This window comes from Pseudophryne corroboree, chromosome 3 (genome assembly GCF_028390025.1).
Source record: "Pseudophryne corroboree isolate aPseCor3 chromosome 3, aPseCor3.hap2, whole genome shotgun sequence".
Lineage (NCBI taxonomy): Eukaryota > Metazoa > Chordata > Amphibia > Anura > Myobatrachidae > Pseudophryne > Pseudophryne corroboree.
The window spans coordinates 91,904,267-92,480,982 of record NC_086446.1 but is presented as its reverse complement, the minus strand read 5'-3'; the positions used below and the strand labels follow the sequence as shown (position 1 = coordinate 92,480,982).

Here is a 576,716-nt window from a genome sequence, read left to right as displayed (position 1 = left end):
ATGTTTTGACGTTACTCCTTTCCTAGCCTGTATCACGGTAGGAATAACCTTGTTCGGAATGCCCTTCCGAGCTAGTATCTGGCGTTCAACCTCCATGCCGTCAAACGTAGCCGTAGTAAGTCTTGATAGGCGAACGGCCTCTGCTGCAGCAGGTCCTTCCGAAGAGGAAAAGGCCTCGGCTCTTCTAGCAGTAGATCCAGAAGATCCGCGTACCAAGCCCTTCTTGGCCAGTCCAGAGCAATGAGGATTGCCTGAACTCTTGTTCTCCTTATGAGTTTTAGAACTCTTGGAATGAGTGGAAGTGGAGGAAACACATACACCGACTGGAACACCCATCAGTCACTAGGGCGTCCACCGCCACTGCTTGCGGGTCCCTCGACCTGGAACAATACCGCCGAAGCTTCTTGTTGAGACGAGAGGCCATCATGTCGATCTGGAATACGCCCCAAAGATCTGTTACCTCCTTGAACACCATCGGATGGAGACCCCACTCCCCTGGATGGAGATAGTGTCTGCTGAGGAAGTCTGCTTCCCAGTTGTCTACTCTCAGAATGAAGATTGCTGACAGCGCCAACGCGTGTTTTTCTGCCCAGAGGATGATTCTTGTCACCTCTGACATTGCAGCTCTGCTCTTCGTTCGGCCCTGATGGTTTATGTAAGCCACTGTCGTTACATTGTCCGACTCCACTTGAATAGCCTGATTTCTCAGAAGAGGGGGCGCTTGGAGAAGACCGTTGTAGACGGCTCTTAGTTCCAGAATGTTTATTAGCAGGCCGGCTTCCAGACTTGACCACCTTCCTTAGGTTTCCCCTTGAGTGACTGCGCCCCAGCCCCGGAGACTTGCATCCGTGGTTAGAAGGATCCAGTCCTGAATCCCGAACCTGCGGCCCTCCAGAATGTGAGGTAGTTGCAGCCACCAGAGGAGTGAAATCCTGGCCTTTGGCGACAGACGTATTCTCCGGTGAATGTGTAGATTTAATCCAGACCACTTGTCCAGGAGATTCAGTTGGAAGGACCGAGCATGAAACCTCCCGTACTGCAGAGCCTCGTAAGAGGCCACCATCTTCCCCAGAAGGCGAATGCACTGATGAACCGACACCCGGGTTGGCTTCAGGACATCCCGGACCATTGTTTGTATCACCAACGCTTTTTCCTCTGGAAGAAACTACCCTCTGCACTTCCGTGTTGAGGATCATTCCCAGAAAGGACAACCTCCTGGTTGGTTCCAAATGTGATTTTGGAAGATTCAGGATCCAACCATGTTCCCCGAGAAGCTGGGTCGTGAGAGCCATGGACCGTAACAGCTTCTCCTTGGAAGATGCTTTTATCAGCATATCGCCCAGATATGGAAATATGTTCACCCCCTGTCTGCGGAGGAGAACCATAATTTCCGCCATCACCTTGGTGAATAGCCTCGGGTGCTGTGGAGAGGCTGAATGGCAGGGCCTGGAACTGAAAATGACAGTCCAACAGTGCGAATTGAAGATAAGCTTGATGCGGCAGCCAAATCGGAATGTGGAGGTACGTATCCTTGATAGCCAGGGATACCAGGAATTCCCCCTCCTCCAGACCTGATATCAGTGCCCTTAGAGACTCCATTTTGAACTTGAACTCCCTCAGAAAGGGGTTTAGTGATTTTAAGTTCAGAATGGGCCTGACCGAACCAATTTGGTTTCGGTACCACGAAAAGGTTTGACTAGTAACCTTTGTTTTTCATCTGGAGAGGAACTGGTACGATAACCTGTGCCTCCACCAGCTTCTGGATGGCTCCCTGTAGGGTAGCCCTGTCTGCCGGCAAAGCTGGCAAGCCTGATTTGAAGAACCGGTGAGGAGGGAGATCTTGAAATTCCAGCCGGTACCCCTGGGACACAATATCTAGTGCCCAGGGATCCAGGCCGGACGACACCCAGACATGACTGAAATGTCTGAGTCTCGCCCCCACCGGCCCTACCTCCAGGCCGCGCTGTCCACCGTCATGCTGAGGACTTTGGTGTACCAGAAGCAGGTTTCTGTTCCTGGGAACCTGCAGCAGCAGGTTTCTTGGATTTTGACCAACCTCCTCTAAAGAAGGTGTTGGACGGCTTGGCCTTTCTTGTTTTCAAAAGGACTGTGATGCCGCTGAAGGAAAAGGTTTCTTTGCAGCAGGTGCAGCTGAGGGAAGAAAAGGTAACTTACCCGCTGTAGCCGTGGAGATCCGCGCATCCAACGCTTCCCCAAAGAGAGCCTGACCTGTGTAGGGTAGGATCTCCACACTTCTCCTGGATTCCGCGTCGGCAGACCACTGGCGCAGCCACAGTCCTCGATGAGCTGAGACAGACATGGAAGAAATTCCTGCAGCCACTGAACCCAGGTCCTTCATGGGTTCCACCATAAATCCTGCAGAATCCTGAATGTTACGTAAAAACAATTCTACGTCACTTTTATCCATAGTATCCAAATCCTCAAGTAATGTTCCTGACCACTTTACTATAGCTTTGGAAATCCACGCACAGGCAATAGTAGGCCGTAGTATCGCCCCTGAAGCAGTGTATATGGATTTGAGCGTAGTATCAATTTTGCGATCAGCCGGCTCCTTGAAGGCGGTAGATCCTGGAACAGGTAAAACCACCTTTTTTGAGAGTCTGGATACAGACGCGTCCACTATGGGTTTGGTTTTCCCATTTTATCCTATCCTCCATAGGGAAGGGAAAAGCAACCAGAACCCTTCTAGGGATCTGGATTTTTTTCTCTGGGTTTTCCCATGCTTTCTCAAATATATATATAAAAAGATATATAATATATATCAGGAAGCGCTATAATCAAAAGTAATTGTTTATTACATATTTAATCTAAAAACAATATATTATAAAAGGTCGACATATAATTCATAAAAAACTCTAATAAATATATATCATAAGTGTCTCCAATATTATACAAACACACCAAGAACCCTTATATGCAATGTTCCTTCTATTCAGGGATATGAGGTGCTTAGGTGATAAATACAGTCTTAAGTAGACAGAGAGTGACCCATTTGCCGCTCAACTCCTTAGTTCTTATATTTGTTTTAATTGGTCAAGCAACAGCGTGAGGATTCTAGTGGCAGGCAAACCAACATGCAGTCATTCCTCCGTTAATTGATAATATCGCTGTGAGAACGGGCAGAGGGAGAGCGCCGAAGCGGTGATGTACAGGCACTATGCTCCACCTGTGTCCGAACAAATGCTGACAGTGTCCAATTGATTAGCGGTGCAGGCACAAACAGGTCACTCTTACCGGGCTTGTATGTATATGTATATATATATATATATATATATATATATATATATATATATATAATAAGAATTTACTCACCGGTAATTCTATTTCACGTAGTCCGTAGTGGATGCTGGGTACTCCGTAAGGACCATGGGGAATAGACGGGCTCCGCAGGAGACTGGGCACTCTAAAAGAAAGATTAGGTACTATCTGGTGTGCACTGGCTCCTCCCTCTATGCCCCTCCTCCAGACCTCAGTTAGGGAAACTGTGCCCGGAAGAGATGACACTACAAGGAAAGGATTTGGAATCCAGGGTAAGACTCATACCAGCCACACCAATCACACCGTACAACTCGTGATAACTATACCCAGTTAACAGTATGAATAACAACTGAGCCTCACTGAACAGATGGCTCATAACAATAACCCTTTAGTTAAGCAATAACTATATACAAGTATTGCAGAAAATCCGCACTTGGGACGGGCTCCCAGCATCCACTACGGACTACGAGAAATAGAATTACCGGTGAGTAAATTCTTATTTTCTCTGACGTCCTAGTGGATGCTGGGTACTCCGTAAGGACCATGGGGATTATACCAAAGCTCCCAAACGGGCCGGAGAGTGCGGATGACTCTGCAGCACCGCATGAGCAAACTCAAGGTCCTCTCAGCCAGGGTATCAAACTTGTAGAGTTTTGAAAACGTGTTTGACCCCCACCAGGTAGTAGCTCGGCAAAGTTGTAATGCCGAGACCCCTTGGGCAGCCGCCCAAGAAGAGCCCCCTTCCACGTGGAATGGGCTTTTACTGATTTAGGATGCGGCAGTCCAGCCGCAGAATGTGCAAGTTGAATCGTGCTACAGATCCAGCGAGCAATAGTCTGCTTAGAAGCAGGAGCACCCAGCTTGTTGGGTGCATGCAGGATAAACAGCGAGTCAGTATTTCTGACTCTAGCCGTCCTGGAAACATAGATTTTCAGGGCCCGGACTACATCCAGCAATTTGGAGGCCTCCAAGTCCTGAGTAGCCGCAGGCACCCCAATAGGTTGGTTCAAATGAAACGCTGATACCACCTTAGGGAGAAAATGGGGACGAATCCTCAATTCTGCCCTGTCCATATGGAAGATCAGATAAGGGCTTTCACATGACAAAGCCGCCAATTCTGACACACGCCTAGCCGAAGCCAAGGCCAAATATAAATATGACCACTTTCCACGTGAGATACTTCAACTCCACGGTCTGAAGAGGCTCAAAACAATGTGATTTTAGGAAATCCAACACTACGTTGAGATCCCAAGGTGCCACTGGAGGCACAAAAGGGGCTGAACATACAGCACTCACTTAACAACGTCTGAACTTCAGGCAGCGTCTTTCCTAGCCTTTAACAGCGTAGGAATCACTTCATCCGGAACGCCCTTTTCCGTTAGGATCCGGCGTTCAACCGCCAAGCCTGCAAACGCAGCCGCGGTAAGACTTGGAACAGACAGACCCCTGCAGTAACAGGTCCTGTCTGAGAGACAGAGGCCATGGGTCCTCCTAGATCATTTCTTGTAGTTCTGGGTACCAAGTTCTTCTTGGCTAATCCGGAACCACGAGTATAGTTCTTACTCCTCACTTACTTACTATCCTCAGTACCTTGGGTATGAGAGGAAGAGGAGGGAACACATAAACCGACTGGTACACCCACGGTGTCACTAGTGCGTCCACAGCTATCGCCTGAGGGTCTCTTGACCTGGCGCAATACTTTTTTAGCATTTTGTTGAGGCGGGACGCCATCATGTTCACCTGTGGCCGTTCCCAACGGTTCACAATCTGCGTGAAGACTTCTGGATGAAGTCCCCACTCTCCCGGGTGGAGGTCGTGCCTGCTGAGGAAGTCTGCTTCCTAGTTTTCCACACCCGGAATGAACACTGCTGACAGTGTTAGCACGTGATACTCCGCCCATTGGAGAATCCTTGTGGCTACTGCCAACGCCATCCTGCTTCTTGTGCCGCCTTGTCGGTTTACATGGGCGACAGCCGTGATGTTGTCTGACTGAATCAGCACCGGCTGGTTTTGAAGCAGGGGTTCTGCTTGACTTAGGGCATTGTAAATGGCCCTTAGGTCCAGAATATTTATGTGTAGGGAAGTCTCCTGACTCGACCATTGTCCTTGGAAGTTTCTTCCCTGAGTGACTGCTCCCCCACCTCGGAGGCTTGCATCCGTGGACACCAGGACCCAGTCCTAAGTGCCAAATCTGCGGCCCTCGAGAAGATGAGCACTCTGCAGCCACCACAGCAGAGACACCCTGGTCCTCGGGGACAGGGTGATCAGCCGATGCATCTGAAGATGCGTTCCGGACCAATTGTCTAACAGATCCCACTGAAAGATCCGTGCATGGAACCTGCCGAATGGAATTGCCTCGTAAGAAGCTACCATCTTTCCCAGGACTCGCGTGCAGTGATGCACCGACACCTGTTTTGGTTTTAGGAGGTCTCTGACCAGAGATGACAACTCCTTGGCCTTCTCCTCCGGGAGAAACACCTTCTTCTGTTCTGTGTCCAGAATCATACCCAGGTACAGCAGACGCGTCGTAGGAACCAGCTGCGACTTCGGGATATTCAGAATCCAGCCGTGCTGTTGTAGCACTTCCTGAGAGAGTGCTTCTCCGACCAACAACTGCTCCCTGGACCTCGCCTTTATAAAGAGATCGTCCAAGTACGGGATAATTATAACTCCCTTCTTTCGAAGAAGTATCATCATTTCGGCCATTACTTTGGTAAATACCCTCGGTGCCGTGGACAGACCAAACGGCAACGACTGGAATTGGTAATGGCAGTCCTGTACCACAAAACGGAGGTACACCTGGTGAGGTGGGTAAATGGGGACATGTAGGTAAGCATCCCTGATGTCCAGTGATACCATGTAATCCCCCTCTTCCAGGCATGCAATAACCGCCCTGAGCGATTCCATTTTGAACTTGAACTTCCTTATATAAGTGTTCAAGGATTTCAAATTTAGAATGGGTCTCACCGAACCGTCTGGTTTTGGTACCACAAACATTGTGAAATAGTAACCCCGTCCCTGTTGAAGGAGGGGAACTTTGATTATCACCTGCTGGAGGTACAGCTTGTGAATTGCCGCCAGTACTACCTCCCTGTCCTGGGGAGTAGCCGGCAAGGCTGATTTGAGGTAACGGCGAGGGGGAGACGTCTCGAATTCCAGCTTGTATCCCTGAGATACCACTTGTAGAACCCAGAGATCCACCTGTGAGCGAACCCACTGGTCGCTGAAGTTTCGGAGACGGGCTCCCACCGCACCTGGCTCCACATGTGGAGCCCCCGCGCCATGCGGTGGACTTAGTGGAAGCAGGGGATGATTTTTGTTCTTGGGAACTGGCTGTATGGTGCAGCTTTTTCCCTCTACCCCTGCCTCTGGGCAGAAAGGACGCGCCTCTAACTCGCTTGCCTTTCTGAGGCCGAAAGGTCTGTACTTGATAATACGGTACTTTCTTAGGCTGTGAGGGAACCTGAGGTAAAAAAAAGTCGACTTCCCAGCTGTTGCTGTGGATACGAGGTCTGAAAGACCGTCCCCAAACAATTCCTCACCCTTATAAGGCAAAATTTCCATGTGCCTTTTAGAATCAGCATCACCTGTCCACTGCCGAGTCCATAATACTCTCCTGGCAGAAATGGACATTGCATTAATTCTAGATGCCAGCCGGCAAATGTCCCTCTGTGCATCTCTCATATATAAGACTACGTCTTTAATATGCTCTATGGTTAGCAATATAGTGTCCCTGTCCAGGGAATCAATGTTATCAGACAGGGAATCAGACCACGCTGCTGCAGCACTACCCATCCATGCTGAAGCAATAGCAGGTCTCAGTATAGTACCTGAGTGTGTATACACAGACTTCAGGATAGCCTCCTGCTTTCTATCTGCAGGTTCCTTTAAGGCGGCCGTATCCTGAGAAGGCAGTGCCACCTTTTTTGATAAGCGTGTGAGTGCCTTGCCCACCTTAGGGGATGTCTCCCAACGTAACCTGTCCTCTGGCGGGAAAGGGTACGCCATCAGTAACTTTTTAGAAATCACTAGTTTCTTATCGGGGGAATCCCACACTTCTTCACACACTTCATTCAACTCATCTGATGGGGGAAAAACCACTGGATGCTTTTTCTCCCCAAACATAATACCCTTTTTAGTGGTACCTGGGTTAACGTCAGAAATGTGCAACACATTTTTCATTGCCGTAATCATGCAACGGATGGCCCTAGTGGAATGTACATTAGTCTCGTCCTCGTCGACACTAAAGTCAGACTCCGTGTCGGCATCTGTGTCTGCCATCTGAGGTAGCGGGCGTTTTCGAGCCCCTGATGGCCTTTGAGACGCCTGGGCAGGCACTGGCTGAGAAGCCGGCTGTCCCACAGCTGTTATGTCATCGAACCTTTTATGCAAGGAGTTGACACTGTTGTGTAAAACCTTCCACATATCCATCCACTCTGGTGTCGGCCCCGCAGGGGGTGACATCACACTTAGCGGCACCTGCTCCGCCTCCACATAAGCCGCCTCATCAAACATGTCGACACAGCCGTACCGACACACCGCACACACACAGGGAATGCTCTGACTGAGGACAGGACCCCACAAAGTCCTTTGGGGAGACAGAGAGAGAGTACGCCAGCACACACCACAGCGCTATATAATCAGGGATTTACACTAACACAAAGTGATTTGTCCCTATAGCTGCTTTACATATACAGTTTTCGCCTAAATTTTGTGCCCCCCCCCCTCTCTTTTTTACCCTTTGAGCCTGGAAACTGCAGGGGAGAGCCTGGGGAGCTGTCTTCCAGCGGAGCTGTGAAGAAGAAATGGCGCCAGTGTGCTGAGGGAGATAGCCCCGCCCCCTTTTCGGCGGACTTCTCCCGCTCTTATATTTATATTATGGCGGGGGATTTTTGCACATATATAGTTTTTTAGACTATATTATGTGCTGTTTGCCAATGTAAGGTACTCTAATTGCAGCCCAGGGCGCCCCCCCCAGCGCCCTGCACCCATCAGTGACCGGAGTATGTGGTGTGCATAGGGAGCAATGGCGCACAGCTGCAGTGCTGTGCGCTACCTTAATGAAGACCGGAGTCTTCAGCCGCCGATTTCCAGGATGTTCTTCTTGCTTCTGGCTCTGCAAGGGGGACGGCGGCGCGGCTCCAGGACCGGACGACCGAGGCTGGGCCTGTGTTCGATCCCTCTGGAGCTAATGGTGTCCAGTAGCCTTAGAAGCCCAAGCTAGCTGCAAGCAGGTAGGTTCGCTTCTCTCCCCTTAGTCCCTCGTAGCAGTGAGTCTGTTGCCAGCAGATCTCACTGAAAATAAAAAACCTAACAAATACTTTCTTTACTAGAAGCTCAGGAGAGCCCCTAGTGTGCAACCAGCTCGGGCCGGGCACAGATTCTAACTGAGGTCTGGAGGAGGGGCATAGAGGGAGGAGCCAGTGCACACCAGATAGTACCTAATCTTTCTTTTAGAGTGCCCAGTCTCCTGCGGAGCCCGTCTATTCCCCATGGTCCTTACGGAGTACCCAGCATCCACTAGGACGTCAGAGAAATATATATATATATATACCGGCGGTTTCGTCAGAGGATAACCGCCGGGTGATAAGTGCGGAGAAACGCGCAAAAGGTCTTCAAAGCCACTTAGAGAATCCGTCTCCACGGTCTTATTCCAAGGACAGCATACAATCGCTGCTGCTACTTGAGTCCACTGCAAAGACTCTACGGCGATTGTGGAATATACAAGCGTGGTAAGAGTGACCTGTTTGTGCCTGCACAGCTAATGAATGACTGCATGTTGGTTTGCCTGCCACTAGAATCCTCACGCTGTTGCTTGACCAATTAAAACAAATATAAGAACTAAGGAGTTGAGTGGCAAATGGGTCACTCTCTGTCTACTTAAGACTGTATTTATCATCTAAGCACCTCATATCCCTGAATAGAAGGAACATTGCATATAAGGGTTCTTGGTGTGTTTGTATAGTATTGGAGACGCTTATGATATATATTTACTAGTTTTTTATGAATTATATGTCGACCTTTTATAATATAATATATTGTTTTTAGATTAAATATGTAATAAACAATTACTTTTGATTATAGCGCTTCCTGATATAGATTATATATCTTTTTATACTTAATTATTGTTTGGTATTTCAGTAGTACCGTTTGGGAGCTGCTTGATAATAATTATTAATATTAATTTTTGCATGCAAGGTGAAAAACGAGCAGGATAGTTGATCATATAAGCGCTAGGGATTCTTTGTTTTTTTTTCTCAAATATTGCATTTAATTCTTTGGATGCAGGGAAGGTTAGCGAGGCTTTCTTATTGTCAGTGAAGTAAGCCTCCTCAACCTGCTCCGGTGTTGTATCTGCAATATTCAACACATCCCTTATAGACTTTATCATCAACTGCACCCCTTTAGCAAGAGATGCGGCCCCCCTAAGCAAATCCCCATCACCGTCTGCCGTGTCAGAGTCGGTATTCATGTCATCCTGCAGAATCTGTGCAAGAGCACGTTTATGGGAACCTTTTGAGGGGGGCCCTGAGGTAACAGAACCGGACCAAACTGCCATAGAGTTCTGTAAAACCTGAGTTGCAGATTCATTCTGTGCAACCCTAGTAGAAATCTGAGAAATCATGGATTTGATAGAGGATAACCATTCGGGCTCCCTTGCTGGTATCTGTGCTAAAACAGTGCAATCCTGATTACATGGAATGGGATCATCCTGAGAGGACATATCCTCTGCAGCATATGACACAGAGTCCCTGGACATAGCTAATGGAGACGACAGACACTCCACACACACACACAGGGGAGTACAGACAGAATTTCACCCCCAAGAATGGCAAGAGAGACACAGAGATTGGAGCCAACCCACACACAGCGCTTTCCAGGTAAAGGGAGACCATAAACCAGCACTGACTGTGTACTTTAATAGGTTATACAGCCCCCCCACCCCCCTCTTCTACAACCCCCTGGTACCGTGAGAGATAGCTGGAGTTGCTCTGGAGGGACTGCACATCACTGACAGCGTTTCTGCAGGCAGCAAAATGGCGCTGAACGCTGCTGGGTCCGCTCTCAGGAGAATCTTCACCCCCTTAATGGCGCGGTCTTCCCGCTCTTCATAGGATTATACTGGCCTGAGGATTTATGCGGGCAGAGATCCCGGGACCCCGCCAGGCTGTGTGACCAGTGTAGGGGCTGGCTCAGGGCGCCCCTCACAGCGCCGAACTATGTACCGCTGAGTCCCAGAGCGCAGTTAGTACTGTGCTCCATACCCTGTTGCCACCACCTTCACACCAGCTCCTCGCTTGCTAGGGGGGCCGGTGACTAACTCGCCACCGATCTTCTGGCTCAGTAAGGGGGTGGCGGCATGCTGCCGGGGTGAGCGATCCCGTGGCGGGGAACGTACGATCCCCTCAGGAGCTCAGTGTCCTGTCAGCGGAGATAGTGGCTCAGACCCCGCAGGACGGACACTACTCCCCCCCTTAGTCCCACAGAGCAGGGAGGCTGTTGCCAGTAGCCTCCCTATAAAATAAAAAACTATATAGAGCTCCCCTAGCTGTGACCAGCTCCTCTGGGCACATTTTCTAAACTGAGTCTGGTAGGAGGGGCATAGAGGGAGGAGCCAGCCCACACTCTTATAGTACCAATGGCTCCTTGTGGACCCGTCTATACCCCATGGTACTAATGTGGACCCCAGCATCCTCTAGGACGTAAGATAAAAGACTTTGAAACAGACATAATAAAAACTGAGCAGAACTTTTTATTTAGCAGTCTGTGTTGATTAAGGAAAACCCAATGCAATTACTTTCAGGGTTTGTTGTCTACATTTAAGGCCTGATCCTGAGTCACACGCTTCTGCGGCTGATTTTCCGCACGACGGCCGGCATTGTACTTTCATATGCTAATGCAACAATCAGAAGAATTAAGACACAAGTACAAGCCTATCCTGCCCACTGTTTTAGCGTTCGCAGATGCAGACCCCATCAGTAATAACAGCACTTGCAAGATATCCACCAGAAAGAGACGTCCCTTCCCCTTACGCACGGCTCAGAATGGCCCGGAGCTGTCCATCCACACCCACGCCAATCCCATCAGAAACAGCAGCTGCATCCATCTATATACTCACCGCCCAAAAACACCTATTTCACGTTGGTCTCCGTTGCGACTTCGGACGCGCAGTGTGGTGCATGCGCAGACCACCTTTTGCTATTCTGGCGCATGAAAACGGAAGATGCACCCGTTCCCGCAGATGCGTCTAACTCACAGTAAGGGGTCTATTTACTAAGCCTTGGACGGAGATAAAGTACCAGCCAATCGGCTCCTAACGGCTATGCACACAGACTGTGTTTGAAAAATAACAGGAGCCGATTGGCTGGTACTTTATCTCCAGCGACTTTATCTCCATCCAAGGCTTAGTAAGTAGACCCCTAAGGCCCTTAGCGAGCACCTAGAAGATGTTACACATTCCACCACATGATTATAAAACTCTGTGAGTCTTATAATGCGTTGTGAGCGATGACTTCTGGGTAAAAGACTTCCCACAGAGAGAACAGGCATACGGCTTTTCTCCCGTGTGAATTCTGCTATGTATATGGAGGTAAGCTTTCTGACTGAACTGTTTCCCGCATTCAGGGCAGGAAAACGGCTTCTCTCCTTTCTGACTGCACTGGTGGTGAACCAGGGCCGACCGGTGGGTGAAACACCGCCTGCAGTTGGGACAGTAAAATGGTTTTGCCCCCGTGTGGATTTTCTGATGCCGAACGCGATCTGAATTGCTAGCAAAGCATTTCCCACATTCAGGGCAAGAATATGGTTTCTCTCCAGTGTGAACCTTCTGGTGCCTAATGAGATGCGGTTTGTGTCTGAAACACTTGTTACATTCCATACAGGAATACGGCTTCTCTCCTGTATGAATTCTAAAATGTATGGCGAGTTGTGAGTTACAGCTGAAATATTTGCCACATTCCGTACAGGAATACATCTTTTTCCCTTGGTGGAATTTCTCTTGTGTAGTAAGCGGGGAGTTCGTTGGGAAAAAATCTCCGTATTTAAAGCATACAATTGAATCCCCTGGGTCATTTATATGAGTAGGTGAATACTGTGTATGATCTGTAGGTATATAGTCGTCAGTGTGTGCGAGGTCTTCTCCGTCACAGGAGACTGATTCCTCCATAATACGAGTAGGTGTATACTGTGTATATGTGGCAGTATAATGATCAGTGTCTGTGAGGTTTCCTCCGTCACATGACACTGATTCCTCCTTAATATGAGTAGCTGTATACTGTGTACGATATGTGGGTATATACATGTCTGTGTCTTTAAGGTTTTCTTCTCCAGTGTCTGTGAGGTTTTCTTCATTACATGAGCCTAATTCCTCCATAATATGAGCAGATCTAGAATGTGTAGGATCTGTGGGAGTATATATGTCTGTGTCTTTAAGATTCCGCTCTCCACGCGAGACTGATTCCACCTTAATATTAGTAGATGTAGACTGTGTATGATATGCGGTTGTAGATACATAACTGGCCGCAAGATTTACTTTTTCACGTGTGACTGGTTCCTTCTTAATATATGTAGCTGTAGATGGTATATGATCTGTAGGAATACTGTAAATGCTGGTGTCTGTGAGATTTCCTTCTTCACACGAGTCTGATTCCTCTATAATATGAGTACTGAACGGGGTATGATCCGTATGATCTGTGGGTGAGTAAATGTCAGTGCGTTGAAGATTTCCTCCGTCGCTTGAGACCGATTCTGTCTTCATACGAGAAGATTGGTGTACAGTCATGGGATTATCCTGTAAATCTGAAAAGAAGAAATAAAAAAACTTTGTTAGGTCTTTAAGCATATACGTATTGTATTTATATGACACGCCAACATATGTACAGTAGTTTGAAGATGGTTTCCTAGTTCTTAAATGTTCCCAGATTGGGTCTTTAGATACCGCTATATTCTCTAACATAGTGGTTCTCAAACTCGGTCCTCAGGACCCCACACAGTCACGTTTTCCATGTCACCCGGCAGGTGCACTGTGTGTCACCAACTGTCACATCTTAAAAATCTACAGGTGACCTGCAAAACATGAACCGTGTGGGGTCCTGAGGACCGAGTTTGAGGACCTGTGCTCTAACATGTCCACGAAGACAGCCACCTGGGGCAGGGGTGGGGAACCTTTTTTCTACCAAGGGCCATATGGATATTTATAAAATCCTCTAGGGGCCATACAAAAATTATCAACTTAAAAATTACCCTGCCCACCAGTAGTTATGCCCCTCAGAGGTACTGAGTGCGCGCGCCTTCGCACCAAAAAAATGGGTGTGGCCAATTAAAATGTGACATGATACACATATGTCCCCAACAGTGCAGGGCCAGATACACATATGCCAGTGAAGTGCCAGATACACAAATGCCCCCCACCCCACTGTGCTGCTCACCACTGCTGCCCCATCCGGCGGCGGCTTGTCTTAGCTGTCAGGGCAGGGAGGACAGCGCGGCTATGTCAGGCGGCGGCGTGTAGGATCTCAAAGCAGTCCCTGGTTCGTGAGCCAATCAGAGCTCGAGGACCGGCAGCAGCGGCTCCTGATTGGCTGCCGGTCCGCGAGCTCTGATTGGCTCACGAACTGGCGGCTTGTTTGAGATCCTACCCGCCATTGCCGCCGGAATATAGCAGCATTCTCCTCCCTGCCCTGACAGCTGAGACACGCCGCCGCCGGACTGAGCAGCTGCGTCTCTCGTTGACACACAAGAGGGTGGGCCGGAACAAACTGCTTTGCGGGCCTTAGGTTCCCCACCCCTGGCCTGGGGTTAGTAGGGGACCAATGCGCCAGGAGCCACTCTGATAAACGAGGATCCACAAATGACGGTCAGCTGTAAGAACACTTCGGGGGGAATGTAATTGTTATCACCCCCGATCTCCCATCACAGCGTGAGATATTCAATTGATGTCCCCTATAACGCTGATCGTGCCCATTATTGTTGGGTTTAGCTGTGTAAAATGGCTAAACCTGACTAAATTAATGGGCGCTATCGGGAAAAGTGCCATTTGGCCCCCGAAACGGATCACTTTTCACACATTTCAGCTCGGCACCACCGGCAGGTGCGAGCTGAAATGTAGACTGATTGCGCCAGAACGGAGCTACATTTGAATAGCTCCGTCGGGCGCCATCTAGAGGCTGCTGGGCAGATATACATTTGAATCTCGCCCCTTGAGCTAAAAAGACACCTAGGGATGGATTTACTAAAGCTTCTAAAAATGAAAAGTGGTGATGAGGCCCATAACAACTACATTCTAGCTCTCATTTCTCTGTTGCATCCCAGAAAATGATAGACAGAATCTAATTAGTTGCTATAGGCAACATCAACACTTTTAATTTTTTAGAAGCTTCAGACCTACCATGGTCATGTCTGGAAGTAGTTATAAGATTTTCAAAACATGTGTCCAGAATGTGTCCTGTATGAAGTGCGATTGTGTATTACCCCATGACTAATTGCTGGCAAAAAGCTCCGCACACGCCAAAAAAGAAATAAATATTGTGATTCATGAACGGAAACCCACTGATTGGAATCAATGGTCCCCTCGCCCCTGACTGTGTTTTTTTTCACGTGGACTTTACAGCTGTGAGGATTGGTCTGACTGCAGGGACTCGTGCGTGGGGTAATCCTCACTAATTAAACACTTCCCGCATGTGACTGAATCCCCCCCCCCCCCCTCCCCCCAGTGTTTCTAAGGCATTTGCCAGGAGAGTCCCTCAATCCCCCCAAAAACAGACCTCCTTCTGAAACCTAGCATGGAAATAGATAAGACCTTCCAAAGAGATTATGAAATTAGCTATGGAGATGTCCCAGGGTCCACTGGTTCACTTCTGAAGAAGAATATGGTGTCAATCTGTGCTGCAACTAAAACACCACTCTGCTGCATATAGAGACAAGGAAGCGTTTATTGGGAAAATGTGCAGCCTGACTAAGGAATCTGTGAGAAGGTGTTCATTTCAGAGAAGGGCAATGTCACGTTGACTTCCACGAAACTTCTTGTGACCTTCTTCTACACAGAAATTACATTTCCCCATCGTTGTAAGTGACACTGTGATTTTTCTTATTTTTCCTCCCTATTATTTTCATAGAAGCTAACTGCACAACTAATAACCTGTATGTCTACTTGTTTAAATCATTTTATTACTTGTAAGCCTTGGAAATCTTTTTCAAATTAAACTACATTTAATTCAAGCGTATTTCTCTGTGTTCTTAGACAAACCTAAAAGCTTGTGGGGCCAATGCTATGAATGATTGTGTAGGTAGAAGCAAAGGGCTACCTGATGCCACACCACTGAAGGAACACTTGCTGGCTGCAGTGAATTTGTTTTATTATACCTGACTGAGGTATCTGGAGACAGACTGATTTGTGGCAATACCCCCTAGGGCAGAGGTCCTCAAACGCGGTCCTCAAGACACCGCAACGGTCTAGGTTTTAGGTATATCCATGCTTGGCTACAGGTGACTTAATTAGCACCTCAGTGAATTTGACTCATTCAACTGTGCTGAGCCACGGATATACCCTAAAACCTGGACCGTTGGAGGTGCCTTGAGGACAGTATTTGAGAACCTCTGCCCTGGGAGTTACCTAAAGAATAGACCAGTGAATCCGGCAAGACGTCCTGCAACATGCTGAAATCTGTGGTCTTGACGCAAGCCCTGTGGCCAGCCCCCATTACACAATACATTGTTGTCTGAAACTCAGGCCCCCCCTCACCACAGAAGCCGCACCATTGTGGAAACTGGACCATGCTTATAGCGCGTGCCCCTGCCCTGAATTCTACTTTGCTCAGACTCCTGTCAGACTAGTCTGGGATTGTGCAAACACTTGGATATTTCATGGACGTTACTACTCTGCGGACCTGCCAAAAGTAAAGAATTTGAGCTTGGTACTTGCCCTACTGGCAGAGGAGTGATAACATGTGGCTTGGAGACTGAGGAAAGTGACCTAAAGTAAATGGAGATTATAGCACTCTTAGGGAAGGGGTGTCTGGTAGGCTATCTGTGCTGTAACCCATGGCTTTTGATAACCGTTTGTGGTCCTGTGTGAATTGAAAATACATATGTATCGGGTAAACTCAATTTGCCTCCAGCGGACAAGCTAGGATTGAAGCCCATGAAGAGATCAGGAATGATATGTAGGGAGGTGCTGGGTGATTTAACTCAAGCATCAGCTGAAAGAAATGTTGGGAAGTAAAAAGGATCAGGCCAGCAGTGGTGATAAAAATAAGAATTTACTTACCGATAATTCTATTTCTCGTAGTCCGTAGTGGATGCTGGGAACTCCGTAAGGACCATGGGGAATAGCGGCTCCGCAGGAGACTGGGCACAAAAGTAAAGCTTTAGGACTACCTGGTGTGCACTGGCTCCTCCCCCTATGACCCTCCTCCAAGCCTCAGTTAGGATACTGTGCCCGGACGAGCGTACACAATAAGGAAGGATTTTGAATCCCGGGTAAGACTCATACCAGCCACACCAATCACACCGTATAACCTGTGATCTGAACCCAGTTAACAGCATGATAACAGAGGAGCCTCTGAAAAGATGGCTCACAACAATAATAACCCGATTTTTGTAACAATAACTATGTACAAGTATTGCAGACAATCCGCACTTAGGATGGGCGCCCAGCATCCACTACGGACTACGAGAAATAGAATTATCGGTAAGTAAATTCTTATTTTCTCTGACGTCCTAGTGGATGCTGGGAACTCCGTAAGGACCATGGGGATTATACCAAAGCTCCCAAACGGGCGGGAGAGTGCGGATGACTCTGCAGCACCGAATGAGAGAACTCCAGGTCCTCCTCAGCCAGGGTATCAAATTTGTAGAATTTAGCAAACGTGTTTGCCCCTGACCAAGTAGCTGCTCGGCAAAGTTGTAAAGCCGAGACCCCTCGGGCAGCCGCCCAAGATGAGCCCACCTTCCTTGTGGAATGGGCTTTTACCGATTTTGGCTGTGGCAGGCCTGCCACAGAATGTGCAAGCTGAATTGTACTACAAATCCAACGAGCAATAGTCTGCTTAGAAGCAGGAGCACCCAGCTTGTTGGGTGCATACAGGATAAACAGCGAGTCAGATTTTCTGACTCCAGCCGTCCTGGAAACATATATTTTCAGGGCCCTGACTACGTCCAGCAACTTGGAGTCCTCCAAGTCCCTAGTAGTCGCAGGTACCACAATAGGCTGGTTCAAGTGAAACGCTGAAACCACCTTAGGGAGAAATTGAGGACGAGTCCTCAATTCTGCCCTGTCCGTATGAAAAATTAGGTAAGGGCTTTTATAGGATAAAGCCGCCAATTCTGAGACACGCCTGGCTGAAGCCAGGGCCAACAGCATTACCACTTTCCATGTGAGATATTTTAAGTCCACAGTGGTGAGTGGTTCAAACCAATGTGATTTTAGGAACCCCAAAACTACATTGAGATCCCAAGGTGCCACTGGAGGCACAAAAGGAGGCTGTATATGCAGTACCCCCTTGACAAACGTCTGAACTTCAGGAACTGAAGCCAGTTCTTTCTGGAAGAAAATCGACAGGGCCGAAATTTGAACCTTAATGGACCCTAATTTTAGGCCCATAGACAGTCCTGTTTGCAGGAAATGCAGGAAACGACCCAGTTGAAATTCCTCTGTAGGGGCCTTCCTGGCCTCGCACCACGCAACATATTTACGCCAAATACGGTGATAATGCTGTACGGTTACATCCTTCCTGGCTTTGATCAGGGTAGGGATGACTTCATCCGGAATGCCTTTTTCCTTCAGGATCTGGCGTTCAACCGCCATGCCGTCAAACGCAGCCGCGGTAAGTCTTGGAACAGACAGGGTCCCTGCTGGAGCAGGTCCCTTCTTAGAGGTAGAGGCCACGGGTCCTCTGTGAGCATCTCTTGAAGTTCCGGGTACCAAGTCCTTCTTGGCCAATCCGGAGCCACGAGTATAGTCCTTACTCCTCTCCTTCTTATGATTCTCAGTACCTTGGGTATGAGAGGCAGAGGAGGGAACACATACACTGACTGGTACACCCACGGTGTTACCAGAGCGTCCACAGCTATTGCCTGAGGGTCCCTTGACCTGGCGCAATACCTGTCTAGTTTTTTGTTGAGGCGGGACGCCATCATGTCCACCTTTGGTTTTTGTCTGCTGAGGAAGTCTGCTTCCCAGTTGTCCACTCCCGGAATGAACACTGCTGACAGTGCTATCACATGATTTTCCGCCCAGCGAAGAATCCTTGCAACTTCTGTCATTGCCCTCCTGCTTCTTGTGCCGCCCTGTCTGTTTACGTGGGCGACTGCCGTGATGTTGTCTGACTGGATCAGCACCGGCTGACCTTGAAGCAGAGGTCTTGCTAGGCTTAGAGCATTGTAGATGGCCCTTAGCTCCAGGATATTTATGTGAAGTGATGTCTCCAGGCTTGACCACAAGCCCTGGAAATTTCTTCCCTGTGTGACTGCTCCCCAGCCTCTCAGGCTGGCATCCGTGGTCACCAGGACCCAGTCCTGAATGCCGAATCTGCGGCCCTCTAGAAGATGAGCACTCTGCAACCACCACAGGAGAGACACCCTTGTCCTTGGTGACAAGATTATCCGCTGATGCATCTGAAGATGCGACCCGGACCATTTGTCTAGCAGATCCCACTGGAAGGTTCTTGCGTGGAATCTGCCGAATGGGATTGTTTCGTAAGAAGCCACCATCTTTCCCAGGACCCTTGTGCATTGATGCACTGAGACTTGGCCTGGTTTTAGGAGATTTCTGTCTAGTTCGGATAACTCCCTGGCTTTCTCCTCCGGGAGAAACACCTTTTTCTGGACTGTGTCCAGGATCATCCCTAGGAATAGAAGTCGTGTCGTCGGGATCAGCTGCGATTTTGGAATATTGAGAATCCAACCGTGCTGGCGCAGCACTATCTGAGATAGTGCTACTCCGACTTCCAACTGTTCCCTGGATCTTGCCCTTATCAGGAGATCGTCCAAGTAAGGGATAACTAAAACTCCCTTCCTTCGAAGGAGTATCATCATTTTGGCCATTACCTTGGTAAAGACCCGGGTTGCCGTGGACAATCCAAACGGCAGCGTCTGAAACTGATAGTGACAGTTCTGTACCACAAACCTGAGGTACCCTTGGTGAGAAGGGTAAATTGGGACATGTAGGTAAGCATCTTTGATGTCCAGAGACACCATATAGTCCCCTTCTTCCAGGTTTGCAATCACTGCTCTGAGTGACTCCATCTTGAATTTGAACCTTTGTATGTAAGTGTTCAAGGATTTTAGGTTTAAAATTGGTCTCACCGAGCCGTCCGGCTTCGGTACCACAAATAGTGTGGAATAGTACCCCTTTCCCTGTTGTAGGAGGGGTACCTTGATTATCACCTGCTGGGAATATAGCTTGTGAATGGCTTCCAATACTGCCTCCCTGTCTGAGGGAGACGTCGGTAAAGCAGACTTTAGAAAACGGCGAGGGGGAGACGTGTCGAATTCCAATTTGTACCCCTGAGATACCACCTGAAGGATCCAGGGATCCACTTGCGAGTGGGCCCACTGCGCCCTGAACTTCTTGAGACGGGCCCCCACCGTGCCTGAGTCCGCTTGTAAAGCCCCAGCGTCATGCTGAGGACTTTGCGGAGGCGGGAGAGGGCTTTTGTTCCTGGGAACTGGCTGTTTGTTGCAGCCTTTTTCCTCTCCCTCTGCCACGGGGCAGAAATGAGGCGCCTTTTGCCCGCTTGCCCTTATGGGGCCGAAAGGACTGCGCCTGATAATACGGCGTCTTCTTAGGTTGAGAAGCTACCTGGGGTAAAAATGTGGATTTTCCAGCAGTTGCCGTGGCTACCAGGTCTGATAGACCTACCCCAAATAACTCCTCCCCCTGATAAGGCAATACGTCCATGTGCCTTTTAGAATCCGCATCACCTGACCACTGCCGCGTCCATAAACCTCTTCTTGCAGAAATGGACAGCGCGCTAACTCTTGATGCCAGTCGGCAAATATCCCTCTGTGCATCACGCATATATAGAAATGCATCCTTCAAATGCTCTATAGTCCGTAATATACTGTCCCTATCTAGGGTATCAATATTTTCAGTCAGGGAATCCGACCACGCCAGGCCCGCACTGCACATCCAGGCTGAGGCGATTGCTGGTCGCAGTATAACACCCGTGTGAGTGTATATACATTTTAGGATATTCTCCAGCTTTCTATCGGCAGGTTCCTTTAGGGCGGCCGTATCAGGAGAGGGTAGTGCTACCTGTTTAGACAAGCGTGTGAGCGCTTTATCCACCCTAGGGGGTGTTTCCCAACGTGCCCTATCCTCTGGCGGGAAAGGGTACGATGCCAATAACCTTTTAGGAATTATCAGTTTTTTATCGGGGGAAACCCACGCCTCATCACACACTTCATTTAATTCCTCGGATACAGGAAAAACTACAGGCAGTTTTTTCTCACCAAACATAATACCCTTTTTAGTGGTACTTGTATTATCAGAGATATGCAATACATTTTTCATTGCTTCAATCATGTAACAAGTGGCCCTAGTGGAAGTCACGTTTGTCTCCTCATCATCGACACTGGAGTCAGTATCCGTGTCTGTGTCTGCCATTTGAGGTAACGGGCGTTTTAAAGCCCCTGATGGCGTTTGAGACCCCTGGACAGGCACAAGCTGAGTAGCCGGCTGTCTCATGTCGTCAACTGTCTGTCGTAAAGAGCTGACACTGTCACGCAATTCCTTCCATAAGCTCATCCACTCTGGTGTCGACTCCCTAGGGGGTGACAACTCTATAATAGGCAATTGCTCCGCCTCCATCTCATTTTCCTCCTCAAACATGTCGACACAATCGTACCGACACACCGCACACACACAGGGAATGCTCTGATAGAGGACAGGACCCCACTAGCCCTTTGGGGAGACAGAGGGAGAGTATGCCAGCACACACCAGAGCGCTATATATATATATATATATATATATATATATAGACAGGAATACCACTATAAAATGTGCTTTTCCCTTTATAGCTGCTGTTAGTATAGTATTAAAACTGCGCCAAATTAGTGCCCCCCTCTCTTTTTTACCCTTTTCTGTAGTGCAGGACTGCAGGGGAGAGTCAGGGAGACGTCCTTCCAGCGGAGCTGTGATGGAAAATGGCGCCCGTGTGCTGAGGAGATAGGCTCCGCCCCCTTCTCGGCGGCCTTTTCTCCCGCTTTTTGGTGAGTTCTGGCAGGGGTTAAAATACATCCATATAGCCCTGGGGGTTATATGTGGTGTATTTATGCCAGCCAAGGTGTTTACATTGCTGCTCAGGGCGCCCCCCCCTAGCGCCCTGCACCCTCAGTGACCGAAGTGTGAAGTGTGCCTGAGTAACAATGGCGCACAGCTGCAGTGCTGTGCGCTACCTTGTTGAAGACTGATGTCTTCTGCCGCCGATTTTTCCGGACCTCTTCTTGCTTCTGGCTCTGTAAGGGGGCCGGCAGCGCGGCTCTGGGACCGAGCTCCGAGGCTGGGCCTGTGTTCGGTCCCTCTGGAGCTAATGGTGTCCAGTAGCCTAAGAAGCCCAAGCTGGCTGCAAGCAGGCAGGTTCGCTTCTTCTCCCCTTAGTCCCTCGATGCAGTGAGCCTGTTGCCAGCAGGTCTCACTGAAAATAAAAAACCTAAAACTAAACTTTCACTAAGAAGCTCAGGAGAGCCCCTAGTGTGCACCCTTCTCGGCCGGGCACAAAAATCTAACTGAGGCTTGGAGGAGAGTCATAGGGGGAGGAGCCAGTGCACACCAGGTAGTCCTAAAGCTTTACTTTTGTGCCCAGTCTCCTGCGGAGCCGCTATTCCCCATGGTCCTTACGGAGTTCCCAGCATCCACTAGGACGTCAGAGAAAATGGGTTGTAGGAGAAACATATAGACCTGCAGTAGTAAAGGCGCGAGAGGATGCGGGAGGATTCTACTGATTGACTATGATGGAGAAGGATGGGCTTCAGCAATACTATGGAGGGAAAACAATTATTTCATAACAGTTTATCAAAATAAATAAGAGGAAAGTTTCAAGGTTAACCTCCAAGGCTAGTGGTTCCCTAACTGTGTGCCTAGGCTCTCCGGGATGCCGTGAGGCTCTTGCACGGTTGCCTTGGGTTGGTGGTCCAGGACCAAACCAAATTGTTTATGGTTAAAGTGATAGGCACAACCAGTGATAATGGCTGCCAATCATAAAACATGTGGAAAAAATAGGATTTTAATACCTACCAGTAAATCCTTTTCTCTTAGTCCATAGAGCATGCTGGGGATGCTTCAAGAACCATGGGGTATAGACGGGATCCCCAGGAGACATGGGCGCACTATAAGAATTTGAATGGGTGTGAACTGGCTCCTACCTCTATGTCCCTCCTCCAGACCCCAGTTATAGGAACTGTGCCCAGGGAGTTGGACATTTCGAGGAAAAGGATTTATTTAATTATTTTAAACTAAGGTGAGATACATACCAGCTCACACCACAAACACGCCGTACAACATGGCATTCAACAGCAACGCATGCAACGGCATGACCAACAACAGTCACAGACTGACTGAACTCAACGCAACATGAGCGTAACTATAACCAAACTGCAGATACAGCCCGCACTGGGACAGGCGCCCCGCATCCTCTACGGACTAAGAGAAAAGGATTTACCGGTAGGTATTAAAATTCTATTTTCTCATACGTCCTAGAGGATGCTGGGGATGCTTCAAGAACCATGGGGTTTATACCAAAGCTCTAGAACGGGCGGGAGAGTGCGTATGACTCTGCAGCACCGATTGACCAAACAAGAGGTCCTCCTCAGCCAGGGTATCGAACTTGTATAAAACTTCGCAAAGATGTTTGATCCCGACCAAGTAGCAGCTCGGCAAAGTTGTAACGCCGAGACCCCTCAGCAGCCGCCCAGGATGAGCCCACCTTTCTGGTAGAATGGGCTTTCACCGATTTCGGTAACGGCAATCCTGCCGTAGAATGAGCCTGCAGAATCGTATTACAAATCCAGCGCACAATAGTCTGCTTAGAAGCAGGAGCCCCAATCTTGTTGGGAGCCCACAGGACAAACAGAGCCTCTGTTTTCCTAATCTGCGCCATTCTGGCGACATAGATCTTCAAAACTCTGACCACATCGAGAGACTTTGACTCCGCCAAGGCGTCAGTAGCCACTGGCACCACAATTGGCTGGTTAACAGAAATTGCTGACGAGTTCTCAATTCCGCTCTATCAGCATGGAAAATCAAATAGGGGCTTTTGTGACACAAAGCCGCCAACCCAGACACTCGCCTTGCAGACACCAAGGCCAACAACATGACCACTTTCCAAGTAAGGAATTTTAACTCAACCTTGCGCAAAGGTTCAAACCAATGTGATTGCAAGAATTGCAACACCACATTAAGGTCCCATGGTGCCACTGGGGGCACAAAGGGAGGTTGGATGTGCAGCACGCCTTTTACGAAGGTCTGAACTTCTGGAAGGGAGGCCAATTCTTTTTGAAATAAAGATAAAGATAGACAAGGCCGAAATCTGTACTTTAATAGAGCCTAACTTTAGGCCCGCATCACACCTGCTTGTAGGAAATGGAGCAAACGCCACCATGTGAAATTCTTCCGTAGGAGCCTTCTTGGATTCATACCAAGACACACATTTTCTCCAAATACGGTGGTAATGCTTTGCCCTTACTTCTTTTCTAGCCTTAAGAAGTGTAGGAATGACTTCACTGGAAATACCCTTTCGGGCTAGGATTTGGCGTTCAACCGCCACGCCGTCAAAAGCAGCCGCGGTAAGTCCTGATACAGGCACGGCCCCTGTTGTAGCAGGTCCTCCCAAAGAGGAAGAGGCCAGGGATCTTCTATGAGCAACTCCTGAAGATCTGGATACCAGGCCCTTCTTGGCCAATACGGAACAATGAGGATCGCCTGAACCCTTGTTCTTCTTACAATTTTTATCACCTTTGGAATAAGTGGAAGTGGAGGGAACACATAGACCGACTGAAACACCCACGGTGTCACCAGGGTGTCCACCGCTATCGCTTGAGGGTCCCTCGACCTGGAACAATATCTCTGAAGTTTCTTGTTGAGGCGGGACGCCATCATGTCCACTTGAGGAACTCCCCAACGACTTGTCACTTCTGCAAAGACCTCTTGATGAAGACCCCACTCTCCTGGATGGAGATCGTGTTTGCTGAGGAAGTCTGTTTCCCAGTTGTCCACTCCTGGAATGAAGACCACTGACAGAGCGCTGGCATGTTTTTCCACCCAGCGAAGAATCTTCGTGGCTTCGGCCATTGCTGCTCTGCTCTTTGTTCCGCCCTGGCGGTTTATGTACGCCACTGCTGTCACGTTGTCTGACTGAATCAAGACCGGCAGACCTCGAAGATGTTATGCTTGCAGTATGCCGTTGTAGATGGCTCTTAATTCCAGAATGTTTATGTGTAGACAAGCTTCCTGGCTCGACCACTTTCCCTGAAAGGTTCTTCCCTGTGTGACTGCTCCCCAGCCTCGGAGGCTTGCATCTGTGGTCACCAGGATCCAATCCTGAATCCCGAACCTGCGTCCCTCCAGAAGGTGAGAACTGTGCAGCCACCACAGAAGGGAAATCCTGGTCCTGGGAGATAGAGTTATTTTCCGGTGCATGTCCAGGTGAGACCAGGACCACTGGTCCAACAGGTTCCATTGAAACACCCTGGCATGGAACCTGCCATACGGAATGGCCTCGTAGGCCGCCACCATCTTCCCCAGCAACCGAGTGCAGTGAAGAACTGACACCTTTGCCGGTTTCAGAATCTGTTTTACCATGTTTTGTATCTCCAGAGCCTTTTCCACTGGAAGAAAAACTCTCTGCAATTCTGTATCCAGAATCATACCCAGGAACGACAGCCGTGTCATTGGATCAAACTGTGATTTTGGCAAATTTAGGAGCCAACCGTGTTGTTGCAGAATCGTCAGTGAAAGGGCAACATTCTTCAACAAGTGTTCCTTGGACCTCGTCTTTATGAGGAGATCGTCCAAGTACGGGATAATTGTGATCCCGCTTGCGCAGGAGAACCATCATTTCCACCATTACTTTGGTGAAAATCCTCGGAGCCGTGGACAGCCCAAACGGCAACGTCTGAAACTGGTAATGACAATCCTGCACAGCAAATCTCAGGTAAGCCTGATGTGGAGGATATATGGGGACATGTAAGTAGACATCTTTTATGTCGACCGACACCATAAAATCTCCCTCCTCCAGACTGGAGATCACTGCTCGTAGAGACTCCATCTTGAACTTGAATTTTTTGAGAAAGACATTGAGGGATTTTAGGTTTAGAATCGGTCTGACTGAGCCATCCGGCTTCGGGACCACAAACAGGCTTCAATAAAAGCCTTCCCTCTGTTGAGACGGGGGTACCGTGACAATCATGTGATTTTGACACAACTTTACTATCTCCCTTTCTGGAAGAGAAGCTGGCAAGGCCGATTTGAAAAATCGGTGAGGGGGCACGTCTTGAAACTCTAACTTGTACCCTTGGGTTACTATTTCCAATATCCAAGGATCCATGTCCGAGTGCACCCAGACCTGACTGAAGAGTCGGAGACGTGCCCCCACCGGTGCGGACTCCCGCAGAGGAGCCCCAGCGTCATGCGGTGGATTTGGTAGAAGCCGGAGAGGACTTCTGCTCTTGGGAACATGCCACAGCCTGTGACCTTTTTCCCCTTCCTCTCGAAGCAAGGAAGGAGGACCCTCGTCCTTTTTTTAATTTATTGGGCCGAAAGGACTGCATCTGATAGTTGTGCGTTTTCTCTGTTGCGCCGGAACATAAGGTAAAAATGACGACTTACCCGCGGTAGCCGTAGACACCAGGTCAGTGAGGCCGTCGCCAAACAAGACCCTACCGTTAAACGGTAGAGACTCCATCGCCTTCTTAGAGTCAGCGTCAGCATTCCATTGATGAATCCACAACACTCTCCTTGCTGAGACTGCCATGGCATTGGCCCTTGATCCCAAAAGGCCAATATCCCTCACAGCTTCTTTTAAATATGCTGCAGCGTCCCTGATGTGACCCAGAGTCAAAAGCACACTATCCCTGTCTAGGGTATCTACCTCAGATGATAAGTTATCTGCCCACCTTTCAATAGCGCTACTCAACCATGCCGCAGCAACGGCAGGCCTGAGTAGCGCCCCCGTAGTGACATAAATGGATTTTAGTGTATTTTCCGGATTACGATCCGCAGGATCTTTTAGGGCTGCCATGTCAGGGGACGGGAGCGCCACCTTTTTGGAAAGACGCGATAAAGCTTTGTCTACCGTGGGGATTGACTCCCACCTTTCCCTGTCCCCAGCAGGGAACGGATATGCCATTGGAATTCTTTTGGGAACATGTATCCTTTTGTCAGGATTTTCCCAAGCTTTTTCAAAAAGTGCGTTCAGCTCATGAGAGGGAGGAAACGTTACCTCAGGTTTCTTTCCTTTAGACATACAGACCCTTGTATCAGGAACAGCAGGGTCCTCAGTGATATTTAATACTTCCTTTATCGCCATAATCATGTACTGAATATTCTTAGCCAGTTTCGGATGTAATCTGGCATCACTATAGTCGACACTGGAATCAGAGTCCGTGTCGGTATCTGTATCTGCTATCTGGGTAAATGCACGTTTCTGTGACCCCAAAGGGGTCTGGGCCTGTGACAAAGCATCTTCCATGGATTTCCTCCATGTCTGGTTCTTAGACTCAGATTTATCAAATCTCTTAGCCAACTTAGTCACATTTGCGTTTAAAACACTCAACATATTCACCCAATCATCCGTCGGCGGTGCCGACACTGCCACTCTCACAGAATTGTCTGTCCCCACTCCAGCCTCCTCCTGGGAAGAGCATTCAGTCTCAGACATGTCGACACACACACGTACCGACAGCCACAACCACACTGGGGCTATAGGAGACAGAACCACAATAAAGCTTGCCAGAGAGACACAGAGAGAGTTCTGCCAGCTCACACCCAGCGCCTATCCCGGTACTGAAGTCGGCACAAGACTGCCCAGACCTGTTAGCGCTTTTTACATATATAATGAATCACCAAATCACTTGTGCCCCCCCCGTTTTGCACCCTGTTACTTGCACAGCAGTGTGGAGGTCAGGGCCAGCGTCTCTGCAGCCTACTGTGAAGAGAAAAATGGCGCTGGTCAGAGCTGTGCGGGCTAAGCCCCGCCCACTACATGGCGCGCTTCAGTCCCGCTCAAAAAATCTTTATACTGGCGGGGGTCCCTTAACTAGTGCCTGGGCACTGTTATGTCCTATGCCAGTGCTTTTTGAGGTCCCCCATGCTGCCCAGGGCGCCCCCCCTGCGCCCTGCAGTGCCGTGATCTGTGAGGGAGCATGGCGCGCAGCGCGGCCCCTCAAACGCCGTCTTCTGCCGTCACTGAAGTCTTCTGTGCTTCTCATACTCACCCGGCTTCAATCTTCTGGCTCTGCAAGGGGGGGTGACGGCGCGGCTCCGGGAACAAGCAGCTAGGCGTACCAAGCGATCGAACCCTCTGGAGCTAATGGTGTCCAGTAGCCTAAGAAGCAGAGCCCTTGAACTTAGAAGAAGTAGGTCTGCTTCTCTCCCCTCAGTCCCACGATGCAGGGAGCCTGTTGCCAGCAGGTCTCCCTGAAAATAACAAACCTAATAAAAGTCTTTTTCTGAGAAACTCTGGAGAGCTCCTCAGTGTGCATCCAGTCTCACTGGGCACAGAATCTAACTGGAGTCTGGAGGAGGGGCATAGAGGGAGGAGCCAGTTCACACCCAAAGTCTTATAGTGTGCCCATGTCTCCTGCGGATCCCGTCTATACCCCATGGTTCTTGAAGCATCCCTAGCATCCTCTAGGACGTATGAGAAATCAAAAGCACAACACAACAAATTCAGGCGGTAATTCGGATCTGATCGTAGATGTGCTAAATTTAGCACATCTAAGATCAGTTTCCTCAGACATGCGGGGGGGACGCCCAGCATCTCTGGCTCTGCCCCCCCTTCCCTGCACGGGGGCAAAAGCATCGCACAGCGGCGATGCTTTTGCACCTGGCGAGTAGTTCCCTGCCTGCGCAACTCCTGCTGGCAGGGAGCTACCCGCCGCATCGGCTGCGTGTGACGTCACGCTCACGCAGCCGCTGTGGCCCGCCCCCACAATGGTACCGACATGCCTGCGTTGTCCAGACCACGCCCCGCCAATGGCGTTCTAACGCCGTTGGCACGCCCCCTCCTGCCCTGCGACCGTCTCTGCCTGTCAATCAGGTAGAAGCGATCGCAGCCCTGAGATGTTTTTAGCATCTCACTGGGCTTCTCCACAAAGTACTTCAGTCTGAAGTACCCCCTCAATTTGTTTGAACAACGGTTTTGTCCGTTTTCCAGTGTTTGGGAGCAAATGGTCAATTGTCATTTGCTCTCGTCCATTACCAGATTGTCATTCCAACCAGCCACATCTGGCAGATGATTTTCTAAGATAACTGTATAGTGTATGCCCAGCTACAGGATGCTCAAATCCAAACAAATGAATTAGGAAAGTGAGAAAGTGTCAAAGCAAATTCGATTTCTGCTGCGGGGTACACTGGGGTTCCACAGGGAATAACATCGGGGTGTAGAGTAGGATCTTTATCCGAGGCACCAACAGGCTAAAAGCTTTGACTGTTCCCAGAATGCATAGCGCTGCCTCCTCTATAACCCCGCCTCCATGCACAGGAGCTCCGTTTTGTAGTTGGTGCCTGCAGTGCAGGCATACAACAGGCAGGGTAGCAGCCCTCAGAAGAGGTTTTATAAGTGAATTTTGAAGACTTCAAGAGCCGCAGCAGAGACACTGTTAGTCTTAGATGTCAGACATCTCCTGCTGCAGCTCCATCACCTCCCCCAGCGGCGCTGTATACTCCCGCGCCCTGGTTGCCGGGTACTTACAGCGGAGGCTCCGGTTTTGTTCAGTCAGGCACACACACACACACCACTGCAGCTCTCCAGGATCGCGTGGCCGCACTCAGGGAGGCGGTAAGTGGGTCCCCCAGGTTGGATCCGCTAGAAATCGCGATCCGGCGCGTACGCTGGGATGCGGGCCACCCGCGCTGGCGTGGACACTGTGGCAGTACAGGGACCCCACTAGACCACCAGGGCAAGGGCACAGGTCGGTTTTACTAAAAAACGTTTGTCTATAGCCCGCAGTACCCGGTGGTGAAGTCCAGCAAGGGGATAAGGCTCTGACCTGTAGCCACTCCCCCAGCCCCAGGGTGCCATTTAGAGTAAATGTTCCCGCCCTGGAGCTGCATCAGTGTTTGGGCACCATCTTCACATGCTGAGCTGATCCTGGGACTGTTTGGGCATATCCTCCTCTGTAAAGCCGCCTGCATGTCAGCGCTGTGCATTTTACAGGACACTTAAGTATTCTACATGTCTGTTGACAGTGTTAGTTAAGAAACAGTGCATTTATTCAGGGTAATGTAGTACAAGTTCCCTGTGATATACATCCAGTGTTTTACTGTGCATTGATATATCTATTAATCTGTATAGCTTTACTCAGTATTACTAGTCCAGTGCAGTTTTATTGCATGTCATAATTTCTGCATTGTACATGTGAGTGTATGTGTGTGTGTACAGCTGCTGCGTGATTTCCATTCCATGTATCTCACTCAGATTGCTATCCCTATAGTCTGTATCCTGCAGGGGGCTAAGTGCGTCAGGGGTATTAGTTCATATAGGTCATAGGTTCTCCAACTCGGTCCTCAGGACCCCACACAGTGCATGTTTTGCAGGTCTCCTCAGAATCACAAGTGAAATAATAAGAATTTACTCACCGGTAATTCTATTTCTCGCAGTCCGTAGTGGATGCTGGGAACTCCGTAAGGACCATGGGGAATAGACGGGCTCCGCAGGAGACTGGGCACTAAAAGAAAGATTAGGTACTATCTGGTGTGCACTGGCTCCTCCCTCTATGCCCCTCCTCCAGACCTCAGTTAGGGAAACTGTGCCCGGAAGAGCTGACACAATAAGGAAAGGATTTGGAATCCCGGGTAAGACTCATACCAGCCACACCAATCACACCGTACAACTTGTGATACTATACCCAGTTAACAGTATGAATAACAACTGAGCCTCACGAACAGATGGCTCATAACAATAACCCTTTAGTTAGGCAATAACTATATACAAGTATTGCAGACAATCCGCACTTGGGATGGGCGCCCAGCATCCACTACGGACTACGAGAAATAGAATTACCGGTGAGTAAATTCTTATTTTCTCTGACGTCCTAGTGGATGCTGGGAACTCCGTAAGGACCATGGGGATTATACCAAAGCTCCCAAACGGGCGGGAGAGTGCGGATGACTCTGCAGCACCGAATGAGCAAACTCAAGGTCCTCCTCAGCCAGGGTATCAAACTTGTAGAATTTTGCAAACGCGTTTGATCCCGACCAAGTAGCAGCTCGGCAAAGTTGTAAAGCCGAGACCCCTCAGGCAGCCGCCCAAGAAGAGCCCCCTTCCTCGTGGAATGGGCCTTTACTGATTTAGGATGCGGCAGTCCAGCCGCAGAACGTGCAAGTTGAATCGTGGAGCAGATCCAGCGAGCAATAGTCTGCTTAGAAGCAGGAGCACCCAGCATGTTGGGTGCATGCAGGATAAACAGCGAGTCAGTTTGTCTGACTCTAGCCGTCCTGGAAACATAGATTTTCAGGGCCCGGACTACGTCCAGCAACTTGGAGGCCTCCAAGTCCCGAGTAGCCACAGGCACCACAATAGGTTGGTTCAAATGAAACGCTGATACCACCTTAGGGAGGAATTGGGGACGTGTCCTCAATTCTGCTCTGTCCATATGGAAGATCAGATAGGGGCTTTTACAGGACAAAGCCGCCAATTCTGACACCCGCCTAGCCGAAGCCAAGGCCAAAAGCATGACCACTTTCCACATGAGATATTTTAATTCCACGGTCTGAAGTGGCTCAAACCAATGTGATTTTAGGAAATCCAACACAACGTTGAGATCCCAAGGTGCCACTGGGGGCACAAAAGGGGCTGAATATGCAGCACTCCCTTAACAAACGTCTGAACTTCAGGCAGTGAAGCCAGTTCTTTTTGAAAGAAAATAGACAGGGCCGAAATCTGGACTTTAATGGAACCCAATTTTAGGCCCATAGTCACTCCTGACTGTAGGAAGTGCAGAAAACGACCCAGCCGAAATTATTCTGTGGGGGCCTTCATAGCCTCACACCAAGCAACATATTTACGCCATAAGCGGTGATAATGCTTTGCTGTCACATCTTTCCTAGCTTTTTTCAGCGTAGGAATGACTTCAACCGGAATGCCCTTTTCCATCAGGATCCGGCGTTCAACCGCCATGCCGTCAAACGCAGCAGCGGTAAGTCTTGGAACAGACAGGGCCCCTGCTGTAGCAGGTCCTGTCTGAGAGGCAGAGGCCAAGGGTCCTCTGAGATCATTTCATGCAGTTCCGGGTACCAAGTCCTTCTTGGCCAATCCGGAACGATGAGTATAGTTCTTACTCCTCTCTTTCTTATTATCCTCAGCACCTTTGGTATGAGAGGAAGAGGAGGGAACACATAAACCGACTGGTACACCCACGGTGTCACTAGAGCGTCCACAGCTATCGCCTGAGGGTCCCTTGACCTGGCGCAATATCTTTTTAGCTTTGTGTTTAGGCGGGATGCCATCATGTCCACCTGTGACCTTTCCCAACGGTTTACAATCAGTTGGAAGACTTCTGGATGAAGTCCCCACTCTCCCGGGTGGAGGTCGTGCCTGCTGAGGAAGTCTGCTTCCCAGTTGTCCACTCCTGGAATGAACACTGCTGACAGTGCTATCACGTGATTTTCCGCCCATCGGAGAATCCTTGTGGCTTCTGCCATCGCCATCCTGCTTCTTGTGCCGCCCTGTCGGTTTACATGGGCGACCGCCGTGATGTTGTCTGACTGAATCAGCACCGGCTGGTTTTGAAGCAGGGGTCTTGCCTGACTTAGGGCATTGTAAATGGCCCTTAGTTCCAGAATATTTATGTGTAGGGAAGCCTCCTGACTCAACCATTGTCCTTGGAAGTTTCTTCCCTGAGTGACTGCCCCCCAACCTCGGAGGCTTGCATCCGTGGTCACCAGGACCCAGTCCTGTATGCCGAATCTGCGGCCCTCTAGAAGATGAGCACTCTGCAGCCACCACAGCAGCGACACCCTGGCCCCGGGGACAGGGTGATCAGCCGATGCATCTGAAGATGCGATCCGGACCACTTGTCTAACAGATCCCACTGAAAGATCCTTGCATGGAACCTGCCGAATGGAATTGCCTCGTAAGAAGCTACCATCTTTCCCAGGACTCGCGTGCAGTGATGCACCGAACCCTGTTTTGGTTTCAGGAGGTCTCTGACCAGAGATGACAACTCCTTGGCCTTCTCCTCCGGGAGAAACACCTTCTTCTGTTCTGTGTCCAGAACCATACCCAGGAACAGCAGACGCGTCGTAGGAACCAGCTGCGACATTGGGATATTCAGAATCCAGCCGTGCTGTTGAAGCACTTCCTGAGATAGTGCTACTCCGACCAACAACTGCTCCCTGGACCTCGCCTTTATAAGGAGATCATCCAAGTATGGGATAATTATAACTCCCTTCTTTCGAAGGAGTATCATCATTTCGGCCATTACCTTGGTAAATACCCTCGGTGCCGTGGACAGATCAACGGCAACGTCTGGAATTGGTAATGGCAATCTTGTACCACAAAACGGAGGTACACCTGGTGAGGAGGGTAAATGGGGACATGCAGGTACGCATCCTTGATGTCCAGTGATACCATGTAATCCCCTTCTTCCAGGCTTACAATAACCGCCCTGAGCGATTCCATTTTGAACTTGAACCTTCTTATATAAGTGTTCAAGGATTTTAAATTTAGAATGGGTCTCACCGAACCGCCTGGTTTCGGTACCACAAACATTGTGGAATAGTAACCCCATCCCTGTTGAAGGAGGGGAACTTTTATTATCACCTGCTGGAGGAACAGCTTGTGAATTGCCGCCAGCACTACCTCCCTGTCCGGGGGAGTAGCTGGCAAGGCTGATTTGAGGTAACGGCGAGGGGGAGACGTCTCGAATTCCAGCTTGTATCCCTGAGATACCACTTGTAGAACCCAGGGATCCAACTGTGAGCGAACCCACCGGTCGCTGAAGTTCCGGAGACGGGCCCCCACCACACCTGGCTCCACCAGTGGAGCCCCAGCGTCATGCGGTGGATTTAGTGGAAGCAGGGGAGGATTTCTGTTCTTGGGAACTGGCTGTATGGTGCAGCTTTTTCCCTCTACCCCTGCCTCTGGGCAGAAAGGACGCGCCTTTAACCCGCTTGCCTTTCTGGGCCCGAAAGGACTGTACCTGATAATACGGTGCTTTCTTTGGTTGTGAGGGAACCTGGGGTAAAAATGTCGACTTCCCAGCTGTCGCTGTGGAAACGAGGTCCGAGAGACCATCCCCAAACATTTCCTCACCCTTGTTAGGCAAAACCTCCTTTAAAATCCGCATCACCTGTCCACTGCCGAGTCCATAATACTCTCCTGGCAGAAAATAAGATTTTACTCACCGGTAAATCTATTTCTCGTAGTCCGTAGTGGATGCTGGGAACTCCGTAAGGACCATGGGGAATAGACGGGCTCCGCAGGAGACTGGGCACTCTAAAAGAAAGATTAGGTACTATCTGGTGTTGTTATGCACACCAGTGCCTGCAGGAATGTACTGGTGTTTGAACTGTTATACACACCAGTGCCTGCAGGAATGTACTGGTGTCTGAACAGAGAGGGATGCAAAACAAATGAACTCACAGACAGACTGGGAAATATGACATAACGTACACAGAAGGTGATAGGGTAACAAAACCAACACAGAGTGAACAGAGAAGCCCAGAGGCTAAGAAACTGGGTGTCTCCCTAGTATTAGAAATGCTCAGATGGAAAAAGCAAGATGTTGTGTTTTAATACGTAGAGAACCCGAAATGCTGTTGCTAAGGGCAACAGCAAAACCCTAAAGGGTTACCAATGGGTGTGGCAGTAAACTCCTTGGTCAGAGATGGAATAATAGACACAAGGAGAGTCTCCACAATCCTAATTCTCACTTGCAGGGCCCAGGTTCAGCTTACTGCCACTAAACTGACACATGGACGCCCTGCACAGTGAGAGAGGATTATGCAGGCAGGTCTGAAAGTACAGCCACAAACCTGCTGGGTTCACAGGATAGCAAAAGAACCTCAGCAGGCTAAACGACTGACTCCAGTCTTACTGCTAGGTCTGGATTGGCAGAGTGTAGTACCAAATGCCCAGGCCTATTTGCAGTAAGCAACAACAAAATACAAAGCTACACAGTACTGGCTAACTTTCAGGAACTGACTAACCAACAAAGATTCAGCAGCATCTGCTTAACCTGAGAAGAGGCCTTATAAAGCAGGTGCTGTCCACGCCCCCCTCAGACCTCACAGACTGTGAGCACAAAAACCAGCACCGGATCCCATGCCTGTAACCACTGCACAGCAAAAGACCCGAACCGGAGTATCAGCTGCGCTCAGGTTACTCTGCTAGCACTTGTCTCCCGGTTGCCATGACGACGTGGCAGCACAGGGCAGGAGACCCTAACAGGTGTGCACTGGCTCCTCCCTCTATGCCCCTCCTCCAGACCTCAGTTAGGATACTGTGCCCGGAAGAGCTGACACAATAAGGAAGGATTTTGAATCCCGGGTAAGACTCATACCAGCCACACCAATCACACCGTATGACTCGTGATACTATACCCAGTTAACAGTATGAAATATAACTGAGCCTCTCAACAGATGGCTCAACAATAACCCTTTAGTTAGGCAATAACTATATACACATATTGCAGACAATCCGCACTTGGGATGGGCGCCCAGCATCCACTACGGACTACGAGAAATAGATTTACCGGTGAGTAAAATCTTATTTTCTCTGACGTCCTAGTGGATGCTGGGAACTCCGTAAGGACCATGGGGATTATACCAAAGCTCCCAAACGGGCGGGAGAGTGCGGATGACTCTGCAGCACCGAATGAGAGAACTCAAGGTCCTCCTCAGCCAGGGTATCAAATTTGTAGAATTTAGCAAACGTGTTTGCCCCTGACCAAGTTGCAGCTCGGCAAAGTTGTAAAGCCGAGACCCCTCGGGCAGCCGCCCAAGATGAGCCCACTTTCCTCGTGGAATGGGCTGTTACTGATTTAGGATGCGGCAATCCAGCCGCAGAATGCTCCAGCTGAATTGTGCTACAAATTCAGTGAGCAATAGTCTGCTTAGAAGCAGGAGCACCTATTTTGTTGGGTGCCTACAGGATAAAAAACGAGTCAGTTTTCCTGACTCCAGCCGTCCTGGAAATATAAATTTTTAAGGCCCTGACTACGTCCAGTAACTTGGAATCTTCCAAGTCCCTAGTAGCCGCAGGCACTACAATAGGTTGGTTCAAGTGAAAATCTGATACCACCTTAGGGAGAAACTGGGGACGAGTCCTCAATTCTGCCCTATCCATATGGAAAATCAGATAAGGGCTTTTACATGACAAAGCCGCCAATTCTGACACACGCCTGGCCGAAGCCAAGGCCAATAACATGACCACTTTCCACGTGAGATATTTCAAATCCACAGTTTTAAGTGGCTCAAACCAATGTGATTTTAAGAAACTCAACACCACGTTGAGATCCCAAGGTGCCACAGAAGGCACAAAAAAAGGGGCTGAATATGTAGCACTCCCTTTACAAATGTCTGAACTCCAGGCAGTGAAGCCAGTTCTTTCTGGAAGAAAAATCAACAGAGCCGAAATCTGGACCTTAATGGAACCCAAATTTAGGCCCATAGTCACTCCTGACTGTAGGAAGTGCAGAAAACGACCCAGCTGAAATTCCTCTGTTGGGGCCTTCCTGGCCTCACACCACGCAACATATTTTCGCCAAATACGGTGATAATGGTTTGCGGTTACTTCTTTCCTGGCTTTTATCAGCGTTGGAATGACTTCCTCCGGAATGCCCTTTTGCTTTAGGATCCGGAATTCAACCGCCATGCCGTCCAACGCAGCCGCGGTAAGTCTTGGAACAGACAGGGCCCCTGCTGTAGCAGATCCTGTCTGAGCGGTAGAGGCCATGGGTCCTCTGATATTATTATTTCTTGAAGTTCTGGGTACCAAGCTCTTCTTGGCCCACCCGGAACCACGAGTATCGTTCTTACTCCTCGTTTTCTTATTATTCTCAGTACCTTTGGTATGAGAGGCAGAGGAGGGAATACATAAACCGACTGGTACACCCACGGTGTCACTAGAGCGTCCACAGCTATTGCCTGAGGGTCCCTTGACCTGGCGCAATATCTAGTTTTTTGTTTAGGCGGGACGCCATCATGTCCACCTGTGGCCTTTCCCAACAGTTTACCAACAGTTGGAAGACTTCTGGATGAAGTCCCCACTCTCCCGGGTGTCGGTCGTGTCTGCTGAGGAAGTCTGCTTCCCAGTTGTCCACTCCCGGAATGAACACTGCTGACAGTGCTAAGACGTGATTTTCCGCCCATCGGAGAATCCTTGTGGCTTCTGCCATCGCCATCCTGCTTCTTGTGCTGCCCTGTCGGTTTACATGGGCGACTGCCGTGATGTTGTCTGATTGGATCAGTACCGGCTGGTTTTGAAGCAGAGGCCTTGCCAGACTTAGGGCATTGTAAATGGCCCTCAGTTCCAGAATATTTATGTGTAGGGACGACTCCTGACTTGACCCAAGTCCTTGGAAATTTCTTCCCTGTGTGACTGCCCCCCAGCCTCGAAGGCTGGCATCCGTGGTTACCAGGACCCAGTCCTGTATGCCGAATCTGTGGCCCTCTTGAAGATGAGCACTCTGCAGCCACCACAGTAGAGATACCCTGGTCCTTGGAGACAGGGTTATCAGCCGATGCATCTGAAGATGCGATTCCGACCACTTGTCCAAGAGGTCCCACTGAAAGGTTCTTGCATGGAACCTGCCGAATGGAATTTTGCTTCGTAAGAAGCTACCATTTTTCCCAGGACTCGTGTGCAGTGATGCACCGATACCTGTTTTGGTTTCAGGAGGTCTCTGACTAGCGATGACAGCTCCTTGGCTTTCTCCTGCGGGATAAACTCTTTTTTCTGTTCTGTGTCCAGAACCATCCCCAGGAACAGCAGGCGTGTGGTAGGAACCAGCTGTGACTTTGGAATGTATAGAATCCATCCGTGCTGTTGTAGCACTTCCCAAGATAGTGCTACTCCGACCAACAACTGCTCCATGGACCTCGCCTTTATAAGGAGATCGTCCAAGTACGGGATAATTAAAAACTCCCTTTTTCGAAGGAGTATCATCATTTCTGCCATTACCTTGGTAAAGACCCTCGGTGCCGTGGACAGTCCAAACGGCAGTGTTTGGAATTGGTAATGGCAATCCTGTACCACAAATCTGAGGTACTCCTGGTGAGGATGGTAAATGGGGACAAGTAGGTAAGCATCCTTGATGTCCAGGGATACCATGTAATCCCCCTCCTCCAGGCTTGCAATAACCGCCCTGAGCGATTCCATCTTGAACTTGAATTTTTTTATGTATGTGTTCAAGGACTTCAAATTTAAAATGGGTCTCACCGAACAGTCCGATTTCGGTACCACAAACAGTGTGGAATAGTAACCCCGTCCTTGTTGAAGTAGGGGCACCTTGACGATCACCTGCTGGGAATACAGCTTGTGAATTGCCTCTAGCACAACCTCCCTGCCTGAGGGAGTTGTCGGCAAGGCAGATTTGAGGAAACGGCGGGGGGGAGACGCCTCGAATTCCAGCCTGTACCCCTGAGATACTACTTGAAGGATCCAGGGATCCACCTGTGAGCGAGCCCACTGATCGCTGACATTTTTGAGGCGGCCCCCCACCGTACCTGGCTACGCCTGTGGAGCCCCCGCATCATGCGGTGGACTCAGAGGAAGCGGGGGAAGAATTTTGATTCTGGGAACTGGCTGACTGGTGCAGCTTTTTCCCTCTTCCCTCGTCTCTGTGCAGAAAGGAAGCGCCTTTGACCCGCTTGCTTTTCTGAAGCCGAAAGGAGTGTACCTGATAATACAGTGCTTTCTTAGGCTGTGAGGAAACCTGAGGTAAAAAATTTTCTTCCCAGCTGTTGCTGTGGATACGAGGTCCCAGAGACCATCCCCAAACAATTCCTCACCCTTATAAGGCTCTATGTGCCTTTTAAAGTCAGCATCACCTGTCCAGTGTCGGGTCTCTAATACCCTCCTGACAGAATGGACATTGCATTAATTCTGGATGCCAGCCGGCAAAATATCCCTCTGTGCATCCCTCATATATAAGACGACGACTTATGTTCGCAAAATAGTATCCCTGTTTGACAGGGTTACAGACCACGCTGCAGCAGCACTATCTGCAGGTCTCAGTCTAGTACCTGAGTGTGTAAATACAGACTTCAGGATAGCCTCCTGCTTTTTATCAGCAGGTACCTTCAAAGTGGCCGTATCCTAAGACGGCAGTGCCACTTTTTTTGACAAACGTGTGAGCGCCTTATCCACCCTAGGGGATATCTCCCAGCGTAACTTATCCTCTGGCGGGAAAAGGTAACTTTTTAGAAATTACCAATTTCTTATCGGGGGAACCCACGCTTTTTCACACTTCAATCACTCATTTGATGGGGGAACAAAACACTGCCTGCTTTTTCTCCCCAAACATAAAACCCTTTTTTAGTGGTACTTGGGTTAATGTCAGAAATGTGTAACACATTTTTTATTGCCGGGATCATGTAACGGATGTTCCTAGTGGATTGTGTATATGTCTCAACCTCGTCGACACTGGAGTCAGACTCCGTGTCGACATCTGTGTCTGCCATCTGAGGGAGCGGGCGTCTTTGAGCCCCTGATGGCCTTTGAGACGCCTGGGCAGGCGCGGGCTGAGAAGCCGGCTGTCCCATAGCTGTTACGTCATCCAGCCTTTTATGTAAGGAGTTGACACTGTCGGTTAATACCTTCCACCTATCCATCCACTCTGGAGTCGGCCCACAGGGGGCGACATCCCATTTATCCGCATCTGCTCCGCCTCCACATAAGCCTCCTCATCAAACATGTCGACACAGCCGTACCGACACACCGCACACACACAGGGAATGCTCTGACTGAGGACAGGACCCCACACAGCCCTTTGGGGAGACAGAGAGAGAGTATGCCAGCACACACCAGAGCGCTATATAATGTAGGGATAAACACTATCACTGAGTGAATTTTCCCCAATAGCTGCTTGTATAAACAATATTGCGCCTAAATTTAGTGCCCCCCCTCTCTTTTTAACCCTTTGAGCCTGAAAACTACAGGGGAGAGCCTGGGGAGCTGTCTTCCAGCTACACTGTGAAGAGAAAATGGCGCCAGTGTGCCGAGGGAGATAGCTCCGCCCCTTTTTCGCAGACTTTTCTCCCGCTTTTTTATGGATTCTGGCAGGGGTAATTATCACATATATAGCCTCTGGGGCTATATATTGTGATTATTTTGCCAGCCAAGGTGTTTTTATTGCTGCTCAGGGCGCCCCCCCCAGCGCCCTGCACCCTCAGTGACCGGAGTGTGAAGTGTGTATGAGGAGCAATGGCGCACAGCTGCAGTGCTGTGCGCTACCTTGGTGAAGACTGAAGTCTTCTGCCGCTGATTTTCCGGACCATCTTCATGCTTCTGGCTCTGTAAGGGGGACGGCGGCGCGGCTCCGGGAACGAACACCAAAGACGGGTCCTGCGGTCGATCCCTCTGGAGCTAATGGTGTCCAGTAGCCTAAGAAGCCCAAGCTAGCTGCAAGCAGGTAGGTTCGCTTCTTCTCCCCTTAGTCCCTCGTTGCAGTGAGCCTGTTGCCAGCAGGTCTCACTGTAAAATAAAAAACCTAACATATACTTTCTTTCTAGGAGCTCAGGAGAGCCCCTAGTGTGCATCCAGCTCGGCCGGGCACAGAAATCTAACTGAGGTCTGGAGGAGGGGCATAGAGGGAGGAGCCAGTGCACACCAGATAGTACCTAATCTTTCTTTTAGAGTGCCCAGTCTCCTGCGGAGCCCGTCTATTCCCCATGGTCCTTACGGAGTTCCCAGCATCCACTAGGACGTCAGAGAAATGGACATTGCATTTATTCTAGATGCCAGCCGGCAAATATCCCTCTGTGCATCTCTCATGTATAAGTATACGTCTTTAATATGCTCTATGGTTAGCAATATAGTGTCCCTGTCAAGAGAATCAATATTACCAGACAGGGAATCAGACCACGCTGCTGGAGCACTGCACATCCATGCTGAAGCAATAGCAGGTCTCAGTATAGTACCTGAGTGTGTATATACAGACTTCAGGATAGCCTCCTGCTTTCTATCCGCAGGCTCCTTTAAGGCGGCCGTATCCTGAGACGGTAGTGCCACCTTTTTTGACAAGCGTGTGAGCGCTTTATCCACCCTCGGGGATGTCTCCCAACGTACCCTGTCCTCTGGCGGGAAAGGGTACGCCATTAGTAACTTTTTAGAAATCACTAATTTTTTTTATCTGGGGAACACCACGCTTCTTCACACACTTCATTTAACTCATCTGAAGGGGGAAAAACCACTGGTTGCTTTTTCTCCCCAAACATAATACCCTTTTTAGTGGTAACCGGGTTAATGTCAGAAATGTGCAACACATTTTTAATTGCCGTAATCATGCAACGGATAGCCTTAGTGGAATGTACATTTGTCTCGTCGTCGTCGACACTGGAGTCAGACTCCGTGTCGACATCTGTGTCTGCCATCTGAGGTAGCGGGTGTTTTTGAGCCCCTGATGGCCTTTGAGACGCCTGGGCAGGCACAGGCTGAGAAGCCGGCTGTCCCACAGCTGTTATGTCATCGAACCTTTTATGTAAGGAGTTGACACTGGCGGTTAATACCTTCCACATATCCATCCACTCTGGTGTCGACCCCGCAGGGGGTGACATCACATTTATCGGCACCTGCTCCGCCTCCACATAAGCCTCCTCATCAATCATGTCGACACAGCCGTACCGACACACCACACACACACACACACACACACACACACACACACACAGGGAATGCTCTGACTGAGGACAGGACCCCACAAAGTCCTTTGGGGAGACAGAGAGAGAGTATGCCAGCACACACCACAGCGTTATATAATTAGGGATTTACACTATTACAGAAAGTGATTTTTCCCTATAGCTGCTTAACATGTATAGTTTGCGCCTAAATTTAGTGCCCCCCCTCTATTTTTAACCCTTTGAGGCTGGAAACTGCAGGGGAGAGCCTGGGGAGCTGTCTTTCAGCGGAACTGTGAAGAGAAAATGGCGCCAGTGTGCTGAGGGAGATAGCTCCGCCCCCTTCTCGGCGGGCTTATCCCGCTCTTTTATTAATAATATGGCAGGGGATTTTTACACATATATAGTTTATTAGACTATATTATGTGTGTTTTTGCCATGTTAAGGTACTCTAATTGCAGCCTAGGGCACCCCCCCCCCCAGCGCCCTGCACCCATCAGTGACCGGAGTATGTGGTGTGCATGGGGAGCAATGGCGCACAGCTGCAGTGCTGTGCGCTACCTTAATGAAGACCGGAGTCTTCAGCCGCCGATTTTCTCCTCGGAATCTTCCGTCTTCTGGCTCTGCAAGGGGGACGGCGGCGCTGCTCCGGGACCAGACGACCGAGGCTGGGCCTGTGTTCGATCCCTCTGGAGCTAATGGTGTCCAGTAGCCTAGAAGCCCAAGCTAGCTGCAAGTAGGTAGGTTCGCTTCTCTCCCCTCAGTCCCACGTAGCAGTGAGTCTGTTGCCAGCAGATTTCACTGAAAATAAAAAACCTAATAAATACTTTCTTTACTAGGAGCTCAGGAGAGCCCCTAGTGTGCAACCAGCTCGAGCCGAGCACAGATTCTAACTGAGGTCTGGAGGAGGGGCATAGAGGGAGGAGCCAGTGCACACGAGATAGTACCTAATCTTTCTTTTAGAGTGCCCAGTCTCCTGCGGAGCCCGTCTATTCCCCATGGTCCTTACGGAGTTCCCAGCATCCACTAGGACGTCAGAGAAAATTAGCTCCACCTGTAGATCTTTTAAAATGTGTTAGTGAGTAATTATTACACCTGTGCACCTGCTGGGTTACCTGCAAAACATGCACTGTGTGGGGTCCTAAGGACCGACTTTGAGAACCTGTGATATAGGTGTTTCACAGGATATACTTATTGAGTATTTTTCTCTGTGATTTTCAGTCACCATATGCTTATTATTATTATCATCATCATCATCATCATCCTTTATTTATATGGCGCCACAAGGGTTCCACAGCGCCCAATTACAGAGTACATACGCACATAATCAAAACAGGAAAACAGAGACTTACAGTTGAAGACAATACAGGACAAGTACAGGGTAACTAAGCATAACTACACCAGCATAGAGATAAATTCCAAGGTGGCCAAAAAAACGCGGGATTTGGGCAGTTGAGGATTATTAAAGTAAGAAAAGGATAAGCACATGAGGGAAGAGGGCCCTACTCGTGAGAGCTTACATTCTGAGGGAATATACCTCTTGAATTCTCTGTTTGGGCGAATACACTGCACAGGGGGATCTTGTTAAGGTATTAGGCTGCTGATATTGTACTGGGTTGCCCGTGAGATGAGCTTTCAGGTATGTCAGCTACAAGGGGCGACGGAGCTGGGGCTGATCCTACAATGCGTGGTGGCGACTCTGCAGATACATTAGAGGAAATCATAGCAGCAGAGGGTTCAGGTTCTGGGGGGTTCTCTACCCCCCCAGGGGGTCTGTAGCAACGGGGGTTCATAATGACCCACCCTGGGCTACTTTCTTCACGTTAAGTACGCTGGTAACTAGACTTACGCTCCCCTATGGGACTTTATGTGCCGGTACAACCGCATATTGTCCCTGTGGTTAATCCGCCATGGGCAGAGCAACTGTCCACTCAGTTACAGCAATTGAACCATTCATTGACTAAACAGAAATCTAACCCTCGCTTGCCTAAGACCAAAGTGTCCTCTAAGCAGGCCATTACTTCCTCACAATCCACCTACGTCCTAGACATCTCGTCTGATGAGGATGGCGTGTATACTGACCCCACAGACTCTGATCCAGATACTTCTGATGGGGAATCTGTCTCACAGGTGGATGTTCCTGACTTATTGGAGGCTATCAGACTGATTCTTCAAATTACTGATGACCCAGCGCCTGATGCTACCTCTAAGAAACCAGATAGGTTTGAACATCACAGGTTGTTAAACCAGTTTTACCTCACTCTGACCATTTAGTTGACATATGTCAGGAATCCTGGGAAAATCCAGGAAATAAATTCACACCACACAAGAATATACTAGCTCGATATCCCCCTTGCGATATCCCCCTTGCGCGGAGCCAAGTAAAAATTGGGAAAGTGGTGCGGCTGGTGGTATCCTCAGTTCTGCATGTAACTACCGTCACTTCCCTGAAACAACCGACGGATAAGCGCGTGGAGGGTTGCTTAAAAGCGTTTTACACCCTCGCAGGAGCTGTGCATCGGCCCACTATTGCAGCGACATGGGCTGCAGAGGCTATTGAAGCGTGGGCTCAGGAGGTGGAAGCGGAGCTTCCTTCCAAATTTTCCGATAATGCTAGACAGTGTCTTTCGTATATTGTTACAGCATCTCATTTTGGCTCGCTGGATCCTATGGCTACGGTCCTGCTCTGTGGGCCTGGACTCTAAGAAAATCCTGGAGGTGCTCCCTTTTAAGGGAAGACATTCTTTTTGGAGAGGACCTCAAACAAGATAGTGGCAAATTTAGCTTCTGCTAAAACAGTGTGTCTACCTAGTACTGCTCCATCGGTGCCGAAGGTTGAGTACTTCCTTTCACTCCTTTCGTCCTTCAGACATAAAGCCAAAGGTCAGGCGTACCCGAAACAGGCTCACACTTCCAAAACCGCTAAACCCAAGCCTAAACATGCCTGGGTTGCCGGTCAGCCTGCTTCCAAAACTGACAAGCCTGCTGCATGATGGGGTGGGTCTTCCTCTGGGGGATCCCAGAGTGGGAGGCCGACTTCTAGGATTTACCCAGGAATGGTTGAAGACCACTTCCGATGCCTGGGTACAGGAAGTCGTCACTCGTGGATACGCCACATCCTTCAAGAATCGTCCCCCTCATCGATTTTGCCTGACAGACGTCCCTTCGGATCAGGTGAAGGCAAAAACTCTAAATTCGGTGGTACAGTCCCTCCTGGACACAGGAGTGGTAGCAAAGGTGCCTCTGGCTCAGAGAGGCAAGGGGTAATATTCACCACTGTTCCTAGTCCCGAAACCGAATGGGTCCTCTCGGCCCATTCTCAACCTCAAGTCCTTAAACAGATTTGTGAGAGTCTCCAAGTTTTGTATGTAAACTCTTTGCTCTATTGTTCTGGCCTGGAGCTTGGGGATTATATGGTGTTCCTGGACATACAGGATGCTTACCTGCATATTCCTATTGCAATGTCACATCAGCAGTACCCGAGGTTTGCTGTGGGCAACCTCTATTATTATTTTGGGCTTTACCTTTTGGTTTGACCACGGCCCCGCGCGTCTTCACAAAGGTCACTGGGCGATAATGACGGCTATACTTCGCCATCATGGGGTCAGGATCCTCCCGTATCTGGACGACTTGTTGACCCTGGCAAATTCCCCAGAAATTCTCCTACGTCATCTGGATCTGACGCGCCAGTTTCTGCAAGCCCACGGGTGGCTCATCAACTGGAAGAAGTCTTCCCTGGTCTCTGCTCAGAGCACTGTGCACCTAGAGGCATTGTTGGACACTCACAACCAGAGGTTGTTCTTGTCTCAGGAGAAGGTCCTGAAACTTCAGGACAGGATTCAATGCTTCCTATCTCGTCCGCAAGTGTCGCTACACTCGGCGATGCAAGTGCTAGGTCTCATGGTGTTGGCTTTCGGCATGGTGGAGTATGCTCAATTCCTTTCCCGCCCTCTACAGAAACTGATTTTAGCCAAGTGGGACGTCCTGCCTCACCGGATCAGGTATTACATGATCTCCTTGTCTCCGGAGGTCCGTCTGTCACTGAGCTGGTGGCTGCAGGACCATCGATTGAGCAGGGGTCGTCCCCTTCTGGATCTCCAGCTGGGTCCTCCTGATGACGGATGCCAGTCTGAGGGGTTGGGGCGTGGTGTTGGAGCAACACTCCCTTCAGGGTCAGTGGACCAAGGAGGAGTCTTTCCTCCCGATAAACATACTGGAATTGCGGGCGGTGGTCAATGCTCTGAACCTGGCCCAGCATTTAATACAGAACAGGCCTGTTCAGGTACAGTCGGACAACGCCACCACGGTGGCGTACATAAATCATCAAGGTGGCACTCGAAGCCGCATGGCAATGAGGGAAGTATCAAGGATTCTTCAGTGGGCGGAACGCCATCTGCCAGCCATATCGGCAGTGTTCATTCCGGGGGTCCTAAACTGGGAAGCGGACTTCCTCAGTTGTCAGGACGTACACGCCGGAGAGTGGAGCCTTCATCCGGAAGTCTTTCAACTCCTAGTGGACAAGTGGGGCCTACCAGATGTAGACCTGATGGCGTTTCGACACAATCACAAGGTTTCGGTCTTCGGAGCAAGGACAAGGGATCCTCAAGCAGCGTTCGTGGTTGCACTGGCAATTCCATGGAAATTTCGTCTGCCATACGTGTTCCCTCCGGTGTCACTTCTGCCCAGGGTAATACGGAAGCTCAAGCAAGGAGGAATACTACTTCTAATCGCTCCAGCGTTGCCCAGAAGGCATTGGTTCTCAGACCTGCAGGGTCTCTCGATAGAGCGTCCTCGTATACTTCCGCAGCGACCAGACCTCTTCGTTCAGGGCCCTTGTGTCTACAGGGAGTTGGCCCGGCTGACTTTGACGGCGTGGCTCTTGACGCTTCAGTACCGAGAGCCAAAGGGTTTTCTGAGGGGGTGTAATATGGTATGCCGGCAGCAACGCTCCCGGCGACCAGCATACCGGCGTGGCGAGCGCAAATGAGCCCCTTACGGGCTCGCTGTGCTCACCACGCTGCGGGCACGGTGGCGCGCTACGCTTTTTATTCTCCCTCCAGGAGGGGTCGTGGACCCCCAAGAGGGAGAATATCTGTCGGTATGCCGGGTGTCGGGATTCCGGCGCCGGTATACTGTGTGTCGGGATCCCGACATTCGGCAACCTGAAGACCACCCTTCTGAGGCGGTCATTCAAACTATGTTGAAGGCCCGTGAACCGGCTTCTGCTCGGAGTTATCATAGGGTCTGGAATTCTTCCTTCACCTGGTGTGCTGCTAAATATTATGATGCATACAAGTTCAGTACTGCCAAACTTTTGGCTTTCCTGCAACAGGGCCTGGACTTAAGCCTACGTCTGGCCTCCCTCAAGGTTCATATTTCTGCCTTGTCGATATGGTTTCAGAGGACAATTGCGACTCTGCCTGATGTTCATACATTCACTCAGGGTGTGTTACGGATTCAACCTCCTGTGGCTCCTTGGGATTTGTCGGTGGTACTGGAAGCATTGCAAGAGTCTCCGTTTGAGCCTCTTGAATCTGCAGACCTTAAGTGGCTTTCTCTTAAACCTAAGACTTAAGGTATTGTTTCTGCTGGCTATTGCCTCTGCTAGACGGGTATCGGATTTGGGTGCCTTGTTGTGTAGTTCCCCCTATCTGATTTTTCACCGTGACCGGGCAGTTGTTCGAACACGTCCCGGGAATCTACCTAAGGTGGTGTCTTCTTTCCACCTTACTCAGGAGATTGTGGTTCAGGCTTTTGTCTCTCCTGAATTGTCTTCCAAAGAGCGGTCTTTGGAAATGGTACGGGCTCTCCGTATTTATGTGAAGAAGACAGCTTCTGTTAGAAAGTCTGATTCTCTCTTTGTACTGTTTGGTTTTCACAAACGTGGCTGGCCTGCTCACAAGCAGACCCTGGCCAAATGGATTAGAATGGTGATTGCACATGCTTATGTACAGGCTGGTCATCCAGCTCCTGCTACTATCAAGGCCCATTCTACTCGGTCAGTTGGACCTTCTTGGGAGGCCCGCCGTGGTGCGACCCTTGAACAATTGTGTAAGGCGGCGACGTGTTCCTCAGTGAATACGTTCATAAGGTTCTGTGCCTTTGATACTTCCGCTTCCCAGGATGCTTCCTTTGGACGCCGGGTTCTTGTGCCTGCTACAGTGCGTCCCCTCCCATGAGGAACTGCTTTAGGATATCCCCGATGTTACTCCCTGTGGAACCCCAGTGTACCCCTGCAGCAGAAAAAGGAGATTCATGGTAAGAACTTACCTTTGTTAAATCTCTTTCTGCGAGGTACACTGGGTTCCACATGGCGCCTGCCCTGACGCACTTAGCTTCTTTAGGTTTGTAGGGCATTAACCGCTGACACCGTCTCCTGTCGTAAGAATGTGGTGAACGTGGCTACTAACGGTTGTCGTATCCCAGTGTACCTCGCAGAAAGAGATTTAACAATGGTAAGTTCTTACCATAAATCTCCTTTTAACTGATATCCGTAAAACATGGACTGTCAGGGTGCCTTAAGAGCAGAGTTTGGAAAACCACTAGTGTATGGAGAAAAGTAGAGTACAAAGCCCTTGATACACCCATAGGCAAGCCTAGTTGATGTTTGCTGTTGGGGGGGGGGGGGGGGGGGGGGGCACAGGATTACTTGAGTTATATTTCCTTTTTTTAGGGGGGGCGGTTTATGTAGAATCTGCCTGATGTCAGCAAGTTTGAATTATAATTTTACAAAGTACAATTCAAACGTACCCATCCATGCTTTCTCCCCTATCTACAACTAGGGCGCAAAGTTTAGCGAAGTAAAAAACCTTGCATACCTCGTGCCCAATTTTGGATTACCGCTGGTATGCGCACTCATTCCCATGTGCTGTCCGCCCTATCCAGACACCAAGTATCCCAAACGAGACACTGCCAGAAAGGTAAGCCACGGGGATGGTGGGGGGGTTTAAGTTTAGGCTGCGGAGGATGGAGGCTTAGGTTTAGGATGTGGGAAGGGGGAGTTAGGTTTAGGCACCACTGGGGAGGGTTGGGGTTAGGCTGCGGGAGGTGGAGGGTTAGGAGGCACTAGGGGAAGGTAAGTATACTTACCTTCCCCTGTCGGCATTCTCACTGTCGGGATTCCACGGTCGATATTCTGACCGCCGGCATTTCGAACCCAACCCATATCTGTTATTTAGGAAAACACAGTGTGATTAAACCTCCTCTTACCCGGTGATATGGGAGGCTTTTCCTTCTCTAGCGTCAGATCTTTGTGTCCCTTTAAATACTTCCAGACCTGCAAAGAAACAGTGACATCCTGACACTTCATAGGAAACTGACACAAACAAGGATACCCAGACACCTCCCCTGGTGTTACTGTATAACGCGCCATTCCCAGCAGTCACCTCTCCAGTCATCACCCAGACACCTCCCCTGGTGTTACTGTATAATGTCCCATTCCCAGCAGTCACCTCTCCAGTCATCACCCAGACACCCTCCCAAGTGTTACTGTATAATGTCCCATTCCCAGCAGTCACCTCTCCAGTCATCACCCAGACACCTCCCCTGGTGTTACTGTATAATGCCCCATTCCCAGCAGTCACCTCTCCAGTCATCACCCAGACACCTCCCCCTGGTGTTACTGCATAATGTCCCATTCCCAACAGTCACCTCTCCAGTCATCACCCAGACACCTCCCCTGGTGTTACTGTATAATGCCCCATTCCCAGCAGTCACCTCTCCAGTCATCACCCAGACACCTCCCCTGGTGTTACTGTATAATTCCCCATTCCCAGCAGTCACCTCTCCAGTCATCACCCAGACACCTCCCCTGGTGTTACTGTATAATGCCCCATTCCCAGCAGTCACCTCTCCAGTCATCACCCAGACACCTCCCCTGGTGTTACTGTATAATGCCCCCTTCCCAGCAGTCACCTCTCCAGTCATCACCCAGACACCTCCCCTGGTGTTACTGTATAATGCCCCCTTCCCAGCAGTCACCTCTCCAGTCATCACCCAGACACCTCCCCTGGTGTTACTGTATAATGTCCCATTCCCAGCAGTCACCTCTCCAGTCATCACCCAGAAACCTCCCCTGGTGTTACAGTATAATGTCCCATTCCCAGCAGTCACCTCTCCAGTCATCACCCAGACACCACCCCTGGCGTTACTGTATAATGTCCCATTCCCAGCAGTCACCTCTCCAGTCATCACCCAGACACCTCCCCTGGTGTTACTGTATAATGTCCCATTCCCAGCAGTCACCTCTCCAGTCATCACCCAGACACCTCCCCTGGTGTTACTGTATAATGTCCCATTCCCAGCAGTCACCTCTCCAGTCATCACCCAGACACCACCCCTGGTGTTACTGTATAATGTCCCATTCCCAGCAGTCACCTCTCCAGTCATCACCCAGACACCTCCCCTGGTGTTACTGTATAATGCCCTATTCCCAGCAGTCACCTCTCCAGTCATCACCCAGACACCTCCCCTGGTGTTACTGTATAATGCCCCCTTCCCAGCAGTCACCTCTCCAGTCATCACACAGACACATCCCCTGGTGTTACTGTATAATGTCCCATTCCCAGCAGTCACCTCTCCAGTCATCACCCAGACACCTCCCCTGGTGTTACTGTATAATGTCCCATTCCCAGCAGTCACCTCCCCAGTCATCACCCAGACACCTCCCCTGGTGTTACTGTATAACGCCCCATTCCCAGCAGTCACCTCTCCAGTCATCACCCAGACACCTCCCCTGGTGTTACTGTATAATGTCCCATTCCCAGCAGTCACCTCTCCAGTCATCACCCAGACACCACCCCTGGCGTTACTGTATAATGTCCCATTCCCAGCAGTCACCTCTCCAGTCATCACCCAGACACCTCCCCTGGTGTTACTGTATAATGCCCCATTCCCAGCAGTCACCTCTCCAGTCATCACCCAGACACATCCCCTGGTGTTACTGTATAATGCCCCATTCCCAGCAGTCACCTCTCCAGTCATCACCCAGACACCTCCCCTGGTGTTACTGTATAATGCCCCATTCCCAGCAGTCACCTCTCCAGTCATCACCCAGACACCTCCCCTGGTGTTACTGTATAATGCCCCATTCCCAGCAGTCACCTCTCCAGTCATCACCCAGACACCTCCCCTGGTGTTACTGTATAATGCCCCATTCCCAGCAGTAACCTCTCCAGTCATCACCCAGACACCTCCCCTGGTGTTACTGTATAATGCCCCATTCCCAGCAGTCACCTCTCCAGTCAGCAGATGAATGATCTTGTTGGTGAGTTCCAGGATCTTCTGGTCACTGTCTCGCTCATGTATCAGTGAGTGAGGTGGAGGCACAGTGCTGCAGCTCTGGTTCCTGCTCCCTCCTCCTGACACACAGGAACTACTGCTGAGCATAACAGGCTCCCCAGATGTCTTCTTATTCACTACTGTATAATCCTGCATGTGAAAAGAGTTTAAATAATCACAGACTGGCGTAATTAAGTTGCTTTGAAAATAATACAGTCATTTGTGTTTGCTGTGGATTGCCAGGACTTCTATGGGTTCGGCAAACAGCTGAAAGGTACAATGGCATTCTGCTGTCAAATTGCAGTCACGCAGTGTAAACCATGGTTATGGTTTAAAATGTATTGTAGCTGTTAATTATATCTACAGTATAATTTATTTTTTCACTGGGAACCATCCGAGTTATTTGCCGAAACATTTATAATTAAGGTAGATTCGCAGGAGAATTTATTGTGTTATGGATTTATTTTAATGAAATATGTAATAATATTCTAATAATAATATATTCATTTTAATAGCATATCATTACTAAAGACAATTCTATGAAACGGATTGTGTAATGGTTAGCATTACTGCTTCACAGCACTGAGGTCATGGGTTCGATTCCTACCATGGCCCTAACTGTGTGGAGTTTGTATATTCTCCCCGTGCTTGCGTGGGTTTCCTCCAGGTACTCCGGTTTCCTCCCACAATCCAAAAATATACTGGTAGATCAGATTAAGACACAGTACAGTGCCCTCCAGTTCAGATTGTGCCACATTACCATTATAACATCCACTACACACTCCTCTCTCATCTTCACTGAAAATTTAATGTCACACAATTCAGGCTGTGCAATGGATCAGACCCAATTGCTTAGCAGGCAAATCTGGGAAATCGGTATGCAGCTTTATAACCTGGGTCCAGGCCCCCATAACCCTCTGGGCCCTATAGCAATAGCATCCCTTGCACCCACTATAGTTACGCCCATGTATACTAATAATATACACTCAGTGGCCACATTATTAGATGGATCTAGGCAGGTTTTGCCCCGTCCTTAGAATTCTACATGGCATGGATTCAACTAGGTACATTCCTCAGAGATTATACTCCATACTGACATGAAGGCATCACACAGTTGCTGTAGATTCATTGGCTGCACAGTCACGTGGTGCATCTCCCGGTGCACCACAACCCAAAGGTACTCTAACAGTGGAGGCCACTTGAGCACAATGAGCTCATTGTCATGCTCGTACGTTCAGTCAGAATCGTATCCTATGATTCACGGCACCTCGCTGCAGGAGGAAGCCGTATATGGCACAAGGAATGAACCGTTATTGGCGGCTGCATGATGTATGTCCCCGGGTAATATCTATGGTCTGGTAAATATGTGCCGCAATAAGTATATGTCGTGAGTGACACGTAACACAGCAAGTAAAAAATTAGTATCTGTGACCCTACGGTATTTGCTTCTGAATTGAGCAGCCGCAATCTATGATTATGGCTTGGTAACACATGCTGCAATATGTACATGTCTGTGTGACACTTAGCTGTATATAACAGGGATCAAGTTACCATCACTGCAACTTTATGACATCTGTCTTTGATAAGAGTAATTCTAATTAGGAGGCCCCAACGCACACGCTATCTATCTAACTTTTTTCCTAGCGTTTACCTGTCTCCTGTTGGCGCATTTGGACCCTGCAATGCCGTTTAGGTAACAGGATCTATCTAACACCTAATACAGGTTGACCAAGTGACGCTGTATCTATTTTTCTATCTGCAATCACCCTTACTCTCACCCATCATCCGCTCAAAGAAGATGATGGGCAGCAGATGAGGGAATTTGCATTACGGACCGTACTACTCTCTACGGGCGCATCGATATAATATGGACTCACAAATTTGTCTTATATGCACCCTATAAATTATTCAGACTGTAATAAACAGGTTATCTTGGTTCAATGGCAGCCTGCCGCACAGTGACTTAAATACCTCAGGTTCACTGTGGGCTGACCGCTATCATACCAACTTAAGGGGTACCCCGGAAAGTAAAAACGCGTGTATATTAATGTAAGCCTTGCACCGGAACCTGTTTTCTGTAATTTCAGCCGTTGATTGTGGAATTAATGCGGTGTGTGATTGGGGATGCCCATGTACGCGTGATAGGAGGTTTACGGCTAGCACACTTAACTTCATTTAGATCATTTGTTTAATGAATTGGTAGTACTAAATGGAACACAAGGAGACCATAATTATATCCAATTGTTTGTGAACAATATGATATGCTTTTGATGTGTTGTACTTTCGTGTTTTCTACACCACAGTTGGTGTAGATATTGCTCATTTAGACAAACGCCAACCTGCTGACGCGTTTTTCAGACTGCAGTTAAAGAGTTAAGTGAAAACATTCCATCCCATGTGCAACTCTCTGTTTAAAACAGCCTAAGTGCTTTCTATGCATCATGCCTTGTGGACACAATACTTATTAAGTATATTACCAAAGTGTTGATGTGATACAAAAATAATTATATCATTGCTTACATGCTTGGTGTGGTAGTTTATATTATGTGTAATCTTTTACCAAAAGTAAGCTGCATGTCGTTGTGTATTATGTTTCGCGGACACACTGCTTTAACAGAGAAATATCAATTCACAGATGCGTTTTTAATATCCACCTGCTGATGTGCTTCTTAAATTGCAGCTAAAAGTATCCAGTGAAAATAATCTAACGCATGTGTAATTCTCTGCCCAAAGCAGCTTATATATATTTTGTGTATTATGCCTTGTGAACATACCACTCATCAAGTGAAATATTAAACGGTCGACACGCTTTTCTGGCTAATTAGATATTTGCCTATGTGTAAGACGAAGCAGTCCAATTTGATGTGTAATTTTCTGCTAACACTGGCAAGGATGGTCCTATCATGTCTATAAGTCTATTGAAGGCAGTGAGTCCAGGATCATAAAAGCTGTTACATATGGATACAAGGCAGTAAAAGGATACATTTTAGACACGTGTTTATTGTTACAATAACATTCAGTGCAAAATTCAGCAGAGTTGGAATGTAATGTCTATGGGGGAACATGGATAAAAATATATAGCCATGTTCAGTAGGCAGTTTGAAGCCGAGTATTACTTAAATCATGATGGTCACAAGGATATATTGCAGCCATGAAATGTGAGATGTGCTGTAATTGATTATACAGATTACTCATCACTGGGGGATATATTGCAGCCATGAGATGTGATGTGTGCCATTATTGATTGTATAGAATACTAATCACCGGCTGCGATTTATAAATACTCCATTCTATCTACAATTTGTTGTCATAAATTTATTTTATCACTTTAATTAAGTTTGTAATATATTCACCACATTTAATTAATTTTTCCAATTTAGGATATTGTTATTTGCGATAGGGGGTGCAATAAAGTGAATGCACAGGCTGGGCATGTACATATAGGTACTGCCCCTCGAATTACCTCATTTATTTTAAGGAAGTATAATAAAGGTTAAGTCTTAACATATTAAAATCATGTCAAATTCATTAACATAAAAAAAACATTTATTGTTTTAAAAGAGTGCTCCATAAAAGCAATCTACTTTGTGTGTTGTTTCTTCGCAACAGATATTTGGTTACTCACATGAAACCAGTCTGACAAGTCGTGTGCTTGGTGACATTACGCATTATACTGCTGCAAGCAGCTGTGGTGTATCTATAATGGGTGCCAGGTGTGCAGCCCACACCTCACACCCTGCATCCATGTTCTTTAATACTTACCTCTCCAGAGTCCTGTGACGGCTGCGGCAGTTCTGTAGAAATCGTGGGGAAGATGGCGCAGCAGACATTTTTCTGGCTATTTGTGCATGCGCAGTAGGAATATAACTGAGGAAATTGAGATTTCTGCTTCTGTAGCTCATCCACTGCAATGTTCGACTTCATGTAATGCATGGTTATTGGACTTACTATCAGCTTGATACAGACTGAATGACCTACATTGACAAACCAAATGAACAGGTCTACCTAATGAATGAGTGTACATACGGATGTATTGCATGTATCTACATTATATTATATTTTAGAAAGAGAAGTGATGTCACTGACATTCCTAGACTCCCTCACCTGCCCTGTCAGAAACATGTTATATAAATAAAATTGAGAGTGATGTCACTGTGACACTCCCAGGAATCTAACACCTCTCTAGTCAGGTCTTGGTTTTATTAATTAAGATGACTGCTGTCACTGTTACATTCCCAGAATCCTTCCTCTCTCTGATCTGGAAACGGTTTTATTAGCCAAGATAAGAAATATGTCATAGATAATTCTCTGTTTTATTAATAGAGTTAAAAGCAATATCCTAGTAACATTCCCAGAATCCCTTACCTCCCCAGTCAGGTCCCTGTGTTAGCAATAGGGATAAGAGTGATGTCACTGTGACTCTCCCAGACTCCCTCACCTCCCCAGTCAGGTCCCTGTGTAATTTATAGAGATATGTATGATGTCTCTGTGATGATCCCCAAATTTCTCACCTCTTTAGTCAGCAGGTAGACGATGTCTACAGTGAGCGCAAGGATCTTTTCTGCCATTGGATCCACTTCCTTATCCGTCAATTTCCTTCAGATTACCTCTGTAGGTAACTCTCATAAGAGAATTTCTGTCCGCAGTGCATACGACTACATTTAGTAAAACAAAACAAAAATATGTCACTGTATTTCTGGATTCTACACATATATATTTATACGTACATTCTAGATTACACAATGGAGATTAATAACCTGTAGCCAACTTAAGCATGTCACAATGATGGTCAACAGTTTGTAACAAAGAGCCTGATTCATGTTTGTAAGTAAAGCAAAAAAGTTAGCAAATGGGCAAAACCATGCCGCACTGCAGAGGGGGCAGATATAACGGGTTCACTACGATCTGCCGGCGGCCGGCCTCCCGGCGACCAGCATACCGGCGCCGGGAGGCCGGCCGCCGGCTTACCGACAGTGTGGCGAACGCAAATGAGCCCCTTGCGGGCTCGCTGCGCTCGCCGCGCTACGCGCGCCACACTATTTTATTCTCCCTCCAGGGGGGTCATGGACCCCCACGAGGGAGAATAAGTGTCGGTATGCCGGCTGTCGGGCTCCCGGCGCCGATATGCTGGTCGCCGAGAGCCCGACCGCCGGCATACTGAAGACCACCCGATATAACATGTGCAGAGAGAGTTAGATTTTGGTGGGAAGTATTCAAACTGAAATTTAAATTGCAGTGTAAAAATAAAGCTAACATCTGTGGCCTACGATGGCAACGGAACTTGTCTCCCTTATGGTCTGATCTTACCACAGACTTGCAGATTTTTGTACACATCCCTCTAGGGCTGCGAGCAAAAATCAGCGAGACCAGAGGGTACCGAAAATGTAGCTTATAGCTGTAATTACTCACATCAAGGGAACTAGGGTAGGATTGACCGCTGTACAATGTAATTCAATTAGGAGAGATGCAGTGTGTGCACTTATGGTAGCCTTCATTTGCATATTTTAATACACACCCTAATGAGGCTGTTAATAGGCATGATTATGGGTGATGAAGGGTCACACAGCCAGCGTTCCAATGGCACATGGCGGGCATTGCCATCACATTCTGTGGGTACTTTCTCTAAGCACATTTTATACATAACATTATATTCCTATAGAGTGTTAGCTTGCCAGCAGGGCCCTCTTACCTCTCTGTATTGTTTTATTACTGGTTTGTTCACAGTTGTAAAGCACAATGGAATATACTGGCACTATATATGTGTTGATCATAAAAATAAGTCATACATTGTATAAATGCAATTCAATTAGCTGCAAGGCCCAGTGCTAGTAAGACTGGGTACACAATATCTTTCCTCTCCAGACCTCTCCCCTGCTCTCCTCACTTGTATCTCCAACTGTCTCTCTGCTACCTCTTCCTGGATGTCCCAGCGCTTTCTTAAACTTAACATGTCTAAGACCGAGCTGATCAATTTCCCTCCCTCCCGCATAACCTCACCTCCTACAATCTCATTATTATCTATTGATGGCACTACTATCTCCTCTAGCCCCCAAGTGCGCTGTCTTGGAGTAATCCTTGACTCCTCCCTCTCCTTCAAACCACACTTTCAGCACCTCTCACAAACCTGCCGTTTTCATCTAAAAAAATATTTCCAGTATCAGACCCTTTCTGACCCAGGATGCTACTAAGACTCTTATCCACTCACTGGTCATCTCCAGACTGGACTACTGTAATCTCCTCCTGACTGGCATTCCTGACAAATACCTTACTCCACTCCAATCTATCCTCAATGCTGCTGTCCGGCTCATCTTCCTCACCAAACGCACTACGTCCACCTCTCCTCTCTTACTAGACCTTCACTGGCTCCCCTTCCCTTTCAGAATCCATCTCAAGCTTCTCACACTTGCTTACAAAGCCCTCACCCACTCCTCTCCCATCTACATCTCTGACCTTATCTCCCTTTACACTCCCACCCGTCCTCTTCGCTCTGCTAATGCACGCCGACTCTCCTGCCTACGGATTACTTCCTCCCACTCCTACCTCCAAGATTTTCACGTGCTGCACCACTTCTCTGGAATTCCCTACCTCTCACCCTCAGACTCTCCACAAAACTTCAAACGGGCTCTCAAGACCCACTTCTTCACCAAACCCAGCCAAATCTCATCCTAAACCTCTGTTCCACGTTCTCTATGTACCCCATCTGTCCCACCCCTGTCTGTCTACCCCTCCCCTTTAGAATGTAAGCTCGCACAAGCAGGGCTCTCTTCCCTCATGTCCTTATCCTTTTCTTACTTTAATAATATTCAACTGCACCAAATCCAGCAGTCTTCTGCCACCTGATACTTATTCCAGGGTCATCTGCTGATGTAGCTATGTTTATTTACCCTGTACTTGTCCTATATTGTCGTCAACTGTAAGTTGCTGTTTTCCTGCTTGATTATTTGTTTATATACTATGTAATTGGGCGCTGCGGATCCCTTGCGGCGCCATATAAATAAAGGATAATAATAATAATGTACCCAGCCGATGGCGATGTGTACCCAGGCCGATATCGCTGCCAATGGGACCTGGCATGCGGCACGTACATACACACTTGAGGAGGCAGGCCCAACCAGGAGGGGAGACACGTGACATGCTACATTCTGCAGCACGTAATCACTAGCGACATCCCCAAGCAGAGCCGACAGGGGATGTCGCTAGCGACCCGCGGGAGCTTGAATTTCATATATTGTCTAGTGTGTACCCAGCTTAAGTGCAAGTATATACTATAGGCCGCACATACAGTACCTCCAGACTCGCAGATTTTTGTTCCCAGCCCCATAGGGCGTTATACAAAAAGAGACTGAGCCGCAAGGGGGCGGGCAAGTTGCGGTGGCATTGGTGCCACTTCCATGTCATTGCAACACCAACTGCCCGTCCCCTGCAGCTAATTGCATTGACCCCTATATTTACATTCCATATTTGCATTTTAAAGCTTCATTCATTACCTGTCAACGTATGCACCACCACAGGCAATAATAATATCACGAAAATATTAATTACTTAGAAAAATGAGCACCCCAAAAAATATCCCCTGATGGGTCCCCTATAAGTAATGTGATTCTGGAGGGCGGGGACTGGACACCTTGCAATGATGGCCAGACGGGCACAATAGGAGGACAGTAACCTATGGCATACTCTGCCACCCATACTCTGACTCCCCATAACACAACAGCACCCCATACATGCAATGTTGTGCTAGAATGGCCTCTCCCAGCACCCCTAGTGCAGCGGCTGAGCGATTATTATGCCTTACCCGCTCCAAGGGCTCACACAGCCTCACTCACTCAGGAGAAACACCCGAAGCAAGGTGGGGGAGCGCCGATCAGCGAGCTGTCCAATAGGCTGGTAGGGGGCGAGGCCTAACCAGTGGCAGGCCTATCGTTCTACTCACGGTCAAGCCGAGGCTTGAGACGCAGAAGAACCCGGAAGTAATGTTGCCGGCAGCAGAACCCGGACGTGATGTGGCAGCAGTTGACCGTTGACCACAGGGTAGCGAACGGTTCACTTGATGATCAGTAGATGAGAGGGAAGCGTCTGCAGCACAGACTCCTCTTCCATCCAGGTGACAGTATCGTATATACTTCATGTGAGGTGCATGTGGTTTAGCGCTCCCCTTCACGTCTGCGTGTTAAGTTGGCACTGTCGTGGTAGCATTGCATTACATATGGGCACAAAACTCAGGGTAAGCATATAGTCTATGTATTGTACAAATAGGGAATGTGCCAATTGCTATTGGACATGTATAGCACGCCGTATAGACTTTGGAGTTGCTTTTAACACTGACTTGCAGTAGACGTTATACACATAGCTGGTGGTTTATGTTCCTGTCAGACACATAATACACATTATACATAAAGCAGCTAGCTATAATCCTGTCAGACATATATAATACACATTATACACTTAGCAGGTTTATGTTCCTGTCAATCACATATAATACATTTAATACACATAGCAGCTGGCTATATTCCTGTCAGACACATATAATACACATTATACACATGGGAGCTGGTTATAGTCCTCTCCGACACATACATATAATACACATGGGAGCTGGTTATATTCCTGTCAGACACACACAATGTACATTACACACATGGAAGCTGGTTATATTCCTGTCAGTCATGTATAATACACATTATACACATGGGAGCTGGTTATATTCCTGTCAGACACACACAATGTACATTATACACATGGGAGCTGGTTATATTACTGTCCGACACACACAATGTACATTATACACATGGGAGCAGGTTATATTCCTGACAGACCCATATAATACATAATGTACACATAGCATCTGGTTATATTCCTGTCAGACATACACATTATACACATGGGAGCTGGTTATATTTCTGTCAGTCACATATAATACACATTATACACATGAGAGCTGGTTATAGTCCTGTCAGACACATATAATACACATTATACACATGAGAGCTGGTTATAGTCCTGTCAGACACACATAATACACATGAGCGCTGGCTATATAATTCGTGTCAGACGCATATAATTTCCATTATACATAAAGCAGCTGGTTGTATTCCTGTCACACACACTACACATTATACACATGGGAGCTGGTTTTCTTCTTGTCAGTCATGTATAATACATATGGGAGCTTGTTATATTCCTGTCAGACACACACAATGTCCATTATACACATGGGAGCTGGTTATATTCCTGACAGACGCATATAATACATAGTATACACATAGCAGCTGGTTATATTCCTGTCAAGACACATATAATACACATAAAGCAGCTGGTTATATCCCTGTCAGGCACACATTATATACATTATACACATGGGAGCTGGTTATAGTCCTGTCGGACACACATAATACACATTATACATATATGAGCCTGTTATACTCCACACACACACACACACACACACACACACACACACACACACGTTATATGCCTGTCATACACATAATATACATTATACAAATAGCAGCTGGTTATATTCCTGTCAGGCACATATAATACATAATATACACTTAGCAGCTGGTTATATTCCTGTCAGACACACACAATACACATTATACACAGCCGGTTATATTCCTGTCAGACACACATAATAGACATTATACACATGGGAGCTGGTTATATTTCTAACAGACACATATAATAAGCATACCTCCCAACTGTCCCGAATTTAGCGAGACAGTCCCGCTAACTGGATACTGTCCTGCTGTCCCACCCCTGGGTAGCAGTGTCCCACGGGGGGGCGGGGGGGGGGGGGGGGGGAGCAGCCGGTGATCACACATGGCATCTATTAGTTAAAGTAGGGCAGTCGAGTGCTGTCTAGCCGCTCTTGGGAGCCACAGAAAATATGAAACTGCGCTTCTTACTTTGATCACAATTTTATCAAACAAATAATAAAACACATACACTAAAAAATACAGATACCGGCCAGTATCATAAAGTTATAATACATACAGTATATTTATTAGAAACACATTCCTAAAATTGAACCAATCACGTTGTACGAGCCCATACAACTTAAGGTGGGTACACACTATTAGATATATCTACAGATCAATTGATCTGCAGATATATCTATGTACGGATCAGGCAGTGTGCTGTGCATACACACTGCCCGATCCGTCGGGGGACTGACGTCATGAACTGGGCGGGCGGGCGCTCGCACCCGCCCAGTTCACCTGTCAATCACCGCCGGCCGCCGCAGCATGTGTACGGGCGGTCGGCGACCGCCCCGTACACACACAGCGACGCGCCAATATATTGTTAGATATATTGGCTGTCGGCTGTGTTGCGCGGCCGACGCGATACGTCTGTGAACGACGGAGTTCACAGACGTATCGCCCATACACACTGGCCGACGGTCCCGCGATGTATCGGCCGTTCAAGAGAACGGCCGATACATCGACCAGTGTGTACGGGCCTTTAGCAGCACGTGTATACACCTAAATTTTTATATTAACGATTTATTTATGTCAGGTGCCTCCGAAAAAGATGTTATATTAATATCTCAGTCCCCGTGGAGTTATCACTTTCAAGCAATCCACCTTTATATCCAAACTTGATAATGGGTTATGATTCATAAACACAGTTGATCTCATATGCAGCTTTCTCTGGATTAGTAGCACTTTAAAAGCAGTTAGTAATTCATTAGTGTGCACACATGCAATTATAGCATTGAAACTGGTTAGTAATAAAATCCAGCAAGCACTCAAGGTACACCCTACAATGCACCCTACGTGATACCGCTCCCTGCTGCTGTTGTAGCAAGCAGTCTTGCCTGAGATCACACACTGGTATGCAGAGTCCTGCTTTCTTCACCTTAGCACTGGGGTATAGCACCTGGGGTATAGCAATAGGGAATTTCACCGGCCAGCTTAGCAATGACAGAATGATCAAATCAGTGCTGCAATGCTCTGGAGAAATGTCCTGTGACATACGCATTTCCCCGCCTCCGGACTGGTATCAGCGGCTTCCTCAGTGTCAGAAATGCCTCTCTGTGCATTGAGGCATTTAAATATCCATTTTCCCGGTTTGCGCATGCGCACTATGCTTGCTGGTCAAGCCTCCACTTCAGTAATGCTATCTGCGCATGTGCAGCTTAGAAACCACACAGTCAAACCTCATTTCCAGTTTGGTTTATCAGGAAGTGCTTATTGGGCTCAATAACAACAAAGCTCTAACATTTTATCCCTCTTTTATTTTAATAACAATATACTATTATGACATTTTACTTCTCTGTCACTAAACAATTATAAATGAAGCCAATTCTACACATTATTTCACTTACATATTTTTTCCATACATTGGTGCTGTACATAATATGTTCTCTCAGCGCCATCTAGTGGCATAAATCATAGTAGCTCAATAATCCATTTTTTTTTTTAGTCATACAAAATTTATTTTAAAGAAGTGAACATACACACAGCACGGAACAGTACAAAAAATGAAATGTACCAAATCAATACAGAGAAGAAAAAAAATAGGGGAGATTACACAATAGTAATTGAGAGGTATGCACACAGTCAAGGCAATAAAGTAAAACAAATAACAACATATAGAAGTGTGACTGTATAAAAAATTAGCTACGATTACATAAACAGAAGAAAACACCATAGACATTTAATGAGGAAACGCATATAAATATAAGCGGCACGTATAAGTCTAAGTGTTGTTAGAGGAGCGAGAAAAAATAGTAAGGGAAAAAGAGGAGAGAAGGGACCAGGGTGTGGGAGTGAAGGGAGTGGAGGGCAACAAGGGCCTCCTTACGAATCGGGAAGCGGGTGGGGGAGAAAAGAGAAGGAGAGGAAAAAAAAGAAGAAGCAAGCAATATGGCAAATATCCGCAGACCCAGGATTGAATTTAACAAAGACCCGGGAGAGGAGTATTGTGGAATCTAAACCAAGGAAGCCAGACGGAGTGGAATTGTTTCACTGTGTTGTTTTGTAAGCTCGTAATATATTCCATTTTGTTAATAAACCATATCCTATTTAGTAGCTCCTGACGACTAGGTGCATCGGAAAACTTTCCAATTACGGGCAATTTGATATCTAGCTGTGCAAGATACACGAAGAACCAATTTGTTGGAATCTTTGGCGGTATGGTCAATAGGAGCACAAAGGCGCTCTGAGAGATCGACTAGTTGGGCAAGAAGACGACGGACCATGTTCCTATAGCGTACGATCACGGGGCATGTCCACCACACATGATAAAAGGAACCTATTCGTCCGCAGTTTCTCCAGCACAAGTCAGAGGTAGTAGGGTACATCCGGTGCAGTCGCTCTGGTACCAGGTACCATCGTGTGTAGACTTTGTACGAGTTCTCGCGTATAGCGACACTAATAGAGCATTTAGATACTGCCGCGCGAATGGTGTCCCACACCTCATCCTCTAACCGTTGCCCAAGGTCTGCCTCCCAGGCTCGTTCATGAGGCTCCAGGGGGGAAAAGACTCCAATGCCAGAACTGAGTTATAAAGGATTGAGATCGTGCTCTTGTCAGTAGAGTTGTATAGGAATAATCTTTCCATGGGGGAAGGAACGTGTAGGGGATATGAGAGGCGCAGTGAGTGAATAAAATGACAGATTTGCAAGTACTGGAAATGTAGGGAGTTAGGGATATGATGTGTATTCTGCAGGTCGGCAAATGACTTTATAGCTTGAGTGCTTGTGACATGGTAAACCCTTGTAATGCCTTCTGAAATCCGGGGGAGAGCCATTTTAGGAGAGAGGTCCGGGACAAAAGTAGGATTATTCCAAAGGGGGAGTAAGGAGAGATGAATTGAGGACCGATTTAATTTCCTATTGAGAGATTCCCAAATGCGAAGTGTCAACTTGACTGTAGGGGAAAGAAAATTCAAGTGTGGATAGAGTGTATGGGGTAACCATGGCAGAAAGGAAAAAGAGTGAATACCTACTAAATCACCCTCCAAATCGACCCATCTTTTGGTGTACAGCGGGGCATGCCAGGCTATTAACTGGCTCAGTCGAGTAGCATGAAAATAACGTAGCAGGATGGGAAGTCCTAGACCCCCATTTTGAAAATAAAACAGAAAAAGTCGAGATCAAGCGCTCAGTGCAGTTCCATATATATATACTTAAAGTTCATAAATGTCCGTGTAGGAAATTCAACTTCGTAGGTCAATCTTGCTGCTGAAATGTAGATCCGAACTTCTGCTTCACGGATTGGCTCAGGAAAATATACAATGAAAGCAGAAATAACAGATCATGGTGCAGTATGTCCTTATATAATACAAGGTTGATGTTATATCTGGTAACAGTAGGTTTTCTGTGCGATAAATGGCGTACCCCACTCACAAGAGAAATGGTATAACTCCGCTCATAAAGGTATCTTTATCTCTATCATACACACGGACCGTGACAAAGAATGCGTACCATTACTCACTCAGGAATTGGCGCAGATCCTCATGTAACGGTATCTTTTCTCGTTGCTCCGTAAAATAAAATGTACTGGTGGCAGTGAATTATAATAAAAACACTTTATTATTAAAAATACAGGGGACCACACATGGCTCAAGGGTGGAACATGTGATAACTGGTGGGCCGTCGGCCGAAAACGGCAACTGCCAGCTAGCTGTAAAAACACAAAATTCCAGCCTCAAGAGGAGAAATGTGCATAAATCCTCCTGTATGATCTATTCCAACGCGTTTCTACCCTATGAATGGGTCTTTTTCAAGGAAGAAGATTGCTCAATTACTGAGTCTATTTAAATTAGACAACAGGAAGTGATGTTTAGTAAAGCCAATTTAGTAACCAAGTGGGTTGCCTAGGTAACGTGTCTCCACGTGTACCCAGAAGCCCATGCGGTAATTCAATGAGCCGTAACGGCGTCCGTGTTCATAAAAGAACACTTCCGCCCAGCATAATCGTCACCATGGTTACAAATCGAGTCCGCGGACTTCCGCCCGCCCACAACATGTATGGACAGGGCCCTAGGTTGACGGACTTCCGCCCATCAGTTACACGGACTTCCGCCCGCATTCCACAGGTCAAAGTGGAGAGCTATGCTGACGGACTTCCGCCCTCCAAGCACCGTACTTACAGGCTTCCGCCCTCCAAGCACCGTACTTACAGGCTTCCGCCCTAAGCCCCATCTAACGACACTTAATTGTTAAACATGTTACTATAGTAACAAGTCACCATGGTAACGAGTCAAAAACGAAAACTTCACTATGTGGCCTAACGTTACTTCTAGTCCTTGTTACAATGATAAATATTATCACTGCAAAAAGGAAAATTAAAATTTACAAATAAAATAAACCCACTTGAAGCTGAAGTTATGTGATAGAATTACACAATACAAATCACGATATAAAACTTATAAAAACCACCTTAATTCAAAATCATGGTTCAAACCATGTGGGGCTAATGTTTGCAAATTGAAAATCCATTTCATCTCACTTTTGGCTAATCTTTTGTCCCTATCGTTACTACGCCATAAATCTTTAGATAACTCTATGCCCCAGAAGGAAACAATATGATCCGTAGAGCAATTGTGAACCTCCTTAAAGTGAAGAGAGAAAGGATGTGTAACAAGTCCCTTACGTATATTAATTATATCGTGATTTGTATTGTGTAATTCTATCACATAACTTCAGCTTCAAGTGGGTTTATTTTATTTGTAAATTTTAATTTTCCTTTTTGCAGTGATAATATTTATCATTGTAACAAGGACTAGAAGTAACGTTAGGCCACATAGTGAAGTTTTCGTTTTTGACTCGTTACCATGGTGACTTGTTACTATAGTAACATGTTTAACAATTAAGTGTCGTTAGATCGGGCTTAGGGCGGAAGCCTGTAAGTACGGTGCTTGGAGGGCGGAAGCCTGTAAGTACGGTGCTTGGAGGGCGGAAGTCCGTCAGCATAGCTCTCCACTTTGACCTGTGGAATGCGGGCGGAAGTCCGTGTAACTGATGGGCGGAAGTCCGTCAACCTAGGGCCCTGTCCATACATGTTGTGGGCGGGCGGAAGTCCGCGGACTCGATTTGTAACCATGGTGACGATTATGCTGGGCGGAAGTGTTCTTTTATGAACACGGACGCCGTTACGGCTCATTGAATTACCGCATGGGCTTCTGGGTACACGTGGAGACACGTTACCTAGGCAACCCACTTGGTTACTAAATTGGCTTTACTAAACATCACTTCCTGTTGTCTAATTTAAATAGACTCAGTAATTGAGCAATCTTCTTCCTTGAAAAAGACCCATTCATAGGGTAGAAACGCGTTGGAATAGATCATACAGGAGGATTTATGCACATTTCTCCTCTTGAGGCTGGAATTTTGTGTTTTTACAGCTAGCTGGCAGTTGCCGTTTTCGGCCGACGGCCCACCAGTTATCACATGTTCCACCCTTGAGCCATGTGTGGTCCCCTGTATTTTTAATAATAAAGTGTTTTTATTATAATTCACTGCCACCAGTACATTTTATTTTACGGAGCAACGAGAAAAGATACCGTTACATGAGGATCTGCGCCAATTCCTGAGTGAGTAATGGTACGCATTCTTTGTCACGGTCCGTGTGTATGATAGAGATAAAGATACCTTTATGAGCGGAGTTATACCATTTCTCTTGTGAGTGGGGTACGCCATTTATCGCACAGAAAACCTACTGTTACCAGATATAACATCAACCTTGTATTATATAAGGACATACTGCACCATGATCTGTTATTTCTGCTTTCATTGTATATTTTCCTGAGCCAATCCGTGAAGCAGAAGTTCGGATCTACATTTCAGCAGCAAGATTGACCTACGAAGTTGAATTTCCTACACGGACATTTATGAACTTTAAGTATATATATATGGAACTGCACTGAGCGCTTGATCTCGACTTTTTCTGTTTTATGTGTCTTTTTATGTGGGTGAGGTGGTCCACCTTTTGTCGTGTTAGCTGCAGAAGTGTTATTGCGCCTTGGGTCTCTGATTATTTTTCTTTTCCCCATTTTGAAAATGTTTAGCTAAAATGTCTTGCCTAATTCGTGGCTTTTTGTGGTTCCAAATAAATATGCAGAACGCCGTTTTGAAGGGTGTGGAGAAAGTGCGATGGGATTTAAATTGGGAGGGTTTGGAATAAGTACAAATGTTTAGGAAGTGCGTTCCTTTTTCTATGGCAGAAATCCGGCCTATCCATGACAAAAAGTAGGATTCCCAGCGCTGGAGACCTTGGAGGATTGATTTAAAAGGAGGATAGTTAGTTCGGTAGAGAGAGTCATAAGATTTGGTGAGGTGGACTCCTAAATATGTAAGCGAGTGTTTACGCCCAGAGAAGTCAAAATTCTATTGTAATAGAGTCTTAATATCCCCAGGTATGTGAAGAGATGAGGCTTCCGATTTTGACTGATTAATTTTGTACCCCAAAAGGTTACCATACAGTGAGAGTTCGTGAAAAAGGTTTGGGAGGGAAGTAAGGGGATTAGCCAATGTGAGGAGGATATCATCAGCAAATAAAAACAGGGTATATTGGGAGCGATTTAATAGAGATACCAGTAATATCCGGATTGGCCTGTATACGGTTTGCAAGAGGTTCAATAACAAGCGCGAAAATTAGTGGGGATTTTGGGCACCCCTGTCTGGTTCCATTAGCAATCGAAAAGGGTTCAGATAAAAGGCCATTAGTAAGCACCATAGCTGAGGGATTATGGTATAAGGATCATATAGCTTCAAGGAACTTTCCTTGAAAACCAAAATGCTGGAGAGTTTGGAGCATAAATGGCCAGGAGACCCTATCAAAGGCCTTCTCCGCGTCCAGAGCAAGCACCAGAGAAGGAATCCGATGAACATTCATGTAATGGATAACGTCAATAGTGCGTCTGGCATTATCTAGTGCTTGTCTGGACGGGACAAAACCCACTTGATCCGGATGGATCAGGGAGGGGAGTAGAGTATTGAGCCTATTAGCTAAGATTTTAGCAAAAATCTTTAGGTTTGTGTTCAAAAGTGGTATAGGCCGGTGATTAGACAGAAGTTGTGGGTCTTTGTTGGGTTTCGGGATAACAGTAATTGTGGCTTTAGTAGTGTGGGAATGAAAAGGGTCTCCTTCCAGAATAAGGTTTTATACTGTGGAGAGATGAGGGATTAAAGAGGATTGAAAGGTTTTATAGTATGACATAGGAAAGTCGTCCGGACCAGGCGCTTTAGATGGCTTTTGTGTTTGAAGAGCTAAATGTATTTCTTCTTCAGTAATGGGCCTATCTAGGCCAAGAGAGGTCTCTGAGTCTCTGCGAGGAACATTGCAAGAAAAGAGAGAGTGGGACACTGATGGGGTCAATGGGAACCGTCGGGTCCGAGGAGCTGAAGAGATTGTAGAGTTTATCATAATATTCTCTAAACAGAGAGTTAATAGTAACCGGGTTATATTGCAAGGACCCTGAAGCGTCCCTAATCGCTGAAATGGCCGTCAACGCTCTCCAAGCTTTCAATCTGTTGGCTAGTAATGTGTCAGCCTTGTTACTCTTTACGTAAAACATCTGTTTAAGCCAGCGGAGAGCCTTCTCGGTCCTCTCAGAAAGAAGGGCGTTAAGAGCTGCCCTTGCAGTCGTAAGTTGAGTGTAAAGAACATGTGAGGGACGTTGTTTATGGCGAGTTTCCAGAGTATAAACCTCTTCCGTGAGAGAGGCCAATTTGAGCTTGTGTTCTCTATTTCTTTGGGAGGCGTAACTGATGATGTGGCCTCTAATAACTGCTTTATGTGCTTCCCACACTAATGGGATACATGAGGATTTGGAAATATTCAAGGAGAAATAGTCAGTGATGGCCGATGTAATTTTTTCCTGGAACTGAGGGATTTTCAGCAGAGTTTTATTTAAACGCCAAGAGCAGAGGTTCTCAAACTCGGTCCTCGGGAGCCCACACAGTGCATGTTTTGCAGGTAACCCAGTAGGTGCACAGGTGTATTAATTACTCACTGACGCATTTTAAAAGGTCCACAGGTGGAGCTAATTATTTCACTTGCGATTCTGTGAGGAGACCTGCAAAACATGCACTGTGTGGGCTCCCGAGGACCGAGTTTGAGAACCTCTGGCCAAGAGGGACAGGAAATTTCTGTGTCCAGAAAATCAAAAGTGGCAGATAAAATAGAGTGGTCTGACCATGTGTTAGTGATGCTCGGAGGCCAAGGTACAGCAGAGAAAAAGGTCAATACGGAAATAAGATTGGTGTGGAATAGAATAAAAAGTGTAGTCTCTGAACGAAGGGTGTAGGGCTCGCCAGACATCGAAGAGTCCAGATTCTCTAATATGCCTGTTTAGGGAACACATGGAAAGGCCGTGTTGTGTGTGTGTGTGTGTGACCGCGGGTAACCTCACCGCTGACCGCAAAGTTCCCACCATTGAAGATAATGGAGCGGCTGTGCAATGCGCTGTCTGACAGCTCAGACGCGCATAGCCAATCAGGAGAGTGCCACGACGTGGCGCTCCCTGATTGGCTGAAGGGTCCCTCTGTGACAGGAGTCCCAGGGGGTCCCGGCATTCGGGGAACGGCACATGGGACCCATTTCAGTGCGTGGTCCGGGTAAATGCGGTTTGTTTTTTTGCCAAGTATGTGGATTACAAGCTCAGAAGAGGACCGATCTACACTCGATTTTGGTGAGTATAATTTTATTTTCAGGTACACCATGGATTCTACTTGGAGAAGTGGACCAAACCTTGTGTCAACATAGGTAAGTATGTGTGTGTGTCGGCATGTATGTAATAAAGTTTTACTTTCACGGTGTCTGTGTACTGTTTTTATTTGGGTATTTTTTTTTGTAGTAGAACTACAGGTACCAGCAGGCCCGTTTCCCCCCCACATGCTGGTACTTGTGGTTCTCCAAGTACCAGCTTGCGGGGGAGGCTTGCTGGGACTTGTAGTTCTGCTGCAAAAAACAATATTCTTTTCTTTGACACAAGGCTATCAGCCCCCCATCCGCAGCCCTTGGATGGGGGGGGACAGCCTCGGGCTTAACCCCTGGCACTTGGGTGGCTGGAGGGGGGGACCCCTTGATTTAAGGGGTCCCCACTCCTCCAGGTTACCCCAGCCAGGGGTGACTAGTTGGGGATGTAATGCCACGAACGCAGGGACCGATATAAAAGTGTCCCCCGGCTGTGGCATTATCTCTCCAGCTAGTGGAGCCCGGTGCTGGTGTTAAAAATACGGGGGACCCCTACGTCTTTTGTCCCCCGTATTTTTTGCACCAGGACCGGAAGCAGAGCCCGGTGCTGGTTCTAAAAATACGGGGGATCCCCTGTCAATTTCCCCCCCGTATTTTTACAACCAGGACCGGCTCAAAGAGCCCGAGGCTGGTTATGCTTAGGAGGGGGGACCGCACACATTTTTTTTTCTTGATTTTAACCCATTCCCACTGAAAACCATGCTTTCTCTATTTTAGTCAGTTTAAAAAAAAAATATTATTTTAAAAAATATATCAATAATACTTGTCTTCTAATAGACAAACCAAGTACATAATCCCTTCTAATATAAATAGATATGCTATTAGGAATAAAAAAAAACATGTTTTTAAAAATTTTTAATAGATTCCGCCAGCAAAGTTAGGTGGAATGAAATTGACGAAATTACTGTCGAAAAGCACTGTTCTCGAATCGACATTCTTCAATTGAATATACTTTTGTCGAAAAGCCGCATTTTTACCACTGCAGACATGTCGAATTTTAAAAATGTCGAATTGCAAAAAGTCTAATCTGAAACGTCCGTTTTTTTGTTGAAAAGTACTGTATTGCATTGTCGAATCCAATTCGACATGTGTTTTTTTTTGTCGAAAAATGCCCCGTTGTTCGTCTTCTACGGCAATTCGACCGCAATTGCATATACCCCATAACCTCATAAACATTTGTAATCATTCACAGCTCGCACTCCATTTAATTCTACCATATCAGTTAAGCCGCCAGGCACCAGAGTATCCATTCTATAAATCCAGTTTGCTTCTCGCCTACACAGTAGGCTAAAACGATCACCACCTCGTGTCGTACTTTTAATTTGTTCTATAGCTGCCATCAGTTTGAATTTTGACATTGTATTATACTGGACTGGACAAAGTGTGCCTGGCGCCTTTCGATATATTCCTCTGGTGCTCCATATACCGGATATGCATAGTGCGTGTAGTCCTCCCAACGCATTGTTTCCCACATTGACAGGTAATCACATAAATGACATATACAGAAGTACAATTCAAAAAATCTTTTATCTGGAATTCTTCCCCTGTATTAGATGATACACACATCGTACTCTTTCTCGGCATCTTTATACATGATAGGCAATTCATCTTCCCACACCTATGAAATCCTGATGGTTTCTCAGGTAACCACATCCTTTCTGATCTCAATTTTTTTTCACTCTCAAAGTGACTGGGCACCAACTTCGACCGTAAATTATCTGTTTTACGAAAAATTGTATAAGCGGGAGGTATCCGTTAGCCACGAGGAGGGAGAGCGTGGCTGCAGATTGTGTCCAGAGGTCAGACTGTGTTTAGATGGGAGCCTCTTATAGGCCCTACACAGTTGCAGATTTCACAGAGCGATACGAACGATCTTCTTCATTAATGAACGAGATATCGGTCATATCTTTCAGCGTGTAGGCACCAACGATGAACTATGTGCGGCCCCGCGCACGTTCATCGTTGCTGTCAGCTCGTTTATATATGCAAGCCAATATGGACAATCTCGTACATATTAGCATGCAGGGCTATAGGGTTGGGTGACGTCTTTCTTCACTCCCCCTGTCACCCCCCGGCCGCTGGGTCGCCGGTCGGCCATATCAGGCGTCGGGCACCTCGGCCAGTGTGTAGGGCCCATTAGTGCGGGCAACTGAGTTGGTAGCATACAGTGTGGAAGCATCCCGAGTCCTTAACACGTTTCTCCGCAATAGATGTACAGCGGGTTCTTCAGAAGGGTATATAGATGTGTTCAGGTGTGTAGCGTACTGTATATTCAATACCTGTCGGATACAGGTCAGTATTCAATTCCCGGCCAAACCTGACAGGTTTGTCCCATTCCCGACAATGGCAATCCGCCTTTCTTTCTTTAAAGTCGGATTGACATTATCGGAAATGGGGCTAAAACCTGTTGGGTTTGGCCGAACTTCCAACAATCCTCGTGGTTTCCAACAAGTCGGGAATTCCCGACTTGACGGAAAAAAGCTGCCGGCATTGAATAGGTCGGAACCCCTTCCGAACTAAACCTGTCGGAAGCTGCCGTCTTTCCGACAAGACGCCAGCTTCCGACAATTATTGAATGCACCCCTTAAGGAGGTATCTGCCAATCAGGTTTCATCCCCTTAACACACCTTCATTTGTTTTGTATATTATGCCGAAGCATTAAGAACGGTGATAAATAGTTTAATGAAACATTCAAATATATAGTTTATGTATGAATGTATCTATGGATACATAGCCTTAGAATCATATTTAGTTATACACACATATTTTTGGCATCACTGATTCGCACTCTAAAGTAATGTATACAATGTTAAATATAGCAGGTGATGTTAAATATACCAAAATGCGAGCTCTTCATGAGTAAGGGCCTGGGAAAGGTCCTCTCCACGAAGGAAAACTAGACGGTACCGTGGCTCAATGTGTAGAGCTTACAGCGTTATAACCACAGGGTTGGTGGTTTGATTCCACCATTAGTTCATATTTATTATTTGTCCTTAATATTATTGAGAATCTATATTTATTTACGTGTATATAATGGTGAGAGCAGCATTCTTTAAAATATTTATTTGCAGAGCAGTATTTATAGTAGGAAATCAGATTTCTTAATACACTCTTCGAACTGATGTCTGTGTAATAAACATATCTCCTATCATAAAATCTAACTAAACCGTTTCAAGAGCCCCCTATATTTTGTTACATTAAAAGTTGCTTGTGACTCAGGGGGTATATGTGTATAGTAGAGCACTCTGGTTAGGCACTCATTTCCTTATCACATTGACCACCGGATTACAAAAAGGATCCCCATACATAGACTCACTAAAACACAGTTGATTACATAACCTTCCAGAATGAGAACTCTGAATAAGTTATGACCCTGTGGCCCAGTATGTAGATTTGCAGCGTTATACCCACAGAGTTGGTGGTTCAAATCCACTGTAGAATCAGAATTATTTTTGTCATTAAGTATTCTTGGAGATCTATATTTATTTACATGTATATAAAAATAAGAGCAGTATTCTGTGTGTTTATTCTAGATGACTTCCATCACTCTTGCTAAAAATGAATTTGTTGCCAAAGCTTAAATGGCGATTCTCTGTGATGCGTGGCACAGCTACACAAATTCAAATTACCTATTTCTCCAAAATACCAAGATTTTAGTGAGTCTTAAGTTATAGGGTAAGGCATTGCTATTTTGCAATTAAGTTTTCATATAACAACAATTTCTTAGCAGACCAGTTTAAAAGGAAAAAAAAAAATGAAACGCATGTGATGCACGGAACTATATGTTCACTTTTTGGAGAATCATCCTATAGATTTTAGCCTTGTAGACAGTAGGATAAACATGAAGGTAAAAAAACATGGTTACCAGAGGAGGTATTTATATGTTCATATGTTCATTTCTATATTTTCATTTAGAACCCTCAGAGATAACGTCTCAAGAGTGAAGGTCCAGAAAGCTTCTCTTTTACAGAGGTAATTGTATCTATCTCATTCTCTGTTTGTTGGTTTAGTGTATTCTTTTCCTTGTATACTTACAGGGGTATTCAATGCATGTCGGATCGATCTGACAGTGCAGTATTCAATTAGCAGGCAATCCAACAGGTTTTGCCTGTTTCTGACAATGCTGATCCGACTTTTGTTAAAGTCTGATCAGCATTGTCGAAAACGGGCCAAAATCCTGTCTGAATTGGCCGCTAATTCGACAAAAAACGTGGATCGGCGGCCAATCCACCGATCCACATGTTTTCTGACAAGTCGGAAGCTGCATTGAATAGGTCGAATCCTGATTCAACCAAAAAAAGTCATAAACTGCCGTTGTTCCGACTAGACGGCAGTTCCGACTTCAGTTGAATAGACATGTTAGATTGTTAACATATCTGAAGTGATGTTGTTTCACATGTCTAGCTAGACTGTATAAATTTGTGTTCTTGAGGACATTCCTCCTATGTTCTAAAAACCTAATGCTTAGCATGCGGGTAGTTCTTCCAACATATTGCGGCCCGCACACACAGGTCATTAGATATCACTATCTATTTTGCAGTCTATAGGATTGCAGATCATACATTTTTGCTGTGCGGATGAGTAGGTAAATGTATTTCCTTCATCCTTAATAATTGGCAGGTGATACATTTTTTTTTTCTCTGACACTTAAAGAACCCTATTTTTTAATTTTTGCTATTAGTTGTGTTCCTATCCAGACATTCATACTTAGATGATGCAAAGTGACTAGGGGCTAGATAGCTTTGTAAATTTTTATTTTTCTTATAGATGATTTTTGTTTTTTCTATATGATCTAGTTGTAAAGATTTATCAAGTTGTAGCAGTTTCCAATTTTTGTCGATTTTTTTATTAAATTTTAGTAGAGCAAGTGTTGTATTTGGATACAAATTTTGATGTGTCTGTATCGAATTTCTTTTTTGGAGATTTTTTGTTATTCAATGACAACGATTTTCTCTTTCTAGATTTTGCTATGCACATACTGTAGCAGCTGTTTATGTTCCTGTCAGACACACATAATACGGGTATGGTATGTCGGCTGTCGGGATCTCGGCGGTCAGCATACCAACACCAGGATCCCTGCAGCCAGAATGCCGGCAGGGCGGCGAGTGCTACGAAGCCCCTTGCGGGCTTGCTGCGTTCGACATGCAGCGGGCTCGGTAGCTCGCTGCGCTCGCCACAGTTTCCATTCCCACTCTATATGGTGTCGTGGACACCCACGAGTGGGTCGACATTCCGAATGTCTGCATTTTTAGCGTTTGGGATTCTGGCTTCGGCATGCTGACTGCCGGGATCCCGAGTGCCAGGATATGAACTACATCCAGTATTATACACATGGGAGCTGGTTATGTTCCTGTCAGACACGCACAATATACTGTATGTTATACACATGGGAGCTGTTTTGTTCCTGTCAGACACATATACAGGTTGAGTATCCCATATCCATATATTCCGAAATACGGAATATTCCGAAATACGGACTTTTTTGAGTGAGAGTGAAATAGTGAAACCTTTGTTTTTTGATGTCCCAATGTGCACAAACTTTGTTTAATACACAAAGTTATTAAAAATATTGTATTAAATGACTTTCAGGCTGTGTGTATAAGGTGTATATGAAACATAAATGAATTGTGTGAATGTAGACACACTTTGTTTAATGCACAATGTTATAAAAAATATTGGCTAAAATGACCTTCAGGCTGTGTGTATAAGGTGTATATGAAACATAAATGCATTCTGTGCTTAGATTTAGGTCCCATCACCATGATATCTCACTATGGTATGCAATTATTCCAAAATACGGAAAAATCCCATATCCAAAATACCTCTGGTCCCAAGCATTTTGGATAAGGGAGACTCAACCTGTAATATATGTTACACACATGGGAGCTAATCATGTTCCTGTCAGACACATATAATATACATTATACACATGGGAGCTGTTATGTTCCTGTCAGACACACACAATATATATTATACACATGGGATCTAATCATGTTCCTGTCAGACACGTATAATATACATTATACACATGGGAGCTGTTATGTTCCTGTCAGACACATATAATATGTTACACACATGGGAGCTAATCATGTTCCTGTCAGACACGTATAATATACATTATACACATGGGAGCTGCTATGTTCCTGTCAGACACATATAATATATATTATACACATGGGATCTAATCATGTTCCTGTCAGACACGTATAATATACATTATACACATGGGAGCGGTTATGTTCCTGTCAGACACACATAATATATATTATATACATGGGATCTAATCATGTTCCTGTCAGACACACATCATACACGTTATAGTTTGTTTCAGAACATGGTAACCCCTGGATTAGCATAACCAAACTGCTTCAGAACATCATTAAACCTGTTCAGAACATTAAAACGTGTACGCTCACCACGCTTTGGGCATGGTGGCTCACTTTGCTCGCCACAGGTTACTATTTCCATTAGATGTCCACATGGATAGTTAAACTAATAGCCCAGAGGTCCCATGTTCCGAACTTGAGCCCACGATATACACATGGAAGCTGGTTATGTTCCGGTCAGTCACATATACTGCACGTTCAGTCACATATACTACACGTTCTACACATGGCAGCTGGTTATGTTCCTGTCGGACACACATAATACCCATTATATACATTGGAGCTGTATATAAGTAGAGTTGCCATAATATCCCATGATGATATATCCTATGATTTAGAAAGGTTCTGTGACCTTTTAAAACCAGGTGAAATGCAGCCTTGAATTTAGCCACTCACAGAACCTGTGCAAATAATAGGTGTCCCAGATTAAAGCAATATTATGGAAAACCTACAGATAATGGGCCTACTGTAATTCAGACCTGATCGTTGCTGTGCACTTTAGCACAGCGGGCAATCAGGTCTGAACTGCGAATGCGCGGTGCCGCAGTGCTCCGGCGCATGCCAGAGAGCCGATGGCCATCTTAGCCCTGTGATCCTCTGCCTGATTGACAGGCAGAGGTGGTCACTGAGCGGAAGGGGGCGGGCTGGCGGCGTTTGGCCGCCGTTTTGGGGGCGCGGGCCAGGCAACGCAGGCGTGCCCGGACTGTGCGGGGTCTCGCTGCGGCGGCAGCCGCCGCTGCAACCCAGGGAGCGACGAGTAGCTCCCTGCCAGCGTGCAGGAGCTGCGCTGGTAGGGGGGAGCTACTCCTCAGGTACAAAAGCATCACCGCTGTGCGATGCTTTTGTACCTGTGCGGGGACGGGGCAGAGCCAGATATGCGGGGCGGACTAGCCCCTGTGCTGGGTGTCCCCCCGTATGTCTGTGAAACTAATCGTAGATGTGCTAAATTTAGCACATCTACGATCAGGTCTGAATTAGGCCTTATATACATTGGACCTAGGCCTATTCCTGTCGGTCACATATAATAAAAAATGTATATACTAGAGCTTGTAATATTCTTTTCTGTTACATATTATGCTCGTTGGATCTGGAATTATTTGTGTCCTGGTATTATTCCAAATATAATTATTATTGATATAGCACCTATATCCGTATCTCATATATAATACAGATTATATGCATTGGAGCTCATCATATTCCTCTCAGTCAATTATATTAAATATTATGCAAAATGGAGCTATTTATATTATATTATGTTATGTTATATTATATACTACACATTGGAGTTGGCATTTTTACTATGTCACAAATCATATACATTATAAACTATGTAGCTATATATGATTGTTAATAAAATAGAATACGCCGGGGGGCGTGGCTTGAGGCCTAACTGAGAGGAAGTGTCCCGAGAGAGCTCCTGCAGATCCAAACCCCTATAACCCCTCAAATAGGCTTTTACCCCACCTGTCTCACCCCTATACCACCCCACAGTTGCCCCTGCTAATTAGGGCACTAAGGGAGTGAGCTGCAGAGCCGGAGCACGGGCTTGCCCTGTGCTTGCGGGTTGCGGCCTTCCCTGAGAGACGAAGCCGGGGCCTAAATTTATTCATACCCCCGCCCAGGATCGCCCACCGCCCGGCCGCTGAAACACTGCCCCCAGACTTACCCTTATCATCACACCACCTACCCCTTGCCTGGGGAGGCCTGACAGGGCGGACGAAGGAGTAACGTGTGCTCCTGATAGTGCAGGTCCGGAGCCGAACTGAATCGCGGAGCTCCGGTGGCGGCGGCCATATTGGGTGTGGCGTCTGACGAGACGCAGACGCTACACCGCTCCAAGAAGCCTGCTGGCCGCTGTAATTGACGGGGGGGACGGGCGGAGGCCGCTGAGGGGCCTGGGAGCATTTAACAGTGCAATAAACCCCTGGGGGCACCGCTATAAATGCCCATAAGAAGCTACACCATATATTAATGACGGCGGCCATCTTGGTTGTGGCAGACCAGGCACATCCTATATCACCTGCACTCTGCTGCCCCTGCTGGAGCTGTGAAAACACAATCTCCCTATTATCACAAGGAATCAAAGCAAAATCTCAACCCAGCAGCTGCTATTTCTTATCTCTTACATCACATCTCTTACATCACATCTTATACAACCACGGAAAAGTGTGTTGTAAATCGGGACGCTCTCCCGTGGACCCCTCTCACTGTCTTCATCGGTTAATAGGACCAAAGACCTATAAATGATGTGATTTCACGGATGCCTGACTTCCCCCTCACCCGGACCAACTGTTGAACACGTAACATCCAAGTGGACCGTTCTTGTTACCACTCCTTAAACGGACGTTTTACTTTCACCAGATATTATGAGCAGAGCGAACGCCAGAGCAAAAAAAACAGGTGCTTCTCAAGATATCTCACAACACTTCTCACGCCGGGAAAAACCGTCAGAAGCTTCATCTCCATCCTCACCGATGCCCACCCCCATCATGGATCAGACGGATGCACCCTCAACTAAAGCGGACATCCAGTCCCTCCAGAACATGATACTAGACCTTAAGAGTTCATTTACGACAGCTCTCCAGACAGCGATCGGGGAATTAAAATCTGACGTGGCGGCTCTGGACTCCCGCACAACCGCGTTAGAATCACGGGTGGACCACCAACAAAATCTCCACAAACAAGTGGGGGAGGACATGAGCTACCTATCCAGCGAACTGGAAATCCTTAAGGATAAGGTTGAGGACAGCGAAAATCGCGAAAGACGGAACAACTTACGCATCCGCAATGTTCCGGAATCTATCACAGCCTCTGAATTGGAACCATACCTCCAACACTTGTTTCTACACCTGGTTCCGTCACTTTCAAATTCTACCATCTCGATAGAGAGAGCTCACCGCGCCTTGAGACCTAAACCAAAGGACTCGGAGCCTCCCCGCGATGTTATTCTCCGATTTCTGTCCTTCAAGATTAAAAATAGCATCACTCTGGCGTGCAGAAATTCAACCTCGATTTTATTTGAAGACTCCCGGCTTCAGATTTATCAAGATCTGTCACCAGTGACCATTGCTAAGCGACGTGATTTACGCTCTGTTACCTCCACACTGCGTGACAATGGTTATAAATATCGCTGGGGATTCCCTTTTCGCCTCATTGTGGAGATTGATGGCAAAATTTACACCATTCGCTCTCCTGATGATGGGGACAAATTGCTTCGAAAGTTGCAGCTGACCCCAGCTGCTACCTCATAGACGAGAAGCTCCTGCCGTTTAATTTTAATGTTTTTATAACGTTTAATCTACTCGATTTTGTTCGCAATCTTGCTCAACTGTTATGTAAGCCCTGTTTTAGGTTCCGATCCATACGCAATTGCGCATTAACTCTCTTCTTAGAAGGGTTCTTGCTGACAGACCTTTATGCCTCACGTAGTACTATGTTGTCGTCTTGCTGGGTTGGTCGGCAGCTGGGAGCCATTGCCGTATACATAGATTAATGGATTGTATCCTTTTCCGAAGCCGTGAGGGCTGTCTCTGGCGGCCGACCTGCCCAGCGATCTTACCATTGGTTTTATTGTTAACACTAAATTGTTACTATTTGTTATATGATCACTCATACTATCGGGTTCTATAGTTCGGAATATCGCGCCCGTGAAGTAGATCTTAGTTTGCTACACAACGGTCCGCCCGACCCGTTTATTAGTGGTTTCGGGTGAGGGGCGTCAGTGTCCTATCTTGATACCTCCTCCCCCGAATCTTAGGGATTAAAGTTATTATCACGCATAGAGGGGCAATACCCTCGTCTGTTATATTGTATTTGTGTCCCGCCAGCGAGCTCTCTCATTTTTCTCTTCTTTGAGAGCTCAACCTTGGCAGCCGAGTATCCTGCCTACTGGATACTACGTCTGCTTTATTCTTTTTTGTTCTTCTTTCTTCTGTTCCCCTCCTCTTATAGACCCCGATTACAGTCCACCTGTATATTGACACCCCTGTAACCACAGAAAGTTTGTTTAACTTAACTAACATTGTTCGTACACAGAATTATATACTCCTATTTTGCTCTTTTTTTTTGTTGTTGTCTCTTTCGTCCATATTAGCAGAGTCCGGGACCCTAGAGATCTCCAGCGAATTACCCCCTCTTCAGCTTCAAACATGCCGCTAAAATGCCTGTCCATTAATGTCAAAGGGCTGAACACTCCCCAGAAACGCTCTCATCTCCACAGATCTCTCAAGACATTAAAAGGTGACGTGATTTTCTTACAGGAGACACACTTAAAATCAGATTCCCATCCCTCCCTGACATCTAAACAATTTCCTTTGGTCTGGTACTCCAATCATACAGCAAAAAAACATGGGGTGGCTATCTTAATAAGGGGGTCCGTCCCTTTCCAATTCCTAGACTGTAAGCACGACAATGAAGGCCGATACGTAATGGTGAGAGGTAAAATTGGACACGAGGAGGTTACCTTGGCTAACCTGTACTCTCCAAACACTGCCCAATCCAAATTCTTTCGTAAGTTTTTTCACGAACTTTACTCATATAGACGAGGTAAAATACTTGTTGGTGGCGATTTCAAAATGACTCTCACGGGCATGGACAGGTCCGGCCCTTTGCGTAGTAGTCAAACCCCGAATTCCTCCGTATTACACAGGGGCATGGCCGAGGCTGGTTTGTTCGATGTCTGGCGATTCCTTAACCCGACCACCAGGGACTATACCTTCTACTCTAATCCGCACGATGTGTACTCTCGTATTGATATGTTCTTGAGTTGTGCACCTCTCTCCCGCACCGCTCGCTTTTCCTCGATAGTCCCACTTACCTGGACAGATCACGCAGCTTTAACTGCGACTTTTGACATTTTTGATATCCCTGACGGTAGACCGACATGGAGACTAAACGAGACACTATTGAAGATCCCTAAGTTTCAGGACTTAATTAAGACAGAACTTCGGGATTATTTCGCGGTTACTGTAGAAGGTGACTGTAATATAGCCACTATATGGGAAGCCCATAAGGTGGTTATCAGGGGATCCATTATCCAATTTGCATCCCGCCGTAAGAGAGACCGAGAAAGCCAAATTGCCCTGTTAACGGATAATATTGCAACATTGGATCAAGAACATAAACGCACACGCTCTAAAAAAACTCTAGCCGAACTTTCAAAAGCACGTGATGACCTACAATCTCTCTTGGCGGAGAATATTGAGCGCTCGCTTCGATGGGCCAATCAATCATTTTACGATAAAAGTAACAAGGCACATACTTTATTAGCTAACCAATTACGTGCCAAAAAAGCTAATCAATGCATCCATACTATTAGACAACCTTCAGGTAACATTACCTATGACCCCAAAAAAATTAATGGTATCTTTTATGACTATTATAGGACACTCTATAACCTTGATCCTCCGTCCGACCCCTTAGCACAAGCCGATCAGGCACAACAATATTTAGATTCATGCGCTCTCCCTCGTATAGACGAGGAAACTAATTCTGCTCTCAATGCTGATATTTCTGCTGAGGAAATTGAAGCGGCTCTGAAAACCCAGAAACCTTCGAAAGCACCCGGTCCGGATGGCTATCCGATGGTGTATTACAAAACCTTCGCCCCGCAACTCATCCCTCATATGGCCTCCCTGTTTAATAAAATATTACGGGGTACGCCCTTCCACACTGACTCCACGACGTCCCGCATTATTGTAATCCCGAAACCCGGAAAAGATCCTTCGCATTGCACAAATTACAGACCCATATCTTTGATAAACACCGATCTCAAACTCTTTGCCAAAATACTAGCAACTCGCCTGAACACTGTTTTGCCATCATTAATAGATCCTGACCAAGTGGGATTTATCCCTGGCCGTCAGGCCTCGGACAACACCAGACGCACTATTAATTTGATTCACCAAATAAACTCGACGAAAACACCAGCGATTGCCTTGGCGCTAGACGCCGAAAAGGCATTTGATCGCATTTCCTGGTCCTTTTTGTTTTCTACTTTATCTACGTTCGGCCTCCACGGTCATTTCATCACTGCAATAGCGGCCCTCTATTCCAACCCCTCATCTATGGTCCTGACCAATGGATTAAGCTCACCTCGATTTAATTTGAAGAATGGTACGCGTCAGGGTTGCCCTCTTTCACCCCTACTTTTTGCTCTATGCATCGAACCTCTTGCGGCCCGTATTAGACTTAATACGGACATTGGGGGGATTACAGTGGGGCAGAACTCATACAAAATATCTTTATTTGCGGATGACGTGCTCTTGACTTTATCTAACCCTTTGATTTCTCTGCCTAATCTACAAAAAGAACTACTCCTATATGGTTCCCTCTCTGGTTACAAAATAAACCACACCAAATCTGAAGCCCTTGCATTTAATATCCCACCCCAGACCCACTTGATTCTAACCTCCTCTTTCCCTTTTATTTGGAGACCCTCTGCTATCAAATATCTCGGCATATTCATTACTAAATCCTACACCAGCCTTTACCAGACTAACTATGTTCCTATGATTAAAACTCTCACCCAAGACCTGGATAAATGGGACAGATTATTTATTTCATGGATTGGACGGATTAACGCCCTGAAAATGAATCTCCTTCCCCGTATTCTTTACCTATTTCAGACCATTCCGATAATGGTGCCCCGTGTGACTTTGACCTCATTGCAATCATTGTGCAACAAATTTATTTGGGCACACCGTAAATCCCGATTAAGACGAACACTGCTGGCCAAAAGTGCTACCTCAGGCGGATTGGGATATCCTAACCTCCAGGCCTATTTTAATGCCTGTCACCTTAATCATATGGTGTCCTGGCATTCCCTCCAAGGGAACAGAAAATGGGTCGATATTGAGAACTCAATGTACCAGGGCGTCCCCCTCGACTCTCTTCTATGGCTCCCCAGGTCCTGCAGACCAGCCTCGGCCTACTCAATCCCCACGATTAAATTCACCCTTGGATTATGGGACAAACTCCGCAGCACCTACAATCTAACCTCACACCCCTCACCTTTAACACCTATCTGGGGACATCCTGCCTTTCCCCCAGGCTGCGAACGAAAAATGGCGGCTCCATGGCAATCACAGGGTGTCACAAGATTTATCCATGTTAAAGGCCATTCAGCACCGACCTCTTTTGGAGAATTTCAGGAACGCCTTGGTTTGCCACCCTCGTGTCATTACCATTACATCCAAATTCTTAGCTTTCTCAAATCTCAGCTTAAAACTACATCTTTGAAACCACCCACCTCCTTTGAACATATGTGTTTACTTTCAATTGGCAAAAAAGGGAATATCTCAACGATATACAACTCTATTCTGACCCCAGACCCCCCTGACCGTGAATCCCATGAATTAGCCTGGGAATCAGATCTCTCCCATCCGTTGGAAGATGATCAATGGGAAGAAATCAGAATGCGCATTGCTAAAGCCTCCATTAATGTGGCACTCAGAGAAACATGCTATAAGGTCTACACCAGGTGGTACTTAGTTCCTTCCAGACTTCATTCCATTTACCCCACGACATCAAATCTGTGTTGGAGACTCTGTGGAGAAGAGGGCACCTTTTTCCACATATGGTGGACGTGCCCCTCTATTCGCCCCTTTTGGAAAATGGTAGGAGCACTTATTGCTCAAACATGCGGACATAATCTAGACCTCTCCCCTGAAACTGCTCTTCTGCATGCTCCCATACCATTGCTACCCAAACCCCAAGACAAGCTTACCATGTTACTTTGCATGGCGGCTAAATCTCTGATCGCTAAATGCTGGAAAGACCATAAACCTCCCTCCAAGGCATTACTGATGACCAAGATTAATTATATAGCCAGTATGGAATATATTACAAGCCTGAGGAACAACACAGTGGCCCAGTTCCACAACATCTGGTCTCCTTGGTACCTCGCTCGGTCTTTATTGATGCCCGGACTCTGTTGATATTGCTAATTATGCTAATACCTCTATCACTTCTGTTGTCCCCCCCTCTGGTATAAATACAGTGGACTGTTCCCATCCTCTTGCCTCCCGATATGCAATTTTCCCATTGTTTCCCCTTTATTAAGATATACTCTCTAGCCTCTTCTCTCCCTCCCTTTCCTTTTGCTTTCCTACTCTTACTCTTCACAAGACTACACTCTGTTTTGGTATAAATTTTATACTATATCGGTAAAATAAAATGAGAAAAGTCAGATACACGTGTAGAGTTATGCAGGGCACAATTTACTAATACCTACTGGCCTATAATTCCATGAAAATGTCTCTATTGTTTTGATTTGGTATGTAAAATGTTTGTTTTCATGTTCAATATCATTACCCTGCACAAGTTTGTTCTTGTTACTGTTTTGATTACTGACCAACCTCAATAAAAATTCTAACTTAAAAAAAAAAAAATAGAATACGCCTGTCAGTTACATATAATTTACACAGGGGATGTTTTATATTCCTGCCTGACACATTACACCCATCGGAGCTGCTTATGGTGCTGTATGTATTGTACACATTGTAGTTGGTTATATTCCCGTCAGTCACATCTCATACACACTATACATGTGAAAGAGCGTTTTATTTATGCCAGTTTCACATATTACCCTTTGTACTTATTGTTTCTTTATAATACACAATTGTATTATGACATCAAATTATTACATCATAACTCATTGCTTACAGGAGTTATACTACAGTATATATTAACAAAACTTGTGTATTATACTTGTTACTGCTGAATTCATTTCTGGCAGTAGCGTTATCCTGCTTATATTTCTTACCTCTCTATAGATAGTAAGGCTGTAACCCAATGAGGATGGACCCAAACAGGAGTCATATGACTGGAGTATTAAATCTCACTGTTGAGATCATCTATATGCTGACTGGTGAGGTAAGGGGCTCTGAGAATGTATTATTGACATATTATGTGTGTAGTCCAGTTGGGAGTGTATCCATAGTGAGGACATAATTCCGCAGTATTATTCTATATCAATCAGGTAGGTAGAGATTCTCAGCATCAGTTTTCGTCTTGGGCAAGTATAATACTGTATGTACAATTCTCATTGCTTAGCTTAGATAAGATAATTACTTTTCTGCAGCAGGTTACATTGGTTTCCACAGGAAAACATTGGGGTGTAGAGTGGATCTTGATCCAGAGGCACCAACAGGCTAAAGCTTTAAGCTGTCTCAGGATGCATTGGGGCCTCCTCTATTACCCTGCCTCCAGGCACTGTGAGCTCAGTTTCAGTTGGTGTCTGCAGCAGCAGGTCACTTAACAGGTGGGCCGCACTGGGCATTCCTGAAAAAGCTTTTTCTGACAGAAAATTTCTTAAAAATTGAGCTGTCAGCGCTGTATGTCTATGTGACATTCAGTGCTGCGGCTCCATCACCTCCCAAACGGCGTCTCATACTCCTGCGGCCTGTTCTCAGGTATTTGCGGTGGAGACGCTCTGGCTTTAGGCAGACGGTCGCAGTTGTTCTCCTGGTTCGTGTGGCTGCTACAGGGAGGAGGTAAGAGGGTCGCCCAGGCAGGACCCGCCATTAAATCGTGCTCCGTCTGTGACCTAATGAGATGCTGTGCTGGCGTGGACACTGTCACCGAGCAGGGAACATCACTAGACCACCAGGGCAATAGAGCACAGGTCGGGTGTACAAACGCCCCATTTAATAAGCCTCGCTAGTACCTGGGGTGAAAGTCCAGCATAGGAGAGCCGGCACATGATCTGAAGCCTCTCCCCAGCCCAGGGCGCCATCTACTGCAGATTTTCCTGCCCTGGAGCTGCCTCACACTCTCCCTCACTCCCTGACTGAGACGCTGGGCGCCATTTTCTAAGCATAGTTGCGGCTGGTCTCTGGGACTGCAGGGCAAGGTCTCCCTTGTAAGGCATCCTGTATACATTGCTGGGTCTTTACAAACACTTGAGTATTCTATATGTCTTTATACAGACAGTACATATACTAGTCCAGTGCAGTTTTATTGTCATAATGGCTATCTGCATTGCCTGTGACTGTGTGTGCCTGTATCTGCTGTGTGGTTTCAGTTTTCAGTGTTTCCCAGATATACCTATCACTATATTCTGTACCCTAAGGGACTAGGGTCCTAATTCAGACCTAATCTCTAGGGTGCGTTTTTAGCATCCCTGCGATCAGGTAGTTGTTGCCTACAAGGGGAGGGGGAACTCGCTGTGCAGGGGTGCGATCGCATGTGCAGGAGAGCTACACAAACAGAAGTTTGTGCAGTCTCTGCACAGCCCAGGACTTACTCTTCCAATGCGATGATTGGGACTGGAGCTGACGTCAGAAACCCTCCCTTCAAACGCCTAGTCCCTCCTGCGTTTCTCTGAACACTCCTTAAAAACAGTCAGTTGCCACCCACAAACGGCCTCATCCTGTCAGTCACCTTGCGATCGCCCGTGCGAACGCTTTTCTCACACATCCTGTCGCTGTCTGACGATCCACGTTGCTGCGGACTGATGCGCCTGCGCATTGCGGTGCATATGCATGCTCAGTTCAGACCTGATCGCAGGCTGTAGGAAAACGCAGCCTAGCGATCAGGTCTGAATTAGCCCCTAGGTGCGTCAGAGTCATATATATATATATATATATATATATATAGTGCGTCACAGTATTTACCCATTATGTGTATTCTACTGTATACTCAGTCACATAATACCGGATTAATTGCTGGTGTTGTGTACTGTGTCTACAGTCACATACTAACAGATTTAATTGTAGGTATTGTACTGTGTCTGGCTTTATCGTACTAAATCGCTCTGTTGTTGCATTTGTGTACAGTCTCACAAGAAAGGCAGTAAGTCTGTGGACGCTCCTGCATCATGCAGAGCATGTGCCAAAGATTTACCAGAGGGGAAGCTGTGTATGATGGTCTGTGTACTATATGTCATACATCTTCCAGTCAGTGTGCAGCTCCTGTAACCATTCAGGAGCCACCCTGGGCTGCGTTCAAAAACCTACTGGGTACGCTGGTGGAACACCTTATGCCCCCTATGGGACCACCTGTGCCATTACAGCCATAAATTGTCCCTATGGCCTTGGGCGGAAAATTTGTCGAAACCAGTTGCAGCAATTAACTCATTCCTTGGTCAGGTAAAAATCCATGATGATGATTCCACTACTGTGGCTGAGACAACTGATATGTTCAAACGGCAGAAGGTGGTTCAAAATCTATTATCCCATTCTGACCATTTGGTGGACATCAGGCAGGAACCCTAGTCTAATCCAGGGAAGAAATTCCCTCGGTCTAAACAGGCCTTAGCTCGCTATCCTCTCCCTGCAGAGTTATGTAACAAGTGGGAAAATTCACCGCCGGTGGATTCTCATGTCACCCTCCTAGTGCTGTCATCCACTCTGCTTGTCACCACTGTCACTTCACTGGAGAAAGCGACAGATAAGCATGTGGAGGGATGCCTTAAGTCTATTTTCTCCCTTACAGGTGCTGTACATAGACCCACTATTGCTGCCTCTTGGGTTCAGACATTGGAGGAAGAGCTGCCCGAGGATATATCTGACAATGCCAGACAGTACCTGTCTCACATTACCACCGCTGCCTATTACATTCAGGAGGCGTCCTCTGAGGCGGGTGTGTTGGCAGTCAAGGCGTCGACTACGTCTGTTCTGGCTCGCCATATTCTGTGGTTGAGGTCATGGAAGGTGGACCTAGACTCCAAAAAGACCTTGGAGGTACTCCCCTTTTCTCTAACGTCCTAAGTGGATGCTAGGGACTCCGTAAGGACTATCTGGTGTGCACTGGCTCCTCCCCCTATGACCCTCCTCCAAGCCTCAGTTAGATCTCTGTGCCCGAACGAGAAGGGTGCACACTAGGGGCTCTCCTGAGCTTCTTAGTGAAAGTTTTAGATTAGGTTTTTTATTTTCAGTGAGACCTGCTGGCAACAGGCTGGCAACAGGCTCACTGCATCGAGGGACTAAGGGGAGAAGAAGCGAACTCACCTGCGTGCAGAGTGGATTGGGCTTCTTAGGCTACTGGACATTAGCTCCAGAGGGACGATCACAGGCCCAGCTTGGATGGGTCCCAGAGCCGCGCCGCCGGCCCCCTTACAGAGCCAGAAGGCAGAAGAGGTCCGGAAAATCGGCGGCAGAAGACGTCCTGTCTTCAACAAGGTAGCGCACAGCACTGCAGCTGTGCGCCATTGCTCTCAGCACACTTCACACTTCGGTCACTGAGGGTGCAGGGCGCTGGGGGGGGGCGCCCTGAGACGCAATAAAAACACCTTGGATGGCAAAAAAAATGCATCACATGTAGCTCCTGGGCTATATGGATGCATTTAACCCCTGCCAGAATCCATAAAAAAGCAGGAGAAAAGTCCGCGAAAAAGGGGCGGAGCCTATCTCAGCACACTGGCGCCATTTTCCCTCACAGCTCCGTTGGAGGGAAGCTCCCTGTCTCTCCCCTGCAGTCACTACACTACAGAAAGGGTTAAAAAAAGAGAGGGGGGCACTAATTAGGCGCAGTATTAACTATACAGCAGCTATAAGGGGAAAAACACTTATATAAGGTTATCCCTGTATATATATAGCGCTCTGGTGTGTGCTGGCAAACTCTCCCTCTGTCTCCCCAAAGGGCTAGTGGGGTCCTGTCCTCTATCAGAGCATTCCCTGTGTGTGTGCTGTATGTCGGTGCTTTTGTGTCGACATGTATGAGGAGAAAAATGATGTGGAGACGGAGCAGATTGCCTGTAATAGTGATGTCACCCCCTAGGGGGTCGACACCTGAGTGGATGAACTGTTGGAAGGAATTACGTGACAGTGTCAGCTCTGTATAAAAGACAGTGGTTGACATGAGACAGCCGGCTACTCAGCTTGTGCCTGTCCAGACGTCTCATAGGCCGTCAGGGGCTCTAAAGCGCCCGTTACCTCAGATGGCAGATATAGACGCCGACACGGATACTGACTCCAGTGTCGACGGTGAAGAGACGAATGTGACTTCCAGTAGGGCCACACGTTACATGATTGAGGCAATGAAAAATGTTTTACACATTTCTGATAATACGAGTACCACCAAAAAAAGGGGTATTATGTTCGGTGAGGAAAAACTACCTGTAGTTTTCCTGAATCTGAGAAATTAAATGAGGTGTGTGATGATGCGTGGGTTTCCCCCGATAACAACGGATAATTTCTAAAATGTTATTGGCATTATATCCTTTCCCGCCAGAGGTTAGGGTGCGTTGGGAAACACCCCCTAGGGGGGATAAAGCGCTCACACGCTTGTAAGGGCTCTACCTTCGCCTGAGATGGCCGCCCTTAAGGATCCTGCTGATAGAAAGCAGGAGGGTATCCTAAAAGGTATTTACACACATACTGGTGTTATACTGCGACCAGCAATCGCCTCAGCCTGGATGTGCAGTGCTGGGTTGGCGTGGTCGGATTCCCTGACTGAAAATATTGATACCCTAGATAGGGACAGTATATTTTTGCCTATAGAGCATTTAAAAGATGCATTTTTATATATGCGTGATGCACAGCGGAATATTTGCCGACTGGCATCAAGTCTAAGCGCGTTGTCTATTTCTACCAGTAGAGGGTTATGGACACGTCAGTGGTCAGGTGATGCGTATTCCAAACGGCATTTGGAAGTATTGCTTTATTAAGGGAGGAGTTATTTGGGGTCGGTCTTTCAGACCTGGTGGCCACGGCAACAGCTGGGAATTCCACGTTTGTACCCCAGGTCGCCTCTCAACATGAGAAGACGCCGTATTATCAGGCGCAGTCTTTTCGTGGACAAGCGGGCAAAATGTTCCTCATTTCTGCCCCGTGACAGAGGGAGAGGAAAAAGGCTGCAGAAATCAGCCAGTTCCCAGGAACAGAAACCCTCTCCCGCCTCTGCCAAGCCCTCAGTATACGCTGGGGCTTTACAAGCAGAATCGGGCACGGTGGGGGGCCCGTCTCAATGAATTTCAGCGCGCAGTGGGCTCACTCGCAAGTAGACCCCTGGATCCTTCAGGTGATATCTCAGGGGTACAAATTAGAATTCGAGACGTCTCCCCCTCGCCGTTTCCTAAAGTCGGCTTTACCGATGTCTCCTTCTGACAGGGAGACAGTTTTGGAAGCCATTCACAAGCTGTATTCCCAGCAGGTGATAATCAAGATACCCCTCCTGCAACAGGGAACGGGGTATTATTCCACACTGTTGTGGTACCGAAGCCGGACGGCTCGGTGAGACCGATTCTAAATCTAAAATCTTTGAACACTTACATACAGAGGTTCAAATTCAAGATTGAGTCACTCAGAGCAGTGATTGCGAACCTGGAAGAAGGGGACTACATGATGTCTCGGGACATCAAGGATGCTTACCTTCATGTCAAAATTTACCCTTCTCACCAAGGGTACCTCAGGTTTATGGTACAGAACTGTCACTATCAGTTCAGACGCTGCCGTATGGATGGTCCACGGCACCCCGGGTCTTTACCAAGGTAATGGCCGAAATGATGATATTCCTTCGAAGGAAGTGAATTTTAGTTATCCCTTACTTGGACAATTCCCTGATAAGGGTAAGATCCAGGGAACAGTTGGAGGTCGGTGTAGCACTATCTCAGGTAGTGTTGCGGCAGCACGATTGGATTCTCAATATTCCAAAATCGCACCTGGTTCCGACGACGTGTCTTCTGTTCCTAGGGATGATCCTGGACACAGTCCAGAAAAAGGTGTTTCTCCCGGAGGAGAAAGCCAGGGAGTTATCCGAGCTAGTCAGGAACCTCCTAAAACCGAGCCAAGTCTCAGTGCATCAATGCACAAGGGTTCTGGGTAAAATGGTGGCTTCCTACGAAGCAATCCCATTCGACAGATTCCACGCACCAGTGGGACCTGCTGGACAAATGGTCCGGGTCGCATCTTCAGATGCATCAGCGGATAACCCTGTCACCAAGGACAAGGGTGTCCCTCCTGTGGTGGTTGCAGAGTGCTCATCTTCTAGAGGGCCGCAGATTAGGCATTCAGGACTGGGTCCTGGTGACCACGGATGCCAGCCTGCGAGGCTGGGGAGCAGTCACACAGGGAAGGAATATCCAGGGCTTATGGTCAAGCCTGGAGACATCACTTCACATAAATATCCTGAAGCTAAGGGACATTTACAATGCTCTAAGCTTAGCAAGACCTCTGCTTCAAGGTCAGCCGGTGTTGATCCAGTCGGACAACATCACGGCAGTCACCCACGTAAACAGACAGGGTGGCACAAGAAGCAGGAGGGCAATGGCAGAAGCTGTAAGGATTCTTCGCTGGGCGGAAAATCATGTGATAGCACTGTCAGCAGTATTCATTCCGGGAGTGGACAACTGGGAAGCAGACTTCCTCAGCACGACCTCCACCCGGGAGAGTGGGGACTTCACCCAGAAGTCTTCCACATGATTAAAAACTCGACAGGTATTGCGCCAGGTCCAGGGACCCTCAGGCAATAAGCTGTAGACGCTCTGGTAACACCGTGGGTGTACCAGTCAGGGTATGTGTTCCCTCCTCTGCCTCTCATACCCAAGGTACTGAGATTGATAAGATGGAGAGGAGTAAGCTCTATATTCGTGGTTCCGGATTGGCCAAGAAGAACTTGGTAACCGGAACTTCAAGAGATGCTCACGGAAGATCCGTGGCCTCTACCTCTAAGAAGGGACCTGCTCCAGCAAGGACCCTGTCTGTTCCAAGACTTACCGCGGCTGCGTTTGACGGCATGGCGGTTGAACGCCGGATCCTGAAGGAAAAAAGGCATTCCAGATGAAGTCATCCCTATCCTGATCAAAGCCAGGAAGGATGTAACAGCAAAAACATTATCACCGCAATTGGCGAAAATATGTTGCGTGGTGCGAGGCCAGTAAGGCCCGACGGAGGAAATTCAACTGGGTCGATTCCTACATTTCCTGCAAACAGGAGTGTCTATGGGCCTGAAATTGGGGTCCATTAAGGTTCAAATTTCGGCCCTGTCAATTTTCTTCCAAAAAAGAACTAGCTTCAGTCCCTGAAGTTCAGACGTTTGTAAAAGGGGTACTGCATATACAGCCTCCTTTTGTGCCTCCAGTGGCACTTTGGGATCTCAATGTAGTTTTGGGTTCCAAAAGTCACATTGGTTTGAACCACTTAAATCTGTGGAGTTAAAATATCTCACATGAAAAGTGGTCATGCTGTTGGCCCTGGCCTGGGCCAGGCGCGTGTCAGAATGGGCGGCTTTATCCTGAAAAAGCCCTTATCTGATTTTCCATTCGGACAGGGCGGAATTGAGGACTCGTCCTCAGTTTCTCCCTAAGGTGGTTTCAGCGTTTCACCTGAACCAACCTATTGGTGGTGCCTGCGGCTACTAGGGACTTGGAGGCCTCCAAGTTGCTAGACGTTGTCAGTGCCCTGAAAATATATGTTTCCAGGACGGCTGGAGTCAGGAAATCTGACTCGCTGTTTATCCTGTATGCACCCAACAAGCTGGGTGCTCCTGCTTCTAAGCAGAGTATTGCTCGTTGGATTTGTAGTACAATTCAGCTTGCACATTCTGTGGCAGGCCTGCCACAGCCAAAAATCTGTAAATGCCCACTCCACAAGGAAGGTGGGCTCATCTTGGGCGGCTGCCCGAGGGGTCTCGGCTTTACAACTTTGCCGAGCAGCTACTTGGTCAGGAGCAAATACGTTTGTAAAATTCTACAAAATTGATATCCTGGCTGAGGAGGACCTGGAGTTCTCTCATTTGGTGCTGCAGAGTCATCCGCACTCTCCCGCCCGCTTGGGAGCTTTGGTATAATCCCCATGGTCCTTACGGAGTCCCCAGCATCCACTTAGGACGTTAGAGAAAATAAGAATTTACTTACCGATAATTCTATTTCTCATAGTCCGTAGTGGATGCTGGGCGCCCATCCCAAGTGCGGATTGTCTGCAATACTTGTACATAGTTATTGTTACAAAAATCGGGTTATTATTGTTGTGAGCCATCTTTCAGAGGCTCCTCTGTTATCATGCTGTTAACTGGGTTCAGATCACAGGTTATACGGTGTGATTGGTGTGGCTGGTATGAGTCTTACCCGGGATTCAAAATCCTTCCTTATTGTGTACGCTCGTCCGGGCACAGTATCCTAACTGAGGCTTGGAGGAGGGTCATAGGGGGAGGAGCCAGTGCACACCAGATAGTCCTAAAGCTTTCTTTAGATGTGCCCAGTCTCCTGCGGAGCCGCTATTCACCATGGTCCTTACGGAGTCCCCAGCATCCACTACGGACTATGAGAAATAGAATTATCGGTAAGTAAATTCTTATTTAAGGGGGACATTTTGTTTGGGGAAGACCTAAATAAAATTGTGTCTGAATTGGCGGCTGCTAAGACTGCCTTTCTCCCAAATACTAATCCTTCTGGACAGAAGGATAAAGGTACTACTTTTCGTTCCTCAAGGGAAAGCAAAAGGTCAGGCATACCCGAGACAATATCGTGCTCCCAAAACCACAAAGCCCAAGGGAAAGCAGTCCTGGGCGGCCTGTCAGCCTGCTTCTAAACAAGACAAACCTGCCACATGACGGGGCGAGCCCCCCCCCCCCTGGGGGACTCCAGGGTGGGAGGCCGACTTCTGCAGTTCACCCAGGTCTGATTAAAGACCACTTCAGATGCATGGGTACGGGAAGTTGTCTCTCATGGGTACGCAGAGGTTATTACTCGACCATGTTTCTAGTTCCGAAACACAATGGGTCTTTCCAGCTTATACCTGTACTCAGTCTCAAATCACTGAACAAGTTTGTGAGAGTGTCCAAGTTCCGTATGGAACCACTGCGCTCAATTGTACTGGCTATGGAACCCAGAGACTATATGGTATCCCTGGATATACAGGAAGAATACCTGCATATACCTATTGCCATGTCGCATCAGCAGTATCTGCGGTTTGCTATTGGCAACCTCCACTATCCATTCCAGGCTCTGCCATTTGGACTGGCTTTGGTTCCTCAGATCTTCATAATGACGGCCCATCTTCGTCACCAGGGAGTCGGGATCCTGCTGTATCTGGACGACTTGCTGATTCTGGCAAACTCCTGCGATGTCCTCCTCAGTCTTCTGCAACTGACGGTAAACTTCCTGCATGCGAACGGGTTGCTCATCAATTGGAAGAAATCCTCACTGGTCCCAGCTCAGAACATGGTGCACCTGGGGGCACTCCTGGACACACACGGTCAACGACTGTTTCTGTCTCCAAAAAAAATGCTGAGACTTCAAGACAGGATAAGATGCTTCCTTTGTCGCCCCAGAGTGTCGATACACTCGGCAATGCAAGTCCTTGGCCTGATGGTGTCGGCATTTGACATGGTAGAGTACGCTCAATTTCATTTGCGCCCTCTGCAGAGGTTAATCCTTTCCAAGTGGGACGGCCTACCTCATTGGATCAGATCTCACATGATCACTTTGACTCTGGAGGTTTGTCTGTTGCTGACCTGGTGGCTACAGGACCAGCAATTGAGCAGGGGCGCGTCCATTCTGGATCCCCAACTGGGTCCTGCTGAAAACAGACTCCAGTCTAAAGGGATGGGGTGCAGTGTTGGAGCAACACTCTTTTCATGGTCGCTGGACCAAGGAGTAGTCACTCCTCCCAATAAACATTCTGGAGATGCAAGCGGTGTTCAATGCGCTATCTCTCGCTCTGCCTCTGGTACAGAACAGGCCTGTTCAAGTACGGTCAGACAACGCCACCACAGTGGCATACATAAACCATCAAGGCGGCACTCAAAGTCGCATGGCAATGATGGAAGTGTCAAAAATCCTTTGTTGGGCGGAAAACCATATGCCAGCAATATCGGCAGTGTTCATTCCGTGTTTCCTGAACTGGGAAGCGGACTTCCTGAGTAGCCAGGACGTGCACGCCGGCGAGTGGAGTCTTCATCCAGAAGTCTTTCAACTCCTAGTGGACAAGTGGGGCCTAACAGACGTAGACCTGATGGCGTCTCGACACAATCACAAGGTTCTTGTCTTCGGATCAAGGACCAGGGATCCTCAAGCAGCGTTTGTGGACGCACTGGCAATTCCATGGAACTTTTTGGCTGCCTTATGTGTTCCCACCAGTGTCACTCCTGCAGAGGGTCCTGCGGAAGTTCAAACAAGGAGGATTTCTACTTCTAGTCGCTCCAGTGTGGCCCAGACGGCATTGGTTCTCAGACCTGCAGGGTCTATCGACAAAGCGTCCTCTTCTACTTCCTCAGCGCCCAGACCTCCTCGTACAGGACCCTTGTATTTATCTGGACCTGGCCAGGCTGGCTTTGACGGTGTGGCTCTTGAAGCATCACTTATGAGATCAAAAGGATAATCCGAGGCGGTCATCCAAACTATATTAAAAGCCCGTAAACCGGCTTCAGCTCGGATTTATTACAGGGTCTCACCTGGTGTTCTGATAAGAATTATGATGCATACAGATTCAGAACTTCCATAATTACGGCATTTCTGCAAAGAGGCCTGGACTTAGGCCTTCGTCTGGCCTCCCTCAAGGTTCACATATCTGCCTTGTCGGTGTGGTTTCAGAGAAAAATTGTGCCTATACCTGACGTTCATACATTCACTCAGACTGATGATAATATTAAGCAGACACACCAGATATAGTGGGAAATCTATCCCTAAATATACAAATAGTGGTGTGTCATTTACAGTCGGTGGATGAATTATTTCATTCTACATGGAGAATCAATAGTGATACGTTATTGAATTATTTTTTGGCAACATTATAAGTAGCTACAATCTATGAAAGCACTCTGCAAGTGTTGCAAATGTGCCTGACAGAGAAATAAGAATTAACAATACTGTTAGCCTGTTATATAAAGAAGGCAGTTTATAGGATAACACCAAGAAAGACACGAATATTGATTCTTTCATAGGCAAATTAGCCTTTTATTCGGTTTCATACTTTGAGGGATCACCAATCGGAAACTAGTAGTTTTTAATATCAAACTTTGTTTCTTATTCACACTATATCTTAATATTTCACCAAATTCCCCGAATTATTTTAATGTATACCCAATAAAGAATAGACATTTTAGAAAAAAGGATAAGTGGTTGAGTGTGTCCAATAAAAAATGCTTCTTTCTTCTCTTTCTATTTTTGGCATGTATATATGGGTCTAAGACTCACAAGCATTTGGAGAACACCTGCATATAAGAGTATATAAGGTTAAAAACCTAAGATATTTTCAGTAAAGCAGAGAATACCACTATATATTTAATCTGTATATACAAAAGAACGTATCAGAAATACTGGTGCGGGATTATTTAAATTTTGTGTGCATTCACTCAGGGTGTCTTACAGCCTCCCTATGTCCCTCCTGTGGCTCCATGGTATCTGTCTGTTGTCCTGAATGCCCTGCAAGAGTCTCCATTTGAACCTCTTGAGACGGTGAACCTTAAATGGCTCCCAGCCAAGTTCTTGTTTTTACTGGCTATTGCCTCTGCTAGAGGGGTGTCAGACTTAGGCGCATTGTCCTATCGTCCACCCTTTCTAATATTTAATTGTGACCGGGCAGTTCTTAGAACTCGCCCAGGTTATTTACCTAAGGTGGTGTTATCTTTTCACCTTAACCAATAGATTGTAGTTCCGGCCTTTATATCTTCTGATTTGTCCTCCAAAGAGTGGTCTTTGGATGTGGTACGGGCTCTCCGTATATATGTGGAGAGTACTGCCTCAATCAGGTCAGACTCCCTTTTTGTCTTGTTTGGTTTTCACAAACGTGGCTGGCCTGCGAATAAGCAAACCGTGGCCAGATGGATTAGAATGGTGATTGCACAAGCTTACACGCAGGCTGGTCTCCCAGCTCCTGCTGCTATTAATGTCCATTCTACTCGGTCTGTTGGACCTTCTTGGGCAGTTCGCCGTGGCGTGTTCGCAGAACATTTGTGCAAGGCGGCTACGTGGTCCTCTGTGAACACGTTTATTCGGTTCTATGCGTTTGATACTTCCGCCTCCCAGGATGCTTCCTTTGGATGCCGGGTTCTTATACCTGCTAAGGCGCGTCCCCTCCCTTGAGGAACTGCTTTAGGACATCCCTGATATTTCCCTGTGGAAACCAATGTAACCTGCTGCAGAAAAGGAGAGTTATGGTAGACTTACCATTGCTCTTTCTGCGAGGTACATTGGGTTCCACAGGGCGCCCGCCCTGACGCACCTAGCTTCTATGGCAGGCATTCCCAACCACGGTCCTCAAGGCACTCCAACAGTGTAGGTTTTAGTGATATCCAGGCTGCAGCACAGATGGTTAAATCAAAATAACTGAGCTACTAATTAAGTCACCTGTGCTGAAGCCTGGATATCACTAAAACCTGCACTGTTATAGGCCCTACACACATGCCGATTTTTTGAAAGATATGAACGATCTCGTTCATAAATGAACGAGAACTCGTTCATATCTTTCAGTGTGGAGGCTCCAGCGATGAACGATGCACGGCCCCGCGCTCGTTCATCGCTGGTCCCCCGTCGGCTGTGCATGCAGGCCAATATGGACGATCTCGTCCATATTTGCCTGCACGTATATGGAGCCGGGTGACGGGGGGAGTGAAGAAACTTCACTCCCCCCGTCACTGCCCCCCCGCCGCCGGGTCGCCCATCGGCCGTATTGGCCGTCGGGCACCTCGGCGGCACATCGCCATATGTGTAGGGCCCATTAGTGTGCCTTGAGGACCGTGGTTGGGAATGCCTGTTCTATGGGTTTGTATGGCATTAGCCGCTGGTCCCTTCTCCTGTCATAAGAATGTGGTTCTATGTGACTAACATCTTCCTTCTCTTTTACCTGCTCCTGCATTGGACTGGTTAACGAAACTGAGCTCACAGTGCCTGGAGGCGGGGTAATAGAGGAGGGCCCCTGATGCATCTTAGGACAGCTTAAAGCTTTAGCCTGTTGGTGCCTCTGGATCAAGATCCACTCTACACCCCGCAGAAAGAGTGTTAACAATGGTAAGTCTTCTATAACTCTCCTTTTTTTTTAGAAGTGTTGGTTTTGAGGTGGCTAAACAATTTATCAGTCTCTCTATTGCAAAGGATTATACAGTTGTAAAGAAGACATCTGGGAGGAATAACAGGCACAGTAGCAGTCCTCTTGTTTTGGATGGATTGAGCAGGACCCAGAGCCCTGTTGTGGAGCCTCCACCTCACTCCCTGATAAATGAGAGAAACAATGATAAGAAGATCCTGGAACTCACCAACAAGATCATTCATCTGCTGACTGGAGAGGTGACTGCTGGGAATGGGACATAATACAGTAACACCAGGGGATATGTCTGTGCTGATTGGATATTTGTGTTTCTATAACTTATTATTGCTAGTAAAAGCTTATGACTGGTCTCCTCAGTCTGCCCGATGCCCCACCTCACACTCTGCCCCTTTCTGTCTTGCTCCTCCTACTTAGATTCCCACTCCACTCTGTCCTCTACTGGCCTTCTCACTCCCTACACTTCGCCCTATCCCCATTCTCTCCCCTCCCATGACTATTCTTACCTTGCCTGCTTATGGTGGGTCCCTTCCGGCTCGGGTCTGTCCTGTCTCCCTAGCAGTGGGAGCCATTGGAGGGGTGGCACACGCCCCAAACTCCCACTGCACATGCATGTTGGAGACTGCACAGACCTTAGTGTATTATTATTATTTCTCTAACGTCCTAGTGGATGCTGGGGACTCCGTCAGGACCATGCTGGGGACTCCGTCAGGACCATGGGGAATAGCGGCTCCGCAGGAGACAGGGCACAAAAAGTAAGCTTTTAGGATCACATGGTGTGTACTGGCTCCTCCCCCTATGACCCTCCTCCAAGCCTCAGTTAGGTTTTTGTGCCCGTCCGAGCAGGGTGCAATCTAGGTGGCTCTCATAAAGAGCTGCTTAGAAAAAGTTTTTTAGGTTTCTTATTTTCAGTGAGTCCTGCTGGCAACAGGCTCACTGCATCGAGGGACTTAGGGGAGAGAAGTGAACTCACCTGCGTGCAGGATGGATTTGCTTCTTAGGCTACTGGACACCATTAGCTCCAGAGGGATCGAACACAGGCCCAGCCATGGAGTCCGGTCCCGGAGCCGTGCCGCCGACCCCCCTTGCAGATGCCGAAGTTGAAGAGGTCCAGAGGTCCGGAAACAGGCGGCAGAAGACTTTCAGTCTTCATAAGGTAGCGCACAGCACTGCAGCTGTGCGCCATTGTTGTCGGCACACTTCACACCAGCGGTCACTGAGGGTGCAGGGCGCTGGGGGGGGCGCCCTGGGCAGCAATGTATAATACCTTTTTCTATGGCTAAAATACATCACATATAGCCCTTGAGGCTATATGGATGTATTTAACCCCTGCCATATATCGCAAACTCCGGGAGAAGAGCCCGCCGTTTTAGGGGGCGGGGCCTATTCTCCTCAGCACACAGCGCCATTTTCCTGCTCAGCTCCGCTGTGAGGAAGGCTCCCAGGACTCTCCCCTGCACTGCACTACAGAAACAGGGTAAAACAGAGAAGGGGGGCATATTTTGGCGATATTTTTATATATTAAGCGCATATAACAGAAACAACACCTTTTAGGGTTGTTTATATACATTTTTATAGCGCTTTGGTGTGTGCTGGCAAACTCTCCCTCTGTCTCCCCAAAGGGCTAGTGGGGTCCTGTCTTCGATAAGAGCATTCCCTGTGTGTCTGCTGTGTGTCGGTACGTGTGTGTCGACATGTATGAGGACGATGTTGGTGTGGAGGCGGAGCAATTGCCGGTAATGGTGATGTCACCCCCTAGGGAGTCGACACCGGAATGGATGGCTTTAATTATGGAATTACGTGATAATGTTAGCACGCTGCAAAAGTCAGTTGACGACATGAGACGGCCGGAAAACCAGTTAGTACCTGTCCAGGCGTCTCAGGCACCGTCAGGGACTGTAAAACGTCCCTTACCTCAGTCAGTCGACACAGGTACCGACACAGATGAATCTAGTGTCGACGGTGAAGAAAGAAACGTATTTTCCAATAGGGCCACACGTTATATGTTCACGGCAATGAAGGAGGCTTTGCATATCTCTGATACTGCAGGTACCTCAAAGGGGGGTATTATGTGGGGTGTGAAAAAACTACCTGTAGCTTTTCCAGAATCAGAGGAATTGAATGACGTGTGTGATGAAGCGTGGGTTAACCCCGATAGAAAACTGCTAATTTCAAAGAAGTTATTGGCATTATACCCTTTCCCACCAGAGGTTAGGGCGCGCTGGGAAACACCCCCTAGGGTGGATAAGGCGCTCACACGCTTATCAAAACAAGTGGCGTTACCGTCTCCTGATACGGCCGCCCTCAAGGATCCAGCTGATAGGAGGCTGGAAACTACCCTGAAGAGTATATACACACATACTGGTGGTATACTGCGACCAGCAATAGCCTCAGCCTGGATGTGCAGTGCTGGGGTGGTGTGGTCGGATTCCCTGACTGAAAATATTGATACCCTGGATAGGGACAGTATTTTATTGACTATAGAGCAATTAAAGGATGCTTTTCTTTATATGCGAGATGCTCAGAGGGATATTTGCACTCTGGCATCGAGAGTAAGTGCGATGTCCATATCTGCCAGAAGAAGTTTATGGACGCGACAGTGGTCAGGTGATGCGGATTCCAAACGGCATATGGAAGTATTGCCGTATAAAGGAGAGGAATTATTTGGGGTCGGTCTATCGGATCTGGTGGCCACGGCAACAGCCGGAAAATCCACTTTTTTACCTCAGGTCACCTCCCAACAGAAAAAGACACCGTCTTTTCAGCCGCAGTCCTTTCGTTCCTATAAGAACAAGCGGGCAAAAGGACAGTCATATTTGCCCAGAGGCAAAGGAAGGGGTAAGAGGGTGCAGCAAGCAACTACTTCCCACGAACAGAAGCCCTCCCCGGCTTCTACAAAGCCCTCAGCATGACGCTGGGGCTGTGCAAGCGGACTCAGGGGCGGTGGGGGGTCGACTAAAGATTTTCAGCACACAGTGGGCGCGCTCACAGGTGGACCCTTGGATCCTGCAGGTAGTATCTCAGGGTTACAAGTTGGAATTCGAAAAGTCTCCCCCTCGCCGGTTCCTAAAGTCTGCTTTACCAACGTCTCCCTCAGAAAGGGCGACGGTATTGGAAGCCATTCACAAGCTGTATTCTCAGCAGGTGATAGTCAAGGTACCCCTCCTACAACAGGGAAAGGGGTATTATTCCACACTATTTGTGGTACCGAAGCCGGACGGTTCGGTAAGACCTATTCTAAATCTGAAATCCTTGAACCTGTACATACAGAAATTCAAGTTCAAGATGGAGTCACTCAGAGCAGTGATAGCGAATCTGGAAGAAGGGGACTTCATGGTGTCCCTGGACATAAAAGATGCTTATCTGCATGTCCCAATTTACCCTTCACACCAAGGGTATCTCAGGTTCGTGATACAAAACTGTCATTGTCAGTTTCAAACGCTGCCGTTTGGTTTGTCCACGGCACCTCGGGTCTTTACCAAGGTAATGGCCGAAATGATGGTTCTTCTACGAAGAAAAGGCGTATTAATTATCCCTTACTTGGACGATCTCCTGATAAGGGCAAGGTCCAGAGAACAGCTGGAAGTCGGAGTAGCACTAACCCAAGTAGTGCTTCAACAACACGGGTGGATTCTGAATCTTCCAAAATCTCAATTGACCCCGACGACACGTCTGCTGTTCCTGGGAATGATTCTGGACACTGTTCAGAAAAAGGTGTTTCTCCCGGAGGAGAAAGCAAGGGAGTTATCCGAACTTGTCAGGAACCTCCTAAAACCAGGAAATGTGTCAGTACATCAATGCACAAGAGTCCTGGGAAAGATGGTGGCTTCTTACGAAGCAATTCCATTCGGCAGATTCCACGCACGAATATTTCAGTGGGATCTGCTGGACAAATGGTCCGGATCGCATCTGCACATGCATCAGCGGATAACACTGTCACCAAGAACAAGGGTGTCTCTTCTGTGGTGGTTGCAGAGTGCCCATCTGTTAGAGGGCCGCAGATTCGGCATACAGGACTGGGTCCTGGTGACTACGGATGCCAGCCTACGAGGCTGGGGAGCAGTCACACAGGGAAGAAACTTCCAGGGCGTGTGGTCAAACCTGGAGACGTCTCTTCACATAAATATACTGGAGCTAAGAGCGATTTACAATGCTCTAAGCCTGGCAAAACCGCTGCTTCAGGGTCAGCCGGTGTTGATCCAGTCGGACAACATCACGGCAGTCGCCCACGTAAACAGACAGGGCGGCACGAGAAGCAGAAGAGCAATGACAGAAGCTGCAAGGATTCTTCGCTGGGCGGAAAATCATGTGATAGCACTGTCAGCAGTGTTCATTCCGGGAGTGGACAACTGGGAAGCAGACTTCCTCAGCAGACACGACCTCCACCCGGGAGAGTGGGGACTTCATCCAGAAGTCTTCCACATGATTGTGAACCGTTGGGAAAAACCAAAGGTGGACATGATGGCGTCCCGCCTCAACAAGAAACTGGACAGATATTGCGCCAGGTCAAGAGACCCTCAGGCAATAGCTGTGGACGCTCTGGTAACACCGTGGGTGTACCAGTCCGTGTATGTGTTTCCTCCTCTGCCTCTCATACCAAAGGTACTGAGAATTATACGGCTACGGGGAGTAAGAACAATACTCGTGGCTCCGGATTGGCCGAGAAGGACTTGGTACCCGGAACTTCAAGAGATGCTCACGGAAGAGCCGTGGCCTCTACCGTTAAGAAGGGATCTGCTTCAGCAGGGACCTTGTATGTTCCAAGACTTACCGCGACTGCGTTTGACGGCATGGCGGTTGAACGCCGGATTCTAAAAGAAAAGGGCATTCCAGAGGAAGTTATTCCTACCTTGATTAAAGCCAGGAAGGAAGTGACCGCACAACATTATCACCGCATTTGGAGAAAATATGTTGCGTGGTGTGAGGCCAAGAAGGCCCCAACGGAGGAATTTCAATTGGGTCGATTCCTACATTTCCTGCAGGCAGGATTGTCTATGGGCCTCAAATTGGGGTCTATTAAGGTTCAAATTTCGGCCTTATCGATTTTCTTCCAGAAAGAATTGGCTTCAGTGCCTGAAGTACAAACCTTTGTCAAAGGTGTACTACATATACAGCCCCCGATTGTGCCTCCAGTGGCACCGTGGGATCTCAACGTAGTTTTGGATTTTCTCAAATCCCATTGGTTTGAGCCGCTCAAATCGGTAGATTTGAAGTATCTTACATGGAAAGTAACCATGCTACTGGCCCTGGCTTCAGCCAGGAGAGTATCAGAGTTGGCGGCTTTATCGTACAAAAGCCCATATCTGATTTTCCATTCGGACAGGGCAGAACTGCGGACGCGTCCTCAGTTTCTGCCTAAGGTGGTTTCGGCTTTTCACTTGAACCAGCCTATTGTGGTGCCTGCGGCTACTAGCGACTTGGAGGACTCCAAGTTGCTGGACGTTGTCAGAGCATTGAAAATATATATTTCAAGGACGGCTGGAGTCAGAAAATCTGACTCGCTGTTTATCCTGTATGCACCCAACAAGATGGGTGCTCCTGCGTCTAAGCAGACGATTGCTCGTTGGATCTGTAGCACAATCCAACTTGCACATTCTGTGGCAGGCCTGCCACAGCCTAAATCTGTAAATGCCCACTCCACAAGGAAGGTGGGCTCATCTTGGGCGGCTGCCCGAGGGGTCTCGGCATTACAACTTTGCCGAGCAGCTACGTGGTCAGGGGAGAACACGTTTGTAAAATTTTACAAATTTGATACTCTGGCTAAGGAGGACCTGGAGTTCTCTCATTCGGTGCTGCAGAGTCATCCGCACTCTCCCGCCCGTTTGGGAGCTTTGGTATAATCCCCATGGTCCTGACGGAGTCCCCAGCATCCACTAGGACGTTAGAGAAAATAAGAATTTACTTACCGATAATTCTATTTCTCATAGTCCGTAGTGGATGCTGGGCGCCCATCCCAAGTGCGGATTGTCTGCAATACTTGTACATAGTTATTGTTACAAAAATCGGGTTATTATTGTTGTGAGCCATCTTTTCAGAGGCTTCTTCGTTGTTATCATACTGTTAACTGGGTTCAAATCACAAGTTGTACGGTGTGATTGGTGTGGCTGGTATGAGTCTTACCCGGGATTCAAGATCCTTCCTTATTGTGTACGCTCGTCCGGGCACAGTACCTAACTGAGGCTTGGAGGAGGGTCATAGGGGGAGGAGCCAGAACACACCATGTTATCCTAAAAGCTTACTTTTTGTGCCCTGTCTCCTGCGGAGCCGCTATTCCCCATGGTCCTGACGGAGTCCCCAGCATGGTCCTGACGGAGTCCCCAGCATCCACTACGGACTATGAGAAATAGAATTATCGGTAAGTAAATTCTTATTTTATTATTGTTATATAGATGATCTTTAATTTATAATGTGCCATAAACGGTATGTAGCACCACACTGGCTAAACCAATAAATATTTCTCAGTGACATGGAATGTATCAAAACATTATACCATAGTATAAGTACAAAACAAAAACACTATTCTCACACCACAAATTTGGTAGAACATAAAATAGGGGCAAGGGTTGAGCAACTCGCTGAAGCAAGCAGGAGTCAAGGATGTGAATGAAATCATTTACTCAATGATCCTGGACCCAAGGGATGGGCGAGCAGACAGAGTAAGGGGTTTATTCAATAAGAGTCGGATCCATTCCGTCATGCAGTTGTCGGAATGGATCCGACAACCGCTATTCAATGGACGGCCAAATCCGACTATCGGATTTAGCCGTTCACAGGGTCCTGTCCTGCCGCTGCTGTCAGCAGCTGCGGATGCGCTGACAGCAGCGGCCAGGAGTGCAGATGGAGGGGGTAAGCTGAGCAGCGGGGGGAGCAGAGATCGGCGGCTGGAGCTGGCTGCGGGGGGACATGTCGGCGGGAGTATGTGCGGCAGGGAGAGAGGTCTTTCCCTGCAGCGTCTCCCCCCGCCGCCGCAGACATGTCTCCCTGCAGCCAGATCCCCCCGCTGGCGCCGGTCTCAGCTCCCCCAGCCGCCCGCAGCACCATTCGTCTCTTCACCTCAATCCGACTTGTTTTCAAATTGGATTGAGTTTGTCGGAAAGGGGGCCAAAACCAGTCTGTTTTTTTGGAGGGAGCATGGTCACACCTTCCGTACCCAGGATGTTTGGAGGCGAGTTCAGTGGAAATGGCATTGGTCAGTAGAGAAGTGGAGTGAACAAGAGGGAGCGTGGACAAATGTGTAGGGAGGGAAGGAGTTGTACGGCAAGTTATCACCCTGTCACTATTTCTCCTGGCAGGTGTGGCAATATTTAGAAGGACAGAAGAATCTGTACAAGTATGTCATGATGGATAATCCTCAGCTCCTCACATCACTGGGTAAGAAGATTTATCATTTCCATTGCAGTTGTGTTGCATATGTCTTGACCATGGGATAACATCTTGTTACCTATGCAAAGAAGAATATATATATATCTTAGATACACGTAAAATAAAAAATGTAAGTTATTTTAGTGGTCATACTTCCACTAGTGTATGGACCAGGCATCTGACAAGTCACTTCATCCAGCAACTACCAACTCCATTATACTTACCTTCCCCCCTGTTCCTAGTCCTCTTCTCCTTGTGCTCTGTCCCTCCCCTTTGTTGTGCCGTGGTCGCCACAGTGTGCGCTGTCATGTTACATGTGTCTTGATGCACACACATAGCTGTTACCACCCTTGAGTTCTAAGGAATAGATGGGCTATACAGTACATACAGGCTTATGGAAGGTCTTTACAATGTTTCTACAGCAATGTACACAGGTTTCCACAGGGAATCATCGGGGTGTAGAGTGGATCTGGATCCAGAGGCACCAACAGGTAAAGGTTTAGCTGTCCCAGGATGCATCAGGGGGGCCTCCTCTATAACCCAGTCTCCAGGTACTGTGAGCTCAGTTTTTTAGTTGGTAGCTGCAGGTCACTAAACAGGAGGGCTGCTCTGGCAGCCCTGAAAGCTGCTTTTTACTTTTTGCTTAGAATTTACTTTTTTCTTCAGGGCTGGCAGCACTGTATGTCAGACTCACTTCAGTAATGCAGCTCCATCACCTCCCAAGGGGTGTAGTATGTTATGCCGGCGGTTGGGCTCCCGGCGACCAGCATACCGGCGCCGGAATCCCGACCGACCGCCGACATACCAACCGCCGGCATATCGACAGCTGGGCGAGCGCAAATGAGCCCCTTGCGGGCATGGGGGCGCACTACGTGCGCCACGCTATCTATTCTCCCTCCAGGGGGGTCGTGGACCCCCAAGAGGGAGAAGAACTGTCGGTATGCCGGCGGTCGGGATTCCGGCGCCAGTATGCTGGTTGTCGGGAGCCCGGCCGCCAGCAAAGTGAAGACCACCCCCTCCCAAGCAGCGCCGCATACTCCTGCTGGCCTGGTTCCCGGGTACTTGCGGCAGGGACGTCCGCGGATATAGGCACAGTCCTGGACCACTCTCCAGGATCGCGTGGCTGCTACCGGAAGGCAGGTAGGGGGTTCCCCAAAGCGGGCCCTGCCTTTAAATTGCGTTCCGTCCGCAGCCTAGGGAGATAGGCCGCGGCGCTGGCATGGACGCTGTCACTGGACAGGGGCCCCAGTAGACCACCATGGCAATAGGAGCACAGGAGGTGTACTAACACCTAATTTAATAAAGCTCCATAGTACCTGGGGTGGAAGAACAGCATAGGGAAGGCGGCGCTTGACCTGTAGCCCCTCCTCCGGCTCAGGGTGCCATCTACTGCAGATTTCCCGCCCTGGAGCTACCTCACTCTCCCTCACAGAGACACTGGGCACCATCTTAACAGCATAGCAGCAGCAGGTCTCTAGGATTGCTGGGCAAGGTCTCCCATGTAAAGCCGCCTGTATACAGCAATGTGGGGGTCATTCCGAGTTGTTCGCTCGTTGCTGATTTTCGCTATATTGCGATTAGTCGCTTACTGCGCATGCGCAAGGTTCGCAGAGCGCATGCGGTAAGTTATTTTACACAAAAGTTAGGTATTTTACTCACGGCATAACGAGGATTTTTAATCGTTCTGGTGATCGTACTGTGATTGACAGGAAGTGGGTGTTTCTGGGCGGAAACTGGCCGTTTTCTGGGCGTGTGCGGAAAAACGCTGGCGTTTCTGGGAAAAACGCGGGAGTGTCTGAAGAAACGGGGGAGTGCCTGGGTGAACGCTGGGTGTGTTTGTGACGTCAAACCAGGAACGAAACTGACTGAACTGATCGCAATGGCTGAGTAAGTCTCGAGCTACTCAGAAATTTCTATTCGCAATTCTGCTAATCTTTCGTTCGCAATTCTGCTAAACTAAGATACATTCCCAGAGGGCGGCGGCTTAGCGTGTGCAATGCTGCTAAAAGCAGCTAGCGAGCGAACAACTCGGAATGAGGGCCTGTGTCTTTACATTACACTTAAGTATCCTACCTGTCTTCTTAGACAGCGTTAGTTGAGAATTGTGTATATTGCAGATTATATTGTACGAGTATTCTGCTATATTCTCTGGTCTTCGGACCATGCTGTGATATGTTAGTCCAGTGCAGATTTATTTTTATTTATATATATTTCTCTGACGTCCTAGTGGATGCTGGGAACTCCGTAAAGACCATGGGGAATAGACGGGCTCCGCAGGAGACTGGGCACTCTTAAAAGAAAGATGAGGTACTATATCTGGTGTGCATTGGCTCCTCCCTCTATGCCCCTCCTCCAGACCCCAGTTAGAATCTGTGCCCGGCCAGAGCTGGATGCACTTAGTGGGCTCTCCTGAGCTCACTAGAAAAGAAAGTATGTGTTAGGTTTTTTATTTTCAGTGAGATCTGCTGGCAACAGACTCACTGCTACGAGGGACTGAGGGGAGAGAAGCAAACCTACCTGCTTGCAGCTAGCTTGTGCTTCTAAGGCTACTGGACACCATTAGCTCCAGAGGGATCGAACACAGGGCCCGACCTCGATCGTCCGTTCCCGGAGCCGCGCCGCCGTCCCCCTTGCAGAGCCAGAAGACAGAAGATAAAGATGAAAAACGGTGGCTGAAGACTCCTGTCTTCATTAAGGTAGCGCACAGCACTGCAGCTGTGCGCCATTGCTCCCATAGCACACCACACACTCCGGTCACTGTTGGGTGCAGGGCGCTGGGGGGGGGCAATTAGTTTACCTTTTGGCACAAATAGCACATAATACAGTGTATAACACTGTATATGTGCAAAAACCCCCGCCATTAACATTATAAAAAGCGGAAGAAGCCCGCCGCTGAAGGGGCGGGGCTATCTTCCTCAGCACAGCCAGCGCCATTTTCTCTTCACAGCTCCGCTGGAAGGACGCTCCCCAGGCTCTCCCCTGCAGTATCCAGTACAACAAGGGTAAAAAAGAGAGGGGGGCACATAAATTTAGGCGCAAATTGGTCTTAATAAGCAGCTATTGGGAAAAATCACTCAGTATAGTGATAATCCCTGTTATATAGCGCTGTGGTGTGTGCTGGCATACTCTCTCTCTGTCTCCCCAAAGGACTTTGTGGGGTCCTGTCCTCAGTCAGAGCATTCCCTGTGTGTGTGCGGTGTGTCGGTACGGCTGTGTCGACATGTTTGATGTGGAGAGCTACGTGGAGGCGGAGCAGGAGCCGATAAGTGTGATGTCGCCCCCTACGGGGCCGACACCGGAGTGGATGGATATGTGGAAGGTATTAACCGACAGTGTCAACTCTTTACATAAAAGGTTTGATGACGTAACAGCCTTGGGACAGCCGGCATCTCAGCCCGCGCCTGCCCAGGCTTCTCAGAGGCCATCAGGGGCTCAAAAACGCCCGCTAGCTCAGATGGCAGACACAGATGTCGACACGGAGTCTGACTCCAGTGTAGACGAGGATGAGACAAATATACAGTCCACAAGGGCCATCCGATGCATGATTACGGCAATGAAAAATGTGTTGCACATTTCTGACATTAACCCGGTTACCACAAAAAAGGGTATTATGTTTGGGGAGAAAAAGCAGCCAGTGACTTTTCCCCCATCTGATGAATTAAATGAATTGTGTGAAGAAGCGTGGTGTTCCCCTGATAAGAAACTAGTGATTTCTAAGAGATTACTGATGGCGTACCCTTTCCCGCCAACGTATAGGTTACGCTGGGAGACATCCCCTAGGGTGGACAAGGCGCTCACAAGATTATCTAAAAAGGTGGCACTGCCGTCTCAGGATACGGCCGCCCTAAAGGAGCCTGCAGATAGAAAGCAGGAGGCTATCCTGAAGTCTGTATATACACACTCAGGTACTATACTGAGACCTGCTATTGCTTCAGCATGGATGTGTAGTGCTGCAGCAGCATGGTCTGATACCCTGTCAGACAACATTGATACCCTCGACAGGGATGCTATTTTGCTAACCATAGAGCATATAAAGGACGTTGTCTTGTATATGAGGGATGCACAGAGGGACATTTGCCGGCTGGCATCTAGAATTAATGCAATGTCCATTTCTGCCAGGAGAGTATTATGGACTCTGCAGTGGACAGGTGATGCTGATTCTAAAAGGCACATGGAGGTTTTGCCTTATAAGGGTGAGGAATTGTTTGGGGACGGTCTCTCGGACCTCGTATCCACAGCAACAGCTGGGAAGTCGACTTTTTTACCTCAGGTTTCCTCACAGCCTAAGAAAGCACCGTATTATTAAGTACAGTCCTTTCGGCCTCAGAAAGGCAAGCGGGTCAGAGGCGCATCCTTTCTGCCCAGAGGCAGGGGTAGAGGGAAAAAGCTGCACCAGACAGCCAGTTCCCAGGAACAAAAATCCTCCCCTGCTTCCACTAAGTCCACCGCATGACGCTGGGGCTCCACAGGTGGAGCCAGGTGCGGTGGGGGCGCGTCTCCGGAACTTCAGCGACCAGTGGGTTCGCTCACAGGTGGATCTCTGGGTTCTACAAGTGGTATCTCAGGGATACATGCTGGAGTTCGAGGCGACTCCCCCTCGCCGTTACCTCAAATCAGCCTTGCCAGCGGCTCCCAGGGAAAGGGAGGTAGTGCTGGCGGCTAATCACAAACTGTACCTTCAGCAGGTGATAATCAAGGTTCCCCTCCTTCAACAGGGACGGGGTTACTATTCCACAATGTTTGTGGTACCGAAACCAGACGGTTCGGTGAGACCCATTCTAAATTTGAAATCCTTGAACACTTATGTAAGGAAGTTCAAGTTCAAAATGGAATCGCTCAGGGCGGTTATTGCAAGCCTGGAAGAGGGGGATTTTATAGTGTCGCTGGACATCAAGGACGCTTATCTGCATGTCCCCATTTACCCACCTCACCAGGAGTACCTCAGGTTTGTGGTACAGGACTGTCATTACCAATTCCAGACGTTGCCGTTTGGTCTGTCCACGGCACCGAGGGTATTTACCAAGGTAATGGCCGAAATGATGATACTCCTTCGGAAGAAGGGAGTTATAATTATCCCGTACTTGGACGATCTCCTTATAAAGGCGAGGTCCAAGGAGCAGTTGTTAGTCAACGTAGCACTATCTCGGGAAGTGCTGCAACAGCACGGCTGGATTCTGAATATCCCAAAGTCGCAGCTGATTCCTGCGACGCGTCTGCTGTTCTTGGGCATGATTCTGGACACAGAACAGAAGAAGGTGTTTCTGCCGGTGGAGAAGGCCCAGGAATTGTCATCTCTGGTCAGGGACCTCCTGAAACCAAAACAGGTGTCGGTGCATCACTGCACGCGAGTCCTGGGAAAGATGGTAGCTTCATACGAAGCAATTCCCTTCGGCAGGTTCCATGCAAAAGGGAAGGAACTTCCAAGGACTGTGGTCAAGTCAGGAGACTTCCCTTCACATAAATATTCTGGAACTAAGGGCCATTTACAACGCCCTGAGTCAAGCAGAACCCCTGCTTCAAAACCAACCGGTGCTGATTCAGTCAGACAACATCACGGCGGTCGCCCATGTAAACCGACAGGGCGGCACAAGAAGCAGGATGGCGATGGCAGAAGCCACAAGGATTCTCCAATGGGCGGAGAATCACGTGCTAGCACTGTCAGCAGTGTTCATTCCGGGAGTGGACAACTGGGAAGCAGACTTCCTCAGCAGGCACGACCTCCACCCGGGAGAGTGGGGACTTCATCCAGAAGTCTTCACGCTGATTGTAAATCGTTGGGAACGGCCACAGGTAGACATGATGGCGTCCCGTCTCAACAAAAAGCTAAAAAAATATTGCGCCAGGTCAAGGGACCCTCAGGCGATAGCTGTGGACACACTAGTGACACCGTGGGTGTACCAGTCGGTTTGTGTTCCCTCCTCTTCCTCTCATACCCAAGGTACTGAGGATTGTAAGAAAGAGAGGAGTAAGAACTATACTCATCGTTCCGGATTGGCCAAGAAGAACTTGGTAACCAGAACTACAAGAAATGATCTCAGAGGACCCATGGCCTCTGCCTCTCAGACAGGACCTGTTGCAACAGGGACCCTGTCTGTTCCAAGATTTACCGCGGCTGCGTTTGACGGCATGGCGGTTGAACGCCGGATCCTAACGGAAAAGGGCATTCCAGATGAAGTGATTCCTACGCTGATAAAGGCTAGGAAAGACGTGACAGCACAACATTATCACCGTATATGGCGAAAATATGTTCCTTGGTGTGAGGCCAGGAAGGCCCCTACGGAAGAATTTTAGCTGGGTCGATTCCTGCAATTCCTACAGTCAGGAGTGACTATGGGCCTAAAATTAGGATCCATAAAGGTCCAGATTTCGGCCCTATCTATTTTCTTTCAAAAAGACCTGGCTTCACTGCCTGAAGTTCAGACGTTTGTTAAGGGAGTGCTGCATATTCAGCCCCCTTTTGTGCCTCCAGTGGCACCTTGGGATCTTAACGTTGTGTTGGATTTCCTGAAATCCCACTGGTTTGAGCCACTTAAGACCGTGGAGCTAAAATATCTCACGTGGAAAGTGGTCATGCTATTGGCCTTAGCTTCGGCTAGGCGTGTGTCAGAATTGGCGGCTTTGTCGTGTAAAAGCCCTTATCTGATCTTCCATATGGACAGGGCAGAATTGAGGACTCGTCCCCAATTTCTCCCTAAGGTGGTATCAGCGTATTATTTGAACCAACCTATTGTGGTGCCTGCGGCTACTAGGGACTTGGAGGACTCCAAGTTACTAGATGTAGTCAGGGCTTTGAAAATATATATAGCCAGGACGGCTGGAGTCAGGAAAACTGACTCGCTGTTTATCCTGCATGCGCCCAACAAGCTGGGTGCTCCTGCTTCAAAGCAAACTATTGCGTGCTGGATCTGTAGCACGATTCAGCAAGCTCATTCTGCGGCAAGATTGCCGCATCCTAAATCAGTAAAAGCCCATTCCACAAGGAAGGTGGGCTCTTCTTGGGCGGCTGCCCGAGGGGTCTCGGCTTTACAGCTTTGCCGAGCTGCTACTTGGTCGGGTTCAAACACATTTGCTAAGTTCTACAAGTTTGATACCCTCGCTGAGGAGGACCTTGCCTTTGCTCATTCGGTGCTGCAGAGTCATCTGCACTCTCCCGCCCGTTTGGGAGCTTTGGTATAATCCCCATGGTCCAAACGGAGTTCCCAGCATCCACTAGGACGTCAGAGAAAATAAGAATTTACTCACCGGTAATTCTATTTCTCGTAGTCCGTAGTGGATGCTGGGCGCCCGTCCCAAGTGCGGACTCTCTGCAATACATGTATATAGTTATTGCTTAACTAAAGGGTTATTGTTATGAGCCATCTGTTACTGAGGCTCAGTTGTTGTTGTTCATACTGTTAACTGGGTATGGTTATCACGAGTTGTACAGTGTGGCTGGTATGAGTCTTACCCTGGATTCCAAATCCTTTCCTGGTAATGTCAGCTCTTCCGGGCACAGTTTCCCTAACTGGGGTCTGGAGGAGGGGCATAGAGGGAGGAGCCAGTGCACACCAGATATAGTACCTAATCTTTCTTTTAAGAGTGCCCAGTCTCCTGCGGAGCCCGTCTATTCCCCATGGTCCTTACGGAGTTCCCAGCATCCACTACAGACTACGAGAAATAGAATTACCGGTGAGTAAATTCTTATTTTTTTGCAATCTTTTTTTCTCTTACCTCCTAGAGGATGCTGGGGTCCATATTAGTACCATGGGGTATAGACGGGTCCACCAGGAGCCATTGGCACTTTAAGAGTTTAATAGTGTGGGCTGACTCCTCCCTCTATGCCCCTCCTACCAGACTCAGTTTAGAAAATGTGCCCGGAGGAGCCGGTCACAGCTAGGGGAGCTCTACAGAGCTTTCTTAGAAAAAGTTTATTTTAGAGTTTATTTTTTTACAGGAGGCTGTTGGCAACCGCCTACCTGAAACGAGGGACTGAGGGGGGGAGCAGTGTCCGCCCTGCGGGGTCTGAGCCACTGTCTCCGCTGACTGGACATTGAGCTCCAGAGGGGACAGATCGCGCCCCACCACAGGGGAACGCTTACCCCAGCAGCCAGCCGCCACCCCCTTGCAGAGCTGAAGTGTGGCGAGTGAGTCACTGTCCCCCCTCACAAGCGGGGGTCAGTGTGAAGATGGCAACTTAAGGGTAGGAGCGCAGTATTAACTGTGCTCCCGGACGGCTCAGCGGTACTTCGGTGCGGCGCTGTGAGGGGCGCCCTGAGCCAGCGCCTGACCCTACACTGACCAATCCAGCCTCTCTGGGTCGGCGGATCTCAGCCAGCACAAAAACCTCGGGCCAGTATAATCTATGAAGAGCGGGAAGACCGCACCATTAAGGGGGCGGAGCTTCTCCTCAGAGCGGACCCAGCAGCGTTCAGTGCCATTTTCCTGCATGCAGACACGATGCAAGTGGATGAACAGTCCCTCCAGAGCAACTCCAGCTATCTGTACAGTACCAGGGGGTTGTAAAAGGGAGGGGAGGCTGTGTAAAGACTGTGTCACCAATTAAGGGACTTAGTCAGCGCTGGTTTAGGGGTTCCGTATACCTATAATAGCGCTGTGTGTGGGTTGGCTCCAATCTGTGTGTCTCTCTGCCATGCTTAGGGGGGGGGGGGGGGAAGCTGTGTTTGACAATTCCCTGTGTGTGTGTGTGTGTATGTGTGTGTGTGTGTGTGGGTGTTCAATGCCTTTCATAGCCATGTCTAGGGACTTGGTGACATATGCTACTGAGATGGTTCCCCGTCAGGGGGAATCCATTTCATATACACGGAAATGTAATCTAAATACCCTATAATGGTCACAGTCGCTAGCAGGGGACTGAATCCCCAGACTAACGACTGTATCCTCCGTACACGGACGCTAGCCGGGGACTGAATCCCCAGGCTAGCGACGGAATCCTCAGGCAGGTGTATAAAAGTTGCGCGGCAAGACGCGCCATCTTCGGTGGGTGGAGCTTCTTCTCAGTGGAGTTCGGCTTTGTTTTACATCTGCAGCTCCCTTTACAGGAGAACAGCACCCCTTGCAGGGGGTGCAGTTCATGGGGGAGGCAATTAGCTATATATGTTTAAATATTGCTGAGGGGCTTACGTCACTGAAGATATGAGCGCCTCACTGTCCTACCCTGAGTCTAAGGTGTTAGACGCTGTATTGTAATATCCTGGGAGGAGGATAGAATGAATTGAGACCTCTGCGTCCAGACTGTCAATTTTACCAGTCCCGGGCTCTGCTGCGTTCTAGGACCCGGCTGATCGCGGGATTGACGCTGTCCTCAAATCCAGGGGCGATGACTGACCTACCATTTCCTGTGTATGGATTTCTAAAGCTATTGTTAAGTTGACACATTGCTTGAGTAATTGATTACAATGGATGAAAGTGACGTTGCATTGTTCTTACATAACATACAGGATTCTGCAGGGCTCCTGATAGAATCCATGATGGTTCTGGATTCCATGGCTGCGGAGATCTACTCCATGTCCGTCTTGGCTCGCAGGGGTCTCTGGCTGCGCCAATGGTCTGCGGACGCGGAATCCAGGAAAAGTGTGGAGGGCCTGCCCTATACAGGTCAGGCTCTCTTAGGGGAGGCGCTGGATGCGTGGATTGCCACGGCTACCGCGGGTAAGTCTCCTTTTCTCCCCTCAGCTGCACCGGCTACGAAGAAGCCTTTTACACCAGCCACGTCACAGTCCTTTCGGCCCGCGAGGCCTAGAAAGATCAAGCCTTCAAACACCTTCTTCAGAGGTGGTCGTGCCAAAGGAAAGAAACCTGCTCCCACAGGTTCCCAAAACCAGAAGCCTGCTTCTGATACCCCTAAGTCCTCCGCATGACGGTGGACGACTAGGCCTGGAGGAAGGTCAGGTGGGGGAGAGACTCCGGCATTTCAGCCACGTCTGTGTGTCATCTGGCCTGGACCCCTGGGTACTGGATATAGGGGGTCATTCCGAGTTGTTCGCTCGTTATATTTTTCTCGCAACGGAGCGATTAGTCGCTAATGCGCATGCGCAATGTCCGCAGTGCGACTGCGCCAAGTAAATTTGCTATGCAGTTAGGTATTTTACTCACGGCATTACGAGGTTTTTTCTTCGTTCTGGTGATCGTAATGTGATTGACAGGAAGTGGGTGTTTCTGGGCGGAAACTGGCCGTTTTATGGGTGTGTGCGAAAAAACGCTACCGTTTCTGGGAAAAACGCGGGAGTGGCTGGAGAAACTGAGGAGTGTCTGGGCGAACGCTGGGTGTGTTTGTGACGTCAAACCAGGAACTAAACTGACTGAACTGATCGCAGTTGCCGAGTAAGTGTGGAGCTACTCAGAAACTGCTAAGAAGTGTCTATTCGCAATTTTGCTAATCTATCGTTTGCAATTTTGATAAGCTAAGATTCACTCCCAGTAGGCGGCGGCTTATCGTGTGCAAAGCTGCTAAAAGCAGCTTGCGAGCGAACAACTCGGAATGAGGGCCAGTTTAAAACTCTCCCACCTCACCGTTTCTTCAAGCCAGGCTTGCCAGCTCTGCTGGCAGACAGAACAATTCTTCTAGAAGCTATCCAAAAATTGGTGGTGTCCAGGGTCATTGTTCCAGTTCCACCTCATCAGTGGAACAAAGGTTACTATTCAAACCTTTTCATGGTACCTAAGCCGGATGGTTCGGTATGGCCAATTCTGAACTTAAAATCTTTGAATCCCTACCTCAGGGAGTTCAAATTCAAGATGGAATCTCTGAGAGCTGTCATCTCAGGTCTGACGGAGGGGGAGTTACTGGTGTCCCTGGACATCAAGGATGCGTACCTCCACATTCCTATCTGGTCTCCGCATCAGGCATATCTCAGGTTTGCACTGTTGGACGATCACTATCCGTGTCAGGCGCTGCCGTTTGGCCTCTCCACAGCACCGAGGGTCTTCACCAAGGTGATGGCGGAGATGATGGTTCTACTGCACAAGCACGGGGTGAACATAATTCCGTGTCTGGACGATCTCCTGATCAAGGCCTCGTCCAGGGAGAAGTTGTTGCGATCCAGTGCTCTCACGACACATCTACTCAAGGAGCACAGTTGGATCCTGAACCTTCCAAAGTTTCATCTGGAGCCGACAAGGAGGCTGTCTTTCCTGGGGATGTTCCTAGACACGGAAGTGCAGAGGGTGTTTCTGCAGGTGGAGAAAGTATTTGTGATTCAATTAATGGTCCGGGATGTCTTAAAGCCTACCCGGGACTCGGTTCATCAGGGCATCCGCCTTCTGGGGAAGACTGTTGCCTCCTATGAGGCTCTACAATACGGAAAGGTTTCATGCTCAATCCTTTCAGCTGGATCTCTTGGACCAGTGGTCGGGATCTCACCTACACATGCACCAGAGGATACGTCTGTCACCGAAAAGCCAGGATTTCGCTCCTCTGGTGGCTACACCTACCACACCTTCTGGAAGGCCGAAGGTTCGGAGTTCAGGGCTGGATCCTTCTAACCACAGACGCAAGTCTAAGAGGTTGGGGAGCAGTCTCTCAGGGGGAAACCTTCCAAGGATGGTGGTCGGATCAAGAATCCCTTCTCCCGATAAACATTCTGGAGTTAAGAGCCGTTTACAACGACCTTCTGCAAGCAGGTCGGTGCAAACCTTCTACAGGTTCGGGCTGTTCAGGTGCAGTCACGTGACCACAGTGGCCTACATAAACCGACAAGGCGGAACGAGCAGGGCTGCCATGTCAGAGGTGTCAAGAATCCTCCTCTGGGCAGATAGGCACGCGGTGGCGATGTCCGCAATCTTCATTGCGGGAGTAGACAACTGGGAAGCAGACTTCCTCAGCAGACATGATCTCCATCCAGGAGAGTGGAGCCACCATCCGGAGGTGTTCGAGGAGGTAACCGGTTGGTGGGGGGTTCCTCACATAGACATGATGGCCTCCCGCCTCAACAAGAAGCTGCGGAGGTACTGTTCCAGGTCGAGAGACCCACAGGCAGTGGCGGTGGATGCACTGGTAACACCGTGGGTGTTCACGTCAGTGTATGTGTTCCCTCCACTTCCCCTGATACCAAAAGTTCTTCAACTGGTAAGAAGAACAAAGGTTCTGGCAATCCTTATTGCTCCGGACTGGCCAAGGAGGGCTTGGTACGCAGATCTACTGGATCTTCTGCTGGAAGATCCAAGGCCTTTACCTCTTCTGGAGGATCTGCTACTACAGGGGCCGTTCGCTTATCAAGACTTGCCACAGCTACGTTTGACGGCATAGCTGTTGAACACCAAATCTTAGCTCGGAAGGGTATGCCGAGTGAGGTCATTCCTACCCTGATACAGGCTAGGAAGGGGGGTAATGTCTAAACATTACCATCGCATTTGGAAAAAATATGTTTCTTGGTGTGAGTCCAAGAAGTTTCCTGCGGTGGAGTTTCAACTTGGACGTTTTCTCCTTTTCCTGCAAGCAGGGGTGGATATGGGACTGAGATTGGGCTCCATCAAGGTCCAGATCTCTGCTTTGTCCATCTTCTTCCAAAAACAATTGGCTGTCCTCCCTGAGGTTCAGACCTTTTTGAAAGGGGTTCTGCACATCCAGCCTCCCATTGTGGTGCCAACGGCACCCTGGGATCTTGATGTGGTGTTGCAGTTCCTGCAGTCGGCTTGGTTTGATCCTCTACAGGAGGCTGAAATCAAGTTTCTCACGTGGAAGGCGGTCACTTTGTTGGCCTTGGTTTCTGCACGACGCGTGTCATAATTGGGGGCTTTATCTTGTAAAAGTCCCTATCTGATCTTCCATAAAGACAGGGCGGAACTTAGGACTCGTCCACAGTTCCTGCCTAAAGTTGTATCGGCTTTCCATATTGACCAACCTATTGTGGTGCCAGTGGCTACGGACTCCTCAATTGCTTCAAAGGCCTTGGATGTAGTGAGGGCTTTGAAGATTTATGTGAAGAGGACAGCTCGTCATAGGAAAAGAGACTCTGTTTGTCCTCTATGATCCCAAGAAAATTGGGTGTCCTGCTTGTAAGCAGTCGATTTCACGCTGGATCAGGTTCACTATCCAGCATGCTTATTCCACGGCAGGTTTGCGGTGTCCAAAATCTGTAAAGGCCCACTCTACTCGTAAAGTGGGCTCTTCCTGGGCGGCTGCCCAGGGTTTCTCGGCTGTACAACCCTGCCGAGCAGCTACTTGGTCTGGGTCGAATACGTTTGCCAAGTTTTACAAGTTCGATACCTGGGCCGCTAATGACCTCATGTTTGGTCAAGCAGTTTTGCAGGAGCCTCCGCGCTCTCCCTCCCGTACTGGGAGCTTTGGTACATCCCCATGGTACTGATATGGGCCCCAGCATCCTCCAGGACGTAAGAGAAAATAGGATTTTGGTTACCTACCGGTAAATCCTTTTCTAGTAGTCCGTAGAGGATGCTGGGCGCGCGCCCAGCGCTGCGTTTTCCTGCATTGGTTTTATAGTTCAGTACTGCCTGGTTCCTAGGTAAGTTCTGCGTTATTTACTGTTTCAGCTGTTGCTGAGTTGTTCCGGCATGTTAGCCGGATTTGCCTGTTGTGTGAGCTGGTATAATTCTCGCCACTATCTGTGTAATTCCTTCTTTCGAAGTATGTCGTCTCCTCGGGCACAGTTTCTAGACTGAGTCTGGTAGGAGGGGCATAGAGGGAGCAGCCAGCCCACACTATTAAACTCTTAAAGTGCCAATGGCTCCTGGTGGACCCGTCTCTACCCCATGGTACTAATATGGACCCCAACATCCTCTATGGACTACGAGAAAAGGATTTACCGGTAGGTAACCAAAATCCTATTATTATTTTTTTTATTTGTCATATAAAGAAGTTGTACAGGGGAGACAGGCTATACACTATGCAAATGCTTACAAAGAAATGGTTACAAATTGCAGTTTATACAGTCTGCAGTAAAACCAATCAAGACGTGTCACCCAACAAATAAAAACATTAGTAAAACAATCTTTGTAGTGCATGGTTATTCCATTCAAATATCAAATATTAAAACATGTAAATGAAAGAAGAAGAAGAAAACAGCAGATGTAGGGAGAAACAAGTAAAAGAAGAAACAGGAATGAGAGGGACAGGTGGAAAGACAATGGGAGGGAATCGTCATCGTGGATTCAGGACTTGAAGAGTAAACTAGAGTCATATGGGTCTTATAAGTGGGAGATTCTTTGAATGTGAGCCATTCTGACCAGGTGGCAGAGAAGCCAGCGATATTTGACTGTGGAGTAAGAGAAAGATCTTCCAAAGCTATGTAAAATTCAACCCTCTTAAGCCAGCGTGATATTGGAGGCTGCTGGGTAGATCTCCAGTAACATGGTATAGTAGTTCTGGCAGCGTTCACCAGATTTCGGAATAGCGAGTTCTTATACTAGGAAAGAGGAATGTCCATCAAATTGAGAAGCCAAAATTCTTGAGTCTCGGGAATCGGGAGCCCAGTTAGCTGGCGAGTTATCTTTTGGACCTGATGCCAAAATCTGGACAAAGCCTGGAACTCCCGCCATATATGGTAAGGAGTACCTAACGACTGTCCACACCTTCAGCATAGGGCAGAAACTGACGGAAACATCTGGTGAACCAGTTCAGGGCAGCGGTACCATCTGGACATAATTTTGTGTCTCTGACTTGAATGGAAGGTGAACTGGCAAAAGTATAGCAGTATATACGCGACCATTGATCATCAGTAAGTTCCTTCCGGAGGTCTCTATGCCATCCTGTTACAAAGGAGGGGGTTGGAAGAGAGAGACAAGTTATGCGTTTTGGTATAATTGCGATATCCGGTGTCTAGGTGTTGAGTCAGATAAACAAAGGGCCTCAAAAGGGGTGGGGCGCCATCCACCCTGACGAACAGGTAGAGAGGTAACGTAGTGACGAAGCTGTAAATAAACCCAAAAGCTAGTAGTTGGTAAATCATATTACTACTGCTTCTTATTACATTCAAGAAGCATCCTCTGAGGCGGGAGTGTTAGCAGCCAAGGCGTCAGCTACGTCTGTCCTCGCACGCCGCATTTTGTGGTTAAGGTCATGGAAAGTGGATTTGGACTCCAAGAAGACGTTGAAAGTTCTCCCCTTCATTGGGGACATTTTGTTTGGGGAAGACCTGAATAAAATTGTGTCCGAGTTAGCAGCCGCTAAGATGGCTTTTCTCGCCACCTCTAATGCTTCTCAGAAGGCAAAAAGCACCACTTTTCGTTCCTTTGGACCTCAAGGGAAAGCGAAAGGTCAGTCATACCCTAGACCAGTGGTTTTCAACCACTGTGCCGCGGCATACTGGTGTGCCGCCAGTGGCTTTCAGATGTGCCGCCAGAGATGCGCTGCCCGTCATGACGCCGGTGAACTTTATCAGCGCAGCGTGACACATCGCCTGCCCGCCCGGCCGCCCACCGCAAGCCTGGCAGATCGCCCAGCACCAGCCAAGTGCTGCTCTCTGCTGCTCCTCACTGCTCATGGCTGCATTACCGCCCGTCTGCCAGCCGCCCGCAAAGTGCTGCTCCCTGCTGCACCTCACTGCTCCCGGCTGCATTAACTCCTGCCGGCTGACGCTGAGGGGGTATGTGTAATTACTAGGGATGTGCACCGGACATTTTTCGGGTTTTGGTTTTTGATTCGATTCCGCGGCCGTGTTTTGGATTCGGACGCGTTTTGGCAAAACCTCCCTGAAATTTTTTTGTCGGATTCGGGTGTGTTTTGGATTCGGGTGTTTTTTTACAAAAAAACCTCAAAAACAGCTTAAATCATAGAATTTGGGGGTCATTTTGATCCCATAGTATTATTAACCTCAATAACCACAATTTACACTAATTTTCAGTCTATTCTGAACACCTCACAATATTATTTTTAGTCCTAAAATTTGCACCGAGGTCTCTGGATGGCTAAGCTAAGCGACACAAGTGGCCGACACAAACACCTGGCCCATCTAGGAGTGGCACTGCAGTGTCAGGCAGGATGGCACTTCAAAAAAATAGCCCCCAAACAGCACATGATGCAAAGAAAAAAAGAGGCGCACCAAGGTCGCTGTGTGACTAAGCTAAGCGACCCAAGTGGCCGACACAAACACCTGGCCAATCTAGGAGTGGCACTGCAGTGTCAGGCAGGATGGCACTTCAAAAAAATTGTCATTTTACTGAACTTTTGTTTATTGGATTTTACATGCTCTCTACTATGACATTGGGCATTGGCCTTGGCAGACGACGTTGATGGCATTTCATCGTCTCGGCCATGACTAGTGGCAGCAGCTTCAGCACGAGGTGGAAGTGGATCTTGATCTTTCCCTATTTTAACCTCCACATTTTTGTTCTCCATTTTTTAATGTGTGGAATTATATGCCAGTATTAATAGCAATGGCCTACTACTATATATACTGCGCACAACTGAAATGCACCACGGGTATGGATGGATAGTATACTTGACGACACAGAGGTAGGTACAGCAGTGGCCTACTGTACCGTACTGCTATATATTATATACTGGTGGTCAGCAAACTGTGCAAAACTGAAATGCACCACAGGTATGGATGGATAGTATACTTGACGACACAGAAGTAGGTACAGCAGTGGCCTTCTGTACCGTAATGCTATATATTATATACTGGTGGTCAGCAAACTGTGCAAAACTGAAATGTACCACAGGTATGGATGGATAGTATACTTGTCGACACAGAGGTAGGTACAGCAGTGGCCTACTGTACCGTACTGCTATATATTATATACTGGTGGTCAGCAAACTGTGCAAAACTGAAATGCACCACAGGTATGGATGGATAGTATACTTGACGACACAGAGGTAGGTACAGCAGTGGCCTACTGTACCGTACTGCTATATATTATATACTGGTGGTCAGCAAACTGTGCAAAACTGAAATGCACCACAGGTATGGATGGATAGTATACTTGACGACACAGAGGTAGGTACAGCAGTGGCCTACTGTACCGTACTGCTATATATTATATACTGGTGGTCATCAAACTGTGCAAAACTGAAATGCACCACAGGTATGGATGGATAGTATACTTGACGACACAGAGGTAGGTAAAGCAGTGGCCTTCTGTACCGTACTCCTATATATTATATACTGGTGGTCAGCAAAATTATGCACTGTACTCCTACTATATACTGTCTACAATGCAGCACAGATATGGAGTGTTTTTCAGGCAGACAACGTATACTGGTGGTCACTGGTCAGCAAAACTCTGCACTGTACTGCTCCTATATAATATTATACTGGTGGTCCCCAGTCCCCACAATAAAGCAGCACACTGAGCACAGATATGGAGTGGTTTTCAGGCAGACAACGTATACTGGTGGTCACTGTCAGCAAAACTCTGCACTGTACTCCTGCTATATAATACAGCTGCTCCACAGTCCCCACAATTAAGCAGTGTGAGCACAGATATATGCAGCACACTGAGCACAGATAAGGAGCGTTTTTTTTCAGGCAGAGAACGGATAAAACTGGTGGTCACTGATCAGCAAAACTCTGCACTGTACTCCTCCTATATTAATATACAGCTGCTCCCCAGTCCCCACAATTAAGATATAACTAAGCAAGCACAAATATTTGCATCAACAATGAATAAACGGAGAGGACGCCAGCCACGTCCTCTCCCTAACATTTCCAATGCACGAGTGAAAATGGCGGCGACGCGTGGCTGCTTATATAGAATACGAATCTCGCGAGAATCCGACAGCGGGATGATGACGTTCGGGCGCGCTCGGGTTAACCGAGCCATACGGGAGAATCCGAGTATGCCTCGGACCCGTGTAAAAAGGGTGAAGTTCGGGGGGTTCCGCTCATCACTAGTAATTACTGTGTGTACGGGGCAAATGTGAATAATTGCTGGGGGGACAATATGTCTAATTACTGTGGGGGGGACAATATGTATAATTCCTGTGTGTGTGTGGGGGGGGGGGGAATGTGTGTAATTGCTGTGGGGGGACAATATGTGCAATTACTGTGGGGAGCCAATGTGTTTAATTACTGTGGGGGCCAGGGCATTTGTTTAATTACTGTGGGGACCAATGTGTGTTTTAATTCCCCATGTGGGCCAAAGTGTGTGTGGGGTTTGTTTGTTTTTGTTTTTTTGGGGGGGGGCGGGATTTGATCGTGGGGTATTGATGGTGTGCCTTGGCAATTTTAGAATTTTGTTCAGCGTGTCCCAAATTGAAAAAGGTTGAAAATCAGTGCCCTAGACACTCGCGTTTCCAAAACCTCTAAGCCCAAAGCGAAACAGCCCTGGGTAGCCTGTCGGCCTACTGCAAAACATGACAAGCCCGCTGCATGACGGGGCGGGCCTCCCCCTGCGGGACCCCAGGGTGGGAGGCCGACTTCTGCAGTTTGCCCAGGTCTGGCTCACGACCACTTCAGACGCTTGGGTACTGGAAGTTGTCCTCACGGGTACACTGTCTCATTCAAGAGATGTCCCCCTCACCAGTTCTGCACAACGGCTCTCCCGTTGAAGGCGCAATCTCTACAAACTGTTGTAAACTCCCTCCTGAGTACTGCAGTGGTAGTGCTGGTGCCTCCGTCCCAGAGGGGCAGAGGTTACTACTCGACTCTGATTCAAGTTCCGAAACCCAATGGATCATTACGGCCTATACTCCACCTCAAGTCTTTGAATAGGTTTGTGAGTTTCCAAATTTTGTATGGAGACGTTGTGCTCAATAGTTCTGGCTATGGAACCCAGAGACTATATGGTATCCCTGGATATACAGGATGCATATCTGCATATTCCTATTGCCATCTCGCATCAGCAGTACCTTTAGTGTGCTATTGGCGACCTTCATGACAAGTTCCAGGCTCTGCCGTTTGGACTGGCAATGGCTCCTCGGATTTTCACCAAGGTCATGGCCGTCATGACGGCTCATCTCCGTTGTCAGGGAATCAGAATCCTCCCATATCTGGATGATCTCTTGATTCTGGCAAGGTCACACGAAGTTCTCCTCGGTCATCTACAACTGACAGCGACTTTCCTACAAGCCCACGGGTGGCTGATAAACTGGAAAAAGACCTCGCTAGTCCCAGTTCAGAGCATGGTGCACCTAGGGGCACTACTGGGCACTCACAGTCAGAGACAGGACAGGATAAGACACTTCATTCGTCAACCCAGGGTGTCGATGCACTCGGCGATGCAAGTCCTTGGCCTGATGGTGTCATCCTTCGACACGATAGAGTACGCTCAATTTCACTCCCGACCTCTGCAGCAGTTGATCCTTTGCAAGTGGGACAGCTTACCTCATCGGATCAGATATCAAATGGTCTCTTTGAATCCGGAGGTTCGTCTGTCACTGGCCTGGTGGCTCCACGACCAGCAATTGTGCAGGGGCCTTCCCTTCTGGATCCCCAACTGGTTCTGGCTGACAACAGAAACCAGCCCTCAGGGGTTGGGGAACGGTGTTGGAGCAACACTCGGTTCAGGGTCATTGGACCAAGGAAGAATATCGCCTTACTATCAATATTCTGGAGCTGAGAGCAGTGTTCAATGCACTGTCTATCGCCCTGCCTCTGGTATGGAACAGGCCTGTTCCATACCAATCAGACAATGCCACCACGGTGGCCTACATAAAGCATCAAAGCGGCACTCAAAGCCGCATGGCAGTGTTGGAAGTGTCCAAAATTCTACGCTGGGCGGAACGTCATCTACTTGCCATATCGACAGTTTTCATTCCAGGCATCCTAAACTGTGAATCCAGGGGAGTGGGGCCTTCATCCCGAAGTCTTCCAACTCCTGGTGGACAGATGGGGTCTACCAGACGTAGAGTTCATGGCCTTTTGACACAATCACAAGGTTCCAGTCTTCAGATCACGAACCAGGGATCCTCAGACAGCGTTCGTGAATGCATTGGCAGTTCCGTGGAACTTTCAGCTGCCTTACATATTCCCTCCAGTGTCACTCATGCCCAGGGTAGGATGGAGGAAATCTGATTCTGATCGCTCCAGCGTAGCCCAGATGTCACTGATTCTCAGACCTACAGGGACTCTCGGCAGAGCGTCACCTTCTACTTCCTCAGCTACAAGACCTCCTACAGCAGAGCCTTTGTCTCTATCTGGACCGGGCCAGACTGGCTTTGACGGCGTGGCTCTTGAAGCTTCACTCCTAAGGAATAAAGGATTTTCGGAATCCGTTAATCAGACTATGCTGAAGGCCTGCAAAACGGCCTCTGCCCAGATCTATTACAGAGTGTGGCATTCTGGTGTGCTGCTAAGAATTATGATGCCCATAGATCCAGAACTTCCACAATTCTAGCTTTTATACAAAGAGGTCTAGACTTGGGTTTTCGCCTGGCCTCCCTCAAGGTTCACATATCTGCCTTGTCGGTGTGGTTTCAGTGCAAAATTGCCTTCATACCTGTTGTTTACATGTTCATTCAGGGTGTTCTTTGTATTCAGCCTCCCTATGTCCCTCCAGGAGTCTTGAATCGGTGGACCTCAAATGGCTCATGGCCAAGGTCCTGTTCTTGCTGGCTATTGCCTCTGCAAGAAGGGTGTCGGACTTAGGAGCTTTGTCCTGTTGTCCACCCTTTCTGATTTTTCAAACTTGACCCGGTTATTTGCCTAAAGTGGTGTCATCTTTTCACCTTAATCAAGAGATTGTGGTCCCGGCCTTTACCTCTTCGGACTTACCGGTTAAAGATCAGTCTTTGGATGTGGTTAGGGCTCTCCATGTCTATGTGGACAGGACTGCTTCTGTTAGATGGTCAGATGCCCTCTTTTTCCTGTTTGGATTCCACAAACGTGGCTGGCCTGCAAATAAGCATACTTTGGCCAGATGTATTAGAATGATGATTGCACAAGCTCGTACACAAGCTGAACGTCCGGTTCCAGCTTCGATTACTGGACATTCTTGGGCGGGCGGCTGTGGCACGTCTGCAGAACAATTGTGCAAGGCAGCTACGTGGCCCTCAGTGAACACGTTTCTTAGGTTCTATGCCTTTAATACCTTCGCCTCCCAGGATGCTTCATTTGGATGCCAGATTCTCGCATCCGCTTAGGCGAATCCCCTCCCTTGAGAACTGCTTTAAGACATCCCCAATGTTTCCCTGTGGAAACCTGTGTACCCTGCTGCAGAAAAGGAGTGTTATGGTAGACTTACCATTGTTTACACTCTCTTTGCGAAGTACACAGGGTTCCACAGGGCGCCCACCCTGACGCACCTAGCTTCTTTGGGTTTATATGGCACTAGCCACTGGTCCCTTCTCCTGTCGTGAGAATGTGTTCTTCTGTGACTAACATCTGCCTTCTCTCTAACCTGCTTCCTGCATTGTACTGGTTAACAAAACTGAGCTCACAGTGCCTGGAGGCGGAGTTATAGAGGAGGCCCCCCTGATGCATCCTGGGACATCTAAAGCTTTACCTGTTGGTGCCTCTGCATCAGGATCCTCTCTTCACCCCGGTGTTTCGCTGTGGAACCCTGTGTACTTCGCAGAAAGAGTGTTAACAATGGCAAATCTACCATAACACTCCTTATTTACGTGTGAAATAAATGTAAATACATTTTTGTATGTAAAAAATGTCTAAAATTCTCATGTTCGATTTTGCTTATGTTTTAACAGATTTATCAGAGACCCGAAATGAGGATCCAATCTCTTGTGAAGGAGAAAATGTGACAAATAGTGACATTTTTACCCCCAGAGATTATACACCATATACATCTACTCATATTAAGGAGGAATCTGTTTCACGTGAAGAAGAAAATCTTGCAGACCCGGACAGCTATACACCCACCAATCCTACACCATATACGTCTACTCATATTAAGGTGGAATTGGCCTCCTATGAAGAAGGTAACCTCACACACACTGACATGTATACTCACACAGATGATACACAACATCCATCCACTCCTATTAAAGAGGAATCTGTCTCATGTGAACAAGGAAATCTGCCTGATGCGGACGTCTATGCAGCCAAAGAACATAGAGAGATGTACTGTAGGCTTACCCACATAGACGGGAATAGTAGTGAGTACCCTAATAGCCAGAAATGTGAAGATAAATGCATCAGCACCGTCTCTGATCTTGTAGAACAGACAGAAAATAAGATTCCTTCTAAACCTTTGCTGGTAATAAATCGGAGACCTCCAACAGGAAAAGAACAGTATCCACATACTGATCATGGTAGTTGTTTTTCCGATCACTCAAACTTTGCAAAACGTCAGAAACGTCATGCAGGCAAGAAATTTTTTACGTGCCCTAAGTGTCGTAGGCATTTCACCACCAGATTAGGACTTTTCAGACATCAAATAACTCATATAGGCCAGGAAAGAAAACTTGACAATGCATCAAGCATGGATCATCCTGTTTCTGTTCCCGCCGTTGAACGTAGCAATGCCACATGTCCCGTACAGACTAGCAGTGTCTTTAAATGGAGAACAAACTCCACAGATTTAACGTTTCATGGCTGTCAGCCTCGGAATTCTTTCATGAGAAACCCGGATGATGTGGACCGCCGGCACGTAAGTAAGGATTTTTGTGTGGACTGTGGAGAAGTGTTTGCATTTAAATCACAGCCTACTTCACAACCGAGAACTCCTGTAGAAGGACCACAGTATGCCTGTCCTGAATGCGGGAAATGTTTTTATAACAGTTCCCACCTCATTCTGCATCAGAGAATTCACACCGGAGAGACACCATTTGGATGTTCTGCCTGCGGGAAACGCTTTGCCACCAAGTCAACTCTTGTCATACACCAGAGAATTCACACCAGAGATAAGCCTTATTCCTGCACGGAGTGCCAGAGATGTTTTCCCTGTAACTCCCAGTTAGTTATACACCAGAGGACTCACACCGGAGAGAAGCCGTATTCCTGTTCGGAATGTGGCAAAGGTTTTATCAGTAACTCCGATCTGCTTAGACATAGGAGAATCCATACTGGAGAGAGACCGTTTAAATGTTCTGAATGCGGGAAATGTTTCTCCCAAAAGTCACACCTTCGGGAGCACCAGAAGACGCACAGAAAGTAAATGTTCCGTCCTTTCGTTGTGCTTGATTTTTATGTTTGCATGTGGTAGAACCGCTCTCGTTTTGCCTTATGGTCACACAAACAAAATGTCTAAGCTTGCTTAAAGCCACAGGGAACAGACAGTTATAAGGGCTTATGCAGAGGAGAAACCAAGTCCACTTTGCAGGTGCATCTTGCGTTGTTAGCACTGTGCGGACTAGCCGAGTGCACACATCTGCGGGCAGTCGAGAGTCCTACAGATCTCTGCCATGTCTGCTGAAGTGACACAACTGGGTGACAACGAGGGTTTGCATGTCGACTAAGGACATGCAGACAGGATTGCGGGCTGTGCTGAAATACTCTGCATACAAATAGATAAATCTGCTTTCAGTTGGATCTCTGGCACCATGGATAAGGCAGGGACGTGCGGTGAGGTAGATGCTTGAGGAGGCATTGACTAGTACCAGAGCCAGATTTACACACAATATATTAGCCAAAAGGTTCATGTGGGCATTATACACAGGTGCAGCAGTGTGTACTGCTGGAAGTTTAGTGAGTTTTGATCAGAGATATACAGAAAAGATAGACAGGGGGGCAGTGCCTCACCTGCCATAGACTTTTTACCGGAGTCGCATAGAGGAGTACAACTTTGCATACCAAATATCCACATATGATATGGGGCCTGATTCAGAGATGTACTCCATGATGATGTACGCATTGGAGCAATTCTTTTTGCCACTAGCGATGGGCTTGCGACACTTGTTGCAGTGAGTATTTACTCGCCAAGCGATTGACAGTGAGAGTGTGTTGGAGGGAAGTAATGGGGGAGCGGCGACAAAAAACACAGGCGTGTTGTGACTGCAATCCTGTCAAAACATCTCCGATGTCTTACTTCCTGCGGCCATAAGGGTTAGAAGGTCAGTGTTTGACCAATGTGCGTTTGAGAGTTGTGTCTTTTGTGTGCAATCGTTGGTTCAGAAACCCCGCCAGTGGGCATCTCAATACTAATCCCCGTGGCTGCGACATTTGCATACTTTTGCACAGCCGCTGCATACAGAATTGCTGCTGCAAAGGCATTTGCGTCCATCTCTGAATCAGGCTTATAGCTTGGTGTACGCGGTACGAGTAGGTAATGGTGCCTGGCTTGCGTAGAGCTCTGAATTTGTCCCATTGACTTTTCATTATTATAATCCTAAAAGTAGAAAATTATTTGAGTATTAGAGCAATAAATGAGACAAAATGTCACATCTTTTTGTGGCTGGCGTGGGTTTTTTTTTTTTTTTTTGCAAATATTACTGTACAGCATCACAAAGGCTATGTGTCTGTAAATGCACAAATCCGTACATATAATGACTTTATCTGATCGCTTCTGGGGAGGAAGAGTCTACAAATAAAATAAAGCTTTCTGTTTTTTGTAGACGTTTGCTGCATCTGTCTGATTTCCTGCCGAGTCTGTCCTGTGTGTGGGAAATGCCTATTGCTGACTTGCAGAGCACCCGCTCCACTTCCATTTACTCATATTTGGAGCCTAGAGAATCGTTACAGTATATAAAGGTTTAGCATTGATTGAGTGCCCTGGCCAGAATAGCGCTATGGTGAAAGACTAGTAATAAAGGTCATGCGCTTCTAGCGTACTCCTTTCTCACTGGCAGGGGCGGTTTAAGAGCAAAGAGGCCCCATGTGTGGACCTCCTCCTCTCGAGCAGTGAGTAGACTCAGGCTTTATGGTCTACTGTGCATGCTTAGGTCTCCAGGAACATGGCGCATGTGCCTTGTTCTGAGGACATCTTTATTGCGCTTGCGTATATCACCGGGAAAATGGCAATTTTCCCAGTGATTTCTGTCTGTAGTTCCGGCCACTGTATGACTCCGGAGGGGCAAGTATAACTATATGGTGGCAGTTTGGGCCCCCCTGCACTGCACACCATGCACCCATTAGAGCTATGCCTATCTTCACTAGGTACAAATTAATGACTTTTATTTTATAGTAATAAAAAGAGCCGGGTTACTTCAGTCTGCTCCTGCTCTGCCCAGCCCTGCCCCCTCTTTCCATTGGGGTGTCCATCAATGGGTTGACCAGAAATAGCTCGACCCCATTCAAGCCCTCAGACTGGGTTAAAAGATCAACAGGGTCAATAGGTCAACATGATAAAGGTAGACACCACAGAAGGATGACACAGTGAAATGGTCAACATAAAAAAAGGTCAACACAAGTTTTGGTTTTTTTTTTTTCCCCCTGCCATTTTGTATGTTTAACCACCTATCCGCCAAATTAGTGGAAACATGTACCCTGGCAGGCTCACTTTGCTCGCCACACTTCGGGTGAGGTGCCTCGCTGCGCTTGGCAGAGGTTACTCTTCCCAATTGTAGTCCACGTGGATGGTAAATGATGGAATAGTTTGAAAAAAAGCTAAATAACTTTATTTGACCATTTCATTTGAACCTGTCGACATTAAGTATTGTAGACCTTTTACATCATCTGAAACCCTTTCCGTTGCTCTGCCTCCCCACTCCAACTATAGCCCCATTCCCTCCCAACCTCCTCTCCCACTCTGTCCTGTCCATATGCCCACCACACTGCCATACGCTGTTACTGGTGGCCAGCTGCGGCACCACACCCCATATGCTGTTCCTGGTGGCCAACCCATGTATCTTTGGCAGAAGTAGCTCTGTCCCATCTCTCTAGCAGTGGGAGCCAATGGATGAGCAGTGTGGCCCCAAGTGTTTTACCTCCAATAAACTAAATCCATATTTAAAATACTGGGGACATTAACCTGTTAAGCCACCATGTGTTTACCTTTATTTTGTTAGTGAAATAAATTGTTTGTGCAAAGTTAATGAGCCCCATTGTTTCAGTAATAACAGTCACAGGCTAGATAAAGCCTTAATAAAACCAAAGGTCTTCAGCTCAGTAGGTACAGGTTGAGTATCCCATATCCAAATATTCCAAAATACGGAATATTCCGAAATACGGACTTTTTTGAGTGAGAGTGAGATAGAGAAACCTTTGTTTTTTGATGGCTCAGTGTACACAAACTTTGTTTAATACACAAAGTTATTAAAAATATTGTATTAAATGACCTTCAGGCTGTGTGTATAAGGTGTAAATGAAACATAAATGAATTGTGTGACTGTAGACCACACTTTGTTTAACGCACAAAGTTATAAAAAATATTGGCTAAAATGACCTTCAGGCTGTGTGTATAAGGTGTATATGTAACATAAATGCATTCTGTGCTTAGACTTAGGTCCCATCACCATGATATCTCACTATGGTATGCAATTATTCCAAAATACGGAAAAATCCTATATCCAAAATACCTCTGGTCCCAAGCATTTTGGATAAGGGATACTCAACCTGTAATTGGGCTTTGATAAACTTGACAAAGCAAAATCACCCATGGTTCTAATAGAAGTAGAGAGCGCTACATTGTCTCTGTATGAAATCAACAGCATACTGGCCATTCCCTTCAGGTGGCTGTACTGCACTGTAAGGGGTTGATGCTGTATCAGCTATCCTCTACAGGGGGAACACAAATTGCATCATTTACTGGAAACCGCAATCAGTAATGAGGAGTAGCAACCGACTGCAAGGCACATCTTAGCACTAGGATTGTGTAGCAAAACATGTTTTCAGCCTAGATACACTTTAATTCAAATTAGCTTCTAAAAGCTGGGGTAGGCCTCCAAAAGACAGTCTAGAAGCTGGGAAGTGCCTGCAACACAGGGGCTAACCCTGAAAGACTATTCTCAGCACCCATGTAATTAAGCTCTTTTCAGGAAGATCTATTGTGCGAGTCCAACTGATATTGTAGGGGTCCTCCAAGAAAGATTGTCTGCACCTTGTAGGCCAAGCCAGCCCCGAGAAAGAAAAGCCACCAATGAGGCTGGGTAACCAGTGGGGAATAGATTAGGACTTTTATGGCAAGTACAAACCCACCCTGAAGGCTGGAAATGTGGAGGATTAGCTGCTGCCAGTGCCAGGAAACTTAAACACTCATGTCAGATCTGGCATTGAAGGGTTCAAAGCCCCAGCTAGACTGACTGGAGGTGTAGGGTGCTACTAAAGGGAAGCAAGGAATCTGAAAGTACTTGATTCCCGGTATGTAATGTAGCATTTGAGATAGTGATGTTTTTAACAATCCAATTCTAGAGGTGCTAAAGTCACTTTAGGTTCTATGTGTTAATAAATGTAATGCACACTTTTATCAGATGTTTGACTGTAGGTAGCACAGTATGTACTATTCAGGTGCAGTAGTTTTTGCTGGGTAATCCCGGGTACACACTTGGTTGGTTGACCAGGGAACATCTCCAGTCTCCATTTCTATAACCATTCTTGTGTCTCACATATCCTAATCTTTCAAACCTTTTAACTACTTATCATCCACTCCGGGACAACCTTCTTAATCAAAAGAAATGTTTCTGTCTACTGCCACAGCTTTAGTGTGAGGCAAATCTGCCCTCCGAGAGGCTCCAGCGAGAGGTCTGATTCCATCGACCATCTAATTCAGACCTGTTCGCAGCAGCAAATTTGTTAGCTAATAGGCAAAACTATGTGCACTGCAGGTTTGGCAGATACAACATTTTCAGAGTTAGATTTGGGAGGGTTATATTGTTTCTGTGCAGGGTAAATACTGGCTGCTTTATTTTTAGACTGCAATTTAGATTTTAGTTTGAACACATCCCACCCAAATCTAACTCTGCACATGTTAAATCTGCCCCCCCCACCCCCCCTGGCGTGCACATGGGGGGTAATTCAGACCTGATCGCTCGCGTTTTTGCAGCGCTGCGATCAGGTCAGACTGCGCATGTGTATGTAAAGCAATGCGCAGGTGCGTTGCACGGGTACAAAGCGGATCGTTGCTGTGCGATGGGTTTTACGAAGAAACCATTCACACAGCTGATTGCAAGGACATTGACAGGAAGAAGGCGTTTGTGGGTAGCAACTGACCGTTTTCAGGGAGTGGTTGGAAAAACGCAGGTGTGTCCAAGCGTTTGCAGGGCGGGTGTCTGACGTCAATTCTGGCCCAGGACAGGCTGAAGTGATCGCAGCAGCTGAATTAGTTCTGGGCAACTCAGAAACTGCACAAAGTTTTTTTTGTACTGCAAAAAAACACTAGCGAGCGATCAGGTCTGAATTAGGCCTGGGATTAGAAGGAGAAGACTTGGGGGCAGTAATCTTCAGTCTAAGGAAACAGAAACCAAATTAAAAATACCATTTGGTGATGCCCTTTAAACTGGGACGCTCATGAATTACACAGGTTCTGTGGCTGATATAAACCAGGTGACATGCAGGCTTGAAGTCAGCCACCCACAGAACCTGTGTAATTCATGAGAGTCCCAGTTTAAAGAGCTAGTATGGTCAGCCTAATACAATTGTTTGATCAGTAAAGTTAAAATTTTACACTGTACCAAAACTTCTGTTCCAATTATCTGGGTGAACCTCTCCTATATGACAAAGACATTGGTTATATTCCTTTGAAAACAGGTGTCTTCCAGGTCATGTGATCACCTACGTGAATAGTGAGTACTGACTGAAGTCTGCCCAGGGAGGAACAATTTCTTTAGAGGTTCCCCACTGTAGCGATATCGCATATAGGTAAGGCAGGCTCTCAATCTACTGGCCTGTACCTTATAGGGACCCGGGTATGGTTGACCCCTAAAAAATAAGATTTTACTCACCGGTAAATCTATTTCTCGTAGTCCGTAGTGGATGCTGGGAACTCCGTAAGGACCATGGGGAATAGACGGGCTCCGCAGGAGACTGGGCACTCTAAAAGAAAGATTAGGTACTATCTGGTGTGCACTGGCTCCTCCCTCTATGCCCCTCCTCCAGACCTCAGCTAGGATACTGTGCCCGGAAGAGCTGACACAATAAGGAAGGATTTTGAATCCCGGGTAAGACTCATACCAGCCACACCAATCACACCGTATAACTCGTGATACTATACCCAGTTAACAGTATGAAATATAACTGAGCCTCTCAACAGATGGCTCAACAATAACCCTTTAGTTAGGCAATAACTATATACAAGTATTGCAGACAATCCGCACTTGGGATGGGCGCCCAGCATCCACTACGGACTACGAGAAATAGATTTACCGGTGAGTAAAATCTTATTTTCTCTGACGTCCTAGTGGATGCTGGGAACTCCGTAAGGACCATGGGGATTATACCAAAGCTCCCAAACGGGCGGGAGAGTGCGGATCACTCTGCAGCACCGAATGAGAGAACTCAAGGTCCTCCTCAGCCAGGGTATCAAATTTGTAGAATTTAGCAAACTTGTTTGCCCCTGACCAAGTTGCAGCTCGGCAAAGTTGTAAAGCCGAGACCCCTCGGGCAGCCGCCCAAGATAAGCCCACTTTCCTCGTGGAATGGGCTGTTACTGATTTAGGATGCGGCAATCCAGCCGCAGAATGCTCCAGCTGAATTGTGCTACAAATTCAGCGAGCAATAGTCTGCTTAGAAGCAGGAGCACCTATTTTGTTGGGTGCCTACAGGATAAAAAACGAGTCAGTTTTCCTGACTCCAGCCGTCCTGGAAATATAAATGTTTAAGGCTCTGACTACGTCCAGTAACTTGGAATCTTCCAAGTCCCTAGTAGCCGCAGGCACTACAATAGGTTGGTTCAAGTGAAAAGCTGATACCACCTTAGGGAGAAACTGGGGACGAGTCCTCAATTCTGCCCTATCCATATGGGAAATCAGATAAGGGCTTTTACATGACAAAGCCGCCAATTCTGACACACGCCTGGCCGAAGCCAAGGCCAATAACATGACCACTTTCCACGTGAGATATTTCAAATCCACAGTTTTAAGTGGCTCAAACCAATGTGATTTTAAGAAACTCAACACCACGTTGAGATCCCAAGGTGCCACAGAAGGCACAAAAAAGGGGCTGAATATGTAGCACTCCTTTTACAAATGTCTGAACTCCAGGCAGTGAAGCCAGTTCTTTCTGGAAGAAAATCGACAGAGCCGAAATCTGGACCTTAATGGAACCCAAATTTAGGCCCATAGTCACTCCTGACTGTAGGAAGTGCAGAAAACGACCCAGCTGAAATTCCTCTGTTGGGGCCTTCCTGGCCGCACACCACGCAACATTTTCGCCAAATACGGTGATAATGGTTTGCGGTTACTTCTTTCCTGGCTTTTATCAGCGTAGGAATGACTTCCTCCGGAATGCCCTTTTGCTTTAGGATCCGGAATTCAACCACCATGCCGTCCAACGCAGCCGCGGTAAGTCTTGGAACAGACAGGGCCCCTGCTGTAGCAGATCCTGTCTGAGCGGTAGAGGCCATGGGTCCTCTGATATTATTTCTTGAAGTTCTGGGTACCAAGCTCTTCTTGACCCATCTGGAACCACGAGTATCGTTCGTACTCCTCGTTTTCTTATTATTCTCAGTACCTTTGGTATGAGAGGCAGAGGAGGGAATACATAAACCGACTGGTACACCCACGGTGTCACTAGAGCGTCCACAGCTATTGCCTGAGGGTCCCTTGACCTGGCGCAATATCTAGTTTTTTGTTTAGGCGGGACGCCATCATGTCCACCTGTGGCCTTTCCCAACAGTTTACCAACAGTTGGAAGACTTCTGGATGAAGTCCCCACTCTCCCGGGTGTCGGTCGTGTCTGCTGAGGAAGTCTGCTTCCCAGTTGTCCACTCCCGGAATGAACACTGCTGACAGTGGTAAGACGTGATTTTCCGCCCATCGGAGAATCCTTGTGGCTTCTGCCATCGCCATCCTGCTTCTTGTGCCGCCCTGTCGGTTTACATGGGCGACTGCCGTGATGTTGTCTGATTGGATCAGTACCGGCTGGTTTTGAAGCAGAGGCCTTGCCAGACTTAGGGCATTGTAAATGGCCCTCAGTTCCAGAATATTTATGTGTAGGGACGACTCCTGACTTGACCAAAGTCCTTGGAAATTTCTTCCCTGTGTGACTGCCCCCCAGCCTCGAAGGCTGGCATCCGTGGTTACCAGGACCCAGTCCTGTATGCCGAATCTGCGGCCCTCTTGAAGATGAGCACTCTGCAGCCACCACAGTAGAGATACCCTGGTCCTTGGAGACAGGGTTATCAGCCGATGCATCTGAAGATGCGATTCTGACCACTTGTCCAAGAGGTCCCACTGAAAGGTTCTTGCATGGAACCTGCCGAATGGAATTTTGCTTCGTAAGAAGCTACCATTTTTCCCAGGACTCGTGTGCAGTGATGCACCAATACCTGTTTTGGTTTCAGGAGGTCTCTGACTAGAGATGACAGCTCCTTGGCTTTCTCCTGCGGGAGAAACACTTTTTTCTGTTCTGTGTCCAGAACCATCCCCAGGAACAGCAGGCGTGTGGTAGGAACCAGCTGTGACTTTGGAATGTATAGAATCCATCCGTGCTGTTGTAGCACTTCCCGAGATAGTGCTACTCCGACCAACAACTGCTCCATGGACCTCGCCTTTATAAGGAGATCGTCCAAGTACGGGATAATTAAAAACTCCCTTTTTTCGAAGGAGTATCATCATTTCTGTCATTACCTTGGTAAAGACCCTCGGTGCCGTGGACAGTCCAAACGGCAGTGTTTGGAATTGGTAATGGCAATCCTGTACCACAAATCTGAGGTACTCCTGGTGAGGATGGTAAATGGGGACATGTAGGTAAGCATCCTTGATGTCCAGGGATACCATGTAATCCCCCTCCTCCAGGCTTGCATTAACCGCCCTGATCGATTCCATCTTGAACTTGAATTTTTTTATGTATGTGTTCAAGGACTTCAAATTTAAAATGGGTCTCACCGAACCGTCCGGTTTCGGTACCACAAACAGTGTGGAATAGTAACCCCGTCCTTGTTGAAGTAGGGGCACCTTGACTATCACCTGCTGGGAATACAGCTTGTGAATTGCCTCTAGCACAGCCTCCCTGCCTGAGGGAGTTGTCGGCAAGGCAGATTTGAGGAAACGGCGGGGGGGAGACGCCTCGAATTCCAGCCTGTACCCCTGAGATACTACTTGAAGGATCCAGGGATCCACCTGTGAGTGAGCCCACTGATCGCTGAAATTTTTGAGGCGGCCCCCCACCGTACCTGGCTACGCATGTGGAGCCCCCGCGTCATGCGGTGGACTCAGAGGAAGCGGGGGAAGAATTTTGATTCTGGGAACTGGCTGACTGGTGCAGCTTTTTCCCTCTTCCCTCGTCTCTGTGCAGAAAGGAAGCGCCTTTGACCCGCTTGCTTTTCTGAAGCCGAAAGGACTTGTCAAAGTCAGAAAAATATCACGCTGCACGTTGCCATATATGCACTTCATGTGTGTGTGCACGCTGCATATTTAATCAAAATAATGTATTTTATAAGTTAATATTCCCCTGAGTTCAGCAAAGTATGGTATATTAAAGATGGCTCTTAGACCTTAGAGATCCCCCTTTACATGTTAAAAGGGCTTCACATGTTCTTATGCATAGTTAAGCACAGGAATAGTAATTGAAGATTAATTGTATTCCGAATAAATTACACCTAAGAATAGTCAGTTTCTGTCCCGCAGACGGAGTACAATAGCCTTTAATTACACTAAGCTTTGAGATTCAATAGAGGGCCAACACCTGTGTTTACGAATGGGTTTTAGGATTCTCTCCAGAAGAATGATTGCTGAGATGTCATTGTCTCAACTGAAAGTGGACATTGAGAATACCTAACAAAACCCAGAGACAGGGTTGTTTTGTATTCGCCAAACAATAGCTTTCCACAAGACAGGAATGTGTTAGTCATCACCCAACATTTTGCATAACCAAGGTCACATGCTCAGCTCACTGATACAGCTAGCTCACATGCTGTGAAACTCACACACTTCCTGTGGTTGACACACCCCCACAGCTGGAATGGCAGGCTGATACTTACTGGAAAACACAGGGCACACTCACTCACTCAGAACTAAGCTAGCATCCAGAAGCAATGGCTTGCTCATCTCCAGGCTCCAAGCGAAAGGCTAAGTATTGAATTCACATGGCTAGATAAGGAAATATAGACAGATGGCTTTAAGGTCAATGGTGCTGGTTTAATTAGGATATTGTAACTTGTTGTAGATCTGGGAATCTGTGATGGTAGCTGGGACATTAGACAACCTGTAGCATAGCATTTGTGGTATTTGTTTGCCCAAGGTGATTTAAAATAGATTGTACTGGTTTGTTATAATATATTTTGTCTATCATGAATACCGCCATGCAGTTACTTGTGAATATGGGTTTTGTAGCAATGGCATGCTGGGATGTGTGGTTACATTGTGATCTGGTGTTGTGATGGTTCATATAACATGGACTGTATGCAATAAACTGAGTTTGTTTGGAATGTGAAATTGAATAAGATGGTTCTAGGAAGTTGGATTGGAATGTGGAATATAATTAGTTGGATTGGAATGTGGAATATAATTAGTTGGTTTGTAGAAGATGGCTGCTGCTGGGTGTTTTCTCCCCTCCCCCTTTGAACCATGTGTTGCAGTCTTTGGAATCATGGGAGTTTTTCCCAAAATGGAGTCTAGCTTCAGTCCCATGCGGTATTGTAGGGACCATTGTGTTGTTGCTGGGTGTTGTGTATATAGGGACAGCCAGCCTGGGTAAGAACAAGTATTCTCTCCACAGAGATTCTCAGCATTGACTAACTGCGCAGCGATTGTTTCTCACATGTGTAAGTTTCTCTGCAACCATATTGTCTTTATTGTTATTGCAAGCCATTCTCTCTCTCTCTCCCTCTCCTTCCCCTTAAAAGTACTTGTGTTTTTATTGTATTTTATGTGTAGTAACTTGGTTAGGAATTCTATGTTATGATGGTAGTGTATAACTTGTAATGTATATTCTTTTGTAATAGAACGTTCATTTAAGGTGTTAGAACCTGAGACCAGTATCTGTGTGTGTGTGTGTGTGTGTGTGTGTGTGTGTTCATTATATTTCTAAGTATTCTCAGAGCGTCACATACGCTCATACAGCTTTTAAACTAACAAGGTTACACTGTGTTGCATTTACACCTTATCATTGCACAAAGGTTTACAGTATAAGTACATTGTTTAAGGTATAGTTATTCTAGTTTAATTCTGTAAGTATCTGCGACGCCTGTGTTCACACCCTGTGCACAGCGTCTGCTACGCTAAGGGCGTACCCTTGCGGTACCTTTTGCGCCAATTACGTACTGTCTCAACCTTTTAAAAATGTTTTAAATAGGATAAATATTATAGACATTGTCAGACTGTACCTGATAATACAGTGCTTTCTTAGGCTGTGAGGAAACCTGAGGTAAAAAAATTTCTTCCCAGCTGTTTCTGTGGATACGAGGTCCTAGAGACCATCCCCAAACAATTCCTCACCCTTATAAGGCTCTATGTGCCTTTTAAAGTCCGCATCACCTGTCCAGTGTCGGGTCTCTAATACCCTCCTGACAGAATGGACATTGCATTAATTTTGGATGCCAGCCGGCAAAATATCCCTCTGTGCATCCCTCATATATAAGACGACGTCTTATGTTCGCAAAATAGTATCCCTGTTTGACAGGGTTACAGACCACGCTGCAGCAGCACTATCTGCAGGTCTCAGTCTAGTACCTGAGTGTGTAAATACAGACTTCAGGATAGCCTCCTGCTTTTTATCAGCAGGTACCTTCAAAGTGGCCGTATCCTAAGACGGCAGTGCCACCTTTTTTGACAAACGTGTGAGCGCCTTATCCACCCTAGGGGATATCTCCCAGCGTAACTTATCCTCTGGCGGGAAAAGGTACGCCATCAGTAACTTTTTAGAAATCACCAGTTTCTTATCGGGGGAACCCATGCTTTTTCACACTTCATTCACTCATTTGATGGGGGAACAAAACACTGCCTGCTTTTTCTCCCCAAACATAAAACCCTTTTTTATTGGTACTTGGGTTAATGTCAGAATGTGTAACACATTTTTTATTGCCGGGATCATGTAACGGATGTTCCTAGTGGATTGTGTATATGTCTCAACCTCGTCGACACTGGAGTCAGACTCCGTGTCGACATCTGTGTCTGCCATCTGAGGGAGCGGGCGTTTTTAAACCCCTGATGGCCTTTGAGACGCCTGGGCAGGCGCGGGCTGAGAAGCCGGCTGTCCCATAGCTGTTACGTCATCCAGCCTTTTATGTAAGGAGTTGACACTGTCGGTTAATACCTTCCACCTATCCATCCACTCTGGTGTCGGCCCACAGGGGGGAGACATCCCATTTATCGGCATCTGCTCCGCCTCCACATAAGCCTCCTCATCAAACATGTCGACACAGCCGTACCGACACACCGCACACACACAGGGAATGCTCTGACTGAGGACAGGACCCCACACAGCCCTTTGGGGAGACAGAGAGAGAGTATGCCAGCACACACCAGAGCGCTATATAATGTAGGGATAAACACTATCACTGAGTGAATTTTCCCCAATAGCTGCTTGTATAAACAATATTGCGCCTAAATTTAGTGCCCCCCCTCTCTTTTTAACCCTTTGAGCCTGAAAACTACAGGGGAGAGCCTGGGGAGCTGTCTTTCAGCTACACTGTGAAGAGAAAATGGCGCCAGTGTGCCGAGGGAGATAGCTCCGCCCCTTTTTCGCGGACTTTTCTCCCGCTTTTTTATGGATTCTGGCAGGGGTAATTATCACATATATAGCCTCTGGGGCTATATATTGTGATTATTTTGCCAGCCAAGGTGTTTTTATTGCTGCTCAGGGCGCCCCCCCCCCAGCGCCCTGCACCCTCAGTGACCGGAGTGTGAAGTGTGTATGAGGAGCAATGGCGCACAGCTGCAGTGTTGTGCGCTACCTTGGTGAAGACTGAAGTCTTCTGCCGCCGATTTTCCGGACCATCTTCATGCTTCTGGCTCTGTAAGGGGGACGGCGGCTCCGGGAACGAACACCAAGGACGGGTCCTGCGGTCGATCCCTCTGGAGCTAATGGTGTCCAGTAGCCTAAGAAGCCCAAGCTAGCTGCAAGCAGGTAGGTTCGCTTCTTCTCCCCTTAGTCCCTCGTTGCAGTGAGCCTGTTGCCAGCAGGTCTCACTGTAAAATAAAAAACCTAACATATACTTTCTTTCTAGGAGCTCGGGAGAGCCCCTAGTGTGCATCCAGCTTGGCCGGGCACAGAAATCTAACTGAGGTCTGGAGGAGGGGCATAGAGGGAGGAGCCAGTGCACACCAGATAGTACCTAATCTTTCTTTTAGAGTGCCCAGTCTCCTGCGGAGCCCGTCTATTCCCCATGGTCCTTACGGAGTTCCCAGCATCCACTAGGACGTCATAGAAATATAGGTGTAATAAGCCCCATGATATATGCTGCCAGCCCTGTCTGATAGTCCTGGAAACATTTTACTAAGTTCCTTAAAACACTCTCCTTCTTTTGGCAAAGCTTTTACAGACTACTTCATAAGTCCTTGTTTGATATGAAGAGGGAGTAGGAGTGCTTTACTGTGATCAAACTTTCCTGAATAACATTTTTGCTTCCAGGTTTAAACCAGACCGGCTTGGCTTTTGTTTTTCAATACAGTATTGGCCCTTCCCTCAGCTGTACCATTCGTACAAAAAAACAACAGTACTTTAGGAACCTTGTTGCTGTCCAAGGGGAATAAACAGTACTTTCATATCACCACATATCATCCACCTTTGATCCTTGTAGTTGAGCTTCATGAGAATTACGGCTTTCAGGTGCAGAGACTGACCGACTGGGACTGAAGCATACTTGCTGCCATTGTGTATCAATACAGGATGCAGTCATGTCGACACCATAATGCAATGTTGACAGTTACATTCACATTATTGAAATGTTGACATAGAACATGTCAACATATTGCAGACTACAGGGTCAGACAGTGCGAGGGGAGGGTTAGGTACTAGGAGAATTAGGCTACAGGAGGGGAGGGTTAGAGGTTAGTGATACCTCTGGAACCACCACAGGAACAGTCACAAGTCACCATTAGCTGACCACCGGACCTGGAAGACACTGCAGCAGCTGTGAGAGCCACTGAACCAGGTAAATCACTGCTAGGCCACATTTTTTCGACATTCTAGTCATGTCATCAATTGTGAAGAATGTGGACAATATAAACAGAACCCTATGAACACTGCTCTGAGCTAGAGCCAACACTTCTGCATATTCTTTAGGAAGACTGAGGTTTCCTACTAAACAGTTAAACCTAAAAAACAACAAAAGACAAATTAAAATAAGTTTATATGTAGGAAAAGACAAAGGGGTATATTCAATTGAAGTCGGATCCATTCCGACATGCATTTGTCGGAATGGATCCGACAAGGGTTATGTAATGACCATCTCAATCTGACTTTAAAAAAAGTCGAATTGAGATGAGGGAGCTGAGAGGAAGAGAGAGGGGAGATAGCCACAGGGAGCCGGGTGGACGCTGCCGTGAAGTCTGGCGGCAGTGCCACAGCCTCCTCTAGAGGTACTCGCCCCGTGGCTCTCCCCCTCCCCCCGCCCTCCTCTCAGCACCCTCATCTCCATTTTTTTAAAGTCATATTGAGATGGTTGGAAACAGGGCTAAAACCTGTCAGATTTGGCCCCATTTCCGACACAAGCACTCGGATCGGCAGTTATTGCGCCGATCCACGTGCTTTCCGACATGTTGAATTCCCCGACTTGTCGGTTAAAAATCCAGGAATTGAATAGGTCAGAACCCTTTCCGACCTGAAAAAGTCGAAAACTGCCGTCTTTCCGACAAGACAGCAGTTTCAGCTTCAATTGAATATAGGGGGTCATTCCGAGTTGTTCGCTCGGTAAAAATCTTCGCATCGCAGCGATTTTCCGCTTAATGCGCATGCGCAATGTCCGCACTGCGACTGCGCCAAGTAAATTTGCTATGCAGTTAGGAATTTTACTCACGGCTTTTTCATCGTTCTGGCGATCGTAATGTAATTGACAGGAAATGGGTGTTACTGGGTGGAAACAGGCCGTTTTATGGGCGTGTGGGAAAAAACGCTACCGTTTCCGGAAAAAACGCAGGAGTGGCCGGAGAAACGGAGGAGTGTCTGGGCGAACGCTGGGTGTGTTTGTGACGTCAAACCAGGAACGACAAGCACTGAAATGATCGCAGATGCCGAGTAAGTCTGGAGCTACTCAGAAACTGCTACGAGGTGTGTAATCGCAATATTGCGAATACATTGTTCGCAATTTTAAGATGCTAAGATTCACTCCCAGTAGGCGGCAGCTTAGCATGAACAAATCTGCTAAAATCCGCTTGCGAGCGAACAACTCGGAATGACCCCCATACCCCAAAATGCATGGAGAGCAATTACTTCTGTCAGGTAGGTGTTCCCAGGATAAGGCTGTAGAGATAAGGTTATTTTTCTCCTTCTTCGTCAGACAATACATAGGGGAGAAAGATGGTAACAATTAGTGTAATACGGTAGGGTATGATTTTACGTTATTAGCTTAAATATGGAAACATATATGAAGGTGATCCCAATGAAATCAGTGGAGAGGAGCTGTCTTTCCCCAATGGCATTGTCCAAAAGGCTCCGTTGACAAATATAGCTGATGATGGAAAGGAGAGTGTACAGTGTGATGTACTTTGCCAATCCTGGCTGTCTTGTCTAAGAAGTGATAATCATCCTACATTAAACTGCAAGGAAAATCAAATAATAACCATCAGTCTCCAAAAGTAAGTAGTCGCATCCATATGATGTTGGCCAGCGCTGTCCTTCATGTCCTTTAGAAAGTCTGCCACTGTATGAGTCGAATCGCTTGAATCCCTGAAGTCTTAGTATGCCATCCAAATAACGCCAGGACTGGAAGTGTAGAAACTGTCTGTAACATGGTAAAATGGTTCTTTATATGTTATTTTATACTATACACTGTGTAAAAGTTTTAAGAGCCCCTTCTGCTATACCCGGTGCACTATGCTTCCTCGTTAGCCATGGGTATTAAGTGGGAGAGGGTGCTTTGTTGCTAAACCAACTTAATTACCCTGAAATCATACTCCGAGACAATATCTGGGATTGAATCATTGGCCACAGTTTTATTTACATTTGACCTCATTACCAGTTGCAGGGTAAGGACAGAGAATATGGTGGGCAAGGCGAAACCTGTCAATGACCCTTCATTGATGAAAACCTGGGGCGTGCCCCTGCCTACCTGTAGGCCCTCGGCTATGCCCCCTCTGGAGCCAGCCCCCCAGATCACGCTCGCCTGATGCACAGCCGACTGGCCCGCCGTTGACAGCTGGACCCTGGCGTGCGGCCCCTCAATAGGGTGAATCTGCAAACCTCAGCTAGCTCCCTCCACTCCCATGCCTTGCGCACTGCTTTTTCCCGCCGCCCCGCTACACACAATATCATATCAACTATGACAAAAAGCATAAACCATAACACAAACCCACATCATTTTGGTTAAACCCAACCGCCCGTACATCCATAAAAACCAAATGACATTCCCAATTGACCACCAATGTATTCATACATGATCCCATTTTCTTTATATTGTGAACACCACTGTATACATATAGTTTTATTTATTTATTTTATTTATCTATTTAAAAAAAAGAAAAGAAAATTAACACTGCACATATACCGCAATTACAGGATTACAACAACAGTAGTCATCAAACATAACAGGGTGGGTGGGACCACGTCATCCCCCTCCTTCCGAACCAAAAGACTCATCCGTTCTTCCTGGTCAGTCCTAGCTGCCTCCCGTAAGGCCTAGCAGCGGCCCTGATTGCCACCCAATGGATATAAGAATGGGCGACAATCCATATGCGTCTTTGCGCTCTGCGGGGAAGGGGGATAGGATGATAGTTTGCTGCTTCACCACTGGTGACTGGCCTGATATAAACTTTATAGCGCTCTGACCTCCACCTGCCCAGCTCCTTGATTTCTTCCCTTGCGCGCCCTTCTCTAGCTGTAGACGTGGCTGCGCCTATTCTGAATGAATGAGTGCTAAAGTTTTTGACCTGCCAGCTGCTAGCTGATATACACTTTTTTTAGGACTGCTGCAAACTGGTATTGGGTTAGGGCCGACCCGTCCTTGTGGATGAGGAAATTATCCCCGCCTACTGGCCTGGCTTCCAAGGCGGCGCTGATCGATGCGACCGGACATGCAGAGAAATACACATGCCTGCGCACTGGACCCATTTTCATTTTTCCTTCCTGATCCGCTGAGACCTGTGTATCTTGCACAACACTGCTTGCTCGGTTACTGACACATTTTTGCGTTGTAAACCACTCCCGGTTTTGCGCTTAGACTTTGCCACCAGTTCACTAATCCTGAATGCCTCACTAAAAGCCATTGTGAATGCCACCCTGAATAGGCCCGCTTTGCTCTGATCCCTACAAACCGTTGGGATGTGACCTAACAGAGTCCTTAGTCTATCTACTGTGATGGGTTCCCTAGCATCTGGCTTTCTAGCCTCCACTCTGGCCCATCCCCTCATTATGGTGCGTACCATAAATGACTTTGTCTCGTCCTTCCTCCCTTTTCAAAAAATGCAATGCCCACCAGGCTTACCCTGGCCCTTGATGCCCGCCTGAGATTGGCCAAGAAACCAAGTAGCTGCTGCTGCACAGTTTTGTCCTCTGCGCTTATCAGGGCCCGGAACCTTTGCCAACTTCCTCGGAGCTAGCGACCGCTCCACCAGTCTGCCTAAATTGGTTCGACTGTCTGCCAGAGACAGGAGGGGCATGTTAGGCCTGCCGGGCTCGCCCTTGGTGCTACTGCCCTGAACGCTTCTCAATTTTGTCTGGACAGTGCTTCCGTTATCAAATTCTTCTCGCCCGGGACATGTTTTGCCCTGAAAGTAATATTATGGCGAGGAATGCCGCCACTAATCTCCTAATAACCTGACGACTGGTGGTGACAATGCTCACTGGTTATTTACTGCCTGCACTACTCCCATATTGTCGCACGAGAACTGGATCTGTTTGTTGGCGATCTTCTCGCCCCACATGGCCACCGCTACGACTATCGGAAATAACTCCAAGGCCGCAAGGTTCTTGGTGAGCCCTGTGTTCTCCCATGTCGCTGGCCACCTTTGCGCGCACCACTCTCCTTGCCAATATGCCCCATAACCTGTCGCCCCTGTGGCATCTGTAAATTGCATTGCATGGTTTGGCAGCATTGCCTGGATCAAATTTGCACTCCATTGAAATGTCGGAGGAATTCCTCCCACACTCGTAGGTCCTCCCTCAGCTCCTTGGAAATGTGTACAAAATGGTGCCTTTTCACAACGCCCGCAGTGGCTTGCTCGAGCCGCCTTTTAAAATATCCTGCCCATGGGGATCACTCTGCATGCAAAATTGAGGCTCCCCAATAATGACTGCAGCTGCCCCAGCGTAACCTTCTTTGCTCTGACGCGGTAACCTATTTCTCTTACGTCCTAGAGGATGCTGGGGACTCCAAAAGGACCATGGGGTATAGACGGGATCCGCAGGAGACATGGGCACACTATAAGACTTTTACTGGGTGTGAACTGGCTCCTCCCTCTATGCCCCTCCTCCAGACCTCAGTTAGATTCTGTGCCCAGGAGAGACTGGACACACACTAGGGGAGCTCTACTGAGTTTCTCTGGAAAAGACTTTGTTAGGTTTTTTATTTTCAGAGAGACCTGCTGGCTACAGGCTCTCTGCTTCGTGGGACTGAGGGGAGAGAAGTCAGACCTACTTCTGCTGAGTTAAGGGCTCTGCTTCTTAGGCTACTGGACACCATTAGCTCCAGAGGGTTCGATCACTTGGTGCGCCTAGCCGCTTGTGTTCCCGGAGCCGCGCCGTCAACCCCCTCACAGAAACCAGAAGACAGAAGCCGGGTGAGTATGCAGAAGGCAGAATACTTCAGTGACTGCAGAAGACTTCAGTAACTGTCCCATGGGACCATGAGTGATGCCATATGCTCCGTGGGGAGTCGACATAAAAGATGCCTACTTACACGTCCCGATATATCCTCCTCATCAGGCCTTCCTGAGATTTGCGGTGCAGGATTGTCATTACCAATTTCAGGCGCTGCTGTTTGGGCTTTCCACGGCCCCGAGGGTCTTCACCAAAGTGATGGTGGAAATGATGGTGCTCCTACGCAAGCAGGTTGTCACAATTATCCCGTACTTGGACGATCTCCTGATAAAAGCGAGATCAAGAGAGCAGATGCTAAGAGTTGTGGAACTTTCCCTGACGGTTCTGCAACATCATGGTTGGATTCTAAATTTGCCAAAGTCTCAGTTGATCCCGACAACTCGGCTGCCCTTCTTGGGCATGATCCTAGACATGGAACTACAGAGAGTGTTTCTTCAGCGGAAAAAGCTCTGGAAATCCAGACCATGGTCAAGGAGATTCTGTGACCGGCAAGAGTGTCGATTCATCAATGCAGTCGAGTGCTAGGGAAGATGGTTGCGGCTTACGAAGCCATTCCGTTTGGCAGGTTTCATGCCCGGGTGTTTCAGTGGGACCTGCTGAACAAATGGTCTGGGTCTCACCTGCACATGCACCGGAAGATAAGTATATCTTCCAGGACCAGAATTTCTCTCCTGTGGTGGCTGCAAAGTTCTCACCTTCTAGAGGGGCGCAGGTTTGGAATCCAGGATTGGGTCCTGCTGACCACAGATGCAAGTCTCCGAGGCTGGGGTGCAGTCACACAAGGAAGAAGTTTCCAGGGAAAATGGTCAAGCCAGGAATCTGGTCTCCACATAAATGTTCTGGAGTTAAGAGCCATTTACAACTGCCTTCTGCAAGTGAAAAACCTTCTTCAAGGTCTACCTGTCCTGATTCAGTCGGACAACATAACAGCGGTGGCGTACGTAAACCGTCAGGGCGGAACAAGGAGCAGAGCGGCAATGGCGGAGGCCACAAGAGTTCTCCGCTGGGCGGAACAACACGTGAGCGCTCTGTCAGCAGCCTTCCTTCCGGGCGTGGACAACTGGGAAGCAGACTTCCTCAGCAGACACGATCTCCATCCAGGAGAGTGGGCCCTTCATCAAGAGGTATTTGCAGAAGTGACAAGGCATTGGGGAATTCCTCAAATAGATATGATGGCGTCTCGCCTCAACAAGAAGCTTCCGAGGTATTGTTCCAGGTCAAGGGACCCCCAAGCCAGTGCAGTGGATGCCCTGGTAACTCCGTGGGTGTTTCAGTCGGTCTATGTGTTCCCTCCACTTCCTCTCATTCCAAGAGTGTTGAGGATCATAAGAAGAACAAGGGTTCAGGCAATACTCGTCGTTCCAGATTGGCCACGGAGGGCCTGGTATCCGGATCTTCAGGAATTGCTCATAGAAGATCCTTGGCCGCTTCCTCTCAGAGAGGACCTATTACTGCAGGGGCCATGCGTGTTTCCGGACTTACCACGGCTGCGTTTGACGGCGTGGAGGTTGAACGCCAAATCCTAGCTCATAAGGATATTCCCGAGGAAGTCATCCCCTCTCCTTAAGGCTAGAAAGGAGGTCACGGCGTATTTGGAGAAAATATGTGTCGTGGTGTGAAGCCAAAACGGCTCCTGCGGAGGAGTTTCACTTGGGTCGTTTCCTCCATTTTTTGCAGGCAGGTGTGGATGCAGGCCTGAAATTGGGTTCCATCAAAGTGCAGATTTCGGCTTTATCTATTTTCTTTCAAAAAGAATTGGCCGCCCTTCCTGAAGTTCAGACTTTCGTGAAGGGAGTGTGCCCCCAGTGGCACCGTGGGATCTTGAAGTTGTGTTACAATTTCTTATGTCTCACTGGTTTGAACCTTTGCGAAAGGTTGAGTTGAAGTTTCTCACTTGGAAAGTGGTCATGCTTTTGGCCTTGGCGTCTGCCAGACAAGTGTCAGAATTGGCGGCTTTGTCTCACAAGAGCCCCTATTTGATTTTCCATATAGATAGAGCGGAATTGAGAACTCGACAACAATTTCTGCCGAAGGTGGTTTCTTCGTTTCACATAAATCAACCTATTGTGGTACGTGTGGCTACGGATGCCGTGGCGGTGCCAAGATCTCTTGATGTCGTAAGAGCTTTAAAAATTTATGTCGGCATTCAACACCTCATACCTTTACAGGCAAAGTCAGCATTCTATAAGCACTGCCTGACCCTCATCCACTACATAGTGCACCGGAACCCCCTGGTGGTAGCCCATATACAGCATCCCCCACACCTGCAGAACAGGGGCACTATTTGAAGAGAAAGAGATATCTTTGGCTCCTTGAAGTGGTGCAAGCTCCGGCACATATAGAATGTAGACCCCTCTTCAATGAATCCTCATCGTCACTCCCCGCAATCATTTTAGCTGATGTAAACACGCACATGGCGTAAGAGGATACCTGCCGTCCTAGACCTTAGACAGAATTCTCCTTTCTACTGGAACCCTCCCATTCACTCAAAGTATTACATGATGGCTCCAAGAAAGAATAAAGCCTCCAAAGCAATCTCTCAAGTTGCCTTTTTCAAACCTTCCCCATATCGAAATAAACCTCAGGGCCCTGGATCTTTGGCCTCCGGGTCAGATCTCCCGCCCACAACTTCATCGCCCATGATGGCTCTATCTTCACCCCAAGATCCCCACCCCTCTCCCCGCCTGGAAGACAGCGAAGCCTTAACGGTGGGCACCATGAAGCTATTGCTACGCCAGTTTAAGGATGAGGTGGCGTCCGAATTTCGTACTATGCTGCAGTCTTGCCAGCGATCCGTTGAGGAGTTAGGTGAGAGGACCGGACACTTGGAAACCAAGATGGGGGAGGTAGTGGGATCTCATAATACTCTGATCGATTCCCATGATATTCTTGAAGGGGAGGTGGCGGCTCTGCGGGACAAAGTAGCGGACTTGGAGGACCGCTCACGCAGAAATAATCTCAAGCTCCGAGGGGTACCGGAATCCGTTTCTAATAGCAGCCTACATGACTATACAATCGAAATATTTAAGAAGCTGCTACCCTCCGCTTCATCTGCGGACTTGATATTGGACCGTATCCATAGGGTCCCGAAGGCCCGCAGTGCTCCCGAAGGAGCGTCGAGAGATGTTTTGATGAGAGTCCATTTCTTTCATATCAAGGAATCCCTACTTAAAGCAGCTAGACCTACCTCAGATACGGCGAGTGCTATGGGCCGGCTTCAGCTTTTCGGAGACTTATCGCACTACACCCTCACCAGGAGACGTTCCTTTCAGCCTGTCACCGTCGCCCTTAGGAAAGCTGGAATCGTATATAGATGGGGTTTCCCCACACGTTTATTGATCTCTAGAGAAGGATCCACTATAGCAGTGTCTTCGGTCGAGGACGGTTTGAGACTTCTTCACAAATGGAATGTAGCTGGAGACCAGGGGCCCGACTCTCCTGACCGCCGACTTCAGCCGGACTGGTCGACGGTTGGAGAGTAGGCCCTTATCACAGCGGGGTTTTCCCTGCCATCGATAACCATGTATAAGATTAGCATTTACGTATGATTATACTAACCTCAGGGCTTATTACAAGTTATAAGCCTGGTTAATACATGCTTTATATTCCTTAGACTAAGGTACGGCAGGGTTGTTGTTTATCCTTTTGTTCTTTGTTTCTTATTTCTCCTTAAAGGTCGTGATGGTTCCACGGGCTCCCGGACGGGTCTGTATGCTCTTCGCTGAGCCCTCTTATTATTGTTGTATCTACAGTATTGCTCTGTGCCAGTTCCGGGACCCTGTGACTCATTACTAACTAACACATCATTCCATTCCTAATGACACCATGTTTATATGCCATGTGCGATTGTTTATACAATTTACTAATACTATGCTTACTTGATTGCGGGTAGGTTGGCCACTAACCTCCCAACTTTGCTTGGTGAGGCGCTGTATGTTTTGGCGCCTTACTATGACTGCGTCTCTACACGGAGTTGACTTTCCTTGTTTTGTGTGCTATATTTCTCTCTTTTCCCTCTTTGTTCCCCTCAGTACGTCTCCTTTTGTGTCCTCTCCCCCCCCCCCCCCCCCCCATGACTATTTTCTTCCCACACATGTGTTCAGGGAATTGTACCTTTTTATCACATTTCTGGGTTTCAGCGAACGAGCCGCCTCCTGCTTAGTTCATTATGGTTAACTTGGTATCACTGAACGTTAAGGGATTGAATTCCCCACAGAAACGTAAACTGGCCTTATCCTCCTTCTATAAAATGAAGGCGAATGTGGTCGCCATCCAGGAAACCCACTTTAGGAAATTAGACCCTCCTAGATTCTATGATAATCACTTCCCTACCTGCTATATGGCCAATGGGCCCGTAAAAAAAGCCGGAGTGGCTATACTAATCTCTAATAATTGCCAATTTACTCTAGAATCCCAAATCGCAGACCCTGAAGGAAGGTACTTAATATTAATCGGAAAGCTGGAAGATACTGTTGTCACCCTGGCCTCCTGCTATGCTCCCAATTCTGGTCAACTCTCCTTTTGTAGGAATCTATTCTCCCTGATACAGAAACACGCTAAAGGTGCAGTCATGCTATTGGGGGACTTTAATTTAGTTGTAGACCCCTCTGTTGATAGATCTCACCCCACCGGAAGTCCCTCGGCTAAATCCAGAACTCCCCCTAATAATACCCTTGGGCTTCGACAACTACTAGGAGAGTACGAACTCTACGATGCGTGGAGAACTAAACACCCTACGGTTAGGGATTACTCCTTTTATTCGCATGTCCACTCCTCATATTCTAGAATCGATCTGGTATTAACTGATAGCAGATCACTACCGGCCATTATAAAAATTGACATACTACCAATGACATGGTCGGACCACTCTCCGCTTAAGGTCGTGTGGAAGCTTGAGGCCCGTAGAAACACTCCGAGCCCTTGGAGACTAGGAAATTTCTTGTTAGGCCATCAAGAAGCTTCACTTGCCATGCAACAAACACTAAGGGTTTATTTAGAAACTAACAAACCTGAAGACACTTCAGTCTTTAACAATTGGTGCTCTTGTAAGGCTGTAATGCGGGGGGCCGCCATTCAGGCCGCTTCACGGCTGAAACGTTCACAACTTGCTGAACGAGCAGAAGCCGAGAGCGAAGTTGCAAAACTAGAAATAACACATAAAGCCGACCCACATAATAGAACTGCCTTTAAGCTTTTGCTGGCCGCAAGGGAAAGGGTGAACACTTTTTCTCTGCGGGAAGTACAACGCAACCTAGCTCGACTAAATCAGAGATTCTATGTATTTGGAAATAAGGCAGGGCGTCTTTTGGCAAGGAAACTGAGAGGTAGGCGAGCTAAGGCCAGAATCCATTATATTTATTCTCCCACAGGTTCAAGAGTCTCTGACCCATTTAGAATAGCAGATACTTTCGCAGAGTATTACTCCCGACTCTACAACTTACAGTCAGACCCCGATACCACCCAACCCATTGAAGCTGAAATTCAGTCATTTTTAAAAAATTTATCCCTGCCGACACTGAACTCCGAGACCTGCCTGTCCCTTAGCTCCCCCTGGACGATGTCTGAACTTGAGGCAGCTATTAATGGTCTTCCACGAGATAAAGCACCGGGCCCAGATGGTTTTCCATCTAATTTCTACAAAACTTATAAAGAAGACTTGACTCCAGTGTTATTGGCCGTCTTTAACGAGGCATCAGAAACTGGGAGGTTCCCGAAAGAGATGCTCGAAGCAAGGATAGTAGCTATCCCTAAACCGGGTAAATCTCCCGCATCCGTTCAAAATTACAGACCAATAGCTTTGTTGAATACAGACGTCAAACTCTTTGCGAAGTTAATCGCTAACCGTCTTTGCCCCTTACTGCCTACCCTTATAGCTGCTGACCAGGTTGGATTCGTCCCGGGCAGGCAGGCTCCGGACAACACTCGGAGAGCTTATAATATCATTGAATATTGTAATGTTAATAGAACACCCCTCCTGGTCCTTTCGTTAGACGCTGAAAAGGCGTTCGATAGGCTACACTGGGGGTATCTAAGATCAGTTCTGGGTAAGTTTAGATTTCAGGGTAGGTTTCTAGATTCCATCTTTGCATTATATTCTACCCCCTCCGCCAAGGTATATGTTAATGGATGCCTCTCCAGGGGTTTCGAAATTCTAAACGGCACAAGACAGGGGTGCCCTTTATCTCCCCTGATTTTCGCTTTGGCTATCGAACCCCTGGCTGAGACTATTAGGACTGACACAGAAGTTTCGGGCCCTGAGATAGGGGGACTGAGCCATAAAGTCAGTCTCTTCGCAGATGATATACTAGTCTGCTTGACAAACCCCGAATCCTCCCTTATTGGACTCCATGCCATATCAGACAGGTACTCCAGATTGTCATTCTATAAATTGAATACTTCCAAAACGGAAGCTTTCCCACTTCATATCCAGCCACATATCCTGGCCTTACTTAAGGATAGATACAGATATGCTTGGCAGGTGAGATCTATTAAGTATCTAGGTATACATTTATCGCTCGATAAAGACCTTTACAATTGTAACTACACACCTTTATTTAGCGCCTTTGACAAATTGATTAAAGAGTGGTCCCTACATGAAATCTCCTGGCTGGGGCGGGTCTCCGCAACCAAAATGGTGCTACTACCGAAACTCCTTTACCTATTTCGGGCTATCCCCCGCCATTTCCCTAAAGCTCTTAGTGTTAAGGCTAATAAAACGTTATCACACTTTATTTGGAAAGGAGCGAAACCACGGATTTCTAGGCAGGTTCTGTCATTGCCCAAGAGCTTTGGTGGGGTTGCTTACCCCAACCTAGACGCATATCACTCTGCATGCCTTCTCAGCCAGGCACGAGATTGGTTTGTCGCCCATTCCCCCAAACCATGGGTAGTTATCGAAAAAGCCTTCTTAGGACCGATTAATATAACAGACCTATTTCTATTACCTATACAGAGTGTCCCGAAATGGACAGGCCCTGGAGACGCGATTAGAAGTACACTGAAGACATGGCACTCCGTGGTTGCATTTGACCCAACTATAAAACTACCGGCAGCGGACCTCTCTATCAGAACGGTCGCTAGTAATATCCCTGATCTTGTTTTGGACGCCTGGATTGACGCTGGAGTTGTGAGACTGAAAGATCTTTTTTTGAATAATAGCTTGATCCTGTTCTCCCAGCTTCAGTCTCGGTTTGGGATTTCAAGGCATGATTTTTTCAAGTACCTACAGATACGCCATTGGCTCCAACCGTATGTTAACGAGACTGAGGAACCACTCCCCCTACCTCCTATTATGCTCTCCAGAGTGTCATCCCCCGGACATAGGGGTGGGATATCCAGGTGGTACCAGTATATTGTCCTTTTGAATAAAAAAGGGAAATTGCCGGCGCAGATGAAGTGGGAGAGAGATCTATCTAGGGTACTTCGAGAAGAAGAGTGGGATGCAATCTCATCACTATGCTTTAAAATTTCTAAATGTCTCCAGCACTCAGAAATGTTCTATAAATTATGCAATAGGGCGTACTTCACCCCGCAGCGGCTTCACCACATCTGGCCCTCGACTTCCCAGTTATGCTGGAGAAAATGTGGTGGCGAAGGCTCCATCCTACATATTTTTTGGGATTGTCCTGCCCTGAGGCCTCTGTGGACGGAAGTATTCTCTCTTTTGGGGGAGCTAGTGGGAACGACAGTACCATTGGATCCACTGTTAGCCCTATTTCACTACCCCTCTCACACTTTCCTGAGCTGTGATAGGTATATCGTAGGACATGTCTTAATATCAGCTAAGGCAGCAATAGGCCAACTGTGGAAATCACAGTCCATAACCCACATCCAGACGGTTATTAATAATACCCACAAACATTTTCTGTTTGAAACAGCGGGATGTGCGTATTCTTCTTCCCCCTCTTCTATTTATATGAGATGGTTCAAATGGAGTGAATTCCGGGAGAGAAAGGGTCACTCCATAATTTTTAGTGATCCCATCGATACGGCAATTCTGCATCCTTCACAACCAGACGATACCTAGTGGTGCAGGTGCCCCCCTATTCAACTAATTAACTAACTAGTTATTTATGTCTCTGTTACAATATTCGAGAGGGTGCCCCCCTGATACGCATATCCTCCCCTCTATAACTATCCCTCTTGTGTCGTTGTCCTGTTGTGTCTTCCCCTCTCTACTGCTCTCTCTATTCTATTATTCTCAAGGTTATAGCTACGATTGATAGTTAAGAGAATTAATGTACACGATCAGTGAACGGAGCTGTTAGATTCAGAGGTGGTGTATGGGATTGTACCTACAGTAATCAGCTCATGACTGTACTCATTCTATGACCTCTGTTCATGTACATATGTTTGACTTCTCTTCTTTGTACTTGGAATTTTATAAAAATAAAAATCATTTTTGAAAAAAAAAAAAATTTATGTCGCCAGAACGGCTCTTGTTAGGAAAACGGAGGCTAATTTGTCCTGTATGCTTCCAACAAGATTGGAAATCCTGCTTCCAAGCAGACTATTGCACGCTGGATTTGTAATACGATTCAGCATGCTCATTCTTCGGCTGGGTTGCCGAAGTCCGTAAAGGCCCATTCTACCAGACAGGTGGGCTTATCTTGGGCGGCTGCCCGAGGGGTCTCGGCACTTCAACTTTGTCGAGCAGCTACGTGGTCGGGTTCAAACACTTTTGCTAAGTTCTACAAGTTTGATAACCTGGCTGATGAGGACCTCATGTTTGCTCAATCGGTGTTGCAGAGTCGTCCGCACTCTCCCGCCCGGTCTGGAGCTTTGGTATGGACCCCATGGTCCTTTTGGGGTCCCCAGCATCCTCTAGGACGTAAGAGAAAATAGGATTTTAATACCTACCGGTAAATCCTTTTCTCCTAGTCCGTAGAGGGTGCTGGGCGCCCATCCCAGTGCGTACTGTTACTTGCAGTTGTATTGTTGGTTGTTGTTTTCGGTTACATGACGGTTGTGTATCGGTTATATTCAGCTTGTTGCTGTTCTTTCATTCATACTGTTATCTGGTATTTAAGCTAATCCAGTTGTACGGTATGTTTGTGGTGTGGGCTGGTATGTTTCTCACCCTGAGTTTAACAAAAATCCTTTTCCTCGAAATGTCCGTCTCCCCTGGGCACAGTTCCTATAACTGAGGTCTGGAGGAGGGGCATAGAGGGAGGAGCCAGTTCACACCCAGTAATAGTCTTATAGTGTGCCCATGTCTCCAGCGGATCCCGTCTATACCCCATGGTCCTTTTGGAGTCCCCAGCATCCTCTACGGACTAGGAGAAAAGGATTTACCGGTAGGTATTAAAATCCTATTTTCCCTTTCTAGCTTCTCAACTTTTTCCCCAGGTAGCCTGCACTCTTGCATCTCTGTGTCAATCTCGATCCCTAATTATGATGACTGTTTTGGGACTCTCTGTTTTCTCTGTCGCGATAGGCACGCTGAATTCCTCCAGCATGACCTGCAGTTCGCGCAGCAGTTGGCTGCCCTGCGCCGACTGTGGTGGCCCCGCTACCAAGAAATCATCTAGATAGTGTGCTATGGCCCTCAACCCCGTGCGCTCTTGCCAGCACCACTGCAGGAAAGAGCTGAATGCTTCAAAGAAAGCACACAAAATGGCGCAACCCATCGGCAAACATTTATCCACGAAAAAATATCCATCAAAACTTAGTCCCATGAGACTGAAGCTGTCAGGAAGCAGGGGAAGCAGCCTAGAGGCTGATTCTATGTCTAGTTTTGCCATCAGGGCTCCCTTGGCTTGTGCTCAGACTGTCCTAACGGCCGAGTCAAATGATTGTTACTGCACAGAGCATTGGTCTTTGCTTAATGCGTCGTTTACCGCCGCTCCCTCTGGGTATGACAGGTGCTGGATGAACCTGAACTTCTCAGGTGCTTTCTTAGGGACCAGCTGTTTCACTGAGTTCCCCCTTTTGGTTTGGTCTTCTCCTTATCCCTCAAACCTGCCTCCGTTAATGAACATATATCTATGAAAGCCCCTTTCCTTTCCAGTTAGTATAGGCATATGGCCTGCTACTGACCCAAAAGCACATCCCGCTGAGGTGCCCGCTTGCACAAAGGCTGTTGCCTTATCCTGCTGCACCCCACACAAATTTTTCCCTGACCGCATCTGCCCCATGTATGAGACCCTTTTTACCTTTCCAATTGGCTATCGCTGCCTTCAGCTGCACCCTTAACACTCTAACTGCCTCATCTGACTCCTCTAGCTCTGTGCCACGCTGCACCCTCTCGCTATCATACTGCATCACAAATTTTAGCACAGAATTGCTAACATTTTGTACATTCAGCACATTGCATAATGTCATTGTTATGCCAGGAAAATTGCTATTATTGACAACGTTCTCGCCATTCCTGCGTACCAACTCCTCCTCGATGGAGCCGCCCCCGGCGATGCTTCTTTCGTTTGCAGCAGTCCCGGCACCGAGCAAAGCACACAATGGTGTCCCTAGTGTCTGGACGTGCTTCTTGCAGTCCGTGAGAAGCGTTGGAGCATCGCCTACCCTAGCAAAGCCTGTGTCTTCCTGTCCTTGCCCTTGCTCCCCGCATCTTGGCTTATTCTCATGGTGACACCTCCTTGGTGTGTTGCAGCGTAATTCGTGATTCGCGGTGCTCCCCTGCGGTGTCCTGCTCAGCGTGTGTAGCAAGCTGCCAACAAGTGCTGGTGCTCCCATTGTGTTATGCTGCTGAGGCAACACCTCTGTGGACTACGATATTGCCTGCTGCCACGATATTCGGACCGCTGACCCAGTTCCCGATGCTGGTACCACTGCTCCTGCCTGTCTGCCTGCCTTAAGCAGGTTCAACCTCGACAATCCCGGTGCTGTATGCCCTTGAAAAGTGTCGTCCGCTGCTTGGCGTGGGTGATGCACTCCCATGGGACCATGAGTGATGCCGTATGCTCCGTGGGGAGATAGATAACAAGGGGACTGCTGCCTCTGGAACAATTCTCTGCTAGCTTTCCATCTGCGATTCCTCTCCCCCTCGGCACGCTGGGCTGGGCCCTGCCCCTTTGTTCTCCCTGATGACTCTGCCAGAAATTGCCAAGTTTCTTAATAGCTGCATGGAGGGCATGATGCACCCATGAGCCCCGAACCTCCAGTGAAGGGCTCCTGTTACCTGCTGTGCCCCTGCTGCCCTGTCCCCGGCTGGAGTGTTGTGCCTGGGGGGGAGAAGGGCCTGCATGGCTCCTCTGTCCCGGATTCTGGCGGCCATACCTTCGTATATGGCTGGTAAATCAACCACCCCGTGCTGTTGCTCTGTGCTGCAACTTGCTGCTGTGTGCCTCTGCCTCCCTGCCGCTTGTACTGGAATTTTTCCTTTCCTCCTCTTTGCTCCAGCCGGGCGCTTTGCCGGGGTCCGGCCACTAGGTGGAGCTCCCTCTGCCTGAAATCCTCTCTGATCCCTCTGCTGCATAGTATCCTCTCTGTGGAAGTCTTTGCTCAGAATGATTTCCTCTCCCACATCCTCCTGGAATCTCTGTGGTATGGATTGCTTCCTGCTGGACCTCACTGCTTGATTCTCCATGCCTGCGAGTTGATGCTGCTGCTGGGACAAATTGTGTTGTTTTGCTGTGCCTGCTGAGATTATAGGCTGCTTGTGGCTCTGGCCTTTGTTCTACTGTGACTGGGCTGCTGCTGCTTGAAGGGTCACACTGCTACATGGTTGCTTCCTCAATGAATGCTGCCCCCCTCCTGCCTCTGCCTTTTAACCCCCTCCTGCCTGGCCCTCCCTACCCTCACCTCACTGGCTGCCCCTACTGCCCAGGTGTGAATGGAAGGATGGGCATACTTGTCCACCCCCCTTTCGTTCCCACCGTTGGCCCGCGGGCCACCCCTCCCCTCTATACTGCTCCAGGTGCCATTTTGGTGGCCCTATGCTCCCTTTATACCTGCACTGTTGCACTACCATTAATTTTTCTCAGCTGAACATTATGCAATCAGTAAAACCCTTTATGCCTGCCCACCACTGAGATACCCACATGGGATCCTCCAGACCATCCACATTCCTGTTGTGAAACTATCAACAAAGGACTCCATTTATTTGCCAACCATTGGCACCTTGTTCTTCTATTGGAACTTTGTTCCAGTCCATATGTCATCTGGAGGTTAATTCTATCTATCATTCGTACAAATGAAACCACTAATTGTTACTATCACACGGGTCCATATTATTGTGATTTTATTTTCATGTTTCTCTATTAATCGGGGTTGATTGAATTAGTCGAAAGCTGGCTAGTGCCACGAGTAAGTGTGCGCATATATCACACTTTTGGTAGACCCGAGAATGCAAATTTGTGTTTGTAGTCCCATATGGCTGTGTACAAATATTTGCAATTTCAGGCCAAAAATGTAGTGTTAAAGGGCGATCTAAAGGTTATTGCTGGTATTTACATGCTATTGCAGTGGCACACTGGGGGGCTCACTGCTAATTAGTATCATTATCATGTGCTACATACATTCATGTAGATTAGCCTTCAATTTTACTATGCAGCTAAAAAAAAAATAAGAATTTACTTACCGATAATTCTATTTCTCATAGTCTGTAGTGGATGCTGGGGACTCCGTAAGGACCATGGGGAATAGCGGCTCCGCAGGAGACTGGGCACATCTAAAGAAAGCTTTAGGACTATCTGGTGTGCACTGGCTCCTCCCCCTATGACCCTCCTCCAAGCCTCAGTTAGGATACTGTGCCCGGACGAGCGTACACAATAAGGAAGGATTTTGAATCCCGGGTAAGACTCATACCAGCCACACCAATCACACCGTATAACCTGTGATCTGAAACCAGTTAACAGCATGATAACAGAGGAGCCTCTGAAAGATGGCTCACAACAATAATAACCCGATTTTTGTAACAATAACTATGTACAAGTATTGCAGACAATCCGCACTTGGGATGGGCGCCCAGCATCCACTACGGACTATGAGAAATAGAATTATCGGTAAGTAAATTCTTATTTTCTCTAACGTCCTAAGTGGATGCTGGGGACTCCGTAAGGACCATGGGGATTATACCAAAGCTCCCAAACGGGCGGGAGAGTGCGGATGACTCTGCAGCACCAAATGAGAGAACTCCAGGTCCTCCTCAGCCAGGATATCAATTTTGTAGAATTTTACAAACGTATTTGCTCCTGACCAAGTAGCTGCTCGGCAAAGTTGTAAAGCCGAGACCCCTCGGGCAGCCGCCCAAGATGAGCCCACCTTCCTTGTGGAGTGGGCATTTACAGATTTTTGACTGTGGCAGGCCTGCCACAGAATGTGCAAGCTGAATTGTACTACAAATCCAACGAGCAATAGTCTGCTTAGAAGCAGGAGCACCCAGCTTGTTGGGTGCACACAGGATAAACAGCGAGTCAGATTTCCTGACTCCAGCCGTCCTGGAAACATATATTTTCAGGGCACTGACAACATCTAGCAACTTGGAGGCCTCCAAGTCCCTAGTAGCCGCAGGCACTACCAATAGGTTGGTTCAGGTGAGACGCTGAAACCACCTTGGGGAGAAACTGAGGACGAGTCCTCAATTCCGCCCTGTCGGAATGGAAAATCAGATAAGGGCTTTTTCAGGATAAAGTCGCCAATTCTGACACGCGCCTGGCCCAGGCCAGGGCCAACAGCATGACCACTTTCCATGTGAGATATTTTAACTCCACAGATTTAAGTGGTTCAAACCAATGTGACTTTTGGAACCCAAAACTACATTGAGATCCCAAAGTGCCACTAGAGGCACAAAAGGAGGCTGTATATGCAGTACCCCTTTTACAAACGTCTGAACTTCAGGGACTGAAGCTAGTTCTTTTTGGAAGAAAATTGACAGGGCCGAAATTTGAACCTTAATGGACCCCAATTTCAGGCCCATAGACACTCCTGTTTGCAGGAAATGTAGGAATCGACCCAGTTGAATTTCCTCCGTCGGGCCTTACTGGCCTCGCACCACGCAACATATTTTCGCCAATTGCGGTGATAATGTTTTTGCGGTTACATCCTTCCTGGCTTTGATCAGGATAGGGATGACTTCATCCGGAATGCCTTTTTTCCTTCAGGATCCGGCGTTCAACCGCCATGCCGTCAAACGCAGCCGCGGTAAGTCTTGGAACAGACAGGGTCCTTGCTGGAGCAGGTCCCTTCTTAGAGGTAGAGGCCATGGATCCTCCGTGAGCATCTCTTGAAGTTCCGGTTACCAAGTCCTTCTTGGCCAATCCGGAACCACGAATATAGTGCTTACTCCTCTCCATCTTATCAATCTCAGTACCTTGGGTATGAGAGGCAGAGGAGGGAACACATACCCTGACTGGTACACCCACGGTGTTACCAGAGCGTCTACAGCTTATTGCCTGAGGGTCCCTGGACCTGGCGCAATACCTGTCGAGTTTTTAATCATGTGGAAGACTTCTGGGTGAAGTCCCCACTCTCCCGGGTGGAGGTCGTGCTGAGGAAGTCTGCTTCCCAGTTGTCCACTCCCGGAATGAATACTGCTGACAGTGCTATCACATGATTTTCCGCCCAGCGAAGAATCCTTGCAGCTTCTGCCATTGCCCTCCTGCTTCTTGTGCCACCCTGTCTGTTTACGTGGGTGACTGCCGTGATGTTGTCCGACTGGATCAACACCGGCTGACCTTGAAGCAGAGGTCTTGCTAAGCTTAGAGCATTGTAAATGTCCCTTAGCTTCAGGATATTTATGTGAAGTGATGTCTCCAGGCTTGACCATAAGCCCTGGATATTCCTTCCCTGTGTGACTGCTCCCCAGCCTCGCAGGCTGGCATCAGTGGTCACCAGGACCCAGTCCTGAATGCCTAATCTGCGGCCCTCTAGAAGATGAGCACTCTGCAACCACCACAGGAGGGACACCCTTGTCCTTGGTGACAGGGTTATCCGCTGATGCATCTGAAGATGCGATCTGGACCATTTGTCCAGCAGGTCCCACTGGAAAGTTCTTGCGTGGAATCTGCCGAATGGGATTGCTTCGTAGGAAGCCACCATTTTACCCAGAACCCTTGTGCATTGATGCACTGAGACTTGGCTCGGTTTTAGGAGGTTCCTGACTAGCTCGGATAACTCCCTGGCTTTCTCCTCCGGGAGAAACACCTTTTTCTGGACTGTGTCCAGGATCATCCCTAGGAACAGAAGACACGTCGTCGGAACCAGGTGCGATTTTGGAATATTGAGAATCCAATCGTGCTGCCGCAACACTACCTGAGATAGTGCTACACCGACCTCCAACTGTTCCCTGGATCTTACCCTTATCAGGGAATTGTCCAAGGAAGGGATAACTAAAATTCACTTCCTTCGAAGGAATATCATCATTTCGGCCATTACCTTGGTAAAGACCCGGGGTGCCGTGTACCATCCATACGGCAGCGTCTGAACTGATCGTGACAGTTCTGTACCATAAACCTGAGGTACCCTTGGTGAGAAGGGTAAATTTTGACATGAAGGTAAGCATCCTTGATGTCCCGAGACATCATGTAGTCCCCTTCTTCCAGGTTCGCAATCACTGCTCTGAGTGACGCAATCTTGAATTTGAACCTCTGTACGTAAGTGTTCAAAGATTTTAGATTTAGAATCGGTCTCACCGAGCCGTCCGGCTTCGGTACCACAACAGTGTGGAATAATACCCCGTTCCCTGTTGCAGGAGGGGTATCTTGATTATCACCTGCTGGGAATACAGCTTGTGAATGGCTTCCAAAACTGTCTCCCTGTCAGAAGGAGACATCGGTAAAGCCGACTTTAGGAAACGGCGAGGGGGAGACGTCTCGAATTCTAATTTGTACCCCTGAGATATCACCTGAAGGATCCAGGGGTCTACTTGCGAGTGAGCCCACTGCGCGCTGAAATTCATTGCGACGGGCCCCCCACCGTGCCTGATTCTGCTTGTAAAGCCCCAGCGTATACTGAGGGCTTGGCAGAGGCGGGAGAGGGTTTCTGTTCCTGGGAACTGGCTGATTTCTGCAGCCTTTTTCCTCTCCCTCTGTCACGGGGCAGAAATGAGGAACCTTTTGCCCGCTTGTCCACGAAAAGACTGCGCCTGATAATACGGCGTCTTCTCATGTTGAGAGGCGACCTGGGGTACAAACGTGGAATTCCCAGCTGTTGCCGTGGCCACGAGGTCTGAAAGACCGACCCCAAATAACTCCTCCCTTAATAAAGCAATACTTCCAAATGCCGTTTGGAATACGCATCACCTGACCACTGACGTGTCCATAACCCTCTACTGGTAGAAATGGACAACGCGCTTAGACTTGATGCCAGTCGGCAAATATTCCGCTGTGCATCACGCATATATAAAAATGCATCTTTTAAATGCTCTATAGGCAAAAATATACTGTCCCTATCTAGGGTATCAATATTTTCAGTCAGGGAATCCGACCACGCCAACCCAGCACTGCACATCCAGGCTGAGGCGATTGCTGGTCGCAGTATAACACCAGTATGTGTGTAAATACCTTTTAGGATACCCTCCTGCTTTCTATCAGCAGGATCCTTAAGGGCGGCCATCTCAGGCGAAGGTAGAGCCCTTACAAGCGTCTGAGCGCTTTATCCCCCCCTAGGGGGTGTTTCCCAACGCACCCTAACCTCTGGCGGGAAAGGATATAATGCCAATAACATTTTAGAAATTATCCGTTGTTATCGGGGGAAACCCACGCATCATCACACACCTCATTTAATTTCTCAGATTCAGGAAAACTACAGGTAGTTTTTCCTCACCGAACATAATACCCCTTTTTTGGTGGTACTCGTATTATCAGAAATGTGTAAAACATTTTTCATTGCCTCAATCATGTAACGTGTGGCCCTACTGGAAGTCACATTCGTCTCTTCACCGTCGACACTGGAGTCAGTATCCGTGTCGGCGTCTATATCTGCCATCTGAGGTAACGGGCGCTTTAGAGCCCCTGACGGCCTATGAGACGTCTGGACAGGCACAAGCTGAGTAGCCGGCTGTCTCATGTCAACCACTGTCTTTTATACAGAGCTGACACTGTTTTTTTTTTTTTCCTTCCAACAGTTCATCCACTCAGGTGTCGACCCCCTAGGGGGTGACATCACTATTACAGGCAATCTGCTCCGTCTCCACATCATTTTTCTCCTCATACATGTCGACACAAAAGTACCGACATACAGCACACACATAGGGAATGCTCTGATAGAGGACAGGACCCCACTAGCCCTTTGGGGAGACAGAGGGAGAGTTTGCCAGCACACACCAGAGCGCTATATATATACAGGGATAACCTTATATAAGTGTTTTTCCCCTTATAGCTGCTGTATAGTTAATACTGCGCCTAATTAGTGCCCCCCTCTCTTTTTTTAACCCTTTCTGTAGTGTAGTGACTGCAGGGGAGAGACAGGGAGCTTCCCTCCCTTCCCTTTTTCGCGGACTTTTCTCCTGCTTTTTTTATGGATTCTGGCAGGGGTTAAATGCATCCATATAGCCCAGGAGCTATATGTGATGCATTTTTTTGCCATCCAAGGTGTTTTTATTGCGTCTCAGGGCGCCCCCCCCCAGCGCCCTGCACCCTCAGTGACCGAAGTGTGAAGTGTGCTGAGAGCAATGGCGCACAGCTGCAGTGCTGTGCGCTACCTTGTTGAAGACAGGACGTCTTCTGCCGCCGATTTTCCGGACCTCTTCTGCCTTCTGGCTCTGTAAGGGGGCCGGCGGCGCGGCTCTGGGACCCATCCAAGCTGGGCCTGTGATCGTCCCTCTGGAGCTAATGTCCAGTAGCCTAAGAAGCCCAATCCACTCTGCACGCAGGTGAGTTCGCTTCTTCTCCCCTTAGTCCCTCGATGCAGTGAGCCTGTTGCCAGCAGGTCTCACTGAAAATAAAAAACCTAATCTAAAACTTTCACTAAGAAGCTCAGGAGAGCCCCTAGTGTGCACCCTTCTCGTTCGGGCACAGAGATCTAACTGAGGCTTGGAGGAGGGTCATAGGGGGAGGAGCCAGTGCACACCAGATAGTCCTAAAGCTTTCTTTAGATGTGCCCAGTCTCCTGCGGAGCCGCTATTCCCCATGGTCCTTACGGAGTCCCCAGCATCCACTTAGGACGTTAGAGAAAATCCTGTTTTCAACTAAACTTAACCACTCTACTCATGCAGGGATTAGATGGCTTCACCTAAAACAGCCACCATTCCCGGGTGAAGTAAGTTTATCCGATACTAAGATGCAGCCTGGACTTATAGTCCCACGTTACTTTTTGTACCAGACTCTAAGAGCCAGGAGAGAGCTTAAGTGGTGAATGGATGTAGACAAAACCAAAGACAGACGGAGTACAGGGTCTGAAAATAGTTTAGCAAGTACGACAGGTTTCCAGACAGGCTGGGAAACAGCTCAGGACCAGGCAGGACTGGAGCAGGCTAGAACTCAACAGAACAATTACAAAGAATCCCTAATTGCGCAGGTAGACTCTTTATAAATGTATTGGTAAATTGATTAATTTAATTTATGCCTTAAATTTGATTGCAGTGATCCTTAAGAGCCTGTCTGCACAGACTCTAATTAAACCAAATTACCACCAAAGAAAGGTCACGCACATATATACTAAAACAATATAGAAATGCCAGTGGTTTTTATCGAGTGCAAGAGTTCTGTTTACTTTATCACTTGTAATATTAACAATCCGGTGGGTGGCTGGCTTCCAAATGGAGATTACAATATCAAAGACTTAAATGTTCCGTACTCGCTTGATCAGTCTGTGTTAATACTCACACTAATGACCACGCATCATGTGAGCCACTGTGCTCTAATCCTAAAAGCGGTTGTGAATGCGGCTGGCAGCAAACAGTACTTGTGTATCAGGGATTGGAGTCCTTTTGACGAGCGTTCTTGGCTTATGCTGCTCACGGTACACTCACTTCAGGGCTACCGATGTGTGGATAGAGCCGGCTGTGGAATAGATTTGTGAACGGTCTCGCCAGTCCTCGGCTTGCACTGCTCCCGGTACACTCACTGCATGGTTGCTGATATATAGAGCCGGCTATGCGATAAATTCATGATTAGGATCTACAGTTTCGCCAGTCCACCTGCCTCTCAGACACGGAGTACCCAAACGTGTTTCGTCACGTCCTGCGACTTTTTCACCTATTGAAAAAGTCACAGGAAATGATGCGTCATTGACGCCTGTGAATGTTAATAAGATCACTGATATTCATATAATAAGTTTGTATTTTGAATCTGGAGTTGGAGCATATCTCCGCCTCGGACTACTCAGAATTGTATTTTTCAAGTAGGTATAGAGCAACTTTTTATCAAACTAATTGATTTTGACAGGTCGACACACGCTCCCTTTTATACCCTTTTGATACAGTTTAATATAAAGTTTATAGAGCTTTATCTTAAACTGTATCAAAAGATAATTATTTTGAAGTTGTAGCTCCAGTCACAGAAATTCTGACCAGATAATCAGCGACTTATTACAACACTGATAATTTTAACATCAGCACACTTACATATTATGAATCGATTAAAGATATCTTTTAGGATAATACGGGGCCAGAATGGGTAGTCAGGCATTCCTTTGGTTAATATTTCAGACCAGCCATACATATGGAACACTTTAAGGACATAAGATTTCCTGAGATAAGAGTACTGATTTTAAATAAGAGGTCCTTGCATGATTAATACAAACAGCACACATTACAGAAGCATTAGATATCCAGAGTATAGACTGTCAAACCGAGCCCAGCATAATTAATGAAGACGGCACACATACTGGGACAATTATAGAAAGACCTATGTCCGGTAGAGGTCCGGTGGGGAGGGTATTAACTACAGCCTAGCTGGAGCCAAGCCTGTTAATGACACACAAAATAACAAACACAGATGGACATAATTAAAGCACAAATATTATGATGTGTTGTGTAAATCTTTGTAAAGACCATGAGTGCCATCTACTGGTCTATGTTTTGCACCAGAATTAACACAGTTTGTACAAATCCAATGATAAATTATAAGTGTTTGGATTTATTATGATCTGTGAAACATTTATATTCTTTTGCATATGAAATAAATATATATATATATATATATATATATATTCTTGTACAGTCCACACTCTAGCCTTGTGTATCATCTGCTGGGGTAGCATCCATATAGACATGTGTCACCTGGACCAGTCCATTCAAATATAGAGATAAATATCAGGAGCACTCGCCAGTCTTCATAAGCCTTTTTTATTAGTAACATCAGAAAATCAGCATAGGGGTATCAACGTTTCGGTCCCATGTGGGGACCTTTGTAAAGATCACAAACCAGTGTGAGTAACCCACATTTATACCCATATAGCCCTCCCCCTCATTAGATAACAAGGAACACCTGGGTTATAGTCAGAAGTGGACAAAAAGCGCTGATTATATCAGCACAAGCATCACTTATCATAACAAAACATATATAGACATACATCACAATTACATTAAAATCAGTGTGTAGAACTGACAGTAATATGCTTAAGCAACACAGCAGAGCGGTTTGCATTCCACTGCGCCGCACTTCCGGTATTTGGAACACATCTTCCGGTCACATGACCGGAAGTGTGTGGTAATACAAGGCAAAGCATCAAAACATCGTCCCCATGGCAACCCGATCTTTCCAATGCACATAGGACACTTTAATGCCACAATATTACTCTTCCAATACCACAAATACATACATAGATGCCTGTAATATGTTAACCAGTAAGATAACATTCTATATTGTATTGTAATATCACGCTAGCATAGTAATATACTGTGAGTACACAATTAATGGAGTGCATAATACCAGATATCTGCATGCGTCAGTGCACAGATAATCCTCCCAAAGAGAAAATACATATGCATAAGTGCCCAGTATATGAGTGCATATATGTGTGCGTGCGCACACCTACATACACCCCCCCCCCCCCCCCCCACCAGTACGCACAGAAATGCATATGCATAGGTTAGTATTTAAATTTAAACTTCAAAACATGTATCTCAACTAATTTGATTATCATCTAACCATTATTCAATCCTAACTAATGGGGCCGGACACAGACCACAATCCAGACCACAGACCAAAAAATATAAATAAAAATCAAACGAACGCAGGTCAATCACATTAATCCAAAAAAATGCCATAATGTATGCCCTCATTCAGACCACGAGGCCGTATCGTGTCTAGTTGGTGAAGCAATGTGGATTCACCAACTAGACACGATACTGGTAGGGGGGGGTGTATGTAGGTGTGCGCACGCACACATATATGCACTCATATACTGGGCACTTATGCATATGTATTTTCTCTTTGGGAGGATTATCTGTGCACTGACGCATGCAGATATCTGGTATTATGCACTCCATTAATTGTCTACTCACAGTATATTACTATGCTAGCGTGATATTACAATACAATGTAGAATGTTAGCTTACTGGTTAACATATTACAGGCATCTATGTATGTATTTGTGGTATTGGAAGAGTAATATTGTGGCATTAAAGTGTCCTATGTGCATTGGAAAGATCGGGTTGCCATGGGGACGATGTTTTGATGCTTTGCCTTGTATTACCACGCAATTCCGGTCATGTGACCGGAAGATGCGTTCCAAATACCGGAAGTGCGGCTTAGTGGAACGCAAACCACTCTGCTGTGTTGCTTAAGCATATTACTGTGAGTTCTACACACTGATTTTAATGTAATTGTGATGTATGTCTATATATGTTTTGTTATGATAAGTGATGCTTGTGGTGATATATTCAGCGCTTTTTGTCCACTTCTGACCATAACACAGGTGTTCCTTGTTATCTAATGAGGGGGAGGGCTATATGGGTATAAATGTGGGTTACTCACACTGGTTTGTGATCTTGACAAAGGTCCCCACATGGGACCGAAACGTTGATACCCCTATGCTGATTTTCTGATATATATATATATATATATATATATATATATATATATATAAATATATATTCTTTTGCATATGAAAACTTTATAAAAAAATAACTGTACATATATGCCCAGACTTATCGATCACAGCAAAAATGTAAATAATGCTACAAATATGCCCAGACTTATGGAACACAGTAAAATGTTTGGTTTCAGTATGTAGTATAAAACAATTGTGGTGGAGAGCAGTTGTAGATTTACACGGGTACATACAACAACATACTATGTGCATAAAGACATATGTATGATTTTACATAATGGACTATATTTTGCAAATCAAATGATAATTTTAAGTGTTTGGTTTTATTATGATCCGTGAAACAACCCCGTTATGGTACCACTAAGAAATTATATATTCATTGTAACTGAAAATAGTTATTATACTTAATAATTTATATGTCCAAAAATATATGTTTAAAATTCCCCACCCAGTATCCTGCAAATGTGGGCAGTCATATCACAGAATGGTGGGGGCTATTTGGCTCATAGCCAGGACTATAAGAATGGGGCACATCTCTGAGAAAGAAATTCAACTGAAGCCACATTGCTACACACACAATGTTGCGGTAAGTGTAATAATTATTATTATTAAGGCAAATAAGTGGAATGTTATGCAATGGCCAAATCAATCACCTGATCTGAATCCGATTGAGCAAGCATTTCACTTGATGAAGACAAAACTGGAGGGAAAATGCCCCAAGAACAAGCAGGAACTGAAGCCATTTGCAGTAGAGGCCTGGCAGAGCATCACCAGGGATGAAACCCAGCGTCTGGTGATGTCTATGTGTTCCAGGCTTCAGGCTGTAATTGACTGCAAAGGATTTGCAACAAAAGTATTAAAAAGTGAAAGTTTGATTTAGGATTGTTTAGTTTGTCCCATTACTTTTGGTCCCTTAAAAAGTGGGAGGCACATATAGAAACCGTTGTTAATTCCTACACCGTTCACCTGATTTGGATGTAAATACCCTTAAATTAAAGCGGAAAGTCTGCCGTTAAAGCACATCTTGTTTGTTTCATTTCAAATCCATTGTGGTGGTGGATAGAGCCCAAAATATGAGAATTGTGTTGATGTCCCAAAATTTATGGACCTGACTGTATCTATCCGTATAATGACTCAAACAATGGCTTCTTGGGAGACGTCTCACAAAATTTGAAAAGAAACGATCATTACGTTTTGTATCAACACTAAAACGGGCCAGTACATCCATATATTTGTAATTTTTACACATGAAAAATATAAAGTATACGCAATATCGACCGCAAACGGTGCTGTTAAAATTTTGCAACTGTTTATTTTGGTGATAAATACTTTTTGAATTCAAGTTTAAAAATTGTATTACGGTGTTTAGGAATAGGGTACTGTCAGGGGCGAGCCCGTAAGAATCAATAAAGTAACATTTGCACCATTCATTGAATAAACGGCCAACCAGTGCTCCCCCGGCTGTCTACTGCTATGCATATTGATTACAAAACGCGCAGAGGTATTGCGACAATTTACCGATTGGTAACATAGCGCATGGATAGGTCCCTTTACAAAATAGCCGCATCATAGGGTCTGCATACAGTATACAGTTTATCTGCAATGTGTTCATCTTGCTGTTGCGTAATGTTTGTTAAAATATGGGATAAATGTTAAAATATCAAATAAATATTAAAATTATTTAATTTATATGTAATCGTACAGCACATCACGCCTTTGATTAATTTTGATTATATTATCAAATAATGCATATATTATTACATTGACTGTCCGGTCTAGTGCTTCAGCAAAGCAGAATTCAGCGCCAAGATTTTCCATTCTGATTAGCGCGAGGTGCTCAGCGCATTCCTGTTCAGACAAAAGATCAAAAGCGAATAGCGTGTAACCGTCAAGGTACTCTTCACTGTCAATTATTATACCTGAATCTGATTTCTGCTGGTTTGTGATCTCTATAAGTGACATGTACTCACGAACCACATTACCGTGTTCAAAGTCGGGTTGAAAAGGCTTGGCTGGATGCGGGGGTTCCATCGGGATGAAAAGTTTACGTTTTTGTGTTCAAAACGTAGAGGGTTCCTGTCATAGGCTCCTGAAAACGCTTCGTTGTCTATAAACGCCGCTATAACAGTTTTTGGTACTTGGTCTAAAAACAGATTTTCTCAATTAAATCCTCTACTTTCTGCTGGTATACTGTATATTTTCATACCAACGCGATCAATCGCGTATTTTGCGCTGCCATTTAACAAGGCCTGAGCGTGTCTAATCCAGACAGCGGGTGAGACCTGAACTATTTTCACAAACAGGGACGCCATGACGATCTGAATTTTAAAGGCGTCTGCCTCCACAGACTTTAGGCAGAATTAGTATTTTTTTCTGATGAGTTTTATCTTCAAATCAGCTGCATTTAAGATTAGCTTATGTTGATGAAAAAGGTTGCAATGTAGTGGGCCCAGTAATTCCACCGTTTGACTTTGTGCCGTTGCTCTTACTCTTTTTATAAATCCTGTGTTTGTGTTCTCCAGCCACATCTTTGTAAAATATTCCTGTTGTGTGTTTTGTGGATAATGCATCTGAGCTATAATTCAATATGGTCTCTATGTAGGACCTATAAGCGTAAAGATTATTGGATTGTGATATGAGTCTATCGCCCAAAGAAACATTCACCTGGTTGAATAAAGTTGCTATGGGGTAATTAATAAGGGCGGCCCGTGCCCCTTGCGGCATCGAGGAGCTATTGGACCGTACGATCTTACAGGTCACCTATAGCAACCTGTTGTTCAGATCATAGTAGTGCTCGCCGCTGGCCGCTACATGTAATTCAAGCGGCGCTGTCTCAGATAGCGCAGCTAAAGGATGAACTTCGACATACAGACTTCTTTCTACACTGGTTTGCGTTGGGAGTAAGTCAAAAAGATCAAGCTCAGATTTTGCGCATTCCATGGATTCGTTGTGTATGAAAGACATGCTTAAAAAATATCACCAACCCTCCGCTTCGGTTTCCTTTTTTTATTTAAGATGCGGCTACACCGGTTTTTGTTTAAAAGGGGCATGCACCAAGGTGGAAGTTGTGTCAAACCCTTCCGTTTTCTTTTAGCCACCCCTTTCCGCGTATATAATTAAGCCGGCACCATCTTGCTTTGCTTGATTCACCCCGTTTAATTTAGTATAAAGGAATAGAGAAACCAGAGCAAATTTCTTTAGATTGTTGCTGCTCAACCATCTGCATGTGAACAGGAGACCATTTAAAGGTGGCTTGGATATGGAGGAGGGGGATGGGGGTTGTTGAATTCTTGTATAGGGTGTGCTTGGGTAATGGACACTCCCTTTGGATGTTTTTTCATTCTGAGAAGTACCATCATCTGGTCTTCAGCATCCACCTTAAACAATACAAGTTATATCAAAGCGCTATGAGTGGGAAGGGAAGGGGAGGGGGGAGGGGAAGACACCAGTATGTTTACAGCTCTTTTTTGAGTTGATAAGATGAGTGTCCGGAATTTTTATTTTTAATGAGTGAATTTGGATTCCATATAACTGCCTTGTGGGATATCCTCAGCAGGTAGTAGTGGGCTAACTGTCCCTATCTGTACCTTGCTGTGTTGATGATTTCTAGTTCCCGTGGCTGGTTTCCAAACTTCTGCCTCACAGTCTTCACGGCCGAGTTGCGGGTTTTTGCAGCACTTCCGGTCGCGGCAATGACGTACTTCCGGTCACACGGTCCGACGCGTTTCATGCCTCAGCACTTAGTCATGGATAAGGTGTATTGCATGAGATGCTCCATTTATTGAATTAAATCTAAAAAACTTTATTTATAAAACATTTAAAAAACGGAAATCCTTTGTTTATAAAACAGGAAGTGATGTCATATTTTGGTGGGAACCTCATGCTTTTTTCTTTTACTGGTATCATTGGGGAATTAATGTGTAAATAAGTTATGTGAAGTTAATATATGTTAAAAAATTATAAAAATGTATTTAAAAAAAAATATCTTTATTTATATAGGATATCTTTATAAGAATCTGAGTATTTTACTCTAAAAAAGTTTTTAAATTTATATCTATATTGAGACCATTCGGTTGCAAGGTTTTTAAATGGTTTTTCAGCATCCACCGCCCGTACATAACATAGATAAATCATACCCTTTTACTATTTGCACCGATGGAGGTATCTAACTTGGTACCAATGTGACTTGGACAATGGGGCCCTTCCCTTGCTAGGCATCGCACACAGCATTAGGCTTTCTCAGCCCTTCTCAGGGTAGAAACCATAAGCCTCCATCACTTGCAGACTGGCTTTGCCGGGCTCCTCAGTGGCACCGCCACAGTCTGTTATACACACATTTTTCATTAGTAGAATAAAACAAAATTAGAACACTTGTATAGCTCTGTACATAATGATCAGGTTTAATATTCTCACACCGGAATAAAAAATAAAAAAAACGTAATATAAATAAAACAGCTTTACTGGGACATTTATTTCAGCCCTAACAGAGCACTATAAAAATACACAAGAATCATACTTAGAAAATTCTGACATCCAGCAGACTGGCTGAAATGAGAAATTGTCCAATGTTACAGAGTAGATGATGTAAAATCTGATTTGTGTCCAAAAACTGTATCCAAAGTACACTAATTAGGCATCAGTCACTGCAGCTCCTGATTGCTAAAAGAGTGACACGAAACCTAACTATTGACTTCACATATTTCTTTCACAGCAATCAACTCAAAGGGGTACAGATTTACTAAACCTTCTACAAACGGAAAGTGGTGGTGGTGGTGATTCCAGCTATCATTTCTCTAATTGCATCCTACAAAATTATAGTCATAATCCATTTGTGCTTTATAGACAGCAAAGATGGGCAAATGGTTAGTATCACTGCCTCTAAGTGCAGAGATCAGGCCCAATATTTCCCACATTCAACATCCAAAAAATGGTTCCTCAACTGTGAACTTTCAGATGACTGACCAGATTTGAACAACTCTTAAAACATTTGCCGCATTCAGAACAAGGAAAGGGTCTTTCTTCCGTGTGCATTCTCTGGTGCTTGACAAGATCAGAGGTACTGACAAAACGTTTCTCACACTCAGAGCAGGGAAATGGTTTCTCTCCCGTGTGAGTTCTCTGATGCACAACCAGGTGAGCTTTTCTGTTAAAGCACTTCCCACACTCGGAGCACATATAGGGCTTCTCCCCCGTATGAGTTCTGTGATGCCCAACCAAGTGTGCTTTTCTGTTAAAGCACTTCCCACACTCGGAGCACATATAGGGCTTCTCCCCAGTGTGAGTCCTCTGATGCCCAACCAGGCTCTTTTTTGTGTTGAAGCACTTTCCACACTCGGAACACACATAGGGCTTCTCTCCTGTGTGACTTCTGTGATGTCTTATCAGATCTAAGTTTGTGGTGAAAGATTTCCCGCACTCAGAGCAGGTATAGGGCTTCTCTCCCGTGTGAATCCTCCGATGTACAACAAGATTTGAGCTACTGCTAAAACATTTCCCACATTCAGGACAAGAAAATCTTTTCTCTCCTGTGTGAGTTCTCTGATGTTTAACAAGATTAGAGTTACTGTTAAAACCTCTCCCACACTCAGAGCAGGAATATGGCTTCTCCCCTGTGTGAGTATTGTGATGTATAACAAGATCTGCATTACTCTTGAAGCCTTTCCCACATTCACAGCAAGAGTACGGTTTCTCTAATAACTGACGTCTCTGGTCATTTGTATTGTGCGCCATACTGCAAGTATACTGTGTATGATCTGTGGGAGTATAATTATCAGTGTGTGTGAGGTCTTCTCCATCACATGAGACTGGTTCCTCCTTAATAGGAGTAGGTGTATACGGTGTATGACCTGTGGGTGTATACATGTCAGTGTGTGTGAGGTCTTCTCCATCACATGACACTGATTCCTCCTTAATATTAGTAGCTGTATTCTGTGTAGGATATGTGGGAGTATAATTATTAGTGTCTGGGAGGTCTTCTCCATCACATGAGACTGGTGCCTCCTTAATATGAGTATATGTATACTGTGTATGATCTGAGGGTGTATAATTATCAGTGTATGTGAGGTCTCCTCCATCACATGAGACTGATTCCGCCTTAATATGAGTAGCTGTATACTGTGTATGATTTGTGGCAGTATAATTATCAGTGTGTGTGAGGTCTTCTCTGTCACCTGTGACTGGTTCCTCCTTAATATGAGATGTATACTGTGCATGATATGTGGGAGTATATTTATCACTGTGTGTGAGGTCTCCTCCATCACATGAGCCTGGTTCCTCCTTAATATGAGTAGCTGTATATGGTGTATGACCTGTGGGTGTATACATGTCAGTGTGGGTCAGATCTCCTCCGTCACAGGAGACTGGTTCCTCCTTAATATGAGTAGCTGTATACTGTGTGTGATCTATAGGTTTATAGTTGGTGGTCAGATTTTCTTCTTCACATAAAGCTGGTTTATCATTAATATCTTCCAGACAGGTGATTGAGTTTTGTAATTCGCTTGATGAATACTTGGCAGGCTGGATAGTCAGAACAATACTGTGATTGTCAGTTATATAATCCAGTGAGGAAATAGGTGTAGGATATAATCCAGGTATAGGTGTATCAGAGAAATCTGTTGGAGAAATATATTGTAATATGATAAAAACTGGGATAAAGATGAAAAATGCTACTAGCAATTGCATTCCCACAGAGATAATTTTAGGGGTTATTTAAATACAAGCTATGTGCCACCGGACACCATTGCACTATACGGTTGCTCAAATTGTTGTCAGTTACAGTAGAAAATATTTGTAATATTTCCCCTGCACTTTTATTATCTGGAAAAGGGAATACCTGTGTTACCATTGCTATCCGTGGGGTCAGACTGGTGCACAAAGTTGACCCCACATGCGTGACATGCACGTTTCACTTTAGCCAAAAGGGGGTAATGGTCGCACAAGCTATTTAATGTTAACTCTATAACATAATTAGTTGAACCCCCAAATTTATCATCATGCATTTGTCATTAATAATGCGAGGGGGGTGCTACCACGGACACGTATAAATACATCGAATAACTAGAAGAAAATAAATATCCAAAATATGGTGCACAGTATAATTTTCATGTATTTAAAATGTAACTTTTATTAGTTAATTTTTGCTTTTTTTAAAACCTAAGTTAAAAGACAAAGATTTTTCACATATCTAATATCTTTGTCTTTTAACTCAATTTTCGCTTTTTTTAAAACAACTAATAAAAATAAGAATTTACTCACCGGTAATTTATTTCTCGTAGTCCGTAGTGGATGCTGGGTACTCCGTAAGGACCATGGGGAATAGACTGGCTCCGCAGGAGACTGGGCACTCTAAAAGAAAGATTAGGTACTATCTGGTGTGCACTGGCTCCTCCCTCTATGCCCCTCCTCCAGACCTCAGTTAGGGAAACTGTGCCCCGGAAGAGCTGACATTACTAGGAAAGGATTTGGAATCCAGGGTAAGACTCATACCAGCCACACCAATCACACCGTACAACTTGTGATAACTATACCCAGTTAACAGTATGAACAACAAATGAGCCTCATTAACAGATGGCTCATAACAAAACCCTTTAGTTAAGCAATAACTACATACACGTATTGCAGAGAGTCCGCACTTGGGACGGGCTCCCAGCATCCACTACGGACTACGAGAAATAGAATTACCGGTGAGTAAATTCTTATTTTCTCTGACGTCCTAGTGGATGCTGGGTACTCCGTAAGGACCATGGGGATTATACCAAAGCTCCCAAACGGGCGGGAGAGTGCGGATGACTCTGCAGCACCGAATGAGCAAACTCAAGGTCCTCCTCAGCCAGGGTATCAAACTTGTAGATTTTGCAAATGTGTTTGAACCCGACCAAGTAGCAGCTCGGCAAAGTTGTAAAGCCGAGACCCCTCGGGCAGCCGCCCAAGAAGAGCCCACCTTCCTCGTGGAATGGGCTTTTACTGATTTAGGATGCAGCAGTCCAGCCGCAGAATGTGCAAGTTGAATCGTGCTACAGATCCAGCGAGCAATAGTCTGCTTTGAAGCAGGAGCACCCAGCTTGTTGGGTGCATGCAGGATAAATAGCGAGTCCGTTTTTCTGACTCCAGCTGTCCTGGAAACATAGATTTTTAGGGCCCGTACTACGTCCAGCAACTTGGAATTCTCCAAGTCACGAGTAGCCGCAGGCACCACAATAGGTTGGTTCAAATGAAAAGCTGATACCACCTTTGGGAGAAATTGGGGACGAGTCCTCAATTTTGCCCTGTCCATATGGAAAATCAGATATGGGCTTTTACACGACAAAGCTGCCAATTCTGACACACGCCTGGCCGAAGCCAAGGCCAACAGCATGACCACTTTCCACATGAGATATATTAGCTCCACGGTTTTAAGTGGCTCAAACCAATGTGATTTTAGGAAATCCAACACAACATTGAGATCCCAAGGTGCCATTGGAGGCACAAAAGGGGGCTGAATATGCAGCACTCCCTTAACAAACGTCTGAACTTCAAGTAGTGAAGCCAGTTCTTTTTGAAAGAAAATAGACAGGGCCGAAATCTGGACTTTTATGGAACCCAATTTTAGGCCCATAGTCACTCCTGACTGTAGGAAGTGCAGAAATCGACCCAGCTGAAATTCCTCTGTTGTGAAGTTCTGGGTATCAAGTTCTTCTTGGCCAATCCGGAACAATGAGTATAGTTCTTACTCCCCTTTTTCTTATTAACCTCAGTACCATGGGTATGAGAGGAAGAGGAGGGAACACATACACCGACTGGTACACCCACGGTGTCACTAGAGCGTCCACAGCTATCGTCTGAGGGTCCCTTGACCTGGCGCAATATCTTTTTAGCTTTTTGTTGAGGCGGGACGCCATCTTGTCCACCTGTGGCCGTTCCCAGCGATTTACAATCAGCTTGAAGACTTCTGGATGAAGTCCCCACTCTCCCGGGTGGAGGTCGTGCCTGCTGAGGAAGTCTGCTTCCCAGTTGTCCACTCCCGGAATTAACACTGCTGACAGTGCTATCACGTGATTCTCCGCCCATCGAAGAATTCTTGTGGCTTCTGCCATTGCCATCCTGCTTCTTGTGCCGCCCTGGCGGTTTACATGGGCGACCGCTGTGATGTTGTCTGACTGAATCAGAACTGGTTGGTTTTGAAGCAGGGGTTCTGCTTGACTTAGGGCGTTGTAAATGGCCCTTAGTTCCAGAATATTTATGTGTAGGGAAGTTTCCTGACTCGACCATTGTCCTTGGAAGTTTCTTCCCTGGGTGACTGCCCCCCAACCTCGGAGGCTTGCATCCGTGGTCACCAGGACCCAGTCCTGTATGCCGAATCTGCGGCCTTCGAGCAGATGAGCACTCTGCAGCCACCACAGCAGAGACACCCTGGCCCTCGGGGACAGGGTGATCAACCGATGCATCTGGAGATGCGATCCAGACCACTTGTCTAACAGATCCCACTGAAGGATCCTTGCATGGAATCTGCCGAAGGGAATTGCTTCGTAAGAAGCTACCATCTTTCCCAGGACTCGAGTGCAGTGATGCACCGACACCTGCTTTGGTTTCAGGAGGTTCCTGACCAGAGATGATAATTCCTGGGCCTTCTCCTCCGGGAGAAACACCTTCTTCTGTTCTGTGTCCAGAATCATGCCCAAGAACAGCAGACGCGTCGCAGGTATCAGCTGTGACTTTGGGATATTCAGAATCCAGCCGTGCTGATGCAGCACTTCTTGAGATAGTGCTACGCTGACTAGCAACTGCTCTTTGGACCTCGCCTTTATAAGGAGATCGTCCAAGTACGGGATAAATATGACTCCCTTCTTTCGGAGGAGCATCATCATTTCGGCCATTACCTTGGTAAATACCCGCGGTGCCGTGGACAGACCAAACGGCAACGTCTGGAATTGGTAATGACAGTCCTGTACCACCAACCTGAGGTACTCCTGGTGAGGTGGATAAATGGGGACATGCAGGTAAGCATCCTTGATGTCCAGTAACACCATAAAATCCCCCTCTTCCAGGCTTGCAATAACCGCCCTGAGCGATTCCAGGTTGAACTTGAACTTTCTTATATAAATGTTCAAGGATTTCAAATTTAGAATGGGTCTCACCGAACCGTCTGGTTTCGGTACCACAAACATTGTGGAATAGTAACCCCGTCCCTGTTGAAGGAGGGGTACCTTGATTATCACCTGCTGAAGATACAGCTTGTGAATAGCCGCCAGTACTACCTCCCTTTCTCTGAGAGCAGCAGGCAAGGCTGATTTGAGGTAACGGCGAGGGGGAGTCGCCTCGAACTCCAGCTTGTATCCCTGTGATACTACTTGCAGAACCCAGGGATCCACCTGCGAGCGAACCCACTGGTCGCTGAAGTTCCGGAGACGCGCCCCCACCGCACCTGGCTCCGCCTGCGGAGCCCCAGCGTCATGCGGTGGACTTAGTGGAAGCAGGGGAGGATGTTTGTTCCTGGGAACTGGCTATCTGGTGCAGCTTTTTCCCTCTCCCCTTGCCTCTGGGCAGAAAGGAAGCGCCTCTGACCCGCTTGCCTTTCTGGGGCCGAAAGGACTGTACCTGATAATACTGTGCTTTCTTAGGCTGTGAGGGAACCTGAGGTAAAAATGTCGATTTCCCAGCTGTTGCTGTGGATACGAGGTCCGAGAGACCATCCCCAAACAATTCCTCACCCTTATAAGGCAAAACCTCCATGTGCCTTTTAGAATCAGCATCACCTGTCCACTGCCGAGTCCATAATACTCTCCTGGCAGAAATGGACATTGCATTTATTCTGGATGCCAGTCGGCAAATGTCCCTCTGTGCATCCCTCATATATAGGACTACATCCTTAATATGCTCTACAGTTAGCAAAATAGTATCCCTGTCGAGGGTATCAATGTTGTCAGACAGGGTATCAGACCATGCGGCTGCAGCACTACACATCCATGCCGAAGCAATTGCAGGTCTCAGTATAGTACCTGAGTGTGTATATACAGACTTCAGGATAGCCTCCTGCTTTCTATCTGCAGGCTCCTTTAAGGCGGCCGTATCCCGAGAGGGCAGTGCCACCTTTTTAGATAAACGTGTGAGCGCCTTATCCACCCTAGGGGATGTTTCCCAACGTAACCTATCCGTTGGCGGGAAAGGGTACGCCGCCAGTAACCTCTTAGAAATCACCAGTTTCTTATCAGGGGAACACCACGCTTTTTCACACAGTTCATTCAACTCGTCAGATGGGGGAAAAGTCACTGGCTGCTTTTTCTCCCCAAACATAATATCCTTTTTTGTGGTAACCGGGTTTATGTCAGCAATGTGTAAAACATCTTTCATAGCCGTAATCATACATCGGATGGCCCTTGTGGACTGTACATTTATCTCATCCTCGTCGACACTGGAGTCAGACTCCGTGTCGACATCTGTGTCTGCCATCTGAGTCAGCGGGCGTTTTTGAGCCCCTGATGGCCTCTGAGACGCCTGGGCAGGTGCGGACTGAGCTGCCGACTGTCCCATGGCTGTCACGTCGTCAAACCTTTTATGTAAGGAGTTGACACTGTCGGTTAAAACCGTCCACATATCCATCCACTCCGGTGTCGGCCCCACAGGGGGCGACATCACACTAATCGGCTCCTGCTCCGCCTCCACGTAACCTTCCTCATCAAACATGTCGACACAGCCGTACCGACATACCGCACACACACAGGAAATGCTCTGACTGAGGACAGGTTCCCACAAAGTCCTTTGGGGAGACAGAGAGAGAGTATGCCAGCACACACCACAGCGCTATATAATCAGGGATTTACACTAACACAAAGTGATTTTTCCCTATAGTTGCTTTACATATACAGTTTGCGCCTAAATTTAGTGCCCCCCCTCTCTTTTTAACCCTTTGAGCCTGGAAACTGCAGGGGAGAGCCTGGGGAGCTGTCTTCCAGCGGAGCTGTGAAGAGGAAATGGCGCCAGTGTGCTGAGGGAGATAGCCCCGCCCCTTTATCGGCGGACTTCTCCCGCTCTTATATTTATATTATGGCAGGGGATTTTTGCACATATATAGTTTGTTAGACTATATTATGTGCTGTTTGCCAATGTAAGGTACTCTAATTGCTGCCCAGGGCGCCCCCCCCCAGCGCCCTGCACCCATCAGTGACCGGAGTATGTGGTGTGCACAGGGAGCAATGGCGCACAGCAGCAGTGCTGTGCGCTACCTTAATGAAGACCGGAGTCTTCAGCCGCCGATTTTCAGGACGTCTTCTTGCTTCTGGCTCTGCAAGGGGGACGGCGGCGCGGCTCCGGGACCGGACGACCGAGGCTGGGCCTGTGTTCGATCCCTCTGGAGCTAATGGTGTCCAGTAGCCTTAGAAGCCCAAGCTAGCTGCAAGCAGGTAGGTTCGCTTCTCTCCCCTTAGTCCCTCGTAGCAGTGAGTCTGTTGCCAGCAGATCTCACTGAAAATAAAAAACCTAACAAATACTTTCTTTACTAGAAGCTCAGGAGAGCCCCTAGTGTGCAACCAGCTCGGGCCGGGCACAGATTCTAACTGAGGTCTGGAGGAGGGGCATAGAGGGATAAGCCAGTGCACACCAGATAGTACCTAATCTTTCTTTTAGAGTGCCCAGTCTCCTGCGGAGCCCGTCTATTCCCCATGGTCCTTACGGAGTACCCAGCATCCACTAGGACGTCAGAGAAAGTTACATTTTAAATACATGAAAATGATACTGTGCATTACATTTTGGATACTTATTTTCTTCTCCTAGTTATTCGACGTTTCACTTTAGAAAAGGCTTTCTTAATTTGATCCAATTGATAAAGCATTTTCTAAAGTGAAACGTGCCTGTCATGCATGTTGGGTCAACTTGGTGCCCCAGTCTGACCCCATAGATAGCAATGGTGCCACCACGGGCCTACTTTGGTAACACAGGTATTCACTTTCTGCTGCACATTGGTGTAACTACTGTGAGGTTGATATCACTCACTTACTGGCACTATAATATAACTGGGATACATTGTGAACTGCTAGATAGGTCGGTATCAGCATATAATATTTTCTAAACATATGCAATTGGGTGGCACCCATTAGCTTTACTATTAGCGTTATCCCTTATTTGATTGTTTTCTTTGAATATTTTTTTCACCTTACATATATGTTAACCAATACAATTATTGGAATTAAGATTACACAGGTCTGTTTTTCCTCCCTGGTGAATGGTTTATTTAATTTAGCGCTTTTGTCAGACCAGCAATCAGAGGCAGGGCCAGATCTCCACAGCAATAGGCCCTGCTCCCGACTTGGCAAAATCCCACCATTTGCAGGTCCATGCTGAGGAGGCGGAGCTAAAACGACACAATTTGCATCAATTTAGCACTTCCGGTCCCTATGGACTGGCGATTCCCCATTTTAGCTCACCATCCTGCCCACTTCACTGGGATGTGTGTGGAATGCGAAGATTCAGCCACTCTTCCGGTGGTGCAGGGGACTGCCCAAAAAAATGGAGTCTCCCGCAACTTCCGGGAGAGTAGGTAAGTATGCTATATATGTATATACAAGGGCTATTGTCAGGCCAGCAATCTGCTGGCAACATTTTGTCAGATATATTCAGCTCCATTTATCCAGGCTAACCTTCTAGAGCAGGAATTCCCTACCTCGGTCCTCAGGGCACACAAATTGTCCAGGTTTTAGTGATATCCATGCTTGAGCACAGGTGACTACATTAGTACTTCAACTATTTTGACTTAACCATCTGTGCTGAAGCAGGGATATTACTTTGCGGACTAAGGAACCCCCCCGTCCCCAGTGGTTTACGTACTAATCCAACGTATGTGGTTCTGCACACGCGCAGGAAACCACAAACCAGGACTGCTCTACCAAACTGGGGCATTTTCTGCCCGTTTTGTAGGTGTGCTGAGCCTAGGATCTACATCCAACATAGACTTCCTGGTCCCGGCAGCGTGGTTTCCGATGGTCAGTCTGTGTATGCTATGATTTACACCAGGCCTGGCCAACCTGTGGCTCTCCAGCTGTTGTAAAACTACAAGTCCCATCATGCTTTACTACAGTTTTGCTATTAGGGAAGGCTAAAACTGTGGCAGGGCATGCTGGGATGCGTAGTTTCACAACATCTGGAGAGCCACAGGTTGGCCAGGCCTGATTTACACAGACAGGATCTGACACCAATGTGGTCAGACACACAAACATCAGATTAGTACGTAACACATTAGGTTTCTTTACTGACCTGCATAATGCCCAATGTACAGAGCCACACTAATCCGTGAGTCATTATGCCCAGGTATACCAGCCGGCAAGGTCATCTAACTATAAGAGTTCTGTTTACATGCTCTCCTACACTACTGAGACCAGTATAAAATCAGGCAACGCTGGCTAATAATCTGTTATTGAACCTAAAAAGTTTTTAACTTTATCAAAAAGGAAATAAGAAAAAAAAAAAGGAATTTAATACTTACCGGTAATTCCTTTTCTCCTATCCGTAGTGGATAATGGGGTCTTGTACTTTAGTACCATGGGGTATAGATCGTGTCCACTGGAGCCTGGCACTTTAAAACTTTTATAGTGTGTGTTGGTTCCTCCCCTCTATGCCCCTCCCACCAGACTCAGTCTAGGAAAACTGTGCCCGAGGAGACAGACATAATATGACAGAAGAACAATACAACAGCGGTGAGGCAATAAGCCAACACACAACCATAAACGAAAGGAGGGCGCTAACCAGAACAGAGGATAGCAACCCTAACCTAACCTGGATAGCACGGCTATCCCAACCACATAATGGGGCCGCAACATCGGGCCAAACAAATACTTACACAGGTAAGCAGGAACAAAGCACTGAGGCGGGCGCCCAGTATCCACTACGGACTAGGAGAAAAGGAATTACCGGTAGGTATTAAATTCCTATTTCTCTGACGTCCTAGTGGATGCTGGGACTCCGTCAGGACCATGGGGAATAGCGGCTCCGCAGGAGACAGGGCACAAAATTTAAAAGTTTGACCACTAGGTGGTGTGTACTGGCTCCTCCCCCTATGACCCTCCTCCAAGCCTCAGTTAGGTTTTTGTGCCCGTCCGAGCAGGGTGCAATCTAGGTGGCTCTCCTAAAGAGCTGCTTAGAAAAAGTTTGTTAGGTTTTTTATTTTCAGTGAGTCCTGCTGGCAACAGGCTCACTGCAACGAGGGACTTAGGGGAGAAGAAGTGAACTCACCTGCGTGCAGGATGGATTTGCTTCTTAGGCTACTGGACACTAGCTCCAGAGGGACGATCACAGGTACAGCCTGGATGGGTCACCGGAGCCGCGCCGCCGACCCCCTTGCAGATGCCGAATAGAGAAGAGGTCCAGAAACCGGCGGCAGAAGACGTCTCAGTCTTCATGAGGTAGCGCACAGCACTGCAGCTGTGCGCCATTGCTCTCCGCACACTTCACACCAGCGGTCACTGAGGGTGCAGGGCGCTGGGGGGGGCGCCCTAGGCAGCAATGTAATATACCTATTCTGGCTAAAATATATCACATATAGCCCCTGGGGCTATATGGATGTATTTAACCCCTGCCAGGTTCCAAAAAAACCGGGAGAAGAAGCCCGCCGAAAAGGGGGCGGGGCCTATTCTCCTCAGCACACAGCGCCATTTTCCTGCCCAGCTCCGCTGCGAGGAAGGCTCCCAGGACTCTCCCCTGCACTGCACTACAGAAACAGGGTAAAAACAGAGAGGGGGGGCACTTATTGGCGATATTTATAATATTTGAGCTGCTATAAAGGGAACACACTTATTAAGGTTGTCCCTATATATATTTATAGCGCTTGGGTGTGTGCTGGCAAACTCTCCCTCTGTCTCCCCAAAGGGCTAGTGGGGTCCTGTCTTCTATCAGAGCATTCCCTGTGTGTCTGCTGTGTGTCGGTACGTGTGTGTCGACATGTATGAGGACGATGTTGGCGTGGAGGCGGAGCAATTGCCTGTAATGGTGATGTCACCCCCTAGGGAGTCGACACCAGAATGGATGGCTTTGTTTATGGAATTACGGGATAGTGTCAGCACGCTACAAAAGTCGGTTGACGACATGAGACAGCCGGCAAACCAGTTAGTACCTGTCCAGGCGTCTCAGACACCGTCAGGGGCTGTAAAACGCCCTTTACCTCAGTCGGTCGACACAGACCCAGACACTGACACTGAATCCAGTGTCGACGGTGAAGAAACAAACGTATTTTCCAGTAGGGCCACACGTTATATGATCACGGCAATGAAGGAGGCTTTGCATATCTCTGATACTGCAAGTACCACAAAAAGGGGTATTATGTGGGGTGTGAAAAAACTACCGATAGTTTTTCCTGAATCAGAGGAACTGAATGAAGTGTGTGATGAAGCGTGGGTTACCCCAGATAGAAAACTGCTAATTTCAAAGAAGTTATTGGCATTATACCCTTTCCCGCCAGAGGTTAGGGCGCGCTGGGAAACACCTCCTAGGGTGGATAAGGCGCTCACACGCTTATCAAAGCAAGTGGCGTTACCGTCTCCTGATACGGCCGCCCTCAAGGATCCAGCTGATAGGAGGCTGGAGAATACATTAAAAAGTATATACACACATACGGGTGTTATACTGAGACCAGCAATCGCCTCAGCCTGGATGTGCAGTGCTGGCGTGGCTTGGTCGGAGTCACTGTTCAAACATTTCAGCGCACAGTGGGCTCACTCGCAGGTGGACCCCTGGATCCTGCAGGTAGTATCTCAGGGTTACAGGTTGGAATTCGAGAAGTCCCCTCCTCGCCGTTTCCTAAAGTCTGCTTTGCCAACGTCTCCCTCCGACAGGGCGACGGTATTGGAGGCCATTCACAAGCTGTATTCTCAGCAGGTGATAGTCAAGGTACCCCTCCTACAACAGGGACAGGGGTATTACTCCACGCTATTTGTGGTACCGAAGCCGGACGGCTCGGTAAGACCGATTCTAAATCTAAAATCTCTGAACCTGTACATACAAAAATTCAAGTTCAAGATGGAGTCACTCAGAGCAGTGATAGCGAATCTGGAAGAAGGGGATTTTATGGTGTCCTTGGACATCAAGGATGCTTACCTTCATGTTCCAATTTGTCCTTCACACCAAGGGTACCTCAGGTTCGTGGTCCAAAACTGTCATTATCAGTTTCAGACGCTGCCGTTTGGATTGTCCACGGCACCCCGGGTCTTTACCAAGGTAATGGCCGAAATGATGATCCTTCTTCGAAGAGAAGGCGTCTTAATTATCCCTTACTTGGACGATCTCCTGATAAGGGCAAGATCCAGAGAACAGCTGGAGGTCGGAGTAGCACTAACCCAAGTAGTGCTCCAACAACACGGGTGGATTCTGAATTTTCCAAAATCCCAACTGATCCCGACGACACGTCTGTTGTTCCTAGGGATGATTCTGGACACTGTTCAGAAAAAGGTATTTCTTCCGGAGGAGAAAGCCAGGGAGTTATCCGATCTAGTCAGGAACCTCCTAAAACCAGGAAAAGTATCTGTGCATCAATGCACAAGAGTCCTGGGAAAAATGGTAGCTTCTTACGAAGCGATGGCAGATTCCATGCACGAACTTTTCAGTGGGATCTGCTGGACAAATGGTCAGGATCGCATCTGCAGATGCATCAGCGGATAAAATTGTCCACAAGGACAAGAGTGTCTCTGCTATGGTGGTTGCAGAGTGCTCATCTGTTAGAGGGCCGCAGATTCGGCATACAGAACTGGGTCCTAGTGACCACGGATGCCAGCCTGAGAGGCTGGGGAGCGGTCACACAGGGAAGAAACTTCCAGGGCGTGTGGTCAAGCCTGGAGACGTCTCTTCACATAAATATACTGGAGCTAAGAGCAATCTACAATGCTCTAAGCCTGGCAAAACCTCTGCTTCAGGGTCAGCCGGTGTTGATTCAGTCGGACAACATCACGGCAGTCGCCCACGTAAACAGACAGGGCGGCACAAGAAGCAGGAGGGCAATGGCAGAAGCTGCAAGGATTCTCCGCTGGGCAGAAAATCATGTGTTAGCACTGTCAGCTGTGTTCATCCCGGGAGTGGACAACTGGGAAGCAGACTTCCTCAGCAGACACGATCTGCACCCGGGAGAGTGGGGACTTCATCCAGAAGTCTTCCACATGATTGTGGTCCATTGGGAAAGACCAATGGTGGACATGATGGCGTCCCGCCTCAACAAAAAACTGGACAGGTATTGCGCCAGGTCAAGAGACCCTCAGGCAATAGCTGTAGACGCTCTGGTAACACCATGGGTGTACCAGTCAGTGTATGTGTTTCCTCCTCTGCCTCTCATACCAAAAGTACTGAGAATTATACGGCAAAGGGGAGTAAGAACGATACTCGTGGCTCCGGATTGGCCAAGAAGAACTTGGTACCCGGAACTTCAGGAGATGCTCACGGAAGATCCGTGGCCTCTACCTCTAAGACGGGACCTGCTTCAGCAGGGACCGTGTCTATTCCAAGACTTACCGCGGCTGCGTTTGACGGCATGGCGGTTGAACGCCGAATCCTAAGGGAAAAAGGCATTCCGGAAGAGGTCATCCCTACCCTGGTAAAAGCCAGGAAGGAGGTGACTGCACAACATTATCAAATATGTTGCGTGGTGTGAGGCCAGGAAGGCCCCGACGGAGGAATTTCAACTGGGTCGATTCCTACATTTCCTGCAAACAGGATTGTCTATGGGCCTCAAATTAGGGTCCATTAAGGTTCAAATTTCGGCCCTGTCGATTTTCTTCCAGAAAGAATTGGCTTCAGTTCCTGAAGTCCAGACTTTTGTAAAAGGAGTACTACATATACAGCCCCCGGTTGTGCCCCCAGTGGCACCGTGGGATCTTAATGTAGTTTTGGATTTTCTCAAATACCAGTGGTTTGAGCCACTCAAATCGGTGGATTTGAAATATCTTACATGGAAAGTAACCATGCTACTGGCCCTGGCTTCAGCCAGGAGAGTGTCAGAATTGGCGGCTTTATCGTATAAAAGCCCATATCTGATTTTCCATTCGGACAGGGCAGAACTGCGGACGCGTCCTCACTTTCTGCCTAAGGTGGTTTCAGCGTTTCACCTGAACCAGCCTATTGTGGTGCCTGCGGCTACTAGCGATTTGGAGGATTCCAAGTTGCTGGACGTTGTCAGAGCATTGAAAATATATATTTCAAGGACGGCTGGAGTCAGAAAATCTGACTCGCTGTTTATACTGTCTGCACCCAACAAGCTGGGTGCTCCTGCTTCTAAGCAGACGATTGCTCGTTGGATTTGTAGCACAATTCAACTTGCACATTCTGTGGCAGGCCTGCCACAGCCTAAATCTGTCAAGGCCCATTCCACAAGGAAGGTGGGCTCATCTTGGGCGGCTGCCCGAGGGGTCTCGGCATTACAACTCTGCCGAGCAGCTACGTGGTCAGGGGAGAACACGTTTGTAAAATTCTACAAATTTGATACCCTGGCTAAGGAGGACCTGGAGTTCTCTCATTCGGTGCTGCAGAGTCATCCGCACTCTCCCGCCCGTTTGGGAGCTTTGGTATAATCCCCATGGTCCTGACGGAGTCCCAGCATCCACTAGGACGTCAGAGAAAATAAGATTTTACTTACCGATAAATCTATTTCTCGTAGTCCGTAGTGGATGCTGGGCGCCCATCCCAAGTGCGGATTGTCTGCAATACTTGTACATAGTTATTGTTACAAAAAAATCGGGTTGTTATTGTTGTGAGCAGTCTGTTCAGAGGCTCCTACGTTTGTCATACTGTTAACTGGGTTCAGATCACAAGTTGTACGGTGTGATTGGTGTGGCTGGTATGAGTCTTACCCGGGATTCAAAATCCTTCCTTATTGTGTACGCTCGTCCGGGCACAGTATCCTAACTGAGGCTTGGAGGAGGGTCATAGGGGGAGGAGCCAGTACACACCACCTGATCCTAAAGCTTTTCTTTTTGTGCCCTGTCTCCTGCGGAGCCGCTATTCCCCATGGTCCTGACGGAGTCCCAGCATCCACTACGGACTACGAGAAATAGATTTATCGGTAAGTAAAATCTTATTTTTCTCTTACGTCCTAGTCGATACTGGGGTCTTGTACTTTAGTACCATGGGGAAGTCCCAAAGCTCCCAAACGGTCATCCTCTGCCAAGATATCGATCCTATAGAATTTCACAAAAGTGTTCGAACCAGACCAAGTAGCAGCTCGGCACTACTGTAGGACCGACACACCCCGGGCAGCCGCCCAGGAGGACCCCGCCGACCTTGTTGGGTGGGCATGAATAGACGTCAGCAAGGACAGAGCCGCCGACTTATAGGCATGTTGAATGGTCAACCTGAGCCAACGAGCAATAGATTGCTTAGAAGCTGGCCGACCAATCTTGGAGGCATCATAAAGGACAAACCACGAGTCAGATTTCCGATTATGTCTTTTTGACATAAATCTTCAGAGCCCTGACCACATCCAAGGTCTCAAGGCCAACGGAAGCATCAGATAACACCGCAACCACAACAGGCTGATTCACATGAAAAGCAGACACCACCTTAGGCAAAAATGGAGGGCGGGTCCTCAGTTCCACACCGTCTTCATGAAAAATCAAATAAGGGCTCTTACAGGATAGGGCCCCTAATTCCGACACCCGCCTGGCAGACACCAAAGCCAATAACATCACCGTCTTCCAGGTGAGAAATTTCAACTCCACCCTATGTAAAGGTTCAAACCAGTCCGATTGGAGAAAAGGACAGAACCACATTGAGGTCCCACGGAGCCGTGGGAGGTACAAAGGGTGGTTGAATATGAAGAACTCCCTTTAGGAAAGTCTGTACTTCTGGCAACATGGCAAGTTGTTTTTGGAAGAAAATTGAGAGCGCCGAATCTGGACTTTGATGGAGCCTAAACGAAGGTCCATATCCACCCCCGCTTGCAGGAAAAGTAGAAGACGACCAATTCTAAATTCCATGGGAGAAACCTTTCTACCTTCACACCAGGAAACAAATTTTTTTCAGATACGATGATAATGCTTTGACATCACCATCTTCCTGGCCTGGACCATGGTGGAAATAACCCTGGAGGGAAGACCCTTTCTTGCTAGAATCTCCCTCTCAACTTCCAGGCCGTCAAACGTAGCCGCTGTAAGCCTGGATAGACGAACGGGCCTTGCTGAAGATCGTCTTGGAGCGGCAGAGACCAGGGATCCTCCAGAGACATGGTCAGGAGGTCCGAGTACCACGCCCGTCCAGGCCAATCTGGGGCAATTAGAATTGCTTGAACGCTTTCTCTTCTTAGTCTTTTTAGAACCCTTGGGATTAGCGGTAGAAAAGGGAACAGGTAGACAAACTGGTACATCCCCGGTGTCGTCAGCGCATCCACTGCAACAGCATGCGGTTCCCTCGTTCTGGAACAGTAACAGCATAGCTTCTTGTTGAGACGAGAAGCCAGCAGATCTATCTGTGAACAGCCCCACCAATGAATTATCAGTTGAAACACCTGGGGATGTATGCCCCATTCCCCCTGGATGGAGGTTGTGTCTGCTGAGGAAGTCCGCTTCCCAATGGAATGAATCTGGCGGAAATGGCCATTGCATTGACCACAGCCCTCGAGATCCACCCGCAAACCATTGTGGGGCGCTGTGCTGCACCTGCTGCTGTATAAATAGCCTTGAGCGTTGTCTCAATTTTACGGTCAAGCAGGCTCCTTCAGGGATACAGCCCCAGGGACAGACAGTACCAATTTCTTTTGACAGTCTGGATACAGATGTATCAACCGACGGGGGGGGTTTCCCAGACCTTCCTATCCTCAGCTGGAAGGGGAAATGTAGATAAAAACTTCTGAGAAATGTAACTTATTTTTATCAGGGTTTAACCAAGCCTCCTTGGCCAGGGAGTGTAACTCCTTAGACACCGGAAAGGTAGCTGAACTCTTGGGTCTTACATTAAAGTATAACTCCTCACTGCATACCTCCATTACAGATCTTTCCAGTTTCTTTTGATTTTGGAATTATGGTTCAACTCTCAAGCTCCAGCACGTAGAATACGCCCCCCTGAGGGTTCCGCGGCACTCCTACTGTGATTTTGGTAGTCTCGTAATCTATCGAGTAGGTATGTGACCATCCTTAATATTACCTTTTCGTGTACCTTAAGTATTACCTTCTATTTTACACTAGTGCTCCGAGCGGTATCTGCTGTATAAAGAGGCGCACCGGCGGACCCTCCGACTCGGTCTCTTCTCTCCCTACTCTATACTTTCTTCGCCTTTCCCCTCTCTTCTTTTCTCTTTTCTTGCTTTCTCTTTATCCTTCTTCTCTCTACTGATACAGTCACGAGATTGTTTTTTTTTGTTTGTTTTTTTGTTCCTATTTAATCAGAGTGCTTTGGTCGCTCTCGGTGTATACTTTATCTCTATTTCTTTTATTATCAACGTGATGTTTTTTCATTATGGAAACCCCATGATCTTTGTTTTTCGATTATATCTCTGCTCTAGGTATAATGTTTTACGGATATGCTCTCCCCACGTGTTGTGGGGGGCTAATATAACCCTATATAACTTGAAAATTAAATAAACAATTAAAAAAAAAAGTATAACTCCTCATCTGGTTCCACCTCCGGGTCCGGTATGTGAAGGACCTCTCTTATGGCAAAAATGAGGGCCTCCACCCCAAGGGACAGAGAGCTGTCCTCATCCATGTCATCATCATCCACATCTGGCTGATCAGAATTGGACTGTAAAACCTGTGACAGTGAGCGTTTGTGTGACGCCACTAGAGGGGGCTGCGAAGCCTTCCTGGAATCTGCTGCCTTAGCTACACAATCAATTGAGTGTTTCAACACCTGTCTCTCCCTTTTAGCTACAGCTAGTTCAGAACTGACATTGTAATCATGCTCTTAAGGCTGTCCAACCAGTCAGGTGCCTGTGAGCTGGGCCCTTGAGGAGACGAGGAACACTGCTCACACATGAGTGACCCTGCTGGAGACGGGGTAGAATTACAAGCAGCACACATAACCAAGTTTTCAGACATTATACAGGAAACAACAGCGCAGCCCGTTGCCCAACACCACACACAGACCCTAGAGAGAGACTCTGAGGAGCGGACCCAGCACTCAGAACACAGCAGCACAATGTGCAAAAATAAGTATGTAAAATCAGTGCAGCGGTATTACCGCTGACGTGCTCCCCCCTGTCTATGACCCCATGGTACCAGTTCAGACAGTCTAAAAGCGTGGGTCCTGGAGGAGCAGCTTGCATGCAGCCTTAGTGATCTGCAGCAGCAGGAAAATGACGCCTTATCGCCGCTGGTCCCGCTCCGGGAAGTCCCGCCCCTTGCAATGACACGCGGTCCCTAACAAGATTATACTGGCCACAAGTGTAACACACCACGGAAATGTAATTTACAGTCCACACAAAGCCTTAGATGACAGTGAGCACTGCTGGGCAATAGCCCTGAGCCAGGTCCATCTGCGGCGGGCACCGCAGCTCCAGGCCCGTGACTGCCACGTGACATACCCCGTTACTGCACCGGGGACCCGCTAACCGGGACCCTGGTGTAACACTCCCCACACCTGGTCTTCGGCATCTGTTAGATGGTGGCGGCTAACTGCTGTGTGGGCACACATACTAACAATGTGTGATCAGTACCTCAGGAGCTCAGTGTTCTGTCAGCTGGGATTACAAACCATTAACCCTCAGGAGGCTGGTTCGGTCCCCCCTCTAAGTCCCATGTAGCAGGTAGTCTGTCTGCCAAGCAGAGCTACCTGAAAATAAACTAAATTAAATGTAAAAGAAAAATCTCTGGAGCTCCAGAGAAGTGCACCGGCTCCTTGGGCACATTTTTCTAAACTGGGTCTGTTAGGAGGGGCATAGAGGGGAGGAGCCAGCACACACATACACACACTAAAAGTTTTAAAGTGCCAGGCTCCAGTGGACCCGATCTATACCCCATGGTACTAAAGTACAAGACTCCAGTATCCACTAGGACATAAGAGAAACATTATTTTGGTTAAAAATGAAAACATTTATTATAATACTAAAACAATGCAATAAATACATGTAATAGCAGCATCTTTCAGTCTGACGACAGAGCAGTGGTACTATGATTGATTTAGGGATATCCTTGGAGTCCACTTAAATTAGATACCGACATGGGAGGCAGAATAACAAGCATTGATCCTGCAAGGTGCATGATACATGATGTAAGTACTCCTCTTAATAGCAAATAGGCTGCGGGAAGAGAGGGTTAGGGTTAGGCTGCGGGAGGAGAGGGTTAGGGTTAGGCTGCGGGAGGAGAGGGTTAGGGTTATGCATCTGAGGAGGCCGCTGACACGTACTAGAGGCGGAGAAATGCGTTATTTGGCATTATTAACCAGAGAATTTGGCACCATTATCCGGAGAGATGCATTTACTGTGAGCTGTGACAACCCTGCTATTTACCTCCATTGTTGCTCTAGATGGCAAGTGACCCAAACTACACTATAGTGATTTAAAGAGCAGTGGACATCAATACTGCAGTATCCTTAAATCCTTTCCTGTGAGTACAAACGGAGGAGATATTTACAGGTGCCTCAATATAAGTATATTTAGGGTTATATATATCTCTACCAGTGGACTCTGGAGATTTGGATTATACAAATTAAAAACACTGGACTGAAGTATGTGGGTTAGGCTGCGGGAGGGGAGGGAGTGGGTTAAATTAAGGTCTAGTGTTACCGTCAGAACCTCTTTCTTACAGTCAGAAATCACCAGCACCTGACCGCCGGACCCAGAAGACCCTGCTGGAGCCGCTGGAGATACATTACCAGGTAAGTTAATGCTGCACCAGGACACACTGTTTTGTCCACATTCTAATCATATCGACATTTCATCAGTGTTGCCATGATGAATGTCGATCTTACAACATAATGAATGATGACAAACTATATGGAACCCCTAGAGAGATGTCTGGACTAAACACAAGACATGAACGGTTCCTCATATTCAGCTAAAAGATGCCTTAGGGTAGGACAGTTCTCCTTATCACATGTAGGGCTAAACGTAATAGGCAGTGATTAGCGAGTGCCAGCACAATTCTGATGAAATAGTGATTAGGGATAAAGTGGCAATTAGTGTAAAGACAAAACCAGGTTGTATTGTGCGTGTCTTTCTGTTACTATTCTTATTAAAGTGACCTACAGGTGCCAATGGGCCCTTAGGTGTGGTTCAATAGATCTATTGTAATTGGATGGACAGTCAATAGGTCGACCCGATATGGTCGACAGGGTCAAAAGGTTACCATAAAAATGGTCGACAAGTTTTTAAAGGATTGTTTTTGCATACATTTGTCCATTTCACAGTGTTTGACCACAATTCGTGTATGCTTCACTCACCACACTTGTAAAATGTAGTCCATGTGGATGGTAAAAGAAGTAAAAGTTGAAAAAAAAAATCCAAAAAGGTGTTTCGATTTTAGAGATAGTAAACCTTTTACCTGTCGACCTTTTGACCTAATGCATGTCAGCCATATGGCATTGATCTATTGAATGTCTATCTAACCAATGCAGATCTATCAACTGCCAGCCAGGCCCTTGATGCCTGGGCATGCTGGCCCTTGTGGTTCTCCAAGTGTCATCATGTCCAGGCAGCCTTCCTGGGGCAAGTAGTCCACATGTAAAAAAATAAATACCGGGGACATCTGGCCTACCAAACACCATTTACCCTTTTCTGTCATGCCAATCATGGTTTAAGCTCTGCTGCTCTTATAAAGAGGCATCGGAGGCAGAATATATACGTTATGGTAAGAACTTACCATTGATAACGGTATTTCTCCAAAGTGCACAGGTTCCACAGGATAACAATGGGATATGATGGAGCGACAGCGTATTGACACCAAACGATCACAAGCTGTCAGGCCTCCCCGGATGCAACGGGCCCGTCCATATATCCCCGCCCACTGGCTCAGGCAAATCAGTTGTATTCCAAAGCATCTAGGCAGGAGCATCAAGTAGAGCCCTAATCAGGCGAGAAGAACACACATGCACACCCTTCCGTACAAGAAGGAAGAGGTTAGTGAGTAGCAACATCCTCAAATCAGGTGCGTCAGGGTGGGATCCCTGTGGAACCTGTGGACTTAGGAAAAATACCGTTATCAAAAGGTAAGTTCTTACCATAACGTATATTTCTCCGGCAGGGTCCACAGGTTATCAATGGAATTTCCCAAAGCAATTTTAGTGGTGGGGACGCTCCGGATTGTACAGGAGAACCTTTCGCCCGAATTCAGCATCATGAGAGGCAAACGTATCCAAGCATAATGTCTAATGAATGTGTTACTGGAAGACACTGTGGCTGCCTTACATATCTGTTCTGCTGAAGCATCATGTTGTGCTGCCTATGAAGGACCTACCTTACGAGTAGAGTGAATAGATACATTAGCCGGAACAGGGAGATCCGCTTGAGAGTATGCTTACGAAATAGTCATTCGAAGCCATCTAGCCAGCGTCTATTTAGTAGCAGGCCATCCTCTCTTGTGAATTCCGTAGAAAATGAAGAGAGAATCTGTCTTTCTGATGGCACTTGTGCGATCCACGTAGATCCTTAATGCTCGGACTACATCCCGCGACGCATCTCCCGCAGAAAATCCCGATACCTGAAAAACCGGGACTACATTTTCTTCATTAAGGTGGAATTTAGACACCACCTTAGGAAGATACCCAGACCTAGTTCAGAGAACTGCTTTATCTGGGTAAAAAAACAGAAAAGGAGAACAAGATTACAGTGCTCCTAAATCTGATACTCTTCTAGCTGACGCCATAGCCAGTAGAAAGAGAACTTTAGCTGTCAACCACTTAAGATCCACTTTATTAAGTGGTTCAAACGGAGCAACTTAAAGGGCTTTGAGGACTAGACCTAAGTCCCAAGGCACTATAGGAGGAGCAAAAGGAGGTTGAATGCGCAGCATTCCCTGGAAAAAGTACGCACATCCTGTAAATTGGCAATTTTTCTTTTGGAACCCTACAGTCAATGCTGATACTTGTACTCTCAAGGAAGCCACCTTCAAACCCTTATCCATTCCTGCATGAAGGAAATCTAAGACCCAGGAAACTTGGAAAGATTTCGGTCCATATTTCTTTCACTGCACCATGAATGGGCCTGCCATATTCGGTGATAAATGCGAGCTGAGGAGGGTTTCCTTGCTCTGTGCAATGTTTGAATTTACCTGTAGCGAGAATCCTCTTGACTTCAGGATAGAGGTTTCAAGAGCCACACCGTCAACGATAGTCGATCTAGATGCCTGTGATAACAAGGACCCTGCATTAGTAGATCTGGACGTTGAGGGAGCAGACGTGGAGCATCCATCGACATTCTCTGTAGATCTGTGTACCATTGCCTTCTGGGCCAAGCCGAGCTATTAGAATCACGGCACCCTTTGCTTCTTTTATCTTCCTCACCACCCTGGTAGCAGGATGATCGGAGGAAATAGATACGCCAGATGAAACTCCCGTTTCACTGACAAGGCATCCACAAAGATCGCTCCGGGATCCTTTGTTCTTGCCCCGTATGCGGACACTTAGTTGTTCAGACGGGACGCCATGAGATCTATCCTGGCAAAACCCCACGTGTCTACCAGAGTTTGAAAGACTTCCGGGTGTAGAGCCCATTCGCTTGCTTGAATGGCGTGTCGACTGAGAAAATCCGCTTCCCAGTTTAGGACTCCCGGAATGAATACTGCGGACAATGCTGGAAGATGGAGTTCTGCTCACTTTAGTATGCGACTTACCTCCTTCATTGCTGTTTGGCTGCGTGTTCCTCCCTGATGGTTGAGGTACGCCCCCGCCGTTAAATTTACAGAGCAGATCTGGACTGGTCTTCCTTGAAGAGTGTCTTTTGCCTGAATCAGTGCCATGTATATGGGCCGAAGTTCTAACGGATTTATTGGCAGGAAACCTTCTTCTATGATCCATTGTCTCCTGGAACCATGATCTTCCGGACACTGCTCCCCAGCCCTGGAGACTGGCATCTGTTGCCAGGATCTCCCATCTGATATCCAAAAGATTCTCCTTTTGTCTAGATGGGATGTCTATAGCCACCAGGCTGATGACTTTCTTACCTTGTGTGAAAGCACCGTAGTCTGTTTCTTTATTGTCTGATGTATTCCATTTCATCTGGCTAGAATCAGACGCTGCCGAGGTCTTGAGTGGAATTGTGCATACTCCACCATGTCGAATGCTGACACCATCAAACCCATCAGTCGCATAGCTGCATGGATTGATATCGTTTGACTGTGTAACAACTCCTGAGTACTTGACTGTACCTTGGCTATCTTGTTCTGAGGTAATCCATTTTCTGCAGACTGGAATTCAGTACAGCCCCACAGTGAGTCATCCGTACCTAAACTTAATTTGTTTAGGATTTTTGATATTGGGGTGAAAGGATTCTTCTGAACACAAGCCGGGTTGGAGTCAAACCCCCTGTCCTTATTGTGCAGGAGTTACTGGAATGCCTATTCCTGACCAAAGCAATTTCTAAACTGCTTCTTGCAATGTCCTTCGCCTCTACCTGAGACGGGCTGGAACAGAAACTTCGAGGAGGATGCTTCTTGAAGAGAAATATAACCTAGATATACTGCTTCTTGCACCTAGGCATCTGTTTGTAAACTGTTACCAGATCTGTGCAGATTGAAGAAGTTGGCCCCCTATCCTGGGGTCTCCCAGAAAGAGGCCCGCACCATCATGCTGATGGCTTATCCTCTGGTTTGGAAGCTGGCCCTCTGGTTGCCTTTGCTTCTTTGCCTTACCAAACTTATTGTATTGGGGCTGTTATGTTCCTTTATGACCGACAAGGCCAAAAACCGGACCCCTATGTTTGGGGTTATATGTGGAAGGAACGTGACCTTCTTGGAGTCTGATTTTGACCCCAGAATATCTGTTAACTCCTTACCAAACAGAAACTTCCAGCCCAAGGCAAATTTTCCAGAACCTTCTTTGATTCTGAATCAGCTTTTAATGTATGTAAGCAACACTGCTCTGCGAGCAACTATTATTAATGCTGATGCCCTAGAACATTAGTGAGCTATATGGGATTCTAGCTCCTTTGCAGGCGCTGAAAAACCTGTCTTCCAGTACCTCAGCCCAGTGTACCTATAGCACCTGGTATTCCAAGATGGTCTCCCATCCAAGCACTAACCATGCCCAACACTGCGTAGCTTCCAAGATCTAGTGAGATTGGGCCCATCCAGTGTGGTGTGCTGTAGATTGAAAGGTGAAATCATAGCTGGCCTTATGACTGCCCCAGACAGAGACAATATGGTTTTCAGAAAACCATCCCTCTTTTGACGTTGACGGCAAAGGCATATATATTTTCGCACTATCAAATGATATGCGTATCTCTATAGGAGGCAGTTACCATTTTTAAACAGTCCTCAGCTGGAAAAGGATATTTGAAATCCCATTTACTGGGAACCCATATTCTTTATCGGGTATAGCCCAAACCTTTTCCCTGATTTTCATTAGCTGCTAGGGACCCCCATGAGGAGGCCCTATTTTTTGGGGACGTTTAAACATAGGTACCTTATTTTTAACACAGGCTCTGCTGAACCCTGTAAGGACAGAAAAGCCTTTACTGCTCTCATTAACTCAGCTATATTTACCTGTTGTATGCCGAAGAAGAGTATAAAGAGGTTTCATCGTCTGATGAATCATCCTATGTAGCCTGTGCAGTTGAAGATTTATTTACACTTGGTTTCTCAGCTTGTTTTATTAGAGAAGCCGTTGGGGATACAGTAGGTAGACAGCTGCCTGTATGGGTTAATAATGAACCCTATTCCTGGTATCGAAGCTGTAGGAATTAACCTTTCAGCTATACTGGACAAGGTCTGTGCAAACATCGCCCCAAAGGGGATTTATCTATTATGCCGACAAGCAAACCATTTTAGACATGAACCATCCTGTACCAGATCAAAGAGGATAATACAGTTATTGCAAGACAACATGATATGAGTGTTGGTGTTACTTTAAGTGTACTCTCGTCATCTTTGCCGCTCTTAGACATGATAAATAATCAGCACTTTCACAGTGTACTACATAATTTGTGACTGTAACCCCTTTATTGTTCTAAAGTGATATCAATCTGACCCCTACCCATGCACCAGCATTGAGGATCAGAAGACCAACTGACAAACATATATTAAAGTCAGCAATCACACTAGTAGTCAGTCACATGTTATATATTAGTCATATGAGCACATAATCAACTACAAACACATTTTAAAGTATGTAAGAGTACATATTACTGAATTCTGTTTTATACAGATCTTAATGTATTCAGACGCACTGCGAAGTAAACCACAGTAATGTACACAAACTCATATGCACTAGGCACTTAAACTTAACTATCCATACTGACAAAAGTAGATAGAAATTTAGTGCTGTATAACCCGTACTCAGTAGAGTGGGATACAGGGAGACTCACCTCACTTCCAAGATCGATCAATACGTTAGCGAACGCTGAGTGGATCCAGACGCTACTAGTGTACACCGCCTCTCCGGGAACTTTAAGTGAACACAGATGCACTGTGCATACAGACGCACCGGCCATACAGACGCCTGTATTGCGACCGGGTCTCCTCACGGTAGCGCTAAGTGAACACAGACGCAGCGGCCTATGCTGCGACCGAGACCCCTAGTGGTAGCGTCTGAGATGGAAGTGAGGCAACAGTTCATGGCAGGAGACTTGCGGAAACTGGTCATGAACTGGGGGGAGGGGTGACCAGGAGAGCGTCTAACTCCCCACCGCTGACATCAACCCTAGGGATCGTAGCCTCATACTATTCCTGGTGCCTTATGATCCCTAAGGCCTAGCGCTGGAGCACCCGTGGTGGCTGCGCGTCAGCTACTGTTTGGTAGTCTCCTTCCAATACAGTGTGGCTGTGTCCGTATTCCCCGACTATGGGGAACCGATGTCTTACCTTCTCCCCGTGCTCCGGCCACAGCCTGGTCACGTCTGCTGGACCTGCTAATATATCCGACACAGACGCCCGCCGAGACAGCACTGTACGCATGGGTAAGCGTTGTTGCGACCCAGCGGAGTTGTTGGAGCGACTCTTTCCAATATGTGTGTAAGACGCTGTTAAGAAAGATTGCTCAAATACATAGTAAGACTATAAAAATATAATAAGAAAGCTTAGGGCTGCCCTAGAACAGCAGCCCTGTGACCATGGTACGGCTCCTGAGGCACCAAACAAAAAACTGATTTGCCTGAGCCAGTAGGCGGGGATATATGGACGGGCCCGTTGCATCCTGGGAGGACTGAAAGCTTGTGATCGTTTGGTGCCAATTCACTGTCGCTCCATCATATCTCATTGTTATCCTGTGGATAACCTGTGGACCCTGCCGGAGAAATACCATTTACGTATTACAGCCTCAATCTCATCTTTAGATAGCGTTAGCCATCGTATCATTAAGTAACTATAAAAAATGACACCTTACTGGGCTAAATTGCTATGGGTCATAAACAAACCCCTGGAACAGCCTCAGCCATAATAGCTAAACAGAATAATAAAACGTAGTTACCCTGTGTTGGGCAACCCTCTCACGAAGTGCCTGTCCTACTAGCTCATAATAAAGAACGTTTATAGATAGCAAACTAGAGGAGAAAGGGGGAGATTTATCAAATTGTGAGAGAAATAAAAAACGAACCAATCAGCTTCTGCCATGTTACAGACTGTGATAGAATAAGGACAGCTGGGAAATGATTGGTTGGTACTTTACTTCTCTCCATGATTTGATAAAGCTCCCCCTAGGATTGTGAAACTGCATCTTACCCAGTAACGTGGGGGTCTTCTGACTCTCCATCATTATGTCCTATGATAAATCTCTCCAGTCAGCAGGTGAATGATTATCTGTACCAGACGCTCCAACCTTAACCGGACGGCTCAATCTATAAACAGAGGAGAAGTGGTTACAAAAATGAAAGCTTCATATATTGAATAATAAAGATGTTCCAAGTAAAATCTAGTGCCAATATCTGTAAAATAATTCTTAAGGAAATATCAGGAATTGTGCTTGGGATCAGTATGTGGCTGCACAGGGCGGTGAGAGGAACTTACATCAGGATGAGGCTGGAGAAGATGGGATATTGGTGATGTCTGAACGAGTAGGATATTGGATGCAGGGGATACTGAGGAGGGGCGAACGGAGAACTAGGAGTGAGAAGACACCAGAAGTGTACGGCATTTAATATTATTGCAGTTTTACATTCCAGGGTCAAACGTGCCAATAGTTGGAGGCCGGCAATATACCCGTCCTAGCACCAGCTGTAACACACTGTCTGGTGTCTCCAATAGTGTCTGCAAAATAATCCATGTGGAACAATCTACATGTAATTACTCTGCATAGTACGAATTGATCCATTTTACACTGATCCATAAAATGTTGAACTCACTGTTACCCTTACTTACCGGAGATCCCCCTGGATCCGCGCTTCCCCTTACGTTCTCCCTTATGGGGTCTTTAATACACCCCTATTGTTCCTTGGCTGTACAGGGTCACCAACTCAGGACCCTCAGTCTCCTTTGAAGTCCTCCATGCAGTCCCTCAGGCCCATTTTCCCCACCTACCAACAACATTCATGTGGGAGAAAAAAGAATTTGTGTTCCCTAATGCACACTGAGTGAAAAATAATAATACTACATAATAATCAGATAATACGGAGATCTTAGTTGCGTATATCTGCAGATATAGGATTAAGCCCCCAGGCCAATCGACAAGGCTTCTCCGTCACTGGGGGTCCCTAATACTAGGTATGGGTCCGGGGTGCAGGACCCCATCACGTCAGCACAGGTCGGCTACCCCAGGTCAGCACACAGGTGAAAATTAATAAGGGTTAATAAGAAGCACAGAAGTGCTATGTAAGTGGTGTGATTAAAATAATAATACAAAATTACATACAAAGTGATAGGGAAAATCATAATTGTTAATAAAGTGTTAGGATGTGCCGACCTGAAGCCGCCCAGCCATACCGACACATGGGCCACCGCCCCCCACACCCACCCCATAAATAATTACACATATGTCTGGGTCTAAATGCCCAGTGTAAGGCCACATGATAATGGCTCCTACAGTATCTGAGAGCCAACTTACCTGGAGACACCCCTTGCTTGTCCAATGGCACTCTGGAGTCAGCAATCCCTCCTAATGCTGACCCATCCATGCCTTTCTAAGTACAATGCACATATGATGGTGAGCTTCTCAATCAGATTGTAATTTCACTCAGGTGCTAAAAGGGAGGGGTAATTCTGTGGAAGAAAAATAAGATTTTACTTACCGATAAATCTATTTCTCGTAGTCCGTAGTGGATGCTGGGACTCCGTAAGGACCATGGGGAATAGCGGCTCCGCAGGAGACAGGGCACAAGAATAAAAGCTTTAGGATCAGGTGGTGTGCACTGGCTCCTCCCCCTATGACCCTCCTCCAAGCCTCAGTTAGGATACTGTGCCCGGACGAGCGTACATAATAAGGAAGGATATTGAATCCCGGGTAAAACTCATACCAGCCACACCAATCACACCGTACAACTTGTGATCTGAACCCAGTTAACAGTATGATAAAACGAAAAGGAGCCTCTGAAAAGATGGCTCACAACAATAATACCCCGAATTTTTGTAAAAATAACTATATACAAGTATTGCAGACAATCCGCACTTGGGATGGGCGCCCAGCATCCACTACGGACTACGAGAAATAGATTTATCGGTAAGTAAAATCTTATTTTCTCTGACGTCCTAGTGGATGCTGGGACTCCGTAAGGACCATGGGGATTATACCAAAGCTCCCAAACGGGCGGGAGAGTGCGGATGACTCTGCAGCACCGAATGAGAGAACTCCAGGTCCTCCTCAGCCAGGGTATCAAATTTGTAGAATTTTGCAAACGTGTTTGCCCCTGACCAAGTAGCTGCTCGGCAAAGTTGTAAAGCCGAGACCCCTCGGGCAGCCGCCCAAGATGAGCCCACTTTCCTTGTGGAATGGGCTTTTACCGATTTTGGCTGTGGCAGGCCTGCCACAGAATGTGCAAGCTGAATTGTACTACAAATCCAACGAGCAATCGTCTGCTTAGAAGCAGGAGCACCCAGCTTGTTGGGTGCATACAGGATAAACAGCGAGTCAGATTTTCTGACTCCAGCCGTCCTGGAAACATATATTTTCAGGGCCCTGACAACGTCAAGCAACTTGGAGTCCTCCAAGTCCCTAGTAGCCGCAGGTACCACAATAGGTTGGTTCATGTGAAATGCAGAAACCACCTTAGGTAGAAATTGAGGACGAGTCCTCAATTCTGCCCTGTCAGAATGAAAAATTAAGTAAGGACTTTTATATGATAAAGCCGCCAATTCTGACACACGCCTGGCTGAAGCCAGGGCTAACAGCATCGTCACCTTCCATGTGAGATATTTGAAGTCCACAGTGGTGAGTGGTTCAAACCAATGTGACTTTAGAAAACTCAACACAACATTGAGATCCCAAGGTGCCACTGGAGGCACAAAAGGAGGCTGTATATGCAGTACCCCTTTTACAAATGTCTGAACTTCAGGCATTGAAGCCAGTTCTTTCTGGAAGAAAATCGACAGGGCCGAAATTTGAACCTTAATGGACCCTAATTTTAGGCCCATAGATAGTCCTGTTTGCAGGAAATGGAGGAAACGACCCAGTTGAAATTCCTCTGTAGGGGCCTTCTTGGCCTCACACCACGCAACATATTTTCGCCAAATGCGGTGATAATGTTTTGCGGTTACGTCCTTCCTGGCCTTGACCAGGGTAGGGATGACTTCATCTGGAATGCCTTTTTCCCTCAGGATCCGGCGTTCAACCGCCATGCCGTCAAACGCAGCCGCGGTAAGACTTGGAACAGACAAGGCCCCTGCTGGAGCAGGTCCTTTCTCAGAGGTAGAGGCCACGGTTCGTCCGTGAGCATCTCTTGAAGTTCCGGGTACCAAGTCCTTCTAGGCCAATCCGGAACCACGAGTATAGTTCTTACTCCTCTCCTTCTTATGATTCTCAGTACCTTTGGTATGAGAGGCAGAGGAGGGAACACATACACTGATTGGTACACCCACGGCGTTACCAGGGCGTCCACCGCTATTGCCTGAGGGTCCCTTGACCTGGCGCAATATCTGTCTAGTTTTTTGTTTAGACGGGACGCCATCATGTCCACCTTTGGTTCTTCCCAACGGTTTACTATCAGGTGGAAGACTTCTTAGTGAAGTCCCCACTCTCCCGGGTGGAGGTCGTGTCTGCTGAGGAAGTCTGCTTCCCAGTTGTCCACTCCCGGAATGAACACTGCTGACAGTGCTATCACATGATTTTCCGCCCAGCGAAGAATCCTTGCAGCTTCTGCCATTGCCCTCCTGCTTCTCGTGCCGCCCTGTCTGTTTACGTGGGCGACTGACGTGATGTTGTCCGATTGGATCAATACCGCCTGACCCTGAAGCAGGGGTTTCGCTTGACTTAGGGCATTGTAAATGGCCCTTAGTTCCAGAATGTTTATATGAAGAGATGCTTCCATGCTTGACCACAAGCCCTGGAAATTTCTTCCCTGTGTGACTGCTCCCCAGCCTCTCAGGCTTGCATCCGTGGTCACCAGGATCCAATCCTGAATGCCAAATCTGCGGCCCTCTAGTAGATGAGCACTCTGCAGCCACCACAGAAGAGACACCCTTGTCCTTGGCGACAGGGTTATCCGCTGATGCATCTGAAGATGCGATCCGGACCATTTGTCCAGTAGATCCCACTGAAAAGTTCTTGCATGGAATCTTCCGAATGGAATCGCTTCGTAAGAAGCCACCATTTTTCCCAGGACCCTCGTGCACTGATGCACTGACACCTGGCCTGGTTTTAGGAGGTTCCTGACTAGCTTGGATAACTACCTGGCCTTCTCCTCCGGGAGAAACACCTTTTTCTGGACTGTGTCCAGAATCATTCCTAGGAACAGTAGACGTGTCGTTGGAATCAGCTGCGATTTTGGAATATTTAGGATCCACCCGTGCTGACGTAACACTACCTGAGATAGTGCTACTCCGACTTCTAACTGTTCCCTGGACCTTGCCCTTATCAGGAGATCGTCCAAGTAAGGGATAATTAAGATGCCTTTTCTTCGAAGAAGAATCATCATTTCGGCCATTACCTTGGTAAAGACCCGAGGTGCCGTGGACAACCCAAACGGCAGCGTCTGAAACTGATAATGACAGTCTTGTACTACAAACCTGAGGTACCCTTGGTGAGACGGGTAGATTGGGACGTGGAGATAAGCATCCTTGATGTCCAGAGACACCATATAGTCCCCTTCTTCCAGGTTTGCTATCACCGCTCTGAGTGATTCCATCTTGAATTTGAACCTCTTTATGTAAGTGTTCAAGGATTTCAGATTTAAAATTGGTCTCACCGAGCCGTCCGGCTTCGGTACCACAAACAGCGTGGAATAATACCCCTTTCCCTGTTGTAGGAGGGGTACCTTGATTATCACCTGCTGGGAATACAGCTTGTGAATGGCTTCCAAAACTGCCTCCCTGTCGGAGGGAGACTTTGGTAGAGCAGACTTCAGGAACCGGCGAGGGGGAAACGCCTCGAATTCCAGTTTGTACCCCTGCGATACTACCTGTAGAATCCAGGGGTCCACTTGCGAGTGAGCCCACTGCGCGTTGAAATTCTTGAGACGGGCCCCCACCATGTCTGAGTCTGCTTGTAAAGCCCCAGCGTCATGCTGAAGACTTGGCAGAAGCAGGGGAGGGCTTCTGCTCCTGGGAAGCGGCTGCATGGTGCAGTCTTTTTCCCCTTCCTCTGCCCCGGGGCAGGAAGGAATGGCCTTTAGCTCGCTTGTACTTATGGGAACGAAAGGACTGAGTTTGAAAAGACGGTGTCTTTTTCTGCTGATGTGAAGTGACCTGGGGTAAAAAGGTGGATTTTCCAGCCGTTGCCGTGGCTACCAGGTCCGATAGACCAGCCCCAAATAACTCCTCCCCTTTATATGGCAATACTTCCATATGTCGTTTGGAATCCGCATCGCCTGACCACTGTCGCGTCCATAACGCTCTTCTGGCAGAAATGGACATAGCACTTACTCTTGATGCCAGGGTGCAAATATCCCTCTGTGCATCACGCATATATAGTAATGCATCCTTCAAATGCTCTATAGTTAACAGTATATTGTCCCTATCCAGGGTATCAATATTTTCAGTCAGGGAATCCGACCACGCGACTCCAGCACTGCACATCCAGGCTGAAGCGATTGCTGGTCGCAGTATAACACCAGTATGTGTGTATATACTTTTAAGAATATTTTCCAGCCTTCTATCTGCTGGTTCTTTGAGGGTGGCCGTATCAGGAGACGGTAACGCTACTTGTTTAGATAAACGTGTGAGCGCCTTATCTACCCTAGGGGGTGTTTTTTTCCAACGCGTCCTAACCTCTGACGGGAAAGGATATAGTGCCAATAATTTTTTAGAAATTAGCAGTTTTTTGTCGGGGGAAACCCACGCTTTATCACACACCTCATTTAACTCATCTGACTCAGGGAAAACTATTGGTAGTTTTTTCACACCCCACATAATACCCTTCTTTGTGGTACTTGTAGTGTCAGAAATGTTCAATGCCTCCTTCATTGCCGTGATCATGTAACGTGTGGCCCTACTGGACATTACGTTTGTCTCCTCCCCGTTGACACTAGACTCAGTATCTGTGTCTGGGTCTGTGTCGACCCACTGAGGTAACGGGCGTTTTAGGGCCCCTGACGGTGTCTGAGACGCCTGGACAGGCACTAATTGATTTGCCGGCTGTCTCATGTCATCAACCGTTCTTTGCAAAGTGCTGACATTATCACTTAATTCTTTAAATACGATCATCCAGTCAGGTGTCGACTCCCTAGGGGGTGACATCACTAACCCAGGCAATTGCTCCGCCTCCACATCATTTTCCTCCTCATACATGTCGACACACACGTACCGACACACAGCACACACACCGGGAATGCTCTGATAGAGGACAGGACCCCACAAGCCCTTTGGAGAGACAGAGGGAGAGTCTGCCAGCACACACCAAGCGCTATATATATATATATATATATATACAGGAATAACCTTATATAAGTGTTATTCCCTTATAGCTGCTGTTTATATAATTTTTAGCTGCCAATAGTGCCCCCCCTTCTCTTTTTTACCCTGATTCTGTAGCAAGTCTGCAGGGGAGAGTCAGGGAGCCGTCCTTCCAGCGGAGCTGTGAGGGAAAATGGCGCTTGTGTGCTGAGGAGATAGGCTCCGCCCCTTCACGACGTCCTTATCTCCCGCTCTTTTCTGTAAAAATGGCAGGGGTTAAAATACATCCATATAGCCCAAGAGCTATATGTGATGTATTCTTTTGCCAACCTAAGGTATTATCTGTTATATTGCGTCTCAGGGCGCTCCCCCCCAGCGCCCTGCACCCTCAGTGACCGGAGTGTGAAGTGTGTTGAGAGCAATGGCGCACAGCTGTGGTGCTGTGCGCTACCTTAGTCTGAAGACAGGATCGTCTTCTGCCGCCGATTTCACCGGACCTCTTCGCTCTTCTGGCTCTGTAAGGGGGCCGGCGGCGCGGCTCCGGGACCCATCCAGGCTGAACCTGTGATCGTCCCTCTGGAGCTAATGTCCAGTAGCCTAAGAAACCCAATCCACTCTGCACGCAGGTGAGTCCGTTTCTTCTCCCCTTAGTCCCACGATGCAGTGAGCCTGTTGCCAGCAGGACTCACTGAAAATAAAAAACCTAAAATACACTTTTATTCTAAGCAGCTCAGGAGAGCCACCTAGCCTGCACCCTTCTCGTTCGGGCACAAAAATCTAACTGAGGCTTGGAGGAGGGTCATAGGGGGAGGAGCCAGTGCACACCACCTGATCCTAAAGCTTTTATTCTTGTGCCCTGTCTCCTGCGGAGCCGCTATTCCCCATGGTCCTTACGGAGTCCCAGCATCCACTAGGACGTCAGAGAAAAAACAATTTGTGTTCCCTAATGCACACCGAGTGAAAAATTCATGTGGGGTTTTCTTATTTCCTTTGCACAGCCTCACCTACTCCTATTCTAGAGGAGTTCAACATCTTTATCTAGGGAATTTCACCATCCCTACTGATGCAGCCACCTATATGCTCCTAGATCTTTTCTGGCCTCCACCAGTGAACATCATCTCCCACTCATCATGAAGGATGATTCCCAGGACCTCGTGGTCCCCTGTCTCTGCACCATCTTCACGTTTAATATGAAAACTCTTATCCATTCTCTCCAATTTCCTGCTATCTGGCTTTCTCCCCACCCGTCTTTCCCCAGTACAATCTATCCTAAAGACACCCACGACCTCGTCATGAGATACACTCCACTTGGCCCTCTAGGATCTGTCTCTGACATACCACTTCTCCCATATGATAACCTCCTTTATCTCCCAAGACTTTTCCTACTAATATAACTCAAACTGACCAGAATCTCCTCCAACATTCCTTCTTTCAAGTGCTCTCTGAGAACCAACCTCTTAAATATAGCTTATACTATACGAGTCCTACCTGGTACAATCTGCACGGTATATTATACCTGCCACAGTCCCATATCCATTCTAAATTCCATTATCTCAACATTGCCCTATCCAGACTATAAACGGTCATTAGGAGGGCCCTCTCTACCACCTGTCTCCCATCTGCACCCTCTCTGTAAGCCTTGTACGTACTTGCTCTAAGTGTAGGTACAGTTACTGTACATTCTGTATGATCTGACTTACAGGCACTGCAGGGCTATCTGATGCCTTACAAATAAATAATGATGATGTTGATGCTGGCAATAGGGTCTAAACCTACAAAGCTTGGGCATCCCAATGAGATCTCCTCTATAAAGAAAAAATAAGAATTTACTTACCGATAATTCTATTTCTCGTAGTCCGTAGTGGATGCTGGGGACTCCGTCAGGACCATGGGGTTTAGCGGCTCCGCAGGAGACAGGGCACAATAATAAAAGCTTTAGGATCAGGTGGTGTGCACTGGCTCCTCCCCCTATGACCCTCCTCCAAGCCTCAGTTAGGATACTGTGCCCGGACGAGCGTGCATAATAAGGAAGGATATTGAATCCCGGGTAAGACTCATACCAGCCACACCAATCACACCGTACAACCTGTGATCTGAACCCAGTTAACAGTATGATAACAACGAAGGAGCCTCTGAAAAGATGGCTCACAACAAGAATAACCCGATTTTTGTAACAATAACTATGTACAAGTATTGCAGACAATCCGCACTTGGGATGGGCGCCCAGCATCCACTACGGACTACGAGAAATAGAATTATCGGTAAGTAAAATCTTATTTTCTCTAACGTCCTAAGTGGATGCTGGGGACTCCGTCAGGACCATGGGGATTATACCAAAGCTCCCAAACGGGCGGGAGAGTGCGGATGACTCTGCAGCACCGAATGAGAGAACTCCAGGTCCTCCTCAGTCAGGGTGTGCCCCTGACCAAGTAGCAGCTCGGCAAAGTTGTAAAGCCGAGACCCCTCGGGCAGCCGCCCAAGATGAGCCCACCTTCCTTGTGGAATGGGCTTTTACTGATTTTGGCTGTGGCAAGCCTGCCACAGAATGTGCAAGCTGAATTGTACTACAAATCCAGCGAGCAATCGTCTGCTTAGAAGCAGGAACACCCATCTTGTTGGGTGCATACAGGCTAAACAGCGAGTCAGATTTTCTGACTCCAGTCGTCCTGGAAACATATATTTTCAGGGCCCTGACAACGTCAAGTAACTTGGAGTCCTCCAAGTCCCTAGTAGCCGCAGGTACCACAATAGGTTGGTTCATGTGAAAAACAGAAAACACCTTAAGGAGAAATTGAGGACGAGTCCTCAATTCTGCCCTGTCAGAATGAAAAATTAAGTAAGGGCTTTTATATGATAAAGCCGCCCATTCTGACACACGCCTGGCTGAAGCCAGGGCTAATAGAATCTTCACCTTCCATGTGAAATATTTTAATTCCACAGTGGTGAGTGGATTAAACCAATGTGACTTTAGGAAACTCAAAACAACATTGAGATCCCAAGGTGCCACTGGGGGCACAAAAGGAGGCTGTATATGCAGTACCCCTTTTACAAACGTCTGAACTTCAGGCACTGAAGCCAGTTCTTTCTGGAAGAAATTTGACAGGGTCGAAATTTGAACCTTAATGGACCCTAATTTTAGGCCCATAGACAGTCCTGTTTTCAGGAAATGTAGGAAACGACCCAGTTGGAATTCCTCTGTAGGGACCTTCTTGGCCTCACACCACGCAACATATTTTCGCCAAATGCGGTGAAAATGTTTTGCGGTTACATCCTTCCTGGCTTCGACCAGGGTAGGGATGACTTCATCTGGAATGCCCTTTCAGGATCCGGCGTTCAACTGCCATGCCGTCAAACGCAGCCGCGGTAAGTCTTGGAACAGACAAGGCCCCTGCTGGAGCAGGTCCTTTCTTAAAGGTAGAGGCCACGGTTCTTCCATGAGCATCTCTTGAAGTTCCGGGTACCAAGTCCTTCTTGACCCATCCGGAACCACGAGTATCGTTCTTACTCATCTCCTTCTTATGATTCTCAGTACTTTTGGTATGAGATGCATAGGAGGGAACACATACCCTGACTGGTACACCCACAGTGTTACCAGAGCGTCCACCGCTATTGCCTGAGGGTCCCTTGACCTGGCGCAATATTTGTCTAGTTTTTTGTTCAGGCGGGACGCCATCATGTCCACCTTTGTTTTTTCCCAACGGTTTACAATCATGTGGAAGACTTCCCGCTGAAGTCCCCACTCTCCCGGGTGGAGGTTATGCCTGCTGAGGAAGTTTGCTTCCCAGTTTTCCACTCCCGGAATTAACACTGCTGAGAGTGTTATCACATGATTTTTCGCCCAGCGAAGAATCCTTGCAGTTTCTGCCATTTCCCTCCTGCTTCATGTGCCGCCCTGTCTGTTTACGTGGGCGACTGCCGTGATGTTGTCCCACTGGATCAATACCGGCTGACCTTGAAGCAGAGGTCTTGCTAAGCTTAGAGCCTTGTAAATTGCCCTTAGCTCCAGTATATTTATGTGGAGAGAAGTCTCCAGACTTGATCACACTCCCTGGAAATTTTTTCCTTGTGTGACTGCTCCCCAGCCACTCAGGCTGGCATCCGTGGTCACCAGGACCCAGTCCTGAATGTCGAATCTGCGGCCCTTTCATAGATGAGCACTCTGCAGCCACCGCAGAAGAAAACACCCTTGTCCTTGGAGACAGGGTTATCCGCTGATGCATCTGAAGATGCGATCCGGACCATTTTCCCAGCAGATTCCACTGAAAGGTTCTTGCGTGAAATCTACCGAATGGGATCGCTTTGTAAGAAACCACCATTTTTCACAGGACCCTTGTGCAATGATGCACTGATACTTTTCCTGGTTTTAGGAGGTTCCTGACTAGCTCGGATAACTCCCTGGTCTTCTTCTCCGGGAGAAAACATCCTTTTCTGGACTGTGTTCAGAATCATTCCTAGGAACATTAGACGTGTCGTCGGAAAAAGCTGCGATTTTGGAATATTTAGAATCCACTCGTGCTGTCGTAGAACTACTTGAGATAGTGCTACTCCGACCGCCAACTGTTCTCTGGACCTTGCCCTTATCAGGAAAGCGTCCATATTTCTTTTAGGAAGAATCATCATTTCGGCCATTACCATGGTAAAGACCCGGGGTGCCGTGGACAATCCAAACGGCAGCGTCTGAACTGATAGTGACAGTTCTGTACCACGAACCTGAGATACCCTTGGTGAGAAGGGCAAAATTTGGACATGTAGGTAAGCGTCCCTGATATCCAGTGACACCATATCGTCCTGGTTCGCTATCACTGCTCTGAGTGACTCCATCTTGATTTGAACCCTTGTATGTAATTGTTCAAATCTTTTAGATCTCACCGAGCCGTTTGGCTTCAGTACCACAATATAGTGTGGAATAATACCCCTTCCCTTGTTGTAGGAGGGGTACTTTGATTATCACCTGCTGGGAATACAGCCTGTGAATCTTTTTCCAATACTGCCTCCCTGTCGGAGGGAGACATTGGTAAAGCAGACTTCAGGAACTTGTGAGGGGAAGACGTCTCGAATTTCCAATGTACACCTGGGATACTACGTGTAGGATCCAGGAGTCCACTTGCGAGTGAGCCCACTGCGTGCTGAAACTCTTGAGATGACCCCCCACCGCACCTGAGTCCGCTTGTATGGCCCCAGCGTCATGCTGCGGACTTGGCAGAAGCTGTGGAGGACTTCTGTTCCTGGGAATGGGCTGCCTGCTGCAGTCTTCTTCCCTTTCCTCTAACCCTGGGCAGATATGACTGGCCTTTTGCCCGCCTGCCTTTATGGGTACGAAAGGACTGAGACTGAAAAGACTGTGTCCTTTTCTGCTGAGATGTGACTTGGGGTAACAAAAGTGGATTTTCCAGCTGTTGCCATGGCCACCAGGTCCGATGGACCGCCCCTTTATACAGCAATACTTCCATGTGCCGTCTGGAATCTGCATCACCTGACCACTGTCGTGTCTATAAACATCGTCTGGCAGATATGGACATCACATCTACTCTTGATGCCAGAATGCAAATATCCCTCTGCGCATCTCGCATATATAGAAATGCATCCTTAAAATGCTCTATAGTCAATAAAATATTGTTCCTGTCAAGGGTATCAATATTTTCAGTCAGGAAATCCGACCAAGCCCCCCCAGCGCTGCACATCCAGGCTGAGGCGATTGCTGGTCGTAGTATAACACCAGTATGTGTGTATATACTTTTTAGGATATTTTTCAGCTTCCTATCAGCTGGCTCTTTGAGGGCGGCCGTATCTGGAGACGGTAACGCCACTTGTTTTTATAAGCGTGTGAGCGCCTTATCCACCCTAAGGTGTGTTTCTCAACTCGCCCTCACTTCTAGCGGGAAAAGGTATACCTCCAATAATTTTCTATCGGAGGAAACCCACGTATCATCACACACTTTAATTTATCTGATTCAGGAAAAACTACAAGTAGATTATTCCCACCCTACATAATACCCTTATTTGTGGTACTTGTAGTATCAGAAATATGTAACACCTCCTTCATTGCCCTTAACATGTAACGTGTGGCCCTAAAGGAAAATACGTTTGTTTCTTCACCGTCGACACTGAAGTCAGTGTCCGTGTCTGTGTCGACCAACTGAGGTAAATGGGCGTTTTTACAAGCCCCTGACGGTGTCTGAGACGCCTGGACAGGTACTAATTTGTTTGCCGGCCGTCTCATGTCGTCAACCGACCTTGCATCGTGTTGACATTATCACGTAATTCCTAAATAAGCCATCCATTCCGGTGTCGACTCCCTAGAGAGTGACATCACCAATACAGGCAATTTGCTCCGCCTCCTCACCAACATCGTCCTCCTACATGTCGACACACACGTACCGACACACAGCACACACACAGGGAATGCTCTGATAGAGGACAGGACCCCACTAGCCCTTTGGGGAGACAGAGGGAGAGTTTGCCAGCACACACCAAAAACGCTATAATTATACAGGGACAACCCCTTATACAAGTGTTTTCCCTTATAGCATTTTCACATATGTAATCATATCGCCAAATAAGTGCCCCCCCTCTCTGTTTTAACCCTGCTTCTGTAGTGCAGTGCAGGGGAGAGCCTGGGAGCCTTCCTCACAGCAGAGCTGAGCAGGAAAATGGCGCCGTGTGCTGAGGAGAATAGGCCCCGCCCCCTAAAACGGCGGGCTCTTCTCCCGGAGTTTGTGAGATCTGGCAGGGGTTAAATACTTCCATATAGCCTCAAGGGCTATATGTGATGTATTTTAGCCATAAAAAAGGTATAATACATTGCTGCCCAGGGCGCCCCCCCCAGCGCCCTGCACCCTCAGTGACCGCTGGTATGAAGTGTGCTGACAACAATGGCGCACAGCTGCAGTGCTGTGCGCTACCTTATGAAGACTGAAAGTCTTCTGCCGCCTGTTTCTGGACCTCTGGACCTCTTCAACTTCGGCATCTGCAAGGGGGTGTCGGCGGCACGGCTCCGGGACGAACCCCAGGGTGAGACCTGTGTTCCGACTCCCTCTGGAGCTAATGGTGTCCAGTAGCCTAAGAAGCAAATCCATCCTGCACGCAGGTGAGTTTACTTCTCTCCCCTAAGTCCCTCGTAGCAGTGAGCCTGTTGCCAGCAGGACTCACTGAAAATAAAAAACCTAACTTAAACTTTTATTCTAAGCAGCTCAGGAGAGCCACCTAGATTGCACCCTTCTCGGCCGGGCACAAAAATCTAACTGAGGCTTGGAGGAGGGTCATAGGGGGAGGAGCCAGTGCACACCACCTGATCCTAAAGCTTTTATTATTGTGCCCTGTCCTCCTGCGGAGCCGCTAAACCCCATGGTCCTGACGGAGTCCCCAGCATCCACTTAGGACGTTAGAGAAAAGCACATTACAGGATGGAGTCTATTAATGGGTCCGTGGTAACGGGTGTGAAAGTAAATGTGGGCAGAGCCTATTTCTAGGTAATTTTATACTGCAATATGACTCTGCCCCCAAAAATCCCATAATAGTAGGTACATTTAAAAAAAAATAAAGAAGTGGAACACGTCAGTAAAACAGTGCATTGCAAAATACAAGAAAAACCTGATCTAATAACTAAGGCAACAGACGTTTAAAAATAAGAATTTACTTACCGATAATTCTATTTCTCGTAGTCCGTAGTGGATGCTGGGAACTCCGTAAGGACCATGGGGAATAGCGGCTCCGCAGGAGACTGGGCACAAAAGTAAAGCTTTAGGACTACCTGGTGTGCACTGGCTCCTCCCCCTATGACCCTCCTCCAAGCCTCAGTTAGGATACTGTGCCCGGACGAGCGTACACAATAAGGAAGGATTTTGAATCCCGGGTAATACTCATACCAGCCACACCAATCACACCGTACAACTTGTGATCTGAACCCAGTTAACAGCATGATAACAGAGGAGCCTCTGGAAAGATGGCTCACAACAACAATAACCCGATTTAGTTAACAATAACTATGTACAAGTATTGCAGACAATCCGCACTTGGGATGGGCGCCCAGCATCCACTACGGACTACGAGAAATAGAATTATCGGTAAGTAAATTCTTATTTTCTCTGACGTCCTAGTGGATGCTGGGAACTCCGTAAGGACCATGGGGATTATACCAAAGCTCCCAAACGGGCGGGAGAGTGCGGATGACTCTGCAGCACCGAATGAGAGAACTCCAGGTCCTCCTCAGCCAGGGTATCAAATTTGTAGAATTTAGCAAACGTGTTTGCCCCTGACCAAGTAGCTGCTCGGCAAAGTTGTAAAGCCGAGACCCCTCGGGCAGCCGCCCAAGATGAGCCCACCTTCCTTGTGGAATGGGCTTTTACAGATTTTTGCTGTGGCAGGCCTGCCACAGAATGTGCAAGCTGAATTGTACTACAAATCCAACGAGCAATAGTCTGCTTAGAAGCAGGAGCACCCAGCTTGTTGGGTGCATACAGGATAAACGGGGAGTCAGATTTTCTGACTCCAGCCGTCCTGGAAACATATATTTTCAGGGCCCTGACAACGTCCAGCAACTTGGAGTCCTCCAAGTCCCTAGTAGCCGCAGGTACCACAATAGGCTGGTTCAGGTGAAACGCTGAAACCACCTTAGGGAGAAATTGTGGACGAGTCCTCAATTCTGCCCTGTCCGTATGAAAAATCAGGTAAGGGCTTTTATAAGATAAAGCCGCCAATTCTGACACGCGCCTGGCCGAAGCCAGGGCCAACAGCATGACCACTTTCCATGTGAGATATTTCAAATCCACAGATTTAAGCGGTTCAAACCAATGTGATTTTAGGAACCCCAAAACTACATTGAGATCCCAAGGTGCCACTGGAGGCACAAAAGGAGGCTGTATATGCAGCACCCCCTTGACAAACGTCTGAACTTCAGGAACTGAAGCCAGTTCTTTATGGAAGAAAATCGACAGGGCCGAAATCTGAACCTTAATGGATCCTAATTTTAGGCCCATAGACACTCCTGTTTGCAGGAAATGCAGGAATCGACCCTCGTTGGGGCCTTCCTGGCCTCGCACCACGCAACATATTTCCGCCAAATGCGGTGATAATGCTTTGCGGTCACATCCTTCCTGGCTTTGATCAGGGTAGGAATGACTTCTTCCGGAATGCCTTTTTCCTTCAGGATCCGGCGTTCAACCGCCATGCCGTCAAACGCAGCCGCGGTATGCCTGCTGAGGAAGTCTGCTTCCCAGTTGTCCACTCCCGGAATGAACACTGCTGACAGTGCTATCACATGATTTTCCGCCCAGCGAAGAATCCTTGCAGCTTCTGCCATTGCCCTCCTGCTTCTTGTGCCGCCCTGTCTGTTCACGTGGGCGACTGCCGTGATGTTGTCCGACTGGATCAGCACCGGCTGACCTTGAAGCAGAGGTCTTGCTTGGCTTAGGGCATTGTAAATGGCCCTCAGCTCCAGGATATTTATGTGAAGTGATGTCTCCAGGCTTGACCACAAGCCCTGGAAATTTCTTCCCTGTGTGACTGCTCCCCAGCCTCGCAGGCTGGCATCCGTGGTCACCAGGACCCAGTCCTGAATGCTGAATCTGCGGCCCTCTAGAAGATGAGCACTCTGCAACCACCACAGGAGAGACACCCTTGTCTTTGGTGACAGGGTTATCCGCTGGTGCATCTGAAGATGCGATCCGGACCATTTGTCCAGCAGGTCCCACTGGAAAGTTCTTGCGTGGAATCTGCCGAAAGGGCTTGCTTCGTAGGAAGCCACCATTTTTCCCAGGACCCTTGTGCATTGATGCACTGACACTTGGCCTGGTTTTAGGAGGTTTCTGACTAGTTCGGATAACTCCCTGGCTTTCTCCTCCGGGAGAAACACCTTTTTCTGGACTGTGTCCAGGATCATCCCTAGGAATAGAAGACGTGTCGTCGGGATCAGCTGCGATTTTGGAATATTGAGAATCCAACCGTGCTGCCGCAACACTACTTGAGATAGTGCTACTCCGACTACCAATTGTTCCCTGGATCTTGCCCTTATCAGGAGATCGTCCAAGTACGGGATAACTAAAACTCCCTTCCTTCGAAGGAGTATCATCATTTCGGCCATTACCTTGGTAAAGACCCGGGGTGCCGTGGACAAACCAAACGGCAGCGTCTGAAACTGATAGTGACAGTTCTGTACCACAAACCTGAGGTATCCTTGGTGAGAAGGGTAAATTGGGACATGGAGGTAAGCCTCCTTGATGTCCAAAGACACCATATAATCCCCTTCTTCCAAGTTCGCAATCACCGCTCTGAGTGACTCCATCTTGAATTTGAACCTGTGTATGTAAGTGTTCAAGGATTTCAGATTTAAAATAGGTCTCACCGAGCCGTCCTTCTTCGGTACCACAAACAGCGTGGAATAATACCCCTGTCCCTGTTGCAGGAGGGGTATCTTGATTATCACCTGCTGGGAATACAGCTTGTGAATGGCTTCCAATACCGCCTCCCTGTCGGAGGGAGACGTCGGTAAAGCAGACTTTAGGGGAGTGCCTGAGTCCGCTTGTAAAGCCCCAGCGTCATGCTGCGGACTTGGCAGAAACGGGAGAGGGCTTCTGTTCCTGGGAACTGGCTGTTTGCTGCAGCCTTTTTCCTCTCCCTCTGCCACGGGGCAGAAATGAGGAGCCTTTTGCCCGCTTGCCCTTATGGGGCCGAAAGGACTGCGCCTGATAATACGGCGTCTTCTTATGTTGAGAGGCTACCTGGGGTAAAAATGTGGATTTCCCAGCAGTTGCCGTGGCCACCAGGTCTGATAGACCTACCCCAAATAACGCCTCCCCTTTGTAAGGCAATACTTCCATATGCCTTTTGGAATCAGCATCACCTGACCACTGCCTCGTCCATAACCCTCTTCTGGCAGAAATGGACAGCGCACTTACTCTTGATGCCAGTCGGCAAATATCCCTCTGTGCATCACGCATATATAGAAATGCATCTTTCAAATGCTCTATAGTCAGTAATATACTGTCCCTATCTAGGGTATCAATATTGTCAGTCAGGGAATCCGACCAAGCCACCCCAGCACTGCACATCCAGGCTGAGGCGATTGCTGGTCGCAGTATAACACCCGTGAGAGTGTATATACATTTTAGGATATTCTCCTGCTTTCTGTCAGCAGGTTCCTTAAGGGCGGCCGTATCAGGAGACGGTAGTGCCACCTGTTTTGACAAACGTGTGAGCGCTTTATCCACCTTAGGGGGTGTTTCCCAACGTGCCCTATCCTCTGGCGGGAAGGGGTATGATGCTAATAACCTTTTAGGAATTATCAGTTTTTTATCGGGGGAAACCCACGCTTCATCACACACTTCATTTAATTCCTCAGATGCAGGAAAAACTACAGGCAGTTTTTTCTCACCAAACATAATACCCTTTTTAGTGGTACTTGTATTATCAGAAATATGTAAAACATTTTTCATAGCATCAATCATGTAACGTGTGGCCCTACTGGAAGTCACATTCGTCTCTTCATCGTCGACACTGGAGTCAGTATCCGTGTCGGCGTCTGTATCTGCCATCTGAGGTAACGGGCGTTTTAGAGCCCCTGATGGCTTTTGAGACGCCTAGACAGGCACGAGCTGAGTAGCCGGCTGTCTCATGTCATCAACCGTCTTTTGTAAAGAGCTGACACTGTCACGTAATTCCTTCCATAAGCTCAGCCACTCAGGTGTCGACTCCCTAGGGGGTGACATCTCCATTACAGGCAATTGCTCCGCCTCCACACCATTTTCCTCCTCATACATGTCGACACAATCGTACCGACACACAGCACACACACAGGGAATGCTCTGATAGAGGACAGGACCCCACTAGCCCTTTGGGGAGACAGAGGGAGAGTATGCCAGCACACACCAGAGCGCTATATATATACAGGGATAACCTTATAGAAGTGTTTTTCCCCTTATAGCTGCTGTTTTATTTATACTGCGCCTAATTAGTGCCCCCCTCTCTTGTTTTACCCTTTTCTGTAGTGCAGGACTGCAGGGGAGAGTCAGGGAGACGTCCTTCCAGCGGAGCTGTGAGGGAAAATGGCGCCTGTGTGCTGAGGAGATAGGCTCCGCCCCCTTCTCGGCGGACTTTTCTCCCGCTTTTTGCTGTATTCTGGCAGGGGTTAAAATACATCCATATAGCCCTGGGGGTTATATGTGATGTATTTTCGCCAGCCAAGGTGTTTCTATTGCTGCTCAGGGCGCCCCCCCCCCAGCGCCCTGCACCCTCAGTGACCGGAGTGTGAAGTGTGCCTGAGGAGCAATGGCGCACAGCTGCAGTGCTGTGCGCTACCTTGGTGAAGACTGATGTCTTCTGCCGCCGATTTTCCGGACCTCTTCTTGCTTCTGGCTCTGTAAGGGGGCCGGCAGCGCGGCTCTGGGACCGGACTCCGAGGCTGGGCCTGTGTTCGGTCCCTCTGGAGCTAATGGTGTCCAGTAGCCAAGAAGCCCAAGCTGGCTGCAAGCAGGCAGGTTCGCTTCTTCTCCCCTTAGTCCCTCGATGCAGTGAGCCTGTTGCCAGCAGGTCTCACTGAAAATAAAAAACCTAAAACTAAACTTTTACTAAGAAACTCAGGAGAGCCTCCTAGAATGCACCCTTCTCGGCCGGGCACAAAAATCTAACTGAGGCTTGGAGGAGGGTCATAGGGGGAGGAGCCAGTGCACACCAGGTAGTCCTAAAGCTTTACTTTTGTGCCCAGTCTCCTGCGGAGCCGCTATTCCCCATGGTCCTTACGGAGTTCCCAGCATCCACTAGGACGTCAGAGAAAAATAAATATCACGACATGTACTAGATTTGAAATGAAGCAGAGAAATAAAAAAAAAGTCCAGTCAGCCCAAATCCTCTTTATACAGAGGGATTCCACTGTAAAAATGACAGTGCAGATTATTCACACGGATTACAGGGCCTGATTCAGAGTTGTACAATAATGCATTTGCTGATGCGATCCGGTACGCAGATACTGTGCCAAAATATGCGAATCTCAGCATGTGCATACAAACACGCACCGTGATCACAGATGCTTCACTATCCAGCCTCCGGACCAACATTATGGCAGAATGGCCACGATGCCGGGGCGATCTATAATGCGTTAGGGAGCACAGTCGCAGGCCGCAACGCATGCGTAAGAGGTCACAGACGCAGCGCAGCCGTTATTGCCTCCACTCCCGGTTACCTTCCCCACACGGTACCTGTCAATCACTTTGCAAATGAGTTCTCACTGCGAGCGACTACAGTAATGGAAGTTGGCGCATGCGCAGCGCAACTAAGACGCAAATCCAGTCACCTGATAATCGCTCATCTGCTAAAGCATCGGCATAGCATGCAACTATGAATGTGGCCACAGTACTTTCCTAGGTGGCATTCATTCACTACTGTTCTAATTTACTTGGAGCAGTCCTGTCCTGTCTAATTTACACCTGACAGGACAGGTTTTCCTGCTCTGCATTTTGTGTGCTTTAGTGTGTATAATAAATGCGTACTTATATAAATATCAAGTTTGTCTATAAAGTACTTTGCTGATACTTTGAGGTTTAACAGGTGGGTCTCCAGCTGCTGTAGAACTACAAGTCCCAGCATGCACACCATGACTTGAAGTTCCGAAGCTAGGGCTGGAGAGACTCAGCTGGGCCAATTGATAGTACATACTCTGTATTATACTGCAGCCTGTGTGAATAAAAAGCAACCCCCCTGTAAGTGTATTTATTATTTACATCCAGAACTTACTGCTATTAGAAGTATAATACATGGAATTACCTGGTGCTAGTGCCATACACATAGAGAGCTCTCCCGGCTTGTAGCTTGGTTGGTTCTATATCGGAGTGGGAGAAGAGACCTTGTGACGTACCTAGGGGAGGAGACACGTCACCAGGGGGAGGAGCTACGGACGAACAAGGTACCCGAAAAGTACGCTCGCTTCGCTCGCCACCTAATTACTAAAGGTAATAGTTGGTGGCGGGGATAGTAGAGCAACTGTCCCGCTGGCCTAGCTCCTCCCCCTTGGGTTGTGGCTCCTCCCCTGACGGAAAAGGTCCCTTAGGCCACTTGGATCTAGCCTCTACCCTGTTTTAGCTTAGAAGGGAAATAACCAACCAGGCCACGCCCGCTTCAGAGAACTGTCACGTGACCAGCAAAAAAAAAGTTACCTTGTGCATGCAGCGGCCATTTTCTTGTAGTCTAGGTTTCATAAAGAACAAAGGGACATAGTGTAGCACCAACCTCCTCATTTCATCCTACAGTCCTCGACTAATATATTTTATGCTAGTTATTTAGATATTAAAGATTTCTTGCACAGAAATAGCTCACTGGCAATACCAATTGTAATCACTGAGACCGGATAACCATTTTTGCAGGCAAAGGTGACGGTAACAATGGCAGTAAACAGGGCAGGGAAGCGGCGGCCATTTTTCTGTAGTCTACAGGATTTTAAGGTTGTGACAGTATCCTAACATCAGAATGTAGGTGAACACTATAACTGACACCTCTGCTTTGTTTATCTGAAAAGACTTCACAGACTGTTGTTTTATAGGATTACAATTACCAGAAACCCCAGCCCTCTCCTCTAGTGCTTTTTGTGTCATGAGACAACACAGCTCTGTGCAACAGGACTATGACAACACAGCTCTGTGCAACAGGACTACTAGTAGTGGTCGTTTAAATTAATACTACTCCTCAGTCCTTTTCATGATGAATTCAGTAATGATCAACTTGTTATTTCTTAGCATTGCTCATATAGTAGTTTGTCCTGTAATAAATCAGCATTCATTTTTTGCAAAACCTCACAGTGGGCCCGGGTTAGGGGCACATTTATCATTGAACGCATATTCAATGTGATCTGGGTGCAATCTTACCGTTCAGGATCCCATTGCAATATGCGATCACATCGAGCAGATGCATTAATCAGTACCCGCAGGGATACGGACACCAAAGGACTGAACAAGGACCGTGCAAGCGCAGTGGCCCCGGCACCACACTCGGCGCATCGCAGTGACAGGCTTCTTTTGGGGGTCCCCCTCCCTGCCTGTGCAGAGTGACAAATGCACCCAATGTGATTGCAGTATGCAATGCGATTTGGGAGCGATATTAGCGCCCAGGATTGCATTGCAAATGCCATTATTGGTAAATAGGCCCTAAAGCCTGTAACAGGTGGAGAATACAGCTCTATTACTAGGACTGCGCCGCGATTGGATGGTAAATGGCCGCATATGATGCTCATATTATACATAAGATCATTCTTAAGGTGGGTAGACACTAGGTGATGTGCTCAGTTAGCGACATCGCCTAGTGTTTCCCCTCCTGTGGCGTGCCGCCCGACATACACACTGTGCGATATTACTAGTGATATCGCACAGTGACGTCATGCCGCGGAAAGCCGGAGCATGCAGCTTTGGACGATGAGTCCAAATTGAGCTGCATGCACGGCCGAGACATAGGGTCGTTAACAACCCGCGGGGCCTGCATCACTCATCGTTGACTGCATACACACTGGGTGATATAATAAACTTTCTGTATGTAGCAGGTTACATTGGTTTCCACAGGGAAAACATTGGGGTGTAGAGTGGATCTTGATCCAGAGGCACCAAAAGGATAAAGCTTTAGCTGTCCCAGGATGCATTGGGGCCTCCTCTATAACCCCGCCTCCAGGCACTGAGAGCTCAGTTTCGAGTTGGTGCCTGCAGCAGCAGGTCACCTAACAGGAGGGCTGCACTGGGCAGCCCTGAAAAAACTTTTGAAAGAATATTTCTTCTCTGGGCTGTCAGTGCTGTATGTCTGTGTGACATTCAACGCTGCAGCTCCATCACCTCCCAAGCGGGGTTGCATACTCACGCGGCTTGGTTCCCAGGTACTGGCGGCGGATACGCTCCAGCTTAGGTACACAGTCGCAGACCGCTCTCCTGGATCGCGTGGCAGTTACAGGGAGGAGGTAAGAGGGTCCCCCAGGCGGGACCCGCCATTAAATCGCGTTTTTGACGGCAACCTAGGGAGACGGGTCGTAGTGCTGGCATGGACACTGTCACTGGGCAGGGACCACTCTAGACCACCGGGGCGTCTGAGTACAGGTCGGGTGTACTAACACCCCAATTAATAAGGCTCTAAGTACTCGGGGTGGAAGTCCAGCATAGGGGAGCCGGCGCTTGACCTGTAGCCCCTCGCACTGCCGAGGGCGCCATCTCTGAGCAGATTTCCCACCCTGGAGCTGCCTCACATTGACATTCTCCCTCACTCACTGACTGAGATGCTGGGCACCATCTTCTGAGCACAGCTGATGATGGTCTCCAGGATTGCAGGGCAAGGTCTCCCTTGTAAAGCCTTGTCTTCCAAAGAGTGTTCTTTGGATGTGGCAAGGGCTCTCTGTATATATGTGGAGAGGACTGCCTCTATCAGGAGGTCAGATTCCCTTTTTGTTCTGTTTGGTTTCCACAAATGTGGCTGGCCTGTAAATAAGCAAACCTTGGCCAGATGGATTAGAATGGTGATTGCACATGCTTATGCGCAGGCTGGACTCCCAGCTCCTGCTGCTATTAATGCCCATTCTACTCGGTCTGTTGGACCTTCTTGGGCAGCCCGCCGTGGCGCGTCCGCAGAACAATTGTGCAAGGTGGCTACATGGTCCTCAGTAAACTTGTTTCTTAGGTTTTATACCTTCACCTCCCAGGATGCTTCCTTTGGATGCCGGATTCTCACATCCGCTAAGGCACGTCCCATCCCATGAAGAACTGCTTTAGGACATCCCCAATATTTTCCCTGTGGAAACCAATGTAACCTGCTGCAGAAAATGAGAGTCATGGTAGACTTACCATTGTTAACTCTTTTTCTGCGAGGTACATTGGGTTCCACAAGGCGCCCACCCTGACGCACCTAGCTTCTTTGGGTTGTATGGCATTAGCCGCTGGTACCTTCTCCTGTCGTGAGAATGTGGTTCTATGTGACTAACATCTGCCTTCTCTCTTGCCTGCTCCTGCATTGGACTGGTTAACGAAACTAAGCTCTTAGTGCCTGGAGGCGGAGTTATAGAGGAGGCCCCAATGCATCCTGGGACAGCTAAAGCTTTAGCCTGTTGGTGCCTCTGGATCAAGATCCCCTCTATGTTTTCCCTGTGGAACCCAATGTACCTCACAGAAAGAGAGTTAACAATGGTAAGTCTACCATAACTCTCCTTATATCCCTCAGGAGGGGGGAAATGAGCGATGTAGTTTACAATATTGCTAAATGTGTACCCACCTGTAGAGGTTCATCCGTAACACTGAGGTGTCCTGTTGTCTCTTACTGACCCACTGGCTACCGGTTCCGGTATGAATGGTCGACCATGTTATGGTCGACAGTCATTAGATCGACCACTATTGGTCAACATTGTCATGGCCGACATGGACAAATGGTCGACACATGCAAATGGAAACACATGAAAGGTCGACACATGAAAAGGTCGACATGAGTTCTTTTACTTTTTTTTGTGTCATTTTCTGCGTAAAGTGACGGGGAACCCCAATTAGTGCACCGCGTCCCCTTGCATGCCTCTCTTCACTTGCCATGCTTCGGGCACATTGTCCCGCTGCGCTCGGCACAGGTTACCGTTCCTAATCGTAGTCCATGTGGATCGTAAAGTGTGGAAAAGTTCCACAAAAGAAAAAAAAAGTGAAAAACTCATGTCGATCTTTTCATGTGTCGATCATTTTCATGTGTCGACCATGCCAATGTCGACCAATAGTGGTCGACCTAATGACTGTCGACCATCCAAACGGATACCCTGGCCACCTCCTGAGACAGCACAGTAAGGTATACAGGCAGCATGTGCCGGAGGGCTATGTAAGGACTGTTAGTGTATGTAACACCTCTGATGGAAGCTGCAGTGTCAGTAATATTGCTATTGAGTAACCCATCCCTGACTGGGTTAAGTGCTGACCCCACAGTTACAGGATGGATCCCTGCACAGAGTATTCCCATAGGCATATATCTGTGCATTCTCCTTACTGATAATGGGAGACACAGTAACCAGTAGAATCATGCCTTACGCTGATCAGCCTCATTCATACCCAGAGGAGACAGTGGCACCAATGGCCACAAGTCGCCGACTCCATCCATAACCAGCGCAACCTATTAGGGGGATCGCTGCTTTCCAGGAGAAAACATCAGTACAGTGAGTAATGGAACTTTAAGTAAATGTAAATAGGGCTAGTAACCTTACACTGGGTAGTCTATCCTGTAGCTAGTGCAATCAGGCAATAGGCTCTGGCAGGGGCTGTAATAAGGAAAAGGTATGCTTTGCTGGTTGCAGTTGTGTCTTATGTACCACCTTGGGTAACCACCGCACTGCCAGTCTGTGCTGATGTTGGCAGTGAGGGGGTTAATGCAGCTGCCACAGCTGTGGGGTGGTTACTATGGCAACCTGGAGCTGTGAGGGAAGAGTCTGTAGGGTTCTCTGGCGGTGGTGGGTTAGTGAGCAGCCTGAGGTAATGGACAGGTGGAGTAGTCCCTGTCATTGGGTAGCAGTAATGTGTTTATGTATCAGCTTGTGTTATGGTTCTGACTGTAACGATTGTGGAATCTATTTAGGTGTACCCGGGTCAAAAATTAGTTCTTAAGTCTTTCAGAATACCAATTGACGTCTTTACTGCACAGGAGAATATAGAAAACGCACACACGTGGTCTTCAGGATATATTCTGGCTTTAGTGGACTCAGATCATCCGTTTATTACAGCTTCAATTAGTATAGATACAAAGAAATCAAAACTGCGCACGCTTATCATTAACATACAGTATGAATATGATTAGTAACTTTAAACACAATATGTATATAATATATTGTCGCTGGAGGGCAGCATTGCTCCACATAAAAGTACTGAAAAGTGTATAACATTTGTGTATCTGTTTTAAGGAGTTTGGTCCTTGAAATACTCCTAAACTCCCATACCATTCTCACCGTCTCTATTCATTTAACTGACACTTAAGTATCAACTAATGTTCTCTCAAACAAAGACTTGTTCATAACATTGAAACAATTATAAATTAATAGTCAGCTTACCTGTGAGATATTTCTGTACTGGAAAATTCCCTCATCTTGCTGAGAACTTTGCTAATGAATACAACCAAACTTGGCTACCATTGAAACAATATGGATGCTTAAAAACCTAATTGATCATTTCTGTAAAGCAGCAACTCCTATGTATCACTCATAGCAGGAGGGATCAGTATCGCTGCGATTTCTCTGATAATACTGTGTCCTAATAATGGCTCCTGCTTCCAGATGATTAATAAATATCACTGTTACAGCAGCTATGTGGAGGGGCTGGCGAATCCTGCCTGCCACTCCCCTCCTATACTCATCTGCACCCTCGGCCACCGCCGCTGGTCCCCGCTTTGCTGGACGCACCCACGTTGTGCCGGACTGGAGTGGAGTCATGGGCATCCCGTCCTCTGAGGAAGATACCAGAGTGGTTGGTTAGCCAGGTAAGCCCTCAGTAAGGCTTTCCCTGTTTGCTGTCTTTGTGTGTCCTATTGTCCTCTTTGTTCAATGTCATACACTCCTCCTCTATACCACCACCGCATTGGGCACTAGACACCACATTGCTCCCTCACTAGTTAGGCAGGCCACATTACTGAGCTGCATTGGACACTAGACTCCCATTGTTTCCCCACTGGTTAGGCAGGCTACAGGCCTGAGCTGCTTTGGACACTAGGCCTCCATAGTTCCCCTACTGGTTAGGCAGGCCACATTCCTGAGCTGCATTGGACACTAGGCCCCCATTGTTCCCCTACTGGTTAGTCAGGCCACATTCCTGAGCTGCATTGGACACTAGGCCCCCATTGTTCCCCCACTGGTTAGGGAAGCAACAGGCCTGAGCTGTATTGTGCACTTGGTCCCCATTGTGCCCCAACTGGTTAGGCAGGCCATAGGCCTGAGCTGCATTGGACATTAGACCCCCATTGTCCCCCCACTGGTTAGGTAGGCCGCAGGCCTGAGCTGCATTGGATCTCCATTACTTCACAGAGGTGCTCCAGGACCTGTGTAACCCCCTGTCAGGCCAGGAAAGGAGTAGAAGAAGAAATCAGTGCTGACATCTGCACTCAGATGACACACAAATGGCTCCGGCCACTGGTGATTTCATCAGATTAACATTTCCATGCTGCGGTCTCCATTCAGCCATTACTCTGACACCCAATAAGAGCAGACTTTAATGTTTTCATTATAATAAAAACACCTTGTTTTATATTTTATGAAGATAATATGTGTGATGTATGTATTTATATGTAACGGGTTATTGTAATTTAATCTTGGTGATATGATTGCTTTGTTCTCTTATGGGGCAAAATTTATCTTATGGGGGCAATCTTATTTTAATTTGAGTCAAAAGCAATGTTTAATAAGAGAGCAATAATATTTATCAATCATATCATTAAATATATTAAATTATTAATGGTTTAAAAAAACAACAACACATTGTTATGCACTGTATTAATATAACACTACCTGTCTACTTATTTTGCTAGAGATCCCAGACTCTATCTAGAAGAGGGTCTAGTATGAAATGGCGGTGATCAGGATTCTTGTGGTCAGAATCTCGGCAGTGGAATCCCAACAATCACAATGCTGATGGATCCCAGTCAGAGATCTAACCCTACCCCCTAGCCAGTGGCATTACAACAGGGGTGTGGGGAGTGTGGGCCACACCCGGGTGTCACCAATGTGCCAGCCCCTGCTCAGTGACAGGAGCAGGGTGCTGCACTGTGACATTACGTGCAGCACCCGGCTCACGTCACTGTGTATTAGACCGCATTGCACTCACACTGGTCTCCAGGGCCTGTCTGCATCTCCGGGACCCCTGGAGTGATGAAACGAGGGTTCGGGGCACTAGGCCCCCATTGTCCCTCCACTGTTTAGGCAGGCCACATGCCTGAGCTGCATTGGATACTAGGCCCCCATTGTCCCACCACTGTTTAGGCAGGCCACATGCCTGAGCTGCATTGGATACTAGGCCCCCCTTTTCCCACCACTGGTTAGGCAGGCTGCAGGCCTGTGCTGCATTGGGCACTAAGCTCCCTTTGTTTCCTCCACTGGTTAGGCTGGCCATAGGCCTGAGTGAAATCCGGTGCAAGGCTGCTGGTGTGGTTAATTGGCGCTAGGCCGTGGCATTATAGGATCCGGTGCTAGGCCATAGGCACTGTGGTTAGGTGCAGGCTCCCAGGATTCTGGTAGGTCAGTGTGTTCTCCACAGCCAGGCCCCCATTAAAGGTGGGCTGTTGGTAAGGTACCGCCTGGTGAGTATTGTACGGTTTGGAAATGCAAAATTTTGGTATGTTGTAATTGCACTGTGTTTCCCACTGCCTTGCCTGTGTCAACGTGCCTACAGAAAGTATAGGAGAAGCGTAGCAGTGCCACATCGGTGGGCCGCATCTTTGTGTTTTATTGCAGATACCAAGGTAAAGGGCAAGTCGTCCGGCCATAGAACATGGTCACATCTGGTGAGCATATTTGTGTTTTGTGCATAATCTGTATGTGTATGTTGTCCCCTTTTTCCCCTTCTTTCCTTCAAGCATTTCCATTCAGGTTGTACCCCAGTGCCTCGTACTAAAAGAGACAACCAGTCTGAGGCCAAGAGTGACAATGATGACCATTCACTGACACCCATGGAGGTCATCGACTTCCAGAGGGGTGGGTCTCATGTTTCCCACCCCGCAGGGGTTCAGCACATCATCTTCTTTTGCAGGAGTGTTCCTTCACCGAGTGCATCCATCTCGAGTCCCAGGATCGTCGAGGTGTCATCGATGACCTGAAGGTGGGAGCAAGTGTCCAGTGAGATAGGTAGGCCTACTTCATATTTGGAAGCCAGGAAGGAAAAAAGCTGATGTAACTGTATTAGCAGTACTACACCATTTTCTAATCATGGCAGGATATCTGATCCTTGCATGGCCTCAGTGAGGTAATGATAAGGACTACTGAACAAGAAGACCATCTTAGCTAGGTGTATGCACAATATTGCCTGCATGGTGATTGATCATCGCATCTTCCCACTTGATATGCTGCACGTCAGATGGAATGAAGCGATGAATGACTGCAGGCAGTTACATGCATGCTGTAACAATACATCACGCCATCATACACCGGTTCATGCAGTGTGAACGGTGGTGTGATGTAATACCACATCACATTGCACAGTCCCTGGGATACACATCATTCTAGCGTGTACCCAGCTTTAATAGCCCATTAATGTCATTATCCACGTGTACAGTGCCAACTTGTCCAGGAGTTCTGGAGTTCCCTGAAAGTCTCTTGAGTATACCAGAGAAGTTTTGGGCCCTTTGCACAACTAGCTGAGTAGAGGGAACAAAACCTTGAATTATCAGAGAGGATAAACCAGGGTGAACTGGGATACCTGGTCTGCTTTCATTTTGTGCAACAGCTTCAGCAAAAAGGCAGGTGGCAGAAGGGCATATGGGAGGGGTGGTATTCATGTGACCGCCGGTCAGCTGATCGACAGTCACATGACCTCCTCCACAAGCCCGACGGCTCACTATCCCGATGGTCGGCATGCCGACCAACAGGGACTATTTCCACTCGTGGGTGTCCACGACACCCATAGAGTGGGAATAGAACCCGTGGCGACCGCTTGCTGCACTCGCCCCTCCCCGCCGGGATCCCGTATGCTGCCGGGATCCCGGCATCGGTAAGCTGACCGGCGGTCACCAGTACTACACCCTATGGGAGTATAAGTTCTTCTGACCATGGGAAAAACATTACATCCCTTCAATGCTCCCTGTTTCCACTTCTTGACACAATGTGGGAACCTGAGCTATAAAAAGGAACCCCTAAAGGTTTGAACCAATGTTTGAAATATTAATTTGAGGGAACATTGCCCAAAGTCAGATGTTAGTGATGGAGATTTCTCCGGTTCATATAGTTTTCCCATTGCTGTTACATTGCTGTTATGCAGGGCTTAAAGTGGTTCTGGAGAGGTGGTGGAACTAATTTACCCCATCACCTACACCCCCATCCTCACAATAAGTGGAACTAGGGCCAGTGCTACTGTTTTTTCCCCCTCCCCCTGCAAACTATAAATTAGTGCCTCCTTCCCATACTTTATAAAGGTACATTGATCTCACATAATGCCCACAATAGTAGTGCCCCTTACACATAATGACCACAGTAGTGCAGCTTATACACATAATGCCCACAGTAGTGTTCCTTATACACATCTCTGCCTCTGTCACTCAAGCAGCTCCATGCCCTGTATCCCTCCAGCAGCTTCCCCACCTCTCTTGTCCCTAGTTCCCCCTCTCATTTTGTCTTCTAGGTGCACAGAGCCTGCTCCTCTTCATGGGTCTTCACTTCAGCAGCAGTGGCAGCATGACATCACATACGCTGTGACGGAAAGGGAAGCACTGGGACCTGAGGTGGGGATGAATGCTGTCCAACAGACACAGCGGGTATGAGTACCAGAAGAGCTGGGCTATAAATGGAGGACCATGGATTCACCAGGACCTGAGGAAGAGGGAGATGGCTGCAGCTCGTCAGTAACACTAGTGCCGCCTGCATCATCTATTGATGTAGGTGATGGGGCAGGCTTTTCTGTTGGAGTTACTGTGCAAGGCAAGGAGGTGGTGGAACTAGTTCCCCCTACCATTATAGGTGGTGGAACTCAGTTCCACCTCGTTCCCCCCCACTTTAACCCCTGCTGTTATGTGAATAGCCCATTCCCTAATCAGTAGGGCTTTTGTAACAGAGACCTAGGGGTATATTTACAAAGCTCCCGATTTTGGCCGATTTTGTGTTTTTTTTGTTCAAAGTGTCGACTCGGGAATTTACTAAACTCAAATCTCGGCAGTGGTGAGGGCATTCGTATTTTTTTTGAAGGCAGAGAAAAAAAATCTGAATGAATACACCATCGGTCAAACACGCCTGTTATTTTATACAACTCGGTAATTTACAAAAAAAATCGACCTGATTTTTCCCCCAGTATTCTGATAGGCATGCACGGATCAGTGAGATCCGTGCATGTTTCTCTGTGGAAAGGGGTGTGAAAGAGTTAAAAATCATAAAAAAAATTGCGTGGGGTCCCCCCATCTAAGCATAACCAGCCTCGGGCTCTTTGAGCCGGTCCTAGTTGTAAAAATACAGAGGAAAAATTGACTGGGGTCCCCCCATATTTAAACAACCAGCACCGGGCTCTGCGCCTGGTCCTGGTGCAAAAAATACGGGGGACAAAAAATGTAGGGGTCCCCCGTATTTTTACCACCAGCACCGGGCTCCACTAGTCAGAGAGATAATGCCACAGCCGAGGGACACTTTTATATAGGTCCCTGCGGCCCTGGCATTAAATTACCAACTAGTCACCCCTGGCTGGGGTACCCTGGAGGAGTGGGGACCCTTTAAATCAAGGGGTCCCCCCCTCCAGCCACCTAAGGGCCAGGGGTGAAGCCCGAGGCTGTCCCCCCCATCCGTGGGCAGTGGATGGGAGGCTGATAGCGTTTTGTGTAAAAAAATAAAATTGTTATTTGTAGCAGTACTACAAGTCCCAGCAAGCCTCCCCCACAAGCTGGTACTTGGAGAACCACAAGTCCCAGCATGTGGGGGGAAATGGGCCCGCTGGTACCTGTAGTTCTACTACAAAAAATACCCCAAAAAAACCACAACACAGACACCGTGACAGTACAAGTTTATTGTACATACATGCACACTTACATACACACATACTTACCTATGTTGACCCGAAGCACTCGGTCCTCTTGTCCAGTAGAATCCAGGGGTACCTGTAAATAAAATTATACTTACAAAGAATCCGGTGTAGATCGGTCCTCCTCTTAAAAGTTATAATCCAGGGACTTGGCAAAAAAAAAAACGCTCACCCAACCCACGAACTTAAAGGAGATCCATGTTTACACATGGATCCCCTTTCCCCGAATGTCGGGACCCCCCGTGACTCCTGTCAAAGAGGGTCCCTTAAGCCAATCAGGGAGCGCACACCTGCACTGTCAATCAAGCGGAGCACTGTGGATACAATGTAGATTAGCGCAGCTACATTATATCCAATGATGGGAACTTTGCGGTCTGCGGTAGACCACGAGGTTAAGTCACTCTTGTGGGTGGCCCCACTTAACCTCGCAGTCTACCGCAGACCGCAAAGTTCCCATCATTGGATATGTTACTTGTAGTTCTGCTACAAAAAAACAATATTCTTTTTTTACACAAAAGGCTATCAGCCTCCCATCCACCGCCCACGGATGGGGGGGTACAGCCTCGGGATTCACCCCTGGCCCTTGAGTGGCTGGAGGGGGGGGACTCCTTGATTTAAGGGGTCCCCACTCCAGGGTACCCCGGCCAGGGGTGACTAGTTGGTGATTTAATGCCAGGGCTGCAGGGACCAATATAAAAGTGTCCCCCGGCTGTGGCATTATCTCTCTGACTAGTGAAGCCCGGTGCTGATGTTAAAAATACGGGGGACCCCTACGTTTTTTGTCCCCCGTATTTTTTGCACCAGGACCAGGCGCAGAGCCCGGTGCTGGTTGTTTAAATATGGGGGGGGCCCCAGTCATTTTTTTCCCTGTATTATTACAACCAGGACCGGATCAAAGAGCCCGAGGCTGGTTATGCTTAGGAAGGGGGACCACACGCAATTTTTTTTTAATGATTTTTAACTCTTTCTTCACTTCTCATAATATACACAATGAAGCCCTGCACGGATCTCACAGATCCGGCCGGGATTCATTGTGCTTTGTCAGGCAGTGTTTTACTAATCACTCCTGTAAAACACTGCCTGACATTACGAATGACATCGACATCGGAAAAAAACTGAAAATGCAGAATACGACAGCATAGTAAATGCGACGTAAAAAAAAAAGTTGCAAATTCACACTACCGATGTCATTCGTGTTTAATCTCCCACCAAATACCGACAATTACGAATCTTAGTAAATATACCCCCCCAGAGCCTCTTGTCCTGTTCATAGGAGAAACCGCAGTTGTCCAGACAAATTTGAACTGCAAATTCCATAGGTCACTGGGTGTTAAAGCTCCTACGGCTAACATGGCTGCCCTTAACTCATACATGCCTACTTTTGAAAAAGCATTTCAGGGAGATTGTGAAAGTAACACCTACAGTATCAGCGCGGACGTGTTCTGCTACATCTGAGAGGCGTCATTAAAAATTACTCTCATCCAAATGTAAATGAGCACCAAAGTTAGTAAGATTCACTTGTTGAAGAAAAGACACTGATATTTTTCAGGATTTGTTCGTGGATTGTATTTTACAAGAGGTTCCATATACTGTAAGTGGCCACGAGAAATCTTATTTAAAATGCATGTAATGTAGCCATAGGGATCAATGGCCCTCATTCTTAGTTGATCGCTCGCTAGCTTTTAGCAGCCGTGCAAACGCATAGTCGCCGCCCACGGGGGAGTGTGTTTTCGCTTTGCAAGTGTGCGAACGCGTGTGCAGCCGAGCGGGATGAAAAAGTTTTTTGCCGTTTCTGAGTAGCTCTGGACTTACTCAGCCCTTGTGATCACTTCAGTCTTTTTGGTCCCGGAATTGACGTCAGACACCCGCCCTGCAAACGCTTTTTACCCCGACAGTAAGATATGCCCACAGGTACAGGTCTTCCAAAAGTTGGTATCAAGAGATCTAGATCTCCTATATCAGCAAAATAGACGTTATCCAGATAACATCACTAAAGAGGAGAGAGCAGCATTGCAGGAACTGGCTGAGTGGCAAGATGTTATAATCAAACCATCTGACAAGGGGGGGAATGTAGTGTTATGGCCAAGGGATCTGTACATTGAAGAGTTGGAAAAACAATTAAAGGATACCAACTGCTATAAAAAATTAATTTTCAGTCCCACACAACAATTCCTGAAAGAATACAATAAGTTGCTCTCGGGAGTAGTACGGTTCTAAAGAAAGATTTTGAATTTCTTCAAGTTAACAGCCCCAAGACACCTACACTATATCTCCTCCCCAAAGTCCACAAAAATGAGAAGAGACCCCCAGGCAGGCCTATCGTGTCCGGTAAGGGCAGTCTTACTGAGAAAGCCAGTATCTTTGTAGACCAGTTCCTCAGGAAACATGTTGTAACCCTTCCATCTTATTTAAGAGACACTATGGATGTCCTGAATAAATTAACCAATTTGCGAGTTAATCCGGGTGTATGGCTGGTGTCATGTGACGTGGAAAGTCTTTACACCAGCGTACAGCATGAACAGGGCATCCTAGCATCCAAATTCTTTTTGGACATGGAGACACATTGTGAATTTAACAATTTTATCATCAGCCTATTGCAATTCGTCCTAACTAGAAATTATTTTGTCTGTAATGAATCCCACTACCTCCAGGTAAGAGGAACAGCAATGGGGACTGCGTGTGCCCCCACGTATGCTAACCTCTACCTGGGGTGGTGGGAGAGGGAAGTTGTATTCCATGAGTCGGTGGAAAAGTACACGGAAAATATTCTTTTGTACTGCAGATACATCGACAACATCTTCTTTTTATGGGAGGGTCAATGTCGAGATTTAAAACATTTCATCTCACTGCTCAATACTAATGACTTAAATCTCAAATTGACATGCGAAATGAGTCAGAAACAGATCAATTTCCTAGACCTAACCATAAAATTGGATGAGGAGGGCATTCTCTCTACAGACAACTTTAGGAAAACAACTGCCACTAACAGTATCCTGCATGCTCAAAGCTCACATTTTCCCCCTACTATTCGTGCTATCCCAAAGGGGGAACTTCTGCGGATTAAGAGAAATTGCTCCGATGATGAAACCTATGAGAATAGAAAATTGGAGCAAAGCAGAAGATTCAAAGATAGGGGTTACAGTGGGAGGACCATAAAACAAGCCATCAGGAAGACTGAACAGTATTCCAGGGAATCTCTCCTGAAACCTAAACTGCGGTCCCAAATTGAAGAACCCATTCGATTCATTGGCACTTTCAATGCCCAGTGGCGGAACATAGATTCCACCTTACAAAAACACTGGCATGTGCTGAAAACAGATAGTGATCTCAATAAAATCCTACCAGCCAAAGTCAAGTGTAGCTGGCGGAGATCACCCAATGTACGGGACAGGCTAGTCCATAGTCACATGTCAAGAATAGATTTGAAAACCATCGCGCAGGGTTCCATGTGTTGCGGCCGTTGTAAGGCCTGCAAATACATGGTCCCTGTAAAACATTACACGGATAAATTTGACAAAAATGGACTATATCAAGCCTCATTACATGCACAACGGTCGGCACTATTTACCATTTGGAGTGCCCCTGCAAAAAAGCCTACATTGGGAAAACCATCAGGCCCTTAAAAGTCAGAGTATTGGAACATGTGGGCAATATTCGTAATGTAGATAGGGACCGCAGCAATTTCAGAATCATATCACCTGTGGCGAGGCATTTCCAGAAATTTCACAACTGCGACCCCAGTGGACTTAGAGCCTTTGGGATGAAGCACATCAAGTTGGGAATACGAGGTGGAGATCTGGATTCAGAACTTCTGAAAACCGAAACCAAGATGATATTCCTCATGAATACCCTACATCCTTGGGGTCTCAATGAGACCAATAGTTACAGTTCTTTCTTATGAAATGCATGGAGAACATGAATTCAAAGCACAGTCCACTTCTTCTTCCTTTCTCTCCTCTTTTGTTCATTGTTCTTACACCATGGCAATCATGGGATCCATCATAATCAGAACCTTTAAAATCATATGTTAAAACATTTTTTGCCCTTATATTAAACCAATCAGGTCAATAGATTATAGTTATGCTAAATCTCCATTGGATCACATAAGTATGAATGGAGCAGCCAGGTACTCCAAAGAAATGTGTAGTTTATCCATCTAACATAATCAGATGTACTTTCACTGTCCTTCTCTTCAAAATAAGAAAGCATTATCACAATTTTGCAAATCAGTAATTTACATATATACTGATAGTATCGTCAGCAGGTTTAACTGCAAACACATATAGGGTTGAAAGATTTCTAATGAGCACTGCATATATGCAGTACAATTAGTTATGTCACTTTGAGGCATCAATTCCAGTAAAAATTAACACACATAATGTTTTGGGTCACTGCTCTTCTTTATTGTTTTTTTAACAACACCTATTCTAAATGAGGTGTATTTTACACTCCATCCTGCCATTAATAGGTATAGAAGGCAGGAATTATGTCATCTATTTGTATTTCAAATCAATATTTTTTCACATACACCTTTATTTCGTCATGATCAATACTTTCACTATTTATTCACTCATATTATATCAACCAATCACTTTTGTTAGTTTTTATGCACAATGCACCATTAACTGTTTTGTTTTTTTTTTTGTTTTTTTTTTGTTGTTGTTTTTTATTGTCATTTTTTTTCAGTCACATCTCCAGCACTTAGCAGCGGATTTTAACCAGTTATTAATAACCATCACTTATTAATATTCTTTTTCACGCTGCACCTTTATATATGTACACTATCACAATCACCACAGAACACTTATTAATTTTATTTCCTCACGCTGCACTTCAACACTTCAGCACTATTATAATATAGCCAACATGGATCAGATGTCCAATTAGTGACATCAGAACAATAATACATGTGTATGATTTTTTATTTATTCATGAAGTTTTGAACGGGACAGATAGCCAATTTATCAACTCAGGCAGTAATTACATCCGCATACAGTATGGAGAGCGGGTAAGCAAACAGAGTAATCAGTATATAGGAGTGTAATGAACCTGGTCTCACCTGTGCAACTACAACGAGGAGTTGCGCAGGGTAATAAATTAAAATACGGGAGACGCATTAAGAGTATGAGATATAACCTAACTATTGACCAATATGATATAAATATACACATTTGACATTATTGAGAAATGATTGTGAGTGGCATTCCATGTAGAATAAAATCACCGAAATAATGTGTTAACTACCCTCAGATATCACGAATAGGAGAGGGTTAAACAGGCTGCCATAGAAGCAGCTGAGACGCTATAATGATTAAGTAGCATCACAGACTTATAGTAAAAATTTATCCAGGACAGGGCAACTATTAAGCACTAAATCAATCCAGCTGAGACGGTCATATGACCGCAGGACAATAGGTGATTGGCCGATTGATTGGATAAATTTCCTGTCAGTAGAGACATTCGGGTTAAGCCCTGAAAAAGCTAGTTGCGAAATGCGCGCATCGGCATTGCGGTCTGCTCCGATGCTATTGCACTGACTGCTATTCACACATTGTTTGTTTGTCGGGGCTCCGTGATCTCCTGCACCATACATTGGGTTATCACAGTACTGCACAGCGTATATCCGTGGGTCGGACAAATGCCGATCACAAGCTGATGCAGTCGTGATACCCACAAGAATACCATCCCCCCTTTGTCTTCCTTTTGTCTGCACTACAAACAGGGTTAGCACAGTACTGCACAGCGAACACGGGAACATCCGTGGGTCGGACAAATGCTGATCTAAAGCTGTTGCAGTCGCGATACCTACAATATTAACCTGTCCAATGTCTTGTCTGCCATACACATTGTAATTACATGATAATTGATAAGCCTTGCATAATGTGGTCAGTAATAGCAGCCAATTGGATCAGTGCTGATTAGTATTAACACTGCAACAACGCTGTCAGTCACGTCAGGAATAGACTCCTATATATTGGTAGAAGCGTGACACAGGTGCAACTTACAGCACCAGAAATAAGAAAATATCCTGTTAAATAGATCACTGCTGATCATCTCTGCAGTGGTAATACTTACCTATAGTGACTTGTTATATCCGCATACATGGCCTCTTGCACATACAGCTTATAACTGATGCGGGCTCAGTGGTCGGTGTATGTGAAGCAGTACCATTTGCCCAACAATACCTACCAGACGTGTCCTACGTGTAGATCAATCACACTCACACAATTAATAAGGCAATACATATACAAGAATCAGTACAAAGGAGAAACATATCTATAGGGCACCGGGCATTCTACAGCCATTTTGTGAAAATTCATTGTCAATCAGATTACTGCTGATTAATTCATAGATTTCTTCAGTGGTATCATACACTTACAGTGATTCATTATATTAGCATGTACGATTTCTTGCACACACAGCTGTTAATTGATGCAGGCCCAGCGGCATGTGTGCATGTAGCAGACAGTTCATGATTTGTTACTACGGCATTATATACACAGCCTTGACTTGACACGGGCTTAGCGGTCTGTGTGTTCACAGCAGTCGATTTTTGAAACATTCATTAGATGTGTCTCATGTTTAAATCAATCACATTGGGAATACTTGAAACTCATGGGACAGGTGTGTAATATACACGCATATACACGGTTGTCTGCCCAGTATCCCTCCAGTGCTATTGCCAACGTTGCCCTTACAGGTTCTAATAGCAATCGAGACGAGTGGTTACCGTGGAATGACCAGGGCACAACATATGTGAATTTACACACAAGATTTGCATATTTATGGGGCACTCTGCAGATAGCTTCCTACACACACATTTTATTACAGACGCAGGATCAGCGGTCTGTACAACAGCAGTAGCCCAGCTTACAGACAGCATTCAGCACATTACCATCATGGTAATTGGGGGATAGGGCAATTTTCTTTCAATTGAGTTCATTGCCCCATCAAATACATTCGAAAGTGGTGAGCAGTTTGTATATCATGTTACAATCCCAGTTTCCAAAACACCTAACATCTGCAGACAATTGATAAGTGGCAGTAGCAGAATTCACGGAGGATAATTCTGTCCGACATAACATAGTCTACTCAATTTACAGTGGGTTACCAAAGGATTGGTGCCCTTAAATACAATTGATTGATATAAATATATTTCTCTATCGTCCTAGTGGATGCTGGGGTTCCTGAAAGGACCATGGGGAATAGCGGCTCCGCAGGAGACAGGGCACAAAAAGTAAAGCTTTAGGATCAGGTGGTGTGCACTGGCTCCTCCCCCTATGACCCTCCTCCAAGCCAGTTAGATTTTTGTGCCCGGCCGAGAAGGGTGCAATCTAGGTGGCTCTCCTAAAGAGCTGCTTAGGAAAGTTTAGCTTAGGTTTTTTATTTTACAGTGAGTCCTGCTGGCAACAGGATCACTGCAACGAGGGACTTAGGGGAGAAGAAGTGAACTCACCTGCGTGCAGGATGGATTGGCTTCTTGGCTACTGGACATCAGCTCCAGAGGGACGATCACAGGTACAGCCTGGATGGTCACCGGAGCCTTGCCGCCGGCCCCCTTGCAGATGCTGAAGTAAGAAGAGGTCCAGAATCGGCGGCAGAAGACTCCTCAGTCTTCTAAAGGTAGCGCACAGCACTGTAGCTGTGCGCCATTTTCCTCTCAGCACACTTCACACGGCAGTCACTGAGGGTGCAGGGCGCTGGGAGGGGGGCGCCCTGGGAGGCAAATGAATACCTATTTTGGCTAAAAATACCTCACATATAGCCTCCGGAGGCTATATGGAGATATTTAACCCCTGCCAGAATCCGTTAAGAGCGGGAGACGAGGCCGCCGAAAAAGGGGCGGGGCCTATCTCCTCAGCACACAGCGCCATTTTCCCTCACAGAAAGGCTGGAGGGAAGGCTCCCAGGCTCTCCCCTGCACTGCACTACAGAAACAGGGTTAAAACAGAGAGGGGGGGCACTAATTTGGCGATATGCTTATATATATATTAAGATGCTATAAGGGAAAACACTTATATAAGGTTGTCCCTATATAATTATAGCGTTTTTGGTGTGTGCTGGCAAACTCTCCCTCTGTCTCTCCAAAGGGCTAGTGGGTCCTGTCCTCTATCAGAGCATTCCCTGTGTGTGTGCTGTGTGTCGGTACGTGTGTGTCGACAGGTAGGAGGACGATGTTGGTGAGGAGGCGGAGCAATTGCCTGTAATGGTGATGTCACTCTCTAGGGAGTCGACACCGGAATGGATGGCTTATTTAGGAAATTACGTGATAATGTCAACACGCTGCAAGGTCGGTTGACGACATGAGACGGCCGACAAACAATTAGTACGGTCCAGACGTCTCAAAAACACCGTCAAGGGTTTTAAAACGCCCGTTTACTTTAGTCGGTCGACACAGACACAGACAGGGACACTGAATCCAGTGTCGACGGTGAATAAACAAACGTATTCCTTATTAGGGCCACACGTTAAAGGCAATGAAGGAGGTGTTACGTATTTCTGATACTACAAGTACCACAAAAGAGGGTATTATGTGGGATGTGAAAAAACTACCATAGTTTTTCCTGAATCAGATAAATTAAATAAAGTGTGTGATGATGCGTGGGTTCCCCCCGATAGAAAATTATGGGCGGTATACCCTTTCCCGCCAGAAGTTAGGGCGCGTTGGGAAACACCCTTTAAGGTGGATAAGGCGCTCACACGCTTATCAAAACAAGTGGCGGTACCGTCTATAGATAGGGCCGTCCTCAAGGACCAGCTGACAAGGCTGGAAAATATAATAAAAAGTATATACACACATACTGGTGTTATACTGCGGCCAGCGATCGCCTCAGCCTGGATGTGCAGAGCTAGGGTGGCTTGGTCGGATTCCCTGACTAAAAATATTGATACCCTTGACAGGGACAGTATTTTATTGACTATAGAGCATTTCTATATATGCGAGATGCACAGAGGGATATTTGCACTCTGGCATCATGAATAAACGCGATGTCCATAACTGCCAGAAGATGTTATGGACACGACAGTGGTCAGGTGATGCAGATTCCAAACGGCACAGTATGGCCGTATACAGGAAGAGGACTTGTTTGGGGTCGGTCCATCGGACCTGGTGGTCACGGCAACTGCTGGAAAATCCACCGTTTTTTACCCTAAGTCACATCTCTGCAGAAAAAGACACCGTCTTTTCAGCCTCAGTCCTCTCGTCCCTATAAGATCATATCTGCCCAGGGATAGAGGAAAGGGAAGAAGACTGCAGCAGGCAGCCCATTCCCAGGAACAGAAGCGTTCCACCGCGTCTGACAAGTTCTCAGCATGGCGCTGAGACCGTACAGGACCCCTGGATCCTACAAGTAGTATCCCGGGGGTACAGATGGGAATGTCGAGACGTTTCCCCTTCGCAGGCTCCTGAAGTCTGCTTTACCAAGTCTCCCTCCGACAAGGAGGTAGTATGGGAAAAAATTCACAAGCTGTATTCCCAGCAGGTGATAATTAAATTACCCCTCCTACTACAGAAAAGGGGTATTATTCCACACTATATTGTGGTACTGAAGCCAGAAGGCTAGGTGAGACTTATTCTAAAAATTTGTTTTTGAACACTTACAAAGGTTCAAATTAAGATGAAGTCACTCAGAGCAGTGATAACGAACCAGGAATAAGGGGACTATATAGTGTCCCGGGACATCAGGGATGCTTACCTCTAGGTCCCAAATTTGCCCTTCTCACTAAGGGTACCTCAGGTTCGTGGTGCAGAACTGTCACTATCAGTTTCAGACGCTGCCGTTTGGATTGTCCACGGCACCCTGGGGTCTTTACCAAGGTAATGGCCGAATTGATGATTCTTCTTCGAAGAAAAGGCGTCTTAATTATCCCTTACTTGGACGATCTCCTGATAGGGGCATAGTCCAGGGAACAGTTGGAGGTCGGAGTAGCACTATCTCGGATACTGCTACAATCAGCACGGGTGGATTCTAAATATTCCAAAATCGCAGCTGATCCCGACGACACGTCTGCTGTGCCTAGGGATGATTCTGGACACAGTCCAGAAAAAGGTGTTTCTCCCGGAAGAGAAAGCCAGGGAGTTATCCGAGCAAGTCAGGAACCTCCTAAAAACAGTGCATCATTGCACAAGGGTCCTGGTAAAAATGGTGGCTTCCTACGAAGCAATTCCATTCGGCAGATTTCACGTAAGAACTTTTCAGTGGGATCTGCTGGACAAATGGTCCGGATCGCATCTTCAGATGCATCAGCGGATAACCCAATATCCAAGGACAAGGGTGTCTCTCCTGTGGTGGTTATAGAGTGCTCATCTTCTAGAGGGCAGCAGATTCGGCATTCAGGATTGGATGCTGGTAACCACGGAGCCCAGCCTGAGAGGCTGGGGAGCAGTCACACAAGGAAAAAATTTCCAGGGAGTGTGATCAAGTATGGAGACTTTTCTCCACATAAATATACTGGAGCTAAGGGTAAATTTATAATGCTCTAAGCTTAGCAAGACCTCTGCTTCAAGGTCAGCCGGTATTGATCCAGTGGGAAAAACATCACGGCAGTCGCCCACGTAAACAGACAGGGCGACACAAGAAGCAGGAGGGCAATGGCAGAAACTGCAAGGACTTTTCGCTGGGCGGAAAATCATGTGATAACACTGTCAGCAGTTTTTCATCCCGGGAATGGAAACTGGGAAGCAGACTTCCTCAGCACGACCTCCACCCGGGAGAGTGGAAACTTCATTGAGAAGTTTTTTCCACATGATTGTAAACCGTTGGGAAATACCAAAGGTGGACATGATGGCGTCCCGTCTGAACAAAAAACGGGACAGGTATTGCGCCAGGTCAAGAGACCCTCAGGCAATAGATGTGGACGTTCTGGTAACACCGTGGGTGTACCAGTCGGTGTATGTGTTCCCTCCTCTGCTTCTCATACCTAAGGTGCTGAGAATTATAAGACGTAGAGGAGTAAGAACTATACTCATGGCTCCGGATTGGCCAAGAAGGACTTGGTACCCGGAACTTCAAGAGATGCTTACAGAGGTCTTATGGCCTCTGCCGCTAAGAAGGGACTTGCTTCAGCAAGTACCATGTCTGTTCCAAGACTTACCGCAGCTGCGTTTGTCGGCATGGCGATGGAAAGCCGGATCCTAAGGGAAAAAAGGCATTCCGGAAGAGGTCATTCCTACCCTGGTCAAAGCCAGAAAGGAGGTGACCGCACAACATTATCACCACGTGTGGCGAAAATATGTTGCGTGGTGTGAGGCCAGGAAGGCCCCACAAAGAAATTTCAACTCGGTCGTTTCCTGCATTTCCTGCAAACAGGAGTGTCTATGGGCCTCAAATTGGGGTCCATTAAGGTTCAAATTCGGCCCTGTAAATTTTCTTCCAGAAAGAATTGGCTTCAGTTCCTGAAGTCCAGAAGTTTGTCAAGGGAGTATTGCATATACAAACCCCTTTTTTGTGCCTCCAGTGGCACTGTGGGATCTCAACGTAGTTCTGGGATTCCTCAAATCACATTGGTTTAAAACCAGTCAAATATGTGGATTTGAAGCATCTCACATAAAAAGTGACCATGCTCTTGGCCCTGGCCTGGACCAGGCGAGTGTCAAATTGGTGTTTTTTTCTCAAAAAAGCCCATATCTGTTTGTCCATTCGGACAGGGCAGAGCTGCGGACTCGTCCCCAGTTCTCTCCCTAAGGTGGTGTCAGTGTTTCACCTGAACCAGCTTATTGTGGTGCCTTGCACCTACTAGGGACTTGGAGGACTCCAAGTTGCTAGGAGTTGTCAGGGCCCTGAAAATATGTTCCAGGACAGCTGGAGTCAGAAAATCTGACTCGCTGTTTATACTGTATGCACCCAACAAGTTGGGTGCGCCTGCTTCTAAGCAGGCGATTGCTCGTTGGATTTGTAACACAATTCAACTTGCACATTCTGAGGCAGGCCTGCCACAGTCTAAATCGGTTAAGGCCCATTCCACAAGGAAGGTGGGCTCATCTTGGGCGGCTGCCCGAGAGGTCTCGGCATTACAACTCTGCCGAGCAGCTACGTGGTCAGGGGAGAACACGTTTGTAAAATTCTACAAATTTGATATCCTGGCAAAAGAGGACCTGGAGTTCTCTCATTCGGTGCTGCAGAGTCATCCGCACTCTCCCGCCCGTTTGGGAGCTTTGGTATAATCCCCATGGTCCTTTCAGGAACCCCAGCATCCACTAGGACGATAGAGAAAATAAGAATTTACTTACCGATAATTCTATTTCTCGGAGTCCGTAGTGGATGCTGGGCGCCCATCCCAAGTGCGGATTATCTGCAATACTTGTACATAGTTACAAAAATCGGGTTATTATTGTTGTGAGCCATCTTTTCAGAGGCTCCGCTGTTATCATACTGTTAACTGGGTTTAGATCACAAGTTGTACGGTGTGATTGGTGTGGCTGGTATGAGTCTTACCCGGGATTCATAATTCCTCCCTTATTGTGTACGCTCGTCCGGGCACAGTACCTAACTGGCTTGGAGGAGGGTCATAGGGGGAGGAGCCAGTGCACACCACCTGATCCTAAAGCTTTACTTTTTGTGCCCTGTCTCCTGCGGAGCCGCTATTCCCCATGGTCCTTTCAGGAACCCCAGCATCCACTACGGACTCCGAGAAATAGAATTATCGGTAAGTAAATTCTTATTATTTTCTTTTCTCTGGTAAGGGCATATAATACATGTTAAGCATACCAAATATATAATCAAAAACACCCCACCAGAGAGTCAGTGCAATCAAAGGAGCAGACACATTTTTAATTCTTATCACCTTTATATCTTAGAGCACATTGTTGGATTCTTTATTCAATTTTAACCCTATTTTTCGCACATTGTCCGAAATATCGGTCTTTTAATACAATGCATCAATAAAAGTTAAATTTTATTTCATTTTTGTGCACCTAGCAGTACAACCCCATTTTCTTCTTTTTGTTTATTAGGTGTTTCTCATGGTTGTCTTAGGTAGCACCCCCGACATGAGATCATAGGATTTTTCCAAATATTATAATCGGGGTTTTGTTTAGATATTTTTGTATGGCATTTTGAGAGTGCAGATTTCTTTTTGTGTCTTGTTGTCGAAACGCTTGGACATGCCTGCGTTTTTCCAAACACTCCCTGAAAACGGTCAGTTAACACCCACAAATGCCCTCTTCCTGTCAATCTCCTTGCGAACCGCTGTGCGAATGGATTCTTCGTTAAATCCATCGCCCAGCAACGATCCGCTTTGTACCCGTACAACGCGCCTGCGCATTGCGGTGCATACGCATGCGCAGTAGTAACCTGTTCGCTGTGCTGCGAAAAATGGCAGTGTGCGATTAACTCGGAATGACCCCCCAATGTGCCTTATAACCTATACAGGGAAACGGCACTGGTAATCCCATTTGAATGTATATACTGTATCTCTGATTTCTTTCCCCCCCCCAAAGAATGTAACAGCTATATAATGGGGGTAAGGTGCAATCAGGGAGATTGCTGGTCGATTCAGGGAGTCAGGGAGATTGCTACTATTTCAGGGAGTCTCCTGCAGAATGAGGGAGGGTAGGCAACTATGCCTTAACTTGAGCAGATTAATGTGAGCCTAATGCTCCATTATTGACCATTTGACTCTCACTGCCTGGTTGAATGCTCATCAAATGTGTAGTGTAACATGGAAAATCCTCAAATGTAAGACCTTCACTTTTCTAATAATAACACAGTATGGAACCACTGTTTCATTAAACGTATACATATGTAACGTGCTATTGAAAGTTCTAATACCATTATAGTCCTCTGAAACAGCTGGTTTCATAATTAGAAACTAGTATAGCGACCTATGTTTGTGGTGAACTGAGACCAAATGGAAAACCTCCTATACGTCCATATTATCCAATTTCTGACCAAAAACCAATTTCTGACCAAAAGGAAAAAGGGATAGAACCTTCTGCCTTGTATGCCTTTACATTTAGCTCTAGTTTGAATAACCCATTTAACCTTTATGGGAAGTCGGTTCTGCAAAATCTATTTTCCTCTGTTGCCAAGCTATAGACAAGACTTTGTCTAGCAAGGGGCTGCAACTCCTTGAGTATGTTTTAAAAATGAGAGTGAATGGGGAGACACAGTCTGTCAAATTATTTTTTAGGCGCTACCTATCTGTGCATAACCTATAGGCTTTGTAGTGAGCCCAGAACTCACCTATGGAATATGGCTCAAAGAGGTCTGTGTCTACCAGAATAGTCATGTCAAGTGGCCTCAGGTTAAACTCATTATTCCAGAACTGTTCGTCCAGCGAGGTTACAAGAGACTCTAATGTGCAGAAAAACTCAACAGCTCCTGGTCTCCCATCCAAAGTACTAACACGTCTTAGCTTACTAGCTATGGCAGAGGCAGGCTTTCTGAACAAAAAATAAAGTCAGTATATCAGACGGAAGATTGACTATACTAAACTCATTACGGGCATAAATGGAAAGAAGTCTTTCCGGGAGTGGATTTACACACTATTTTCTCTATCGTCCTAGTGGATGCTGGGGTTCCTGAAAGGACCATGGGGAATAGCGGCTCCGCAGGAGACAGGGCACAAAAAGTAAAGCTTTAGGATCAGGTGGTGTGCACTGGCTCCTCCCCCTATGACCCTCCTCCAAGCCTCAGTTAGATTTTTGTGCCCGGCCGAGAAGGGTGCAATCTAGGTGGCTCTCCTGAGCTGCTTAGAATAAAAGTTTAGTTAGGTTTTTTTATTTTCAGTGAGTCCTGCTGGCAACAGGCTCACTGCATCGTGGGACTAAGGGGAGAAGAAACGGACTCACCTGAGTGCAGAGTGGATCGGGTTTCTTAGGCTACTGGACGCTAGCTCCAGAGGGACGATCACAGGTTCAGCCTGGATGGGTCACCGGAGCCGCGCCGCCGTCCCCCTTACAGAGCCAGAAGAGACGAAGAGGTCCGGTGAAATCGGCGGCAGAAGACATCCTGTCTTCAGACTAAGGTAGCGCACAGCACCGCAGCTGTGCGCCATTGCTCTCAGCACACTTCACACTCCGGTCACTGAGGGTGCAGGGCGCTGGGGGGGGAGCGCCCTGAGACGCAATATAACGGAATACCTTAGGTGGCAAAACAGAATACATCACATATAGCTCCTGGGCTATATGGATGTATTTTAATCCCCTGCCATTTTACACAGAAAAGCGGGAGATAAGGACGTCGTGAAGGGGCGGAGCCTATCTCCTCAGCACACAAGCGCCATTTTCCCTCACAGCTCCGCTGGAAGGACGGCTCCCTGACTCTCCCCTGCAGTCCTGCTTCAGAATCAGGGTAAAAAAGAGAAGGGGGGGCATTTTTGGCAGCAAATAACGATAATAACAGCAGCTATAAGGGAATAACACTTATATAAGGTTATCCCTGTATATATATATATATAGCGCTGGGTGTGTGCTGGCAGACTCTCCCTCTGTCTCTCCAAAGGGCTAAGTGGGGTCCTGTCCTCTATCAGAGCATTCCCGGTGTGTGTGCTGTGTGTCGGTACGCGTGTGTCGACATGTATGAGGAGGAAAATTATGTGGAGGCGGAGCAGTTGTCTGTGTTGGTGATGTCACCCCCTAGGGAGTCGACACCTGACTGGATGATTGTATTTAAACAATTAAGTGATAATGTCAGCAATTTGCAGAAAACTGTTGACGACATGAGACAGCCGGCAAATCAATTAGTGCCTGTCCAGGCGTCTCAGACACCGTCAGGGGCGCTAAAACGCCCGTTACCTCAGTGGGTCGACACAGACCCTGACACAGATACTGAGTCTAGTGTCGACGGTGACGAGACAAACGTAATGTCCAGTAGGGCCACACGTTACATGATCACGGCAATGAAAGAGGCATTGAACCTTTCTGACACTACAAGTACCACAAAGAAGGGTATTATGTGGGGAGAGAAAAAACTACCAATATTTTTTCCTGAGTCAGAGGAAATAAATGAGGTGTGTGAAAAAGCGTGGGTTTCCCCCGATAAAAAACAGCTAATTTCTAAAAAATTATTAGCATTATATCCTTTCCCGCCAGAGGTTAGGGCGCGTTGGGAAACACCCCCTAGGGTAGATAAGGCGCTCACACGTTTATCAAAACAAGTAGCGTTACCGTCTCCTGATACGGCTACCCTCAAAGAACCAGCTGATAGAAGGCTGGAAAATATCCTAAAAAGTATATACACACATACTGGTGTTATACTGCGACCAGCAATCGCCTCAGCCTGGATGTGCAGTGCTGGAGTCGCATGGTCGGATTCCCTGACCGAGAATATTGATACCCTGGATAGGGACAATATTTTGTTAACTATAGAACATTTAAAGGATGCACTACTATATATGCGTGATGCACAGAGGGATATTTGCACCCTGGCATCAAGAATAAGTGCTATGTCCATCTCTGCCAGAAGAGCGTTATGGACGCGACAGTGGTCAGGGGATGCGGATTCCAAACGGCACATGGAAGTATTGCCGTATAAAGGGGAGGAGTTATTTGGGGCTGGTCTATCGGACCTGGTGGCCACGGCAACGGCTGGAAAATCCACCTTTTTACCCCAGGTCACTCCACATCAGCAGAAAAAGACACCGTCTTTTCAAACTCAGTCCTTTCGTTCCCATAAGTACAAGCGAGCAAAAGGCCACTCTTTTCTGCCCCGGGGCAGAGGAAGAGGAAAAAGACTGCACCATGCAGCCGCTTCACAGGAGCAGAAGCCCTCCCCTGCTTCTGCCAAGTCTTCAGCATGACGCTGGGGCTTTACAAGCAGACTCAGATATGGTGGGGGCCCGTCTCAAGAATTTCAACGCGCAGTGGGCTCACTCGCAAGTGGATCCCTGGATTCTACAGGTAGTATCGCAGGGGTACAAACTGGAATTCGAGGCGTTTCCCCCTCGTCGTTTCCTGAAGTCTGCTTTACCAAAGTCTCCCTCCGACAGGGAGGCAGTTTTGGCAGCCATTCACAAGCTGTATTCCCAGCAGGTGATAATCAAGGTACCCCTCCTGCAACAAGGAAAGGGGTATTATTCCACGCTGTTTGTGGTACCGAAGCCGGACGGCTCGGTGAGACCAATTTTAAATCTGAAATCCTTGAACACTTACATAAAAAGGTTCAAATTCAAGATGGAGTCACTCAGAGCAGTGATAGCAAACCTGGAAGAAGGGGACTATATGGTGTCTCTGGACATCAAGGATGCTTATCTCCACGTCCCGATATACCCTTCTCACCAAGGGTACCTCAGGTTTGTAGTACAAAACTGTCATTATCAGTTTCAGACGCTGCCGTTTGGATTGTCCACGGCACCTCGGGTCTTTACCAAGGTAATGGCCGAAATGATGATTCTTCTAAGAAGAAAAGACATTTTAATTATCCCTTACTTGGACGATCTCCTGATAAGGGCAAGATCCAGGGAACAGTTAGAAGTCGGAGTAGCACTATCTCAGGTAGTGTTACGTCAGCACGGGTGGATTCTAAATATTCCAAAATCGCAGCTGATTCCAACGACACGTCTACTGTTCCTAGGAATGATTCTGGACACAGTCCAGAAGAAGGTGTTTTCTCCCGGAGGAGAAGGCCAGGGAGTTATCCGAGCTAGTCAGGAACCTCCTAAAACCAGGACAGGTCTCAGTGCATCAGTGCACGAGGGTCCTGGGGAAAATGGTGGCTTCTTACGAAGCGATTCCATTCGGAAGATTCCATGCAAGAACATTTCAGTGGGATCTACTGGACAAATGGTCCGGATCGCATCTGCAGATGCATCAGCGGATAACCCTGTCGCCAAGGACAAGGGTGTCTCTCCTGTGGTGGCTGCAGAGTGCTCATCTACTAGAGGGCCGCAGATTTGGCATTCAGGATTGGATCCTGGTAACCACGGATGCCAGCCTGAGAGGCTGGGGAGCAGTCACACAGGGAAGGAATTTCCAGGGCCTGTGGTCAAGCCTGGAAACGTCTCTTCATATAAACATTCTGGAACTAAGGGCCATTTACAATGCCCTAAGTCAAGCAAAACCTCTGCTTCAGGGTCAGGCGCTGTTGATCCAATCGGACAACATCACGTCAGTCGCCCACGTAAACAGACAGGGCGGCACGAGAAGCAGGAGGGCAATGGCAGAAGCTGCAAGGATTCTTCGCTGGGCGGAAAATCATGTGATAGCACTGTCAGCAGTATTCATTCCGGGAGTGGACAACTGGGAAGCAGACTTCCTCAGCAGACACGACCTTCACCCGGGAGAGTGGGGACTTCACCCAGAAGTCTTCCACCTGATTGTAAACCGTTGGGAAAAACCAAAGGTGGACATGATGGCGTCCCGCCTCAACAAAAAACTGGACAGATATTGCGCCAGGTCAAGGGACCCTCAGGCAATAGCAGTGGACGCTCTGGTAACGCCGTGGGTGTACCAGTCAGTGTATGTGTTCCCTCCTCTGCCTCTCATACCAAAAGTACTGAGAATCATAAGAAGGAGAGGAGTAAGAACTATACTCGTGGTTCCGGATTGGCCAAGACGGACTTGGTACCCGGAACTTCAAGAGATGCTCACGGACGAACCGTGGCCTCTACCTCTAAGAAAGGACCTGCTACTGCAGGAGCCTTGTCTGTTCCAAGACTTACCGCGGCTGCGTTTGACGGCATGGCGGTTGAACGCCGGATCCTGAGGGAAAAAAGGCATTCCAGAAGAAGTCATCCCTACTCTGGTCAAAGCCAGGAAGGACGTAACCGCAAAACATTATCACCGCATTTGGCGTAAATATGTTGCGTGGTGTGAGGCCAAGAAGGCCCCTACAGAGGAATTTCAACTGGGTCGTTTCCTTCATTTCCTGCAAACAGGACTGTCTATGGGCCTAAAATTAGGGTCCATTAAGGTTCAAATTTCGGCCCTGTCGATTTTCTTCCAGAAAGAACTGGCTTCAGCACCTGAAGTTCAGACATTTGTAAAAGGGGTCCTGCACATACAGCCTCCTTTTGTGCCTCCAGTGGCACCTTGGGATCTCAATGTGGTGTTGAGTTTTCTAAAGTCACATTGGTTTGAACCACTTTCCACTGTGGACTTAAAATATCTCACATGGAAGGTGTCGATGCTGTTAGCCTTGGCTTCAGCCAGGCGTGTGTCAGAATTGGCGGCTTTATCATATAAAAGCCCTTACTTAATTTTTCATTCTGACAGGGCGGAATTGAGGACTCGTCCTCAATTTCTACCTAAGGTGGTTTCTGCATTTCACATGAACCAACCTATTGTGGTACCTGCGGCTACCAGGGACTTAGAGGACTCTAAGTTGCTTGACGTTGTCAGGGCCTTGAAAATATATGTTTCCAGGACGGCTGGAGTCAGAAAATCTGACTCGCTGTTTATCCTGTATGCACCCAACAAGCTGGGTGCTCCTGCTTCTAAGCAGACGATTGCTCGTTGGATTTGTAGTACAATTCAGCTTGCACATTCTGTGGCAGGATTGCCACAGCCAAAATCAGTAAAAGCCCATTCCACAAGGAAAGTGGGCTCATCTTGGGCGGCTGCCCGAGGGGTCTCGGCTTTACAACTTTGCCGAGCAGCTACTTGGTCAGGGGCAAACACGTTTGCTAAATTCTACAAATTTGATACCCTGGCTGAGGAGGACCTGGAGTTCTCTCATTCGGTGCTGCAGAGTCATCCGCACTCTCCCGCCCGTTTGGGAGCTTTGGTATAATCCCCATGGTCCTTTCAGGAACCCCAGCATCCACTAGGACGATAGAGAAAATAAGAATTTACTTACCGATAATTCTATTTCTCGGAGTCCGTAGTGGATGCTGGGCGCCCATCCCAAGTGCGGATTATCTGCAATACTTGTACATAGTTACAAAAATCGGGTTATTATTGTTGTGAGCCATCTTTTCAGAGGCTCCGCTGTTATCATACTGTTAACTGGGTTCAGATCACAGGTTGTACAGTGTGATTGGTGTGGCTGGTATGAGTCTTACCCGGGATTCAAAATCCTTCCTTATTGTGTACGCTCGTCCGGGCACAGTATCCTAACTGAGGCTTGGAGGAGGGTCATAGGGGGAGGAGCCAGTGCACACCACCTGATCCTAAAGCTTTTCTTTTTGTGCCCTGTCTCCTGCGGAGCCGCTATTCCCCATGGTCCTTTCAGGAACCCCAGCATCCACTACGGACTCCGAGAAATAGAATTATCGGTAAGTAAATTCTTATTATTAAATGGTCTAATTTGCTTAATAAGCAATTGGTATCTTCCTCTTACGCAGCGATGCATTTAAAAATGTTACATAGAGCTTACTATACCCCTCGGCTGCCATTCCTTACAGGGGCAGCAGACGATTCTCAATGTTTCAAATGTAAGTCCCTGATGCTGATATTATCCATTGTTTATGGTCTTGCCCAATTATACAATCATTCTGGGATCTAATACAGATGTACATCAAGGTTAACTTGGGTATACCATTTACAATGACAATGGCATGGGCCTTTTGGAATTATGTAGAATCTCAAACTCCCACTTTATGCAAGGGTACAAGACTGCTTCTGGCTCGCATCTCAGCAGCAGCAAAGAAGACAATACAGGTTGAGTATCCCATATCCAAATATTCCGAAATACGGAATATTCCGAAATACGGACTTTTTTGCGTGAGAGTGAGATAGTGAAACCTTTGTTTTTTGATGGCTCAATGTACACAAACTTTGTTTAATACACACAGTTATTAAAAATATTGTATTAAATGACCTTCAAGCTGTGTGTATAAGGTGTATATGAAACATAAATGAATTGTGTGAATGTACACACACTTTGTTCAATGCACAAAGTTACAAAAAATATTGGCTAAAATTACCATCAGCCTGTGTGTATAAGGTGTATATGTAACATAAATGCATTCAGTGCTTAGATTTAGGTCCCATCACCATGATATCTCATTATGCTATGCAATTATTCCAAAATACGGAAAAATCCCATTTCCAAAATACCTCTGGTCCCAAGCATTTTGGATAAGGGATACTCAACCTGTGCTATCTCGGTGGATACAAAAATTCATATTTCTGTTTCTCTTATGTTACCCCGGTTAATATTTCTATTCCAAATGGATTGGACAGAATGTTCTTTAGATGTCGAATCTCGTGCTCGTGTTTTTTGCGATATGGCTACCTTTTTTAATCACATTACCTGTTAACACCAAAGAAAGTATTCGTAAAGTGGTAAGATTAACGACGTGGTATAATATGGCAACTCTCACCGATGAGTCGCCACCATTTTGAGCTTGTTCAGATAGGACTTTTGCCGTTGGATATTTACCACCTCACTTATAAATATAGCCATACATAAGTATAATTGATTCATTTTGATGTACTGTATTTCATGATCATTAGGGATTATACTATTTTGTTTCGCAATATCCCACATTTAACATATCACAATAATATACAGACAGTGGATTCGTCTGTTCGCCTTTTGGCCCTCATTCCGAGTTGTTCGCTCGCTGCTAATCTTAGCAGAATTGCTAATAGGCTAAAATCCGGCAGTTCTGCGCATGCGTATGCACAGCGGGGCGCACGTGCTAAGCAAATTTACACAAAACTATGCTATTTTACTCACAGGTGTACAAAGCTTTTCAATCGCTCTGCTGATTGACAGGAAGTGGGTGTTTCTGGGCGGAAACTGTCCGTTTTCAGGGAGTGTGCTAAAAAACGCAGGCGTGCCAGGTAAAAACGCAGGAGTGGCTGGAGAAACGGGGGAGTGGCTGGCCAAACGCAGGGCGTGTTTGTGACGTCAAACCAGGAACTAAATAGACTGAGGTGATCGCAATCTAGGAGTAGGTCTGGAGCTACTCAGAAACTGCAAGGAAATACTCAATAGCAGAATTGCTAATCTTTCGTTAGCAATTCTGCTATGCTAAGATACTCCCAGAGGGCGGCGGCCTAGCGTGTGGAATGCTGCTAAAAGTAGCTAGCGAGCGAACAACTCGGAATGAGGGTCTTAATGTTATGTATTAATAATGTTACATGTGTGTTACTTTTCTTCTCTTCAATAAACACAATTTAAAAAAAAAATAAAGTCAGCATCAGTCATTTTGAAACGGAATTTGCTTCATGGGATTGCTTTGAGACATATCACCCTCATATGAACAAACAGAAGAGTCAACTTGAGGGCAAATAGTGCTGGTACATCTGAGAGCCCTGCACACATGCTTAAAACGCATGTATTGTCTTTAACTAGGGTTGCTCTACATAAGGCTTGTCAAACGCAAATGCTAACCAAATATTCAAGATCTAAGAGTGTGTGGGCCACAAGAATTACAAATTTTAATTTCATATAGATATAGTGTGGGTGTAGTATGTGATGCCAGCGGTCGGGCTCCCGGCGGACAGCAGACCGGCGCTGGAATCCTGACCGCCGGCATACCGACAGCTGGGCGAGCGCAAATGATACCCTTGCGGGCACGGTGGTGCCCCACGCTATCTATTCTCCCTCCAGGGGGGTCGTGGACTCCCAAGAGGGAGAAAAGATGTCGGTATGCCGACGGTCAGGGTTCCGGTGCCGGTATGGTGGTCGTCGGGAGCCCGGCCGCCGGCAACCTGAAGACCACCCATATATTACACAGGTTCTGTGGCTGGCTGACTTCAAGCCCATATTTCACCTGGTTTTAATCAGCCTGGGTAAAAGGGATAATATGGTCACTATATATATATATATATATATATATATATATATATATATATATATATATATATATATACATACACACACACACACACACACACACACACACACACATGTATGTATGTATGTATATATATATATATATATATATATATATATACATCAGGGACGTGCAGTCAGGGGAGGCAGTGCCTCCCCTGTCATTAACGATTAAAATAATGTAAAGAAGATATTTATGACACATATTCTGTGTCATGACTACCTGCTTTGGCTTTTACATTATTTGAATCTTTTTTACTTGTGAAAAAACGGTCTTTAATTGTGTTTCGGAGGCACTGCTGCCAGTGCCTCCCGCTAGCAATGGGAAATGGCTGGAAGCTGGGGGCGGGGCTAAGCTTTGGGCAGTGAAAGCCCATTAAAATAATCAGCAGAAGCGGCACTTACTATAAGTGCCTCTTTGACAGGGGGCGTGCTTTCAGCCTAAATGAAAGCACGCCCCTGTCACTCACAGTGATGTAATTGGCCAGTCGCAAATCAACGGGATGGAGGGGAAGGGACGAGACACAGCGTGTGGGGCCGCCTATTGGCTCCCCACCCTCCCATCACCCGGCAATGCAGTCCGGCCAGAGGGGAGATAGGAGCCGCCACCGCGATACTCTTTCCACTCGGTAACCCCCCCGGCCGGCGCACGGACTCCTCGTCTGCCTGGTGTGAGGCAGCCAGAGCAGAGGAGAGCCGCTTGTAATAGGAGGGAGAGATCGCGGCCGGGGGCCGGGAGCTGCTACAGGTGAGGTGACATAACAGAAATTAGACGCAACCGAGGTGACATTCATGCTTAACTGCCTGCTCCTTCCCAGCACTGCTCCTATCCTGCCCCCCCCCACTCAGCACCATTACTCCCATCCTGCCCCCCCTGCTCCACGCCACTACTCCCATCCTACCCCCTGCTATGCACCACAACTCCCATCCTGCCCCCTGCTATGCACCACTACTCCCATCCTACCCCCTGCTATTAACCACTACTCCAATCCTACCCCCTGCCCCGCACCACTACTCCCATCCTACCCCCATGCTCCGCACCACTACTCCCATCCTACCCCCTGCTCCGCACCACTACTCCCATCCTACCCCCTGCTATGCACCACTACTCCCATCCTACCCCCCTGCCCCGCACCACAACTCCCATCCTACCCCCCTGCTCCGCACCACAACTCCCATCCTACCCCCCTGCTCCGTACCATTACTACCATCCTACCCCCCTGCTCCGTACCACTACTCCCATCCTAACCCCCTGCTCCGCACCACTACTCCCATCCTACCCCCTGCTCCGCACCACTACTCCCATCCTACCTCCCTGCTCTGCACCACTGCTCTCATTCTGCCGCCCTGCTCTGCACTACTACTCCTACTATCCTGCCCCCTTGCCCCACACTGCTCCTATCTTACCTCCCTGAGCCACACTACTATTCCTCCTATTCTGCCCCTTTCTCTGCACTACTCCTCCTCCTATCCTAGCCTATTGCTCCACACTACTCCTCCTGCTCAGCACTACTCCTCCTCCTATCCTGTCCCTTTGCCCCACACTAATGTTCCCCCTATCTTACCCCCCCCTGCTCCGCACTACTCCCATCCTGCACCCCCTGCTCCACACCACTACTCCCATCCTGCCCCCCTGCTATGCACCACTACTCCCATCCTACCCTCCCTGTTATGCACCACTACTCCCATCCTGCCCACTGCTCCACACTCCTCCTCCGCCACAATGTACTGTGCGATGTGACCCGATTACGTCACACCACGCGAACGGCCGCCCACCTGCCCGTGTTCTCCTGCTGGGCCCACCAACTCCACTGATGAGGCTGAGAGACAGTGAAGGGCGGGCGACTGAGAGGCACAGACAGAAGGGTGAGAGGCTCAGAGTGAAGTGGGAGAATGAGAGACAAAGTGAGGGGTATTGCGAGAGATTCAGATGGGAGATGATGGTGTGACTGGGAGACGACGCAGGGAGGAGATGATGGTGTGGCTGAGAGACGACGCAGGGAGGAGATGATGGTGTGGCTGAGAGACGATGCAGGGCGGAGATGATGTTGTGGCTGAGAGACGATGCAGGGTGGAGATGATGGTGTGGCTGAGAGACGACGCAGGGAGGAGATGATGGTGTGGCTGAGAGACGACGCAGGGAGGAGATGATGGTGTGGCTGAGAGACGATGCAGGGTGGAGATGATGGTGTGGCTGAGAGACGATGCAGGGCGGAGATGATGTGGCTGAGAGATGCTGGGAAGAGGTAATGGTGTGGCTGATAGATGCAGGGGGTAGGAGGTGACACGAGTCTGGTTGAACCTCTGTTGTATGATGATCACATTGGTTATATTCCTACACAAACAGGCATCTTCCGGATCATGTGATCTCCTACATGAATAGTGATTACCGACTGAAGACGCTGTCTGCCCAGGAAGGATACATTTCTTCAGAGGTTCCCCGTTATGAGAAGCCACCATATAGGTAAGGTGCATATTGAATAGAAAAGAATGCCAATAGGTGGGGCTAGACACACCCAGTAGGCGGTGCTAGACACGCCCGATAGGTGATGCTAGACATGCCCAGTAGGTAGGTGGTACTAGACCATGGACGTGCAGTCAGGGGAGGCAGTGCCTCCCCTGTCATTCTCCCGTCATTAATGATTATAATAATATAAAGAAAATACTTATGACACATATTCTGTGTCCTTTGTATATGCTTTATATTATTGTAATGATTTGTACATTTTAAAACAGGTTAAAATTTGTATTGGAGGCACCGAGAGCGGTGCCTCCTGCGGATAATGTTAAAGGGCCGGAAGTGGGGGGCGGGCAGGGGTGGCGGCCAAGTAGAAGGCTGTAAAAGCCCATTCCAAAAAGCATGAGAAGCAGCACCAGTGTGAGTGCCTCAGTGACAGGGGCGTGCTTTCAGCACATATGAAAGCACGCCCCTGTCACTGCTGCAAATATGATTGGGCACCAGAATTTAAGCCCACCCTGTGGACCAGCCTACCGATCACCGATCATCCCCGGCCTGCGGCTTTTCTCCCAACTCTCCATTCCTCCGGCCAGCCAGACCCTGGTGGCCTCTGCCCCCCTGACTACGCGGCTGCTGAATTGACACCACCGCCACCCCGCTCAGCGCCGCTCATCACTCCCGCCTGCAGGCGCCGCTCATCACCGCCCCCCCGCTTATCACTCTTTTTCGCCGCTCATCACCCCCAGCCAGCGCCGCTCACTACTCATCACATCCCCCCCCCCCCGCTCATCACCCTCTTCTCGCCGCTTATCACCCCCAGCCCCTGTCCCCGCCGGCGCCGCTCACTACTCATCACCCCCCCCCCCCCCCGCTCATCACCCTCTTCTCGCCGCTTATCACCCCCAGCCCCCCCCCCCGCTCACCACCGCCAGCACCGCTCACTGATCATCACCCCCCCCCCCCCGCTCATCACCCTCATTTCACTACTCATCCCCCAGCCCCCGTCCCTGCCGCTCATCACATCACCGCCCTCATCACCAACAGACCCCCCCCCCCCTCCGTTCATCACAGCTACTCATTGCCATTGCTCATCACCCCCCCCCCTCACCTCTGCTCATAACAGCTGCTCACTGCTCCCCCCTCCTCATCACCCCCAGCCCCCCCACTCATCACAGCTGCTCATTGCCATTGCTCATCACCCCCCCCCCTTCGCTCACCGCTGCTCATAACATCTGCTCACTAATCAATACCCCCATTTCCACCCGCTTACCGCCGCTCACTGCTCATCACCCCCCTCCCGCTCATCACCCCCAGCTCAGCGCCGCTCACTGCTCACTCCCCCCCCCCCCCCCACTGCCGCCCGCCGTTCACCTGACAGCTGGAGCAAACGCAGGAGAAGTTGCAGAGTTTTGGCCGCAACATCTGGCAATATGTGAGCGACCACAGCCGCTATTGACAGGTGAGTAGCTTGTAAACTCCCAAACTCCCCCCCACCCTGTGGTGCCGATCTATCTTTTTGCCGATGGGTGCCGTGACATTACGTCGCCGCGGCTGCACACGCAACAGACCAGGAAGCTGTGAGCTGGTGGAGGAACCGCGGGCCGAGGAATTTACGGCCCGTTGCTCCACTTCCAGCTCACAGTCAGCCTCCTGGTCTCTAGGTCATTGGGCAGCTGGGGAAGCTGTAGTGCCGGGCCGTGCCCTGCTGCCTTTCTCTCTCCCTAGTCCCTACTGTATGCCCTTGCTGTTCCTCCCTCTGTCACTCTCCCTGTGCCTATGTCCCTGCTGTCACTTTTCCTGTCCCTCTGTCATTCTCCCTGTCCCTACTGTCACGTTCCCTGTCCCTCTCTCTGTCACTTTCCCTGTCCCTATGTCCCTGCTGTCACTTTCCCTGAATTTTTTCTCATTCCATGTGGCATAACGTGAATGTCGGCTCATTCAGTGTGCTTCAAGGTGAATTTCGGCTCATTCTGTGTGCTACAAGGTGAATTTCGGCTCATTCAGTGTGCTACAATGTGAATGTCAGCTCATTCAGTGTGCTACAATGTGAATTTCGGCTCATTCAGTGTGCTACAAGGTGAATGTCGGCTCATTCAGTGTGCTACAAGGTGAATGTCGGCTCATTCAGTGTGCTACAATGTGAATTTCGGCTCATTCAGTGTGCTACAAGGTGAATGTCAGCTCATTCAGTGTGCTACAAAGTGAATTTCGGCTCATACCGTGTGCTATAATGTGAATTTTGGCTCATTCAGTGTGCTACAATGTGAATTTCGGCTCATTCAGTGTGCTAAAAGGTGAATTTCGGCTCATTCAGTGTGCTACAATGTGACTGTCGGCTCATTCAGTGTGCTACAATGTGAATTTCAGCTCATTCAGTGTGCTACAATGTGAATTTCGGCTCATTCAGTGTGCTACAAGGTGAATGTCGGCTCATTCAGTGTGCTACAAAGTGAATTTCGGCTCATACCGTGTGCTATAATGTGAATTTTGGCTCATTCAGTGAGCTACAATGTGAATTTCGGCTCATTCAGTGTGCTACAATGTGAATTTCAGCTCATTCAGTGTGCTACAATGTGAATTTCGGCTCATTCAGTGTGCTATAATGTGAATTTCGGCTCATTCAGTGTGCTACAAGGTGAATTTTGGCTCATTCAGTGTGCTACAATGTGACTGTCGGCTCATTCAGTGTGCTACAATGTGACTGTCGGCTCATTCAGTGTGTTACAAGGTGAATTTCGGCTCATTCAGTGTGCTACAATGTGAATTTAGGCTCATTCAGTGTGCTACAATGTGAATTTCAGCTCATTCAGTGTGCTACAATGTGAATTTCAGCTCATTCAGTGTGCTACAAAGTGAGTTTCGGCTCATTCAGTGTGTTACAATGTGAATTTCGGCTCATTCAGTGTGCTACAATGTGAATTTCGGCTCATTCAGTGTGCTACAAGGTGAATGTCGGCTCATTCAGTGTGCTTCAAGGTGAATTTCGGCTCATTCTGTGTGCTACAAGGTGAATTTCGGCTCATTCAGTGTGCTACAATGTGAATTTAGGCTCATTCAGTGTGCTACAATGTGAATTTCAGCTCATTCAGTGTGCTACAATGTGAATTTCGGCTCATTCAGTGTGTTACAAGGTGAATTTCGGCTCATTCAGTGTGCTACAATGTGAATTTAGGCTCATTCAGTGTGCTACAATGTGAATTTCAGCTCATTCAGTGTGCTACAATGTGAATTTCAGCTCATTCAGTGTGCTACAAAGTGAGTTTCGGCTCATTCAGTGTGTTACAATGTGAATTTCGGCTCATTCAGTGTGCTACAATGTGAATTTCGGCTCATTCAGTGTGCTACAAGGTGAATGTCGGCTCATTCAGTGTGCTTCAAGGTGAATTTCGGCTCATTCTGTGTGCTACAAGGTGAATTTCGGCTCATTCAGTGTGCTACAATGTGAATGTCAGCTCATTCAGTGTGCTACAATGTGAATTTCGGCTCATTCAGTGTGCTACAAGGTGAATGTCGGCTCATTCAGTGTGCTACAAGGTGAATGTCGGCTCATTCAGTGTGCTACAATGTGAATTTCGGCTCATTCAGTGTGCTACAAGGTGAATGTCAGCTCATTCAGTGTGCTACAAAGTGAATTTCGGCTCATACCGTGTGCTATAATGTGAATTTTGGCTCATTCAGTGTGCTACAATGTGAATTTCGGCTCATTCAGTGTGCTAAAAGGTGAATTTCGGCTCATTCAGTGTGCTACAATGTGACTGTCGGCTCATTCAGTGTGCTACAATGTGAATTTCAGCTCATTCAGTGTGCTACAATGTGAATTTCGGCTCATTCAGTGTGCTACAAGGTGAATGTCGGCTCATTCAGTGTGCTACAAAGTGAATTTCGGCTCATACCGTGTGCTATAATGTGAATTTTGGCTCATTCAGTGAGCTACAATGTGAATTTCGGCTCATTCAGTGTGCTACAATGTGAATTTCGGCTCATTCAGTGTGCTATAATGTGAATTTCGGCTCATTCAGTGTGCAACAAGGTGAATTTTGGCTCATTCAGTGTGCTACAATGTGACTGTCGGCTCATTCAGTGTGCTACAATGTGACTGTCGGCTCATTCAGTGTGCTACAATGTGAATTTCAGCTCATTCAGTGTGCTACAATGTGAATTTCGGCTCATTCAGTGTGCTACAAGGTGAATGTCGGCTCATTCAGTGTGCTACAAAGTGAATTTCGGCTCATACCGTGTGCTATAATGTGAATTTTGGCTCATTCAGTGAGCTACAATGTGAATTTCGGCTCATTCAGTGTGCTACAATGTGAATTTCAGCTCATTCAGTGTGCTACAATGTGAATTTCGGCTCATTCAGTGTGCTATAATGTGAATTTCGGCTCATTCAGTGTGCTACAAGGTGAATTTTGGCTCATTCAGTGTGCTACAATGTGACTGTCGGCTCATTCAGTGTGCTACAATGTGACTGTCGGCTCATTCAGTGTGTTACAAGGTGAATTTCGGCTCATTCAGTGTGCTACAATGTGAATTTAGGCTCATTCAGTGTGCTACAATGTGAATTTCAGCTCATTCAGTGTGCTACAATGTGAATTTCAGCTCATTCAGTGTGCTACAAAGTGAGTTTCGGCTCATTCAGTGTGTTACAATGTGAATTTCGGCTCATTCAGTGAGCTACAATGTGAATTTCGGCTCATTCAGTGTGCTACAATGTGAATTTCGGCTCATTCAGTGTGCTATAATGTGAATTTCGGCTCATTCAGTGTGCTACAAGGTGAATTTTGGCTCATTCAGTGTGCTACAATGTGACTGTCGGCTCATTCAGTGTGCTACAATGTGACTGTCGGCTCATTCAGTGTGCTACACTGTGAATTTCAGCTCATTCAGTGTGCTACAATGTGAATTTCGGCTCATTCAGTGTGCTACAATGTGAGTTTCGGCTCATTCAGTGAGCTACAATGTGAATTTCGGCTCGTTCAGTGTGTTATGATGTGACTGTCGGCTCATTCAGTGTGCTACAAGGTGAATTTCGGCTCATTCAGTGTGCTACAAGGTGAATTTCGGCTCATTCAGTGTGTTACAAGGTGAATTTCGGCTCATTCAGTGTGCTACAATGTGAATTTCGGCTCATTCAGTGTGCTACAAGGTGAATTTTGGCTCATTCAGTGTGCTACAATGTGACTGTCGGCTCATTCAGTGTGCTACAATGTGACTGTCGGCTCATTCAGTGTGCTACAATGTGAATTTCGGCTCATTCAGTGTGCTACAATGTGACTGTCGGCTCATTCAGTGTGCTACAATGTGACTGTCGGCTCATTCAGTGTGTTACAAGGTGAATTTCGGCTCATTCAGTGTGCTACAATGTGAATTTAGGCTCATTCAGTGTGCTACAATGTGAATTTCAGCTCATTCAGTGTGCTACAATGTGAATTTCAGCTCATTCAGTGTGCTACAAAGTGAGTTTCGGCTCATTCAGTGTGTTACAATGTGAATTTCGGCTCATTCAGTGAGCTACAATGTGAATTTCGGCTCATTCAGTGTGCTACAATGTGAATTTCGGCTCATTCAGTGTGCTACAAGGTGAATTTTGGCTCATTCAGTGTGCTACAATGTGACTGTCGGCTCATTCAGTGTGCTACAATGTGACTGTCGGCTCATTCAGTGTGCTACAATGTGAATTTCGGCTCATTCAGTGTGCTACACTGTGAATTTCAGCTCATTCAGTGTGCTACAATGTGAATTTCGGCTCATTCAGTGTGCTACAATGTGAGTTTCGGCTCATTCAGTGTGCTACAATGTGAATTTCGGCTCGTTCAGTGTGCTACAATGTGAATTTCGGCTCATTCAGTGTGTTATAATGTGACTGTCGGCTCATTCAGTGTGCTACAAGGTGAATTTCGGCTCATTCAGTGTGTTACAAGGTGAATTTCGGCTCATTCAGTGTGCTACAATGTGAATTTCGGCTCATTCAGTGTGGTATAATGTGAAATGGGCACCAGTACTAGACAGTATAAGGGGTCCTACTATTGCGGTGTCTCAGGGGTATATGGTGTGGTAAACTACACTGAAGGACACGCCCCCTTGCGAGTGGCCACGCCCCCTTATCCAGAGCGTGCCTTTGGCGCGCACATAATTACAACCTTCACTCTTCCATATCCACACTTCAAAATTCCACTTCTATCACTGTAAGGGATGGTATCAAAATCCTGGCGCTTGAGAGGACGACGGTCAGAATACCGACAGCGTCATCCCGATGTGCAGGATCCCGACAACTGTTAGGGTAAAGCCCTAACTCCAATCTCCAACCCCCCCCCCAACCCTCCCTGCCTGTAGCCTGTTCCTAAACTGCGCCAGGTAGAGCCCACTCCTAAACTGGTACTGCTGTCCAGGGATGACTCTGCTTGTCTCCAGAGCCTCCACCACAAGCAGCAGTTAGGACAGACCTGCTGCTGCTGGCGGAGAATGGAGGTGAGCAGATTCTGTCCCCATGCTGCCCAAAAGGAGGCTCCAGAATCTGCCCCCTACTGCTGTAGTGCAGGTAGAAGGAGACACAAGCACAGCAGGCACAGCCAGGGGTGGTGATGACATGATATAGTGCTATGGATTGTATGAGGAAGGGGGCCCCAAATCTGTGTGTTGCTTAGGGCCCCATGAGGTCTAAACTCACCTCTGGCAGCGGCCGTAGCGGCGGCTTTAGTGGGCATGCCTCACCAGCCACTGACCTCACCGCACGCCACTGTACTAGACACGCCTCTACGACGGTGCACCCCCTAATAAAATGTGCTGCGCACGCCTATGTGTGGCGGGGGCTGCGGCGAGGGATAGTGGCGGGTACTTTAGTTTGTAATAGGCTGAGCTCACCCATTCTTCATCAGGGACCCAAGGCTCAGGGCTGTACTCCTTGTATTCTATACTGCTGGTAGAGAGGGACAGTTTATGTGCTCTCCCTACCGTCACACTCTTCCAGTCACCCTTTCACTGTCACCGACTGCTGTAACCCACAGCTGGCACTGACTACTGGTACCCTCTCACTGTCACCCTCTCCCTGGCGTCACCCTCTTCCCGTCACCCACAGCTGGCACTGACTGCTGTCACCCTCTCCCTGTCACCCTCTCCCTGGCGTCACCCTCTTCCCGTCACCTACAGCTGGCACCAACTGCAGTCACCCTCTCCCTGTCACCCTCTCCCTGTCGTCACCCTCTCTCCGTTACCCACAGCTGGCACAGACTGCTCTACCCTCTCACTGTCACCCTCTACCTGGCGTCAACCTCTCCCTGTCAACCTCTCCTTGTCATCCTCTCCTTGTCACCCTCTCCCCATTGCCCACAGCTGACATCGACTGCTGTCACTCTCTACCTGGCGTCACCCTCTCTCCGTCATCCACAGCTGGCGCCAACTGCAGTCACCCTCTCCCTCTCTTCCTGTCACCAACTCCCTGGCATCAACCTCTTCCTGTCACCCTCTCCCTGTGACCCTCTTGCTGTCACCAGCTCCCTGGCATCCTCCTCTCCCTGGCGTCAAGCACTGCTGTCACCCTCTCCCTGTAACAAACTGCTGTCGTTCTTTCCCTTGCGTCACCCACTGCTATCACCCTCTCACTGGCAACACCCTCTCCCTAGCATCACCCACTCCTGTCACCCACTGCTTCTCCCTGGAATTGCTCACTGCCTTTCTTTGTCTCCCACTGACCCAGGGACAGTGGTGGTAGCAGGCATAGGCTTGGGTGCGGTTGCGGGCATCGGCGGGACACAGCAGACATTATGGCTGCAGTGCCTCACCAGCCACTGAGCTCACCGCACGCCGCTGATATATATATACAGTATATACATACACATTTGCATATGTTACATAAACACACACACACACACACACACACACACACACACACACACACTGTATATAAAAGCGTAACTATGAATTCAAACCTGGGCTATCCGTTTTGTAAATTGCGATGTATAACTGCTAATTGTTTTCAGCATTTTGTCATCTCCAACGACATTGGGGTGCTGTGGGCATTGAGCTATAGCTTTTTGCTCCAGTGCCTATATGCCTCAATGTCCTGTATTTATAAAGCATACTTGGATAAGAGTTTAATATTCAGAATGTTTGCTATTCCGTTAAGCATTTAGCTACATGATGTTGCTTCAAATGGCCCTAAATATGTAATGCACAATGCCACTGGATCTCTATGTCATTAATGTGACATCTTGGAAGGCTCCATTATGTTTTGTACACAGACACCGGACAAAATCCGTTAATAGTACAACACATCACAACACATCATATATTTACCTGGAGTGCCTACCCATAGAGTGGTCAGTGGTGGCATAGTGGTTACAGTGTCTGCCTAGAATGTGTGCATCCAGTGTTTGAATCCTGGTGAGACCAGAATTTTTTTTTTTTTAGTGGATTTATTTATTTATATATATATATATATATATATATATATATATATATATATATATATATATTTTTATGAAATAAACTTATTTGGTCTGTTTATTCTTTCCCGCTGGGCTCCATTATTTTTTTGTACACAGACACCGGATAAAATCCGTTATGGGTACAACACATTGCGGGCGGCGGGGAAGCGAATTCAGTGTGCGCGCATTGTGGGCGGTGACTGTATTTCTCATCCTGCGGAGCTCACTGTCAAAATGGCGCACAGGGCAAGAATGTTTTCCAAGCAGGAGCTCTTCATCCATCTTGACAGGCCCTTGGCCGATGAAAAGGAGAGATCCCAGGCATATGCCAGGGCCAGAGAAGAGATCCGGTCTACAGTGCACAGGGAGAGGAGTATAACATCTATGGAGAGGCGATGGCGTGACCTGGTTAGACGGGAACCGCAGAGGCTGCAAAGACTGAGGGCCAAGTTCAATAGAGGTACAGTACAGTATTTTATTTATTGCTGTCATTACATTTTTACAGTACAGTATGGGTTCCGGTATGAATGGTCGACCATGTTAAGGTCGACAATCATTAGGTCGACCACTATTGGTCAACAGTGACATGGTCGACATGGACTTATGGTCGACACATGAAAATGGTCGACACATGCAAAGGTCAACATAGATTTTTGGACTGTTTTTGGTGTCGTTTTCTTCTTAAAGTGACGGGGAACCCGAATTAGTGTACCGCGTCCCCTTGCATGGCTCGCTTCGCTTGCCATGCTGCGGGCAAGGTGCCTTGCTCCGCTACTGCTGTGCTCGGTACAGGTTACAATACCCAACCGTAGTCCACGTGGATGGTAAAGGATGAAAAATGTAAAAATCTAAAAAAAAAAAAAGCCATGTCGACCTTTTCATATGTCGACCTGTCATGTGTCGACCATTTGCACGTGTCCACCATGAGTCCATGTCGACCATGTCACTGTTGACCAATAGTGGTCGACCTAATGACTGTCGACCTTAACATGGTCGACCATCTTAACGGATACCTACAGTATGTACTACAGTAGTGTTCACTCTAGGATTTTTTTAGGGCAGGGTGCTGATTATGGGGAGGGCACTTTTTTCATGGGTGTGGTATGCAAAGTCGATGGTAGGAAGGTCGACAATGTTTGGGTCGACCACTATTAGTTGACAGTAAGTAGGTCAACCGGGATGCTAGGTCGTCAGGGTCTTTAGGTCGACATTGTCTAGGTCGGCAGGTCAAATGGTCGACAGGAGTTTCTGATGTTTTTTTGGTGTCATTTTTTTCCGAACAGTAACCGGGAACCCCAATCAGTGTACTGAGTCCCCCCTGCACAAGTAATCACGTGTTAAGTTTTTGTTCAGCAGTTTACTGTATCACTCATTGATAAATAAGGGCAATAGTACTGTATGCCCCCAGCACTGCCAGATACTCACCACTGCCGCTCCTATGGAACGTGCATTGAGCCGCCCCTGTCCTTGGTTTCAACTAACTCTAATTTTTTTTTGGGGGGGGGGGGGGGGGGGGGGTCAACGATTGTGTAGGGTTTTAAAATAATGTATTTTTTTCACAGTACGGAGGCCCCGCCGCCGACGCCATGGGGAATCTGTCCCGTCTAGCCAGGGAGCTGCTCCTCTGGAGGGACCCAGTGGCACCCTCCCTCCCTTGCCATGCCAGTGACTGACCTCACAACTGGGTGGACACATGCAAATGGATGCCCAGTTGTGACATCATGCTGGAATCATTGGCCTGATAATTACTACAGTACTATAACTGTGTGTGCACTGTCAAAGTCAAAAATATTACATAGAGAGAACATACAAACTGCACACATTTAAGTCGCTATACTTGCAAATATGCGCAGCGAGCACAGCAATATATGGTAACACACGCATTTACACGGACATGGCACAGAGATGGATTCGACACTTATTTCATACAGTACATAATTATAATAATATCAAGCACCAGACATCATGGAGATTTAAAATTAGCTAATGAATTAATGTCATGAATGTGTATTATTTGAACCGAACCAGATAAGCCTGTCATGTTTACTATTGAAACAAGCACATTGGTGTGTAGATTAATTTGATACTTGTTGTGAAGTTGTGGGACATTGCAGCGGATAGATATGATTATATGTATAAAAGCTGAAAATCACTTTGTTAGAACAATGAATGATACAGTTCAGGGCTGAACCTGATCAGCATATACAAAGGAAGAGAGACCCCTCCCCCAGGAACTAGTCACAGGAATGTAGTTCCTGGCTAGAGTAGAGGTCAGGGTTCAGTTGCTTGCGATCACAGAGGACAGATGTACTGTGGCTATACTCAGAACCAAGCTGGCATCCAGAAGCAATGGCTTGTTTTTATCACCAGGCTCCAAGCGAAAGGCTAAGTATTGAATCCACATGGCTGATTGGCATAGAATAGTTTAAAGTAGTTGTGAAATGATTGGTATTGAATAGTTAGTGGAGATACAAATGGCTTAAGATTAATGATGCTTGTACAGTTGTGTGATTGTTATGTGTTGATGATAATACTCTATGAAATCTGTAATGAATTGGAACAGTAGACAATCTGTAGCATAGTATTCCTGGTATACATTTATGGATGGTGATTTATAACAGTTTATAGTAGTTTTACATGATGCATCTTGCTGAAGGTTTGCAGTCAAAACATACTTCCTTTTGTTACTGTAGTCATGTGCTTGTAGCAATGGCAGGCTGATATGTGTGGTTACATTGTGATCTGGTGATTCATATAACATGGACTGTATGCAATAAACAAAGTTTGTTTGGAATGTGAAATTGAATAAGATGGTTCTAGGAAGTTGTTTGGAATGTGAAATTGAATAAGATGGTTCTAGGAAGTTGGATTGGAATGTGGAATATAATGAGTTGGTGTGTAGAAGATGGCTGCTGCTGGGGGTTTTCCCCTCCCCCTTTCAACCATGTGTTGCAGTCTTTGGAATCATGGGAGTTTTCCCAAAATGGAGTCTAGCTTCTGTCCCATGCGGTACCATTGTGTTGTTGCTGGGTGATGTGTATATAGGGACAGCCAGTATGGGTAAGCTCAAGTATACTCTCCACAAAGATTCTCAGCATTTACTAACTGCGCAGCGATTGTTTCTCACATGTGTAAGTTCCTCTGCAACCATATTGTCTCTTATTTAATGTTATAAGCCATTCTCTCTCTCCTTCTCCTTTTAAAAGTAATTGTGTCTTTATTGTATTTTATGTGTAGTAACTTGGTTAGATATTCTATGTTATTTTGGTAGTGTATAGCTTGTATTGTATTATTCTTTTTGAACGTTCATTCTCTCACTAAAGGCGTTAGAACCTTAGACCGGTATTTGATTGATTATTATAAATGCATAAAGGTTTCTCAGAGCGTCATAGTTGCTCATACAGCTTTTAAGCTAACAAGGTTACACTGCATTACATCTACACATTATCACTGCACAAATGTTTACAGTATAAGTACATTCCTTAAGGTATAGTTAAGGGCGTACCCTTGCGGTACTTTTTGCGCCAATTGCGTACTGTGTCTCTTAACCTTTTAAAGTGTTTTAAATAGGACAAATATTATAGACATTGTCAATTGGGAGCTCGTCCTCCGGTCTTCACATATCTGCACTAGGTAATTTTAGCAGACATTATCGGTCAGCAAAGGGCGGAAAAGGTATTATCCCTCGTTAAACCGTTTGGAGGTCAGGGATACTGCAGTGCTGACCAGTTAATTGTCTGCTTCACTTGGTAAGGAGTGCTGAGGGAATTCGGGAACTGGAAGGTAGGAACAGTACGTTATTGTCTTTGAAAATCTGTTTGTTTTTTTTATTTCTATTTGGTGCCAACTACACACGCAGATTGGATGGTTTGTCTGTTTAAATAGGTTTAAAATTATTTTTAAAAGTTGCTGCATAGCCTTGATATAGTTTTTTTTTTAAACTCAGGCCTAGAATAACTTTAGGAGTTTGAATGATGACTTTCTTTGTGACAAGAGGCCGCATGGTCTGTCCACCATTTTGTGTGACCCTCATGGAGGTGGAAGGGGGAAAAGCAGCGGCCATTTTGGGAAGGTCAATTTTTTTTCTTCCCCTAAGCGGCTGATTTTCAGTTGACTCAGGAAATAATCAGCCATCCATTGTCAAAAAGAAATCATCATTTAATTAGTTTTTTTTAATGCATTTATTTAATCTATATCATAGTCAATCATAAGTAATAGTGATTGGTACTTATATGTAATATCTATATGCGTGTGCTTACATTAATGTATGTTATTAGATTAAATTTAGAATTGCATGTTCATTTGTGTAATTTTCACATCTCACCTTCCTGGTTGCCATTTCATAATTGATAACGTGCTGAGAAAGATTTGTTGCTATTGGTAGTTAAAGAGTAAAAATGATACATTAAGGAGTAATACTTAAAAGAGTAATTGTAAAAACAAGCACACAGCATAGAAGATACTGTGTGGTGTTTGGTAAGCGTTTATATAGTGAAATATTGCTTACATTTATAGTAAGGCGATACAGAAGCCACAAGACAATAGCACACATTTGTTCAGTTTCCAAAATTTAGTTTAAATACCTTACTTTACTGTAATGCCTCTGGGGAGAGCTATCAGATTACGGGAAATGATTTTTCTGATCAGAAAACTATAGAATGATAGTGGGTTGAAAACGGTATGAGTGTATTGAACTCCTCTTGGTGAAGTCTTGGTGAAATCTTGGTGAAATCTTGGTGAAGTAAGTCTTGGTGAATCACGGTCAAGGTGAATACGTGATGAGCACGGTCTAAGTGAAAACGTGCGACAGAGTGTGATAAAGTTTTCGTTGTATTACGCTCTGGCTGTTTTGGAGCACAGTAGGGAGACTCCAATGATCCTACCATTTATGGGCAACAAGTGTCTATAAGTGGTACGATTGGACCGCACGGTTGTAGGTGTGACCAATAACGCAACGTGATACGAGGTAAATTGCCCTCATACGTGTTGTGGGAAGCACATGCAAGCGTGATTTGTGTAAGGGAATTTTCGCTGGTCTCACAGGAAAATCTCTAGAGGTAGGGCCTGCAACGGCTACACGTGTCTGCTAGAAGGCGGACCGGAGATACCCGGAGCAGAAGAAGCTGGTGGAAGAGCTTGGAAAACTCCCACCGTAGACTTCTGTGTTTGGTGCATTTTAGGAAGTTTTTCTGTGTTAAAAAAAAAGGTCCACAATGGCAGCCAAGTGCACAACACAGGGACGTTCAGCAGTCAGAGTTCAGGCTGCAGAGGCTTGCAGACCCCGAGGGTCTGCTCGGTTAGTAATGTGGGGGAGGTATGGTCCCCACACTGAGACCTTTTGTGACGAATGGACACGAATGACTGTGGGGGATAAAGCACCATTTCCCGGGATAGGTAGTTTTGACTCAGAGGTATTGCATAATTTAAGGCGAAGGATCTGTCTCATAAAATCCGGGAAGCAACGGATCAGACATTATGATTGTTTACAGTTATGTCAACAGGAAAGTGAAATGCAAAGAAATTTAACTTACATATCTGACCCTCATCTTGGGAAGAGAGACATGGCAATGGAGAGGATTATGGTTGCAGAGAAATGGCACAATGTTGTACGATAAAAATGCACTTAGTAACTGTATTAAGAATGAAAGTAACAAATGTAATAATGTTTATAAAAATGAAAGTGTAAAAATCACAAATGTTAACCTGTGCAAGTCGCACCCCATGTTAAACTTCCCTCAGGATTACCAGCAAAAAAGTGAGCCCAGCACGATATCGGCACCTCTTCCAGCAGCCAGCCTATAAGACATCCAGGTGGACGCGACCAACTTGGTAAAGACAGTAATCAAACCCCCTAACGGAGGGTCAGGTGAGGTCGTGTCCACAGGTACGTACGGTGTTATATATCACGCGCAAACAAATGTACCCTATATTGTAAGACCAACACAAGGTGATGTAATTGAATTTAGTCCTGTCAGGGTGATCACAGTCCCCAATGGGAACACTGACGATCAGGGAATCATTCCCGTCAAGGACAGTGCAATGCGCCATCCCTGGTCCCGGACAGAATTGAGATCAATCATGTCTGATTTCCCAGATCCTAGGAAAGATCTAAGTGTATGATCAAAGATTCACAGAAGGTATATCAACTCCCTAGACAACGACATAATCATGGTATCCAAGGAATCAGAGAGGTACAGGGAAAGCGGTTGATGGTGATGAGCATCCAAGCGTTTGAGGAGGCATCAAATCAACCAAGACCCCATTTCACTGACACTTGGAGGAAGCCCAGGGTTTGTGATCTTTGCAAAAGAGAAGGGCATTATGCCAGTAACTGCAACAGCCCACATAAAATCAGACCCCCTAGACATGAATATGACACACCAAATTATAAAAGGTGATCATTAGGACTGATAGTAAGCCTGAGGTAACAGTTAATAAATTGGGAGGTCATTCCCTGAAGACACAGGAATGACCGGGTGAAACGTTGTAAATGTATCTGTGAAATGTTTCTTTTCTCTCCCCATCTCTGACGATTATTGGTAGGACTCAAACATTGCATATCTACTTGGTCTTTGCAGAAGTCTACCAAATCCCAGCATGACCTATCCGCATCAATGTATCCTGGCCAGATACAGAGGGTGGAGTATGGAGGTGCTGGTGGGAGGGACTGCGCAAGGAAACCATTGGACATGTAGATATGACAGCCTGATGATCTGACAATGTTTTAAAATGTTTGAAAAAAATGTTTTTTTTTCCTGTTGTTGTTTATTGATGTGTTATGTTATATATATATATATATATATATATATATGAATTGTTCTCTCTCTCTTTTGTTTTTTTTTTGTTTTCTCTCTTCTCACTCATGTTTTCAATTTCATGTTTTAAAGATGGTATGTCACACATCAGTTAGACAAATGGTAATGCAAGATTTTTGCTCCTTACAGAAAGATCGCTGGTTTGGAAGGAATATTGCATCACCGGAATGTTCGTTTGGAAGACTGAGAGACAGCACCTTTGAGATGACAGCAGAACGAGAAGAACAACAAGACTAGAGAACTAATTATCGTAACAAGTTTCTCTCCCCCTCAAACTGTTTTCCTATACCCCCATTACAAATTTCTCCTTTTCTCCTCCTGTAAGATGGACTTGCCCCAAGAGACTGTGATATGGATTTTCATGTTGACCCTGATGTTGACCAGAGCAGTCTGTTTCGGTGAGAGTACCAGTGAGGTCGAGAAAGGATCCAGAATGGGTTTCTGATGACTGAGACGGAGGTGTAAATTTCCAATAGCAACACAATCACCAAGCAAAGGCGAGTACCGGAAACGAACTAGCAGCCATGTTATTTGTAAACATTGTGAAGGATTGTTAGCTGAAAAGAGAACTGTATCTGTAGACTCTGTGACAGTGTAGTAGAGGATGGGTGCATCAAGAAATGTCAGTCCAGTTTTAACATTAACATGGACCGGCACCCATTGAGTGACTATCACTCCTTAGTGGGTAAAGTGTTAAATCAGACAGATTGTTGGGTATGCTCTCAAGTACCTCAAGGCCACAGCAAGCTAGGACTAGTACCATTTCCTTTTAACGATAGGGGAGGTACTTGAGCTAAGTGGTGGGAGGCCGGTGGACAGGAGGTTTAATATCTCTAGTCCTCCTAGTTTGAAGCTCCACCAATATCATGTGGATAGACCCCTAGTATGTTTTAACATTTCCAATCCCCGAAAGCCGGGAAATTGGGAAGTGTCATGGAGTAACCAAACCATGACCTTTTTATATAGAGCGGATAGAATGCCTACAGATACAGAGCTTATACGCCACATAGCCGGTAGTGGAAAATCTTTCCGATATAGGTATACCCTAGGAAGTAGGATCATGAGAGTTGGAGAGGTATCACCAGGATACAGTGCACAAATCGTACAAACTGATAGGTGTACTAAACAGATGGGAGAATTAGGGTTAGGAGAGTTCACATGGAAAATGTGTAACATGGTAATGACATATTCAGTCCCATATGTTCTCCCCGATGATGCATATTTCATATGCGGGAGAAAGGCGTATGAGCGGCTTGCCCCAAACTCAGAAGGATTATGTTATATTGGAAAAGTACTACCTGAAATAATGACTGTATCGCATAACAAAATGGATTTGATTTACGACCCAACCATTGAAACCACGCTGTGATAAAAGGTGATTCCACGACCTGTTTCTTTCACCCGTTTCTCCTTTATCTTTCTCCAAGGTAAAAAGACCCACTTGGAAGAGGAATTTGGCGATCCTGTATACAGACAACAGATGGATTAAAAGAAGAAGTTTTGACAACCTTGTACACAGATAATTGATGAACTATGCCATAGACCCCCAGTTTCCCTAGAAATTTTAAAATTACGCTAGCCCAACACTTTTGTAAGTCTATGGACATTGACAAAGCTTTTGCTTGCACTTTTTGACAAAAGCCCAAAGAAGACTGCATTCAACTGACACCAGACAAGACTTCAACCGACAAATGTTCATTAACCTGACATAGAATATCACTGCATTTACCATAATTGTTTCTTATCTTCATCTCTACAACCTTCAGGTAATGACACACATAGTCGATAGGGAATACAGGCACAGATATCAGCAATCACATATTCCCCCATTCATGTATCATCAACTAAAATGTGCTCCCCCATTTTGTTGCAACCAAAGCCGAAAAGAGCTCGGTAAAGTTTGACAGCCCATCCACAGACCCTTAATACGGGATAAGAAGGAATTCAAATGTATACTTCGCAATACCTCGAAGCTTGATTTAAAACACGTACGGCACGATGACACATGACCCCCCAAACATGGATTCATACACACATGCTTCTGCTATCTCACTAGGTCATACCCTTTTCCCACCTTCTTCTCTCCTCCCTTATCCAATCATAGAAATGTATTTACATATGACATATATTTTTCTCTTTTTGAAATATTTTAGGAAGTGGCAGTTATTGGTGACTGCCAAAGGGTGGACTTTCAAAGTCAAAAATATTACATAGAGAGAACATACAAACTGCACACATTTAAGTCGCTATACTTGCAAATATGCGCAGCGAGCACAGCAATATATGGTAACACACGCATTTACACGGACATGGCACAGAGATGGATTCGACACTTATTTCATACAGTACATAATTATAATAATATCAAGCACCAGACATCATGGAGATTTAAAATTAGCTAATGAATTAATGTCATGAATGTGTATTATTTGAACCGAACCAGATAAGCCCGTCATGTTTACTATTGAAACAAGCACATTGGTGTGTAGATTAATTTGATACTTGTTGTGAAGTTGTGGGACATTGCAGCGGATAGATATGATTATATGTATAAAAGCTGAAAATCACTTTGTTAGAACAATGAATGATACAGTTCAGGGCTGAACCTGATCAGCATATACAAAGGAAGAGAGACCCCTCCCCCAGGAACTAGTCACAGGAATGTAGTTCCTGGCTAGAGTAGAGGTCAGGGTTCAGTTGCTTGCGATCACAGAGGACAGATGTACTGTGGCTATACTCAGAACCAAGCTGGCATCCAGAAGCAATGGCTTGTTTTTATCACCAGGCTCCAAGCGAAAGGCTAAGTATTGAATCCACATGGCTGATTGGCATAGAATAGTTTAAAGTAGTTGTGAAATGATTGGTATTGAATAGTTAGTGGAGATACAAATGGCTTAAGATTAATGATGCTTGTACAGTTGTGTGATTGTTATGTGTTGGTGATAATACTCTATGAAATCTGTAATGAATTGGAACAGTAGACAATCTGTAGCATAGTATTCCTGGTATACATTTATGGATGGTGATTTATAACAGATTATAGTAGTTTTACATGATGCATCTTGCTGAAGGTTTGCAGTCAAAACATACTTCCTTTTGTTACTGTAGTCATGTGCTTGTAGCAATGGCAGGCTGATATGTGTGGTTACATTGTGATCTGGTGATTCATATAATATGGACTGTATGCAATAAACAAAGTTTGTTTGGAATGTGAAATTGAATAAGATGGTTCTAGGAAGTTGTTTGGAATGTGAAATTGAATAAGATGGTTCTAGGAAGTTGGATTGGAATGTGGAATATAATGAGTTGGTGTGTAGAAGATGGCTGCTGCTGGGGGTTTTCCCCTCCCCCTTTCAACCATGTGTTGCAGTCTTTGGAATCATGGGAGTTTTCCCAAAATGGAGTCTAGCTTCTGTCCCATGCGGTACCATTGTGTTGTTGCTGGGTGATATGTATAGAGGGACAGCCAGTATGGGTAAGCTCAAGTATACTCTCCACAAAGATTCTCAGCATTGACTAACTGCGCAGCGATTGTTTCTCACATGTGTAAGTTCCTCTGCAACCATATTGTCTCTTATTTAATGTTATAAGCCATTCTCTCTCTCCTTCCCCTTTTAAAAGTAATTGTGTCTTTATTGTATTTTATGTGTAGTAACTTGGTTAGATATTCTATGTTATTTTGGTAGTGTATAGCTTGTATTGTATTATTCTTTTTGAACGTTCATTCTCTCACTAAAGGCGTTAGAACCTTAGACCAGTATTTGATTGATTATTATAAATGCATAAAGGTTTCTCAGAGCATCATAGTCGCTCATACAGCTTTTAAGCTAACAAGGTTACACTGCATTACATCTACACATTATCACTGCACAAATGTTTACAGTATAAGTACATTCCTTAAGGTATAGTTAAGGGCGTACCCTTGCGGTACTTTTGCGCCAATTGCGTACTGTGTCTCTTAACCTTTTAAAGTGTTTTAAATAGGACAAATATTATAGACATTGTCAGCACTTACAGTACCTACTGTATCAGCTGGATGTGCCATCCATTGTTATTAGTATTTACCCAACATTAGAGTACACAGTTCAGTACATACAGTATTGTACAGTAATAATAATAATGTAATTTTACATGCATACTGTTCAAAAACCTGTATTACTGCTCAAATACTGTCCATTTTTTTTATTTATTTTTACAGTGCTACTCCGGAGAATCCGCCAGTTGCTGTCGATAGCAAATAGATTATTTGATCGAATTTTGGATAATTTTTAAAATTAATTTATTTTATTTTGTTTTTGTTTAGTATAATAATAATTTGTATTTGGCGGTGTGCATTGCAAATTTATTCCTCTCTGTTGCATGAATTTTGCTAAATGTACAGTAGTTCAGTGTATGGTGGGAAGAAGATAAAATAATTATTATTTGTACAGTACTGTACTGTATGTTCACAACATGTCACATACAGAAGCAGGATGACCGGAGGATCCCCTCTCTGCAGGACTCCGGTAATATACTCACCAGCCTTCTGACGTCTGGCTCTGTTAGTGGGTGGCGGCAGTGCTGCAGGAGTGAGCGCTGGCCAGGCTTGGGCTATGTTCAGTACCCTCAGGAGCTAATGGTGTCCTGTCAGCGGAAGCAGAGCTATGGAACTTAATGAGAAGTTGGTTCCTACTTCCTCCCCTAAAGGCTCGAAAAGGGCCGATGTGGGAGAGATGTGTGCTGAGCGAACCGCTCAGCACACATCTCTCCCACCGCTCAGCACAGCGCGATGTGCGCTGTGCGTGCGGGGGGAGACGGGGGTGCCGCTCATTTCACCCAGCGACCTGCATTTCACCCAGCGACCTGCTAGATTGGCCTGGATCACGAAATTGTTACATTAATAACAGAACATACCAGGCAAAGTAGGTAACTGAAGTACAAATGTAACTACAATAGGTTGTAACATAAACAGAGTGGATCCTTTTTTTTTTTTTTAAAGTTAAGGCAATTGAAAAGGGTAACTCTCGGCAACGGAGTGGCCGTCCGTCAAAACGAGTTGACAGTGGGAATTAGAAGAAAATAATACTCGGAGAGAAAATAGAAGAAGTCAGGGAAATAGAGGAGATAGAGCAAATTCAGTCAAAAAGAAAGAAAGGGAGTAGAAAGGGGTGGCCTCCAGAGACAAGAGGTAGGTAGAGCTGCAATGCACGGTGTCAAGTTGCAATTGGGGAGGAAGCCTGTTGTAAGGTTAGCCATGGGTCACATATTTTATCAAATTGTTTTGAGGTGTTACGAATAACAGCGGTCATGTATTCCATTTTATGTACATACCAAATTCGGGAGATTATCACCGGTATTGGGGAGGGAGTCGGGTTCTTCCAGTCTGTGGCTATTTGACATGTCATTGCCGAAACTACATGTCGAAATAGCTTGTTTTGGTGTCTGTTAAGAGTAGGGAGGGTCATAGGGAGCAGAAAGTATTGGGGGTCAGGAGAAATGGAGGTGTCAAATAAGCGCGAGAGCAATGTAATGATCTCACCCCAAATTTTAAAATTTTTTGGGCAGGTCCACTATATGTGTAAAAACGAGCCAACGTCCGCACAACCCCTCCAGCATCTATCCGGAGTGTTGGGAAACATAGTGTGTTGAATGAAATATTCTTATTAAATACTTTGTTCTTTACATACAGTAGTTGAATGTACTGACAACAAAATCACACAAAAATTATCAATGGAAATCAAATTTATTAACCCATGGAGGTCTGGATTTGGAGTCACACTCAAAATTAAAGTGGAAAAACACACTACAGGCTGATCCAACTTTGATGTAATGTCCTTAAAACAAGTAAAAATGAGGCTCAGTAGTGTGTGTGGCCTCCACGTGCCTGTATGACCTCCCTACAACGCCTAGGCATGCTCCTGATGAGGTAGCAGATGGTCTCCTGAGGGATCTCCTCCCAGACCTGGACTAAAGCATCTGCCAACTCCTGGACAGTCTGTGGTGCAACATGGCATTGGTGGATGGAGCGAGACATGATGTCCCAGATGTGCTCAATTGGATTCAGGTCTGGGGAACGGGCGGCCCAGTCCATAGAATCAATGCCTTCGTCTTGCAGGAACTGCTGACACACTCCAGCCACATGAGGTCTAGCATTGTCTTGCATTAGGAGGAACCCAGGGCCATCCGCACCAGCATATGGTCTCACAAGGGGTCTGAGGATCTCATCTCGGTACCTAATGGCAGTCAGGCTACCTCTGGCGAGCACATGGAGGGCTGTGCGGCCCCCCAAAGAAATGTCACCCCACACCATTACTGACCCACTGCCAAACCGGTCATGCTGGAGGATGTTGCAGGCAGCAGAACGTTCTCCTTGGCGTCTCCAGACTCTGTCACGTCTGTCACATGTGCTCAGTGAGAACCTGCTTTCATCTGTGAAGAGCACAGGGCGCCAGTGGCGAATTTGCCAATCTTGGTGTTCTCTGGCAAATGCCAAACGTCCTGCACGGTGTTGGGCTGTAAGCACAACCCCCACCTGTGGACGTCGGGCCCTCATACCACCCTCATGGAGTCTGTTTCTGATTGTTTGAGTAGACACATGCACATTTGTGGCTTGCTGGAGGGCATTTTGCAGGGCTCTGGCAGTGCTCCTCCTGTTCCTCCTTGCACAAAGGCGGAGGTAGCGGTCCTGCTGCTGGGTTGTTGCCCTCCTACGGCCTCCTCCACGTCTCCTGATGTACTGGCCTGTCTCCTGGTAGCGCCTCCATGCTCTGGACACTACGCTGACAGACACAGCAAACCTTCTTGCCACAGCTGGCATTGATGTGCCATCCTGGATGAGCTGCACTACCTGAGCCACTTGTGTGGGTGTAGACTCCGTCTCATGCTACCACTAGAGTGAAAGCACCGCCAGCTTTCAAAAGTGACCAAAACATCAGCCAGAAAGCATAGGAGATGAGAAGTGGTCTGTGGTCACCACCTGCAGAACAACTCCTTTATTGGGGGTGTCTTGCTAATTGCCTATAATTTCCACCTGTTGTCTATTCCATTTGCACAACAGCATGTGAAATTGATTGTCAATCAGTGTTGTTTCCTAAGTGGACAGTTTGATTTCACAGAAGTGTGATTGACTTGGAGCTACATTGTGTTGTTTAAGTGTTCCCTTTATTTTTTTGAGCAGTGTACAATGCAACGTTATCCCTATCCATCGTATCCAAATCCTCCATTAATCCTGGAGGCTACAGGTGACCACCAAACACAGCACACACACACACAGGATGGGTAAGACAGAGTTTCCTCCCCAAGAACGGCAAGAGAGAGCAGGGGTGTATCTAGGGGTCTGAGCGCCCCTGGCAAAGTAAAGGACTGGCGCCCCACACCCGCCCATATACACATGGCGCCCCCACCCCCCCTTATACACATTATGCCACACAGTAGGACCTATAGTGTATATATATATATATATATATATCCAAAAAATGCTAACCCAGTATACCATAATATATATCCATTCCAATAAGAAGAGGTGCACTCACCAGGGACTTTTCAGCAGGTTTTGTTTACTCACATCACCAGTGTAGACAAAAACTTAACGTAACCTTTCTCAAGACATCCCACCAGTAGAAGAGACACACACACACACACACACACACACACACACACACACACACACACACACACACACACATATATTATATATAGTGGTAATAGTGGAAATTGTGGAGTGGGGGTATGGAAAAGTGAAGATTATAATTATGTGCGCGACGAAGGCGCGTGCACTCAGAGAAAATGAGGTGTGGTTTAAAATGGGGTGTGGTCACTCAAAAGGGGGCATGTCCTTTAGTGTAGTGTACCATCTCATATACCCCTTATACACATTATGCACCACAATAGTAGGACCCCTTATACCATCTAGTACTAGTGCCCCTTACACATTATGCCACACTGCATGAGCCAAAATTCACATTATGCAACATGGTATGAGCCAAAATTCCCATTATGCAACACAGACTGAGCCAAAATTCACATTACCCCACAAAGACTGAGCCAAAATTCACATTACACCACACAGTATGAGCCAAAATTCACATTACCCCACACAGTATGAGCCAAAATTCACATTACCCCACCCACATTACCCCCAAAAATTCACATTTCCGCATACAGTATGAGCCAAAATTCACATCACCCCACACAGTATGAGCCAAAATTCACATTACCCCACCCACATTACCCCACACAGTATGATCCAAAATTCACATTACCCCACACAGTATGATTCAAAATTCACATTATCCCACACAGTATGATCCAAAATTCAGGGACAGGGAGAGTGACAGCAGGGACATAGTTACAGGGAGAGTGACAGCAGGGACAGTGACAGAGAGACAGCAGGGACAGTGACAGAGAGAGTGACAGCAGGGACAGGTAGAGTGACAGCAGGGACAGAGAGAGTGACAGCAGGGACAGGGAGAGTGACAGCAGGGACAGAGGGACAGAAAGATTGACAGAGAGACAGTACCTGAGCAGCTGATGGGGCTGTGGTCGGCGGCGGTGCAGAGGCTGAAGTCAGCGGCAGTGGGGAGAAGGCCCTGGGCAGTGGTGGTGACCAGGAGAAGGCCCTGGGTGGCGTAGCGGAGGATGACATAGGCGGAAGCGGCGGAGGACAAGGGCGGCAGCGGTAAAGAGGAGGAAGCCCAGGGCAGCGGCTGTGTGGAGATGGCCTTCAGTCCCTTTGACCGTGGCGTCACCGTTTGAAATCTATTCCAGTGTATACCGGCCCACTTTGAGCATTATATATATATATATATATATATATATATATACACATACATACATACATACATACATACACACACACACACACACACACACACACACACACACACACACACACACACACAATATTCCCCAGCACTCCAGGATCCCCTTAGGATAACGTGTTCCAGGGCACTCCTAGGGGTATGTGCCCCAAAATATGCAGGCAGGAATGAACAGGCAGAACTCGGAGACTCCTAAATAGTAAAATATCCCAACAGGGTGGGGATGGTCTTCCTTTCCTGTCCTGAAGAAGGGGAAATCACCCCCGAAACATAAATTAATAAAAGCACCCTCTTGGGACATTTCACTATTTTCGAGTCTCTGAGTGCCACTAAATAATCGCAGGGTGGTGGCGGCACTCTTTAGACTTGCACAGTGTCCGTGGTATATCCCAGAAACATGACGGCCCAATGGTCAATAAACAGACACTGCCTTAAGGACCCTGTGCAAGTCTGATGAGTGCCGCCACCACCCTGCGATTATATATATATATTTATATATATATATATATATATATATATACATACATACATACATACAGCAAAACGAGGCGGCACTCGGAGTCGGTGTAAACAAATATAACGTGTATTAAGAATAAATGTCAACGTTTCGGGGACCAACTCCCCATCTTCCCTGAAATGTTGACATTCATTCTTAATACATGTTATATTTGTTTACACCGACTCAGAGTGCCGCCTCGTTTTGCTGTCTATATGAGGCGTGTGTCTTCTGTGGAGGGCACCGGAGCAAGCAGGATCCTTGGTTGGATGACCTGAGTGCCGGAACGCAGGTGTGTGTGTGTACACACACACACATATACACACACACACACACACACATATATATATATATATATATATATATATATATAGACACACACACACATGTATATATATATATATATATATATACATATATATACACACATACGTATATATACATACAAAACGACATCCAATTTATTATTAAGCACTGGGAAGATGTGTGAAAGTTTAATAAAAGTGATACTATTTTGAATAGTATTCATTAAAAAGGATAAACAAGAACTACTTAAAATAAACAATGTCAGTGCCATTCTTCGGAATGAGAAAAATGTACTCCATGGAAAAAGAATAAAATCTTACATTAAACCTGCACATTTATATGTTAATATGTACTGGCATTATGGTTCTGCATGTTCCCACCCACCATAGTAAGCTATCCTTCTCCAGTGCCCACAGCATTTTGTGGTGCTTTTATGGGATAGGAGGGGAAACCACATAACTGATGTATATATTATACATTTTGTATACATGTGTACCCCCGATTACTCCCCCCCCCTCGTTAGTCCCTCACCCGCACTGACGCCCAGGATCGACCATAGCAGGCAGCCGCTGTCACAGTAATTGGCGCCGGGGTCCGACACCGCGCTTAAATCAAGAAACTACACCTTACCAGCGGCCCTTGCTGCAGTGACCTCCCGGCAGCAAAGGCTGCTGGGAGCTGTAGTTTATGTAGTTTCCTGATTGTAGCGCTGTGTCAGACCCCGGCGCTAATTACAGTGACTGCCGCTGCTGCGGCTGCCTGCTATGGTCTACAGTGCAGCCAGCTGTCAGTTCGGGGTGACAAACTACCGGGCGGGGGGGAGACAGACATTGGGGGGCGGGAGTGGACAGCTGGTTAATATTAAATCTACCTACTGGCCGCGGGTGGCACCGCTGGGCGGCGCCCCTCCTCGGCTGGCGCCCCTGGCGAGTGCCATCCTGGCCAATAGGTAGATTGGCCGTTTTATGGGAGTGTGTGAAAAAACGCTACCGTTTCTGGGAAAAACGCGGGAGTGGCTGGAGAAACGGAGGAGTGTCTGGACGAACGCTGGGTGTGTTTGTGACGTCAAACCAGGAACGACAAGCACTGAACTGATCGCACTGGAAGAGTAAGTCTCGAGCTACTCAGAAACTGCTAAGTAATTTCTATTCGCAATTTTGAGAACCTTTCGTTCGCAATTTTGATAAGCTAAGATTCACTCCCAGTAGGCGGCGGCTTAGCGTGTGCAATGCTGCTAAAAGCAGCTTGCGAGCGAACAACTCGGAATGAGGGCCATGGTTTTGCCCAATTGCTTTCTTTTGTTGGTTTGCTGACAAACGTGAATAACCCCTAAAATCCATATACTGATGATGATGTTGAGTCATTCATTATGTCTATTGTTGCCGACTGCCGGTTGTGTTTATTCAGTAGGGCTAATTTTTTTTTTTTTTTTTAAATATATTTTTATTGAAGAAAAGTCGAATATGCTGGTACAAAACAAATAGGAGATGATGACTCCAAATGAGATATTCAAAATTACATACATGTTATCCCGTGGGGAATAACCAATTGTAGCATCAACAGGGAAGTACATCATCGCAACCATATATATATATATATATATCGACAGAATTTTTTTGTGTTTAACTTAAAGATAAAGAGAAGGATAGAAGGAGAAAAGAAAAGAAGAGAATAAGAGAGAGAGGGGGAGAAGGGACAGGGAGGGTAGGGGAGAGTGGGGGATCATCATAGTAACATACCTACAGGGTAAAACCATATAACTGTGGACAGTATATTACTTCTTTTGCTTATTGAGAACCGTATAACGGAGGGAGTCACACTCCGGCATTAGAGGGCGTAGTATAGGTGAACCATGGGTCCCATATTCTCCCATATTTCTCTGACCTGTCCCGCAGAGAGGCCGTGATTTTCTCCATCATAGAAATATGCCATATTTTGGCTATCAACATGCTCCTAGGGGGAGTAATGGTTTTTTTCCAATTTTTAGCTATCACACATCTAGCGGCGTGTAGAATTTGAAGTACCAGGCTACTCGCCTGGATGTCAAAGTTGGGGAGAGGTAGGCCCAGGAGGGCCGACCAGGGGCCCAATACTACTTGCGAGTGGAAAATGGAACCAATGAGGGTTTCCACCTGTGCCCAAAACGCGCATATCTTGGGGCAAGACCACCAGATGTGCTTAAAGTCTCCAGTCTGGCCACAACCGCGCCAACATAATGGGGATGACCCGGGAAAAATCTTATGCAGTGTCGCTGGGACCCGATACCATCTAGTATAGACTTTATAAGAATTTTCCTTCACTAAAGAGGAGATTGAGGACTGAGCTACGTTTTGCCTGATGATTTCCCATGAGTCCTCTGCAGGGGGTGGGCCAAGGTCCTGTTCCCATTTACGCTCATGGGGAAGTATGTTCGCTGCTTTCAGAGAACGTAGTAAGCCATAAAGTATGGAGATAATACCTTGTCGCATAGGAGAAAAAATACACAAACGTTCCAAGGGGGTAAGTTGACGTATGACTTGGGATTTTGAGAGGGAGCTTAGGAAAGAACGAATTTGTAAATACTCATAAAATACAGGTTGGGGGATATCATATTTGTCCCGTAGGGACTGCAGGGAGCGCCAGGAGGAACCCTCTATGAAGTCAAACACCAGTCCCGGGCGCGGGCTCAGGTGGAACCATGGGTGGGACCGTAAGGTGGAACCAGGGGGGAAATCTTGATTGTCCCAAATGGAAGTAATGGGCGAGGGGAAAGTGGATAAACCATAATGCCGAATGCAGAAACACCACAGGGAGCAGGTAAATTTAGTGGGGGGGAGGCTTGTTAGCCTTGTCTGGACTGACTTGGTCGGCGTTAGTAGGGACACCAAAGTGGAAACCCCGGCTGCTAGCCGCTCAATTCGAATCCAGGGTAGATGGGGCGCTGGGGAAAACCAGGCGACAGCCTGGCTTAGGTGAGTTGCGTGATAATATTTGCGAATGTCCGGCAAACCTCTGCCTCCAGCTAGTGGGTCCCGTACCAAAGTAGAGGTCTTAATTCTAGGAGGCTTGCCTGACCATATGAATTTTAGGAAGAGTCTCTGCATTCGGCCTAAGGCCTCAGCGGGGATGCGTATGGGAATTGTTTGAATCAGGTATAAGAGCCTGGGTAGGATGTTCATCTTTACTGAGACTATCCGTCCGAACCAGGCTATAATCTGCTTGTCCCATGCCCGAAGGTCCGACTCTATACACTTAAATAAGGCTGGGAAGTTCTCTGAGTATAGGGAGTCGTAGGAGTTTGTGATGAACACGCCTAGGTATTTAATTTTTTTGGATCGCCAGGCGAAATTAAAGTTAGCAGCTAGGAGAGATCTGGTATCCTCATTGAGATGCAAAGGGAGGGCCTCCGATTTAGAATAGTTAATACGGTATCCCGAATAATGTGAATATAATGATAGGGTTTTAAATAGGTTGGGGATAGAAATATTAGGTGAAGACAGAGTTAACAGAACATCGTCTGCAAATAATGACAGTTTGAACTCCTCATCGCCTACAGTGATGCCCTTGATATCAGGATTAGCCCTAATCATGCACGCCAAGGGTTCGATGGACATGGCAAAAATTAACGGAGATAGGGGGCACCCCTGGCGCGTACCGTTATTGATTTGGAAGAGGGAAGAATCTTTACCATTAACCCGGACCCTGGCAGAAGGGTTGGAGTAGAGTGCCTGTATACCCTGAAGTAGGCTTCCTCCCAGGCCGAACCTACGTAAAGTAGCGAACATGAAAGGCCAAAGTATTTTATCAAAAGCCTTCTCCGCATCAAGCGAGAGAAGGACCGAGGGCAGTTTGGCTTTATTGACCAGGTGGACCAGGTCAATGGTTCTGCGGGTATTGTCCCTAGCTTGTCGGCCTGGGATGAAGCCCACCTGGTCCGCATGGATCAGACGTGGGAGAACTGAATTTAGTCTCAGGGCAAGAATTTTGGCAAAGATTTTAATGTCATTATTTAGTAGAGAGATGGGGCGGTAGCTAGCACAGGAGTTGGGGTCCTTCCCAGGTTTGTGAATTAAAACTATGCGTGCCTCCAGAGTCCGGGGGGATAGAGGGTTACCTTTGAGGAAGCCATTGAAGAGCCTACAGAGATGGGGCAGTAGAATCCCTTTAAATTTCTTGTAATACATAATTGACATGCCGTCAGGGCCAGGGGCTTTACCAGATTTCTGAGTTTTGAGTGCGTTATCTAACTCTTCTACAGTTATTTCTGAGCCTAATTGAGAGACTGTCGACCTGCTCAGTGATGGTAGGTCACACTTATCTAAGAGGGATTTGATCCCCTCCTCGAATCTCGCTGAGGGCGACGAAGGGACTGCCTCCGTATTATATAATAGCTTATAAAATTCCTCGAATTCTCCCAGAATGCGGTCGGGGTCGTGTGTTAGTGATCCCTGCTTGGTGCGTATAGATAAGATATTTTTTGAGGAGATCTGAGCCCTCAACTTCCTGGCCAAAATCTTGTCTGCTTTATCCCCTTTTTCGTAGTAAATCTGGTTGAGGCGTCTAAGGCATTGTTCAGTCTTATGAGACAAGAGCATATTGAGTTCTCCCCTAACTCTAAGTAGTTTGTCTAAGTCGGCAGGGTTTAGAGAAGACTTATGAACCTCCTCCAGAAGGTGGAGTTGGTCAGAGAGCTCTAAGATCTTTTGGGAGCGCTGTTTGGTGAGCCTGGCCGCGATCTGAATGAAATGGCCTCTAAGGACCGCTTTATGCGCCTCCCACAGGGTCATGTCCGATATACCAGGGGTTTGGTTATCATTAAAGTAATCATTCAATGTCTGAGTCACTTGTTGCGGTACATCGGGCTGTTGGAGGAGGGCATCGTTAAGGGACCAAGAGGGGGGGGAAAGAGTGCGGGCCAGCCCAGACAAAGATAAGGATATCGGGGCATGGTCAGACCACGTAATTGGATGAATACAGCATTTCTGGATTCGAGAAGTGAGGTCTCTTCCTACCATAATCATGTCAATTCTAGTGTATAGATTATGCACTGGGGAAAAGAATGTGTAATCTTTAACTAAGGGGTCGGCAACCCTCCAGGAATCGAAAAGTAAGTGATTTTTAAGTAGGGACTGCAGGGCTTGGGAATTGCGGGTATGTGTATGGGTCTGGGATGTTGGCAGGGAGCTGGAGCGATCAAGACTATGATGGAGAATAGTGTTGAAATCTCCTGCCATTAAAATGTCACCTTTCCTACACTGAGCAATTTTGGAATCTAAGGCGGCGAAAAACGAGGCTTGATTGACATTGGGGGCATAGATATTGACCAAGGTGATGGGGACATTATTAAGCTTGCCTACTATAATGAGGAACCTTCCGCGCTTGTCCCTAACAATTTTTTCTGATTCTAAGTGTAGATGAGCGGGGATTAATATGGCGACCCCTCTTTTCTTCTGGGAGTGATCGCAGGCATGTATGGCGACAGGGTGGCGTTTGGAACGTAATTCAGGGTGGGAAGTACCTTTAAAATGTGTCTCCTGGAGGAATACCAGATCTCCCCCCACCTGTTTCAAAAAGAGAAATAGTTTGGTCCTCTTTTGGGGGCTATTGAGACCCTTCACATTATAGGATATTATGTTAATAGACATGGTTGGATAGGTGGAACCATAACTCTAATGGCCCAAAGGGCCCATAAATGATCTCCCTGAGGGACGGGGGAGAGAGGAGGAGAGGAGTGGGGGGTAGAGAGAGAAAAGGAAAAAAGGAGGATAGAAACATAAAGAACAGTACAAAAAGAAAAGAAATGAACAAATATAACGTACCGAGCCAATGACCCATTGTACGTATCGTACGGGTCTGGATGTTTGAGCTCCCGTATGGGGTATTAAGGGAGAGGAGTTCTCCCCTATGCTCAACACTGACTAAACTAGCTCGGTGGGGGGTATGGCCCCGAGTATCAAGGGGCCCTCCGACCAAATATATGGGGGGAGGCGACCTGAGGGGACATAACAACAATTAACCGTAATGAACCATTTTTAACTCTTAAGAGCAAAGAGAACATATGTTCAAATATATGAACACTGTAGCAAAAATTAACCCGTAAACCTCTAAGCTAGTATACATAACAATAGAAAATAACAAAAAATAACATATAGTAACCCGGCAGTGCAGCTTTGAAGAAGTGTTCACGAAGGGTCATGTCTCACAGAGGTTTTTGCCGGGACTGTCAACCAAAGGCGTCGAGGCGCCCGTTGCGGGAGGGGTGAGACTGGAGTACGTTGAAGAACTGGAGCTTCCCGTGTGGAGTCAGGTTTATCAGATTCCGGGGGGGAAAGGTTGAGTCTCAAAAGAAGCCGGTGAGCCTCCTCCCTCGAACGTGCCAGCAGTCTCTTCCCATCGAGTTGCACAATAAGGGCAAAAGGGTAGCCCCATCTGTACCGAATTTGGTTTTCTCTGAGGATTTGGGTGTACTCCCGCAGGTCGAAGCGCCTCTTAAGAGTGGTCGGGGATAAGTCCTGAAACACCATTAGCTTGTGGGTGTCAAATATACACAGGTCTCTATTCCGGGCCGCTGTTAGAATTTTTTCCTTGGTTTTGAAGTAATGACATCGTAGAACTACGTCTCTTGGAGGGGACGAATTCGAGGGTTTTTGGCGCAAGGCCCGGTGAGCTCTGTCCAGGAGGAACTGCTCCCGCGGGACGTCCGGAAGGAGATGCTGGAAAAATCTAAGGAGGAAATCTTCCAATTGTGCTGGTTCCACCGACTCCGGAATGTGTTTAATGCGCAAGTTATTACGTCGTGCGCGATTATCTGCGTCTTCCTGTTGGTCTTGGAGCAAATAAATATCCTCCTGCATAACGTAGACTGAGTGTTCCAGTTCCTGCTGGAAAGCAATGACTTCGTCGATTTTTTGTTCAGCGTCATTAGTGCGGGCCCCCAGATCAGATATTTCCGCCTTGAGTCCTGAGATGGCTTTATGGATCTCCGAGTGAAAAGCTTGTTTCAGCGACTTCATCTCCGCCAGGATGGAGGAAATGCAATCTTTCATGGAGGGGTCTGGGGCAGATGAATCTTCCTCAGATTCTGAAATCGGGGCGGGCGGTGGGACGGCCGGTATTTTGGTGGAACTAGGCTTCATTTTAGAAATAAAGGAGGAAATTTCCGCAGAAGACGTATTTTTCTTGGCTTTGGACTTAGGCATGGTGTGTGACAGTCCCGGAATTAAGAGAGGTCATAGGGCATATCAGAGTAATAGCATAAGTAGCTAGTGATCCATCACGAGATAGGCATTGAGAGTTCACAAGAACAAGACCCCCATGGTCGCGCCCATAGGCAGTCAGCAGCACATTTCTCTGCTAGATAATAACATAGGAGACTGAAATATATATAGCAGGCGTAGTTGCAGGCAGAGACCAGGAGATGGCGCTCACTGGTTTGTGATAATGTAATACAGAAAAGTCCAGCACAAAAGGGGAATATCAAAAACCTTCAGCAAGATGTATGAAATTTTAACCCTGGGGGGGTGTTGGAGCCTGTATAGAGCCCTTATATGGTAGGAAGAAGGCACTCTGTTTAGCCCAGCCGCACCCCAAGGCAAGGGGGGGGGGGGGGAGAGGGCCGACGCCAGCACCGTGATGGCCGTCGAGTGGAGCTCCCCAGCAACCGGGCAGGATCCGCAAGCCAGGTGTCACCCAGCAGGCCAGGTAGAGGGTTTCCAGAGCCCCCAAGCTTAGTGTGGCTAGTGATGCCCCTTATGAGGTTTGAAAGGCTGCAGGGTAGGGACTGAGGACCAGCCTCAGAGAGAGGTAGGAGCAAGTGCGGTGTTGCTGCGGTGCTGTGTCTCCCTCCAGCGTCCGGCCCGAGGAGACTGGTAGTGACCGCCCGCTGGTGTGAGGCACATGCAGCGGCAATGGGGAGAGCGTGTTGGGGAGCCAGCTCACCTCTAAATGTAATGGATGCCGCCGGGTCCCGAGTCCGCCGTCTTGTCCCAGGGTCAGAGGTCTAAAATGGCCGCCGTCTCCGGGGCTCCTGATCCCCGGCGTCCGCACCCCGGCCAGTTCTACTCTCCTCAGCTACCTCCCCCGTCCCGCCAGCACGGGGAGACGCAAGTCTGCTTCCAGGGGGTCCGCGTCAGGGCACCTGAGGGTGACACAGGGATGGTGCTGAGGCTCCGTAAGGCCCGCCGCTGTGGTCTCCAAAATTTAGGCCCCGGCTTCTGGGTGGAGGGTAGGCCGCAACCCGCAGGAGCCGGGAGACCGGCTCCCCGATTCCGCGGCACTGCCCCACCACCGGTGAATGCTCCCTTCGTCAGGGGGAACAAATTTGGAGGGGTTATTCCGGGCAGGGAGTGGTTTTTAAGGGCAAAATTCGCTGGTTTCTGAGGAGCTCTCAGAGTGTGCTGCCTTTCCGTTCAGCCTCCAGGCCACGCCCCCGGGCTAATTTGTTTTTAACAATGACACCAACCCCAATTAGTGCACCACGCTCGGCACAGGTTACTATGGTTCCGGTATGAATGGTCGACAGTCATGAAAAGGTCGTCATGGGATTTGTAACTTTTTTAACCTTTTGTCCATGTCGAACATGTCACTGTCGACCATTAGTGGTCGACCTAATGAATGTTGACCTAATGATGGTCGACCACATGATCGGATACCGGTCACTATTCCCATTCGTAACCCATGTGGATTGTAAAATATGAAAAAGTTTAAAAAATTAAAACATTTTAGAAAAATGCATGTCAACCTTTTGTCATGTCGACCTAGTACATGTCTACCAAGAGGCCCTGTTGACCTAGACACCCTGTTGACCTACTTACTGTTGACCAATAGTGGTCGACCTAGACACTGTCGACCTAAGTATTGTCGACCCCAAGACCAGATCCCCTGTACAAGTAAACCCCTGGCAACGAGCAGGTACAGTAATTTAAAAGTAATTAGAAGCCTTACTGTAGGACTTAATGTTTAATGGGCATTGCGGTGTGTGGCATAATGTATCACGGACATTGCGGTGTGTTATAATGTGTCACAGGCACTGGTGTTTCTATAATGGGTGCAATGTGTGCGGTGCACACGGGCCCCTGAGTCCAGAGGGGGCCCCCACCGCACACAGTGTACCCATTTGGGTAATACTCACCTCTCCGGAGTCCCGCGCCGACGTCACAGGTGCTGTTAAAACTCAGTGAAAATGGCCCAGCGGCCATTTTCACGGAGTTCTGCGCATGCGCAGTAGAGAAATCTCTGGGAAAATGGCCGCCGCACCATTTTCCCGGAGATCTGCGCATGCGCAGTAGAGTCTGAGCCCTCTACTGCGAGGGGACACGGTGCACTAATTGGGGTTCCCCGTCACTTTACGAACAAAACAACACCAAAAACAAAACTCATGTCGACCTTCCAACCCTGTCGACCTAGGTACTGTCGACCAATACTGGTCGACCTAAACATTGTTGACCTAGTTGCTGTCGATTCTATGATCCACACCTATATCACGGGCACTGTGGTATGTGGTATAATGTTTCAGGGGATTGCAGTGTGTGGCATAATGTATAAGGGGCATTGCGGTGTGTGGCATAGGGTATAACGAGCATTGCGCAGGTTACTATTCCCAATTGTAGTCCACGTGGATGGAAAGTATGAAAAATTTAAAATCTATTTAAAAAAAAAAAGCCATGTCGACCTTTTCATACGCTGACCTGTTATGCGTCGACCATTTTCATGTGTCGACCATGTCACTGTCGACCAATAGTGGTCGACCTAATGGCTGTCGACCTTAACATGGTCGCCCATCCAAACGGATACCTCCGGGCACAATTTCTAAACTGAGGTCTGGAGGAGGGGCATAGAGGGAGGGGCCAGCCCACACGTTTAAAGTCATTTAGTGCCGATGGCTCCTACAGACCCGTCTATACCCCATGGTACTAAATTGACCCCAGCATCCTCTAGGACATTAGAGAAATGTACATTACTTAAATACAGTAGTAATAATGTGCAGTACTGGACTGTACTTACTCCTCAGGGACAGCCGCAGTAATTCCAGTTTCCTGGGCTCCCTGGTGACCAGATCACTCCACTTCCTCTGGAGTGACCTGAGGCTGCGGGACTGGCCATATTTTGCTCGGATCTCAAGGCGGGCTTTATTGTAAGCCCGCCGCTTCTCCGAGTTAGTAGCAAATGGCTGGTCCCGCCACCTAAGCAGGATCAGAAGCTCCCCTCTAACGTAGCGTCTCCCTGCCATTTTTGCCTGATGCAAGACGCCGCGAACCGTGGATTGAATCTGCCGGCTGTGTACAAAACCTATTGTAGCCCACAATGCGTGCACACTGAATTCGCTTCCCCACTGCCTGCAATGTGTTGTACCCATAACGGATTTTATCCGGTGTCTGTGTACAAAACATAATGGAGCACAGCGGGAAAGAATAAACAGTCCAAAGAAGTTTATTTCATAAAAAAAATATATATATATAAATAAATCCACAAAAATAAATAAATTCTGGTCTCCACCAGGATTCGAACACTGGATGCACGCAGACACTGTAACCACTATGCTACCACTGATCACACTATGAGTAGGCACTCCAGGTAAATATATGATGTGTTGTGATGTGTTGTCCGGTGTCTGTGTACAAAACATAATGGAGCCTTCCAAGATGTCACATTAATGACATAGAGATCCAGTGGCATTGTGCATTACATATTTAGGGCCATTTGAAGCAAATGAACCAGAAATGATGTCCGAAATGTACATGCTGTTTATGCTTCACCAATAAAAGATATTTCTCTGACGTCCTAGTGGATGCTGGGTACTCCGTAAGGACCATGGGGAATAGACGGGCTACGCAGGAGACTGGGCACTCTTAAAAGAAAGATTAGGTACTATATCTGGTGTGCACTGGCTCCTCCCTCTATGCCCCTCCTCCAGACCTCAGTTAGAATCTGTGCCCGGCCAGAGCTGGATGCACCTAGTGGGCTCTCCTGAGCTTACTAGAAAAGAAAGTATTTGTTAGGTTTTTTATTTTCAGTGAGATCTGCTGGCAACAGACTCACTGCTACGTGGGACTTAGGGGAGAGAAGCGAACCTACCTGCTTGCAGCTAGCTTGTGCTTCTAAGGCTACTGGACACCATTAGCTCCAGAGGGATCGAACACAGGGCCGGACCTCGATCGTCCGTTTCCGGAGCCGCGCCGCCGTCCCCTTTGCAGAGCCAGAAGACGGAAGATTCCAGGAGAAAATCGGCGGCTGAAGACTCCGGTCTTCAATAAGGTAGCGCACAGCACTGCAGCTGTGCGCCATTGCTCCCACAGCACACCACACGCTCCGGTCACTGGTGGGTGCAGGGCGCTGGGGGGGGGCGCCCTGGGCTGCAATTTGTATACCTTACTTGGCAAAATGCACATAATACAGTTCTAAACTGTATATGTGCCTAATCCCCCGCCATAAATATTATTAAAAAAGCGGGAGAAGCCGCTGAAGGGGCGGGGCTATCTTCCTCAGCACAGCCAGCGCCATTTTCTCTTCACAGCTCCGCTGGAAGGACGCTCCCCAGGCTCTCCCCTGCAGTATACACTACGGAAAGGGTAAAAAAGAGAGGGGGGGGGCACATAAATTTAGGCGCAATTGTGATAATAAGCAGCCATTGGGGGAAAATTCACTTTGTATTGGTGTAAATCCCTCTGTTATATAGCGCTCTGGTGTGTGCTGGCATACTCTCTCTCTGTCTCCCCAAAGGACTTTGTGGGGTCCTGTCCTCAGTCAGAGCATTCCCTGTGTGTGTGTGCGGTGTGTCGGTACGGCTGTGTCGACATGTTTGATGAGGACGCTTACGTGGAGGCGGAGCAGGAGCCGACACCAGAGTGGATGGATATGTGGAAGGTATTAACCGACAGTGTCAACTCCTTGCATAAAAGGTTCGATGACTTAACAGCTTTGGGACAGCCGGCATCTCAGCCCGCGCCTGCCCAAGCGTCTCAGAGGCCATCAGGGGCTCAAAAACGCCCGCTACCTCAGATGGCAGACACAGATGTCGACACGGAGTCTGACTCCAGTGTCGACGAGGATGAGACAAATGTACAATCCACAAGGGCCATCCGATGCATGATTACGGCAATGAAAAATGTGTTGCACATTTCTGACATTAACCCGGTTACCACAAAAAAGGGTATTCTGTTTGGGGAGAAAAAGCAGCCAGTGACTTTACCCCCATCTGATGAGTTAAATGAATTATGTGAGGAAGCGTGGTGTTCCCCAGATAAGAAATTAGTGATTTCTAAGCGGTTACTAATGGCGTACCCTTTCCCGCCAACGGATAGGTTACGCTGGGAGACATCCCCTAGGGTGGACAAGGCGCTCACACGCTTATCAAAAAAGGTGGCCCTGCCGTCTCAGGATACGGCCGCCTTAAAGGAGCCTGCAGATAGAAAGCAGGAGGCTATCCTGAAGTCTGTGTAGACACACTCAGGTACTATACTGAGACCTGCTATTGCTTCAGCATGGATGTGTAGTGCTGCAGCAGCATGGTCTGATTCCCTGTCAGATAAAATTGATTCCCTTGACAGGGATACTATTTTGCTAACCATAGAGCATATTAAAGACGTAGTCTTATATATGAGGGATGCACAGAGGGACATTTGCCGGCTGGTATCTAGAATTAATGCAATGTCCATTTCTGCCAGGAGAGTATTATGGACTCGGCCGTGGACAGGTGATGCTGATTCTAAAAGGCACATGGAAGTTTTGCCTTATAAGGGTGAGGAATTGTTTGGGGACGGTCTCTCGGACCTCGTGTCCACAGCAACAGCTGGGAAGTCGACTTTTTTACCTCAGGTTCCCTCACAGCCTAAGAAAGCACCGTATTATCAAGTACAGTCCTTTCGGCCCCAGAAAGGCAAGCGGGTCAGAGGCGCGTCCTTTCTGCCCAGAGGCAGGGGTAGAGGGAAAAAGCTGCACCAGTCAGCCAGTTCCCAGGAACAAAAATCCTCCCCTGCTTCCACTAAGTCCACCGCATGACGCTGGGGCTCCACAGCTGGAGCCAGGTGCGGTGGGGGCCCGTCTCCGGAACTTCAGCGACCAGTGGGTTCGCTCACAGGTGGATCTCTGGGTTCTACAAGTGGTATCTCAGGGATACAAGCTGGAGTTCGAGACGTCTCCCCCTCGCCGTTACCTCAAATCAGCCTTGCCAGCTACTCCCAAGAAAAGGGAGGTAGTATTGGCAGCAATTCACAAGCTGTACCTCCAGCAGGTGATAATCAAAGTTCCCCTCCTTCAACAGGGACGAGGTTACTATTCCACAATGTTTGTGGTACCGAAACCAGACGGTTCGGTGAGACCCATTCTAAATTTGAATTCCTTGAACACTTATATAAGGAAGTTCAAGTTCAAAATGGAATCGCTCAGGGCGGTTATTGCAAGCCTGGAAGAGGGGGATTTTATGGTATCACTGGACATCAAGGATGCTTACCTACATGTCCCCATTTACCCACCTCACCAGGAGTACCTCCGATTTGTGGTACAGGACTGCCATTACCAATTCCAGACGCCGTTTGGTCTGTCCACGGCACCGAAGGTATTTACCAAGGTAATGGCCGAAATGATGATACTCCTTCGAAAGAAGGGAGTTATAATTATCCCGTACTTGGACGATCTCCTGATAAAGGCGAGGTCCAAGGAGCAGTTGTTGGTCGGAGTAGCACTATCTCAGGAAGTGCTACAACAGCATGGCTGGATTCTGAATATCCCAAAGTCGCAGCTGGTTCCTACGACGCGTCTGCTGTTCTTGGGTATGATTCTGGACACAGAACAGAAGAAGGTGTTTCTCCCGGAGGAGAAGGCCAAGGAGTTGTCATCTCTGGTCAGAGACCTCCTGAAACCAAAACAGGTGTCGGCAGTGCCGTAACTAGGCATTTTAGCGCTGTGTGCAATAAACGACAGTGGCGCCCCCCCCCCCATGTAAGATAGGGGCAGTGCGCGCCGTAGGCGCATGAAAAATTTATAGGGGCGTGGCTTCACGGGGAAGGGGCGTGGCCACAAAATAATAGCAATTCATACTACGGTGCACAGTAGTCTACATTATTCAAATTACGCTGCACAGTTGCGCCACTACACCAGGTAGAGCCCCTTTTATACATTACAGCAGACAGCGTCCCCCTTTTTACACATTACAGCAGACAGTCCCCCTTTTTACACATTGCGGCAGCCAGTCCCCCTTTTTACACATTGCGGCAGCCAGGCCCCCTTTTTACACATTGCGGCAGCCAGTCCCCATTTTTACACATTGCGGCAGCCAGGCCCCCTCTTTACACATTGCGGCAGCCAGTACCCCTTTTTACACATTGCGGCAGCCAGTACCCCTTTTGTCCCCCTTTTTACACATTGCGGCAGCCAGGCCCCCTTTTTACACATTGCGGCAGCCAGGCCCCCTTTTTACACATTGCGGCAGCCAGTCCCCCTTTTTACACATTGCGGCAGCCAGGCCCCCTTTTTACACATTGCGGCAGCCAGGCCCCCTTTTTACAGCCAGTCCCCCTTTTTACACATTGCGGCAGCCATCCCCCTTTTTACACATTGCGGCAGACGGTGAACCCCTGAGAGAGAGAGAGAGAGAGAAAGAGAGATATACTTACCATCTCCCTGCTGGCAGTCAGGCTCCTCGTGCAGCTCCCTCGGTGCAGGCAGTGAGGTGAGAAGGAGGAGGAGGGGGGAGGAGGAGGGGGGAGGGGGAGCAGGGAGCCGCAGCAGCGCTATTTCATTGGTAGTAAGCGCCGCTGCAGCATCCCCCTCTCCTTCCGTATTGGCTGCCCGACGCTGCTGTGGATGCTGGGATGGAGGAACCGCATCCCAGCATCCACAGCAGCGCTGGGCAGCCAATACAGAAGGAGAGGGGGATGCTGCAGCGGCGCTTACTACCAATGACATAGCGCTGCTGCGGCTCCCTGCTCCCCCTCCCTCCTCCTCCTTCTCCGCTGCCCGGCGCTGGTCCTCTTCTCCCTCCACAGCGCGGCGCACACAGCAGAGGCGGCATGTAATGAGTCAATTTGACTCATTACATGCCGCTGGCCGTGCGCCCTCAGGGCAACTGCGCTGTGTACCAAGCCCACTTGGCACACACGTAGTTACGGCCCTGGGTGTCGGTGCATCACTGCACGCGAGTCCTGGGAAAGATGGTAGCTTCTTACGAAGCAATTCCCTTCGGCAGGTTCCATGCAAGGATCTTTCAGTGGGATCTGTTAGACAAGTGGTCCAGATCGCATCTTCAGATGCATCGGTTGATCACCCTGTCCCCGAGGGCCAGGGTGTCTCTGCTGTGGTGGCTGCAGAGTGCTCATCTTCTCGAGGGCCGCAGATTCAGCATTCAGGACTGGGTCCTGGTGACCACGGATGCAAGCCTCCGAGGTTGGGGGGCAGTCACTCAGGGAAGAAACTTCCAAGGACAATGGTCGAGTCAGGAGACTTCCCTACACATAAATATTCTGGAACTAAGGGCCATTTACAATGCCCTAAGTCAAGCAAAACCCCTGCTTCAAAACCAGCCGGTGCTGATTCAGTCAGACAACATCACGGCGGTCGCCCATGTAAACCGACAGGGCGGCACAAGAAGCAGGATGGCAATGGCAGAAGCCACAAGGATTCTCCGATGGGCGGAGAATCACGTGATAGCACGGTCAGCAGTGTTCATTCCGGGAGTGGACAACTGGGAAGCAGACTTCCTCAGCAGGCACGACCTCCACCCGGGAGAGTGGGGACTTCATCCAGAAGTCTTCCAGCTGATTGTAAATCGTTGGGAAAGGCCACAGGTGGACATGATGGCATCCCGCCTCAACAAAAAGCTAAAAAGATATTGCGCCAGGTCAAGGGACCCTCAGGCGATAGCTGTGGACGCTCTAGTGACACCGTGGGTGTACCAGTCGGTTTATGTGTTCCCTCCTCTTCCTCTCATACCATAGGTACTGAGGATAATAAGAAAGAGAGGAGTAAGAACTATAATCATCATTCCGGATTGGCCAAGAAGAACTTGGTACCCGGAACTATAAGAAATGATCTCAGAGGACCCTTGGCCTCTGCCGCTCCGACAGGACCTGCTACAGCAGGGGCCCTGTCTGTTCCAAGACTTACCGCGGCTGCGTTTGACGGCATGGCGGTTGAACGCCGGATCCTGATGGAAAAGGGCATTCCGGTTGAAGTCATTCCTACGCTGATAAAAGCTAGGAAGGATGTGACAGCAAAACATTATCACCGCATATGGCGAAAATATGTTGCTTGGTGTGAGGCCATGAAGGCCCCAACAGAAGAATTTCAGCTGGGTCGATTTCTGCACTTCCTACAGTCAGGAGTGACTATGGGCCTAAAATTGGGATCCATAAAGGTCCAGATTTCGGCCCTGTCTATTTTCTTTCAAAAAGAACTGGCTTCACTGCCTGAAGTTCAGACGTTTGTTAAGGGAGTGCTGCATATTTAGCCCCCTTTTGTGCCTCCAGTGGCACCTTGGGATCTCAACGTAGTGTTGGATTTCCTAAAATCACATTGGTTTGAGCCACTTCATACCGTGGAGTTGAAGTATCTCACGTGGAAAGTGGTCATGCTTTTGGCCTTGGCTTCGGCTAGGCGTGTGTCAGAATTGGAGGCTTTGTCATGTAAAAGCCCTTATCTGATCTTCCATATGGACAGGGCAGAATTGAGAACTCGTCCCCAATTTCTCCCTAAGGTGGTATCAGCGTTTCATTTGAACCAACCTATTGTGGTGCCTGCGGCTACTCAGGACTTGGAGGATTCCAAGTTGCTGGACGTAGTCCGGGCCCTGAAAATCTATGTTTCCAGGACGGCTAGAGTCAGAAAAACTGACTCGCTGTTTATCCTGCTTGCACCCAACAAGCTGGGTGCTCCTGCTTCTAAGCAGACTATTGCTCGCTGGATCTGTAGCACGATTCAACTTGCACATTCTGCGGCTGGACTGCCGCATCCTAAATCAGTAAAAGCCCATTCCACGAGGAAGGTGGGCTCTTCTTGGGCGGCTGCCCGAGGGGTCTCGGCTTTACAACTTTGCCAAGCTGCTACCTGGTCGGGATCAAACACGTTTGCAAAATTCTACAAGTTTGATACCCTGGCTGAGGAGGACCTTGAGTTTGCTCATTCGGTGCTGCAGAGTCATCCGCACTCTCCCGCCCGTTTGGGAGCTTTGGTATAATCCCCATGGTCCTTACGGAGTACCCAGCATCCACTAGGACGTCAGAGAAAATAAGAATTTACTCACCGGTAATTCTATTTCTCGTAGTCCGTAGTGGATGCTGGGCGCCCGTCCCAAGTGCGGACCTCTGCAATACTTGTATATAGTTATTGCTTAACTATAGGGTTATTGTTCTGAGCCATCTGTTGAATGAGGCTCAGCTGTTGTTCATACTGTTAACTGGGTATAGTTATCACGAGTTGTACGGTGTGATTGGTGTGGCTGGTATGAGTCTTACCCTGGATTCCAAATCCTTTCCTAGTAATGTCAGCTCTTCCGGGCACAGTTTCCCTAACTGAGGTCTGGAGGAGGGGCATAGAGGGAGGAGCCAGTGCACACCAGATATAGTACCTAATCTTTCTTTTAAGAGTGCCCAGTCTCCTGCGGAGCCCGTCTATCCCCATGGTCCTTACGGAGTACCCAGCATCCACTACGGACTACGAGAAATAGAATTACCGGTGAGTAAATTCTTATTTTCCCCCAATGTAACGACAATATTGATAGTGAACGTGTGCACCGTGGTTGCGGTAGGTGCTTTGTTACAACGAGCTCAGCAGGAAAGAATAAACAGACCAAATAAGTTTATTTCATTAAAAAAAATAAAAAATATATATATATATATATATATATATATATATATAAATAAATCCACACAAAAAAAAATTCTGGTCCCGCTAGGATTTGAACCCATCAGCCAATCAGCAGGTGAAGCTACGAAGGGTCCGTTGGCTATTTGAGGCATTCGCTGTAGAGTTTAGGAAAAGCGACATCTGGTGGACAGAAAGTAGAATGCATGTTACAATTATAACGTGACGTCACATTTACAACGCAACTTATAACAGGAGTTATAGCGCAAGGAGCTGGCACGAGTTGCATGGCGCCCGCTATGCGGTACGCAGCAACGATATATCAGGACACATCTGTATATCTGGCACTGTTGTGAGCAATGTATATCTGGCACTGTGGGGGGCAACGTGTATCTGGCACTGTGGGGGCAACGTGTATCTGGCACTGTGGGGCATTCGTGTATCTGGCACTGTGGGGCATTCGTGTATCTGGCACTGTGGGGCATTCGTGTATCTGGCACTGTGGGGCATTCGTGTATCTGGCACTGTGGGGCAACGTGTATCTGGCACTGTGGGGGTCATATGTGTATCTGCCCCTCCCCCATATGTGTATCATGCCCACAATTTCATTGGCCACGCCCCATATGGGATTTGGCCACACCCATTTTTTGGCGCACGCTAACACAGTACCTGTAAGACATTTTTTCTACTTGCACCACTGAAGAGCACCGATAGCAAAACACTCCTAGATGCTAGCAGCCATTATTCAGCGGCACTAAAGAAGGGATTACCTTACTCGCAGATGCTCCGTGTGGCTCGGATTTCCAGTAATCCTCAGCAACTGCGTGATGCACTACAAATGGCGGTGAATAAATTTAAAGCCAGAGGCTATAACTGGAAAGATTTGGGGTCCATTAAGACCAAGGTAATGGGCATGGATAGAACATCTCTGTTTCAAAATAAGCATAAAAGTGAACGGGTCTGAGATAAATTCATATGGACAAGATTTTTAACAGCCAGCCCGATTATTCCACGGGCCATTAAAGCTCTATGGCCTATTGATAAAACAGATAAATCCCTGCCATGCCTTCAGAAATCTCAAATTATGACTTGCTATAGGAGAGGCCGCATATCTGGTGAAAACCGATATCACAGACTATACACCTAAACCGGGCCTGCTTGGGTCTGGAGGCATACTGGGGGGTGGAAAGACAATCGGGCTGGAGACACTGTGGGGGCTGGGGCTGAAGAAACACTGACGCTGGCTGGAGAGACACTGGGGGCTGGAACGACGTGCTAATGCTGGAGAGACACGGGCTGGAGAGACACTGGGGGCTGGAACGACGTGCTACTGCTGGAGAGACACTGGGGCTGGAGAAACACTGAGGCTGGCTGGAGAGACACTGGGGGCTGGAACACCGTACTACTGCTGGAGAGACACTGGGGCTGGAGAAACACTGAGGCTTGCTGGAGAGACACTGGGGGCTGGAACGTGCTACTGCTGGAGAGACACTGGGGTGGAGAAACACTGAGGCTGGCTGGAGAGACATTGGGGGCTGGAACAACATGCTACTGCTGGAGAGACACTGGGGCTGGAGAAACACTGAGGCTGGCTGGAGAGACACTGGGGGCTGGAACGCCGTGCTACTGCTGGAGAGACACTGGGGCTGGAGAAACACTGAGGCTTGCTGGAGAGACACTGGGGGCTGGAACGTGCTACTGCTGGAGAGACACTGGGGTGGAGAAACACTGAGGCTGGCTGGAGAGACATTGGGGGCTGGAACAACATGCTACTGCTGGAGAGACACTGGGGCTGAAGAAACACTGACGCTGGCTGGAGAGACACTGGGGGCTGGAACGACGTGCTACTGCTGGAGAGACACTGGGGCTGGAGAAACACTGAGGCTAGCTGGAGAGACATTGGGGGCTGGAACAACGTGCTACTGCTGAAGAGACACTGGGGCTGGAGAAACACTGAGGCTGGCTGGAGAGACACTGGGGGCTGGAACAACGTGCTACTGCTGGAGAGACACGGGCTGGAGAAACACTGAGGCTGGCTGGAGAGACACTGGGGGCTGGAACAACGTGCTACTGCTGGAGAGACACTGGGGCTGGAGAAACACTGAGGCTAGATGGAGAGTCACTGTGGCTGCAAAGACACTGTGGTGCTGGAGGGATGTAGTGGGAACTCTAGGGGGCAGAAGAGACAGATTAGAGAGACAGGTTCTGTGGATGAGGCTGGAGAACCACATGGGCTGGAGAGACAAAAGGAGTAATGAGACTGAAGAGAACTGGGTAAAGAGGCTATAGATTAGGATTAGAAGGTAAAGGCTTGGGGACAGTAATCTTCATTCTAAAGAAACAGTGATACAAATGGTACCAAATGAAAAATACCAATTGGTAATATAAAATCAGGAAAGTTCAAATTTTACCCTGTACCAAAACTTCTGTTCCAATGAATTATCTGTGTGAACCTCTCCTATATGACAAAGACATTGGTTATATTCCTTTGCAAACAGACGTTTTCCAACTCATGTGATCTCCTACATGAATAGTGAGTACTGACTGAAGTCACAATCTGCCCAGGGAGGATCAATTTCTTCAGAGGTTCCCCACTGTAGAGATACCGCCTATAGGTAAGGCAGGCTTTCAATCTACTGGTCTGTACCTCATAGGGACCCCTAAAAAAATATATAGGTGTAACGAGCCCCATGATATCTGTTGCCAGCCCCGATAGTCCTGGAAACTTTTTACTAAGTTCCTTAAAACACTCTCCTTCTTTTGGCAAAGCTTTTACAGACTACTTCATAAGTCCTTGTTTGATTTGAAGAGGGAGTAGAAGTGCTTTACTGTGATCAAACTTTCCTGGATAACATTTTTGTTTCCAGGTTTAAACCAGCCCTGCTTGGCTTTTGTTTTTCAATACAGTATTGGCCCTTCCCTCAGCTGTACCATTCGTACAAAAAAACAACAGTACTTTAGGAACCTTGTTGCTGTCCAAGGGGAATAAACAGTACTTTCATATCACCACATATCATCCACCTTTGATCCTTGTAGTTGAGCTCCATAAGAATTACGGCTTTCAGGTGCAGAGACTGACCAACTGGGATTGAAGCATACTTGCTGCCATTGTGTATCAATACAGGATGCAGTCATGTCGACACCATAATGCAATGTTGGCAGTTACATACACGTTATTGAAATGTTGACATAGAACATGTCAACATATTGCACAGACTACAGGGTGAGACAATGCGAGGGGAGGGTTAGGGTTAGGCACTAGGAGGAGAATTAGGCTACAGGAGGGGAGGGTAGAGGTTAGTGATACCTCTGGAACCACCACAGGAACAGTTGCTCGTCACCATTAGCTGACCACCGGACCTGGAAGACACTGCAGCAGCTGTGAGAGCCACTGAACCAGGTAAATCACTGCTAGACCACATTTTTTCGACATTCTAGTCATGTCATCAATTGTGAAGAATGTCAACAATATGAACACTGCTCTGAGCAAGGGCGTAGCCACCATAGGTGCAAGCAGTGCAGCTGCTATGGGGCCCAGAGCTGAGAGGGGCCCACCTTCCCTATCAAAGTTACATGTGTTATATACATTTTTCGCCATTGGGTGGTACGTAGGAGTCCTTTCAAACTTTTTCCTTGGGGCCCGCAATATATCTCGGTATGCCCCTGGACCTGCTCATTGTAGTGTGGTATAAAATGAACTGGAAGGCATTATAATGTTATATAATATGAACCGGGTCACTGTAATGAGTCACAATATGAATGGGGAGCACTATATATCATAATGTGAATTGGGGGTACTGTGTAGTAATGTGTACTGGCAGCTCTGAAATGTGACATAGGGTGAACTTTAGCACTACTATGATTCATAAAGAAAACTAGGGCACTACCATGGGGCATAACATTAAATAAGGCTCTACGATGGCTCAGGGAATTAACTAGGGCACTACTATAGGGAATAACATAAAAAATGCTGTAGAGAAGTGTATCTCTAGAAGCATTGGGATGGGGGCCCCTTCAAAATGTTGGTATGGGGCCCACAAAGTTCTGGCTACGCTGAGCATTCTTTTTGATGAGTCAGTAAAGAGTCTCCACTCGTTCATGATGAATCTTTTCATCAGTACAATAACATTATTACAGTATACCAAGCACCATACTGAGGAAAGTGTTATATAACTTCTCTTTCTGTATTTTTATATCACAAGAAAGAAGTGCCAGGAGCTAATGCATTATATACCATAAGCCTAGAGCCAACACTTCTGCATATTCTTTAGGAAGTCTCTTACTAAATAGTTAAATTCACACCTAAAATAACAGGTTTATATGTAAGAAAAAGAAAAGTGCATGGAGAGCAATTACTTCTGTCAGGTAGGTGATGTCAGGATAAGGTTGTAGAGTCCTTATTTTTCTCCTTCCACAGACCATATATAGGGGAGAAAGACAGTAACATTAGTGTAATACAGTAGGCTATTATATTATGTTAACTTAAATATGGAAACATATATGAAGGTGATGCCAATGATCTCAGTAGTAAAGGGGTGTCCCCCCTTTTGTACTATGCTTACTGTGGATTTGTTGTATAAAGAGGGGTGCATAGCATGCTGGACCGTCTTTACCCAATGGTATTCTCCAAAAGGCTGCATTGACATATAACTGATGATGGAAAGGAGAGTGTACAGTGTGATATACGTTGCCAGTCCAGGCCGTCTTGTAAAACAGCAGAGAAAATCAAATAATAACCATCAAGTCTCCAAAAGTAAAGCTGGGCATACACTATACAGTTATCTGGCAGATATGCCTGGTTGGAATGAAAATCTTGTAATGAATGAGAGCAAATGACAATTGACCATTTGCTCCCAAACATTGGAAAATGGACAAAACCGGTCATTCAAACTGGTTAAATCGCTGAGTTTTTGTCCATTTTCCTGCGACCGTCAGGACGCTGTGTCCTGGTTGCCTAGCAGCGGCTGAGACCCGCAGTGGTGGCTCATAACATAAACATTGTTTTCAAGAACAGAGAACAAACACTGCTGTGCTGGTCTTTGGTTCCCTTTGTCTTGGTAAAAAAATTCTTTATTGGCTTTCCCTTCATGCTGTTTACAGTTTGTTTTTGTTTTCAAGATAATGATCAGCCTCATGTTCAGAGACTAATCTGTAGGACTGCCTGGGAAATGGCGCGTCATTGACGCCTGTGAATGTTAATAAGATCACTGATATTCATATAATAAGTTTGTATCTTGAATCTGGAGTTGGAGCATATCTCCGCCTCGGACTCTACTCAGAATTGTCTCTTTCATTCAGAAGGTCCAGACAAAGGGCCCACAATGTGTAGCGAGATTATATTATTGACCACAGCTCCTCTGCAGTAGATAACCAAAAGGAAGGTATCCTACAGCTTTCATTATTGTCTGTAATACTAAAACAACAGTGACTCTGATCTGGTGACCATATTATTGCCACTTGTAATCCTGCTACAAGTATTTGAGTTTCACATCAACAAGCCCCACAATGCATTGTGTGATTTGCTGTTGGGAGTGTTGCCTTGTGCTTTCAGTCAAGGTTCATTCATTCTTGCCAATAAAAAAAATGTAATTCACTAAACAGCTGCTTGTTTCTCCCTTTTACCCCTGGGCCAGTTGTGGCAGACCTTCCAGCAAAAGGGCTCTGGATTGGCAACCAGGTAGTGGTGTGCTGATGCATTTTGAGTCTGTCCTCAGTTCCTGTGTGTTCTGGCTGGCTGGTTTCCCTGCAGTTTCTCCAGGGCATACATTGCTATCAGGGCTGGGTCTCCTGCCTTGGCAATGGAAGGCTTCTAGCCTAAACGTCTGTGTCCTGCACACAGATATTTTGTTATAATAAGGAATGATCATCGATGGGGCAGATGTATTAAGCCTGGAGACAGGGCCGGCCCGAGCTTAATTTTTTTGGTAAGCGAATTTAGAATTTAGCGCCCATTGATGGGATCAATTTTTAAAAGAGGTGTGGTCTCACAAGGAAGGGGCGTGGCAACACAATAGTACCCCCAGGGTTCCAGGGAGATTGTCAGTGACAGGGAGAAAGTGCGTGACTGGGTGACAGAGGTGATGGAGATAGTGGGTGACTGAGGAGGCTGGGGTCACAGGGAGATAGTGGGTGCCATGTGCCCACAGTGCTAGATATGCCCCCACAGTGCCACATACAGATATGCCCCCACAGTGCCATGTGCCCACAGTTCCAGATATGCCCCCACAGTGCCACATACAGATATGCCCCACAGTGCCATGTGCCCACAGTGCCAGATATGCCCCCACAGTGCCACATATGACCCCACAGTGCCAGATACAGATATGCCCCCACATTGCCATGTGCCCACAGTGCCACACATGACCCGCCAGATACAGATATGCCCCCACATTGCCATGTGCCCACAGTGCCACACATGACCCCACAGTGCCACACATGACCCCACAGTGCCAGATACAGATATGCCCCCACAGTGCCACATATGACCCCACAGTGCCACATAAAGATATGCCCCCGCAGTGCCATGTGCCCACAGTGCCAGATATGCCCCCACAGTGCCATGTGCCCACAGTGCCAGATATGCCCCCACAGTGCCACATACAGATATGCCCCCACAGTGCCATATATACCCCCACAGTGCCACATACAGATATGCCCCCACAGTGCCATATATACCCCCACAGTGCCAGATACAGATATGCCCCCACATTGCCATGTGCCACAGTGCCACACATGACCCCACAGTGCCACATACAGATATGCCCCCACAGTGCCATATATACCCCCACAGTGCCAGATATGACCCCACAGTGCCAGATACAGATATGCCCCCACATTGCCATGTGCCCACAGTGCCACACATGACCCCACAGTGCCACATACAGCTATACCCCCACAGTGCTATATATGCCCACAGTGCCACATATGCCCCCACTGTACCAGATACAGATATGCCCCCATAGTGCCACATATGACCCCACAGTACCAGATACAGATATGCCCCCACATTGCCATGTGCCCACAGTGCCAGATAAAGATATGCCCCCACAGTGCCACATATGCCCCCACAGTGCCACATAGACATATGCCCCCACAGTGCTGCTCACCGTTGTGCTGCCTGTTTTCTTTGTGGAGAGCGCAGCGCGCGCTTCTCCTGCCTGCCGCTCTGCCCCTCAGTCTGGTCTCCGGCGGTGACTGCAGCGCCAGCGTGTATATCTCAAATCAGGCGCCGGTCCGCGAGCTCTGATTGGCTAACGAACCAGCACCTGATTTGAGTTATACACTCCGCCGTCACTGCCGGAGACCAGACTGAGGGGCAGCCGCAGGACGGCAGGCAGGAGAGGCGCGTGGTCCAGGCTGCCGGCGGCGCCTTCTTCACTGCGGTGCCTTACCCGTGCGTGTAACGGGCGGGCCGGGCCTGCCTGGAGAAGTGATAAAGCAGTGATAAGTGCAAGGTGATGCAACACCAGCCAATCAGCTCCAATATGTTCATTTACATTTAGGAGCTGATTGGCTGGTGCATTATCACCTTCCACTTATCACTGCTTTATCACTTCTCCAGGCTTAATACATCTGCCCCTAGACTAGTGTTTTCTAAAGGGAAACCAAGCCAGCTGCACCTTTTTCTTTTTTTACTAATGATCCAACACACAACTGTCATCATAGAGCCATCTCCTCGGCCAAAGCTCCATATGTCCATTTGAACAGGAGACCATTTTTTCAAGATGGCTTGGATAAGGAGGGGGAAGGGGGGAGGGGGGTGTAGGGTGTGTTTGGGTGATGGACACTCCCTTTTAGAGGTTTCTTAATTCTAAGGAGTAGCATCATCTTGTCTTCAGCATCTGCCACCTGTACCTGACTAGGTACATAAACCCCTTTTACTATTTGCGCCCATGGAGGTATCTTTAACTTGGTGCCAATGTGACTTGGACCATGCCATCGCACACAGCTTAAGGCTTTGTCAGCTCCTGTCAGGGTAGAAACCATAAACCTCCATCACTTGCAGACTGGCTTTGCCGGGCTCCTCAATGGCACCGCCCTGTCTCAGTTATACACACATTTGTCATTAGTAGAATAAAACAAAACTAGAACACTTGTATAGCTCTGTACATAATGATCAAGTTTAATATTCTCACACCGGAATAAAAAAAAGTCATATAAATAGAACAGCTTTATAGGGACATTTATTTCAGCCCTGACAGAGCACTATAAAAATACACAAGAATCATACTGAGAAAATTCTGACAATCAGCTGACTTGCCGAAATGAGAAATTGTCCAATGTTACAGAGTAAATGATGTAAAATCTGATGCATGTCCAAAAATTATATCCAAAGCACACTAATTAGGCATCAGTCACTGCTGCCGGTGATTGCTACAAAAGTGACAAGAAACCTAACAATTCACGTATTTCTTTCACAGCAATCAACTGAAAGGGGTACAGATTTACTAAACCTTCTACAAACGGAAAGTGGTGGTGTTGGACCTCGCAACCAGATTCCAGCTAACATTTCTCTATTGCATGCTACAAAATGATAGTCAGAATCCGTTTGTGGCTTATGGACAGTACAGTTGAGGTAATGGTTAGCATCACTGCCTCTAAGTGCAGAGATCATGCCCAATAATTCCCACATTCAACATCCAAAAAATGGTTCCTCAACTGTGAACTTTCAGATGAGTGAGAAGATTTGAACAACTCTTAAAACATTTGCCGCATTCAGAACAAGGAAAGGGTCTCTCTTCCGTGTGTATTCTCTGGTGCCTAATAAGATCTGAGGTACTGACAAAACGTTTCCCACACTCACAGCAGGGAAATGGTTTCTCTCCCGTGTGAGTTCTCTGATGCACAACCAGGTGCGCTTTTCTGTTAAAGCACTTCCCACACTCGGAGCACACATAGGGCTTCTCCCCAGTGTGAGTTCTCTGATGTCCAACCAGGCTCTTTTTTGTGTTAAAGCACTTCCCACACTCGGAACACACATAGGGCTTCTCTCCTGTGTGACTTCTCTGATGTCTGATCAGATCTAAGTTAGTGGTGAAAGATTTCCTGCACTCAGAGCAGGAATAGGGCTTCTCTCCTGTGTGACTTCTCTGATGCCCAACCAGGCTCTTTTTTGAGTTGAAGCACTTCCCACACTCGGAGCACACATAGGGCTTCTCTCCTGTGTGACTTCTCTGATGCCCAACCAGGCTTTTTTTTCTGTAAAAGCACTTCCCACACTCGGAGCACACATAGGGCTTCTCCCCAGTGTGAGTTCTCTGATGCCCAACCAGGCTCTTTTTTGTGTTAAAGCACTTCCCACACTCGGAACACACATAGGGCTTCTCGCCAGTGTGACTTCTCTGATGTCTGATCAGATCTAAGTTAGTGGTGAAAGATTTCCCGCACTCAGAACAGGAATAGGGCTTCTCTCCCGTGTGACTTCTTTGATGTCTGATCAGATCTAAGTTCGTGGTGAAAGATTTCCCACACTCAGAACAGGAATAGGGCTTCTCTCCCGTGTGACTTCTCTGATGTCTGATCAGATTTAAGTTTGTGGTGAAAGATTTCCCGCACTCAGAGCAGGAATAGGGCTTCTCTCCCGTGTGAATCCTCCGGTGTACAACAAGATTTGAGCTACTGCTAAAACATTTCCCGCATTCAGGACAAGAAAATCGTTTCTCTCCTGTGTGAGTTCTCTGATGTTTAACAAGATTAGAGTTACTGTTAAAACCTCTCCCACACTCAGAGCAGGAATATGGCTTCTTCCCTGTGTGAGTATTGCGATGTATAACAAGACCTGCATTACTCGTAAATCCTTTCCCACATTCACAGCAAAAGTACAGTTTCTCTAATAACTGATGTCTCTGGTCATTTGTATTGTGCGCCATACTGCAAGTATACTGTGTATGATCTGTGGGAGTATAATTATCAGTGTGTGTGAGGTCTCCTCCATCACATGAGACTGGTTCCTCTTTAATATGAGTAGGTGTATACGGTGTATGACCTGTGGGTGTATACACGTCAGTATGGGTGTGGTCTTCTCCATCACATGAGGCTGGTTCCACCTTAATACGAGTAGGTGTATACTGTGTATGACCTGTGGGTGCATACATGTCAGTGTGTGTGATGTCTCCTCCATCACATGACACTGATTCCTCCTTAATATGAGTAGATGTATACTTTGTAGGATATGTGGGAGCATAATTATCAGTATCTGTGAGGTCTTCTCCATCACCTGAGACTGGTTCCTCCTTAATATTAGTAGATGTATACTGTGTATATGTGGGAGTATAATTACCAGTGTGTGTGAGGTCTCTTCCATTACATGACACTGATTCCTCCTTAATGTGAGTAGCTGTATTCTGTGTATGATATGTGGGAGTACAATTATCAGTGTTTGTGAGGTCTCCTCCGACACATGAGACTGGTGCCTCCTTAATAGATGTATTCTGTGTATGATATGTGGGAGTATAATTATCAGTGTGTGTGAGGTCTCCTCCGACACATGAGACTGGTTCCTCCTTAATATGAGTAGATGTATACTGTGTATGACCTGTGGGTATAGACATGTCAGTTTGGGTGAGGCCTCCTCCATCATATGAGGATGATTCCTCCTTAATATGAGTAGATGTATACTGTGTATGACCTGTTGGTGTATACATGTCAGTGTGTGTGAGATCTCCGTCACAGGAGACTGGTTCCTCCTTAATATGAGTAGCTGTATACTGTGTGTGATCTATAGGTTTATAGTTGGTGGTCAGATTTTCTTCTTCACATAAAGCTGGTTTACCATTAATATCTTCAAGACAGTTGATTGAGTTTTGTACTTCGCTTGATGAATACTTGGCAGGCTGGATATTCACAACAATACTGTGATTGTCAGTTATATAATCCAGTGAGGACATAGGTGTAGGATATAATCCAGGTATATGTGTATCATCAGAGAAATCTGTTGAAGAGAAATATATTGTTATATGACAAAACTAGGATAATAAAGATGAAAAATGCTACTAGCAATTGCATTCCCACAGAGATAATTTTAGGGGTTATTTAAATACAAGCGATGTGCCACCGGACACCATTGCACTATACGGTTGCTCAAATTGTTGTCAGTTACAGTAGAAAATATTTGTAATATTTCCCCTGCACTTTTATTATCTGGAAAAGGGAATACCTGTGTTACCATTGCTATCCGTGGGGTCAGACTGGTGCACCAAGTTAACCCAACATACATGACATGCACGTTTCACTTTAGAAAAGGCTTTCTCAATTTGATCCAATTGAGAAATCCTTTTCTAAGGTGAAACGTGCCTGTCATGCATGTTGGGTCGACTTGTTGCCCCAGTCTGACCCCACAGATAGCTACGGCGCCACCACGGACCTACTTTGGTAACACAGGTATTCACTTTCTGCTGCACATTGGTGTAACTACTGTGAGATTGTTATCACTCACTTACTGACACTATAATATAACGGGGATACATTGGGGGAAATTCAAATGTTTGAAAAGTCGGTTGGGTCTATCTAATAGCCAGGAAAAAACAGACACCCAGCTGACTTTTCAAACATTTGAATTACCCCCATTGTGTACTACTAGATAGGTCGGTATCAGCATATACTATTTTCTACACATATGCAATTGGGTAGCACCCATTAGCTTTACTAGTAGCGTTATCCCTTTAATCAGTGATGGGGAACCTTCGACCCTCCAGCTGTTTTTGAACTACACACCCCAGCATGCCCTGCAACAGTCTTAGCTTGGCCAAATAGCAAAACTGTAGCAAAGTATGCTGGTATGTGTAGTTCAACAACAGCTGGAGGGCCAAAGGTTCCCCACCCCTGCCTTATTTGATTCTTTTTTTTCACCTTACCTATATGTTAACCAATGCATTAATTGGATATTACCTCTATTAAGATTACACAGGTCTCTTTTTTCTCCCTGGTGAACAGTTTGTTTAATTTGGCTCTTTCGTCAGACCAGCAATCAGGGGCAGGGCCAGACCTCCACGTCATTAGTCCCTGTCCCCAACTTGTCAAAATCCCACGATTTGCAGTCCATGCTGAGGAGACGGAGCTAAAATGATGCTATTCGGCTCAATTTAGCCCTGCCCGTCCCTATGGACTGGCGATTTCCCTGTTTTAGTTCACCATACTGCCCACTTCACTGGGATGTGGGTGGAATGCGGAGATTCAGCCACTCTTACGTGGGGTGCGGGGGGACTGCCCAAAAAATTGTGAGTCTCCTGCAACTGGGAGAGTAGGTAAGTATGCTATATATGTATATACAAGGGCTATTGTCAGGCCAGCAATCTGCTGGCAACATTTTATCAGGTATTTTCAGCTCCACTTATCCAGGCTAATCTTCTAGAGCAGGAATTCTCAACCTCTGTCCTCAGGGCACACTAACAATCCAGGTTTTAGTGATATCCATGCTTGAGCACAGGTGACTAAATTAGTACCTCAGTTAATTTGATTTAACCATCCGTGCTGAAGCCTGGATATCACTGCTAGTGTGCCTTTAAGGCCTGAGGCGCCCCCCGACCCCCACAACCACACACACACTCTCCCCCCGGCATGTCCAGACTCTCACATGCGCAGTCTGGATTCTCGCAGAAAAAAAATAAGAATTTACTTACCGATAATTCTATTTCTCATAGTCCGTAGTGGATGCTGGGGACTCCGTAAGGACCATGGGGAATAGCGGCTCCGCAGGAGACTGGGCACATCTAAAGAAAGCTTTAGGACTATCTGGTGTGCACTGGCTCCTCCCCCCATGACCCTCCTCCAAGCCTCAGTTAGGATACTGTGCCCGGACGAGCGTACACAATAAGGAAGGATTTTGAATCCCGGGTAAGACTCATACCAGCCACACCGTACAACTTGTGATCTGAACCCAGTTAACAGCATGATAACAGAGGAGCCTCTAGAAAAGATGGCTCACTACAGCAATAACCCGATTTTTTGGTAACAATAACTATGTACCAGTATTGCAGACAATCCGCACTTGGGATGGGCGCCCAGCATCCACTACGGACTATGAGAAATAGAATTATCGGTAAGTAAATTCTTATTTTCTCTAACGTCCTAAGTGGATGCTGGGGACTCCGTAAGGACCATGGGGATTATACCAAAGCTCCCAAACGGGCGGGAGAGTGCGGATGACTATGCAGCACCAAATGAGAGAACTCCAGGTCCTCCTCAGCCAGGATATCAATTTTGTAGAATTTTACAAACGTATTTGCTCCTGACCAAGTAGCTGCTCGGCAAAGTTGTAAAGCCGAGACCCCTCGGGCAGCCGCCCAAGATGAGCCCACCTTCCTTGTGGAGTGGGCATTTACAGATTTTTGTCTGTGGCAGGCCTGCCACAGAATGTGCAAGCTGAATTGTACTACAAATCCAACGAGCAATAGTCTGCTTAGAAGCAGGAGCACCCAGCTTGTTGGGTGCATACAGGATAAACAGCGAGTCAGATTTCCTGACTCCAGCCGTCCTGGAAACATATATTTTCAGGGCCCTGACAACGTCTAGCAACTTGGAGTCCTCCAAGTCCCTAGTAGCCGCAGGCACCACAAATAGGTTGGTTCAGGTGAAACGCTGAAAACACCTTAGGGAGAAAATGAGGACGAGTCCTCAATTCCGCCCTGTCCGAATGGAAAATTAGATAAGGGCTTTTTCAGGATAAAGCCGCCAATACTGACACGCGCCTGGCCCAGGCCAGGGCCAACAGCATGACCACTTTCCATGTGAGATATTTTAACTCCACAGATTTAAGTGGTTCAACCAATGTGACTTTTGGAACCCAAAACTACAGTCAGATCCCAAAGTGCCACTGGAGGCACAAAAGGAGGCTGTATATGCAGTACCCCTTTTACAAACGTCTGAACTTCAGGGACTGAAGCTAGTTCTTTTTGGAAGAAAATTGACAGGGCCGAAATTTGAACCTTAATGGACCCCAATTTCAGGCCCATAGACACTCCTGTTTGCAGGAAATGTAGGAATCGACCCAGTTGAATTTCCTCCGTCGGGCCTACTGGCCTCGCACCACGCAACATATTTTCGCCAAATGCGGTGATAATGTTTTTCGGTTACATCCTTCCTGGCTTTGATCAGGATAGGGATGACTTCATCCGGAATGCCTTTTTCCTTCAGGATCCGGCGTTCAACCGCCATGCCGTCAAACGCAGCCGCGGTAAGTCTTGGAACAGACAGGGTCCTTGCTGGAGCAGGTCCCTTCTTAGAGGTAGAGGCCACGGATCCTCCGTGAGCATCTCTTGAAGTTCCGGTTACCAAGTCCTTCTTGGCCAATCCGGAGCCACTAATATAGTGCTTACTCCTCTCCATCTTATCAATCTCAGTACCTTGGGTATGAGAGGCAGAGGAGGGAACCCATACACTGATTGGTACACCCACGGTGTTACCAGAGCATCTACAGCTATTGCCTGAGGGTCCCTTGACCTGGCGCAATACCTGTCGAGTTTTTCCCAACGGTTTATAAACATGTGGAAGACTTCTGGGTGAAGTCCCCACTCTCCCGGGTGGAGGTCGTGCTGAGGAAGTCTGCTTCCCAGTTGTCCACTCCCGGAATGAATACTGCTGACAGTGCTATCACATGATTTTCCGCCCAGCGAAGAATCCTTGCAGCTTCTGCCATTGCCCTCCTGCTTCTTGTGCCACCCTGTCTGTTTACGTGGGTGACTGCCGTGATGTTGTCCGACTGGATCAACACCGGCTGACCTTGAAGCAGAGGTCTTGCTAAGCTTAGAGCATTGTAAATGTCCCTTAGCTTCAGGATATGTTTGTGAAGTGATGTCTCCAGGCTTGACCATAAGCACTGGATATTCCTTCCCTGTGTGACTGCTCCCCAGCCTCGCAGGCTGGCATCCGTGGTCACCAGGACCCAGTCCTGAATGCCGAATCTGCGGCCCTCTAGAAGATGAGCACTCTGCAACCACCACAGGAGGGACACCCTTGTCCTTGGTGACAGGGTTATCCGCTGATGCATCTGAAGATGCGACCCGGACCATTTGTCCAGCAGGTCCCACTGGAAAGTTCTTGCGTGGAATCTGCCGAATGGGATTGCTTCGTAGGAAGCCACCATTTTACCCAGAACCCTTGTGCATTGATGCACTGAGACTTGGCTCGGTTTTAGGAGGTTCCTGACTAGCTCGGGTAACTCCCTGGCTTTCTCCTCCGGGAGAAACACCTTTTTCTGGACTGTGTCCAGGATCATCCCTAGGAACAGAAGATAAGTCGTCGGAACCAGCTGCGATTTTGGAATATTGAGAATCCAATCGTGCTGCCGCAACACTACCTGAGATAGTGCTACACCGACCTCCAACTGTTCCCTGGATCTTACCCTTATCAGGGAATTGTCCAAGTAAGGGATAACTAAAATTCCCTTCCTTCGAAGGAATATCATTATTTCGGCCATTACCTTGGTAAAGACCCGGGGTGCCGTGGACCATCCATACGGCAGCGTCTGAACTGATAGTGACAGTTCTGTACCATAAACCTGAGGTACCCTTGGTGAGAAGGGTAAATTTTGACATGAAGGTAAGCATCCCTGATGTCCCGAGACATCATGTAGTCCCCTTCTTCCAGGTTCGCAATCACTGCTCTGAGTGACTCAATCTTGAATTTGAACCTCTGTATGTAAGTGTTCAAAGATTTTAGATTTAGAATCGGTCTCACCGAGCCGTCCGGCTTCGGTACCACAACAGTGTGGAATAATACCCCGTTCCCTGTTGCAGGAGGGGTATCTTGATTATCACCTGCTGGGAATACAGCTTGTGAATGGCTTCCAAAACTGTCTCCCTGTCAGAAGGAGACATCGGTAAAGCCGACTTTAGGAAACGGCGAGGGGGAGACGTCTCGAATTCTAATTTGTACCCCTGAGATATCACCTGAAGGATCCAGGGGTCTACTTGCGAGTGAGCCCACTGCGCGCTGAAATTCATTGAGACGGGCCCCCCACCGTGCCTGATTCTGCTTGTAAAGCCCCAGCGTATACTGAGGGCTTGGCAGAGGCGGGAGAGGGTTTCTGTTCCTGGGAACTGGCTGATTTCTGCAGCCTTTTTCCTCTCCCTCTGTCACGGGGCAGAAATGAGGAACCTTTTGCCCGCTTGTCCATGAAAAGACTGCGCCTGATAATACGGCGTCTTCTCATGTTGAGAGGCGACCTGGGGTACAAACGTGGATTTCCCAGCTGTTGCCGTGGCCACCAGGTCTGAAAGACCGACCCCAAATAACTCCTCCCCTTAATAAGGCAATACTTCCAAATGCCGTTTGGAATACGCATCACCTGACCACTGACGTGTCCATAACCCTCTACTGGTAGAAATGGACAACGCACTTAGACTTGATGCCAGTCGGCAAATATTCCGCTGTGCATCACGCATGTATAGAAATGCATATTTTAAATGCTCTATAGGCAAAAATATACTGTCCCTATCTAGGGTATCAATATTTTCAGTCAGGGAATCCGACCACGCCAACCCAGCACTGCACATCCAGGCTGAGGCGATTGCTGGTCGCAGTATAACACCAGTATGTGTGTAAATACATTTTAGGATACCCTCCTGCTTTCTATCAGCAGGATCCTTAAGGGCGGCCATCTCAGGAGAGGGTAGAGCCCTTACAAGCGTGTGAGCGCTTTATCCACCCTAGGGGGTGTTTCCCAACGCACCCTAACCTCTGGCGGGAAAGGATATAATGCCAATAACATTATAGAAATTATCAGTTGTTATCGGGGGAAACCCACGCATCATCACACACCTCATTTAATTTCTCAGATTCAGGAAAACTACAGGTAGTTTTTCCTCACCGAACATAATACCCCTTTTTGGTGGTACTCGTATTATCAGAAATGTGTAAAACATTTTTCATTGCCTCAATCATGTAACGTGTGGCCCTACTGGAAGTCACATTTGTCTCTTCACCGTCGACACTGGAGTCAGTATCTGTGTCGGCGTCTATATCTGCCATCTGAGGTAACGGGCGCTTTAGAGCCCCTGACGGCCTATGAGACGTCTGGACAGGCACAAGCTGAGTAGCCGGCTGTCTCATGTCAACCACTGTCTTTTATACAGAGCTGACACTGTCACGTAATTTCCAACAGTTCATCCACTCAGGTGTCGACCCCCTAGGGGGTGACATCACTATTACAGGCAATCTGCTCCGTCTCCACATCATTTTTCTCCTCATACATGTCGACACAAAAGTACCGACATACAGCACACACACAGGGAATGCTCTGATAGAGGACAGGACCCCACTAGCCCTTTGGGGAGACAGAGGGAGAGTTTGCCAGCACACACCAGAGCGCTATATATATACAGGGATAACCTTATATAAGTGTTTTTCCCCTTATAGCTGCTGTATAGTTAATACTGCGCCTAATTAGTGCCCCCCTCTCTTTTTTAACCCTTTCTGTAGTGTAGTGGACTGCAGGGGAGAGCCAGGGAGCTTCCCTCCAACGGAGCTGTGAGGGAAAATGGCGCCAGTGTGCTGAGGAGATAGGCTCCGCCCCCTTATCGGCGGCCTTATCTCCCGTTTTTCTATGTATTCTGGCAGGGGTTAAATGCATCCATATAGCCCAGGAGCTATATGTGATGCATTTTTTGCCATCCAAGGTGTTTTTATTGCGTCTCAGGGCGCCCCCCCCCCCCAGCGCCCTGCACCCTCAGTGACCGGAGTGTGAAGTGTGCTGAGAGCAATGGCGCACAGCTGCAGTGCTGTGCGCTACCTTGTTGAAGACAGGACGTCTTCTGCCGCCGATTTTCCGGACCTCTTCTGCCTTCTGGCTCTGTAAGGGGGCCGGCGGCGCGGCTCTGGGACCCATCCAAGCTGGGCCTGTGATCGTCCCTCTGGAGCTAATGTCCAGTAGCCTAAGAAGCCCAATCCACTCTGCACGCAGGTGAGTTCGCTTCTTCTCCCCTTAGTCCCTCGATGCAGTGAGCCTGTTGCCAGCAGGTCTCACTGAAAATAAAAAACCTAAACTAAAACTTTCACTAAGAAGCTCAGGAGAGCCCCTAGTGTGCACCCTTCTCGTTCGGGCACAGAGATCTAACTGAGGCTTGGAGGAGGGTCATGGGGGGAGGAGCCAGTGCACACCAGATAGTCCTAAAGCTTTCTTTAGATGTGCCCAGTCTCCTGCGGAGCCGCTATTCCCCATGGTCCTTACGGAGTCCCCAGCATCCACTTAGGACGTTAGAGAAACAGGGAGGACTACCAAGATTTGAAGGGCAGCGGGACGCTAAACTTCAAACTAGGGAGACACCCGGTAGGAAAGCCTGATTTTCACCCGCTGTTCCCGCCCGTGACTATGTTGAATGCACACAGATAGAGGAATCTTCCAGAGAGCGGACAAGGGGAAGCACAAAGTATTGGCTGCCTGACTCTTGGCTAGGCACAGTGCCATTACACTTATAGTTACTGGACTTGGAATGGTACATTTTAATGTAGGTATAAAAGTCCGACTAGTATGGAAACGTGATGGTTTACGTACTAATCCAATGTATGTGGGTCTGCACATGCGCAGGACCTGTTCTGTTCTACAAAACTGGGGCATTTTGTGCCTGTTTTGTAGGTGTGCCAAGCCTAGGATCTGCGTCACTGGACACAGACTTTGTGGACCTGGCAGCGTGGTTTCTTACTATCAGCCTGTGTGTGCTTTGACTTATGCAGACAGGGCCTGACACCAATGTGGTCAGACCCACAAACATCACATTAGTACGTAACTCATCAGCTTTCCTTACTGACCTGCATAAGGCCCAATGTTTTATTTAGTCAGACAAACAACTTACAGAGCCACACTAATCGGTGAGTCATTGGGCGGGATTCAATTCTTTTCACCCATTTCCACACTCGTTCTGTTTCTGCCCTCAGGGACGTTGTAACATTATTTCAGCTCACTAACCCCGGAGTAGCAAGGCACCCAATCCTTTACACAGCTAAACCTGATCACTATGGGCGCAATATGCGTGATAACGGAGATCATTTTAGAAAGAAAATTGGGCGTGATATATCATTTGAATCTCACCCATTATGTCCAGGCATACCAGCAAGCAAGGTCATCTAACTATAAGAGTTCTGTTTACATGCTCTCCTACACTACTGAGACCAGTATAAAATAAATATATCAGGCAGCGCTGGCTAATAATCTGTTAATAAACTTAAAAAGTTTTTAACTTTATCAAAAAAGAAAAAAACAAATGATTTTAGTTAAAAATGAAAACATGTTTATTATAATACGAAAACACTGCAACAAATACATGTAATAGCAGCATCTTTCAGTCTGACGATAGAGCAGTGGTACTACGATTGATTTAGTGGTATTCTTGGGAGTCATGAGAGGCAGAATAGTGTTTAGTTCAGACTACTATCTTTTAACAAACATTGGTCCTGCAAGGTGCATGATACAGATCATAAGTACCCCTCTTTATAGCAAATGGTTAGGCTGCGGGTGGATTAGGCTGCTGGTGGAGAGGGTTAGGCTGCGGGAGGGGTGGATTAGGGTTGGGCTGAGGGAGGAGAGGGTTAGGGTTGGGCTGCGGGAGGAGAGGGTTAGGGTTGGGCTGCGGGAGGAGAGGGTTAGGGTTGGGCTGCGGGAGGAGAGGGTTAGGGTTGGGCTGCGGGAGGAGAGGGTTAGGCTGTGGGAGGAGAGGGTTAGGCTGTGGGAGGAGAGGGTTAGGATTAGGCTGCGGGAGGAGAGGGTTAGGGTTATCCATGTGAGGAAGCCGCTGACACGTGCTAGAGGCGGAGAAATGCGTTATTTGGCATTATTAACCAGATAATTTGGCACCATTATCTGGAGAAAGGCATTTACTGTGAGCTGTGACAACCCTGCTATTTACCTCCATTGTTGCTTTAGATGGCCGTATGGGATCATAAAGTGACCCAAACTACACTATAGTGATTTAAAGAGCAGTGGACATCAATGCTGCAATATCCTTAAATAAATGCCTGTGAGAATAAAGGGAGGAGATATTTACAGCTGCCTCAGTATAAGTATATTCTGGGTGCTATACATTTCTACCAGAGGACTCTAGAGATTTGGATTATACTAATTAAACACACTAGACTCTAATAACCATTGTGACTGTGATGTAAAAGTCCAAATAGCCAATATAATGAGAGCACATTTATTGATGCAAGTATGGACTCTGCATATGAATTTACCTATATAGCTTATAATAGGATTTTAATCCTTTTCTCGTAGTCCGTAGAGGATGCTGGGGTCCAAATTAGTACCATGGGTATAGACGGGTCCACTAGGAGCCACTGGCACTTTAAGAGTTTGAGAGTGTGGGCTGGCTCCTTCCTCTATGCCCCTCCTACCAGACTCAGTCTAGAAACTGTGCCCGAGGAGACGGACAACTTCGAGAGAAAGATTTTACACAGATAGTGGCGAGATTCACACCAGCTCACACACAAGGCAAACCAAGCTAACTAGCTTGAAACATCAGCAACGGCTGAACAAGTATTACTTACCAAGCAACAAAACAGTGCTTAACCAAGAACTAAGCAGTACTGAACTAAGTAACCACTGCAGGATCACGAAGCGCTGGGCGGGCGCCCAGCATCCTCTACGGACTACGAGAAAAGGATTTACCGGTAGGTAATTAAAATCCTATTTTCTCTTACGTCCTAGAGGATGCTGGGGTCCACATTAGTACCATGGGGATGTACCAAAGCTCCCAGAACGGGAGGAAGAGCGTGGAGGCTCCTGCAGAACTTATTGACCAAACTTCAGGTCCTAAGCGGCCAAGGTATTGAACTTGTAGAACTATGCAAACGTGTTCGACCCCGACCACGGAGCCGCTCGGCAAAGCTGTAAAGCCGAGACACCCCGGGCAGCCGCCCAGGAAGAACCCACCTTACGAGTAGAGTGGGCCTTAACAGACGTAGGACACGGCAATCCTGCCGTAGAATACGCATGCTGGTGAACCTCATCCAGCGAGGATCGTCTGCTTAGAAGCAGGACACCCACGTTTCTTGGGATCATACAGGACAGAGAGTCCGATTTTCTGTGACGAGTAGTCCTCTTCACATAGATTTACAAAGCCCTTACAACATCCAAGGACTTTGATGAAATTGAGGAGTCAGTAGCAACTGGCACCACAATAGGTTGGGTGATATGAAATGCCGACACAACCTTTGGAAGAAATTGCTGACGCGTTCTGAGCTCAGCTCTATCTTCATGGAAAATCAAGTAGGGGCTCTTGCATGACAATGCCCCCAATTCTGACACAAGTCTAGCAGATGCCAATGCCAACAGTGTGACCACCTTCCAAGTAAGAAACTTGACATCCACCTTCTGCAAAGGTTCGAACCAAACCGATTGCACGAACTGCAGCACCACATTAAGATCCCAAGGTGCCGTAGGAGGCACAAAGGGTGGTTGGATGTGCAGAACCCCTTTCAAGAATGTCTGAACCTCAGGGAGAGCAGCCAATTGTTTCTGGAAGAAAATGGACAAGGCCGAAATCTGGACCTTTATGGAGCCCAAGCGTAGGTCCACATCCACACCTGCTTGCAGAAAGAGGAGAAACCGCCCTAGTTGAAACTCCAGTGTTGGAAACTTCTTGGATTCACACCAAGACACATACTTTTTCCAAATCCGATGGTAATGTTTAGATGTTACTCCCTTCCTAGCTTGTATCAGCGTAGGAATGACCTTTTTCGGAATACCCTTCCGAGCTAAGATCTGGCGCTCAACCTCCATGCCGTCAAACGTAGACGCAGTAAGTCCTGATAGGCGAACGGCCCCTGTTGCAGAAGGTCCTTGCGAAGAGGCCTCGGATCCTCCAGCAGAAATTCCAGAAGATCCACTTACCAAGCCCTCCTTGGCCAGTCCGGAGCAATGAGGATCGCCTGAACTCTTGTTGTTTTTATTAGTTTGTGAATCCTTGGGATGAGTGGAAATGGAGGGAACACATACACTGACTGGAACACCCACGGAGTTACCAGTGCATCCACCTGCGAAGCTTCTTGTTGAGGCGAGAGGCCATCATGTCTACCTGAGGTACACCCCATTGACTTGTCACCTCTGCGAACACCTCCGGGTGGAGGCCCCATTCTCCTGGATGGAGATTGTGTCTGCTGAGGAAGTCTGCTTCCCAGTTGTCCACTCCCGGAATGAAGATTGCCGATAGTGCCACGGCGTGCTTTTCTGCCCAGAGGAGGATTCTTGTTACCTCTGACATTGCCGCTCTGCTCTTCATTCCACCCTGTCTGTTTATGTAGGACACTGCCGTTACATTGTCTGACTGAACGTGAATGGCCTGATCTTGCAGAGGATGTGCCGCTTGTAGAAGGCCATTGTATATGGCCTTTAGTTCCAGAATGTTTATCGGAAGGATGGATTCCAGACTTAACCACTTTCCTTGGAAGTTTTCCCCTTGAGTGACCACTCCCCAATCTCTGAGACTTGCATCCGTGGTTAGAAGGATCCAATTCTGAATCCCGAACCTACGGCCCTTGAGTAGGTGAGAAGTTTGCAGCCACCAGAGGAGTGAAATTCTGGCTTTCGGCGCCAGGCGTAACCGCTGGTGCATGTGAACATGTGATCCGACCATTTGTCTAGGAGATCCAGTTGGAAGGACCTCGCATGGCATCTTCCGTACGGAAGAGCCTCGTAGGAGGCTACTATCATCCCCAGAAGGCGAATACACTGATGAACCGATACCTGGGCTGGCTTCAGGACATCCCGTGCCATTGATTGGATCACCAATGCTTTCTCTACCGGTAAAAACACCATCTGCACTTCCCTGTCCAGTATCATATCCAGGAGAGCAGCCTCCTTGTTGGCTCCAAATGTGACTTTGGAAGGTTCAGGATCCACCCATGATCCTGGAGTAGTCGAGTTGAGAGAGCAATACTCTGCAACAACCAGATATGGAATCGTCCAGATATGGAATTATGTTCACTCCTTGCCTGCGGAGGAGTAGCATCATCTCTGCCATGACCTTGGTGAACACTCTCGGTGCCTGGAACTGATAGTGGCAATCCAGCAGCGCAAATCTGAGATAAGCCTGGTGAGATGGCCAGATTGGAATGTGAAGGTATGCATCCTTGATATCCAGGGATACCAGGAATTCCACCTCCTCCAGACCTGAGATCACCGCTCTCAGAGACTCTATCTTGAATTTGAATTCCCTCAAGTAGGGGTTCAATGACTTTAGGTTTAATATCGGCCTAAACGAACCGTCCGGTTTCGGTACCACAAACAGGTTTGAGTAATAACCCTTGTGTTTTAGGTGAGGTGGAACTGGAACAATAACATTTGTTTGGACCAATTTTCAAATGGCTTCTTGCAGGATAGCACTTTCTGTCAGTGAAACTGGTAAGCCTGATTTGAAGAATCTGTGAGGCGGGAGTTCCTGAAACTCTAGTCTGTAGCCCTGGGTAACAATGTCTGTCACCCAACGGTCTAGGCATGATGACACCCAGATGTGACTGAAATCTTTTAGTCTCGTTCCCACCTGCCCGATCTCCAGGCTGGGAGGTCCACCATCATGCCGCAGATTTTGAGGAAGCAGAAACTGGTTTCTGTTCCTGAGAACCTGTTGGTGCAGGTTTTCTGGATTTTCCCTGACCCCCCCTAAAGAAGGTGGAAGGGGATTTGGATTTTTTAAATTTTGCGGTCCGAAAGGACTGCAGTGTAGACGTAGGATAAGATTTCCTAGTCGGTGGTGCTGCTGAGGGGAGAAAGGTTGACTTACCCGCAGTTGCCGTGGAGATCCACGCATCCAATGCGTCCCCAAACAGAGCCTGACCTGTGAAGGGTAGGTTCTCCACACTTTTCTTGGATTCTGCATCCGCAGTCCATTGGCGTAGCCAGAGTCCTCTGCGTGCAGAGACCGCCATGGAAGTATCCCTTGCATTCAGCATCAAGATCTTTCATAGCCTCCACCATGAAGCCAGCAGAATCCTGTATGTGACGTAAAAACAAGTCAACGTCACTCCTATCCATAGTATCTAAGTCCTCTAGTAATGTGCCTGACCACTTTATTGAACAAGCAACAGTGGTCCTTAAAGCCACGCCTGTAGCAGTGTATAGTGATTTGAGCGTAGTCTCAATCTTGCGGTCAACAGGCTCTTTTAAGGCGGTTGAACCAGGGACAGGTAAAACCACCTTTTTAGACAACCTAGATACAGAAGCGTCTACTATAGGTGGGTTTTCCCACTTCTTTCTATCCTCTTCAGGGAATGGGAAAGCAATGAGAATTCTTTTAGGGATCTAGAATTTTTTCTCTGGGTTTTCCCAGGATTTTTCAAAAAAAGAGTTTAACTCCTTAGAAGCAGGGAAGGTAAGCGAGGATTTCCTATTTTCTGTAAGATAAGATTCCTCTACTTGTTCAGGTACCTTCTCAGAAATATGTAAAACATCCCTAATGGCTTCAATCATTGGTTGCACCCCTTTAGCAAGGAATGCATCACCCCCCTGCATATACCCCATCACCGCCCTGTATCACAGTCAGTATCAGTGTCAACTTGCATTATCTGGGCAAGTGTACGTTTTTACGGGTATGTAGGTGGGGTATTTGAGGAAGTAGTGGGGGCTGAATACGTCAAACCCTCTACAGATTTTCTCAAACTTTGTCTCTTTCTCATTATCTGACATCCTTGATGAAATCTGGGATATCATTCCCCTTAAAGAATCCACCCATGGGGTTTCGGATTCAGAAGGTTGGGAAAGCACATTGCAGTCCTGAGTACATGGAACAGACTCATCAGGAGAAGATACACACTCTGCAGCACATGACACAGAGTCCTTAGACATGGTAATGTGGATATATACACTCACACACACACACACAGGAAAGTGTCAGACACAGTTTCCCCCAGAGTACCTTCAGAGAGTCACAGAGTATGAGGAGCCAGCCACAGAGCGCCCCAGTGGGCAGTTATTATGATAAAAGCCTGGCGCTGACTAACCTTAATAGGTTAATTAGTACTAACTACACTCACCCCCCCTGTCTATAACACCCTGGTACCGCAGAGGATAACTGGAGTTATGTGGGGGTCAGCGCTCCCTGTCAGCGTCCTGCTTCAGTGATCTGCAGGGAAAAAATAATACCGGGGGCTTCTGGCCCATTAAACACCATTTACCCTTTTCTGTCATGCCAATCATGGTTTCAGCTCTGCTGCTGTTACAAAGAGGCATCGGAGGCAGAATATACCTTTTACGTATCACAGCCTCAATCTCAGCTTTAAATAGCGTTAGCCGTTGTATCATTAAGTAACGATAATTAATGACACGTTACTGGGCTAAATTGCGAAGGGTCATAAACAGACCCCTGGAACAGCCTCAGCCATAATAGCTAAATAGAATAATAAAACACAGCTATCCTGTGTTGAGCAACCCTCTCACGAAGTGCCTTCCCTACTAGCTCAAAAGGAAGAGCATTTATAGATAGCTAACTAGGTGGGCATTTATCAAATGAAAGTACTAACAGCCAGCTTATGCCATGCTAGAGGCTGTGCTAGAAAAATGGCAGCTAGGAAATGATTGGTACTTTATCTCTCTCCACAATTTGATAAATCTCCCCCTAAGATTGTGAAACTGCATCTTACCCAGTAACGTGGGGGTCTTCTGACTCTCCATCATCATGTCCTATGATAAATCTCTCCAGTCAGCAGGTGAATGATGATCTGTGCCAGACGCTCTAACCTTCACCGGACGGCTCAATCTATAAACATAGGAAAAGTGGTTACAAAAATTAAAGCTTCATATTGAATATTAAAGACGTTCCAAGTAAAATCTAGTGTGTATATATTGGTGATGTCTGAGCCAAGTAGCATATTGGATGCTGGGGATACTGAGGAGGGGATAACGGAAAACTAGGAGTGAGATGAAACCAGAAGTGTTCCGCATTTAATATGATTGCAGTTTGACATTCCTGGGTCAAAAGTGCCAATAGTTGGTGGCCGGTAATATACCCGTCCTAGCACCAGCTGTAACACACTGTCCGGTGTCTCCAATAGTGTCTGGTTTAATCTGATAAATAAATCATGTGGAACAATCTACATGTAATTACTCTGCATAGTACGAATTGATCCATTGTACACTGATCCATAAATGTTGAAATTTCTGTTACCCTTACTGACCAGGGAACCCCCTGGATCCGCTTCCCCTGACGCTCTCCCTTACGGGGTCTCTAATCCTCCCGCAATCCCTGACCAGGTGACAGACAAGGTGGTTAAGCAGTCATCCTATTGTTACTTGGCTGTACAGGGTCACCAACTCAGGACCCTCAGTCTGCTCTTAAGTCTATACTATAAGTCTCTTCTCTCCCCTCCACGCAGTCCCTCGGGCCCATTTTCCCCACCCCCCAACAACATTCATGTGGGGTTTTCTTATTTCCTTTGCACAGCCTTACCTACTCCTGTTCTAGAGGAGTTCAACATCCTCATCTACAGAATCTCGAAACTTTCAACATCCCTACTGATGCAGTCAACTATATCCTTCTAGATCTTTTGTGGTCTCCCCCAGTGGACAGCATCTCCCACTCATCATGAAGGACATTCCCAGGGCCTTGAGTTCCCCTGTCTCTGCAACATCTCCATGTTTAATATGAAAACCCTTATCCATTCTCTCCAATTTCCTGCTTTCTCTGACGTCCTAGTGGATGCTGGGAACTCCGAAAGGACCATGGGGAATAGCGGGCTCCGAAGGAGGCTGGGCACTCTAGAAAGATTTATGACTACCTGGTGTGCACTGGCTCCTCCCACTATGACCCTCCTCCAAGCCTCAGTTAGATCTTGTGCCCGGCCGAGGTTGGATGCACACTAGGGGCTCTCCTGAGCCCTTAGAAAGAAAGTATAGATTTAGGTTTTTTATTTTCAGTGAGACCTGCTGGCAACAGGCTCACTGCAGCGAGGGACTAAGGGGAGAAGAAGCGAACTCGCCTGCTTGCAGCCGGATTGGGCTTCTTAGGCTACTGGACACCATTAGCTCCAGAGGGATCGACCGCAGGCCCAGTCCTTGGTGTTCGGTCCCGGAGCCGCGCCGCCGTCCCCCTTACAGAGCCAGAAGCAAGAAGAGGTCCGGAAAATCGGCGGCAGAAGACATCAGTCTTCACCAAGGTAGCGCACAGCACTGCAGCTGTGCGCCATTGCTCCTCATACACACTTCACACTCCGGTCACTGAGGGTGCAGGGCGCTTGGGGGGGGCGCCCTGAGCAGCAATAAAAACACCTTGGCTGGCAAAAATACCACAATATATAGCCCCAGAGGCTATATATGTGGTAAATACCCCTGCCAGAATCCAGAAAAAAGCGGGAGAATAGGCAGCGGAAAAGGGGCGGAGCTATCTCCCTCAGACACACTGGCGCCATTTTCTCTTCACAGTGCAGCTGGAAGAAAGCTCCCCAGGCTCTCCCCTGTAGTTTTCAGGCTCAAAGGGTTAAAAAGAGAGGGGGGGCACTAAATTTAGGCGCAATATTGTATATACAAGCAGCTATGGGGGAAAATTCACTCAGTTATAGTGTTAATCCCCACATTATATAGCGCTCTGGTGTGTGCTGGCATACTCTCTCTCTGTCTCCCCAAAGGGCTTTGTGGGGTCCTGTCCTCAGTCAGAGCATTCCCTGTGTGTGTGCGGTGTGTCGGTACAGCTGTGTCGACATGTTTGAGGAGGAGGCTTATATAGTGACGGAGCAGATGCCGATAAATGTGATGTCGCCCCCTGTGGGGCCGACACCAGAGTGGATGGTTAGGTGAAAGGTATTAACAGACAGTGTCAACTCCTTACATAAAAGGGTGGATGACGTAACAGCTGTGGGACAGCCGGCTTCTTAGCCCGCGCCTGCCCAGGCGTCTCAAAGGCCATCAGGGGCTCAAAAACGCCCGCTCATTCAGATGGCAGACACAGATGTCGACACGGAGTCTGACTCCAGTGTCGACAAGGTTGAGACATATACACAATCCACTAGGAACATCCGTGACTTGATCCCGGCAATAAAAAATGTGTTACACATTTCTGACATTAACCTCTAAAAATGGGTTTTTATGTTTGGGGAGAAAAAGCAGGCAGTGTTTTGTTCCCCCATCAGATGAATGAATGAAGTGTGTGAAAAGCGTGGGTTCCCCCTGATAAGAAACTGGTAATTTCTAAAAAGTTACTGATGGCGTACCTTTTCCCGCCAGAGGATAAGTTACGCTGGGAGATATCCCCTAGGGTGGATAAGGCGCTCACACGTTTGTCAAAAAAGGTGGCACTGCCGTCTTAGGATACGGCCACTTTGAAAGTACCTGTTGATAAAAAGCAGGAGCCTATCCTGAAGTCTGTATTTACACACTCAGGTACTAGACTGAAACCTGCAGAGCGTGCTGCTGCAGCGTGGTCGGTGACCCTGTCAAACATACTAGTTTGCTAACATGAGAACATATTAAAGACGTCGTCTTATATATGAGGGATGCACAGAGGGATATTTTGCCGGCTGGCATCCAAAATGAATGTAATGTCCATTCTGTCAGGAGGGTATTAGAGACCTGTGACTGGACAGGTGATGCTGACTTTAAAAGGCGCATAGAGATTCTACCTTATAAGGGTGAGGAATTATTTGGGGATGGTCTCTGGGACCTCGTATCCGCAGCAACAGCTGGGAAGAAATATTTTTACCTCAGTTTTCCTCACAGACTAAGAAAGCACTGTATTATCAGGTACAGTCCTTTCGGCTTCAGAAAAGCAAGCGGGTCAAAGGCGCTTCCTTTCTGTACAGAGACAAGGGAAGAGGGAAAAAGCTGCACCAGTCAGCCTGTTCCCAGAATCATAATTCTTCTCTCGCTTCCTCTGAGTCCACAGCATGACGCGGGGGCTCCACAGGTGTAGCCAGGTACGGTGGGGGGCCGTCTCAAAAATTTCAGCGATCAGTGGGCTCGCTCACAGGTGGATCCCTGTTTCATTCAAGTAGTATTTCAGGGGTACAAGTTGGAATTCGAGATGTCTTCCCCCCGCCGTTTCCTCAAATATGCCTTGCCGACAACTCCCTCAGGCAGGGAGGCTGTGCTAGAGGCAATTAATAAGCTGTATTCCCAGCAGGTAATACTTAAGGTGCCCCTACTTCAACAAGGACGGGGTTACTATTCCACACGGTTTGGGGTACCGAAACCGCATGGTTCGGTGTGACCCTTTTTTATATTTAAAATCCTTGAACATAAAAAAATTCAAGTTCAAGATGGAATCACTCAGGGCGGTTATTGCAAGCCTGGACGAGGGGGATTACATGGTATCCCGGGACATCAAGGATGCTTACCTGCATGTCCCCATTTACTATCCTCGCCAGGAGTACCTCAGATTTGTGGTACAGGATTACCATTACCAAGTCCAGACTCTGCCGTTTGGACTGTACATGGCACCGAGGGTGTTACCAAGGTAATGGCCGGAATGATGATACTCCTTCGAAAAAGGGGAGTTTTTAATGATCCCGTACTTGGACAATCTCCTTATAAGGGCGAGGTCCAAGGAGCAGTTGCTAGTCGGGGTAGCACTATTTTGGAAAGTGCTACAACAGCACGGTTGGATTCTAAACAGTCCAAAGACACAGCTGTTTCCTACGACACGTCTACTGTTCCTGGGGATGGTTCTGGACACAGACCAGAAATAAGTGTTTCTCCCGGAGGAGAAAGCCAAGGAGCTGTCATCTCTAGTCAGAGACCTCCTGAAGCCAAAACAGTTATCGGTGCATCATTGCACGCGAGTCCTGGGAAAAATGATAGCTTCCTACGAAGCAATCCCATTCGGCAGGTTCCATGCAAGAACTTTTCAGGGGGACCTGTTAGACAAGTGGTCCGGATCACATCTTCAGATGCATCGGCTGATAACCATGTCTCCAAGGACTAGGGTATCTCTACTGTAGTGGCTGCAGAGTGCCCATCTTCAAGAGGGCCGCAGGTTCGACATACAGGACTAGGTCCTAGTGACCATGGATGCCAGCCTTTGAGGCTGGGGGGCAGTCACACAGGGAAGAAGCTTCCAGGGACTTTGGTCAAGTCAGGTGACTTCCCTACATAAATATTCTGGAACAGAGGGCCATTTACAATGCCCTGAGTCAGGCAAGGCCTCTGCTTCAAAACCGGCCGGTCCTGATCCAATCAGACAACATCACGGCAGTCGCCCATGTAAACCAACAGGGCGGCACAAGAAGCAGGATGGCGATGGCAGAAGCCACAAGGATTCTCCGATGGGCGGAAAATCATGTGTTAGCACTGTCAGCAGTGTTCATTCCCGGAGTGGACAACTGGGAAGCAGATCTTCTCAGCAGACACGACTTCCACCCGAGAGAGTGGGGACTTCATCCAGAAGTCTTCCAAAGGGTTGTACACCATTGGGAAAGGCCACAGGTGGACATGAAGGCGTCCCGCCTCAACAAAAAGCTATAAAAGATATTGCGCCAGGTCAAGGAACCTTCAGGCGATAGCTGTGGACGCTCTGGTAACACCGTGGGTGTACCAGTCGGTTTATGTGTTGCCCCCTCTGCCTCTCATACCAAAGGTACTGAGAATAATAAGAAGGCGAGGAGTAAGAACGATACTCGTGGTTCCGGATTGGCCAAGAAGAGCCTGGTACCCAGAACTTCAAGAAATTATATCAGAGGACCCATGGCCTCTGCCGCTCAGACAGGACCTGCTGCAGCAGGGGCCCTGTCTGTTCCAAGACTTACCGCGGCTACGTTTTGATGGCATGGCGGTTGAACGCCGGATCCTAAAGGAAAAGGGCATTCCAGAGGAAGTCATTCCTACGCTGATTCAAGCCAGGAAAGATGTAACTGCAAAACATTATCACCGCATATGGCGGAAATATGTTGCTTGGTGTGAGGCCACAAAAGGCCCCAACAGAGGAATTTCAACTAGGTCGATTTCTGCATTTCCTACAAGCAGGAGTGTCTATGGGCCTAAAATTAGGCTCCATTAAGATACAGATCTCGGCTCTGTCGATTTTCTTCCAGAAAGAATTAGCTTCAGTACCTGAAGTTCAGACATTGTAAAAGGAGTGCTGCATATTCAGCCCCCGGTTGTGCCTCCAGTGGCACCTTGGGATCTCAACGTGGTGTTGAGTTTTTAAAATCACATTGGTTTGAACCACTAAAAACCGTGGATCTAAAATATCTCACGCGGAAAGTGGTCATATTATTGGCCTTGGCTTCGGCCAGGCGTGTATCAGAATTGGCGGCTTTGTCATATAAAAGTCCTTATCTGATTTTCCATATGGATAGGGCAGAATTGAGGACTCGTCCCCAGTTTCTCCCTAAGGTGGTATCAGTTTTTCACTTGAACCAACCTATTGTGGTGCCTGCGGCTACTAGGGACTTGGAGGATTCCAAGTTACTGGACGTAGTCAGGGCCTTGAAAAATTATGTTTCCAGGACGGCTAGAGTCAAGAAAATTGACTCGCTATTTATCCTGTATGCACCCAACAGGCTGGGTGCTCCTGCTTCTAAGCAGACTATCGCTCGCTGGATCTGTGACACGATTCAGCAGGCGCATTCTGCGGCTGGACTGCCGCATCCTAAATCAGTGAGAGCCCATTCCACAGGGAAGGTGGGCTCATCTTGGGCGGCTGCCCGAGGGGTCTCGGCTTTACAACTTTGCCGAGCTGCAACTTGGTCAGGGGCAAACACGTTTGCAAAATTCTACAAATTTGATACCCTGGCTGAGGAGGACCTTGAGTTCTCTCATTCGGTGCTGCAGAGTCATCCGCACTCTCCTGCCCGTTTGGGAGCTTTGGTATAATCCCCATGGTCCTTTCGGAGTTCCCAGCATCCACTAGGACGTCAGAGAAAATAAGATTTTACTCACCGGTAAATCTATTTCTCGTAGTCCGTAGTGGATGCTGGGCGCCCATCCCAAGTGCGGATTGTCTGCAATACTTGTAAATAGTTATTGCTAACTAAAGGGTTATTGTTGAGCCATCTGTTGAGAGGCTCAGTTGTTTTCATACTGTCAAACTGGATATAGTATCACGAGTTGTACGGTGTGATTGGTGTAGCTGGTATGAGTCTTACCCGGGATTCAAAATCCTTCCTTATTATGTCAGCTCGTCCGGGCACAGTGTCCTAACTGAGGCTTGGAGGAGGGTCATAGTGGGAGGAGCCAGTGCACACCAGGTAGTCATAAATCTTTCTAGAGTGCCCAGCCTCCTTCGGAGCCCGCTATTCCCCATGGTCCTTTCGGAGTTCCCAGCATCCACTACGCTCCTCATACACACTTCACACTCCGGTCACTGAGGGTGCAGGGCGCTGGGGGGGGGGGGCGCCCTGAGGCAGCAATAGAAACACCTTGGCTGGCTAAAATACCTCAATATATAGCCCCTGGGGCTATATATGAGGTAAATACCCCTGCCAGAATCCCATAAAAAGAGGGAGAATACGCCACGAAAAAGGGGCGGAGCCTATCTCCTCAGCACACTGGCGCCATTTTTCCCTCACAGCTCGGCTGGAAGGAAGCTCCCTGGCTCTTCCCTGCAATTCTACAGTACAGTAAGAGGGAAAAGAGAGGGGGGGCATTAAAATTGGCACTGTATACAGTATATTATATTGAAAAGCAGCTATTAGGGACATAACTCAGTTAGTCCCTGTATATATATAGCGCTCTGGTGTGTGCTGGCATACTCTTACTCTGTCCCCCCAAAGGGCTTTTGTGGGTCCTGTCCTCTGTTGGAGTATTCCCTGTGTGTGTGGAGTGTGTCGGTACGGCTGTGTCGACATGTTTGAGGAGGATAATGATGTGGAGGGGGAGCAGATGCCTTTAGCAGGGATGTCACCCCCTGGGGGTCAGACACCTGAGTGGATGGTATTATGGCAGGAAATGAGTGCACGTATAGACTCCTTACATAAAAAATTTGACGACATGCTGACTGTGGGACAGCCGAGTCTTCAGCTCGTGCCTGTCCAGGTGTCTCAAAAGTCATCAGGGGCTCTGAAACGCCCGCTATCTCAGGTGGCACAAGTAGATGTCGACACGGATACTGACACCAGTGTCGACGACGATGAGTCAAATTTAATGCCCGTTAAGGCCATTCACTGCATGATTGAGGCAATGAAAGAGGTGTTAAATATTTCTGATTTACATCCAGGTACCACAAAAAAGGGTATTATGTTTGGGGAGAAAAAACTACCTGTAGTTTTTCCCCCGTCAGATGAATTAAATGAAGTGTGTGAAGAAGCGTGGGCTTCCCCTGTTAAGAAATTGGTAATTCCTAAGAAGCTACTAATGGCGTTCCCTTTCCCGCCAGAGGATAGGTTACGTTGGGAAACACCCCCGAAGGTGGATAAAGCGCTCACACGTTTGTCTAAAAAGGTGGCACTACCGTCCCAGGATACGGCCTCCCTTAAGGAACCTGTTGATAGAAAGCAGGAGGCGATCCTGAAGTCTGTATATACACACTCAGGCATTATACTCAGACCAGCTATTGCGTCAGCATGGATGTGCAGTGCTGCCGCTGCGTGGTCAGATAAACTGTCAGAAGATATTGACACGTTAGACAGAGACACGATCCTGCTAACAATTGACCATATCAAAGACTCAGTCTTATACATGAGAGATGCACAGAGGGAAATCTGCCGGCTGGCATCTAAAGTAAGTGCATTATCCATCTCTGCTAGGAGATGCTTATGGACTCGCCAGTGGACTGGAGATGCAGATTCCAAAAGGCACATGGAAGTTTTGCCTTATAAGGGGGAGGAATTATTTGGGGATGGTCTCTCCGACCTAGTTTCCACAGCAACGTCTGGGAAGTCAGCATTTTTACCCCATGTCCCCTCACAGCCTAAGAAGGCGCCATTTTATCAGGTTCAGTCCTTTCGGTCCCAGAAAACAAGCGGGGAAAAGGAGGGTCTTTTCTGTCAAGAGGCAGAGGCAGGGGAAAAAGGCTGCAGCAAACAGCAGGTTCCCAGGAACAAAAGTCCTCCCCCGCTTCCTCTTCCAAGTCCGCCGCATGACGGTGGGGCTTCACAGGCGGAGCCAGGTACGGTGGGGGCCCGCCTCAGGAATTTCAGCGATCAGTGGGCTCGCTCACAGGTGAATCCCTGGATCCTTCAAATAGTATCTCAGGGATACAGGCTGGAATTCGAGGCGACTCCACCCCGCCGTTTCCTAAAATCCGCCTTGCCGATTGCTCCCTCAGACAGGGAGGCGGTGCTAGCAGCGATTCACAAGCTGTATTCCCAGCAGGTGATAATCAAGGTACCCCTACTTCAACAAGGACGGGGTTACTATTCCACACTATTTGTGGTGCCGAAACCGGACGGTTCGGTGAGACCCATTTTAAATTTGAAATCCTTGAACACATACATAAAAAAATTCAAGTTCAAGATGGAATCGCTCAGGGCGGTTATTGCAAGCCTGGACGAGGGGGATTACATGGTATCCCTGGACATCAAGGATGCTTACCTGCATGTCCCCATTTACAATTCTCACCAGGAGTACCTCAGATTTGTGGTACAGGATTGCCATTACCAATTCCAGACGCTGCAGTTTGGACTCTCCACGGCACCGAGGGTATTTACCAAGGTTATGGCGGAAATGATGATACTCCTTCGAAAAAAGGGAGTTTTAATTATCCCATACTTGGACGATCTCCTAATAAAGGCACGATCCAAGGAACAGTTGTTAGTGGGAGAAGCACTATCTCAGGAAGTGCTGAGACAGCACGGTTGGATTCTGAATATCCCAAAGTCACAGCTGGTCCCCACGACACGTCTAATGTTCCTGGGGATGATTCTGGACACGGCCCAGAAAAAAGTGTTTCTCCCGGAGGAGAAAGCCAGGGAGTTGTCTTCTCTAGTCAGAGACCTCCTAAAACCAAAACAGGTATCGGTGCATCACTGCACGCGGGGCCTGGGAAAGATGGTAGCTTCTTACGAAGCAATTCCATTCGGCAGGTTCCATGCCATAATTTTTCAGTGGGACCTGTTGGACAAGTGGTCCGGATCGCATCTTCAGATGCATCGTTTAATAACCATGTCTCCACGAACCAGGGTGTCTCTTCTGTGGTGGCTGCACAGTGCTCATCTTCTGGAGGGCCGCAGATTCGGCATACAGGACTGGGTCCTGGTGACCACGGATGCCAGCCTACGAGGCTGGGGGGCAGTCACAAAGGGAAGAAATTTCCAAGGACTATGGTCAAGTCAGGAGACTGCCCTTCACATAAATATTCTGGAACTAAGGGCCATTTATAATGCCCTAAGTCAAGCAAAATCCCTGCTCCTACACCAGCCGGTGCTGATCCAGTCAGACAACATCACGGCAGTCGCCCATGTGAATCGACAGGGCGGCACAAGAAGCAGGACGGCGATGGCAGAAGCCACAAAAATTCTCCGATGGGCGGAGAATCATGTACTAACACTGTCAGCAGTGTTCATCCCGGGAGTGGACAACTGGGAAGCAGACTTTCTCAGCAGGCACGACCTCCACCCGGGACAGTGGGGACTTCATCCAGAAGTCTTCCAAATGATTGTAAATCAATGGGGTCGTCCACAGGTGGACATGATGGCGTCCCGCCTAAACAAAAAACTAGAGAAGTATTGCGCCAGGTCAAGAGACCCTCAGGCGATAGCTGTGGACGCTCTAGTGACACAGTGGGTGTACCGGTCAGTTTATGTGTTCCCTCCTCTACCTCTCATACCAAAGGTATTGAGAATAATAAGAAAGCGAGGAGTAAACACAATTCTCGTGGTTCCTGATTGGCCGAGAAGAGCGTGGTACCCGGAACTTCAAGAGATGATCTCAGAGGACCCGTGGTCTCTGCCGCTCAGACAGGACCTGCTGCAGCAGGGCCCCTGTCTGTTCCAAGACTTACCGCGGCTGCGTTTGACGGCATGGCGGTTGAACGCCGGATCCTGAAGGAAAAGGGCATTCCGGAGGAAGTCATTCCTACGCTTATTAAAGCCAGGAAAGAGGTCACAGCAACTCATTATCACCGCATATGGCGGAGGTATGTTGCATGGTGTGAGGCCGAAAAGGCCCCAACGGAGGAATTTCAACTAGGTCGATTTCTGCATTTCCTGCAAGCAGGAGTGAATATGGGCCTAAAACTGGGCTCCATTAAGGTACAGATCTCGGCTCTGTCAATTTTCTTTCAAAAAGAACTAGCTTCAGTACCTGAAGTTCAGACATTTGTGAAAGGAGTGCTGCATATTCAGCCCCCATTTGTGCCTCCTGTGGCACCTTGGGATCTCAACGTGATGTTGAGTTTCTTAAAATCACATTGGTTTGAGCCACTAAAAACCGTGGATCTGAAATATCTCACGTGGAAAGTGGTCATGTTATTGGCCTTGGCTTCAGCCAGGCGAGTGTCAGAGTTGGCGGCTTTATCATGTAAAAGCCCTTATCTGATTTTCCATATGGATAGGGCAGAATTGAGGACTCGTCCCCAGTTTCTCCCTAAGGTGGTGTCAGCGTTTCACCTGAACCAGCCTATTGTGGTGCCTGCGGCTACTAAGGATTTGGAGGACTCCAAGTTGCTAGACGTTGTCAGGGCCCTGAAAATATATGTTTCCAGGACGGCTGGAGTCAGAAAATCTGACTCGCTGTTTATCCTGTATGCACCCAACAAGCTGGGTGCTCCTGCTTCTAAGCAGACTATTGCTCGTTGGATTTGTAGTACAATTCAGCTTGCACATACTGTGGCAGGCCTGCCACAGCCAAAATCTGTCAATGCCCATTCCACAAGGAAGGTGGGCTCATCTTGGGCGGCTGCCCGAGGGGTCTCGGCTTTACAACTTTGCCGAGCTGCTACTTGGTCAGGGGCAAACACGTTTGCAAAATTCTATAAATTTGATACCCTGGCTGAGGAGGACCTGGAGTTCTCTCATTCGGTGCTTCAGAGTCATCCGCACTCTCCCGCCCGTTTGGGAGCTTTGGTATAATCCCCATGGTCCTTACGGAGTTCCCAGCATCCACTAGGACGTCAGAGAAAATAAGAATTTACTCACCGGTAATTCTATTTCTCGTAGTCCGTAGTGGATGCTGGGCGCCCATCCCAAGTGCGGTTTATCTGCAATACTTGTACATAGTTATTGTTAACTAAATCGGGTTATTGTTGAGCCATCTGTTGAGAGGCTCTATTGTTTCATACTGTTAACTGTGTTTCATATCACGAGTTGTACGGTGTGATTGGTGTGGCTGGTATGAGTCTTACCCGGGATTCAAAATCCTTCCTTATTGTGTACTCTCGTCCGGGCACAGTACCTAACTGAGGCTTGGAGGAGGGTCATAGTGGGAGGAGCCAGTGCACACCAGGTAGTCTAAGATCTTTCTAGAGTGCCCAGCCTCCTTCGGAGCCCGCTATTCCCCATGGTCCTTACGGAGTTCCCAGCATCCACTACGGACTACGAGAAATAGAATTACCGGTGAGTAAATTCTTATTTTTCTCTTACGTCCTAGAGGATACTGAGAATCCATTTAGTACCATGGGGAAGTACCAAAGCTCCCAAACCGGGTGGGAGAGTGCTGAGGTTCCTGCAAAACTGATTGACCAAACTGAAGGTCTTCAGAGGCTAAAGGCTCAAACTTGTAGAACTTTGCAAACGAACCTGATCAAGTAGCTGCTCGGCAGAGCCGTAAAGCAGAGACACCCCGGGCAGCCGCCCAAGACGAACCCACCGACCTAGTAGAGTGGGCCTCTACAGATTTTGGAACGGCAATCCTGCCGTGTAATAAGCATGCTGGATCGTGAGCTTGATCCAGCGTGCAATAGACTGCTTTGAAGCAGGACACACAATTTTATTGGGATCATAGAGAACAAACAGCGAGTTGGATTTTCTGTGATACACCTTCAAAGCCCTCATCACATCCAAAGACTTTGAAGTAGCAGAGGTGATCATAAAGAACAAACAGCAAGTCTGATTTCCTGTGACAAGCTGTTCTCTTTACATACACCTTCAAAGCCCTTACAACAGCCAAAGACTTTGCAGTAGCAGAGGCGTCCGTAACTGTCACATCCCGCGGGCAGCGGCGGCCGCGCTTGCCTCTGCGGGTGTCCTGGATGGCCTGGCGTCTCTCCCCTCCGGCGGCCTCGGGGGTCCGGCGTCGGGTCGGCGGGTCTCTCCGGCGGCTCCCGGAGCGAGGGCGCCGCCATGCTGCTCTAGATTAGGTAGGCGGAGCGGGGCTGACGTCATCTGCCCGCTCCGCCAATCAGACTAAGGCGGGAGGTTCAAAGCCAGACGCCGAGCAGGGAGCCGGCGCCTGTGTATCATCATTCTGCTTGTCAGAAGCAGTGATCTCCAGAGCTCCCTTGTTCCTGTTTCCGCTGTGCTTTCCAGTATACCAGTGTCTCCAGTGTCTCAGTGTTTCCTCACGCCTCCAAGCGCCAGAGCGCCACGCACCTCCGTGCCTCCAAGCGCCCGAGCGCCATCACGCACCTCCACGCCTCCAAGCGCCCGAGCGCCATCACGCACCTCCGTGCCTCCAAGCGCCCGAGCGCCATCACGCACCTCCGTGCCACCAAGGCGCCGGAGCGCCATCAAGCACCTTCGTGCCTCCAAGCGCCCGAGCGCCATCACGCACCTCCGTGCCACCAAGGCGCCTGAGCGCCATCAGCACCTCCGTTCCTCGGCACCTCAGTACCTCAGAACCTCAGCACTCCGGTGCCTCAGCACCACAGAACCTCAGCATCTCGGTGCCTCCGCACCTTAGTACCACAGAACCTCAGCACCTCAGTACCTCGGTGTCTCAGCACCTCAGTGCCTTCAGTACCTCAATAATACCAGCACCTCTGTACCTCAGCACTTAGCACTTTTACTAGTCTTGTTTTTCAGGAGACCTTCATCATTCCTCCGTGCTTCCTGCTTACCGTCTTCATCCTGTATGAAGAAGACCTACATCCGGCCATCTCTATTGCGACCCAGTAGCGGTTCCTCTTCCCAGTCACCGGAAGAAGCCCCGAGTCCACAACACCCTTCGACCAGGTCAGTGATAGTATACACAGGCCTCATAGACCCGGGGAATCGGAACCCAGAAGCAAGTGCCATCCAAGATCTGGTTTCCCGTGTTCAGAGTCAGGAAGCGGCGCAAAACCAGGTGATGCGGTATCTCCAAGAACTATCCGGCAGGTTGGATCAAATTCAGGTTTCCCTGGCTTCAGTAGTTCCAGTTCCAGCTCCAGTACCCACTCCGGTAGTCGTTCCTGTTAATGCTCACGCAGTGTCTGGTACCAGGTCACGCCTTCAGCTTCCCACTCCCTCTCGCTACAACGGCAACCCGAAGAATTGCCGTGGTTTTCTTAACCAGTGCGAGGTGCAGTTTGAACTCCTCGCACACAATTTTCCCACGGATTGATCCAAAGTAGCATACATTATTTCCTTGCTTGAGGGTTCAGCGTTGGAATGGGTGTCTTCTTTATGGGAGCGATCTGATCCTTTGGTTTCCAACTACACTAATTTCATCTCATCTTTCCGCAGGATCTTTGATGAGCCTGACAGAACGGCCGCTGCCTCTTCAGATCTTCTCAGAGTTCGACAAGGCTCTCGTTCAGTGGGTCAGTATGTGATTCATTTTCAGACCATAGCTTCCGAATTGCGCTGGGATAATGATGCCTTACGGGCCGCTTTCTGGAACGGGCTGTCCGACCGTCTTAAAGACGAATTGATTACAAGAGATTTGCCAGATTCTTTGGAACAGTTGATCTCGCTCTGTGTGAAAGTGGATCTCCGCATGCAGGAACGAGTTGGCGAACGTTCTCGGTCTGATCGGTGCAGATTCCGGGCTCCTCCGTCTAAACCATCGGTTACGACAGCTCCAGATTAATCGGTCTCGACTGTCTCCAGAGGAGCGACAGCGTCGGCGTGAGAACAAACTTTGCCTCTACTGTGGAGCCGCGGATCACTTCCTCAAGTCTTGCAAAGCTCGCCCGGGAAACGGGCAATCCTAGCCTGTTCCGGGGAAGTCAAGCTGGGTGTGGTTTCTCAATCTTCTCCAGAAGTGGACTGTTTACTCTCAGTATCTTTGTCTGCTAAAACAAAAGTCAAGACCGTTATGGCTCTTTTGGATTCAGGTGCTGCGGGGAATTTTATTTCTCTTTCCTGCGCCCAGAGTTTGGGTTTGAAATTACAGTTGGTCGAGCGACCTATTACTATTACAGCCATTAACGGGGTTCAAATTCCTAACGCCTTGATTACGAGTCAGTCTGAGTCAATTCAGCTACAAGTGGGAGCTTTACATCATGAACAACTGAAGTTTCTAGTTATTCAGGAAATGTCTCATGATCTCGTTTTGGGTCTTCCCTGGCTCAGGCTACACAACCCTCGTGTCGACTGGGGGTCGACACAAATAATTTCTTGGAGTCCTTTCTGCCGATTGAATGGTCTTACTCCTGTCGTTCCACTCCGTGCATCGGCCAAATTGGACGTGGAGTTAGTTCCTGAGGCTTATCGAGAGTTTTTGGATGTCTTCTCGGAACAGGCGGCTGATAAATTACCTCCGCATAGGGCTTGGGACTGTCCCATTGAGCTCATTCCTGGGAAAATACCGCCCCGAGGTCGCACTTATCCTTTGTCGGTTCCAGAGACACAAGCTATGTCTGAGTACATTAAGTCGAATTTGCAGAAGGGCTTCATCCGTCCCTCCACTTCTCCAGCGGGAGCTGGCTTCTTCTTTGTAAAGAAAAAAGATGGAGGGCTGAGACCATGCATTGACTATCGTGGTTTAAATGAAGTCACCATTAAAAACAAGTATCCTCTGCCGCTCATCACAGAGCTTTTCGATAGAGTGCGTGGAGCTCGAGTATTTACTAAGCTTGACTTAAGAGGAGCATACAACTTGATACGTATTCGTCAAGGAGATGAGTGGAAGACGGCTTTCAATACGAGAGACGGGCATTATGAGTACCTGGTAATGCCATTTGGCCTCAGCAACGCCCCCGCTGTCTTTCAAGGATTCATTAATGAAGTCTTTCGGGATATGTTGTATCTGAATGTAGTAGTCTATTTGGATGACATTTTGATTTTTTCAAAGAATCTTTCTGAGCACCGACTACAGGTTAAGGAAGTACTCCTTCGGTTGCGCAAGAATCATCTTTATGGCAAGATCTCCAAGTGCACCTTCTATTTCATTTTTGGGCTACATTATTTCTGGAACTGAATTGCGTATGGATCCGGAGAAACTTTCGGCCATCCGGGATTGGACTCAACCTCTTTCCTTAAAAGCAGTGCAACGATTTCTAGGATTCGCAAATTATTATCGGAAATTTATAAGAGGTTTCTCTACCATCGTGGCACCTATTACGGCTCTGACTAAAAAAGGGGCTGACCCAAGCAATTGGCCTTCTGAAGCAGTAGCAGCGTTCAAACAGTTGAAGACCGCCTTTATATCTGCTCCCGTACTTCAGCAGCCAGATTTCCTAAAACCATTCTTTTTGGAGGTTGATGCTTCCACGGTAGGCATAGGTGCTGTACTCTCGCAGTACGCCTCAGATGGGAAGTTGCATCCGTGTGGGTTTCATTCTCGCAAGTTCTCCCCTGCTGAACTAAATTACACCATCGGAGACAAAGAGCTACTGGCAATTAAATCTGCGTTGGAAGAATGGAGGTATCTTCTGGAGGGTGCTAAACACTTAATTACAATTTTTACGGACCACAAGAATTTACTGTATCTAAAGACGGCCCAATGTTTGAACCCCCGTCAGGCAAGATGGGCGCTCTTCTTTACCAGATTTTCCTTTATCATCAAGTATCGGGCTGGAACTCTAAATACCAAGGCGGATGCCCTATCCCGTTCAGTGATGGCTTCAGATGAGGAGAATACAATGGGGAAGGCATTAATCCTCAGTCCCATCTCTATTTCTGCAGCTCCCACTAGGTTGGGTCCTCCTCCTGGAAGAATGTCGGTACCAGTTAAATTTCGACCGAAACTGTTGCAGTGGGCACACATTTCTAAGTTTTCTGGTCATCCGGGAGTTCAGAAAATGTGGGAATTTCTGCGAAGATCATACTGGTGGGACACTATGAAAAAAGATGTTCAAGAGTATGTCAATTCGTGTCCTCAATGTGCTCAGCACAAAACTCCACGTCTGCCGCCTGCGGGTTTGTTGCATCCTTTATCCATTCCTAAAAGGCCTTGGACTCATATCTCGATGGACTTTGTTACTGAATTACCGCTCTCTAAGGGTCATAACACCATTTGGGTGATCATTGACCGATTCTCTAAGATGGCACATTTTATTCCGTTGACCGGATTACCCTCCGCTTCCAAGTTGGCCCTGTTATTTATCCAAGAGCATTTCCGCCTGCACGGGTTACCTCTGGAAATAGTCTCAGATCGGGGAGTACAGTTTACAGCGAGAATCTGGAGAGCCCTCTGTTCAACTCTACAAATTAAGCTCAAATTCTCTTCTGCTTACCATCCACAGACTAATGGGCAAACTGAACGCGTCAATCAGGATCTAGAGACTTTTCTCCGTATTTACCTTTCCCCTTCTCAAGATAACTGGGTGGAGTTGTTGCCGTGGGCTGAGTTTGCCCACAACCATCTTTATCATTCTTCTACTGGTGAGTCTCCATTCTTTATTAATTATGGATTTCATCCCCAAGTTCCGGAGTTGCCCATTTGTCCTCCAGAAGAAGTTCCTGCTGCAGCCTCAACTCTCCGACATTTCACTCAAATTTGGAGCCGAGTTCATGCCAATCTTAAGAGGGTTTCCGGTCGCTATAAATTCTTTGCGGATAGGAAACGACGAGCAGCTCCTCAATACAAGGTTGGTGACAAGGTATGGCTCTCTACCCGCAATCTTCGTTTGAAAGTACCCACCATGAAATTTGCCCCAAGGTTCATTGGTCCTTTCTCAGTGCGGCAAGTCTTGAACCCGGTCGTTTGCAAATTGGAGTTGCCTTCCCACCTTCGAATTCCAAACTCCTTCCACGTCTCTCTCCTCCGCCCCCTCATTCTAAATCGGTTCCACTCAGCATCTCCTAGGCCAACTACTACAGTGTCTGAAACTGGGACAGAATTTGAAATCAAAGCTATTCTTGACTCTCGTTATTTTCATAAAAAAATGACAGTACTTGGTAGAGTGGAAAGGTTATGGTCCTGAAGAGAGAAGTTGGATCAATGCTACTGAGGTAATGGCTCCCCGACTGGTTCGAATCTTCCATTCCAGACATCCAACTAAACCCGGAAAGTGTCCAGGGGCCACTCCTGGAGGAGGGGGTACTGTCACATCCCGCGGGCAGCGGCGGCCGCGCTTGCCTCTGCGGGTGTCCTGGATGGCCTGGCGTCTCTCCCCTCCGGCAGCCTCGGGGGTTCGGCGTCGGGTCGGCGGGTCTCTCCGGCGGCTCCCGGAGCGAGGGCGCCGCCATGCTGCTCTAGATTAGGTAGGCGGAGCGGGGCTGACGTCATCTGCCCGCTCCGCCAATCAGACTAAGGCGGGAGGTTCAAAGCCAGACGCCGAGCAGGGAGCCGGCGCCTGTGTATCATCATTCTGCTTGTCAGAAGCAGTGATCTCCAGAGCTCCCTTGTTCCTGTTTCCGCTGTGCTTTCCAGTATACCAGTGTCTCCAGTGTCTCAGTGTTTCCTCACGCCTCCAAGCGCCACGCACCTCCGTGCCTCCAAGCGCCATCACGCACCTCCGTGCCTCCAAGGCGCCAGAGCGCCATCAAGCACCTCCGTGCCTCCAAGCGCCCGAGCGCCATCACGCACCTCCACGCCTCCAAGCGCCCGAGCGCCATCACGCACCTCCACGCCTCCAAGCGCCCGAGCGCCATCACGCACCTCCGTGCCACCAAGGCGCCCGAGCGCCATCAAGCACCTTCGTGCCTCCAAGCGCCCGAGCGCCATCACGCACCTCCGTGCCACCAAGGCGCCTGAGCGCCATCAGCACCTCAGTGCCTCGGCACCTCAGTACCTCAGAACCTCAGCACTCCGGTGCCTCAGCACCACAGAACCTCAGCACCTCGGTGCCTCCGCACCTTAGTACCACAGAACCTCAGCACCTCGGTGTCTCAGCACCTCAGTGCCTTCAGTACCTCAATAATACCAGCACCTCTGTACCTCAGCACTTAGCACTTTTACTAGTCTTGTTTTTCAGGAGACCTTCATCATTCCTCCGTGCTTCCTGCTTACCGTCTTCATCCTGTATGAAGAAGACCTACATCCGGCCATCTCTATTGCGACCCAGTAGCGGTTCCTCTTCCCAGTCACCGGAAGAAGCCCCGAGTCCACAACACCCTTCGACCAGGTCAGTGATAGTAACAACCGGAACCATAATAGGTTGGTTGATGTAAAAAGCGGACACCACCTTAGGAAGAAATTGCTGATGAGTTCCGAGTTCAGCTCTGTCTTCAAGGAAAATCAAGTAGGGACTTTTGTGAGACAACGCCCCTAGTTCCGACACACGTCACACTGAGGCCAAGGCCAATAGTGTGACGGTCTTCCATGTAACGTACTTTATGTCAACATCCTGTAACGGTTCAAACCAGTCCGATTGGAGGAACTGCAACACCAAATTGAGATCCCAAGGTGCTGTAGGAGGCACAAAGGGAGGTTGGATGTTTAGAACACCTTTCAAGAACATCTGTACCACAGGGAGAGCAGTCAACGGTTTCTGAAAGAAAATAGACAAAGCCGAAATCTGGACTTTAATGGAACCTAAGCGTAGGCCCACATCCACTCCCGACTGCAGAAAATGCAGGAGACGTCCCAGATGAAATTCCATCGCAGAATATCGTCTGTTCTCACACCAAGAAAGATACTTCCATATACGGTGGTAATGTTTAGACGTTACCCTTTCCTGGCTTGGATTATAGTCTGGATGACCTGATCAGGAATCCCTCTCCTGGCTAGGATCAGCCGTTCAACCTCCATGCCGTTAAACGTAGCCGCCGTAAGTCTTGATAGACGAACGGGCCCTGTTGCAGAAGATACCAGGCCCTTCTTGGCCAGTCCGGAGCAATGAGTATTGCTTGAACCTTTTCCCTTCTTATTCTTTTTAGAATTCTTGGGATAAGAGGAAGTGGAGGAAACACGTACACCATCTGGTAGACCCACGGAGTTGTCTGACTGGAACAATACCGCTTGAGCTTCTTGTTGAGACGAGAGGCCATCATGTCGATTTGTGGATATCCCAACCAACATGTCAAGCAACTGAACACTTCCGGGTGAAGGCTCCACTCCCCCGGGTGCAGGTCATGTCTGCTGAGGTAGTCTGCTTCCCAGTTGTCTGCTCCCGGAAAAAAAGACTGCCGACAACGCCACGGCGTGTTTTTTCGCCCATAGGAGAATTTTTGACACCCCTGCCATTGCTGCTTTGCTTTTCATTCCGCCCTGTTGGTTTATGTATGTTACCGCCGGTACATTGTCCGACTGGACTTGAATGGCCTGGTTCCGAAGTAGGGATGAGGCCTGCAGAAGGACGTTATAGATCGCCCTGAGTTCCAGGATGTTTATTAGAAGGAAGACTTCCTGACTTGACCATTTTCCTTAAAACTGTACCCCTTGGGCGACTGCTCCCCAACCTCTGAGGCTCGCGTCCGTGGTTAGCAGAATCCAACTCTGAATACCGAACCTCTGACCCTCGACGAGGTGAGAAGTCTGTAGCCACCACAGAAGGGAGATCCTGGCTCTTGGCGACAGACGAATCCTCTGGTGCATGTGAAGATGTGATCCCATTTGTCCAATAGATCTAGCTGGAAGGGCCTTACATGAAACCTTCCGTACTGTAGGCCACCATTTTCCCCAGAAGGCAAATGCACAGATGCACCGAGATCTGTATTGGCTTCAGGACAGCTCGAACCATCGACTGGATTTCCTTAGCCTTCTCCACAGGAAGGAACACACACTGAGATTCCGTGTCCAGTATCATTCCCAGAAAGGAAAGTCTCTACATCGGTTCCAGGTGAGATTTTGGTAAGTTCAGAATCCATCCGTGATCCAGGAGTAGTTTGGTTGAGAGGTGAATACTGTGCATCAAACGCTCCCTGGACGGTGCCTTGAGGTTCAAAATCTGCCTTACCGACCGTCCGGTTTCGGTACTACAAACAGGTTGGAATAATATTCCCTGTTTTGCAGGTGAGGTGGAACTGGAACAATGACCTGAGTCTGTACCAATTTTTGAATGGCGTCCTGTAAGGTTATACTTGCTTCCTATGAAACGGGTAAGTCTGATTTGAAGAATCTGTGAGGTGGGAGCTCCTAAAACTACAATCTGTAGCCCTGGGAAATAAGATCTATGACCCAGGGATCCTGGCATGTTGTTGTCCATTTGTGACTGAAAAATTTTAGTCGGGCTCCCACCTGACAATCTTCCAGGCATCGCGGTCCACCGTCATGCTGAAGGATTTGAGGAAGCAGAACTTGAGCTCTGTTCCTGTGTACCTGCAGTTGCTGGTTTTCGTGGTTTACCTCTAGCGCCTCTGGTGGCTGTAGAAGAACCTCTGGTTTTGCCCTTGAACTTGGCAGTCCGAAAGGACTGTAGATTAGGTCCTGAGGAAGCCTTCCCGGCTGGGGGAGCTGCAGAGGGAAGATACATGGACTTACCCGCAGTAGCTTTGGAGATCCAGTTGTCTAGTTCATCTCCAAATAAGGCCTCTCCTGCGAAAGGTAGGCCTTCCACGCCTTTTATGGCGTAGCCATAAGCCTCTGCGTGCTGACACTGCCATAGCAGTGGTGCGTGCATTAAGCAAGCCTATTTCTTTTATGGCTTCCACCACAAAATTTGCAGAGTCCTGTATATTTTGCAGGAGTAAAATAATCTTCCCCTTAGGCAAGGTACCTAACCCCTCAGTTAGGTTACTCGACCATTTTGCGATGGCCTTAGTAATCCACCCACATGCTATAGTGGGTCAGCAGCTGTATACAAAGATTTGAGTGTATTCTCAATTCTACGATCAGCCGTGTCTTTTAGGGAGGCTGCACCAGGGACATGCAATACAATTTTCCGTGACAGCCTGGATACTGATGCATCCACTATCGGTGGATTTTCCCATTTTTTTCTATCCTCAGGAGGAAAGGGAAAAGATTATATCAACCTTTTAGGGATTTTAAATTTCCTATCAGGATTAACCCACGGTTCTTCAAACAGGGTATTTAGTTCCTTTGACACACACAAAAAAAAATGGCTGAGGATTTCTTTTTTACATTAAAATAAGATTTTAAACCTACCGGTAAATCTATTTCTCCTAGTCCGTAGAGGATGCTGGGGACTCCGTAAGGACCATGGGGTATAGACGGGCTCCGCAGGAGATAGGGCACCTAAAAAGAACTTTGACTATGGGTGTGCACTGGCTCCTCCCTCTATGCCCCTCCTCCAGACCTCAGTTAGAGAACTGTGCCCAGAGGAGATGGACAATACAAGGCAGGATTTAGCAATCCAAGGGCAAGATTCATACCAGCCCACACCAATCATACCATGTAACCTGGAACATACATAACCAGTTAACAGTATGAACAAACGACAGTAACGGTCCAAGACCGATGTCAACTGTAACATAACCCTTATGTAAGCAACAACTATATACAAGTCTTGCAGAGTTTCCGCACTGGGACGGGCGCCCAGCATCCTCTACGGACTAGGAGAAATAGATTTACCGGTAGGTTTAAAATCTTATTTTCTCTTACGTCCTAGAGGATGCTGGGGACTCCGTAAGGACCATGGGGTTTATACCAAAGCATCCAATCGGGCGGGAGAGTGCGTATGACTCTAACACCGACTGAGCAAACGCTAGGTCCTCATCAGCCAGGGTATCAAACTTGTAGAATTTAGCAAAAGTGTTTGACCCCGACCAAGTCGCCGCTCGGCAAAGTTGTAATGCCGAGACGCCTCGGGCAGCCGCCCAAGAAGAGCCCACCTTCCTAGTGGAATGGGCCTTGACCGAATTTGGTACTGGCAATCCAGCCGTAGAGTGAGCCTGCTGAATCGTATTACAGATCCAGCGAGCAATAGTCTGCTTCGAAGCAGGAGCGCCAATCTTATTGGCCACATACAGGACAAACAGAGCCTCTGTTTTCCTAATTCTAGCCGTCCTGGCTACATAAATTTTTAAGGCCCTGACTACGTCCAGGGATCTGGAATCCTCCAGGTCACCTGTAGCCACAGGCACCACAATAGGTTGATTCATATGGAACGAAGAAACCACTTTAGGCAAAAATTGCGGACGTGTCCTCAATTCAGCTCGATCCACATGAAAAATCAAGTAGGGGCTCTTGTGTGACAAAGCCGCCAATTCTGACACTCGCCTTGCTGATGCTAAGGCCAACAACATGACCACCTTCCAGGTAAGAAATTTCAACTCAACCTTGTTAAGCGGTTCAAACCAGTGTGATTTTAGGAACTGCAACACCACGTTCAGGTCCCATGGTGCCACTGGAGGCACAAAAGGGGGCTGGATGTGCAGCACTCCCTTTACAAACGTCTGGACTTCTGGAAGAGAAGCCAATTCCTTCTGAAAGAAAATTGAGAGGGACGAAATCTGTACCTTAACCGAGCCTAATTTCAGGCTCATATCCACTCCTGTCTGTAGGAAGTGGAGAAGACGACCCAGATGAAAATCTTCCGTAGGTGCATTCTTGGTCTCACACCAAGACACATACTTTCGCCAGATACGGTGATAATGTTTTACCGTCACCTCCTTCCTAGCCTTTATTAAAGTAGGGATGACCTCTTCCGGAATCCCCTTTTTCGCTAGGATTCGGCGTTCAACCGCCATGCCGTCAAACGTAACCGCGGTAAGTCTTGAAATACACAGGGCCCCTGCTGCAACAGGTCTTCCCTCAGAGGAAGAGGCCAGGGATCTCCTGTGAGCATCTCTTGTAGATCCGAGTACCAGGCCCTTCGAGGCCAGTCTGGGACAACGAGTATCGTCTGTACTCTTCTTTGTCTTATGATCCTCAACACTTTCGTGATGAGAGGAAGAGGACGCAACACGTAGACCGATTCGAACACCCACGGTGTTACCAGTGCGTCTACTGCTACTGCCTGAGGGTCCCGAGACCTGGCGCAATACCTCCGAAGTTTTTTGTTGAGGCGTGACGCCATCATGTCTATTTGAGGAGTTCCCCAAAGACGTGTTACGTCTGCAAAGACTTCTTGATGAAGTCCCCACTCTCCTGGATGGAGATAGTGTCTGCTGAGGAAGTCTGCTTCCCAGTTGTCCACTCCCGGAATGAAGACAGCCGACAGAGCGCTTACATGATTTTCCGCCCAGCGAAGGATCTTTGTGGCTTCCGCCATCCCGACTCTGCTTCTTGTCCCGCCTTGGCGGTTCACATGAACCACTGCTGTGACATTGTCTGATTGAATCAGAACCGGTAGGTTTCGAAGAAGACTCTCCGCTTGTCGAAGGCCGTTGTAAATGGCCCCGAGTTCCAACACATTGATGTGAAGACAGGACTCCTGGTCTGACCAAAGCCCCTGAAAAGTCTTTCCCTGTGTGACCGCTCCCCATCCTCGGAGGCTCGCGTCCGTGGTAACCCGGATCCAATCCTGAATTCCGAACCTGCGACCCTCCAGGAGGTGAGCACTTTACAACCACCACAGGAGGGACACTCTGGTCCCTGGGGACAGAGTTATTTTCCGATGTAAGTGCAGATGGGACCCGGACCACTTGTCCAGAAGGTCCCATTGAAAAGTCCTTGCATGGAACCTTCCGAAGGGAATGGCCTCGTAGGCCGCCACCATTTTCCCCAGAACTCGAGTGCATTGGTGAACGGACACCCTTTTCGGTTTTAGCAGGTCTCTGATCATGTTCTGGATGTCTTGGGCTTTCTCTATTGGGAGGAAGACCTTCATTTGTTCCGTATCCAGTATCATACCTAGGAACGGTAGTCGAGTTGTCGGAATCAACTGTCACTTCGGTAGATTTAGAATCCAACTCCAAGTATGGGATAATTGTGACTCCATGCTTGCGCAGGACCACCATCATTTCCGCCATTATCTTGGTAAAAATCCTCGGGGCCGTGGAAAGTCCAAACGGCAACGTCTGAAATTGGTAATGACAATCCTGTACAGCGAATCTCAGGTATTCCTGATGGGGGGCATATATGGGGACATGAAGGTACGCATCCTTTATGTCCAGAGACACCATAAACTCCCCCTCCTCCATGTTGGCTATTATCGCTCTGAGAGATTCCATTTTGAATTTGAATCTTTTTATGTACAGGTTTAGGGATTTCAGATTCAAAATAGGTCTGACCGAACCGTCTGGTTTCGGGACCACAAATAGGGTTGAATAGTACCCTCTTCCCTGCTGGTGCAGGGGAACCTTGATTATCACTTGCTGTATACACAGCGTTTGAATTGCAGCTAACACTACATCCCTTTCCGATGTGGAAGCTGGTAGGGCCGATTTGAAAAATCGGCTCGGGGGCACCTCCTCGAATTCTAATTTGTAACCCTGGGAAACTATTTCCAACACCCAGGGATTCAGATCCGAACTGACCCAGGCCTGACTGAAAAGTCGAAGACGTGCCCCCACCGGTGCGGACTCCCTCAGGGGAGCTCCAGCGTCATGCTGTGGGTTTTGGAGCAGCCGGGGAGGACTTTTGTTCCTGGGCACCTGCCGAAGCAGGTGCTCTCTTGCCTCTGCCCTTACCTCTGGCGAGGAAAGAGGATCGACGACCTCTTTTGGACTTGTGCGACCGAAAGGACTGCATCTGATAGGGTGTTACTTTCTTTTGCTGTTGGGGAATATATGGTAAAAAATTTGATTTACCTGCTGTAGCTGTGGAAACCAGGTCCGTCAGCCCATCCCCAAACAATACATCCCCCTTATAGGGTAGTACTTCCATATGTTTCTTGGAATCCGCATCACCCGTCCATTGGCGAGTCCATAAGGATCTTCTCGCTGAGATAGACATGGCATTGGCCCTAGAAGCTAGCAATCCAATGTCCCTTTGAGCATCCCTCATAAATAAGACTGCGTCTTTAATATGGGCTAGAGTTAGGAATATAGTATCCTTATCCATATTATCAAATTGATCTGTCAGCTCATCTGTCCAAGCTGCAATTGCGCTACACACCCATGCCAACGCAATTGTCGGTCTTAACACAGCACCCGTATGAGAATAAATACACTTTAAGGTAGTTTCTTGCCTGCGATCTGCAGGGTCCTTAAGGGCCGCTGTGTCAGGAGACGGTAGCGCCACTTTCTTGGACAAGCGCGTCAGGGCCTTGTCCACAGTGGGGGGTGATTCCCAAATCTCCCTGTCCTGCTTAGGGAAGGGGTATGCCATATAAATTCTTTTGGGGATCTGCGGTCTCTTATCCGGAGTCTCCCAAGCTTTACCAAAGAATTCATTTAATTCATGAGATGTGGGAAAATTAATAATCTGTTTCTTTTCCTTAAACATGTGTACCCTTGTGTCGGGGACCGAGGGTTCATCCACAATATGCAACACATCCCTTATTGCCACAATCATACACTGAATGGTTTTAGTCACCCTAGGGTGCAATTTTACTTCGTCATAGTCGACACTGGAATCAGAATCCGTGTCGGTAGTAGTGTCTTGTGTTAAGGGACGCTTTTGAGACCCCGACTGGCCCTGTGAGTCGGTCCAATCTGAGGATTGACCCCCTGATGTCCCCCCTAAACCAGCCTTATCAAGCCTTTTATGTAAAGATGCCACACTTGCATTCAACATATACCACATGTCCATCCAATCTGGAGTCGGCACAACCGACGGGGACACACCACTCATTTGCTCCACCTCCTCCTTGGAGAAGCCTTCCGCCTCAGACATGTCGACACACCCGTACCGACACCCCACACACACAGGGATTAACCTATAAGGGGACAAAACCCCAACCAGGTCCTAAGGAGAGACAGAGAAAGAGTATGCCAGCACACACCAGCGCTTAAAACACTGGAAAAAAATATGTCCAGATAGCGCTTTTTTATATATATATATTATGCCAATTCCCACTCACTGCATCGCTAATGTGCCCCCCTCCTCTTTTTTCCAGCCTGTGTTCAGCAGGGGAGAGACCAGGGAGCCAGCGTTTTCTCTCATGCAGCTTCTGTGGAGAAAATGGCGCTGGTTAGTGCTGAGGATCAAACCCCGCCCACCCGACGGCGGGCTTCGGTCCCAGTGATTTTTCAATAAAATGGCGGGGGATCATAGATTTACTGCCTCAGCAGTCTAATCCAACTGTATTTGTGCCAAAATGTGAGGTTTATTGCTGCCCAGGGAGCCCCCCCCTGCGCCCTGCACCCTTCAGTGCTGCTCTGTGTGTGTGTGACTGGGAGCAATGGCGCGCAGCTTACCGCTGCGCGCCTTACCTCATGAAGACCTGATGTCTTCTGCCGCCTAAGATGTCTTCTGCCTTCTCTATCCGGCTTCTATCTTCGGCATCTGTGAGGAGGACGGCGGCGCGGCTCCGGGACAAACCCCAGGTGAGACCTGTGTTCCGACTCCCTCTGGAGCTAATGGTGTCCAGTAGCCTTAGAAGCAGTGCCCAACTTGACAAGCCAGCTCTGCTCCTCTCTCCTCGGTCCCACGATGCAGGGAGCCTGTTGCCAACAGGACTCCCTGAAAATAAAAAACCTAACAAAATTCTTTTTCCACAGAAAACTCTGGAGAGCTCTCTGCAGTGCACCCATTCTCCTCTGGGCACAAGATCTAACTGAGGTCTGGAGGAGGGGCATAGAGGGAGGAGCCAGTGCACACCCATAGTCAAAGTTCTTTTTAGGTGCCCTATCTTCTGCGGAGCCCGTCTATACCCCAGCATCCTCTAGGACGTAAGAGAAAATAAGATTCCTCAGTCTCCTCTGTTAATTTACCAGGGATATGCAGAACCTCTCTAATAGCTTCTATGAGAGCCTCTATTACCTGTGACAGAGTAGCCTCCCCTATCTCTGCATCCACCTCCCCTATGTCTGACCCCTCATCATCAGAGTCAGACTGCAGGATATGGGCCAAAGGACGTTTTTGCGGACAAATGGCAGGGGACTGAGACGCTGGTTTGGGTACTGAGTCTCTGTTCATAAACTCAGTAATTGATTGTCTTAAGTATTGCGTCTCTTTCTCATTGCGGGACAATTTAGTGGAAATATTGGAGATCATTTCCCTAATGGAATTCAGCCAAGCTGGTTCTGCCCCACTAGCCTGGGAGGGTGCACTGCATTGAGTACACTGTAGGAAACCCCCTGGAGAAGAGGAACACTGGCTTTCATGAAACACACTCTTTGTCTGACATACTGTGACAGTGACAGCACACACACACAGGAACAGGATAAAAGCACAATTAACCAACAAAGAGCCCTTCAAGAGAGACACAGAGGTATCCTGGAGCCAGCACACAGCGCCTTTACTACTAATGCCTAACCCAATGGTCCGACTCCTCTACTCACCAGGAGGGCCACTGCCTTGATCTTGTGTTCACCAGGCTCTGCTCAGTTTCCGAATTCACTAACACTCCTTTCCCTCTCTCTGATCACAACCTGATCACCTTCACAATCTCTTCTATTACTTTCAATTCTAGGACACTAAAACCAAGCAAGCCTCCTCTAACCCGCAGAAATACTAACAATATACATTTTCAACAACTTTCCACTTCTCTGCAACAACTGCTCTCACCAATCTCTACATTTACTACACCTGACACTGCTGTATCACACCTGCACCAGACCCTAGAGCATGGGTCTTCATCCTGTGGCCCTCCAGCTGCTGTGAAACTACACATCCCAGCATGCCCTGCCACAGTTTTGCTATTAAGGTATGCTAAAACTGAGGCAGGGCATGCTGGGATGTGTAGTTCCACAGCAGCTGGAGGGTCGCAGGTTGAAGACCCATGCCCTAGAGAGTGCCCTTGATGAAGTGGCTCCAGCTACCCATCACACTCCACGTAGGCTTAGATGCCAACCATGGCACTCGAAATCAACAAGACACCTACAAAATCTGTCACGTAAAGTAGAACGTCAGTGGCGGAAATCTCAGAATCCAAGTGACTTTCGCACATATAAGACTACCTACCACTCCTATCGTCAGGCCCTGGACACTGCCAAACAAACATATTTCCAATCTCTCATCTCTTATCATGCCAACAACCCTAAGCGACTTTTTAATACATTTAAATCACTTCTTTACCCTCCCTCACCTCCCCCACTAGCTACTATCCGTGCACAAGAACTTGCTTCCTACTTCAAGGATAAGATTGAAAAAATCCGAGATGAAATGGTATGCTCTAACTCAGCCAGTGACCTGCTCAATTCCCTACCTGAACCCTCTGGCACTTTCTCTTCATTTGATCCCACAAGTGAAGATGAAGTATCAACACTTTTCATCCTCCTACTCCACTACCTCTCCTCTTGATCCTATACCCTCACAGGTCAGTAAAACTTTGTCTCCTGTGCTTATCCCAACCTTAACTAAAATCTGTAATCTCTCTCTCTCTACTGGTATCTTTCCCTCTCTGTTTAAACATGCAGTCATTACTCCCATTCTAAAAAAACACAACTCTGACCCAAACACACTCTCTTAACTACCGTCCCATTTCTCAGCTACCCAGTCCCTCCAAGCTACTTGAAAGGCTTGCCTACACTCGCCTTACACACTTTCTTAACTCGCACAACTTATTGGACCCACTTCAGTCAGGCTTTCGTGCCCAACACTCCACAGAGACGGCACTGACCAAAGTAGTGAATGATCTAGTCACTGCTAGATCAAAAGGCCATTACACACTACTTATTCTTCTAGATCTCTCTGCTGCTTTTGACACTGTTGACCACTCTCTTCTCATACAAACACTACAATCCCTAGGTCTTCAGAACACAGCCCTTTCTTGGTTCTCATCCTACCTATCTAATCGCTCTTTCAGTGTTCACTTCTCTGATTCTACCTCCTCTTCTCTACCTCTATCAGTTGGAGTACCGCAAGGCTCAGTCTTAGGTCCTCTGCTTTTCTCAATCTATACCTCCTCTCTTGGTAAACTAATCAGCTCCTTTGGATTTCAGTATCATTTGTACGCTGATGATACTCAAATCTACCTATCCTCCCCAGATTTGTCACCACCAGTATTGGCTCGTGTCACTGGATGCCTGTCTGCCATTTCATCTTGGATGTCATCTCGCCACCTCAAACTCAACATTTCCAAAACCGAATTAATTATTTTCCCACCAGCTAAGAGCAGTTACCAACCTGATATCTGTAAAACTGTTGACAATGCAACTATCCACCCTACCCCACACGCTCGTTGCCTAGGTGTCACCCTTGACTCTGAACGGTCCTTTGTTCCACGCATTCAATCTGTCTCTAAATCATGTTACATGCACCTTAAAATAAGATTTTACTCACCGGTAAATCTATTTCTCGTAGTCCGTAGTGGATGCTGGGAACTCCGTAAGGACCATGGGGAATAGACGGGCTCCGCAGGAGACTGGGCACTCTAAAAGAAAGATTAAGTACTATCTGGTGTGCACTGGCTCCTCCCTCTATGCCCCTCCTCCAGACCTCAGTTAGGATACTGTGCCCGGAAGAGCTGACACAATAAGGAAGGATTTTGAATCCCGGGTAAGACTCATACCAGCCACACCAATCACACCGTATAACTCGTGATACGATACCCAGTTAACAGTATGAAATATAACTGAGCCTCTCAACAGATGGCTCAACAATAACCCTTTAGTTAGGCAATAACTATATACAAGTATTGCAGACAATCCGCACTTGGGATGGGCGCCCAGCATCCACTACGGACTACGAGAAATAGATTTACCGGTGAGTAAAATCTTATTTTCTCTGACGTCCTAGTGGATGCTGGGAACTCCGCAAGGACCATGGGGATTATACCAAAGCTCCCAAACGGGCGGGAGAGTGCGGATGACTCTGCAGCACCGAATGAGAGAACTCAAGGTCCTCCTCAGCCAGGGTATCAAATTTGTAGAATTTAGCAAACGTGTTTGCCCCTGACCAAGTTGCAGCTCGGCAAAGTTGTAAAGCCGAGACCCCTCGGGCAGCCGCCCAAGATGAGCCCACTTTCCTCGTGGAATGGGCTGTTACTGATTTAGGATGCGGCAATCCAGCCGCAGAATGCTCCAGCTGAATTGTGCTACAAATTCAGCGAGCAATAGTCTGCTTAGAAGCAGGAGCACCTATTTTGTTGGGTGCCTACAGGATAAAAAACGAGTCAGTTTTCCTGACTCCAGCCGTCCTGGAAATATACATTTTTAAGGCCCTGACTACGTCCAGTAACTCGGAATATTCCAAGTCCCTAGTAGCCGCAGGCACTACAATAGGTTGGTTCAAGTGAAAAGCTGATACCACCTTAGGGAGAAACTGGGGACGAGTCCTCAATTCTGCCCTAACCATATGGAAAATCAGATAAGGGCTTTTACATGACAAAGCCGCCAATTCTGACACACGCCTGGCCGAAGCCTAGGCCAATAACATGACCACTTTCCACGTGAGATATTTCAAATCCACAGTTTTAAGTGGCTCAAACCAATGTGATTTTAAGAAACTCAACACCACGTTGAGATCCCAAGGTGCCACAGAAGGCACAAAAAAGGGGCTGAATATGTAGCACTCCCTTTACAAATGTCTGAACTCCAGGCAGTGAAGCCAGTTCTTTCTGGAAGAAAATCGACAGAGCCGAAATCTGGACCTTAATGGAACCCAAATTTAGGCCCATAGTCACTCCTGACTGTAGGAAGTGCAGAAAACGACCCAGCTGAAATTCCTCTGTTGGGGCCTTCCTGGCCTCACACCACGCAACATATTTTAGCCAAATACGGTGATAATGGTTTGCGGTTACTTCTTTCCTGGCTTTTATCAGCGTAGGAATGACTTCCTCCGGAATGCCCTTTTGCTTTAGGATCCGGAATTCAACCGCCATGCCGTCCAACGCAGCCGCGGTAAGTCTTGGAACAGACAGGGCCCCTGCTGTAGCAGATCCTGTCTGAGCGGTAGAGGCCATGGGTCCTCTGATATTATTTCTTGAAGTTCTGGGTACCAAGCTCTTCTTGGCCCATCCGGAACCACGAGTATCGTTCTTACTCCTCGTTTTCTTATTATTCTCAGTACCTTTGTTATGAGAGGCAGAGGAGGGAATACATAAACCGACTGGTACACCCACGGTGTCACTAGAGCGTCCACAGCTATTGCCTGAGGGTCCCTTGACCTGGCGCAATATCTAGTTTTTTGTTTAGGCGGGACGCCATCATGTCCACCTGTCACCTTTCCCAACGGTTTACCAACAGTTGGAAGACTTCTGGATGAAGTCCCCACTCTCCGGGTGTCGGTCGTGTCTGCTGAGGAAGTCTGCTTCCCAGTTGTCCACTTCCGGAATGAACACTGCTGACAGTGCTAAGACGTGATTTTCCGCCCATCGGAGAATCCTTGTGGCTTCTGCCATCGCCATCCTGCTTCTTGTGCCGCCCTGTCGGTTTACATGGGCGACTGCCGTGATGTTGTCTGATTGGATCAGTACCGGCTGGTTTTGAAGCAGAGGCCTTGCCCGACTTAGGGCATTGTAAATGGCCCTCAGTTCCAGAATATTTATGTGTAGGGACGACTCCTGACTTGACCAAAGTCCTTGGAAATTTCTTCCCTGTGCGACTGCCCCCCAGCCTCGAAGGCTGGCATCCGTGGTTACCAGGACCCAGTCCTGTATGCCGAATCTGCGGCCCTCTTGAAGATGAGCACTCTGCAGCCACCACAGTAGAGATACCCTGGTCCTTGGAGACAGGGTTATCAGCCGATGCATCTGAAGATGCGATTCCGACCACTTGTCCAAGAGGTCCCACTGAAAGGTTCTTGCATGGAACCTGCCGAATGGAATTTTGCTTCGTAAGAAGCTACCATTTTCCCCAGGACTCGTGTGCAGTGATGCACCGATACCTGTTTTGGTTTCAGGAGGTCTCTGACTAGAGAGATGACAGCTCCTTGGCTTTCTCCTGCGGGAGAAACACTTTTTTCTGTTCTGTGTCCAGAACCATCCCCAGGAACAGCAGGCGTGTGGTAGGAACCAGCTGTGACTTTGGAATGTATAGAATCCATCCGTGCTGTTGTAGCACTTCCCGAGATAGTGCTACTCCGACCAACAACTGCTCCATGGACCTCGCCTTTATAAGGAGATCGTCCAAGTACGGGATAATTAAAAACTCCCTTTTTTCGAAGGAGTATCATAATTTCTGCCATTACCTTGGTAAAGACCCTCGGTGCCGTGGACAGTCCAAACGGCAGTGTTTGGAATTGGTAATGGCAATCCTGTACCACAAATCTGAGGTACTCCTGGTGAGGATGGTAAATGGGGACATGTAGGTAAGCATCCTTGATGTCCAGGGATACCATGTAATCCCCCTCCTCCAGGCTTGCAATAACCGCCCTGAGCGATTCCATCTTGAACTTGAATTTTTTTTTCTACGTATGTGTTCAAGGATTTCAAATTTAAAATGGGTCTCACCGAACCGTCCGGTTTCGGTACCACAAACAGTGTGGAATAGTAACCCCGTCCTTGTTGAAGTAGGGGCACCTTGACTATCACCTGCTGGGAATACAGCTTGTGAATTGCCTCTAGCACAGCCTCCCTGCCTGAGGGAGTTGTCGGCAAGGCAGATTTGAGGAAACGGCGGGGGGGAGACGCCTCGAATTCCAGCCTGTACCCCTGAGATACTACTTGAAGGATCCAGGGATCCACCTGTGAGCGAGCCCACTGATCGCTGAAATTTTTGAGGCGGCCCCCCACCGTACCTGGCTACGCCTGTGGAGCCCCCGCGTCATGCGGTGGACTCAGAGGAAGCGGGGGAAGAATTTTGATTCTGGGAACTGGCTGACTGGTGCAGCTTTTTCCCTCTTCCCTCACCTCTGTGCAGAAAGGAAGCGCCTTTGACCCGCTTGCTTTTCTGAAGCCGAAAGGACTGTACCTGATAATACAGTGCTTTCTTAGGCTGTGAGGAAACCTGAGGTAAAAATTTTTCTTCCCAGCTGTTGCTGTGGATACGAGGTGCCAGAGACCATCCCCAAACAATTCCTCACCCTTATAAGGCTCTATGTGCCTTTTAAAGTCAGCATCACCTGTCCAGTGTCGGGTCTCTAATACCCTCCTGACAGAATGGACATTGCATTAATTCTGGATGCCAGCCGGCAAAATATCCCTCTGTGCATCCCTCATATATAAGACGACGTCTTATGTTCGCAAAATAGTATCCCTGTTTGACAGGGTTACAGACCACGCTGCAGCAGCACTATCTGCAGGTCTCAGTCTAGTACCTGAGTGTGTAAATACAGACTTCAGGATAGCCTCCTGCTTTTTATCAGCAGGTACCTTCAAAGTGGCCGTATCCTAAGACGGCAGTGCCACCTTTTTTGACAAACGTGTGAGCGCCTTATCCACCCTAGGGGATATCTCCCAGCGTAACTTATCCTCTGGCGGGAAAAGGTACGCCATCAGTAAATTTTTAGAAATTACCAGTTTCTTATCGGGGGAACCCACGCTTTTTCACACTTCATTCACTCATTTGATGGGGGAACAAAACACTGCCTGCTTTTTCTCCCCAAACATAAAACCCTTTTTTAGTGGTACTTGGTTTAATGTCAGAAATGTGTAACACATTTTTTATTGCCGGGATCATGTAACGGATGTTCCTAGTGGATTGTGTATATGTCTCAACCTCGTCGACACTGGAGTCAGACTCCGTGTCGACATCTGTGTCTGCCATCTGAGGGAGCGGGCGTTTTTGAGCCCCTGATGGCCTTTGAGACGCCTGGGCAGGCACGGGCTGAGAAGCCGGCTGTCCCCTAGCTGTTACGTCATCCAGCCTTTTATGTAAGGAGTTGACACTGTCGGTTAATACCTTCCACCTATCCATCCACTCTGGTGTCGGCCCACAGGGGGCGACATCCCATTTATCGGCCTCTGCTCCGCCTCCACATAAGCCTCCTCATCAAACATGTCGACACAGCCGTACCGACACACCGCACACACACAGGGAATGCTCTGACTGAGGACAGGACCCCACACAGCCCTTTGGGGAGACAGAGAGAGAGTATGCCAGCACACACCAGAGCGCTATATAATGTAGGGATAAACACTATCACTGAGTGAATTTTCCCCAATAGCTGCTTGTATAAACAATATTGCGCCTAAATTTAGTGCCCCCCTCTCTTTTTAACCCTTTGAGCCTGAAAACTACAGGGGAGAGCCTGGGGAGCTGTCTTCCAGCTACACTGTGAAGAGAAAATGGCGCCAGTGTGCCGAGGGAGATAGCTCCGCCCCTTTTTCGCGGACTTTTCTCCCGCTTTTTTATGGATTCTGGCAGGGGTAATTATCACATATATAGCCTCTGGGGCTATATATTGTGATTATTTTGCCAGCCAAGGTGTTTTTATTGCTGCTCAGGGCGCCCCCCCCCCCCCAGCGCCCTGCACCCTCAGTGACCGGAGTGTGAAGTGTGTATGAGGAGCAATGGCGCACAGCTGCAGTGCTGTGCGCTACCTTGGTGAAGACTGATGTCTTCTGCCGCCGATTTTCCGGACCTCTTCTTGCTTCTGGCTCTGTAAGGGGGACGGCGGCGCGGCTCCGGGAACGAACACCAAGGACGGGTCCTGCGGTCGATCCCTCTGGAGCTAATGGTGTCCAGTAGCCTAAGAAGCCCAAGCTAGCTGCAAGCAGGTAGGTTCGCTTCTTCTCCCCTTAGTCCCTCGTTGCAGTGAGCCTGTTGCCAGCAGGTCTCACTGTAAAATAAAAAACCTAACATATACTTTCTTTCTAGGAGCTCAGGAGAGCCCCTAGTGTGCATCCAGCTCGGCCGGGCACAGAAATCTAACTGAGGTCTGGAGGAGGGGCATAGAGGGAGGAGCCAGTGCACACCAGATAGTACCTAATCTTTCTTTTAGAGTGCCCAGTCTCCTGCGGAGCCCGTCTATTCCCCATGGTCCTTACGGAGTTCCCAGCATCCACTAGGACGTCAGAGAAAAACATATCCAAAATACGCCCTTATCTTACACAAGACACTGCAAAAACTCTAATCCATGCACTCATCTCCCGCATTGATTATTGTAATAGTCTCCTTACTGGTCTTCCCAAACATAGGCTATCACCACTTCAATCCATTTTAAATGCAGCTGCGAGGCTAATCTTCCTCGCCAGACGTTCTTCATCTGCTGATCCACTCTGTCAGTCCCTCCATTGGTTACCGGTATTCTACCGTGTCAAATATAAAATACTTTTACTTACATACAAGGCCATTAACCAAACTGCACCATCATACATCTCCTCACTCATCTCAAAATATCTCCCTACCAGACCTCTCCGCTCTGCACAAGATTTGCGTCTCTCATCCACATGTATTACCTGTTCCCACTCAAAATTACAGGACTTTACCCGGGCTTCACCCACTCTGTGGAATGCACTCCCACGCACAATAAGACTCTCCTCTAGTCTCCAAACATTTAAACGTTCTCTGAAAACTCATCTCTTCAGACAAGCCTACCAAATTTCAGACCCACACACATAACCTTCACAGCTTCCCTATCAAGTTACATCCCCTCTGTACAGTCCACATAAACTCACATTTTGTCTTCCAACATTGCTGGGTGATCATATCATATACAACCCATTAAGAACCTAGCAACCTGGGGAACCATTATGTAACACAGTGATTTTCAACCTTTTTTTACTCGCGGCACACCGAACAATATTTTAAAATTGCCAAGGCACACCATCGGTTCCCCACAGAAAAAAACAAAACACACACATTGGCCCTCACAGTAAAAAAAATAAAAAAATCCACACATACATTGGCCTACACAGAAAAAACAATCACGTTGCTCCCCACATAAATCCTATTGCTTCACACATGAATTTTTCACATTGTTCCCCCCATAAATCCATAAATTCTTCTCTCCCCACATAAATCCTATTGAAATCCTATTGTTCCCCACAGGAGAAATAAAATAAATATCAGCTGTCCTCCTCCCTGTCCCTCAGTGGCAGGGATTGTTCATAGTGGAGTTCTGCGAATACTGAGCAGTGGGCGGTCAGGCAGGTGTAGATGTGGGTGGGAAGGAAAGCTGTGTATGCAGGCGGGAACTGGAAAACGTGTATGCAGGCGGGTGGGCTGGCTGGTGAGACGCGGTGGCTGTGATCTACGATATCACATCATTTTCAAGGCATAGGTCATGGCCGGAGCACGACTGATCCTCTAAGAAGAGCCCAGGCCAACAGTTAACTCTGAAGGTGCAGGAAGCTGCTCTGGCTCCGCGGCACACCTTGCAACTGGTCACGGCACACTAGTGTGCCACGGCACACTGGTTGAAAAAGCCTGATGTAACAGGTAGCATCTATCCTTATGTATCAATGCCTATTTCCCTATAGATTGTAAGCTTGCGAGCAGGGCCTTCCTACCTCTGTCTGTCTTTGCCCAGTTTTGTTCTATAATTGTTGTTCTAATTGTAAAGCGCAACGGAATATGCTGCGCTATATAAGAAACTTCTAATAAATAAATAATAAATAAATAATGCCAAGCTTAGCCGGGTTGCAGACTAAGTACCCAGATTGGGGATTTAGTACACTTCGTAGCGTTTGTGTCCACTGCAGAGGTAAAACAGCGCTGGTGAGCTTCTGGATCCGCTCATAGTGAAGCCCCGCACCCACAATGGCATGCTGTCTTTTATACTGGCTGAGGTAATTTTTAAAGCTTAAAATGGAGTCAGTCGCCTTTTAAGTCTTTAATGCCAGTCTGGGTACTGTGTACACTCGTTGTGTACTCAGACTCAGTTCGCTCCCTCAGAAGCAGTGCGTCCGCACTGTGTACTGAGTCTGGAGACTCCGCCGCCCCAGTAGAAGCCGTGCGTCTCTGTACCCTCATGCCGCCTTAATGGCCAGCGACCCGCTAAACGGGACGCCGGCTTAGTACTCACCACTCTTCTTTCTTCTAGCTCTGTTAGCGGTAGCTGCGTGCATGTACGCTTGCCGTGGTGGGGCGTGCAGATAGCTCCCTCAGGAGCTAGTGTCCTGTCAGCGGGGAATGGGACCGTTAACCCTTCAAGAGTTTGGGCCGTTTGGAAAAACCCTATCCCGCCTTCCATGCAATCTATAATTGCCCGTATCTGGTACGTTTACCGCATGGACTACATGACTAGCATCATAAACTGCTTCTCTAAGTCATTCGAGAAAATTTGGAGTCCATGGCTGGCAACCCTTCACCCTTTAATTTGCGATACCCTGCACCATATTTGATGGGACCCTCCCAGGGACTCTATCCTATTCTCTTTCGTCTATTCCTCTTCTTTCTTCTCTGTCTTTTTTTCTTCCTGACCTTCTTCTACTCTTGCTCTTTAATGTTAGTCGGCTAGCTGCGCTACTGACTGGCCTTTTTTCTATTTTATACCACCCGCTCTCTGGGTCAAAAATGGGTCACTGTTTGTTTTTTTCAGTTATCTTTATAACTACCAAATGTTATGCTATATTTGCAATGTAATTTGCTAAAACCACTATCACTATCGGTTTGCATCTGTGATCCCATGAATAAAATTATTTGAAAAATAAATAAATAAAAGAGTTTGGGCCGTTTCCTCCCCCTAAGTCCCACAAAGCAGGCAGGCTGGTGATATCCAGCCCTGCCTGAAAATAACAAACAGAGAAAATAAATGCAGAAAACTCTTCAGGAGCTTCCATGCTATGTGACCGGCTCCTCCAGGCACATTTTCTAAACTGAGTCTGGTAGGAGGGGCATAGAGGGAGGAGCCAGCCCACACTATTGATTTCTTAAAGTGCCCATGGCTCCTAATGGACCCGTCTATACCCCATGGTACTAAATGGATTTCCAGTATCCTCTAGGACGCAAGAGAAACATGCAGCATTTGCATACAAACATGCAGCATGATCACAGATTCTTCACTATCCAGCCTCCGGAGTAACATTATGGTCACACCGAATAGCCACGATGCCGGAGCCATCTGTAATGCGCAAGGGATCACAGACGCAAGCCACAATGCGCACCCTTTATTGTCCCCATTCGCAGGCATTTTTGCCTCCACTCCCCATTACCTCCCCAACGTGGTCCGTTACTATCAATCACTTTGCAAATGAATCCTCACTGCGAGCGCCTAATGGACATTGGTGCATGTGCAGCGAAACCGAGATGCAAGCTCGGTTGGCCGATAATCGCTCATCCGCTAGGGTGCAACTCTGAATCTTGCCCATAGTACTTTCCCAGGTGGCATTCATTAAGAACTGTTCTAACTTACTTGGAGCACCTACGCCTGACAGGACAGGTTTTTCTGCTCTGCATTTTGTGAGCTTTTGTGTGTGTAATAATAGGATTTTAATTACCTACCGGTAAATCCTTTTCTCGTAGTCCGTAGAGGCTGCTGGGGTCCACATTAGTACCATGGGGTATAGACAGATCCACTAGGAGCCACTGGCACTTTAAAAGTTTGAGAGTATGGGCTGGCTCCTCCCTCTATGCCCCTCCTACCAGACTCAGTCTAGAAACTGTGCCCGAGGAGACGGACATCTTCGAGAGAAGGATTTTACACAGATAGTGGCGAGATTCACACCAGCTCACACACATAAAGGCAAAACAAGCTAACTAGCCTGAAACCTCAGCAACGGCTGAGTAATATTACTTACCAAGTAACAAAACAGTACTAAACCAAGAACTAAACAGTCTTGAACAAATTAACCATTTGCAGGATCACGAAGCACTGGGCGGGCGCCCAGCATCCTCTACGGACTACGAGAAAAGGATTTACCGGTAGGTAATTAAAATCCTATTTTCTGCTGCGGGGTACACTGGGCTCCACAAGGAATGGACAATGGGGGTGTAGAGTAGGATCTTGATCCGAGGCACCAACAGGCTCAAAGCTTTGACCTTCTTCCCAGAATGCATAGCGCCGCCTCCTATATCACCCCGCCTCCCTGCACAGGATCTCAGTTTTGTAGTTGGTGCTGCAGTAGCAGGCACTTAACAGAGGGGCTGCTCCAGGCAGCCCTAAGAAGAGATTTTTTTCTGAGGAAAAAAGTGAAGACTTCAAGGGCAGCAGCAGTGTTACATGTCAGTGGACATTCACGGCTGCAGCTCCGGCTCTTCCCAGCGGCGCTGTACACTCCCGAGCCCTGGTTGCCGGGTAACTACAGCAGGAGGCTCCGGTTTTCTTCTGGTCAGACACACACGACAGGGGCTCTCCGGGATCGCGTGGCCGCGCTTCGGGAGGTGGTAAGTGGGTCCCGCTTGCGGGACACGGTCTTTATCGCGATCCGGCGCGGTCAGTTGGAGGCGGGCCGCGCGCTGGCGGTGGACACTGTGGCAGTACAGGCGATCCCACTAGATCACCATGGCATGGGACAGGTCAGGTTTTCTCTATAAGCCGTTTTATTAGAGCCCGCAGTACCCGGTGGTTTTGCCAGCAGGGGGATAGAGCTTGGACCTGAAGCCCCTCCCCCAGGGCGACATTTTCTGCAAATGTTCCCGCCCTGGAGCTGCATATCTGTCTCTCCCTCACTCCCTGGCAGTGTCTGCGGCGCCATTATCCCTCAGCTCACGGTTCCTGGGAATGCTTGGGCAAATCCTCCTATGTAAAGCCGCCTGGTTGTCAGTGCTGTGACTTTACAAGACACTTAAGTATTCTACCTGCCTTTTTTAGTCAGTGTTAGTTAAGAAAGAGTGCACTTAGTCAGGGTTTCCTAGTACAATTACCCTGTGATATACATCCAGTTCTTACTGTGTACTGTTATATCTATTGTTATATAGCTGTGTAAGCTAGTCCAGTGCAGTATTATTGTTAGTAATAACCTCTGCATTGTACAGACTGTGACTATTTGTGTGTGCATTTGATAGTCGAGTGGTGTCCATTTCGTGTCTTTCACTCAACCTGCTATCCTTATATTCTATAACTTGAGGGGGCTTGGTGCGTCAGGTTTTATCTAATATAGGATTTTCACAAAGATATACTGTATTACGTATTTTTCTCTGTGATTTAGTCACCATATCTCTCCTTTATCTCTGCTGGTGCTGACTACACTGCGCAGGGGTTTGGGCTAGAGGTATTGTGCTGCTGACAAATTGTACGGTGTTACCTGATACTGCAAGTTATATCATGTCTGCTTCTCTGAGGGTAACGGTTCTGGGGCTGAACACACGGTTGGTGTTGCTAAAGCCGCAGATACCTATGAGGAGAATATAGCAGCTTTGGGCTCTGGTTCTGGGGGCTCCTTGCCCCCCAGTGTGACGGTGGCAACGGGGGCAAATAATGAGCCGCCGTGGGCCGCTTTTTCCACGCTTCTGCATACGCTAGTTCATAAACTAACACACCCTATGAGACCCCCAATGCCGGTACAACCGTTTGTGGTCCCTGCAGCTAACCCGCCATGGGCGGACGATTTATCTGCTCAAATAAAGAAGTTGAACCAGTCCCTAACTACTAAAAAGTCTTACCGTTGCTCGCCTACGTCCAAGGGGTCCTCTAAGCGAGCGCTTGTCTCCTCACAATCCATGAATGATGAAGACGGCACTTACACTGACCCCACAGGTTCCGACTCAGATACGGCTGATGGGGAGGGTGGTTCACATGTGGATGTTCCTGATCTTTTGGAGGCTATTAAGTTAATTTTACAGATTACGGATGATCCCGAGCCATCCGTACCTCCTAAGAAACCAGATAGGTTCAAGCGTCAGAAGGTGATTAAACAAGTTTTACCTCATTCTGACCACCTAATTGATATATGTCAGGAACCCTGGGAAAACCCGGGTACGAAGTTTGTGCCTCAAAAGAAGATGCTGGCTCGCTATCCCCTCGCGCCGGAGCTGTCTAAGAATTGGGAAACGCCTCCTCCAGTGGACTCACATGTGGTTAGGATGGTGGTTTCCTCAGCTCTACCGGTCACCACCGTCACGTCTGAAAGCGATTTACACCCTCACGGGTGCTGCACAAAGGCCCACTATTGCAGCTACTTGGGCTGCAGAGACCATTGAAGCATGGGCCTTGGAGTTAGATGCTGAAATCTCCTCTGACCATGCTAGACAATGCTTGTCATATATTGTCACAGCTTCTCATTATATTAAAGAGGCGGCTTCTGATGCCGGTATCCTGGCAGCCAAGGCCTCTACTACGTCAGTCCTGGCTCGCCGGATATTGTGGCTGAGATCCTGGTCTGTGGATCTGGACTCTAGAAAAACCCTGGAGGTACTCCGTTTTAAAGGGAGATATTCTGTTTGGGGAGGATTTAAAATAAGAATTTACTCACCGGTAATTCTATTTCTCGTAGTCCGTAGTGGATGCTGGGAACTCCGTAAGGACCATGGGGAATGGACGGGCACCGCAGGAGACTGGGCACTCTAAAAGAAAGATTAGGTACTATCTGGTGTGCACTGGCTCCTCCCTCTATGCCCCTCCTCCCGACCTCAGTTAGGGAAACTGTGCCCGGAAGAGCTGACACAACAAGGAAAGGATTTGGAATCCAGGGTAAGACTAATACCAGCCACACCAATCACACTGTACAACTTGTGATAACCATACCCAGTTAACAGTATGAACAACAACTGAGCCTCCTTTTACGGATGGCTCATAACAATAACCCTTTAGTGAAGCAATAACTATATACATGTATTGCAGAGAGTCCGCACTTGGGACGGGCGCCCAGCATCCACTACGGACTATGAGAAATAGAATTACCGGTGAGTAAATTCTTATTTTCTCTGACGTCCTAGTGGATGCTGGGAACTCCGTAAGGACCATGGGGATTATACCAAAGCTCCCAAACGGGCGGGAGAGTGCGGATGACTCTGCAGCACCGGATGAGCAAACTCAAGGTCCTCCTCAGCCAGGGTATCAAACTTGTAGAACTTAGCAAATGTGTTTGAACCCGACCAAGTAGCAGCTCGGCAAAGCCGTAAAGCCGAGACCCCTCGGGCAGCCGCCCAAGAAGAGCCCACCTTCCTTGTGGAATGGGCCGTTACGGATTTAGGATGCGGCAGTCCAGCCGCAGAATGTGCCAGCTGAATCGTGTAACAGATCCAGCAAGCAATAGTTTGCTTTGAAGCAGGAGCACCGAGCTTGTTGGGTGCATGCAGGATAAATAGCGAGTCAGTTTTCCTGACTCCAGCCGTCCTGGAAACATAAATTTTCAAAGCCCGGACTACGTCCAGCAACTTGGAATCCTCCAAGTCCCGAGTAGCCGCAGGCACCACAATAGGTTGGTTCAAATGAAACGCTGATACCACCTTTGGGAGAAATTGGGGACGAGTCCTCAACTCTGCCCTGTCCATATGGAAGATCAGATACGGGCTTTTACATGACAAAGCCGCCAATTCTGACACACGCCTAGCTGAAGCTAAGGCCAACAGCATGACCACCTTCCAGGTGAGATACTTTAGCTCCACGGTCCTAAGTGGCTCAAACCAGTGTGATTTCAGGAAATCCAACACAACGTTAAGATCCCAAGGTGCCACTGGAGGCATAAAAGGGGGCTGAATATGCAGCACTCCCTTTACAACCGTCTGAACTTCAGGCAGTGAAGCCAGTTCTTTTTGAAAGAAAATAGATAGGGCCGAAATCTGGACCTTTATGGACCCCAATTTTAGGCCCATAGTCACCCCTGACTGTAGGAAGTGCAGAAATCGACCCAGCTGGAATTCCTCTGTTGGGGCCTTCCTGGCCTCACACCAAGCGACATATTTCCGCCATATGCGGTGATAATGCTTTGCTGTCACATCCTTCCTAGCTTTTATCAGCGTAGGAATCACTTCATCTGGAATGCCCTTTTCCATTAGGATCCGGCGTTCAACCGCCATGCTGTCAAACGCAGCCGCGGTAAGTCTTGGAACAGACAGGGCCCCTGCTGAAACAGGTCCTGTCTGAGAGGTAGAGTCCATGGGTACTCTGAGATCATTTCTTGTAGTTCTGGGTACCAAGTTCTTCTTGGCCAATTCGGAACGATGAGTATAGTTCTTACTCCTATCTTTCTTACTATCCTCAGTACCTTGGGTATGAGAGGAAGAGGAGGGAACACATAAACCGACTGGTACACCCACGGTGTCACTAGTGCGTCCACAGCTATCGCCTGAGGGTCCCTTGACCTGGCGCAATATTTTTTTAGCTTTTTGTTGAGGCGGGACGCCATCTGGTTTTGAAGCAGGGGCTCTGCTTGACTCAGGGCGTTGTAAATGGCCCTTAGTTCCAGTATATTTATGTGCAGTGAAGTCTCCAGACTTGACCACTGTCCTTGGAAGTTTCTTCCGAGAGACTGCCCCCCATCCTCGGAGGCTTGCATCCGTGGTCACCAGGACCCAGTCCTGTATGCCGAACCTGCGGCCCTCGAGAAGATGAGCACTCTGCAGCCACCACAGCAGAGACACCCTGGCCGTTGGGGACAGGGTGATCAACCGATGCATCTGAAGATGCGATCGGGACCATTTGTCCAACAGATCCCACTGAAAGATCCTTGCATGGAACCTGCCGAAGGGAATTGCTTCGTAAGAAGCCACCATCTTTCCCAGGACTCGCGTGCAGTGATGCACCGACACCTGTTTTGGTTTCAGGAGGTCCCTGACCAGAGATGACAATTCCTGGGCCTTCTCCACCGGGAGAAACACCTTCTTCTGTTCTGTGTCCAGAATCATGCCCAGGAAAAGCAGACGCGTCGCAGGAATCAGCTGCGACTTTGGGATATTCAGAATCCAGCCGTGCTGTTGCAACACTTCCTGAGAGAGTGCTACGCTGACCAACAACTGCTCTCTGGACCTCGCCTTTATGAGGAGATCGTCCAAGTACGGGATAATTATAACTCCCTTCTTCCGAAAGAGTATCATCATTTCGGCCATTACCCTGGTAAATATTCTCGGTGCCGTGGAGAGACCAAGCGGTAACGTCTGGAATTGGTAATGACAGTCCTGTACCACAAACCTGAGGTATTCCTGGTGAGGTGGGTAAATGGGGACATGCAAGTAAGCATCCTTGATGTCCAGCGACACCATAAAATCCCCCTCTTCCAGGCTTGCAATAACCGCCCTGAGCGATTCCATTTTGAACTTGAACTTCTTTTTATAAGTGTTCAAGGATTTTAAATTCAGAATGGGTCTCACCGAACCGTCCGGTTTCGGTACCACAAACATTGTGGAATAGTAACCCCTTCCCTGTTGAAGGAGGGGGACCTTGATTATCACCTGCTGGAGGTACAGCTTGTGAATTGCCGCCAGTACTACCTCCCTTTCCATGGGAGCAGCTGGCAAGGCTGATTTGAGGTAACGGCGAGGGGGAGTCGCCTCGAACTCCAGCTTGTATCCCTGAGATACAATTTGTACAGCCCAGAGATCCACTTGTGAGCGAACCCACTGGTTGCTGAAGTTTCGGAGACGCGCCCCCACCGTACCTGGCTCCGCCTGTGGAGCCCCAACGTCATGCGGTGGACTTAGTGGAAGCAGGGGAGGATTTTTGTTCCTGGGAACTGGCTGCCTGGTGCAGCTTCTTTCCTCTACCCTTGCCTCTGGCCAGAAAGGATGCTCCTCTGACCCGCTTGCCTTTCTGAGGCCGAAAGGACTGCACTTGATAATACGGTGCTTTCTTAGGCTGTGAGGGAACCGGAGGTAAAAAAGTCGACTTCCCAGCAGTTGCTGTGGATACGAGGTCCGAGAGACCGTCCCCAAACAATTCCTCACCCTTATAAGGCAAAACCTCCATGTGTTTTTTTAGAATCAGCATCACCTGTCCACTGCCGAGTCCATAATACTCTCCTGGCAGAAATGGACATTGCATTAATTCTAGATGCCAGCAGGCAAATGTCCCTCTGGGCATCCCGCATATATAAGACGACGTCTTTTATATGTCCGAGGGTTAGCAAAACAGTATCCCTGTCGAGGGAATCAATGTTGTCTGACAGGGTATCAGTCCATGCTGCTGCAGCACTACACATCCAGGCTGAAGCAATAGCAGGTCTCAGTAGAGTACCAGAGTGTGTATACACAGACTTCAGGATAGCTTCCCGCTTTCTATCCGCAGGCTCCTTTAGGGCGGCCGTATCCTGATACGGCAGTGCCACCCTTTTGGATAAGCGTGTTAGCGCCTTGTCCACCCTAGGGGATGTTTCCCAACGTAACCTATTCGTTGGCGGGAAAGGATACGCCATCAGTAACCTCTTAGAAATCACTAGTTTCTTATCAGGGGAACTCCACGCTTCTTCACACAATTCATTTAATTCATCACATGGGGGAAAAGTCACTGGATGCTTTTTCTCCCCAAACATAATACCCCTCTTGGTGGTAATCGGGTTAATGTCAGAAATGTGTAATACATCTTTCATTGCAGTAATCATGCATCAGATGGCCTTTGTAGACTGTGCATTTGTCTCATCCTCATCTACACTGGAGTCAGACTCCATGTCGACATCTGTGTCTACCATCTGAGCTAGCGGGCGTTTATGAGCCCCTGACTGCTTCTGAGTCGCCTGGGCAGGCGCGGGCTGAGACCCCGGCTGTCCCAAGGCTGCTGCGTCATCGAACCTTTTATGTAAGGAGTTGACACTGTCGGTTAAGACCTTCCACATAGCCATCCAATCAGGTGTCGGCCCCGTCGGGGGTGACACCACACTTATCTGCCCCTGCTCCGCCTCCACGTAACCCTCCTCATCAAACATGTCGACACAGCCGTACCGACACACCGCACACACACAGGGAATGCTCAGACTGAGGACAGGACCCCACAAAGTCCTTTGGGGAGACAGAGAGAGAGAGTATGCCAGCACACACCACAGCGCTATATAACACAGGGATTTACACTATAAAAAGTGATTTACCCAATAGCTGCTTAAATATCTTATTTGCGCCTAAATTTATGTGCCCCCCCTCTCTTTTTTACCCTTCTTGTATCAGGATACTGCAGGGGAGAGCCTGGGGAGCTGCTTCCAGCGGAACTGTGAAGGGAAAATGGCGCTGGTGTGCTGAGGAAGAAGGCCCCGCCCCCTCAGCGGCGGGCTTCTGTCCCGCATTTTATGTAACTTAATGGCGGGGGTTTTTACACATATACAGTTTGCAGACTGTATTATGTGTATTTTAAGTGCCAAAAGGTATTATAATTGCTGCCCAGGGCGCCTCCCCCCAGCGCCCTGCACCCTACAGTGACCAGAGTGTGTGGTGTGCTGTGGGAGCAATGGCGCACAGCTGCGGTGCTGTGTGCTACCTTAATGAAGACAGGAGTCTTCTGCCGCCGATTTCATCGCTTCTCTTCTGTCTTCTGGCTCTGCAAGGGGGACGGCGGCGCGGCTCCGGGAACGGACGATCGAGGTCAGGCCCCGTGTTCGAACCCTCTGGAGCTAATGGTGTCCAGTAGCCTAAGAAGCACAAGCTAGCTGCAAGCAGGTAGGTTTGCTTCTCTCCCCTCAGTCCCACGTAGCAGTGAGTCTGTTGCCAGCAGATCTCACTGAAAATAAAAAACCTAACAAATACTTTCTTTTCTAGCAAGCTCAGGAGAGCCCACTAGGAGCACCCAGCTCTGGCCGGGCACAGATTCTAACTGAGGTCTGGAGGAGGGGCATAGAGGGAGGAGCCAGTGCACACCAGATAGTACCTAATCTTTCTTTTAGAGTGCCCAGTCTCCTGCGGAGCCCGTCTATTCCCCATGGTCCTTACGGAGTTCCCAGCATCCACTAGGACGTCAGAGAAATAAGATTGTGGCTGACTTGGCTACTGCCAAAACTGCCTGTCTGCCAAGTACTGCTCCTTCTGTGTCGAAGGCTAAAGGTACTTCCTTTCGCCCTTCAGGTAAAGCAAAAGGTCAGGCGTACAACAAGCAGGCCCGCACTTCCAAACCTGGTAAGCCTAAGCCCAAAAGAGCCTGGGCGGCCCGTCAGCCAGCTTCCAAGACAGATAAGCCTGCCGCATGACGGGGAATGCCTCCCACTGGGGGATCCCAGGGTGGGGGGCCGGCTTCTAGGGTATACCCAGGAATGGTTGAAGACCACTTCAGATGCCTGGGTACGGGAAGTCGTCACTCGAGGTTACGCCATAGCCTTCAAAAACGACCTCCTCATCGATTTTGCCAGACAGGCAAACACTCTACATTCGGTGGTACAGACCCTCCTGGATACAGGAGTCGTAGTACAGGTGCCTCTTACGCAGAGGGGCCGGGGGTACTATTCTCGCTGTTTCTAGTCTCGAAACCGAATGGGTCCTCCCGGCCCATTCTCAACCTCAAGGCATTGAACAGGTTTGTGAAGGTTTCCAAGTTCTGGATGGAAACCCTTCGCTCTAAAGTTCTGGCCTTGGAACCTGGGGACTTCATGGTCTCCCTGGATATAAAGGATGCTTACCTGCATATTCCTATAGCAGTGTCTCATCGGCAATACCTAAGATTTGCGATTGGCAACTGCCATTACCAGTTTCGGGCGTTACCTTTTGGTTTAACAACGGCTCCGCAAGTCTTTAGAAAAGTCATGGCGGTGATGACGGTGGTACTCCGCCGTCAAGGGGTCAGGATACTGCCGTATTTGGACGACTTGTTAATCCTGGCAAATTCCCCAGAACTTCTCCTGCGTCATCTAGATGTGACGGTCCGGTTTCTGCAAGCCCACGGGTGGCTCATCAACTGGAAGAAGTCATCCCTGATCCCTGCTCAGAGCATGGTGCATCTGGGAGCACTATTGGACACTCACAACCAGCGCTTGTCCCTTTCTCAGGAGAAAGTCCTGAAACTTCAGGACACGATTCGTTGCTTCCTATCTCGTCCGCGATGCAGGTGCTGGGCCTCATGGTGTCAGCATTCGACATGATGGAGTACGCTCAATTTCACTCTCGCCCTCTCCAGAGGTGGATTCTAGCCAAATGGGACGGCCTGCCTCACCGGATCAGGTCTCAAATGATCTCATTGACTCCGGAGGGTCCATCTGTCGCTGCTCTGGTGGCTCCGGGACCAACAACTGTGCAGGGGCCGTCCGTTCTGGATATCCGACTGGGTCCTGTTGACGACAGATGCCAGTCTAAGAGGTTGGGCCGCGGTGCTGGAGCAACACTCCCTTCAGGGGCGGTGGACCAAGGAGGAGTCCCTCCTCTCGATCAATATTCTGGAGTTGCGGGCGGTCTTCAATGCCTTGAACCTAGCCCAGCATTTAATTCAGAACCGTCCTGTTCAAGTACAGTCGGAAAACGCCACCACAGTGGCTTACATAAATCATCAAGGCGGCACTCAAAGCCGCATAGCAATGAAGGAAGTCTCACGGATTCTACAGTGGGCAGAACGCCATCTACCGGCCATATCGCCAATATTCATTCCGGGAGTCCTGAATTGGGAAGCAGACTTTCTCAGTCGTCAGGACGTGCATGCCGGCGAGTGGGGCCTCCATCCAGAAGTATTTCAACTCCTAGTGGAAAGGTGGGGCCTTCCAGAAGTAGATCTGATGGCGTCTCGACACAATCACAAGGTTCCGGTCTTCGGAGCAAGGACAAGGGATCCTCAAGCAGCATTCGTGGATGTGCTGGCCGTACCGTGGAGGTTTCGGCTGCCGTACGTGTTCCCTCCGGTGTCACTGCTGCCCAGGGTAATTCGGAAGTTCAAGCAAGAAAAAGGAATTCTGTTTCTCATAGCTCCAGCGTGGCCCAGACGGCACTGGTTCTCAGACCTGCAAGGCCTATCGTCAGAGCGTCCAATTCTACTTCCACAACGCCCAGACCTCCTCGTTCAGGGCCCCTGTGTCTACCAGGACCTAGCCCGGCTGTCTTTGACGGCGTGGCTCTTGAAGCTTCCGTCTTAAGGGCTAAAGGGTTTTCTGAGGCGGTCATTCAAACTATGTTGCGGGCCCGGAAACCGGCTTCGGCTCGGATTTACTATAGGGTCTGGCATTCTTACTTTGTTTGGTGCGCATCTAACGATTATGACGCTTCCAAGTTTAGTATAGCCAAGTTGTTGGCTTTTCTTCAGCAGGGCCTGGACTTAGGCCTGTGTCTGGCCTCCCTCAAGGTTCAAATATCTGCCTTGTCGGTGTGGTTTCAGAGAAAAATTGCGACCTTACCTAATGTGCATACCTTTACTCAGGGCGTGTTGCGTATCCAACCTCCCTATGTCCCGCCTGTGGCTCCTTGGGACTTGTCGGTGGTTTTGGAGGCGTTACAAGAGTCTCCGTTTGAACCTCTTGGTTCAGCTGACCTTAAGTGGATTTCCCTTAAGGTGGTGTTTCTGCTGGCTATTGCTTCAGCTAGAAGAGTGTCGGATTTGGGTGCCTTGTCCTGTAGTTCTCCATATCTGATATTTCACCGTGACCGGGCGGTTCTTAGGACTCGTCCCGGCTATCTACCTAAGGTGGTTTCTTTGTTCCACCTTAATCAGGAGATGGTAGCTCCGGCACTTATTTCTCCTGATCTGTCTCCCAAAGAGCGGTCTTTGGATGTGGTATGGGCTCTCCGTATCTATGTGAAGAGAACTGCTCCTATTGGGAAATCTGATTCTCTTTTTGTTGTGTTTGGGTTTCACAAACGGGGCTGGCCTGCTCACAAGCAGACCCTGCCAGATGGATTAGAATGGTGATTGCACATGCTTATGTGAAGGCTGGTCTCTCTGCTCCTGATCACATTACGGCCCATTCTACTCGTTCTGTTGGACCTTCTTGGGCGGCCCAACGTGGTGCGACCCTTGAACAATTGTGCAAGGCGGCTACGTGGTCCTCTATGAACACGCTCATATGGTTCTATGCCTTCGATACTGCCGCTTCCCAGGATGCTTCCTTTGGACGCCGGGTTCTTGTGCCCGCTACAGTGTGTCCCCTCCCATAAGGAACTGCTTTAGGACATCCCCATTGTCCATTCCTTGTTGAGCCCAGTGTACCCCGCAGCAGAAAACGAGTTTTATGGTAAGAACTTACCTTTGTTAAAACTGTTTCTGCGAGGTACACTGGGCTCCACAAGGCGCCCACCCTGACGCACTTACCTTCTTTGGGTTGGTATGGCATTAGCTGCTGACACGTCTCCTGTCGTGAGAATGCGGCTACTAACTGTTGTCGTCTCTTTTCCTGCTACTGCATTGGACTGGTTAACTAAAAACTGAGATCCTGTGCTATAGGAGGCGGCGCTATGCATTCTGGGAAGAAGGTCAAAGCTTTGAGCCTGTTGGTGCCTCGGATCAAGATCCTACTCTACACCCCCCCCCCCCCCATTGTCCATTCCTTGTGGAGCCCAGTGTACCTCGCAGAGAGTTTTAACAAAGGTAAGTTCTTACCATAAAACTCGTTTTCTCTTACGTCCTAGAGGATGCTGGGGTCCACATTAGTATCATGGGGTTGTACCAAAGCTCCCAGAATGGGAGGGAGAGCGCGGAGGCTCCTGCAGAACTGATTGACCAAACTTCAGATCCTCAGAGGCCACAGTATTGAACCTGTAAAACTTTGCAAACGTGTTCGACCCAAATCAAGTAGCCGCTCGGCAAAGCTGTAAAGCCGAGACACCACCTTACGAGTAGAGTGGGCCTTAACAGACGTAGGATACGTCAATCCTGATGTAGAATACGCACGCTGGATAGTGAACCTGATCCGGCGAGAAATAGTCTGCTTAGAAGCAGGACACCCAAGTTTCTTGGGATCATACAGGACAAAAGGAGTCCGATTTTCTTTGACGAGCAGTACTCTTCACACAGATTTTCAGAGCCCTTACAACATCCAAGGACTTTGATAAAATTGAGGAGTCAGTAGCCACTGGCACCACAATAGGTTGGTTGATATGAAATGCTGACACAACCTTCGGAAAGGAACTGCGGACGTGTCCGGAGCTCAGCTCTATCCTCATGGAAGATCAAGTAGGGGCTCTTACAAGACAAAGCCCCCAACTCCGACACACGTCTAGCAGAAGCTAAGGCCAACAAAGTGACAGACTTCCACGTGATAAATTTGACCTCAACCACCATTAGAGGTTCGAACCAATCCGAATGGAGGAACTGTAACACCACGTTAAGATCCCAGGGCGCTGTAGGCGGCACAAAGGGAGGCTGGGTGTGCAGAAGCCCTTTCAGAAAAGTCTGAACCTCCGGGAGGGAAGCCAACTGTTTCTGGAAGAAAATGGATAGAGCCGAAATCTGGACCTTTACGGATCCCAACCTCAGGCCCACATCCACTCCTGCTTGCAGGAAGACAAGAAAATGGCCCAATTGAAACTCCACCGTAGGAACCTTCTTGGACTCACACCAAGATAATAAGATTTTACTTACCGGTAAATCTATTTCTCGTAGTCCGTAGAGGATGCTGGGGACTCCGTAAGGACCATGGGGAGAGACGGGCTCCGCAGGAGACATGGGCACTTTAAGAAATAATTTAGTTCCTGGTGTGCACTGGCTCCTCCCTCTCTGCCCCTCCTTCAGACATCAGTTAGAGAACTGTGCCCAGAAGAGATGGACAGTACGAGGAAAGGATTTTTGTTAATCCAAGGGCAAGATTCATACCAGCCACACCAATCACACCGTATAACTTGTGATAACAATCCAGTAAACAGTATGACAATAACATAGCATCAGTTCACGCCCGATGCAACAATAACGTAACCCTTATTGAAGCAATAACTATATACAAGTATTGCAGAAGAAGTCCGCACTTGGGACGGGCGCCCAGCATCCTCTACGGACTACGAGAAATAGAATTACCGGTAAGTAAAATCTTATTTTCTCTAACGTCCTAGAGGATGCTGGGGACTCCGTAAGGACCATGGGGATTATACCAAAGCTCCCAAACGGGCGGGAGAGTGCGGATGACTCTGCAGCACCGATTGAGCAAACATGAGGTCCTCCTCAGCCAGGGTATCAAACTTATAGAATTTTGCAAAGGTGTTTGTACCCGACCAAGTAGCAGCTCGACACAACTGTAGTGCAGAGACCCCTCGGACAGCCGCCCAAGAAGAGCCCACTTTCCTAGTGGAATGGGCCTTGATCGATTTAGGTAATGGCAATCCTGCCGTAGAATGCGCCTGCTGAATCGTGATACAGATCCAGCGAGCAAGAGTCTGCTTTGAAGCAGGGCCGCCAAGCTTGTTGGCTGCATACAGAACAAACAGTGCTTCTGTCCTGGCTACATAAATTTTCAAAGCCCTGACCACATCAAGGGACTCGAAATCCTCTAAGTCCCATGTAGCCACAGGCACCACAATAGGTTGGTTCATATGAAAGGATGAAACCACTTTTGGCAGGAACGGAGGACGTGTCCGCAATTCCGCTCTATCCATATGGAAAACCAGATAGGGGCTTTTATGTGATAAAGCCGCTAATTCCGACACTCGCCTAGCCGAAGCCAGGGCTAATAACATGACCACCTTCCAAGTGAGATATTTCAACTCCACCGTTTTCAGTGGTTCAAACCAGTGTGACTTTAGGAAGTCCAAGACCACATTAAGGTCCCAAGGCGCCACCGGAGGCACAAACGGAGGCTGAATATGCAGTACTCCCTTAACAAAAGTCTGAACTTCTGGGAGAGAAGCCAATTCTTTTTTGAAAGAAAATGGATAGGGTCGAAATCTGGACCTTAATGGAGCCTAATTTAAGGCCCAAATCCACTCTAGTTTGTAGGAAGTGAAGGAAACGGCCCAGATGGAATTCTTCCGTAGGGGCATTCCTGGCCTCACACCAAGAAACATATCTTCGCCATATACGGTGATAATGTTTTGCTGTTACTTCCTTCCTAGCCTTTATCAGCGTAGGGATAACCTCAACCGGAATACCTTTTTCCACTAGGAACCGGCGTTCAACCGCCATGCCGTCAAACGTAGCCGCGGTAAGTCTTGGAACAGACAGGGTCCCTGTTGCAACAGGTCCTGCCTTAGAGGAAGAGGCCACGGATCTTCCGTGAGCATTTCCTGCAGATCTTGATACCAGGTCCGTCGTGGCCAAGCTGGAACAACGAGGATTGTTCTCACTCCTTTTCTTCTTACTATTCTCAACGCCTTGGGTATGAGAGGAAGAGGAGGAAATACATAGACGGACCGGAACACCCACGGTGTCACGAGGGCGTCTACCGCTACTGCCTGAGGGTCTCTGGACCTGGCGCAATACCTCTGTAGCTTTTTGTTGAGGCGGGACGCCATCATGTCTATCTGTGGCAGTTCCCACCGACTCACAATCTGTGCGAAGACTTCTGGATGAAGTCCCCACTCTCCCGGGTGTAGGTCGTATCTGCTGAGGAAGTCTGCTTCCCAGTTGTCCACTTCCGGAATCAACACTGCTGACAGTGCGCTTACATGACTCTCCGCCCAGCGAAGAATCCTGGTAGCTTCCGCCATTGCCACTCTGCTCCTTGTGCCGCCTTGGCGGTTTAAATGAGCCACTGCGGTGATGTTGTCTGACTGGATCAGAACTGGCTGGTCGCGAAGTAAGGCCTCCGCTTGACGTAGGGCGTTGTATATGGCCCTTAGTTCCAGGATGTTGATGTGCAGACAAGTCTCTTGACTTGACCAAAGACCCTGGAAATTTCTTCCCTGTGTGACTGCTACCCAACCTCGGAGGCTTGCGTCCGTGGTCACCAGGATCCAATCCTGAATGCCGAATCTGCGGCCCTCGAGAAGGTGAGCACTCTGCAGCCACCACAGGAGCGACACCCTGGCCCTGGGGGTCCGCTGTACTTAATACACACTCTACGTACTTTGTACGCTATTAGTATACAAAGTCCCGTACTGTGCACGGACTTCGCGTACAAACTCCGCGCTGACGGTACAAACTACTCACAGCGCGTACACACCCAGAGATGCACTTTAAACCTTTTACAGCAATGCAATGATAATACACTTTAAACCTTAGCAGGGCAATGAAGACACGACACCAGATTGTAATAAAACCGCTGGGTTCCGAAACTACAGCGTATTATTGCTGAAAGGGGGTTACAATACAAATAATACAATACAATATAACAGAGTAAATGGCTACATTCAATGGTACATACGTGAGTGGATTCGCTTGCGCTACCCGGTCCGGTCCTCCATCATCTGATAGATAACGTTGTGAGTCTTGTGTCTGACCAGGCCTGCTGCAGGCTCTCTTTATACACTTCATCCAAAACCTAACACAATGGATACTGTAATCTCTTTGTCCATTGGACACAGGGATGGTCATTTACAGTACAGGAGAGGTCATAGGTCGGTTTGAATAGGTAGGCGATGTCTTTTCCAACTGCTCTTGTGGGTGGTCTCCTCTGGATTCCCGCCGCATACATAATATACAGTAAATACAGTTTATATCTATATTCTGCTCCTGCACATAACTATCCGCAGGAACATGCGATCTTCCTCAAACCAACACCGGAATGTTACCCATAAAATACCCTACATCTGGATATCAAACACCACCTTATAACCTTGTTCTGTCCCCTCCTATCCTGTAAAGGTGAATACCTTTGTTCTGTTACCATTTAAACTGCTGTTACTTTCTGATGTGGTGCAGGGATGCTATGTGTACATTGTGCACTATTTGGATTAAATATGTAATGTGTTTTGATAGCCTTCCATGCGTTCACAAACTCTACCGTAAATACCCATAGCACGCGCTAATGCGCAAGACCGACCACACGCAAATTGCGAATATGTGCACGCACAGCAGAGCAAGTACGCGCACGGAGGCCATCTGTGTGTAGTTTGTACGTGATATGTGTACTGCAATATTTTTCGACTTTGACAGTCCACCCTTTGGCAGTCACCAATAACTGCCACTATCTAATCACTAAACAAAAAAATCTATACAATATCTACAGAAGTTTTGGACGGTCGGGGGAGAGCGGTAGGTAGTAAATGTATGACCTAGTGGGATAGTAAAAAGCATGTATGTATGAATCCATGTCTGAGGGGCATGTATCATCGTGCCGTATATGTTCTAAATAAGCTTCGAGGTATTGCGAAGTATACATTAAATCCTTCTCATCCCGTATCAAGGGTCTGTAAATGGGCCAACAAACACTACCAAGCTCTTTTCGGCTTCTTGTTAAAACAAATGGGGTGCACATTTAGTTGATGATACATGGAGGGGGAAACATATGTGAGTGCTTGTATATGCGGATATCACCTGTCGACTATGTGTGCTATTAACTGGAGGTTGCAGAGATGAAGATAAGACACATATCTAAAATACATTCATATAAACATTTTGGGTAGGGCAGATGTCTTTTCCGGATGGATGTATCTGGGCAGAGGGGGAAACAAAAGAGAAACGGGTGAAAGAAACAGGCCATTAAATTCATTTGCAATCCTTATCATAACACTGTCTCTATGGATGGGTCATAAATTAAGTCTGCTGCTATAACAGCGCCCTCGCTCCTTAGACTCATCAACTTTGTGCCGTGCTTGCGCCGCGTCAGAATTCGAACACACCTAAATATCAAACCAATAATTATGACGACTCCCAGAATACAAAGGAGAAACTTCCCTACACTCATAATAACATTTTGAGCCCACTCTCCTAAACCTGAGAACCAATTTCGTGGGTTCAACCATGAGACCCAGCCGGTCAGTTCATTACTCACAGTCGCCAAGGTACGGTTGTGTTTCCTCCTGAACTCCCACTTCAACTGCAAGATATCGTCCATCTTTTGATTGATAATATCCGTTGGATCATCAGTGCTGTTCGTAATATACGTACAGCACTTCACCCCATATTGAGTTGCCAGAGTAACACAGTACCCACCTGTCACGGCTGCGATATAATTTAGGACCATCCTGTGCTGAATCAGTTCCTTCTTGTAAGCTTGTAACTCCCTTCCCGTGTACCTGAAGGTGTCGTCATACATCTCAGTGATATTATCTATCAAGTTCGCTAGCGCATGGATATACCTATAATTTATAATTCCTCTGGCAGTACGGGTGATGTCTAATGCGAGAAGGAATTGAATCCCGGTGGATTCGTAGATCAAATCAGAGGCTGCGTGCTCTGTCCTATCTTTGAGGTGTCTCTTGTGTTCATAGTGAGTATGAGTATAAGGAGCCTGAGCACTGCGGTGAACCTCTCTCATCTTATCATGAGTTATGGTCATGACCTCTGGCCGTACTCTCCCAATATAACACAATCCCTCTGAGATCGGGGCAAGCCACTTGTACGCCTTCCTCCCACATATGAAATAGGCATCATCTGGGAGAACATAGGGGACAAAATATAACATCACCATATTACAAACTTTCCAAGTAAAGAAACCCATCCCTAGTTCTCCCATTTGCTCAGTACAAGTATCGGGCTGGATGATATGAGCACAATACCCTGGCGATACTTTTCCAACCCACATGGTCTTGCTTCCACGAGTATACCTATACCGAAAATACCTCCCACTGTTGGCTATTTGGCGTACAAGTTCAGAGTCTATGGGTATCCTATCAGCTCTGTGTGAAAAGGTCATTGTCTGGTTATTCCACGTCACTTCCCAATTTCCCGGTTTTCGGTAATTGGAAATATGAAAACATAATAAGGATCTATCTACATGATACTGGTGGAGCTTCAAACTAGGGGGCCTAGAAATATTGAATTTCTTGTCCACTGGTCTCCCACCCCGTAATTCGAGTACCTCATCTATTGCTAAAGGGTACAGTACTAATCCTGACTTGCTCTGACCTTGAGGTACCTGTGAGCACACCCAACATTCTGTCTGGTTTAAGACCTTACCCACTAGTGAGTGGTAATCACTCAAAGGATGACGGTCCATGTCGATATTAAGGTTGGACTGACATCTCTGGATGCACCCATACTCAACTATATTCTCACAATTCCTACAAATGCAATATTCATCAGACAATAACCCCTCACAGTGCCTCCGAGCTCCCTGACTACCAGAGCGCTTACTGATGCCAGCCTTTACCAAAATGATGTGCTGATCCGGAGATCCTACAAATTCATACTTGCCATCAGAACCCATTCCAGATCCCTGCTCGACCCCTCTGGGACCCTCACCAAAACACACTATCCTTATCAAAACCAGAATTACTAATAGAACCCGAAACGCAGTCTCTTGTGATCGATCCATTTCGTTAGGGGAAAGGAGGAAAATAAGAAGGAGAAAAGGAAGGAAAAATGCAGGGGGAGGTGAAAAAAGAAAGTGGTACGACAACCGTTCTAGCTCTTGTTACTCTCTGTGCTCAGATGCCCTTCAACAGTCCTGCCTCTCAACTTTCCCGGAACAGACACTCCAGTGATACGAGGTTCTCTACACTCTGCTCTTTATCACGAGTTCTCTCCGGGTCAGCGACCTTCTTGCAGTGGGACGAGTGGATCCAAGTCTCTCTTTCGGCGACCTTCAATGCTGTTGTGCTGGTTAACAAGACTTGATATGGTCCTTCCCACCTGTCTATGAGGCAACCTGAGCATAAGAAATTTCGAATCATCACATAATCCCCAGGTTCAATGTCATGACAATTACTGTTCGGTAGGTCAAGAATCACCAGCTTTAAATTTCTTTGTTGATTTCTCAGCTGCTGGCTCATCCCAACCAAATATTTCACAGTCACTTCATTATTACATTTCAAATCATCCTGGGGGTCTATCATTACATGAGGTTGTCAACCAAAAAGAATTTCAAAGGGTGATAGGTTAAGGGGAGACCTGGGAGTGGTTCTGATGCTGTACAACACTAGTGGCAAAGCTTCTGGCCACGACAATCCAGTTTCAGCCATTAATTTGCTCAGCTTGTTCTTAATAGTGCTATTCACTCTCTCCACCTTTGCACTCGCCTGTGGACGGTACGGAGTATGCAGCTTGCTATTAATTCCCATCAGTTTGCACATGACCTGAAAGACTTCACCTGTAAAATGGGTACCCCTATCACTTTCAATTATTCTAGGGATACCATATCTACACACAAATTCCTGCACAATATTCTTTGCAGTGAACGTAGCAGTATTTGTGGCAGCAGGGAACGCTTCTACCCAATTAGAAAATACGTCAATACAAACTAACACATATTTTAAATTCCTACAGGGTGGTAGCTGTATGAAATCGATTTGTATTACCTGAAAAGGTCCGTCTGTCGGAGGGATATGGGATGGCTCTGTTGGTATTGACTTTCCAATATTCTTCCTCAAGCAAGTAAGACATGTCATTGCTCTCTTACCTGCATGAGAAGAGAATCCTGGCGCACACCAGTAGGCTCTCACCAGCTTACACATACCCTCTTTACCCAGATGAGTCAGACCGTGTGCCGCCTCAGCTATGCTTGGAAGATATGCTCTGGGGGCTACTGGCTTACCTTGTCCGCCTGTCCACAGTCCCGAGGATTCCTGGCCATATCCCTTTGACCTCCAGACTGCCTTTTCCTGTAAAGAACACAAATCTTGCATTTCAATTAATTGTTGTGTGTTGATCATGGTAAATGTCATCAGTGATGTGATGTTCGTTTGTATGGGGGTGCTGGATGCTGATTTAGCAGCTTCGTCTGCCCGGCTGTTACCAAGTGAAATTGGGTCTTGGTTGTAAGTATGTGCTTTGCACTTGATAACAGCCACTCTGTCTGGTTCCTGCATCGCTGTTAGAAGTCATGTGGGACGCATGCGCTACGGGTGTGCCAGCTACCGTCATGAAATTTCTGAGGCGCCATAGGGCCCCAAAATCATGCACCATTCCAAAGGCATACCTAGAATCTGTGTATATATTAGCTGACTTACCCTTGGCCAATTCACACGCTCTGGTTAGGGCGACCAACTCAGCAACTTGTGCTGAGTGCAGTGGGCCCAGGGGTTCAGCTTCTATGATACCTCTGTCGTCTACAACTGCATATCCAGTACACAGGTCTCCCGAGTCCGTTTGTCTGTGGCAACTACCGTCAGTGTAGAAGGTAAAGTCTACCCCTTCCAGTGGGTTGTCACTGATGTCAGGTCTTGCAGTGAAAGTCTGATTCAGGTATTCCATACAATCATGCGTATCAGTGTCTGCACTAAATCCTCCTTCACCATCATTCTCATCCTCCACCCTTTGTGCCTGTCCAGGCACACTTGGCAAGTAAGTTGCAGGATTTAGTGAGCGGCATCTCTTAATGGTGATGTTTACAGGGGCCATCAGTGATAATTCCCACTTTTGTAAACCGAGCAGGTGAGACATGTCTGGTTTGGGCGGAGTTCAGTAAGGCTGATACTGCATGAGGTGTATGGATGGTCAGGTTGTGCCCTAACACTACGTCCTCGCTTTTACTTACTAGCAAAGCTATCGCTGCAACACTTCGCAAGCATGTGGGGAGAGACCGCGCTACGGTGTCCAACTGTGCACTGTAGTAAGCTACCGGCCTGCTGGCATCACCATGTCTCTGGGTTAAAACTCCTGCCGCGCACCCTGCACTTTCTGTACCGTATAATTCAAAGGGCTTTCCATAATCTGGCATACCTAATGCAGGTGCCTGTGATAGGCACTGTTTGAGTCTCTCAAAGGCCAGTTCGGACTCATCTGTGTGTGAGACCCGTTCTGGTTTGTTTGAAGAGACCATTTCTTGCAAAGGTAAAGCCAGTATAGAGAACCCTGGAATCCAGTTTCGGCAGTACCCACACATTCCAAGGAAAGTGCGTATCTGCTGCTGCGTTTGTGGCAGAGTCATGTCGCGAATCGCGGTGAGGTGCTAAGTCCTTGAGTCAAGCAATGTCCCAAATATTTTACCATGGTCTGGCACTACTGCAACTTATCCTTTGAAACCTTGTGTCCCGTTTGGGAAAGATGAAACAGAAGCTGTTTCGTGTCTTTCAAGGACGATTCGAGTGAGTCAGAACACAACAATAAGTCATCGACATACTGTATTAGTACTGATCCACTCTCAGGTTGAAAGGATTGTAAACAGTCATGCAGGGCCTGGGAGAAAATACTCGGGCTGTCAATGAAACCTTGGGGGAGACGAGTCCAGGTGTACTGTACTCCCCTGTATGTAAAAGCAAAAAGATATTGGCTGTCAGGGTGCAGAGGGACAGAAAAGAAGGCAGAACAGAGGTCGATGACAGTGAAGAATTTTGCAGTAGAGGGAATTTGCATGAGGATGACAGCTGGATTGGGCACTACGGGGAATTGGCTCTCAACTATCTTGTTTATCCCCCTTAGATCCTGCACTAGCCTGTAACCCCTCCCCCCACTCTTTTTCACAGGGAAGATGGGACTATTGGCAGTGCTGGACGTCCTGACTAGGATGCCCTGTTGTAGCAACCGCTCTATGACGGTGTACACTCCTAATTCTACCTCTGGCTTCAGAGGATACTGAGGGATTTTTGGAGCTATCCTACCATCTTTTACTTGCACTACTACTGGAGCTACATTTGCCATCAATCCAGTGTCTTGTCCATCTTTGGTCCAAAGGGAAACCGGTATTTGTGAGATCATTTCCTCTACCTTTGATGGACACTTGTCTATAACAGTAGAATGCGACATTAGCCTTTGAGGGGTGTCTAATATATCCTGCACTTCTTGAGCGTGGTTCCCAAGTATATCCAAGAAGACACCCTCAGGAGTACAGTATATGACACACCGCATTTTACACAATAAATCTCTCCCGAGTAGATTAGTCGGAGCCGATGCAGCCAACAGGAAAGAATGTTTGGTTTGCAAGGGCCCTATCGTAATCTCTGCCGGTCTACTCAAAGGGTAGTGTTGCACAGTTCCTGTTACTCCCATTGCCGAAATTGTTTTACCCGTGGTTTTTATACCTACTGTTGAATTTAACACTGACCTGGCCACCCCTGTATCTACGAGAAAAGGTAATGGTACACCAGCTACATCAACCGTGACCTCAGGTTCATTACCAAGGCTAGCAATCAACTTCACTGGCTGCAGACTACAGGTGTGGCTCAACCCCTATTGTGTGGTGAGACCCTCCAGCAGCGCATTGGCAGCTACAATATGTGAGGGGGATAACTGTGAGTTTTCGGAGGCCTGCCAGTCCCTCCTTGGTGGGTACCTCCTTGTTTCCCCTGCGTGTGGCTCGTAATTCATCCTACGCGGTCCCTGATCCCAAATATGTGCATTGTAATGTGGTTCATATCCTGGTCTAGGGGGTCGGTATACATTATGTGTACTTTTTTTCCTACATTCCCTCGAGTAATGTCCTACCTTTTGACAATTATAGCATGTTACTACACGTGACTTACCATCAGGGGTCTGGGGTTTCGGCTGATGTGGCCCTGTTGTAAGTGCGTCTATACTCACTGTCATCAGCCTTTCCCTCTGTTACTCCCTGTGCTTAATGATGTTCCTATCATGCTCGACAGCGGACTCTCTCAATGCAGCCACCGAGATACCTCTCCAGTTTGATAGAGAGGTCTGTACCCTCGTTCTCAGTGCCTCCTTCAACCCATCCATTAATACTGAAACGGCTACCTCCCTGTGATGTACATTGTCTATAATGTGCTCATTCCCAGTGTATCTAGCCATTTCCTGCAGTGCTCGATGCAAATATTCGGATGCCGTTTCACCTTCCTTTTGTCTTATGGAAAAGATTTTATTCCATTTGACAACAGTAGGGAAATATACTCCTAACTGCAGATTGATTTGCCGTACATTCTCCTGATTGTATTCATCAGTAAGAGGTACTTCTGCGTCTAACTTACAATCGGTTATGAATTTCGCAGTGGTCAATATTTGAGGGTAAACATACCCGTAGCACTAGTCGCCAATCTTTGTTCGTGGGTTCGTTGGCGTTACCTAACTCTTTAATGAACCTCTGGCATGCGACTAGATCTTTTCTGGGATCGGGAAATTCTGACATAATTGACCTTAACTCTGCCCGGGACCAGGGACAATGCATGGCAATGTTCCTGTTGGGAGTTACTCCCTGAGCGTCAGTCATCCCATTGGGGACTGCAATCACCCTGACACGATTTAATTCAATTACATCATTCTGGTTTGATTCTACAATGTGAGGTGCTATTGTCTCTGCATAATGTATGGTACCGTACTTACCTGTGGACACGACCTCACTTATCCCTCCGCTAGGGGGCCTGACTACTGCTCTTGTTGGTTGGGCCGTGCCCACCTGAGTGTCTTGTATGGTGGCTGCTAGAGAGAGTGCCGATATCGTGCTGGGCTCATCTTCCTGCTCACAGTCCTGGGGAAAATGTAAAACAGGATACAACTGGCAAGGGTTAGGGTTAGTACATTTATCAATTACTCTCCTATTCTCTACCAATGTACCATTGTCTGTAGCCATCTTCTCCCCCACAATATATGGTGGTGGTGGTGCGGTCGCCATTGTTTTCCCGCTAGGTTTGGAACCTGCTGCGCGAGCTAATTCCCTTTGCATATCCCCCTCCTGTTGCCATAGATTTAAACAATCTGTATGTTTAATCCTTTGTTTCTTGGATTTTATCAGACATATCCTTAACCTTAAGTTCTGTAATACCTCTGGTTCAAAGCTGCCCACCCTAGGGAATGGTACCCTATCCTTGTTAGTCATATGTACCCATTCAGACAAAAAGCCTTCCGTGTGTGGACCATATTTCCCACACATAACAAACTTCGCTGACCCCATGGGCCACGGCTCTTCAACCTGAACCCTGGTTACAAAACGTCCACCGCTTGTGCAATTGGATCCCATCACTGGCTTTTTCCTTTTACGCAATCCCCAATGCACAATACGAATAGACGGTGAAAGTTCTTAGAGCGCTTTCACCCACTCACCGCCCACGTTGGCCAGTACCACCATACACTGTCGATAGCGAAGGCAATGTACCCAACCTAGGGCCCTATCTGACCTATATTTACTGGAAGTTTTTAGGAATAACTTACCCTTTCCAGTAAAGTATCGGCCGTTGGAGATTTTCCTGAGAGACCAGCGAAAACGCCCTATGCACTTTGTTATACACAAATCACGCTTGCGTATGCTCTATGCAGCGCTAATGATACCGCGATTTTACGCAAAAGCTCGTAAAAAGGATATCAAGTTGCGCTATCTATCGCACCCACAAACGAGCGGTCCAATCGCACAGCATATAGGTACTTGTTACTTATCTGCCGTACGACCACGGGTCGTTGTACAAACTGGGACCCTCAGTCCGGAGCGTAATACCAAAAAAACCCTTTTAACTTCAATACTTCGCAATACAATGCACTATCACGCTCCTCTACAAATCACCTCACGATTTGCGTATTAAACCTTATACTAACGTGAGTCAGCCTTCTCACGCCACCAAGCCTCCACTCACTTGATGTACCGAACGACGGGATCCCGAATAACTGGGTTCGAATTTCACTCACTCCTACGTTCGCTCACTCAGGTATACTTGGTTTTTCTGTACAGAAAATTAGGATTCATTCAAGTTGGCAGCTTTACCCCCAGAGGCAATTCAAAAAAAAAAAAAAAAAAATTTATACTAAATTTTGTTTTTATATTACATTTCTTTAGAAACCGGGTAGTTTGGTGCTATTGTAGCGTGGCTACTGTCCCGCCTTTAAACTAAACGAACTATTGTGTAATTTGTACTTAGCGACCGTACTTCTTACGCAATTTGCGTAAACACACTACCATGCGTGTCTCTTACGCCGCGTGTGCAGTTCCGTACTTTGTCCACGACACGTGTACAAAACCGTACGTCCGCAATAGCACAAATCATACAATTCTATAAATGTGAGCAATAAAACTACTATTGCCCACTAAACACAATCCACACTTGTTCCGTTTTAACCCTCTTACTACTGGGCCAGAAATGCGTTTTGTGATTTTACTCTTACTTCCTTAAATACTTATTTTATTTTTAACTATAGAGCAACAAATAATAAGAATTTACTTACCGATAATTCTATTTCTCGGAGTCCGTAGTGGATGCTGGGGTTCCTGAAAGGACCATGGGGAATAGCGGCTCCGCAGGAGACAGGGCACAAAAAGTAAAGCTTTAGGATCAGGTGGTGTGCACTGGCTCCTCCCCCTATGACCCTCCTCCAAGCCTCAGTTAGGTACTGTGCCCGGACGAGCGTACACAATAAGGAAGGATTTATGAATCCCGGGTAAGACTCATACCAGCCACACCAATCACACTGTACAACCTGTGATCTGAACCCAGTTAACAGTATGATAACAGCGGAGCCTCTGAAAGGATGGCTCACAACAATAATAACCCGATTTTTGTAACTATGTACAAGTAATGCAGATAATCCGCACTTGGGATGGGCGCCCAGCATCCACTACGGACTCCGAGAAATAGAATTATCGGTAAGTAAATTCTTATTTTCTCTATCGTCCTAGTGGATGCTGGGGTTCCTGAAAGGACCATGGGGATTATACCAAAGCTCCCAAACGGGCGGGAGAGTGCGGATGACTCTGCAGCACCGAATGAGAGAACTCCAGGTCCTCCTTAGCCAGGGTATCAAATTTGTAGGATTTTACAAACGTGTTTGCCCCTGACTAAATAGCCGCTCGGCAAAGTTGTAAAGCAGAGACCCCTCGGGCAGCCGCCCAAGATGAGCCCACCTTCCTTGTGGAATGGGCATTTACATATTTTGGCTGTGGCAGGCCTGCCACAGAATGTGCAAGCTGAATTGTATTACACATCCAACTAGCAAAAGTCTGCTTAAAAGCAAGAGCACCCAGTTTGTTGGGTGCATACAGGATAACAGCAAGTCAGTTTTCCTGACTCCAGCCGTCCTGGAACCTATATTTTGAGGGCCCTGACCACATCTAGCAACTTGGAGTCCTCCAAGTCCCTAGTAGGCGCAAGACACCCCAATAAGCTGGTTCAGGTGAAACACTGACACCACCTTAGGGAGAGAACTGGGGACGAGTCCGCAGCTCTGCCCTGTCCGAATGGACAAACAGATATGGGCTTTTTTGAGAAAAAAAACACCAATTTGACACTCGCCTGGTCCAGGCCAGGTCCAAGAGCATGTTCACTTTTCATGTGCGATGCTTCAAATCCACAGATTTGACTGGTTTTAAACCAATGTGTTTTGAGGAATCCCAGAACTACGTCGAGATCCCACAGTGCCACTGGAGGCACAAAAGGGGGTTGTATATGCAATACTCCCTTGACAAACTTCTGGACTTCAGGAACTGAAGCCAATTCTTTCTGGAAGAAAAATCGACAGGGCCGAAATTTGAACCTTAATGGACCCCAATTTGAGGCCCATAGACACTCCTGTTTGCAAGAAATGCAGGAATCGACCGAGTTGAAATTTCTTCGTGGGGCCTTCCTGGCCTCACACCACGCAACATATTTTCGCCACATGTGGTGATAATGTTGTGCGGTCACCTCCTTTCTGGCTTTGACCAGGGTAGGAATGACCTCTTCCTGAATGCCTTTTCCCTTAGGATCCGGCGTTCCACCGCCATGCCGTCAAACGCAGCTGCGGTAAGTCTTGGAACAGACATGGTACTTGCTGAAACAAGTCCCTTCTTAGCGGCAGAGGCCATAAGTCCTCTGTGAGCATCTCTTGAAGTTCCGGGTACCAAGTCCTTCTTGGCCAATCCGGAGCCATGAGTATAGTTCTTACTCCTCTACGTCTTATAATTCTCAGTACCTTAGGTATGAAAAGCAGAGGATGGAACACATACACCGACTGGTACACCCACGGTGTTACCAGAACGTCCACAGCTATTGCCTGAGGGTCTCTTAACCTGGCGCAATACCTGTCCCGTTTTTTGTTCAGACGGGACGCCATCATGTCCACCTTTGGTAATTCCCAACGGTTTACAATTATGTGGAAAACTTCCCCATGAAGTTCCCACTCTGCCGGGTGGAGGTCGTGCCTACTGAGGAAGTCTGCTTCCCAGTTTCCATTCCCGGAATGAAACACTGCTGACAGTGCTATCACATGATTTTCCGCCCAGCGAAAAGTCCTTGCAGTTTTTGCCACTGCCCTCCTGCTTCTTGTGCCGCCCTGTCTATTTACGTGGGCGACTGCCGTGATGTTTTATCCCACTGGATCAATACCGGCTGACCTTGAAGCAGAGGTCTTGCTAAGCTTAGAGCATTATAATTTTACCCTTAGCTATATTTATGTGGAGAAAAATCTCCAGACTTGATCACACTCCCTGGAAATTTTTTCCTTGTGTGACTGCTCCCCAGCCTCTCGGGCTGGCCTCCGTGGTCACCAACATCCAAAACTGAATGCCGAATCTGCGGCCCTCTAGAAGATGAGCACTCTGTAACCACCACAGGAGAGACACCCTTGTCCTTGGATATAGGGTTATCCGCTGATGCATCTGAAGATGCGATCCGGACCATTTGTCCAGCAGATCCCACTGAAAAGTTCTTGCATGAAATCTGCCGACTGGAATTGCTTCGAAGGAAGTCACCATTTTTTTACCATGGCCCTTGTGCAATGATGCACTGATTTTAGGAGGTTCCTGACTAGCTCGGATAACTCCCTGGCTTTCTCTTCCGGGAGAAACACCTTTTTCTGGACTGTGTCCAGAATCATCCCTAAGCACAGGAGACTTGTTGTCGGGATCAGCTGCGATTTTGGAATATTTAGAATCCACCCCTGCTGTTGTAACAGTATCCGAGATAGTGCTACTCCGACCTCCAACTGTTCCCTGGACTTTGCCCTTATCAGGAGATCGTCCAAGTAAGGGATAATTAAGACGCCTTTTCTTCGAAGAAGAACCATCATTTCGGCCATTACCTTGGTAAAGACCCGGGGTGCCGTAGACAATCCAAACGGCAGCGTCTGAAACTGATAGTGACAGTTCTGTACCACGAACCTGAGGTACCCTTAGTGATAAGAGCAAATTTGGGACATGGAGGTAAGCATCCCTGATGTCTCGGGACACCAGATAGTCCCCTTCTTCCCGGTTCGTTATCACTGCTCTGAGTGACTCCATCTTGATTTGAACCTTTGTAAGTGTTCAAATTTTTTTAGATTTAGAATAGGTCTCACCTAGCCTTCTGGCTTCAGTACCACAATATAGTGTGGAATAATACCCCTTTTCTTGTTGTAGGAGGGGTAATTTAATTATCACCTGCTGGGAATACAGCTCGTGAATTTTTTCCCATACTGCCTCCTTGTCGGAGGGAGACCTTGGTAAAGCAGACTTCAGGAGCCTGCGCAGGGGAAACGTCTCGACATTCCAAACTGTACCCCTGGGATACTACTTGTAGGATCCAGGGGTCCTGTACGGTCTCAGCGTCATGCTGAGAGCTTGTCAGAAGCGGTGGAACGCTTCTGTTCCTGGGAATGGGCTGCCTGCTGCAGTCTTCTTCCCTTTCCTCTATCCCTGGGCAGATATGACTCTTATAGGGACGAAAGGACTGAAGCTGAAAAGACGGTGTCTTTTTCTGCAGAGATGTGACTTAGGGTAAAAACGGTGGATTTTCCAGCAGTTGCCGTGGCCACCAGGTCCGATGGACCGACCCCAAATAACTCCTCTTCCTTTATACGGCAATACACCTTTGTGCCGTTTGGAATCTGCATCACCTGACCACTGTCGTGTCCATAAACATCTTCTGGCAGATATGGACATCGCACTTACTCTTGATGCCAGAGTGCAAATATCCCTCTGTGCATCTCGCATATATAGAAATACATCCTTTAAATGCTCTATAGTCAATAAAATACTGTCCCTGTCAAGGGTATCAATATTTTTAGTCAGGGAATCCGACCAAGCCACCCCAGCTCTGCACATCCAGGCTGAGGCGATCGCTGGTCGCAGTATAACACCAGTATGTGTGTATATACTTTTTATGATATTTTTCCAGCCTCCTGTCAGCTGGCTCCTTGAGGACGGCCCTATCTATAGACGGTACCGCCACTTGTTCTGATAAGCGGGTGAGCGCCTTATCCACCCTAAGGGGTGTTTCCCAACGCGCCCTAACTTCTGGCGGGAAAGGGTATACCGCCCATATTTTCTATCGGGGGGAACCCACGCATCATCACACACTTCATTTAATTTATCTGATTCAGGAAAACCTACGGTAATTTTTTCACATCCCACATAATACCCTCTTTTGTGGTACTTGTAGTATCAGAAATATGTAACACCTCCTTCATTGCCCTTAACGTGTGGCCCTAATAAGGAATACGTTTGTTTATTCACCGTCGACACTGGATTCAGTGTCCCTGTCTGTGTCTGTGTCGACCGACTAAAGTAAATGGGCGTTTTAAAACCCCTGACGGTGTTTTTGAGACGTCTGGACCGGTACTAATTGTTTGTCGGCCGTCTCATGTCGTCAACCGACCTTGGCGCGTGTTGACATTATCACGTAATTCCCTAAATAAGCCATCCATTCCGGTGTCGACTCCCTAGAGAGTGACATCACCATTACAGGCAATTGCTCCGCCTCCTCACCAACATCGTCCTCATACATGTCGACACACACGTACCGACACACAGCACACACACAGGGAATGCTCTGATAGAGGACAGGACCTACTAGCCCTTTGGAGAGACGGAGGGAGAGTTTGCCAGCACACACCAAAAACGCTATAATTATATAGGGACAACCTTATATAAGTGTTTTCCCTTATAGCATCTTTTTTATATATTTCTAACGCCAAATTAGTGCCCCCCCTCTCTGTTTTAACCCTGTTTCTGTAGTGCAGTGCAGGGGAGAGCCTGGGAGCCTTCCCTCCAGCCTTTCTGTGAGGGAAAATGGCGCTGTGTGCTGAGGAGATAGGCCCCGCCCCTTTTTCGGCAGCCTCGTCTCCCGCTCTTAACGGATTCTGGCAGGGGTTAAATATCTCCATATAGCCCCCGGAGGCTATATGTGAGGTATTTTTAGCCAAAAAAGGTTTTCATTTGCCTCCCAGGGCGCCCCCCTTCCAGTGCCCTGCACCCTCAGTGACTGCCGTGTGAAGTGTGCTGAGAGGAAAATGGCGCTGAGAGGAAAATGGCGCACAGCTGCAGTGCTGTGCGCTACCTTAAGAAGACTGAGGAGTCTTCTGCCGCCGATTCTGGACCTCTTCTCGTTTCAGCATCTGCAAGGGGGCCGGCGGCGAGGCTCCGGTGACCATCCAGGCTGTACCTGTGATCGTCCCTCTGGAGCCAATGTCCAGTAGCCAAAGAAGCCAATCCATCCTGCACGCAGGTGAGTTCACTTCTTCTCCCCTAAGTCCCTCGTTGCAGTGATCCTGTTGCCAGCAGGACTCACTGTAAAATAAAAAACCTAAAACTAAACTTTTCTAAGCAGCTCTTTAGGAGAGCCACCTAGATTGCACCCTTCTCGGCCGGGCACAAAAATCTAACTGAGGCTTGGAGGAGGGTCATAGGGGGAGGAGCCAGTGCACACCACCTGATCCTAAAGCTTTACTTTTTGTGCCCTGTCTCCTGCGGAGCCGCTATTCCCCATGGTCCTTTCAGGAACCCCAGCATCCACTAGGACGATAGAGAAATCTCCAGTTTCACACAGGTCTAAATGAATCTAGCAATTTGAATGTTATGGCAACAATGTGAGAGAGTATGCAAAGTATGGGTGCCGTGTACACTTTTGTCGCCCCCCCAAAAAATTCACAGATTTTATATAGCTTTTTTCCTGTTTACCTTACGAGTTCTACCAACATCTCTACAAACCATACAGAGCAGACGCCATCTAATCAGCAATCAAGTAGGGTTTTCAGTGCATCCATCGACCAGGAAAAGGATACGTAGGATACTTTCTGTCCACCCTTTGCTGATAGATAAAGTCTGCTGTGACCTGTTAGGTAGTAAGTATGTGGAAAACCGGAGGAGCCCCCAATTGATAATGTTGATTTATCCTTAGGAATGAAAGCTATACCTTAAACACACCTTAAATACACTTTACCATGGAGCCGCTGCGGCCACTGTACTTAATACACACTCTACGTACTTTGTACGCTATTAGTGTACAAAGTCCCGTACTGTGCACGGACTTAGCGTACAAACGCCGCGCTGACGGTACAAACTACTCACAGCGCGTACACACCCAGAGATACACTTTAAACCTTTTACAGCAATGCATTGCAATGATAATACACTTTAAACCTTAGCAGGGCAATGAAGACACGACACCAGATTGTAATTAAACCGCTGGGTTCCGAAACCACAGCGTATTATTGCTGAAAGGGGGTTACAATGCAAATAATACAATACAATATAACAGAGTAAATGGCTACATTCAATGGTACATACGTGAGTGGATTCGCTTGCGCTACCCGGTCCGGTCCTCCGTCATCTGATAGATAACGTTGTGAGTCTTGTGTCTGACCAGGCCTGCTGCAGGCTCTCTTTATACACTTCATCCAAAACTTAACACAATGGATACTGTAATCTCTTTGTCCATTGGACACAGGGATGGTCATTTACAGTACAGGAGAGGTCATAGGTCAGTTTGAATAGGTAAGCGATGTCTTTTCCAACTGCTCTTGTGGGTGGTCTCCTCTGGATTCCCGCCGCATACATAATGTACAGTAAATACAGTTTATATCTATATTCTGCTCCTGCACATAACTATCCGCGGGAACATTCGATCTTCCTCAAACCAACACCGGAATGTTACCCTTAAAATACCCTACAGCTGGATACCAAACACCACCTTATAACCTTGTTCTGTCCCCTCCTATCCTGTAAAGGTGAATCCCTTTGTTCTGTTACCATTTAAACTGCTGTTACTTTCTGATGTGGTGCAGGGATACTATGTGTACATTGTGCACTATTTGGATTAAATATATAATGTGTTTTGATAGCCTTCCATGCGTTCACAAACTCTACCGTAAATACCCATACCACGCGCTAATGCGCAGGACCGCGAGAGCGACCATGCGCAAATTGCGAATATGTGCACGCACAGCAGAGCAAGTTTGCGCACGGAGGCCATCTGTGTGTAGTTTGTACGTGATGTGTGTACTGCAATATTTTTCGACTTTGACAATACGTACCGACACCCCCACACACACAGGGATATATCTATAAGGGGACAGTTCCCCAACAAGGCCCTTTGGAGAGACAGAGAAAGTATGCCAGCACACACCCAGCGCCAACTGACACTGGAAATAATTTCCCAGATATATCGCTATATATATATATATATATATATATATATATATATATAGCGTGGATGTGTGGCGGCACTCAAACAGACTCTTCAATATGAATAATCAGGTCATTTATTTAGACCAATGCAACCGACATGTTTCGGGGCAGATCCCCGTCCTCAGGGTCAGACAGCAAGTTGCTGTCTAAATAAATGACCTGATTATTCATATTGAAGAGTCTGTTTGAGTGCCGCCACACATCCACGCTACATATTGTGACCCAGAGTCACCTGGAGGGCACCGCAGCAGATATATCTCAAGGCTTACAGGAGTGCCGGGCCATCTACAGCCAATAATATATATATATATATATATATATATATATATATATATATATATATATATATATATATAAATAAAATCGTGTAATACACTCACTGCGCCTTACAAGCGCCCCCTCCTCTTTTCAACCCTCTGTCACCGTGTTCAGCAGGGGAGAGTCCGGGGAGCCAGCTTCTCTGCAGTGCTCTGTGGAGAAAATGGCGCTGGTTAGTGCTGAGGGACCAAGCTCCGCCCCTTCCAGCGGCGGGCTTCGGTCCCGCTCAATTGTATAAAAAAATGGTGGGAGATTCATATATACACTGCCTCCGCAGCCTATATCCACATAATGCCAGTCCAGAGGTTTATATTGCTGCCCAGGGCGCCCCCCCTGCGCCCTGCACCCATCAGTGCCTGTTCAGTGTGTATAGTGTGTGGGAGCAATGGCGCGCAGCGGTAACGCTGCGCGCTTACCTCAGTGAAGATCTGAAGTCTTCTGCCGCCTTGAAGTCTTCTTTTCTTCTTATACTCACCCAGCTTCTATCTTCCGGCTCTGTGAGGAGGACGGCGGCGCGGCTCTGGGACGAACGGCGTGGGGAGACCTGCGTCCAGACTCCCTCTGGAGCTAATGGTGTCCAGTAGCCTAAGAAGCAGAGCCTATCACTTAAATAGGTCTGCTTCTCTCTCCTCAGTCCCACGATGCAGGGAGCCTGTTGCCAGCAGGGCTCCCTGAAAATAAAAAACCTAACAAAATTCTATTTCAGAGAAACTCAGGAGAGCTCCCCTGTAGTGCACCCAATCTCCTCTGGGCACAGGATCTAACTGAGGTCTGGAGGAGGGGCATAGAGGGAGGAGTCAGTGCACACCCATACTAAAAGTTCTTTATAGTGCCCATGTCTCCTGCGGAGCCCGTCTATACCACATGGTCCTTACGGAGTCCCCAGCATCCTCTAGGACGTAAGAGAAAATAAGAATTTACTTACCGATAATTCTATTTCTCGGAGTCCGTAGTGGATGCTGGGGTTCCTGAAAGGACCATGGGGAATAGCGGCTCCGCAGGAGACAGGGCACAAAAGTAAAGCTTTTACAGGTCAGGTGGTGTGTACTGGCTCCTCCCCCTATGACCCTCCTCCAGACTCCAGTTAGGTACTGTGCCCGGACGAGCGTACACAATAAGGGAGGATTTTGAATCCCGGGTAAGACTCATACCAGCCACACCAATCACACCGTACAACTTGTGATCTAAACCCAGTTAACAGTATGATAACAGAGGAGCCTCTGAAAGATGGCTTCCTAAACAATAACCCGAATTAGTTAACAATAACTATGTACAAGTATTGCAGATAATCCGCACTTGGGATGGGCGCCCAGCATCCACTACGGACTCCGAGAAATAGAATTATCGGTAAGTAAATTCTTATTTTCTCTATCGTCCTAAGTGGATGCTGGGGTTCCTGAAAGGACCATGGGGATTATACCAAAGCTCCCAAACGGGCGGGAGAGTGCGGATGACTCTGCAGCACCGAATGAGAGAACTCCAGGTCCTCCTTTGCCAGGGTATCAAATTTGTAAAAATTTACAAACGTGTTCTCCCCTGACCACGTAGCTGCTCGGCAGAGTAGTAATGCCGAGACCCCTCGGGCAGCCGCCCAAGATGAGCCCACCTTCCTTGCGGAATGGGCCTTAACAGATTTAGGCTGTGGCAGGCCTGCCACAGAATGTACAAGTTGAATTTTGTTACAAATCCAACGAGCAATCGACTGCTTAGAAGCAGGTGCACCCAACTTGTTGGGTGCATACAGTATAAACAGCGAGTCAGATTTTCTGACTCCAGCCGTCCTTTAAATGTATATTTTTAAGGCTCTGACAACGTCCAACAACTTGGAGTCCTTCAAGTCGTCTGTAGCCGCAGGCACTACAATAGGCTGGTTCAGGTGAAACGCTGATACCACCTTAGGGAGAAAATGCGGACGCGTCCGCAGCTCTGCCCTATGTCGAATGGAAAATTAAATAAGGGCTTTTATAAAACAAAGCCGCCAGTTCAGATACTCTCCCGGCCGAAGCCAGGGCCAGTAACATAGTCACTTTCCATGTGAGATATTTCAAATCCACCTTCTTTAGTGGTTCAAACCAATTTGATTTGAGGAAATCTAAAACTACATTTAGATCCCACGGTGCCACCTTAGGCACCACAGGAGGCTGTATATGCAGTACTCCTGTGATAAAAATCTGGACCTCAGGGACTGAGGCCAATTCTTTTTGGAAGAATATTGATAGGGCCGAAATTTGAACCTTAATAGATCCCAATTTGAGACCCATAGACAATCCTGATTGCAGGAAATGTAGGAAAACGACCCAGTTGAAATTCCTCCATCGGAGCACTCCGCTGCTCGCACCACGCAACATATTTTCGCCAAATACGGCGATAAAGCTTCGCGGTGACTTCCTTCCTTGCCTTTATCAAGGTAGGAATGACTTCTTCTGGAATGCCTTTTCCTTTTAGGATCTGGCATTCAACGCCATGCCGTCAAACGCAGCCGCGGTAAGTCTTGAAAAAGACAAGTACCCTGCTGAAGCAGGTCCCTTCTCAGAAGTAGAGGCCACGGATCGTCCGTGACCATCTCTTGAAGTTCCGGGTACCAAGTCCTTCTTGGCCAATCCGGAGCCACTAGTCTTACTCCACTTTGCCGTATAATCCTCAATACCTTTGGTATGAGAGGCAGAGGAGGAAACACATATACCGACTGGTACACCCAAGGTGTTACCAGCGCGTCCACAGCTATTGCCTGCGGATCTCTTGACCTGGCGCAATACCTGTCCAGTGTTTTGTTGAGGCGAGACGCCATCATGTCCACCATTGGTTTTACCCAACGGTTTAATAGCATGTGGAAAACTTCTGGATGAAGTCTCCACTCTCCCGGGTGAAGGTCGTGTCTGCTGAGGAAGTCTGCTTCCCAGTTGTCCACGCCCGGGATGAATACTGCTGACAGTGCTATCACGTGATTCTCCGCCCAGCGAAGGATCCTGGCAGCTTCTGCCATTGCCCTCCTGCTTCTTGTGCCGCCCTGTCTGTTTACATGGGCGACTGCCGTGATGTTGTCCGACTGGATCAACACCGGTCTTCCTTGAAGCAGAGGTTCCGCCTGGCTTAGAGCATTGTAGATTGCTCTTAGTTCCAGAATGCTTATGTGAAGAGACTTTTTCAGGCTCGACCACACTCCCTGGAAATTTCTTCCCTGTGTGACTGCTCCCCAGCCTCTCTGGCTGGCACCCGTGGTCACCAGGATCCAATCCTGCATGCCGAATCTGCGGCCCTCCAATAGATGAGCCTCCTGCAACCACCACAGAAAGGATACCCTTGTCCTCGGCGACAGGGTTATCCGCAGGTGCATCTGAAGATGCGACCCTGACCATTTGTCCAACAGATCCCTTTGCATGGAATCTGCCGAAAGGGATTGCTTCGTAAGAAGCTACCATTTTTTCCCAGGACTCTTGTGCATTGATGTACAGACACCTTTCCTGGTTTTAGGAGGTTCCTGACCAGGTCAGATAACTCCTTGGCTTTTTCTTCGGGAAGAAAAACCTTTTTCTGAACTGTGTCCAGAATCATCCCCAGGAACAGCAGACGAGTTGTCGGCATTAATTGGGATTTTGGAATATTCAGAATCCATCCGTGCTGCTTTAGCACCTCTTGAGATAGTGCTAAACCCATCTCTAGCTGTTCTCTGGACCTTGCCCTTATTAGGAGATCGTCCAAGTATGGGATAATTAATACGCCTTTTCTTCGAAGAAGAAATATTATCTCGGCCATTACCTTTGTAAAGACCCGAGGTGCCGTGGACAAACCAAACGGCAGCGTCTGAAACTGATAGTGACAGTTTTGTACAACGAACCTGAGGTACCCCTGGTGTGAGGGGTAATTGGAACGTGGAGATACGCATCCTTGATGTCCAAGGATACCATAAAGTCCCCTTCTTCCAGGTTCGCTTATCACTGCTCTGAGTGACTCCATCTTGAACTTGAACTTCTTTATGTACAGGTTCAAGGACTTCAGATTTAGAATAGGCCTTACCGAGCCATCCGGCTTCGGTACCACAAAAAGAGTGGAATAATACCCCTTCCCTTGTTGTAGAAGAGGTACCTTGACTATCACCTGCTGAGAATACAGCTTGTGAATGGCTTCCAAAACCGTCTCCCTTTCTGAGGGGGACGTTGGTAAAGCAGACTTCAGGAAACGGCGAGGTGGCTCTGTCTCTAATTTCAACCTGTACCCCTGAGATATTATCTGCAGGATCCAGGGATTTACCTGCGAGTGAGCCCACTGCGCGCTGTAATTCTTGAGACGACCGCCTACCGCCCCCGAGTCCGCTTGCGAAGCCCCAGCGTCATGCTGAGGCTTTTGTAGAAGCCGGGGAGGGCTTCTGTTCCTGGGAAGGAGCTGCCTGTTGCTGTCTCTTCCCTCGTCCTCTGCCTCGTGGCAGATATGAATAGCCCTTTGCTCTCTTATTTTTAAAGGAACGAAAAGGCTGCGGTTGAAAGGTCGGTGCCTTTTTCTGTTGGGGAGTGACTTGAGGTAGAAAGGTGGATTTCCCGGCCGTAGCCGTGGCCACCAAATCCGATAGACCGACCCCAAATAACTCCTCTACGCATCGCCTGTCCACTGTCGTGTCCATAAAGCTCTTCTGGCCGAAATGGACATAGCACTTACCCGTGATGCCAGTGTGCAGATATCTCTCTGTGCATCACGCATATAAAGAAATGCATCCTTTATTTGTTCTAACGACAGTAAAATATTGTCCCTGTCCAGGGTATCAATATTTTCGATCAGGGACTCTGACCAAACTACCCCAGCACTGCACATCCAGGCAGTCGCAATAGCTGGTCGTAGTATAACACCTGCATGTGTGTATATACCTTTTTGGATATTTTCCATCCTCCTATCTGATGGATCTTTAAGTGCGGCCGTCTCAGGAGAGGGTAACGCCACTTGTTTTGATAAGCGTGTTAGCGCTTTGTCCACCCTAGGAGGTGTTTCCCAGCGCTCCCTAACCTCTAGCGGGAAAGGGTATAAAGCCAATAACTTCTTTGAAATTAGCAGTTTTTTATCGGGGCACCCCACGCTTCATCACACACGTCATTTAATTCTTCTGATTCGGTAAAAACTACTGGTAGTTTTTTCACACCCCACATAATACCCTGTTTAGTGGTACCTGTAGTATCAGCTAAATGTAACATCTCCTTTATTGCCAAAATCATATAACGTGTGGCCCTTTTGGAAAATACGGTTGATTCGTCACCTTCACTACCGGAATCAGTGCCTGTGTCTGGGTCTGTGTCGACCGACTGAGGCAAGGGGCGTTTTACAGCCCCTGACGGTGTTTGAGGCGCCTGGACAGGCACTAAGTGAGTGTCCGGCCGCCTCATGTCGGCAAACGACTGCTTAAGCGAGTTGACGCTATCCCGTAATTCCACAAATAAGGCATCCATTCTGGTGTCGACCCCCTAGAAGGTGACATCCTCATATTTGGCAATTGCTCCGCCTCCACACCAATAACGTCCTCATACATGTCGACACACACGTACCGACACACAGCAGACACACAGGGAATGCTCTATACGAAGACAGGACCCACTAGCCCTTTGGGGAGACAGAGGGAGAGTCTGCCAGCACACACCAAAAAGCGCTATATATGACAGGGATAGCCTTATGATTAAGTGCTCCCTTATAGCTGCTTTTATATTAATATATTGCCATTTATTTTGCCCCCCCTCTCTGTTATACCCTGTTTCTGTAGTGCAGTGCAGGGGAGAGACCTGGGAGCCTTCCTGACCAGCGGAGCTGTGACAGAAAATGGCGCCGTGTGCTGAGGAGATAGGCCCCGCCCCTTTTCCGGCGGGCTCGTCTCCCGCTATTTAGTACATTTAGGCAGGGGTAAATATCTCCATATAGCCTCTGGGGCTATATGTGAGGTATTTTTAGCCTTTTTAAAGGTTTACATTTGCCTCCCAGGGCGCCCCCCCCCAGCGCCCTGCACCCTCAGTGACTGCCGTGTGAAGTGTGCTGAGAGGAAAATGGCGCACAGCTGCAGTGCTGTGCGCTACCTTAAGAAGACTGCAGGAGTCTTCAGCCGCCGATTCTGGACCTCTTCTTGCTTCAGCATCTGTGAGGGGGCCGGCGGCGTGGCTCCGGTGACCATCCAGGCTGTACCTGTGATCGTCCCTCTGGAGCTTCATGTCCAGTAGCCAAGAAGCCAATCCATCCTGCACGCAGGTGAGTTCACTTCTTCTCCCCTCTGTCCCTCGTTGCAGTGATCCTGTTGCCAGCAGGAATCACTGTAAAATAAAAAACCTAAGCTAAACTCTCTAAGCAGCTCTTTATGAGAGCCACCTAGAATTGCACCCTTCTCGGCCGGGCACAAAAATCTAACTGGAGTCTGGAGGAGGGTCATAGGGGGAGGAGCCAGTACACACCACCTGACCTGTAAAAGCTTTACTTTTGTGCCCTGTCTCCTGCGGAGCCGCTATTCCCCATGGTCCTTTCAGGAACCCCAGCATCCACTTAGGACGATAGAGAAACAGTGATAAGTGCAAAGTGATAATGCACCAGCCAATCAGCTCCAATATGTAAATTAACAGTTAGGAGCTGATTGTCTGGTGCGTTTTCACCTTGCACTTATCACTGCTTTATCACTTATTTATGCCTTCTCCAGGCTTAATACATATGCCCCTTAATTCCTTAGACGCAGGGAAGGCTAGCGAGGCTTTCTTATGGTCAGTGAAGTAAGCATCCTCAACCTGCTCAGGTGTTGTATCAGCAATATTCAACACATATCTAATGGCCTCTATCATCAATTGCACCCCTTTTGCAAGAGATGCGGCCCCCCACAGCATGTCCCAATCACCGTCTGCAGTGTCAGAATCAGTATCCGCTTCATCTTGCATAATCTGGGCAAGAGCACGTTTTTGAGAGCGTACGTTAGGGGGCCCTGAGGTAACAGAACCGGACCAAACTGCCATAGAGTTCTGTAAAACCTTAGTTGCAGATTCATTCTGTGCAACCCTAGTAGAAATCTGAGAAATCACACTTTTCAGAGAGGCTAACCACTCAGGCTCCCTTGCCTTACCTGCGCTAACACAGTGCAATCCTGATTACATGGAATGGGATCCTCCGGAGAGGAAATATCCTCTGCAGCATATGACACACAGTCCCTGGACATAGCTTAATGGAGACCACAAACACTCCACACACACACACACATAGGGAAGTGCAGACAGAGTTTTCCCCCTAAAGTATGCCAAGAGAGAGACAGAGATTGGAGCCAACCCACACAAAGTGCTTCAAGATAGGTAAACCACTACCCAGAGCTTAAGGTGTACCTTAATAGGTTGCACAGTACAGATATATAGCCTCCCCCCCTCCCCTTCTACAACCCCCTGGTACCGTATAAGATAGCTGGAGTTGATATGGAGGGACAGTTCTCTCTGACAGCGCTTCTGCAGGCAGGAAAATGGCGCTGAACGCTGCTGGGTCTGCTCTGAGAAGCTCCGCCCCCTTTTATTGCACTGCTTCCCGCTCTTATGAAGATTATACAGGCCTGAGGAAAAGTGCTGGCAGCGATCCTGGGACCCTGACAAGCTTAGAGGTCAGTGTAGGGTGTAGGCGCTGGCTCAGGGCGCCCCTCACAGCGCCGCACCATGTACCGCTGAGCCCCAGAGCGCAGTTAGTACTGCGCTCCATACCCTGTTGCCGCCATCTTCACACCGGCTCCCCGCTTGCCAGGGGGTGGGTGACTAACTCGCCACTGATCTTCTGGATCTGTAAGGGGGTGGCGGCATGCTGCTGGGGTGAGCGATGCCCTGTGGCGGTGAACGTTCGATCCCCCAGGAGCTCAGTGTCCAGTGGCTCAGACCCTGCAGGGCAGAAACTACTCCCTCCCCCTTAGTCCCTTGAAGCAGGGAGGCTGTTGCCAGCCGCCTCCCTGTGCCTAAACTCTAATCAAAATAATAAAACTAAAAGAACTCCTATGGAGCTCCCCTAGCTGTGACCGGCTCCTACGGGCACATTTTCTAAACTGAGTCTGGTAGGAGGGGCATAGAGGGAGGAGCCAGGCCATACTCTCAAACTCTTTTAAGTGCCAGTGGCTCCTAGTGGACCCGTCTATACCCCATGGTACGAATGTGGACCCCAGCATCCTCTAGGACGTAAGAGAAAAATGTGTATCCTGTACATGCAGTGTTTGTCTATAAAGTGCTCGGCTGATACTTTAAGGTTTAACAGGTGGCTCTCCAGCTTCCCTAGAACTACAAGTCCCAGCATGCACACCAGTCTCTGAGTTGCAGTTCCGCAGCTAGGGCTGGAGACACTCAACTTGCCTTTCCCGGGGCCAAGTGATAGTACATACCTTGTATTATACTGCAGCCTGTGTGATTAAAAAACAAAACCCCTTGGAAGTGTATGCCTTACATCCAGCACTTTCTACTATACTGTTATAATAAGTATAATACATGCAATTACCTGGTGCTAGGTGCAATCTCCCCCCGCCTGCCATACACACAGAGACAACGTTCCCTGTAACTTAGAAGGGAAATAACTAACCAGGCCACGCCCCCTTAAGAGGACTGTCACGTGATCAGCAAGAAGTTACCTTGGCACGGAATAGGAGCAGCGGCCATTTTCTTGTAGTCTAGGTTTCATACAGAACAAGGGGACATAGAGTGTGACAACAACATCCTCATTCTACTCTGCAGTCCACTCCTCGACTAATAAATTGTATGCTAGTTATTTAAATATTAAAGATGTCGTTCACAGAAACTGGTCACTGGCAAAACTAATTCTACTGAGACTGGTTAACTATTTTTGCAGGCAAAAGTGACGGTAACAACGCAAATGAACAGGGTTTGGGAAGCGGCGGTCATTTTTCCGTAGTCCAGAGGATAATGTGTTAGAAATTCCTAACGTAAGAATGTAAGTGCTAAAGGCGCACTACAACTCCCAGACACCTCTGGTTTATCTGAAAACACTTTAATTCCCTGCCTACTATTTTATAGTACTACAATTACCAGAAACCTCAGCCCTCTCCTCCAGACCCTCCAACATGACCCGCCCCACTAGGTACAAAATGCTCTGTTTCTGGACTTCCCTCTTAATTTATGATTTCCATCACCTGTGTTGAACTAGTTAAATGATAAGAAAGCTGTTTCTTCACAGGTGATGGCAATAATAAATTAAGAGGGAAGTCCAGAAACAGAGCATTTTGTACCTAGTGGGGCGGGTCATGTTGGAGGGTATGCTCTCCTCTGGTGCTTTCTGTTTCACGGGATGTGACAGACTTTCAGTCTGTGCAACAGGACTGACTACTGGTTGTTTAAAACTAATACTACACCTCAGTCAGACTTCTTAGTCATTTTTCAATTATGATAAATTCAGTAATGATCAACTTTTTATCTTTTAGCATTGCTCAGATAGTAGTTTGTCCTGTAATAAATCAGCATTCCTTTTTGCAAAACCTCACAGTGGGCCCGGGTTAGGTTGATGCTAGCTTCAAGTGGCCTAAGGACCTTTTACGTCAGGCCACAGGGGGAGGAGCTAGGCCAGCGGGATAGGTCCTCTACTATCCACGCCACCAACTATTACCTTTAGTAATCAGGTGGCGAGCGAAGCAAGCCCGCGAGGGTACTTTTCTGGTACCCTGTTCGGCCGTAGCTCCTGCCCCTGGTGACGTGTCTCCTCCCCTAGTGACGTCAGAAGGTCCCTTCTCCCACTCCGATTTAGAACCAAGAGCCCGGGTTAGGGGCCCATTATCATTGATCGCATATTCAATGTGATATGGGATCCCATTGCAATATGCCATCACATCGAGCGGATGCATTATTGAGAACCCACAGGGACAAGGGCACCGAACCACAGTGACCCGGCACCACACTCGGCGCATCGCAGTGACAGGCTTCTTTTGGGGGTCCCCCTCCCTGCCTGTGCAGAGTGACAAATGCACCCGATGTGATCGCAGTATGCAGTGCGATTTGGGAGCGATATTAGCGCCCAGGATTGCATTGCAAATATGATTATTGGTAAATAGGCCCTAAAACCTGTAACAGGTGGAGAGTACAGTTCTATTACTAGGACTGCGCCGCGATTGGATGGTAAATGGCCGCATATGATGCTCATATTATACATAAGATCATTCTTAAGGTGGGTACACACTAGGCGATGTGCTCAGTTAGCGACATCGCCTAGTGTTTCCCCTCCAGGGCCGTGCCGCCCCACGGCAGGCAGGCATACACACCGTGCGATATCGCTAGTGATATTGCACAGTGACATCATTCCGCAGCCAGCCGGAGCATGCAGCTTTGGACGATGAGTCCAAATTGAGTTGCATGCACGGTCAAGACCAAGTGTTGTTAACGGGCCGCTCATTGCTCGTCGTCTGCTGCATACACACTGGCCGATATCGCTCATGACGGGGAAAACGCGCAATATAGTTTACTATATTGCTAACTGTGTACCCACCTGTAGAGGTTCATCAGAAACACTGAGGTGTCCTGTTGTCTCTTACTGACCCACTGGCCACCTTCCTGAGACAGCACAGTAAGATATACAGGCAGCATGTGCCTGAGGGAGAGTTGGGTATGCATTACCGGCGGCCAGAATCCCAGCGGTCAGCATCCCGACGCCGGAATCCCAGCCTTAGAATACTGGCAGGTGGGGGGGAGGGGGGCAGCGCAATGAAGCCCCTTGTGGGCGCGGTGGCAAGCTAGGCTCGCCACAGGTTCTATTCCCACTCTATGGGTGACGTGGATACCCACAAGTGGGAATAATAGGATTTTGGTTACCTACCGGTAAATCCTTTTCTTGTAGTCCGTAGAGGATGCTGGGGTCCACATTAGTACCATGGGGTATAGACGGGTCCACCAGGAGCCATTGGCACTTCAGGAGTTTGAGAGTGTGGGCTGGCTCCTCCCTCTATGCCCCTCTTACCAAACTCAGTCTAGAAACTGTGCCCGAGGAGACGGACATCTTTGAGAGAAGGATTTCTCTGACGTCCTAGTGGATGCTGGGAACTCCGTAAGGACCATGGGGAATAGACGGGCTCCGCAGGAGACTGGGCACTCTAAAGAAAAGATTAGGTACTATCTGGTGTGCACTGGCTCCTCCCTCTATGCCCCTCCTCCAGACCTCAGTTAGAATCTGTGCCCGGCCAGAGCTGGGTGCTCCTAGTGGGCTCTCCTGAGCTTACTAGTAAAGAAAGTATTTATTAGGTTTTTTATTTTCAGTGAGCTTCTGCTGGCAACAGACTCACTGCTACGTGGGACTAAGGGGAGAGAAGCAAACCTACATGCTTGCAGCTAGCTTGTGCTTCTTAGGCTACTGGACACCATTAGCTCCAGAGGGTTCGAACACAGGCACCTGTCCTCGATCGTCCGTTCCCGGAGCCGCGCCGCCGTCCCCCTTGCAGACCCAGAAGAACAGAAGCTAGAAGACGGCGAAATCGGCGGCTGAAGACTCCTGTCTTCATTAAGGTAGCGCACAGCACCGCAGCTGTGCGCCATTGCTCCCAGCACACTTACACACTCCGGTCACTGTAGGGTGCAGGGCGCTGGCGGGGGGGGGGGGGGGGGGGGGGCGCCCTGGGCTGCAATTGAAGTACCTTTGGCATAAAAATACATATATACAGTCTAGCACTGTATATATGTAAAACCCCCCGCCATTATTTTACACTGAAAGCGGGACAGAAGCCCGCCACTGAGGGGGCGGGGCCTTCTTCCTCAGCACACTAGCGCCATTTTTTCTTTACAGCTCCGCTGGAAGCAGCTCCCCAGGCTCTCCCCTGCAGTATCCAGGTACAAGATGGGTTAAAAAGAGAGGGGGGGGGATATAAATTTAGGCGCAAAGAATAAAAAAAAAAAAAAAGCAGCTATTGGGTATATCACTTATTAGCAGTGAAAATCCCTGTGTTATATAGCGCTGTGGTGTGTGCTGGCATACTCTCTCTCTGTCTCCCCAAAGGACTTTGTGGGGTCCTGTCCTCAATCTGAGCATTCCCTGTGTGTGTGTGCGATGTGTCGGTACGGCTGTGTCGACATGTTTGATGAGGAAGGTTACGTGGAGGCGGAGCAAGGGCAGATAAGTTTGGTATCGCCCCCGACGGGGCCGACACCTGATTGGATGGATATGTGGAAGGTCTTAAATGACAATGTAAACTCCTTACATTAAAGGTTTGATGACGCTGCAGCCTTGGGACAGCCGGGGTCTCAGCCCGCGCCTGCCCAGGCGACTCAGAAACCGTCAGGGGCTCATAAACGCCCTCTATCTCAGATGGTTGACACAGATGTCGACACGGAGTCCGACTCCAGTGTCGACGATGATGAGGCACATTTACAGTCTAAAATGACCAAGGCCATCCGATACATGATTATTGCAATGAAAGATGTATTACACATTTCTGAGAGTAACCCGGTTAATACCAAGAGGGTTTATATGTTTGGGGAGAAAAAGCAGCCAGTGACTTTTCCCCCATCTGATGAATTAAATGAATTGTGTGAAGAAGCGTGGAGTTCCCCTGATAAGAAATTAGTGATTTCTAAGAGGTTACTGATGGCGTACCCTTTCCCGCCAACGGACAGGTTACGTTGGGAAACATCCCCTAGGGTGGACAAGGCGCTGACACGCTTATCTAAAAAGGTGGCCCTGCCGTCTCAGGATACGGCCGCCCTAAAGGAGCCTGCGGATAGAAAGCAGGAAGCCATCCTGAAGTCAATGTATACACACTCTGGTACTCTACTGAGACCTGCTATTGCTTCAGCCTGGATGTGTAGTGCTGTAGCAGCGTGGACAGATACTCTGTTAGACGACATATATTCCCTCGACAGAGATACTGTTTTGCTAACCCTGGGCCATATCAAAGACGTCGTCTTATATATGCGAGATGCTCAGAGGGACATTTGCCTGCTGGGCTCTAGAATTAATGCTATGTCCATTTCTGCCAGGAGGGTCTTATGGACTCGGCAATGGACAGGAGATGCTGATTCTAAAAAACACATGGAGGTTTTGCCTTATAAGAGTGAGGAATTGTTTGGGGACGGTCTGTCGGACCTCGTGTCTACAGCGACAGCTGGAAAGTCCACTTTCTTGCCGCAGGTTTCCTCACAGCCTAAGAAAGCACCGTATTATCAAATGCAGTCCTTTCGATCCCAAAAAGGCAAGAGGGTCAGGGGTGCATCCTTTCTTGCCAGAGGCAGGGGTAGAGGTAAGAAGCTGCACCATGCAGCCAGTTCCCAGGAACAAAAGTCCTCCCCTGCTTCCACTAAGTCCACCGCATGACGTTGGGGCTCCACAGGCGGAGCCAGGTGCGGTGGGGGCGCATCTCCGAAACTTCAGCAGCCAGTGGGTTCTCTCACAGGTGGATCTCTGGGCTATACAAATTGTATCTGAGGGATACAAGCTGGAATTCGAAGCGACTCCCCCCCGCCGTTACCTCAAATCAGCCTTGCCAGCTTCCCCCATGGAAAGGGAGGTAGTGCTGGCGGCAATTCACAAGCTATACCTCCAGCAAGTGACTGTCAGGGTCCCCCTCCTTCAACAGGGAAGGGGTTACTATTCCACAATGTTTGTGGTACCGAAACCGGACGGTTCGGTGAGACCCATTCTGAATTTAAAGTCCTTGAACACTTATATAAAGAAATTCAAGTTCAAAATGGAATCGCTCAGAGCGGTTATTGCAAGCCTGGAAGAGGGGGATTTTATGGTGTCGCTGGACATCAAAGATGCTTACTTGCATGTCCCCATTTATCCGCCTCATCAGGAGTACCTCAGATTTGTGGTACAGGACTGTCATTACCAATTCCAGACGTTGCCGTTTGGCCTGTCCACGGCACCGAGAATATTTACCAAGGTTATGGCAGAAATGATGGTGATCCTGAGAAAGCAAGGAGTCACAGTTATCCCATACTTGGACGATCTCCTCATAAAGGCGAGGTCGAGGGAGCAGTTGCAGATCAGCGTAGCGCACTCACAGGAAGTGTTGCAACAGCATGGCTGGATTCTGAATATCCCAAAGTCGCAGCTGATTCCTACGACGCGTCTGCCCTTTCTGGGCATGATTCTGGACACAGACCAGAAGAAGGTGTTTCTCCCGACGGAGAAGGCTCAAGAGCTTGTGACTCTAGTCAGAGACCTCTTAAAACCGAAACAGGTCTCGGTGCATCACTGCACGCGAGTCCTGGGAAAGATGGCGGCATCGTACGAAGCCATTCCCTTCGGCAGGTTCCATGCGAGGATCTTTCAATGGGATCTGTTGGACAAGTGGTCTTGCATGTCCCCATTTACCCACCTCACCAGGAGTACCTCAGATTTGTGGTACAGGACTGTCATTACCAGTTCCAGACGTTGCCGTTTGGCCTGTCCACGGCACCGAGAATATTTACCAAGGTAATGGCCGAAATGATGATACTCCTTCGGCAGAAGGGAGTTATAATTATCCCATACTTGGACGATCTCCTCATAAAGGCGAGGTCCAGGGAGCAGTTGTTGATCAGCGTAGCACTCTCTCAGGAAGTGTTGCAACAGCACGGCTGGATTCTGAATGTTCCAAAGTCGCAGCTGATTCCTACGACGCGTCTGCTTTTCCTGGGCATGATTCTGGACACAGAACAGAAGAAGGTGTTTCTCCCGGTGCAGAAGGCTCAGGAATTAGCATCTCTGGTCAGGGACCTCCTGAAACCAAGACAGGTATCGGTGCATCACTGCACGCAAGTCATGGGAAAGATGGTGGCTTCATACGAAGCCATTCCCTTCGGCAGGTTCCATGCGAGGATCTTTCAGTGGGATCTGTTGGACAAGTGGTCCGGATCGCATATTCAGATGCATCGGCTGATCACCCTGTCCCCAAGGGCCAGGGTGTCTCTTCTGTGGTGGCTGCAGAGTGCTCACCTTCTCGAGAGCCGCAGGTTCGGCATACAGGACTGGGTCCTGGTGACCACGTATGCAAGCCTCCGAGGATGGGGGGCAGTCACTCAGGTAAGAAACTTCCAAAGGCTGTGGTCAAGTCTGGAGACTTCTCTACACATAAATATACTGGAATTAAGGGCCATTTACAACGCCCTGAGTCAGGCAAAGCCCCTGCTTCAAAACCGGCCAGTGCTGATTCAGTCAGACAACATCACGGCGGTCGCCCATGTAAACCGCCAGGGCGGCACAAGAAGCAGGATGGCAATGGTGGAAGCCACAAAGATTCTTCGATGGGCGGAGAATCACGTGCAAGCACTGTCAGCAGTGTTCATTCCGGGAGTGGACAACTGGGAAGCAGACTTCCTCAGCAGACACGACCTCCACACGGGAGAGTGGGGACTTCATCAAGAAGTCTTCCAACTGATTGCAAACCGATGGGAACTGCCACAGGTGGACATGATGGCGTCCCGCCTCAACAAAAAGCTAAAAAGATATTGCGCCAGGTCAAGGGACCCTCAGGCGATAGCTGTGGACGCCCTAGTGACACCGTGGGTGTACCAGTCGGTATATGTATTTCCTCCTCTTCCTCTCATACCAAAAGTACTGAGAATAGTAAGAAAGAGAGGAATAAGAACAATACTCATTGTTCCGGACTGGCCAAGAAGGACTTGGTACCCGGAACTGCAAGAAATGCGCACAGAGGACCCATGGCCTCTGCCTCTCAGACAGGACCTGCTGCAACAAGGGCCCTGTCTGTTCCAAGACTTACCGCGGCTGCGTTTGACGGCATGGCGGTTGAACGCCGGATCCTAGCGGAAAAAGGCATTCCGGATGAAGTTATTCCTACGCTGATAAAGGCTAGGAAAGACGTGACAGCAAAGCATTATCACCGTATATGGCGAAAATATGTTGCTTGGTGTGAGGCCAGGAAGGCCCCTACAGAGGAATTCCAACTGGGTCGTTTCCTGCACTTCCTACAGTCAGGGGTGACTATGGGCCTAAAATTGGGGTCGATAAAGGTCCAGATTTCGTCCCTATCCATTTTCTTTCAAAAAGAACTGGCTTCACTGCCTGAGGTTCAGACATTTGTTAAGGGAGTGCTGCATATTCAGCCCCCTTTTGTGCCACCAGTGGCACCCTGGGATCTTAACGTAGTGTTGGATTTCCTGAAATCCCACTGGTTTGAGTCACTTAAGACCGTGGAACTGAAGTATCTCACGTGAAAAGTGGTCATGCTGTTGGCCTTAGCATCGGCTAGGCGTGTGACGGAATTGGCGGCTTTGTCATGTAAAAGCCCATATCTGATCTTCCATATGGACAGGGCAGAATTGAGGACTCGTCTCCAATTTCTCCCAAAGGTGGTGTCCTCGTTTCATTTGAACCAACCTATTGTGGTGCCTGCGGCTACTCGGGACTTGGAGGACTCCAAGTTGCTGGACGTAGTCAGGGCTTTGAAAATATATGTTTCCAGAACAGCTGGAGTCAGGAAGACTGACTCCCTGTTTCTCTGACGTCCTAGTGGATGCTGGGACTCCGTAAGGACCATGGGGATATAGCGGCTCCGCAGGAGACAGGGCACAAAATAAAAGCTTAAGGATCAGGTGGTGTGCACTGGCTCCTCCCCCTATGACCCTCCTCCAAGCCCCAGTTAGATTTTTGTGCCCGGCCGAGAAGGGTGCAATCTAGGTGGCTCTCCTGAGCTGCTTAGAATAAAAGTTTAGTTAGGTTTTTTTATTTTCAGTGAGTCCTGCTGGCAACAGGCTCACTGCATCGTGGGACTAAGGGGAGAAGAAACGGACTCACCTGAGTGCAGAGTGGATCGGGTTTCTTAGGCTACTGGACACTAGCTCCAGAGGGACGATCACAGGTTCAGCCTGGATGGGTCACCGGAGCCGCGCCGCCGTCCCCCTTACAGAGCCAGAAGAGACGAAGAGGTCCGGTGAAATCGGCGGCAGAAGACATCCTGTCTTCAGACTAAGGTAGCGCACAGCACCGCAGCTGTGCGCCATTGCTCTCAGCACACTTCACACTCCGGTCACTGAGGGTGCAGGGCGCTGGGGGGGGGGCGCCCTGAGACGCAATATAACAGAATACCTTAGGTGGCAAAACAGAATACATCACATATAGCTCCTGGGCTATATGGATGTATTTTAATCCCCTGCCATTTTACACAAAAAAGCGGGAGATAAGGACGTCGTGAAGGGGCGGAGCCTATCTCCTCAGCACACAAGCGCCATTTTCCCTCACAGCTCCGCTGGAAGGACGGCTCCCTGACTCTCCCCTGCAGTCCTGCTTCAGAATCAGGGTAAAAAAGAGAAGGGGGGGCATTGTTGGCAGCAAATAACAATAATTAACAGCAGCTATAAGGGAATAACACTTATATAAGGTTATCCCTGTATATATATATAGCGCTGGGTGTGTGCTGGCAGACTCTCCCTCTGTCTCTCCAAAGGGCTAAGTGGGGTCCTGTCCTCTATCAGAGCATTCCCGGTGTGTGTGTGTGCTGTGTGTCGGTACGCGTGTGTCGACATGTATGAGGAGGAAAATTATGTGGAGGCGGAGCAGTTGCCTGCGTTGGTGATGTCACCCCCTAGGGAGTCGACACCTGACTGGATGATTGTATTTAAACAATTAAGTGATAATGTCAGCAATTTGCAAAAAACTGTTGACGACATGAGACAGCCGGCAAATCAGTTAGTGCCTGTCCAGGCGTCTCAGACACCGTCAGGGGCGCTAAAACGCCCGTTACCTCAGTGGGTCGACACAGACCCTGACACAGATACTGAGTCTAGTGTCGACGGTGACGAGACAAACGTAATGTCCAGTAGGGCCACACGTTACATGATCACGGCAATGAAAGAGGCATTGAACCTTTCTGACACTACAAGTACCACAAAGAAGGGTATTATGTGGGGTGAGAAAAAACTACCAATATTTTTTCCTGAGTCAGAGAAAATAAATGAGGTGTGTGAAAAAGCGTGGGTTTCTCCCGATAAAAAACAGCTAATTTCTAAAAAATTATTAGCATTATATCCTTTCCCGCCAGAGGTTAGGGCGCGTTGGGAAACACCCCCTAGGGTAGATAAGGCGCTCACACGTTTATCTAAACAAGTAGCGTTACCGTCTCCTGATACGGCTACCCTCAAAGAACCAGCTGATAGAAGGCTGGAAAATATCCTAAAAAGTATATACACACATACTGGTGTTATACTGCGACCAGCAATCGCCTCAGCCTGGATGTGCAGTGCTGGAGTCGCATGGTCGGATTCCCTGACTGAGAATATTGATACCCTGGATAGGGACAATATTTTGTTAACTATAGAACATTTAAAGGATGCATTATTATATATGCGTGATGCACAGAGGGATATTTGCACCCTGGCATCAAGAATAAGTGCTATGTCCATCTCTGCCAGAAGAGCGTTGTGGACGCGACAGTGGTCAGGGGATGCGGATTCCAAACGGCACATGGAAGTATTGCCGTATAAAGGGGAGGAGTTATTTGGGGCTGGTCTATCGGACCTGGTGGCCACGGCAACGGCTGGAAAATCCACCTTTTTACCCCAGGTCACTCCACATCAGCAGAAAAAGACACCGTCTTTTCAATCTCAGTCCTTTCGTTCCCATAAGTACAAGCGAGCAAAAGGCCACTCCTTTCTGCCCCGGGGCAGAGGAAGAGGAAAAAGACTGCACCATGCAGCCGCTTCCCAAGAGCAGAAGCCCTCCCCTGCTTCTGGCCAAGTCTTCAGCATGACGCTGGGGCTTTACAAGCAGACTCAGATATGGTGGGGGCCCGTCTCAAAAATTTCAACGCGCAGTGGGCTCACTCGCAAGTGGATCCCTGGATTCTACAGGTAGTATCGCAGGGGTACAAACTGGAATTCGAGGCGTTTCCCCCTCATCGTTTCCTGAAGTCTGCTTTACCAAAGTCTCCCTCCGACAGGGAGGCAGTTCTAGAAGCCATTCACAAGCTGTATTCCCAGCAGGTGATAATCAAGGTACCCCTCCTGCAACAAGGAAAGGGGTATTATTCCACGCTGTTTGTGGTACCGAAGCCGGACGGCTCGGTGAGACCAATTTTAAATCTGAAATCCTTGAACACTTACATAAAAAGGTTCAAATTCAAGATGGGAGTCACTCAGAGCAGTGATAGCGAACCTGGAAGAAGGGGACTATATGGTGTCTCTGGACATCAAAGATGCTTATCTCCACGTCCCGATATACCCTTCTCACCAAGGGTACCTCAGGTTTGTAGTACTAAACTGTCATTATCAGTTTCAGACGCTGCCGTTTGGATTGTCCACGGCACCTCGGGTCTTTACCAAGGTAATGGCCGAAATGATGATTCTTCTACGAAGAAAAGGCATTTCAATTATCCCTTACTTGGACGATCTCCTGATAAGGGCAAGATCCAGGGAACAGTTAGAAGTCGGAGTAGCACTATCTCAGGTAGTGTTACGTCAGCACGGGTGGATTCTAAATATTCCAAAATCGCAGCTGATTCCAACGACACGTCTACTGTTCCTAGGAATGATTCTGGACACAGTCCAGAAGAAGGTGTTTCTCCCGGAGGAGAAGGCCAGGGAGTTATCCGAGCTAGTCAGGAACCTCCTAAAACCAGGACAGGTCTCAGTGCATCAGTGCACGAGGGTCCTGGGGAAAATGGTGGCTTCTTACGAAGCGATTCCATTCGGAAGATTCCATGCAAGAACATTTCAGTGGGATCTACTGGACAAATGGTCCGGATCGCATCTGCAGATGCATCAGCGGATAACCCTGTCGCCAAGGACAAGGGTGTCTCTCCTGTGGTGGCTGCAGAGTGCTCATCTACTAGAGGGCCGCAGATTTGGCATTCAGGATTGGATCCTGGTAACTACGGATGCCAGCCTGAGAGGCTGGGGAGCAGTCACACAGGGAAGGAATTTCCAGGGCCTGTGGTCAAGCTTGGAAACGTCTCTTCATATAAACATTCTGGAACTAAGGGCCATTTACAATGCCCTAAGTCAAGCAAAACCTCTGCTTCAGGGTCAGGCGGTGTTGATCCAATCGGACAACATCACGTCAGTCGCCCACGTAAACAGACAGGGCGGCACGAGAAGCAGGAGGGCAATGGCAGAAGCTGCAAGGATTCTTCGCTGGGCGGAAAATCATGTGATAGCACTGTCAGCAGTATTCTTTCCGGGAGTGGACAACTGGGAAGCAGACTTCCTCAGCAGACACGACCTTCACCCGGGAGAGTGGGGACTTCACCCAGAAGTCTTCCACCTGATTGTAAACCGTTGGGAAAAACCAAAGGTGGACATGATGGCGTCACGTCTAAACAAAAAACTGGACAGATATTGCGCCAGGTCAAGGGACCCTCAGGCAATAGCAGTGGACGCTCTGGTAACGCCGTGGGTGTACCAGTCAGTGTATGTGTTCCCTCCTCTGCCTCTCATACCAAAAGTACTGAGAATCATAAGAAGGAGAGGAGTAAGAACTATACTCGTGGTTCCGGATTGGCCAAGACGGACTTGGTACCCGGAACTTCAAGAGATGCTCACGGACGAACCGTGGCCTCTACCTCTAAGAAAGGACCTGCTACTGCAGGGGCCTTGTCTGTTCCAAGACTTACCGCGGCTGCGTTTGACGGCATGGCGGTTGAACGCCGGATCCTGAGGGAAAAAGGCATTCCAGAAGAAGTCATCCCTACTCTGGTCAAAGCCAGGAAGGACGTAACCGCAAAACATTATCACCGCATTTGGCGTAAATATGTTGCGTGGTGTGAGGCCAAGAAGGCCCCTACAGAGGAATTTCAACTGGGTCGTTTCCTTCATTTCCTGCAAACAGGACTGTCTATGGGCCTAAAATTAGGGTCCATTAAGGTTCAAATTTCGGCCCTGTCGATTTTCTTCCAGAAAGAACTGGCTTCAGTACCTGAAGTTCAGACATTTGTAAAAGGGGTGCTGCACATACAGCCTCCTTTTGTGCCTCCAGTGGCACCTTGGGATCTCAATGTGGTGTTGAGTTTTCTAAAGTCACATTGGTTTGAACCACTTTCCACTGTGGACTTAAAATATCTCACATGGAAGGTGTCGATGCTGTTAGCCTTGGCTTCAGCCAGGCGTGTGTCAGAATTGGCGGCTTTATCATATAAAAGCCCTTACTTGATATTTCATTCTGACAGGGCAGAATTGAGGACTCGTCCTCAATTTCTACCTAAGGTGGTTTCTGCATTTCACATGAACCAACCTATTGTGGTACCTGCGGCTACCAGGGACTTAGAGGACTCTAAGTTGCTTGACGTTGTCAGGGCCTTGAAAATATATGTTTCCAGGACGGCTGGAGTCAGAAAATCTGACTCGCTGTTTATCCTGTATGCACCCAACAAGCTGGGTGCTCCTGCTTCTAAGCAGACGATTGCTCGTTGGATTTGTAGTACAATTCAGCTTGCACATTCTGTGGCAGGATTGCCACAGCCAAAATCAGTAAAAGCCCATTCCACAAGGAAGGTGGGCTCATCTTGGGCGGCTGCCCGAGGGGTCTCGGCTTTACAACTTTGCCGAGCAGCTACTTGGTCAGGGGCAAACACGTTTGCTAAATTCTACAAATTTGATACCCTGGCTGAGGAGGACCTGGAGTTCTCTCATTCGGTGCTGCAGAGTCATCCGCACTCTCCCGCCCGTTTGGGAGCTTTGGTATAATCCCCATGGTCCTTACGGAGTCCCAGCATCCACTAGGACGTCAGAGAAAATAAGATTTTACTTACCGATAAATCTATTTCTCGTAGTCCGTAGTGGATGCTGGGCGCCCATCCCTAGTGCGGATTGTCTGCAATACTTGTATATAGTTATTGTTACAAAAATTCGGGTTATTATTGTTGTGAGCCATCTTTTCAGAGGCTCCTTTGCGTTTATCATACTGTTAACTGGGTTCAGATCACAAGTTGTACGGTGTGATTGGTGTGGCTGGTATGAGTCTTACCCGGGATTCAATATCCTTCCTTATTATGTACGCTCGTCCGGGCACAGTATCCTAACTGAGGCTTGGAGGAGGGTCATAGGGGGAGGAGCCAGTGCACACCACCTGATCCTTAAGCTTTTATTTTGTGCCCTGTCTCCTGCGGAGCCGCTATATCCCCATGGTCCTTACGGAGTCCCAGCATCCACTACGGACTACGAGAAATAGATTTATCGGTAAGTAAAATCTTATTTTATCTTGCATGCCCCCAACAAGCTGGGTGCTCCTGCTTCAAAGCAAACTATTGCGTGCTGGATCTGTAGCACGATTCAGCAGGCTCATTCTGCGGCTGGATTGCCGCATCCAAAATCAGTAAAAGCCCATTCCACAAGGAAGGTGGGCTCTTCTTAGGCGGCTGCCCGAGGGGTCTCGGCTTTACAGCTTTGCCGAGCGGCTACTTGGTCGGGTTCAAACACATTTGCAAAGTTCTACAAGTTTGATACCCTGGCTGAGGAGGACCTTGTGTTTGCTCATTCGGTGCTGCAGAGTCATCCGCACTCTCCCGCCCGTTTGGGAGCTTTGGTATAATCCCCATGGTCCTTACGGAGTTCCCAGCATCCACTAGGACGTCAGAGAAAATAAGAATTTACTCACCGGTAATTCTATTTCTCGTAGTCCGTAGTGGATGCTGGGCGCCCGTCCCAAGTGCGGACTTTCTGCAATACGTGTATATAGTTATTGCTTAACTAAGGGTTATTGTTATGAGCCATCCGTTGAGTGAGGCTCAGTTGTTGTTCATACTGTTAACTGGGTAAAGGTATCACAAGTTGTACGGTGTGATTGGTGTGGCTGGTATGAGTCTTACCCTGGATTCAAAATTTCCTTTCCTTGTAATGTCAGCTCTTCCGGGCACAGTTTCCCTAACTGAGGTCTGGAGGAGGGGCATAGAGGGAGGAGCCAGTGCACACCAGATAGTACCTAATCTTTTCTTTAGAGTACCCAGTCTCCTGCGGAGCCCGCCTATTCCCCATGGTCCTTACGGAGTTCCCAGCATCCACTACGGACTACGAGAAATAGAATTACCGGTGAGTAAATTCTTATTTTTACACAGATAGTGGCGAGATTCACACCAGCTCACACATACAAGGCACATCAAGCTAACTAGCTTGAATCTCAGCAACTGCTGAAACATTACTTACTCAACTAAAACAAAGTTGTACTGACCAAATAACGATAGCAGGAAAACAAAGCGCTGGGTGGGCGCCCAGCATCCTCTACGGACTACGAGAAAAGGATTTACCGGTAGGTAATTAAAATCCTATTTTCTCTTACGTCCTATAGGATGCTGGGGTCCACATTAGTACCATGGGGATGTACCAAAGCTCCCAGAACGGGAGGGAGAGCGCGGAGGCTCCTGCAGAACAGATAGACCAAACTTCAGATCCTCAGAGGCCAAAGTATCGAACTTGCAGAACTTAGCAAACGTGTTCCACCCAGACCAAGTTGCTGCTCGGCAAAGTTGTAACGCTGAGACACCCTGGGCAGCCGCCCAGGAAGACCCCACCTTACAAGTAGAGTGGGCCTTAACAGACGTAGGACACGGCAATACCGCTGTAGAATGCGCATGCTGGATAGTGAACCTGATCCAGCGAGAGATCGTTTGCTTAGAAGCAGGACAACCAAGTTTCTTGGGATCATACAGGACAAACAAAGAGTCCGATTTTCTGTGACGAGCAGTCCTCCTCACATAGATTTTTAGTGCCCTTACAACATCTAAGGACTTTGATGAAATTGAGGAATCTGTCGCAACTGGCACCGTAATTGGTTGGTTGATATGAAATGCCGACACAACCTTAAGAAACTGCTGACGTGTCCGAAGCTCAGCTGTCTTCATGGAAGATCAAGTATGGGCTTTTACATGACAAAGCCCCCAACTCCGACACATGTCTAGTAGAAGCTAAGGCCAACAAAGTGACAGCCTTCCACGTGAGAAACCTGACCTCAACCTCCTGTAGAGGCTCAAACCAGTCCGACTGGAGGAACTGCAGCACCACGTTAAGATCCCAAGGCGCCGTAGGCGGTACAAAGGGAGGTTGAATGTGCAGAACTCCCTTCAAAAAAGTCTGAACCTCAGGGAGGGCAGCCAACTGTTTCTGGAAGAAAATAGATAGGGCCAAAATTTGGACCTTTATAGATCCTAACCTCAGGCCCATATCCACATGCCGTCAAACGTAGCCGTGGTAAGTCTTGATAGGCGAACGGCCCCTGCAGCAGCAGGTCCTCCCGAAGAGGAAGAGGCCTCGGCTCTTCTAGCAGTAGATCCAGAAGATCCGCGTACCAAGCCCTTCTTGGCCAGTCCGGAGCAATGAGGATTGCCTGAACTCTTGTTCTCCTTATTAGTTAGAGAACTCTTGGAATGAGTGGAAGTGGAGGAAACACGTACACCGACCGGAACACCCACGGAGTCACTAGGGCGTCCACCGCCACTGCTTGCGGGTCCCTCGACCTGGAACAATACAGCCGAAGCTTCTTATTGAGACGAGAGGCCATCATGTCGATTTGGTGTACGCTCCAAAGATCTCTTATCTCCTTGAACACCTCCGGATGGAGACCCCACTCTCCTTGATGGAGATCGTGTCTGCTGAGGAAGTCCGCTTCCCAGTTGTCTATTCCCAGAATGAAGATTGCTGACAGCGCCAACGCGTGTTTTTCTGCCCAGAGGATGATTCTTGTCACCTCTGACTTTGCAGCTCTGCTCTTCGTTCCACCCTGTCGGTTTATGTAAGCCACTGTTGTTACATTGTCCGATTGCACTTGAATGGCCTGATTTCTCAGAAGATGGGCTGCTTGGAGAAGACAGTTGTAGACGGCTCTAGTTCCAGAAAGTTTATCGGCAGACCGGCTTCCAGACTTGGCCACCTTCCTTGGAGGGTGAGTGACTACGCCCCAGCCCCGGAGACTTGCATCCAAGGTTAGAAGGATCCAGTCCTGAATCCCAAACCTGCGCACCTCCAGAAGGTGGGGTAGTTGCAACCACCAGAGGAGTGAAATCCTGGCCTTTGGCGACAGACGTATCCTCTGGTGCATATGTAGATGGGATCCCGACCACTTGTCTAGGAGATCTAGTTGGAAGGACCATACTGTAGAGCCTCGTAAGAGGCCACCATCTTTCCCAGAAGGCGAATGCACTGATGAACCGACACCCGGGCTGGCTTCAGGACATCCCGGACCACTGTTTGTATCACCAACGCTTTTTCCTCTGGAAGAAACGCCCTCTGCACTTCCCTGTCGAGGATCATTCCCAGAAAGGACAACCTCCTGGTTGGTTCCAAATTTCATTTTGAGAGATTCAGGATTCAACCGTGTTTCCTGAGCAGGTGGGTCGTGAGAAGAATGGACTGTAACAACTTCTCCTTGGACGATGCCTTTATCAGCAGATCGTCCAGATATGGAATTATGTTCACCCCATGTCTGCGGAGGAGAACCATCATTTCCGCCATCACCTTGGTGAATACCCTTGGTGCTGTGAAGAGGCCAATTGGCAGAGCCTGGAACTGATAGTGATAGTCCAACAGTGCAAATCGGAGATAAGCCTAATGCGGCGGCCAAATCGGAATGTGGAAGTACACATCCTTGATATCCAGGGATACCAGGAATTCCCCCTCTTCCAGACCTGATATCACCGCTCTTAGAGACTCCATTTTGAACTTGAACTCCTTCAGAAAGGATTTAGGGATTTTAGGTTCAGAATGGGCCTGACCGAACCATCCGGTTTCGGTACCACGAAAAGATTCGAATAGTAACCTTTGTTTTGCATATGGTGCAATAGCCTGTGCCTCCACCAACTTATGGACGGCTGCCTGCAGGACAGCCCTGTCTGCCAGCAAAGCTGGCAAGCATGATTTGAAGAATCCATGAGGAGGGAGATCTTGAAATTCCAGCCTGTACCCCTGGGACACGATATCTTGCACACAGGGATCCAGGCCGGACGACACCCAGACGTGACAGAAATGCCTGAGTCTAGCTCCCACCGGCCCCACTTCCGGGGCGTGCAGTCCACCGTCATGCGGAGGACTTCAGTGTACCTGAAGCAGGTTTCTGTTCCTGGGAACCCGCAGCAGCAGGTTTCTTGGATTTGGGCCAACCTCCCCTAAAGAAGGTGTTGGACGGTCTGGCCTTTTCGTGGCTTGGCAGCCCGAAAGGGCTGTGATGCAGTTGAAGAAAAGGGTTTCTTCGTAGCAGGTGCAGCTGAGGGAAGAAAAGGTGATTTACCCACTGTCGCCGTGGAGATCCACGCATCCAATGCTTCCCCAAAGAGAGCCTGACCTGTATAGGGTAGGGTCTCCATACTTCTCCTGAATTCCGCGTCGGCAGACCGCTATCTCAGCTACACTCCTCAACGAGCTGAGACAGAGATGGAAGAAATTCCTGCAGCTATGGAACCCAGGTCTTTCATGGATTCTACCAGAAATCCTGCCGAATCCTGAACGTTACACAAAAACAATTCAACATCAGATTTATCCATAGTATCCAAATCTTCAAGTAACGTGCCTGACCACTTTACTATAGCTTTGGCAATCCAAGCAGTGGCAATAGTGGGACATAGTATAGCCCCTGAAGCAGTGTACATGGATTTGAGCGTATTATCAATTTTACGATCAGCCGGCTCAACAATGGGCGGGTCTTCCCATTTTTTCCTATCTTCCACAGGGCAGGAAACGCCACCAGGACCCTTTTAGGGATCTGGAATTTTTTCTCAGGGTTTTCCCAAGCCTTTTTTCAAAAATAGCATTTAATTCTTTTGACGCAAGGAAGGTTAGCGAGGCTTTCTTATTTTCAGTGAAGTAAGCCTCCTCAACCTGCACAGGTGTTGTATCAGTAATATTCAACACATCCCTAATGGCCTCTATCATCAACTGCACCCCTTTTGCAAGAGATGCTGGCCCTCTCAACACATTCCCATCACCGTCCTCAGTGTCAAATCGGTATCCGTGTCATCTTGCATAATCTGTGCAAGAGCACGTTTTTGGGAATATACAGCGGGGGGCCTGGAGGTAACAGAACTGGGCCAGACTGCCATAGAGTTCTGTAAAGCCTGAATTGCAGACTCATTCTGTGCAACCCTAGTAGAAATCTGAGAAATCATAGATTTGATAGAGGATAACCACTCAGGCTCCCTTGCTGGTATCTGTGCTAAAACAGTGCAATCCTGATTACATGGAATGGGATCATCCAGAGAGGACATATCCTCTGCAGCAGAGTCCCTGGACATAGCTTAATGGAGACCACAGACACTCCACACACAGGTGAGAGGAGACAGAGTTTCACCCCCAAGAATAGCAAGAGAGACACAGAGATTGGAGCCAACCCACACACAGCGCTTTTTAGGTAAAGGGAGACCCCCAACTAGCGCTGACTGTATACCTTAATAGGTTACACAGCCTGTATACAGCCTCCCCACCCCACCACACCCCTCTTCTACAAACCCTGGTATTGTGAGAGATAGCTGGAGTTGTTCTGGAGGGACTTGCTCTTTACTGACAGCGTTGTGCAGGCAGGAAAATGGCGCTGAACGCTGCTCGGTCCGCTCTGAGAAGCTCTGTCCCCAAAATGGCACGGTCTCCCGCTCTTCATGGGATTATACTGGCCTGAGGAATTATGCTGGCAGAGATCCCGGGACCCCGACAGGCTGTGTGACCGGTGTAGGCGCTGGCTCAGGGCGCCCCTCACAGCGCCGCACTATGTACCGCTGAGCCCGGAGCGCAGTTAGTACTGCGCTCCATACCCTGTTGCCGCCATCTTCACACCAGCCCCCCGCTTGCTAGGGGGGTCGGTGACTCACTCGCCACCTATCGGTGGCGGCATGCTGCTGGGGTGAGCGATCCCCTGTGGCGGGGAACGATCTATCCCCTCAGGAGCTCAGTGTCCTGTCAGCGGAGATAGTGGCTCAGACCCCGCAGGGCGGACACTACTCCCCCCCTTAGTCCCACGAAGCAGGGAGGCTGTTGCCAGCAGCCTCCCTGTGCCTAAACACTAATCAAAATAATAAAACTAAAAGAACTCCTATGGAGCTCCCCTAAAAATCTCTAAAATAAACTTTACTAGAGAAACTCTGTAGAGCTCCCCTAGCTGTGACCGGCTCCTCCGGGCACATTTTCTAAACTGAGTCTGGTAGGAAGGGCATAGAGGGAGGAGCCAGCCCACACTCTTAAACTCTTAAAGTGCCAATGGCTCCTGGTGGACCAGTCTATACCCCATGGTACTAATGTGGACCCCAGCATCCTCTAGGATGTAACAGAAAGTCCGTTAGTCGGCATGCCAACTGTCAGGATTTTCAGGGGGCGGAATGGAGTGGATGGTATTGTGACCGCCGGGCACATAACTACATTCCCTGAGGGCTATGTAAGGACTGTGTACCACCTCTGATGGAAGCTGCAGTGTCAGTAATATTTATTTATTAGCATTTTATTAGCAGTTTCTTATATAGCGCAGCATATTCCGTTGCGCTTTACAATTAGAACAACAATTATAGAACAAAACTGGGCAAAGACAGACAGACAGAGGTAGGAAAGCCCTGCTCGCAAGTTTACAATCTATAGGATCTATAATCTACAATCTATAATCTAATTTCTCTGACGTCCTAAGTGGATGCTGGGACTCCGTAAGGACAATGGGGAATAGCGGCTCCGCAGGAGACTGGGCACAACTAAAGAAAGCTTTAGGACTACCTGGTGTGCACTGGCTCCTCCCACTATGACCCTCCTCCAGACCTCAGTTAGAATCTTGTGCCCGGCTGAGCTGGATGCACACTAGGGGCTCTCCTGAGCTCCTAGAAAGAAAGTATATTTAGGTTTTTTATTTTACAGTGAGATCTGCTGGCAACAGACTCACTGCAGCGAGGGACTAAGGGGAGAAGAAGTGAACCTACCTAATAGGTGGTAGTTTGGGCTTCTTAGGCTACTGGACACCATTAGCTCCAGAGGGATCGACCGCAGGACCCGACCTTGGTGTTCGTTCCCGGAGCCGCGCCGCCGGCCCCCTTACAGAGCCAGAAGCAAAAAGTGTTCCGGAAAATCGGCGGCAGAAGACTTCTGTCTTCAACAAGGTAGCGCACAGCACTGCAGCTGTGCGCCATTGCTCCTCATGCACACCTCACACTCCGGTCACTGATGGGTGCAGGGCGCTGGGGGGGGGGGGGGCGCCCTGAGGGCAATATAAGACACCTTGGCTGGCAAATCATCACAATATATAGTCCCAGGGCTATATATGTGATAAATTACCCCTGCCAGAATCCATAAAAAAGCGGGAGAAAAGTCAGCCGAAAAAGGGGCGGGGCTATCTCCCTCAGCACACTGGCGCCATTTTCTCTTCACAGTGCAGCTGGAAGACAGCTCCCCAGGCTCTCCCCTGTAGTTTTCAGGCTCAAAGGGTTAAAAAGAGAGGGGGGGCACTAAATTTAGGCGCAATATATGTATACAAGCAGCTATTGGGGGAAAAATCACTCAGTTATAGTGTTAATCCCTGCATTATATAGCGCTCTGGTGTGTGCTGGCATACTCTCTCTCTGTCTCCCCAAAGGACTTTGTGGGGTCCTGTCCTCAGTCAGAGCATTCCCTGTGTGTGTGCGGTGTGTCGGTACGGCTGTGTCGACATGTTGGATGAGGAAGGTTACGTGGAGGCGGAGCAGAGGCCGATAAATGGGATGTCGCCCCCTGTGGGGCCGACACCAGAGTGGATGGATAGGTGGAATGTATTAACCGACAATGTCAACTCCTTACATAAAAGGCTGGATGACGTAACAGCTGTGGGACAGCCGGCTTCTCAGCCCGCGCCTGCCCAGGCGTCTCAAAGGCCATCAGGGGCTCAAAAAACGCCCGTTACCTCAGATGGCAGACACAGATGTCGACACGGAGTCTGACTCCAGTGTCGACGAGGTTGAGATATATACACAATCCACTAGGAACATCCGTTACATGATCTCGGCAATGAAAAATGTGTTACACATTTCTGATATGAACCCAAGTACCACATAAAATGGGTTTTATTTTTGGGGAGAAAAAGCAGCCAGTGTTTTGTTCCCCCATCAGATGAGTGAATGAAGTGTGTAAAGAAGCGTAGGTTCCCCCAATAAGAAACTGGTAATTTCTAAAAAGTTACTGATGGCGTACCCTTTCCCGCCAGAGGATAGGTCACGTTGGGAGATATCCCCTAGGGTGGATAAGGCGCTCACACGTTTGTCAAAAAAGGTGGCACTGCCGTCTTAGGATACGGCCACCTTGAAGGAGCCTGCTGATAAAAAGCAGGAGGCTATCCTGAAGTCTGTATATACACACTCAGGTTCTATACTGAGACCTGCAATTGCCTCAGCATAAATAGTGCTGCTGCAGCGTGGTCTGATACCCTGTCAGATAATATTAATACCCTAGACAGGGATAATATTTCGCTAACATAGAGCATATTAAAGACGTCGTCTTATATATGAAGGATGCACAGAGGGATATTTGCCGGCTGGCATCCAGAATTAATGCAATGTCCATTCTGCCAGGAGGGTATTAGAAACCCGGCAGTGGACAGGTGATGCTGCCTTTAAAAGGCACATGGAGATTCTGCCTTATAAGGGTGAGGAATTGTTTGGGGATGGTCTCTGGGACCTCGTAACCACAGCAACAGCTGGGAAGAAAATTTTTTACCTCAGGTTTCCTCACAGCCTAAGAAAGCACCGTATTTTCAGGTACAGTCCTTTCGGCTTCAGAAAAGCAAGCGGGTCAAAGGCGCTTCCTTTCGCACAGAGGCAAGGGAAGAAGGAAAAAGCTGCACCAGACAGCCAGTTCCCAGGATCAAAAATCTTCCCCCGCTTCCTCTGAGTCCACCGCATGACGCTGGGGCTCCACAGGTGGAGACAGGTGCGGTGGGGGCGCGTCTCGGGAACTTCAGGGACCAGTGGGCTTGCCCACAGGTGGATCCCTAGGTTCTGCAAGTAGTATCACAGGGATACAGGCTGGAGTTCGAGGCGACTCCCCCTCGCCGTTACCTCACATCAGCCTTGCCTGCTGCCCTCGGAGAAAGGTAGTACTGGCGGCAATTCACAAGCTGTACTTCCAGCAGGTGAAATCAAGGTACCCCTACTTCAACAAGGCCGGGGTTACTATTCCAAAATGTTGTGGTACCGAAACCAGACGGTTCGGTGAGACCCATTCTAAAATTGAAATCCTTGAACACTTATATACGAAGGTTCAAGTTCAAAATGGAATCGCTCAGGGCGATTATTGCAAGCCTGGAGAATTTCATGGTATCACTGGACATCAAGGATGCTTACCTGCATGTCCCTATTTACTCTCTTCACCAGGAGTACCTCAAAATTGTGGTACAGGATTGTCATTACCAATTCCAGACGTTGCCGTTGGTCTGTCCCCGGCACCGAGGTATTTACCAAGGTAATGGCCGAAATAATTATCCCGTATTTGGACGATCTCCTTATAAAGGCGAGGTCCAGGGAGCAGTTGTTCGTCGGAGTAGCACTATCTCGGGAAGTGCTACAACAGCACGGCTGGATTCTGAATATTCCAAAGTCGCAGCTGGTTCCTACGACGCGTCTACTGTTCCAGGGTATGGTTCTGGACACAGAAAAGGATAAAAAGGGTTTCTCCCGGAGGAGAAGTCCAAGGAGTTGTCGTCTCTAGACAGAGACCTCCTAATACAAATACAGGTGTCGGTGCATCAATGCACGCGAGCCCTGGGAAAGATGGTAGCTTCTTACGAAGAAATTCCATTCGCCAGGTCCCATGCAAGGATCTTCCAGTGGGATCTGTGGGACAAGTGGTCCGGGTCGCATCTTCAGATGCATCGGCGGATAACCCTGTCTCCAAGGGCCAGGGTGTCGCTGTTGTGGTGGCTGCAGAGTGCTCATCTTCTAGGGGGCCGCAGATTCGGCATACAGGACTGGGTCCTGGTGACCACGGATGCCAGCCTTCGAGGCTGGGGGGCAGTCACACAGGGAAGAAACTTCCAAGGCTATGGAAAAGTCAGGAGACTTCCCTACACATAAATATTCTGGAACTAAGGGCCATTTACAATGCCCTAAGTCAGGCTAGACCCCTCCTTCAACACCGGCCGGTGCTGATCCAGTCAGACAACATCACGGCGGTCGCTCATGTAAACCGACAGGGCGGCGCAAGAAGCAGGATGGCGATGGCAGAAGCCACAAGGATTCTCCGATGGGCGGAAAATCATGTGTTAGAACTGTCAGCAGTGTTCATTCCCGGAGTGGACAACTGAGAAGCAGACTTTCTCAGAAGACACGACCTCCACCCGGGAGAGTGGGGACTTAAGCCAGAAGTCTTCCAAATGATTGTACACCGTTGGGAAAGGCCACAGGTGGACATGATGGCGTCCCGCCTCAACAAACAGCTACAAAGATATTGCGCCAGGTCAAGGGACCCTCAGGCGATAGCTGTGGACGCTCTGGTAACACCGTGGGTGTACCAGTCGGTGTATGTGTTCCCTTCTCTGCCTCTCTTACCTAGGGTAATGAGAATAATAAGAAGGAGAGGAGTAAGAACTATACTCATTGTTCCGGGTTGGCCAAGAAGAGCTTGGTACCCAGAACTCCAAGAAATGATCTCAGAGGACCCATGGCCTCTGCCGCTCAGATAGGACCTGCTGCAGCAGGGGGCCTGTCTGTTCCAAGACGTACCGCGGCTGCGTTTGACGGCATGGTGGTTGAACGCCGGATCCTGAAGGAAATGGGCATTCCGGAGGAAGTTATCCCTACGCTATTTAAAGCTAGGACAGAAGTGAACGCAAACCATTATCACCGCATATGGCGGAAATATGTTGCGTGCTGTGAGGCCAGGAAGGCCCCAAAGGAGAAATTTCAGCTAGGTCGATTTCTGCACTTCCTACAGTCAGAAGTGACTATGGGCCTAAAATTGGGTTCCATGAAGGTCCAGATTTCGGCTCTATCGATTTCTTCCAAAATAGAACTGGCTTCACTGCCTGAAGTTCAGACTTTTGTTAAGGGAGTGCTGCATAGTCAGCCCCCGTTTGTGCCTCAAGTGGCACCGTGGGATCTCAACGTGGTGTTGGATTTCCTGAAGTCGCATTGGGTTGAGCCACTTAAATCCGTGGAGCTACAATACCTCACGTGGAAAGTGGTCATGCTTTGGGCCTTGGCGTCGGCCAGGCGTGTATCAGAATTGGCGGCTTTGTCATACAAAAGCCCTTATCTGTATTTTATATGGATAAGGCGGAATTGAGGACTCGTTCCCAATTCCTTCCTAAGGTGGTATCAGTTTTCAAGTGAACCAACCTATTGTGGTGCCTGCGGCTACTTGGGACTTGGAGGATTCCAAGTTACTGGACGTAGTCAGGGCCCTGAAAAGTATATGTTTCCAGGACGGCTGGAGTCAGGAAAACTGACTCGCTATTTATCCTGTATGCACCCAACAAGCTGGGTGCTCCTGCTTCTAAGCAGACTATTGCTCGCTGGATCGGTAGCACGATTCAACTTGCACATTCTGCGGCTGGACTGCCGCATCCTAAATCTGTAAAAGCCCATTCCACGAGGAAAGTGGGCTCTTCTTGGGCGGCTGCCCGAGGGGTCTCGGCTTTACAACTTTGCCAAGCTGTTACTTGGTCGGGTTCAAACATTTTTGCAACAGTCTACAAGTTTGATACCCTGGCTGAGGAGGACCTAGAGTTTGCTCATTCGGTGCTGCAGAGTCATCCGCACTCTCCCGCCCGTTTGGGAGCTTTGGTATAATCCCCATGGTCCTTACGAAGTCCCAGCATCCACTTAGGACGTCAGAGAAAATAAGATTTTACTCACCGGTAAATCTATTTCTCATAGTCCGTAGTGGATGCTGGGCGCCCATCCCAAGTGCGGATTGTCTGCAATACTTGTTTATAGTTATTGCTTAACTAAAGGGTTATTGTTGAGCCATCTGTTGAGAGGATCAGTTATATTTCATACTGTTAACTGGGTATAGTATCACGAGTTATACGGTGTGATTGGTGTGGCTGGTATGAGTCTTACCCGGGATTCAAAATCCTTCCTTATTGTGTCAGCTCTTCCGGGCACAGTATCCTAACTGAGGTCTGGAGGAGGGTCATAGTGGGAGGAGCCAGTGCACACCAGGTAGTCCTAAAGCTTTCTTTAGTTGTGCCCAGTCTCCTGCGGAGCCGCTATTCCCCATGGTCCTTACGGAGTCCCAGCATCCACTACGGACTACGAGAAATAGATTTACCGGTGAGTAAAATCTTATTATTGCTATTGAGTAATCCATCCCTGACTGGGTTAAGTGCTGACCCCACAGTTACAGGATGGATTCATGCACTGAGTCTATTCCCATAGGCATATATCTGTGTATTCTCCTTACTGATAATGGGAGACACAGTAACCAGTAGAATCATGCCTTACACTGATCAGCCTCATTCATACCCAGTGGAGATAGTGGTACCAATGGCCACAAGTCGCCGACTCCATCCATAACCAGCGCAACCTATTAGGGGGATCGCTGCTTTCCAGGAGAAAACATCAGTACAGTGAGTAATGGTACTTTAAGTAATTGTAAATAGGGCTAGTAACCTTACACTGGGTAATCTATCCTGTAGCTAGTGCAATCAGGCAATAGGCTCTGGCAGGGACTGTAATAAGGAAAAGGTAGGCTTTGCTGGTTGCAGTTGTGTCTTATGTACCACCTTGGGTAACCACCGCACTGCCAGTCTGTGCTGACGTTGGCAGTGAGGGGGTTAATGCAGCTGCCACAGCTGTGGGGTGGTTACTATGGCAACCTGGAGGTGTGATGGAAGAGTCTGTAGGGTTCTCTGGCTGTGGTGGGTTAGTGAGCAGCCTGAGGTAATGGACAGGTGGAGTAGTCCCCGTCATTGGGTAGCAGTAATGTGTTTATGTATCAGCTTGTGTTATGGTTCTGGCTGTGGTGGGTTAGTGAGCAGCCTGAGGTAATGGACAGGTGGAATAGTCCCCGTCATTGGGTAGCAGTAATGTGTTTATGTATCAGCTTGTGTTATGGTTCTGGCTGTAACGCAGCAACCTATTGTCAGGTCTGGACTTGTCTGTGTCCCCAGAGGGGGCGCTAGTGGGTCAGTGGAGGTATAAGGGAGGAAACGAGGAGGCTGGATGTTGTTTCAGCGCATCAGCGCAATGATATTTATTTGCAGATGATAATAACAGAAATGGCAGCAGAAATAATAATCACAGATGTAAAATGTCAATCACACAGCGTAATAGCTGAAAAGTCTATGGCAACTGGATGGCAGATGACTGTAGAAATAATAACCGGAAATATAATAAACAGAAGAACGGGTGCTTGTAAAGTGGTTCTGGTTTGGAAACCAGTGCAGATATAAAACAGGAAACTTTAGGCAGCAAGGTGTTAAATGGCAAACCTGGTAGCAGAGGCAGGAGTCTGACTTCACAGTGCAGGTATTGAAGCACTGGCAGCAGCAAGCTGTATCACAGGTGTTTGGAATGAGACACACCTGGAGTCAGTCTCAACTGCAGGCTGAAGCACACAAGGTGGTGATGAGTGTGAAGCCTGTTTGCAGGTATTGCTGGGCCTTGAAGTTCCACGGAGCTTGTGCAGATAACCAGGAGTACAGGTCTTTAGCCAGAGAGCCAGGAACACAGGAGTAACGGAACAGATCCTTACACATGGGTCGCAGGAGTGACACAAAGTCCAGGATGCCTGCAGACTGATCCTGCAGTCTCTTATATACCCCTTGGTGCACAGGGATTGGGTGAGTGAGAGAAAGTGGGTGCGGCCAAGCACCGGATTGGCCGCTGTATGCTGGCTGTTTGTAGACTGTCATGGCGGCGCCCATGCCGCGGCCTAGCGGGAACGCGGCGCGCTACACGCCCGCTGTCACAGGAGTGTTCCCAGGCCCGTGATGGCGTCCCATGGCAGAGACACAGATGACAGGTGACCGCAGGGAGCCAGGACGGAGTCCGCAGCGGCGGACGGATGTCGGCTTGGTGAGTCGATTCCTGACAGTACCCCCCCCTTTAAGGGTGGACACCGAACACCCACGTGGCTTGGATGGATGAGTGCTGTGGAAGACACGGACCAACCTTGGAGCATGGACATCAGATGAGTTTACCCAACTCCTCTCCTCTGGGCCATAACCGGACCAATCGACCAGGTACTGGAGACGTCCATACCGGCAACGAGAGTCCAGGATTTTGCCGATCTCGAATTCCACGCCCCGCTGAGTTCGAATTTTGGGGCCAACTGGAAGAGAACTCTGAAAACGGTTCAGGACTAGAGGTCTAAGGAGAGAAACATGAAAAGCGTTAGGTATACGCAGAGAAGGTGGTAACTTCAGTTTATAGGCCACAGGGTTGATGACTCTTTCAACAGGGAAAGGACCAATGAAACGGGGTGCAAACTTCATGGACGGAACCCTAAGACGGAGGTTACGGGTTGATAGCCAAACCTTGTCCCCAGGTTTCAGGTGAGGAACCGCACGTCTCTTGCGGTCAGCAAAGAATTTGTACCGGCTGGAGGCCTTTTTGAGAGATACATGAATCTTTTTCCAAATTGATGAAAACTGAGACAGAGCAGTAGTGGCAGCAGGAACATCCATATGAGGGAGTTCTTGGAAGTCAGGAACACGGGGATGTTGCCCATATACTGCAAAGAATGGTGTTGTTTCAGTAGCAGTATGGTATCGGAAGTTGTGGGCAAACTCGGCCCATGGGAGCAGATCGAACCAGTCATCCTGGGAAGATGAAACATATAATCTTAAAAACGTCTCTAGATCTTGATTAACTCTCTCTGTCTGCCCATTCGTCTGAGGATGGTATGATGACGAAAACTTCAGTTTGACCTGCATGGCAGTACAGAGGGCCCTCCAAAACCTCGCTACAAACTGTACCCCCCGATCAGATATTATTTCTGAGGGTAGACCATGTAAGCGGAAAATCTCCCGTAGGAAGATTTGGGCAAGTTTCGGGGCAGACGGGAGACCCTGGAGAGGGACAAAATGAGCCATCTTGGTAAATCTGTCCACTACAACCCAGATGGTATTATATCCTTGGGAAGGAGGAAGGTCGGTGATAAAATCCATGGACAGGTGTGACCAGGGACGACTAGGAACAGACAATGGTTGTAACTGACCTGCTGGAGACTGACGAGGAGTCTTATGCTGCACACACTTAGGACAGGATGCCACGAAATCCTTGATGTCAGCCTTCATCTTTGGCCACCAGTACGTCTCAGAGAGAAACTTGAAGGTCTTCAGAACACCAGGATGACCGGTGAACTTGGATTGATGAGCCCAAGATAGCAACTTGGGACGGAGCTCTGGGGAAACAAAAGTCTTACCAGGAGGAGGAGCCGGGGAGACTTGGGATGCAGCGAATACCACTGGACTCAGGATAGAATGAGGCACTGAGTCAGGTGTTTCCTCTTCGGATTCCATGGATCGGGATAGAGCGTCAGCTTTAACATTCTGCGAACCTGGGCGGAAATGAAGCTTAAAATTAAAACGTGAGAAAAACATAGCCCACCTGGACTGGCGAGGATTAAGGCACTGAGCTGCCTTTAAGTATAGCAGGTTTTTATGATCCGTGTAGATATTGAATGGATGTTTGGCCCCTTCTAGGAGGTATCTCCATTCCTCGAGAGCCAGCTTGATCGCCAGTAGTTCTTGGTCTCCAACGGAGTAGTTAGCTTCTGCAGGAAGGAATTTGCGAGAATAAAACCCACAAGGGTGGACTTTCCCATCGGTTCCCTTCTGGGAGAGAACAGCTCCAACCCCAACTGTAGAGGCATCCACCTCCAACTCGAACGGTTTGTTAACATCTGGCTGAGACAGAACTGGGGCAGACATAAAGGCCAGCTTGATCTTCTGGAAGGCTGCTAAGGCTTCTTCTGACCAGTTGGAATGGTTTGCCCCTTTCCGAGTCAGGTTGGTAATAGGAGCGATGAGAGTGGAGAATCCCCGAATAAATTTCCTATAGTAGTTGGCAAAACCCAGGAACCGCTGGATAGACTTGAGAGAATTTGGAATGGACCAATTGGCAATAGCTTCCAATTTTGTCGGGTCCATCTGAAGATCCGATCCGGAAATTATATAACCCAGGAAGGGTATAGAGGGTACTTCAAAGGTGCATTTAGATAGTTTTCCGTAAAGACGGTTCTCACGAAGACGTCGGAGAACTTCTCGGACTTGTAGACGATGAGATGGAAGGTCTTGGGAGAAGATGAGGATATCATCCAAGTAAACAACGAGGTGCTTATACAGGACATCACGAAAAATTTCGTTCACAAAGTGTTGGAACACTGCTGGAGCATTACTCAATCCAAATGGCATTACTAGGTATTCGTAATGGCCATCTCGAGTGTTAAAAGCTGTTTTCCACTCGTCACCACTCCGGATTCTGATGAGATTGTAGGCACCGCGGAAATCTAACTTGGTAAAGATGCGGGCTCCTTTAACTCTGTCAAATAATTCGGTAATGAGTGGTAATGGATAACTGTTTTTGATGGTAATGTCATTGAGACCCCGGTAGTCAATGCATGGACGCAGTCCTCCATCCTTCTTTTTAACAAAGAAGAAACCTGCGCCAGCGGGTGATGATGACGGACGGATGAATCCCTTCTGAAGATTCTCTCTGATGTAAACACTCATCGCCTCAGTTTCAGGAACAGACAACGGGTAGGTGCGCCCCCTAGGTGGCTTCTTGCCAGGAAGGAGATCGATGGGACAATCCCATTCCCTATGGGGCGGCAGGACATCAGCGGCCTTTTCACAGAAGACGTCTGAGAAATCTTGATAGGCTGCTGGGAGACTTGACTGTGTCTTAACTTCGGTAGACTTTATGGGACACACTTGGGCTAGACAGGATTGATGACACTGTGAACCCCATGAAGTAAGCTGCAATGTTGACCAGTCAAACTGTGGATTATGTAGCTGGAGCCAGGGCATGCCCAAGACGATCTCCTGGGTGGCTTGAGGGATAACTAAGAACTTGATCAGTTCAGAGTGTAAGAATCCAACTCCCAGGACCACTGGGGCAGTTTGATGGGAAATATTCCCCTTGGAAATTCGACTTCCATCCACAGCGGTAATATAAACTGGACAGGAAAGTTCACATGTAGATAAACAAAATTTATTTACCGCAGCTTGGGTGATGAAATTTCCTGCAGCTCCACAGTCCACCAATGCTGATGCGGACTGGAGCCCAACTGAAGTCTCCAACGTCACAGGAAGGATAAGGTCTTGATTGGAAGGAGCTTGACAAAAAGATCCCAACTTGACTCCTCCTTTATAGGTCAGGATCTGGCGTTTCCCCGAACGCACTGTGCAGGAGTTAATCTGGTGGCCCGCAGCCGCACAGTACAGACAGAGTCTCTCACGCATTCTTCTTGCCCGCTCCTCAGGAGATAGGCGGGACCTATTTATCTGCATAGGCTCGTCAGAAGAGGGAGACTGGAACTGTACAGAAGGTATTATCCTTGATCCGCGTGGCTCACTCCGAGCGCGTTCATTATTGCGTTCACGGATGCGAGAGTCCAACTTAATGCACAAGGAGATCAGGTCAGACAATAGAACAGGAAGGTCGCGGGTCGCCAGTTCATCCTTGATCCGGTCAGAAAGTCCATGCCAGAAGGCTGCTACCAGGGCCTGATTATCCCACTGAACCTCTGCGGCCAACGTCTGGAACTGAATAACATATTGTCCCATACTACGGGTACCTTGGCAGAGTTGAATCAGGTCAGCGGAAGCTGATGTTGCACGACCAGGCTCGTCAAAGATCCGTCTGAAAGTTGACACGAAGTCTGTGTAGTTGTTAATCAGAGGGTCAGCACGTTCCCACAGAGGAGACACCCAGTTCAGAGCAGATCCAGAAAGTAAGGAGATGATGTAGGCAACCTTGGACCTTGGCGTGGGAAAATTATGTGGCAACAACTCAAACTGGATTTCACATTGGTTGAGAAACCCGCGACATAACTCTGGACTGCCATCATACTTGCTCGGCACGGGCAGGTGCAGACGTGACACTGGAGCTGATGCAGTCGGCATAGAGGAACTCACAGCACTGGCAGGTGCTGGAGTAACAGGAACAATAGGAGTGAGTACACTAGGCAGGGATTGCTGTAGTGTATCTATCTGGGAGGACATCCCTTGCAGAAATTGATACATCTGCTGCTGCGCAGCCTCTTGACCATCCAGACGGGAGACCAGGTTTTGCAAGGCCTCTGACCCCACACTCCGTCCACCATCTGAGTCCATCGATCCTGGACTTACTGTCAGGTCTGGACTTGTCTGTGTCCCCAGAGGGGGCGCTAGTGGGTCAGTGGAGGTATAAGGGAGGAAACGAGGAGGCTGGATGTTGTTTCAGCGCATCAGCGCAATGATATTTATTTGCAGATGATAATAACAGAAATGGCAGCAGAAATAATAATCACAGATGTAAAATGTCAATCACACAGCGTAATAGCTGAAAAGTCTATGGCAACTGGATGGCAGATGACTGTAGAAATAATAACCGGAAATATAATAAACAGAAGAACGGGTGCTTGTAAAGTGGTTCTGGTTTGGAAACCAGTGCAGATATAAAACAGGAAACTTTAGGCAGCAAGGTGTTAAATGGCAAACCTGGTAGCAGAGGCAGGAGTCTGACTTCACAGTGCAGGTATTGAAGCACTGGCAGCAGCAAGCTGTATCACAGGTGTTTGGAATGAGACACACCTGGAGTCAGTCTCAACTGCAGGCTGAAGCACACAAGGTGGTGATGAGTGTGAAGCCTGTTTGCAGGTATTGCTGGGCCTTGAAGTTCCACGGAGCTTGTGCAGATAACCAGGAGTACAGGTCTTTAGCCAGAGAGCCAGGAACACAGGAGTAACGGAACAGATCCTTACACATGGGTCGCAGGAGTGACACAAAGTCCAGGATGCCTGCAGACTGATCCTGCAGTCTCTTATATACCCCTTGGTGCACAGGGATTGGGTGAGTGAGAGAAAGTGGGTGCGGCCAAGCACCGGATTGGCCGCTGTATGCTGGCTGTTTGTAGACTGTCATGGCGGCGCCCATGCCGCGGCCTAGCGGGAACGCGGCGCGCTACACGCCCGCTGTCACAGGAGTGTTCCCAGGCCCGTGATGGCGTCCCATGGCAGAGACACAGATGACAGGTGACCGCAGGGAGCCAGGACGGAGTCCGCAGCGGCGGACGGATGTCGGCTTGGTGAGTCGATTCCTGACACCTATGTATCACTATAGCGGGAGGGATCAGTGTCGCTGCGATTCCTATGGTAATAGTGTGTACTAATAGTGGCTCCTGCCTTCAGCTGATTAATAAATATGTGTTACAGCACCTACATCAGTGTCAGGCTGGGGAGTACTTCCTATTGCTCATATACATATGTACACCCAGGGACACATACAGCAGCCACAGCCTGTGTCTCAGTGGCCCATTGTCACACGTCTATGACATCATCACTGGTGGCTATACAATCCCCTGCTTACACTGGGAGGCATTCTGTTGCTGCGATCCCCCCAGAGAGCAGACAGGATTTCAGACGAGTTCCCTGACTACAGGTTACTTGGATAACGTGTGCGTTCCGCAGCTTGCATCATCCAGCTCCACGGTACACGCCCACACTCACACTCCGCCTTGCATAGGCCGAGTGACCCAATCACATCAGGACACTGTCCTGATCTCATCCCGGCTATGGAGATGACGCCCTCCGACCGACCCTCACAGGCTGGGAAGGTGCCATCCGTGTCCCCAGCTTCCTCCTGCACACCACATCTTGACCCGGTTATGCTGCAGGTGTCCACCGGCGAGCTCCTGCACTTCTTGGGAGAGTACATCTGCCGGCGGTGCCCCAACCTGGAAGACCTGAGCCCAGAGAAAGTCTGTAAGTGGTTCCGCACTGTTGACTCTCAGCTTCTCCAGAGATGGCAAGAAAACAGCTTCATCACGCCAGCCAACGTGGTGTTTGTGTACATGATCTGCAGAGAGGGCATTGCTGACCACCTGGACACTAAGAATGAGCTAAAAGCCACTTTCCTCACCTGCCTCTACTTGGCGTACTCATATATGGGCAGCGATTCATCATACCCAGTGAGGGCCTTCCTCACAAACACCGACAGAGGGGCCTTCTGGCAGCGCTGCCTGACCATCGCAGACCGCACCAGCGCCAACATGCTGAAGATCAAACAGACCCCGAGTACTTCACAGAGGTGCTCCAGGAACTGTGTAATGGGGGCATCAGGCCAGAAAAGGAGCAGAAGAAATCTGGACCGAGAGCTGCACTGAGATGGCTGAGGCGAGTGGCGTCCACTGCAAAAAGGAGGATTCTGAGGAGGTAAGTCCACGCTGTGGACACATAAGGAGGGTCCTGAGAAAAGACCAAACCCCGGACACACAATGGCTCAGGACACTGGTGACATCATCAGAAGAACATCTCCGGGCTGCGGTTTCCATTCAGCCGCTACTATGACACCCAATAAAAGCAGACTATTGTTTGCATTAAAAAAACACCTTGTTTTCCGTTTTATGTACATAATGTGTGTGATGTATGTATTTATATGTAACAGCTGTTACCGGTTATTGTCATTTAATCTTGGTGATATGATCGCTTTGTTCTCTTATGGGGGCAATAATTCTCTAATGGGGGCAATATTGTTTTATAAATATATTAGCGTCAAAAGCAATATTTAATAAGAGAGTAATATTATTTATTATTTCTCTGACGTCCTAGTGGATGCTGGGAACTCCGTAAGGACCATGGGGAATAGCGGCTCCGCAGGAGACAGGGCACATCTAAAGAAAGCTTTAGAATCACCTGGTGTGCACTGGCTCCTCCCCCTATGACCCTCCTCCAAGCCTCAGTTAGATTTTCTGTGCCCGACGAGAAGGGTGCACACTAGGGGCTCTCCTGAGCTCTTTGTGAAAGTTTTAGTTTAGGTTTATTATTTTCAGTGAGACCTGCTGGCAACAGGCTCACTGCATCGAGGGACTAAGGGGAGAAGAAGCGAACTCACCTGCGTGCAGAGTGGATTGGGCTTCTTAGGCTACTGGACATTAGCTCCAGAGGGACGATCACAGGTTCAGCCTGGATGGGTCACCGGAGCCGCGCCGCCGGCCCCCTTACAGAGCCAGAAGAGCGAAGAGGTCCGGGAAAATCGGCGGCAGAAGACTTTCCTGTCTTCAGATAAAGGTAGGCGCACAGCACCGCAGCTGTGCGCCATTGCTCTCAGCACACTTCACACTCCGGTCACTGAGGGTGCAGGGCGCTGGGGGGGCAGCGCCCTGAGACGCAATAAATCGATAGAAAACCTTTTATGGCTAAAATAAATGCATCACATATAACTCCTGGGCTATATGGATGCATTTAACCCCTGCCAAAACATACAAGAAAACGGATGATAAGGACGCCGAGAAAGGGGCGGAGCCTATCTCCTCAGCACACTGGCGCCATTTTCCCTCACAGCTCAGTTGGAGGGAAGCTCCCTGGCTCTCCCCTGCAGTCACTACACTACAGAAAGGGGTTAAAAAAGAGAGGGGGGCACAAATTAGGCGCAGTATAAACAATACAGCAGCTATAAAGGGAAAAACACTTATATAAGGTTATCCCTGTATATATATAGCGCTCTGGTGTGTGCTGGCAAACTCTCCCTCTGTCTCCCCAAAGGGCTAGTGGGGTCCTGTCCTCTATCAGAGCATTCCCTGTGTGTGTGCTGTGTGTCGGTACGTTTGTGTCGACATGTATGAGGAGAAAAATGATGAGGAGACGGAGTAGAGTGTCTGTAATAGTGTTGTCACCCCCTGGGGGGTCGACACCTGAGTGGATGTACTGTTGAAATTGCGTGACAGTGTCAGCTTTGTATAAAAGACAGTGGTTGACATGGGACAGCCGGCTACTCAGCTTGTGCATGTCCAGACGTCTCATACAGGGGCTCTAAAGCGCCCGTTACCTCAGATACAGACGCCGACACGGATACTGACTCCTGTGTCGACGGTGAAGAGACAACCGTGATTTCCAATAGGGCCACACATTGCATGATTGAGGCAATGGAAAAAGTTTACACTCTTCTGATAATATAAATACCACCAAAAAAAAGGGGTATTATGTTTGGTGAGGAAAAACTTCCTGTAGTTTTCCTGAATCTGAGAAATAAAATGAGGTGTGTGATGATGCGTGGGTTTCCCCCCGATAACAATTGATAATTTCTAAAAAGTTATTGGCAGTATACCTTTTCCCGCCAGAGGTTAGGGTGCGTTGGGAAACACCCCCTAGGGGGGATAAGGCGCTCACACGCTTGTAAGAACAAGGGCTCTACCCTCTCTGGAGATGGCCGCCCTTAGGGATCCTGCTGATAGAAAGCAGGAGGGTATCCTAAAATGTATTTACACACATACTGGTGTTATACTGCGACCAGCAATCGCCTCAGCCTGGATGTGCAGTGCTGGGTTGGCGTGGTCGGATTCCCTGACTGGAAATTTGATATCCTAGATAAGGACAGTATATTATTGCCTATAGAGCAATTAAAAGATGCATTTCTATATATGCATGATGCACAGCGGAATATTTGCCGACTGGCATCAAGTATAAGTGCGTTGTCCAATTATACCAGTAAAGTGGTCAGGTGATGCGGATTCCAAACGGCATTTGGAAGTATTGCCTTAAAAAAAAAAAAAAAAAAGGGGATGTACCCCAGGTCGCCTCTCAAAATAATATTATCAGGCGCAGTCCTGGTTGGCAAGCGGACAAAAGGGTTCCTCTTTTCTGCTCGTGACAGAGGGAGAGGAAAATGGCTGCAGAGATCAGCCAGTTCCCAGGAACAGAAACCCTTTTCCGCCTCTGCCAAGCTCTCAGTATGACGCTAGGGCTTTACAAGTTCAGGCACGGTGGGGGCCCGTTCTCAATGAATTTCAGTGCGCAGTGGGCTCACTCGCAAGTAGACCCCTGGATCCTTCAGGTAATATTTCAGGGGTACAAATTGGAATTCGAGACGTATTCCCCTCGCCGTTTCCAAAAGTCTGTTTTACCGACGTCTCCCGCTGACAGGGAGGCAGTTTTGGAAGCCATTCACAAGCTGTATTCCCAGCAGGTGATAATTAAGGTACCCCTCCTGCAACAGGGAACGGGGTATTATTCCACACTATTGTGGTACCGAAGCCAGACGGCTCGGTGAGACCGATTTTAAAATCTAAAATCTTTGAACACTTACATACAGAGGTTCAAATTCAAAATTGAGTCACTCAGAGCAGTGATTGCAAACCTGGAAGAAGGGGACTACATGATGTCTCGGGACATCAAGGATGCTTACCTTCATGTCAAAATTTACCCTTCTCACCAAGGGTATCTCAGGTTATGGTACAGAACTGTCACTATCAGTTCAGACGCTGCCGTAGGGATGGTCCACGGCACCCCGGGTCTTTACTGAAGTAATGACCGTAATGATGATATTCCTTCGAAGGAAGGGAATTTTAGTTATCCTTTACTTGGACGATTCCCTGATAAGGGTGAGATCCAGGGAACAGTTGGAGATCGGTGTAGCACTACCTCAGGTAGTGTTGCGGCAGCACGATTGGATTCTCAATATTCCAAAATCGCAGCTGGTTCCGACGACTTGTCTTCTGTTCCTAGGGATGATCCTGGACACAGTCCAGAAAGAAGGTGTTTCTCCCGGAGGAGAAAGCCAGGGAGTTATCCGAGCTAGTCAGGAACCTCCTAAAACCGAACCAAGTCTCAGTGCATCAATGCACAAGGGTTCTGGGTAAAAATGGTGGCTTCCTACGAAGCAATCCCATTCGGCAGATTCCACGCAAGACTTTCCAGTGGAACCTACTGGACAAATGGTCCGGGTCGCATCTTCAGATGCTTCAGCGGATAACCCTGTCACCAGGGACAAGGGTATCCCTCCTGTGGTGGTTGCAGAGTGCTCATCTTCTAGAGGGCCGCAGATTCGGCATGCGGGACTGGGTCCTGGTGGCCACGGATGCCAGCCTGCGAGGCTGGGGAGCAGTCACACAGGGAAGGAATATCCAGGGCTTATGGTCAAGTCTGGAGACATCACTTCACATAAATGTCCTGAAGCTAAGGGCCATTTTCAATGCTCTAAGCTTAGCAAGACCTCTGCTTCAAGGTCAGCCGGTGTTGATCCAGTCGGACAACATTACGGCAGTCACCCACGTAAACAGACAGGGTGCCACAAGAAGCAGGAGGGCAATGGCAGAAGCTGCAAGGATTCTTCGCGGGGCGAAAAACCATGTGATAGCACTGTCAGCAGTTTTCATTCCGGGAGTGGACAACTGGGAAGCAGTTTTCCTCAGCACGACCTCCACCCGGGAGAGTAAGGACTTCACCCAGAAGTCTTCCACATGATTATAAACCGTTGGGAAAAACTCGACAGGTATTGCGCCACGTCAAGGGACCCTCAGGCAATAGCTGTAGATGCTCTGGTAACACCGTGGGTGTACCAATCAGTGTATGGGTTCCCTCCTCTGCCTCTCATACCCAAGGTACTGAGATTGATAAGATGGAGAGGAGTAAGCACTATATTAGTGGCTCCGGATTGGCCAAGAAGGAATTGGTAACCGGAACTTCAAGAGATGCTCACGGAGGATCCGTAGCCTCTACCTCTAAGAAGGGACCTGCTCCAGCAAGGACCTTGTCTGTTCCAAGACTTACCGCGGCTGCGTTGACGGCATGGCGGTTGAACGCCGGATCCTGAAGGAAAAAGGCATTCCGGATGAAGTCATCCCTATCCTGATCAAAGCCAGGAAGGATGTAACCGCAAAACATTATCACCGCATTTGGCGAAAATATGTTGCGTGGTGCGAGGCCAGTAAGGCTCGACGGAGGAAATTCAACTGGGTCGATTCCTACATTTCCTGCAAACAGGAGTATCTATGGGCCTGAAATTGGGGTCCATTAAGGTTCAAATTTCGGCTCTGTCAATTTTCTTCCAAAAAAAGAACTAGCTTCAGTCCCTGAAGTTCAGACATTTGTTAAAGGGGTACTGCATATACAGCCTCCTTTTGTGCTTTTAGTGGCACTTTTGGGATCTCCAGGTGGTTTTTGGGTTCCAAAAGTCACATTGGTTTGACACACTTAAATCTGTGGAGTTAAAATATCTCACAGAAAAAGTGGTCATGCTGTTGGCTCTGGCCTGGGCCAGGCGCGTGTCAGAATTGGTGGCTTTATCCTGTAAAAGCCCTTATCTGATTTTCCATTCGGACAGGGCGGAATTGAGGACTCGTCCTCAGTTTCTCCCTAAGGTGGTTTCAGCGTTCACCTGAACCAAACCTATTGTGGTGCCTGCGGCTACTAGGGACTTGGAGGACTCCAAGTTGCTAGACGTTGTCAGGACCCGGAAAATATATGTTTCCAGGACGGCTGGAGTCAGGAAATCTGACTCGCTGTTTATCCTCTATGCACCCAACTAGCTGGGTGCTCCTGCTTCTAAGCAGACTATTGCTCGTTGGATTTGTAGTACAATTCAACTTGCACATTCTGTGGCAGGCCTGCCACAGCCAAAAATCTGTAAATGCCCACTCCACAAGGAAGGTGGGCTCATCTTGGGCAGCTGCCCGAGGGGTCTCGGCTTTACAACTTTGCCGAGCAGTTACTTGGTCAGGAGCAAATACGTTTGTAAAATTCTACAAATTTGATACCCTGGCTGAGGAGGACCGGGAGTTCTCTCATTGGGGGCTGCAGAGTCATCCGCACTCTCCCGCCCGTTTGGGAGCTTTGGTATAATCCCCATGGTCCTTACGGAGTTCCCAGCATCCACTAGGACGTCAGAGAAAATAAGAATTTACTTACCGATAATTCTATTTCTCGTAGTCCGTAGTGGATGCTGGGCGCCCATCCCAAGTGCGGATTGTCTGCAATACTGGTACATAATTATTGTTACCAAAAAATTCGGGTTATTGTTGTAGTGAGCCATCTTTTCGAGAGGCTTCTCTATTATCATGCTGTTAACTGGGTTCAGATCACAAGTTGTACGGTGTGATTGGTGTGGCTGGTATGAGTCTTACCCGGGATTCAAAATCCTTCCTTATTGTGTACGCTCGTCCGGGCACAGTATCCTAACTGAGGCTTGGAGGAGGGTCATAGGGGGAGGAGCCAGTGCACACCAGGTGATCCTAAAGCTTTCTTTAGATGTGCCCTGTCTCCTGCGGAGCCGCTATTCCCCATGGTCCTTACGGAGTTCCCAGCATCCACTACGGACTACGAGAAATAGAATTATCGGTAAGTAAATTCTTATTATTAAGTATATTAAATTATGAATGGTTTCAAAATAAAATAAAACACATTTTTATGCACTGCAATAATATAACACTACCTGTCTGCCTATTTAGCTAGAGATCCCAGACTCTATCTATCTAGAAGAGGGTTGGGAATGAAATGCCAGTGGTCAGGATCCCTGCAGCAGAATCCTGAGGGCTATAACACACTACCCGGTTTTCCCCGGATGGCAAAAAGCCGGACAAGCCATCCGGCAGTCTTTCACACACAACGGCTTTGAGCAGTGTGTAATGCTGTGCGCATGCGCAGCAGCAGACACAGCTTGAAAAAAAACCCTGCTGTGTGTGAAAGCTCCTCTTCAAAGACGGCACGGCCCCAGTGGATATTTCCAGCTGCAACCCGGCAGCCGGGCCGGTGCCGTGCAGTGTGAAAGGACCCTACCCCTCACACTGTTAATTACAATACCGGCACGGGAAAAAGCCGTCCGGCTTTTTCCCGGCCGGCAAAAGCCGGCGCGTGTGTTACAGCCCTGACAGTCACATTCTGACGGATCCCGGTGAGTATTCTAACCCTATCCCCAAACTCACCCCTCCCACAGCCTAACCCTAACACACCCATCCCGCAGCTTACCCCTAATACTCACCGTCGGGATCCGTCTTCATTGTGAGTGTCAGGATTCCACCATCAGGATTCTGACTACATGTCCTAGAAGAGGGCTTATTATGCTAACCCTTTATATAGGTTGCTATTAGGTATTGAAAGATAAATGATATTACACAGCAGTATTTAATATCCCATTGTACTCAATTAATAAAACATATATGGATGACCCAGATAAATACATATAAAAGCCATATACGTAGAGTCTGAGACTTCTCTCTTCCTAATGACGATACTTTATGGTAGTGTGGCCCTGCTGGAATTGTGGTTATTTTGTGTCCTATGATTAGGCTAATTAGGAGCATGTGTTTAGCTCACCGTCCTAGGTCACAGCTCCTGAGGTAGCAAGGTAAGTAGCCAGAAGACAGGGCAGCGCAATGCTGAGGACAGGACTTGGGAAATACTCTATCTTTATTTTACATGTGACGTGAGGTAAAACACTGTACAATGAAACCATCAGGCTCTTACATATGTAAGGCTCTGTGAATTCTCTGGTGAACGCGAAGGTTGGATTTCTGTGTAAACTGTTTGCCACAGAAGGAGCACTGATATGGCTTCTCTCCCGTGTGCATCCTCTCATGCTGCAGGAGGTGAGATTTCCGCGCAAAACCTTTCCCGCAGTCAGAGCAGGCAAATGGCTTCTCGCCTGTGTGAGTCCTCAGGTGTTTAACAAGAAAGGATTTATACGCAAAGCACTTGTCGCAGTAAGAGCAGGGGAACGGCTTGTCGCCCGTGTGATGCTTCTGATGTTGGAGAAGATTGGATTTCACGGCAAAACACTTCCCGCACTCAGAGCAGGAAAAGGGCTTCTCCCCCGTGTGGGTTCTCTGGTGCCGCAGCAGGTCGGACTTGCACGCGAAGCATTTCCCGCACTCGGCACATGGGAGCCTTTTGTACGTTTTTACAACCAAATCGGTGTCTGTATTGTGCATAACAATATCAGCATCCGTAAGAAAGCCGTCCGGATGTGTAGGGGGATCAGCGGCTCTACCTGCGCTATGCAGTGTTAGATGAGTGTCTGTGGCAATGAGGTTTTCTGCCCGGGGCTCTTGGGCTTTATCTTCCACCTCACAGTCTGGAGATTCGATTGCAGGCCGCTCCGAGATATCACTTCTCTGCTGCTCATCTGTTAGAGTATAAAGCAAATGTATGTCATTCTTACTTATTTACTACAGGTCAGCGTTTCCACGATTCATACATACACAAAGCTCAAGGGGAAAAGCCCAATACACAAAGGTGATAGCTATGGTTATGTTATCAGGCTACATCAGAGGTTTCAGCTCTAGTCTCAAGTACCACCAACAGGCCATGTTTTCTGGATTTGGTTAATCATGCATAGGTGTGTGAATCTATGTTGCAGGGTCAGTAATTATCTCACCTGTTTCCACAAAGAGAAATCCTCATTACATGATCTGTTGGGGATGCATGAGGGTTGCGGGTGGGAACCCCTGGGCTACAATATCCAGACTGAGAAAGACAGCCGTTCTGTGCCCCATCCCTCTTATACACAGAGAGCTGCAGCCAGCCCCCCGGCTATTACTGACTCGCGCCCCTCTGCCTGTGACCGGGAACAGCATTTACACTGTATAAAGCCGCAAAGCGATAGGATGTAATCAGAGCCGTAACTAGGTGTGTGCCAGAGGGGCATTGCACACAGCGCAACTGCACTGTGGGCGCACCATCTGGTAGCACCACCCGCATGGGCACTGCCCGCCACCCACTCTCATTGCCTCCTGCCTCCCGCTGGCCGCTGCTGCAGTGCTGTCCTGCACGCAGGGGGGGTTTCTGAGTATTCAGAAACCCCCCCCTCCCCTGAGGTAGACAGAGACACCCTGGTCTCCTTGATTCCCGCAACGATAATCGGCGCTGCCAGCAGCTCCTATAGATAGAGAGCGCTGTGCTGCTCAACAAAGCTCTACTGCGCTACGGCTGGGAGCTTCAGGCACCCGACGTCAGGGGAAGTGGTAGGACCAGCAGTGGCGGCAGGCACTAAACAGCCATGCACAAAGGGCATCTGGGCAGGAAAAGCACAGCATACTACAGTCAGTGTCAGGACAGCTGTGAAAGTGAAACTACAGAGAGGAATCCGATCAGGGGGCGGGGCTACACGGGTCACTGCTGCCTTCCGTGCAATGGGGGTAATTCCAAGTTGATCGCAGCAGGATTTTTGATAGCAACTGGGCAAAACCATGTGCACTGCAGGGGAGGCAGATATAACATGTGCAGAGAGAGTTCGATTTGGGTGTGGTGTGTTCAATCTGCAATCTAATTTGCAGTGTAAAAATAAAGCAGCCAGTATTTACCCTGCACAGAAACAAAATAACCCACCCAAATCTAACTCTTTCTGCACATGTTATATCTGCCAACCCTGCAGTTCACATGGTTTTGCCCAGTTGCTATCAAAAATCCTGCTGCGATCAACTTGGAATTACCCCCATTATGGGAAACTGAGGGGAAGAATGGATCTGAGCTGCTGTGCCTGTAGTGAATACTGTACATTGCAGTATGCTGCCATGTGATTGTGATGTGTTAAGGTAAGGGGGGCACCATCTATAAGTGTACATGTATGTATAAGTGTGTGGCTGTGAGTATATATGTGTATAAGTGTGTGGCTGTGAGTATATATGTGTATAGTGTGTGGCTGTGAGTATATATGTGTATAGTGTGTGGCTGTGAGTATATATGTGTATAGTGTGTGGCTGTGAGTATATATGGGTATAGGTGTGTGGCTAAGTGTATAGGTGTGTGGCTGTGTGCATATATTGGTAGAGATGTGTGGCTGTGTGTATATATGGGTATAGGTGTGTGGCTAAGTGTATAGGTGTGTGGCTGTGTGCATATATTGGTAGAGATGTGTGGCTGTGTGTGTGTGTGTGTGTACATATATATGTATAAGTGTGTGGCTGTGAGTATATATGTGTATAAGTGTGTGGCTGTGAGTATATATGTATAAGTGTGTGGCTGTGTGCATATATGGGTATAGGTGTATGGCTGTGTGTAAGTATGTGGCTATGTGTATAAGTGTGTGACTGTATATTTGTACAGCTGTGTATATATGCGTATAAGTGTATCGGCTATGTATATGAGTGCGTCAGCGTGCGGACGTATGAGTGCGTCAGCGTGCGGACGTATGAGTGCGTCAGCGTGCGGACGTATGAGTGCGTCAGCGCGCGGACGTATGAGTGCGTCAGCGCGCGGACGTATGAGTGCGTCAGCGCGCGGACGTATGAGTGCGTCAGCGCGCGGACGTATGAGTGCGTCAGCGCGCGGACGTATGAGTGCGTCAGCGCGCGGACGTATGAGTGCTTCAGCGCGCGGACGTATGAGTGCGTCAGCGCGCGGACGTATGAGTGCGTCAGCGCGCGGACGTATGAGTGCGTCAGCGCGCGGACGTATGAGTGCGTCAGCGTGCGGACGTATGAGTGCGTCAGCGTGCGGACGTATGAGTGCGTCAGCGTGCGGACGTATGAGTGCGTCAGCCAGGGTCGTAACTTGGTGTGTGTGAGAGGGGCCTCGCACACAGCGCAGAGCCCTGGGGAGCGCACAGTAATGGCCCTGTTTAACATTGTACGGAGCATCAGAGCTCTGTACAGCTCCATTGCCCAGCCGCAGCCCGCCCCAGCACAGCAAGCCACCTCAGCTCCAATCCACTGTTCGGACTCCATACTACGGAGCATGGGAGCGGGGAGGACCCGTCAACATGCCCCAGCCGCAAGCCGTCTCAGCTCCACTGTACGGAGCTTCAGAGCGGGGAGGACCCGCAAGCATGCTCCAGCCGCCGGCGCTGCTCAGCTCCATTGCCCAGCTGCAGCTCGCCCCAGCACAGCACAGCAGCACCAGCCAGTGTCACAGAGGACAGTGGGGAGAGATGGTAAGTGTCTGTCTGTCTGTCTCTCGACGCTGTCTGACGTAATGTGTAAAAAGGGGGATGCTGTCTGCCGTAATGTGTATAAAGGGGACGCTGTCTGCCGTAATGTGTAAAAAGGGGGACGCGGTCTGCCGTAATGTGTAAAAAGGAGGACGCTGTCTGCCGTAATGTGTAAAAAGGGGAATCTGTCTGCCGTAATGTGTAAAAATGGGGGACGCTGTCTGCCGTAATGTGTAAAAAGGGGACGCTGTCTGCCGTAATGTCTAAAAAGGGGGATGCTGTCTGCCGTAATGTGTAAAAAGGGGGACGCTGTCTGCTGTAATGTGTAAAAAGGGGAATCTGTCTGCCGTAATGTGTAAAAAGGGGAATCTGTCTGCCGTAATGTGTAAAAGGGGCTCTACCTGGTGTAGTGGTGCTACTGTGCGGTGTAATTTGAATAATGGAGACTATTGTGCACCGTAGTATGAATTGGTATTATTTTGTGGCCACACCCTTTCCCCATGAAGCCACACCTATAATTTTTTTTGCGCATGCCTACGGCGCGCACTGCCCATGTTTTGCATAAGATGTGTGTGGGGGGGGGGGGGGGATGGGGGGGCATCAATGGCGTTTCTTGCACACAGCGCTAAAATGCCTAGTTACGGCACTGGATGTAATATCTACACCATCTGTCAGCACATTTAATCTTTCCTTTCTCTTCCCCCCTGAAACTGCAGCCAGGCTAATGACGTAACCAAACAGGCATAGCAAAACAAACAATGGAATTAAGAATGGAAATTAGTTTTCCATTGAAAAACAGGATTTTGGTTCTTACTTCGAAAATCCGTTTCTCTGAGTCCATGGGGGACACTGGAGCAACAATGGGCATAGTAGTGCCTGGGAAATTAAAAGGTTAAAAATCTTCAGCACATGCTCCTCTCCCTCTATACCTCACCCTCTGCCTCCGGACAGCCACTGTACACTGATAAAGCATAAATACAGAAGGAGGAGAAAGTGGCCAACACAACCACACACACCCATGCACACAGTAGCAACAAAGAAACAAGCTCTCAAGACCAGGCAGGTGCACCTTGTGGGGGGGGGGGGGGGGGTCTAGTGCCCCCCCACCCCAAGTGGGCTCAGAGAAACGGATATTACCGGTAACAATAAATATCCCACTTTCTCTGTCTCTTAGTGCCCAGACTCTCTCCCGCACTGTTATACCCATTGTTGCTCCAGTGTCCCCCATTGGATGATAGAGAAATATTGTTTATACCAAAGGTAGGCAACCTGTGGCCCTCCATGTCACAGGTTTGCTGTTGGGGCATACTGTGGCAGGGCATGCTGGGTGTTGTAGTACAACAGTAGCTGGAGGGATGCTTATTGATCACCCTTGATCTAAAGTAATTGAGGATACTGAGGTACTGTACAATGTAAGACAAAACCCCCATTAGTGTACCACACATGTAAGGCTTAGTGACTTCTCTGATGTACAAACAGGTTTGGTTTCCCGCAATCTCAGCACGGATATGGCCGCTCACCTGTGTGCATCCTTTGGTGTTGCAGGAGGTAGGATTTCCGAGCAAAACGTTTCCCACAGTCAGGACACGGGAACGGCTTCTCTCCCGTGTGCGTCCGCAGATGTTTGGTAAGGAAGGAATTATAGGCAAAGCGCTTGCCGCAATGGGGGCAGGGAAAGGGCTTGTCGCCTGTGTGGCCTTTCTGATGCTGGACAAGGTTGGATTTCACGGCAAAAGATCTGCCGCACTCAGAGCAGGCGTACGGCTTCTCCCCCGTGTGGGTTCTCAGGTGCTCCACAAAGATGGACTTAAATGCAAAACATTTCCCGCATTCAGAGCATTTAAACCTTTTACTGTATCTGTTCACTGTAACGGTGTTATGTGCGTCACTCTCCGGGTTATCAGGACAGCCGTCTCCATGTGCAGGGTGAGGAGGTGATCTGGCTGCACTGTGGGGTACTTGATGGGTAATTGCAGCCATGGTACTTTCTCCATGAGACACTTGGATGTTGTCCTCAATTCCACAATCTGGAGATAAGATTACACGCTGCTCCGAGAGATCTCTTCTGGCCTGTTCATCTGTGAAGTATAAAATGTATGTAATTCTGCTATACATTATGTTTTCAGCAGGGAGCGGAGGGGGGAATTGGGCGGGGGGATAGGGGGCAGATGTATGAAAGCACCTGACTGCCTATTATGGGATACGGTTGTTAGGTCGACACAGCTTAGGTCGACAGCCATTAGGTCGACCACTGATGGTTGACATGTACTAAGTCAAAAGGTCGACATGAGGGTTTTTTTTTTATTAACATTTTTTTGGATTTTTCCATACTTGACGATCCACGTGGACTACGAATGGAACGGTAATCTGTGCCGAGACAAGGTGCACTAATTGAGGTTCCCCGTCACTTTACGAAGAAAACGACAACAAAAAAAGTAAAAAAAACAACAAAAAAACCTCATGTCGACCTTTTCACCTGTCGACCTAATGCCCATGTTGACCTTTAGTGGTCGACCTAATGACTGTCGACCTAAGTTGAGTCGACCCAACGACCCGTACCCCCTATTAAATAGCTCGGAATTACAAAGAAGAGGATGGGCAAAGAATGTATGGCCGAATAGCATCACAGTCCATGGAATCTAAATAAATGACACACATGTCCTAAACCTCAATGGAGTCTCTAGTCTGCCTAGATAAATGGCATTTCAGAAAATCAACATTTTAACAAACTAAACTGACCATATTAGCCTTTGGCAAACATGTAGCATCCCTGTAGTTAGTTGTCTAATACCCCAAACATTCCAATCATAGATTTCCAATGTGGCCACCTCACATGCCAAGGAGCCTTAACCAGAAATCCTGGGTAACGGATACAAGGAGTTTTTGGAATAACCGCATCAGATATAACTTACAATATTAACAGTATTCAAATGTCTCCAAACGTAAAAAATAAAACGTCAAAAAGGTCACAATGTGAACAAAATAATAAGTCTAGACTACCCCAAGGGCAAATTTTACAGAGAAAAGCAGAAAGTCTTAAGGGGGGTACTCACGGAGCGATATTCTAAGCAATCTGACTAGAATACTTAGAATTTCAGCATTATCGCTCTGTGTGTACCCCCTACAGCGATAGCGATGCGCAGCCCCGCACATCGCTATCGCTGCTGCTAGATTGGCCTGCATGCAGGCCAATCTAGCGGGTCGCTCACTTCACCCGCAGGGTGAAGTGTGCGCCCCCCCGTCTCCCCTCGCACGCTCAGCACACATCGCGCTGTGCTGAGCGGCTGGAGAGATGTGTGCTGAGCGGATGTGTACGAAGTCATCCGGGAAACCAAACCGGCCCAGCACCTCATATAAATGATTCCAAGGGGTAAATTTACTAAGATGGGAGTTCTATTTAAGATGGGATGTTGCCTATAGCAACCAATCAGATTCCAGGTATTATCTTCTAGAAGGTGCTAGATAACTGAGAAGTAGAATCTGACTGGTTGCTATGGGCAACAACCCATCTTAATTAGAACTCCCATCTTAGTAAATTTACCCCCAAGCGTCCATGTCAAATGCTTTTTCAGCATCAAGAGACAGAAGCGCTGAGCCAGCCTGGCCCCCAGACAACTCCAACCACTGCTGGACCGAGAGATCCTTTCTCAAATTTACTACTGAGTGCCGTCCCATTACGAACCCCGTCTGATCTTCATGAACCACCGAAGGAATAATCAGTTTGAGCCTATCAGCCATTATCTTAGTAAGTATTTTATAATCTAGTTTCAGCAGATAGATAGGTCTGTAGGAACCCGGATGCTCCAAATCTCTACCAGGTTTGGGTATAACTTTAAGCGTTGCTGAATTAAAGTAACCTTGCCTTCCGTTCAAGAATATCATTGTACAGTAATACTAGGGAGTCACCGATACGTGGTAAAAGGTCCAAAGAATTGGGTGTATGCCTCAAGAATACACTAACAACACACAGCTCCAGAATTAGTATAAGTGGTGAACACTGTCCCCCAGATGGAGTCTGAGAAATGGATCTAAAAGTGAGCACCAGAAATATTTTCTGGGGAACCCTGCTACCATGGAAATGTTCCAGATCTGTCCATTGGCGAGTGTAGGCTCCACACAGGATGGTCACAAAACTTTGCACTCAAGGGTAGGATCTATGAACACAAAGGTTGGAGCAGGAACACTGGTGGAATAAAGACAACTTCTGAAGAAAACAGTGACGCTAATGGGCTGACTGTGGTCCAGTTACTTTTCCCTGTCTTTCAGAAGGCCTGTGTGATAAATATCTTATGGGCGGACGTCCGCTTGGATCAAGAAGTTACTGCACTCCCTAATTTGTGTCACCAGCAGCTCTGACGAGATCTCCCTCCACCTGTCCCAGAATAGGGAGCAACTACAGCCAGTCTCCAAAGATCTCTTAGTCTCCTTATCTTCTGTCCAAGGTCTGACCCATAGCCCTAGCAAAGGCAAAAATCATGGCATCAACAAATGCCATATCTCCAAGGTAATCTGATACTACCTTGATGTGTTCCACTAAGCATGGAACCCATATATTTTGGCTGTTTGCCTTCCACAAGAACATATGACCACTTTTGCCATGGACTTTGAGAACCACGCTGACATTAGATTAGATCAGCACGTGTTCGATCATGGAGAGGCCACTCCTGGAATAGGATGTGTGGTAACCGCAGAGAGATGCACCACAGGGACAACAACCTGAGGCACCTGTTCCACATTTTCCTTCTCCCCTGGCAGTAAAGGGTAGATCACTGCAAACTAATGCAGTATAAATATTTTTATGGAACTGAGCTCAGCAATACGGTTTACTCACTTGTGCAGGTCAGTTTCGTGCTTTCCTCCTGATATTGCTGATCACACCCCATATAAAGGTCGTCTTCTTCTTCTTCTGTAGTTTCAGCTTTAGTATCTATTGGGTCTTCACTCTAAAAAGTGCGAAAAGGAGATTTTCAATGCTGGCACAGTTTCTGGACAGATCATAGAGCAGTGGTTCTCAAACTGTGTGCCGTGGCACCCTGGGGCACTTGCAGGGTGCCTTGGATTGGTGGCCAGGAACAATTCAAATTATTTATGGTGAATGTAATAGGCAAAACCAGTGCTGGGGGCTGCTAATCATAACATATGTGGACAAACAGAAGCAAATCTTGTCCCCCACCACATAACTGGACCTAAGGATGACATATAAACACATTTGACTTAATTTAATATTTCTTTCTAAATTTCTCAATAAGAAACTGTTGGCCTAGTGGTATCGTGAAAATAATTCTGATACTCTAGGGCGCCGTGATTCACAAAAGTTTGGGAACCACTGTCAGAGTGTAAATTCACTACGGGATCTTCACGGTTGGTCACACAGTTCCATGTACCTGATAGTCTTCCTCTGTGGCTTCCACTTTAATAACAAGCATGTCTTCAATCTAAGCAGCAAACAAAGAGAGGCAGCAATCTTTTAACAATGTCTCATTTAATGAACCATAGAGAAGAGCACTATATAAAAATACTATTATAATGGATTCGGCCTATGCTGGGTCATTTCAGTCTCTGCCCCGCCCCTTTTCTGGCTTGCCCCGCCCCCACTCTTGCTGTTGCTCTGCCCCCTCTTCTCATCCCGTTCTCATACTTACTCCAGGCGGCCGGTCCTCCCCTCCTAAGCTGTGCCGTCTTCCTCACAGTGGGAGCTGTTGGGACGCTTGCCCAGACTTCCACTGCAGTCACTCGTATTGAGTGGACAGACCTTCTACAGTTATTATACAGACTGTTCTAGAAAAACAAATGTGCCTCAAAAGCTACAATTGTTATTCTATGTTATGTACAGTATTAAGTATACCTCTAAATTCATCATGACCAGGGTCATGCTGTACACACTGGAGGCTACCTGGGGGTTGGACTCTGAGAATAAACCTGGTAGCGACCAGGGTCGAGGCCCCAGCAATCTGGACCAGGGTAGACCCTTTCTCAGTGAGCCAGGACCCGGGTTGCCCTGGGTACTTCACTCAGTATGAAAGGAGTACAAGTAAAGAGGGATACAGTATATACTCTGTACAATATCAGCACCAATTATAGCTACAGTTTTACATCTAACTCATATTCTGTTCATACATCCCAATTACAGCTCTATGGCCCTCCTTCAGTATGGATCGCATTTGCAAAGTTACTCACAGCATCCTGGTCTACCAACGGGCAGATGTATTAAGCCTGGAGAAGTGATAAAGTAGTGATAAGTGCAAGGTGATAACGCACCAGGCAATCAGCTCCAATATGTAAATTGACAGGAGCTGATTGGTCGGTGCCTTCCACATATCACTGCTTTATCACTTCTCCAGGCTTAATACATCTGCCCCAAAGTCCCAAACGAGCGAATGTAATAAGCGAAGATCCTAGCTGGGATAGGTTGCTCAGCCCCCTCATACGCCTGCTGAATTGTGGCCCTACCCCATTTGGCTTTAGTCTGCCGAGATGCCGGCCAACTTATTTTCTTGGGATGATAAACAGTAAGCAAACCATCAGATTTCCTTATACAGGTTGCCCTCTCCAGATAAATGCTTAGCACGCTTACAGTGTCTAGCAGGGACAACAGACCCATATCAATTGACTTCTTTGATTTAGTAAAGTTGAAAAACGAGTTTTATGGTAAGAACTTACCTGTGCTAAAACTCTTTCTGCGAGGTACACTGGGCTCCACAAGGATAGACATTGGGATGTAGAGTAGGATCTTGATCCGAAGCACCAACAGGCTCAAAAGCTTTGACCTTCTTCCCAAGATGCATAGCGCCGCCTCCTATATCACCCCGCCTCCGTGCACAGGAGCTCAGTTTTGTTAACCAGCCCAATGCAGTAGCAAGTAAAAGAGACGACAACTGCCAGTTGCCACAAACACCACACTCTCCCGACCGGAGAAGTGTCAGCGGCTAATGCCATACCAACCCAAAGAAGCTAAGTGCGTCAGGGTGGGCGCCTTGTGGAGCCCAGTGTACCTCGCAGAAAGAGTTTTAACAAAGGTAAGTTCTTACCATAAAATTCGTTTTCTGCTGCGGGGTACACTGGGCTCCACAAGGATAGACATTGGGGATGTCCTAAAGCAGTTCCTTATGGGAGGGGACGCACTGTAACGGGCACAAGAACCCGGCGTCCAAAGGAAGCATCCTGGGAAGCGGCAGTATCGAAGGCATAGAACCTAATGAACGTGTTCACTGAGGACCACGTAGCCGCCTTGCACAATTGTTCAAGGGTCGCACCACGGCGGGCCGCCCAAGAAGGTCCAACAGACCGAGTAGAATGGGCCGTAATGTGAGCAGGAGCTGACAGACCAGTCCTCACATAAGCATGTGCAATCACCATTCTAATCCATCTGGCCAAAGTCTGCTTGTGAGCAGGTCAGCCCCGTTTGTGAAATCCAAACAGAATAAAGAGAGAATCAGATTTCCAAACAGAAGCAGTTCTCTTCACATAGATACGGAGAGCCCGTACCACATCCAAAGACCACTCTTTGGGAGACAGATCAGGAGAAACAAGTGCCGAGACCACAATCTCCTGGGTAAGGTGGAACGAAGAAACCACCTTAGGCAAATAACCAGGACGAGTCCCAAGAACCGCCCGGTCACGGTGAAATATCAGATATGGGGAACTACAAGACAAGGCACCCATATCCGACACTCTTCTAGCTAAAGCAATAGCCAGCAGCAACACCACCTTAAGGGAAAGCCACTTAAGATCAGCTGAACCAAGAGGTTCAAACGGAGACTCTTGTAACGCCTCCAAAACCACCTACAAGTCCCAAGGAGCCACAGGCGGGACATAGGGAGGTTGGATACGCAACACACCATGAGTAAAGGTATGCACATCAGGTAAGGTCGCAATTTTTCTCTGAAACCACACCGACAAGGCAGATATTTGAACCTTGAGGGAGGCCAGACGCAGGCCTAAGTCCAGGCCCTGCTGAAGAAAGGCCAACAACTTGGCTATACTAAACTTGGAAGCGTCATTATCGTTAGATGCGCACCAAACAAAACAAGAATGCCAGACCCTATAGTAAATCCGAGCAGAAGCCGGTTTCCGGGCCCGCAACATAGTTTGAATGACCACCTCAGAAAACCCCTTAGCCCTCAAGACGGAAGCTTCAAGAGCCACGCCGTCAAAGACAGCCGGGCTAGGTCCTGGTAGACGTAGGGGCCCCTGAACGAGGAGGTCTGGGCGTTGTGGAAGTAGAATTGGACGCTCCGACAATAGGCCCTGCAGGTCTGAAAACCAGTGCCGTCTGGGCCACGCTGGAGCTATGAGAAGCAGAATTCCTCTTTCTTGCTTGAACTTCCGAATTACCCTGGGCAGGAGTGACACCGGAGAGAACACATATGGCAGCCGAAACCTCCACGGCACTGCCAGTGCATACACGAATGCTGCTTGAGGATCCCTTATCCTTGTTCCGAAGACCGGAACCTTGTAATTATGTCGAGACGCCATCAGATCTACGTCTGGAAGGCCCCACTTTTTCACTAGGAGTTGAAACACTTCCGGATGGAGGCCCCACTCGACGGCATGTATGTCCTGACGACTGAGAAAGTCCGGTTCTCAAAATAGGACTCCCGGAATGAATATTGCCGATATGGCCGGTAGATGGCGTTCCGCCCAATGTAGAATCCATGAGACTTCCTTCATTGCCAAAAGGCCTCGAGTGCCGCCTTGATGATTTATGTAAGCCACTGTGGTGGCGTTGTCCGACTGTACTTGAACAGGACGGTTCTGAATTAAATGCTGGGCCAGGGTCAACGCATTGAAGACCGCCCGCAATTCCAGAATGTTGATCGAGAGGAGAGACTCCTCTTTGGTCCACCGACCCTGAAGGGAGTGTTGCTCCAGCACCGCTCCCCAACCTCTGAGACTGGCATCTGTCGTCAACAGGACCCAGTCGGATATCCAGAAGTGACGGCCCCTGCACAATCGTTGGTCCTGGAGCCACCAGTGCAGCGACAGACGGACCTCCGGAGTCAATGAGATCATGTGAGACCTGATCCGGTGGGGCAGGCCATCCCACTTGGCTAGAATCAGCCTCTGGAGGGGGCGAGAATGAAATTGAGCATACTCCACCATGTCGAATGCGGATACCATGAGGCCCAGCACCTGCATTGCCGAATGTATCGACACTTGCGGACGAGAAAGGAAGCAACGAATCCTGTCCTGAAGCTTCAGGACTTTCTCCTGAGACAAGAACAACCGCTGGTTGTGAGTGTCCAATAGCGCCCCCAGGTGCACCATGCTCTGAGCAGGGACCAGGGAGGATTTCTTCCAGTTGATGAGCCACCCGTGGGCTTGTAGAAACTGGAAAGTCATATCCAGATGACGTAGGAGAATTTCTGGGGAATTTGCCAGGATTAACAAGTCGTCCAGATACGGCAGTATCCTGACCCCTTGACGGCGGAGTACCTCCGTCGTCACCGCCATAACTTTGGTGAAGACTCGCGGAGCCGTAGTTAAACCAAAAGGTAACGACCGAAACTGGTAATGGCAGTTGCCAATCGCAAACCTCAGGTATTGCTGATGTGACACTGCTATAGGAATATGCAGGTAAGCATCCTGTATGTCCAGGGAGACCATGTAATCCCCAGGTTCCAAGGCCAGAACTATAGAGCGAAGGGTTTCCATACGGAACTTGGAAACTTTCACAAACCTGTTCAATGCCTTCAGATTGAGAATGGGCCGAGAGGACCCGTTCGGTTTCAGGACTAGAAACAGCGGAGAATAGTACCCCGGCACCTCTGAGCAAGAGGCACCTGTACTAAGACTCCTGTATCCAGGAGGGTCTGTACCACCGAATGTAGAGCGTTTGCCTTTGTCTGGTCCAACGGGATGTCTGTTAGGCAAAATCGATGAGGGGGACGGTTTTTGAAGGCTATGGCGTAACCTCGAGTGACGACTTCCCGTACCCAGGCATCTGAAGTGGTCTTCAACCATTCCTGGGTATACCCTAAAAGCCAGCCCCCCACCCTGAGATCCCCCAGGGGGAGGCCCGCCCCGTCATGCGGCAGGCTTATCCGTCTTGGACGCTGGCAGACGGGCATCCCAGGCTCTTTTGGGCTTCGGCTTACCAGGTTTGGAAGTGCGGGCCTGCTTGTTGTACGCCTGACCTTTTGCTCTACCTGAAGGACGAAAGGGGCGAAAGGAAGTACCTTTAGCCTTCGACATAGAAGGAGCGGTACTTGGCAGACAGGCAGTTTTGGCAGTAGCCAAGTCAGCCACTATCTTATTTAAGTCCTCCCCAAACAGAATATCTCCCTTGAAAGGGAGTACCTCCAGGGTTTTTCTAGAGTCCAGATCCACAGACCAGGATCTCAGCCACAATATCCGGTGAGCTAGGCCTGATGTAGTAGAGGCCTTGGCTGCTAGAATACCGGCATCAGAAGCCGCCTCTTTAATATAGTGAGAAGCTGTGACAATATATGACAAGCATTGTCTAGCATGGTCAGAAGAGATTTCAGCTTCCAACTCTAGGGCCCATGCTTCAATAGCCCCTGCAGTGTTGCTGCAATAGAGGGTTTTGTGCAGCACCCGTGAGGGTGTAAATCGCTTTTAGACAACCCTCCACACGTTTATCCGTAGGCTCTTTTAGAGATGTGACGGTAGTGACCGGTAGAGCTGAGGAAACCACCATCCTAGCCACATGTGAGTCTATTGGAGGAGGCGTTTCCCAATTTTTAGACAGCTCTGGCGCGAGGGGATAGCGAGCCAGCATCTTCTTTGAGGCACAAACTTCTTTCCCGGGATTCCCCGGGGTTCCTGACGTATCTCCACTAGGTGGTCAGAGTGAGGTAAAACTTGTTTAACCACCTTCTGATGCTTGAACCTATCTGGTTTCTTAGGAGGGACGGATGGCTCGGGATCATCCGTAATCTGTAAAATCAACTTAATAGCCTCCAAAAGATCAGGAACATCCACATGTGAACCACCCTCCCCACCAGCAGTATCTGTGTCAGAATCTGTGGGGTCAATGTAAGCGCCATCTTCATCAGATGAGGTGTCAGTGACAGCAGTGGATTGTGAGGAGATAAGAGCTCGCTTAGAGGACCCCTTGGTCTTAGGCGAGCCAGGGTCAGACTTTTTAGTAGTCAAGGACTGGTTCAACTTCTTCAATTGAGCAGACAAATTATCCGCCCACGGCGGGTAGCTGCGGGGATCACATATACGGTTGCACCGGCGTAGGAGGTCCCATAGGGGGGTTAGTTTAGTAACTAGCGTATGTAGAAGCGTGAAGAAAGTAGCCCACGGTGGGTCATTATGTACCCCCGTTGCTACAATCCCACTGGGGGGCCAGGAGCCCCAGAACCAGAGCCCACAGCTGCTATAGTCTCCTCATAGGGACCTGTGGCTTCAGCAACACCAGCAGTGTGTTCAGCCCCAGAACCGTTACCTTCAGAAGCCGACATGATATAACTTGCAGTATCAGGTAACACAGTACAATTGGCAGCAGCACAATACCTCTTACCCAAACCCCTGCGCAGTGTAGTCAGCACTAGCAGAGATACGGTGACTAAAATCACAAAGAAAAATACGTATTAAAGTATATCTTGTGAAAATCCTATATAATTATAAAACCTGACGCACCAAGCCCCCTCAGGTTATAGAATACAGGGATAGCAAGTTGAGTGAGTGACACGAAATGGAAAGTACTAAGCAAGCTAACGCACACACATATAGTCACAGTTATACAATGCAGAGGTTATTACTAACAATAATACTGCACTGGACCAGCTTATATATATAGCTATGAAGTCAATAGATATAATACTGCACAGTAAGAACTGGATGTATATCACAGGGTACTTGTACCAGAGAACCCTGACTAAATGCACTCTTTCTTAACTAACACTGTCTAATTGATATGTAGAATACTAAAGTGTCATGTAAAGTCAAGGCACTGACAACCAGGCGGCTTTACAAAGGAGGATTTGCCCAAGCATTCCCAGGAACAATGAGCTGAGAGAAATGGCGCCCAGACACTGACAGGGAGTGAGGGAGAGACAGATATGCAGCTCCAGGGCGGGAACATTTGCTGGAAATGGCGCCCTGGGGCTGGGGCTCCAGGTCTAAGCCTTATTCCCTATGCTGGCAAAACCACCGGGTACTGCGGGCTACTTGTAAAAAGGTTTAGAGAGAAAACCTGACCTGCACCCATGCCCTGGTGATCTAGTGGGATCGCCTGTACTGCCACAGTGTCCACCGCCAGCGCGCGCGGCCCGCCTCCCACCGGCCGCGCCGGATCGCGATAAAGTGCGGGTCCCGCGAGCGGGACCCACTTACCTCCTCCCGAAGTGCAGCCACGCGATCCCGGAGAGCCCCAGCCGTGTGTGACTAACTTGGAAGAAAACCGGAGCCTCCTGCTGTAGGTACCCGGCAACCAGGGCGCGGGAGTGTACAGCTCCGCTGGGGGAGAGATGGAGCTGCAGCAGGTGATGTCTACTGACATCTAACACAATCTGTGCCTCTGCTGCAGCCCTTGTAGTCTTCTTTTTTCCTCAGAAAAAGCTTTTTCTAGAGCTGCTGTGAGCAGCTCTTCCTGTTACATGCTTGCACTGCAAGCACCAACTACAAACTGAGCTCCTGTGCACGGAGGCGGGGTGATATAGGAGGCGGCGCTATGCATCTTGGGAAGAAGGTCAAAGCTTTTGAGCCTGTTGGTGCTTCGGATCAAGATCCTACTCTACACCCCAATGTCTATCCTTGTGGAGCCCAGTGTACCCCGCAGCAGAAATACAGTTTCCTGATTAAGATAGAATGCCGGCACTAGTGTACCGAATACTGCTGTATCCATGTGAATTACCAGAAATGGAGGTCTACCAGATAATGCTCCTAATTCTCTTCTAGCCGAGGATTAGCTACTAAACAACAAAACTTCCACATTACCCACTTCAGAACCACCTCATGCAAAGGATTTAAAGTTGGTAACTGAACAGCGCATGCTACGTATCGCAAGGCTCAATGGGGTGCCTATATGGTGGCTGTATATGCAACATGGTCGTAGAAGAGTCCTTACTTCTGGGATCAGAGCCAAACTGTTTTGAAACAGGTAGGGCTGATAAGTGTACCTTAAGAGAGAGGGGAAGAGAAACGGAGGGGGAAGGAAAAGGGAGGGGTAGAGAGGGGAAGGAAAAGGGAGGGGTAGAGAGGGGAAGGGAAAGGTAAAGAGGGGAAGGGGAAGGGTGGGGAAGGGTAGAGAGGGGAAGGGTAAAGAGGGGGAGGGGAAGGGTAGAGAGGGAAAGGGAGGGGAAGGAAGGGAAAGGGAGGGGAAGGAAGGGAAAGGGAGGGGAAGTAAGGGAAAGGGAGGGGAAGTAAGGGAAAGGGAGGGGAAGTAAGGGAAAGGAAGGAAGGAAGGAAGGAAGGAAGGTCCTCCTCATTAGACCATGCAATATAAAGCTTCCACACTCTACGATAATTGTCTGACAACACTTTCCTTCTGCCTTTACTGTCTGAACTACTGAATCTGAAAAATGGAAGTAAAAAATACCATTATATATATATATATATATATATATATACATACACACCCTTAAAAGCTAACCTTAAGTGTTGACCACGAGAGCTCCTTACTCCAGTGGTTAAGAGTGTCCGACAGATGGGAGGAGCAAACAAGTCTGAGCCATGGAGGCCCCACCTCACAATGTACAGGACATAAAGAACCTGCTGCTAACGTCTTGGTGCCAGATACCACAGGACACCCTCCAAGGTGTCGTGAAATCCATGCCTCCATGGGTCAGGGCTGTTTTTGGTTGCACAAGGGGGACCTACACAAAATTAGGCAGGTGGTATTAATGTTATGGTTGATGGGTATATACTACAGTCCACATACAGACCATAGGAAAACAAAGTGACGGTGTGCAGGCTACGCTTTATGAGAAAGAGGGCTGTTATAGGTGAAGACTTGACGTGAATTCCGGAGGTTTATCAGAAAGTTGGGCACATTCCTTATAGTTATATATAATAACTCCCTTTTGTCACTTTTCAATAAAGGAAGCTCTTATGATCTTCAAGTACTTAGCACTATTACCCCCACTTGTCACTTTTACACTCCAGGGCATGGTAGTCTGTAGCCTTATTCTCAGCTTGCTTTGGATCATGATCTTTCTAATTACATCACTGTGTAATATGCCGCCAATTTTTAAATCTAATATAATAAGTGATAAATATTATCACAGCTCCTATAGTATGGCAGAAATTCAGGCTGGTATGTCAGTATTTTCTAAATGCCATCCATCTACAGTACCTGAAAGTCCTCTTGGAGATTGTCTTCTTCCTCTGAACCATCCTGTGATTGAGGCGGACTGGGACATCTCTCTGGTGTGGTTCTGTCACTGGACCCATCTGTAGGAGACACACAGTGACTGAAGACATTACCATATCATTAGCATAATTCAATTGTGTTTATTAGACAATGTGATGGGTTTTCAATACTCTTCTACAATAAACTGAAGTCTCCTCTTACCCAGAGATGAGAGGGGACGGCGATTCTCCATCATCACATCCTTGTACAGATCCCTGTGTCCCTCTACATACTCCCACTCCTCCATGGAGAGATAGACAGTGACATCCTGACACCTTATAGGAACCTGACATACACAATGACACAGTCATCACCCAGACACATCCCCTGGTGTTACTGTATAATGCCCCATTCCCAGCAGTCACCTCTCCAGTCATCACCCAGACACCTCCCCTGGTGTTACTGTATAATGCCCCATTCCCAGCAGTCACCTCTTCAGTCATCACCCAGACACCTCCCCCCTGGTGTTACTGTATAATGCCCCATTCCCAGCAGTCACCTCTCCAGTCATCACCCAGACACCTCCCCTGGTGTTACTGTATAATGTCCCATTCCCAGCAGTCACCTCTCCAGTCATCACCCAGACACCTCCCCTGGTGTTACTGTATAATGCCCCATTCCCAGCAGTCACCTCTCCAGTCATCACCCAGACACCTCCCCTGGTGTTACTGTATAATGTCCCACTCCCAGCAGTCACCTCTCCAGTCATCACCCAGACACCTCCCCTGGTGTTACTGTATAATGCCCCATTCCCAGCAGTCACCTCACCAGTCATCACCAAGACACCTCCCCTGGTGTTACTGTATAATGCCCCATTCCCAGCAGTCACCTCTCCAGTCATCACCAAGACACATCCCCTGGTGTTACTGTATAATGCCCCATTCCCAGCAGTCACCTCTCCAGTCATCACCCAGACACCTCCCCTGGTGTTACTGTATAATGCCCCATTCCCAGCAGTCACCTCTCCAGTCATCACCCAGACACCACCCCTGGTGTTACTGTATAATGCCCCATTCCCAGCAGTCACCTCTCCAGTCATCACCCAGACACCTCCCCTAATGTTACTGTATAATGCCCCATTCCCAGCAGTCACCTCTCCAGTCATCACCCAGACACCACCCCTGGTGTTACTGTATAATGCCCCATTCCCAGCAGTCACCTCTCCAGTCATCACCCAGACACCTCCCCTGGTGTTACTGTATAATGTCCCATTCCCAGCAGTCACCTCTCCAGTCATCACCCAGACACCTCCCCTGGTGTTACTGTATAATGCCCCATTCCCAGCAGTCACCTCTCCAGTCATCACCCAGACACCTCCCCTGGTGTTACTGTATAATGCCCCATTCCCAGCAGTCACCTCTCTAGTCATCACCCAGACATCTCCCCTGGTGTTACTGTATAATGTCCCATTCCCAGCAGTCACCTCTCCAGTCATCACCCAGACACCTCCCCTGGTGTTACTGTATAATGCCCCATTCCCAGCAGTCACCTCTCCAGTCATCACCCAGACACCACCCCTGGTGTTACTGTATAATGTCCCATTCCCAGCAGTCACCTCTCCAGTCATCACCCAGACACCTCCCCTGGTGTTACTGTATAATGCCCCATTCCCAGCAGTCACCTCTCCAGTCATCACCCAGACACCTCCCCTGGTGGGGTTCACTACGGCTGGCCGGCGGTCGGGCTCCCGGCGACCAGCATCCCGGCGCCGGGAGCCCGACCGCCGGCTTACCGACAGCTTGGCGAGCGCAAATGAGCCCCTTGCGGGCTCGCTGCGCTCGCCACGCTACGTACACTATTTTATTCTCCCTCTATGGGGGTCGTGGACCCCCACGAGGGAAAATAAGTGTCGGTATGCCGGCTGTCGGGCTCCCGGCGCCGGTATACTGAGCGCCGGGAGCCCGACCGCCGGCAAACAGAAGACCACCCCCCCTGGTGTTACTGTATAATGCCCCATTCCCAGCAGTCACCTCTACAGTCATCACCCAGACACCTCCCCTGGTGTTACTGTATAATGTCCCATTCCCAGCAGTCACCTCTCCAGTCATCACCCAGTCACCTCCCCTGGTGTTACTGTATAATGTCCCATTCCCAGCAGTCATCACCCAGACACCTCCCCTGGTGTTACTGTATAATGCCCCATTCCCAGCAGTCACCTCTCCAGTCATCACCCAGACACCTCCCCTGGTGTTACTGTATAATGTCCCATTCCCAGCAGTCACCTCTCCAGTCATCACCCAGACACCTCCCCTGCTGTTACTGTATAATGCCCCATTCCCAGCAGTCACCTCTCCAGTCATCACCCAGACACCTCCCCTGGTGTTACTGTATAATGCCCCATTCCCAGCAGTCACCTCTCCAGTCATCATCCAGACACCTCCCCTGGTGTTACTGTATAATGCCCCATTCCCAGCAGTCACCTCTCCAGTCATCACCCAGACACCTCCCCTGGTGTTACTGTATAATGCCCCATTCCCAGCAGTCACCTCTCCAGTCATCACCCAGACACCTCCCCTGGTGTTACTGTATAATGCCCCATTCCCAGCAGTCACCTCTCCAGTCATCACCCAGACACCTCCCCTGGTGTTACTGTATAATGCCCCATTCCCAGCAGTCACCTCTCCAGTCATCACCCAGACACCTCCCCTGGTGTTACTGTATAATGCCCTATTCCCAGCATTCACCTCTCCAGTCATCACCCAGACACCTCCCCTGGTGTTACTGTATAATGCCCCATTCCCAGCAGTCACCTCTCCAGTCATCACCCAGACACCTCCCCTGGTGTTACTGTATAATGCCCCATTCCCAGCAGTCACCTCTCCAGTCATCACCCAGACACCTCCCCTGGTGTTACTGTATAATGCCCCATTCCCAGCAGTCACCTCTCCAGTCATCACCCAGACACCTCCCCTGGTGTTACTGTATAATGTCCCATTCCCAGCAGTCACCTCTCCAGTCATCACCCAGACACCTCCCCTGGTGTTACTGTATAATGCCCCATTCCCAGCATTCACCTCTCCAGTCATCACCCAGACACCTCCCCTGGTGTTACTGTATAATGCCCCATTCCCAGCAGTCACCTCTCCAGTCATCACCCAGACACCTCCCCTGGTGTTACTGTATAATGCCCCATTCCCAGCAGTCACCTCTCCAGTCATCACCCAGACACCTCCCCTGGTGTTACTGTATAATGCCCCATTCCCAGCAGTCACCTCTCCAGTCATCACCCAGACACCTCCCCTGGTGTTACTGTATAATGCCCTATTCCCAGCATTCACCTCTCCAGTCATCACCCAGACACCTCCCCTGGTGTTACTGTATAATGTCCCATTCCCAGCAGTCATCTCTCCAGTCATCACCCAGACACCTCCCCTGGTGTTACTCTATAATGTCCCATTCCCAGCAGTCACCTCTCCAGTCATCACCCAGACACCTCCCCTGGTGTTACTCTATAATGTCCCATTCCCAGCAGTCACCTCTCCAGTCATCACCCAGACACCTCCCCTGGTGTTACTGTATAATGTCCCATTCCCAGCAGTCACCTCTCCAGTCATCACCCAGACACCTCCCCTGGTGTTACTGTATAATGTCCCATTCCCAGCAGTCACCTCTCCAGTCAGCAGCTGAATGATCTTGTTGGTGAGTTCCAGGATCTTCTGGTCATTTTCTCTCTCATATATCAGTGAGTGAGGCGGAGGCTCCGTGATGGGGCTCTGGGTCCTGTTAATTCCTCTTGACAATCGGGAGCCAACACTCATATATTCAAGTGATGTCTTTCTCAGTACAATGTAATCCTGAGGTTTTCGGAGGAGGGAAGGGGGTGGATGCAACAAACAAAACAAAGTTCAACTGTGACACAAATTGACAACTGAAACATATTTCAGAATGCTGTAAACATTCTCAGAATCCCTCACTTCTTTTTCCTATTTAACACCTATACTGTTGAAGGGTCTATCAGTCCTGTGCTGAGCCCAGTTTTTTATGTTTTACGCTGATTACATTAAAAGAACGATAATTATTTTTTACGCAGTACCCACACAAATTCTATCTTGTTTTTATCAGAAAGAAAATGGGAATGGTTTTTTTTCGGTGGGGAAAATTTTATGGTAGCCCAATAAATTCTCTTTTTTTTTTTTTTTTTAACTAATAAACCTACCAAATTAAAAAAGGGGATAATTGGGTAGATTTGGCCATCACAATCTCCAAATATGTAGATAATTAATTTTTTTTTTGCACTGTTTCAGTCATATGGAGCAGATGCACTAAAGCCTCATACACACTACGGGTTATTGTGAACAGTATCGCTAAGAAAGGGCTTTCTGAGCGTTACTGTTCACAATATCGCCTAGTGTGTAAACTTATTATCGTTAACGATGCTCACCCCCGCACATTGTTAATGATCCCCTCCCTCGTCTGTACAGACGAGGGAGGTCCTCGTTAACAGCAGCCATGCTGCAGATGCAGCGTGGCCGTCATTCCCCCCACCGCTCGCCGTCGCACTTACCGCCGAGTCCCCGCCGCCACCAATATCGGCGTCAGCAGGGCCTCAGCTAGTGTGTATGGGGCTTAAGTGTGATAAAGGGCAGAGGGGTAAACTACCAACCAGAGCGCCTAACTCATTTTCCAAACACAGCCTGTGAGGGGGGGCAGTTGGGAGAAACCTCCGTCACCCACTGCTTAGCTTAGCAGAGCAGCACTGAATAGCCCAGTTTCTATTCACTGGTAGAGAGAGACAGGGCGCACGGCCAGCAGCTCACAGAGCTCTGGGCAAGCCCCCATAGCGGCTAAAACGGGGCGTGGTCCGCGATCGCGGCACTAACCGTGAGGCCAAGCCACCAAATTTCAGAGCGCATTTGTGTCCCGCAAAAGGTACTAGGGGGGGGGGGGGGGAGGGGGGGCACATCTTTTAATAGAGGGGACCCACCTCTATTGAATGTGGGTGAGTACAGAAGTCAAGTTAGGGGGAGATCTTATCCATTCCTGGACGCACATCATTTTTCTGAAGTGCATTAGTTATTGTCTGGTGATCACTTGACATGAAGTACTATGGAGTACCCAGTTTAAAAAGAGGGAAATCCCCTCTTTCAAGTGATGGGCCCCTATCTCTCAAGGCGGAAGGAAATAGGGACAGGCAGCACGGTTGGTACTGTCTCACATGTCTGAGGACATCAATTCCTGACAAAGGCACTGTCTCTGTAGAGTTGGTACACTTTCCCGGTGTCTGCATGAGTTTTATCCCACACGCCAAGAAAAAGTCACTGGTAGGTTAATTGGTCTCATATAAATAAAATAAAAAATTGTATCCATGTAATAGGGAATATAGATTGCATGCTACACTTGGGCAGGGACTGATGAGAATGGCTTCAATATCCTAGGTTATGCGCTGCTTAATATGAATAATAATAATTTCTCTATCGTCCTAGTGGATGCTGGGGTTCCTGAAAGGACCATGGGGAATAGCGGCTCCGCAGGAGACAGGGCACAAAAAGTAAAGCTTTAGGATCAGGTGGTGTGCACTGGCTCCTCCCCCTATGACCCTCCTCCAAGCCAGTTAGATTTTGTGCCCGGCCGAGAAGGGTGCAATCTAGGTGGCTCTCCTAAAGAGCTGCTTAGGAAAGTTTAGCTTAGGTTTTTTATTTTACAGTGAGTCCTGCTGGCAACAGGATCACTGCAACGAGGGACTTAGGGGAGAAGAAGTGAACTCACCTGCGTGCAGGATGGATTGGCTTCTTGGCTACTGGACATCAGCTCCAGAGGGACGATCACAGGTACAGCCTGGATGGTCACCGGAGCCTTGCCGCCGGCCCCCTTGCAGATGCTGAAGTAAGAAGAGGTCCAGAATCGGCGGCAGAAGACTCCTCAGTCTTCTAAAGGTAGCGCACAGCACTGCAGCTGTGCGCCATTTTCCTCTCAGCACACTTCACACGGCAGTCACTGAGGGTGCAGGGCGCTGGGAGGGGGGCGCCCTGGGAGGCAAATGAATACCTATTTTGGCTAAAAATACCTCACATATAGCCTCCGGAGGCTATATGGAGATATTTAACCCCTGCCAGAATCCGTTAAGAGCGGGAGACGAGGCCGCCGAAAAAGGGGCGGGGCCTATCTCCTCAGCACACAGCGCCATTTTCCCTCACAGAAAGGCTGGAGGGAAGGCTCCCAGGCTCTCCCCTGCACTGCACTACAGAAACAGGGTTAAAACAGAGAGGGGGGGCACTAATTTGGCGATATGCTTATATATATATATTAAGATGCTATAAGGGAAAACACTTATATAAGGTTGTCCCTATATAATTATAGCGTTTTTGGTGTGTGCTGGCAAACTCTCCCTCTGTCTCTCCAAAGGGCTAGTGGGTCCTGTCCTCTATCAGAGCATTCCCTGTGTGTGTGCTGTGTGTCGGTACGTGTGTGTCGACAGGTAGGAGGACGATGGTGGTGAGGAGGCGGAGCAATTGCCTGTAATGGTGATGTCACTCTCTAGGGAGTCGACACCGGAATGGATGGCTTATTTAGGAAATTACGTGATAATGTCAACACGCTGCAAGGTCGGTTGACGACATGAGACGGCCGACAAACAATTAGTACGGTCCAGACGTCTCAAAAACACCGTCAAGGGTTTTAAAACGCCCGTTTACTTTAGTCGGTCGACACAGACACAGACAGGGACACTGAATCCAGTGTCGACGGTGAATAAACAAACGTATTCCTTATTAGGGCCACATGTTAAAGGCAATGAAGGAGGTGTTACGTATTTCTGATACTACAAGTACCACAAAAGAGGGTATTATGTGGGATGTGAAAAAACTACCATAGTTTTTCCTGAATCAGATAAATTAAATAAAGTGTGTGATGATGCGTGGGTTCCCCCCGATAGAAAATTATGGGCGGTATACCCTTTCCCGCCAGAAGTTAGGGCGCGTTGGGAAACACCCTTTAAGGTGGATAAGGCGCTCACACGCTTATCAAAACAAGTGGCGGTACCGTCTATAGATAGGGCCGTCCTCAAGGACCAGCTGACAAGGCTGGAAAATATAATAAAAAGTATATACACACATACTGGTGTTATACTGCGGCCAGCGATCGCCTCAGCCTGGATGTGCAGAGCTAGGGTGGCTTGGTCGGATTCCCTGACTAAAAATATTGATACCCTTGACAGGGACAGTATTTTATTGACTATAGAGCATTTCTATATATGCGAGATGCACAGAGGGATATTTGCACTCTGGCATCATGAATAAACGCGATGTCCATAACTGCCAGAAGATGTTATGGACACGACAGTGGTCAGGTGATGCAGATTCCAAACGGCACAGTATGGCCGTATACAGGAAGAGGACTTGTTTGGGGTCGGTCCATCGGACCTGGTGGTCACGGCAACTGCTGGAAAATCCACCGTTTTTTACCCTAAGTCACATCTCTGCAGAAAAAGACACCGTCTTTTCAGCCTCAGTCCTCTCGTCCCTATAAGATCATATCTGCCCAGGGATAGAGGAAAGGGAAGAAGACTGCAGCAGGCAGCCCATTCCCAGGAACAGAAGCGTTCCACCGCGTCTGACAAGTTCTCAGCATGGCGCTGAGACCGTACAGGACCCCTGGATCCTACAAGTAGTATCCCGGGGGTACAGATGGGAATGTCGAGACGTTTCCCCTTCGCAGGCTCCTGAAGTCTGCTTTACCAAGTCTCCCTCCGACAAGGAGGTAGTATGGGAAAAAATTCACAGGCTGTATTCCCAGCAGGTGATAATTAAATTACCCCTCCTACTACAGAAAAGGGGTATTATTCCACACTATATTGTGGTACTGAAGCCAGAAGGCTAGGTGAGACTTATTCTAAAAATTTGTTTTTGAACACTTACAAAGGTTCAAATTAAGATGAAGTCACTCAGAGCAGTGATAACGAACCAGGAATAAGGGGACTATATAGTGTCCCGGGACATCAGGGATGCTTACCTCTATGTCCCAAATTTGCCCTTCTCACTAAGGGTACCTCAGGTTCGTGGTGCAGAACTGTCACTATCAGTTTCAGACGCTGCCGTTTGGATTGTCCACGGCACCCTGGGGTCTTTACCAAGGTAATGGCCGAATTGATGATTCTTCTTCGAAGAAAAGGCGTCTTAATTATCCCTTACTTGGACGATCTCCTGATAGGGGCATAGTCCAGGGAACAGTTGGAGGTCGGAGTAGCACTATCTCGGATACTGCTACAATCAGCACGGGTGGATTCTAAATATTCCAAAATCGCAGCTGATCCCGACGACACGTCTGCTGTGCCTAGGGATGATTCTGGACACAGTCCAGAAAAAGGTGTTTCTCCCGGAAGAGAAAGCCAGGGAGTTATCCGAGCAAGTCAGGAACCTCCTAAAAACAGTGCATCATTGCACAAGGGTCCTGGTAAAAATGGTGGCTTCCTACGAAGCAATTCCATTCGGCAGATTTCACGTAAGAACTTTTCAGTGGGATCTGCTGGACAAATGGTCCGGATCGCATCTTCAGATGCATCAGCGGATAACCCAATATCCAAGGACAAGGGTGTCTCTCCTGTGGTGGTTATAGAGTGCTCATCTTCTAGAGGGCAGCAGATTCGGCATTCAGGATTGGATGCTGGTAACCACGGAGCCCAGCCTGAGAGGCTGGGGAGCAGTCACACAAGGAAAAAATTTCCAGGGAGTGTGATCAAGTATGGAGACTTTTCTCCACATAAATATACTGGAGCTAAGGGTAAATTTATAATGCTCTAAGCTTAGCAAGACCTCTGCTTCAAGGTCAGCCGGTATTGATCCAGTGGGAAAAACATCACGGCAGTCGCCCACGTAAACAGACAGGGCGACACAAGAAGCAGGAGGGCAATGGCAGAAACTGCAAGGACTTTTCGCTGGGCGGAAAATCATGTGATAACACTGTCAGCAGTTTTTCATCCCGGGAATGGAAACTGGGAAGCAGACTTCCTCAGCACGACCTCCACCCGGGAGAGTGGAAACTTCATTGAGAAGTTTTTTCCACATGATTGTAAACCGTTGGGAAATACCAAAGGTGGACATGATGGCGTCCCGTCTGAACAAAAAACGGGACAGGTATTGCGCCAGGTCAAGAGACCCTCAGGCAATAGATGTGGACGTTTCTGGTAACACCGTGGGTGTACCAGTCGGTGTATGTGTTCCCTCCTCTGCTTCTCATACCTAAGGTGCTGAGAATTATAAGACGTAGAGGAGTAAGAACTATACTCATGGCTCCGGATTGGCCAAGAAGGACTTGGTACCCGGAACTTCAAGAGATGCTTACAGAGGTCTTATGGCCTCTGCCGCTAAGAAGGGACTTGCTTCAGCAAGTACCATGTCTGTTCCAAGACTTACCGCAGCTGCGTTTGTCGGCATGGCGATGGAAAGCCGGATCCTAAGGGAAAAAAGGCATTCCGGAAGAGGTCATTCCTACCCTGGTCAAAGCCAGAAAGGAGGTGACCGCACAACATTATCACCACGTGTGGCGAAAATATGTTGCGTGGTGTGAGGCCAGGAAGGCCCCACAAAGAAATTTCAACTCGGTCGTTTCCTGCATTTCCTGCAAACAGGAGTGTCTATGGGCCTCAAATTGGGGTCCATTAAGGTTCAAATTCGGCCCTGTAAATTTTCTTCCAGAAAGAATTGGCTTCAGTTCCTGAAGTCCAGAAGTTTGTCAAGGGAGTATTGCATATACAAACCCCTTTTTTGTGCCTCCAGTGGCACTGTGGGATCTCAACGTAGTTCTGGGATTCCTCAAATCACATTGGTTTAAAACCAGTCAAATATGTGGATTTGAAGCATCTCACATAAAAAGTGACCATGCTCTTGGCCCTGGCCTGGACCAGGCGAGTGTCAAATTGGTGGTTTTTTCTCAAAAAAGCCCATATCTGTTTGTCCATTCGGACAGGGCAGAGCTGCGGACTCGTCCCCAGTTCTCTCCCTAAGGTGGTGTCAGTGTTTCACCTGAACCAGCTTATTGTGGTGCCTTGCACCTACTAGGGACTTGGAGGACTCCAAGTTGCTAGGAGTTGTCAGGGCCCTGAAAATATGTTCCAGGACAGCTGGAGTCAGAAAATCTGACTCGCTGTTTATACTGTATGCACCCAACAAGTTGGGTGCGCCTGCTTCTAAGCAGGCGATTGCTCGTTGGATTTGTAACACAATTCAACTTGCACATTCTGAGGCAGGCCTGCCACAGTCTAAATCGGTTAAGGCCCATTCCACAAGGAAGGTGGGCTCATCTTGGGCGGCTGCCCGAGAGGTCTCGGCATTACAACTCTGTCGAGCAGCTACGTGGTCAGGGGAGAACACGTTTGTAAAATTCTACAAATTTGATATCCTGGCAAAAGAGGACCTGGAGTTCTCTCATTCGGTGCTGCAGAGTCATCCGCACTCTCCCGCCCGTTTGGGAGCTTTGGTATAATCCCCATGGTCCTTTCAGGAACCCCAGCATCCACTAGGACGATAGAGAAAATAAGAATTTACTTACGGATAATTCTATTTCTCGGAGTCCGTAGTGGATGCTGGGCGCCCATCCCAAGTGCGGATTATCTGCAATACTTGTACATAGTTACAAAAATCGGGTTATTATTGTTGTGAGCCATCTTTTCAGAGGCTCCGCTGTTATCATACTGTTAACTGGGTTTAGATCACAAGTTGTACGGTGTGATTGGTGTGGCTGGTATGAGTCTTACCCGGGATTCATAATTCCTCCCTTATTGTGTACGCTCGTCCGGGCACAGTACCTAACTGGCTTGGAGGAGGGTCATAGGGGGAGGAGCCAGTGCACACCACCTGATCCTAAAGCTTTACTTTTTGTGCCCTGTCTCCTGCGGAGCCGCTATTCCCCATGGTCCTTTCAGGAACCCCAGCATCCACTACGGACTCCGAGAAATAGAATTATCGGTAAGTAAATTCTTATTTTTATTTATACATATCCCCCCTTTCCCCACATAACAGATAGCAGCGATGTCAATGTTTTTTGGGTCCCATTGCTGCAGATGAGGAATGGGTCTCAACAGTTTGCAGGAATATTCAGACGAGCCCCACAAATCATCCACAATGAAAGCGTGAATGTGTCAGAGATAAGAGTGATGTCACTGTGACTTTAACAGAAGCCCTCCCCTCCACAGTCAGGTCTCTGTGTTAGTAATAGAGATAAGAGTGATATCACTGTGACATTCCCAGACTCCCTCACCTCCCCAGTCAGGTCCCTGTGTTAGTAATAGAGATAATAGTGATGTCACTGTGACATTCCCAGACTCCCTCACATCCCCAGTCAGGTCCCTGTGTTAGTAATAGAGATAAGAGTGATGTCACTGTGACACTCCCATATTCCCTCACCTCCCCAGTCAGGTCCCTGTGTTAGTAATAGAGATAAGAGTGATGTCACTGTGACATTCCCAGACTCCCTCACCTCCCCAGTCAGGTCCCTGTGTTAGTAAGAGAGATAAGAGCGATGTCACTGTGACACTCCCAGACTCCCTCACCTCTCCAGTCAGCAGGTAGATGATCTCCAGGGTGAGGCTTAATATATGCTCAGCCATGTGACTCCGATCCATATCCATTTTGAATCTGAAAATGGTCTCTGCTGTGACTGAACCAGAGGGGACCACTATTATCATGAATAAAAATAGTTAGTTAAAAAAACAAAACAACACAACACGTTAAATTACCAAAAGCAACAATTCAGAAACCTACAAATCTCTACTGTGGAGATAGGGCAATGACACCTGCAGACATCGAAATAGATAGCTGCATATGTCGGAGCAGTCACTGCCACTGACCGTCCATACATTGCCCGACATATCAGCGTGCTACTATTAGCACGCACCGCCACTGTAATACATGGGGGAGAAACGGTATCAGTGCACATAACATGCGCTGTTACCACTTCTCCCTTATATCCACATTTCATACATCTGCCTCTATGGGGGATATCCAATTATCCCCGTTAAAACATCGGGTCCGAAAAACGGCCATTTTCGGCCGTTTATCGGACTTTATTTCCGATGTTTCACCGATTTTTTTTTACAGCCTATCCTATTAAATCGGGTGTAAAAAAAAAATATTTTTTCTCCCGAAAACACACAGGTTCAGTGAAACCTGTGTGTTTTCGGGTGAAACAGCCCCGTTTTCGGCCGAAAATGGGTCTGTTTCCGTGGATTCTGCTTCACCTGCAAACAAAATCCCAGATGAGCCGGCGCGTGCCGCGTCTTATCGGGGCTAATTAGATAGCCCCCGGCGGGACAATTAGCCCCGGTAAAAAACCGGGGCTAATTGGATATCCCCCTATGTGAGAAAGCGAGTAACAGAGAATCGGAGAGAGACCATGAAATACCAGAGCAGGAGAGCTGCAGAGCGGTGCAGAGAGAAGATTACAATAATGATGGTAATATTTAAAAACTTAAAAGTGGCACAGATGACATATTATCAATAAACTAAAGAAGACATTAGATCATATGGATGGGAACATACACTTAAAAGAAAAGAAAAAAAAAACATCATTACAAATAATTTCTATTTAATAAAGGAGCCAGATGATGTTACTATTATTATTATCCTACTACTAAAGGGTGTGGAGATCATTATTATTAAACTATGGTAATTACAGAGTATTGTTGTTGTTGTTGTTGTTGTTATAATTATTATTATTAGAATAGAGGGGGTAGGGATTATAATTATGACAGTTAATTTGGCACAGATTATTATTAGACTAAAGGTGTTACAGATAAAATGTATTAGATGACATGGAGTAGAATGCTGTGTCTGGGAATCTGAGACTACATAATATTATCTTGTAATAGTCTTGTATGTGATAGCCACGCCCCTCTGGCTGATGACCACACCTACCCAGTGGCTGATCCCACCTCCTCAGCGGGCCCCCGCCTTTGCATTTTTCTGATGGCCCAGTCTGAACCTGTATATTATGAGGAGGTAATAAAACACCATCACATCCCACACTGGCTGCATCTGAGTGCTAAACTATCGTCTTTTTCGACTTTAAAACTTTGCAGGAACTTATATAAATCAGTTCAGTCCATGAACGACTAATTCATTGTACTAAATGCAGTACGATTCAGACACATCCACATGTGTAGGAGCTGAGGCTCAAAACTGCATACACACTTGTGACCAAACTTAGTCAGTTAGAATAAGCCAGTGGTTTCCAAACTTTTTTGAATCACGGCGCCCTAGAATATCAGAATTTTTTTCACGGCATCCCTAGGCCAAAAATTTTTTATTGAGAAATTTAGAAAGAAATATTACATTAAGTAGATCGCGTTTATATGTCATCCTTAGGGTCAGTTGTGTGGTGAGGGACAAGATTTGCTTCTGTTTGGCCACATATTTTATGACTGGCAGCCACCAGCACTAGTTTTGCCTATTATATTGACCATGAATAATTTTAATTGGTCCTGGACCACCAACCCAGGGCACCCCTGCAAGTGTCCCGAGGCACCCCAGGGAGCCACGGCACACAGTTTGGGAACCTCTGGAATAAGCCAAGAAATCATCTAGAGAGGTCCTAGCTCTAAAAATAGAGAAAAGTAGGTGGCCCAAATGAGTTTGCTTAATATATTCAAAGCTAGATAATCTAAATAAAATCCTAATTTGTAATAAACATATAAACCACTTCGATGAACAAATGTGAAGTTTTACCAGCTCCTCTATGTGACTGGAGGAAACGTTCTCCCTAATTCCTGGGGTGTGTTGCAATGGTCTCCCGGAACAGAGTCAATACTCCCGATTTGTCTGTGTGGCGGTATGACGCTGTCGGACGAGGCCAGAACTGCGGACTGGACTGATGAACTTCCAACTTGTTTCAAGGACTGCTCTTCTCTGCATAAGAGGCAAATCCGTGTGCTTGTAGTTACAAACCATCAATTGCCTGAACAGCTGATCCACGTAACAAAACACAAAAAAAATTGTATACAATATATTTTTAAACTGAATATCAAATTTACAAATAAAAAAAATAGGATTTTAATTACCTACCTGTAAATCCTTTTCTCGTAGTCCGTAGGGGATACTGGGAATCCAGTTAGTACCATGGGGTACAGACGGGTCCACTAGGAGCCATGGGCACTTTAAGAAATTGATAGTGTGCGCTGGCTCCTCCCTCTATGCCCCTTCTACCAGACTCAGTCTAGGAAACTGTGCCTGAGGAGACGGACATACTTTGAGAGAAGCATAGATAAGGAAAGTGGTGAAATTACGAACCAGCACACACAAAACAAGAGCAAAGCCATGCTAACCAACTTTGAAAAATGAACAGCAAAAACTGAACAAACCAGAATACTTAACTAAGTAACAGTGCAGGAAGAACGAAGCACCGGGCGGGCACCCAGTATCCCCTACGCACTACGAGAAAAGGATTTACCGGTAGGTAATTAAAATCCTATTTTCTCTTGCGTACTAGGGGATACAGGGAATCCATTTAGTACCATGGGGATGTACCAAAGCTCCCAAACCTGGTAGGAAAGTGCTGAGGTTCCTGCAGAACTGATTGACCAAACTGAAGGTCCTCAGAGGCCAAAGTATCGAACTTGTAAAACTTAGCAAAGGTGTTCGAACCTGACCAAGTAGCTGCTCGGCAGAGCTGTGAAGCCGAGACACCCCGGGAAGCCGCCCAAGAACCACCCACCGACCTAGTAGAGTGGGCCTGTACAGATTTTGGAACCGGCAAGCCTGCCGTGGAATAAGCATGCTGATAGTGAGCCTAACCAGCATGCAATTGACTGCTTTAAAGCAGAACACCCAATTTTATTGGGATCATAGAGAACGAACAGCGAGTCCGATTTCCTGTGACAAGCTGTTCTCTTTACATACACCTTCAAAGCCCTCAACACATCCAAAGACTTTGAAGTAGCGGAAGTGTCCGTAACAACCGGAACCACAATAGGTTGGTTAATGTAAAATGCGGACACCACCTTAGGAAGAAATTGCTGACGAGTCCTGAGTTCAGGTCTGTCCTCATGGAAAATTAGGTAGGGGCTCTTGTGAGACAACGTCCCTAGTTCCGACACACGTCTTGCTAAAGCCAAGGCCAACAGTGTGACGGTTTTCCACGTAAGGTACTTTATGTTTACCTCCTGTAACGGTTCAAACCAGTCCGATTGGGATCTCAATTTGGTGCTGCAGTTCCTCCAAGGAGCCGTGGGAGGCACAAAGGGAGGTTGGATGTGCAGAACACCTTTCAAGAACGTCTGGACCTCAGGGAGAGAAACCAATTGTTTCCAGAAGATAATAGACAAAATCTGTACTTTTATGGAGCCTAGACGTATGCCCACATTCACTCCCAACTGCAGAAAAAGCAGGAAACGTCCCAGATGAAATTCCACCGCAGAATATTGTCTGCTCTCACACCTGTTGAAGTTAAATCAAATATATCTGTATTGTCTCATTAATTATGCTATGATTCTTAATACTGTACTACGTTCCCTTTAAACAGTGTCTTATTTCAACACTTGTGCATCAGTTGGTTAAGATGTTTACGGGACTAGTAGCAAGGCCTTTTGTGTAGAGAACAAGTGCTCAATGATATTGTACGAGGCTTAGTGACATTACAAGAAGCAATAGTATATGCACAAGGAGAAAAGTATGACTCTTGTTTGGGCGCACTCTTGTTTAATTATCTAAGTGTTGGTTGATAAATGAAGTGCCTAAAGGTTAATAGTATAGTCTTTTGATTCTGCTCTCTAAAATACGTGAAAACTCAACAAGACAAATTAGACAGAAATAGCCATTGATATGCCAGATGGGAGATGTGTCTCCCAAAAAATTGTAAAATGTTCAGATCTTAATTATGCCTGGATAATTGCATATCGGAAAGTAGCTACATACTATGCTGCCTCCGTCTGCCAAAGATCTGTACAAACTGTGTTTGTATTAATGCAGCCCTAAATTGGGTTAAGTACGTGAGTGGAAGAGCCCACACACTACTAAACAATTCTATTGGTTTGCCACTGTTATGGATAGGTAAATTGTGACGAATAAGGTTCAGGAGGTAGTAGGATTAAGTATAAGTGGTGATACTGCTGTTGGTGTTGTTTCCATAGGGAAGGGATTCTTCCTACTTCACCGGGTATTCCCTAGCAGTCGCCTGTCTAGGTACTGACCCAGCCCACCTCCGTTTAGCTTCCAAGATCGGACGAGATTGGGCGTGAGCGTAGGGGTATGGTCGTAGAAAGAACTGACCCTATACCACCAATGAGAGTGCACCGAAACGGAAGGATTGGTTCCTCCTCAGGAAAAAGAATACAAGGACTTCGTTGAGAAGGAGAATGACCACAGTCGGGTAAGTGTGAATCTGCTGTCCACGTTAGACTGAAGAGACGGGTCCCTTGAGGGGACACGCTCACCAGAATCGTGGATGAGAATTCACAGAAGAAAGAAAAGCAAGAAGATATTTGAGGGTAGAGGAGATGTTGAAAGAAGCAATTGAATTAAATACAGTTGGTCCCTTTTGGTCACCTGGGTTGTTTGAATACTGATGGATCCAAGTAATTGTGACGGATAATCAAGCAGGTACCAAAATGACGAGAAAATAAGAATTTACTCACCGGTAATTCTATTTCTCGTAGTCCGTAGTGGATGCTGGGGACTCCGTAAGGACCATGGGGAATAGACGGGCTCTGCAGGAGACTGGGCACACTAAAAGAAAGATTTGGTACTACCTGGTGTGCACTGGCTCCTCCCTCTATGCCCCTCCTCCAGACCTCAGTTAGGATACTGTGCCCGGAAGAGCTGACACAATAAGGAAGGATTTTGAATTCCGGGTAAGACTCATACCAGCCACACCGTATAACTCGTGATATTAAACCCAGTTAACAGTATGAAATACAACTGAGCCTCTCAACAGATGGCTCAACAATAACCCTTTAGTTAGGCAATAACTATATACAAGTATTGCAGACAATCCGCACTTGGGATGGGCGCCCAGCATCCACTACGGACTACGAGAAATAGAATTACCGGTGAGTAAATTCTTATTTTCTCTGACGTCCTAGTGGATGCTGGGGACTCCGTAAGGACCATGGGGATTATACCAAAGCTCCCAAACGGGCGGGAGAGTGCGGATGACTCTGCAGCACCGAATGAGAGAACTCAAGGTCCTCCTCAGCCAGGGTATCAAATTTGTAGAATTTAGCAAACGTGTTTGCCCCTGACCAAGTTGCAGCTCGGCAAAGTTGTAAAGCCAAGACCCCTCGGGCAGCCGCCCAAGATGAGCCCACCTTCCTCGTGGAATGGGCTTTCACTGATTTAGGATGCGGCAGTCCAGCCGCAGAATGCGCCAGCTGAATTGTGCTACAAATCCAGCGAGCAATAGTCTGCTTAGAAGCAGGAGCACCTATTTTGTTGGGTGCATACAGGATAAAAAGCGAGTCAGTTTTCCTGACTCCAGCCGTCCTGGAAACATAAATTTTCAAGGCCCTGACTACGTCCAGTAACTTGGAATCCTCCAAGTCCCTAGTAGCCGCAGGCACCACAATAGGTTGGTTCAAGTGAAAAGCTGATACCACCTTAGGGAGAAACTGGGGACGAGTCCTCAATTCTGCCCTATCCATATGGAAAATCAGATAAGGGCTTTTACATGACAAAGCCGCCAATTCTGACACACGCCTGGCCGAAGCCAAGGCCAATAACATGACCACTTTCCACGTGAGATATTTGAGATCCACGGTTTTAAGTGGTTCAAACCAATGTGATTTTAGGAAACTCAACACCACATTGAGATCCCAAGGTGCCACAGGAGGCACAAAAGGGGGCTGAATATGAAGCACTCCCTTTACAAAAGTCTGAACTTCAGGCAGTGAAGCCAGTTCTTTCTGGAAGAAAATCGACAGAGCCGAAATCTGGACCTTAATGGATCCCAATTTTAGGCCCATAGTCACTCCTGACTGTAGGAAGTGCAGAAAACGACCCAGCTGAAATTTCTCTGTAGGGGCCTTCCTGGCCTCACACCACGCAACATATTTTCGCCAAATGCGGTGATAATGGTTTGCGGTTACTTCTTTCCTGGCTTTTATCAGCGTAGGAATGACTTCCTCTGGAATGCCCTTTTCCTTTAGGATCCGGAATTCAACCGCCATGCCGTCAAACGCAGCCGCGGTAAGTCTTGGAACAGACAGGGCCCCTGCTGTAGCAGATCCTGTCTGAGCGGTAGAGGCCATGGGTCCTCTGATAACATTTCCTGAAGTTCCGGGGAACCAAGCTCTTCTTGGCCAATCCGGAACCACGAGTATCGTTCTTACTCCTCGCCTTCTTATTATTCTCAGCACCTTTGGTATGAGGGGCAGAGGAGGGAACACATAGACCGACTGGTACACCCACGGTGTCACTAGAGCGTCCACAGCTATTGCCTGAGGGTCCCTTGACCTGGCGCAATATCTCTTTAGCTTCTTGTTGAGGCGGGACGCCATCATGTCCACCTGTGGCCTTTCCCAGCGGTTTACCAACAGTAGGAAGACTTCTGGATGAAGTCCCCACTCTCCCGGGTGTAGGTCGTGTCTGCTGAGGAAGTCTGCTTCCCAGTTGTCCACTCCCGGAATGAACACTGCTGACAGTGCTAGTACGTGATTTTCCGCCCATCGGAGAATCCTTGTGGCTTCTGCCATGGCCACCCTGCTTCTTGTGCCGCCCTGACGGTTTACATGGGCGACTGCCGTGATGTTGTCTGATTGGATCAGAACCGGCTGGTTTTGAAGCAGGGGCCTTGCCTGACTTAGGGCATTGTAAATGGCCCTCAGTTCCAGAATGTTTATGTGTAGGGACGACTCCTGACTTGACCAAAGTCCCTGGAAATTTCTTCCCTGTGTGACTGCGCCCCAGCCCCGAAGGCTGGCATCCGTGGTCACCAGGACCCAGTCCTGTATGCCGAATCTGCGGCCCACTAGAAGATGAGCACTCTGCAGCCACCACAGTAGAGACACCTTGGTCCTTGGAGACAGGGTTATCAGTTGATGCATCTGAAGATGCGATCCCGACCACTTGTCCAAGAGGTCCCACTGGAAGGTCCTTGCATGGAACCTGCCGAATGGAATTGCTTCGTACGAAGCCACCATTTTTCCCAGGACTCGTGTGCAGTGATGCACCGATACCCGTTTTGGTTTTAGGAGGTCTCTGACTAGAGATGACAGCTCCTTGGCTTTCTCCTGCGGGAGAAACACTTTTTTCTGTTCTGTGTCCAGAATCATCCCCAGGAACAGTAAGCGTGTGGAAGGAACCAGTTGTGACTTTGGAATGTTTAGAATCCAGCCATGCTGTTGTAGCACTTCCCGAGATAGTAACTGCTTCCTGGACCTCGCCTTTATTAGGAGATCGTCCAAGTACGGGATAATTAAAACTCCCTTTTTTCGAAGGAGTATCATCATTTCTGCCATTACCTTGGTAAACACCCTCGGTGCCGTGGACAGTCCAAACGGTAGTGTCTGGATTTGGTAATGGCAATCCTGTACCACAAATCTGAGGTACTCCTGGTGAGGAAGGTAAATTGGGACATGCAGGTAAGCATCCTTGATGTCCAGGGATACCATGTAATCCCCCTCGTCCAGGCTTGCAATAACCGCCCTGAGCGATTCCATCTTGAACTTGAATCTTTTTATGTATGTGTTCAAGGATTTCAAATTTAAAATGGGTCTCACCGAACCGTCCGGTTTCGGTACCACAAACAGTGTGGAATAGTAAGCCCGTCCTTGTTGAAGTAGGGGTACTTTGACTATCACCTGCTGGGAATACAGCTTGTGAATTGCCTCTAGTACAGCCTTCCTGCCCGAGGGAGTTGTCGGTAAGGCCGATTTGAGGAAACGGCGGGGGGGAGGCGCCTCGAATTCCAGCTTGTACCCATGAGATACTACTTGAAGGATCCAGGGATCCACCCGTGAGCGAACCCACTGATCGCTGAAATTTCTGAGGCGGCCCCCCACCGTACCTGGCTCTGCCTGTGGAGCCCCACCGTCATGCGGCGGACTTGGAAGAAGCGGGGGAGGACTTTTGTTCCTGGGAACCTGCTGCGTGGTGCAGCTTTTTTCCCCTTCCTCTGCCTCTAGACAGAAAGGACCCGCCTTTTCCCCGCCTGTTTTCCTGGGGTCGAAAGGACTGTACCTGATAATACGGCGCTTTCTTAGGCTGTGAGGGGACATGGGGTAAAAATGCTGACTTCCCAGCTGTTGCTGTGGAAACAAGGTCTGAGAGACCATCCCCGAATAACTCCTCGCCCTTATAAGGCAAAACTTCCATGTGCCTTTTAGAATCTGCATCCCCTGTCCACTGCCGAGTCCATAAGCCTCTCCTAGCAGAAATGGACAATGCACTTATTCTAGATGCCAGCCGGCAGATCTCCCTCTGTGCATCTCTCATGTACAAGACTGAGTCTTTTATATGCTCTACGGTTAGCAATATAGTGTCCCTGTCCAGGGTGTCAATATTTTCTGACAGGGAATCTGACCAAGCAGCAGCAGCACTGCACATCCACGCTGAAGCAATAGCTGGTCTCAGTATAACACCAGTGTGTGTATATATAGACTTTAGGATAGCCTCCTGCTTTCTATCAGCAGGTTCCCTTAGGGCGGCCGTATCCGGAGACGGTAGTGCCACCTATTAAGACAAACGTGTGAGCGCTTTATCCACCCTAGGGGGAGTTTCCCAACGTGACCTATCCTCTGGCGAGAAAGGGAACGCCATTAGTAATTTTTTTGAAATCACCAATTTCTTATCAGGGAAAGCCCACGCTTCTTCACACACTTCATTTAATTCTTCAGATGGGTGAAAAACTATTGGAAGTTTTTTCTCCCCAAACATAATACCCTTTTTTGAGGTACCTGGGTTTATATCAGAAAGGTGTAAAACCTCTTTCATTGCCTCAATCATGCCACGAATGGCCCTAGTGGACATCAAATTTGACTCATCGTCGTCGACACTGGTATCAGTATCCGTGTCGACATCTGTGTCTGCCATCTGAGGTAGTGGGCGTTTTAGAGCCCCTGATGGTCTTTGAATTGCCTGGGCAGGCACGAGCTGAGAAGCCGGCTGTCCCGCATTTGGCATGTCGTCAAATTTTTTATGTAAGGAGTCGACACTTGCACGTAATTCCTTCCATAAGTCCATCCACTCAGGTGTCTGCCCCGCAGGGGGTGACATCACATTTATAGGCATCTGCTCCGCCTCCACATAAGTCTCCTCATCAAACATGTCGACACAGCCGTACCGACACACCGCACACACACACAGGGAATGCTCTTAAAGGAGACAGGACCCCACAAAAGCCCTTTGGGGAGACAGAGAGAGAGTATGCCAGCACACACCAGAGCGCTATATAATGCAGGGACTAACTGAATTATGTCCCCTATAGCTGCTATAATATTTACTGCGCCTCAAATCTGTGCCCCCCCCTCTCTTTTTTACCCTTTTCTGTAGTGTAGACTGCAGGGGAGAGTCAGGGAGCTTCCTTCCAGCGGAACTGTGAGGGAGAAATGGCGCCAGTGTGCTGAGGGAGATGGCTCCGCCCCTTTTTCAGCTGACTTTTCTCCCGCTTTTTTCTGTATTCTGGCAGGGGTAATTACCACATATATAGCCTCTGGGGCTATATATTGTGGTTATTTTGCCAGCCAAGGTGATATTATTGCTGCTCAGGGCGCCCCCCCCCCCAGCGCCCTGCACCCTCAGTGACCGGAGTGTGAAGTGTGTATGAGGAGCAATGGCGCACAGCTGCAGTGCTGTGCGCTACCTTGGTGAAGACTGAAGTCTTCTGCCGCCGATTTTCCGGACCATCTTCTTGCTTCTGGCTCTGTAAGGGGGACGGCGGCGCGGCTCCGGGAACGAACACCAAGGACGGGTCCTGCGGTCGATCCCTCTGGAGCTAATGGTGTCCAGTAGCCTAAGAAGCCCAAGCCAGCTGCAAGCAGGTAGGTTCGCTTCTTCTCCCCTTAGTCCCTCGTTGCAGTGAGCCTGTTGCCAGCAGGTCTCACTGTAAAATAAAAAACCTAATATATACTTTCTTTCTAGGAGCTCAGGAGAGCCCCTAGTGTGCATCCAGCTCGGCCGGGCACAGAAATCTAACTGAGGTCTGGAGGAGGGGCATAGAGGGAGGAGCCAGTGCACACCAGGTAGTACCAAATCTTTCTTTTAGTGTGCCCAGTCTCCTGCGGAGCCCGTCTATTCCCCATGGTCCTTACGGAGTCCCCAGCATCCACTAGGACGTCAGAGAAAATATTTTATAATAATAACCATGAAGATAATAATAAATTCTTGTAATTGGTACCAATTCACTAAGTAGGTACGGCGTTACTTGTGCATAGCAGACCCTAGTAGTATTTTACAACCAACGAACTAGTATGATATACCACATAACCTTAGAAATCACTAGTAACAGTGGCAAAGAATTTTACCATCAACAACAATTGTTGCTTATTTGACATGAAATAATGTGTGAGACCAATGGATTGTCACCTCTGAAGTAGTTCCCTGGGTGACATGCCCTCAGAGGGACAAAAACATCATACACACAGTTTGAAACTGCCTAGGGCAGATTCACTGCGGGATCGCACAACACCTGTCCCTGTTACATTGAATACAAAGAGAAAATATCCCTTGATGTCATAAGCAGAACACCTGTCCCTGTTACATTGAATATAAAGAGATAATATTTCTTGATGTGTATAAACAAAGAATTAGGCGAATATGTTGTACTCATACACTGGGAACATCAGTAATGTGAATAACAGGATTATTTGCTGAAAACCTCAATATTTAGCTGAAGCGTAAAGGCTTAATCAAATAAAGCAGATAAAGGTTTAGGTGTCACCTCTTCAACCAGTGGGCAGGCGGGGTGCCCGTAGGGAATGCGGGGCCACAAATTGTACGCCCTTATCACAAATCTGTATTACAATGTACCCATATAGGGAGTATACACATATGCAATGCAGCCCAGCTGGAGGTACCAGCAATATTGGTGACAGAGATTGTTTCAGAGGCACAAGAAATATTCAGCTAAAGCATAAATACTTAATGAGAAAGGCAATAAATATCACCCATTCAAAATGTCAGACAGGCATCAGTAAGGCATTAAATATCATCCATTCAAATGTCGGACAGGCAAGGTGCCCACAAGGAAAGTAGGCAGGCGGGGTGCCCGCAGAGAATGCGGGGCCACAAATTGCCCACCCTTATCACAAGTCTGTATCACAATGTACCCACATAGGGAGTACACACATATGAAATACAGCTCAGCTGGAAATACCAGCAATTTAGGTGACAGAGATTGTTTCAGAGGCGCAAAAAGTATTCAGATAAAGCAAAAATACTTAATGAGAAAGGCAATAAATATCACCCATTCAAAAATGTCAGACAGGCATCAGTAAGGCATTAAATATCACCCATTCAGATGTCGGACAGGCAAGGTGCCCACAAGGAAAACGCGTTTCACCCGGTCACGGGCTTGTTCACTTCCATTCAGAGCCATTCATTAAGTATTTTTGCTTTATCTGAATACTTTTTGTGCCTCTGAAACAATCTCTGTCACCTAAATTGCTGGTATTTCCAGCTGAGCTGTATTTCATATGTGTGTACTCCCTATGTGGGTACATTGTGATACAGACTTGTGATAAGGGTGGGCAATTTGTGGCCCTGCATTCTCTGCGGGCACCCCGCCTGCCTACTTTCCTTGTGGGCACCTTGCCTGTCCGACATTTGAATGGATGATATTTAATGCCTTACTGATGCCTGTCTGACATTTTGAATGGGTGATATTTATTGCCTTTCTCATTAAGTATTTATGCTTTAGCTGAATATTTCTTGTGCCTCTGAAACAATCTCTGTCACCAATATTGCTGGTACCTCCAGCTGGGCTGCATTGCATATGTGTATACTCCCTATATGGGTACATTGTAATACAGATTTGTGATAAGGGCGTACAATTTGTGGCCCCGCATTCCCTACGGGCACCCCGCCTGCCCACTGGTTGAAGAGGTGACACCTAAACCTTTATCTGCTTTATTTGATTAAGCCTTTACGCTTCAGCTAAATATTGAGGTTTTCAGCAAATAATCCTGTTATTCACATTACTGATGTTCCCAGTGTATGAGTACAACATATTCGCATAATTCTTTGTTTATACACATCAAGAAATATTATCTCTTTATATTCAATGTAACAGGGACAGGTGTTCTGCTTATGACATCAAGGGATATTTTCTCTTTGTATTCAATGTAACAGGGACAGGTGTTGTGCGATCCCGCAGTGAATCTTCCCTAGGCAGTTTCAAACTGTGTGTATGATGTTTTTGTCCCTCTGAGGGCATGTCACCCAGGGAACTACTTCAGAGATGACAATCCATCGGTCTCACACATTATTTCATGTCAAATAAGCAACAATTGTTGTTGATGGTAAAATTCTTTGCCACTGTTACTAGTGATTTCTAAGGTTATGTGGTATATCATACTAGTTCGTTGGTTGTAAAATACTACTAGGGTCTGCTATGCACAAGTAACGCCGTACCTACTTAGTGAATTGGTACCAATTACAAGAATTTATTATTATCTTCATGGTTATTATTATAAAATATTTTCTCGTCATTTTGGTACCTGCTTGATTATCCGTCACAATTACTTGGATCCATCAGTATTCAAACAACCCAGGTGACCGAAAGGGACCAACTGTATTTAATTCAATTGCTTCTTTCAACATCTCCTCTACCCTCAAATATCTTCTTGCTTTTCTTTCTTCTGTGAACTCTCATCCACGATTCTGGTGAGCGTGTCCCCTCAAGGGACCCGTCTCTTCAGTCTAACGTGGACAGCAGATTCACACTTACCCGACTGTGGTCATTCTCCTTCTCAACGAAGTCCTTGTATTCTTTTTCCTGAGGAGGAACCAATCCTTCCGTTTCGGTGCACTCTCATTGGTGGTATAGGGTCAGTTCTTTCTACGACCATACCCCTACGCTCACGCCCAATCTCGTCCGATCTTGGAAGCTAAACGGAGGTGGGCTGGGTCAGTACCTAGACAGGCGACTGCTAGGGAATACCCGGTGAAGTAGGAAGACTCCCTTCCCTATAGAAACAACACCAACAGCAGTATCACCACTTATACTTAATCCTACTACCTCCTGAACCTTATTCGTCACAATTTACCTATCCATAACAGTGGCAAACCAATAGAATTGTTTAGTAGTGTGTGGGCTCTTCCACTCACGTACTTAACCCAATTTAGGGCTGCATTAATACAAACACAGTTTGTACAGATCTTTGGTAGATGGAGGCACTTCATTTATCAACCAACACTTAGATAATTAAACAAGAGTGCGCCCAAACAAGAGTCATACTTTTCTCCTTGTGCATATACTATTGTTTCTCTTCTTTGACTCTGGGTGCACCGCCATACGGACAGATAGGAATTTCCAATAATTATTGTCCATCTCTGGCCTTTACATGATTACGTTTGTACTCTGAATCTAGGTCAGTGCAGGATCCAAAACCCTCCCATTCTTGACATTACAAGAAGGACATATTTTGTGATATCAGAGGAACCATCACTTTGGACAACAACACGCTATTATGAACAAGAATGACCTTTATGACAACGAAGCCTATTAGAGAACCTAATAGTTATGTATAGGAGATTCATGATTCATGGGCAAGTCTGCCATCTTTTGGATAAAACCACTCTCTACAATTAGCTAATCTGACCATATTTGGCATTTCCCCTTTCTACCTTTCTAGTTCATCAACCAATGTATTCCTATGGTTTAATCTATATATACGCCTTGTTTGTAAATAAGCTATGAATGATTGTATATGGTATAAACTGATGTACAGTAAAGTCAGTGTGCTGAACACACAGGCTCAGGGTGAATTCTGTCCTGGTCCACACTCCTCTGCAGAGAATATTGGGTGTGGTTCCTTTTCTAATAAATTCTATATGCTGAATATCATCACAACGGAGAACTCTCAATTATTATTACTTTCTTAATTTTAAACTTTAGCACACCAAAAGACATATTTCCTCCAAATACGGTGGTAATGTTTAGACGTTACCCCCTTCCTGGCTTGGATCATAGTCAGGATGACCTTGTCAGGAATCCCTCTCCTGGCTAGTATCAGCCGTTCAACTTCCATGCAGTTAAACGTAGACGCGGTTAAGTCTTGATAGACGAACGGGCCCTATTGCAGAAGATCCTCGCGAAGAGATAGAGGCCACGGATCTTCGAGCAGCATCTCGAGAACATCCGCATACCAGGCCCTTCATGGCCAGTCCGGAGCAATGAGGATTGCTTGAACCTTTTCCCTTTTTATTCTTTTTAGAATTCTTGGGATCAGAGGAAGTGGAGGAAACACGTACACCATCTGATAGACCCACAGAGTTGTCAGAGCGTCTACCGCCACTGCTTGTGGGTCCCTCGACTTAGAACAATACCGCTTGAGCTTCTTGTTGAGTCGAGAGGCCATCATGTCGATTTGTGGATATCCCCACTGACTTGTCAACCACCGGAACACCTCCGGGTGAAGGCCCCACTCGCCTGGTTGCAGGTTGTGTCTGCTGAGGAAATCTGCTTCCCAGTTGCCTACTCCCGGAATGAAGACCACCGACAATGCCACGGCGTGTTTTTCCCGTCCAGATGTGACTGAAGAATTTTAGTCGGGCTCCCACCTGCCGGTCTTCCAGGCATCGCAGTCCACCGTCATGCTGAAGGTTTTGAGGAAGCAGAGATTTTGAGGAACTGTCCTGTTCCTGTGAACCGGCAGTTGTTGGTTTGCGTGGTTTACCTCTAGCGCCTCTGGTGGCTGTAGAAGTATCTCTGGGTTTGCATCTAAACTTGGCCATCTGAAAGGACTGTAAATTGGGTCCTGAGTAGGCCTGCCTAGCTGGGGGTGCTGCAGAAGGAAGGTATGTGGACTTACCCGCAGTAGCTTTGGAGATCCAATTGTCTAATTCATCTCCAAATAAGGCCTCGCCTGTGAAAGGGAGGCCCTTCCACGCCTTTCCTTGAGTCCACTTCCACAGACACTGCCATAGCCGTAGTGCGTGCATTAAGCAAAACTATTTCTATTATGGCTATCACAATAAAATCTGCAGAGTCCTGTATATGCTGTAGGAACAAGATTACTTCCTCCTGAGGCAAGGCGTCTAACCCTTCAATCAGGTTACCGGACCATTTGGCAATGGCTCTTGTAATCCACCCACATGCTATAGTGGGTCTCTGGGCCACCCCAACAGCTGTATACAAGGATTTGAGCATAGTCTCAATTTTGCGGTCAGCCACGTCTTTTAGGTAGGCTGCACCTGGGACAGGCAATACAATTTTTCGTGACAGCCTAGAGACTGATGCATCCACTATCACTGGATTTTCCCATTTTTTCCTATCCTCAGGAGGAAAAGGAAAGGAAGATAACAACATTTAGGGATTTTAAATTTCCTATCAGGACTAACCCACGGTTCTTCAAACAGGGTATTTAGTTCCATTGACACAGGAAAAGTGGCTGAGGATTTCTTTTTTATACTAAAATCAGGATTTTGGTACTTACCGATAAATCCCTTTCTCCGATTCCACAGGGGCCACTGGAGTGCAGATACAATGGGGATATAGTAGGCAGTAACTGGGAGCTGGCACTTTAAATTTATAACCATGTGACTAGCTCCTCCCCTACTATGTCCCCCCTCTAAGCCAGTCTAGGTAAAACTGTGCGCGAGGAGAGCTGGAAAAGACCAACGTTAAAGTAGAGGAGGTAGATAAACCCTTTAAAACAGGATAACACCAAGGCAACCTGGAAACATAGCGAAATGGTAACATGTACAAAACGAGCAGTCACACAGTGACCTGTAAACAGAGAAGTGACGTAGGAGGAAAACAGTGCAGAGTGGGCGTCCAGTGGCCCCTGTGGTAGATTTGGAGAAAGGGATTAATCGGTAAGTACCAAAATCCTGATTTCTCCTTCATCCACTAGGGGCCACTGGAGTGAAGATACAATGGGGACGTCCCAGAGCTCCCAAGACGGGAGGGAGAGCGCTGAGAGCCCTACAAAACCGCCCAGTCAAACTGTGACACAGAGGCCGCAAAAGTGTCAAACTTGTAAAACGTGACAAACGTATGACGGCCCGACCAAGTGGCATCGCGAGATAAAGTAGTCACGGAAACCCCGCGGGCGGCCGCCCGCCCACGAAGTTCCCACAGAACGCGTAGAGTGCGCAGAAATGGAAGACAGAGGCTCTCAAGCAACCGCCAAATAAGCCTGTCTGATGGCCAGACGTATCCAATGGGCCAACATCTGCTTAGAAACCGGCCATCCAGGACGGGAGCATCGCACCGAACAATTAAGAGATCAGACTGCCGAATAGTCGAAGTCCTCTGCACAGAGAGTCGGAGCGCCCTGACAACATCCAAAGATCACGAATCCGGTGAATCAGCCGAGAGGGCCGAAAACACAAGTGGCTGATTTATGTGAAAAGCGGACACCACCCTTGGAAGAAACAACATCTGAGCAGGAAGCTCAGCCGTATCCTCATGGAATATCAGGTAAGGAGGCCGACAAGAGAGAGAGCGAGAAAGAGAGGGAGAGAGACCCAAGTTTCGACACCCATCTGGCCGAAGCCAGAGCCAGGAGAAGGACCACCTTCCAGGTGAGATAGTTCATCTCCATCGACTCCCGAAATACAAATAACAGAGACTGCAGAAAAGTGAGAACCAGGTTGAGGTCCCCTGGTGCCGTTGGAAGGCGAAAAGGAGGCTGCATTTAGAGAACTCCCTGCAAGAAAGTCCGAACTTCCGGCAGCAAGGCTAATTTCCTTTGGAAGAAAACCGAAAGAGAAAGAGACCTGAACCTCAGGTGAACCTAGTTGAAGCACAGCCGAGAAAATAAGATTTTACTTACCGATAAATCTATTTCTCGTAGTCCGTAGTGGATGCTGGGGACTCCGTCAGGACCATGGGGATTAGCGGCTCCGCAGGAGACAGGGCACAAAACTAAAGCTTTAGGATCAGGTGGTGTGTACTGGCTCCTCCCCCTATGACCCTCCTCCAAGCCTCAGTTAGGATACTGTGCCCGGACGAGCGTACACAATAAGGAAGGCTATTGAATCCCGGGTAAGACTCATACCAGCCACACCAATCACACCGTATAACTTGTGATCTAAACCCAGTTAACAGTATGACAAACGTAGGAGCCTCTGAACAGACGGCTCACAACAATAACAACCCGATTTTTTTGTAACAATAACTATGTACAAGTATTGCAGACAATCCGCACTTGGGATGGGCGCCCAGCATCCACTACGGACTACGAGAAATAGATTTATCGGTAAGTAAAATCTTATTTTCTCTGACGTCCTAAGTGGATGCTGGGGACTCCGTCAGGACCATGGGGATTATACCAAAGCTCCCAAACGGGCGGGAGAGTGCGGATGACTCTGCAGCACCGAGTGAGAGAACTCCAGGTCCTCCTCAGCCAGGGTGTGCCCCTGACCAAGTAGCAGCTCGGCAAAGTTGTAAAGCCGAGACCCCTCGGGCAGTCGCCCAAGATGAGCCCACCTTCCTTGTAGAATGGGCATTTATATATTTTGGCTGTGGCAGTCCTGCCACAGAATGTGCAAGCTGAATTGTACTACACATTCAACTAGCAATCGTCTGCTTAGAAGCAAGAGCACCCAGTTTTTTTTTTTTTTTTTTGGGTGCATACAGGATAACAGCAAGTCAGTTTTCCTGACTCCAGCCGTCCTGGAAATCTATATTTTCAGGGCCCTGACAACATCTAGCAACTTGGAGTCCTCCAAGTCTCTAGTAGCCGCAGGTACCACAATAAGCTGGTTCAGATGAAACGCTGACACCACCTTAGGGAGAAACTGGGGACGAGTCCGCAGCTCTGCCCTGTCCGAATGGACAATCAGATATGGGCTTTTGTGAGACAAAGCCGCCAATTCTGACACTCGCCTGGCCGAGGCCAGGCTCAACATCATGGTCACTTTCCATGTGAGATATTTCAAATCCACAGATTTGAGCGGTTTAAACCAACGTGATTTTAGGAATCCCAGGACTACGTTGAGATCCCACAGTGCCACTGGAGGCACAAAAGGGGGTTGTATATGCAGTACTCCCTTGTCAAATTTCTGGACTTCAGGAACTGAAGCCAATTCTTTCTGGAAGAAAATCGACAGGGCCGAAATTTGAACCTTAATGGACCCCAATTTGAGGCCCATAGACACTCCTGTTTGCAGGAAATGCAGGAATCGACCGAGTTGAAATTTCTTCGTGGGGCCTTCCTGGCCTCACACCACGCAACATATTTTCGCCACATGTGGTGATAATGTTGTGCGGTCACCTCCTTCCTGGCTTTGACCAGGGTAGGAATGACCTCTTCCGGAATGCCTTTTTTCCCTTAGGATCCGGCGTTCAACCGCCATGCCGTCAAACGCACCCGCGGTAAGTCTTGGAACAGACATGGTACTTGCTGAAGCAAGTCCCTTCTTATCGGCAGAGGCCCTGAGTCCTCCGTGAGCATCTCATGAAGTTCCGGGTACCAAGTCCTTCTTGGCCCATCCGGAGACACGAGTATAGTTCTTACTCCTCTACGTCTTATAATTCTCAGTACCTTTGGTATGAGAAGCAGAGGAGGGAACACATACACCGACTGGTACACCCATGGTGTTACCAGAACGTCCACAGCTATTTCCTGAGGGTCTCTTGACCTGGCGCAATACCTGTCCAGTTTTTTGTTCAGGCGGGACGCCATCATGTCCACCTTTGGTCTTTCCCAACGGTGCACAATCATGTGGAAACAACTTCTCGATGAAGTCCCCACTCTCCCGGGTGGAGGTCGTGCTGAGGAAGTCTGCTTCCCAGTTGTCCACTCCCGGAATGAAAACTGCTGACAGTGCTATCACACGATTTTCCGCCCAGCGAAGAATCCTTGCAGTTTCTGCCATTGTCCTCCTGCTTCTTGTGCCGCCCTGTCTGTTTACGTGGGCGACTGCCGTGATGTTGTCCCACTGGATCAATACCGGCTGACCTTGAAGCAGAGGTCTTGCTAAGCTTAGAGCATTGTAAATTGCTCTTAGCTCCAGTATATTTATGCGGAGAGAAGTCCCCAGACTTGATCACACTCCCTGGAAATTTTTTCTCTGTGTGACTGCTCCCCAGCCTTTCAAGCTGGAATCCGTGGTCACCAGGACCCAGTCCTGAATGCATAACTGTGGTACTTTAGTAGATGAGCACTCTGCAGCCACCACAGAAGAGACACCCTTGTCCTTGGAGACAGGGTTATCCGCTGATGCATCTGAAGATGCGATCCGGACCATTTGTCCAGCAGATCCCACTGAAAGGTTCTTGCGTGAAATCTGCCGAATGGAATCGCTTCGTAAGAAGCCACCATTTTTCCCAGGACCCTTGTGCAATGATGCACTGACACTTTTCCTGGTTTTTGGAGGTTCCTGACTAGCTCGGATAACTCCCTGGCTTTCTCCTCCGGGAGAAACACCTTTTTCTGGACTGTGTCCAGAATCATCCCTAGGGACAGCAGACGTGTCGTCGGAGACAGCTGCTATTTTGGAATATTTAGAATCCACCCGTGCTGTCGTAGAACTACTTGAGATAGTGCTACTCAGATCTCCAACTGTTCTCTGGACCTTGCCCTTATCAGGAGATCGTCCAAGTAAGGGATAATTAAGACGCCTTTTCTTTGAAGAAGAATCATCATTTCGGCCATTACCTTGGTAAAGACCCGGGGTGCCGTGGACAATCCAAACGGCAGCGTCTGAAACTGATAGTGACAGTTTTGTACCACGAACCTGAGGTACCCTTTGTGAGAAGGGCAAATTTGGACATGTAGGTAAGCATCCTTGATGTCCAGGGACACCATATAGTCCCCTTCTTCCTGGTTCGCTATCACTGCTCTGAGTGACTCCATTTAGAATAGGTCTCACCGAGCCGTCTGGCTTCAGTACCACAATATAGTGTGGAATAATACCCCTTTACTTGTTGTAGGAGGGGTACTTTGATTATCACCTGCTGGGAATACAGCTTGTGAATTGTTTCCAATACTGCCTCCCTGTCGGAGGTAGACGTTGGTAAAGCAAACTTCAGGAACCTGCGAGGGGGAGACGTCTCGAATTTCCAATCTGTACCCCTGGGATACTACTTGTAGGATCCAGGGGTCCACTTGCGAGTGAGCCCACTGCGTGCTGAAACTCTTGAGATGACCCCCCACCGCACCTGTTTGTACGGCCCCAGCTTCATGCTGAAGGACTTGGCAGAAGCGGTGGAAGGCTTCTGTTCCTGGGAATGGGCTGCCTGCTGCAGTCTTCTTCCCTTACCTCTATCCCTGGGCAGATATTATGGGGACGAAAGGACTGAGGCTGAAAAGACTATGTCTTTTTCTGCTGAGATGTGACTTGGGGTAAAAAAGGTGGATTTTCTAGCTGTTGCCGTGGCCACCAGGTCCGATGGACCGACCCCAAATAACTCCTCCCCTTTATACGGCAATACTTCCATGTGCCGTTTGGAATCTGCATCACCTGACCACTGTCGTGTCCATAAACATCGTCTGGCAGATATGGACATCGCACTTACTCTTGATGCCAGAGTTTCGCATATATAGAAATGCATCTTTTAAATGCTCTATAGTCAATAAAATACTGTCCCTGTCAAGGGTATCAATATTTCCAGTCAGGGAATCCGACCAAGCCACCCCAGCGCTGCCCATCCAGGCTGAGGCGATCGCTGGTCGCAGTATAACACCAGTATGTGTGTATATACTTTTTAGGATATTTTCCAACCTCCTATCAGTTGGCTCCTTGAGGGCGTCCGTATCTGGAGACGGTAACGCCACTTGTTTTTATAAGCGTGTGAGCGCCTTATCCACCCTAAGGTGTGTTTCCCAACGCGCCATAACTTCTGGCGGGAAAGGGTATACCGCCAATAATTTTCTATCGGGGGAAACCCACGCATCATCACACACTTCATTTAATTTATCTGATTCAGGAAAAACCACATGTAGTTTTTTCACACTCCACATAATACCCTTTTTTGTGGTACTTGTAGTATCAGAAATATGTAACACCTCCTTCATTGCCCTTAACAAGTAACGTGTGGCCCTAAAGGAAAATACGTTTGTTTCTTCACCGTCGACACTGGAGTCAGTGTCCGTGTCTGTGTCTGTGTCGACCGACTGAGGTAAAAGGACGTTTTAACGCCCCTGACGGTGTTTGAGACGCCTGGACAGGTACTAATTGGTTTGCCGGCCGTCTCATGTCGTCAACCGACTCACATAATTCCTTAAATAAGCCATCCATTCCGGTGTCGACTCCCTAGAGAGTGACATCACCATTACAGGCAATTGCTCCGCCTCCTCAGCAACATCGTCCTCATACATGTCGACACACAAGTACCGACACACAGCACACACACAGGGAATGCTCTGATAGAGGACAGGACCCCACTAGCCCTTTGGGGAGACAGAGGGAGAGTTTGCCAGCACACACCAAAAACGCTATATTATACAGGGACAACCTTTATATAAGTGTTTTTCCCTTATAGCATTTTAATATATATATATACATATCGCCAAATAAGTGCCCCCCCTCTCTGTTTTAACCCTGTTTCTGTAGTGCAGTGCAGGGGAGAGCCTGGGAGCCTTCCCACCAGCCTTTCTGTGAGGGAAAATGGCGCTGTGTGCTGAGGAGAATAGGCCCCGCCCCCTTTTCGGCGGGCTTCTTCTCCCGTTTTTCTGAGACCTGGCAGGGGTTAAATACATCCATATAGCCTCCAGGGGCTATGTGTGATGTATTTTTAGCCAGAATAAGGTATTATACATTGCTGCCCAGGGCGCCCCCAGCAACGCCCTGCACCCTCCGTGACCGTTGGTGTGAAGTGTGTGACAACAATGGCGCACAGCTGCAGTGCTGTGCGCTACCTTCATGAAGACTGAAAAGCCTTCTGCCGCCGGTTTCTGGACCTTCAATCTTCAGCATCTGCAAGGGGGGTCGGCGGCGCGGCTCCGGGACGAACCCCAGGGTGAGACCTGTGTTCCGACTCCCTCTGGAGCTAATGGTGTCCAGTAGCCTAAGAAGCCAATCCATCCTGCACGCAGGTGAGTTGAACTTCTCTCCCCTAAGTCCCTCGATGCAGTGAGCCTGTTGCCAGCAGGACTCACTGAAAATAAGAAACCTAAAAACTTTTTCTAAGCAGCTCCTTAAGAGAGCCACCTAGATTGCACCCTGCTCGGACGGGCACAAAAACCTAACTGAGGCTTGGAGGAGGGTCAGTACACACCACCTGATCCTAAAGCTTTAGTTTTGTGCCCTGTCTCCTGCGGAGCCGCTAATCCCCATGGTCCTGACGGAGTCCCCAGCATCCACTTAGGACGTCAGAGAAAATCACCTGGAGAAAACTAAGGCGGCTAACTGAAAAACCGAAAGGGAAACCTCTCGATGTTCACACTAGGCCACATAAAGTTTCCAAAAGTGGTAATAGTGAGACGAGGAGACCGACTTCCGAGCTCGGAGCATAGTAGGTATAACCGAACGAGGGTACTCCTGCCTTCCTAGAAGGTCCTGTTAACAGCCACGTCGCCAAACGAAGCCTGTGTTAGGCTGAAGAAAAAAAAGGACCCAGTTGTAGTAGATCGTCCCGGAGAGGCAGGAGCCAAGGCTCCTCTAATGACAACAGGTGCAGGACGGAATTCCAAGTCCTGCGCGGCCAATCTGGAGTCACCAGGAGGACTAGCGCGCATTCTCCCTTTATGCGTTGCAGAAATCGAGGTAGTAACAGGAAAGGAGGAAAGATAAACTAACCATAAGTTCCAAGGAGCCATGAGGGCATCCACGGTTACTGCCGCCAGGGCTCTCGTCCGAGAGAAATAAAGAGACAGTTGAAGAGATAGTCGGAACGCCATGAGGATGATCAGAGGTCACCCCCATCGGTGGACCAGCTGACGAAACTCCGGGGATTGAGTGTCCACTCACCCGGGTGCCCAACCTGGCGGCTGAGATAAAGAACAGAAACTGTGCGAGGGGCATAAAGGAGACCCGTGCCGAACCATAAGATCCTGGGTCATCCGGATATTCTGAAGTAACAGGTCTGCAGAGTGGGTCTCCAGCAGTAGATTGTCCAGCTAGGGGACAATCGTCATTCCCTGCCTTTGAAGTAGGGCCATCCCGACTTCCATGACCTTCGTGAACACTCTAGGAGCGGAAGAGAGACCGAACGGAAGGGTCTGAAAGTGAAAATGAGTATTCTGTATCGCGAATCGGAGAAAAGCTTCAAGTGGAAGCCAAATGGGAACCGGTAAGTAGGCATCCTTGATGTCTAAGGACGCCTAAACCCGTTTTGCTCCAAACTGGCAATAACAGACTGAAGGGATTCCTCAAAAATGGAATGAGAACCTCTAAGTTCAGAATAGGCCTGGCCGAGCCGTCCGGCGTCAGTACGGGAAAAACAAATGCCTGAGAAATAGTCCTGTTTCCGATGAAGTGAGGAAACAGGGATCAGCACCCTTGCGGATAGAAGCTTCTACTTGACGTCGAAAACCAGCAAACCCGTAGTGAAGAAACACCTAGGAGGTTGGATTCTAAAATCGAGCATGTAACCGTAAGTGATGAGAACCCTTACCCAAGCATACCCAGGCCTCCCTGAAAATCCATAGACAAGTGCCCACCCTGGGATCCCCCAGGTGGGAGGGAGACCCGTCATGCGGTGGGTGTGGTGGAGGACCTACCAACAGCCTGGGCCGAGTTTGCTGAACCTCTGCCTCTTACTTCGAGATCCTTTGGTGACAGAGGTACCACTCCTGGCATGGCCTCGAAACCTGGAAGGGGCACGAAAGGACCGAAAGGAAGGACCGGTATAGCCCCGTCGTGGAGCTGGAGCAGCAGTGGAAAGATAAGTGGACTTACCCCCAGTTGAGAAGTCCAGGCAGTAAAATCCTTCCCAATCAGGCCCGTAAAGGGCATCATCTCTGCTGCCCTATAGGATTCCGTATCGGCCTGCCACCGCCGCAGCCAGAGAGCTTTTCTGGTCAAAATAATCAAAAAGGAAATTCAGGCTCCGAGGATACAGACGTCCTTGGAGACCTTAAAAGGATATAAAGCAGATTTGTGAATATGATCTGCCAAAGGTATCAGTTGATCCTGATGCAAACCGTCCTGTAACCCTGAGGACAATTGTTCCCCAACAACTTACCTGCGCCGGGCAATGTAGAACCTCCGCTGCCGCATATTTCCCTCAGGCGGCTTTTTCAGCAAGGTTGCAGCAGGAATCGGCAGCTTCTTGGACCGGCGACACACCGAAGGATATACAATTGGAGGGGTCTCTATCGTTTCCTGCTATCTGCGGGGAAAGGATAGGAAGACAAAATTGTTTGATACCGGAAATTGTGCATCTGGATGTTTCCAGGCCGCCGTCAGGAGCACATCCAGCTCATGCCGAACCCCGAGGGACGTGAAGAGTCCAGTTCCGACTCTTTCACCTGCAGCACCAGACGAACTGCTGCAACAAGCGTCTTGATATATAGAGAAATACTATCTGCGCAATCCCCTTTTATTTATAAGAAAGAAAATAAATAAATAAAAAATAGATAAACACTATAAATATTAAAATGAGAGGAATCAGGAGAAGAAAAGTGTGAAGGATAGAAAAATCGAAGAAACAACAGGGGTGAAGTACAGTATTAGTCCAGACGGTGCAGCCGATAGATGAACTAGTACCCTGATTAGCAATATTTGACCGTAAACAAAAGCAATCTTGGCGCACCAAAAGTTTGAAGAAGATAGAGAAACAGTCAGACTGATTTAGTCTAGGTGTATTTATTTTGTATTTAAAACACAACTTATTCAAAAAAAGATCATGAAATTAATTTCATTTAGAATATCAACATAATCTTATTTTTACGTCACATAATAAAACTAGGTAGTATGCTGATCGTATTAGTCTACTGCCTTATACAGACAAAGCAAAATTATATGCTGGTCTTAATATTCTAGTGCCTTATACAGACATTAGTAGATAGTCGCCTTAAAGGCACAGACAAATGTCCCGAGACCTGCTAGTCCCACGTCGATAAAGCTTGATACCACTAAGAAAACAGTCTCTATTAGTGTGAGCCTTATTAGCCGTATATTGCCTTATCCCCCGCTGCTTAATTCATCACAATTTGTAATTGCTCAAAACCATTTAAAACAGTTTTAGGTTGTTTCACCCTTTACTGCAGCCGTGTTCAATGAACAAGTAGTTCCTAGCACTTTCTCTATTGCCCACTGTGCAATGTGCGGGCTAGCGCTTATCTGGTGATGATACCTGTAGGCGTTTAAGCTTTGAGTCCTCCGTCCCCTCCTTTACCGGGTCCGTGCCCCGTTGAGCTCCGCGGACCTCCGGTAGAGCCGGCCAGCCGATTCCCAGAGCTCCGATACAGCCTGTATCGTCTGGCCCGCACGTGTGGAACGCATGCCAGTAGCTTCCGGTTTCGCGGCTTCCAGCTTCCGGGGATGTGTGCAGTCAGCGGGTCGGGTTTAGCGCAGGCTTCCAAACTTGGTATGCTGTGATCCAACGCGTTTCTCCCCTAAAAGGCTTCGTCAGGGATGGGTGCCATACCATAGACAGTGTCCTATATACCTTGGACTTCCCAATGATAGGATCCCGCAGTAAGGACCAATTTCTTATACATTAACTCCTTTCCAGGGGAAATTTCATGCATTTACTAAGAGTAATTCATGCTCTATAAAAGATAATATATTCACAAAACAAAAATAGTTATTATAAAAATAAATGTATAAATTTAATTATTATTTTTTTAATTATAAAAAATCAGTCTGACAAAATTGGGATTTTTGTTTACTTACCGTAAAATCTCTTTCTCTGAGTCCATCTGGGGGACGCTGCGCCGTTACTTGTGGGTTAGAGGTGTGTGGTAGTGGAGTTTGGCACAGAATCTAAAGCTGACTCCTCCCCCCTCTAACCCCTCCCATCTCCTTCCTGCTCAGCCATATTCAGTTAACGTTTAGCCAAGCCAAAGGAGATAGACCAGAATAAAAAAATTAACCAATTAAACCAGACAAACTATGGGAGGGATCGCAGCGTCCCCCAGATGGACTCAGAGAAAGAGATTTTACGGTAAGTAAACAAAAATCCCAATTTCTCTGTCCTCCATCTGGGGGACGCTGCGCCGTTACTTGTGGGATTTCCCAAAGCAAGCTAATGAGAGGAGGGAGACGGTGACGGCATAGCCGTCTTCAATATACGACGCCCAACAGAGGCAGTCTCCAAACCAAAAGTATGAAAACGATAAAACTTTGTGAAAGTATGAACTGACGACCAGGTCGCTGCTCTGCACAGTTGCTCAACAGATGCACCACCGCGAACAGCCCAAGAGGCTCCAACAGCTCTAGTCGAATGAGCCCTAATTGAGTCAGGAACCGAAACATGAGAAGACAGGTAAGCCTGTCTTATGGCCGAAGTTATCCAACGGGCCACAGTATTTTTGGAGGCCGGCCAACCTCGTTTTGGAACATCAATTAAAACCAGTAAGTTATCCGTGCGACGGAATGACTCTGTGCGAGACAAATAGATACGCAAGGCTCGAACCACATCCAGAAGAGCCAAATGAGAGTCCTCACCAGAAGAAGATGTCGGAGTAAAGGCAGGAAGTACAATGTCCTGATTTAAATGGAATGCTGAAACAACCTTTGGGAGGAAAGAAGGTTTAGTCCGTAGAACCACCCGGTTCTCATGAAACACTAACAAGGGGGGTCTGCAAGAAAGGGCCGCCAACTCAGATACTCGTCTAGCTGAGGCAATAGCCAACAGAAAAACAACTTTCTGTGTCAGATAACGGAGCTCAACTGATTCTAAAGGTTCAAATGGAGAGGTCTGAAGAGCCGTAAGGACCAAGTTTAAATCCCAGGGAGGAACCGGAGGGACAAAAGGTGGTTGAATCCGAAGTACTCCCTGCAGGAATGTTTGAACCTCTGGAATATTTGCTAGTTTCTTCTGAAAAAGAACCGATAAAGCTGAAACCTGACCCTTTAGTGAAGAAAGCTTTAGGCCCTTGTCGAGACCCTCCTGAAGGAAAGAGAGTAGGCGAGGTAGTCTAAACAAATGCGGAGTCAGTCTCCGTTTTTCGCACCATGCAATGTAAATACGCCATATTCTATGGTAAATGCCTGAGGTCACCGGTTTCCTAGCTCGAATCATCGTCTGGACAACCGATCGAGAAAGACCTTTTGCCTTCAAAATCTTGGATTCAAGAGCCAAGCCGTCAAAGCCATCCGATGTAAATCTGGGTGGCGACAAGGCCCTTGAAGAAGCAGATCTGGTCGCAGAGGTAGACGAAAGGGATCTCCGACTACCATACTGCGCAGAAGAGTGTACCATTGTCGACGCGGCCAATCTGGAGTCACTAGAATCACTGCGAGACCCTCTCGCCGAATGCGTTGGAGTAGACGCGGAATCAGTGGGATTGGCGGAAACACATATCCCAGTTGAAATTGCCATGGGGCAGTAAGAGCATCGATCAGGATTGCCTGTGGATCCTGAGTCCTTGCTCCGTAGTGAGGAAGTTTCGCGTTGAGGCGAGACGCCATCAGGTCTATGTCTGGCATTCCCCATCGATCCACTAGAGAGAGAAACACTTCCTGATGAAGTTCCCATTCCCCCGGATGAATCGTGTGACGACTCAAAAAGTCTGCTTCCCAGTTTTCGACTCCTGGAATGTGGATCGCGGAGATCACCGGAACCCAGCGTTCCGCCCACGCGAGGATCTGAGCGACCTCTCTCATTGTGGACCAACTGCGAGTTCCTCCCTGTTTGTTGATGTAAGCCACTGCGGTGGCATTGTCGGACTGCACCCGAACTGGTTGACCCTGCACCATGGTTTGAATGCGAATGAGTGCATACCGAATCGCCCTTAGTTCCAGAATGTTGATTTGCAATTTTGACTCCTGATTGCTCCAGCGTCCCTGGAAGTGATGAGTCTGGAAAACTGCCCCCCAACCACTGAGGCTTGCGTCCGTGGTGACCATCATCCAAGACCAGATTGTGAACGGTGCACCCTTTTTCAAATTGTGACTGTGAAGCCACCAGTGAAGAGACTGACGAGTCTTTATCGACAAGCGGATCAACTGCAATTCGAGACGTGGTTCCGTCCGAGTCCAACAGTTGAGAATCTGCGTTTGAAGAGGACGGGCATGAAATCTGGCATATGGAACTGCCTCGAAGGAGGATACCATTTTGCCCAACACCTGCATACATCTGAGGACCGACACTACTGGTAAGTGTAACAGGGTTCGGATTCTCGACTGCAGATCCTGAATCTTGTCCGCAGGAAGAAACACCTTCTGGCTGTTGGTGTCGAATAAAAGTCCCAGAAAAATCATCTTCTGAGAAGGGAGTAGAGATGACTTTGGAAAGTTGATTATCCACCCGAACGATTGTAGAGTCTCCATTGTTAACTGCAGGTTCTGAGTGAGAATCTCCGCTGACGGTGCCTTGACCAACAGGTCGTCCAAATATGGAGTGATGTTGACCCTTTGGCAACGAAGAACTGCGACTACATGGCCTAAGACCTTTGTAAAAACTCGGGGAGCCGTAGAAAGACCAAAGGGAAGAGCTTGAAACTGAAAATGCTCCGGCCCGATTGCAAATCTCAGCAGAGACTGATGCCCTATCCAAATCGGGACATGTAAGTAGGCGTCTTTTATGTCTATTGAAGCCAAATATTCCCCTGGCTCCATGGCGGCGATAATTGAGCGAATGGATTCCATCTTGAATTTTTGGGTTGAGAGATACGGGTTGAGAGCCTTCAGATTCAGAATGGGCCGAAACGAACCATCCGGCTTGTCCACAAGAAAAAGACCTGAGTAAAACCCCCGCCCCCTTTGATGAGAGGGAACCGGAATGATTACTCCATTTTGTAAGAGGTTTGTGATTGCCTGAAGAAGAGCTTGCCGTCTGGAGGGATCGTCTGGGAGAGGTGTTATGAATAGTCGGGTTGGGACCGTCTCTTCGAAATCCAACATATATCCTCTGGAAATGACCCCCATTACCCACCGATCCGGTTTCGATAGGAGCCACACTTCCCTGAACTGAAGTAACCGGGCCCCAACCTTCATTGATCCCTCCAGGGGACCTGAGACGTCATGCCTCAGGTTTGTCGGCAGGCTTACTGGCCGGTCTGCGAATAGCCTGATATCCTCTTCCTCTGAAAGAGCCCCTTCTTGGGAATCTGGAGGAAGCACGAAAGGATTGGAAGTTACCTCTGCCCTGCGTACGAAAGGACCGAAACCTTGTAGGTTTTGGTTTGTGAGGTGCAGATGGAAGGAAAGGGCTCTTTCCTCCAGTAGAATCTGAAATAATCTTCTTTAACTCTGATCCAAAAAGGAACTCACCTTCAAAAGGCACAGCCGTCAATGTTTGCTTTGAGTCAGAATCAGCATTCCAAACTCTAAGCCACAAAGAGCGTCTTGCAGATACTGTCAAGGCTGAAACCCGGGTCTGTAGCGCAACCGAATCCAACAAGGCTTCACCCACATAAGTGAGTGCCTCCGAAATCTGTTCCGCTACGTGAATGGCTTCCGACGGATCATCCGACTGCATTCCCGATACCACCTGTGCAAGCCATTCATCCACGGCCTTAAGTACCCAGGCACTCGCCAGTACTGGACGGAGAGAAACACCTGATAAAGAAAACATAGATTTTAGTAATGCTTCAATCTTTCTATCAGTAGCGTCTTTTAAGGTCACAGACTGTACCGACGGAATAACCGTAGCTTTTGCTAGATGTGAAATAGGAGCATCTACCTTAGGGGCCGTCTCCCAAAATTTCGTATCTTCCTCTGTAAAAGGATATAGAAATCTTAACTTTTTAGGCGCCTGAAAACGAGAATCCGGTTTAAGCCAGGGTTCTTTTAAAATATCCGCAAAGTGAGAATAAGAAGGGAAGGCCGTAACCTGTCTCTTTTGTCGTTTGAAGAAGGGGGAAGGAGTTTCCTCTACCACCGTGTCCTGAATATTAAGAGTCTGACGAATGGCTTCTATTAACAATCTAACACCTGAACTAGTAGAAGGTTCCTCATCTTCCCAAGCCGAAACTTCATCCCATTCAGGATCTACCTCCCCCTCCTCCAATGGAGATGCCAGGGTGTCCGCCTCCTCACCTGGAAATGCTATAGCAGGTAACGGCTGCGATCGTTTAGTAGCAGTCGAACTGCTGGCAGCATTTACAAACTTATTCAAAGATTGAGTTAAATCAGTGAGGCACTTTCCCATATTTTGGGCCCATAAAGGCTCCACCTGAGTCCGAGCAGATTCAGTCTCCCTAGATTGACGCAAATCTGAAATGGCGTCCACCATGTTTTTAACCCATGGGGGCGTCGGCTGATCTGCGGAACCTCCCTGCTGATCTGTCACTGATGCACCAGAGCATGAAGCACATAAGGTACCTGCGTCAGAACTACCTTTAGCCAGCTTTGAGCCACACTGAGAGCAGGAAAAATAAACTACCGAGGCCGTTTTTCCCTTTGTAGGTCTGTCCGGTTTACTAGTCACTTTTTCCATTCTGAAGGTATACACTAAAATAAAATCACCCTAAACCTTCTGACTAATGAGCTGTGTTAACAATCTACATTAAGGATAGAGTGGGACCTAATCCAGGATGACTGAGTGCAAGTCAGAGACTCTCCTTATTAGGTTAATCCCTAGGTGGATTCCAATATGGCCTGTAATCCCCCCTTTGATCAGCCCCCTCTATACTTGCGATTATGTTAAAATTCTCCCCCTGGCAGGCTCCGTGTGTGAAGCGCACAGCGTCCCCCTGTCTCCGTGCAGAAGAAGATGGCGTCAGGCAGATTGGCGCGCGCGCGGGCAGAGCAGGGCGGGAAGCCGTCCCTGCACTGCTGACGTCACCCCGCGCTGAAACCGGAAGTTCGGGCCGCCGCGCGCCGCTACTCACAGCGTCCGCGGCGGCTTCTAGCTGGTCCCCGGGAGTCAGAAGATTCTCCCGGACCAGTCTGCCATCTGTCCCCACAACCCTCCAGGTCTCTCACTGCGGTTGTAGGGGAGAAATCTCCGGCGCCGCTCCCGCTGGTGGCGGGGGGGGCTCGGCTGGCGTGCATGTTTATGAAATAAATGAGTGAAATAAATAGGGACAGCCCAATACTGTCGGTGACAGATTGTGGCTGTCCGTTACCTTTCTTCTGTCGTCGTTAATGTACAAAGGCCCCAGTGACCCAGGTATGGTGGCCTTTCTAGACAGCATCCTCGAGTGGAATATTAGTCCACTCCATCAATACCTGTCACCCGTAAACAGGGACTAGGCATCCTGTAAACAACAAACAAAAAAACAAAAACAAAAAAATCTAGGAGAAATAAAAACTGTGTCTGTACTCCACAGGCACAAAATAAAAACTGAATATGGCTGAGCAGGAAGGAGATGGGAGGGGTTAGAGGGGGGAGGAGTCAGCTTTAGATTCTGTGCCAAACTCCACTACCACACACCTCTAACCCACAAGTAACGGCGCAGCGTCCCCCAGATGGAGGACAGAGAAATAGTAAAGAAAGAGAAAGGAAAAAAGAGAAGGAAAGAAGACAGAAAAAGAATTTTCCCTTTTTTGGGTCTAATTTCCGTACAAAGATCTAGAGCAGGCATGTCAAACTCATGGTCATCCAGCTGTTGTGAAACTACAAGTCCCAGCATGCTTTACCAGCTAATTAGTGGAAGGTATGTTGGCAAAGCACGCTGGGACTTGTAGTTTCACAACAGCTGGAGGGTCACGAGTTTGACATGCCTGATCTAGAGGATCTATGCTCATCAGAAATGGAACAGTGCTCATTAAAATATTTGGGCAGGATGTTATTCCAGAAAACTTGCCAAGTCGAAATCAATATTAAGACCCTTTGGAGTGATGGTATCCATTTGATAAATCCACTTTGCTTCTTCCTTTGATATTTCCGCCACTTTATCCCCACCCCTCCAGTTGTTTTTTATTTTCTTTATACCGATGAATTTTAGACCCGTAGGGTCACTCTTGTGGTGGTGTTTGAGGTGTACAGGAATACTGTGGGTCTCTGTTTTGTTTCTGATGTTTCTAATATGTTCTGAGACACGGTTCTTCAACGGCCTGATGGTCCTTCCTATATACTGTAGTCCACATGGACACTCCAGGAGGTACACTACACCCTTTGTATCACATGTTATTTCTTCTTCTATCTTGAATTTCTTCTTATTAGCATTTGAGGAGAAAGTTTGAATATTCTTTGTACTTGTATGCTTGATGTTTTTGCAGTTCTGACATCTCAGACAATGAAAAAATCCAGTTTTCCTTCCATTTTCTAACCAGGTGGATTTCTCTTCTTCTGTTGTTGTTATTGTTTCCATTGGGAGAGCACTTTTTACAAATGATGATCTAATATTTCTTGCCTTTCTATATATCACCTTAGGTTTCTTCGGAAGAATTTCACACAGTTTCTCATTCTTTAATAGAATTGGGCAATATTTATTTAGAACTCCCTCCACTTTCTTCGATTGTGAACTGTATTGAGTGATGAAGGATATCTCATTCTTCATTACATCCTTGTTCTCCTTATTTAACTCTTTTGGGATCATGAGGGTATTTCTTTCCAGATTCAGGATCTCTTCGTAATCCTTTTTGAGACTTACTTCATCATATTCTTTTTCGATAAATCTGTTCTTCATCTCTTGTGCTTGTTTCTCATACTCTTCTTTCTTCGAACAGTTCCTTTTTATCCGTTTGAACTGTCCCTTTGGGATGTTGCTTAGCCAGTTCGGATGATGGGCGCTTGTCTTCTCAATATAGGTGTTACAGTCTACTTCTTTGATATGTGTCCGTGTTTCGAGTGCATTCTCTTCCACATAGATCTCCAAATCCAAAAAGACCATTTTTTTCTTTACTGTAGTTTACGGTGAAGTACAGGTCAAGTTCGTTCTGGTTTATATACTTGATAAAGATGTCCAGGTCTTCTTGGTTGCCTGACTAGACAAATAAAAGATCGTCTATGAACCTTTTCCACAGTTTTATTTTATCCAGCATTGGATTGGTATTCCATATCATTTGGTTCTCCCATTCTGCCACAAACAGATTAGCATACCCCGGTGCGAATTTTGTGCCCATCGCGGTCCCACGGACCTGTCTGTAATGCTCTCCTTTAAACAAAAAATAATTATGGTCTAGGATGAATTTGACCGCTGCCATAATGAAATTTATCTGGCGATGATGCAAATCACTATCCTCACATAGGATTTTTTCCACGTATTCGCATCCTACTGTATGCCCAATCACACTGTATAGAGAAGTGATATCACAGGTTACCAGAATATATCCTTCTTTCCACTCAAAGCCTTCCAAAACTCGTAGAACATCCATTGAATCTCTTAGATAGCTTTTTTGTTTTGCTACTAATGGTTGGAGAAATCCATCTTGATAACCTGAGACACTGGTTCAGATTCAACAGAACACCGACGTCATCAGTATCTTGGACCTCTATCGCCTCCTCCAAGAGAGTCCTCTCATCGGCAGAGTCGTATAACATTGCGGTTAGCAACCTCCTTTTTTTTTTTTTTTTTTTTAAACCTGCGGAGGAGAAATGATGGAAGGGGTCTCTGGTTAACAGCGACATTACCTGCGTAAGCTGAGCTGTCCAAACAGGAGCGTCCAGCAGCCGTGTTGAGGGCTGAGCAGATGGCTCCGCCACACAATCCTCACATAACAGGGAATTATCCGACTGTCCTGAGTGAACCTCGCAGAACATTTGTGACATGTGAAAACCTTTTGCGCTGCTTTGGAACCCAAAATACAAACAGGATTAATACCACTAAATAATAAAGGGAGGACAGTACCCGCCCTGTATGTAGTGACTGTTTCTTGTAAGCGCCGCTGTTGTGTAAAATGGCGGCCAGCCTAAAATTCTATGTGGCAAGGTGAAGGATATGTGGGACCTGAACCCAGGTCTGTACTTGGATCTCTGTCAGATTGTGTTTGGGCTGTGTCCCCGGAGGGGGCGCTAGTGGGTCAGTGGAGGTAGCTGGGAGAAAACGAGGAGGCTGGATAACGTTCCTGCGCATGAGCGCAAATGATATTTATTAGCAGATGATTATAACAGAGTGGTAGCAGAAATAATAATAACAGATGATAAAGTCAATCACTCAGCATAATAACTGAAAGTCTATGGCACTGGATGACAGATGACTTGAGGAAATAATAACCGGTAATATAATAAACAGAAGAACGGGTGCTTGTGAAATGGTTCTGGTTTGGAAACCAGTGCAGGTTTTAAAACAGGAAACTTTAGGCAGCAAGATGTAGAATGGCAAACCTGAGCAGAGGCAGGAGTCTGACTTCACAGTGCAGGTGATGAAGCACTGGCAGCAGCAAGCTGTATCACAGGTGGAGGAATGAAACACACCTGGAGTCAGTCTCAACTGCAGGCTGAAGCACACAAGGTGGTGATGAGTGTGAAGCCTTGTTTGCAGGTTGCAGGTATTGCTGGGCCTTGAAGTTCCACGGGGCTGTGCAGAGTAACCAGGAATACAAGTCTTTAACCAGAGAGCCAGGAACACAGGAGCAACAGGAACCGATCCTTTCATATGGGTCGCAGGAATGACACAAAGTCCAGGATGCCTGCAGACTGATCCTGCAGTCTCTTATGTACCCCATGGTGCACAGGGATTGGATGAGTGAAGGAAAGTGGGTGCGGCCAAGCACCAGATTGGCCGCAGTATACTGGCTGTTTACAGACTGTCATGGCGGCGCCCACGCTGCGGCCTAGCAGGGACGCGGCGCGCTACATGCCCGCTGTCTCAGGAGTGTTCCCAGGCCCTTGATGATGTCCCATGGCAGGGGCATAGGTGACAGGTGACCGCAGGGAGCCAGGACGGAGTCCGCAGCGGCGGACGGATGTCAGCCTGGTAAGTCGATTCCTGACAGTACCCCCTCCTTTAGGGGTGGACACCGAACACCCACGTGGTTTGGAGGGATGAGTGCTGTGGAAGACACGGACCAACCTAGGAGCATGGACATCGGACGAATTCACCCAACTTCTCTCCTCTGGGCCATAACCGGACCAATCGACCAGGTACTGGAGACGTCCATATCGACAACGGGAGTCCAGAATTTTGTTGATCTCGAATTCCACGCCCCGCTGAGTTCGAACCTTGGGACCTACTGGAAGAGTATTCTGAAAGCGGTTTAGGACTAGAGGTCTGAGGAGAGAAATATGAAAAGCGTTAGGTATACGAAGGGAAGATGGTAACTTTAATTTATAGGCCACTGGGTTGATGACTCTTTCGACAGGGTAAGGACCAATGAAGCGTGGTGCAAACTTCATGGATGGGACCCTGAGACGGAGGTTACGGGTTGATAGCCAAACCTTGTCCCCAGGTTTCAAATGGGGAACCGCACGTCTCTTGCGGTCGGCAAAGACCTTGTACCGACTGGAGGCCTTTTTGAGGGAAACGTGAATTTTTCTCCAAATAGATGAAAACTGAGTCAGAGCATTAGTGGCAGCAGGAACATCCATATGAGGGAGTTCTTGGAAATCAGGTACACGGGGATGTTGCCCATATACTGCAAAGAATGGTGTCGTTTCAGTGGCAGTATGGTATCGAAAGTTGTGGGCAAACTCGGCCCATGGGAGCAGATCGAACCAGTCATCCTGGGAAGATGAAACATATAATCTTAAAAAAGTCTCAAGTTCTTGATTGACCCTCTCTGTCTGCCCATTCGTCTGAGGATGGTATGAAGATGAAAACTTCAGTTTGACCTGCATGGCAGAACAGAGGGCCCTCCAAAACCTCGCTACAAACTGTACCCCCCGGTCAGATATTATTTCAGAGGGTAAACCATGTAAGCGGAAAATCTCCCGTAGGAAGATTTGGGCAAGTTTTGGGGCAGAAGGGAGACCCTGGAGAGGAACAAAATGAGCCATCTTGGTGAATCTGTCCACTACAACCCAAATGGTATTATGTCCTTGAGAAGGAGGAAGGTCGGTGATAAAATCCATGGACAGGTGTGACCAGGGACGACTAGGGATAGACAGTGGTTGTAACTGACCTGCTGGAGACTGACGAGGAGTCTTGTGCTGCACACATTTAGGACAGGATGCCACGAAATCCTGGATGTCCATTTTCATCTTTGGCCACCAATATGTAGCAGAAAGGAACTTGAAGGTCTTCAGGACCCCAGGATGACCAGTGAACTTGGATTGATGGGCCCAAGATAGCAACTTGGGACGGAGATCTGGGGAAACAAAAGTCTTACCAGGAGGAGGAGCTGGGGAGACTTGAGATGCAGCGAAAACCACGGGACTCAGGATGGAATGTGGCACTGAGTCAGATGTTCCTTCTTCAGATTCCATGGATCGGGATAACGCGTCGGCTTTCACATTCTGCGAACCTGGGCGGAAATGAAGCTTGAAATTAAAACGTGAGAAAAACATAGCCCATCTGGACTGGCGAGGGTTAAGGCACTGAGCTGCCTTTAAATATAGCAGGTTTTTATGATCCGTGTAGATATTAAACGGATGTTTGGCCCCTTCTAGGAGATATCTCCATTCCTCGAGAGCCAGCTTGATCGCCAGTAGTTCTTGATCTCCCACGGAGTAGTTAGCTTCTGCAGGAAGAAACTTTCGAGAATAAAATCCACAAGGGTGGACTTTCCCATCAGATCCCTTCTGGGAGAGAACAGCTCCAACCCCAACTGTAGAGGCATCTACCTCTAACTCGAATGGTCTGTTGACATCTGGCTGAGACAGCACTGGAGCAGACATAAAGGCTAGCTTGATCTTCTGGAAGGCTGCCAAGGCTTCTTCTGACCAGTTGGAATGGTCTGCCCCTTTCCGAGTCAGGTTGGTAATAGGAGCGATGATAGTGGAGAATCCTCGAATAAATTTTCTATAGTAGTTGGCGAAACCCAGGAATCGCTGGATAGACTTGAGAGAGTTTGGAATGGACCAATTGGCAATAGCTTCCAATTTTGTCGGGTCCATCTGAAGATCCGATCCGGAAATTATATAACCCAGGAAGGGTATAGAGGGAACTTCAAAGGTGCATTTAGATAGTTTCCCGTAGAGCCGGTTCTCACGAAGACGTCGGAGAACTTCACAAACTTGTAGACGATGAGATGGAAGGTCTTGGGAGAAGATAAGGATATCATCTAAGTAAACAACGAGGTACTTATACAGGACATCACGAAAGATTTCGTTCACAAAGTGTTGGAACACTGCTGGAGCATTACTCAACCCAAATGGCATTACCAGGTATTCATAATGGCCATCTCGAGTGTTGAAAGCTGTCTTCCACTCGTCACCACTCCGGATTCTGATGAGATTATAGGCACCGCGGAGATCTAACTTGGTGAAGATGCGGGCTCCTTTAACTCTGTCAAATAATTCGGTAATGAGTGGTAATGGATAACTATTCTTGATAGTAATGTCATTGAGACCCCGATAGTCAATGCATGGACGCAGTCCTCCATCCTTCTTTTTAACAAAGAAGAAACCTGCACCAGCGGGAGATGATGACGGACGGATGAATCCCTTCTGAAGATTCTCTCTGATGTAATTACTCATCGCCTCAGTTTCAGGAACAGACAACGGGTAGGTGCGCCCCCTAGGTGGCTTCTTGCCAGGAAGGAGATCGATGGGACAATCCCATTCCCTATGGGGCGGCAGGATATCAGCAGCCTTTTCACAGAAGACGTCTGAGAAGTCTTGATAAGCTGCTGGGAGACTTGACTGTGTCTTTACTTCGGTAGACTTAATGGGACACACTTGGGCTAAGCAGGATTGATGACAATGTGAACCCCATGAGGTAAGCTGCAACGTTGACCAGTCAAACTGTGGATTATGTAGCTGGAGCCAGGGCATGCCCAAGACAATCTCCTGGGTGGCTTGAGGGATGACCAGGAACTTGATCAGTTCAGAATGGAGAAATCCAACTCCCAGAACCACTGGAACAGTTTGATGAGAAATGTTCCCCTTGGAGATTCGACTGCCATCCACAGCAGTAATGTAAACTGGACAAGAAAGTTCACAGGTAGATAGGCAAAATTTATTTACCGCAGCTTGGGTGATAAAGTTTCCTGCAGCACCACAGTCCACTAATGCTGACGCAGACTGGAGCCCAACTGGAGTCTCTAGCATCACTGGAAGGATGAGGTCTTGTTGAGAAGGAGCTTGACTGAAAGATCCTAACTTGACTCCTCCCTTACAAGTCAGGATCTGGCGTTTCCCGAACGCACCGTGCAGGAGTTAATCTGATGGCCCGCAGCAGCACAGTATAGACAGAGTCTCTCACGTATTCTTCTTGCCCGCTCTTCAGGAGTTAGGCGGGACCTATTTATCTGCATAGGCTCGTCAGAAGAGGGAGACTGGAACTGTACAGAAGGTATGAACCTTGATCTGCGTGGCTCACTCTGAGCGCGTTCATTATTGCGTTCGCGGATGCGAGAGTCCAACTTAATGCACAGGGAGATCAAATCAGACAGTTGAACAGGAATGTCACGGGTCGCCAGTTCATCCTTGATCCGATCCGAAAGTCCATGCCAGAAAGCTGCTACCAGAGCTTGGTTGTTCCACTGAACCTCTGCAGCCAACGTCTGGAACTGGATGACATATTGTCCCATGCTTCGGGTACCTTGACGAAGTTGGATCAGGTCTGCCGAAGCTGATGTCGCACGACCAGGCTCGTCAAAGATCCGTCTGAAGGTTGACACGAAGTCTGTGTAGTTGTTAATCAGAGGGTCAGCACGTTCCCACAGAGGAGACACCCAACTCAGAGCAGATCCAGAGAGTAAGGAGATGATGTAGGCAACCTTGGATCTTGGCGTGGGGAAATTATGTGGCAATAACTCAAACTGTATTTCACATTGATTGAGAAACCCGCGACATAACTTAGGACTGCCATCATACTTGCTCGGCACGGGCAGATGCAGACGTGACACTGGAGCTGATGCAGCCGGCATAGAAGAACTCACAGCACTGGCAGGTGCTGGAGTAACAGGAACAGTAGGAGAGAGTACACTAGGCAGGGATTGCTGTAGTGTATCTAATCGGGAGGACATCCCTTGCAGGAATTGAAGCATCTGCTGCTGCGCAACCTCTTGACCATCCAGACGGGAGACCAGATTTTGCAAGGCCTCTGACCCCACACTCCGTCCACCATCCGAGTCCATCGATCCTGGACTTACTGTCAGATTGTGTTTGGGCTGTGTCCCCGGAGGGGGCGCTAGTGGGTCAGTGGAGGTAGCTGGGAGAAAACGAGGAGGCTGGATAACGTTCCTGCGCATGAGCGCAAATGATATTTATTAGCAGATGATTATAACAGAGTGGTAGCAGAAATAATAATAACAGATGATAAAGTCAATCACTCAGCATAATAACTGAAAGTCTATGGCACTGGATGACAGATGACTTGAGGAAATAATAACCGGTAATATAATAAACAGAAGAACGGGTGCTTGTGAAATGGTTCTGGTTTGGAAACCAGTGCAGGTTTTAAAACAGGAAACTTTAGGCAGCAAGATGTAGAATGGCAAACCTGAGCAGAGGCAGGAGTCTGACTTCACAGTGCAGGTGATGAAGCACTGGCAGCAGCAAGCTGTATCAGAGGTGGAGGAATGAAACACACCTGGAGTCAGTCTCAACTGCAGGCTGAAGCACACAAGGTGGTGATGAGTGTGAAGCCTTGTTTGCAGGTTGCAGGTATTGCTGGGCCTTGAAGTTCCACGGGGCTGTGCAGAGTAACCAGGAATACAAGTCTTTAACCAGAGAGCCAGGAACACAGGAGCAACAGGAACCGATCCTTTCATATGGGTCGCAGGAATGACACAAAGTCCAGGATGCCTGCAGACTGATCCTGCAGTCTCTTATGTACCCCATGGTGCACAGGGATTGGATGAGTGAAGGAAAGTGGGTGCGGCCAAGCACCAGATTGGCCGCAGTATACTGGCTGTTTACAGACTGTCATGGCGGCGCCCACGCTGCGGCCTAGCAGGGACGCGGCGCGCTACATGCCCGCTGTCTCAGGAGTGTTCCCAGGCCCTTGATGATGTCCCATGGCAGGGGCATAGGTGACAGGTGACCGCAGGGAGCCAGGACGGAGTCCGCAGCGGCGGACGGATGTCAGCCTGGTAAGTCGATTCCTGACAATCTCCCTGTTATCAGAAAAAATTGCGGTGGAAGTGGTGGGATGCTGGCTTGTAGCTCTAACCACTATATTTCTATGATCTGCTAATGCGCTGAGCAACAGAGGCTCTGTAAACACGAACCAGGGCCTCTGTTTATATGTGCACAGTGTGTTATAAACAGCACTGTCTTTTGGAAAGCTATTCACACTGTCTTGTAGATATGCAGCATTATCCCACTAGACTAACGGAGCTGCTACTCAATGGGGCACTGGAGAAGCCGAGAGCCCCCCCCCCCCTCCCTTCATGGCACCTATTTTTAAAACTAACGGCATTAGCGGTACCGCTAAACAGAGAGAACTGTTACCAGAAGCCAGGGTTATACTCACCGCTGCTGTGCTGGCCGTGTGTCTGAGGAGATGACCCCGACTCTCGCCGCAAGCAGCGGAGTCCGGTCAGTGTTAATCCTTCCAATGTAGTCTAGAAAAAATGGCCGCCAGTGCGCGCAGAGCTGCCGAGGTAGTCGGGAGCTGAGGCCCATGTTGGGATTAAGCTCTGCCCCCTGTTATGGCGCCCAATTCAAACCTGCAAAAGCGCTAGTGTATCTTAGCAGGGGGAGCCCTGCATCCGCGGCCGGGGGCCAGTGATTGTAATACGAAGCAACCCACCCTGAGGCTGTGTGATAAGTCTGTATGGCCGCCAGCGCGCGCTGAGACTCCGGGGTATGCAGGGAACTGAGAACCGCAGTACGGGTGTAAGCTCCACCCCTCCCCCCTCGTTATGGTGCCCAATTTAAAAAAGGTAACACGTTAGTGGGAGTAAACGGAGGGGGCTTGCACGGCTGAGGACCGTAACTAGGAGATCTGAAGAGCCCTGGCCCTGTGACTCCTTGCAAGTGCTCCGCAGCACCACACTAGTGAGCCCCTCACTGCTTAGGTGACCCCGACTCCCACCGCAAGCAGTGGAATCCGGTCAGAGAAGACACCTACTCACCTCTGCCGCGCTGCCGGACCTTGTTGATGGGAGTGGCCCAGACAGGCGCCGCACGCAATGGTGTCCGGCCGGTCTCCAGAGAGCTCAGTGTCTCCTTCAGCCGGGGACCATCCCAAGCCGCACGCAGCTGCGATGGGACCCCGCCGGCACCTTCCGCGGTGCAGACTGGCAGAGGCAGAGCTGCCAGCCTGTGAGTGTAAGAAAAGAAAAAACAAAAAGAAAACTAAAAAGAAAGAGAAAATCTTCAGGAGAGGTCCCAAGAGTGAACCAGCTCCCTTGGGCACAAATTAAAGACTGGCTTGGAGGGGGGACATAGTAGGGGAGGAGCTAGTCACATGGTTATAAATTTAAAGTGCCCGCTCCCAGTTACTGCCTACTATATCCCCATTGTATCTGCACTCCAGTGGCCCCTAGTGGATAAAGGAGAAATAAGATTCCTCACTCTTCTCTGTCACCTTATCAAGGATATTTAGAACTTCTCTGATAGCTTCTATGAGAGCTTCTATTTTCTGCGACAGAGTACCCTCCCCCACCACTGAGTCCACCTCACCTTTCTCCATTTTTGACCCCTTATCATTCGAGTCAGACTGCAGGATACGGGCCAAAGTGTGTTTTTGCGGACAAATGGCAGGGGACTGAGACGCTAGTTTGGGTACTGAGTCTCTTTTCATAAACTCAGTCATAGATTGTCTTAAGTATTGCCTCTCTTTCTCGGTCCGAGATAACTTAGTAGAGATTGGGGAAATCATTCCCCTAATGGAGTCCAGCCATGCTGGTTCTGCCCCACTAGCCTGGGAAGGAACACTACATTGAGTGAACCCCCTGGGGAAGAGAAACACTGTGCCTTACATGAAACACACTCTTTGTCTGACATACTGCAGCAGTGACAGCACACTTAACCCACAAAGAGCCCTTCCAAGGAGACACAGAGGGAGAGCGAAAATTACACTGGTGAGCTGCTGGATGCGCTCATAGTGGAGCCCTGCCCCTTCAATTGCGCGCGGCCTTTCAGCTCTTTTTTTATACTGGCTTTATGTGTCCAAGTGCATAAAATGAAGACCGACTCCTTTTATGGCTTTGTTGCCAGTCTGGGTACTGTGGGTCTGGGTGGGGCTTTTGCGAATAGTTCCCTCAGGAGCTAGTATCCTGTCAGCAGGGAACGGGACCATTAGTCCTGAGAGAGGCTGGGCCGTACCCCCATCCTAAGTCCCACGAAGCAGGCAGGTTGGTGCCATCCAGTCCTGCCTGAAAACAACAAACACAGAAAATAAATGCAGAAAACTCTTTAGGAGCTTCCAGAGACGTGACCGTCTCCTCCGGGTACATTTCCTAAACTGAGTCTGGTAGGAGGGGCATAGAGGGAGGAGCCAGCGCACACTATCAATTTCTTAAAGTGACCATGGCTCCTAGTGGACCCGTCTATACCCCATGGTACTAAATGGATTCCCAATATCCCCTAGGACGTAAGAGAAATAACAACTATATAATACAAGGTTAAATACTATGTAAAAGTGAAAGAAAGCTCTCAACTCAAATTAAGCTTAAATAGTGTTCATAAAATGCTTACTGTTTTATTTGGCCTTTTTTAATTACACCCTTATATGAGGGGATATCAAAGTTTTTATTATTACCATGAAGTTATTGAGATATCCGGATGTAATTTGATCAACATAATCATTGATCCTTATGCATATGATGTTGTAAAAAAGCTGGTAGATGTCAGTAACCTGCATGATGGACAAAACTGAAGCCTACAGTGTTATTAAGTTCCTTCATTTAAAGCAGAGGTTCTCAAACTCGGTCCTCGGGGGCCCACACAGTGCATGTTTTGCAGGTCTCCTCACAGAATTGCAAGTGAAATAATTAGCTCCACCTGTGGACCTTTTAAAACGTGTCAGTGACTAATTAATACACCTATGCACCTGCTGGGTTACCTGCAAAACATGCACTGTGTGGGCCCCCGAGGACCGAGTTTGAGGACCTCTGATTTAAAGGGTAGCAGCGCCCGCCAAATCCATGATGAAATGGTGGCTGTCTATGGTGATGAAAGTCGATCACATGACACTGTTGTGAAGTGGAGAAGGAACTTTCAAACTGGACACATGTCACTCTCAGATGAGCCTCGATCCGGTAGACCCTCAATCATGGATGATCTTGATACGGTGAAGAAAGTGGTGGCTCTTGTCCTCGAGGACAGACGACTAATCATTGAAGTGATCATGAAAGAAGTTGGATTTAGTTATAAAAGTGTGTGGAAGATTATGCATGAGCAACTGCACAGCTCTAAAGTGTCATCACGACGGGTTCCCCACTTGCTGACCCCATTTCATAAGCAAACTCGATGTGAACTTTCCCAGCGGATGATTGACTGTTGGAGCAGGATGTAGAGATCTTCAATGCACTTGCACAGTCTGCCCAAGCATCTGCTCTGGAAGCCGACAGGTGTGGCTATGAAATTCCGCCCTATCCCCCCTATTCGTCTGATCTCACACGCAGCAACTTCTTTCTCTTCCCTCAGATGAAGAAGCCACTTACAGGTAGACGATCTTACAACACAAACAGTGTCGGACTAGGGCATGAAGGGCCTGCCAGGGGAATGCAGGGGTAGGGTCCCCTGCATAGGGGTGTGGCCAGCCATCTATTGGTTTACCTAACCAATAGAGACTGCATGGGCTGGGGCCCTTGATATATATATATATATATATATATATATATATATATATATATATACAGTCAATAATGCCAGTGCATGCATGATAATGTAGCAGATTAATAACAGCAATGTATGATAAAAAATACACCATAGTCATGTGCATTATAATGGAACATATGCATAATGTATAATTCAAGTGCACAGTCTGGAACCTCTTCCCTAGAGGAGGCGGAGGTGGTGTCCCACCAGGCAGTAGGGCCCACTGGTGGTTTCCCCTGTACCCATGTGGGCCAGTCCAACCCTGAACACAAATGATGTAATTCTGGAAGTGTAACAGTGGTTCTCGAGGCAATTGCAGGACTTCTATAATGATGGGTTGTGGAAGGTCGAGAAACACTGACAGAGATGTGTGGCTTTGATGGGTAAATATTTGGAGAAAACTTAAGTTCAACATACCACATTTAACTTCTCATTCTGTTCATGGTGATAATTAAAACTTTATGATACTCCCCTCATATATATCGGTCCTCAAGGCACCCTAACAGTCCAGGTTATAAGGATATAAATGGTTGAGTACAAATGGATAAATCAAATTGACTGAGATACTAAATAAGTTACCAGTACCCAAGCATGATTATCCTTAAAACCTGGACCGCTAGTAGTGTCACTCTAGGTGTCGATCAGTGAGGAGGGCATGTTTACATTTTGGAGGACAACATTTTAGATGTGATGTATATACATCACGTCTGAAATTTTGCTCTCCAACATGTAAATACGCCCTCCTCACTGATCAGCACCCAGAGCCTAGAGTGAACACTACTTTAGGGTGCCTTGAGGGCAGTTTGAGAACCGCTCCCTTAAACACTACATATCATTCACTGGATTCATGATATCCCAGTTGTCGGGATGGCAGCGATCACCGGCATCACCCCCCCCCCCCCTAACCCTCCAGGGGTGGGGGCCACTAGGGTTAACCATCGGGGGGATAGCGACTAGGGCTAATGCTCCCCCTTGTGCCTAACCCTAACCTGCCCCCCCGGATCCCTAACTGTAAAAGTTCCCCTGATACCTTCAGGATGGCAGCTGTCAGTCTTCTGGTGCCAGTTTCTCAAGCGATGACGGGATTCCAGCATCCGTCCCGCCCGCATCCCACCTGCAGGGGTGCTGAATGCATCCCTCATTCACTATATGCCATACAACAGACACTACATATCCATACCCTATACCCTAGGTACTATGGGGGCAATTCAGCTCCTGGGCTATTCAATTAACTCCCATGATGGAAACTTTCCAGTGCCTGAATGCACAGGATTAGCCGCATTAAGCAGTGTTTCCAATGCCCAGTGCTGGGGGTGCTGCAGTTACGACACACCCAGCACTCTCTACCAGCCCCAAAGCCCAACTTTATGCGGATCTCTACTCGCACCTAAGGGCTGGTCACGTAAATCAATGAAATAGCTCCCGGGCACTTTAGACGGAAGCTTAATTGGCAGGCACCATTGAATCACCCTCTAGATATCATACGCTACATGCCATACCCAAAGCGCCAAGTGCCAGTCACTACATGCAGTACCATAGGCACTACTGTATGTATCATCCGCTATACGCCATATGGGTAGCACTATTTATTATCCACTGCACCATAAAATACACATTATATATATATATATATATGTAGTACATGTCAAGGACTGCTGTGTTCTCCCCGCTACGTGTGTGTGTGTGTGTGTGTTATATATATATATATATATATTTATTAAAAAAAAAGTGTGTGGTACTTGATGTCTGATACACATAATAAAGATGATACAGGTAGTGAGCCACATGATCCATCCCCACAATAGTGCATACATTCCCATGTTGAGCCACATGATCCATCCCCACAATAGTGCATACATTCCCATGTTACACTAACCATGCACGTATGTCACTGTCACAGGGCGGCAGGACCCCCTCTCACCTCCGGGGATACATGTACAGAATGCATCTGTAGCACACACAAAAAAAAACAGTTGACAGACTTCTGTTCATCCATTCACAATGACACTTCCGGTGCCTGCACCAACAGCGCCTCCGGTGTCTCCATACACTTCCCGCAGGTGGAACGCACAGGAATAATAGTGTGGAACGCAAGAGGCGGAAGTGGCGTCTGACATATACACACACCCGGATCATGCAGAGTTGTGCAGGACACAGTGCTGTGCTTAGCTCATTAATATTAATCAGTCGTAATGAATATTCAGTTAGAGGAAAGGAGATTGTGGGAACTGCTGCTTGTGGGGCTGTCATTTCCATGTACCCCCCCTCCATCAGTGCGCTCCTCATATACTATGTGCTGCTTACAGCGCATGTCATTCCCCATTCATTGTCTTATGCATTATATATCATCATTATCCAATAAGTCCCCACCCCTTCTATGTTACCATACCATTCATTCCTACAGCTTTCTGTATTATCTACTAATTCCTTCACCTTCATTTAATTCCATCCTTTCTACAACTTCTATATTATCTAATAATTAATTCCTATACCTTCCATCATCTTATTCATCACTACTATGTTGCCCTCCCCATTCATTCCTATGCCTATATTATCACCCCATTCATTCCTACACCTATTAAATTATCACCCCACTCATTCCTACACCTCCAACATCATTCTGTTCATATTTACACAACCTATATTTTAACACGTTAATTATATTCCATACAGGGCCTCAAGCTGAATCAGGCGCAGTGGGTGCTATTAATTTCTACGCTTATGCGTCCAGATTCCTTACGCACAGAGTCGGAGCTGTGATTGCACAGCACGGGAGACACACAGGGTCTGAAATATTTGTAAAATGTACCTGGGCGATTGACAGGGAGGTGGCTAAGCAGATGCACAGAGCAGGTCCATCTTGTAAATGTGTTATAGTAGTGTTGCTGATGGTTGTCGCATATGGAAACGCAGAATCGTTCACATAAGGGCCATATTCAGACAAATAATCTGCACCTGCTATAGGGCTACAGCAAGTTTCGAAGTGTGGGTCTAGAAGCACAAAACGGTATATAAGCATCTGAAGACTCAGAGCGGGGGTCTCAGTCCTTGGCCCTCATTCCGAGTTGTTCGCTCGCAAGCTGCTTTTAGCAGCATTGCACACGCTAAGCCGCCGCTTACTGGGAGTGAATCTTAGCTTATCAAAATTGCGAACGAAAGATTCGCAATATTGCGAAAAGACTTCTCTGTGTAGTTTCTGAGTAGCTCGAGACTTACTCTTCCAGTGCGATCAGTTCAGTGCTTGTCGTTCCTGGTTTGACGTCACAAACACACCCAGCGTTCGCCCAGACACTCCTCCGTTTCTCCAGCCACTGCTGCGTTTTTCCCAGAAACGGTAGCGTTTTTTTCACACACTCCCATAAAACGGCCAGTTTCCGCCCAGAAACACCCACTTCCTGTCAATCACATTACGATCACCAGAACGAAGAAAAAACCTCGTAATGCCGTGAGTAAAATACCAATTGTCATAGCAAATTTACTTGGCGCAGTCGCAGTGCGAACATTGCACATGCGCAATTAGCGGAAAATCGCTGTGATGCGAAGAAAATTACAGAGCGAACAACTCGGAATGACCACCCTTGTACAGGCAGACGCACGGCTACACCGGAGAAGGACATGTAGTGGTATCTGCATAAAGTTGCAGCAGCAACACCAGCAACAGATGCAGACACGTCTGACTAGGAATCTGGCCCATACATAGGGTTACCACCTCATCCCTTTAATTCTGGACACATATTAATTACACAGGTTCTGTGGCTGGCTGACTTCAAGACTCAATTTCCCCTGGTTTTAATCAGCCACAGAACCTGTGTAATTAATATGTGTCTAGAATTAAAGGGATGAGGTGGTAACCCTACCCATATGGTCTATAGTCATCCCATTTATGCATATACCTTCTCTATTATCCCATCCATTCCTACACTTTCTATATAACATTCTACTCATCACTTCACTTCATCCATTGTTATCTCATGCACCCCTACACATTCTCTATCATTATTATAGTTATTCAAAAGCAATACACATAGGGGTCTATTCATGAAGCAGTGAAAGGTGTGGAGAAGTGAGCCAGTGGAGAAGTTACCCATGGCAACCAATCAACTGCACCGTACAATTGTATAGTATGCAAATTATAAATGTTACGTCAATGCTGATTGGTTACCATGGGCAACTTCTCCACTGGCTCACTACTCCACACTTTTCACTGCTTCATGAATTGACCCCCTTGTACAGTATTATCCCAGTCGTGCATTCTCATTTTACACAAACCACATTGCGATGTAAGGGGTCCGGGTGAAAATACTTTTTTTTACATCCAGGGCAGTGGTTCCTAAACGTGGTCCTCAAGGCTCTCCAGGTTTTAAGGATATCCACACTTAGGCACAGGTGACTTAATTAGTACTCTAATTCAATTTGATTATATCATCTGTGCACAAGCAGGGATATCCCTAAAACCTGGACTGTTTGGGTGCCTTGAGGACTGTGTTTGGGAACCACTGATCCAGGGAAAGCACAGGCTGCAAATACTGGCCAGCTTCATTTCTAAACTGCAATTTGCATAGGTTTACCAAAGTGCAAACTGCTCCTTGTAGCTGGATTTACTCCCAACTTAATGAGGACCACAATGCTGCTAGTAACTTGCATTTTCTCTAACGTCCTAGTGGATGCTGGGGACTCCGTCAGGACCATGGGGAATAGCGGCTCCGCAGGAGACAGGGCACAAAAGCAAGCTTTTAGGATCACATGGTGTGTACTGGCTCCTCCCCCCATGACCCTCCTCCAAGCCTCAGTTAGGTTTTTGTGCCCGTCCGAGAAGGGTGCAATCTAGGTGGCTCTCTTAAAGAGTTGCTTAGAAAAAGTTTTTAGGTTCTTTATTTTCAGTGAGTCCTGCTGGCAACAGGCTCACTGCATCGAGGGACTTAGGGGAGAGAATTTCAACTCACCTGCGTGCAGGATGGATTGGATTCTTAGGCTACTGGACACCATTAGCTTCAGAGGGAGTCGGAACACAGGTCTCGCCCTGGGGTTCGTCCCGGAGCCGCGCCGCCGACCCCCTTGCAGATGCTGAAGATTGAAGAGGTCCGGAACCAGGCGGCAGAAGACTTTTCAGTCTTCCTCAGGTAGCGCACAGCACTGCAGCTGTGCGCCATTGTCTGTCAGCACACTTCCCACAGCGATCACGGAGGGTGCAGGGCGCGGGGGGGGGCGCCCTGGCAGCAATGTAGAATACCTGTATGGCGAAAAATACATCACATATAGCCCTTGAGGCTATATGGATGTATTTAACCCCTGCCAGACTTCACAATCTCCGGAGAAGAAGCCCGCCGAAAAGGGGGCGGGGCCTATTCTCCTCAGCACACAGCGCCATTTTCCCTCACAGAAAGGCTGAGGGGAAGGCTCCCAGGCTCTCCCCTGCACTGCACTACAGAAACAGGGTTAAAACAGAGAGGGGGGGCACTGATTTGGCGATATACATATATATTAAATGCTATATGGGAGGAACACTTATATAAGGGTTGTCCCTGTATAATTATAGCATTTTGGTGTGTGCTGGCAAACTCTCCCTCTGTCTCCCCAAAGGGCTAGTGGGTCCTGTCCTCTATCAGAGCATTCCCTATGTGTGTGCTGTATGTCGGTACGTGTGTGTCGACATGTATGAGGAAAATGTTGGTGAGGAGGCGGAGCAAATTGCCTGTAATGGTGATGTCACTCTCTAGGGAGTCGACACCGGAATGGATGGCTTACTTATGGAATTACGTGATAATGTCAACACGCTGCAAGTGGGTTGACGACATGAGACGGCCGGCGAACAAATTAGTACCGGTCCAGGCGTCTCAGACACCGTCAGGGGCTTGTAAAAACGCCCATTTACCTCAGTCGGTCGACATAGACCCAGACACGGACACTGATTTCAGTGTCGACGGTGAAGAAACAAACGTATTTTCCTTTAGGGCCACACGTTAAGGGCAATGAAGGAGGTGTTACATATTTCTGATACTCCAAGTACCACAAAGAAGGGTATTATGTGTGAGGTGAAAAAACTACCTGTAGTTTTTCCTGAATCAGATAAATTAAATGAAGTGTGTGATGATGCGTGGGTTTCCCCCGATAGAAAATTATTGGCGGTATACCCTTTCCCGCCAGAAGTTAAGGCGCATTGGGAAACACCCCTCAGGGTGGATAAGGCGCTCACATGCTTATCAGAAAAATATCCTAAAAAGTATACACACACATGCTGGTGTTATACTGTGACCAGCGATCGCCTCAGCCTGGATGTGCAGAGCTGAGGTGGCTTGGTAGGATTCCCTGACTAAAAATATTGATACCCTTGACAGGGACAGTATTTTATTGACTATAGAGCATTTAAAGGATGCATTTCTATATATACGAGATGCGCAGAGGGATATTTGCACTCTGGCATCAAGAGTAAATGCGATGTCCATATCTGCAAGAAGATGTTTATGGACACGACAGTGGTCAGGGGATGCAGATTCCAAACGGCACAAAGATGTATTGCCGTATAAAAGGGGAGGAGTTATTTGGGGTCGGTCCATGGGACCTGGTGGCCACGGCAACTGCTGGAAGATCCACCGTTTTTTACCCTAAGTCACATCTCTGCAGAAAAAGACACCGTCTTTTCAGCCTCAGTCTTTTCGTCCCTATAAGATATCTGCCCAGGGATAGAGGAAAGGGAAGAAGACTGCAGCAGGCAGCCCATTCCCAGTAACAGAAGCCCTCCACCGCTTCTACTAAGTTCTCAGCATGACGCTGGGACCGTACAGGACCCCTGGATCCTACAAGTAGTATCAAAGGGGCACAGATTGGAATGTCGAGGCGTTTCCCCCCTCGCAGGTTCCTGTAGTCTGCTGTACCAATGTCCCCCTCCGACAGGGAGGCAGTATTGAAAACAATTCACAAGCTGTATTCCCAGCAGGTGATAATAAAATTACCCCTCCTATAACAAGGAAAGGGGTATTGTTCCACACTATAGGGTGGTACTGAAGCCAGAAGGCTAGGTGAGACCGATTCTAAATCTGAAAAATTTGAACACTTACAAGGGTTCAAATCCAGATGGAGTCACTCAGAGCAGTGATAGCGAACTGGGAACAAGGGGACTATATGGTGTCCCGGGACATCAGGGATGCTTACCTCCATGTCCCAAAATTTGCTTTTCTCACCAAGGGTACCTCAGGTTCGTGATACAGAACTGTCACTATCAGTTTCAGACGATGCCGTTGGAGTGTCCAAGGCACCCCGGGTCTTTACCAAGGTAATGACCGAAATGAGGATTCGTCTTCAAAGAAAATGGACGACCTCCTGATAAGAACAAGGTCCAGAGAACAGTTGGAGGTCGGAGTAGCACTATCTCAAGTAGTTCTACGACAGCACGGGTGGATTCTAAATATTCCAAAACCGCAGTTGTTCCGACGACACGTCTGCTGGTCCTAGGGATGATTCTGGACACAGTCCAGGAAAAGGGTGTTTCTCCCAGAGGAGAAAGCCAGGGAGTTATCCGAGCTAATCGGGATCCTCCTAAAACCAGGAAAAGTGTCAGTGCATCATTGCACAAGAGTCCTGGTAAAAAATGGTGGCTTATTACGAAGCGCTTCCATTCGGCAGATTTCACGCAAGAACTCTTCAGTGGGATCTGCTGGACAAATGGTCCGGATCGCATCTTCAGATGCATCAGCGGATAACCCTATATCCAAGGACAAGGGTGTCTCTCCTGTGGTGATTACAGAGTGCTCATCTTCTAGAGGGCCGCAGATTCGGCATTCAGGATTGGATGCTGGTAACCACGGAGGCCAGCCTGAGAGGCTGGGGAGCAGTCACACAGGGAAAAAATTTCCAGGGAGTGTGATCAAGTCTGGAGAATTCTCTCCACATAAATATACTGGAGCTAAGAGCAAATTTGTAATGCTATAAGCTTAGCAAGGCCTCTGCTTCAAGGTCAGCCGGTATTGATCCAGTGGGATAACATCACGGCAGTCGCCCACGTAAACAGATAGGGCGGCATAAGAAGCAGGAGGGCAGTGGTCAAAACTGCAAGGATTTTTCGCTAGACGGAAAATCATGTGATAGCACTGTCAGCAGTGTTCATTCCGGGAGTGGACGACTGGGAAGCAGACTTCCTCAGCAGGCACGACCTCCACCCGGGAGAGTGGGAACTTCATCGGGAAGTTTTCCGCATGATTGTGAACCGTTGGGAAAGACCAAAGGTGGAAATGATGGCGTCCCGCCCGAACAAAAAACGGGACAGGTATTGCGCCAGGTCACGAGACCTTCAGGCGATAGCTGTGGACGTCCTGGTAACACCGTGGGTGTAACAGTCGGTGTATGTGTTCCCTCTTCTGCTTCTCATAACCAAGGTATTGAGAATTATAAGACGTAGAGGAGTAAGAACTATACTCGTGGCTCCGGATTGGCCAAGAGGGACTTGGTACCCGGAACTTCAAGAGATGCTCACAGAGGACTAATGGCCTCGGGAGCTAAGATGGGATTTGCTTTCAGCAAGAACCATGTCTGTTCCAAGAGGAACCGTGGCATCTGCCTCTAAGAAAGGACCTGCTCCAGCGGGGACCTTGTCTGTTCCAAGACTTACCGCGACTGCGTTTGACGGCATGGCGGTTGAACGCCGGATCCTAAGGGAAAAGGCATTCCGGAAGAGGTCATACCTACCCTGGTCAAAGCCAGGAAGGAGGTGACCGCACAACGTTATCACCACATGTGGTGAAAATATGTTGCGTGGGTGAGGCCAGGAAGGCCCCACGAAAAAATTTCAACTAGGTCGATTTCTGCACTTCCTGAAAACAGGAGTGTCTATGAGCCTCAAATTGGGGTCCATTAAGGTTCAAGTTTCGGCCCTGTAGATTTTCTTCCAGAAAAAATTGGCTTCAATTCCTGAAGTCCAGACGTTTGTCAAGGGAGTATTGCATATACAGCCCCTTGTGTGCCTCCAGTGGCACCGTGGGATCTCAACGTAGTGTTGGGATTCCTCAAATCATATTGGTTTGAACCGATCAAATCTGTGGATTTGAAATATCTCACATGGAAAGGGACCATGTTGTGGCCCTGGCCTCGGCCAGGCGATTGTCAGAATTGGGGGCTTTGTCTTAAAAAAAAAAAAAAAGCTCATATTTGTTTTTCCATTCGGACAGGGCAGAACTGCGGACTCGTCCCCAGTTTCTTCCTAAGGTGGTGTCAGCGTTTCGCCTGAAACAACATATTGTGGTGCCTGCGGCTACTAGGGACTTGGAGGACTCCAAGTTGCTAGACGTTGTCGGGGCCCTAAAAATAGATATATATATATATATATATATATATATATATATATAATATATATATTTCCAGGACGGCTGGAGTCAGAAAGTCTGACTTGCTGTTTATATTGTATGCACCCCAAAAGATGGGTGCTCCTGCTTCTAAGCAGACTATTGCTCGTTGGATTTGTAGTACAATTCAGCTTGCACAGTCTGTGGCAGGCCTGCCACAGCCAAAATCTGTCAATGCCCATTCCACAAGGAAGGTGGGCTCATCTTGGGCGGATGCCCGAGGGGGTCTCGGCTTTAAAATTTTGCCGAGCAGCTACGTGGTCAGGGGGGAACACGTTTGTAAAATTCTACAAATTTGATACCCTGGCTGAGGAGGACCTGGAGTTCTCTCATTCGGTGCTGCAGAGTCACCCGCACTCTCCCGCCCGTTTGGGAGCTTTGGTATAATCCCCATGGTCCTGACGGAGTCCCCAGCATCCACTAGGACGTTAGAGAAAATAAGATTTTACTTACCGATAAATCTATTTCTCGTAGTCCGTAGTGGATGCTGGGCGCCCATCCCAAGTGCGGATTGTCTGCATTACTTGTACATAGTTATTGTTACAAAAATCGGGTTATTATTGTTGTGAGCCATCTTTTTTAGAGGCTACTTCATTGTTATCATACTGTTAACTGGGTTCAGATCACAAGTTGTACGGTGTGATTGGTGTGGCTGGTTTGGGTCTTACCCGGGATTCAAGATCCTTCCTTATTGTGTACGCTCGTCCGGGCACAGTACCTAACTGAGGCTTGGAGGAGGGTCATGGGGGGAGGAGCCAGTACACACCATGTGATCCTAAAAACTTGCTTTTGTGCCCTGTCTCCTGCGGAGCCGCTATTCCCCATGGTCCTGACGGAGTCCCCAGCATCCACTACGGACTACGAGAAATAGATTTATCGGTAAGTAAAATCTTATTATTTATTGGCCAACGCGGCACAGATTTATCTGACTGGTAACCAAGATCAGAATATACTGTTCAGATCAGTGCTATAGAAGCCTCACCGAGGGGCAGATGTATTAAGCCTGGAGAAGTGATAAAGCAGTGATAAGTGGAAGGTGATAACGCACCAGCCAATCAGCTCCTAACTGTCATTTTTCAAACCCGTAATGATTGGCTGGTGCGTTATCATCTTCCACTCATCACTGCTTTATCACTTCTCCAGGTTTAATACATCTGCCCCATGTTACTAAGCATCGCAACTGGGTCTATATACCCCTCTGTAATATCTCAAGGGATTTACGCAAATTACTAACATCAAGTAGGAAATGAACCGGTTTTCCAACTAGTCACCTATGCATTCCATGTTGGCGTTTGCATGTTTGAGATGATTTATCAAATGACCTGTTGGAATAATTTGGTTCAATACTAAAAATCTAACTCTAAGGTATTTAGACTGCTTGTCCGACTTATTTTCCAGTCATAGAGCAAGATTTAGAGTTGTATGCAACAACTCATATGGTGGGAGGACTGGTCATGTGCAGAACAGGTTCTGTGTCGTTACACATAGTGGATCCTAAGCCACAGCTTGATTGACAGGCTGCAGACATTTGGGAATGGGGAGGGGGTGGCATTGGGCAGCATTTCTAAAAACGAGCCCCCATTTTTTGGGAGTGTCTTGGCCAGAGTCTTCTTCTTCCAATGCAGATGTACTGGCCCCGGCTACGGATCTGAGATGGCCATCTCAGTAACCCGAGGGTTAGTCAGATCTCCAAAGTTCTCACACATGATCCGCTGCTGCATCCTCAGACGTGTCTTTCGGTCACAGAGACCAGAAGGAGCCTCCTGTGGCATTAGCATAAATTAGCAGTCGCAACTGCTACTGAATCAGGCCCAGTGTGTCTACCCTATTTACATTAGTTGTATTGTGTATCCTATTTTCTCAGCACTCTCCATGATGGTCCCTGAGGGGAGGCTTCATTCCCTTACCAGGAGGCTTCATTCCCTTACCAAGATGGCTCTGTAGTTAGTACTGCGCACTGGCGGTGCCATTTTTCCAACGTTAAGAGCGACATGGTGGGAGATGGATGTCTCCTACCAGGGCCGAAACTAGGATTTTCGTCACACGGGGCAAAACAGTAATTGCCAACACAATACACACACACACACACACACCCTGTCAGACTAAATTAATTAGATTATCAAACATTATTAAAAAAAGGGGATACTATTGGACAATATTCCCCTATGTGCCTCAAATGCCCTAAGCGTCACATGCACCTCCAGCAGCGTGTTCAAATACATGCTCCTGTGTGTCCCCGGGATCAGTACGTATTACCGCCGGACGGAATCCCGGCGGTCGGAATACCGACACCGGGATCCCGACCAGCACAATACCGACAGGGGGGCGAGCGCAATGCAGCCCCTTGCAGGCTCGCTGCGCTCGCCACTCTGCGGGCACGGTGCCTCGCTATGCTTGGCACACTAATTTATTCTCCCTCTATGAGTGTCGTAGACACCCACTGAGGGAGAATATGTCAGGATTGTGCCGGTCGGGATCCCGGTGTCGGTATTCCGACGGGATCTTGACTGCATACCGTGTCCCCATACATTGCACTATATCATAACACTTCATCACTGCACTACATGCCCCTATCCACTGCACTACTATACAACATCCCCTACATGCTGAACTACATCACTACACTACATGCCCTTATACATTGCACTACATACCCTATATGGTACACTACATCACTACCTACATCCCCTTATATGGTACACTACATCAGTGCACTACATCCCCTTATATGCTACACCACATCAGTGCACTACATGCCCCTATATACTGCAATACATTACTACACTACATACCCTATATGGCAGTGCCGTAACTAGTCATTTTAGCGCTGTGTGCAAGAGACGACATTGGCGCCCCCCCACCTTATGTAAAATATGGCCAGTGCGCGCCGTAGGCGCGTGCAAAAAAATAGGGGCGTGGCTTCATGGGGAAAGGGTGTGGCCACAAAATAATACCAATTCATACTACGGTGCACAGTAGTCTCCATTATTCAAATTACACCGCACAGTAGCGCCACTACACCAGAGCCCCTTTTACACATTACGGCAGTCAGCGTCCCCTTTTTACACATTATGGCAGGCAGCGTCCCTTTTTTACACATTACTGTGTAAAATATATATATATATTAATATATTACACATACATACATACATACATTACACTGTATATACTATACATATTATAGAGATACATATTATATAAACACACATATCTATACACATATACATATGTATATACTACGAATAATTTATAATGAGAATATTATACAGCTAATAATGTAGTGCCCAACCTGCCCTGCAGCTGCATACCTGTATTTGCTATAAGCAGCCATCAGGGAAGAAGGACTAGAGACCCTGACGCTGCTGGGCTCATGGAGTCTGTGGCCAGTGGAGTCTAGAGTCACATAGCCTCCAGCCAGGTTACTTCATGTGCGGTGCGGTGCGGGCAGCAGGCGGCGCGTTCGTGACGTCACACTCCATGCGGAACAGGCGCAGGGAAGGCGCAGGGAAGCCTGCCTTCCACTACAGCGCCGTCATAGGTAAAACATACGTGCTGGTGTCAGTCGGGGTCAGGGGGAGGTAGTTTGAGCTGGAGGGGGCGGGGCCTTGATGGCCGCTGGCAGGCTGCTGCAGAACGGAAAAAAATCCTGTCTGCAGCATAGAGTAGTGTATAGATGCAGAGCAGGGAGGATCGGTCAACATGCCCCAGCCGCCCGTACAGTGGAGCTGAGGCGCCTTGTGGCTGGGGCGGGCTGCGGCTGGGCAATGGAGCTGTACGGAGCTCTGATGCTCCGTACAGTGTTAAACAGGACCGTGACTGTGCGCTCCCCAGGGCTCTGCGCTGTGTGCGAGGCCCCTCTCGCACACACCTAGTTACGGCCCTGCTATATGGTACACTACAGCACTGCACTACATGCTGCTATACACTGCACTACATACCCTATATGCTACACTACACTACACTACATCCCCTTATATGCTACACTACATCAGTGCACTACATGACCCTATATACTGCAATACATTACTACACTACATACATCACTACTCTACATCCCCCTATAAGCTGTACCAAATCCCCCCATCTGGGAGGCAAAGCAGAGGTTGATACTGCTAACTGGGAGCACAGTGCCGATAATAAAATAAGTCTTTAAACTCACCACAAAGCTGCTGTAGTGATACTTGGTAAGAGTTGGAGGTTGTCCAGACTCTTAGCTTCCACTGTCAAGTGGATAGCTAGCAAAGTGAGCCTTTGATTTTTGTAACATCGGTGACTGCACCTGTTAACAAGCATTAGCCTGGGGCAGTGTGTCCACTCAGTGTGGTACAGCCTGCAGCTTGTTATCGGTTGGTGCTGGGCAGGCAGCCGGGATCATAGCCTTCTGAAAAACACAGCACCAACAGCTTGCTTCTATAGCTTGCACGGTGCATCGCACGCTAGTCACAGCACTGCATGGCAAAGAAGAGAGTTTAAGACAGTAACCGGCATAGGAGAGACAGGTGGGTAAGAGACACTGCCCAGGGAGCCGTCTGCTGACTCACTGGAGCAGCACAGCACTGCCGGTAAAAAAAAACCCATACTACTCTGTAACTCCTCTGCTCCTCCTCAAATCCTGCACCCGGGGCGCATGCCCGCCCTAGTTACGGCCCTGCTCCTACTTAGCTCCAAGAGACCAGACACTTTATCCTGCGTTACCGCTGTTCCAGCATCCTGCACAGTTACCCGTACCTTGTATACAGTCATCGGCTGGTGAGCTGCGTACATCCCACTCCGCTGTATACCTAACCAGTGTATCACAGTGAGTATGGCTGTACAAGCTGATATCTTCAATAAGCCACACTACTGGTTAAACAACTGGGTTGTCTGTGGTCATAGGACATTCTGCCGTACCACCATACCTATGCAAACTATTTCCAACAGCAGCTGCTTCTAACCACACAAATGCTTATAATTATACCCACCACGTGACCAGGACGTAACCGGGCATCAGGGAAAGCAGCAGCACACACACAGGCTGCAAACCGGTTACAGAGCAAGAGACACAACCGGACTGTCAGACAGGACCAGACCCTGTTTCACATCGGATCCCATGCAGAAGGAGAGCGGGCAGGGCAGTGGGCAATGGATAGAACTGTCGATACCCCCCCCCCCCCCCCTTCCTTCCCATCTCCAACTGCTCCACAACAGATCCTGCAGACTGGTGAACCTCACCGAAAGTTACATTACTATGTACTATTTCTGCACAGTATAATGTAGTGGAATGTCTTAACAGTGTGTTAAAGTCACATTTTCAATATAAAATGTAATTAAATACAAATACCCGTATCTGTAGTAGTTTATGGAAATGACAAATAGGAAATCCTACTAGAGGTCACATAAAATAACTGCAACCCTAATCTGATGGGGGGGGGGGGGGGGGGGGCTGTACGTGAGCAGTGGCTAGAGCTAGCCAGGGCTGCTGGGGTAATGTTTACAGCGAAAGATAGAAGGCTGGAGTCATTCATGCTGCCTCTACCATGCATACAGTGGCACTACCTGTATGTAGAACGCATGCCCTGAGCCTGCAGCAGGTGTGGAACACAAGATGCGGAAGTGTCAGATTAAGCCGTAATTATCTGTGCCCGCCTACCTGAGATAGCTATGAATGAAGTAGCTAGAGGTTTGGGGGAAGAAGAAAGAGAGGAAGAAGAAGAAAAAGAAGGAGGAGAAGAAGAAGATTGATCCCCATTGTGTATTCCTTATTGGAAAGACAGCAATGTGATGCAGTGATTGGCATTGCTGACACACAGCAATAAAAGTCATAGGTTCAAATCCAACCATCTGTGTGAAGTTTGTATGTACTCACCGGTGATTTGCATGGATTTCCTCCCACAATAAAAAAAAAAATCTTACAAAAAAATGTACAGTACTCTAGTGTGTGTCCATGTAAATATAGATTGTAAGCTTCACTGGGATAGGGACCAGAGCCATAACTAGACTTTTCGGTGCTCTGTGCCAGAGAGAGAATCCCCCCCCCCCATTTTTTTTCACCACCCCTACCAATTGTTTTCAATAGGGACAAAAGGTGCATGCACAATTATAGAACCCTGCAACAAAATGGAGTTTTACACAAATGCTCTTTATACCACATTTGTGCACTAAATTTGAGAGCTTGTTGTTATTCAGTTACAATACCCTTTATTAAATAACACATTTCAATATACTGCCATGCCCATATAACTTGTTGAATTCTAATCAAACACCCTACTCATTGAGCTATTTGATCCTACATAAAAACCATGAACACTACATGAAACTACTGGTACTTTGTAAAAAAAAACAAAAAAAACAAACAATGGCCCTCATTCCGAGTTGTTCGCTCGCAAGCTGCTTTTAGCAGCTTTGCACACGCTAAGCCGCCGCCTACTGGGAGTGAATCTTAGCTTATCAAAATTGCGAACGAAAGATTCGCAATATTGCGAAAAGACTTCTCTGTGCAGTTTCTGAGTAGCTCGAGACATCTTCCAGTGCGATCAGTTCAGTGCTTGTCGTTCCTGGTTTGACGTCACAAACACACCCAGCGTTCGCCCAGACACTCCCCCGTTTCTCCAGCCACTCCTGCGTTTTTCCCAGAAACGGTAGCGTTTTTTCAAACACTCCCATAAAACGGCCTGTTTCCGCCCAGAAACACCCACTTCCTGTCAATCACATTACGATCACCAGAACGAAGAAAAAACCTCGTAATGCCGTGAGTAAAATACCTAACTGCATAGCAAATTTACTTGGCGCAGTCGCAGTGCGAACATTGCGCATGCGCAGTTAGCGGAAAATCGCTGCGATGCGAAGAAAATTACCGAGCGAACAACTCGGAATGACCACCAATGAGCATTGCAATTGAGCAGATCTATGTAGTGTGCAACCACACATCCAATCCCTTGCGGCCACACCCTACATAAATCTACTCAGCCGCAATGCTGATCATTTTAACAAAGTACAAGATAAGCTTCAAATAGTTAAGGGGGGTACTGACGGGAGAGATGTGTGCTGAGCGATCTTTTTTTTTTTTTTAACTCTTTATTTATACCAGGAGAGACCAAAAGTTTACAAAACAGATTCAATTGTACAATAAAAGGTGAAAACCAGTCTCCATGGAGTTAAAAAAAAATAATTCAGTTTACAGATAAACAAACAAAGAAGTCCCGCCAGAGGGGACCCATTACAAAGGAGAAAGAAACAAGGGGGAGCACAGGGGAGAGAAAAGAGGGGGGAAACGGGGAAAGTTGAAAATGACAATCTCAGAAGCAAAAGATAAGGCCGATCTAGGCCATAAGGAGAGAAGCATATCCAAGACAGGGCCGTAACTAGGGGAAGGGGCTAAGGGGGCATGTGCCCCGGGTGCAGGATTTGAGGGGGCGCCAAGCAGTTACAGAGGAGCAGGGTTTTTTTGTCTGTTTTTTTTACTGGCAGTGCTGTGCTGCTCCAGTGAGACAGCAGACAGCTCCCAGGGCAATGTATCTGACCCACCTGTCTGCCCGCAGCTGGCTCCCGACGCTCCTATGTTGGCTACTGTCTTAAACTCTCTTCTATGCCATGCAGTGATGTGACTAGCGTGCGGTGCACCGTACAAGCTATAGAAGCGTACTGTGCTCCCAGTTAGCAGTATCAACCTCCACTTTGCCTCCCAGATGGGGGGATTTGGTGTAGCTTATAGGGTGGTGTAGTGCAGTGATGTAGTGTACCATATAGGGTATGTAGTGTAGTAATGTATTGCAGTATATAGGGGAATGTAGTGCACTTATGTGGTGTAGCATTTAAGTGGATGTAGCGTAGTGATGTAGTGTGGCATATAGGGTATGTGTTGCAGTGCATAGGGGCATGAAGTGTAGTGATGTACTGTAGTTCAGCGTGTAGGGGATGTAGTATAGTGATGTAGTGCAGTGGATAGGGGAATGTAGTGCATTGACAAAGTGTTATGATATAGTGCAATGTATGGGGACACACAGAGGAGCATGTAATTGAACACGCTGGCCGGGCATGTGACGCATAGGGCATTTGAAGCACATAGAGGAATATTGTCCAGTAGTATCCCCTTTTTTCAAAACTTTTGATAATATGATTATTTTAGTTTGATAGGGTTTGTTTGTTTGTTTGTTTTTTTGTTTTGTGTTGTTGTTTTTTTTTTTGTTTGGTTTTTGGGGGTTTTCTTAGGGGGGGGGGGGGGGGGCACCAAATTACTGCCTTGCCCCGGGTCACGAAAATCCTAGTTTCGGCCCTGTCCAAGATAACTATATATAATGCCTAAACATACCAACATAAATACAGGTATACGGGTCAGGCCTTAGTCAATAACTATCGAATAATGAGAAGAGCCGGATGACGTCCGGAGGGAGGATCCAGAAACATTATGGCTAGGTATATACAGGTGACATGAACAAAAGAATATGTCGCACATCAATGTGTGGGAGACATCGAGCAACCAGGGGCCCCAGACGAGTTAAAATTTATGGGGACAGTCATGCAGATAATAAGTGATCTTCTCCATATTAGCCACAAACCAAATATAATTATTCAGGGCAGGGATACTAGGGGCAGCGGATGCCTTCCAATTTTAGTGCTGAGCGATCTTAACACAGACTGCTCAGCACACATCTCTCCCCCCCGCTCAGCACAGCGCGATATGCTGAGCGAGGGGACGGACGGACGGGGGGCCGCTCACTTCACACAACGGTGAAGAGAGCGACCCGCTAGATTGAGCCTGCATGCAGGCTCAATCTAGTACCGGCGATAGCGATACGTGGGGCCATGCATTGCTATCGCTGGGGGCATACACACGGCAGATCCCTGCTTAAAATCTAAGCAATCTAGTCAGATTGCTTAGATTTTAAACACGGATCTCTCCATGTGTACCCCCCTTTAGAATTCTCTATCTTTCTATGAAAAGGGCAGATAGCTCAATGAATAAATTGTCTGACTGCAATGCCACAGGCGATGGGTTTGAATACCAGGTATGTCAGCATTTTGAAATGTAATAAAGGACAGTGTGACTGAATAACAAAGAAATCTCGAGTTGAGTTCATGAACGCTGTATAGATATTAGCGACAGAAGTGGTCAGGGTAGGAGACAGGGGTGGTCAGGAGATGCTGGTCTTCAAAAAGGGGGTTAGCTGCAAGTGAAAGTAATTAAAACAGATAATTGACTAGTTCTGCCAACAGCGCCCCATACCCTGCAGCGCTATGTGCGGTGCCCCCTCCGCACACACCTAGTTACTGCTCTGATAGGGACTGATGTGAATGACTAAATATTCTCTGTAAAGTGCTGCATAATGTATGTGCTCAGCTACACAAATAATTGGTAATAAAAAAAAATAGAATAAATGGAACTAAAATAAATGTATTGAAATAATTCAGCCTTATTTGAAATTCTCAAATATAATATGTTAATAAATTATTTTTATTATTATTATTATTATTATTATTATTATTATTATTAATAATAATAATAATAATAATAATAATATATATATATAGAAGAAAATATGTAAGAGTGTAGAGTAAGAGTTCTTTTCTCAGAACTGCATTAGACCCAAGTTTATGAATTACTTCCACAAATCTAGGTCTGGTACTCTACTGCCATCTGCTGGTTACTGGCTAATCAACAACTATAATTTCAAATCTTTCTGATACGTGATACTGTGCTGCCATCTACTGTTGAATGATTAGGCATTGCAAGGCTTAATGATAAAGTATACTCTGCTGCCATCTGCTGGTAACAGGTAAAGCTACAAATCAGTTCAGGTCTGTACTGCTGGTTTATTGTAAATTATCTTTTTGCAACTTGTTTTTGGAAACAATTTTATGTTCTATTTACCTTATGTATATTGTCCAATACTATTTTCTCTAACGTCCTAAGTGGATGCTGGGGACTCCGTAAGGACCATGGGGAATAGCGGCTCCGCAGGAGACTGGGCACAAAAGAAAAGCTTTAGAACTACCTGGTGTGCACTGGCTCCTCCCCCTATGACCCTCCTCCAAGCCTCAGTTAAGATTTTGTGCCCGAACGAGAAGGGTGCACACTAGGTGGCTCTCCTGAGCTGCTTAGTGAAAAGTTTAGTTTTAGGTTTTTTATTTTCAGTGAGACCTGCTGGCAACAGGCTCACTGCATCGAGGGACTAAGGGGAGAAGAAGCGAACTCACCTGCGTGCAGAGTGGATTGGGCTTCTTAGGCTACTGGACATTAGCTCCAGAGGGACGATCACAGGCCCAGCCATGGATGGGTCCCAGAGCCGCGCCGCCGGCCCCCTTACAGAGCCAGAAGACAGAAGAGGTCCGGAAAATCGGCGGCAGAAGACGTCCTGTCTTCAACAAGGTAGCGCACAGCACTGCAGCTGTGCGCCATTGCTCTCAGCACACTTCACACTCCGGTCACTGAGGGTGCAGGGCGCTGGGGGGGGGCGCCCTGAGACGCAATAAAAACACCTTGGATGGCAAAAAATGCATCACATATAGCTCCTGGGCTATATGGATGCATTTAACCCCTGCCAGAATACATAGAAAAACGGGAGATAAGGCCGCCGATAAGGGGGCGGAGCCTATCTCCTCAGCACACTGGCGCCATTTTCCCTCACAGCTCCGTTGGAGGGAAGCTCCCTGGCTCTCCCCTGCAACAGAAAGGGTTAAAAAAGAGAGGGGGGGCACTAATTACGCGCAGTATTAAATAAAACAGCAGCTATAAGGGGAAAAACACTTATATAAGGTTATCCCTGTATATATATAGCGCTCTGGTGTGTGCTGGCAAACTCTCCCTCTGTCTCCCCAAAGGGCTAGCGGGGTCCTGTCCTCTATCAGAGCATTCCCTGTGTGTGTGCTGTATGTCGGTACGTTTGTGTCGACATGTATGAGGAGAAAAATGATGTGGAGACGGAGCAGATTGCCTGTAATAGTGATGTCACCCCCTAGGGGGTCGACACCTGAGTGGATGAACTGTTGGAAGGAATTACGTGACAGTGTCAGCTCTGTATAAAAGACAGTGGTTGACATGAGACAGCCGGCTACTCAGCTTGTGCCTGTCCAGACGTCTCATAGGCCGTCAGGGGCTCTAAAGCGCCCGTTACCTCAGATGGCAGATATAGACGCCGACACGGATACTGACTCCAGTGTCGACGGTGAAGAGACAAATGTGACTTCCAGTAGGGCCACACGTTACATGATTGAGGCAATGAAAAATGTTTTACACATTTCTGATAATACGAGTACCACCAAAAAGGGGTATTATGTTCGGTGAGGAAAAACTACCTGTAGTTTTCCTGAATCTGAGAAATTAAATGAGGTGTGTGATGATGCGTGGGTTTCCCCCGATAACAACTGATAATTTCTAAAATGTTATTGGCATTATATCCTTTCCCGCCAGAGGTTAGGGTGCATTGGGAAACACCCCCTAGGGTGGATAAAGCGCTCACACGCTTGTAAGGGCTCTACCCTCTCCTGAGATGGCCGCCCTTAAGGATCCTGCTGATAGAAAGCAGGAGGGTATCCTAAAATGTATTTACACACATACTGGTGTTATACTGCGACCAGCAATCGCCTCAGCCTGGATGTGCAGTGCTGGGTTGGCGTGGTCGGATTCCCTGACTGAAAATATTGATACCCTAGATAGGGACAGTATATTTTTGCCTATAGAGCATTTAAAAGATGCATTTCTATATATGCGTGATGCACAGCGGAATATTTGCCGACTGGCATCAAGTCTAAGTGCGTTGTCCATTTCTACCAGTAGAGGGTTATGGACACGACAGTGGTCAGGTGATGCGGATTTCAAACGGCATTTGGAAGTATTGCCTTATTAAGGGGAGGAGATATTTGGGGTCGGTCTTTCAGACCTGGTGGCCACGGCAACAGCTGGGAAATCCACGTTTTGTACCCCAGGTCGCCTCTCAACATGAGAAGACGCCGTATTATCAGGCGCAGTCTTTTCGTGGACAAGCGGGCAAAAGGTTCCTCATTTCTGCCCCGTGACAGAGGGAGAGGAAAATAGGCTGCAGAAATCAGCCAGTTCCCAGGAACAGAAACCCTCTCCCGCCTCTGCCAAGCCCTCAGTATGACGCTGGGGGTTTACAAGCAGAATCAGGCACGGTGGGGGGCCCGTCTCAATGAATTTCAGCGCGCAGTGGGCTCACTCGCAAGTAGACCCCTGGATCCTTCAGGTGATATCTCAGGGGTACAAATTGGAATTCGAGACGTTTCCCCCTCGCCGTTTCCTAAAGTCGGCTTTACCGATGTCTCCTTCTGACAGGGAGACAGTTTTGGAAGCCATTCACAAGCTGTATTCCCAGCAGGTGATAATCAAGGTACCCCTCCTGCAACAGGGAACGGGGTATTATTCCACACTGTTGTGGTACCGAAGCCGGACGGCTCGGTGAGACCGATTCTAAATCTAAAATCTTTGAACACTTACATACAGAGGTTCAAATTCAAGATTGAGTCACTCAGAGCAGTGATTGCGAACCTGGAAGAAGGGGACTACATGATGTCTCGGGACATCAAGGATGCTTACCTTCATGTCCAAATTTACCCTTCTCACAAAGGGTACCTCAGGTTTATGGTACAGAACTGTCACTATCAGTTCAGACGCTGCCGTATGGATGGTCCACGGCACCCCGGGTCTTTACCAAGGTAATGGCCGAAATGATGATATTCCTTCGAAGGAAGGGAATTTTAGTTATCCCTTACTTGGACGATTCCCTGATAAGGGTAAGATCCAGGGAACAGTTGGAGGTCGGTGTAGCACTATCTCAGGTAGTGTTGCGGCAGCACGATTGGATTCTCAATATTCCAAAATCGCAGCTGGTTCCGACGACTCGTCTTCTGTTCCTAGGGATGATCCTGGACACAGTCCAGAAAAAGGTGTTTCTCCCGGAGGAGAAAGCCAGGGAGTTATCCGAGCTAGTCAGAAACCTCCTAAAACCGAGCCAAGTCTCAGTGCATCAATGCACAAGGGTTCTGGGTAAAATGGTGGCTTCATACGAAGCAATCCCATTCGGCAGATTCCACGCAAGAACTTTCCAGTGGGACCTGCTGGACAAATGGTCCGGGTCGCATCTTCAGATGCATCAGCGGATAACCCTGTCACCAAGAACAAGGGTGTCCCTCCTGTGGTGGTTGCAGAGTGCTCATCTTCTAGAGGGCCGCAGATTCGGCATTCAGGACTGGGTCCTGGTGACCACGGATGCCAGCCTGCGAGGCTGGGGAGCAGTCACACAGGGAAGGAATTTCCAGGGCTTATGGTCAAGCCTGGAGACATCACTTCACATAAATATCCTGAAGCTAAGGGCCATTTACAATGCTCTAAGCTTAGCAAGACCTCTGCTTCAAGGTCAGCCGGTGTTGATCCAGTCGGACAACATCACGGCAGTCACCCACGTAAACAGACAGGGTGGCACAAGAAGCAGGAGGGCAATGGCAGAAGCTGCAAGGATTCTTCGCTGGGCGGAAAATCATGTGATAGCACTGTCAGCAATTCCGGGAGTGGACAACTGGGAAGCAGACTTCCTCAGCAGACACGACCTCCACCCGGGAGAGTGGGGACTTCACCCAGAAGTCTTCCACATGATTATAAACCGTTGGGAAAAACTCGACAGGTATTGCGCCAGGTCAAGGGACCCTCAGGCAATAGCTCTAGACGCTCTGGTAACACCGTGGAGGTACCAGTCAGTGTATGTGTTCCCTCATCTGCCTCTCATACCCAAGGTACTGAGATTGATAAGATGGAGAGGAGTAAGCACTATATTCGTGGCTCCGGATTGGCCAAGAAGGACTTGGTAACCGGAACTTCAAGAGATGCTCACGGAGGATCCGTGGCCTCTACCTCTAAGAAGGGACCTGCTCCAGCAAGGACCCTGTCTGTTCCAAGACTTACCGCGACTGCGTTTGACGGCATGGCGGTTGAACGCCGGATCCTGAAGGAAAAAAGGCATTCCGGATGAAGTCATCCCTATCCTGATCAAAGCCAGGAAGGATGTAACCGCAAAACATTATCACCGCATTTGGCGAAAATATGTTGCGTGGAGCGAGGCCAGTAAGGCCCGACGGAGGAAATTCATCTGGGTCGATTCCTACATTTCCTGCAAACAGGAGTGTCTATGGGCCTGAAAGTGGGGTCCATTAAGGTTCAAATTTCGGCCCTGTCAATTTTCTTCCAAAAAGAACTAGCTTCAGTCCCTGAAGTTCAGACGTTTGTAAAAGGGGTACTGCATATACAGCCTCCTTTTGTGCCTCCAGTGGCACCTTGGGATCTCAATGTAGTTTTTGGGTTCCAAAAAGTCACATTGGTTTGAACCACTTAAATCTGTGGAGTTAAAATATCTCACATGGAAAGTGGTCATGCTGTTGGCCCTGGCCTGGGCCAGGCGCGTGTCAGAATTGGCGGCTTTATCCTGTAAAAACCCTTATCTGATTTTCCATTCGGACAGGGCGGAATTGAGGACTCGTCCTCAGTTTCTCCCTAAGGTGGTTTCAGCGTTTCACCTGAACCAACATATTGTGGTGCCTGCGGCTACTAGGGACTTGGAGGACTCCAAGTTGCTAGACGTTGTCAGGGCCCTGAAAATATATATTTCCAGGACGGCTGGAGTCAGAAAATCTGACTCGCTGTTATCCTGTATGCACCCAACAAGCTGGGTGCTCCTGCTTCTAAGCAGACTATTGCTCGTTGGATTTGTAGTACAATTCAGATTGCACATTCTGTGGCAGGCCTGCCACAGCCAAAAATCTGTAAATGCCCACTCCACAAGGAAGATGGGCTCATCTTGGGCGGCTGCCCGAGGGGTCTCGGCTTTACAACTTTGCCGAGCAGCTACTTGGTCAGGAGCAAATACGTTTGTAAAATTCTACAAAATTGATACCCTGGCTGAGGAGGACCTGGAGTTCTCTCATTTGGTGCTGCAGAGTCATCCGCACTCTCCCGCCCGTTTGGGAGCTTTGGTATAATCCCCATGGTCCTTACGGAGTCCCCAGCATCCACTTAGGACGTTAGAGCAAATAAGAATTTACTTACCGATAATTCTATTTCTCGTAGTCCGTAGTGGATGCTGGGCACCCATCCCAAGTGCGGATTGTCTGCAATACTGGTACATAGTTATTGTTACCAAAAAATCGGGTTATTGCTGTAGTGAGCCATCTTTTCTAGAGGCTCCTCTGTTATCATGCTGTTAACTGGGTTTAGATCACGAGTTGTACGGTGTGATTGGTGTGGCTGGTATGAGTCTTACCCGGGATTCAAAATCCTTCCTTATTGTGTACGCTCGTCCGGGCACAGTATCCTAACTGAGGCTTGGAGGAGGGTCATAGGGGGAGGAGCCAGTGCACACCAGGTAGTTCTAAAGCTTTTCTTTTGTGCCCAGTCTCCTGCGGAGCCGCTATTCCCCATGGTCCTTACGGAGTCCCCAGCATCCACTACGGACTACGAGAAATAGAATTATCGGTAAGTAAATTCTTATTTTCAAGTATAGCTGCTTTTATTGAAAAACAATCTGTTTAATATTATCAAACTATTGAATACAGCATTTCTTTCAACAGATGGTATATACATTTACTGTGTTTGATACAAATGTAACTAACTTTTTTTTCACCCTCCTCCGCTTCTGGGTCATCTTAAATGTCCCCCCTTGCCCCCTGTATCCATTTGTTCAGGGCTTTAGTCACAGATCGTGGTTGGGTGACTTTATTACAGCTACCTGCTAAAGATGGATGCACACCTATACAATACGTGGCCCGATCATCTGACATCTGGTGAACAGGACGACGACTGTATAGGTGTGAATGCAGACCTGTTGCAGGAGCATTAGCTAATAACGACTTAAAACGCTCCTGCAACGGCCGGGAAAAAGAGGTCGCATCTCATGTGCGGTGTAATATTTGTTGGCCTGACCTCCATATCCCATAGAAGTCCATACACACTGAGCTATTGCTAGCACAGTGTGTACAGGGTTAGCAGGGGGATCACAGGGAGTCAAGCTGCTTTTTGGGCATGCTAAAACGGTGGCAGAACATGCTTGAATGTGTAGTTCACAGCAGCTGGAGGGCCGTATGTTGAATGCCCCTGCTATAAAAGATAGAAGAGACAGGACGAGGTCTTCCGCCTATCTCAGAGGCATCCTTAATGGAGATGGGGCTTTTACTATGTCAGGAGAAAGTGATGCCACATGATAGTACCTGTGTTTAACTGAACAACTACAAGCCGTCAAGAACCAGGACAATAGGGGCATCTGGGATAGAGAAAATGAGTGCACTCGTGTATACATTTTTTAATTCCCTTTTATCATCTTAGTCCAGGTATTTATTGATACAAGATTTTATAGAGTCAAAAAGGGGGTTTTAAGAGTTCCTTGAAGTCTAGAACCTTTTGTTAAAAGGTTTGTTTGGCTCAAGAAAAACTAGCCATTGCATTGAATGATTTGATGTCAGGTGCCTGCAGGGTTGGACTGGTCCACAGCATACTTGCCTACTCTCCCTGAATGGCCGGAGGCTTCCGATAATCGGGTGGCACTCCCGGCCCACGGAAGAGTGGGCAAGTCTCCCGGCCGAGGGCCCACCACCTGCAACCCCCCCGCATCTCCTAGCAAACCCCCTGCGGCGCAGTTCAAAGTGGGCGGTATAGGGGTCAGATAGTCACGATCCGGACTACTGGACATTATTTTTTACCTTTCAGGTGTCTTCTGAGGCTGGCTCACCGTTCCAGGGCCGGGTCTCAGTCATGTTGTTAATGTCCTTACTTCATATTTCCTCCCTATTAGTCTGCGGGTGCTGTCACAGGGAACTCTTAAATGGAATGGTGTCTCTGGCTCATTGCGGCCTCCGCCGCTGTTACCTGACTCTCAGCATTTGGACGGCTCTGCATAGCATCCCCTGACAGTTGCAGCCTCTGCCGCCTTTGCTGTGCTTCCAGCGTGTGGACGGATCTGTGTGGCGTCTCCTGTCAGCCGCGGCCTCTTGCCGCGATTACTATGATAAAGCACTACAGGTCTGTGCGGCGCCTCTCACCCGCTGTGGCTTCTGTCGCTGGCGCTGGAGGATGCTGTGCAGTCTTGACATTCTCTGGGTACTGCGGCCGCTGCTGCCATTACTGTGAAAGTTCCATATAGAATTACAAGCCAGGTTTCCCTCCAAGAATCAGTATGTGCGCAGCCATGTTGGTTCTGATCATGTGATACTGTTTCTACCAATCCACAGTCCTGCTGCGCTCAGCCTGATTGCTGATCCAATCCCTGCACTGCTGAGGGTATAAAGGGACTGATCTTAGACCAGGAAATCGTCAGTGCTTTGGTTGTCATCACCAAGTGTATCCTATAATACACTGGTGGGCGATCTCCAAGCGCTGCTATATAGATCTGGAATCCTTGTGTTTGAGAACCCTCAAAAAAAAGCAGAGTACAACAATATTTATGAGGGAATCTCTGGAATCTCTGGAATCTATTTCTGTATGAAATTTTAATCTCTTTTATGCGGATTGTGGAAATTAAAGAGAAACTATCGTTTTTTATATAAAAAAAGGACTGATGGAGTTTTTTTAATGAGTTGTTGGGAGGCTGTATATACGCACACAGGATTGATAGAGGATTCCAGTGAAGGAGGAACCATTAAAGATACCTTTGGATGCACATAGGGCTTATCATTAAGGTAAGCTTGGTTCTAATGATTTGTATGTCATAGATGGTGATGTAACAGTTCCTTGAATTGAAGAGAGTGTGAAAGAAACCTTTATGGGAACATAGGGTAATTAACAAAGGTCAGTCGTTGGTGATACTACAAGTGAACGGCCAAATCCAGAGATTCCCTCATAAATATTGTTGTACTCTACTTTTTTTTGAGGGTTCTCAAACACAAGGATTCCAGATCTATATAGCAGCGCTTGGAGATCGCCCACCAGTGTATTATTGTATTTAGAAAGAAGTGGTGTTCATTTGGACGTATATCAAGCTGCAGCTAGGGCGCAAGTCATTGTTTCATTTTTTGTACCAAGTGTATCCTGTCTCTGCTCTCTATGACTCTGTGTTCCAGGTATTCCAGCTCCTGAAGTCTCCAGTTCTACAGAGACCTGCGCTAATTACCACCTTGCGGTGCCTGCCTGACTTCATAGCCTTCTCAGTGTATTCTGCTATTGGCAGTGCTCTAAAGAAAACACCAACTTCCAGCATTAGGCTTCCAGTGGTGTTCAAGCTACCTATCATCATCGGTGCTCCGCCATCGGTGTTCCTGATATCTACAGTATCAAGTCATCTGTTTCTCAATTCATCGTTCTCTAGCATCATCAGTGTTATTCAACCTCATTATCCGTTTCATCCGGATCTGCATTTCATTCACAGATCTTCAACATCCGTTTCATCCGGCAAAACCGGCAGTTACAAATACCATTCATTCTGCAGTACGTTCAGCCTCTGAATTACATCTGCTGACCAAGTTCCAGCTTTCATCCATTCTACAGTACCTAGGTGTTGGTAAGGACTGACCATCTCCTTATTTCCCAAGCTAGTCTTGTGCGGATACCACACCTAAGGGAACATTACAGCTGCTACTGTTTGTGGGACTATCTACTGTTTTTAATAATTTCTCATATCAAACTGTGCAACTGCCGGTGTACCACCAGAACTGTGTTTAATAAACTAACATTTATTTTATCTTTGTTGTCGTGGTCACATCTTCGGGCACTGGTGGTAGAAGTCCTCTATGTCTAGGAGTCCTATCCAGCCACCCAGATTCACCTTTACACCAGCCCCTACAACTGAGACAGTCTCACACCAACACCAGCCCTCAGTTGTGACACAGATGACATGTTTCGTGTCATCCCTGCCCCGCCCCCTGCCTTGCAATGCCAATATTATTGGCATTGCTAGACAGGGGGTGAGGCCACGATGATGTGATCATGCAGCCATGCCCCCAATCCCACCCCTTTACGTCATCCTCCATCATCGCCACGCCCCTGCTGCTCCGACCTGGCTGCCTCCTCCCGGAGGGGGCAGATAGATTGACGGTAAGTATGGTGGGGTAACCCCTGGTGGGGCCTTGGCCTCCTCTAGGGACCAGGTTCCAGACTGTGCATTTGAATCATACATTATACACATGTTACCTTATACTGCACAGGACTATGCTGTATTCTCTACAGTGATTGCTGTTATTAATCTGGTACATTATCATGCATGCACTAACCGTGTTTACTGTGTATATTTATTAAGGGGCCCAAACCATGTACTCTCTAATGATTAGCAAAGCCTCTTTGGCGGCGGGCCACACCCCTAAACATGGGCCCCTACTACTACATTCCACTGGTGGGCCCTTCATGTCCCAGTCCGACACTGGGTGCGTGGTCACCATTAGATACCAGCCTTCTGATGTCCATCACTAGTCCCAAGATGATTGATACACCATATTCCACTGAAGACCTGTGGAGGTGTCCACTTCTATATCAGCATTTAGGAACATTCACAATTTCACTCTTATCTGCCCCTGACTGTACACCTTTTTTAATTGAAATAGTACAGGAGCAGCGTTAATTTTGTCAAAAATGTTCACTAAATGTATTTGTTGACTAGTTTATTTCAGGACTACAATTAGACTAAAATGAAAACTGAGATACACTGACTAAATCTTAACAAAAACAAAGCAAAAAAAAAAAAACAACGACTAAGACTAAAACTGAAATTAAAATCCTTGTCAAAACTAACACTGGAAGTAGTGTTTCACATTTTCAAAGAACAATTATGTGTTCTAGATATTTGCAAAAAGTAAATATGACCTGCTGTCAAGAAAATAGGATTGTGTATTGTACTTTTTGTTCTAATAAACTTTAGGCATTGATTTGCACATGATATATAGGAGTACTACTGTAAGTCAGACTCAGTATGTAACACATTCTCAGCCTGAGCCTAGGTTACTAATGATATATGCGAGTACTACTGTAAGTCGGACTCAGTATGTAATACATTCTCAGCCTACTGAGCCTAGAAAGATTAACACATAGTTAAAGGTATGCAAACTTCTCAAGGGAATCCTGACCGCATACCTGAAAAACAACTACAAATGTACAACATTAACTATGTGACTAATCAAATAAACTGCATGTGGATCATTTGCCTTGTGCTCTAGCACCCACAACCACCACCAAAGGTCTGGAGCTGGGCGAGTAAGCAGTCTACACATAAAATGTTACGTATAAATTAACCTGTATTTTTAATATTATTTTGCATTGCTCTGAATTTAGTTTTAAAGAAGGTTATTCATTTCTCTACAAAATAATATTCATGTGTTTAGTATGATATCTGACATTAGTTCCACTCTCAAAACAAAGAAATGTCGTGTCCCCTGTCAAAAGTCACTGGTTATATGGTGGCCTGCAACCTGCCTCTATTAAAATCTTTCTAAAGTAAAAAAAAAAAAAAAATGCAGATGTAAAAAGTTGTGATGATGAACGCATATAGAAGCAACGGTTGATGCTAGAGCCAAGTGGCCTGTTCTTATACATGTGCGTTCCACCTGACTTCCTGGCCGTGCGTTCCACCTGACTTCCTGGTTTTGCGTTCCACCGACTTCCTGGTAATGTACACCACCTGACTTCCTGGTTGTGCGTTCCACCTAACTTCCTGGCCGTGCGTTCCACCCGACTTCCTGGAACTTGTGAACCGGATGTACTCTCAGTGCGTACCTGGACTTGGAAGGTGTAGACTGGAAAATAGATCCCCTGCTAGACGCCTCATCTGGCGCATCGCAGAGGGTGTCCGGGTGTCTAGTGGTCAGCTCGGGTGAGTCTGGGGTAATGGTAGATCCCTGTGTATGCGATGCATGCTGGTCCCTGGTGTTGCCTGCACACACCGTGCTCTGCTGATTGCAGTACCCGGTACTGCTGTCAGTCATTGCTGGCAGTAAGGGTCATGTGTGCATCCCTGAGATGCTAGTGACCAGGTGTTCTAGGATAGTTTAGTAATACTGTAGGAATAATAATAACCTTTGACCCTGTTAGTGCAATTTTAAATAGTACAATAGACATTACTGGTTTGAGTCACATTTAAAATCTAGAAGCAGGTCCCTCTGGGTTATATGTAGTAACATTTGGTGCCCTAAACACTGGCACATGATATGCACTGGCTGGATACTTCACAGGGTGGCACATGTTACATAGCGGTGGCATATGCCGCAGACTGTCATATCATGCACACAGGCAGTATATGCCACAGGCTCTCCTATCATGGACACCAGCGGGCTATGTTACAGGCTGGCACAGTGGTATGGCTGTTGTATGATGTATACACAAGCAGCGTATGTCACAGGTGGTGGTGGTGGTATCGTGAACGCAGTTGGTATAATGTTGTGGTCTGTTTGTATCATGCATGCCGGCTTCATATGCCACGGGCTGTCTTAGCATGCGCAAAGGTGGTATACGTTGCAGGCTGGCACTTCATGCACAGTGGTAGGACACCAGAGACTGGCGTCCTACCACTGATGCTGTGCCACGGCACGGCACAATACATGCGCAGGCATGTTTCATCGCAGGCTGCAGCGCCATACACTCTGGTGTGATACGTCCCAGGCTGACACATCATACATGCCAGTGTGATATATCATGGGTAGGCAAGCATATATGCAGCTTTTAGGTGATTCATCACAGGCTGGCATATAATATGGGTCATCAGACCCAGGCTATATCCCCTATATGATAGGTAGGCTATCTGTTGTACCATAGCTATCCACCATCCTGCTACTTCTGGCCCTTCTGCATCACTCCACACTCTCCTCACGTGCCTGCTAGCCGTCCCCATGATTGCAGGAAGCTACAATGGCTGTGCTGGATATTCATTATCTAATATCTATAGTCTTTATTAATACTGAATATCAATCTTGGGTTAATTTTGCCCACTATTTTTCAATGGCTGTTCTGGGACTGGAGAGAAATATGGAGGGAGGTCAAGCTGGCACCAGAGGAGGGAAGGCAAGAGAATTGGGCAGACTGAGCATGGCAGGCAGAGTGCTCAGGTTAGAGGGGCGTGCTGTTTTCCGTATCCATTAGACTAGTAGGATATACAGTATAAAAGCAGAGAGAAAACTGTAAAATCATGAATTGTAGAGTTAAAAGTATGTCAGCACCATGGACAGCGTGTGAGTACCAATGACAATACACACATTCATTCATCTCTGCTATTATTTAGAGGTCTATTCTTGAAACAGTGGAGAAGTGAGGAGCCACTGGAGAAGTTACCCATGGCAACCAATCAGTGTTGAGGTAACGTTTATAAAGTGCATTCTATAAAACTATTCGTAGCAGCTGATTGGTTGCCATGGGCAACTTCTCCACTCTTTTCCCTGCTTCATGAATAGACCCCATTATCTGGGGGACAGTCAGTTGTCAGGGTATAAAAGTGACAGAGAGGAGATTGTCATCTCTCTTTTGTCTGGCTGTGATGCCTTTATACAAAGCGTCTTTCTTGGCAATTAGTATGTCTCCTGATTGCCTGTTACTAGCAATCGGAGAGATATGATTACATTCATACCTGCTTCATCTTCTCATATATAACACACACACACATTTCCTGATTTTTCACAATATTTTCTCACTTTTTAGACAAGAAAATTTTCCCTTACACTGTCCTAGAGCTTTATAGTAGGAGTTCTCTGTGTGTTTTACAAGATGGTGACTGCTAGGAAAGGGGCATTATACAGTAACACCAGGGGAGGTGTCTGGGTAATGACTGCAGAGGTGACTGCTGGGAATGGGGCATTATACAGAAACACCAGGGGAGGTGTCTGGGTGATGACTGGAGAGGTGACTGCTGGGAATGGGCCATTATACAGTAACACCAGGGGAGGTGTCTGGATGATGACTGGAGAGGTGACTGCTGGGAATGGGGCATTATACAGTAACACCAGGGGAGGTGTCTGGGTGATGACTGCAGAGGTGACTGCTGGGAATGGGGCATTATACAGAAACACCAGGGGAGGTGTCTGGGTGATGACTGGAGAGGTGACTGCTGGGAATGGGCCATTATACAGTAACACCAGGGGAGGTGTCTGGATGATGACTGTAGAGGTGACTGCTGGGAATGGGGCATTATACAGTAACACCAGGGGAGGTGTCTGGGTGATGACTGGAGAGGTGACTGCTGGGAATGGGACATTATACAGTAACACCAGGGGAGGTGTCTGGGTGATGACTGGAGAGGTGACTGCTGGGAATGGGGCATTATACAGTAACACCAGGGGAGGTGTCTGGGTGATGACTGGAAAGGTGACTGCTGGGAATGGGGCATTATACAGTAACACCAGGGGAGGTGTCTGGGTGATGACTGGAGAGGTGACTGCTGGGAATGGGGCATTATACAGTAACACCAGGGGAGGTGTCTGGGTGATGACTGGAGAGGTGACTGCTGGGAATGGGGCATTATACAGTAACACCAGGGGAGGTGTCTGGGTGATGATTGGAGAGGTGACTGCTGGGAATGGGACATTATACAGTAACACCAGGGGAGGTGTCTGGGTGATGACTGTGTCATTGTGTGTGTCAGGTTCCTATAAGGTGTCAGGATGTCACTGTCTATCTCTCCATTGAGGAGTGGGAGTATGTAGAAGAACATGAGGATGGAGCTGGCACAAGCAGGTGAAATCTCCAGGTAGAATGAGATTCAGTACATATTTCATGAAGACGACCAACTCAATCAGTTTAGCTGTCTTTAATTCTCCGAGAAAGGATGGCGTTACACTACTGACTTATTACATCTTTTCTCTTACGTCCTAGAGGATACTGGGGACTCCGTAAGGACCATGGGGTATAGACGGGCTCCGCAGGAGACATGGGCACTATAAAGAACTTTAGAGTAGGTGTGCACTGGCTCCTCCCTCTATGCCCCTCCTCCAGACCTCAGTTAGATCCTGTGCCCAGAGGAGACTGGGTGCATTACAGGGGAGCTCTCCTGAGTTTCTCTGAAAAAGAATTTTGTTAGTTTTTTTATTTTCAGGGAGCACTGCTGGCAACAGGCTCCCTGCATCGTGGGACTGAGGAGAGAGAAGCAGACCTACTTAAATGATATGCTCTGCTTCTTAGGCTACTGGACACCATTAGCTCCGGAGGGAGTCGGAATGCAGGTCTCACCTCGCCGTTCGTCCCGGAGCCGCGCCGCCGTCCTCGCAGAGCCGGAAGATAGAAGCCGGGTGAGTATACGAAGAAAGAAGACTTCAAAGGCGGCTGAAGACTTCAGATCTTCTGTGAGGTAACGCTGCGCGCCATTGCTCCCAAACACTACACACACTGCAGGCTCGGATGGGCACAGGGGGGCGCCCTGGGCAGCAATAAACCTCTAGGACTGGCTCATATGAATATATAGGCTGTGGTGGCAATATATTTTATAATCCCCCGCCAGTATAAATAAATTTGAGCGGGACCGAAGCCCGCCACTGAGGGGGCGGAGCTTGATCTCACAGCACTAACCAGCACCATTTTCTCCACAGCACACTGCAGAAGCTGGCTCCCCGGACTCTCCCCTGCTGAACACGGTGACAGAGGGCTCAAAAAGAGGGGGGGGGGGCACTTGTAAGGCGCAGTGAGTGCATAGATTTATCTATATGATTATATAAAAGCGCTGTTTATCTGGGAATTTTGTTTCCAGGGTTATTGGCGTTGGGTGTGTGCTGGCATACTCTCTCTCTGTCTCTCCAAAGGGCCTTATCGGGGGAACTGTCTCTCAATCAATGGCTTTGACGGTGTCACAGGGCCCTTCAGGGTCTCAAAAACGTCCCCTATCCCAAATAGCAGACACTGATACCGACACGGATTCTGACTCCAGTGTCGACTATGATGATGCAAGGCTACACCCAAGGGTGGCCAAAAGTATTCATTATATGATTATTGCAATAAAAGATGTTTTGCATATCACAGATGACCCCTCTGTCCCTGACACGAGGGTACACATGTTTAAGGAAAAGAAACCTGCTACGGCCAGTTCCCAGGAACAGAAGTCCTTCCCGGCTTCTACTAAATCCACCGCATAACGCTGGGGCTCTCCTGAGGGAGGCTGCACCGGTGGGGGCACGTCTTTGACTCTTCAGCCACGTCTGGGTTCAGTCGGACGTGGATCCTTGGGCGATGGAAATTGTATCCCAGGGCTACAAGCTGGAATTCGAAGACGTGCCTCCTCGTCGATTCTTCAAATCGTCTTTACCAGCTTCTCCCCCAGAGAGGGAGATAATTTTAGCTGCAATTCAAAAGCTGTGTCAACAACAAGTGATTATCAAGGTTCCCCTAACGCAACAGGGGAAGGGGTACTATTCAACCCTATTTGTGGTCCCGAAACCGGATGGCTCTGTCAGACCCATTCTAAATCTAAAATCCCTGAACCTGTTTTTAAAAAGGTTCAAGTTCAAGATGGAATCGCTCAGGGCAGTCATCTCCAGCCTGGAAGGGGGGGGGGGGATTTTATGATGTCATTGGACATAAAGGATGCATACCTTCACGTTCCCATAGATCCTCCTCATCAGGCATACCTGAGATTCGCTGTACAGGACTGTCATTACCAGTTTCAGACGTTGCCGTTTGGGCTTTCCACGGCCCGAGGGTGTTCACCAAGGTAATGGCGGAAATGATGGTGCTCCTACGCAGGCAAGGAGTCACAATTATCCCGTACTTGGACGATCTCCTGATAAAAGCGAGATCAAAGGAACAGTTGCAGAAAAGCATGTCGCTCTCCCTGGGAGTACTACAGCAACATGGATGGATTCTAAATCTACCGAAGTCGCAGTTGGTTCCAACGACTCGGCTGTCTTTCTTAGGCATGATTCTGTACACCGAACAAAAGAGGGTTTTTCTCCCGAGGGAAAAAGCCCAAGAACTCCAGAACATGGTAAGAGACCTGTTAAAACCGAAAAGAGTGTCGGTCCATCAGTGCACTTGAGTACTGGAAAAAATGGTGGCGACCTACGAGGCCATCCCCTTCGGCAGGTTTCATGCGAGGACTTTTCAGTGGGATCTTCTGGACAAGTGGTCCGGGTCCCACCTTCAAATACATCAGAAAATAACTCTGTCCCCCAGGGCCAGGGTGTCTCTCCTGTGGTGGCTCCAGAGTGCTCACCTTCTAGAGGGTCGCAGGTTCGGCATCCAGGACTGGGTTCTGATGACCACGGACGCGAGCCTCCGAGGATGGGGAGCAGTCACACGAGGAAGGAATTTTCAGGGACGGAGGTCAAGCCAGGAGGCTTGTCTACACATCAACATACTGGCCATATACAACGGCCTACAACAAGCGGAGAATATTCTTTGCGACCTACCGGTTCTGATTCAATCAGACAACGTCACAGCCGTGGCTCATGTAAACCGCCAAGGCGGGACAAGGAGCAGGGTGGCAATGGCGGAAGCCACCAGGATTCTGCACTGGGCAGAAAATCAAGTAAGCGCTCTGTCAGCGGTATTCATTCTGGGAGTGGACAACTGGGAAGCAGACTTCCTCAGCAGACACGATCTCCATCCAGGAGAGTGGGGACTTCATCAAGAAGTTTTTGCAGAGATAACAAGTCTTTGGGGACTTCCTCAAATAGACATGATGGCGTCACGCCCTAACAAGAAGCTTCGGAGGTATTGTGCCAGGTCAAGGGACCCTCAGGCAGTAGCGGTGGACGCTCTTGTGACACCATGGGTTTTTCAGTCGGTTTATGTGTTCCCTGCTCTTCCTCTCATCTCAAAGATACTGAGAATCATAAGGCGAAAAAGAGTGCAGACAATACTCATTGTTCCAGATTGGCCTCGAAGGGCCTGGTATTCAGATCTTCAGGAGCTGCTCACAGAAGATCCATGGCCTCTTCCTCTCAGGGAGGACCTGTTACAGCAGGGGCCCTGCGTGTTTCAAGACTTACCGCGGTTACGTTTGACGGCATGGCGGTTGAACACCAAATCCTAGCTGGGAAGGGTATTCCGGAGGAAGTCATCCCTACTCTGATAAAGGCTAGGAAGGAGGTGACGGCGAAACATTATCACCGTATCTGGAGGAAGTATGTTTCTTGGTGTGAAGCCAAGAATGCTCCTACGGAAGACTTCCACTTGGGCCGGTTTCTCCACTTTCTACAGACTGGAGTGGATATGGGCCTAAAGTTAGGCTCCATTAAGGTACAGATTTCGGCCCTTTCTATATTCTTCCAGAAAGAATTGGCTTCTCTCCCAGAAGTCCAGACTTTTGTAAAGGGAGTGCTGCACATTCAGCCTCCTTTTGTGCCCCCAGTGGCACCATGGGACCTTAACGTGGTGTTACAGTTCCTAAAATCTTACTGGTTTGAGCCTCTTCAAACTGTTGAGTTAAAATTTCTCACTTGGAAGGTGGTCATGTTATTGGCCTTGGCATCTGCAAGGCGGGTGTCAGACTTGGCGGCCTTGTCTCATAAAAGCCCCTATCTCATTTTCCATGTGGATAGAGCAGAGCTGAGGACTCGTCCTCAATTTTTGCCTAAGGTGGTGTCATCGTTTCATATGAACCAACCTATTGTGGTGCCTGTGGCTACGGGAGATTTGGAGGATTCCAAATCCCTTGATGTAGTCAGGGCCTTAAAAATTTACGTAGCCAGAACGGCTCGAATTAGAAAAACAGAAGCTCTGTTTGTCCTGTATGCAGCCAACATGGTTGGCGCTCCTGCTTCTAAGCAGACTATTGCTCGCTGGATCTGCAACACGATTCAGCAGGCTCATTCTACGGCTGGATTGCCGGTACCAAATTCAGTAAAGGCCCATTCCACTAGGAAGGTGGGCTCTTCTTGGGCGGCTGCCCGAGGCGGCTCGGCTTTACAGCTTTGCCGAGCAGCTACTTGGTCGTGTTCAAGCACTTTTGCTAAATTCTACAAGTTTGATACCCTGGCTGATGAGGACCTCATGTTTGCTCAATCGGTGCTGCAGAGTCATCCGCACTCTCCCGCCCGGTCTGGAGCTTTGGTATAATCCCCATGGTCCTTACGGAGTCCCCAGCATCCTCTAGGACGTAAGAGAAAATAAGATTTTAAACCTACCAGTAAATCTTTTTCTCCTAGTCCGTAGAGGATGCTGGGCGCCCGTCCCAGTGCGGACTAAATTCTGCAAGACTTGTATATAGTTTTTTGCTTACGTAAGGGTTATGTTACAGTTTTGATCAGTCTCGGGCTGATGCTGTCTTGTTTCATACTGTTAACAGGTTAGTATATTCCATGTTATACGGTGTGGATGGTGTGGGCTGGTATGAATCTTGCCCTTAGATCAACAAAATCCTTTCCTCGTACTGTCCATCTCCTCTGGGCACAGTTTCTCTAACTGAGGTCTGGAGGAGGAGCCAGTGCACACCCATTCTAAAGTTCTTTATAGTGCCCATGTCTCCTGCGGAGCCCGTCTATACCCCATGGTCCTTACGGAGTCCCTAGCATCCTCTACGGACTAGGAGAAAAAGATTTACCGGTAGGTTTAAAATCTTATTTTTCTGTTGAATCTGCTACATAAGGCAATGTGCTTGATGTGACTTTTCTGGCTTGGGTAGATAACCATATTAATGATATGTTTTGGTGCTAATGAGGCCTTAAATGATATTTTTTCCTAATTTCATATTTGTTTGTATTTATGTCCAACAGATTTTCCTGATGCACAGAATAAAACTGGATTGCACTCCAAAATTTCCACAACGCACAATCTGATGGAAGATCAAGCTTTAATTAAAACTAACCAAGTTGCACGCATCTTAACAACGAGGGACTCTGAAATGAATAACAAACAAAAAGATCTCACAGACACTGATATTTATACACCCACAGATCATATACCGTATACATCTCATATTAAGAAGGAATCGGCCTCATGTGACAGAGGAGACCTCGCACACACTGATAATTATACTCCCACATATCATACACAGTATACAGCTACTCGTATTAAGCAGGAATCTGCCTTTCCTGAAGAAGGGAATGTCACAGACATTTATACACCCACGGATCATGCAGATTATATATCTTTTAATATTAAGGAGGAATCTGTCTCCTCAGAAGAAGGAAATTTCACAGACACTGAGAATTATACTCCCACAGATCATACACAGTATCCATCTGCAAATATTAAGGAGGAATCCGATTCATGCGATGGAGAAAACCTCACAGACACTGAGAATTATGCTCCCACAGGCCATACACAGTATACACCAACGGATGTTAAGGCAGAATCGGCCTCTTGTGACGATAATGACATAGACACTGACAGCTGTGCACACATGGATGATACACCACTAGAATTTATCTGTGTTAAAATTAAGGAAGAGTCTGCCTCAAGTGAAGAAGAAAACAGTGCGGACACTGAAATGGATTCATCCACCCATCATCTACTGACAAAAAATGCCTCTAGACGACAGAGACAGAAATCCGCTGCTGCAGAATCTCACAGAATGTACAACTGCTCTAAATGCGATAAAACTTTCCATAACTACTCTGACTTCACGGCGCACCAAACAGCGCACCCGAAAACGGAAATATCTTGTTCCGAATGCGGAAAACTGTTTCCATACAAATCGCAGCTTATTAGACACCAGAGGATTCACACTGGAGAAAAGCCTTTTCCTTGCCCCGAATGTGGGAAATGTTTTACCTGTAAATCAGAGGTTGCAAAACACCAAGTGACTCACACACGAGAAAAGTCCTACTCCTGCTCCGAGTGTGGGAAGCGGTTTATGAGACAGTCCAGCCTTATTAACCACAGGATTACTCACACTGACGAGAAGCCATTTTCCTGCTCTGAGTGTGGGAAATCGTTTAAGTGGCAGTACAACCTTTCCCTACATCAGAGGATACACACAGGAGAGAAGCCCTATGAGTGCTCCGTATGTGGGAAGTGCTTCACCTGTAGGTCAAACCTTATTTATCATCAGAGAACTCACACTGGGGAGAAACCTTTTACTTGTTCGAAATGTGGCGTATGCTTTGCGTTTAAACCGCAGCTCACTAGACATGAGAAAACACACTTATAAGAGCAACCCATGTTTGTATTGATGAATTACAGATGTACCCGTTACCTAGACATCGTGGAATCAAGATGCAACGCCATGTAGCCGGCCTCAGTGATATCACTCATGCCAAGCGAACCATTGAATGTTGGACAACAAAATGGCCGACTGTGTAGCTAATGGGTACACTTTTATGGGCGTTCTATGGCGTTTTAAGTCAAGATGTGTTTGTAAACATCAAGCTGAATAAAATAATGTAACGTGTCTGAAAAAAAAAGGTTTCTACCATCATGCAACTTTAATTGGAACGTTTATTACCTAATACCTTTTATACTAAATACATTACGGCATCTGATTTTTGGGTGTACTTATAACATGAGTCTGTGTTATTTTTATTTCTCTGGATTACTATAAAGAGCTGCATTATCACTACAGTGTAATTCTGTGTATGTTGTGTCATATTTAAGGGCATAACAAATGGCCTGTAGCTAGGCTTACTATTGTTAGAGATAAACCTCCTTCTATCAAGTCCCTTCAATTGTCTGTCCGATACCGCTTGTTTACCAATCGAATTCCTGGGATCCCGGGAAGCAGACAACACACACGGTTATGTCGGCAAAATGAGACTGAAGCTCGTTTAATCACCAGGGCGTTAAATAGTAAAAAGGTACTTGCATGTACACTTCATACACGTCACATATTAAAACAATAATGCATCTCTTCTCAGAACTCCTCTCTAGCTGACCCCCTCCTTCGTGTCCTTCACAAGAAGTCTAAACACGAGAAACTGTCTATAACATATTTTCAAGACTATAACTACGACCTTGCTTCTCACAGAACGTACTAACTGAAATGTCAGCATTCTTATGATTTCTTAACAAAGCATCTTTCTTATTCACTACAACAAGGCTGCTACTTAAACAAAATGGCTGATAGCTGCTTGAGCTCAGTTCATCTCTCTCACTATACTATCCCTTTAAACCAGGACACTCATGAATTACAAAGGTTCTGGGGCTGACTGACTTCAAGCCTACATTTCCCCTGGTTAAATCACCCACAGAACCTGTGTAATCTATGAGCGTCACAGTTTAAAGGGATAGTATGGTAAGCCTACGTATAGCAGTGGTTCCCAAACGCTGTTCTCAAGGAGCGTTAATGGTCCAGGTTTTAGGTATATCCATGGCTCAGCACAGATGGTTAAATCATATTGACTGAGGTGCTAATTAAGTCACCTGTGGCCAAGCATGGATATACTTAAAACCTGAACCATTAGTGATCCTTGAGGATATGAAGTGCTCCATCTTGTGACACTAGCATAAAACACAGACCAGTACTGACTGAATAGATGGTGTCATGGTACTGAGCGAATGTGCGTCTGTGCTGAGAAGGTAACTGGTGGTAAGCAAGGAAAATTGTATTAAAACAGGTGAAATACTAAATACATGGCTGAAATTATAGGGGAAGAAATAAAAATAGATTGTATTCAGTAAAAGTTTTAGGAAGATGTAAGGTGATAAATTACTGTCTTAGAAGGTGGGAAAACCCGTTCAACTGTGGGCCTGATTGGAAGTTGCACACAAGGCCGAATGCAGCCTCATCTAGCGATTATTGCAGACTGCCCATGCGCCTCAGCGAAAGTATGGATCTTTGTGTATCTCAGAGCGATACGGAGTCTGACGCATCTCAGACTTTTTTCTCTGCCTGTAAAATAGGCTTTTCTGGATGTTAGTATGTAAGCAGGGCAGCACCTGGGGGAGGGGGCTAGGGGGTCACATGCCCGGATTTGAGGGGGCGCTGAGAACTCTGCCCAGCTTTCTCAGCCAGCTGCTCCTCCACCCACGCCTGCCACAATCACCTCCCGTAGCCTCCCCGTACATGCAGCTCCTGCACCCGGTGCCTGCACTTGCTCGTGATTGACAGTGCAGCCGCAGCGCCAGCGATTACTTACTAACCGCTGATGCTGGGCTGAGTAGCGTCTTCTGCAGGCCCTGTCCTCCTTTATTCGCATGCGCAATGTCAGAGATTTCTGACATCACTCTAGGCGCCATCTTCAGCAGCAGAGCAGTGCTGGCGTATTGGTTGCGGTGGACAGTTAGCAGAGCTCTGGGCCTGTCTCCTGAGTGAGTGTTGCATATTATTATTGGGGCGAGGGGGCTGGAGCATATAATTACTGGGGACAGTCTCTGGTGCATAATATTATGGAGGAGGATTTGGGATCTTATTATTACAGAGGTTTTGCCGGTCTGAGGGATGTCTGGAGCATATTATCTCTCTCCCATCTCTTTCCTCCGTCTCCCTCTCCTCTCTTCCATCACTCTCTCGTTCTCTCCCATCTTTCTCTCTTCTTTCCCCCTCTCCTCTATCTCTCTCCCATCCCTCTCTCCCCTATGGGTCGGTGTAATCTTAATGAGGGGTACTACTGTGCAGTGTAATGAGAAAGTTGCACTGCTGTGTGGCGTAGTTTATTATTTATTTATTTTTCCATTTTTCTTTTTTGAGGAGGGGGGGGGGGGGGTACCATGCATCGTGTGCCAAAAATCCTACTTTCAGCCCTGATGTACAATCGTGTCCCCTCTCTGCATTAATGTGATCTGGACTTTTGTGTCTAAGGGCTAGATGTACTAATGTTTCTAAAAATGAAAAGTGGTGGTATTGCCTGTAGCAACTATATCAAATTCTAGCTATCATTTCTCTATTGCATCTTAGAAATGATAGAATCTAATTGGTTACTAGGGATGCGGTCAAGATCCGAGCTGGACAAAATCCCGACCGGCACAATCCCGACATATTCTCCCTCTGTGGGTGTCCACGACACCCATAGGTGGAGAATAAATTAGTGTGCCCGCAGTGTGACGAGCGCAGCGAGCCCGCAAGGGACTGCGTTGCGCTCGCCCCCCTGTCGGGATTGTGTCGGTCGGGATTCCGTCCGGCGGGATTTAGTACTGATTCCGGTTACTATGGGCAGTGTCTCGCTTGTCTGTTTTAGGTGCTTTAGTAAATCTGCCCGTAAGTCTTGGCTGTGTGTCCGCTGATTGTTGTTGATCAGCATAATTTTTTTTTTTTTTAAATTGCTATCATTAGTGTATCAGTGAGAAGGGGTCTTGGTTAGTGGATAGGGCAAATGTATTACGCCTGGAGAAGTGATAAAGCAGGAATAAATGCAAGGTGATAACGCACCAACCAATGAGCTCCTGTCAATTTACATATTGGAGCTGATTGGCTGGTGCTTTATCACTTCTCCAGGCTTAATACATCTGCCCTAGGGAGAAATGAAAGGTAATTAAACGTTTTCAGACATTTTATTTACAGTAATGTCAAACATCACTTACTGTATTACTGAATGCTTTTAGCTTGTGGGGGGTCACACTTCCTCGGCTCTCTGATGGAATGGGGTTGGGAGCCTGTGTGCACCTCAGCAAAGACCTTAATGTCTTGTTTTGTAGAAGTTGCTGAAACTCCTCCCACACTGTACAGAGCCGCTAGCTAATGCTAGAGCCTTCCCATTAATCCATACTGTGTGGTAAGTCTTACTATGGGGTAAGTCCAGGTGCAGCCTGCTCCTATCTGTTATTATACAGTCTGTGCCGTACTGGATGGTGAGGGCAGCTCTTCAGCCGAGGCCTCTACGTTTAGAAGGCTGAGGAAGGGGCAGGTAAACCAAATCTCCTCCATTCATGGCTCCTTTATATCACTTCACATTGCTGCAGTACTTGCTCTAAATCTGTTGTTGCACAGCACCCTGGGTAATATCTAATTTCTCACTTGTATCTGCAATTGAAAATTGATAATTGTCAACCTGTGCCAATCCCACAAGTACATGCAGCTGTCCTTTCCACAGTGTATACCCATATTCCCTGCTGTTGTACTAGGTGGTAGGGATGGCCATCGACCATCAATGATTCAAACTCATCATGGTTTATGGCTGATGTAGAATACTTTTGCCATCGATGGGGGAGAACCAGCTGGTTTCCTTCCATCGATGGAAAGGTATAACCACATTTTTTTATTTATTATTGTGGTGCCAGGACACGGAGCATAGCTCCGCCCCTGACACCTGTGAAGCCCCGCCCCTGTATTCTGATTGGCCCATGGGCCAGTAAGTTAAAAAACAGGGATGACCATCGATAGTGGGAACTATTGATGGTTATCCACTGCATAATTGTCAGCCATCGATGGTTACTTTCCATATCCAAATGAGACAAATTATCCAAATGGAGTAACCAATAAAGAGCTGGGGTCCTGTAAATTAATATAGATCATAATAAGCAAAATCCTACCTGGATTTTTGATGTAATGCGCACAGGTGATTCCGTATATGCAGCGAAAATGCTAAATAAAGAATTGCCGTTTGTGATAGCTGCTACTCGCTCTATCCCACTTTATGCTGTATCGGGGATCTGTTTCCAGATGTGAGGAGAAAGTCGAGCCGAGCGTCCTCGGGAAGGAGTGGCTTGTTAACGGCGGCATCTGATGCGGCTACCGGCAGCTGTCTATGGAAACAGCGTTGCGCCATCCCTACTAGATGGTGGATATACTAATACCTGCCCCCTGTTATTAAAGATCCATTTTCCTTATGGGTTTGACTTTGCCATATATTCTGCCCTCCAAACCACCCAATTTATTATCCAATGATTTGGCAGGTGAGAACTTGAATCAACAGTGATGTGCGCCAATTTCAAACACCTGATTTGCATGCTGATTAAGCCAAGGAGCCTGATTAAAATGATTGAAGTCTGTCATTCTAGGGAATCAAACTTTTGCACGTAGGGATTCAAGGGCCAGTTGCCACCCTTATGTTACCCTGGTTATCAGGGTGAGAAAGAAAGTAAATGTTCCCCCTTATACTTTAATATCGTTATTCTGTGCCCCAGTAACTGTAATTAGCCTGAGTTCCCCCATTCAGTTTATTGGTATATATTTTGTGATGCCCCCTGTAGTATATTAGGGATACGTACGATTTATGGCGGGCGGGATGCCGGCTGTCATGATCCCAACAGTGGGATCCTGTCCGCCAGAAAGCCTGCAGTGGGGGTGCTAGAAAGACACTCACGGGCTCGCTGCTCTCAACGCCCACAGAGGGAGAATGTCCAGATTCCGGCACTTTTAACCACTTCCTAAATTACTGAATAAAATGTTTGCCTTTTAAAATAAGAATTTACTTACCGATAATTCTATTTCTCATAGTCCGTAGTGGATGCTGGGGACTCCGTAAGGACCATGGGAATAGCGGCTCCGCAGGAGACTGGGCACATCTAAAGAAAGCTTTAGGACTATCTGGTGTGCACTGGCTCCTCCCCCTATGACCCTCCTCCAAGCCTCAGTTAGGATACTGTGCCCGGACGAGCGTACACAATAAGGAAGGATTTTGAATCCCGGGTAAGACTCATACCAGCCACACCAATCACACCGTATAACCTGTGATCTGAACCCAGTTAACAGCATGATAACAGAGGAGCCTCTGAAAGATGGCTCACAACAATAATAACCCGATTTCTCTATCGTCCTAGTGGATGCTGGGGTTCCTGAAAGGACCATGGGGAATAGCGGCTCCGCAGGAGACAGGGCACAAAAAGTAAAGCTTTAGGATCAGGTGGTGTGCACTGGCTCCTCCCCCTATGACCCTCCTCCAAGCCAGTTAGATTTTTGTGCCCGGCCGAGAAGGGTGCAATCTAGGTGGCTCTCCTAAAGAGCTGCTTAGGAAAGTTTAGCTTAGGTTTTTTATTTTACAGTGAGTCCTGCTGGCAACAGGATCACTGCAACGAGGGACTTAGGGGAGAAGAAGTGAACTCACCTGCGTGCAGGATGGATTGGCTTCTTGGCTACTGGACATCAGCTCCAGAGGGACGATCACAGGTACAGCCTGGATGGTCACCGGAGCCTTGCCGCCGGCCCCCTTGCAGATGCTGAAGTAAGAAGAGGTCCAGAATCGGCGGCAGAAGACTCCTCAGTCTTCTAAAGGTAGCGCACAGCACTGCAGCTGTGCGCCATTTTCCTCTCAGCACACTTCACACGGCAGTCACTGAGGGTGCAGGGCGCTGGGAGGGGGGCGCCCTGGGAGGCAAATGAATACCTAATTTGGCTAAAAATACCTCACATATAGCCTCCGGAGGCTATATGGAGATATTTAACCCCTGCCAGAATCCGTTAAGAGCGGGAGACGAGGCCGCCGAAAAAGGGGCGGGGCCTATCTCCTCAGCACACAGCGCCATTTTCCCTCACAGAAAGGCTGGAGGGAAGGCTCCCAGGCTCTCCCCTGCACTGCACTACAGAAACAGGGTTAAAACAGAGAGGGGGGGCACTAATTTGGCGATATGCTTATATATATATTAAGATGCTATAAGGGAAAACACTTATATAAGGTTGTCCCTATATAATTATAGCGTTTTGGTGTGTGCTGGCAAACTCTCCCTCTGTCTCTCCAAAGGGCTAGTGGGTCCTGTCCTCTATCAGAGCATTCCCTGTGTGTGTGCTGTGTGTCGGTACGTGTGTGTCGACAGGTAGGAGGACGATGTTGGTGAGGAGGCGGAGCAATTGCCTGTAATGGTGATGTCACTCTCTAGGGAGTCGACACCGGAATGGATGGCTTATTTAGGAAATTACGTGATAATGTCAACACGCTGCAAGGTCGGTTGACGACATGAGACGGCCGACAAACAATTAGTACGGTCCAGACGTCTCAAAAACACCGTCAAGGGTTTTAAAACGCCCGTTTACTTTAGTCGGTCGACACAGACACAGACAGGGACACTGAATCCAGTGTCGACGGTGAATAAACAAACGTATTCCTTATTAGGGCCACACGTTAAAGGCAATGAAGGAGGTGTTACGTATTTCTGATACTACAAGTACCACAAAAGAGGGTATTATGTGGGATGTGAAAAAACTACCATAGTTTTTCCTGAATCAGATAAATTAAATAAAGTGTGTGATGATGCGTGGGTTCCCCCCGATAGAAAATTATGGGCGGTATACCCTTTCCCGCCAGAAGTTAGGGCGCGTTGGGAAACACCCTTTAAGGTGGATAAGGCGCTCACACGCTTATCAAAACAAGTGGCGGTACCGTCTATAGATAGGGCCGTCCTCAAGGACCAGCTGACAAGGCTGGAAAATATAATAAAAAGTATATACACACATACTGGTGTTATACTGCGGCCAGCGATCGCCTCAGCCTGGATGTGCAGAGCTAGGGTGGCTTGGTCGGATTCCCTGACTAAAAATATTGATACCCTTGACAGGGACAGTATTTTATTGACTATAGAGCATTTCTATATATGCGAGATGCACAGAGGGATATTTGCACTCTGGCATCATGAATAAACGCGATGTCCATAACTGCCAGAAGATGTTATGGACACGACAGTGGTCAGGTGATGCAGATTCCAAACGGCACAGTATGGCCGTATACAGGAAGAGGACTTGTTTGGGGTCGGTCCATCGGACCTGGTGGTCACGGCAACTGCTGGAAAATCCACCGTTTTTTACCCTAAGTCACATCTCTGCAGAAAAAGACACCGTCTTTTCAGCCTCAGTCCTCTCGTCCCTATAAGATCATATCTGCCCAGGGATAGAGGAAAGGGAAGAAGACTGCAGCAGGCAGCCCATTCCCAGGAACAGAAGCGTTCCACCGCGTCTGACAAGTTCTCAGTATGGCGCTGAGACCGTACAGGACCCCTGGATCCTACAAGTAGTATCCCGGGGGTACAGATGGGAATGTCGAGACGTTTCCCCTTCGCAGGCTCCTGAAGTCTGCTTTACCAAGTCTCCCTCCGACAAGGAGGTAGTATGGGAAAAAATTCACAAGCTGTATTCCCAGCAGGTGATAATTAAATTACCCCTCCTACTACAGAAAAGGGGTATTATTCCACACTATATTGTGGTACTGAAGCCAGAAGGCTAGGTGAGACTTATTCTAAAAAATTTTTTTTGAACACTTACAAAGGTTCAAATTAAGATGAAGTCACTCAGAGCAGTGATAACGAACCAGGAATAAGGGGACTATATAGTGTCCCGGGACATCAGGGATGCTTACCTCTATGTCCCAAATTTGCCCTTCTCACTAAGGGTACCTCAGGTTCGTGGTGCAGAACTGTCACTATCAGTTTCAGACGCTGCCGTTTGGATTGTCCACGGCACCCTGGGGTCTTTACCAAGGTAATGGCCGAATTGATGATTCTTCTTCGAAGAAAAGGCGTCTTAATTATCCCTTACTTGGACGATCTCCTGATAGGGGCATAGTCCAGGGAACAGTTGGAGGTCGGAGTAGCACTATCTCGGATACTGCTACAATCAGCACGGGTGGATTCTAAATATTCCAAAATCGCAGCTGATCCCGACGACACGTCTGCTGTGCCTAGGGATGATTCTGGACACAGTCCAGAAAAAGGTGTTTCTCCCGGAAGAGAAAGCCAGGGAGTTATCCGAGCAAGTCAGGAACCTCCTAAAAACAGTGCATCATTGCACAAGGGTCCTGGTAAAAATGGTGGCTTCCTACGAAGCAATTCCATTCGGCAGATTTCACGTAAGAACTTTTCAGTGGGATCTGCTGGACAAATGGTCCGGATCGCATCTTCAGATGCATCAGCGGATAACCCAATATCCAAGGACAAGGGTGTCTCTCCTGTGGTGGTTATAGAGTGCTCATCTTCTAGAGGGCAGCAGATTCGGCATTCAGGATTGGATGCTGGTAACCACGGAGCCCAGCCTGAGAGGCTGGGGAGCAGTCACACAAGGAAAAAATTTCCAGGGAGTGTGATCAAGTATGGAGACTTTTCTCCACATAAATATACTGGAGCTAAGGGTAAATTTATAATGCTCTAAGCTTAGCAAGACCTCTGCTTCAAGGTCAGCCGGTATTGATCCAGTGGGAAAAACATCACGGCAGTCGCCCACGTAAACAGACAGGGCGACACAAGAAGCAGGAGGGCAATGGCAGAAACTGCAAGGACTTTTCGCTGGGCGGAAAATCATGTGATAACACTGTCAGCAGTTTTTCATCCCGGGAATGGAAACTGGGAAGCAGACTTCCTCAGCACGACCTCCACCCGGGAGAGTGGAAACTTCATTGAGAAGTTTTTTCCACATGATTGTAAACCGTTGGGAAATACCAAAGGTGGACATGATGGCGTCCCGTCTGAACAAAAAACGGGACAGGTATTGCGCCAGGTCAAGAGACCCTCAGGCAATAGATGTGGACGTTCTGGTAACACCGTGGGTGTACCAGTCGGTGTATGTGTTCCCTCCTCTGCTTCTCATACCTAAGGTGCTGAGAATTATAAGACGTAGAGGAGTAAGAACTATACTCATGGCTCCGGATTGGCCAAGAAGGACTTGGTACCCGGAACTTCAAGAGATGCTTACAGAGGTCTTATGGCCTCTGCCGCTAAGAAGGGACTTGCTTCAGCAAGTACCATGTCTGTTCCAAGACTTACCGCAGCTGCGTTTGTCGGCATGGCGATGGAAAGCCGGATCCTAAGGGAAAAAAGGCATTCCGGAAGAGGTCATTCCTACCCTGGTCAAAGCCAGAAAGGAGGTGACCGCACAACATTATCACCACGTGTGGCGAAGATATGTTGCGTGGTGTGAGGCCAGGAAGGCCCACAAAGAAATTTCAACTCGGTCGTTTCCTGCATTTCCTGAAAACAGGAGTGTCTATGGGCCTCAAATTGGGGTCCATTAAGGTTCAAATTCGGCCCTGTAAATTTTCTTCCAGAAAGAATTGGCTTCAGTTCCTGAAGTCCAGAAGTTTGTCAAGGGAGTATTGCATATACAAACCCCTTTTTTGTGCCTCCAGTGGCACTGTGGGATCTCAACGTAGTTCTGGGATTCCTCAAATCACATTGGTTTAAAACCAGTCAAATATGTGGATTTGAAGCATCTCACATAAAAAGTGACCATGCTCTTGGCCCTGGCCTGGACCAGGCGAGTGTCAAATTGGTGTTTTTTTCTCAAAAAAGCCCATATCTGTTTGTCCATTCGGACAGGGCAGAGCTGCGGACTCGTCCCCAGTTCTCTCCCTAAGGTGGTGTCAGTGTTTCACCTGAACCAGCTTATTGTGGTGCCTTGCACCTACTAGGGACTTGGAGGACTCCAAGTTGCTAGGAGTTGTCAGGGCCCTGAAAATATGTTCCAGGACAGCTGGAGTCAGAAAATCTGACTCGCTGTTTATACTGTATGCACCCAACAAGTTGGGTGCGCCTGCTTCTAAGCAGGCAATTGCTCGTTGGATTTGTAACACAATTCAACTTGCACATTCTGAGGCAGGCCTGCCACAGTCTAAATCGGTTAAGGCCCATTCCACAAGGAAGGTGGGCTCATCTTGGGCGGCTGCCCGAGAGGTCTCGGCATTACAACTCTGCCGAGCAGCTACGTGGTCAGGGGAGAACACGTTTGTAAAATTCTACAAATTTGATATCCTGGCAAAAGAGGACCTGGAGTTCTCTCATTCGGTGCTGCAGAGTCATCCGCACTCTCCCGCCCGTTTGGGAGCTTTGGTATAATCCCCATGGTCCTTTCAGGAACCCCAGCATCCACTAGGACGATAGAGAAAATAAGAATTTACTTACCGATAATTCTATTTCTCGGAGTCCGTAGTGGATGCTGGGCGCCCATCCCAAGTGCGGATTATCTGCAATACTTGTACATAGTTACAAAAATCGGGTTATTATTGTTGTGAGCCATCTTTTCAGAGGCTCCGCTGTTATCATACTGTTAACTGGGTTTAGATCACAAGTTGTACGGTGTGATTGGTGTGGCTGGTATGAGTCTTACCCGGGATTCAAAATTCCTCCCTTATTGTGTACGCTCGTCCGGGCACAGTACCTAACTGGCTTGGAGGAGGGTCATAGGGGGAGGAGCCAGTGCACACCACCTGATCCTAAAGCTTTACTTTTTGTGCCCTGTCTCCTGCGGAGCCGCTATTCCCCATGGTCCTTTCAGGAACCCCAGCATCCACTACGGACTCCGAGAAATAGAATTATCGGTAAGTAAATTCTTATTTTTTGTAACAATAACTATGTACAAGTATTGCAGACAATCCGCACTTGGGATGGGCGCCCAGCATCCACTACGGACTATGAGAAATAGAATTATCGGTAAGTAAATTCTTATTTTCTCTAACGTCCTAAGTGGATGCTGGGGACTCCGTAAGGACCATGGGGATTATACCAAAGCTCCCAAACGGGCGGGAGAGTGCGGATGACTCTGCAGCACCAAATGAGAGAACTCCAGGTCCTCCTCAGCCAGGATATCAATTTTGTAGAATTTTACAAACGTATTTGCTCCTGACCAAGTAGCTGCTCGGCAAAGTTGTAAAGCCGAGACCCCTCGGGCAGCCGCCCAAGATGAGCCCACCTTCCTTGTGGAGTGGGCATTTACAGATTTTTGGCTGTGGCAGGCCTGCGACAGAATGTGCAAGCTGAATTGTACTACAAATCCAACGAGCAATAGTCTGCTTAGAAGCAGGAGCACCCAGCTTGTTGGGTGCACACAGGATAAACAGCGAGTCAGATTTCCTGACTCCAGCCGTCCTGGAAACATATATTTTCAGGGCACTGACAACGTCTAGCAACTTGGAGGCCTCCAAGTCCCTAGTAGCCGCAGGCACCACCAATAGGTTGGTTCAGGTGAGACGCTGAAACCACCTTGGGGAGAAACTGAGGACGAGTCCTCAATTCCGCCCTGTCCGAATGGAAAATCAGATAAGGGCTTTTTCAGGATAAAGCCGCCAATTCTGACATGCGCCTGGCCCAGGCCAGGGCCAACAGCATGACCACTTTCCATGTGAGATATTTTAACTCCACAGATTTAAGTGGTTCAAACCAATGTGACTTTTGGAACCCAAAACTACATTGAGATCCCAAAGTGCCACTGGAGGCACAAAAGGAGGCTGTATATGCAGTACCCCTTTTACAACGTCTGAACTTCAGGGACTGAAGCTAGTTCTTTTTGGAAGAAAATGACAGGGCCGAAATTTGAACCTTAATGGACCCCAATTTCAGGCCCATAGACACTCCTGTTTGCAGGAAATGTAGGAATCGACCCAGTTGAATTTCCTCCGTCGGGCCTTACTGGCCTCGCACCACGCAACATATTTTCGCCAATTGCGGTGATAATGTTTTTGCGGTTACATCCTTCCTGGCTTTGATCAGGATAGGGATGACTTCATCCGGAATGCCTTTTTTCCTTCAGGATCCGGCGTTCAACCGCCATGCCGTCAAACGCAGCCGCGGTAAGTCTTGGAACAGACAGGGTCCTTGCTGGAGCAGGTCCCTTCTTAGAGGTAGAGGCCACGGATCCTCCGTGAGCATCTCCTGAAGTTCCGGTTACCAAGTCCTTCTTGGCCAATCCGGAACCACGAATATAGTGCTTACTCCTCTCCATCTTATCAATCTCAGTACCTTGGGTATGAGAGGCAGAAGAGGGAACACATACCCTGACTGGTACACCCACGGTGTTACCAGAGCGTCTACAGCTTATTGCCTGAGGGTCCCTGGACCTGGCGCAATACCTGTCGAGTTTTTAATCATGTGGAAGACTTCTGGGTGAAGTCCCCACTCTCCCGGGTGGAGGTCGTGCTGAGGAAGTCTGCTTCCCAGTTGTCCACTCCCGGAATGAATACTGCTGACAGTGCTATCACATGATTTTCCGCCCAGCGAAGAATCCTTGCAGCTTCTGCCATTGCCCTCCTGCTTCTTGTGCCACCCTGTCTGTTTACGTGGGTGACTGCCGTGATGTTGTCCGACTGGATCAACACCGGTTGACCTTGAAGCAGAGGTCTTGCTAAGCTTAGAGCATTGTAAATGTCCCTTAGCTTCAGGATATTTATGTGAAGTGATGTCTCCAGGCTTGACCATAAGCCCTGGATATTCCTTCCCTGTGTGACTGCTCCCCAGCCTCGCAGGCTGGCATCCGTGGTCACCAGGACCCAGTCCTGAATGCCTAATCTGCGGCCCTCTAGAAGATGAGCACTCTGCAACCACCACAGGAGGGACACCCTTGTCCTTGGTGACAGGGTTATCCGCTGATGCATCTGAAGATGCGATCCGGACCATTTGTCCAGCAGGTCCCACTGGAAAGTTCTTGCGTGGAATCTGCCGAATGGGATTGCTTCGTAGGAAGCCACCATTTTACCCAGAACCCTTGTGCATTGATGCACTGAGACTTGGCTCGGTTTTAGGAGGTTCCTGACTAGCTCGGATAACTCCCTGGCTTTCTCCTCCGGGAGAAACACCTTTTTCTGGACTGTGTCCAGGATCATCCCTAGGAACAGAAGACACGTCATCGGAACCAGGTGCGATTTTGGAATATTGAGAATCCAATCGTGCTGCCGCAACACTACCTGAGATAGTGCTACACCGACCTCCAACTGTTCCCTGGATCTTACCCTTATCAGGGAATTGTCCAAGGAAGGGATAACTAAAATTCACTTCCTTCGAAGGAATATCATCATTTCGGCCATTACCTTGGTAAAGACCCGGGGTGCCGTGTACCATCCATACGGCAGCGTCTGAACTGATAGTGACAGTTCTGTACCATAAACCTGAGGTACCCTTGGTGAGAAGGGTAAATTGGGACATGAAGGTAAGCATCCTTGATGTCCCGAGACATCATGTAGTCCCCTTCTTCCAGGTTCGCAATCACTGCTCTGAGTGACTCAATCTTGAATTTGAACCTCTGTACGTAAGTGTTCAAAGATTTTAGATTTAGAATCGGTCTCACCGAGCCGTCTGGCTTCGGTACCACAACAGTGTGGAATAATACCCCGTTCCCTGTTGCAGGAGGGGTATCTTGATTATCACCTGCTGGGAATACAGCTTGTGAATGGCTTCCAAAACTGTCTCCCTGTCAGAAGGAGACATCGGTAAAGCCGACTTTAGGAAACGGCGAGGGGGAGACGTCTCGAATTCTAATTTGTACCCCTGAGATATCACCTGAGGGATCCAGGGGTCTACTTGCGAGTGAGCCCACTGCGCGCTGAAATTCATTGAGACGGGCCCCCCACCGTGCCCGATTCTGCTTGTAAAGCCCCAGCGTATACTGAGGGCTTGGCAGAGGCGGGAGAGGGTTTCTGTTCCTGGGAACTGGCTGATTTCTGCAGCCTTTTTCCTCTCCCTCTGTCACGGGGCAGAAATGAGGAACCTTTTGCCCGCTTGTCCACGAAAAGACTGCGCCTGATAATACGGCGTCTTCTCATGTTGAGAGGCGACCTGGGGTACAAACGTGGAATTCCCAGCTGTTGCCGTGGCCACCAGGTCTGAAAGACCGACCCCAAATAACTCCTCCCTTAATAAAGCAATACTTCTAAATGCCGTTTGGAATACGCATCACCTGACCACTGACGTGTCCATAACCCTCTACTGGTAGAAATGGACAACGCGCTTAGACTTGATGCCAGTCGGCAAATATTCCGCTGTGCATCACGCATATATAAAAATGCATCTTTTAAATGCTCTATAGGCAAAAATATACTGTCCCTATCTAGGGTATCAATATTTTCAGTCAGGGAATCCGACCACGCCAACCCAGCACTGCACATCCAGGCTGAGGCGATTGCTGGTCGCAGTATAACACCAGTATGTGTGTAAATACCTTTTAGGATACCCTCCTGCTTTCTATCAGCAGGATCCTTAAGGGCGGCCATCTCAGGCGAAGGTAGAGCCCTTACAAGCGTGTGAGCGCTTTATCCCCCCTAGGGGGTGTTTCCCAACGCACCCTAACCTCTGGCGGGAAAGGATATAATGCCAATAACATTTTAGAAATTATCCGTTGTTATCGGGGGAAACCCACGCATCATCACACACCTCATTTAATTTCTCAGATTCAGGAAAACTACAGGTAGTTTTTCCTCACCGAACATAATACCCCTTTTTTGGTGGTACTCGTATTATCAGAAATGTGTAAAACATTTTTCATTGCCTCAATCATGTAACGTGTGGCCCTACTGGAAGTCACATTCGTCTCTTCACCGTCGACACTGGAGTCAGTATCCGTGTCGGCGTCTATATCTGCCATCTGAGGTAACGGGCGCTTTAGAGCCCCTGACGGCCTATGAGACGTCTGGACAGGCACAAGCTGAGTAGCCGGCTGTCTCATGTCAACCACTGTCTTTTATACAGAGCTGACACTGTCACGTAATTCCTTCCAACAGTTCATCCACTCAGGTGTCGACCCCCTAGGGGGTGACATCACTATTACAGGCAATCTGCTCCGTCTCCACATCATTTTTCTCCTCATACATGTCGACACAAAAGTACCGACATACAGCACACACACAGGGAATGCTCTGATAGAGGACAGGACCCCACTAGCCCTTTGGGGAGACAGAGGGAGAGTTTGTCAGCACACACCAGAGCGCTATATATATACAGGGATAACCTTATATAAGTGTTTTTCCCCTTATAGCTGCTGTATAGTTAATACTGCGCCTAATTAGTGCCCCCCTCTCTTTTTTTAACCCTTTCTGTAGTGTAGTGACTGCAGGGGAGAGACAGGGAGCTTCCCTCCAACGGAGCTGTGAGGGAAAATGGCGCCAGTGTGCTGAGGAGATAGGCTCCGCCCCTTTTTCGCGGACTTTTCTCCTGCTTTTTTATGGATTCTGGCAGGGGTTAAATGCATCCATATAGCCCAGGAGCTATATGTGATGCATTTTTTTTGCCATCCAAGGTGTTTTTATTGCGTCTCAGGGCGCCTCCCCCCAGCGCCCTGCACCCTCAGTGACCGAAGTGTGAAGTGTGCTGAGAGCAATGGCGCACAGCTGCAGTGCTGTGCGCTACCTTGTTGAAGACAGGACGTCTTCTGCCGCCGATTTTCCGGACCTCTTCTGTCTTCTGGCTCTGTAAGGGGGCCGGCGGCGCGGCTCTGGGACCCATCCAAGCTGGACCTGTGATCGTCCCTCTGGAGCTAATGTCCAGTAGCCTAAGAAGCCCAATCCACTCTGCACGCAGGTGAGTTCGCTTCTTCTCCCCTTAGTCCCTCGATGCAGTGAGCCTGTTGCCAGCAGGTCTCACTGAAAATAAAAAACCTAATCTAAAACTTTCACTAAGAAGCTCAGGAGAGCCCCTAGTGTGCACCCTTCTCGTTCGGGCACAGAGATCTAACTGAGGCTTGGAGGAGGGTCATAGGGGGAGGAGCCAGTGCACACCAGATAGTCCTAAAGCTTTCTTTAGATGTGCCCAGTCTCCTGCGGAGCCGCTATTCCCATGGTCCTTACGGAGTCCCCAGCATCCACTTAGGACGTTAGAGAAATTATTATTAAATAAACGTAGTCTGTCTAAGACTGAGCTGATCATATTCCCACCCTCCCGCATAACCTCACCTTCCACAATTTCACTATAAATTGATGGCACTACTATCTCCTCTAGACCCCAAGGGGGTAATTCTGAGTTGATCACAGCAGGAACTTTGTTAGCAGTTGGGCAAAACCATGTGCACTGCAGGGGGGACAGATATAACATGTGTAGAGAGAGTTAGATTTGGGTGGGTTATATTGTTTCTGTGCAGGGTAAATAATGGCTGCTTTATTTTTACACTGCAATTTAGATTGCAGATTGAACACACCCCACCCAAATCTAACTCTCTCTGCACATGTTATATCTGCTCCCCCTGCAGTGCACATGGTTTTGCCCAACTGCTAACAAGGGCCCTCATTCCGAGTTGATCGCTCGCAAGGCGAATTTAGCAGAGTTGCTCACGCTAAGCCTACGCCTACTGGGAGTGTATCTTAGCTTCTTAAAATTGCGACCGATGTATTCGCAATATTGCGATTACAAACTACTTAGCAGTTTCAGAGTAGCTTCAGACTTACTCGGCATCTGCGTTCAGTTCAGTGCTTGTCGTTCCTGGTTTGACGTCATAAACACACCCAGCGTTCGCCCAGACACTCCCCCGTTTCTCCGGCCACTCCTGCGTTTTTTCCGGAAACGGTAGCGTTTTTATCCACACGCCCATAAAACGGCCTGTTTCCGCCCAGTAACACCCATTTCCTGTCAATCACACTACGTTCGCCAGAGCGAAGAAAAAGCCGTGAGTAAAAATACTATCTTCATTGTAAAATTACTTGGCGCAGTCGCAGTGCGAATATTGCGCATGCGTACTAAGCGGAATTTCACTGCGATGCAAAGAAAATTACCGAGCGAACGACTCGGAATGAGGGCCAATGGCCCTCATTCCGAGTTGTTCGCTCGCAAGCTGCTTTTAGCAGCTTTGCACACGCTAAGCCGCCGCCTACTGGGAGTGAATCTTAGCTTATCAAAATTGCGAACGAAAGATTAGCAGAATTGCGAGTAGACACTTCTTAGCAGTTTCTGAGTAGCTCCACACTTACTCGGCATCTGCGATCAGTTCAGTCAGTTTCGTTCCTGGTTTGACGTCACAAACACACCCAGCGTTCGGCCAGACACTCCTCCGTTTCTCCAGCCACTCCCGCGTTTTTCCCAGAAACGGTAGCGTTTTTTCGCACACACCCATAAAACGGCCTGTTTCCGCCCAGAAACACCCACTTCCTGTCAATCACATTACGATCACCAGAACGAAGAAAAAACCTCGTAATGCCTAACTGCATAGCAAATTTACTTGGCGCAGTCGCAGTGCGAACATTGCGCATGCGCATTAGCGACTAATCGCTCCGTTGCGACAAAAAAATAACGAACGAACAACCCGGAATGACCCCAATGTTCCTGCTGCGATCAACTCAGAATTACCCCCATAGTGCACTGTCTTGGAATAATCCTTGGCTCCTCCCTCTCCTTCAACCCATACATGCAGTACCTCTCACAGTCCTGCCGTTTCCATCTCAAACAGATTTCCAAGACCAGACCCTTTCTCATCCAGGATGCTACTAAGACCCTCATCCACTCACTGGTCATCTCCAGACTGGACTGCTGTGAGACTGGACTGCTGTGATCCCATCCTTTCATGCCTCCCTGACATATACGCCTCTCTCCGCTCCAATCTATCCTCAGTGCTGCTGCCAGTCTCATCTTCATCTACAAACGTACTGTGGGCCTTATTCAGATATATACGCAGCCAGATCTGCGTCCATCTCCTCACATGCTGAGGGCCGCCCAGCATGAGTGATGCCGCCTCCCGATGCGTCCGCAATCTAATTGTGGATGCATCGGAACTAAGGTTGACCCCTGTCAGCGCAGGCCGGCTGCGTTGTCAGTCAGTCGGCCGTAATTTTTTTAATTAAAGCCGCTGCGTGTGATGTCACGCAGCTGCTCCAAAAACAGTCCCAGCCCGCCCCGTTAAGCCTGGTAAAACCACGTCGCTGTCTTGTGATTGCCGCTCGCTGCCAATCACATTGTGGTCACATCCATGGGGGATGTGTGACCCCCTATGTCCACCTCACCTCTCTGACAAGCTCTACACTGTTTCCCCTTCCTCCTCAGAATCCAATTCGTGCTTCTCACACTCACTTATAAGGCCCTCACCCACTCCTCTCCCATTGACCTTATCTCCCTTTACATTCCCACCTGCCATCTTAGCTCCTCAAATGCATGCCACTTCTCCTGCCTACTGGTTATTTCCTCCCACTCCTACCGCCAAGATTTTGGCCATGGTGCTCCCTACCTCTGAAATTCAACCGTCTCTCATCCTAACCCTCTGTTGCACACTTTGTCTACTCCGTATGTGTCACGAGCAGAGCCCTCTCCCCTCATGTGCTTTTCTTTCTTACTTAGACTATCCTTTACTCCATACAACCGCACCTAGCCCTCAGTTTCTGGCACCCTGAGGCCTCCAGTGTCCTGTCCCCTGATGCAGCAATGTTTATATACCTTGTCCTGCATTGTCT

At 47.8% G+C, this 576,716-nt stretch overlaps 6 protein-coding genes and 2 pseudogenes across 11 annotated transcripts; 3 read left to right on the top strand and 5 right to left on the bottom strand.

Moving 5' to 3' along the window:
- Nucleotides 1-11,009: 11,009 nt before the first annotated feature.
- On the bottom strand, nucleotides 11,010-58,471 carry LOC135054842 (oocyte zinc finger protein XlCOF7.1-like). Of its 2 annotated transcripts, none has more exons than XM_063958235.1 (5): nucleotides 58,351-58,471; nucleotides 55,067-55,210; nucleotides 50,511-50,705; nucleotides 48,486-48,552; nucleotides 11,010-13,077 (listed from the first exon to the last, which is right to left on the bottom strand). In XM_063958235.1, exons 2-5 carry the CDS (start codon nucleotides 55,121-55,123, stop codon nucleotides 11,750-11,752), a joined length of 1,647 nt encoding a protein of 548 aa, XP_063814305.1. In that variant the 5' UTR covers nucleotides 55,124-55,210; nucleotides 58,351-58,471; the 3' UTR covers nucleotides 11,010-11,749. The 2 variants fall into 2 exon arrangements, with proteins under 2 accessions (XP_063814305.1, XP_063814306.1); XM_063958236.1 differs by lacking the exon at nucleotides 58,351-58,471 and adding an exon at nucleotides 58,043-58,283.
- A 1-nt stretch (nucleotide 58,472) lies between these two features.
- Nucleotides 58,473-129,100, top strand: LOC135054841 (oocyte zinc finger protein XlCOF7.1-like). 2 transcript variants are annotated; one of them, XM_063958232.1, is made up of 6 exons: nucleotides 58,473-58,659; nucleotides 73,178-73,234; nucleotides 84,423-84,522; nucleotides 97,619-97,810; nucleotides 104,861-104,939; nucleotides 126,469-129,100. In XM_063958232.1, exons 3-6 carry the CDS (start codon nucleotides 84,442-84,444, stop codon nucleotides 127,875-127,877), a joined length of 1,761 nt encoding a protein of 586 aa, XP_063814302.1. In that variant the 5' UTR covers nucleotides 58,473-58,659; nucleotides 73,178-73,234; nucleotides 84,423-84,441; the 3' UTR covers nucleotides 127,878-129,100. The 2 variants fall into 2 exon arrangements, with proteins under 2 accessions (XP_063814302.1, XP_063814304.1); XM_063958234.1 differs by having other exon boundaries at nucleotides 58,473-58,779.
- A 43,894-nt stretch (nucleotides 129,101-172,994) lies between these two features.
- LOC135054837 (zinc finger protein 271-like) lies at nucleotides 172,995-404,531 on the bottom strand. Of its 3 annotated transcripts, XM_063958225.1 has the most exons (4): nucleotides 404,424-404,531; nucleotides 324,505-324,620; nucleotides 307,649-309,874; nucleotides 172,995-174,213 (listed from the first exon to the last, which is right to left on the bottom strand). In XM_063958225.1, exons 2-4 carry the CDS (start codon nucleotides 324,539-324,541, stop codon nucleotides 173,492-173,494), a joined length of 2,985 nt encoding a protein of 994 aa, XP_063814295.1. In that variant the 5' UTR covers nucleotides 324,542-324,620; nucleotides 404,424-404,531; the 3' UTR covers nucleotides 172,995-173,491. The 3 variants fall into 3 exon arrangements, with proteins under 3 accessions (XP_063814295.1, XP_063814293.1, XP_063814292.1); XM_063958223.1 differs by lacking the exons at nucleotides 172,995-174,213; nucleotides 404,424-404,531 and adding an exon at nucleotides 404,311-404,375 and having other exon boundaries at nucleotides 307,050-309,874; XM_063958222.1 differs by lacking the exons at nucleotides 172,995-174,213; nucleotides 404,424-404,531 and adding an exon at nucleotides 403,350-403,858 and having other exon boundaries at nucleotides 307,050-309,874.
- A 40,544-nt stretch (nucleotides 404,532-445,075) lies between these two features.
- LOC135054840 (oocyte zinc finger protein XlCOF7.1-like) lies at nucleotides 445,076-520,691 on the bottom strand. Of its 2 annotated transcripts, none has more exons than XM_063958230.1 (10): nucleotides 520,538-520,691; nucleotides 476,529-476,765; nucleotides 474,356-474,480; nucleotides 466,482-466,667; nucleotides 463,036-463,159; nucleotides 462,817-462,914; nucleotides 453,935-453,985; nucleotides 453,382-453,493; nucleotides 450,071-450,628; nucleotides 445,076-445,808 (listed from the first exon to the last, which is right to left on the bottom strand). In XM_063958230.1, the coding sequence occupies exons 3-10, from the start codon at nucleotides 474,431-474,433 to the stop codon at nucleotides 445,147-445,149; spliced, it is 1,869 nt and encodes a 622-aa protein (XP_063814300.1). In that variant the 5' UTR covers nucleotides 474,434-474,480; nucleotides 476,529-476,765; nucleotides 520,538-520,691; the 3' UTR covers nucleotides 445,076-445,146. The 2 variants fall into 2 exon arrangements, with proteins under 2 accessions (XP_063814300.1, XP_063814301.1); XM_063958231.1 differs by having other exon boundaries at nucleotides 520,583-520,675.
- Nucleotides 478,939-479,057, bottom strand: LOC134898098 (5S ribosomal RNA; annotated as a pseudogene).
- LOC134898097 (5S ribosomal RNA) lies at nucleotides 487,787-487,905 on the top strand (annotated as a pseudogene).
- On the bottom strand, nucleotides 502,058-505,931 carry LOC135054834 (uncharacterized). The gene is made up of 2 exons (XM_063958220.1): nucleotides 504,228-505,931; nucleotides 502,058-504,064 (listed from the first exon to the last, which is right to left on the bottom strand). Exons 1-2 carry the CDS (start codon nucleotides 505,393-505,395, stop codon nucleotides 502,071-502,073), a joined length of 3,162 nt encoding a protein of 1,053 aa, XP_063814290.1. The 5' UTR covers nucleotides 505,396-505,931; the 3' UTR covers nucleotides 502,058-502,070.
- A 27,973-nt stretch (nucleotides 520,692-548,664) lies between the features above and the next one.
- Nucleotides 548,665-558,377, top strand: LOC135054846 (oocyte zinc finger protein XlCOF7.1-like). Its single transcript, XM_063958245.1, has 2 exons — nucleotides 548,665-548,758; nucleotides 556,572-558,377. Exon 2 carries the CDS (start codon nucleotides 556,634-556,636, stop codon nucleotides 557,948-557,950), a length of 1,317 nt encoding a protein of 438 aa, XP_063814315.1. The 5' UTR covers nucleotides 548,665-548,758; nucleotides 556,572-556,633; the 3' UTR covers nucleotides 557,951-558,377.
- Nucleotides 558,378-576,716: the final 18,339 nt, after the last annotated feature.

What these genes read in the sequence shown, in the direction of transcription:
- LOC135054846 (XM_063958245.1), top strand. Translation starts at nt 556,634, where the DNA reads ATGGAAGATCAAGCTTTAATTAAAACTAACCAAGTTGCACGCATCTTA.
- LOC135054840 (XM_063958230.1), bottom strand. Translation starts at nt 474,433, where the DNA reads ATGGATATGGATCGGAGTCACATGGCTGAGCATATATTAAGCCTCACC. An exon ending in CCACAGAGGAAGACTATCAG is followed by an intron (nt 453,494 to 453,934) that starts GTACATGGAACT and finishes CGCACTTTTTAG; the next exon opens with AGTGAAGACCCAATAGATAC. An exon ending in ACACCAAAGGATGCACACAG is followed by an intron (nt 445,809 to 450,070) that starts GTGAGCGGCCAT and finishes ATACTCTAACAG; the next exon opens with ATGAGCAGCAGAGAAGTGAT.
- LOC135054841 (XM_063958232.1), top strand. Translation starts at nt 84,442, where the DNA reads ATGAGGATGGACCCAAACAGGAGTCATATGACTGGAGTATTAAATCTC. An exon ending in TTCATCTGCTGACTGGAGAG is followed by an intron (nt 97,811 to 104,860) that starts GTGACTGCTGGG and finishes TTCTCCTGGCAG; the next exon opens with GTGTGGCAATATTTAGAAGG. An exon ending in TCAGCTCCTCACATCACTGG is followed by an intron (nt 104,940 to 126,468) that starts GTAAGAAGATTT and finishes ATGTTTTAACAG; the next exon opens with ATTTATCAGAGACCCGAAAT.
- LOC135054842 (XM_063958235.1), bottom strand. Translation starts at nt 55,123, where the DNA reads ATGGCAGAAAAGATCCTTGCGCTCACTGTAGACATCGTCTACCTGCTG. An exon ending in TTCATCTGCTGACTGGAGAG is followed by an intron (nt 48,553 to 50,510) that starts GTGACTGCTGGG and finishes GTTTCTTTGCAG; the next exon opens with GTCTGGAAGTATTTAAAGGG. An exon ending in AAAGCCTCCCATATCACCGG is followed by an intron (nt 13,078 to 48,485) that starts GTAAGAGGAGGT and finishes TCTTCTTTTCAG; the next exon opens with ATTTACAGGATAATCCCATG.
- LOC135054837 (XM_063958225.1), bottom strand. Translation starts at nt 324,541, where the DNA reads ATGATGATGGAGAGTCAGAAGACCCCCACGTTACTGG. An exon ending in GAAGACCCCCACGTTACTGG is followed by an intron (nt 309,875 to 324,504) that starts GTAAGATGCAGT and finishes TCTCTTCAACAG; the next exon opens with ATTTCTCTGATGATACACAT. An exon ending in TTGTTCTGAATGCGGCAAAT is followed by an intron (nt 174,214 to 307,648) that starts GTTTTAAGAGTT and finishes AATGTGGGAAAG; the next exon opens with GCTTCAAGAGTAATGCAGAT.
- LOC135054834 (XM_063958220.1), bottom strand. Translation starts at nt 505,395, where the DNA reads ATGGAAAAAGTGACTAGTAAACCGGACAGACCTACAAAGGGAAAAACG. An exon ending in GACGGCTGTGCCTTTTGAAG is followed by an intron (nt 504,065 to 504,227) that starts GTGAGTTCCTTT and finishes TGCTTCCTCCAG; the next exon opens with ATTCCCAAGAAGGGGCTCTT.